The 576716-nt window shown below is 42.0% G+C and overlaps 3 protein-coding genes and 1 long non-coding RNA gene across 8 annotated transcripts; 2 read left to right on the top strand and 2 right to left on the bottom strand.

The window, feature by feature from the left end:
- Positions 1-144263: 144263 nt before the first annotated feature.
- On the bottom strand, positions 144264-480186 carry ARHGAP6 (Rho GTPase activating protein 6). Of its 4 annotated transcripts, XM_075176323.1 has the most exons (14): positions 271320-271599; positions 267461-267566; positions 209817-209976; positions 188009-188080; positions 178133-178389; positions 173037-173232; positions 169795-169850; positions 165929-166079; positions 164629-164777; positions 161156-161335; positions 156014-156111; positions 149696-149958; positions 148070-148150; positions 144264-147335 (listed from the first exon to the last, which is right to left on the bottom strand). In XM_075176323.1, exons 2-14 carry the CDS (start codon positions 267536-267538, stop codon positions 146629-146631), a joined length of 2448 nt encoding a protein of 815 aa, XP_075032424.1. In that variant the 5' UTR covers positions 267539-267566; positions 271320-271599; the 3' UTR covers positions 144264-146628. The 4 variants fall into 4 exon arrangements, with proteins under 4 accessions (XP_075032424.1, XP_075032415.1, XP_075032432.1 ...); XM_075176314.1 differs by lacking the exons at positions 267461-267566; positions 271320-271599 and adding an exon at positions 479190-480186; XM_075176331.1 differs by lacking the exons at positions 267461-267566; positions 271320-271599 and adding an exon at positions 313343-313505.
- Positions 480187-487356: 7170 nt separating this feature from the next.
- On the top strand, positions 487357-492241 carry LOC142077674 (uncharacterized). Its single transcript, XM_075139662.1, has 4 exons — positions 487357-487830; positions 487921-488451; positions 491045-491092; positions 491179-492241. Exons 1-3 carry the CDS (start codon positions 487357-487359, stop codon positions 491051-491053), a joined length of 1014 nt encoding a protein of 337 aa, XP_074995763.1. The 3' UTR covers positions 491054-491092; positions 491179-492241.
- Positions 492242-502203: 9962 nt separating this feature from the next.
- On the bottom strand, positions 502204-527019 carry LOC142094301 (uncharacterized). The gene is made up of 3 exons (XR_012677639.1): positions 525558-527019; positions 523950-524030; positions 502204-502469 (listed from the first exon to the last, which is right to left on the bottom strand). It is a non-coding gene; the product is annotated as an uncharacterized LOC142094301 (long non-coding RNA).
- A 1974-nt stretch (positions 527020-528993) lies between these two features.
- Positions 528994-551861, top strand: MSL3 (MSL complex subunit 3). Of its 2 annotated transcripts, XM_075176286.1 has the most exons (13): positions 528994-529243; positions 531306-531388; positions 531975-532070; positions 532642-532742; positions 533709-533800; positions 534612-534734; positions 535210-535370; positions 537314-537472; positions 537934-538196; positions 538581-538690; positions 538881-538980; positions 539441-539525; positions 550936-551861. In XM_075176286.1, the coding sequence occupies exons 1-13, from the start codon at positions 529145-529147 to the stop codon at positions 551033-551035; spliced, it is 1572 nt and encodes a 523-aa protein (XP_075032387.1). In that variant the 5' UTR covers positions 528994-529144; the 3' UTR covers positions 551036-551861. The 2 variants fall into 2 exon arrangements, with proteins under 2 accessions (XP_075032387.1, XP_075032395.1); XM_075176294.1 differs by lacking the exon at positions 528994-529243 and having other exon boundaries at positions 531975-532127.
- Positions 551862-576716: the final 24855 nt, after the last annotated feature.

Below are 576716 nucleotides of genomic sequence, written 5' to 3'. Positions count from 1 at the left end.
GGTATAATTACTGTGATCAAGCCCATGTTATATCCAGAAGGAAAGGAACAAAGAAGAATGTCCTAAGGCATAACAAATGCTGGCAGGTGGCTGGGCTGTTGTGTTTCTTAGTTTTTTGGGGGTGGACTGTAGCTTTCTCTATGAATTCAGAGGGGCCAAAGCACCTAACCACCTCTGCAACAGTTCAGCTTGGCCACACCATTCCCCCAAGGTTTTAAAGGCAACCTGACCTCACGTATCACATATGCCTGCACATCTGGGATGTAATTTTGTGACTTTAACTGCCACAGCCCATTCACAGCACTAGTAGACAGCGCACTTGTAGCACTAACAGTACCAAAGACTCCAACCTTTTCCCTACCAACCTCAGGACAAAAATCTGCATGTATTCACGCAATTCACTTGTGAGGCAAGTTTGGAATTAAAGATTGTCTTGAGTTTAAATGGGACAGACTTTCTAGCCATAGTTACTCATATTGAACATCGCTGACACATAGAGGACATTCACTCAGTCTCCACTCGCATCTCTAGGATTGCTGCCTAGCAAGGAGGATTAAGGACACTAAGACAAACTGCTACTTCATGAAGAAGCAGCTATATTTGTAGAACTCCTGCCAAATTTCCCATCTAAAGTCTAAAAAGACATGTTAATAGGAGATAATCTAGAGCCACGTTTCCTTGCTAACCGGTCAGGGGAAAAGTGGTCGTCACTCATCATTCTCTTCTCCTGTAGAAGATCCTTCCCTATTAACCTTACCCCTTCTCACTGATACCTAAGGGAGACCTGCCCATTTATCTTGGGGAAAAAAATGAACACATTCAGCCCTCTTTTGCTCATCCTACCACCAGGACTGACACTTTTCGCCTTTGATGAATTATCTCCCAGCTGAATCCAACAGTGGAGATAGGTAAAACAATTCATCTGCTAACACCACAGCGATGGTGAGGAACAGATACTTAATAGAAGAAGTTAGAGGTGATCCCGTCAGGTAAAAAGGACAGAGAATAATGAAGATCCAGAAGTTCTGCGCTTAAGAACACAGGGCAGAAATGTGAAGGAGCAGGGAAATAATGCAACTAATAAATCCTTGCAAGGAGATGGAGGAGAGTTTCCCCCAGATGGGCTCACAGAAGTTGCTACCTGCAGCAGAACGTTGCTGGGGGAGGCTTGAATTGAAGTACTTCGCAGCATATCAAGGAACAAACTTCTGCTGGGAATGACATCATAGATTTGGGAAGTTAGTATATCGCTAAAGAGGAAAAAACACTCTTGTGACACATTTGTCTTTTATAAATCATAAAATATTTATTCCCCGAGATTACAGATACGTTGATCCAGAAGTGTTAAATGCCCTTACCCATCTTGCTTAGATGGCTAATAAATCACAAAGATATTTTCAGAGTGCCAGAGGAAAGAAAGGTTACCTTTAAATTTGTAACTTTGTTGGCACTCACAATTCCTGTTTCCACAAATATATTCCTAGGCAGCAGTGGGGCAGTCTTAACAGACTCCTAGAAGAGGCAGCAAGCCAACTTGTAGTTATTTTAAAGAATGCATCAGTTGTCTAAAATTTTGCACCCTCGTACAGATCCTGTTTGTCTGAAAAGGATCCAGGCTGTGTAAAAACGGTCTGCTGGACAGAGTCCAGAGTTTTACAGACTAAAAGCATATAACTTTACAACATTCCACTTCAAATCTTGCATGAAACTGCTGGTTAGCAAACTGTGATAGGTAAAGGGAGGGGAACAGCTTTTAACACTGTGAAAACATTTTGGGGCCAATCTCAGAACGGTGGGAAGAGCAAAAGGAAAAGGTAGCATCTGCAAAATATTTCATACCCCACTCTTTCTGCAACCTTGCAGTGAGACTTCAATCACTGCTACACTTACAGGGAGGTATTACTGATATTTTCAGTTTACAAGGTATAGGTTCCTCGGCATCTGTTCAAAATTCAGATAAAAAAAATCATCTAGCTACCAGTATGGTCTGTTGAGCCATTCTACAAAACTCTTCACTGGTTTACTAATGTATTGATAATCAAATATGAGGCTTCAGTCCTAAGAATACCTTCTTACATGTTTAGTTTTATTGCCATGAGCAGACCTACTAACTTACATGGGACTACACTATGTAGTAAAGTTAAGCAAGTGTGTAAGTGTTTGCAGGTTCAGGGCCTTAGATCCCTGTTCTGGTCCACATGACCTAACATAGCAAGTAATATCTACAATAAATTCGATTCCTTCTACTTCCATTTCCCTCGTTTCCCATGGGAATGATGCTTCAGTGCTTTTTCAAACTATATGCAAATCTGCTATGCTTTCATTAACCCTTTTTAATTGTTTAAACACTGAAACTTGGTGTGTAAGGTGTGTAATTTCTTTGCACCACTTAATTAATTCTGAGATAGAGCAAGTCCTTTAATCTTGTAGAACTGGCCATTAAGATGAATTCACCACAGGCAGCTTACGTTGCTGGTACAGGCACGCTTACTGTAGGCTACAGCACTCCATTCCAGTGGGAGTGACATACTAGTTTTCTCAGGGTGACCATACATGCACACAGTTGAAAAACAACAGGTAAAGCTGTCAGATTCAAGGATCCTTGTTTCTAACAGGCTGCAAGCCTTGCTTAGCCAGAGCTCAAGTTTACCAAACGAGTGGGCTTTCAGCAAAGACTGATTGTGTTTCTGGGAGAGAGGGATCAAAAAGCCTGAACAAGAAGCACATCTGCAAGAGTGGGGACAAATGTTCAGGGCCCTGGACAAGAAGACAGGCTGATGAAGCTGCGGATGAATCAAGATAGCCATCCTCTTCGAAAGAGAGGCCTCACGAGAAGCACTGGTGCCTCGTTATTAACCCAGTCGCATTTGAATGATACATCGTGAGAGTGAAGCTGGTAGCTCACATGGTTAAGTGCCCCCACACTAAAACCCATTTGAACTTGTTCCAGGAACAGACAGCGCTGTATAAGAAGCTGCCAGCTCCACCGGTCTGACATAAAACAAGGTCCCTTCAACTTCCCTTATAGAGTAGTCATTGCAGAAACAGAACCATTTTCCTTATACGACCATACTTGCCTGCTTCGTCATGCAGTAATTCCAACAGACTGGGGTTTTTAAAAGTTACTGCAAAGAAAGGAGGCACAGAAAGAAATACTATGGAGGCAAACTACTTTAGATTCGCAACGTGAGAACTAGGCAAAAAACAGTTTTACTTTCAAAAGTGCCTCATTCTATACCTAAGTAAATTTACGGTGGTCTGAAGCAGAAAAGATGACAGAAAGGAAGCCTCACTCGTTTAAGACTCTCATAAAATGGTTAAGACACTCACCTGAGGTGTGTGCTCTGAACCCTTTGAAAAAAAGAAATAAAATTGTTATTATACAAAATGGAACATTAGGAGCTATTGGGAGCAGCCCAAAGTAGCCAGGATCTGGGTCACCCATCCAAGGCACAACAGATTCAGGGTTAAGATCCCATTCTGTCCACAACTTGACATGACTCTCAGAGCCTGTATCAGAGAACTGAAAAAACAAACCCATCTGCACTAGATGCAGCTAGCTTCTACATTTCTCCTCCACATTCCCCATTTTATTGGCTACTCTTAAGAATGAAGAGCCTTTTTATAATGAAAGTGTAGTCAAAATTAACCAGTCCTGCAAGAAAAAGTGTGTTTTGACCAACTGATGTTTTCTGTCAAAAACAATTAATGAAGAAATTAATAAATAAAACAACATGAACCAGAAATACCTTATTTTCCTTTGATACTTAAGTAGAATAAAGCTACTCAGAATACAACATTGAGTGTCACGCTCACAGGTATCAGCCAAGATTTGTCTGTACCACCTGCAGAGCTAGGCTACACATCTTACAGCAGCTTCAGCTAATGTGAAATGTGGCTATTTGCATTTCTGAGTAAGCTGCTGAGATGTTGTTGTGTAAGCTGCAAAGCCCACAGTGGCTTCTAATGCCATTCCGTGAAATCGAGAAAAAAGGTGATAGACATGGGTCTCTTTCTCATAACCCAGACTGGTGATCTAACTGGTGGGACATCTGCTATTTCAGAGTTCGTTACTTCTTGTGCTTTGTACAGAGGCTCCATCCTTATTTAAACTGGCACACACATCCCTTAAATCTCCAACGCATACGTATTTCCAAATAAAGAACTGCTCAGTCAAGAAAATTCTCCAATACAGGGACAGAGGAAGGAGTTCTTATGCTCTGAACGCTTTAGATTTGGCACATCCTGATGCTTCCGAGACAGCACTTTCTGGCTTGCACAACTGTCAAAATGCAAGTCAGGACTGAGACATGGGAACTCCACAATGTCATCACGTCCACACCACCGCTTTTCTCAGATCTGCTTTCTGAAGAGCCTTCAAACACTTTGTACAGTTCATTTGCCAATGGTTTAGTACACAGTGCTTCACCACTTCCCTTGGAAGACTATTCCACATAAATGTTACTCATAAACCAGAGAGGAATTTGTAATTGGATACAGATCTCTTCCAAAAATTGTCACACACCATATATTAATTTCTGTATGTTGATCAGTGCAGTTCGAGTGCTTCTGTAATACTCATTCAACATCCTTTTTTATACATGCTGGGATGAAACACTGTAAACAATTCCTCTTCTTCGTGCCTTTGAAAACTTTTCAGACAGTTGTATTCTTTATAACCACCATTTTGAATATGAAGCAGATAAACGCTGCACTGGAAAAGCTACACCATACTGAAAAAGGAAGTCTATAACATGCTTGATCCTATTGTTTCAGTTTAATAGCTTGCAACTCAAGTTTAGAGCAACATATATGGTGAAGATATCTCTTGAAGCAGAAAGAGATGTCGTTTGTGGAAAGGCAGAAGAATGAATGATCTTACATTCTGCAAGATGCATAGATAGTGGGGTTCGGCACAGCAGTATTTGTCACACCCAAAAAGTCACAAGGAAAGTGTATTTACGATTGCAATTGTTTGTTAGATTGGAATTATACCTGTCTTATGTTAGGGGAAAAAAGAAAACATGATTTAAAAAAAAAAAATTACAGTCTTAACATTAAATCCCCTGTTATTTAAGTCTCCTGCACCTGGGATCTCTCCCTTTAAGAGTAAAGCCATGAGTCACTTTGAAGAGAGGGCAGCTGTCTGGAATCCTTTGTCCAAATCCAAGTGTGGGCTTCTAACAAGGCGTGACATAAAAAGTCAAGACCCTTTCTCTTTTTACAGTATCTTAAAAGCCCCTTTCTCCCTACAGTTTCACAGAACCTTAAAAGACAAACTAAGTCAGTGCAACTGAGAACAGAGAAGTCATGCTTTGGGCATAAACACTCAACACAGCCTACAGTGGAAACAGTACATGAGCAAGAAACTTCTGCCCATCTGAGAGCAAGAGTATTAAACAGTGAACATAGGAAACAATAGAAAAACTGCCCTCAGCTCTTAAATGTATTTGTTACTCTTGATGAGTTTTGATAAGACATAGAGACATTTCATTATGCACTGCACCTTTTAAAAATGAGGACAATTTCACTTTCCATGGACTAACCTATTAATTCCTGTGTTCAGAGCCTTGAAATCTTGCGGACACAGGGCTCCGCTCCCAACAGTTCATAAATTATCCATTTCTTCCATAGGGACTGCAGGTAGACTAATATTACTACTTTGAAAATGCTGATACTTCAGAGAAAGGAAGCCATAGCTGTGCCTGATGTATCACCAGAAGGAATCCTCCAAGTGAATTAGACCATATGTTTTTCACGGGCACGGAAGAAAAAGCTTTGGGAACAGCCTCTCCTGGGTGGGAAAGCGTAACATTGTCACCTTCCCGCATTCAACAGATATGACCCAGTTCACCCTATACTAAAAAACAGACAGTGGCTTAAACACAAGACCTAGGAATCAGCTGTAAATGATAAAACTGACTTCTTCAGAGTCTGGCCATATCAAACAATTACGGTAAAAGATTGTGATTAATTTGGACGAACTTTGTTTTTTAAAAATCCAAGGCAAACGTAAATCTGTTTCAGTGCTTGTACAACCATCTCAGTAGCTAGCTGCTGTCTCCACCTATTCGTGATTCAGCCCAAATTAATGCAAGTGCCAGAAGCCTATGGAGGTGCCTTACTTCACATGGAGCTTTTAAGGCTATCGAAAGCCTATTTTGATTTAGTCCTAGTTTTCCCTCTGTCTCATCTCCCAACTGTTTACAACCTCCATGTGGGAGGCAAAAGTCCTTGATTCAGTGCTTTAGGATTTTTTTTGGTCAACATCTGCATAATATAAAATATATGAAGAATTATGTTAGTAAGGCCCTCAAGCCAGGGTATCTTCTTCCTTTGGTGACAGATCTCACCAGAAGACCACAAAGGCCGGATTCTTTCTCCCAGTGGCATAGGTGCTACAGGAGGGAATAAGAATTTTATGTCCACATAGGTTTGCCACCTCGTGGCCATAGCACTACCTTTCTGGGAGGTATTGAACACAGACTAGCACCTCCTTCGCTAGGGAAAGGTCTCCAGCACACATCTTGCATATCCTGCGCAAGCTAGTCATATAAAAGATAGACCAAACCAAAAGCATCTCTAGTTGTGCTTAAAAAACAACAAGCTCTGCTCAGCTCTTGGGAGAGTAATTATTAGCGACTACCCTTGGAAGAAAGTCCCAAGCAGATGAAACTATCCACTAGCATTAAAGAAAGTGTCCCCTGAACTCCAGAGGAGGGCAGCCCTTCATCCCCTGTATTGTAGGTCTTGTTCTGAGGTACTGATTATGAAAGGCACAGCAGTCAAAGCATAACATCATACTTCACACACCTAGAAGTTGAGCAAAACCTAATTCATAACACAGGTATCTTTCTCAATCTAGCGTTTAATGACCTCAGTGGAGAAAAATACTGAGCCCCAGCTCTTTAGAAAGTACAGGTTGCTTTTTGTTGAATATTGGTACCATATTTGCACATTACTGGATGAGATATTTTTGTCACATGTTTCATGAGTATAAAACGTCTATCTTCAGAGTATAAAACCATGAAAAACCACTGACACAGTCCTTATCTAGGAAAATTATTGAACCTTGCTCAGAAGAATGTCATATTTCAAATAAGTTTTAGTTTTAGATTTAGCTGGTCCAAACATTTTAAAGAGTATTTTCCTCTAGGCAAAATGTTAAAAGCTGTTTTTGAATAGACATATGGCTATACAGTTGCCTATAGTTACTGAATATTTTAGTAGCCTGGTTTAATTTAATTTTTGCAAAATATTTTTAAATGCAGAACTTCTAAACCTCAGAAATGAGAGTCAGATAGTGATCTTGCCTATGAATATAAAATGTAATACGCTTCTGTCCCAAAAGACAGTAATTGAAAGTCATAGTAATGATTGCAATCACAACACAAGTGATTACACGCTTGTTACAACTTGTTACACATTGGTTGCCTGAGACAACGTTCCCTTCCTGTGTGCTCAGAATAAGCGTTGGATTAAGTCGGAGACCACTGTGGAAGAGAGTAAGTTTCCACCAGGAATGAGCAGAATGTGTTACGGGATCCCTCTTCCAAGATGGAGTCCCCAGTCATCAACCACACGGTCTTACCCAGAAAGCTGTGAAATGCACAGTGGCCGTCTCACCACTTAGGCGAAATACTGGTCTGAAAAACAGTCCTGAAAAACAGCCCTCTGACTGCAGTAAGGAAGAGGGGAGCATATTCAGCCTCCGCTGTCGAGAGATGACTTTGAACAGTGTGGTAGAAAGCAGTCTGTTCTGCTAACAAATACCCCTGCTGCAACTCCCTTGCACTCTCCCCATGAGAGCAAAATACTCTATTCACAGACAAGCGAATAGGCGAACTAGTTCAAGTGGATGCTTGTGATAATAAGAAAAGGTTTTCTGCTAATAAAAATATTCACTCATCTTTTAAATTTGATAATATGAGCTATTTTTCCAACTTTAGGAAGGTCAGCAATTCAGTGTTTGCCATTTTATGACCCAGACACTAACAATTAAGTCAACCATCATTTAGGAATTCAGTTTACCCAATCTCACGAAACAACTGACCTCAGAAATGCTGAGTCATGAGAATGAGGTTATCGGAAGTACAGGAAGAAATTAATCTCACTTCCATTTTCCTGTTGTTCTTTTTCTGTTTTTACATTCTCCTTCTCTTGGATGATTGACTTTAATTTGGGACCTAACTGATCGAATGCTATGTGTTGTATTCTCATAATGAGTTTAATGGATATAGCACTATGATGTACAGCATCGATCAACAGTAATCAATGACTCAGTACTGCTACATAACCATGGGAGATGTACTAATTTGTTGCCCGTAGCACATCAAAAACACATTTTACACAACAAACCAAACACTACACTTTGCTTTCCAAGGAGAGCTTTGTCATGCAACTCTCCAGTCTACCTTCTACTTAGATACAGCGCTTGGGAGAACAATCTCCTCTCCTGCACTAACACAAGGGGGTTTTAACTTCCCCACATTTATTTGCAGTAGTTACACTCTGGCTTGCTTTACATTTGCAGAGATGATGTTGTTCTGTTTTTTATTACTACATCACAGTCTATACAGTAAGAGTAAATGGCAATGGTTTCATACGTGTAACTATTCCCACTTACTTTTGTCATGATTTTATTAGGTTTTGCATTCATTCATGTCAAATCTGTATTTGTTGTTACCAAATGCCAATGTTAAAATGGGAGTCTTGGCTTAACTCTTAAGACTGTTAACCGGGTAGAAGCTAGAAATTACAAGTAAAGTAGCCAAAGTTCCCAAATTCCAAAGCAATGAGTCTATAGTATTAGAATGAGTGAAAAGGGCAGCAGTACACTCCACTGTCTTGTACGCTGTAGACATAATACCAGTCTGAGGCCGAGCCTGCTCTTCTCTACAGATAAGGGCCACCTGCGAAGCACCAGGGAGTCTCACTCTGCTGATCTACTAGCACCTAATATGGGAACTGGGGGCATACGGTGGAGTTAAAGGGCAGGTGCAGGCCCAGCTTGGGCACTGCTACGGTGTTGGGACATGGCCATGAAATATGCTGGAGACTAAAATCAGGAAACGTTTCCAGATTCCATGCTAGGGACACAGCCAAAGTCTTAGGAAGCAATCACAGAAGTGTAGGTCTGAGAGGGTCTATGTGGGGTCATTTCCCTGCTCCCAGGCAGGATTAACTATACCTAGATCATCCACAACAGGTATTTGCTCAGCCTGTGAAAAACCTCCAAAGACAGATCTGACAGCTTCTTCGGGTAACCCATTCCAGTGCCTAAACACTATTGTAGTTGTAGAGCTCTTCCTAAAATCTAACGAAAACCGTCATTGCTACAAATTGCCTTTTGTTCCATCCTCAGCAGAGATGAAGAACAATTAATTGCTCTCATATTTATAAGCACGTCTGTGTATTACAGCACAGTTTGTTCTCGTTTCTAGACAGTAATTCACCAAGCTGTGTTTGCGCAAGTAGCACTTTGATAGTAAAACCAATGAGCTGCCCAGTTGTAGCAGCCCTCCCCAGCTGCGGCTGGTTCCCAGGCACGCGCTTCCAGCTTCACCTTCTGCTCTCATATGAAGGCAGCAGTGGGCAGCAGGGAGAGCTCAGCTCCTCCTTGGTCCTCTGGGCGAAGAAGGCAGCTGGACAGAATATTAGTTCATAAAAGTCCTTGTACAGGACACTCTGGGAATCCAGGATTTCAATAAAACATACTCAGTTCCTGCAATCTATTTCATGTTTTCTTGTTACAATTTTTTGTTTGCTTTCCATTAGTCTTTCTCCAGTTTGTTTGTGTATTTCTTAAAGTATCACTTATAAAACTGAATGAAGAATTCAGGCTGGGAGCTTATCACAGTGGAACAGGGCAAAATAATTACCTCTCATCCTCTTGTATACAATACCTTCAGTAATGAGTCCCAGAATGCCTTTCACATTTCAACATTTTGTCACATCGGTGACTCGCGTTCATTTTCTAACTTGCAGTAGCCCAGAGATTCTCCTGCTGACTGAATTATTCCCCATTTTCTATAGATAAAATATTTTTTTTTCCCCTGACTGTAGGGACTTGTGTTTCTTTTTGGTTCACTTACATCTTCCTGATTTCAGACCAGCTTGCCAGCTAGTCAAACTACTTTCAAATTTCGTTCTAGCTCCCTCAGCCTGGGTGATGTACTGGAAACTTGGCAGATGATACTGACTCTATCACTTACACTTCAGTTTTGTAAGTCCTTTCTAGAGAGAGGTTTTTATTTTAATTTTTGGTTATATTACAGCAATTCTGCATACCCCAAAACTTGGAAGTGTGGGCGAGTAAAGGCCTGTTCAGTTGATGGTTCTGCTCAACCGTAATCTTCCATTTTCTCCTCATGTTTTGTTTCTTTAGTTCTCATGTGACATAGACAAAAAACGCTCAAATGGAACTCTTCGTGGAACAGAAACATAAGAACTAAAACCTTCGAGGCACGTTAGGTTAACCTCCAAAATTAAACTAATTTTGTAACTTGTAACTAAGCGAACAACTGTAAGTCATTCCACTGAGTTCATTTTCATTAATCTAAACCAAAACAATCCTGTTGTGCATTCCAGCAATGTGAAACGGTACACATTAGAACCAAGATGTTAGGTCTTCGAAACATCAATGTACCTACAGGGTATTGCTGAAAAGTTGCTCAACAGATCAACAGCTAAACTTATGCCAAAATCCAGGCAATTTTTCCATTCAAGAGAGCACTGTAGACTATATACAGTGATATCAAAATGTATCTGTTTTTTCTTATAAGTGTTTGTTCTGTTTCATGCCATGAATATGGTGACATCCTAGAACGAAGGATATAGAGATTTCATCATTTTGTTTTTTAACATCAAGTGCATTTCTCTGTTCCCCTCATCGTTGTCCAATATATGGATGCATGCCAGTTTCACAGAAATCTTTTCTTCTGAAGGGAGTCATGTAAATGTCCGTACAAACAGTTTAAAAAACCCACTAAAATATGAAATATTGGTGACTCCAGACACAAATTTGTCAGTTTTCTCTTCTGTGTATGTCATGCATGTCATCCCATAGGACATACATTTTACTGACACAATTTAAGGTTTATTTGTTAAAACGAATCATACATGCCGGTTGAGTCCAGTGATTTACATCATGTAAAAGCAGAACATCTTAAGCAACACATGTGCAATAAAAGCAAACAGATGTTTGCAGTCTAAGCACTGCGCTAATGGTGGTGGTATGGCAATGTATCAAAGGCAAAAGGCAACGTAGCCAGAATTGCCCACTGGAGTGTTAAGCCCAGCTGCATAACTTTGAACCCACAACCAATAGGATATCCCAAACCACCCTAGGGTACGTTGCCATACTTAAGGTAAGAATTCATAATTAACTGCTAATGCCTAAACTCCTCAGCTAAAATGGGGTGGAATTTCTTGTGAAGGAGACAACAAAGATACGAAAGGTGTAGTAAAACAACTGCTCATTTTACAGAATTAACATAGCAGGAACACTACCGTTGTTTCATACGTAGTGAAATTAAACGTGCCCCAAAAAATCCACCTCAGGAGGCCTGATCGGAGGTTTTAGATGGAATTTTCCAGACTAGGCAGCTACAAAACAGAAGTGTCAGAAACTCAGCACATGCATCCCTGGAGGAGCACTGTGGACAAGTCATGACGCTTCCAAGCTGATACCCTGAGCGCTCTGTAACCCAGTGCATTACCAACACGAGTGCTCTCAGCCTGCTGGAATGACTGGAACTACGCACAAGGTGTCAAAAATGGCATTTCGTTCATACCACTGAATGTGAACGTCACCAAATCCTAAATGAAGCTGAACTTACTATAATGATATCTAACAAAAGCAACTGCTTTTTTTTTTTTAATGCCATCTCCCTAAATCTGACATCCAGAGGACCGATATCAAAACCACCATTGAGTGAAACTACCAAAGAAAATAAGAAAGTGCAATTTAACATCCACCCCTCAAAGGAGTTTTACAAAAACCTGTGAAAGGAAGATGTCAATTTTTTTCAAGAAAAATCCTGTGAATTTAACTGATTTACCTAAAAGCAAATACCAGTTGTTCCAGCCTCTGTGCACACAATCACATGAGAATAGTAACTTTTTACTAAAAAAATTCAGCAGAGAATTGAGGCGCATATGAAATGGAACATGTGTTACAATCCCAGATATAGATATGTTGGGAAACATGCATCTGCTTATGTACAGACTTTCGGCCTCAAGTATGTTCTTAAATATCTTGCTGAACATATAATACGTTTAACATGAAAAAAATTAAAATATGGAACCACACAAAATTTGCCAAGAAGTGTTTATGCATTCCCTTAATTACTTGCCACACCATCAAAACCCTAGATTTAATATTAATATTTTCAATGAAAGAAAAAACCCACCAAAACAGCAGGGAAATATATTCTAAGCAGCTGGTAAACTCAGATCCTAACACATGTTGCATATTTTCAATACCTTCCTGTATGAGTCTCAAAGTAGTGTGCATTCCAAAACTCTAACTCTGATAAATAGTTTTGAAATATAACTTGGAATTAACATAGAAACAAGTAAATTCAAAGGATAAGCGTTCATAAATAAGACTACTTGTGAGATAACACAGGACTAGAGAATTTCGGGGGCTTAATTTTCAGCCCAGTAATTTTCTGAACTTTTCAGACTGAATAAACATAGAAGGCGGCATGATAAAACTGCAGTTTCACATCTTCATCGCAGGCTTTTCATGTTTTGTTTCTCAACCCGTTTTAATTAAAATACTTGCATTTTTCCTGTCCTAAACAATTGCATTACACGTTAGTGAATAAATATACAGATGTCACAGACTTCTTTTCCTAGTCCACAGCACAGTTTAATGTCCTCTCATCTGAGAAAGTGCCTTCTTAAGCCATTCCTCAACTTTACACTGTCCAGCTTTTTGCCTCCTTCATTTGCATGACTCTTAAGCACATACGCTCACAGGAGCTGTAATGCAATGCTAGGCTAGAGGCTTCTAGCAGGGAACACAATGTCTCGTTTTTAGGTTGTGGTGGCAGACTGCGATCATCATAACTATATCCTCAAAGCCAGTGGCGCAGCAGAGCCAAGCGAGGCACTGTGGTATGAGGACAGCAGCTGGACTAGAAAGCACAGCTCAGATTTGGAATGATATTTTTAACTTTAAACTCCAGATACATTCACCTAGGGGGGGAACAAGAGGGACACCAGTTGTTAAAAAAAAAAAATTAAAAAAAAAAAAAATCAAGCAACACACACTTTTTGTGGATCGCATGATCTCTGGATAGCAGCATCAGGCAGATGAACTGGACAGACAGATTAAGGTGCCCTTCCTATAATTCCTTACCATTCATCTTCAAAGCAAAGATTTAACCTCAAGCAATTCTTCTGAATGCTACAGAAGAAGTGCTCTTGCCCCACTCTCTGGACACCCATCTTCCTCTTGCGTTATTCTTAGAGTTCTTTCTTAGAGCTCTGCAACTGCAGATGGCAATTTTCAATTAGGCATGTGCTTCAGGGGAAATAAGGAATTTACCAAGGTCACTTAAGGGCAATGAAATCACACATGCCATATAAAATGCTTACACTACAAAATGATAGCATAATGGAATGGTAAAGTCTTTAACAAAACCCTAAAGAGAGCATGCAACTAGTACAGCATGTTCTTTTATTATTTCAAGCTCTCCAGTTACACCTTTTGAAAGCCTAGTCTTTTTTTTTTAATTGAATAAGTGAAAAGAGAGCAGAAAAAAACATGATGTGCCCAACTGTCTCTTGCCAATGTGTAAGAGCACTCAGCTTCAAATTATATGCAAATTAGAAAATGAAAGTAAGTATGAGGTGATGGTTGTAAGTCAAGCAAACATACAAGAAAACCCTTTTGTTTGTAGGATGAGCAGGTTACTAAACGTGAAAAACACTGAAGACATTTAGGATCTTCTTTCATTTCTAAACAAAAATTTTATGATACTATATGCTAAATACATCAAGCACTCTCTGATTTAAAAGTGACAAATGAGCAATAGTTCTCATGAATTAACCCATCAGTAATACAATAGGGAGGCAAAAGATAATTTTGGTTCAAATAATCAAGGCTTTTGTCATACCTATAAATACTTTGGTGCTTCTCATCTCTGGCATACAAACAAAAATTCCAATTCAATCATGCATTAAACTTCAGACTGTCAAATTCAAGTATTTCTGTTTCACTTCAGTCTTGTCTCAGTTACACAACCAAGCTGGTACCAGAGGTGTATGCGCAGACTTGCTGCCCTCAGTGCCTTTGCCTGGGTTCAGCACATTCATTTCCAAAATATACAATCCAACACAATACCATTACTGCACCCTGAACACAGCTCTTCCATTAAAACTGATATAAAAGAATCCTTGAATGAATGAAAAATTAATCTTTAAACAGGGTCAGAATAAATGTTAGCTCTTTATTCTTTAATCAGTGAATGAAACACGTCACCTATTAACACGGATTGGAGACCAGTGCCTAGGGTAGGAGGCTGGTTCGCAGGGGCTCAAGCAGGAGAAAGGTCATTGTATAACCCAGCCATAGCTACTGGATTTTCTTGTGATTTGAGATAATACACAAGGTCTACTTTACATTGCTTTGTCTACTTTGCAATTCTTTTCTCACTGTAAACGAGGATAAGATTTCCCTGGTATAGATCTTCCAGCCATATATCCTGGACTGAAAAGGATTTGCTTTTGGTGCATCCAGGCCAATGGAAACTCATGCAACACCACAGACGCAGCACCAAGCAGAGGTAAAAAAACCCAGGGCAGACACTGGTTTTGGGCAGGTCCCACTGCGATGCTGCAAGCTCTGCAGCCACACCATTACACATGCTGTGGGTGGCAGAGGAGGGCGCAAGGCACATACTGTGGCTGGAAGGGATGAGACCCCACACCACCCCTTGTCTCCCTGGAAGAGTCACAGCCACAAAGCTCGCCTAGGGGCAGGCTGCAGCCAGGACCAGCCCTGCACTAGCACGGCCACACAGATGGCTGCTCAGATCCTGGGGCAGAGTAAGCGCGTGTCAACCCAGAATATACTGTGCAGGCTTTGAACCAGGTTTCTACTTCACTTTGCACTGGGAAATCAAAAGACCATTAACGATTGCAGCATAGCTAGACAATAAACTGGTGGGGGCAATGCAATTTACTGGACAGACTCGAGAAAAGGTGATTTAAAAGCATGTTTCCCTGGAGTCTTCTCCTGCCCTTTAAATTCACACTTTGATTACTAACACCCCTGCTAAAAGTCTTTCCTCTGTGCTCCCACTCAACTCACAATAATAAAGGTTACCCCCAAACCCACAGGATGAGACGCGAGACAAGTGAAATTTACAGTTCTGGACCACCAGCCCTACTTTCTTTGCTGTGGTGACTTCCACCAAGACCAAAGATGTTTCATGACAATGAACCCGTTAGCTTCAGCACTGAAGCAGTGTTGAGGAACTTGCTATCTACCTTCTTTGCAATGTTGATGCTCCTATAAAATTTTCTATTTAAACTACTACAGCTATTCTGTGTCATTCCCATTAATACCTCTCTAAACATTCGAAGTTAGGAGTTTAGAAGTGTCTTGTATATAAATGAATGAGAATCTGTATCAATACAAGTGAATTTTAATTCTGACAATTCCTCATTCTGAATGAATTTTAACCAGGTAATACCTTACTAATTTCAAGTAGACATTCATTCATAAAAATTATAAATATTTAGAAGGAAGAGGGTTTGTAAAGAATAATCGTCTTCATTGCAATCTTCTAAACACTTAGGCATAGAAATGTATTTTACTTTCCCGCTTTGACTCCTAGTAAGGATGTAGCTACAGCTCCCATAACTAGTGCATTCACATAATAAATATGATTAACCATGAAAATTAGTGAAAAGCAATCATATGTCTAAGATCAGAAAAGCAAAATCATTCTGAAAATGAACTCCACCTGTTTCTAACTAGTTCTCTGCACTTCATTTTTTTCTTAGAAGGTACTCAAGGAAATCAACTGAAAGTGTTTTTCCATTCCTATCTTTTACACCATAACTACATAAAACTTGAATGAACTCCCACAATTAACATGCTGACACTTAACAGTAACTGTCCTGAAGGTCTGCACGGCAGTATTCCTCTAACTAGAAAGCTGCTTGAAATAAGTTTTCAACTTTATTTTTCATTATGTCCTGACCAAAACCTTCAAGGAACAGTATCTCTCTCTGTGAGGATTTTACCTGGAGCTTGTTATAAATGTTATCAGAATATGCAAATACTTCCTAAGAAACACATATCCTTGTTTTGAACTGGGGCAATCCCTATTGTAGAAGAACAAGTTTTGCCTCCACTTCCTAGAACAGTACCTGCAGCTTATTTTTTAACTCCCTGAAAAATCTTTATTACTGCAGGAACTCCCTGTATTCCAGCAAACACATTCCAGCTATGCTGACTGAGCTGCATTCATACACATCAAAATAAAGTACACCCAAACCCTGGGAATGCTAAAGGAGTGCACCTTTTACAAAATGTACGTTTTAAGGTAAAAAAAAAAAAAAAAATCAAGGACTTCTTTTCCCAGACACGACAGGATCATAACATTGTGCATTTGCAGAGCTTCAGCCAGCTAACCAAAGCATCTCAGCCCTATTTCCAGCCTCAGCCCACATATGTGTTCCATCAGAGATAAGAAAGTTTGAGAATCTCTCCAGTAAAAAGAAGGTGCATCCGAATTCGAAGCACATGGAATGTCAGGTACGTTAAAGTAATTGCTGACACCGATGCTGCTGTACACAAGAAGCACGCTTTTGCTTTGCAACCCTTATAAAACACGCAAGCCATTTTAGGAGGGAACCACAGTTTTAAGAACAAGTCCGATTCCGAGTCCCTCCGCACTCTAACACCGCCACCCTCCAGCTGCGAGGATCCGCCTGACATACCTGCTTCTCCATTTTTCCCCCTGGCAGTTTTTCTTCTTGAAGTTGAAGAAGACGACGGGGGGACGCGGTCCTCCCCGGGCGGGCGCTGCTCTGCGCGGCGCTGCGCGACGCGGCCGGTGCCGGGGGGCTGCGCTCCGTCCAGCCCCCGCCCGCCGGGGTGTGGGCTCGCTCCTCGCCCCTCTCGCAGGCAGCCCGCCCGCAGCCCCGCCGAGCTGGGTTAAGTCTAACAGGTTTCCTTATATAGGTAAACACAAATTGCATTCCTGGTGAAAGAGGCTAACCGGCAGTAAGCTTAACTTGGTTAACTCCACAGATACCAAACGAGTCCGAGCGCCTGAAGTTCGCGAGCACCGCACTGCGAGGTGTCTTCAGAGGGGACAACCCGTGCCTTACAGCAGTTTAGCACCCATGAAACTATTCCATTACTTAAAGCTGTAGCAATACTGAGTACTATGTTAGCATTACATTAAATGCTTGACATTTTTACAGGACACACTCCTTAGCCTAGTTTTACCCTAAGAAAAGGACACAAGATGACAAAGGTATGTGCACGCACATTCTGATAGCGTTAAAATAATTCCAACCTTATCAGAGTTTTCATGTAAAGACTACCATATATCAAATGTTATGTGAAAATGTTAGGAAACGAGGATTGCAATACTGGTATCAACAGAAAGAAGCAGTATAAGAAAAGCTTGTTTTACTCTTTTCCAGTTCCTTTTCTATACAATGTAATAGTTAAGCTTCTGGTGATAGATCTGCCTTTGTCAGAGAGGTGTGATTGCAATATATTAACAGACACGCCCCTATCTAAACAGAGAAATACAGAGGTAGAGGGAGTACCTAGAACAAGCATATACTGTACTCTGCAGAGCAGTGACACATGTATTTCACATATTTTTTAATCCTCTTGCCTGCTCACAACTCACTAACCCCCTTCTGCAAACACAACTCACATGTCTTAGAGAACTTAGCAGGCAATTAATTAATTACAGGGCAAATCATGTAATATGTTTCCCTTTATTCTAATCAGACAAGATTCACCTGTTAATTATGGCCCTTCTACAAGCTAAAACGCTGTCAATATGCAGGGAGGACTAGACAGCAAAAAGCATGAGAAAAGGAAAAAAAGAAGGAATAAAACAAATGATGGAGGAAACCAAAATAAAAAATGAGTGAAAATGAGAAAAGTTAAAAGATTTGATCTAATGACGATCTAAAAAAAAAAAAAAGTACACTGAACTCTAAAACATATAATTTTTTTCATTCTTTCCCCCAGATTGCCTGTAACTTAAAACAGACAAGAGACACAAATTTGGCTTCCTGGTTACCTATGGAGAGTTAGAAACAACAGAGTGCCACCCAAAAGCTGGGAATTATCATTATCCGGTGGACTACAGCTTTTCTCCTCCCCATGTAATATATGACTTAAAGATCATCAAATAATATACTCTGCAGAAAAGCTATTCCTAATGACCATTCCTAATGGTTTCAATACTTCTTTAGTTATAATTTTCCTCCTCCCCTGAGGCATAAACATTCAACCTCATGATACTGCAGGAGCTTGGCTTAGAAGTTGAGAAAAATGAAAAATAACACCAATAAAAGTTGTAAGACACTCAATAAATATATCTCAAATAGTCTCTCTGTACAATATATAGGGAATCAGGAATATGTGGCCAGGGGCTTGGTGTAATGGTCTTCATGGGACTCTTTCAGGACACATAACTCACTTGTGGCTTCACTGCATAAGAAGAGTATGTTGGCCTTGCCAAGTTCATGCTCCTGTGAGAAAGCATTTGCACCGGACTACACAGCCGTGTATTCCCTTACCACCAGTGAGCTTGTGACCAGTTCCTGAAGAAGTATCAGTTTGTTCACATGAATCAAGCCAATTAAAATCCATCAGATTCCCAAAACTGCAACAACAGAAGTATTTTAAAAGGGCTATTACGCTAAAATAGATGTTACTTCAAGTATGGCTAACTTTCTGTCCTTAGGCTAGCACGTTTTCTGTTAGCCAACTGAGAGCCCACAACAGACATCACGTTAATTTATCCAAAACCACTCCCTCAATTAAGGATTTTCTTACCACTTCTTCAATGCCTGTACGTGTGCTTTATTTCCCCTAGTTTCAAGCCAAAAACTCAACTAGCTGTCATATTCTATACCTGACATACCCCCTTTACCTCCATCCCTTGGCCCAAACATCATATTGTGAATCAGTCATGGGATTTAGGGTCGTATAGTCAGGCATGAAATCTCATGCTTTAGTTGCTGACTCCCAAACTGTGATTTCATTAGATTGCTGGCACAAGCCTGAACAGTTTCCCCAAGTCCTGCATACACCACCTATGTAAAAGAGAATCGCTTTACTTAAAAAACACTTGCAGTAAAATAATCATTTTTCCCTCAAACATAAATCAGAATGAAATTTATCTATACTTTCACTGCATGCCTCTGCAAAAGTGTTAACAACACTTAATACTTAATTATTGTAATAGACATCAGTCAAATCTTTTTTATTTCTGTGTTCTTTATTTTTAAAAAATAACCTATATAATCCTGAAGTAATCCCGTTAATTCTTGAAGCCAAGAGTAACCTAGACTTATAACTTCCATTTACTTTGCTGTCACACATGCATTATCTGCAAATAATGCCAAGATAACATTAATTACCCTGTAACCATTCTCTCCTGTTCTCCAGGAAGAGATCTACTAGGTTTGAGTCCGCATTCAGAGTTGGAGCGTATAGGAAAAGCTCTGAGCACACCTCTAAAATGTTATTTTTAATGTTAGGAATTAAAAGATTCATTAGAAGTGAATGCAAATTATGACTGTGTTATTTTCTTTGTTACAGTGCTCCAAGTTGTTTCCAGCAAAAACTCAGCATTAAATAGACACTTTCATTCAGTGTGTCATTAGCTTGTTTCCTGTGCACAATTCATACAAACGGTTTATGGAGATTAGTTTAGTTCCTGCCATTTAGATAGTAACTATTTGTAAGTCCAATGACCTTTGTCCAGCAGAGCCAAGAACCACAGTCCCAGGCAGAACCTCGGTGATTGATCAGCGTACTACTGTGTTTCTCTTTACTTCCAGCTGCATGCCTTACTAGCCATATTTTCTTCATCTCAAAAGACGGTTTATAAGAACTATTTTCTCTTATTAAAAGATTGATGGATTTTCCTTCTCCCATTTCTGCCCATTTTTTAAATGCACAGTCCTGCCACTGTTTACATTGCTGTACCAGAAATGGAAACCTCGTGTAAATTTCCATAGTGAATTTTGATTGAATGGAATAGATAAGAGCAGTACACCAAGAAATATATTTCCTATACACACACTTCCATAATATGTATTTATTAAAAAAATAACGCTAGTCCCTAATCCTGCCACGAGTGTCTAAATATCTGCCTTGAAATTTTTTTCCCTATTAAAAGCACAGCAGATTCAGTCTCCTTTTACTGAATTCTTACTCAACAACAAGGTTTGCTTCTGAAGTTCTTTGTAGGCTGAAATTGTCCACACTTGAGCAACTCAATAAACTGGCTAAATTTAGCCAGGTAAGTTTAAAGCAACAGAGATCTCTCAAGTTTCGTTGCACAGAACTGTTGCCCCACAGTTTCCAGGATTAAGCTATTAATGCATTCTCGAAGTTCTAATTCCTTCCATGCAATGGTAACACTTCCTTTCACTTTGATATGGTCAAGATTTCATACCTCATCTTGGTATCTGCATCTTCACATCTTTAGTTTCCCTCAGAGATGTGCACCACCGAGCATGCCACAATGCATGCTCTGTTCTTGCAGGGTGCCACAAGATCTTTCATTCAATAGTTCGTTGTCTGTTCCCAGCTACATTACCCATTCCTCAAATCAAGTTAACGTGCTCGGCTAGAATGGCAGCAGCGAGTACCTTACAAATAAGGTAGATACAGTTCTAACAGCCTTTGTTTAACATACAAGTCTCCCGAAAGATGTGCAATGGCACATTGCATCTCTCTTTCCATGTCAAAAGATCTGTTAGCTTAAAAACCTAAAACCCTGAAAATATTACTATTTCCAAGTCCACAAGTGTTATTTCTGCACTGCCATTGAAATAATTTATACCCACAGAGTGCTAACTTTGCATTGTAAGATATTGTTGCAGTCTGCACAGACACGCATTAATGCTCCGACTTTTGGTTTAACACCCGAAAAAGCTAATAACAAAATGCCCTGGTGTAGAGTACAGCTTTCTCTGAGCAAGCTGACTGCTGGAGAAACCCAGCTGACTGGGTCTGGCTGGGATGGAGTTAACTTTCTTCATAGCAGCCAGTACGGTGCTGTGTTTTGGCTTTGTGGCTAAAACTGTGTTGATAACATACTGTTTGGCTATTACTGAACAGTGCTTGCACCACCCCAGTGTGCAAGGTTGCCTTTTTTTCCTACTCCGCCCCACACCAGTGAGGAGGCTGGGAGTGGGCAAGAAACTGGGAGGGGACACTGCCAGGACAGCTGTCCCAAATTGGCCAAAGGGCTATTCCATACCACATAACATCATGCTCTGCAATAAAAACCAAGCTGGCTGGGGTCAACCCACCACAAGAAAATACAGCAGGTCTGAAATGCTAGGAGTAATCCTGTCATTCCTGACATACAGGCACGTGCTGAGCAACTTAACTGTCCAGTCCAGAGACTCACAGCAGAGAAGTAGTTTTGGAAATGGCTCTTTACTACGCGTCAGTTATCACCTTTTGCCTTCCAGAAGATTCTCAGAGTGGCCTGTGTAAATGCTTCCATCTCATTTCATGGAAAAGTGAAAAACTGTCATGCTAAATTACTTCTGCAGTGGCCCACTGAAGTCATTTGACTTCACCTTGAAATGCACTAGAAGTACCTAAACGGCAATTACACATCTGAGAAGCAGCCGCAGTTGTTGTCTCTCAGCCACCAGTTCCCTGACTATAACTGTATATACACAGGCACGTCAGGCAAACCCACAAGATTTCCATGTTAGCGGGTATACTAGCAACTAACTTGGGACCAAGAGCTACGTAGCGTGTAGTTTATATGCTCAGCTAAAAGAAGGCACAGGGTTTTGATATGCTATTCTTCTCTTCCAACAAATGCAAAGTAAAATTAATGTAAGAATCTACATTCATTCAGGCTGTAAATGAAAATATTCAAGAAGGAAGAAACTAAAAGCTTAAGGTATTCAGAAGCAGTAACTCAAAATTGCACATACTGTAGGCAGTTGAGCATGTACCTTATCTGGGGAACACTAGCTGTACGGATCAGTTAACTTTATGATACAACCTTTACTTTTTATTGTTTCCTGATCTGGTGTTCAATTTTACAACCTTAATGCAAGTTACTTTGTTAATAAAGCATTAGTTATAAAATTTGACCATATTACTTAACCTTTACACAGGAACAAAGATGTCAAAACAAGTTAAAGGCTAATGTCTAAGGGTATTATTTTTACCCTTGGGAAATGAATTGAGCTTTCTTCCTCGTCAGTGTTTCAAAATGCACCATGAAAAGCTATGTAATACAACAAGTTACTATCTTTACCCTTGCACCACGTGCTCTTCAGATTTCAGTAACGTGCTTACACTAAACAAGAGCTTTATGTTTTCATTAAATACATTTAAAACTCAAGGTTGTGGTATTAGATGAAGCAATTAGTACAAGATCCAGCAAAAAGCTATTTGCTCCTGAAGAGTTTAAATGCTTTATCTGGAAAAGTTAATGAAGTAATTATAATGTTGTTATTAATGAAGATTAGAGATTGATTAAAATGGCATTTGGAAAACAAACCAGACAATTAAATAGAACTGTGGAAACTCCTTAGGGTCCAGGGGGAAAACATTCAGAATCCCTATACTAAGAAGGACATTTGGAAAACACTTAGTTCTTAATGCTATAGGACTCCAGACAGCAGAAATTGTCTTCATGTCAACATCAACATTGGGGATTGTAAGCACTGTGATGCTTAATGCTGACCAGCTGTGCCTGAAGCTTTGTTTTGAAGTCCTTTCAAGATATCTTTAACTGCAGCACCTTCCATATTAAGCATATTATGCTAATGATGGGGCTATTAGAAATGTTCATTAGTATTTGAACTGACACAACTATCAGATTAGTTAAATTGGTAACATGATCTTGAGCCACACGGAGGAGAAGGATGATGCTGTAAATGAAACAGCTATTGTTAGCTGAATTTTTATATTGCATCCCATGTAATACTGCAAAAGATGGAAGAAACTTTGACCTGGAAAATCCTAAACGAGTCCAGAGGGGTGGTCCAGAGCAGGTGTGGGTAAGAAAGGCAGTGCAGGACTGCATGTTCCTTTGATTGTTGTGAGGGCAGCACAAAACTCATGGCTTGTTGACACACTTTCCCTAGCACTGCTGGAGGACGCACAGCTTGGCAACTGCATTTCTTCCCAATGAATTCACTTTACCTGACTATAAAGGCGGTGAAGTACTGAAAATTGGAGCCCAGTCACAGCTCTTCTGCACTTTCTTGGAGAGAAACACTACAGTTTCTCAGACTCTAGATAGGTGGATCACCTGAGAGAGGTGCACCTCTCTTAACTGATCATAGAGGGGTGACTACACACCTGGCTTAGACACTTTAGTTTGGTTCCTTAAACTAGGAGATATCACTGCTGGCCAAAGAGCATGTGAAAATAAGTTACATGACTAAGAAAATATTGATTAAAATGGATAGTAAGCAGATTATTTTAACTGAAACAATATTATTTGTTGGTAGAACATATGGACTAGTTTGAGCCTTAGTTTTACATAGTCCATATTCAGGCAGAAAGACTCTTTGAGCCTAACTGTGTGCATGAAGACAATAGAACTTAGGGAAAGGCAGGAAAGGCCAGGCAAAATTTTACATTCTGGGAGTTCTGAGTATTTAAAGGAAAATGTGGGACTTTGTCTTTACAGGTCCTTGTTATGTAGAAAAGCTGAAGGACAGGTCAACAGCAACTTTTGTCACAGGGTTCCCAGATCAGGGAGGGGAAGGAAATCATTCTACAGCATATAAGGAGGAATGTGTATATATTGCAAAACCAAATGTTTTTAATAAAAAGCAATCTGTCCCAGTCACTACTTACAGTACACAGTGAATTATTTTTGTTCCAAAACTTATGGAAAACAACTAGTTATAAGGCATTTTTAGACTTTGTGTCTATACAAATGAAAATCAGAAATACTACTGGTATATAAAGAATACATATTCAAAGAACTGTACTTGAGAGTAGGGCGGTAATAATCACGTATTCACATGACAGCTGAGGCCTCACTTAGAATATCCTTTGACCTTCACACTGTGAAGATGAGAAAGCAGCAAAGATGAAGAACATCAAGAAAGCTGCAAGATACAAGGAACAAGATGGAAAGGATATCTAGTTTAAACAAAATATGGAACTTTTAAAGAGTTTTTGAGAGAAACAAGATGAAAGAGAGAGACTTGATCATGGCTGACCATGGAGAATGTTCACCTAAAACATAACAAATTTAGATTAGATGTGAGGACAAACCTCCAAATAAGAGTTATTCATCAATGGAGCAGTCGCCAAGAGAAACCCCTGAGATATCAGAAGAGGAAATACTTAAAGGGAGATTAGATAATATACTCAAAATAGTGCAGCAGATAAACCTCTAAAATATGTAAGAGGCTGGAGTGGATAACTTCTTTCAGCCTATACTTCTGAGTCTTTGTTTAAGACTTTACGTATAAAAATCCCTTTACAGTATTTGGCTTGCAATAGTAGGAAGGATCCAGTTCTGCAAAGTCTTAGTCATTTTAAGATTCCCTAACTATGCAAATAGCCTCGCTGAATTCAGTTTATTTTAACTTACTCAGTTTATTTTAACATATCATACAGAGTGACCAGAAATATTCAAATGGTTCCCCTCCCTAAAATTATTTTAACAGTATCTGAAGGATTCTAGCTTAAGACCAGCAGACGGGAGATAACACAGGCAAATTTTCATCTACTCTAAAGGAAATATGTCCTCTCCCATTCTTCCATTGTCCCCAGTCAGCCAAGGCTGGCTGCTGAGTGGTATGTGAACCTCCTGAAACTGGAGCCTTCCTCCCAAGGATTTTGTTACATTTACCCATAAACACTCTTCTGGTTAAATGGCAGCTTCAGGAGATCCACAGGAAAGAAAGGGGGAAGACTTTACCACGCCAGGCCACTCCACCATTATTCTGCTCTCCCTTGCTCCAGCTGCTGCTCTTCTGTTCCTTCCACACGGGATCTGCACAGGCAGTCACAAACCCAAGGCAAAGAAGAACCATTGCCCTGCCAAGCTCCTTGCTCTCTCAAGCAGCATTTAACACCTGGTATAATGTGCTGGAGTGGGGAGGAATTAAGCTTAAACTCACTTGGCAAGTCAGTTCTCAGATACTTGTGTTGCTCTGTATACATGGAGGACACCCATAGCAGCGTCTTCTGTAAATCAGACATCTGAGATATAGGAAACATCTCAGCAGATTCTAGACATCCAAGACACAGCTGCCTCCACTTCTGAGCTAAGCACTGTAGGCTGCTGCTGTATTCGATGGAGAGAAATCGGCACTTTCAGGGCTCAGTTCAGCTGAGCTATTTTAGGCATCTGCTTTAGGAATTATGCCCTGTAAGTGCCTATTTTTCTCCAGGGACTGTAAAGTGAAAATTGATCGCTGGCTCAGACATATTACCAGCTGATTCCCACCTTCAGATATTTATTTTTCTGTAGAATTGGGCATCATCTTAGGAACTACTGCAAGAAATTAATTTGTTTTAATCATTAAGATACGCTGATGTCATTCAGCAGAGAAAAAACTCCTCCATACCCTTGGCTGGATCATGAATTAAGAGTGAAGTGGTCAGACAGTAAGAAAGTAGCACATCTGCCACTGGAGAAATAGAACCAAATCATCAAATAATCTGTGTTCTGTAAGCAGTAATCACTGATCTCCACCATCAGGATCCCTGGAGCCAGCAGGAGATGCCATTATGGCAATGAAGAAAGTTTGGCTGTTCGGTTATTTTGGCTAAGTATATTCATATTTGTAAATATTTGGTGGAGAGAGGCTGGCTGGTTATCTTACTTTTTAGCTTTTTTCTATTTCTTTTTAAATTTTACAGCAGTGCTATGACCGTTCTAACTCATTTGAGCAGAGAAAAGCAGAAAGCTAGAAAATTTCTCTTTTTCTTTCTCTTTCTCTTTCTCTTTCTCTTTCTCTTTCTCTTTCTCTTTCTCTTTCTCTTTCTCTTTCTCTTTCTCTTTCTCTTTCTCTTTCTCTGATAAGTCCCTTGTGAACCACACTGCACTCTTCTCTAAGAAGTAGAAAACCATCAGGTCTGTGATTGTAATTCAGCTCCACACTTCGATTAATTCTAAAAGGAATTAGAACTGCTCAAATGATAAAAAAAGTTCTCAGGTAAAAAGTCTACAGAATATTACACAAACACGTTGACATAATCCATGTTAATCACGGAGGCAGAAATAAACGCTCAATTAATGGCAAATACAGAAAAAGAAATTTAATTAAATCTAACCATTAAGAAAACTCTTATGCCTGTAAGCTGATCTATAGGTAGGAAAATGTAGTCACTGTCCTTGGGGTTCCATTATTCTGGTAACAACATCTACTTTTATTTCTTCCCTTTTCTGCTATTGCTTAAACACCTCTACTCTCTCTCCCAGCAATATTGAGGGTAATTGAAGGAAGTAGTGGACAAATTTTTTCAACCCCTCATGAAAAATGCTGCGGCACATATTTTCATGAATTTGGAAATACTACCAGCTGTATCTGAAAACTGAAGGTAGTTCCATTTTCTTTTCAATGAGGGAGTTTTGAGTTTAAAACAGTGTTAGAATTACAGCATTTACAGAAGAAAAAAACAATTTTATTTACTTTGGGAGCTCATAGGTTGGGGAAAATGGGAGAGTTTTAAAGGGATGTGTGTATTTTATAGCCTGAAGGTGCCAGAATAACTTAAAATGCCTAGAAATCTGTGTAAGCAAGGCCAAGAAGTGAAGGGAACTTTCATTCCCTGAAAAAAGCCCTATTTCTTTCAGTTTTCTGTGGCAGAATATAAGCTTTCTGCATGCTTTGGCACCAAAATTGATTAAAAAAACCTAACAGGAAATTTTATTACTCCACAATGAAGCATCAGAATTTACATAAAAACTTTAAATACTGATTTAATTTTGCATAAAATAATTACTTCTGCTGTTGAAGTAGTTAAATGTACTTCAGTTAACACACCACAAAATGAAAAAGAGTAAAACTTGCCCTTCTTTAATGCTAAGAGATATACAAATAAAAGAAGCCATATTTCAAAGGCCTGTCTCCTCCCATTCGGAAGGCAGGTGCTTGAAGGTGACTTGCACTTTAAAAAAGGGAAAAAAAGATGCCTTCATTCTTCATTTACACTCTGCTGAAAGCCTGAAATAGGAAGGGTCTAATAGAGGATGCTATGACCTCATCATCTGTCGCAGGCTAAGCAAAAGCACGCTAGATCAGTACCTATAATGTAGATTTATATACGAAACACTACCATTTGAGGTCAGTCAATAATGAAGAAATGATGTGCATTCCTAGTGAATCAACAGCCCAAATGCAATGTCTCATGATACTGAGATATTGGAAACACGGTATTTTAGAGCAGACAGGGAGGCAAAGCTTTCGTTGTTTACGTTTATTGAGGGCTACTGCTTATAATTATTTCATAAGGTTTGCAATATTAACAGTTATCTCAAGTGAAGTTCCAGTTCAGATAAATCGACTCTGTACATGACATTTCCCTTAAACCTTCAATCACACCAACCACCTTCCACTTCTTTACTTGAGCAACTGTATGTAATGGCTATGTCCAACAAAATTCACAGCAGATTTCTCAGCAGTAAAAATCAGCTGGAGAGTCACTCAGCAACATTTGAAAGTGTGACCTTGTATCAGGATTATTCAAAAAATGATGCTTCGGTCTGCATCCAGACCACAAGAAAATTTTGCACCGCCCCTCACTGTGCTCCCAGGCCTGTAACATCTCCCACATTTCTAAGAAGGAATTCCCAATATCCTTCTTCTCTTCAAGTCTTTTCCCAGTATATCCCCCAGTTAGCAGCTCTGAAAGAGATGTGCAGTATCTAGCTGACCCAACGCACTGCTTTCTCCTGAGCAACCTCAGTACAATAACCTAAATGGTTTCAGTAATTTAACAACAGATGATAATGCTGCTGGGAAGTAACATGAGGCCACCTCCTAGGAACCGATCCCTTCAAAATGTTTGTCCCTATAGAAGGAAGGGTAAGCGTAGGTGGGCGGGCATATGTGTATAGGCTCAAGCTGCTTATTGATACAAGACCGAAGCACAGCTCCTTACCCTTATCTTTTCAGATATCTGCAACATATTTCTGTTTTGCCAGCAACAGGAACAATTAATCACCCATTAACTCCAGGCTGGAGTGCTGGTAGCTGGGGTCACCCCAGCTGTTTGTTTGTTGACAGGTTTCTGAACTGTTTGGAGAAGAGGTGATACTGGTGACATTCGCGTCACCTCCGCGGGGTTCAGGTGGCACATATACCATACATTATGGCTTCCTGTACAGCCTGAAAAAAACACCTCTGTGAATGAAAAAATTGGGGGGAGCACTTTTTTTGCAGTCTACAGCATACGAATAACAGCAGCAATGGGGAAAGTCTCCACTAGAGCAACAGACTGTACGATGGCTTCTTTTCAAAGTTATTTAGAGTACCCTGAAAACTCTTTCCAATATTCATCTTATTTACAGAGGGTTATGTACATATTAAATGGCTGCTTGACTCAACCTGTCTTGTCGTATTTGCTCCCAAAGTATGGAAGTAACAGACTGTGAGGCTCAAGGACTGTTTAGACTCAAGGTTTATCCCTGGGCAATGCCTTCAGGAAGGCTGGGAGAAGGCAGAACTTCCTCTGCTTTCAGAGAATGGTGGTGCAGGAAAGAGAAGAGTGTTATATACTGTTCTGTAGTTACTCATGTAATGATGACAGCTAGTGAGATATACTTCCCCTGTTAAAACCCGGAGACTGTTCAGGTGGTAAACTGTGACCTCTCTATAATGATCCATAGTGCACAATTCCCTGAAGTCCATGTGTTCCTGCAGTAGGTTGTACATATATTTACAAACTCTGTTTCTGATTTTTTTCCTTCTCAGGCCCCTGAAGATATGACAGGCCAGCTCATTAGCATGACAGTAAGGTGCCCCAGCATGTACGATACTAAGTTTTAAGACGTGGGTGACAGTAAGACACTAGTAAATAGATAACAAAGCTACTCATGTTCTGTTTCCCTTTGGTTTGGCCAGTGAAGGCTTTGGAGCTAGTTAGGAATTCTTCTTTTTTTTTTTCTTTTTTTTTTCCCCCTTCTTTCTGGTTTCTGTGGTATGAAGTATGTATCCCTTGGGATTCTTCTTCAGAAACATGTCAGCTTGAGGTTTCTTTTTATTTCCAGCAAACAAGAAGATAATTGAAACCCTTCCTGAGTTACAGCTATGTTTCCTGCTGGAGACACTGACAGATCCAGCAAAGCACAGAGGACACTGAAAATGCGAAAGAGCATTTTGCTGAGTTTGCCGTGTTATTCCCTTCATACTTTTAAAATATAATGCAGTTACCTGGACCAGCCTACAGGTCCTAAAAGGCAAATAGCAAGAGATACTTGAAAAACAGCCAGGAGCAGAAACTTTTTTGTTTTTCCGTAGTCAGTGAAAGTGCCAAACCCATCGGTGTACAGCACAGCACGCCAGCCCGGCTGCTGAGGGGCGAGGCAGGGTGCAGACCCCATGGCCATTCACCACCTGGTTTCTGTGCCGAGAGTCATTCCAGCCGCCCGCCAGTTGTAGCAGCAGGTTTGTTTGTGCCAGGAACACCTGCCCAGGATGAGCCGTGCGGATATCCCCACTGTGGGGATTGACTGGCTTTCCAGCTGCTTCTCTGAGAAAATGGGGTCTTCTCTGCTTAGTCCTTTTATGGTGGGACATTCATTTCCTAGCGTATCTGCAATAAGCCTTACCCCATGGACCAGGTGGACATAATGTAAAGCCCATCTGTGAGACATGGCAACTACAGAAATCTGATCTGGTTGTAGGGTATAATGGATTTTTGTCTGACATGATGGGATTGTAAGGGACGCTCAGGTTCGGTGCTGGTAGCAATAGAGCTAGCTGGGGAATTTTTTTTTTCCTTCATTGGAAATGGAAACGTATATATTTCTCAGAAACAAAAAAATTACACTGAAATAAAAATTTTATTGGAAAGTTTACCAGACTCCAGACAGACTCTTCTATCAAATGAAAAAGCCAGCCGCTGGGTAGGGAATACAGACCTGTCAAGTCTGTATCCATGTTATGCCCATCTCACACTCCTCTGAAGAGGAATCTGTTGGCAAGCAGCAGCACAAATTTGCTGCCCCTCAGGGTGTCCAGCACAGAGCAGGGCAGCCGGAGCAGCAGCGCTGTGCTGGATGGGGCATGGGACTCTGTGGGAGCTGGCATTATATGGCTAAGCTCAGCGAGGAGCTTCCACAGCATGGCCTTGCATGTGAGCATGCATCTCTTACATGATCGGACACCTACATTTCTCTGAGGGTTTGATGTGGGAACCTCAGACCCAGTCTTGGGTTTTGTCAGATTTGAGAAGCCTACAGAATAACTGGGACTGTGCTGGATAAGATGTAAACTATGGAAATTCTAGATTTGAGTTCTCTACCAAATTCATAACCAGGCTGTCCTAACTACTTCCCAAAGATTACAACAGACAAAATACCATTCACTGTATTTTTACATGATGGTAAAAGTGCACTGAAGTGCTGTTTCCATTTTAATATTGAAAAGGAAAGGTCATCTGAGCATCAGATTATTTCTGTCTTACACTGGAGTGTATATATTCAAATATGCATGCACAAATAAAGCATCATTACTCAATTCTTTAAGCTGCATTGAGTTCTTTGCAAAAAGACTCAAGATTTTGTAATGCCTCTTTTAAGTTTATCATACAGAAATTTGCATAAAAGAAAAGCAAGGAAAAAGAATATTGTGACATTTCTTGGAATTTTTTTACAATAATAAAGATTGCACTCTACTGTGAACTAGGAAGAGAAGAGATGTAGCTTTCACAGTCTCAGACTAAACACTGGGTCCATGTGTGTCTTTTTGGCTTCTGTTTAAAAATGCTAATTGATTGGAAAAGAAAGATGGAAAGAAAAGATTTCATCATTTAACAACCTCAGACCAGTGAAAAAACAGCTACTGCCTTACAAATATAGGACTAGCATTTCCTAAAAGTATGTTCTTTTTAGCATAAATTGTGCTATTAAATGCACAACCTAATGTGTAAGGATGTGAGTGGATAACACACTAAGAGCAAAATTGAAAACATAACATAAAAAGCAAAAGAAGGAGACAGGCCTGCATGCAATTTGTATCCTTGAAAATCTATTCCAAAATCTTTTTTGCATAAAATAGACGGGGCAAGAGAGGGCCAAATTTTCTTTACATTTTCTTCCAAAAATAAGAAAATAGTTGGAGCAGTTATGTGACAGTAATGAAGCAACTTATCAAGTAGTGGAAGAAGAGAAGGGAAGCATCAGCTGTTTCTAACAAACCTTTTGCTCTCCGAAAGTGTGTGAACACTTATGAAGCCATTTCCTGACAGGACACATTCAGCTAGGAAAAAACCTGTAGGAATCACTCAGTGACTACAATGCAAGTGAAACCTGTCCACAGCAGAAACAAGACAGTGTTTTGACTGACATGCAAGTGCAGAAGCATAATTTCTGTATTTTAGAATTACAGACCAATAGTCACAGATCTCATTAGAGCTGGACTAGTCCTTGGCACCAGCTACTGCAATCTCAGGACTTGGATTTCATTCTCACGGTTGGTGTTTGAGGTAGTCCAGTTTTAGTCCTGTGGGATCACACATTAGGTACACATGAATCAGATGTGCTCTCTTGGGGATGTCTACCTTTAACCAAGCCAACTCGGGTGTGCGAGGTGTGCAGCAAGCAAGAGCAAGCTCAGCTGCCCAGTTATCAGGCTTTTTGGCGGGTTTTGCAATCCATGTTGAGCTTGATAATATCATAACGCACTCGTATCTGCACCCAGGCTAGCTTGTTATTCTTGCTGAGACAGCTCAAAGTGATGAGCTGTCATCATTTTGACTTCAATACATACTGTTGCCAGCTTATCCTTTGAAATATCACCTTTTTTATTGCCCTGGTACTTCATAGGTCAAGCTTCAAACATACATCAGGTACATAATGCATCATCCTACATGTCCCTCCAAAAGGCAGCAGCGTTCCTATACAGTGCAACTGCAGAATCCTGGTCTCCCACCAGTACAATAGCCTGGGACACAATATTAGAGCGTAATTTGTTTTACATATGGAAGACTTTATAGAGTTTAAAATGTACTACACATATCTCCGTGCTGTGGTTGGATTTTATGGCAAGACTGCAGGGCTAGATGATAAAAAATATAATGCAATTCCTGAGCGGTTCACTATAGACTAAATGTTGGAAAAATCTCTTTGCCCAAACAAGAGCACCAATAAGGCTTGTAGAGTGACAAGAGGGGTGTGGAAGTCATATATGAGCAATGGAAAAAGCTACCTACCTCAAGACACAGGAGGAGAAACACTGCCTTTTATCATGAAATACAAGAGTCATTTCAGCACGCTGTGCATTAGGCAGCACAGTAATAGACTACTATCATTTAGATGCCACTGAAAGAATTTGTTCCTTCATCAGAGTGCTGGTCCACCTTCACTGCAGCTCCTTGCCCACTGCCCTGCCACCTTCAAGTCCAGTAATGAAATCTCATAAAATAGAGCCGTTTCAGACCACAGCGCATAAAACAGTCTCACGCTACCGGTGAACAGAGTCACTGGCATCTACGGGATACATGTGCAGAAGCAGTTAGGTCACTGTAGAAATAAAGAGCGACTTGGTCAAAGCCACTGAAGCACTAACAAGCTAGCTGAGACAACCCGTGTCACCAGCTAAGTGCCAGCCATCGCCAGCTCCCTTCTGCCAGTGCCTGGCACTCGCGGGGCAGACGAGCAGCTCCTGCAGTGGGAGCCGTGGGTGTGAAAGCTCCTGCAGTGGGAGCCGTGGGTGTGAAAGCTCCCCAGTGTGCCGAGATGCTGCCACCGGCTCAGCCAGTGCCCCAGCCCGCTCCCCCGGTTGCCCGTCAGGTAGAGCTAGTTAGAGGTCTTTAAACCTGTTAATAGTAGTACTTCCTAACTGTCCAGTTGTGAGTACTTTAATTTCTCCCCAAAATTACTTCACAGACTGCTCAGCTGTTATTGTAATTTACACCTTGGTGGAAAGCACGCCTGGGAAGGCCAGGAGAAATCACATATTTATGCTTGCTTTCCACTGCAATCAACCTGTTCTTTTCTCATTTTTTCTCAGCCTTCTCCTCTTTTCCTAGCTTCATTTTCTGCTTAACTCACCTACTTACACCAGGAGGGAGAAAGGCCACAACCAGATGATTAGATTTAAATTTGCTCCGCCCCATTCAATGTTGCAAGTGGCTGAAGAAAAGACCTTTCTCTGGGGCTCAGCTGTGTTTATTTTCCACCGCCTGTGGCAGCAGTAATAATGTCCCTCGGATCTGTTTATTTTCCACCCCCCTGGTTGCCCTGGAAAGCTGTATCCCTGTCAGTCACGGCCAGCAGGATGCTTGGCTTCTTCGGGAGGATGTCAGCGTGGTTACAGGTGGTGGGGCAGCAGAAGACAACCGAGCCTCCAAAGGCCGCGGGTGAGGCCCAGGTAGCAGCTCGGGAGGGACTGTACGATATGAGATCCTGCTCCCCTTCCACAGCTACTGCTCTCCCCCTTGCCGGTTCTCACAGCGGGGGGAGCCGGGTCCTCCACGCTGCCCCCACGCATTAGAAACGAGCTCTGCGTCTGACATTCGCTTCCCTCATGTCTCCGGGGAGCAATTATTCAAGGTTTCCTGCAGTGTTTCAGGTGGATCAATATTGTATTCCAGAAAGGAAAAGGGAATGTGCAATGCAACAGTTTGGCAAGCAAAACGACTATATTGCTGTTAAATGTTTTGTTTCGTTTTCCAGGACAACTCAGTCTCCTTACGTACTTGAATGAATCTTAGAGATGCTAACAGGAATGTCCCTGGCCTTGCAACAACATCTATCTCCCAGCAGACCAGGTGCCCCTTTTCACTTGGAGTGTATGGTTCTCCCTGGCATTTTCAGAGCCTCATTGCTGCCAGCTTTTGGGCTTATAAACATCACTCTGGTTTTGCCTGTCTCGGTATTTTCTTCATTACTTGTTCAGGGCATTATTACACGTTGTTACATTAGACAGCCCTCTGATACACAGCACCACGAATGGGTGTTAGTAATGCTGGATTACATCTTTCAGCAAATGTGAATTTCACACCTTCCTGTACATAAGGAGAGGTCAGCTGTAGTGCTAGCCAGGCTTTCCTCATGACCATCTCTTAAAATGTACATTTAAAGTAAGTTGGTATTTGTTTCACATGTTTTGGGGAGTTTTTATCTGATGCCTTCATGCTGTGTACCACTGTGTACCATACAGTAATTCACTTGGACTACATTTGCTTTGGGGAGTCAAGCCATCCATTTTTCACTCTTGTGCTTTTGACCGAGTGATTTGCCAGATGTGACAAGGAGAACCCAAAAGTGTATGACTAGCCTGAAAGAAAAACAGATGATCCATTTCTGGTTTAATCTCTCTTTGTATTATGCTGGAGTATTTCAACCATGGCATAAAACAGATGAAGAAACCACTCCATTTTTATCCACGAAGCTTTTATGCCATCCTTAACAACCTCTGGGACAGCTTTGGTCCCTTGGAAGCCACTGTCCACTGCGGGAATAAAACTATCAACCTCAAGAGGAACAGGTGTGCAAAAAGGATCGCATGAGTAAGTACCCCACAGGTTGGGAAATCCCACATGTAAGGAAGGAGAGCAGCAGTGAGTCTGGACAATGACAAGGAAAATTGCAAAACCGAATTTGAGTATCTCAGGAGGTTATTCAAGGCCCCAATCCAACGCAAGTCTGCAGCGCTGCCGCGAAGAGGCAGTGCCTCCCTTGTGCTTACCTGGCACAGGTAAGAACTAGAGCCCAAATGGCCTCGCAACGAGACAAGTCAGGGAAGCGACCGAGCTGAAAGATACCTCTTCTGGTTGGATTTGCTTTAGAAAAAAACGTTCTTTGCCCTGCCCTCACCATGAAGCAGTATGTACGGTGGTGCCAACACCGTACAGATGTAGTGGGAACAAGACCTGCGGCCCCTCCTTCCAGTGGCTGTGTGGCTTTACCCTGATGTAAATGACTGCGCAAGCCAGTAATTGGCCTGAAGTCCCTGAAATTCCTTCTGTTCTTTGTAAAATTTGATACCAGTTGTGTGACAGAGAGAGAACAGGCAGATAGACATACACGTATAATTGTGTATATACACATACAAAATTATGTTAAGGCTGTTATAGACCCCGACAATCCCAAATATTTTAATTTTATAATACTACATCCTTAGCTCATACTGCTCCTGGAAAATAGAGTATCAACCTTCAGCTCAAAGTTCCTTTTTCTCCCGCTCAGTTTGTGCAACTACTGTAACCTCTGTGGACTTAGCTTCCCATAATGAATTCTACGTGATATGAACCCTTGTGTTCTCTTGATTTTCTTGAGGGTTAGTGTTGGTAAAAAAAATGACAACTAACAGTGAAGACTTAAGACCTCAAAATACAAATTTCATGCTCTGCTAATAGAAATGGTTCTGAAACAAACAGCTAACCTTCACCTTGTTCGAGACACCCACTTCTACTCTTTGTAACCACACTCATAGGAGAACTGTGTAACTAGAGAGACCCGACACAATATGTAGCACCAGCCAGGGAGGGATACTGACTCAGGTCCCAGAAGCGGTGTCACCGTGTCATTCTGCTCGGACAAACGGGCATGCCAAGGAGGAGGACTGTGTGGCACAGGAGCAGCACTGCATCCCTAGCCTATGCAGCTTCTCATGTTAGACTCGCTAGCCTGACATCTAAAGTCAGCTTTTGCTTGTATCTTACCAGTTTAAGAAATCCAGATTGCTTAGCTTGGCTGCTCTATTCTCAATATTTTGACACACTTTATATCATCCATAAATTTTATTTGCACTGCTTTTATATTTATTTTTCCAGTAATTTATAAAACAGTATTTAATAGCGCTGACCTGTAACTGATCTCTGCAAAATCCCATTTGAAATACTTCTATTCAATGATAAATCTTCCATGACACCACTTTGATATATACCAGCTACCAAGTGCCTAAATCCATTTAATTTGCACTTAATCAATATCAGATAGTGTTGACTTCTAATCACAATAACATGCAGTTCATTGCTTTAAGAAAGGCAGTTTCTGTGGTATGTAAACAATTGCTTTAATCACCCAAACTTATCTCATCAGAGGAATGAAACCAGACCCACATGCCATAAAAGCTGGTTGACTCATATTCCCGTCTTTTAAATTTTAAATAATTAATTCCCATATCAGCGTTCTGATTTTCATCCTTTGCACTAGGACTGATGTCAGCCTGGTTGGTCTAATAGTTTCAGTCATTCCACCTGCCGTTTCCAGCCACTCGTATGGTCTTAGCACGCACCCTCCTGCCTGGAGCCTCATTGCTGTCAGATAAATAACTCAGGTTTTCTGCCTGAATCATATGATATTAATAGATTCATCCAGTTATACTAAAAGGTACAGGCTTTTCCAAATTCTTCACAACATCCTTTCCTGAATATTTATAGCTGTGTCATTAATTCAAGTAGCATCATGGAAGGCAGAAAATGCTATAACTTTAGCACATGCAGAGATCCCAGTGTAGCATGACTATTCAAAATCCTAGACACAGAAAGCTTTTATTGAAGATCCAGAAGAGTCCAGTATTGGCAGTTTTATAAGGCATCATGCTTGGATAATTCTCCTTCTACAACATCAGCACTGACATGGGAGACTTCTGATTTTGTAGACCTGCAAGCTCTTGTTTGAATGTTCTTCAGGTTTCTTACCCAAAAACTGTCTTGTTGCTTTCGTATTATAATCTCTGTCTCTCCCTTTTAAAACATTGGCTAGCTAGTACGAATGCACTGCTTAAAAGTTCTGCTACCGGACTGATGCTTGGATAGACAACGGAACTGTTATGAGGAAATAGAATGAAACATAAATAGAGAAAACATCCCTACTACCTGGTTCCTTACAACAGACCACAAAGCCAGTACTGCCATCCCATCAAATCTCATTCAGGAGAGGAAAGAAACAGTGCAGGCAGGTCCCAAAGAGATGGGCATAGGAAAAGATCCATAATTAATACCCAGCTGCAGAAAAAGATCAATTTCCATAGCAAACATGTTATGTTTCCTGGTATTTTAGGGGGGGGGGGATAATGCCATTTCTGAATTACACAGTTGCTGCATCCAGCAGCTGTAGCTCGAGATGAATGGGAAATTCTTTTTTTGCTCTTTAGTGCTGATCTGAAGTTTTCTCTCTTTTTATAAGCAGTTGTTCTGACAGCAACAACCCTGAGTAATGGGGTTACTCCAGGGACTAGGACACCTGGGAGAATGTGTAACAAGTATTCATACGTGGTTTTCACAAACAGCCCCACTCAACTTCAAAATGGATAGAATAGAAATACTGCAAAGTATATGACATACAAGCAATGACAACAAAACTAAATCTTTTTTCTAAGTTGTTTTTGTCATAACCACAAAAGTTCTGTTGAGCAAAAAGTCTAAATTCCAGCTTAACATGCTGGAGGGCACAAGCAAAAGAAAAGAAGCTCTTATAGCGACAGACAGAAAATTAATTCCTCCCATCTGTAGGTATGCGGCTCCACAGCAGTGACAGAAAACAATTCAGGATGTTAGCACCTCATTTTCAGTTGTCATTTAAAAACAACTAGTCCATTTACTCTACCTGACCTCCAGTTATGTCAGATGCATTCAGCTTGCTTTGGAAAGATCCACTGAATATTTTAATTTAAGGGCACTGGAAGCCTGAGAAGAAAAAGTTCAAAACATCTGAGAAACATTTCTGTCATTTGATTTTCACAGAAGAGGGATGCAATGGTTAAAATTGAGCAACATAATGTTTAGCCACATATACAATCTGGCCATAGCATTTTGAATTAACTGCAACCTATTCAAAATCTGGTATTTTCAATTAACTGGAGCTTATTCACATCTGGCAAACTAGCAAACAGAGCGGGAGAGTGTTACAGCAGCTTAGCGGAAGCCTGCCATGAATACACATTTGGACAGCCTGGGAGAGCATCAGTGTCACTCTGGGAATGTTCCTGGCATGGTAAAAGAAAAACATCAAAGACATTACTGATTTAAAACTGCCTCCAAGAGTGCAATCTGTAGTGACAGGAAATGGAAAAATTATCCTCAAAGGGACTGCGAAGAAAGAGCTAGTCCAGCATGATAGTGGGTTCCACGCATACAGCTTATGTTTTGTCAAAAAACTCACTAAAGCAAAATATTGTGCAGGTTTTGGCCCAAATTCAGAAACGAGTCTTCAGGGTGGCTCAGAAACTGCAGGAACCAAATCAAGTTTGGAAGGGACAGCTCAGAAAGGAAGTCTTGTCATCTGCATGGTACATCTAATATTTTAAAAGGCTACTGTAACCTAGATACCAGCATTTAAAAAACAACAAAAGACTAATAAGGTCTGAAGATGGAACCCTGAAGAGCTACGAGAAGAAAAAAAGATTGACCAGAATAACTCTCAGAGAGCTCTGTCTGAGACTACTCCAAACATGCCAAAATAATACTCATGGTAACCTAGCAGTGCCTCTTCAAAGTTGACATTGCCTCAGTGTGATTGATGGAATCAAAAGCTGCCAATAAACACAGGGGAAGAAAAAGGACACAACTTTGATCCCAAGGTAGGCTGAGGACTATTAAAGTCCATGAAACGACTATGCGTAATTCCCATGCATAATGCACAAATGCAAATTCTCATAGAATATATGTTATTGAGGCTTAATTGGAAGAATTAATGGATATAGGCTTTTGCAGCAGGAAAATCTTTTTATAGGATATGTTTTTGTAAACTGTGGAAACAGGCCCTTAAACTCCTTTACCAGTTTCTAAGCTGAACAACCTAGCTGTAAAATGTATTTTAAGGAAACTGTTTAAGTATTCAGGGACAATACACAGAGTAAATTTCTTGTTGCAGTCTGAATCCTATTGCTACACAGGGCCCTGTAAGAGCACTTCAGCACAATACTGATTACTCTTTAGCAGTTGAATATTGCTCCACGAAAATGAATTTCATATAGAGAGGGTAAGACATTGGTTACACGCCATCTTAACTTGGCTTTACGCTTTTGGGGCATTCCCCTTTGCCCTAGGCCAACCAGAGATTAAGTAAGTCCTTGACAAAGTTGGAGGAGACCCACTACACTAAATTACATTTGCTTCAATGAGCTCTTCCAACCTCTGGCGATCATGAGTGTGGCACAAAAGAGCTATGGCAAGGCTGAATTCTTTATCTACTGCTCTTTGCTGAGTCACACGATCTAGTCCTATAGAAACTAAGTAATATTTATACACAATCAATTCCTGTAGTCCTGTTATGGTTTGGAGGAATCAAAATGGACAGCATCAACCAAGAGTCTAGGGAAGAAAACTGATTTTCATGTATATTTCCTGGTGACTCAGGTACTTATTTTTATAGCTCATGGGACGAAGTGCAGGTCTGGGACATTTGCGGATACGCCTTTGATTTGTTTGCCAAATTTAAAACCAGTCCTTAACACTCTTGGGTTTCCCATGTGTCCAAAAGATCATTCCAAAAAGAGGGCCCTCATGGGGGTTACCACATCAAGAAACACTGAGGAAGAAAAAGAGCATATGCTACAAGATGGTGGTGGTGGAGGAGGAAGTGTGCATTTGGGATACAGACAGCCTGGAAAAGCCGAGGGGATCATTCTTACTTCCTGCTGATAGTCAGTCTGTGCCAATGACCGGGGCAAGTGGGGTCGCAGTCTGAGTGGCAGAAGGAAGGAGATGGAGGCTGCACCGCTGTGTCAAGGGACGTAGGAGCCTGGAGCACATCTTGCATGTATTTCCCTCTGGAAAATGCCAGGCAGCCGAGCAGGGTACATGAATTAGAAAAACGACAGGCATGGGTGACTACTGAATGGCAGAGGTAGCCAGCTCGCATGTTTAACAGAATAAGTCTGGACAAAGCTGATTCTTTGCACATGTGCTGAGCAGCCAATATGCAAATTTCTGCATTACTTAGATCTCTTGAACAAATGGTCAAATTCCTCTTGGGTACCTAACAATGTCTCCAGTCATAAAAGAGGCAGAGGACACAACAGGAAATACTAAAAGAAAGACAAAAGCCCTCGGTTCCCACCAGTAAATCTGCATCCATGATCACAACATCTTTTCTTGATATCCTGAAGCAAAAGAAGGAAACCAGAAGCTACTGAGAGCAAATGGTACAACAGATATGCTTTTCAACAGCACTGCTCTTGCAGTTTCCAGGGGGTATATGTTGTACTTTGGGTTAAAAAAACCCTTTTCTCACAGTACAAATAATACAGAACTCTGGACCGCTGTGCAAAGAAAGCCAAGTATATTCTGCCCTGACTCACATTAAGTCAGGTTTTTTTAGTCAAACTGATTGGCAGCAAAGTCCTAGTTTACTCATTTGTTCAGGTGGTCTTTTCAAGTATCATCAGCTGCTCTGTTTTACCTGGTATCCACCTAAACCAAATGTAGATCTGAACTCCCTGACCTTTTCAAGGAAGTTTGTATATGAATCTAATTTTCTTATACAATGCCATTCTTTCCTCCCCAATGGGGAGTTTTGGAGATTTTTTTTTTTAGTATTTGGGCATTTTAACATGGAATTACATAGAAAGTATTGCCTGAACATGGTATTGTACTAGATCTTCAGACAATGAAAACCTTATGAAAACTTTATAGGCATCATTCCCACCAGAAAATATTTTCCATAGTAAATGTTGCTGTTTTCCTACTCCAAAGTCAAACCACTATTTTTTAACAAAAAACCAAATATAAATGCCTTTCCCAAACAGGTGGTGAAAAAGAATGAAGTACAGCTGTGTTACACATGTAAGACTCCAAAGTAAAAAGCTACCAAAACCTTTAAATTTTTCTTAGTGTTCCCAACACTGTACTTAGAAAAATATTCCACCACCACAAAATTCAGAGAAAATCAATTCAGCTGGGGAGAACTTTCGAGATACAAGGGTCAGAGATACTACAACAAGTAGAGATACAGAAACTGGTATAAAGAGTACATAAATATTAGGGTATTACCGATTTCATACCAGCATAATCAATTTAAGAGAATCTTAATCAGTGTAACCGAAGTAAGTGTCGATAAGGCGCAACAAAATATAAACCGAACTACTGCCCAGTCTATCCGACCACATCTCCTCTGTCTCATCCCTCCCATACCCTGAACTCACGTTCCTGCATGCATGAGCAGACGGGATGTAGGATTAAGAGATTCAAACCGAATTGAAACACGGCGGGTCCTTTGACTTTAGGTTACGCCCTGACATGTATCTTCATACTGGCAGAACTGCATTTCAAGAGTATGTGTACTCATTCGCCTTTAAGCCTTTAAGCCTGCCTTCAGCCATACCAGTTGAGTACAGCCCTTTTGGCCCCTTCATAGGTAAGCTCCACAGATAGAGCCAAGAAACCTACTGAGCTCTAGTTTAGCACATTGTTTCAGTTGCTGACTCCGAAGTAAGCATTTGAAGAGAATCGAAATAAGCAGGTGTTAAAAAGCACAAACGGTGGTAACAGCAGGACCTCTTCTAAAACACTTCTGCTTCTACATTTACCGGGGACCCTCAGTTCCTGGTGATTGCTGCTGTTCCTCAGAACACGCCAAGGTGGATGTAGGATTTACATTGTTAATAGAAGTCACTGATGTCTTTGGTAGACATTCGAGGCAAGATATTGTTTTCTTTAGTTGACGTGCTTTTTCCCCCCGTTAATTTAACATGAGAACTGTGCCTTTCATGAAAACATAACTTTAAAGATTTTCAGCAGCTTTTGAAATCGGCCTGTTTGGGGTAGTGTACGTATATTTGACATAACTCATTACTCCGTGCTTTTAAGCAGACTGTATAGCTATACTCTTTGCCAAGTAAGTAAATCTGAAATACCTGTAGTATGAGACAGCAATACCAGTAATATATTATTTTGAGAGAAATATGGAAGCACATCTTTCCCAAATAATGCTAGCAAACTTCATTCACTCAGAAAAAAAGCCCTTCTAATATTATAGTGCTTTTCTACTGTTACACAAACTTGAGGAAAAAGGGAAACCACATTAGGCATTTTAAAATAATACAAAGGAATGACTCCCTTCAGTTATCTGAAAAGGGTTACAGCACTCCATCTTCCCTACTGAATTCAATTTTGACACAAATGTTATCAAACCTCCATGTTTTAGTACAGTGAAGTTAGTTGTCTCTGTACTTTCTGTCCATGTCACAAGAGCTCCCAAATAGGAAAATGACTGTCAGCAATCTAAAGTATGATGTAACATACTAAAAAAGTTACGAAGACTGAACTTTACTTTCAGACACAGTATTGATTCTTTCAGGAAGGAGATTAATTAAATTGGCTTATCGAAAGGAATGTCATCATAACATTCCCTATGTTGTGCCTACTAGGCATGAGATAGACAAGTTTACTGTGCCATTTATGCACTAATATATGTTGCTTTTTTTTTTTTTGAAGGATAAATATATATAGATAGATAGGTTGTACCCATGGTTTCATAATATTTTCCCTTCTTTATCCACATATGGAAGAGAAACCATGAGACAAAACTTACTAAACACAGCAGGGAATCTGATTCAGACATGGGACATAAAAGAAAAGTTGCCAACAGCTACCAATGTTCGAGCTTTTTAGCCTATTTCCACCAAAGGGAATGCAGCAGAAGATGAGGATAAAGTGGCTGAATTCATTTGCTTAATGTCAGCAGACATACTGACTCCAAGCTGAGGGAGGCTGAGCGACAGACATCGCATGTCAGGAAGATAGCGATTTTCTCATATGTCTCAAGCACACAGACAAACTGCAGATTGGCAAGAACTTGAGGATATTTGTACTGCTTTGAAAATGAAGAATATAAAAGGAGTAACCATGGCCGGTGTTGTTAACTAGAGGTACCAGGAGATACGGGCAAAAAATAATTAACTCCTTTCCCACCCCCACCATTTTATACTGGATTTCTTCAAGCCTTTCTCTGCCACAGTTCATGAAGATGAAGGCAGACAACATGGAACCAGACAAAACCTCTGGTTACATCCCTGGTGGCTGCAGAATGGTAGAGGTGTGCACATTTACAAAGTTGGAAGAAAGATACTGACACCGTTACCATCACCTGGACGCCAACATTGCCAACAATGTATAGCTGGATTGCAGCACCTCCCATAACACCTGCATGCTAAAAGTGAGCAATTTTATAAAGAGTAGAGCTTGCACAGACAATGATCTATTAGTCATATTATAAAAATTTTAAGTGCCCTCCTAAGCAGTTAGAGACAGAAGTCACAAATAAATAAACATATGAGAATTTGATGAGTAATCAAGTGCTAATATAGAAGGGCTTTCCCCCAGCCCCAAACTGTTAAATACTGTGGATCATGTTATGTACCATAGTACAGAGTTTTAGAATAATGCTTTTTAAATTATTATTTCTATGATGAGGGGACTGCTAATTCCTGTCGGCCATATTGGGCCTTATTGCTTTTGTAGAATGAATTAGGTAAAAGTTTACTTAACAAATTAATATTTAATTTTAACTCTCTTTTCTTGCTAGTTTGGGGTTCGCAAACAGGTGTCATTTTATTGGCTTCCACAGGTTGCTTTTGGTTTTGTTATGATTCAATAAAATGTCTAGGTACAGCTCTGCGTGTTCGCTCAGTTGTAATGAATCAAGTGATTAAACACAGAATTTTAGTAAACCTACAAAGGGAACAGCAGAAAACTTCATGGGGGTGCAGACTCCCTGACTGGTAATAAAAACCTTTAACAATTTTTTGTTCAAGTTGATACTCTGGAAAATCAGAGTGCAAACTACAATGCAACTTTAAAGAACTAAAAACCAACCCCCAAACCAAGCCTTCAAACAGGCTACCTCAACAACAATAGCATTTGCCACCTGGGATTCCCCTCATTTTTTCCCTTTTTTTCTATTTCTTCTTGTGCATGTGACAAGCCAAACCAAGAGGACGACCTCCCTGACTGACATGGTTCCCTGCGCCGCCCTAACAAATCCATGACCTGACTGGTCAGCAAGTTTCGGTAACAGAATGGAGAAATGGTATGGTAGGATTCATCATGACACGTTTGGGAAGGGACCTCTGTTGCAAAAGGCAATGAAAGTGTGCCTGAAACTTCCCAAAGCTCTACTTCATCCCGCACAAGCTAACATCCTCATTGCCTGATCCTGCACACAACACTGGCAAGTTAAAAGTCAGATCAGAGCAGTGAGTTGGCACCGACAACTCATCAATGCTGCAACCCGTTAACACCGTCCTTGAAAGGCAGCAGTTCTCAGACTGCTTCTTTTCCAAAAATTTCCAGAGGTTTTAATGTCCACAAGTTCTGTGTGTCGTGGTATTTCCATGCTTGCAGCAGTTCCTCGATCTCAGAGTTTCCCTGCAGCACTGCTGCTGTGCCTCTGTTCTTCCATTCTGCTTCTGCTGGAGATTTTGTTCTTGTGTTCCTGCTGCGCGCAGTAGCTATATCCTCAGGCTCCTCTGTTGACAACCAATGGGAAGCTCAGTACTTTTTTTTTTTTTTTTGTGCAAGAAATTGAATCCTCTCTACCCGTTTTCCTCATGACAAGGCCACAGTTTGTAACCTTCATCATTTTGGTATGCCAGCCTTTCATATGTAACCATAACTGCCCAGTCCAACTCTGCATCAAAAATGAGTAGGAACCTTAATCACATGATAAAGAGATGTCATCATCCCCATATCTCTCACTTTTTTTTCAAAGCACAAGCCTTTTTTATGTGGCTAATTCAAAACGCATATCAGACCCTCTTTTGCCAGCTGATGTTCCGTAGTACCTGTCAAGCTGGATAACCCATCAATGAAACAGCTTTTGAAGGTCCCAGAGTGGAAAAGAGAGGTGGCGGTCACCATTATTGATGTGACTGGAGGACTATAAGAGCTTGTCAACCATGACATGTCTGTGAATGGAAGGATCAGCACGGAGATTAGCAAAAACGTAGGTGGACCAGCAAAGTTTTCTCTATCAACTAACATGACAGATTCAACAGTAAGAAGGATTTCTCCAAAGGAGCCAGACAACCACTGATAAGCTGCAAAAGTATGTGTCAGTTGACTAACCAACAGGCAGTCCCTTCTCTCCTGCCTCTTTCCTCCCTCCATGACAGCAGTGATAGGAAAGAAAGGACCAAACCAAAACAGTTTCATTTTTTCCATTAGGAGATTCTCTGCAAAAAGCATTTGAAAGGGTCTCTGTGAAGAGAACCCAAACAGAAGACAAAATGAAACTAAAAAGCAAACAAGCAAGAGACTTCCCTTTATTAATAGTCCTTTCCATGCCCAAAGTCATACAATTAGCGTTCCTAAAAAGAGCGTGGACTTTGATTTTAATGCTGGCAGGTGTTGGTCTATTCATGATGGCCATGTAGTTCACAGGCAGACAAAGTCACTGTTCTATTTCTATAGGTATGTTCTCAAATTATAACTCACAGAATTGATGTTTCAGCAGTTTTTATGCAGTAGGCATAAATGTCACCACCTCAGTTGCCCCTTTGGACTCATTTGAGGCCTTCCTCTCCTTCAGTTCTGGGAAAGAAGAGTTACTCATAGCAGTACATTTCTCTAGGGCGGAAGGTTCAGTCGTTGGAGTAACCGCAATAAATTCATCAAAACATGCATGTTAGGCTATGGAGTGGGGCTGTTTCTACATGCCTGTTTTGTGTGCCTTGTTTTCCTACATAATTGCTTGGGGTGCTTGGTTGTATTTCAAGCCCATGAGCAGTCAGATAATTTGGTTGGAAATTGTGTTGTGGAAGTGAACAATCCTTCTGCTCCCGCCCCCACTCACTCTGCTTGCAATGTTTCTTCCAGATATTCACCCCAACCCTTCACTCTTGCCTACCTGTATACCAGGAGTTGAAAACTGCCTTGTTAGAAGAGGAGGCAATGGTTGGGCAGCCACAGCAGGATCCACCAGTAGCCTATGGTTCAACACAGGGTTAAACAGCCTGTCACTGTTCTCACCAGCGGTGAGAGAAAGTATGGAAAAGGAGCAGAAAAGACAAAACCAGGAATTTACAGGTTGGGCCATTGGAAGACGACTACAAATGACTACATTTCAGCTGCTAATTCCCATGCGGTGTTAGCATACAGTGAACTGACTAGCGAATGAGTAGCTGAAATAGGTACATTTGCTAAGGCAGAGAGGGTTTATTTGCATCAAGCTACAGCCACCACCCTGTGGAAGCGAATCTGGAGAAGCACAGTGTGAATGCTAGGGTGGTACAGGCAAGAATGCAAGCTCATGTATATCTTCCAGAGTATCTCCTAAAGATAAATACCAGCAGTGAATTTATACTGTATATAGGCTTTAAGTTTTGAAAAGTGATTTAGAAATTAGCAGATGACTTGACCTGTGCCACTCATTCCTCATATGCCTTTGGTAAATTTAATTGCTGAAATCACTTCACCCAGCAGAAAAGTTCCCAGCAGCTCCAGTGAAATTAGGACTTTATTGTAGATATGCTACTGTCATTTGTCTCCAATACAGCTGAGCACCACTTTTTGAGAGTGCCAAAGTGCCTGTAAGCCACGTATATGAATTGAAAATGCTATCCTTTATTCTCTCGGTGCTTCAGTTGTCCAAACTTAAAATGGAGGTGGGATTTAAGCCTTACATGGTTTGCAAATGTCCTTAGTTACCTGACCGTCATTTTAGTCACAAAAAGAAAAAGGTATTTTGTGGCTGGAGCAGATCTTCAATTCAGTCTGAGTCTTGCTCAGTGCTCCAACAGCTGTACCAGAGCAGTGGAGGTAGGAAGAAGGACCTAGAGCTACTGGGCAAATTAAATCATAAATGATAATTGCAGGAACCAAAGTGTGTAAGCACAGTTCCAATGCCTGTCACCATCATGGTCTGGCTCAGCCCAAGCCCTTTATTATCTGTTGAGGTCTATTGTACTTGCATCTGCAGTGTCAATGGAGGCTTGTTGAAGTCTTACTATTTTCCATAGCAAGTATCGAACCTATTTGAAAATACATGTCACAACTAACAATACATATTTTAGAGTGCTAGTTTAAGTAACTATAATGCATGCAGGAAATTGTGCACCTACAATGACTTCAAGATACACAGTCATTATAAGGACTACATTTTTTGCCTTACACTTTTCAGTTTATGCAATACATCACATTGCCTTCAAAATTTGTTGAGCTGCAAACAAATCCGCTTGCTGGGAAATGATATAAAAGATGATCCATAGCAGGAATATTAGAACTTGGGAGTTATAATACTGCACTGAGTATTTCTAAATCCCCAATAACTGCAGATTTCCTATAATTTATATAACATATTGTCCTGGTTTCATCTGGGATAAAGTTAATTTTCTTCCTAGTAGCTGTTATAGTGCTGTGTTTTGGATTTAGGATGAGAATAATGTTGATAACATGTTTTAATTGTTGCTGAGCAGTGCTTACACTAAGTTAAGGACTTTTCAGCTTCTCATACTGCCCTGCCAGTGTGGAGGCTGGAGGTGCACAAGAAGCTGGGAGGGGACACAGCCAGGACAGCTGACCCGAACTGGCCAAAGGGATATTCCATACCATATGATGTCATGCTGAACAAAAAACTGGGGAGGCTGCCTAGGGGAGCGGGGCTGCTGCTCAGGAACTGGCTGGGCATCGATCAGCAGGTGGTAAGCAATTGCATCGTGCATCACATGTCTTGTATATTCTTTTATCATTATTATTATTATTTTCCCTTGCTTTTCTGTCCTATTAAACTGTCTTTATCTCAACCCACGGGTTTTACCTCTTCCAATTGTCTCCCCCATTCCACCGGGGGCAGGGGGGGTGGTGGAGTGAGCGAGCAGCTGTGTGGTGCTTAGTTGCCGGCTGGGGTTAAACCACGACACATATTCAGTATATTTTTTTATAAATCCTCTTGAACTTAATTGTAGTTTTAGGACTGCAAAATATAATTTCCAAATATTCAATATAAACTATCCAGTATAGTTAGATCAAAATTTCTCTGCATGTTGAAAGTCCAGCAGAGTGGCTGTGCGTGCAGTTACTCCAGCTGTGTGACTGCTTAGTTCATGGCCGTTCCAAGGTGCAGGGTGTGGTTCATCTCAGAAGTCAGAAGGAAAGTAGGCACCACAAAATGGGAAGATTCAGTCATACTCTGCAGAAGCTCCATCCAATCAATCTTGTCTCAACTTTAGGAATGCCACTTCTTGAGCTCAGTAAACCAACGGTTTGAAAGTAGGCTTTCATATCTTAGAGTTATAAAGCATAACACTCAGACATGTACCTCATCAATAACATGAAACTGCCAAATGCTAAAAGCACTTAGCTGAAATTAATGGAAAAAAGTCAATTAAAGGACTACATACCTGTTAAGAGCTCATATTTGACCTGTTTCTAGATCTCCTCACAGGTGTCAATAAACCAAAGCTTGGTTACACTACATTTCTTTCCAGATGCCAGCTGACATTAATGAGAATCTGAAAAAAGATTATAAAGGATTGAACTGACCAAGCAAACTCACTCAACTTCTCCATGCTTGTGATAATTATACAAAAGTAGGTCACAATATCACTACCGGTGAGAAGAAGAAATGCTCTGAATGAATGAGACCTGTAGGGAAAATGGAAATTTGGAGAAACCAAGTGGAAATAACTAGAAATAACTAGCTATACGCCTTCTTATAGAAGTCTTACTAGATATAAATCTATTAAATTACTTCTGTGGCTTTTTTACCATGAATACTTTGATATTGTTATCATACTTTGATCATTGTTATCATATCATATTGTTATCAATACTTTGATAATGTTATCATAGGATACCAATCTCTAAATTAAATGTATGCTGAGGACTCCACTGTTGACATTCTCAGTAGTGCCACACTGTTATTAGCAATTGCTTTAAACACATTGCAAAAGTGCAGTAGAAATCAAGCCTTACTAAGACAGAAAAGTAAGATATGTCCTTGAACATGTCAACAGTAATTATTCCAAGCTTCTGCAAATTTTGTGGAGTAAGTACTCCTTTAACTGTTTTGGTGGAGAGTGCATTTGCTCGGTACTCAAGTTCAGCAGGAGAGCAGAGTAGGATTCCTAAATCAGTTATTTTCTTTCTTAAAAAAGAGAGCATCTAGATAGAATATTTGACCACATTGTTTGGCAATCTAAATGACACAAGATTTCTGAAGTGATAAATCTATAACTTTTTACTCACACACGTACTTTGCTTTTTAACACATTCAAAAGATTTATTTTTTTAACACTTTATGCAGTTATAAGTACTCTTCATCTTAATGTATTTTTAAAAACCTACTATTTATTGCACAGGCTCTACCCAGGTAACTCTTCTGTCTCACCTTTTACAATTACGGTACCAAAGCTACACTATTTCCCTATGTCAGCCACAGAATGATACAAAACAACTGAAGTGCTGCAAACATCCCTTTGCAAACAGCTTGACAACTCTATACACTGGTTGAAAGTTACTAGAGCACAGTTTATTTTTAGGACAGCTTCAGTCTTCCTTATTGGAATTCCATTTATTACAGTCAAAAGAATACAATTCTGATCGCTGCAACTAATTAGCAGCTTAAAGTAAACAGAAAAAGAAAGGCTGAAAGACAGCACTTATTAACTTTATTTGCATGACTAGGGGAGGAAAGAATTATCTAATGCTTCATCCATTTTTCCATTAAGGCCTAATTTAAGACATTGACTCATGAATACATTTTAGGAGAACAATTTACAAGTAGAAATATGTCTTCAAGTGATTCGAAAATAAGTCAGTTGCAACAACAAATGACTAACTACCCAAAGGATGTGTAATTCCCTTGTTTGTCACCACCTACCATCACAATTCACACACTTGCAGGGAGATGATAGATACATTATGATAGTGTATATATGATTAGTTTTTTCTTTGTTTACAAAGTTATTTTCCTTCATATAAGAATAACAGAAACAAAAGACAACCTTGCAGATGGATGAAGGAGACAAGAGGGGAATTTCAGCAGAATACAGACACTATATTCACGTAAATGAAACCGCCAAACCCCAGCCCTAATTCTGGAGGTGTATTGAGGACAGCTCTCACCCACTCAGTGTCCGTCGATGCCTCAGCTTTTCTCATTTAACGTATTAAAGGGTGCCCAAAACATTGTGCTGTGTTGTTTGTTTTTAAGCTTTAACAGAAATAGGAAAAAAATGCAAAGACGTTTTGCACACTGAAATATCTTGAAGATGCTCCTTTGTACAATCCGCCAGAACACACAAATGCAGGCAAATTGTGGATTAAAGACTCTCACCTCAGTTTAACCCCTGGCTTGAGTATCCAATCAGAACCCAGCAGGCATCTGAATAAGCATACCCAGGAAAATTAACTTCTAATTTTCTATAGGGGGCCAAGCATGAGTACAAACTGTTTAAGTGTTTGCCAAGCAGAAGTGTCCACTTTCCTTGTTTCACTTGGAAAAAAAAAAGATCCTTAAGCTGGCATACACCCAGATACTTGGCAACTTGAAATTAGGATAGGTGATTCTGACTCTAGAGAAGTCTGAATTTATTGTGCTACCACTTTACATGAGGAGAATAACAAAATATCATCTCCAGGCCAGATGGCAGGACAATAATCTTCAATCAGAAGACAAAACATGACATGTCAAATTCTGAAATGTTAATATCTAAACAATCTTGCACATTGATTTTTGCAGCTACAAGGAAAACTGTGTATCTTCCGTAAGTCAACCAGCAAAATTTTAACCCTTGCTCAGGCATCTGTAATTGTTTGTTAGATAGTAGATGGGTTAAGCAACTTCTGCTCATAGTTTCCCAATAAACATCAGCTAATTAAAACATCTTAATTTGAACAAAGTTTATGATCCTTAGCCTCCTTCTTAGGTTATGAGATCAAAAAGAAGCGTGTAGAAAACTGATAAATAATCAGGGACTTACCCCTACCTCTCTTAAGTTAAGTCATAACTTTAAACTACTTAAATTTAAAACTTCATAGATAAGTTATTTTAAATGCCTGAAAAGTTAGAAAGTACGTACACCTTCTACCTACCTAGCCAAAAGGAATGATGTTAATAATCTTATATTTAATGTTGCACCTCTTTACTGGAACACTTCCATCATACTTTACAAACTATATTGAAAATGTATCAAGTAACACTCCAGAGACTCAGCAAAAATGGCTCGCATAATGGAGGTTGCTTTCTCATAAAGCTGGAGAGGACCTGAACTCTGCCGTTCACCCGGGGAGACTTCAAAATATTCACCCTAACGCAGGAGGAAGTCTAATAAGGCTGGGTATATTTCAATTATAGGTGGATACACACACATCCATATCTCTATCTATAGTTATGTCTACATATAGATATACACATTCAGTCTGCATATGTAGCACAATATAGATTAATATACATACACCTCATGGATTTGTATACATATCACACACATTCTCACAAACACTTGGCGTCTTAATACCATCCCTCATGCCTCAGCATGGTGCACAGGCTTTCTTAAGCAATTGATTTGTTCTTTTTAAGAACGTGAAAAAAGCATGAAGTATCTTAACATCAAAATGATCTGGTGGAAAAGTAATCTTCTACTTGAAAATAAAAAGTGTAGAAGATAGTCCTTTCTTTGTATTCTTCCCTCTCCAAAGGACTGATAATACCACAGCTGCGCAGCTCCTCTTTGCCTCAAGTTTCTTCCTAATTTTGCTGAGGGTCTCAAAAGTAGGTATCTGTTTCAAAGTGAGATTATGCTACAAGCAGTATTTTCACTGCTCAGCAAGTACTACTAACCAGCCTACTTACCAAACTTCCTTGCTCCAGTTTTACCCCCTTTTACCAGCTTCATTCGGTGTGATCAATACAATTAGTACTACCTTGCTTCATCACTACTGCCACTCTCACCTCACAAGTTTGGGTTTTTTTTTTTATTTTCCCCTCTGCCAGCACCTCTTGCCTCCCCATCTCCAGCTACAGCTACTCTTACCTTAGCTTAAAATTTGTGGCCCACAAAGCACGCATACAGCTTTCAAAGCCACTTCCCTTTCCCTGGCATTCCCTCTCAGATCTACCTCAGTGAGCTGAGCTCCTCAGTGACCAGCCCTCACCCTTCCTTTATGCCACTTCAAGCCACTCCATCCACCAGCACCCCTGTTCTGCCACCCCTGTCCCACGAGGCGATGCAGCATGGCGTGCCACTATGATTGCAACTTCGGTGCCTGGTTCCCCAGCGTTTAATAGATAGACTGAGCTAGACATCTGTCATGTAGGTACTTAACTCTGAGCTCTTTCCACCCAGAACCCATGGCCCTGAATCCTGAAGTCTGTAACTACAAGTACGCTTCACTTCTCCCTTAACAATTAAGGAGACCACATTGCTAATGTATGTGGAAAAGTGCTGCCTCTCCAATGATGGAACTGAACAGGGACAAAAAACATATGTAATCTCCAGACACGAGAAACAATGGACTTGCCTTTGTCCTCCCTGTATACCACCTTAAGGTCTTACTGCTTTCCACTAAAACTGTCAGGTTCGCCTTTTCACTGAAGTGCTATTCTTACTCCTTGGTAACTAATTAAAATGGTTTTATGAAATATTTCTGGCAAATACACCCACGTCTCCCATGATACCACTGCACGCCCAAGCTGGCAAAGCATAGGAGTGTAAGGGGAGAGGCAGGAGGGAGGCAGGTCTGATGCAAAATCCATTGATGGCTACTCTCATTTGTTCTAATGGACTTATGTTCAAGATTATTTGGCTCATTAGAACAAGTGAGAAGCTGCCACAGTATCCCTAATCTTTGTTAGCAGATGTCTGCCTTTGGACCATATGTTGGGTATAATCACTTTCAGTTGCCATTTCTACTGCATGGTGAGCAATTTGGCAACTACCTCCTCTCGTCTGAGAGGCATCTGGCACAGACAAAAGCAAGCCCTGTGAATTTTTCTAGCAAAGCGAAAGATACTGAAAACAAATTATGAATATCAAAGACTGTATCTGTAATATGCTGATAGTGCTCCCACAGCTATTTGCATATTTGTCTTCAATTATTTAGTTTCCTGTATGCACAATTATTATAGGAAGTTCATAATATACAGAAACATTGAGATATGTGACTGCACAGAAAGTGAACAACAATTTCATCATATCATGATTTTCATCAAAGCAATGGCACCTGTGTTGTTCTGGGGTTCAAGACTCCCCCCACCTGTCGCACTGTAGTCACATACTTCATGCCACAAATTTGCACTTCACTATCACCAGAATTTGTTGGTCTTTCTATATCTTTTGGTCATAAGCACAAAAGAAGTAACAGAAAAAGCACCAAGGAAAGTTTAGTGGAAAATTAGTAATTAACCTTATGCCATTTTTAAGTCAACTCTGTGAAGTGTTAAATGTTTGTGATGAAATACATCAGGACTGTGAAGCTGCTCACGAATATTCTTCACAGTCTCTGCCACTTTTCAATAATTCTCAGAATTTAGAGTTAAATTTCTTTCAGTTTTGACTAAGTCTTTTGATAGATGAACATAAACCAAAACCAGTGTTATTCACACTGTTTCCTTCTACCTGGTCCTCATGTTCCGTGTCAGGTGTTATCATTGCTATCACACTATAAAAGCCCTGGTATGCCATCCATTTCATCCGGCAATGATTAGTAGTAATGTGTTCTTTAAGGCTTCTTTTTGTTTCAAAGTGCTTTATGGCTACAGGACTATTCCTTTCAGACACAATATACAACTGCATTTTGACACGTTATAAGGCAAAGCTCCAATTTGTAGCAATATAAATAAATCTTCCCCTTCTTTCACACAATAAAAAACTACTGTGTTGCTGGCATCGCTGTGAGTACATTAGCGACTTCTGCCAACCCAGCTATGCCAGCGACACAACTTACTTCTGCACATCTTTGACCAATATGATTATTATTCTGAAAGAACTGTGGTCTGTGGGAACAACTTCTGGTTAAGAGTTTCATTTCCTGACTGAGGCTCAAATTCTGATTTCCGAGCACAGTGATACAAATCCAGGATAATATCAAACACCAGGATGATTCCAAATCCCATGTCTATAGAGGAAAGTCGCTCGGTAGATTGCACACAAACAAAAATGAGAGCAGAATCTGAACTGCTGATGAGAGAACACCACAAAGATTCACTTGTTCGAAAACTCACAAATTGCAGGCAGACTTTACTCAGCATGCGTAAAGGTGGCAGGCATACGACAACGTTTAAAACAAACACAATCACAGATGTTTTAATCAAATGGTGGTTCAAATTTAATTGAAATAAGCTTAAGAATTCTCAACGTCATTAATTGTTCAGTTCTGTATGTACAGCATGGATGGGAGGAAAGAGACACAGGCTGACGAGGGGCATATTAGAGAAGGCGTCCCAGGAGCTTGTTTCCTTAGCAATTTACAAAGCAAATGAAGGTAATCTGAAACTTCAAATCTTACAATATCTGCTTTATTAGACTTTAGTTTCTTGTTACTCTTTTCTCATTAGAAAACTCCTTTAAACACTAAAACCTCTATATAGCTCCTTTACCTCTTTCAAATCCCTTTCTCTATAGGCATATATTAGACTTTAAATTTGGTACATGAATTAGTTCCTTGTGATACTGTCCCACAGCGGGTATTTTACTGATCTAATAAAACCACAATGAAATTACTGTACACAACTTAATATCGAAGCCCAATTATTGATTTTTAGGGCTTTATTTCCAACCCAAAAGTGGCAGCGTGTTTGAAATCCATGCAACTAGATCCGTCTTTGGCAAAGAACCAGCCAGCCATAGCGACATACTGTTCGAACATTACATTTTCCTCCGCTGCTCCAAGAGCCAGGAAATGATGTGTGCGTGTGGGTACATGTAGTATAGATGTCACTCAATCATCCTCCACCTCTCTAATTATTTTTATTGAACCATTGCTTTTCGAACACAGAGATGCCAGGACTGTAAGAAGGATGATGGCATCTCAGCGGGGACGTGACGATAAAGTAATTTAGTACTATAATTTGATGTCTGTACTAAAGTGTCATTTCTCCAGACTGAAGGGCTTGGGAGGAAGCTTAGGTATCTGATATAACTAATAACACAACCCAAGTGGCCTTGGCTGTACTACAGTATTAATTTCTACATTAGCCTTGCTTCAGTATAAGGAAAAGTTTGAGAGTTAGCCTGTGAATATTTGTTCATGAGGGAGTTCACACTGCAGTCACTGCATCCAGGACTGGTCCAAAATAATTCCCTTAATTTCAATAAACTTGGAATGAAAGTGCAATAGTTCATTCATACAACTAATTGGTGGAAAATTTCATAATATACTATTAGAGGAAGATTTCAGTGCTCACATAAAATGTAAAGCATGGAGAAAACACAAAGCACTACAGTAAAAACAATGCATAGGAAAAAAAAAATCCAAGAACTCAGATCCCATCCTGAAATGTGTTCTCAAAGGAATAGCTTAAATGCTATATGAAACTGAAGTACTTATTTCCCTTTTCTTTTAACCTTCTGAAAACAACGGAATACGAGAAGAGAAAGAACAGCAAAGCATGTAGTAGGAAATTAAATAGAAGGAAGAAAGTGAAGTTCAAAAAATGGACAACTGTTGAACTGAGTTTGTGGAACTCGGAGCTCTAACTTAATTTTCTTAATTTAGTTTTCTTCTTCACTTAAATCCTCCTATTTCCAGGAAACCTTCGGAAATGATTTGACACTTTTCCAACCAGTCTTTTACTCATTACAACATATTAATGTTTCTGAAGAGGCTTAGTTTTTATGTGAAAACAATTTTTGAACATGGATGGATTAGCAGAGAACTTTTCAATTCATACAACAATTACATGCATGTATCAAACAATGTCTGTACCACTTGCTACCTAGGAACAGAATATTCACCATTATTTGTCAGCCTCATGAAACAAGCAGCTGACCTACCTGTGCAGTACTCAAGATACTGAAAAATAAAGTATATAAAATTAGTATATAAAAACAGTGTTTCACAGATACTCATGGGAGTAGAAACAAAAAACTAGCAGAAGAGGACATTTTGCAAAAGCCTTTAGAAGCCATTAGCAAAACAAACTGTCCTGTAATTAGGGTGTGCAGCCTAAAAGACATACATTCAGGATATTCATCTAATTATTATGGTGGTTCAGACCAGATATGAAGCTGGGAATGTCACATTTTCTAGAAGAACTTACCCCCCCAAAAAAAGTTAAAACACAAGAATACATTTTGTACAGAAAGATGGGAGCTGTAATGACTCACCATGGGACGAAGTAAGTAGTAAGCAGTGAGGTATGCTAACTATTGTCTTTTATCAAATGACTCTCAATGTATGTTCAGTGCATCCGTTTGATCTTAAGGCACTGCTTTTTCGTCTTCTAAATACAAGAGCTGTCTGCAAACCTTTGAAAACAATTTCCATAATGGACCCATCACACTATGTTTTATGATCTTAAAATTTTCCCCTCCTACCATTCTAGAGTCTGTGCTGCTATTTTAGTCAGATGATTACATTTCCATACGTGAGGAAAAGATTAAAGAAAACTGAAGTTCTCTCGCTCTCATTCATAATTCTATGTACAAATCATAGCAAAGTGGGTTCTGGGTCTGGAAACTCCCATATATAATTCTTTGATTAAAACTGGGAGTCAGACGTTCTGAAATTGTCTCCAGTTCAAAGCTCCCTTTATTTTATAATGCTTACAACATTTTTTCATTACTTATAAGGACATCATCTGAAGAACAGATATCTAAAATTGGAAACGGTAATCTGCTTTTGATGGAAAAGCAGAGACCAGTAGGCTATCTTCCATATGCAACAGTAATCCCAGTCCATCCATTCTGAAGATTTACAACAGCAAGAGTGAATTAACAGTATTCTAACTGTAGAAATTGCCTCTCAAGTTCACGTAATCAGAGTCTGAATTCAATATACAGTTCCGTGTTGAGTAAGCAAAAATAAGCTAACAAATATGCAGCCTGTCAGTTCCAATGAACTCAGACTGCACAGAGTTGACAGCATATAGTCTCTCATACAGCTAAGAAAATTACAGATTGTAGCATGAAAGATTACACATTGTTAAGCAGTGTCAAACCACATTGGCAGTTTTCACATGTCAAATGTGTAATTACATAAGGATTATTGCTAGAAAAGCACAAGATCTGGGTGATGTGAGCTGAGTGCCAACTCAGCCATTCATCTGAAAACATTTAGTGTATGTATGCACTTTGGATTAAAAAGAAACCGTGTTTCAGTTAATTTGATTTTCCTTTTGCTGGGTTTTTTTTGGCGATTGTGGCTCTGGTGCTATCACTGATGCTATATTGCAGTCTCTAAAGGGTACTCTTCCAACCTGAAAGCATCACCTTCACATAGAAGCTGTTTCTGGCATGCCACACCAGCACCTGTACACTAGCAAGGAACAAGATAGCCCCTGCTTCAAATTTCCTTGCCCTTGTCAGTATAAGGCAGAGCTGCAATTCGATTTTAAATAGGATGCTTACTTTTTTTCTTTCCAGTGGTGCTATGAAAGAAATCTATCTGCACTCAGCTACCACAGGGTGGAGAAATGGCGAAGAAGATTGTAGAAAGGTGCAAATGGACCACTTGGGGATCAAGAAGAGAAATGAAGCCTGTCATAAGGCTAAATTTCATAAAGGTCACTGAGCTGGCTGACAGACCTCACCACCATCTGCACAGCTTTGAAAAAACAGGCATGTTTCTAGTGCTGTGACTAGCTGTGACTTTATAGGGACCTGTGAACTAATAGCTCACCTCAGGCTGAATTTTAATAGTCACCTGCTATAAGCAGTTGCTGTTAACTTTGTATTCAATTTTAAAAATTGGGAAAATTAGCCCAAACAATTTGTTGTAAGTACATAAATTATAGATGTTGCTTTTAGGGCAAATAGGTGGTTATTTCTTCACAGAAAGAACAACGTTACATCAATCAGAAGTTAACACAAACCAAGCAGAACCCAAATCTTCACAGGTGTTATCAAAAGAGAAAAATTGCAGACTCAGAGTCTAAACAATGGCTAGAAACCCTTTTATGAGCAGAAAGAAAAAGATTGGGTCTAGAAACCTCTAATTTCAAAATTAAGAACATCGGGCAGAATTTTTGGTTTTGATGAAGGAAGGAAATCTACACTTCTGCAAAATATTTCTAGCCATTTTTCTGCTAGTCTAGTGTTAGCTTTTGTTAATCCTAACGCAGATCTGGCCAACAAAACAATAAACACTCCTGTGCATTCCAGCATGAAGCAAAGCAGAGACTATGCCAGGTGGAAGCTACAAAGAGAGACAGGAAAAATAACAAAAAATTAAAGCCATGCCGTTGACTTTGTCCCAACGCTTCAAGTTAAATAGTGCAGGCAGGATTTTTTTCTCCTGTTCATTCAGTAGCTGACCTACCTGACAGCAGCTGCATACACTGGAAATACTGGGATATTTCAAACAGCATTTGCCAGCTAACTCAAAACGAGAACAGAGAGATGGAATTGCTCCATGATTGTTTTGAAAAAGAAGCACTCCTATTGCTTTAACATACTTTTAACTTGCTTCAGCTTATACAGCAGGAAACCCTTTTACAGCTTGTTGCCTTCAGTAGAGAGTCCAAGACCAACAGCTTCTTTAAGAGTAATGCTCCTCTAAGAGGTCACTTCAGTAACGCCCTCCGTTTCATGTGGTTCCTGTGCCTCTGGACCATCATGGGCTATATTACCAAAACAAATAGTGTAAAACTCATTGAAGATGGAAAAAAGCAGTTATATATTCTTAAACATAAATTCAGTTTTGCATTGCTCAGTAGAATTCAGCTTCTGGAGCTGCGTGTTAGGATGTAAGAGGCAGCAATTCTGCAACAGCAGAGAATCCCACATGTAGCTCAAATTTCGAGCATCTTCAGAAAACATATGCTTAATAGATAATGGTCATGCTTCACACACAGAGAGACAATGCTGCTAATTAGTTCACTTTCACTTTTACTAAGTTTCACTTACTTCACTTTTATATGAGAACGGTCATTCACACTTAGTCTAGATAGCATCTGAATGATAGGCTGACATTCAGTAAATTCTTCCTTAAGAAGTGAAATGCAGTTTTAAATCAGAGAGAGCAGTTAGACTAGATGTTAAGGCTTTGGCTGATAATCTGTTGTGGCTTGCCAATAGCTCTTATTAGAAGAAATTAAATAGTCTGATGGAGTGAAATAAGAAGAAAAAACACTGACAATGAAGAGTAAAGTGTCTACAGTTTACCTGAATACCAGGAAAAGGTTAAACTGGCTGTGAAGTTGGGATCTCCTGCTATAAGTAAGGCTCTCAGAAAGACTCTACTTCCAGCCTGTAAGACTTTCCTTCACGGAGGCTTCCTGGAGGGTAAAATACTCAGGCTGTTCAACTGTGAATTGCAGAAACAATGTTTAAAAACATGTAATTATTATATGGAGTCATATAGGCAGTGCTGCTCTTTCAGGACAAGTCTTTTTCCCTGATCCAAAGTGCCTACACACCTTCACAGCACACACAGCATGGCCATGAGGCTGGGAATCAGGCATGGAGAGCAGGCCTTAAACAATATAAAAACATGCACTCAATGGACATGAACTCCATCGTTCCTTACTATTTTTAAATTAATATTTGGCTTAGCTCTCAATTAGTTTCATTTACTCTTCAGCATCCTCAAACTGTTTCAAAGAGTAGCCATCAGTCTGCTGCTTTTCCAAAGCTTATCATCCTTCCCACAGCCTTCCACCTTCTCTCGTTACCTCTTTTGAGTATTATTTGGTGCTACGCCCAAATGTTGGCGCTTTTCTAACATCTAGGTGCTTCTAAAATTATGTGGCATATATCTTCTGTACTAGGCCAGGGACTGACGAAAACTTGACTTACCTAGCCAAAGTCATGCTTAGTGACAAGGATTTGTTTCCATTCCCTGCTGAGAGGGGAGACAAGAAACCAGATCCGTTTACCGAACCTCTGAAGAGTCTGAGCTGAGCACAACAGTCAGAACTAGATGGTTTGATATTTGAAGAAAGCACTCATTTAGTAAAACGGGAACAAAACCCCAAAGGCAATTTAGGACAGTGATTCTTCCAAAAGGAGAGACTTTAGAAGACTTAAGCAATTTGTTACACTTCCTTCAGACAGACACTTTTAGTCTTTTCTTTTTCCTCCAGAGTAAATTAGATCGTTGTAGTCTGGTAAAGTAATTTGTGTGTCTCAGGACTAGCCCAAAGGAACTGGGACAGAGCATGATTTTAGAAAATTCAATTGAAGATTACCTAGAGGCAGAGCTGATCAGAAAACATTTTCCTTCTTGAAAATAATATTAATAATAATGTTGTTTCCATCTGAATCAACCCCAAAAGAAAACAAAACAACAAAAAAAAATCAGGTTTCTTGTGAGTCACAGTTTTATACAAATTTTCACATCAGGAACAGTGAAACATGACATTTCAGAAGCAATCTAGACTTTAATATTCTGCACAGCTGCTCTGTGAAACTGGCTTTCTTGTTAAATCTGAAAATGCCTAAATTGTCTAGCTTCCCACAGCAGCCTCTGAAGATGCCAGAATTTGCAGCTTCCTGGCAGTAAGACAGCACCAATGGGACTATTCCAGCTTCCCAAAATCAATTTCAGCATGCCCACGATCCCAGTCTCAAGTCTATAATGGGGGGGGGGGGGGGGGGGAGAGGCGCTCAAAAACTCTAATCTGTCTCCAGCCAGGATTTTCAAGGCCTTTAGGCAGGCTGGAAGCTGGATCCAAGTTAACAACAGGATTTTCAGGCTTCTCCCTTGGAGACTTGGTATCTTGGAAGCACTGGTCAGGGACCTGCCACTGTCTGCCTTCTTTAGCCACTGGCTTCACACCAGGATGTCTCACCAAGAACAGTGACCAGGTGCCACACAAGCCAGAGGGATTGGTCTACATCTCCAAGACAGGCCCACTGTGTGGCCATGCCAAGGCTGGTCACATCTTTTTCTCTTTTTTTTTGGAGATCTATCTGGCAACAATTCTCACTGCCAGGTGATGCGAAAGCAGCGATTCTCCAAAGCCAGTTTGCTGGGAAGGCAGGTTACAACTGCCTCTGAAATCCTGTGATGTTTTCAATTCATTATTTTGCATTGTATTAGTGAGCCACTTCCAACAAAGCACGCTTTCTGACCAGCACTGCCTGGCAATGGTCTGAATTATGGGCTGAATTAAGACTGCCAAGAGCTTGACTCGGTTACTCTCGAAGTGTCGAGTGCCATCTGTGATGGGGAAATACACTAGGGTATCCCAGCTTTCAACTGCTATCCCAAAGCGCAAGGATGTCCCATACTCCCATATAACCTGTATAATATTTGTCAACTGCACAGGGATGTGTATACATTAGGGTGCCCCACAGGATACTCTAATGTGTAGGAAAATCAATTATGCCCAAGTTGATCACTTGTATCCAGCACTGTCATGCTATCTCAGCAAATCACCTTGTTTTCCAAAAATCGTGGAAACAGATTTATCCCTTTAATGATTTGTCTTCATTAGGAAAGCTGATGTAGCGATAAATATAACTCATCTTCTTAGTTGAATTTTGTTATCATTAACAAGGTCTTACGGTATTGACAGGGCAGCCATGAGCAGCCTTTTCTCGGACAGTTTGTCTTACAATGAGTATTTCCTAGCATCATTTGCGGGTTTCAGTCCCATATGTTCAGACAGAGTTTGAACACCCCTGCACAAAGCAGGTCCAACCTGACCAGCTTGCTCAAGGCTTTGTTCAGTCAACGAATACCCCCAAGAATGGAGTTTTCACAGACTCCCTGGGCAGCCTGTTCAAGTGTCTAACCACTTGCAGGATAAAAATTGTATCGTCATAATCAGGATTTCCCATGTTCCAGCTTGTGTCGGCTGCCTCTCCTATCACTGAAACCACTGGCAGAAATTCTGTCATGTAACAGTAAAATTAAATTATTATCCCAAAGCAAGCAACATTTAGATGTCAACGCTCTTAGGAAAGCAGTAATTTTAGCAATGTTGTTAACTAATGTGCAAAATATAACAAGTACCACTACATTCCTATTTTGCCATATTATTGATAAGAGTTCTGCAAATGTTTGGTATTTCACTCAGTCACTTCAATGAAACTCACTTTTAGGTATGTGCTAGAGATGCATAGAAGTCTACATATAGGAGATTTTTATGCTTATATGGTTATTTGACAATACGAAGTACATTTTTTTCCATATGTCACATAAAAGCTTCTTTGTGGTAAAAAAAAACCCTTTTCAACATTTCAGGTTTGGTTTGAATTCCCAGTAGGATAGCATGAGATGTTTCAGAGATAATTTAGCCGTAAACAACTAATAGGGAACCAAACAATAAGAATTGTCAGAAATGATCTAGTATTCCACATCTTTTCTTCCAAGAAAGTTATGTTTAAATCAGCTGAGACAGAATGGCAACACTCCCAGGAAGAGGTACTTCTGTTTCCTTTTTCTTATATTTAAACCTTTCTTTATCTAATAATATTTCCTATGATACTATGCAGTAGTTCAGTAAGGAGCTATACAAAAAAAAAGAATGAAATATTTCACACTAAGGCTTCTTTCAAATTCACGTACCATATAACACTGCTCTTTAACTAAAAGTGGCAATCAATATGAAGCAAAGTGTTAATTTATGTTTGGTTCTTTTCAGATACCAATAGCTACATCCTACTCCAACAGAAAGGGCGCTGGTTGGTAACACTGTCAGCGAAGCAGAAACAAGAGACTACGCTCTTTCAGCACATTCTACAAAGAAGTTCTGGTAAAGGCATCTTTACCAGATTTTTTGGTGTCGATTTTTTGTAACTGCTTTTTTTGTGTAGTTTTGTGTAGTTTTATGTTCCTGGAGAAGACGCAACCAGCGTGCCCGGCTGCTGTGCAAAAGCCGAGGGAGGAAGCACCAGCGTCCCAATGGAGCAGAAGTGCAACGCCTACGGCCAGTGCTGCGTATTCTCCTCTCGTGCTGCTCCTTTTCCCACCTGCACCCTCCTGCCTTTCTCTCCAGCTAATCCCCTGCCAGGGCACACCAAACCACAGCGACCACGTGGAGCTGGCACGCTACGGCAGTGCTACCATCGCACAGGGCAAGGGACGCACGAAGGAGAGCACAGCAGTCCTACTGCCAGTCAGGAATATCTCTTCTAACACATCCTCAAATTTGTAAATCATCAACCTAAAAAATTTCTGACAGATTACCTGGCACTTTTACGCCCTTGATTAGAAACTATAAAGATGCCATAAATGTCAATATTTGATATGATTCTGTGGGGGCCATTTCCAACAGCCTTGCAAATGGTGAATGGGATCATAGTTTTGGGATCGCTACCTGAATATTAAAATCCTTAGGTGAACGCAACTAATAAAACAAACAACATGGTCAAGTTTCCATGATGTTTGTCAAACTACCGTTCTGTTCAGTCTGCTCGTGAGCCACATTCCTCTCTTTTTCTCCACTGCTCTGAGTATGAGCCACTTTTAGCAGAGGTTTCCTTACTCGGTGTTTATAGCCCATATAAAAGCACTGTTGTTCCTTTACACATGATAAAAATATGTTAAGATTGGCAATTACAAGCAATTTAATGGGTATCCTCAACAGTCATTGTGATTTGATAGAGAAAATAATTGTCCCGTACTCTAGCCCAAGCTTGTCTGACTTTTGCAAAGATCAGCTCTCATTACTTCATGATTCCACAAGCTTCTATAAGACCTTGATGAGACTTTTTTTAATAAAGACCCTTTCCAAACTCAACACTTATTTTAAAAGCTTTAGAGTTGACTGACTTCAAGAAGTCAAGAACGAATATAACAAACATAGCAAAATGCCAGCCGCAGGCTGTAATAAAGAATTATGGAATTACAACAACTACTGACTCCCATAAGATTATTTCAAGTCTTCACATATTCACATATTCTTCACATATTTTCAATTTTGCTATAAACACAAAGACCAGTTAATAGTTTCTACATCTCTATTTGTTTTCCAAATTTTAAGCATAGAGTTCTGCCAACAAGCTGAATTAACAGTTAAATAAAAAAAAACCAACCCTGAATCATTTAAAAATTAACTGCTTACTTTGTTGTTTCCAGATTTGCCATAGTATCTGGGGATAAATTTCAGCCTGACCTTCCCAGTTTATAAGCTCAGAAATTTCGTGAGTGTCCAGATGTCTCAGAGCATCACATTTATAAGACCTTAAAGGGAAACAATATTCATATAGAGCTGCTTTGTTCTGTTGGAAAAATAAAAAAGCCTCTAATGATGTCTTATGTGCAACAACCAACACCACTTAATATTTGCAAACTCGGACTGTTGAAAGGTCATTTAATATGAATTTCATTTTGATATCTGCTTATTAATTTAGTCATCACTTTCACATTCTTTGTTACTTGTCTTTTGTGTGCTTTGTACAGTAGCACAGTAAGTTACTTAGTGATAATGAACAACAAACATATGTGTGTGCTGCAGGGACATGGGACCCTCATGGAAGCAACTCTCCTGTCCACAGACAGACAGGAAAATTTGCAGACAATAATTCATATCACTTACATTAAACATCTATGTTCAAGATAGGATGTATAGCCCTTTGGATTTTCCCGACTACCTACAGAGGGTACTTAAATGAGTAGTTCAGACTATTTTTATTGACCAAAAGTGTAAATGATAGGGTTTTCCAGATAATCAGTGTTCCTGCCCTTTTTTTCCCCTGAATATTTATTGGTTTTTTCCACAAACCCTCCACAAACAATATGCTTCTCAGCTAAAGACTTTTCCAGTCTCATTAGAGTGCAGACTTCTTCACTTTTTTTCCTAAATCTGTTCAAGTATACTAATACCAATTAATTCATTCTTTCCTTCCTTTGGTATTCCCTTACAACACAAGAAACTTGGAATTACGTCTCTATGAAACCAACATTACTTTGATAAACGAAGCATTTTCTTATTAGCAAAAAGTACTCATGCATATGATAAAATCTCCAACAGGGTTAGCAGCTGCTTATTAATGGCTGTTTGCTTGTTGATAGAGTCATTTATGTTTAAACATGAGCCAATACATTACTGCAATGGGTATATCTGCTCCTGTGTTTTCCATTTCGTCCATGCATATCAGATCATATTCCTGTTTCTTTTACCATTTGCACCATTGCAAACTGGGAGTTACTCCTATTAAACTCAAGCAACCACACCAGCATAATACTAGATAAAAATGAAAAAAGAGACAAAGTCCGTATTTTTCATGCACATACATTTGCAATACATTATGGGTGCTTTATGCTTTTCCTGTTCATTTTCTAGGTATATTTTCTGAGATCTGATATACTAAAGTGTTCAAAATTATATTGATGAATTATTCAACAACTCTCTTAACTGTGATTTATCCAAAAGCAGAAAGAATTCATCACCAGCAGAGCTAAAATAAACACGCTTTTATGACTTTAAGATTAAATTACTGACATAAACAAAATCTGAAATTCCTTCGTATGGTGCCCTACATGAATATCAGCAGAGAAAGAAGTGGAATATTTTCTTGTAGGGGCTGTAAGAGTGCTGAGAGAGTTTCTCAGCTAAGATCATACCTGTTCTTCTTTCACAAGCATAGTAGAAGAATTATGTATTAAAAATTTTACTCCAGTTGTATTTCTGACAATAAATGGTGAAATAAATTGGAATTTACAGGTATTGCTAAATGTGTCATATAAAGCAGGTAATAAAAAGGGCAGTTTACCGAGGTTCTCTTGATGCCAGTTTCCAGCAATGAGTAAAATCTGCAGCATATAGGAGTTATATATTTTTTTATTTAACTTTACCTGGTGTGCTTTTAATTGGCCTCTGAGGAACAAGTTACCAAGCAGCGAATCCAATCATCCCCTGAGTCCTGTAACCAGGGGTACACAGTTCGGCTTTAGTTCTATGCTTCATAATTAAGCATCCATGATGAATACACACACAAGATTGAAACACAGGATCCCATTGTGCTTTCACTTATTTGCAAACATGAAAAGTTTATTTTTAAGCTCAGCATTGTATAGAGGGTCTTTTCTTTCCCTCCTGTCACATGAAATACCAGAGAGGGATGGTTATTCTGGAAGGCCTTTTTTGTTACATGTGGACAGCATGGAAATTAAGTCCCAGACCAAACATTTTAGGATTTGCAACAGGAAAAATGATAAAACCAAAAACCAGACAAAGTTCTTCTACTGCAGTAGGAGTCTCTAATAAATTAATTTAATTCTATTGGCTTTCTTCATACTTATGATAGCATAAGGAAGTGTAGGACTAGTGGATTTATTATGCACTTCTAACCCAGTGCACTTCTGTACATACTTTTATACATTTTCAAGGAAAAAATTCTCACAGTTACACCTAGATCTGTCAGATCTAGATCCAGCTTTCAGGCATTTGAGCTGTTTAGATCCAAAGCCTGAACTAAGTCAAACATGCAGTGACTAATGAAAAGTTATTATCATGAACTACAAAGTTGTTTTCTTTTTTCAAAAAAGATTTTTCTTTATCAGTTATCTCTCCAAAGTTTTCATAATATTTGTCAAAGCTTGATTTATCAAAACACAGCTACTGGTGGAAAAAACAAATATATATTCTTAACATAATTATTTGAAAATATTAGAACTTTTAAAGCAACTCTCTAAGACATCATTTTTGGTTACAAGTGCACATTCTCACAAAATAACTTTTAAAGTACATTTCTAGTTTAAAAAGTTTATATGTGAACTACTTCTTCTCTGCTATATTCCTCAGCTGCTTGCCAGAATAACCTTATCCACATGACTTCACTTCTGTTTTCATCTTGTCTCAACTCTTCTCAGACTCCCTCACCCTATAAATTTGAATGGCTTCTAACAATGGTACTTTGATCTGGGATATTATTTTAGATACAACTGAAATAGTCATCATAATAGCAGTAAGTACTGTAAGCCTTTTAAGATCTTGTGCAAAATCCTGCTCTTTCAGTTTCAAAGGCATCAAGATATTACTCCATTGCTTCTTTCATAACCTTCATCGCTAGTGCTTAGCCTTGGGACACATAAGAAACACCTAGTCACCTGAAGTGTTAGATTGGCACGTATCCTAGAACAGAAAATAAGCTACTTCAATTTCTGAAAAAAGAAAAAAAGAGCAAGCAACCTACGCATTTTAGACATTGCAAAATGTGGAATTTTATGTGATCTTTCTCCTCTCCTGGAGTGCATAGTGGTGCACACATTCTCCTTCCTGCCAAAGCACAGATTATTATACAACAGAGGGCTTCAGAAGCAATGAAAAACGATTTCTTATGATATTAGCTGCTACAATAGGATGCCTTCCATGCAAATATTTTCCTTTAAAGTTATTACTGCAAAACATTAAATGCACGTTTAAATTTATATCCATCAGTAGTCCCATTCTCTTCATGCACACAGTCTTTGTAGGATTACAGCCTACATCTCTTTTCTAGGGTTTTCATAGCCAGAAGCTTCTCCTTAGTAATATACCTGTATAAAGAGACATCAGGAAAAAAAAGAAGGAAATTTCTTTCTAAATGGATATGTTAAAATGTAATGCCTGAATTGACAGAACCTTCTGTGCTTTAGAATAAAAAAAAAAGAAATGGAAAGGCATGGAGAAAGTATACTTAGAAGAAGATAATTTCAGTAAAATATGTCTCCAAGCTTGCATACTTGGTGAGTATAAATCTGTGGCAAAATTTTTTTCTAGAAAGTTGAGAGACTATTTCTGGTTTAAATTTTTTTTTCATTAAAATTATTTTCATTAAATTATTTTTCATTGGCTCTCAAATGCCTGATTATGTTGAATAATATTCCACCCTTCAAAAAATTTCATGTGGTATCAGCAGAACAAAACATGGGAGAAAGCATACTTCTCAATATGCAAGTAAATGTAACAAAATGAGACCTTTATTATGTACATTAGTATTTTCAAGTACTTCTTTATATATACATATATAATTTTAATCCTTACAATCTATCAGAAAAAATCATTTCAAAGGAGGCAAAGGAAACCTTCTGACAATGAACGGAAGACATGTTTTCTAAATGTTTTGCTGACTTTCAAAGTTTAGCATTTTCCAAAAAAATAATAAGACTGAATCCAAATTGGGCTTTTCCATTTTTACAAGACCGTAATAAGAAAGAGACAAAATAAAACCAACAATAAGCATAAAAACACTAACCTGACCAGAAAGCATTTTTGCCTTGCCTAATTAAAATTTCTGAAAGCCGTAGAAGTCTTAACCGTGCCATTCTTAAACTTTTGATTTGGATCTATTCCAGAGCTTTACTAAAGGAGTTTATTGTTCTTCTAATTAAAATATTAAAATGAAACAAGAAGTAAGGAAAGGGAACAAAGAATTTAAATCAAGAGTTTTCCAGAGAGACCTCTAAGGACATTTTTTAATTTATTACCCTGTGGCAACAAAAAAAAATTTGAGAGTGAGGACAACAAACCAGTATCTCTAATAGAGAGAGACTATGCAATACAAGTTAAACATAAGACTTTTTGTCATCCTCATTTTCTTGAAACAAATTTATGTCACCTTTTCCTAAGTTCATTGGGTTTATTTATTTTAGAGTAAATTAGCAAGCCTTGCAGTTTGCACTTTATTTTTCTCTCTTAAACAGCAGTAACACACAGTAACATCATTTTAAGGCATCCTCTTCCCAAAGCCCATTTGGGTTGACATTTATCACTTGTAGATATAACCAGAATTTAGAACACCGAAGTGTTGGTGTTCTGTATTTCATGATGAAAAACTGGAAAGTCTTTATTTTAGAAGCCTCTGAACAAGAATTCAATTTGAATTTGAAACTGTTATGGATTTTATATTGTCTTTGCTGAAATTATCTGCTCTGGAGTCACTATAGAGCAGCTGTGATAAGGATTCACAGTGGCAAAACTGTTATTTAAGGGAAATGTAAACCTCACTGTATGTCATACATTAGAATGGAAAGCATGAAACATCCGTTTATAAAAAGCTGTTTTTACTGTAACAGAAGTAAATTGAAACGCAAGAGTATATACAACAGCTGTGATGCATTTAATGCACTATTCTATCTTGTTTAAACTTGTTTTGAAATCATGTGCAAGAGTAGGTTATTAGTGTTACAGGTTATTTGCCTTAAAATAGTATAAAAGTGGTTTTGACTGAAAAATATTTCCTTTACAGAATGATATCAAGCAAAATACTAGAACTACCATCTTCCTGTGTTAAACAAAGTAAACCATGCCACTCTGAAGGCTTAATTTTATTTGTTTCTTATTCCTGGAGGTTATTCCTAATAATACTTAGTGAAAGAGAACTACATTTTCAACATGAGTACGCTTTCAGAAGTTTGATGGTCTTAATTAACAAGAGCTAAATGAAAGCACTTCACAGAAGAATGTAGCAGAATGGTATTTTTTGCTCCATTCAGTTCAAGTCACTGCTGATTTAGAAAAGAGCTTGCTTTCTTTCTTGCATTCTTTAGCTAGGATTTGTGAAAGCAAATATGAGTAACAGAGGAACGCCATTACTGCAGGTTTGGAAGAGAGCTGAAAGAAGCCAAAAGCAGTACAAAAGGAAGCAATGCAGATCAGATTTCTGGAAGAATTATTTTTCTAACCACAGCTGAAGAGTTAACATTGAAAGCAAATGTTAAAAGCTTTGAACAGTTGTGTATCTTTACCTGGATTAGATTATACCATTGTAACAGGAAAATTAGTTAAACAAATTAATCCTGTGTACCTAACCATCACTTAAAACAGAAATAAAAGGAACCAAGATGCACTTATTTTTTAAATGAAATATTTACATTTAAGATATTGTCAGCAGTATTTTTAAGGTAGTTCTGCTGGAACTTTGTTAAGACTGGTTTGAAGGCATGATATTTGCCCACTCTGTTGCACACTTCCATCACTGAAAAATATAGTATTAGTTTACTTGGTCCTGCTCTTATACCCTCAGCTGCTGGAAATAGAGTTCCAAATGGAGTGAGCCCAAATAGGCTGGCTCAGCCGTGACCAGGATCGATGAGGATGCTACAGAGTGGCTTCAAGAGAGAACATAACCCGGTAAACTGCCTTTCACACCTACCAGTTAGGTGCTGCGGACTCCTAACCTTTCAGGGACTTCATCTCCAGTGATGAACTGAAAGGCCAAAGTTAGCACCTAGGCTGCCCCTGGCTTTAAAGGCTCCCTGGCATGCAAGGATAGTGGGTGCCTCAGAGGCTGAGTCAACAAGGAGCCATTTTGAGTAAGGAGCCACCCATACGTAACCAAGCAAAAGTGATGACAATAAGAGTATTTCTGTAGTACCAGTCTTAGCCAGGCCCCAAAGTTTATCCTTACAGCACAGTGGCCAACACCTTTTTGAATAATGGAGGCCAGATATCAAAGGCGGGAGAGCTGCACAATTACTCTGTCATGACAGCCTCTCCTCCCTCTTCTGCCCCCAAGGGAATAGTCCTAAGCAAGGACTGACTGTCCTACTCCCCAGAAAGTCACCCTGGCCATTCAGCTGCAGAGGCAGTGCTGGCTTTCCCTGCCTGCCCGCATGACTTTCCGTGTAGTCCCACCGCCAGGTTATCCCAGAGAGAGGAACTATAGATGGTTCTGGCAAAGGACTCCGGAGCACAGGTCCCTCATTTCCCAGGTGTCTAGTCTAGTCACCACCTGAAACAGGCATTCCCCACCCTGCCAGCCAAATGTTCAAAAGATGGCTACAACTGCATTTTTTTGTGCGGTGCTCCACCCACATGGCAGTAGTGAGAGATTCTTCCAAAACACCTGCGGGCTCTCAGATGCCACACAGCTTAGTTTCTGTATTTTAAGCAGGATTAGGTATGAAAGACTTAATTGAGTTGCTCAGGGGGAGATAGCACAAGAAAAGGCACATCATGTTTGGGTATAAGCTAGGTTAGGCAGATACTGGATGAGGATTCTTCGCAGAATATCAGTTTCCATTGTCCACCAAGACCCAGCTCAAGCTCTGCTTGTCAAGTGAGAACAAGAGGCACCTGAATTATTGGTTTAATTGAAGCACTTGAACTGCTTTGCTAAGGTAATCCATTAGGAGCAGGGACTTGCCATGCAGATCAGGGTATGTTGGCTGACAGATACCTAGTAAGGAGCAAGAAAAGTAGGGGTCTCAAGTATTATATCCAGATCATAGTGATATTGTAAGACGAAGACTTCAGAGCATAAATTTATAGCTGTAAATTAGTCATCACAATTTTTTAATAAAATGACCAACATTTTAAAAGAAAGCGTGCATGTGTTAGACACTCCGCATGATTTAGCAGCTAGGAAAGCAGCTTTAATTTAATTTCAGGTAAGTAACTTGGTATCTCAAAAGCTATAATAACCTATCTTAGTTGCTTAAATATGAAAAACATTAGAGAATTTTGGGTAATTTAAAGGAATCACTATCTCAGGATTTCTAACAATGCAAAAACAAATGGAAATGTCAGACAGTATAATCCACTGCTGCTCATTAATGACCTCACGTCAGAGATGTATATATATACATGGGATAAATACTTGCTCTCATAGGTGAGGTCTCAGGCTATATCTGGTCCGGGAACTTGAGAACGTTTCTGTGCTTTGCATGTGGCTCCATGCCCCAGCCAATTCCCTATCAGGACAAAGCCTGAACACACAACATGATTCCTCACTTTCCACAGAAAGGAAACTCAAATACACAGGTCAGGCAAGATCCGTAGTGATGCATGGACCAGAACCCCAGGGCATGCACAGTATGCCCCAGCAGAAAAGTCTAGACGCAGCTTTGAAAGATTAGTAGAAGACTGATTGAAGAAAACTTGTTCGGTTTGTAATGTCTGAAGTGCCTGTCAAAAGTGAGTTTTCCCAATATCAGCTTGTCACAAAAATCAGCCTCTAAGAATGGGGCGCCACAGCAAGAAGTCTCACACAAGCAAAGATTTGGCCATCAACTGAAAAATTCTTCAATATCAACTTTACAGTCAATGAAAAAGCAAGCTAGAAAACCTGGAGCACTGGCATCATGATAGGTACATCCCTAAATTCAGTGAGTTAAGCTAATTTAATTTTACCTCTGGTTTAATGTATCAAGTGAAGGAATCTCTTAATCAGTGAAATATAATATTAAAGAAAAATAGAAGCTCTCATAATAACCCAGTATAGCATATAAGGCAACTTAAAAAACCACAATTCTGAGTCCCCAGGATTTCCGAATTCAAAACCACATGAGTTTCAACTTTCAAATCATAATATTATTTCATTATGCTGAAATATTTAGGATGTTGCTACACTTCTTTTTCAGTCTCAGAAACAGCACAGAAGAAAAAAGAGAAACTACCAAAGAGTCATGAGCAGAAAGTATTATAGCTCTGCACAACAAATATTAACATCACCGTTTAAAAATGGCTACTTTGTGTGCATGTCAAATGAGACCATGTCTGCAAATTCAGAAATTAGACCTTCTGTTGGCAGTTTTGTTTCATTTTTATTCCTTGTTTCTAGTTATGTCCTGTGTCATTGTAACCCTATTACATCTCAAGTTACAGGGTTACTATCAACTTCACTCCAACATATTACGGAGAAAGAGGCTCTTTTCTTTCTGACAGGCCTCTGAAAGAGTTTTTAATTCCTTCCTTATCTATATGCATTTTTAAATATATAATATATATTTAATAAATATAGAATCATAGAATCATAGAATCATTAAGGTTGGGAAAGACCTCTAAGATCATCGAGTCCAACCGTCAACCCAACACCTCCATGCCCAGTAAGCAATCTCCCTAAGCGCCACATCTACACATCTTTTAAATACTTCCAGGGATGGTGACTCAACCACTTCCCTGGGCAGCCTGGTCCAGTGCTTGACCACTCTTTCAGTAAAGAATTTTTTCCTAATGTTCAGTCTAAACCTCCCTTGGCGCAACTTGAGGCCATCCCTCTCGTCCTATCGCTAGTTACTTGGGAGAAGAGACCAACACCCACCTCGCTACAACCTCCTTTCAGGTAGTTGTAGAGCGCGATGAGATCTCCCCTCAGCCTCCTCTCCTCCAGGCTAAACAAACCCAGTTCCCTCAGCTGCTCCTCATAAGACTTGTGCTCCAGGCCCTTCACCAGCTTCGTTGCCCTTCTCTGGACACGCTCCAGCACCTCCATGTCCTTCTTGTGGTGAGGGGCCCAAAACTGAACACAGGATTCGAGGTGCGGCCTCACCAGTGCCGAGTACAGGGGCACGATCACTTCCCTACTCCTGCTGGCCACACTATTTCTGATACAGGCCAGGATGCTATTGGCCTTCTTGGCCACCTGGGCACACTGCCGGCTCATGTTCAGCCGGCTGTCAACCAGCACCCCCAGGTCCTTTTCCTCTGGGCAGCCTTCCAACCACCTTTCCCCAAGCCTGTAGCGTTGCATGGGGTTGTTGTGACCCAAGTGCAGGACCCAGCACTTGGCCTTGTTGAACCTCATACAGTTGACCTCTGCCCATTGATCCAGCCTGTCCAGGTCCCTCTGCAGAGCCTTCCTACCCTCCAGCAGATCAACACTCCCGCCCAACTTGGTGTCGTCTGCAAACTTACTAAGGGAGCACTCGATCCCCTCATCCAGATCATTGATAAAGATATTGAACAGGACCAGCCGCAAAACTGAGCCCTGGGGAACACTGCTCGTGACCGGCTGCCAACTGGATTTAACTCCATTCACCACAACTCTCTGGGCTCGGCCGTCCAGCCAGTTTTTTACCCAGCGAAGAGTGCACCTGTCTAAGTTGTGAGCCACCAGCTTCTCTAGGAGAATGCTGTGGGAGACAGTGTCAAAGGCTTTAGTGAAGTCCAGGTAGACCACATCCACAGCCTTTCCCTCATCCACTAGGCAGGTCACCTGGTCATAGAAGGAGATCAGGTTGGTCAAGCAGGACCTGCCTTTCATGAACCTGTGCTGGCTGGGCCTGATCCCCTGGTTGTCCTGCACATGCTTTGTGAGCACTCTCAGGATGAACTGAATACTGAATATGCATTATTCAGCACCTAATTCGGAAGAATTTTCATGGATCACATTTGTAGCTGCTCAGAGAAAATGACTTTGTCAGAGGCACCACTAACAACATCACTGAAAAAATTATTTTTGTTGAGCAAGTAGTCAAAAACCTCAAAGATATCTGCTCAAAATACCGATGTGTATATTCCCTGAATCAGAATAAAACTAACAGAAATCTAGGAATAGTTTCCTTAGAAATCTAAGGCAGATTTACTGAGCTTTAGTCAAATCAATATTATTGCCAGAACAAATATTCTGGGTACATTGGTTTAGCAATTTGTTTCACTGCAAAGTTCTGTTGAAAGATTTCTAGCTACGGGCTACCCTACTAATTTGCAGGAATAAATGCAGGAATATCAGTTTTTCCCCTGCTAAATTAAAACAGGGGAGAAGTAGGGCCTTTCCATTCAGAATAATATTCAGCATATGCTACTGAAAGATGGCTCCCTTTGAAATTTTATTTCCTTTTTGCTTAATTTGGTACGGCTGGTATGAAATGTGAATAAAGCCACGAAAGGCTTCCAGGAAAATCTGTAATGCTTCATCAGGTGACACTTTCAAGTCTGTAAGCAACAGTTTTAAACCCCTTACTTCTCTTTTTTTCCTTTTGTTAGCATACTGTCGTCAAAAACACAGGGGAATGTATCCGTCTCCTAAAACCCCTAAGGAATCCTAGCTATTTGCTGAGCACACACAGCGGTACACTGTTAGCATTTGTCTTGTGTTGTGCATGGTTACCTCCCTTCACTTACAAACACAGCAATATACTTTAGGTCTACATACATCTACACGCCACTATAGAGGTCTTTGATAACATCAACAAAGTGCACAAGACGTGAAGAGACAGATACCCAATACACCATATAACTCAGTGACCCTTTGTAACTGGCACACATGGCCTTACGCTCTTTTTTCCATTAAGCAGCTCTCCTATAGAAGTCTGCCAGAGCATCAGCTAATCAGTTCAATCCTGATGCTTTAGTTCATTTCCGACCTGGGACTTTCAGTGAATTTTAGCTTGGACCCATACAGCTCTGCCTTTAACCTTAGCTCTGCTATTTCAGTCCAAGTGCAGGTTCAGCGGAGTGACTAAGCACGGTGTTTCGGTAGTTACCCTGAAAGGGCCAGTACCTAAAGGATGTGTCCACACAGTCCAATGGGTTATGGTGCATGATCCCCTGCTCCAGCACCAGTCGAGCTCCTTCCAAAATTGGAAATGGTATACTCAGTTCACCATAGTGAATTCGGCCGCTTTGCTCCTGGAACAGAGGCTGGCCTCTTTCCGTGGCATCCTACAGTCCTGAGGAGACCTGCTACTCTGCTGTGAGTTGTGGGCCTCGTGGGTTTCCCTATAGACACTGGAACTGTAAGAGCCCATTACTTCTCATACACGACGTGCTCTGGCTCTGTGAAACCACTTTGATGGAGCAGTTTTCTCTCTCAGACCTTGCTAGGCAGAACAGCTAAAGTGTTGTCCCTAGCACCATAATCTGGGCTCAACACCACCACCTCTTTCAGCACCCCTGCTTTTTGCACTATTTTCTATCAAGCATAGGTATCTACAACATTTTCACACAGGAGCAGCAGCTTGGAGGACACCACATCATATGAAGCTCTAGGCATACCTAGTCTGTGTGTGTGTATGGGCATGGGGCAATGTCAATAGTTCTCTGCTTCTATCACCAGTTTTTAGGCAGTGCAGCTATTCCTGATTTTGGCTTTTTGTTTAAAAAAGAAAAGTTAGCCAACAACAGCCCATGGTTGCCAGGTACCATTTGGAGGTGTCACTATGCAATTTCAGAGTAGTTTCCATAAGTACTTAATTAATTTCTACTTTACTTTCTGCCAACTTGTTAGATAGGGCTACAGGAAAACTTGCACATTACCATCTTTTCCTGTAATAATAAGAAAGAATAGCCATTGTCTTTAGCCTTTTTTTGAGGATTGGGAGAAATTTGATTTTTAAAAGTGGCCCAATTATGTAGTACCTGGCCTTTTTCACTATTTATTGCACAGTAAAGAAAGAGTTCATCTTTCCACAACAATATTCCTCAAATACTTCCCTCAGAGTTTTGGCACTCCATGCTACCAAAACATGTCTTCCTTAGTTTCTCTTTTCTTTGTGAAAAGGTGAAAGCCCTTGATTTTATACACTTACTCTTTTCTGTGTTCGTTTCAGGTGGGGACAGGAGAGAGAAGCGAGATAGACTGGACTGGAGCTGTTTAGTGTTAATATCACTGTTTCTGCCTTAGTGTTGGCTTCTGCACTTGAACTGGAAGTGTCTAGCATCTTGCGCAATGCTCTCCAGAGCTCAGATTACTAATAGGCAGATAATATTGCCTTCCAAGAGAAGGCTCTTTGCCTGCCACCTTGCAAAACAATCAAATTTGTTGGAGTCTTAGCTTCTTTTCCCAAAAGCTGGGCATCGTCTTGGGTTGCGTTGTCTCAGCGCACGCAGCTACCTGCGCTGTTTTTGTGTGGAGCCTGGGACTAGCACCCCACGTGCCTTGCCTCCTTCACCCCACCGAGATGCTCCATGGACCCAACTCACAGTCCTGCCCATAAACTGTATACAGGGACTTATTTTGCTTGACAGGTACTACTCTTTACCTCTCACTACGGTCCAGCATGCTTTCTGCTCTGAATCAACACCCTAACACAGTGCATTTCTGCAGCGAGTCCCCCAGTGTCTCCACTTCCCGCGTTTTGTTTGGGTGATGGAAGCATAGATGCTGAACTCCTTGCAGTGCCTCCAATGTGCTAATGAACGTTCAGTCCAAAGGCCCAGACCAGAGCCAGATCAAAGCAAAACCTCCAAATGGTGTGCAGTGCAGGCATCACACGGCAGCATCAACGGCTGAGCTCCTGTTACACCACCTTACATCCTGTAACCCAGATACAGCCTTCTGCTACTAATCCTGATTCCGGCCCCACTTGGTTTCTTACCCAGGATTCAATTTAGCTCTTGCAGATGCAATAGCCTGGCTCTTATTTTTAAATAATTTACAAACTGTTCTCAGGGTCTTTGATCTTTATTTAAAAGCATATCACTTGTGCTTAATTTTTTGTGCCATTCCATGTTTCATGAGATTGTTTCCTTTGCCTGAAATGTCGAAAGATCACTATATGTCAAGTACTTCACCAGTAATTTAAAAAATAAAGAAGTTCCCTTCTCCTGGTTTCCCTTCTTGGTTTAAGCAGTGTTTGTGCCTGGTCAGGTATCAGCAGCCTCCAGTTTCCCTCCAAGTTTCAGCGGGGCCACACTCAGAAATGTCCCCATTTGCACAGTTCACACTAGATGACACTCAGCAGTTACTTAAGAGGCCACAAGACAGACACCCTCCGCCTTCCCAGGGTGCTGGAAGGGAGCGGGTTGGTTTGCTCCAGGGACTCTACGCAATCCAGCATCCTTTTTTCATAGATGGCCTGTTGTGGCAGTGAACCAGCGGTAACGGGTTTGAGTGAGTGGTGAAAAGGGAACCACTGCTGCCTTCCAGGTAAGATTTCTCTCTTGGATGATAAGGCATCAAAGTAGGCTTGAGTCTCTACAGTGTAATGCAGGAAACAAACCAAACAAAGATACCAGATCTTGGGAGTGGTGGAAGGTGTTTACAACCATCGCTCACCCCAGATAAAGGATCTGAGCCTTAAACTTTACCAAACTGGAGTGAGATGTTGACAATGCCTCAGTTGAGAGGGTGCGAATGCCCATCATGGGAGCCACAGGACACCACACCTCGCACTGGACAATGCTGGAGGTGACAGCGCTGGCAGCCACGCTGCCACGCTGACAACGCACCGAAAGAAATGGGTCTCTGGAAAAGGCTGATGACGAGCACTGATGATGATGATAAAGCCACAAACTATGGATGGATCATCTGCGCTCACATCAGGCAAAATACTGATTAGCAGCTTCAGCTTTTTCAGTCTGGATCTCAATTGGGCTAGTGTTCAAAGGCAGAAATATGACAACCTAAAAATAGCTGTCAAAAGCACAAGCTGGAAACCAGCATAGTGTCTGGGGTTATTCAGACTTGTGAATGTGGTGTGAGAGTCCAGGGAATTATAGAGCTAACTCTCTTAAGGCATTCCTCTTAAGGCAAAACAGTAAAACTCCTGAGATAGGAAATTAAAACATCAAATTGGAACATAATCACTTGAGCAGTTTGAGGAAAGAGCTTAATACCTTGACTTTCATTTTATAATTTGCACTTGATGATTAAAAGGAAGATGAATTACACATCCGTGTGACAAGAATTGATTCAGACAGCATAGGGAAGGAAGAAAAAGTCCGTTTTGTGGGATTTTTTAATCTAAATTTTTTCTTTCCTTATTTATAGTGACATACTGATTACAATAGAAAAGCAAGAGCTTTAGATTTAATAGCACAATGACAAAGTTTCCTCAGTTCACGTATCAACTCTTCTACAGCAATGTGCTTTATAGAAGAGACTGCAGCACCTCAGTTAATATGGTTGGCTGAAATGCACCTCCCTAACAACCACCTACACTAGAAGAATTAAGAAATGAAATCCTCCTATTAGTGAGGATGTCCAAAGTAAACCATAGGTTGCCAGCAGCTCTCCTTTTAGAGTCTTACCCAGCCTCATCCAAAGTCCCCAACTTTTGCCTTCCTTTAGCTTTATTAACCCAACAAAGTTCATATAACGCTTCCATTCACAAGCTTGAACTAGCTAGTGATGCACTGACAACTCATCATGGGGCCATATGCAGCATTACCTCTTCTTTATTCTGCAGCCATGGCTCGCCAACGAGGCTCACCCCGCGGTCCCCTCCAGGAGCGCAAGCCCCGGCTCCCACTGCAGTCCTTCCCGTGCCATCCCCTCCGGGCACCATTCGAGAAGAGACTGGGTGTAACTCCATCTTGTCCATTGTCCTAAAGGAGTCTCTGTGTTCAGGCTTTCCTAATTCAACAAGCATCAGCAAACGTTGCGGTGAAACGCCAGGATGATATTGCTGTTTCTGTTCCACTTCAGAGAATTTTAGGAGCAACTGCTGAAGCTGTGGAAACAAACAAGGACCTTTTTAAAAGACTTGAAAGACTCTGACTTATCATATTGCTATTAAATGCAGACTGACACCCATTAATCCGCAGAAAATTGGTACAAATCTCTTGCAATAAGAAAATAGCTATAGAGGAAATAGCAGCTTTGCAAAAATTGAGACCTGTGTTTAATTTTCTAACAGGGAGAGTTTATGAACCTGATTCCTATAATTAATGCCTACACATACAGTTCCCTGTTCTGAGTCCCATCCAATACAAACATTGGTTTTCCAGTGAGGGAGAAGCCTGCGTTATCTCCCACAGCAAGAAGGCCAAGCACAGAGGAAGAGTGCATGCTACTCAGACGGTACAGAGTGTACAAGACAAACTTGCTTTCTCTCCCATAAGAAATGTAGATACTTTTAGTAGGCAGGTTTTAATCTAGGTCAAGAATGAGGAAACAATGGTATATTGGCCAGATATGGTCATTTCATACAGCCTACGACATATTTCTTTCCTGACTTATATATTGTGCCTATGAAAAGACTATACAGCTCTCAGCTAAATAAATAAATAAATAGATAGCTAAGTAAGTTTGGCCCGTTAATTTAGGTTTGTCCCTTTCTGCCCAACAGGGTGTCTCTCGTTCTGTCTTGGGTTGCTGCTGTCATTCCTTCGTCTTCCTCCTGTCCACTCATTACTCCTTTCCATGACATTTTTCCTCTCCGTATTTTCATTCTAAGCAAACCCCAAAACATTTATTCTCAATTTATCATTCCCACATTAAAAATGTTTATGCAAAGTAAGTTCTCCCCATACGAAATCAACTTGCTATTTATAACATGAAACACCAAGTATAACAGTCTATCTTAAAAAAGTTCTAAAAACAGTGGGGTTTTCTTACGACATCCATTTGTCATTGACATTATCCCCTTTACAAAAAGCAAAGTAACTATAAATAAACTAGTCAATATCTTAAAAGGGAATGCTATTAGAGCTAGCTATGGAGTGCTTGGTTTCTCACTCCTGAGGCTATACAGCAGCAAGCCCCTTATTAAAGTTGTGTCTTCTGATATTTAAGTGAACTACATGAAGCTCCAAAGAGCTATGCCATGGCTTGCATTTTTAATACTTTATGCACTTGTTTGCATGTAACTAAAAAAAGCCCCTTTCAGCTATTGTAGTCTGACTATCAGAGAGGAAGTTCATCAAATACTCTCCTACAGAGACGTATATTTATAACACCAGTCAATCAGCAACTGGTTCTAGGTGCAAGGGCACCTAGATAATAAATCTAAATGTCTGAGTTCTGCCAACCCTTTGTTACTTTATGGCTTTGGGCAAATTATTTCACTGTTCTTTATGTATCTATGTACAGTCATCTGTGACTGCCTGCTACCAGAATTTAACTAATACCATACTAAATATTTAAATAATGTTTAGTATAACAAAGTTCATTCTAGTGGGAGGTTCCAGCCAGAGATTTAAAATGCTACTGTAATGCAAACACCCCATGACTTCGCATGTTAAAAGACTGGCTCTTTAACACTGTGATTTATTTAGAAAGGAAGCAAATGTTCTGGATAAGCAACCCACTCTTCATGAATATTAACAGCATTAACTATCAGGCAAGATAAATCCACAGTGCTGTAAGTGAACCTTACTTTAAGGTCAAAGCCACCCCTCTGGCTATTGCTTGCAAAATGTACAAGACAGAGGAGCTGTACACATTTATTTTTTCTACCCTATTTCTCTCTCTGTCTTTTTAAATGATTTAACTACCCTAGGCTCAAAACATGCACTTGTAGATGAGTTTACTTTCCAGGTGGCTTCTCCCAGCCTTTCTAATAGGAGGAATTCTCTCTTTGAAGCATACATAACCCATCATTTAAGTCTAAAGGAAAACATTGGCTAAGCGATGTCAGTTTTATGATGCTGTTTATTACTGGCTATATTATCACAGTTTGAGGCAAGGACTACTTACAGGTAATCCACTCAGATCACTGCTATGCCAAATGAGGACAGCACAAGGCTGTACTAATTTAACCATTTTAGTTCCAATATGCATTCCACGGAAGAAAACTACAGAGTGAGACTAACATATGACTTTAAAAAACAAATAGGTTTCTTTTAGCTTTTACCTTGAGAGCCATGAGGGAACCTAAATTACCAAGCTCATTCAGAAGTACATGGCAATTGGGAGCACCAAGCATTCTCCAAACTCTGCAGAATCAGGGTCACCTCACACATCAGCCCTCGGCAACTCAGTTCAGTGAGATTAAAACCAAGTATTAATGAAAACACAAAAATAATGTCACACATTGAGATCTTCCCAGCCACGTCAAGCACATTTCTAGAAGCCTCTTCCTAAACGTGATAGAAATAGTAACTTCATTTTTTCAACATTGCTAAACTTACAATCTGAGTTGTCACATAACTTAGGAAGTAATGGACCCAACATGTTAGGACACAAATATCCTGAGCACCTTCTGCTAGTTTCCAGAGACATATTTTTCTAAACAGGTCACACACAGGCCCTGTGGCTCCCTGGGTAGTGTCACTGAGCACATCATGGGACGTGTGTCCTGAACATCTGCCTAGTTCATGCCTTCAATCACAGAAAAGAGCTAAAACCCAAGCGAACTAGTTTTACAAACATTCCCGCAAGAGCTCCAATACACAAATCACCAGAAGATTGAACTTTACCTGTAAGTGACAAAGAAACAGTGATTTGGCACGTGCAGAATACAACATGCTGACAAAAATAAAGAGCAACCTCCAAGTGGGAGTCGGGAGACAGACATGAACCGCTAATTAAATGTCTCCCCTACCCATCCTCATGGAAGAAATGCAACACTTAGCAAGTTATCCCTATCTCTACAATATTTCTTTCCCAAAAAGTCTATTTTCTTTAATAACTGGGATGAATTCATTCCCACGGAGTAACTGGCGTGCTCTCCTAGCACTAGCTCCACTGTGCAAGCAGACATCTTGCACTGAATAGTTTAGGGGGGCTTATTTGGGGGGCGGGGCAGGGCGGGATAAAGAAAACTAATAACTCCAGCAGTCCCCTTCAATCATCTCCTAAAAAGGGTCAAAGTGCAACTGCCCTGAAAAATCCAGGCCTGGTCTAGCCTGAATTCCTCAAATTTGCAGAATTCCAGACGCAATTAGGAGACCAGTATTGACAGGGCAAAGCACTGTGCAATACAAACAGCAATTATCAAAACCATTGCCAAGTTTACATCTCATGGATGCACGCTTTCTTAAGTGAAACGGTACCGATAAGTGAAGCCATGCCAGCTAAGGAAAGCAAGGCAAGGCAAAGGAGTTCTTTGGTAAGGAGCATTATCTCCTTTCGGCTGGCAAGAGGTGCAGGAGATTCCACAAGGCTGAAGTCATCTGAGCTAAGAGAAGGTCGTCAGCATGGGAATGACACCTTTATTATCACCAGTTTCCAGCCAGAGAAGAAAAAACCATACCAGTTAAGGAGTTATCTGTTCCTTCTTTTAGGCTTTTCTACTCTTCTCTCACACCTTCCCTAAAGCACGTTATCAAAGAAAATACAAATAAAAACCAATTTAGACTAGAAGAATCTTCTTTTTTCCAAAAAAAGAACCAGCAGAATTTCAAACACCTTATAACTGCTGATGAGAACATGAAGAGAACATTTCACAGTATGTGGTGAACAGAAATTTTTAATTTAAAGCATGTAGCTATTTCATGAAAAAAATATTTCTGGCATAGGCTAAAATGGTTACAGAATCCTGCAAAACCAGTACCAGCCATATACGTACTGATGTGACAGGAGGCAAGCTGTCACCAGCTGGAAGTTTTACTTGAAACTGACTGTATTCATGCTCTTAAATTAATATATATGGAGATTATTCATTGAATGCATTCAACTTTTATATGTTGTGCCAAAGAACTTTTCTTAACTGACACAACTACCAGGAGATACACAGTAATACGTTAAGATGCTGGCTAGAATCCACATTTTGCATCTCTAAAAGGCTATTGAAAGAATTGTGAAAGACACAAAAGAAAGGTTTGAGGTATAGAAAATATCTCCAAGAGGCAGACGTAATGACTGAGCTTACCAAGGAGAAGACTGACAGGTGACACGGCTGTAGCATGGATACGTCATGGGGAAAAACGGCAGGCTCATTAATCGAAGAGCACAATCCTCAGTGGTCAGAAGCTGATGCCAGATAAAGTTAAATGAAAAGTAACCGTTTGTTTGGACTTTGTCAATCATCGAAAAAAAGCTATCAAAGCAAACCTTCCTTAGTTTCAGATCAAAACCGGATGCCTTTTTGGAAGGCATGTTTAACTTAAACAGGAAGCACTGAGTTCAACATGGATAACGGGATGAAGCGTAGCAGCTTGTGAAATACAGAAAGCAGACCACATTATCGCCTTCCAGCTTTAGACTTTACAAAACCCACTGTTTTTTGCTGGACTTCAGTCATACGCTGCCATTAGCAGTTCTTACGCATTCCACAAGGCTGGACCTCCACTTACATGCTGCGCTGCAGTATACATTCTTTGCATGAACCTTTCCTCAGCCCGTGTCAGAGGCAACTTGTTCGTTCACTAAAAATCCATTTGAACAACTTTAGCAAAAAATAAAGACAAATAAATCAGCTGTGAACCCTGTGGCTCAGAACCTAATTTTCAAAATATGCATAAGTTGGTGACATGAAAATCAATTTCCTCTGGAATGTGCTTCTCCTCAGCAAGGGCTATTTCAATGCCAGTGTGCTCTCTCACATCATTGGGTTTGGCTGTGATACTATTCAATGGAAGTGGCAAGATTTTGTTTTCCTCCCACAATGGATAAAAACCTTCATTTCTGAAGTAGGGTTTAAGGTCTGGAGGGTTTTAATAGCATTAATATGTGTATTTTGGAAGAAACAAGGCCTGAAATTTTCAATGTAAAAGTCAGGGAATATTAGATTACAGTGATTGAGAAAAGCAGTTGGGAGAAGATTCAGTCAGAGACTTGAAAACTCAACTGCACGAAAGCTAAAGCTGTAAGTGCAATCCTGAGCAGCAATGAACCAACCAAACAAAATAACTAAAACAACCAACCATCAGTGGAGTTGCAAGGAATGGGGCGGAGGGAAAGAAAGCCTCATCCCTGCCGTGGGCTCCCTGCCCCCTGAGGAAGGGGGCAACACAATGCAAAATACCCCCTCCCCCTGGGGCAGGCAGAGGGGGCAGAGGGGGAACAGCAGCAGCTGAGTCCCCCGGCAAGGCTGTGAGCCCCCGGGGAGCCGCCGCCGGCTGCCCCCACACACCAGCCCAAAACAGTTTGTGCCGACAGCGCGTTTTCTGATGGGGCTGAGGGCTGCGCATGGTGCCTCTTTCGGATACAGGACATATTCTTATATTCTTAACCAAATGTTTGAGATGCCACTCGTCAGACCTGGTCACAATAGGAGAGAGTGGAAAAATGCAAAAAAAAAAAAAAAAAGAAAAAGAAAAAGAAAAAGAAAAGAAACAAAGAAAGAAGAGGGAAATGGGAGGGAAAGGAATATTTGATGAGAAATCTTTCCTGTTCTTCTTGAGCCCACAAATCCTCAGGACCACCCTGGATATAAGTGAAAACATGCCAAAAAGAAAAGAGGAAATGCTTTTCACAGAGCGGTTACATTTCACCTCCCAGCTTTAGAAATGCCAGGCTGCCATTTTCAGAACTTATATAAGAACATAGCTTTTTACCCTCAATTTCCATTAGTTACAAACCATTTTCTATTAACAATCCATTTTAAAAAACTGTGACAAGTATCAGCTCTCGGAAAACAGCATCAGTCATATCCATTCCCAGAGGCAAACTTGTTTCATCCCATTCTAAATCCTGGTTAGTAAACAAATCCATAAATTCATTTTGACAATGTCATCAGATTAAGCACTGGCTTTTTGCGGGGGTGGGGGGTGGTGGTGGACAGGGCAAGAAACAACTTTAAAGGAATGACAGAAGCTTAAATTTAAAAAAAAATCTTAAGTGAGAGAAAACATGAACTATTTTTCAGAGAAAATAATTATAAGAACCCTACACCAACCTCACTTCTCTATAGCCAGCAGCATTTGAAATGGGTCTGTTTCCACCAGGAGTGAAGATTCCTCCATATTCCATATGGGGAAAAAAAAATCCCTTCCCAATTACACAGCTTTGACGGATTTTTTTTTTTGTGCCAAATCCAATACAGAAAATCAATCATCTTTCTTCAAGCATCTGAGGGGAAAAATCCTAAGCATAGTAGTTTCCTTTGGTTGAGGGCAAGGAGGGAGCCTGGGCTACACAGCAGTAGGATCACACCACCTGCGATCTGAGTACATATGTTTCGTGAGGCACTCATATGGGATTAAAACACACGCACGTCCTACATCTTTTTATATCGCAAGGGGATACATGACATTTTCCATTCTAAAAGATTTGTGGAAGTTTTTATAAAAGACAGCTTCCTGTTTAAAAAAAAAAAAAAATAGAAGTATTACAAAAAAAAAAGCCCTGGGCTGGAGAAATCACCTTTTTTATGCCATGAAGTTTAGGTAAACTAGAAATTTTCACAAGTTTGTATTTGTCCTTATATGCTTTTTTAGGGAAACTCCAAGTCAAGAACAATAAATGAAACAGGAACATTTGGATTATGCCTCTACCAGTAAATGACACAAGGGGATGCTCCCAGGCACTATAATTTGGCTGTGTGTATCATTCACTTCTGGTATGGATTTGACCTAGGCTATGGAGAACACTCTCAAACTATTTCCAGGCACAATTTGGAAGTTAACTTGGGTCCATTGCTAATAGGTGGTCTGCGTGGCTGTTTTGGAGGGTAAGAGTTTAATAGCGTAGCTATGAGCTGCTCCACATATATTGCCCTCAGGGCCAGGTAATGGTCTGGCCCTGTTGAGTTTACTAGTCTAGACTAAGTGCCAGACCAATGCTATTGCTAAAGCAAAGCACGCTCTGCGGGCAACACTGCTAGAGCTGCTCTTTCTTTAATCAGAAGATGACAGTCTCCATGCTAAGTTATGTTAAGCTCTTCCCCCAGTCTCTCTCATGCAGTCCCAGTGGCTCCCACATCTCCTAGGAAGAGGAAGGAGGCGAAAGCTTGGTTCTCTGGTCCCCACGCCCATGGACCCCACATGTAACCCAAACCACCCCTTGGCCAGCAGTTGGCCAACTTCACTGTTCCCCTTACTCTAAGCAGCAGAAAACACAACAGGAGTAACTCACTCACAGCTTAAATAAAAACAGTTACGTATGCTAGGGGGGTGATTATAGTTTGACAACATACCTTTCACTTTACTTTTTATACTAGTGTTCGAAATTATGCACCAACCCTCTTTATTAAATTTATGATATTTTGGTTGACGAAGCAAATGCCTGTGAAAGTTATGACATGCCACATTGAGATTTCTGTGCAAACATTATATGTCTACCTCTCTGATGTAAGTTTCCTCCTAACCCAGTTTTTCTTTCCCTTGCAATTCCTCACTGCCAAATAAATGTATTTCCAGCTGTATCTGTGGGAAACAAATAGTGTCATGCAATGACCAGCTAGGAAATGCACACCTGTCATAAACTAAAGAGCATCTCATGGGATATATTGTATTCCATTCCCAACTTACCAAGAAAGGATACAATGGAAAAAATGGATTGGTGTCAACTACCAGATGTTTTCAAGGCTCTCTAATTAGGTAAAAATTAAACAACTGCTATGTTCTATATTATAGATATTTTGCAGATGTGTAATTCACATAAACATAGAGAGTCTGATTTTCATTTATATTGAGGCCTCTTTACACTGCTTTGGCATCACAACATCACTTAATATTGGCGTAAGTTATTTACATTTGCATTTTAAGTTCCTCTTATACTACAAGAGTATAATAATCGATTACACATAAGCATATCAGGATCAGGCCCATAGTATGTTGGGGAAGACTTTAGCAAGGAGTCTTGAGGGACACCAGAAGGAAAAAGAAGTCTTATTCTCTTTTAGTATTTACATTTCATGAAGCACAAGTCTGCTGAGAATGAGTTAGGTTCAATTCATCTGTGCATCTGTACGGTGCATCTTTGCAAATGTCATTGCATATTTAATTGTAACTGTGATTAATTTGCTCATGAGGAACACAAAATGTTGAGCTATGTTTTCCTTACCCACTCAGCCCTTTTCCTCAGGCTCTGCACAAACCCCCAAGCTGCAAAAAATTCAGGAAAAAAATAATCAAGTAAATCCTGCTTGTACCAAAACAACAGCAGTTTCTCATCTTCCAGATTAAAATAAGAGGAAAATTATCATTAGGCAAGGTAAAAGGGTAAAACTTTAGTAAAAAATCTAAGACTGAACTAAGTGAACTACTTCATTCTGCTCCTAACAACGATGAGGGGAAAAAAAAGTTCCTGTGTTCTGTCCTAATAAGAAGGGTGGTTTAGCTAGCCCTTCACAGATATCCTTAACTCATAGACGAAGAGCCATAAGATGAAGGATACTTTGGAAGGTACATATAATTCTGCTTACAGAAACTGAATACACCTTATTTGTACCTTCACCCCAAGTAATAATTACCAGAACTCTCTACTAATACACGTTCCTAACCCAAATAATTAAGTATTTTTTAAAAGAAAGAATATCCATTATACAAAGAACTAAAAACAGGAACATGATTGACAGTGCTCATCAAGCTTTTCTCATATTCCTCTTCTTGGATGTCTGTATTAGTACTGTCACAGCAACGCAGTCTCTCCACTAGGGACTCTGCTGTTGGGAAGAAAAGCCTGATAGACCATACGCTTAGAAGAAAGAATGCCTGGACTGAAAATTATTATTACTACAGAAGATTAGACAAACATACATTCACAGTGTATCATTTTGCACTTGGAGAAGACTGAAGCATGGTTATTAATGTATTCAATTTCTTTCTCAGCATTCCTGAATCATTATTTATCTTTTAGCCATCTGGTCTAATTGTTAATTCTTCTTAGAGATGGCTAGGCATACTGTGTGCTTACGGTAACCATCACTTTCAGTAAAGATTTTTTATTAGTATAGGCAGTATCTGTCTAAATGATATTGCACTAGTTGAAAGCATTTGTCCAAAAAAGTAACACGAGAGCACACAATACTCCTGATTAAAATGTTGCTTTTTTTTGCTATGTTAAAAATTGCTCTGGAAAAAAGTAATAGGAAAGTGAGTGTTAGACTAAACTGACTGTTCAATTATATTTGGAAGGGAGTTTCATGAGATGAAGAGAAGTCTGGTCTGGATTTCTTGTTTCATTTCATGTTCATTTTGTGAATAAATTCAAAATTACAAGGAGGGAATAGCTTTTACCCCACTTCGGTCTGCGTGGAGCATGAAGCTGAAGGCTGCCACCTGTTCATGGACAGCATATGCAGAAGTAACCGCAAATATGGGCTGACAGTCCAAAGACACCCCAGGAGACATCAACAGTTGGGCTACAAACACCATTCCAGTAATACAGGATACTGCATAATGTGCATGCTACCCTAGAAATCACTTACATGTCCTATTCTGCTTCAAGTAGTCTAAAGGACGCCTCTGCCCTCCTTTTCTGCATTTCAGTCTCCATGTCAATCTGTGTTCTCAACACTTTATTTTCATAACTTTTTTGTATCTTTTCTCTTCTTTGCCTACCAATTATCTTTCCATTTCTCTATTCTCATCCAAAATTTTCCTTAAGATTTTCCTTATTAACCCTCTTCTTTCTTCAAATTACCTTTCTTCCTTGCAGAAGAACAAGGATACTTTCATGGCATGATGCAGTGTGATCCAGACGCTCTTGAGCAGGCTCTGGACCTGACAGCTTGTGTCTGGATGCATTAGCATGCACTACCAGACTTGGTTGTATTTGCTAGCTACACCCCAGAGAACTGTTAGTGTAGCTCTGCTGCTTGTAGTGCCCAAGCCATGATGTTTCATGCTAGTGCAAACATTGCGGCACCTCATTGCATTAGCACATGCTGAACACACATGCCTCAAGCGCTCAGCCCAAGAATCACCCATGCATTTTCTTGAAATAATAAACCCTCCCAATTCACTCAGGCATGAAAAAAGCTGCAAGAGTATAACGCAGGTTGAGATACAGGCCACAGGATCAAAACAAAATACAGAGGTATCTTTCCCTCTAGATCCTTCCCTCTACAACACCAGCACCGAACAATTCAATACTGATAACAAATGGGCTGCATTCATCACAGCAACTTGATACTCAGTGGAGGCATTGAAGGGGGCGCAAGACTGACAGCTGCATGTTTCCTCACCTTTCAGCAGAGCTTGGCAGTTAGCTAGGATGTTTTAGTGAGATCTTGCCCTAGGAGATGTGGTCAAGGGGATCACAGGGAAGGTGGGAAGGGGCTGCTGCACCCCTATCCGCAGTAGGGAACAGGCTGAGCACCCCCACCTCCCAGGCTCCCGAAGGATGCTTCCAGCCTGGCCCCACTCCTGCCCAGCTGCACCTCCTAAGGCTTGTATGAAGACAGCAAGTTCCTGCAAGAGGAGTCCCACAGTATGGGGACCAAGCCAAAATACACAGCTCCTTCACATGGAGCAGGAGCATTTTCCTTCATTTTCCACTTGTCCAGCAAAGCTATATGTGTGTGAAGCTGGCAGACAGAGGAACAACTGGTCTGGAGCTGCTGGAAGCTCCTCACAAGCATCTGCACCACTGAATGGCTTTGGGAAATATCAGTAGGGCTGTATGGGACGGGAGCCAGGGTAATCTCAGTGGGTATTTAGGAAGGGAAAAGTTTACCAGCAGTGGTGAATAGTGGGGATAGAGACCTCCATCTCTCCCTCCTGTCTGCCCGCCCAACCATCCAATGAAATATTCCTCTTTACTACAGCACAGGGACAGCCCTCACCTCCCCCTATGGCCAGAAAGACCTTTGTGCAGTAATTAGACTGTCCTTACCCTCCCACACACATTAGACATCCTGATTCCCTCCCTCTCTTCCTCCTCACCATTCTGCCCATCCTCACCAAAGAAAAGACTTCCTTCCTCCAGTAACAGCCCCCTTCCTTCCCTTGTCACCCCTCACGCCACCCCTTCCTACACTCCTGCATTTCCAGCGTCACTGGCACAACTGGGGAAGAGGCTGGATGAAAAGTCCTCCTTGTACCATGGGGAGAAGGGAGCCAGAGCCAGGAGGGTCCCATAGGTTGGACCTGCAGATCCTGCTGCCCTACCAAAGACGAGCACCAGTGACCACCCCTCCAGCAGTGCCCCATCCCCTTGGGTCTTCCCTCTGCAGCAGCACCAGCATCACCAGGCATTCAGTGAGCAGATACTCTGCCAATAGCCGTTCTTCAGCAAGAACACCACAGGCGGTCAGCAGCCACCATTTTCTCATTCACCTTCGTCTCTGTAACCCACTGCCTTAGGCAATCACATCATTTAGGGAGCTTTACGGTTTCACTTCCACCTACTCCTTTTCTCAGCAGCTTGCCGAGCCCCCGACCACCCAGCCACCTCTCCCCTGAGCCTCCCCAGCTGGGCCAAACTGCTGTTGGGGGCCCCAGAACGGTCCCAGCTTTTAAGACGCAGCAGCAACAACAACAACAACAACAAAACCATTTGCAAAAAGGTTTAAGTACATCTGGTCCTTTAATGAGTTCGTAGCACGGCCCCACCAACACGACTGAGGGGATAGAAGCGAGCAGGAATCAAAGGATCCCTTTGTCCCATACGAGCACCAAATACAATATATCACCAAACCTCAGCTGTCTTACTAGCTTCCCTTCCCAAACACTCCCTGGGCCTTGTAAAACAAAAAGAGTCATCTGACCGTGGGCCTCACCTTAAGGAAGTTTACTGTTGATCTGTAATCTCCTGGGTTTTATCTCTGAGGAAAAAGCGGTGGCACCTCTGGAGGAACCTCTGTCTAAGTCAATCCCTACAGCCCTGTTTGCTTTCCCCCGCCGTGTGCCTCCTCAGGAGTTAAGCTGTAAACAAGACAGCTCCCACTTTCTGTAAAACTCAAAGAAAGTCTTTGTCGAGCTGCACTGGGAATCTAAAGAGTCAGAGCAAAAACCACAGGCTCCAGTCCTTAGAATGGGGAATTAAATGGGGTGTCTTTTTCTTGATTTTTTTTCTTTTTTTTAAAAAGAGCAGTCCGGTTCTGACTACAGCAATATTTTTATTCTGAATATTATCATTCCTACCACAAAGGAGGAACAGATGGAATTTCTGTTCGTGATTTTAAAGCAATTCAACACACTCATATTGACTGGGTCAATATTGAATTCCTGAGCCTGAATGCTATCAGTGAGTTAGGCCCTCTCAGAAATCCTCTCCTCAAAACAACGGTATTTCACAATGTGTGTAACGCTGAATGTCTGAAATGAAGCATTCAAGTGCAAAGAAGAGAGGGATTTTGGAATTTGGTCCGTGATTATGAACACCTTTCTACTGGATTGGTCAATTATCACACATCACCTCCTAAGCAAAATAGATCACTAATCTTTTTGCATAAACATTTATCTTCATTCTAGCAATACTAAGGTTAATAAGAAAAAAAAAATTCTGCAGCCTATATTGCTAAATCATACAGAGGAAACAAAATACAAAGATTTAACAAAGATTGTTTTACCTAAGCTTGTTCAAATTGACAAAACAGGTGGATGTGTGAGAGCTGTAATTAATATATGCAACGTTTGAAGTTTCTAATCAATCTACAAAATAGAAGTATCTTCTTTGTAAAAGGCTGTTGAAATCTTAAAAAAAAAATCTGTTTAGCAAGTTCATCTTGCACTGAATCAGAACTAAAGGGTTTTAAATTGAAGCAAATGAGGTTCAGGTTAGATAGTAGGTACTGTGAAGCACTTGTAAAAGATTGCCTAAGGAAGCTCAGAGATCTCTATCACCGTAACTCTTGAGAACAGATTAGATAAATTTGGCAAGACTTATATAATATATTCATCCAGCTTCCTTGGCTCAGGAAGGAACAAATATTTTGTTCAGTGCAGATCACTGTTCTGTGTTATCACAGCTGTGGTATTAATTTTTAATCATACAGTATTTACTATCTAGCACTTAAGAAACACATATTGTCTGCTTGCATTTTGCCGCTTCCTTTCCTCATTTGACAGATAAGAAAACAACAGAAAAATTGTCTCGTTATAGCCTTTAACAAATCTATAGCAAAGTCAAAGATTCAGGAGTTTCATCTCCCACTGTCATATTCACTAATGGGATGTAATAGTTCTTCATAATGGGCTAAGCAGAACTAGCTGGGTTCTAGAGGTATTAACTCAGAATTTACTTGCTATGGTTGGTTTGTTTCAAATAAAATATTATTTAAAGCAAGCTTTATTTGTTTTACCTATAGCAGCTGAACTTGCATAGACATTCCCTCTGCCATCATCTTGACATCATTCTACTGACAGCTTCACGAGCTGACTGTGATGATGCTACATGTTGCATGCAATGGAATAGGGAAATGAAGAATTCAGCTTTTACAGGAAAACTTTAGAGGCAAAAAAAAATTTTAAAAGGTCTTTTAGGGACTTGTGCAACTTTTGCACCTTAACTGATTCACTTTTCAGATTTTATCAAAGGCACTCATAAAACTGCCTAACACCAAGTCATTAAGAAGAAAAATATTTGCCTTTTTTTGATCCTATGCTTCCACTTATTTTTTCTTAAAAAAACAACACAGGTAATATGTAGAAGGCTTTGATTTTCACGCAAAATTGTATTAGAGGTCAACTCAACTGCATTTGTGTTTTAGAAAACAGAAACAAAAGACCCACTTTCAATACATGAAGTTCTTCTTAGGAATGGTTTAGTATTTCAAGCATCATATTTGATAGATGAATTGCGATAAAGTGTACTAGAAACAAAACACAGGAAGCTAATGATGAATGATGCACAGGTAATGAACTTGCAGACAAAAAGCTTTGAAAGCAAAAACTAAAATAGTGAGAATTAAAGAGCTATAAACAGGACACACGGAAAGTTCTGAGGTAAGATAAAATAAACCTGAAATACTTTGAAGTGTGCATTAAAGGCACGGAAACAACCTTCGCTCTTCTTCACCACCAACATCAGGTTAGAGTCCTTCCTGGCTATGTACACCCTAGGAGTATTTTCCTGAAAAGTAGTTTGCTGAATTGAATGCTGGGAGGATGGAAAAACTCAACATTTATTATATTATTAGAAACCTGAACTTCTTGGATCTGTCTCTTTGGCTATGTTTGCCAAGAAGTATAAAGCACTGGAAAAATAATTTGAAAATTAAGGAACATTTAACCGACAATGACATCGTTTTCCATTTTGGTTACAAATGTTTTAAGGTATTTCTAGGTTTGTTATTAGAGGCTTTTTATTTTAGTACCATCATCATATCTATTACATAATATATATTAGCATGCACAATATATTTGTTTGCATAAACTGTAGTACATATTTCAACACTTTTACCTTCAGCAGTTTTCTCCAGGTAACAAGTTAATCATTACTGTACCCAAGCTTGCACATTTGAGCTTTTAAAAAAAAAAAATTGCCTCTGCTTTAAGTTGTACTTAATCTAACTGCTTCATAAGACACCCGTCATTAAGAGTGACAGTAAATGATGTCCCTAGGAGTACAAGAAAGGTCTGTATGGAAGCTGAGGTCCATACCTGTAGAAGGGCCACCTCAGGTCATACCATATCTGTATCTGTAGTTTCGGTTCCTGGGCTACACCTGACAAAGCTGAGTTAGATACTTAAGGGCCTTAAGGAAGGAGGAAAATATTGATGCTCAGAAGCAATATTACACAGTCAACATGCTATGGATGTTGAACTTTCAGAAGTCCCACGCATATATGGGACCACAGCTTGAAACTCCAGCAGGGACTGAGCTCCCCCAGAACATGCTTGTGGGCATGGAAGCATTGACTTACCCCTTAAAAATACTTTCATTTTTGTAATAAAGTCAGCAGTAGTGGTGTCTCTTTGCAAGACATAGTTAGAACATTTCTCCATTTGAGCTTTTTTAAGCCACACCTCATATTTTGCCAGAGACAGTCATAACCAGACATTCCTTGGTTGGGGAGAGAGACAGACAGACCAACCACTTTCCATCCCTCACATGGACCAGGATAAAAGGCATGTATCAGGTAAGGGGAGACCCAACAAAAGAGCCCACCATGATTCTGCAGCCCAGCAGCAGGGGGACTGACCTTTGATGGGGAGGAGTTTTGGATCCCAATTCCACAAGATGTTTACAAATTTTAATCTAGTAATTTATTAATTCAAAACATACAAACAGTCCCAAAATACAGAGAAAGCCAATTAAATGAGATGAATAGCAGGCATCAGAGATCATGAACTACAGTACTCGCCTTTAATTGTTCCTTTTGACAGTTTATTCTGGAGTGTTTGCATATACAGATTAGCTGACAATGTATAGGTGTCAGCTTGAATAAAGAGGAGTGAGATGATCAGTAAGGCTTAACATATCATAAATATGTGGGGACACTTTTTAGGAAATGATCCTGAAAAGGAGTCTTACTATGAGTCACCGAGACAGTAAGCTAGGAATAGCACACACATAAAAAAAAAAAACCACTGAAAACAAAACGAGAACAGACAATAACAGAACAGTAACATTAGTGCAAGACACTTCCTCTTCACTTTTTTTTCCCTTCTTTCCAGTGCTATCACTAACACAGGAACACATAAGGTGCTCAGTTATCATCGATTTCAGTACAGGTTGTGTATTTTATCAAAAAGCTAATAGCAACAAAAACGTGTAATTAAATAAAATTCAGGCCTTCCAACCAATGAAGAAAAGACAGAAAGATTTTTTTTTTTATAGTATACCTTCAACAGATCCTGGTAACAAAAATCTACATTATAGTTCGTGCTAGTTTAGTCATAAGACTATGACAAAAAATGGATATAGGTGAGTATGAGAAAATAAACTGATTGTTAGGCAGACAGGTGGAAGAAGAAAGAGCAATAAAGTATATTTCTCCTCACTTTGTACTCTTATGAACCAACATCTGTGATAGTCTCCTCTAGTGGTTTACCACCAGTGGCAGTCAAAGTGGTACATCACAGCAAAGTAACCTGGAGAACTGTACTCCAGCCACGGGAGCAGCAGCTGAGCAACCAGCTGAGGGACAGAATGAAGGACGTGATCATTCTGAAACCCACCAAAATGAAAATACACCAGTCTGTAACATAAAGCATTTCCTTAGGCTCTGCTGGGAAAGGGAGGGCAAGAAACTAGCATATCAATTTGTCAGCACAAGCCTCTAATAAGGTTTACCGCAACTGATCTATAGCAGTATTTTGACCTAGCACTGTACTTTCTATGAGAAAGTCTCAATGGAGCATGGAAGAAACACCAAATTCAAGTATGGAAACAGGAAGTCCAAGTCGAAACAAGACGAGCCCATGACAACCAGCAGAACACATTGTATGTACTATTTTGAGTTAGTACACTGAAGGGATTAAGCCAGGTGTTCTCCTCTGGTTTAGCTGTTGCAAGGGCAGAAAGAGAGAGGATTTATCACTGTCTAGTCTTGAGCCAGTCTAACCTGTCATGCAGTAAAGGATTATTTCAGTAGCTGGATTCATCCCTTGCTTTCTGCCCTTCCCTTCTTATCTATCAAGTTCCAGAGACGCCCTCTTTCATAAACAACGGTGGAAGGGCCTACCAGGAAAGACACCCAAGCAGCAGAGGAGAGCAGAGTTCCAGCAGCAGCAACAGGAGACGGGCACTGATTTGCTATATTTAAGAAAGGAAAACAGAATTAAGACAAAGACCTGCTACCACACATCCAGTGAAATACCTGTTGATGACCATGGTCAAACATCGAAGTGTAAGACATGGAGTCTGGTGTCACAGGCTCCAGGCCTAATTCTGCTACAGAACATGATGGGTGATTTGGTAACTGTAGCTGTGTCAACACCTCAGTTTTCCAATCTGTAGAACTGAGATAGTTAGATCAAGCTAATCTGCACAGGGTTTTGAGATCTAGGGGAGCGTATGCTATGGAGAAGCTCATATTATCTTGCACTAACTTTGAAGGGCAGCTGGATCTAGTTCATGTTGCGATTCATTTTGGTTGGTTGGTTTGGAGGTGCCCAGTACCAGAGGAAACCGTAGATCTGGGCTGTTTGGGACCCGACCTGGTAGGAAGCAACCTCATGCCCTAAGGAGAGATTTTACGTGATGCATGCAACGAAACCAGGCAGTGCCTGTGCGTGTCAGGTTGCCCTACCCCGGCATGAAAAGCAGGCTACATCAGACTTTCTGAGCGCGTAGGAATTACCCGCACAGAAGGTATCTCACTCAGCACACCACAGAGGTGCAAGCCGGGGTCGATTGTGGCTTCACAACTCTTAAGACCAGGACTGCTAAGTTTTGTTTCCCACAAATGTCCCAGCAGCCGCGCTTCACCATTTCCGTTCAGGCTGTCCCTGACTGCGGTCCAACATCGGCAAGGGAAGGGATAATAAGGAAACTTCCACGGAGGGAACATATGTTGTTACATAAATGCTTCCATAGGCCTGACTACTGTTTCCTGAGAAAGGAAACTCCATTCATCAAGTCTGTAATAAACTGACATCTCATCAGCAGGGGAAACAAGAGGAAGGCACTTGTGAAGGGAGAAATCTGTCCCTCTACATACACGAACTGTTTTCCTTTGCATGCCTAATCTGTGAGGTGACTAAAGTTTTACCCACTAGTGCTATAATACTCACATGGGAAACATTAAGTTAAATATTACAAAATTAAAGTGTAAGAGTTATTGGAAACTAGAGCCGAGCAAAATATTAGAATTTTCATCCTGGGGGAAATTCTAATATTTCAACATTTGTTTTCTTCCAAAATTAGGATGGAAATGTTGAAATACCTCTTTTTTCATAGAATGAACATGTTCTCAGCCACTTTGACATTAAACTGAATTTGACAAAGGTGTTACAACATCTCCTGGGAATTGTTGTTAAGGTACCTTGTACTTAGAATCGTGTTAACAAGGGATATTTTAGTTGGGTTATTGAACCAAAGCCGTAAAAAAATGCTTAGGGTCAGGCAGAACATTCATTTCATCCTTTTATTCTTTCAGGTTATTTAACCCTTGTATTCCCTTTAGCAAAAAAGGGAAAAAAAAAACAAAGAAAAAAAGAAAAAAAAAATTGTTCTACTCTGGAAGGGAAACAAGTTTTGCAATAGAGAAGTCACACTGTTCCATTTTTAAGATATTCAACAGTGTTCTGGATTTTGTGTCTGTTCCTCAAAAATGGTTCTTTTTGTGGTTAAACTTCAAAATGATAAAACTAATTTTGGTTCTCATGTTGTTGCCAAAACTAATTATTAATATGGATTAATTCAGTAAGTGGTTTCAGCTGATCCACAAGTTAATTTATCAAGCAAAAAAAAAAAATTACTGAAAAGTTCCATCTCTTCTGTTATCTTCGTTCTTCATAGGCTTCCTGGTTTGATCGCGTGCCTCCATAGTTGATCTTCAGTCTAGGAAGTTGAAATGCTCTCCTGGCATATTTCAACACTCTGACACCCTAGCAAGTAGCATCCTGGGAACTTACTATTTTTGTCTTTTCAAGAGGAATATTTATTTTGTCCTGATATTGTGTTGCTGGGCGCCGCTTGCTGGGTAGACCACTTTTGTTCTGAGTATTGCTCATATGTTGGCTAAAGTATGTTGACTTACTGAGTGCAGGAGGTAAGAGTAGAATGGAAGAATCTCAGAAAAATGCCCTTACGGAGGTGAAAAGGTATCTTGCTGCAATTAAACGCACACTAAGGCACTTGAGAAACAAAAAGAAGGGATCCCACTGTTCAGATTCTTTTTGCAGATTTAATCAGACTAGAAGTTTCCCACTTACTCACAGATTATTCATTGATCTTCTGATGTTAGTTTAGTTGGCTGGTATTTTCTAGACATCTGAGGTCTCAGGCCCTATTTTTCTATTAAATAATGTCTAATAATAAATGTCTATATACACACACACTTTTTTAAAATCCCTGTTCATATTTTTTTGCTGTTCTCATACAAAGGCTAAAAGTTACGGTTTTAGTTTAAACATAATATTTTCATGGTTCATAAGAAAATCTGTATTAGTTTACATTTTTGGCAACTTTCATTATACCCTAGTGATTCCTAAAGTCCTTGTACTTTCCTGCTGGTGAGAGATACTTTCCATAAAATAACACAGTATAAAAATAGTAATTATTAACTCACTGTGATGTATTTTGTTAAGGTGCAGAGAGCATATTCAAAGGACTAAATTTATTCAGTGTCCAGTTTTGTGGCCATTATTTTCCAATTTAAAATTATTAAGTTGCAAAATGTACTTTTTAACTAGTATTAGAAGTTCAACTAATGAGAAAGACAGGAGCTAATCCTAGTTAGTCGTAACAGCACCATATCCCTCATGTCTGACAGAAAACTACAGTTCAGCTGACTGAGGATTTTAAAGGGTCTGTGCACTGCAGAAGGGTTATACTTTGAAAACAACTCTAAAAATCAGTTCAGAAACTCCAACTCTTTGCTCTGACATGTTATCGAGGTTGATACCTGCATAAAGTATTTTTGAAGGCTACTGAAATTGTGTATTCAGTATACTGACGCAAAAGAACTTTTTGTATCTTTTTTTCCAAAGGGTGCCCGATTTGTCACAAATGTGTAGATTCAGCAAATTCTAAATAACGCACGTAGGAGGCCAGGCTGATACGCCACACACATGCATAGTGCTGCTCAACTGAGTACCTTTCTGAGAGGGGTGGGGGTATGATCTAGAAGATACCTTACATATATATAAAAGACTCAGCAGTTGGAAAAGGTTAGCCACTGATATGGTGAAGTTAAACTGGTCATTCTTCACCCAGACTGCCTGAGTTTAAGACTCCAGCATTGTGGATGAAGGGCAATCCAGCCCAAGTTACGGAAATTATTCCTCAAAGCGAACTTTAGGTCCTGCATCCCTTCACTGACTATAGGTGCAGATACAGAAGAGTGGCACTTGTTCACAACAGGTGCTTAACTTTATGTCGCTGAATCATACTGTTCAGGAGCTGCTGCCACAAGTCTTCCTGGAGTAAGGAAGCCTAACCTATTGACTAGGCTAAGGAAGGCTTGTGTCTTTGCAAAAGATCCCTATGTCTTGCTGCATTTAAGATGGTATTTGTGCAGGACCATACGTGCCCAGGTTGTGTGTGAATCTGTGGGAAGAGTATATGCATAGTAGTGTTGCAGGTGGGTTTGCAGTGGCTATTTAAGATTGATAAATGTACTTTTGTCTTTTTATAGAATTCACATCAAGAAAGAAATGGAATTTCATTTCTTTAATGCTTTTAGAATCTCTCAGGAATTATTTTCTCCACCGAGTCCCTTTTGAATGTCCATATCAAATTTATGTATTCTAAGGTTGGAATATATTAATATTTTTTCAGTATATATTTTTAAAAAACTGAGAATGTTTACAATTTGATATGCCTGTCTTTACAAAACCCTTATTGACTAGCAGAAGCCCATAGACACAGAACAAAAAGACATAACAGGCATAGATAGTTCTAATAGTATGAGATGTGCATTTCACAGAACTATACCTTATAATATATTTTATATTTCACCTAAAAAAAAGATGAATGTTGATCAATTTTCTGTACATATTTAGCTCAGACAACTTTCTAACTGTTTTTTAAATTGTTTGAAAAGATATCTACCAAAAATTATGTCCAGAGGCATCTCATGTAACTTGTTACTTTGAAGTAGAAAGCAGAGCCACAAGCAAGAATACAGAGCAAAAGACAATACTGGTGATCTTGCACATAAAAATTTCACTCAGAGATCCAGAGCAAGTAGTAGTATATCCATTTCACAGATGGAGAAATGCATAAGCAGGAAGAAGGTACGTCAGCCCAAATTCTAGCTTTTTATTTCCTTTCCCCTGGCTTTCAGCTTGGATGTGTACTTCAATTTGTAGTTGTAGGGTCTACAGAACAGCGCACGGTAAAGTCTAATATTAAAACATATTAAACACGGCAAAACAGTGAAGATTATGAATGGAAGCTCTACATTAAACTGTGCAAGATAACACTGCAGGAGACAAGCTTTAAAGGAAGTTTTGATTATTAGCAGGACAACATTATGAGAAACAAAGGCAAATGCTGTGAATTAATGCAGTGCATTTAACTAGAGCTCTGAAAGGCTGTACCTATCTTAGTGTTTTGACCAGTAATTGAAACGACAAAATCAAAATCCATGTTTAGCAGAAAATCATCTGCTACCTTCCTATCAGCAGAACTTTACATGCTTCCCTAGTAATAGTAATGGCACATTGTCATCATAGACTGTGCAGTTCTCACAAGTAAAAGCCCAAAGTCAATAGCTTCATCAAACTGAAAAAGAAGAAATAACTATTGACAGGTTGGACATATATACTAGAAATTGTACGCTCATAGCCTACTAATGAAAACAGAGACCTTGCCACAGATTTTGAGAGAAGCAGAAGCAGACCTGAACTGTTTTAACTGGAACAATAAAAAGAACAAATACCGAACTATCACTTATATTCATATATTGTATTTCACTTCTCGTATTCCAGGTTCCTGGCCATTTACTTAAAATATTTCCACTGCTCTAATTTTTCTTCCCCTTCTTTCTTTTATAACTACTTTGTTTGGACATGCTGAATAAGTTATTCTTATCTATTGACTTCAGTCTATTAGGCAAATTCTGAACATGCCAAAACGACTCATACAGATTGAGTTAGATAATGCGTCTGGTATCATATTTTGCAGAACACTTAGATTACACATGTAATCACACACATACTGTGATTTAATTTTTGAAATATATTCACTTTAATATGGTTTCCAAATTCAAATGTTTTCCCCCCAAAAGCATATGCCGTTTAATCTACTGATCTTTATGTCAAGCAACTTCGAGTACAAAATGAGTATTGTATATATTTTATATCATATCAGAACCAACTGGCTTGAAAATTTCTCCAGGGAGAAATGAGGAAAAAAAATCACTTGAAATAAAATAATTCTATGAATCTTGTATGATTCTTAATGAAGAATCTTTCATAATGATCTCATAACCTAGGTCGTGTTATTTCTGAAATGATAAGCCTATACACTCAACTTTGCAAGCAGTAAAAATCTAAGCCAAAGGTAGTAAATCGTCAGTTCCAAAAGCTGAATTCCTGAATGAGCCATTACAATAAAACTACACTTGCAGGAATGAGGGAAGAATATAGGATGTGTTTCATCTTTTAATACCTAGTGTTGAAAGAAGAATTGCTCTTTTCATACCACAACTTGTATTTCAGAAGTTAAAATACTCCAAGGGCATGAGGTCAAAAGTCCCAACAGGTAGTTATAGCTATGCACTTAACACACCAGCTCAGATAGTAGAGTATTCTATATTTTGGGGAAGAAGAAAAAAAGGCCAATCTACGCTTCTTTTTACATGTTGAATTTCCATGTAATTAAGCAGGAAAGATTTTTTTTTCAATTTTTCTTCTTTTATCCCTTTATTTCTGTAAAATGCATTACCTTTCCATCTTACAACGTTTCAAAGAACAAAACCATCAATATCATGCGTTGCCTGAACAATTCAGTGCAACTACTCCTTTCTGTTCCAGCCAAGGCAAAGCAACCTTGGGAAGCAAAAGCAGCTTTGGTAGCACCCAAATAAACTATATCCAGAGACAGAGAAAGCAACTGTGGTTCCCCAAACACAAATTCAGCTTGGAAAAGGCAGTAATCCAAAGCATCAATGAAAAGGAGGTAAATACCTTGCCTCTGCAACCCAGTTCGCAATTTCTAGATCTTCTAAGTATTGCGAGAGAAGATCCTGTCTAATCCCTAAACTGCCAATTCTTCCTCATTACTGAACAGGAAAGTATTTCAGCCACCCCCAAAATCCAATTCCTCTACTTTTCACTACAAATACATCTTCCATTTTGAAATTCAAATTCTTCCTACTATTTGCATTCTTTTGGAGTTCTTTGTGGGTATTGCTTAGACTTAGCTTCCTCTTATTCTTAACATTTCTCCCATCCTCCCTCCTGTTATTTTTTATATGCCTACAGGCAAGACTGGAAAGGCACTGTACTGCTGAGATTTTCAGTTTGAAATACTTCTGCAAGGCTACACCTTCTAGCAAGGCATTCAGGCAGCTTGATAGCATGCCCTTAACAATAGCAGTTATTAGGAGCTACATTGCAAGTGCTCATTTTCAGTTAACAGTCTGTCTAAGCTCCTGTAAAACTGTTAAGTTATAAATCACTTCACTCTGTTGTTATAAAAAAGTGGTAGCGCACAATTAGCAATATAATTATAGAATTATTGCGCTCCACAAATTATACAGCCAGGCCCCCAACACACATAGCTGCAGGGCCCCAGTGCAGCCAGGAGATTTTTTTCTTCTAAAGCAACAGATGTGTCAAGATGTATTAGAAAGCTTTTTCTATATGCATGATCTTGGGGCTTTTCTCCTTTTTTTTTTTCTTTTGCTGCCAAATCTGTTTTATCTTCTGAAATGTCTTCTCTAAGAAAACATACAAATCAATATATGATTAAGAGGTAGCTAAAGGCAGTGAAGTTTAGGTTAGGACTCAAAAATTCAGCAAGCCTAGCTTGCATCTTGAAGTGAAGATGCTTGTGTGGTACTCAGCTAAGGGCCAAGATGCGAGCACATGCTGGAAAACAGCTCTTCATTACAGAGGGAAGCCAAAGGCCAGCTTACTTCTTTTCTCAGAAGAAATCCCTCCAAACAGAGAACATGTACAACTTGCTCTGAAGAAGAATGGAGTGACTTGCTGACACCAGTGCTGCAGCTAAGGACACCCTTTTCTCCAGAGCAGAGCCCACCAAGCCTGCCTGCCACACACTGGCTGCCATAAGACAATAAAATACGGCACTTTTCCCAAAAGTTTAGTTAAGCCTTGTTAACTGAAAAGGGTCTTGAGACAAAACTGTTGGCTCTTTTATATACGTACATAGTTAAAATGTGCAGCAGCACCTGACTTCTATTTGCAGGAACATGAACGCAGGTAGGCAGACAAAATTAACGAACAGACCTGCAAGAAAAGTCAGAAATTGGTTACCTTTCACAAAACCTGACATTTCCAGGAAGGTATCAGGATCACCTGAGTTATCTGTTCACCTAAAATGGTTTAACACACAACCATGGCCCTAATCACAATTTTAACATAGCAGCAAATATTCTAAAACATGATCCAGTCTTTCCCTTTATAATAGGGCATGAGGGAAAAAAAAGTAATCCTTTCTTTTTTTGCCCTGACATGGTCAGGCAGCTGCTGAAATCTATGCTCTAATAATTAAAGAGTGGGAGTCGCCAGGATGGGTTTGCGTTCTCCAAGAGCAAAAAACAAAAGCAGCAGCTGCCGCATCTGAAGCACTTTTGGTAACTCCCCGTTTGAGACATGATGATATTTTTGGGGAACTTGAGGCAGGGGAGAGAGAGCAAAAGGAAGCTGTACAAAATAAACAGCACTGCAAATGTGCCTAGGGAGACAACAGGTTAAAATGCAGAAGGATTTCCAGGCTGCAGTGGATCTACTTCGGTCAGAAGGCATCCTGTCTCACTGTGTGGGTTCAGTTTTCGACATAGCTGCATGCTATAATTAGTCTGATAGCTGTGCACTTATTTTAATGAGTAGCAAAGCAACTGCTGGAGTTGCCTATAGCTGGACTGGTGTGTCAGCCTATAAATTACAGTTCTATTGCCTACACTTTGGAGTTATAAGTCCTAAAGACCTTTCTCTGCAATTTTCTAATTATTGCAATTTTGATAATTTTATATGACCACCTTTTTACCAAACAAAAAATATATTGAAGAGTTTTACTAGTTTAAACTGGCTCAGCAGTTAAAAAGAAAAGCATTTAGCACTTCCACCATGCTTTTCAGCACGTGAGTGCTGAGTGAACAAGCGGGTATCCAACTGTTCATTTAGCGGACTGCTCTGCAGAGGAAGGGCAGTCTCACAGAAATGCGTACACAGATGATGAAGACATAATTTTATTAAAAGGATGCGAATTCTCAGATTACTCCTCTTCCAGACGTTTGCTATTTTTTTCTCATCATTTTTGGCAACGTTTGAAGAAAAGTGGCTTCTTCGAGTGGCTCTCCCTGGCAGTCCCTGCAGTACGGTGGCACAGCCCTGCTCCTGCAGCGAGCCCCTGAACAAGGAGCTCAGGAATCTGCTCTTCTCCATCAAACCCTTGATGACCTTCACCTGCCCTCGCTTTCTGCAGTTCAAGCTCTCATCACTCTGGCACCCCCCGTATATATTTGGTCCCTGACTGAACGAAGAATACACGTCATGGGTATGACTGGGCCCCAAAGAGAGATTTGAGAGAGGTTAGCACTCTGTTTCAGCTGTGGACATCTATTTGAAAAAGCCAACCCTAATGTGCCCCAGACACTTGTATTGTGACTTCCTATTTAAACCTTATCAGCTTTACCAGGATCCAAAATAGAAGACACCAGCCTTACTAACACGGGTGCCTTAGCACTCCACGGTGTTGAGCTGTGACTCCATCACTGCCGAGGGGTCAGGCAGCAAGACCGAGTTTTCCAGTGAGCAAATCTAGACAGACTGCCTGCACCACTACCACGGATACCCTGGCACCTGCTTTCCTCCTCTGGCTTTCTGGTTCTCAAATATTCATCAAATTAAAGGTCAGTAGTACAATGCTCTGTGTCTAGAACAAAGAAAGAAAAGCACATCATTGAACATGTATATCCAGAGCTAACGAGAGCTAATTCCCTCTTAATTAACACCTCACCACTCTCTCCCCTCATCAAAAAACCATCAAGGAACTGACGTCCTGCTCTTGCCAATTCTTATTAAATTATCTGGAAGCTCATACCAAATTATCACAGTGGCTCCATCTGGTCATATAAACCGCTCTCTCCGAGTCCTTGCCCTCTGGATAACTCGTTCCTACTGTGAGAAGAGAGGCAGCCCATCTGACACGGCCGTGGTAGGGTGCCTAGTCGAATAGTTTCCAGCGTCAGTGTACCCTAACAAACACCCACAGTCCCAACTCCCTGGCACTGGGTACCAGGGTGAGCTGTTAAACCCTGCCCAGCACCGCAAAATGCAAGCAGAGTCATGTGTGACTCACAGTTCTTCAAGTCCTTTTCAGCGCATATCTAAGCATCGGGGAGTCTCTTTGAGGAAACAGCTATTCATAATTGTTATTACTTTCCTCTTACAAAATTCCAGTATAGAACTATGGATGCACAGAAAGTTATAAAGGCAAAAAAACCCATGGGTGGATACTCCATATCCAGCAGGAGGAATACTACTTCTGCGCTTAGGCAAGAAGACTGCCCCCAAGATCACGGGAGAAAAGACAGGATCGGGATCATCTAAACCCAGGTATGGGTTGGAGCTTGGATTGCAGTATGTGAGCCATGATCTCATCCAACTGGGAGGGAGTGACAGTGGCAGAAGGAAGGGCAGAAGGGAAGGTTTGCTCTACACCTTTCTAGCTCCCACTAGTCTAGGTTTTCTAGTCTTTCCTTGTAGAGCAGAGATTAAAAGATGTATCCCAAATCATGTAATAGTTATATGAAGAAATCCCAACAGTTCCTGGTGCGCTGTGTAAGCGCTTTAACTCTTTTAGCAATAACAGTAAAAAAACCCTTAGAATTGCAGAGTGTTGTTTGCTTTTCACACTGCACTTCAGTAAAGATTATTCATTGTCAAGATTAATACTAACCAAACCAGACTATTTAGTTGTAAATCAGAAAAAAATGGTCATTATCTGCAAAAGGCTTTGTAACTTCTTCCTACGTGTCCTTTCTCACACACAATTTGAGCTGTTACATGCCTGTCTCTGTGAGCCGGGGGATAGCCAGCAAAATCCCCACAGCTGGCTGCTGCGCAGGCATGGGAATGCAGGAGAACTCTGTACCTCCTGATGAGTTAGTTAAAAAAATAAACCTAGGTGAACTGTGATTTCAGTTTTTGCCATGCATTATATTACTCCTGGCTAAAAACTTTTTTTTTTCCCCACTAATTACCCCAAAACGTGTTACTTTTAGATTTTATTTCAAAATAGTGAAGCTGAGAAACGCTTTACTATTAGTCTTTCTAATTAATTAAACGTGGTAGAAATCCTACTTCTATTGGAAAATTTGGCCAATAAATTAAATAGAAGAAGTTGCCAAAACTATATTTACCTTTAAAAATAATGAATCAGTCATACACACTGCAAAAAATGCTGGGAGCTTAAATCCTCTTTTCATAGCTTGTATCTTCAGTCTGCAACATCAGGTATGAAGAAAAACCTAAGCCAACTCCTCTGCCCTCTGTCCCCTCCCAGCTTTCATCGTTATTTATTAAAAAAGCGTATAAGCAAAACCACACTGAATACTCTTGCACTTAGATTTTACTGAAAGGATCTGGAAGATAAAACTGATTCAAAACATGAGAGACAAATCTACACAGAAATCTGTTAGAATCTCTCCAGCCCAAACCCAGAAACACACATGAATTAATTTTTTTCGTAAGTTTTTGAAGAACTGGATTAAAGTTACATTTCATGGTCTCTCATTCCCATCTTTGCTGGATATGGGCCCAAGTCAAGACTGTAGGTCCAGTAAGCCCTCACCTGTAGTGAGAGCAAGTCCAAATTCCCACACTGGGCCAGTGTGAGAACTGCTCAATTGCACTTGCTCTTAGCTCCTTAGAAAACCTCAGTGACCTAACTTTTGGAAATTATCAATTTACATCTAAACCTGCACTTTGAACTCCCATTTTGCATCAGTAATCTCTCAGATTAGCACCAGACCGTGCAAGAGGATAGTTTGAATGTGTTTTTCAGCCAAGCTGGGTAGCTTTCGCAATTGGACATAAATGCCTATGAAACTGGGATTAACAAATGCTGCTGATGATGGTTAACATCAAATCATTGGCCATTTTGCCTCATTAAATCTCTTCTCTCCAAACCCAGATAGGAAACACAGTCAAGGAGGACTCGAAAGCATAAATATAAGCTAATTTTGAGTAAGAGGAAAAAAAAAACATATGAAAACGCATAATTATATGAAGGAAATTAGTTTTTAAATTGTCGGTGATTTCTAAAGAGGTTAACAATTCCTTTTCAGATTTTTCACCCTCTTTCTCTCCTATTTTAAGAGTAATCTAAAAATCTCAGAAAGAAATTTTAGAAATTTGTAGAAAGCTCACTTTTCAACTCAAGTCTAAAGGGAGATGGGTTTTCATTTAATGTTTTTGTGACTTCTTTCTTTCTACGAAAAAGTGCCAAATATTCGCTTCACGTATTAGTTACCAGCGTTTGAAGTCCATCTGTAAGTTGGTGTCTAGCAATGTATGAAGGGAGAAATTCGCCCTGAAAAAGTTCAACTGAAGCATACAAAAATAGAGGTCAAATTAAAGCTCTGAGATGAGTACTCCGGAAGCTCTATGTTTTGATATGAAAGTGAGACTTAAATGCCACAAAATATGATAAATTTATTTGTTTGCTCTGTCACGGCCTTGCCAATTTTTCAAAGCTAATTTGTAAAACCATTTTGTTTGTGGCCAAATGAATTTATTCCAATTACATTAGAAGAGCACAAGAGCGAGAGCTGAGCTGACATAATACATTCCTTTAAAATGACAAATAAAACTGCCTGACTGAAATTCACAACTCTCAGGGAAAAAAAAGGAAGTTGTAAGGAGGGAATGATATCTGCATCAGTGCTTAACAAGGATGAACGAGCTCCAGTGGGAAAATAAAGGAACGCTTCCTTTTCCAAAGAGAAACTAAATCAGAGTAATTTGCTTTGATGTTGATGGGAAATTACTGTATGCTTTTAAAAAAATGGGACCTAATAGACTGCTATTCGACTGGAATCGCAATGGTCTGAATGAGAGGAGAGAGGTGTATGTGAGAAGAGGGGATGGGCAGAAGAGGTCATACACGTCAAAGCACAGACAGGGTTGCCCCCAGTGATGTAAAAAGGAAATGGACAGCTGAGGTTCAAACCAGTTACCCACTGGATTTCATGGCTATTGTTTTTAACACTTTGTAAAGATTATTTATTTAGTGTTAATTAAAAAATTCAGCTCTAAGGGGAAAAAAAAGCAGAGTAAAATTAATGTCTCTATAGAGATTGAAGTGGCCCATTTGGAATTTCAAAGGCAGGAAATTCATGAAAACTATCGTACAGTGGAACTGTCAAGCATTCATTAGTATCAGCTACTTAAGGAAAATGTTCAGTATTTCAGAGGCAGAGTCTGCCACCGACTGCTACTCACATTTAATGGTTAACTTACTCAACAATTCATGTCCATGCACTCAACTGGACTACCTAGTATGTGAGGTGCTATTATTGAAAATCTTCCCTTTATTACCACAATATATTACTAAGTGCTATAACTAAGTACACACTGTAGTATGGACTGTAGGCTACAGACTCAAAAGACAAAACTGTTGCCAAGCTTAATATCTATGTGGGGTTTTTTAATTTAGAAAAGAACAGCAAACAAGCAATAATGAATGGGATTATAACACCAAATTGTTGTTATTTTTATTAATAAACTATCAATTTGATCCATTCTGACAACCATGAATTACTGCTGGTTGATCAGTGTGGCCTACAGCTCCTCAGATGACAGAAGTGAAGCTGGACTGAATTCTGCCTCAGCCAAAGAGCAGGATGAAACCTTACGTTAGTTTTGCTTTTTCCTCTATAATTAACTAAAATAATTCTATTGCTGTTGTTGCCATTCTTCTTTGACCAGCTCCCCTTATTTTAGTATATTTCTCTTTCTAGCTTGCCTTTGGTTAAGGATATCATTCTGACCCCTACTACACATAAGGATGGGCCAAAAAAAAAGTTATTTGGCCCATATTTGCTACTTGTGCTGTATCTCAAGGCATGGCATGATCCAGAACACATAAGAAGTGCTGTCAGATGCAAGATGCTAACGGCACCTCTTCTCCTTGGTGAATGAGGATGGTCTTGGAGTCCCCCCACTACTTCCCTTCTTGAAGGAGGGAGGAGCATCTGTCAGAACTGAGCCCGTATTTTGCTGATTTAGTGGAAGCAGACTATGATCCCTGAATTCCTTTCGCAAACCCTTTATATTACATTACCTGTACACTTCTTTGATCTACCACCTCCACGGGAACAGAGTACCCTCAGCTTACCAGCATCGCCTTCCCTCGCTTCAACCCAGGTTTAATGACAAATGCATAGGCATTTTTAGAAGGACTGTCTACTTTGCAAGATTTAAAGAAGGGTTTTAGATACCAGCACAGAAACAAAAGATAAAACAGTAAATCATAACTCAAAGAAAATCCTCAGCCATACTTAAGGAAGCTCCTGCCTGGTTCTTTCAGCTCCACTCTGCAAGAACTCCTATCTTGCCTCTCCTTGCTGTAGGTCCTGGGACCTTGAATTCAGAGAGACATTCCTATCTCCCCAGCTGCCTCCTATAATCTGGAGTCAGATTTTCCTACTGATTCAAGTGCCCCTTGGCAATCCATCTAGCTCAGTTTTTCTGACTATTCAGCAGGATTTCTCCAGCCCCAGTTTGCACATAGCCATCCAGGAACACATGATCTAAACATGAACACTGATGGGACTGGTCAACTTATGTGTTTGAAGTCTCTCTCCTACTCTCCTTATTCAGCCCTGCTGGCTGACTGCCTCCACCCAGTCCGGATTACTCTCTAGTCCACTAGAGATTACTAAAACACTCATATTAAATGTCATACAATGCATACATTTTGTCAAGCTTGTGATCTGGGTCCCTTGCCAACTTTCTGCGGAGACCACACAATGCTTTCAAATATATGGGAAACACTCTAAGAAGTTAAGAAGAGAAGTCCAGCTCTAAAGGACCACACCGAAGATCCATTTAATTCAGAAGCTGATTTCAAAGTAGTGAATATTTTGGAACAGCGTAAGAGAGAAGGGCAAGCAGACAGAGATATTTCCCTTGCATATTCTACCAGTTCCTGGCACTGCACAATCTAGGACTTCCTGAGCCAACGGTTGCATCAGCATCTTAATGTTTAATAGGCCTGGGTGGAGTTTTCTTCCATGAACTTGTCTCATTGCTGTGCCTGGAAATGCTAGAAAGGCAAGCTCTCCCCTAGTCATTTGCTTTTACTGGGGTTCCCATGACACAGAAGGCAGTGAAACCCATAAGATGTTTCAGCACTTCAGAAGATAAGTACCTGGAAGACAGACAGCTGGCTCAGCTTCAGTCTGGATGAGAGCTCAGTAGTGCTGCTAGATAGAAGAAAGCCTTTCAAGAGTAAGCCACAAGCCTGGAATTAGATTTTAACTGAATCCATCTGCCAGCCTGTGTTTACAAACCACTGCACATTCGAGGCAGCTTTCTCACCTGCCAGACACCCAAGCGATGGCACCCAAAAACTCTACCTAATAAGCAGATGCATAATTTCAGAACATGAACAGGAGTAGCCAACCTCATCCACCTTCATCACACCAGAGCTGAGCTCAGCAGAGAGACCAGTCATTGGTTTCAGACAGCCTACCATGTAAGGTTAAGGGTGTTGGGTTAAACAGTCTAATGATAATGGAGGTATAATCTACAGGATTAACTACCAATTGCAGAATTGTTTCAAGAAGTGGGCAGCATGAGCTTGTAGTTAAAGATCCAGCTGATCCAGCTACTGAAGACAGTGCTGACTGACCCAAACCTGGCACTCTGCAGACCCCAAGGCAGAATATGCTGGCTGTGGTTTCCTCCATCCATAAGAAGAGTCAGAGTCTCTGCACCTATACAGCAAGATTCAGATTTGCAAACAAACACACAGCACAGACAATAAATGAGACAGTCCTGAAGGGAAGGGAGCATACAAATGCTCCTGAAGAAATGAAGTCTATGTGGGACCCCATTCCAGGAAGGAGGATGCATCTTTCCCTCTGTGTAGCTGCAAAAACATTTGTGGCCATACAATAAGCCTGTAAATTGACTTAGCAGGTCATGCAAAAGCACTAAAAATATATCCTCACATTTCTGATGAAAACTTTTCTCCTAAGGCATACACCTTTTGGGAACCATGGTGGCACCTAGACACTCACAGACAGATTTCTCAAGTCACCGTGTGGGCACAAAGCCACAAAGCCTTAAGAGCTCGCTCTCAGATTCTGACAAAAATGCAGGAGGAGTCAAAGCCCCTGAAGGACTTGCCTGGAGTCAGAAAGGCTCAAAATCATAGGGAAGAAAAGCAACCCAGCTCCTCCTGAATTCCAGGCTAGTTCCCAATGTATGCAGTCCCAGGCTCTGCACAAAATTCAAGCCATATGAAGGACAAAGAATTACAAAACGTGAGACTAATGAAGATAAACCATGGACAACACTGGAAAGAGGACAGTAAAGTGGATGTACACAGCATAAACTCAACAGGGCCAAGAAAATCACAGAGAATTATTTCTATTAGCACAAATAGATTAAATTGATGTATATTTGCACAACTCTTCAAGAAAAATTGCTTGAGCACATGCTGTAATGCAAACCAAATGCAAAGGGAAATTAATTGTCAGACAAAAGCCTGTAGAAAAAAAATATAAATAAACATACATATATATACATATATATATTTTTAAAGGAATATTCTAGAGGTATCTCCTGGAAATCACATTTGAACTCTTCTTTCCAGACCAAGCTTCTTTGTGCTGAAGTCAAGACTTTAAAAAAGTTATGCTGTGAAAAGCAAACAAAGAACTCACCCGTAATATTTGATTTCATGGGTAGTTTTAATTTTATTTTCAGTCCTTTCACACTCCTGCTAGATGGGTGCATTGTCCTCCTAGCATTTATTCAACATCAAAATAAAATATCGTTTAGCTGCATACCAGAAATTGGGTGGAGTGCTCACCACATCTTTCAGCTTAGCTTTCAAATATTTGCAGAAGGAACCACTTGCTTGTATATATGGAAACTAAAATCCTAACATGTAGTAGGAGACTGTACAATACGCTCAGCCATAGAGAAGCAGTCCAAGCATGATCCAAGCAATTGCAGGAGCCAGCTCGCTTTTCAGAGCACCAAGAGAGAGCGGTTATAAACAGTGTGGATTGCTGCTGTTTACACCTGAGTCTCCTAAGACCACCATTCTTTGCAAGGTTTGCTATCGGTACTGCTGGAGGAAGGAGGAGCACCAAGGGACCAGATTAACTCTTCATTCTGGTGTTTTATCATCAAGGTAATGACATTGGCTTCCCCAGTATGCACCATTATGAAATATCGCAGACCTAAAATAAATCCGTTTAGGATTATATTGGGAACACCAAATCTCCATACTAAAGAATAAAATTACTGATGAAGATGGTCACAAAAGGGCTGACCCTGCATTCCCCCAAGCTCTCCTTCATATCAAAGGCCTTTGGAGGGTGGCAATGCAAGAATGGATCCCAAGTGTAACCGATTATTTTCCAGTAATGGAAACTTTAAGCCTAATCCTAAAAAAGCACAGAGAGAGAGACACTGGTTTGGAACAAATTCCTGTACTGCATCACCCCCCTACATATGAATTATTGCAGTGCCCTCATGGATATTTTTAATTCTCTTGTTATATAAAAACATATACATGCAGGAAAAATGGGAGGAAGATCCTCATTTTAGAGAAAGCATGCTGATTCCCAAAAGACTGGAAATGCACTTCAAGAGTAATTTGTCTTAATGCAAATCTAAGCCATGGCTATTTTTGATGCAGTGACTGAACTCATAACTTGTAGAATGAAACAGAAACATTTGTCAAGAGCTGCAAACCAATTGTTGAAAGGCGTGCATTTGTCATGGGATGTTAAATATAAATTTACACAAGTGCAGAAGGTTTTGCTGTGATGAGCCCTTTACAGAAATAGTTAATTAATGTTCAATTTAAGCTTCATTCATGGCAATTAGCAAAGCCCATCTTAGTAAAGTGTCTTTAGCAGCCAATATTTGTCATCTGGAGAATGGAACAGATCACATAAAACCAGTTATGAATATGGGAATGATTTAGAGTTTATTAATAATACAAAGAACAAACCTGTTTTCTGTCTCTTCAAGGAATCATTGTAATTTGCAGATTGCAATGCAAAATGAGATGGAGCACAATGATTAATCTGTGAGCTACAGAATAACTACTATACATATAACAGATGTCTGCTGTGACAAGGGGCACATTACCTCCGTGTTTATATTAAGAAAGAAGAGGGATTCAACTGTTTTATATGGGAGAGTTGTGGGAAAGATCTCAGAAAGCCCCCTATGAGAAGGTGGGGAATTATAAATATTTGCAAGTGTTTATTCAGGTGCCAAGCACAGTACACTGGTGAAACATGGCCTGAATGCAAAGGGGAGTGAGGGGGAAAACATCTGATCTAAATGTTACTGGATTCATTTCACTGGTACGGATATTGACTCAGTTCATCTTACTTGGCCGACACCAGCCCTGAGCCAAAACTTGCATGTTCATTAATATCAGCTGTACAGAGGACAGGATTTTTCAAGATAAAATCTTGCTGGAGAAAGAATACTATTAAAGGCAGTTACTTCTGAATAATTAGAAACACAGGAAGCAGCTTACTTCATAAAGGTGGGTGGATGTCAGGCTCTTTGGAGAGATGGCATCAGCTACCCTTCTGCTTTCCTTGTGCTAAGCTTTGGCTTTGGCAGCAGCTGATGCCTTTGCTCTTCTCCCACCACCACCACCACCAGTTTGCACCACTAGCCCACGTTCTTCGAGGAACATGAGAAGTCCATCTGCCTTTGCCAGGATGGCAAAAGGAAGGTGGGTAGTACCACTGCCTTTGAACGAGCTGCTGCAAGGATTTGGTGCCAGCCCCTGTTGCATTTTTGGGGTCCTCTTAGACTTCTGATGGGAGAATGTAAGTATTGCTGCCCTAAACGAAAAAAAAACAGCGAAGCAGACAATAGACATAAAGCGTAGGATTCAGCTAAAGTCACCTACATATGACTATGTCCCCATGTCAGTTAGGTGCTTCAGGTACCACCATGCTCAAATCACCTCATCTAAAAGTGTGGAGCTGTAACTGATCTGAACAGCTCTCTAATCTCTATTGAGCACACTTTGCCCACAGACATCTATATGTAGGTGTCCTTATTTACAAACTGAATATACCTATATTTTGTCTTTATGAAGGAGAGACTATGAAAACTAAGACATAGTGCTGCCGTTCGTTGAGATGGGCCCTCCCTTCTCACCTGTACCTCTGACCATCCAGAGACTGAAGTTCTGGGGGTCCTGCCAGTGCTTATATCCAGTGATTACAGCACAGGGCACTCACATCCGTTCTCCTCTCTGATCCCATGCTATAAAAATGGGGGAGTCACAACTGGCTGTTTCTCTCCCGTTTAACAACTTTCAGCAGTCCGAATAACACACACTTCATTCCAAAATCTTGCTGTTTAAGTTTGCCCCCTAAAGGGAAACAGCTCCAGTGCCCATCAAATCAGCTCCCTTTCTTCCCAACCATTGCCTGCGAGGAGGGGAGCTGGGAAGGGAATGATTCCAGAGCGCACCCAGCTCCATTTGCCCCCAGGGACACTGCCAGGAAACAATCTCAATTAATTCGGCCTTAGGAACGCTGTCATCTGTACCGACACAGGAAAATCATGGGACCATGGTCAGCTGACGATTCCTTTGCCCACTGCTCTAGGTGGCTGGTAAGAATTATTTTGCTAAATGATGATAAACGGGAGAAGGGAGGGAAGAAGTTCAACTCCAATCTGATACACCCTGAGGCTTCCCAAAGCCTGGCAAGGAAGCAGGATAGCAGCTGAGTAGCTGGGTATGCACAGTGTTGATTAGCTCTGCTTTTCTTACCATCGATGGCGTCAACTTCCAATTTCATTTTGAACCACTTCCAGAAGAACTCAGAAGAAAAAAAATCAATTTACGTTACAGTGTCAGAGAAAACTGAAATAGATCACGTCCAACTGGGGAAAAAAAATTAATCAAATCTGCACCTTAGTTGAACAGAGAGTAACTCACTGACTGACTAGCTAAGCATGCTGTATATTTGGGCACAAAAGATGTGTTTGTGAAATCCCAACTGACTTCAAAAGTAACAAAATCAGGTCTTTCAGAAAACAACCTATCAAATATACAGTCACTAAATTCTACAGGCATAAGCGTAACTGTATTTATTTCACAGTGGTTATTGGTATAAAACTGCAGTATCACCAGGCAGCAAAGCAATATTTGGCTCACTCTCCATTGAAGAAAACTGAGAAATGCTGTACATGTAAGATTTGTAGTATCTGATGCCTGCCAGTTCTCTCCATGCTTCTAAAATATCATTTTCAACTGAGACCTGGCAATCTTATGTATATCTAAACAGTCCCAAACTATATGCTGTACAAAATGTGCCAGGATCACAAAACAAAGTATTACTGAGAATGGCTTTTTCCTACAGAATAGAAGTTATTTCCTCTTAAACAGAAACTGGAAGTGCGACTATAAACTCTGAATCCAATTTCATCTCTAATAAGAAGCCATTGGTCCTGCACTGTCACTAGTAGCACCAATTAAAATTCTCTTTATTAGAAATTATCATCCCAGGAGGCAGGAAAAGGGACACATGACACTCTTTTGTTTGACCTCTGGACATCCCACATGCATCAGAAGTCAGACTACGAAGCAAAGTGAGAAAATAAAATCTCATATAGGGAATGCAAAGCAATATAAAGTGGATCCCTTTGGAGAGGAAACAAGCACCTCAAGCCAACTGATTTGAGCAGGCAGCCGAAGGGAAAGCGAGCCACAGTGCTGCAGAACATGCAGGAGCCCCGACAGACGAGCTGAGTGCCTGGGAATGTATAGGATTTCAGGACTGCCTAGGTTTGTCTTCTACACTGAATTTCATATGATATGATTAACAGAATGACTTGCAGCAAAAACAAGACAGTATTTGCTAAGAAACCACTCAGCATAGGTAAAATAACAGACTAGTCAGAGGAACGCAACAATCCCACTTTTTCCCTGATTCATCTGCTCTGCCTGAGAGTGTGGAGAGGTGAGAGGAAGGAGAGCAAGACTTCCAGTTTGCAAAGCAGGATATAAGCAAGGGATGGAGTACTGTGGTCTGCTACCGTAGTACTCTAGTGGTCTACTATAACCTTTACCTAGACTGCGGACACAAAGGTCTACACTTACCTTCCAAAATCCAAAACAAACAAAACAGATAAACCCGAGGAAAAGCAAAATGAAAAAGAAACTTAAGATAGTAAGAAACATCAAGGAAGAAACCCAAACTCTTCTACAGGAACAGCTTCCTGGCATACTTTAGCCCTAAATCCTTTTATTTTTTATAGGAAGAATATAGAAAGCAGCAGGCTGAAAAATGGTGAAAGAAGGAAGCAAATCCAGATGCCATTTTGCAGCTGCACTTGTCTGGAGCAGGCATTTATACTGAAGCTAAAGGGTATATAGAGCTTTCAGATCAGAAGCATCGCCTCTTCTGCACAGGTGTAAGAAGCTACAGACGCTGCAAACCAACTGCAAGGCAATTCTGACTGAGAATGTTCACATGTAATGGGAGAAAGGCCTCTAATAATCTACAAAGCAAAAAGCAAAGCTATGGAGCAGCCTTTCAGAAAGAGCAGGGGGACTAGAACTCAAGTCTCATAAAGACAAATTTCTCATGTAGATGATATGGCTGTCTAGGCTAGCAGTAGACTGACTAGGTGATTCAGGAGGTCTTTTCCAATCCATATCTGCATGTCTCCACATAATGAACACAATGAAAGATGACGACTGTGACGCAAAGGCCACACATCACCACCTCCCAAATATTTCTGCTGAGGTGACCTGCTCACTTGCATGTAAGTAAATAAAGTAGATCCAGAAGGAAGTAAGGTAAGGTAATTCCTGCAAACTAGCAGCAAAAGGTTGGTAGGGAGCTGAAACATCAAAATTTTGACCAAAAATAGTTATATGGTTAGCAAAGTTTAATTTTCATCCACGATCCTAGTTTTCCAGAACACCAAAGTTCATTAAGTCCCAAAGTCGAAATTTGTCATCAAAAGTGCTTACCAAGCCACAAATACAGTCCCATTAGCAGCAGGTTCTGGGTACCCAGCGCTGTAACATTGAGGCAGAAGCCCGAGTCTGAATTTTCGTGTTCAGCTTGGTCCTTCAAGTCTTGGCACTGTGTGAGAAAGGCACTCCAACTCTAATGCTTGTACCAGCCCAACCATCTCTATGTCATTCCCACAGGCACATTCCTCCCTCCGACAAATTGGGGGTGGTGGTGGTAATATTTGGATTAAACTGATCCACCTGGAAGTGATCCAGTTCTAATCAACACTACTAAAAGAAAACCCCACTTTCCCCTCCATTGCCAAAAGTAAGCCTTAGTTTCCCAGATCATCCAGCACTAATGAACTCAGATCCATTTTATGTAGCTATTCACGTATGGTCAGACAAAATGGAAAAAACAACTGCTGTCTTCCAACATATTAAAAAGATTCAAAACAGTTCAATCCCAATCATCACATTGGAAAATACGTTCACCACACTTGCAAAAATTTAGGACCACCTTTTATTTAATTATTTCCAGGAAATAATGGAAGATTTCTATTAAAAGTTAAATCCCAGGACCACTGTTAGCAGAATGCACAATGTATGAGATCCTGGTTTAATACAGCTTTCAGGAGTTAGATTTTCACCATGCTTCAAGATGTAGTTTGAAACAAATGTCTGGCTATTAGTTGAACCCATTACTATAAAAGTGAGCGATACTGTAGCGACAGAACATGTGAACAGCTGAAAGAAATACAGAATCATGAATTCTAAGCAAATAAAAACCTTTCATAAAGGAAACATTCCAAAATATATTTCCAAACAATGGTTGACTGCAACCAAGTAATTCACACCCCGTTGTGAAACAAACATTAATAATTTCTAGCAGACACTAGGGCTCAGAAGCAAACAATGATCCCCCCCTCCTTTCCCCCTTCTCTTCCAGGCTGGTTTACCAAAAATGTGTGATTAAAAGTAGGATATATTAAGTCAAAGAACTGAACTCACTTGCAGCTCTAAAGGGAGAGTAGCTTAGTAAAGGTATTTTTTCCTCAAGTGCTATTTCTAGCAGAACGCTTTTAAAAAAAAAATCCACAGGCTTCAAAGCCAGCTTAACACTTCAAAAAAATGCTTTCTATCAAAAGTATTTTTGGCATGAGCTTTGGCTATTGTTTTCAGCACTCCTTCTTCCAAAGGCTGGTATGCTGTAACAGAGCAGCTACAAGCGCAGACCTCACATAGGTGACCGTGGCTGTACACACTGATTTTGCAGTTACTTGAACTTGCAAGGAGCTCAAGGAGCTGAGTGGGGACAATGTTCACATATGCTATGTGTTAAAATAGCCATCACTTTTGCTTAAAATGACTTTGCACTTCAATGCAATTAATATTTTCCTATCGAAACTATAGAGCAAATTTTATCCTTAGTCAATGAATGCTTTAAGTTGTTTAAGGTACACCAATAATACTAATAAAACTCGGAATGTTAAAAGTCAAGGGTTTTTGCTAAAACTGGTGAGTGACAATTTCCGGTACTTTCTTAGACAGGTAGGTATGAGGAACAGCAATTAAATGTAAAGCTCCTGAGGGCACAGGTCCGCAGAGGCCCCGCAGGCTTCTTTCTGGCTCTTCTGGTTTGCGCAGCTGGGTCATCCTTTTCCCCAGGACCTCTCCATCATTAGATGACTAACCACGTGTCTGTTTTCTCTCTGGCATTATGCCCAGCCAATGTCAAAGGGAGGGAATTCGCTCATGAGTGAACCTCAAGCAGGTCAGAAGTTTTTTAGATCTAGTTAATCCCTGAAAAGTTTGGTCAATTTGGGAAAGCTGTATCCCCATCTGGAATAAAGACCCGTCCGCTCATGGGGCCTAAAACCTCAAAAAAGCAGACTCTCCGGAGTTTTTTAGCATTCTTAATATCAGAGAAGAATTAAAGTGCAAATGCTTTTTTCATTTTTAATCATTAACATTTTCTGGTTGATGTTTTACCTTGTTATAAACCCTGAGGCCGTTTTCATTTTACCTAACCCACTCACCTGTGGCTGAGGTAGGAACTTGGGCATTTCAGAGGTTTGATTGCCATGCAAAGATTGTGTGTCTTTTTGATACCATTTGCACTACCATTATCAGTGTGCACATCCTACTGGAATGTTCTGAAGAGTTTAGCTAATGCTGAATTTCTCTGTTCAAAGAACAAGTTTGTTGAGGCCTGATGAGACTGACCCAATTTTACAGAAATCTCAAGAATCTGTTACTGCCCAGTAACAAAAGCACAACAGAAATCCAGTAATAAAAGCACTTTAGCAACAAAGTTACATGTAAATGATTTTGTATTACGAGCCGTTTTAAAATGCCATTCTAAAGCTTCTCCTTCTAAAACTTTCTGTGAAAGTTTTTGCCCAAATTAAACCTTAAAGATACCAGAGTTTTTAAAGGTAGAAATTCGAACATTTTTACTGTTGCAAATGGATTGTAGCATGCCATGTTTCAGCTGGATTATTCAAGGTTTCTGGATGACATGTTTGCTGTCTTCTTTCCTCCCTCTTGCATTCTATAAATAAAAATAATTCAGTTTTAATGCAGCCCATCCTTTGATATAATCTGTATGGAGCAGAGACTTTTCTATCTATCTATCTATGTATTTCCATGATACTTAGAACAGCAAAGACTCAGTTGGACTCTGTAGTACAAGTATACACAGCAAGGATGCTACAGAAAGCAAGAGATGACCAATGTGTTGCTTCTGTTGCACCACTCTAAGCATTACTTAAATTCTGAGGTTGAGGTTGTTGTAGAAAATCGGTGATTCTCTGAAAGAATTGGTCCCAGGAGTTTATTTTGGTTTCACTTAGGAAGCTGGCAATACAACTGCCAGGATGCTAAAAAAGATGTCTCTTGCTTTTTTGTCTTGCTTGGAGAAAGGAAATGCTTGCCTCTTAGTGGTTCTGATTAGCATAACATGGCTCCTCTGCTGTGAGCGGCAATAATGCCCCTCAAGACAGAGGGAACAGTCAGTCAAAGCCTGCGTTAATATTTTCCCTGTAGATTTTTAGGATTTGTAACATTAGGGCATCACATCTCTGGCTCTTATACAAGTCCCCCGAAAGTCACTACCACAGGCTCTCTTCACCACTTTGAGCAGGTAAACTAGAAACAATAAAAAGATTTTAGAGAAAAGCCATTCTGTCTCCTACCTCTCTGCATAATTCCCAGATATTTCAGTGCAAGTTCAGCTTCCCTGCAGGAAAGAAGAAGCAACAGCTTTTGTCTGTGAAGACTCCAAAGTAGACCTTGTCCTCCACGCTCAGAGTCCCCATGACTTCTCCCTGGCTGGATAACTGAATGAACCCCAAAGACAATCTTATTAAGAAAATTATTATGGAAGCCTGAACCAAAACTGCAAACAGGACTCTGTGTGTCTTAGGCAATACACAAGTGTTTGGATGAACCCAAAACTTCATTTTCTGCTTTTGTCGCTGAACACACCTAACCATGTCAAGACCTGGCCCACTGTTCAGGTGTGCCAGAACAACCACACAGACAGCTACACTCTGCTTGGACCCTACTTGAGGAAGTAGAAATAAAAGCTTTAGAAACTCCAACACATCACAAGGGACAAATGGCATTACATACAAATGCATTACATAGAAAATTTGCACCCCATAGGGAAAAAAATAAAGGAAAAAAATGTTTAATTACAAACACTCTTTAAGCCTCATTTGGGTCTTTTTCCTACCACTTCTCTCCTCCTAAACCCTCGGCATGGAAATTAGGCTCACACAGACCACTTACATCCCCATTTCACACCGTCCAAAAGTTCAGCTGGATTGAGTGTTCAAGAATATATTTCTGGGGGGAAGGAGTTAGCACAATCACCACTTGCAAATGCTTGATGGAAAAAAGAGAGAGAAATTAAATGGATCTCAGGCCCACACTTAGTGAATAAAATACTGAAATTCCCTCACATATGGATGCCAAAGGTAAGTTTGGCTTCTTCAGCTCTATGTGTGTATCTAGAAATATAAAACTACCCAGGGTTACAAAGCAGAAGCCATGCCATGTTTGCTTAACAAATGAAATATAGATACTTAAATTAAAATTAAACAGTCAACTCTTTGTTATTGTAGTAGAGCCAAACCAGTGTAAAAATCCATAGAATAAATAATCTATATAATCCTCCGGATAAAGTAATTCAACAGAATAACTTATATCAACTCCAAGAATTTGCTTATGCCTGTCTGCATGACTAGGTCTCCATCTGTAATTTAAACTGCAAATAGAATATGCAGTTATCTTCTGTAGGGCTTTGCAATTGCGTTTCTCTAAATTGGCTGTAGGATTCAGCTAGTCCTTCATCTGGATGGGACGAGATATGTCATACAGAGAGCCCTGTTTGCTATTTCGGTTCAGGTTTTAATAATCAATTTCTTAATAGGATTATGTTCAGGGTTCATTCAATTATCTCACCACAGAGCCTGAAGTTTTCCTTAGCACTATGCTTTACAGCAACACTCCTATTCTTGCTGTCACATAGAAGAATGTCATTTACTCCCTATTTATTTGTTGTTATTGGCACACAGCCCAAATGACATAATGCTGAGCGTGTCCTTAGAAAATAGACGGAAGAAAAAGGTAGAAATCTTTTCCAAGCCAAGTGAACACCATGAAGGAGAGCTACTCTGACTGCTTAGAAAATATTTAATTGAAAACCCTCAGAAGCATGAAGCGTTAGCAGTCAAAGAAGGGAGAAAAGCAGGAATAAGTAGGATCACACTTCTCTGAAATCTGGAATGTCGCTGCTGATTTCCAGAAGAACCAGAGGCATCTCTTTGAACATCCTGATGGACACAGATTGTCACTGCTCCCTCAGCCTGCAACAAGCTCCTGAGGGCAGCGATAGAAAGTCCTCAGGCAAAAACCAAGCCAAGTTTCTTTTTGTTTTGTTTTTTACAGGTCCTGTCCAAGTATTTTGACACCAAAATTGTTTAGAAAACAACAGTAGTGTGGGTCAGACTCTTCAGAAGTTACACCAAGTGCAAGGATATTAACTTCAAAGGCTGTGCACACCGTGTAAGACAGCACAGGGCTTTCTCCTATTCCCTCATCTTGATAAAAAGAACCACAAGGTTTGTAGGGAGAGGGATTGTTTGTCTGTTTATTAGGTACACAGATATACCTGACGGCGGCAGAGCGCCTTCTCAAGGGAGACTTCACCGCTTTGCCTGTGGCGCAGCATGGCGGTGCACTCACCCCTGCGCGGATGGATACCGGGGAGGGACAGAGGCACGGGGCTACTGCCTCGGAGAGCGGGCTGCGCACCCGCAGCGATTTGTACGGAAACCTGCACACAAGTGCCGGTCCGTCCCGCCCCACCGGCAGCCAGATCCTCTCTGCCACCTCGGCTCAAGCCACCCCCTTTGCAGCTCGGCCCGGTTCGTCGCTCCGCACCCCCGCCCAACGCTCCAGCGCGGCCCCGCCGCGCCCCGAGCCCTTCCGCCGCGCCGCTCCGCCCCCCCTTCCCGCCTTGCGGCGCGGAGCCGCAGGGCCCCCAGGCCAGAGCCAGGCTTACAGCGGGTAAAGGAAGGGGCGGTTGTCGGGGGGAAAAAAAGACCAAAGGAAGGCCTAACCAAAGCCAAAAAAGCATCTGGAAAATTCCCCTACCACTGAGTAGTCCAGCAGTGAGATGGCACATGAAAAGTCTGGGGGCGCGAACTCAAAATTTTTTGTTAGAGCCATAACAAACAGGGACTTGCAGCAGTGTTCCCACTGCTTGGTCTGATTTTATTTTTTTTTTCCTTAAAATTCATTCTTGGAGCAAAGATTTCTCCATAGGAAAAAAATGATGACAGAGCTTCTCAAAAAGTTTGTTTCAACTAATCGTTATTATTAATATTATTACACAAAACAACATAACACCTTTTTTTCTTGTTGTTAACTTTAAAACCCAAACTTAATGTGATTTTTGTCAGTTTAAAAGCCAGCGTACACCTGATCTTGCGTAAGGGGAGAAACCAGACTACTTCATGAAATCGATTCAGAGGTGTATAACGGCGTTTGTCTTCCATTGCAGACACCATCCACTTCAGCAAAGCACACGGGTGGGTGGCCCTTGCTTTTTTCTTTTTTTCCTTTCTTTCCCCTACCCTGCTAACCACCCATAGCATCAGTCCTCAGAGAAGGAAGCTTTACGTGGGGGTCAGGCACACCTCGGGGCACACAGCTTTTCTCACTGGCAGATGAGCTCAGCTGTGTCCGGGGACTTAATGTTTCTTATAAGAGTGTGAAAACCCTCAGATAAGGGGAGTAAGACAAGAGGGTGGCAAGGCAGCGTTACTGAAGAGCAGTCGGGGTCCCAGCCCCGCAGCGCTGAGCAGCACGTGGGAATAGCTCTGCACTTCCCTGCATCATCCCCGGGCCTCAGCCCTCCTCCACACCCTCTTCGGACAAAACCCACCGCCTCCTAATAGGCTAAAGCAAGCACTGCACGTATTTCCTTTAAATGAGGGGCTCACCAACCGGCGTGCCAGTCCCACAGGGTGACAGACCAGCTGCCAACAGCTGTGGGGTGCAGCAGTGGGGAGCTCTGCTCCGCTTCCCGAGGAGACAGCCAGCCCTGGGGCAGAGAGCAGCGAGCGGCCTGGGGCTGCAGGGAGGGACCTCCGGGGCTCAGGCTGGAGAGGGGGCATGCGGCAGAAGGATGGGGGGAGAGGAGAAGTCATGTTTTGTGCACATGCAGGAGAGGTAGTAGTAACCTAGCCCGCAGTTATTGTGGGTATCGGAGAGGTTAACTCTGGGGAACTGTGCTAAGCAGTTTCCGTGCAAAATTCTACCCGTTCTGCCAGAACACTGATGACGGAAGAGAATTAGGGTAAATGAATAGATCCTTCACTGAATGTATGTATTCCTGAAGTTCAAAGTGTTTTCCTAGTTCACTGAACAAATCCTCATTTGCTAGGATATTTCCAGTCACTTAAGTTTAGAAATCCAGTCAATTATGAAAGAGAAGGAAATTGGATTATTCCTGTATTTATCTTCTAGTAAAGCAAACTCTTGCAGACTATACTTAGTGACCTAAGAGGGGAAAAAACGTGGAACTTTAGAAGGATTTTAAGTCCTTGTGGGAGAAAGGACCTAATCCTGACTGCGACAGTATTCTGACAGTTATAAGAAAAAAATAATGCATCTCTTTAAATTCATTTTATATATTTCGTATTGTACCTATATATTCACTGGAGAGCATAACTGAATCATAAAACAAGATATATTATGAGAAATGCAGTGTAAAATATACATTAGCTGGTTAAGGCTCACGTGTCTCATCAGCCAAAGCCAAAGAGTGTTCAGTCTAACTAGCCATACCATCAGCACGAGCTGAGGAAAAAGGGGAAGAAAGGCTTTCCCAAGCCAGAAACCCATAGTGGAAGGTGCTCAGAGGAGGAGGATTAAGCCTGCTGGCTGACAGATGCTGTTCTCCACTACCCTGAGCAGACACGAGGTCCCTGGGCGGGCAGGGCAATGGGCTCTGGAGCAGTCTCCACTCCTTTCACTTAGCTAAATTGCTGAAACTGATTATTCCAGGTGCAAAGCAGCAGGTTTTTTCCGGTGGGTGAGAGTGTGTGCATGTGTGCAGACAGGTTTCACACAAGCACACTTGAAGCTTTGCTCTTCTGGCGAGAAGAGGGTTGAACAGTGCATGCACTACGCTACATGGAGGTAGGGAAAGAGCAGATGCTCTTGGCTAGCTACCAAGGCAAAACTCCCAATCTGAAAATATATTATTTTGAGATGTTTAACATCCAGTTGGTGCAGATAGGGACTGAGGGTGGTCATTTAAACTGAACTTTCGTCCTTGACATCACAGAGGATGTTTAGTAGGGCTTCCAGAAATGCACACACACCTGTCTCCAAGGGCTTTAAAGTTGGGACGGTAATATTTAAATCAGCTGAAACAGCTACAGAATAAGATAAAATCTCCTCAGGTTAAAGAACTGACACTTTGGCGATTCTCTCCCTCCTACCTCAGTCTTTACCCACCCCCAAGCACATATACTTTAGGGTACGATTGCATTAATCACATTTGGAAACCTTTCTTTTGCGAATGCCAGTTGTTTCCCCTTCTTGATGGACCAGATATTTTTCTGCTAATGTTATATTATATAAAGCATCTATTTTTCAAGTACCGCTAACAATTTTAATATGACTTCCCTGCACACGCAGGTGCCCTTAACTGCATTCACAATAGTGCTCCCAGAGCATGCTGTATCTAAAAGTAGACAAGTTCACTGCAAGGACCGAACATATTCAGTGTCTTGCATGTTTTCAGTGAGTATAAATTTCTTACCGCTTGCTCTGCTGCTATGCTGGAAGAAGCTTGTGAGGGCCAGATTTTAATGTTACAGTAGAAAGACAGGTTAAAGACACACCCAGAAGAAAGTCTCAGTTTTCAGCACAAATTTACACGGCCAACTTTGCAAATAAAAGCCTACTGTTTCACGTGGCCTTGATTCAAAATCCTAGAGGGAGTTCAGTTGTTTCCACTCCAAAGAAGCAAAATATTTCATTGTCCTCTGAGATTTCTTACATATTATGTATAAACCTTCAGACATCAAAATGAATGCAATAAGCCAAGCATACAAAGTAAATGATGTATTTTTTGAATTGTTGTCTGCAGCAAGTGACCATGAGAACGAGCAAGAGGAATATAAGCTCTTCCTTCGTCTATAGTCATGCTTTTCTACTTTCTTGAATTCTTTCAGATTATTATTAAGGATCCAATTCAAAATTTGTTGGAATAGATGGCTATGCCTGTAGGAACAAGCCCTACTTCAGCATGGTCCAAAACCTCTGAGATGAGGAAAAGAAAGAGAGAAGATACTTTTTCTTTATTTGCAAGGACTGATTTCTCATGCAAGGAATAAAGAGCATCTCTGTCCTCCTGAAGATACTTGGGAAACCCTGGCAGGGCAACCTGAAGACCTGCTTTGTTGCTTTTGTCCGTGTTGCATCTGAATGAGCACTTTGCTCTTATGCAGCTTCGTGTGCCCTGGAATGGATATTTTTGGTTCAAGAGCTGGCCTAAATAAATAAAGAGCAGATCACTGAAAATTTTGGTTTTGTTTTCTTGGAAATGATCCCACGTTTCATTCCAAATCAAGCAAACACTTGGCAGGACCTAAATCAAACATTTCAGTCAGAACTGGTGCTCCCCCAAACACACCCTCGTTCAGCCGAATGGTGAGGAACCCGAGGCATGCAAAATTTAGGTTCAATCCCATTCTCTAGGTAAGGTTATTTAATTTTTATGATCTGCCTTCTACATGCCTTGCTCTTCAAGTGATAAGGGTCAGCCGGGCACAGTTCCCTCACTCCCTTGTTCACACCACAGAGCTTTGTTGGAAACACTGGGCTGTTGCCTTCAGGAGGAATTGGATTGCATCTCCCACTCCCAGCATGTCTCACCTCTCAGTGCCTGTCCTGTCGCATAGTTTTTTCCAATGAGTATCTGCATGTTAATAATGGATGGCATAGCACTACTAAGTCACCCCGAGGAAGATCTGTCTCCAAATACCCTTCAGCCTTGCAGTTCATACCCTGTCCTTAGGGGAGCTGGGGGGGCGAGGGGTGGGGGTGGGGGAAGGAGGTGAAAACCCTGCTTAGGAAGAGAAAGTTTTCAGAACTGGGTCTTCCACATTCCTGCTGGACTGGCTATTGGGTAAGGTGCAGAGATGCCTGACTCCCTTCTATTCATCTAGCATAAAACAACAGAATGCATGCTACCCAGCAAGTTCAGACAAATAGCTTTAGGATGCCAAATCTGCAGTTTTCCTTGAAGAAAATAATCCCTCTCCCCAACCCCGCTTCCAAAGGGATTAAAAAGAATCTGCCAGCCCATCCCTCCAGGCTTGCCTATACAAAAGCAGAACTCCGTAAGAGCATTTATCTCTTGAGTCAGAATAGTTTTCCATTTAGTAAATAAAATTTCTTGGTCCTAATAAAGAACAACAATTCATAGTTAATATCTTTAACAAGAACTTTTGATACAGTTCCAGAAAATAAACCTGCAACTAATATCCTGGGACTTGATCTTGCCAAGTCAATGTAGTGCATGGCTTTGGAGAGTAAGGAAGATAATATAGACCCTCTGGGTAGGATTTCTTAAAATGGGCTCAGGGAGGAGCAGTTCTAGAGGCAGAAGGATGCAGGGGGGGAACTACTCCTTCTCTCTGGCACAGCAGTCCCTGCCTGGTCCCTGAGCAGAAGAGGCATTCATATTCCATTCCTGTCCCTCATAGCAGTGACACGTGCATGCACTGTAGCTCCTGTCTCAGATAAAACCTTTACCTTCCATCTCACCATCCTTATTTCACTCCACTGAGCACAGGATGGCTCTGAAGGACAACTCCACTCTGAGCAGTGTGAGAGCTTGTGGGGAGTTCATGGCCAAGAAATGTAGAGGTGTGGAAAGCATGAAGTATACAACAGGACAGAACAGGAAAACAAAGATGTACAGAACATAGAGAACAGAGAAAAGAAGAAATTACTCAGAAACAGTTTTGTGAGAAGAACAGATGGATGGAAACGCTAGACAAAGGCTGCAGTAACTGTCCTTGGTACAATGTGATGGTGTTGGAGGGAGGGGGGCAATTGCCTATCACTCCAGTCCCAGGAGGAGGTGTTTCATACAAAAATAGTTTGGGGGCACAATAGGATGAGAGCAAAGGACTTAAGCCCTTGCCCAGCAGCTTCCTGTGCAACTCAGTACTTAAATGAGTGGTCTTCTGGAGGGACTGGACTTCAGCAGCAAAGCGTTTGGATGCCATTCCTACGTCTGGCTACATCAGTGAGGGGTGCTGGTGAGGGCACATGTCATTGACACATGTGCCACCGTCAGTCAGGGCAGCAAGAGGTCACTGGATTATCCTTTAGCCGTGCCAGATGAAGCCAGAAAACACCATACAGAAGACCTTCAGTTGCTGCATGATGTTAAGCACTGATACCCAGTTTCTGGGTGGGGGTCCCAGAGACTTCATGGGGAGAAGAAGTTCACAGGATGGAAGAGGGCAAGCAAGGATTCCTTTGATAGGGGTGGGCTCTGAAAGAAAATAAAATGGTAGTTTGTCCAGGTAGGTTAAGCGTAGGTATGCCCATGGCACAACAGGGGATTCAGTGCAAAAATCTCCAAACTACTGTAGTTGGCTGTTGAACTAGAAGCAGTATAGCTACCCCATCACAGTACTGTATGAGCACAGTAGATTTTAATCAACTGATTAAAAAGGCAAAGCTTCTTACATTGTGCCTGACAGTATGCCAGAATTGTTACCAGCTGGACCTGATCTAGTATTTCCACAGAGAGCTGTGCTCTGTCTTGTAGATCTATAAGGTAAACCATTTAGCTTGTGAGTCTTTTCCCAATTCTCCATTTCATAATCTGGATACACCCTAAGTATCCCTAATGATGTCTCCTGGAAGCATCTCCTCCTTTATGAGCCCTAGAAATCCATCATTAAAAAAATAGCTTCTTAGGGAGAACTACTGGTAAAGTGCTATGTTGAAAAAGTCTGGGTAAAAGAAGACCTGAAGAAAGATGAGCAACAGCCGACCAAGGAAGTTTCCTTTGTGTTCCCAGTGTCCCATGATCACAGTTTGTGGTGGTCACCACAGACAGTGCTTGGAGTGCTAGAGGGTCACAAGACAGAGGCAACTATTGGAGAAAAAAAAAAATATATATATACAGTCAGTGCAGTATGAGTATTGGTATTGAGCATCTACAAGCAGAAGGAAGAGTGGTCATTTTTGCTCACACAGTTACAGAGACCTGAACAAGCAGTGACAGCTTATGACATAGAATTTCTGGGACTTGCACCTACCTTCATTTTTGCAGCGGTTCTTCTATGCAGTAGCAAGACCCCTTCAGGAGGTGGCACTTCCCCAGACCCAACACAGTGCTGCCAGGGGACGACTGCTCAGCTGGGATTCCCTTATATTCTCTGGCACTGCAGGGGTACAGATGCTCCCACAGAGCCGGATTCTTCTCATAGATGCACAGCAACAGGATGAGAATGGTCACAAGCTGCAGCAAGGGAAATCCCAACAAGATATAAGGAAAAAACTTTTCTATCATGACAGTGGTCAAGCTCTGGAACAGGTTGCCCTGAGAAGTTTCGAAATCCCTGTCTCAAAACTTGATGGGACACAGCCCTGAGCAAGTTGCTCTAACTGTGAAGCTGGCCCTGCTTTGAGCAGGGTCTTGGGCCAGATGAACTCTGGTGGTCCCATGCCACTGAACTGTGCTGTGAGAGTGCTCTCTGCTCTCCCCTCTGTCCTCACCAAGCGCAGCTGATCCTGCGTGGAACAGGACAGTGCATTGCTCGCCCAGTTACACACTGGCGTCTCATACAGCTTGTAATATTTTAGGACTTAACTCCCAGTCAGCCTGTGAGAGATGAAGCTTAGTTTGCCGAATCTCAAGCACCATCCATGAATGACCAAGGCCCCACTCCCCCTTCACAGGTCTGCACAAACTGAGGGACCTGAAGCTATGACTTGTGCTTCAGGCACCACGCTTTGTAAACCCCGGCACTCGAGGTAACTCTCTAGCCTCATTTCTTCCCAGCAGTCCCGCAAGGTCACTGATTCTCCCTTTTCGATTCTCCCTTTTCATCCCAGCAAAACCAGCAAGGTCTGACTGCATCTGTCATGTAACCATCACAGCCCCCCAGCAGTTGTGTGTGGACAGATTGCAACCACTCTGGGTGGGGACTTCCACATGCGCATGGCAACTAATGACTTGCAAGTGCAAGTCCTGAAACTCCTGCTTGCACAACTGCTTGCATCCAAGGGGCAGCTGAAGCAGCAGAGGCAGTGCCTTGCCTAGCCAGGTGTTACTGAAGAACTGTTTAGATCTGTTCATCCCTCCTTTTGCTCAGAAGACTTAACATTGCCTAGGAGCTCCTCTTGAAAATGCCAGGATTTGAGCCGCTTATTGGCAATCTCTTTTCCTTCCTTTATCCCTGCGGAAACCTAGCTGTGATTGATATTCACATGTTCTGCTGGATTCTCTCTAAGCAGTACTAACAGACCGCTTGAAAGCCTTCAAGGCTTCGTTCCTTTTGATGTGGTTTTCCTGGCCGATACAAAACCTGAATGAAATTACAGCCTGACTGAAAGCCATAGCACATCATCCTCTTTAAAATCCTAGAGCTTCCTGACATAGTAATGGCCTGCTTTGGAATGTTCATCTTTTAATGTTTTACATTGCAAAACAGACAGGGCAACATCCTACTTGGGTAAGACAGAAGGTAGTGGGATCACTTGTGCAAGGCTCAGCTGAACCTTCTGCTCTACCACATGTGCCCCTATACGTACTCTTGTCTCCCGTGATAGTGGAGGTCTCAGGAACCACTAATGTAGAATAGCAACCAAGTCTGCCTTTCCAGCAGAGCCTTTCCAAAGGAGAGATCTGGGGAACTGCATGGATGTTTCCCTCATCCCAGTGCTCTGGATACGGCGGCCTCCCCAGACCATGAGAGAACAAGTTGCCAGTGTACGACTGAGCTACCCCAGGTGATGCCCAAGACATCATGGTGCACTTACTTAGGGATAGCAGCAGAACTGGGGTGCTACCAAAGCTGGGGATTTTGCTTATAAAAAGGTTTGTCTTGCGAGAAAAATAAGGTAAAACCCAAGCATTTTGGGTAGCTAGTGCAGTGATGTCGGTTAATAGTAATTCTGAAAGGGGATTTTGTGAGTTTTTGTTTCATGCTGCCTGAAACTCCACGGTATAAGAAGTCCTTTCTAAACTACTTCATCACACCACAGGGGCTTCATCTGAGCCCACCTCATTCATTCCGTTGATCATCTATCATTCAATACTAAGGTAAATACTGAGAAACGTTTTAGGATTGCCCCTGCCTCTGAGAACAGGCATTAGGAGGGGACCCACCTTGTGCTTGGGATGAAAGAAGGGGTGAAGGGAGGGCTCCAGTGCTGCTTTTCCCCAGCTGCTCTCCCACAGCACAGGGAAAGCATCCCAGCCACACCTGGGGCTGTGCATGGCTTTGCCTTGAAATAATACATGCGATATCCTTACATGCCCCCTGTAATCTCCAGGCACTGATGCTTAAAATAAAGAAAAGTCATTCTAATGGACACAGGTTACCTTAGATGTGAGCAATGAGGGCACTTCTTGGGACATTGTACTTATAAAGCCATCAAGTGCTTCAGATACTGCCTGAAGAGCACACAGAGGTCTTGGTACTGTTTCTCTCACAGCACACGCACTTGCTTTAGGTACGTTTTTCCGACAGCTGCAATCTCAGTTCTCCAAATGACAGTTTCTTGCATGTAGTCAAATGAAATGGTCAATATTACGAGTCTGATCCAGCTTGCAATGCCATTCTGTTAACATGAATCTTTAACCAAACTGACTTTCTTTGGCAGCCTGATCATTCAGTGTTCTCTTCAGAGTGGCCCTGGTGTTAAATGTCTGACAACAACAAGGAGAAAAACTGAAGCAGAGCTTAACGTCCTTAGAAAAGGTCCCACAAACAAAGCTAATTTTATGTCTCTCCTGCGGTATGTACAAGAGTATAATGTTCAGAAAACGTGAAAGGCAGCTTAGCACCCAGACTTGCAGAGAGAGCTGGGCAATGAGACTCTTTCTCTGGTTAATCCCTTTGTGGGAACGTGGCCCAAAACTCTTATACTTTAAAGAAAAGGTCCACAAGCTCCGACATGCAACAGATACTTGAGTTTTCAACTGGCCTAGCTACGTGACTTGTGTCTTAGTTTACTGAACAGAAAGATACGCACCTAGACCAAAAAGCTGAAAGGCAAGACCCATATGGATATATTTAAGAAAAGCCTTTTTTCCCTGTCTCCCCCCTCATTGAACATCTATTTCACATGGGACAAGGTTGGCAGGGTTTGGGCTCCGGCCATGAGGAATTCAGCCCAGCAGCCTGTTTGCTGGGTGGAAGAATCGCAGCATTCAGCACGGCTCTTGTTGATCCAATTATAATGGATTTACATTAACGCAGTTGTGCAGTGAGCAGAAACTTTCTAAGTGGAAAGGTCTGCTTCAGCTGCCCTGCTAGCGTGTTTGCATATGCCTGCCAAATAAACAACATCTCCTGCTGGGTGATTGGAAACAAGTGTAAGAAGTTCTGGGTATACGATGGCTAATCTTTACAGTATAATCTCATCTCTGCTCTACAAAGACTTCTCCGATCACCGGGTCTGACATGGTTACACAGCAAAGCCCGTGGGTTGGCAGTGAGAGCTGGGTGCGCGGCTGCCCCGAGATCCCACCTGGAGCTGGGTTGAGGGTGGGAAAACTCCTGGGGCTCGTACCCTGCCCACCCACCTCCTCGTACAGAGTCTTGTCCTGAGCAAAACTTGCAGGCAGTGAGGGATGTGCTCTAGAGGGGTATCGGAGCCGTGGAGAGATGGAGACCCAGGGTGTGGAGGTAGCGTGGAGCCCCAGGGCCCTGCGGGAGGGTCAGCATCGCTCCTGCTGCAGCCACAGATGGCTGTGCCCGGCCGACATTGACAGCTGCCATCAGGGTGAAAGTTAGGTGTGCTCCGCACGGTAGCGGGTACGGTTGAGAGGTGCTGCCAGGGAGGGCTGTCTCTGCGGCTGTTGAGGAGACTGTAGCAAATCCACCAAGCGGTCTACAAAGATGTGAAGTGGACATACGCCAGGCAGCAAAAGCATCATGATTGTGGTTCACTTTTTTTTTCTCTCTCTCCCTCCCGCCAAAGAAGCCTCTTAAGATTTGTTCAGAGGCAAAAGTAAACCTGAGGGTCAGCACGAGTCAGCTTTTGGCTTTGAACACCGAGTCCCAGCTTAGCCCTACACTGGACTCTACTACACAAAGTAGACTCTGCTACCCTTTTCTAATATGCAGCATTGCAGAGAAATGCCCTCCTTGCTGTGCCTAGACAGGTTTACAGTAACACTAGGTTATTTAAAAAAAAAAAAAAAAGAAAAAAATTAAGAGGGGGGCTGGAACCCATTATTAAGCTGTAAATACAAATCATGTCCTGAAAACTCTGATCTTATCTAGCTCCTATTAGCTTTGAGAGGTTCACAGTGGTTTATGTTGTATGTTGTGACATACCTCCGAAACCAGGGAGAAGTTCTCTGCATTTTACAATTATGAAATGAGCTCCGGTACAGCAGAGCATGGCAAACAAACCTCTGACTGCAAAGCTGCGCGAAATTAATAACATGACTTTATTGTCTTTGGTGCCCAAATTTCTTCCTTGCCTTATACTGCACTCGGTTCTGTCCCAGTACACTGGGTAGGGACTGATCAGACTTGACACTGGGTATCGCTCACTTGTTTGAAGGAAGAATGGTCATAGAAGATTTTTTTTTTTAGTCTTTTGTATGAAAAGGGATAGAGGGGCTTCCTCTCTTCCCAGTCTCTTCTGGTTACTTTTGTTCTTCATTACCATCTGCATTCCCGATGTTCCTTATCTGTGTGCTTAAGCTAATCCCTTGTTATCAGAGGAAAGGACAACTACATGTTCTCCCTGCGCACTCCCTAAAACACCCAGTAGAAAATTGCCCGAGGCTAGTATGAATATTAAACCAAAAAGCTTCTGAACAGCTCTCCTCACAGGGATGTACAGACTTCTGCTCCCTTTTTCGTGCGCAAGGCAGATCCAATGGTCCATGTGCATATGAAGATCAGTGGGACCGAGGGGCAGAGCAGGGGACGACTAAATAAAACCAAGACCCCCACAACAACCACAAATAGGACACCTCCGGCAGAGCCCAGGTGACAGGGAGCTGAACGCTGCCGTGCCCCATCCCAGCGTGACGTGGGAGTAACTCCATGGCTCAGGGCTTACCTGCAGTGACCATCGGATGTCTCCTCGTGGGCAGCGGCAGGAGCGAGGAATTTCCCTTACAAACACAGGTGTTTTTCTGGAATCCTTCTTTTCTTTTCAGCCCCTTCCCTTTGTCTTCATGGCACTTTCCCATTATTCCTGCAATAGGAGTGAAACAGAAACAACTTCTACCAGCTAGCAAGGGCTCATTTTCCAGGAGTGACGCTGCTGCCTTCCCAAGGCTCCCGACTCACCTTGTCTGGCTCTCAGGGGAGACCCTTGTTTGGTGTCTGAAGGTGAGTCTGAGGCTTCCTATTTACTCACGGCACAAAATGTGCTGTTGGCACAGTGCACCTCAAGCTTTCCTAAGCTCCATGTGCCTTAAACCACCGTGGGCCATACCCACCCACCCTAACCCTTGGGGCTTTGGTGTTTCAGTGCAACAGCTCAGGCAACCTAATGTCCAGCACTGACCAACTGTCCAAGGGTCCCAGGGCACGGAGGCTTCAGTGTAGATGCTGAGTACTGGGCAGCACCACCTTCAGGTGTGCTTCCTTGTCCTTGGGGAAAGGCACCAGCTTCTCAGCTAACCTGAGCTGTCCAGGCCTGCGGGAGAGACATGCACACACCACCTACCCCCCCTGCAGAAATCAGTCCAGCAGCCAGGCTCCAGGTAGTACAGGACTTCTGCTGCCCTGACCTCCAAGCCCCACGCAGGTGCAAACGCCGACCCGGACAGGTTTAGCCCTAGACCAGCCACTGCAGCTGGAGCAAAACTGTTACCAACAGCACAGCCTGCAGCCCCAGAGACACCCTTGCTCCATAACTCCCTGGGCAGATACAGTCTGCCAGCGCAGGCCTCCCCCACTGCACGATCCAGCCGGAGCATCCCCTTCCCAGGTGGATGGATAAAAGAAAATGGGAAAGGGCTGAGGAAGGCAGGACCTGAAAGCTGCGTGTGGTCCGTTGACGAGTGATGTGCTGCTGCTGTACCGCCCTTGGTCCCCTTCACTGAGCAGGGGGACGGGAGAACTAGATGATAGACACTCTGAGCCTAAGTATGCCTGGTATATCCCAGGAGTATTGTTCAAATCACCAGATGACAGGAGACTACTGTGGAGGAGAGACATACTGAAGGTCACTTCTTCAGTCTTGGCTAGTGCACAAGGAAGAATGCAGGAGCCATAAGGCCAGAAGAAAAGCAGAACAGAAGGCAGTATGACTCTGTCCCAGCACTTGTGTAGCAATGCCATTGCAGCAAAGCCCAAAGCTCACACACGTTCTCATACCCATCTTCTTACCAGCACCAGGGTTCAGGCAAAATTACTTGCAGTGGCACAGAGGACAAGACACACCAGCTATCAGGGCCTCACCACACCTCCTGGGTTCCCTCTGGTGCTCCCGCCCCCAGACCCCCCTCTGCTCCACCACACCGATCCTGGATGTTTCTAGCTGCAAATCTTGACTCTTCAAGGATGGGAAAGTCTGAAGTTTCAGAAACTGGTCTGTCAGTGGCAGTCATGGGAAAAAAAGCAAAGCACTCATTCTCCATTGCAAACTTTCTCTCTCCCTTTTCCTTTATCTATTTTTTTGTTAGAGGGGTTGTTCCTTTTACAAGGGAGTCTTCCAGCTCCTCAGGTCCTAGCACTCATTTACCACTGTCAGCTCACAGAATCAGCAGCAATAGGTTCTTCTAAAATAATGTTCACCCACTGACAGCCCCAGTGGGACGAGGCTGCTACTCCAAAGCTTTCCCTTTTTTTTTTCTCCCCAACCTCACAGCTTTTTTCACAGACTGCAAAGTGGTTGATAACACTGGAGCCAGGGCCTTTTTGTTTTTTTAGGAAGATTTCAGAAGAGCCTCCTTGCAGCTCTGAGCTGGTAACCTTTAACTGGCTATTAGGAGCTACAGAAATAGCCTGTGGGTGTAAGGAAGAGTTTGTTCAGTATCTCACCCTTTTAAACCTTTTTTTAGGAGAAAAGCCAGATGCTGCTTCCATATTCAACACTCAGTCTCCCCAAAGTGATCATATGATTCTTGTCCTCGAGTGAACGGTGTGTTTTTACTTCACTAATGCTGCTTGGCAGGCTACCGTGTGCATTTGTTATTTTCTGCATGAGAAAGTGCTTTTCAGTCCAAACTTTTTTCTTTCCTTCTTTCTTTATTTCTTTGTTTGTTTATTTATTTATTTTTGGATGGACACTTGTCTACTCACCTCGGTGAGGTTGAAAATAGTAACCAGGGGTCAGGTGATCTTTCCTCTTCATGACTGAAGAGTTTTTAAACTTTAAAGGAAGCTTTGATTTTTCGGTAGCCCTTTTTCAAAGCAGACCAAATTTTGAATTTTATTAAGACGATGCAGTAAGAAATCTTCCTTCCTGACCAGAGAGGCAAAGCGCCTGGGCAGAGAGCGGTGATTACCGGCTGGGAGTTGTGGTTTCTGTGTCTATAAGCTGCCTGATCTGGGCAGAGGTGGTTCAGCTTCGCAGGGTCCCACCTGGCTGGAGCAGCGGGGGTGTCCCCGTGCCCCGACTGCAAGGAGGGCTTCACCTGCCAGGCGGAGGGTGCTGGGGCTGGTCTCGGCGCCTTGCCCAGTGCCTGCGTGGCCGTAGGCACATCCACGCTCACCCTCCTCTCCTCCTGGTGCCCGAGCTGAAGCCCCACGGCTGAACACCTGGCTGCCGGCCGGACTCCCTCCCTCTTGGCGAGCAGCGTTCAGCCCCCCAGCACACGCGGGGAAGGGGGAGAGGAAGGGGCTGCTCGTTGTTTGGTAGGACGGGGCCAGATATTTTCCAATCTTTTTCTGACTTTTTTTTCCACCCCAGATTTTGAAGCACATGCTTTTGTTTTCCAGGCCCTTCTAAAATTCTTTATTAAAGCTCATAGCTATGCTTGGAAGGGGACATAGGGAAATGGAAAAGAAAGAGCCCCAGCAAAAGGAAATGGTGATCTGAGGCATCCCCTTACGTCCCTTTTGTTTAACAAAGACATTGTTAAAGAATTGTTCTGACTGGTAGGAGGATCGGGAGCACAGGTAGTTTTTTCCTCGATCCCTTTAGTGGCAGGGCAGAACACCGAAAGGAACAGGAAAACTCATCGGATCAACACGTGGCTCAGGGGCTGGTGCCATCGACAGAATTTTGGCTTCTTTGACCACGGGGAGGTTTACACGGCACCGGGCCTGCTGGCGACGGACGGAGTTCAGCTGTCTCGCAGGGGGAAAAGGATTCTCGCGTGTGAGTTGGCCGGGCTCATCGAGAGGGCTTTAAACTAGATTCGAAGGGGGACGGGGATAAAACCAGGCTCTCTAGAGAAGAGCCTAGGGACCGCACGCCATTGTCGGGGGAGAAATCGGCAGCCCAGCTGAAGTGCATCTATACCAATGCACGCAGCATGGGCGGCAAACAGGAGGAGCTGGAAGCCATTGTGCAGCGGGGTAGCTATGACTTAGTCGCCATCACGGAAACATGGTGGGATGAGTCGCACGATTGGAGTGCTGCAATGGACGGCTATAAGCTTTTCAGAAGGAACAGGCGAGGAAGGAGAGGCGGTGGAGTAGCCCTGTATGTTAGGGAATGCTTCGACTGTCTAGAGCTCGATGGTAGTGATGACGAGGTCGAGTGCTTGTGGGTAAGGATGAGGGGGAAGGCCAACAAGGCAGATATCCTGCTGGGGGTCTGTTATAGACCACCTAGCCAGGAAGAGGAGGCAGACGAAATATTCTACCAGAGGCTGGCAGAAGTCTCCCAGTCGCTAGCCCTTGTTCTCGTGGGGGACTTCAACTTTCCGGATGTCTGCTGGAAATACCACACGGCAGAGAGGAAACAGTCGAGGAGGTTCCTGGAGTGTGTGGAGGATAACTTCCTGACGCAGCTGGTAAGCGAGCCCACCAGGGGAGATGCCTCGCTTGACCTGCTGTTCACGAACAGAGAAGGGCTGGTGGGAGATGTGGTGGTCGGAGGCCAGCTTGGGCTTAGCGACCATGAAATGGTAGAATTTTCGATACTTGGTGAAGTAAAGAGGGGGGCCAGCAAAACCGCTACCATGGACTTCAGGTGGGCGGACTTTGGCCTGCTCAGGACACTGGTCGAGAGGGTCCCTTGGGAGACAGTCCTGAAGGGCAAAGGGGTCCAGGAAGGCTGGACCTTCAAGTTCTTCAAGAAGGAAGTCTTAAAGGCGCAGGAGCGGGCTGTCCCCATGTGCCGCAAGAAGAACGGGCGGGGAAGGCGACCGGCCTGGCTGAACGGGGAGCTCTGGCTGGGACTCAGGGAAAAAAGGAGAGTTTATCACTTGTGGAGGAAGGGTCAGGCAACTCAGGAAGAGTACAGGGATCGCGTTAGGTCGTGCAGAGAGGAAATTAGAAAGGCAAAAGCCCAGCTAGAACTCAACCTGGCCACTGTCGTGAGAGACAACAAAAAATGCTTTTATAAGTATGTTAATGACAAAAGGAGAGCCAAGGAGAATCTCCATCCTCTATTGGATGCGGGGCGGAACGTTGCCACCAAGGACGAGGAAAAGGCTGAGGTACTCAACGCCTACTTTGCCTCAGTCTTTAGTAGTCAGAATGGTTATCCTCAGGGTACTCAGCCCCCTGAGCTGGAAGACAGGGACGACGAGCAGGATAAACCCCCCATAATTCAAGAGGATGAAGTTCATGACCTGCTATGCCACCTGGACGTTCACAAGTCTATGGGGCCGGATGGGATCCACCCGAGGGTTCTGAGGGAGCTGGCGGAGGAGCTTGCCGAGCCGCTCTCCATCATTTACCAGCAGTCCTGGTTAACTGGGGAGGTCCCGGATGACTGGAGGCTCGCCAATGTGACTCCCATCTACAAGAAGGGCCGGAAGGAGGATCCGGGGAACTACAGGCCGGTCAGCCTGACCTCGGTGCCGGGGAAGATCATGGAGCGGTTGGTTTTGAGGGCGCTCACGAGCCATGTCCGGGACAACCAGGGGATCAGGCCCAGCCAGCACGGGTTCATGGAAGGCAGGTCCTGCTTGACCAACCTGATCTCCTTCTATGACCAGGTGACCCGCCTAGTGGATGAGGGAAAGGCAGTGGATGTGGTCTACTTGGACTTCAGTAAGGCCTTTGACACTGTCTCCCACAGCATTCTCCTAGAGAAGCTGGCGGCTCACGGCCTAGACAGGTGCACTCTTCGCTGGGTAAAAAACTGGCTGGACGGCCGAGCCCAGAGAGTTGTGGTGAACGGAGTTAAATCCAGTTGGCGGCCGGTCACGAGCGGTGTTCCCCAGGGCTCAGTACTGGGGCCGGTCCTGTTCAATATCTTCATCAATGATCTGGACGAAGGGATCGAGTGCTCTCTCAGTTAATTTGCAGACGACACCAAGTTGGGCGGGAGTGTTGATCTGCTGGAGGGTAGGAAGGCTCTGCAGAGGGACCTGGACAGGCTGGATCGATGGGCTGAGGCCAACTGTATGAGGTTCAACAAGGCCAAGTGCCGGGTCCTGCACTTCGGCCACAACAACCCCAGGCAACGCTACAGGCTTGGGGAAGAGTGGCTGGAAAGCTGCCCAGAGGAAAAGGACCTGGGGGTGCTGACTGACAGCCGGCTGAACATGAGCCGGCAGTGTGCTCAGGTGGCCAAGAAGGCCAACGGCATCCTGGCCTGTATCAGAAATAGTGTGGCCAGCAGGAGCAGGGAGGTGATCGTGCCCCTGTACTCGGCACTGGTGAGGCCGCACCTCGAATACTGTGTTCAGTTTTGGGCCCCTCACTACAAGAAGGACATGGAGGTGCTGGAGCGTGTCCAGAGGAGGGCAACGAAGCTGGTGAAGGGCCTGGAGCACAAGTCTGATGAGGAGCGGCTGAGGGAACTGGGGTTGTTTAGCCTGGAGAAGAGGAGGCTGAGGGGAGACCTCATCGCGCTCTACAACTACCTGAAAGGAGGTTGTAGCGAGGTGGGTGTTGGTCTCTTCTCCCAAGTAACTAGCGATAGGACAAGAGGAAATGGCCTCAAGTTGCGCCAAGGGAGGTTTAGATTGAACATGAGGAAAAATTTCTTTACTGAAAGAGTGGTCAGGCCTTGGAACAGGCTGCCCAGGGAAGTGGTGGAGTCACCATCCCTGGAGGTATTTAAAAGACGTGTAGATGAGGCCCTTAGGGACATGGTGTAGTGGGCATGGTGGTGTTGGGTTGACGGTTGGACACGATGATCTTAGAGGTCTTTTCCAACCTGTATGATTCTATGATTCTATGATTCTATGATTTAAAAGTTTAAATAATTATTAGAAGAGGGTCCAGAGTCTGGGGCTCAAGTCCTCACCCAGAGAGTGCGGCAACCACCCCCCTGGAGATACTGCTCTCGCCTGCTCTAACATGCTCCTTCACCCCCTCCCAAATGCAATTCTGGGTAGAAGTGGATAAAGACAGCTCTTCCCTCCCTCCCTCTGCGACCTTAAAACTCCAGTGGCAAAGGCATTTTCTTACTCAGCAGCAGAGGAAGGACGATTAACCCCCATCTTTCTCAAGGAAGAATTTATCTGCCTGTCTCCATTTGCCAGCACCTCTTGGGATTCAGCACAAACCCCTTTCCCCCTGTATTTCTAAAATGCCCAAATCTAAAATTTCATAAATACAATATTCATTTTTTAATTGGCTGAACAAATTAATTAAATCCTGGATCTGTTCATGAACACTTTCAGATCAGCCAGAAACAGAGTTTTCAGTGAATAAATAAATCCCATTGAAATAAACAAAAATTAACAAAAAAAAGGTGCAATTCCAGACCAGGCAGTGTCTCTCTCTCACTTTCCAAAAAGCCTGGATTTCTTACAGCGCCCGGCAGAGCTGAGCGTGCCGTCTCCTTGTGCCGGCCGCCTTCCCAGGCCCCCAGGAGCAGCACTGTCTCTGCCAGCCCCACCAGCCCCAGGTTCGCCCGGGAGCCCAGGGAAAGGCACAACAACGCCAAGGCCTCTGGATAAGTTTCACTTTTCCCAGGAGCTGAAAGGTGTGCTGAACATCTTGCTTTCCTTTCCCCAGGCTGTGGTAATTTGTTGGCATTAGACAATGGCGTTACTAAATGCTCCTTCTCACTGTTGCCGGGATCACCATCCATTTTCTATTTTACCGGAGCCTTAGGGTGGGATTCATTCAGCCAGACTCGGAGGGCTACCGTAGAGAAGTCTCTATTTGGGCAACTTATTTAGGCTTCCTTTATATAGGCAGTGGAAAGAAACGGGCTCTTCTCGTGACCAGCCCTTCAAAGGGGACCATCCTTCAAAGAAAGACTCAAGTAGGCTGTATAGATGGTGGCACAGAAATACCTGTCTCTCTCCGCTGAATAAAAAGGGAGGTTGTGAGTGACTTCTCCAGATGTAGATACCACCTTTGGAGATGCTTTCAACTTCAGAAAAATTAGATGAATGCTATTCTCAGAGACGGTGCATTTTATGACCCAGCACTCTGGGTGCCTACATGCCTTGAATAGCTCTGCGGTCTCTGCAGCGCTGTCTGGACCCCGAGATGCCTTCCCCTAAAGCGACTGTAGCACAGCAGTAGTTCGCTATTCTCAGTCATGTTGTAAAAGGGCTTACTGATGTCAAGATACTCTTTAATGCGACTGAGAACCATTTCCACTGCTTTGCAGTTCTGTGAGGTTACGGCATCACACAGTGAAGCTACTCTTTTCTTTTTTTTGGAAATGAATGCAAAGAGAAGGGAAAGAGAGAGGAAGGTGAGGTTCAGACATCATGTGTGTTTCCTGGAGGAGAAGGAAGTCCCTGGCCCCCTGCCAGACCAGCGCCACAGAACAAGATAGTGCTCCAGAAAGGCTGGAATTAAGGTTTTTGACCTCGACCAATGCCTGTGAAACAACAAAACCAGTAACAAAACCAGAAGAACACCCCCCCCAGACCATACAACCACAAATTCCAGCCCACTGAACCATGTCATTTCAACAGCAGAGACATTCTGAGTGGCATTAAGCTGTGCCATTAGCAGCCTAGGCTCCTGATGCGGACAGCGGAGCACTTGAGAGATTTCAAGCACCCAAGCCGGCAGCTGGGTTGGCTTAGGTTTGTAACACAGAGCCACTCTCGAGTGCTTGGCCAGGCTCTTGCCCACACGTTGAAGCAGCAAGCCCTGCACTTGCATGAGTAGCTTTGAGAGGGCTAACTGGAGGCTGCTGCCAGAAGGGGTGGCCAGTCCCACCCTCCTCCTCTCCCCCATCTCTGACCATGTCCCCTCTATTCAAACACCTGAATTTTATGTGTTCCTTGTACAGGGAAAGTTCCAGTCAGAGCAACAAGCCCAGGATTCCTCCCACCGCTCCAAGAGCTGGTGTAAGGGACGGGATAGGAGGCTGGGGAAGAGGGAGAAGGTGCAACTTACCCCGTAGCAGTAGAGCATAGTCTTGGAATGGGCAAGTCAACAGCATAACCACATCTTAGAATCATAGAATCATAGAATCATACAGGTTGGAAAAGACCTCTAAGATCATCGTGTCCAACCGTCAACCCAACACCACCATGCCCACTACACCATGTCCCTAAGGGCCTCATCTACACGTCTTTTAAATACCTCCAGGGATGGTGACTCCACCACTTCCCTGGGCAGCCTGTTCCAAGGCCTGACCACTCTTTCAGTAAAGAAATTTTTCCTCATGTTCAATCTAAACCTCCCTTGGCGCAACTTGAGGCCATTTCCTCTTGTCCTATCGCTAGTTACTTGGGAGAAGAGACCAACACCCACCTCGCTACAACCTCCTTTCAGGTAGTTGTAGAGCGCGATGAGGTCTCTCCTCAGCCTCCTCTTCTCCAGGCTAAACAACCCCAGTTCCCTCAGCCGCTCCTCATCAGACTTGTGCTCCAGGCCCTTCACCAGATTCATTGCCCTCCTCTGGACACGCTCCAGCACCTCCATGTCCTTCTTGTAGTGAGGGGCCCAAAACTGAACACAGTATTCGAGGTGCGGCCTCACCAGTGCCGAGTACAGGGGCACGATCACCTCCCTGCTCCTGCTGGCCACACTATTTCTGATACAGGCCAGGATGCCGTTGGCCTTCTTGGCCACCTGGGCACACTGCCGGCTCATGTTCAGCCGGCTGTCAACCAGCACCCCCAGGTCCTTTTCCTCTGGGCAGCCTTCCAACCACCTTTCCCCAAGCCTGTAGCGTTGCATGGGGTTGTTGTGGCCCAAGTGCAGGACCCGGCACTTGGCCTTGTTGAACCTCATACAGTTGGCCTCAGCCCATCGATCCAGCCTGTCCAGGTCCCTCTGCAGAGCCTTCCTACCCTCCAGCAGATCAACACTCCCGCCCAACTTGGTGTCGTCTGCAAACTTACTGAGGGAGCACTCGATCCCCTCGTCCAGATCATTGATGAAGATATTGAACAGGACCGGCCCCAGTACTGAGCCCTGGGGTTAATTGACTTATTTTTATCAAATTAAAAAAGTGAATTTAAATAAAATATGGGTTTTACTAAGGCTAGATCTATTGTAAACAGTTCATTGCAACCTATTTTGTCTTCAGGATGTTGGCATGTGTTTACACGTCACGGCAGCCTCTTGACAGAAGCTAGTGAGGTCTTCCCCAGTCCCCCTTTCCTACACTGCGGCTCGGCTATAAAAATCCTATTTCAGCCTTGAACACTCCACCAGCCTCTGGACCTGCTCAGGGAAAGAGGGCCTTACACACCACCCCTACCGCGTAAACTCCAAGCTTTGCTCTGTACCGAGGACTGCTATTTCGCACGTCTGTCTGTTCCTCCTACGTTACAGGAGGAGGAATAATCTTACAGCGTAATCAGAACAATTTTACAGAAACAACCTCACTGTGAGAACAGGGAAGTGTTGGATCTTCGATACGTATGCAAGAGGTACAACTAAAAATTACTAGATCCTTAACCTGCTCGTGACGATTTTGCTCTGTCCTGTTCAAATGAAAATAAGAGACAGAAATAATGTCATCTTGGCAAATTTTATTTTTAATTCATCGGAATTTATTCTATATCTGTTTTCTTCCAAGCAATTGTATATTGAAATGTGTGCAGACGAGGTTGTCCTCCAGCAGTGGTCTCGTTTTTTGTTCTCCGTTTTCGCATAAACTCCATATAGATGGTAATAGACACATACATACACGTATATACAGAGAGAGGTACTGGCAGAAAGCAAGCTCTTTATGAGGCTGAGTAAACATTAGCCATCTTTCACTAAAAATGTTAACAATGTGCAGGTGCTTCTATATTTAGACAGGGATTTAAAATGAAGAGATGGACATCTAGTGAAGAGAGTATCTTCTGCAGCAGGATTTACACTCTGCCTGGTTTTGAGGACTATTAGGGAGATTTAATTCCCTGTAGCAAATCTGCATCAAGGCTGGGATAATACTGAGACAGGATCAAATAGTGAAGATTGCTTCTGAGAGCCCTTTTTCGTCCTTGCGTGTATTCCGCTATCTTTTTAATTCGGGGTGGGGTTTTTTTGGTAATAAATTGACACAGAGCTGCTGCAACAAGCTACATGTAAGAATCTTTTTCCAATCAAGTGTGGTATCAAGATTTGTATTTGGAAAATCCTTACAACCACCAGAACAGAGCTGAGATTTATTCTGAACACAGTATTCATAAAAAGAGCTGGCTGGCCTGACAGTCAAAGGCCAAATCCTGCCCGTCTACTGGGTTGGTGCTTTTATCTTATAACTCCACTTAGGAAGATGGAGATATGATGGGCAGGCTCTTTATGTGATGGATTTTAAGCCTAAAACTCAAGTGAAACCTTGGATCTTGTATATTTAAGTCATATGTGAAAGTGGCCATAAGCTCCTAAGCCTTTTAGATGTTTTTGACAGAGATACTCAAGAATGTAACAAAAACACATCAATTTTTACATAAACCTTGCTTCAAAAAAAGGAGCAAAAATATGCTCATTATTTTGCTTAGCTTTTTATTCCATCATTATGGCACAAGATAGAACTTAAAGACAACATCACTGAGAAAGTCTTCAACTTCATTAAAATTAAGACTAATATGTTTTATAAAATTCTTTTGATATGATACACTTTCCCTTATCAAGTGAGAAAAAGAATTTTCTGTAGAATACTGAAGTACATTGCCACCTGCTGGCCATAAACAATTTTGCAATTTAAAAACACCAGAACGTGTATAAAACAGCAACATTTAACAATGCGACGCACAGTTATTGAAGAAGTACTATTGACCCAGACTTTGGCACAGTACGTGTAGAAATGCAGCTGTGAACTTCTCCCAAGGTCGTGTTCATTTCTGAAACTCTGTGTGACTCCCTTTCGTATGTCTGTCTGTCTGCATTTTTCTTTCTGCTTCATTTTTCTTTTTGCTTTGTCTACCTTTCTTAATGCTGAAGCTTTGTTATTTCAAAGGAAAAGCCATATTCTTTCTCAGCTGTTACACACCTCAATTTATTGGGTTTGGTTTTCTAAAATTTGGATTCCAGTTTATTGTTTTAGAACAATACGTAAAATCATACATTTATAAATACATATATTATATCCTGTATACAAACACTGGTTTTCCTCTAGAATGGGAGGGCAGGCCTTTGCACTACATCCTGGCTTGGTTTAGGCATGGCCTTGCTCTTAGTTGATTCTCTGAGCTGCTTCCTAATAGAATCTAAAAAAATATTTTTACAATCTTGTATCAAATTTTAGTTTTGTTTGCAAATATATTTCTAAGAAAAAAATATTTGGTTTTTCCCCTCTAAGCTCACTACTACCCTTATAAAATATATGGCTTTTCATGTTCCACTCTAGTGTTTTTCAATAGGCAGTGAAAAGAAGGACAACTTCCCCCTTTAACAGTTTTTTTTAATATAAGCACAGAAACCAGCTTGTGCACTTTCTATAGAATTCCAATGCATATCACGGTAATGTAAGTGCAGTGATTTTAAAAAAAGCAGTCATGACTGATTGACATCTGTATATGAAAACATAATATATGATTATCATACAATACCCATTACAGAATATACAATCATCAAAACTGCAGATATATAAATACATTTTTAGCAACATCAAAGCAACAGTTTTATCTCATACACAGCGTATGCATACAGAGTTATTAGACTAAAATTTTCATCTTGTTTTTTCCTCAAAAGCTTGCTGAAAAACAGGAACATACTGTATTTGTAAATGGACTGCTTGACAGTGCTGTTAAGAAATTAAAGTGAACAAAGTTTAAAAAAAGTATATGCAATTCAGTTGGTATAAAACAAACAAGCCCTCCCCATTTTCCAATGTCACAGTTGTTTTCCTATGAGAGGGAGGCATAGGCATGAGTGGCAGTTCTGCAGAGTCCGATCATACAAGGGTTTCCGGGAGGGCATCGGGATTATCGGCTGATAAAAGCTCCCAAATTTGCCACCTCTCCCTTTGCCAATCATGCCAGTCCGCCTCTGAAACATTTTTACTGTTCTGACTGTGAGGTGCTGTGGAATAGATGTGACCCGCTGGGGTGTGCGGGGCCGGCCGCTCCTGCCTGGAGGAGGCCTGGTCAGGGGCTTTGGCTGGCGGTCCTCCAGCTGCTCTGGTCCCTGAACTTTTTTCTTGGCGTTGAAGTCTCCACAGAGAGTGCAACGTTGAAGAAACGCTCGATCGCTGTGACAACGCAGAGCTTGTTTTTGCTGGGCCTGGGTAGGGGGGCGGTGGCCTCTCTTTTCTGTAGGAGGGCTTGGCTGTGCTTTGTGAACAACCTGCGTTCGAGTCATGCTCACTGAGGTCCTCCATACTGCTTAAAGTCAAGTGCCGCTCCGACTTTGAGTGTGACAGGTCTGAACTCCTACTGCCGACTTCGATTTGTGGGTTACTGCACACCCGGGACACCGCGGGATGGAGCTGACACTCAGGAATGGCAGCAGTCGTCTGGCTCCTTCGCATGACCTGCCTGCCATTGTCCAATTCGGACGAGCTGCCCTGCCACCGAGGAGAATACATGGCGAGGTTCCCCTGGGAAAGAGAGCACTGTCCGGGTCGCAGCAAGCTGCTTTCGTAAATGTTCCCGTAAGAACCTGGGGGCCAGAGTCAGAAAGACAACATCAGTCTGCGTAATCCTTTACGTGGCATTTAATAAGTTACTGCTTTTCCCCCGCATCACTCTGTAGAAGAGGGATGGGGACTTTTATCATCAGGCTACGCGACTGAAGGTGCAACAGCCTCACCCCCGGCTGAACCTGGGGGCACAGAGCAGCAGCCCTACGTCTGTCTGAACCACGTCCAATATATTACCCCGTGACTCTAATACTTTGCTCCGACATAAAGCCTTGCAGCACTTAACATCCTTCACATGCTTGAAAAGCAGGGGGGTGTTCTAGTCTCGCAGTTCCTCTGTGAGGTGGGTGCAGATGGGAGAAAAACAAAGGCAGGACGGGTCAGGGACTTGCCGGGACCACGCCGGCCAGCGGCAGGGTCAGCACCCAGGGTTGCCAACCTGTAACTGGTGCCACCGCAGCAGCCGCGCTCAAATCCCCACCGGGTGTCCACCTTCCAATGACTTTTAGAAGAATATAAAACTATTTTTTGAAGTAATCTTGAAACGACTTTTTAAATTATCTTGTGATGGTTTGAAATGTCGCTGCATTTGTATAACCCCTGCGCTTCTCCGTATTTTATTAAAGAGTCACCTTTTAAAAGTCCAACTCTGGACAATGTGAATTCTCCTACTGGTTTCACTGGGATTTCTCAAAACCAAGAAATTGTTTATGTCTTTGCTAGGTTCGGGCTTAAAACTTGAGAAATAACTGACCTGTCATTGCTGGATCTTTGCAGCCACTTTTCAGCGTTGAATGCCAGGTGCCCCAGATATCAAAATGATCTTCGGAAACATCTAAATAGCAGTAAGAGCAGGAAGAAGATGACGAATCGATCCTCTTAAAGCCATTACTTAGAAACATACAAACAGAATGGTAAAACCTTACCTAAGGTATCAGATTTGTTAACAAACACGAGCAACTGACTTACCGTGCACCTAACACAAACAGCTCAAATGTATCTGTTCGTAGTTACTTGCTGTTTCAGGCCAGATGCTGTAACGGATTCAGTACGCTCTGCACGGGCAGGACGCCTGAGTTTGCTGAGAGAGCGGAATTTCCCTTAAGTCCTCTGCCTTACTGAAGTCAGTCGGAGAATTTGCACAAGAACAGGAGGATTCGGACAACAGAAGGTAGTTCATGTGCTTTTTACAGAAAGAATGGCAAAGCTCCCTCAGGCAGCCCCAGCCCCAGGGGTCACTGTAGGGCATGCTCTATCAACCTGCAGCATCGCTTGGGTCTTACATGGAAATGCTGTCACAGAATAGAGATTTAATGAAAGGCATTGTGCTGGATTATAACTGTTTCATGCCGCCTTCTGATTCCATCTGGCAGTAAAGGAATTTCCTAATTTGTCATGGTCCAGTATTGTTGTGATGCATATTAAAGTCCAAAAGATGGCTAATATGATAAAACTTAATGTAATTTCCTGTTCGTAACTTACTAGAAATCTGACCAAATTTTGAAACCTATTCAGAGATTTAGATGCTGAATACAGAAGATAAATGCATTTATAAAGCATATAATTGAGATAATAGTCTAAGTCCCATTAATTCCAAAGGGAATTAAGTGCCTAACCACCATTTCAGTACCTCTGAAATGAAATGGTTTTAAGAATACCACCAAACAGTTATTTGCATCCCTAAGCATTGAAAGTTCTTAAAGTGTGGCTCACTAAATATGCATTTCATGAATGTAAATTTTTTTTTTTTATATTTTTAAATGAAAAGCATCTTGAAGTGCTGGTGAGCTATCAGTTTAAACCATAGTTCTTTACAGAAGAAATCATTCAGGTGTGCACTCCGTAGATAGCTATGGAAATTATGGATCCCTGCACTAGTATTGCTAGGTGTGTAATTGGTAGCGGATGTACAGCTGTGCAGCTCAGCTGTGTTCTCCAGTGAGAGGGTGTTGAGGTCATTCTTTTCAATGGGAGAAAATTTGTAGCTTGACGTCTTAAAGTCTCAGGTTTTTCCAAAGTCCAGACCATAACCTTACAGTCCTACAGAGCAGGACTAGAAATCAGTCTTTGCCGTGCTGTCGCACACAGGCTGAAAAGGAGGACATACATAGTTCTATTTTGCTAAATAATAGCTCCAAGTTTTGAGAAATGCCATACAAGAGCATCCCCGACAGCTGGCTGAGCTAACGAGGAGGACTGAGCACAGACCCTTCGGGCTCAACACAAAAAAAGGATGTTAGTCAGTCATTTCTTGTAAGGTTATTTACACTATTGCTCCTCAAATCCTGGTAGCTGATAATACGAAAATGAGACCTTTCAATTACTTCAGAAACCCCCATCCGTCACTGAGGAGGAGGAACACAAGCAGGATGTACTCTACCTTGTCCAGCCTGTGATGCAGAAGAATTCTCCTTTGTCTTAGGCTGCAAATGTCCAACCAGCGTGTACTGTTCAGGTACCTTGTACAGCTTATCTGGGCTGCAGGCAACTTCTTCTTGCATTGCCATCAGCGAGCGCTCAGATAGTACCGGGGAGTTGTTGTCGTAAGGGGAGACATCTCCGCTTGAAGCTTTGTTGGAGTCTGTGGAAGAATGTCTTCCTCCTGCGGAGTAGGAACCTTCTGACCGCAGCATCTCGGGGCTCCTGAGAAATTTTGATAAACAATCTACTGTTACTGAAAAATGCTTTATGTTCACAGCTACGGGTGCAGTTTGACATCATACAAATAAAATCATACAGAGTATGATCACAGCTGCTGAAATGAAAACACTTCAGAAGCAGTTCAGAGGTGAATTTTCCATGAGTAAAACTTTTGCCATGAAGTGGCCAGCAGAGGCCACTAAAAATCAAAAGATGTTGCCGTCAAGAAAGAAAACAACAAAAACCAGACAACTGTACAGTTCACCACAGGAAATTAAACAGTGAATCAATTCTTTATGTTACCTTGACAATTTAGCTTGTTGCAACAGTATATGGGCATGACAGGGAAGATTAGTTCGATGCTAAGCAGTGTGCTAAAATCACTTCTTCCATTCTGAAGTACTACACAGTCAGAGAAATCAAAACCTTAGCTCGCCTCTTACACTGTGAGAAGGATCCTCTTCTAGAGACATCAGAAGGTAAATATCCTACAGAGGACAAGCAGATGTATCTACTGTACTTCTCATGGGGGCAGCAAACAACTGGCTCTGCTGATAACTTCTACAACTTCTTTTACCCTTTGACCTTTACATCACCAACAGCATGGCCTGCATTTAATTTTGACAAAAAAAGGCAAACAAAACTCCCACCAAGTACAGCCAAGGCTCAGAGAGAAAACTCTCATTTTTGAAATGTTGGGAACGTTGAGGGAGATTTCTTGAACTGTCACAGTTTACTACGCAGACAGAAGGCAGTCTGTGAGTCACTGAACCTCCCAAAGAATGTGTAGAAATACTCTGTAAACAAACATAACTTTTTTCCTATCGGTCCTCCCTAATTTGTATTTCTATTACTCATTTTTCATTTCTCTGCACCTTGATCATTGTTTCTTAGATGCTTGTCTTTTGCTTCTCTTGAGTCAAACACTTCTCTTAGTGACCTCATGTTAATATCTGCTCTAATTGAATGGGATACACAGAGGCTTATTATTGTAAATGTGTATTGAAAATGGTCAGCCCTTCTCAGCGTCAAATCCAAAAAGAGCTTGAACTGAGTGAGCAGCCAAAGCACGTTACTTGTTATGGAACAATAACCCTCTTCCCAGACAAACGAAATAAAACTGAAGAAAAAAAATAAAGAAAACACACAGTGGTAAGACAGGCTAGCCACAGCACGCTAAATATTAATACAGAAATAATGACAAAACTGAACACCACTTTCAAGCTGCTGGTTTTTTTCCTGGCCGATTTACATATTGCGTGTCCCAAAACAAAATATATACATTTGACATCATGATTATTATGTTACTCAATATTCCATTTTTTTTTCCAGTATAAAAGCAACCATAAAGTATTGGGAATCAATTAACTAAGTTTACTCCGTAGTAACTCCCAGCAAGAAATCCATCACTGAACTGATCCTGAACCTTAACTGGGGCCAACGCAAAAAACCAGAACTGCCATTTGGCAAAGTAGCACTGTCTCAGGCTTCCCAGTGTGGTGGGTATGGTAATGTTGGAGAGTCATTAAAAAAAAAAAAAGGTAAATCATGCCTCAATTCCCATCTCAACTTCTCATCTGAAGATCAGTCCAACGTAAATTAATCTATAAACAGCCACACGCTGAAGAATTGCTGTCTTTTAACTATGCACAATTCTATCTCAAATCTTTTTTCTCTTTTTTTTGTCTCTTACTCCCTTCTTTCTGCCCTCCTAAGTTCTAAAAAAGCTTGTTCAGAGAGTGTGAGTTAAGACAAGATTTAAGCAATGTCTTGGGAATTTTAGAAGAACCAGAAAGACCTGAGAGAAAAGGGGAGAAATGTTGGTATCTGCAGGTTTCCTACGACCAAATGTCTTTCTCTTCAGCTTTCTAGACTGAACGTCATCTAAACCTCACCCTGCTAGCATACAGACATACTTAGCACTAACGGTGACACCAATAAGGCTTATCGCATGTAAACCTTTGCAGGATCAAAACCTAACTATATTGCACAGGGCAAAGAGAGAGGTATACCACCACTTAGCCATGGCAAGGTAACACAAGGAATAGGGGAAAGGGAAATGGAAATGAAAGAATGTGGGAACATAAACTTGAGCTTTGTGAAACACTGATTTCATGTCTTACCTTGAATGATCTGTTATAGTCTATATCTTCTCAAGACACAGCTCCTGATAAAAATTTACTTGAATGGAAACTGTCAAGTCTTTGGAAAGATCCAGATGTTCAAGTTTCTAAACTCATTTACAGTTTCTACTAGTAAACCCATGCAATATACATATATAATATCACTCTCAAATTTGTTTAGAAAAAAGTTTTAAAAATCAAAGAAAATGCCTGTGGACTCTGCCAATCTTACTACAAGAAACCATCAATGTGGATTGAATACTTCAAAGTTGGAAATCGATCTCATACTTTTGCAGCTTTACCATGCTCTTCACGAACAAAATAAAACACAAATTGCAAAAAACTTTGGCTCGCATCTTTCTAAATAAAGAATGAATTGTCACATATTCCTTAAAACAAAACATTTGCATCTGTTTGCTTTATGGTTTGAGTTCAGTAGCAAACGGATATTTACTAAAATTCAAAATTCATCTTCCCCTGGATAGCTGTGTGATTCTCTACCCACACACTGGGGAAAAACTCAATTGGGAGGCAAATGTAAATACTGCGCAAGATGCCCACTCGCCTATATGCAGTCTATGAATAAGGGCAGATTATGGTCTCCACAAAGAATAATAGAAGATTATGTACTATCAAATGTGAGAAATGGGAAGGCAAGTAAAGTATTTTCTAGTGGTTATGAACTATGTTAAGGAAAAGATTTTAAAAGTGGTTTCGTATAAACTGAAAGATTTGAAAGCTGCAGAAGGAACCTATGCCCCGTGTGTTCAAAAATACTATTTCAGATTCCACAACAAAGATCAGCTATGCTATGAAGGAGTCTTGGGCTTTCCTTTTTAACTGGCATCCTTCTGAATTGATGTTATCCACCAAAGTCTACTTGCATGGGTGAACTGGAAAAATGTTAATACTTCTACTGGGGATATTCCTACTTCTCTACTGCCATCAAGGTCATCAAAACAGGAAATCCCTTTCTGTTTTTGGCAGAAATCCTTTTCTGTTATACCTTAAAGCTTCTGAGTAAGAAAACACTCAGGTACATCATACGGAGTGTGATGGCTTGGCAGCATGCAGTAGTAATTTCCCCGCATATTTGAGCAACACAGGTCCACCAACAAAACAGATTATTACGGGATTATGATGTGGTTGCTACTGTAACAAGATAGAGGACTCAGGGAGTCTCTGCAGCTTTGAAAACTGCATTTATGCACACCATATGGCCTATTGTATGGCTTCATCTTTGTGCCACAGGTTAGGATGGATTAAAACCCATCATCACCATCCAAAAACATTCTGTAACTTTGAAACTCATTTACTCCAACAGGACTACTAGCCATGATAAGCAATAAATAATCATAAGAAACAGATTTTATTTTTTGTGTTAGTTTAAAGATGCTTCATCTTACAGCTGGAAACCCCAAATTCCATTGTCATCAAGCCAACATACAAAAAAGTTGGGAAGTGATCCACAAAAGCACACTTCATAATTGCTGCCAATGGTAATTAGTGCTTTACCATGAACGACTTCCATAAACTCCCTGAAACACCATTCACAATGCTCAGCTCTTAAGAGAACTGAAAGATGAGGATGATTTGTCCTCCTCTGGAGAGGAAAAGAGATTGTGTTTTCGCTGTTAGATCAGAGCCAAGAAAGTATTTGTAATGACATCAAAAGCAGAGATGTGAGGGCAATTGCAGAAGCAGGACCATCAGAGCACTTAATATGACATTAAAGTCTTGAAGTTGATTCCATACTCTACGCTATGCAGCCAACTAGCTTTTCTGATGAAGATTGTCTCAAGAATAGGTAAAGTTTTCTGTTCCACGGACCCAAATTTGGATCTTGAGTATTTGACTAGGCAATTTCCAAGAGTAGTAAGGATGTATTTTGGAGGCTCATTTTTATCAAGTCAAGACAAACATCTCCTTGTTGTCTGCTGCCTCACATTTCTTACAGGAAAAATAACCAACAAATATGTAGCCTCAAAATTGAGATTATGTTCTGAAATAGATTAATCTCTTAAGAGCATCACACTCCTAGCAATAACACTAAGCAACATTCCCTCTAATTGCCTGGAATATCTTAACCAAGAAGTTGCAATCACAGTGAAAACATATCTCATTAACATTAAGAATAAATCACTTACATGATAGCAGAGAAGAAGAAAAATGACAGATAGTAAGTTTTTCCTATCTCAGTGATTACTTCATCCGCCCATTACTGAAAATACAATAAACTGGTACTAGTGTAGCTGTATGTTCCTATTTGGTTTCATAACCTTTTCTTATAAAACCCCTTGTCAGTTGTGACCAGCTTTGCACAAAAGACCCATCTTCTCCTGTAGGTGTGCACGCTGGCTGAAAAGTAAGGCAGCTCAAGGAAAGGTCAATTAACTTAAAGGAAACAGGATCTAACAATAATCTGTTACATCCACAATGATTTGCGACAAATTTATGCTAAATTGATATGTGTAGCCACATCTGAGATACAATTTTATGTCTTTATATTATATAGACGGTGAAATCCAGGTTTTTAAGCTTGAGTTAGAAATAATATGATCACCCCAAACTGAGGGCTTAAAGAAAGAAGTCTCTGCAGACTTTACCATATGTCATGTGATTTGCAGCGTCTCTCCTAATTGTGGTCTTGGCTCCTGGCAAGTGTGAAACAAGTGTAAAAGACAGCTAACGTACCTCTAATTATCCTGCATTTATTGTGATCTAAATATACACATGGTTACTTGTCAGTCAGACATAAACTAACTGAAATTATTTCACGTCTGTGGTACACTAAGAAAACACACAGAGACAATTACCACAAATCAGATGATCTGTGATAATTTGCTACTGCGTGTTATGTGTTCATGTGGTTAAGTCAACAAACTAATAAAATCCTTTACAACACATGATATATTCTTCACGTATTTTTGTTTTTAATTTTTATAATTAAAGAAAGCTTTTTCCTCCATGTGTTAATTATACTCTTTTATACCTCCTCCTTTAAAGCCAGGCACACTATTACATTACCTCTAAATATACAATGTTCAGAGGGAGAGAAAAAAAATCATAGCTAACTGACTGTACAAATTCAACTTTAATTATATTCTGAATGCACTAGGCACTTTCAACACACATAGGAAGACAAAGTCCAATCTGTCCCAGAGAGTTTAGAGTCTAGGAAACCTCTTAAAAATTACTTAAAGCAAGCTTGTCAAATTTTGTGATTTTTGGGTCTGACATACTGGGATTCACTAGAATAAAGGCAATGTGTCCCATGAGAAAGCCAGGAATCCGAATGTACAAACTCATAGCGTTAAGGCACACAGGTGTAGGCATATATACACCATACACAAAGTTGGAATATGTTATGTATTGTAACTGCAATAGTGACCGGTGTGATTTTTTTCTCTTCAGATCTTTCACAAAGCATACAATTAAATAATATCCAAAGAGTCTCCATAAACCTGCTGTTGCGGCAGTTGACTTGTTTACAATGTCCTATGTGTATACAATAGGAAAAAAACAACAAACTGGTCAAACGGCTAGCTGTGATTGTGGTAAGGCACTCTAGGGTGTGTTTCAAGGATAGTGTAATACACGCCTCCTATTACTGAAGACTACAACAAACCCAAGACATGAACCAGCAGACCACTAGAATACATCCTGTCAGATAATAGTGCACTGAATATTTTTATGTACATGTCATTCTGTTCTCTGCAGCAGAACGCAATCTTTCCTCTGAATCGATTTGTCTTTAGAAAACACTGTACAAGAGTCACAATTTCTTTGGCAGAGTCTGTGTAACGGGGAGGATACTTCTACTCCACTGTGGACAGTGCAGAAGAGCTGTGGAAAACTAGAACCTTTTGAACACTTCCAGTGGGAGATAGAAATTCCCAGCAGAAACAGGGATGATGAAAAGCCAGATTACTCACGATGACTGGGAAGCTTTCCTCCTCAACAAATAGTCCACAACATCTGGGTCGGTCTCTAATAGGCTAATAAGCACTTCATTCTGTAGGTCAGGGGAAACCTGAAGACAACAAAAAAACACTTAGTTAGAGATTAATATCCTTTCACATACATTAATTTTGGTACTATGCTTAATTTAAAAGACCAAGTACAAATAGATTTACAGAGAGTACGTAAAATAAAGATTCAGAAGCTTCCACTTAAAAGAGAAATTTCATGTAACAACAGGTGAAGCAGGACTAAAGATCACTTTGTACAATGTCAAATGCTGATTACTGTTGAATAACCCATTGGTATCCAGTTGGGTATTACGTCTGATAACAACAGTGGGATTACTCATCTATCGCAATCTCAAAAGCTCCAGTTTAAGGTCCTCACGTTACACCCCCATTCAAAGATTTGGGGACATTTACAATTTCCATTCCAAGCGACTGTACTTCTCTCCTTTTAGAAACAATGTGAAATGTAATTACATAGGAAGGAGAATGTTTCTTCATATATTCTGTAGCATTTGGACATTATTTATGTCCTTCTCATGGAAATTTCGTGGTAACTGTTCTATCTATGATGTTCTTCAATTGCTTCATTTCAGTGAGAGCTGCCATTCATTTTTCTAAATGAAGCCTTATAAACATTTAATGCTCAGGTATCCATATGGCCAAATCCTGGGATCTAGAAGCATTTAAATTCCTGCTTATGCTCAATCAGAACTTGACTAATTAGAGTTCATCTGTCCATAACTCAGGTTTACAAGTGGGTCCCGTTGGATCTCCAGCCACTCTGGACTTCGGGTAGTAGCAACAGGCTCAGCCAGAATTTGTGTCATCTTCTTTGGAGTTTGGCCTTCTGATTTGCTAACTCTCTCTAGTGCACTTTATATGGAGAGGAACGTTCAAAACACTTGATAGATTCATATAGCAACACCTCCTGGGCACTCCAAAACCTGCCCAAGTAAACTTTGTGCTTCCAGCTGCATTTTACATGAGTCTTATCAATCCTTAAGTGAGTTTGTCTACATCACAGTGGAACATTCAACTCAACCTTCAAAGCACTGAAACAGATGAAACCATCTGAGAAACTTAACTAACAGCCCAGGTTCACTCATGACGGATGGAGCTGGAGGCAAGACAATCTCAGCAAGGGGTCATCAAGTGTGCAATATGCTTCTGGATGCAATTTGTCAGAGCCTGAATCTCTTGACCTTCAGGTCACACTGCATGGGCCATTTGTTCTCCCTGACATTTCCTGGGAAATAGGAATAGAATTACTAATAGATTCCTCAGGGGAATACCTCAGTTTGGGAGGTATTTAGGGAGTCAAGTTACAGAAAAGGCATATTTCTTTAAAAAAGGAAATAATTTGAAAATAAATGAAGATACGCATCATTGAATTCAAATTGGTCCAAAACTCCTATGAAAAACTTGTGTGACCACATATTCCTTTTCTAAAAATTGTATTTAGCCTCTAAGCTGGAAAAATATCTTACTGATGGTCATTGATATACCAGTCTTTAAATAAATTATCTTCTCTTTATAGGAATACATTTTTGGAAACCTGGTGTGCTGTAACTTCTCTGTTTATAGACAGCCTGTCTATACAGTAGAATAAACTCCAAATAAAGTTTGAGGGTAAAGCAAAATCCACATCTTTCTGTATGTAACGTACTATTCAGCTTTATATCAAGTTGATAAACTTGTAAGAATCTACTGAGAGGACTTCATCAGAAAAATAAAAATGTATTTTCCATTATTAAAGAAAAAAAATGAATCAATCTTTCATTTCATAAAAATGAATCTGAAAAAGTTCCAACAGGAAGTTCAGTTCCAACTGAAAGCATCTGCGAAACCCAAACTTAACAGTTCTATTGAGTTATAGGACTTTTATCTGAGTGAATGAGGGCATATTAATCTATAATCCTTCAACTGGATTTGTACTGATGGTCTCCTTGTTAGCTATCTACTGGGTTTTGGATTTCCTCCTGTGCAGCAATTTACTTCAGTTTAGTTAACTAACTTGCAAGTGTAGAAATCATATGCATGTAATTATAAACTTACACTTATAGAGAACTACTATATTGGTATTTCAGGAAGATGTTACAAAGCTGCAATAACTATTATTGAATTAATTGTTTAACTGGTAGTTGTGGCTGAATAGATGGATGAGAATTTGAAATTCAGGGACAGAAGGGAAGCCAAGGCACTGCTGAAATAACAGCTGTTGCAGCTGTTGAGCACATACTGGGATGCATCAGTGGGCTCTGGGGTTGTCAGGACTCCAGCAGAGTAAGACATATTCTGAGATTTTGGGGCTGGGTGCTACGTAAGAGTCACAGCTGTTGAGACACAGAAGGGTAGAAGGACCGCTGAAGTGTCTCCTTTGTGCTGTCCCTTACTACTGATATGTTGTCCCTCTCCGCATTCAGCTGCTGGGCATAGTCCAGGGAGTGGCAAAGAACAGTCCTGTAAAATATTTTAATGCATCTCGAAAACTCACTGAAATGGATAAGAATTGGATATGAAGGGCCTTAACATCAGTGAAGCAAGGTCAGAATCCATCTTCTATACGAAATCCACATGTTTGCATGTTACTGAAGTCGATAATAATTGCTTAATAAAAACAGTCCCCAGTATCCTGGGTTGTTCTGACAAACAGAACCTTTCTGACCACCAATACGTCAGAATCATTCTGATATTGTGGTCTGGGTGCCACAACACATCCTGGTTTCCTAGGTTTTATTTCACAAATGTTGTTCCAGTTTCAATGCTGAAGCCAATCAGAGTTTTATAAACTCCCCATACACAGTAACAGAAAAAAAAAAACCCAAACACAAAAACACCTTAGCAGCAATATGCTGTATGTTATAGTTGTAGCTGAATGCTCGAGTCCAGATGTTTTTCTTTTTGTAAGTAGCATAAATGTCAAGTATAAACAGCAGTTCTGGTTTGGCCCCAGTCCTATGGGTTTGGAAAATGAATTGCTGCTGCCTGATTTCAAATGATCAGAGTTTATTACAATTACATGTACAAGTCTTTTCCTTTCAATGCATCTATTATAAAATGATGCACTGGGCTAATTATCTGCAGAATACAGTGTCTCTCCATGCTGCCGATGAAAACATGAAAAAGATGAAAGTAAACCCTGGCAGAAGCTTTATAAAACACTAACTGATCAATCTGACACAATCCTACAGATCAAGTATCATGTGTGAGTCTACACATTACTCCAGAAAGCAGGCAGAACTTGCCATGTTGTTTGTTAAACTATGGCAATGGGAAGAGTGAAAGCACCCAGAGATGCTCAGCTGTTAGACATTTCCATAAATTTCACATCAGTGTATTTCAGCTTTCAGGAGAGCATCTGAGATAGGTTTGTCTTTCTCTCACAGGCAGCTAGCCTCTCATTTTGAAATCTGATTCTAATCTTCCTCCACAATCTGAAAAGCTACTCTGGAAAACAAAAGAAAACTTTTTTTCCCCCACACTTCGTTTAGCCTTCAAATGAAAATGCAAGCACTGAAGAGATTAAAGGAATAAATCCATCACAATTAAAAGAGACCATATGTAGGTTAGTCTAACCCTAAGCCTCACCCTTTCCACACTGAAAGTCGGAATGTGTGCCTAATGTACTGAGAGGTGGCTGTGCTGTAAAATGTTCTTAAAGAGAAACAACAGTAAGAAAACTTCAAGTATTGCAAGTATTCTTATTCAAGTATTATTTTAAACTTGCTACTGCCATCCACAATTAGGGCCGGCAGACCTTCACACAAGAGTGCAGTTCTGTCACTTTCTTTTCCTGCTGTGGAAGGAAAAATAGCACCTAAAGTTTCCCTGAACTGTGAAAAGCATTAAAAAAAAAAAAACAAGAAAAGATTGCTGAGTGTCTCACTGGAACAAGAATAAAAATAAAGCAAAGGATGTAATGAAAGGCAATACAGTGTGAGGGAAAAGACGAGAAAACCACAAAGAAGTTCATCTGAGGCTGACTGATAGGCAGGGCTCATGACTGCTTTGTCATGTTCTTCTCCCTGTTGAAATCTGGTAGACACCTTCCTCTTACAGTACTATGTGGCCATCAGTCCCACATGCCCACAGTCCAGGCTTGTCCATCTTCTCCCATCAAGGTATCCAGCACTCAGCCTTGCTGGAGCACTAAAGGAGGTTTCCAGAGTGTTCTTCCTCTTGCTTTGGGAACCGATCTCCTCATCAGTGTAACATACAGTGCTGCTTAGTTTTAAGACACAACCGCCAAAGCTATTTTCACCTTTTCAAGACTACTGGTTTTGTTACGACATGTATGCCTACTAAAATGAAGACAGAATAGTGCCCACCACTAGGTCTGACTGGCCTCTGCTATCCCAGAGCAGGGCTCTCTAAGGCACAAGTCATACTGAGCTGACCTTCAATTGTGCAGACAAAAAGAGGAAAAGGTAAAGCCACAGAATAACTGTCCAGGTAACTGCTAGGCACGAGGAATGTGATTTAACTAAGCTGCATCTTAAGTGACAACATGTCCAAGTCCAAGGTCATCAACTCTTTTATGAAGAACTTCCTTGATTCAGCAAGAGAACAGAAAGGAACTCAGGAACTACACAGATTTATGCTTTACTCCTCTTACCCAATTGACAAATGAGAAAGATTTGTCCTTCCTCCCCATCTAACCAACAAGAAAGTCTTTGGTAGGGGAGGCTGTTCCTTAAATTAACTAAGGATCTCTTTACTCCCTGAAGAAAAATTGGCTCCCTGACTTCCAAAACTGAGAGGTGAAAGGTCATTTTCAGTCTTGTCTTCAAAACTAATGAGCAATGCTGGTGCAATGTTTAGTATACAACTGGATAGCCAACTCCATCATTTCCACAGACAGAAGGAAGATACTCTTATCTACATAGAAACCATTCCAGACAAGATATAAGTACACATTTTTAATGCTATTGCTTACAGCAAAGCATTCTCCTTGATAGAAGACTAGTTTTTCTACCAATAATAATTGACCCTAATTTAATGCAGTTTCCAGAGTTCACTTCACCCTAGCCTACTTTAATACCCACCAGGTATTTCCTCATTTAACTTAAAAATGCATAGAGGTAATGTGAAGAAACATCCACCTACCATGAAAAGGGCTTCATAGTTTTCAATCATCTTTTGTACGACAGCTATGATAGCAGTACTCTCTTCAGCTCGAGCTGAGCTCTGAACTGAGAATTCTTTGTCTGTAGATTTCTGCTTGTGCAACAAGTTAGGGCCAAAGATGGTAGCCAGGTTAAGTGATGTCATTTTGTTCCCAGTAATCTAGAAGACAGAATATAGATGAGGTGGGGTCTCCCAGAATCTAATGTACACAGATATGTATATACACACTCCTACACATACACCCCTACACACACACACACTCTCTCTCTCTCTCCCCCCCCTGCCCCCACCCCTGATTTGGCAGATGGTTCATTCAAAACCAAAACCGAGTGCTAGTCAAATAAAAAATGAACAACTTTTAGAAATGTTGAAACACCTTGTTGGACATCTCTGCAACAAGTGGATTTTCTGGATATATTTTCAAATAGATTGGAGGAGTGGAAGGTGGAAGTGCTGCCTGCCCTTAGTTCCCTGGAAGCTCAGCAGTGGCATACTTCTTCGGAGCTCAGGGAAACCTCCCTCCTACTTCACCACCTCAGCGTATCAGTGTCTCTTTGGACCAAATACTGAAAACTGTTAGCTTTCTCAAGTAGCACTCATGATTTGAAACAGATACAGTGAGGAAAAACACACTTTTCCATGTTTAAACAGTTTAGATAATTAAGGAGCACGCTCATTATTTTTATTAGTATTTTCCTGTCTTTTTGCTTGTTTCCTAGAATATGCCAAATGTTTACTTGTTGGGTGGATTGTTTTGTTTTGTTGTTCTTTTACTTTTTTCCTACTTCTCTAACTGTGCTCAGAAAAGCAATAGTAACCTGATTTTGGAGGAAGTAGAAGGCTAGGAATACATACTAGACTAGACAGAAATTATCTGAAAAATATGTCATATAGGTTATTAAATAAAAATTTTCATTGTCGTATTTGTGATTACACTACTTTTTTCCCTTTCTGTTCTTTCAACAGAGCAAAAAGCAGGGGTCATGTGCTTCCTCTCTGTGTCTCCACTTGGTTGCTATTCTGAGAATGCAGAAGAAGATGCCAGCAGTCTGACTATATAAGACTGTAAGTAAAATTCAGCTGTTGACCCAGCATTTCTTGCAGGCTTTTTTTGAAGAACAAAAAAATATCATGAGAGTTATTTTTCATCTGTTTCAGTTACATTTGTACTAATTAATTTTAAAAAACGACAGGAAGAGGCACCAAAAGGAGGCAGTAAAAATAGCATTTCAAGAAATTAGTGGTACAAAATGAATCTTTTCGAAGTAGTATTTTAATTTTTTGTAGCTGGTCATTTACTGGATACTCCAACTTACAACTGTGCACCAACTGCACCTGGTTTATTTTTTACAGAGCTCAATTAGAAAGCATAGACATGATGGTAAAGAGAGCTTTTCCTTTTACCGGTGGGACCACTGTGTAATCTTGGAAAGACATCTGCACTAAGTAGGGGCATGGGCAGTCATAACAAACATGTTGGCTCTTTGTTTAGAGACTCATCCCAGCATGCCTGTGAGTACAGTACACTCCCTTATTTGCACACCACCATGCACCCGGCTGTTTTTCGGGTGATCTGCGTTTTAAACACTGTCAGAGTACTGAGCCACCAAGGATGTACAGGCACGTGGTGCCTCGAGTGTGCCAGGGGCAGCCTCTGGCTGTGCCTCGACCTGCATGTGCAGGTTGTTCGTACAAACAGTGAGTCTCTTCTTCAGCGTAGCCTCGAGCATCGCTTAAAAATGTTGTAAATATATCCACTGAAATTAACTGAATGAGTAATTTTAATAAAGTTAGTCATCCATCTTCATCTTCATAAGAGAAGGGCCTGTGTGCCAAAGCTTGGCTGTTTTCCTTCCAGTGATAGCACACATTCTGATAAAAAACTTTCTCTTGCCCTGTATGCCTTTATTCACTTTATTATTCATGAATAGCTTAAATAATTGTGAGCAGAATACTGTATTATCTATAAAAGGTACCCAATTGCACATAATATTTCTGATGATTACAATACTCCCAAGATAGCTTACATAAATTTGCCCTGCCAAAGTACCTGTAGCAGAGCTGAGGTACTATTAAGGGGAATGAAAATGCCTTTAATACAACTGTTGGGCCACACCAACTCTCTTAAGCAGCATCCTCTAGCGCTGCAATAAGATCCTCTTGGGTACATTCCTGAACCAACAGAGAACTCTTTGCAGGACCTGGGGGACCATGACCTTAGCTGGCTTATACATGTTTTTAAGCACAGTAAAATTGTTACAAGCTGCTCTTTTAAAATATTTTCCATCATAGTGGTGTAGTTTTTTATCAACTCCTTGCTGAGGACAAAATTAATAGCATTTAAAGTAGATTTAAAAGTGAAATAGGCCTCGAAGTCACTAACAGCATACTGTTAGGAAGTTAGGACTTGAGGCAGAAATTCAGCAAAACTCAGAATCAAAGTGCCAATTGTTAAAACCAGTCAACTGTAAAAGGTGTCCAAATTTGACAGAAGTCAGCAGGGTTTTCCATCTGGAAGACAAAATTCTCTAGGAGTTTCAGAAGAGTCTCAGAAGTAGTCTCTGCTGCACGTCAGAAGACAGAGAAGTCTTTCCCACAGATAAACTGGTACAATTTTGTCAAGCAGTGAGAGACTGTATCCATCTCATTCAAAGTTAAGAGTTGCCACCTTTTGCAGAGCAGCCCACTAGTTCAAGCATTGTCCTGGTAGAAAATGGGAAGCCCGGATTTTCAGATCTTCTCCAGCGTGAACGGCACAGATGCACACATGTGAATGCTCAGAAGCACAGCTCAGCCACACGGCTACGGGTGTTCTTGTCTATGTGGGGTGGACGCACTCCAATCTCTCCACTGAATTTGGTCCAGAATGCAACAGTAAGGAGGCCAGAAGGAAAACAGGCAAAGATGGACCCTGACTCCAACTAGTGATTAGGTCTGTCAGTTAAAAGGACATAGCTGGAGTTCCTGTCCTTTATTTTTTATTCTTCACTACCCAGTGCACACAAGGAAGCTAAGGGAACCAAGAAGTGAACTGCTATGTCCAAAGGTCATATAAGAAAGCAACAACAGAGAATGAAAAAAGAATGAAAAAGCATACTCTTGAATGTCTGACACTTTTCTGTGTGAGTACTTTTTCCATAGAATATAATAGGATAAAACTGGGGGGGGGGAAAGGATGGATAACATTAGACATTCTTAACAACAAGGTCGATTACACTGTGAATCTCCCAAAGGAAGTGGTAGATGCTTTACTGATTAAGTCATATAAAAATTAAACTTTCACAGCCCTAAGAACATAGTAAACAACTAAATGGCAAACGTGCAGGCAAGAATATGAAATCTCTCCTGTCTTTCAAGGGTATGCCACCATCGTGTTTGTTTCACAGCTTTAAAGATCTCTTTTCAGATCATGAATTAAGCGAAGTCAAAGGTCACAAGTGACCTGGACTTACCTCTTGGCCATCTTTGTCTGTGGTGTCTTCTGCGTGGCCAGCCACTGTGGAGAGGAACTGCAGCAGCCGGTGTAGGGTATCGCAGTTACAGGGAGGTAGAAGATAAATGAGAAGCTGTAAGGTGCTTAGCTGTTCATCTGGCTCTAATACTAAGAGGGGAAAAAATACATTCTAAGAAAATCACTCCAACTAACCTAAAAACAGAACAAACATACTGTTCCCAGCCCAAAGGAAGGCATAAGAATAGCTTTGTTTAAGGATCATTTTCCTTATAATGTCAGAAGAAAAGGAGAAAACTCTAAGGAAATATCAAAAGTGTAACAAATACTGTTATGGGATTTTTGCCTTGGTTGGTCAACGTTTTGTTCACAGGTTCATAGGATCTTTTCTCAGTTTATAAGAGAGCAAAATCGATGTTGCACACTCCATCACTGTCACTGGGCACAAAAATTCTGCTTAATTTTCTACTTACTCCATTCACTTAGGTATAGCTACTGGTATATACAACAGGGCACCGTTGGGAAGCATTCCAGTCAGATTTATGGTTTAGGCATTTTAAATGGGTTTTCTTACAATTTCACATCTTGCAGAGGTACTGGGAGACTGGAAAAGCAACTAGAGATATAAAGGACGTTCTGCAACCATCATCGCTTTAACCGTCTAAAATGCAATGGTAGCCAGTGACAAAGGTGGGCCAGAGGCAGGATCTCAGACACGCGGGCTGGAAAGAATCTGAAGAACACATGCCAGGCAGCAGCATAAGCTTGAAGGGTCCAACTTTACTTTTGCCCAAATCTATGAGAGTCTGCACTCGGGTCTTAGGCAACATGTTTGGGAGTACTTAATACGATGGCTTTGAGAACCATTAACTATGATGAAACTTGAACTTTTGAAGCTAGGTTTTTGAAGCTAAACTGGAATTTTGGTCAGTGAATAGCTCTAAAAATTAAAAGCGTTAATGGTGCTGAGATACCAGGATTCAAATGGGAGTCTGTCATCTGCTACTGCTGAACCAATGACAGGATCAGGATTTAATAGATAACATGAATCACATCCTATATACAAATGCAAAAATAGATATAATAAGTGAAATCTTCGTTGTTCCTAGTTTTCTGGGCTATACTTACACAATACGAAAACCAAGGAAAGACCTCAGCAAATTTGTACTATACAAATATTTGGAGCAAATCATGGCTAGAGTATTAAATGCACAGAAAAAAAGAATATGGTTAGTAGACATCAAAGAATTCAAACAGGTAAGCTTTTGAAAATCAGTAAATCAAGATGCTATAGAGCTCACAGAGAGTGTTGATGAAAGGTGTATAAAGTTCTCTGGTAAGAAGCGGGTCAGGCATGTCACGCAGAAATTCCTTTAACAAAGCAGCAACATCATGAATGCTGTGCTCTTCGTCTAATACAACATCTATGCCCCGGTCAAACTCTTCACGTAACTGAAAAAGATCATGACAAAACCACAGTCACTTATTGTCCCAATTAGTACATCCCAACACAGAAAATCTTTTAAGACGTAGATTTACTAATTTTCACTTTCCAGATTGGACATAACTAGTTTTTGGTAAGGTCAAAGATATAATTCATGTCTAATTGCTGCTTATTCCATAATACATAACTTAAGGTTTGTACCCGACTGTAATAAAATACAATTCTTTCCGGCTAATATATAGTACTCTTTTATGAAAAAATGTGCCCAAGTAAATATAATTTTTGCAGAAATGTAAGATTAATATCAAAGGCAGAAACCAAGAAAGGCTTTCTTATATCACATTACTGCATCCCTAGATTTTAGAACCAGAAAGACCAAAATTGCATTTCATAACATTTATGTTTTTGTACAAAAACATTAACAATAAGACAATGTTAATATCCACCAAACTCACATTTCTCTTGTGAGTTAAGACTGTATTTAAGCATAAGCAGTAAGCAGCCAGGTTCACTAAGACTCCATGGCATTTGTCCACACACATCTTGTTCTGCCTTCCTAATTTAGTTATATTCACTAAGTGATCATCATGAGGGAGTTAACAAACAGCAAGCTAATACCATTACAAGGTATCACTTTTTTTTTCCAGCTACAGTCCTCAGACAAATTCTGTATAATTCAAAGGCATCACACTTCCCAAAGGCAGAAGAAATCCCTCTCCCACATCCAATATGCCTTATGAAAAGATAAAAGCCTGCCTTTCTGGAGAGATTTCCCAGCACCAAGAGCAGAATTCTTTCTTCAGGCTGACAGCTCCACCTTTTACTCTCTTTTAATTTTGAAAATAGTCAAGATGTTTTAAAACTATTTCCTAGGAAAATTTCATATCTTTGCTAATATTATGAGGTATCATGATCTCACACATATCTTCTCAGAGAGTAATTATATCTAAATCTTACTAAACAAGAGGAAATTTGAGGTTATCAGCTTCCTTTACCAGGATTCTTACAGACGTATCAAAAAGAAGAAAAAAGGTAAGTCACAAGCAAACTCTGTGTCCATGATAATCTGTGGCAAATCTTGATCACAGGCAAATCCATCTTGAGTGTGCATAGTGTGGAGGAATGTAGAAAATCCCGTATTTTCAGCTGAAATTGTGTTTTCGTAACGGGTGTGAAAGGTATTCTATAAAAACTACAGCCTCCTTTCTAATTCATTAAGACTACTTTTAACATTATTAATATCAGTAATTACTAATAACGAACAATTATGCTATGAAGACCAGAATTTGTTCTTTATCTAGTATTATGCTTCCCCCTGCTGATTTGTGGTCAAAGATTTTCCAGTGCCAACTTGGGGATTTTATTCCCAGCTCAATTCTACTCTTCAGGCTGGTGGCAAATGCGGAACATCCCTGTGGAGCACCATAAATTACCTCTATCCAGAAGATTGCTTCTGCACTTACTGCCCAAAAGCAGCTGAGGAAACAGATTAGCACTGCATCAGGAATTCGGACTTCCCAAATAGCTGTCTAAATCATAAATTGCTGTTACAGTCTTGAATATTACACTTCTGATCTGATATCCTGTGAGGCCTACAGAGATGTCCTAATTAGCAAAACATCAGATAATCATTGGTGAAACATGGCCACATTTCAGGCCCCGGTATCACAGCTGTTAAAAACTGTATATTTCTAAGTTTAAACTTTAGGTCTCTCAGACTTCATTCACAGGGAATACTTTCAGACTTTTGGAAAATACACTGGTGAACTACAGCATCCACCAGAGCTTAGGACGTGAGAGTTGAGGACATCCATGCTGGGAGAGGGGATGGGAGAGCAGAGCTCAGCCATGTCGTTCTTCAACCTCGGGCTCTGGCGGTTGCTTCACCTGCCGAGCTGCCACCAAGTCACCAGGCCTAGCACAGAGGGCTGCCCACCCTAAGCGCGGCGACAATGCTCCGCTCAAGCATCTGTATAGGTTCTGGGCACAAGCTGGTACCTGGCATCCCGATGTACCAGACCTACCACCTTGAGCCAACACTTGCTCAGGAATCTTTGTCCTACACCTCACTGAATGTGAAGGAGGCAGTTTGTAATAGATGCACTTGTTCTAGATTTTCTCTTCCTGCTCACCAGCCCAAAGACCCTGCTGGCACATGCATTTACTTACTTATGTACTTACTGCAACAAACTACAGTTGAAATAGGACATTTTCTAACTGGGAGAGGAAGGGAAACAAAACTATGTCTACTTTCTACACACGAAAAACTAATGAACAGCTGCAAAAGCACACCAAAATCTGAGTACTGGGTTTGGCTTTCCATGGTTCAGAAAATGAGTGGAATTTTAATTGAATCCAGACTTTCCCATGTGTTCATGTTGACAGCATTTATTATTGTAACTGCAAGGGCCAAGCTGATGCTTCCATGTTGTTTAATGAAATATATTAGTTCACCTAATTCAATAAATTAGTCCATGTAACAGAATACGTAAATACCCAAACCTCTTGATTTCCTTCGCTTTTGAAAACACAGTAAAAGAAAAACTGGTGAAAGTCATTCATGTTTGAAGTAAGGCTTAGTTTACAAGAAAATGATACAAGCCCTCTGCTTCTTCCCCAGAGGTGTGATGCAATTGTACTCACCCCTGAATGATAATATATGTTTTGACATTGAAGCCTGTAATGCAAATGACAGGCAACTTACTTTTCAATACTTTATCTAGTTCAGGGTTGATCTAACAACTGCCTCTGCAGACCGTGAATGTTTTTAGCTTTGTGTTTCACCAGCCACTCAGCAATACAAACTGCGATAGAATAAACTACAAATCAGTAGGCTATACTGTCCTACCAGCCAGAATCAAGTCAGTTTAGCTACTCAAGGTAACTTTCCAGAGCGCCAAACATTATACTGTGTAGTTTTTGTAACAAAGAACTATTATTTCTGGGACCAGATGCAGTCAAGCTTTCTTTTGCTTTTTTCTATTTGATCTTTTTGGTCTTGTACCTCCTGGCAGGGGGCTTTTCCTGTAACTTTTCATCCTCTCCCTAAGCATCATGCAACCATTAAGCACTATTCTCTACTGCTCTAATTCAACGTGTATTCCCAACTTCTGGGAATAACAATGCAACATCTAGGGCCGAGGAAACACCCACTTCTGACTTTATCTTTGGAACCTAACTGTACACTATCTTTGCTTTTTCAACATTTGGCTGAGACTATGACTTGGATGGGTCTGCTCTGACCTTCAAGTTTAACAGGGGTAAAACAAAGGTGATGTTTAGGAGCAGTGATTTAAGGGTCAAAGAGATTGTTCTGTACTTGCATATTTTCTCATACTGTGAGTTTTCCAAAAAAGATTTACAGTTTGGGTTTACTTTGGGAGCTTCAGCTGTTTCTGAGATGAAACTAGGAGCCAAGATTTTTTTTTCCCTACAGTGTAACCTTTGGAAAATTTCATCACTGTAGTCTATTTGGATCTCCAATCCTGTGCTACTTCTGCAGAGCAAAACATAGAGAGACTGTTAACCTGCTGAGAACCTGACAAGGATTTCACCAGATGTAAAAGATGACTGGAAATGGCCATCAAAAAACCAGTAAAGTCACTGACCCAGAAAGCTGGAATTTCACCAGGTGACGGATGGGGAGGAAATCACTTAAGAGAAAGGAAGCAGGTTTGTTTGTATCATAGCTGATGAGGGAAAAGTGTATCCATATCCACTCACCTGTCTTACTCTCTTTTTTGAGCTTCCAACTCTGAATATTCCTACTGTCTGGAGACCTGCAAGTGTAGCACATCAGACAACTGTTTTATTGTTTAATTTTCTGCTGAAAATTGCATTGAACCAAAACAATCTGGGCTATGTGGGTACTTAAAAGAATTAAAAAACCACAATGTATTTCTCTGCAAACTTGTACTTACCACGCTGAGACAGAACTCAGTTGTCTTGGATTAAGGGGTTGTTTTTAAGGACCTCACATCACCTAATCTGCAAAACGGTATCTCTGTGACATTTCTTGTGATGCCATTTTGGTAGTGCCACTGCTACTCTGTGAGGGACAGAGGTATGCGGAGTGAGGCACTGCTCAGTGTTTGGAGGTGGCACTTCCAGGACTGACATCAAAGGAAACAGGCAATAAAATAACTAAATACTTGGGCACTGAACTGTGTCTTTGGATACAGGAAGCAAGTGGTGTTCGGGGTTACCTGCTGGCTCTATAGTGCCTGTCAAGACAAAGCTGAGAGCTTCCTTCAAAGGGACAGAATTAGGGCACTCAGGCAGATTATGAGAGGGAAGAACTCCACCTGGGAGTTGTGTGCAGTTTATAGGGTAGGAACAGCTATTATATAGAGGGAAAGCTATAAAGAAATACTGTTGTACTTCAGGCAAAGTGCAGAAGGTGTGCCTCTTGTGTCATTTAGACTTAAAGTGATTTGGAAATGGGTATTGCCTGCTATTCTATAAGAAATCAGTTCAAACCTTCTTCTAGCCCTGTAGATACTACCAGAATATCAAACAAACAATAATGTAGTTGTTGAATGGACATACTTTGCCGAGTAACAGAAACTGAAAAATTTCAGAGTAAATGTTACCTTAGAGGTGACATGGTCTTTAGCAATGAGAATGTGAGTGGAAATCTTAAAGACTTAAGCAGCTGTGTACATAATATCATTTTACACAGTTAGACGTTTTTTGCAAAAGGGATGAAATTCTCTATAAGCTTTGAAAAGTTTACGGTCTAACAAAGGCTAGTCTGCAACATTCATTTTCTCTACTGACATACAGGAGATGTAAAATAACCTTGCAAAACAAACGCCTTTTGACAGCCATGAGGCTACACTTGCTTGCTAGAGACGTGTAGCTTCGCAGTGGTGTTTGGAGTTGCAGATTTTCATCAGAGAAATTCAGATAGGATTCTGCCTTTTAGTTTTTAGTCTCAACATGACACCTCTTCAAATATTCTTCTATCTTTGGTTAACAGAAAATTACATTGATGGAATAGCAATTAGTAAACCCAGGAACTTTGGCAGGGAATCATCTGAGATGGAGATACTCATATTGGGCAAAAACTGGAGGCTGGTTACCAGTTCCTGCACAAACATACAGTTTGTTTTACACTGCAGATCTGCAGGAAGTCAAGCCTTTACAACTCTGGGACATGATCCCAGGGAAAACAGGGAAGGTGATCAAGGCCAGGGGCTTTTATGGCTAAAAACATAACCATTTTTGTCATATAATGTTCAAAATGATAACTTAAAGCATTCGTGAGAAACCCGTAGGTGATTTGCTGCTGAAAAATTGGCCTGAAGGACTTATGCATACAGGCAAGTATTTTCAGAATCAGAAACTTGGTCCATCATATAGCCTGGAATGATGTTGCTACAGGATTGTTGCTAGAACAGAAAGTCCTCTGTTATCCCTAAAACCAACGAGCAAACAGTAGTGTCCATCTTCTGCAATCTTTAAATTTCTCAAAGTCAACCAATCCTGATGACTGTTTTGTGGACGGCAGATTAAACTGAAAATTGAAGAACATCAATATTTGCCCCACATTATCTCAGATTATTGTGTCGTGGGGTACTATAGTGCACTCTTAGAAAATGCACAGAAAACCATCATAAACTTTCTTTAAAAGGAAACTTTAATGTAAAGCAAATATTTTAGTAAAGAATGTTGTATAGAAAAGAATCTGTTATGACAGTGGGTTAAATGGATTACAAAAGTTTATCACAAGATGTTCAAGTGACATAAAATCACAGTATCCAAAGGATACTCAGCTGGATGGCTTTTTCGGCTGACTCAGACACTTTTATGTTCTCCAAACTCTGCTACCCTTGTGTAAAGGGACGGAAGTCATTAATCTCAAACTTAATCATCCCCACACTTATTTGTCAGCCATGGTATCTAACCTCTGTAGAAGGCTAACAGTGACTCTTTTTCGCAGTTTTCCTTTATATATTTGTAAGCAACATGGTTTTCAGTTATGTATTATAAAAGCTTAGCACTGTTGTTTAAATTGCAGTCTCTCATCTGCAAAAGCCTTTCATTCAGAGTCAGTAAATGATTTCTTTCTAGTCAAATTAGGCATCAAATGCATCATTTGGTGTTGCAGTCACCATTACTTAATGGTTTGTTTACTATCTGGCCGTGTGGTAACTCCGTCTTGCTGTGGCCAAGTTATTTCAATTCTCATTAAAAATCTTTACAAGACTAAGATACACTGGGAGAGATGTTGAACAGATACCTTGATTAACTATTGTTTCTGCATTATATAAAGCTGGTGGGAGGTTTGTGTCTGGACGATCATGAAGTCATGAGAAGGATATTGGCAGGAGTTTATAATTCCCTTCGGAGAGAGCAGGCCTGAGCCTGAGGCTGGTCAGGAGGACTGAAGCCAGGGACAAACTGAATAGCCAGCCTGCAAGCCCTGTAGTGAACAGGAGAAAGCTTCTTGGAGCTTAATATAATTTAGCATGGGATTTTTTTGTTTCTCTGAGCCTCTATCTTCAAATGCTGTTTCTTGTTAAGTCTTGCACTGTATTATAAACAGTTAATTTAGCTCTTACACCTTAAGATCCACTGGTTGTGAAGAATGACTCCAGGCTGACTGGCACATTTCAGACTTTCATTCTCAAGGTATGGGTAAACCCCTGGGGTGTGAAGAGCCGTTCCTGCAGAGCTGAGCACTCCAGTACAAGACGAATGACCTTCAGGAAATATCTCCTCCCCTGTGCTGTATGGGCCAGTTTGCAAGCTCATAGCATAGATCCTTAGTTTGGAATATATCATCTAAGTAATTATTTGTGAGACAGTATCTTTAGGAAGAGGCAAAATAGGAAGGAAAGTGTCTGACTTTCAAAGATGTCCTTGCAATTGGAAGTGTAGGCTTGCTTCTCAAAATACGCATTTATTTATATTATAGTAAAAATATATCTGCCACTCCTGGGAAAATGAAATATTCTTACCATGCTTTTCCAAGTGCTGGCAGCAACTATCTACAAGCCGGGGAACCTGCCTGTAAATAGGGTTCAGGCTTAGTTTTTTATCTCTTGCCTTTTCCTTCTTGTTCTGGGCTTCTGCTGGCAAAGAGAGCTGGAGAGCCTCTAACAATCGTGATTGATTGTCATCAAGATCTGTAATAGAGTCCACAGACATCGCGCCCTGTAAAATATACACACATGAACAATCAGTACGGCTGGAGAAATCTAAATGCCACAGGATCTTATCTAACAAAGATTTTTGCCTACCTGCATTTTAAAAAAACTAATATAAAAATACAATTTGCTACACGGTTTTTGTAAATTAATGAAGTTATAATACCAGTGTAATGGATGAGGAAAATCACAATGATGCCAATACTATTATTACCATACTACAAGGAATACAAATTAGGTATTGAAAAAACTAAATGCTTTCCACTCACTCGGCACACTTTTTTATTGTTTTAAGTCTGCACATACTGCAGGACAAGGATGAATCATTGTCTGTGTGTGCACCTCAGCAGTACAATATTTATGTGCATGAAGATATATACATATTTTTAAACCTGATTCCCTACTTCTCCTGCAGCTTGGGCCATTGTATCAGTGAAAATGATGCAAATAGGTTTACAACCATACACCACATACAGTTAACTAATTACAAATACACACAACTGCAGAGATTGAAATAATCCCATGTTATCACAGAACAAAGACACACCAGAGAAGTAGAGGGGTAATATTTTTTAGATAATTCTACTTCATGCATCTTAATATTTTAAAATCATTAAAGTTCCAATGAAAGCTTTGAAAACTATGTTTTGATTACAGCAAGGCACAGAAGTTCAAACAGTCTGCAAAAGATAAAGCAGAACAAGCAGCAGGAGGTTTATGGCATGTTTCAATGTTCACACGTGAAAAATAAGATTTTTTTTTTCAAACACAAGATCACTGTCACTTCAAAATGATCATTTCCCTCAATTGTTATTAAACTTACCAGGCAAAAACATTTTAGGGGATATCTAGGCTTATAAATAATAATAAAACAAAAAGAAAAATTTCGGGTTTAATTCTCATTATAAGTATCTGTTGTAAATTATTTTCTCGCTTTCTGAAACGAAGGATACATTTTACCATAATACAAAATGTACTGTACAGGGATCCAGCATGTCATCCTAAGAAATAATGAAGAAAATGTAAATTCCGAATCAAAACTTTGCTGACAACTCTAATTTCTTAAAAGCACACTGTTCTGCTGACAGATATTTCATAGACTGCTGGTGAGATCTCTATGTCTATTAAATGAGACCTGTACAACTGATAGGGAATTTCAAGCTCTAGAAGTATGTTCTTCCATCAGCCTAGACAACTGAACTTTACAAAGATTTCCGATTCCTAGACGACAACTCATACAAAGTCCACAGAGATTTCAAATGAATTTTAAAATTTTTAGTTCATAATATCTTTAAAAAAAAAGCATCTAACTTATCAGGTATAGTTCTGTTTCTTATAACTCATGGAAGACTTATAAATAAAACACAGTGAAGTTTTTAGATTTGTTTGGACCCACATCTCTAAACAATTACTAGACCCCTTAGAATGCAACTTTGACCCTGATTTCTGATGTCTCAGAAATACATTTGCTTGATTCCCTTTACCATTTCCCGCCAAAAGTAAACAAAAAAAAAAAGCCCAAACCCAAACAAGAAACTCTGGCTATGATCCGTGTGTGTAAAATTCCAACTGAACAATCTTTCTATTTTGTTTTTAAGAGTCTGGGCTTTCAGACACCAAAATTAGTCGACTGACACTGAAAATCCTCACACCATCCTCACCGCTGCAGCTCCCAGGCAGTTCCTGTACGACAGATGCCCTCTTTTACTGGTCCTTCCCTGTCTGCAAAGCATCCTCACCTCATGAATCATTATTATCACAGAGTCACTTAAGTCGGATTCAGGTCCCTAAAATAGATGTAAATACAGTCAGTTCGCCATTATCCTTGGGCACTTTATCAAAGTTGTGGATTAACTGGGGCACTGAGCTGGCTTTAGGAAGAGTGACCTTGAGTTCAGTGGCTGAAATAGAGCACTGCTTGGCAATACCAAGTCCAGGCCAGCTCTGATTTTAAATTTCGACGTGCACAGGAAAACAATACCAACATACTCCACGGATCCAGCTCAAACTCAGCCAGACCTATTAGTTTGGGCTCAGCCAGACCTATATGACTGCTGAGGAACGATGCAGGAGATCATGCACATTGCTGCCCATACTCCAGGACTATTAAGACAGACACAGCGCTACTAGGACTGCAATGCCCAGCAACCAAAGAAAAATCAAGGTCCATCTACTAGTCACTACCTTTGCACATAATGGATACCAGTTCCTGCTCCACCATGACAAGCTCAAAATCTAAGTAAACTGGGCAAGTCTTAAGCTAAGCACACAGAAGCATGAAGGAACGTGGAGATTAAAAAGGTGATGGAAAGAACAAAAGAAAATGAAAGCCAGAGGGACAGGTGTGGAATGAAGGTCAGATGAAGCCTTTCTTTACTTTTTAAGGGTTATAGAAGGCTTTTCTCTTTTGAAAAGATGAGCAATATTACAGAGTATGCATGGGATCAAGTACTATCCATGTCAGATCCATTTTTATTCCATATATTATGCTATTTGAGTAGTAAAGCAGTATGACTGAGCTCCTGATACTTGAATAAATTTTGGCTGTATAATATATATAAAAATAATATATTAACAGAGAGTCAGAATATTCTCTATAATAAGCACACAGAAGGTGCCTTGCTGGATGACCAGGGTCTCAACTTCTAACTGCTGGGCAAAAATCCTACACAGAAAATGCAGCAACAGTGATCTCTGTCTAGCTCTTGGGGGAGGGATAACCACAGCACTCGTAACATGAGCTCTGCAGCCAGCATTACCTTATATCCCTTACTGAAAGCCTCAGCTGAGTGTTTGAAGACTCACTGGAATACACAAAAGTGAATGACACAGTTGCAAAGAAGTGAATGGTACAGTGATAAATAATCCTTCCAACTTAAATTTAAGAGGACTGCACTCCAGGTGCCTGTGCAGCATTTGTATGAGAAACTGATTGCATCAGTTGACCTACAGATGAATCATTTTAAAAAAAAATTTTTTTTAAGCATTTGCTTTGATACAGTTGAAAATAAACAGTGCAACACTGTTCAAGAGATAAAAGGCAAGTGCAGGCTTCCTTACCATCCCCTAAAAAACCTCAGAGGAGTAAGTACACTGATAAGCAGAAGTATAAAGGCCAAAGACAGACAAGATATGGGACATGACTTGATATTAATGTTAAATAACTGACAATTCATGAAGTACATTACTGAATAACTGAGGTTATTCCCGAGAGAAAATGCCAGCTACCTCCACGTCACACCGCCCACCTTAGTCTACTCTTACTTCTCTGTAGGTGAACCATGTGCTACTGCATCCTCATGACTATGGAATACAGGCTCAAATTCAACACCCTGAAAGCTGCAATGCTGGTATTAACAAAAAACCAAACCGAACAAGCAAAATCCCCACAGGTTTCTAAGAACTTGGTCCCGATGGAGCTCTATCCTTCGGATGTAACAAAGGATCCAGGTTCCTTCTGCTTGCTGGCTGGTCAAATATATGTCTGAGATCTTACCACACTTTGTGAAAAGAACAGCAGATGACCCATATCTGGACACGTGAATTATCTTTCCCTCTTATGAAAACAGGTTCTGAAGCCAATGGGTGTATATGATGAATTTCTATTTTTTGTCACCGCCTATGCCAAATTCTGAAGGAAGTTGGTGGCTTTGCCTTCACACTTATATTCAAGTGTACTTTGCACTTTTGTGTGAACACAACTGCCTGTTCGTATGGTCTGGACAGGCCAATAGATGCGCATTATGCGTATGTAAGAATGCAACATCTTCAAGTATCATCCCCTCAGCTATTTGCAGACAGAATGTAGACACTTCAAGTATAAACTTCAGCTGACAGCTAGAGGGAAAGAAGGCAGGTCATGGGACTCTTCAGTTTTCTCTTAATTTGCAATTTACGCCAGTTCTACCCCTCTTAACACCGTGGCTTGAAGAGTCCTACATAGCATTTCCCTAAAAGCAGGTTTCATCCTAGGGATAAAAAGGTGAGGATCCTAAGAAAATATTTTATTTTCCACAGTCTGTTCTTGTACCTCAAATTCCTTCTCAGATTACTTAACAGGGGTTTTTATTGAAAGTATTTTATTATGCATTTTTTCTCCCTCCATTGCAAATGAAATTAAAAAGCAGTAATTTTAGAACCTCTATCCCATGGTAACAAAAAAAAGTTCTAATACTGTTACTAGCTGCAATACTGGAAAACTGGAAAGCTTAGAGCATAAAATTTACTTACAAGGAACAGAACCCTGCAAATAAGTGGTCTACGAGGTACCTATCTTACATGAAGGATCAACATTCAACCCAAACCACTGCATTGTGTTCTGCTCCCAAAGGCATTTTCATAACCTGTATGCAGAAATTTCCTTTGAAGAGCCTGGTACAAATTTACTTTGACAACTTCTTTCTTACCACTGAGGACATGATCAGAATTAGGCCACAGGGATTTTTATTAATATTGGGAAAGGGATTAATAGTTAGATTTACTTCCAAGTTTGTGGAGTTAAATTAACATAAGCATACATATATACCAATCACAGATGTTTAGTCTTCCCCAGCTGAAAAAATTAGGTTGAAGACGGATGGAATTTGTTAAATCTAAGACCTAAACAGAAGGATATAGATAAAGGAAGTGAACAGGAAGACTTCTAAATAATCTCTCTCTCACTTTGGGATCTGTAAGACTTACATAGTCCATATGACCTTTTCCCACCAGCACCAAAGAAAGAAGATTTCCGCTACACTTAGAATTTTCTGGTATTGACCAAGCCAACTTCCACCTTAAAAAAAAATCACTGTTCGAACAGGACAGAAGAAAAGTTCCACAATCCACAGACACAACAGTTTTCTTTCTACTCCGGCTAGACCCTCTGGAGCTACTGGCATGCACCACGTTGTCATGGGTCTACTTACACGCCTCCTTGCTCGTGGCGCTGGCTCGGGTGTGTTAGGAGAAGTGGATTCGTTCGGTGTTTCTGAGGTTGAGCTAAGAGATGAGTTACTGCTTGAAAGTTCTTTGTTCTGCCTTTTAGTTCCAAACGGCAAGAGGAAGGCCACAAAATCTGAAACATCTTTTTGCTCTTCTTTCTGAGAGTCTTGCTTGAGCTTGTAGGCCCGGTCATTAGCAATCACTTGGGACAAGGGCATTCCAAAAGCCTGGGGAATAAATTCTGCAACAACAACAAAAAAATTAGTATTTACTGAACATCTGATATTTATTTAGTACAAAAAGAATTAAGTATTAAGCTGTTAAAAAGAAAAACAATCTGAAGTCCCTTTAAATACATAATAATTCCAATGAGGTACTGGACTGCATAATAATAATAATAAACAATTGAAACAATAAAATAATAGTGGAGACATGCCAGGCAATTGTAGCTCATGCTATCTGAATCCTGTTTCCAGTTGGATCGTGCAAGATATACCACACGGAATCTTGGAAAATCAACTGGGAACAGATCTAATTAAGATCTTAACTTCCACTGAAGTGGAAGTGGCTACATCTGGATGGTGCAGAGGGCCATCAGAGGCTCCAGTAACCTAATCCTGAGACTGGGGAGCCTAGCTGGACCGTGCCACAGCTCTCTCATGTTTCAGACCCCTTCACCGGGTTTCTTTCTCACAAATGCTACAGGGCACCAGAGTCAAGGGGTACAGGCACAGGCATGGGTCTCATTACAGGTCAGGAGGGTAGCACCTACCTGTAGGAGTGTGTAAGTGCATCCACTATTCAGACTAAGCCTTCAAGGATATGGTTTTAATTATATACAAGAACTATACCGCTTTAACATACTGGTAAGATTTAACCAGTTTAAGAGTGGTATATCAGTATAAAGGTCCTTTGCAACAGTACAAAAATATATATGGACATATAGAAATACAGGAGAATACAGGTTTCTCTCAATTAACAAAAAGAACATAATCCCATCCCACATCAGTATAACTGTAATGTACAAAACCAGCATATACTTCAGGTCTCAAAGTAAAATAGAATCATAGAATAGTTTGGATTGGAAGGTGCCTTTAAAGGTCATCTAGTCCAACCCCCTTGCTGTGGGGGGCAATGCTCAAATGCTTCACAAAACAGAAAAATGCTCTACAGTGATTCAGCCAACAACAACAAACATTGACATTCTCGTCATTAAGTTTCAAATCTACACCTATCTGAGATTAGTAGAACCAAAACCATTGGGCCAGACTGCCAGCCAGAACTGTTTTATGCTCAAATGGAATGAAAAAATAGCTATTGACTCTGTTCATCCTGGTGAAAATGTGTGCAACTTCCACTAGGTTCCAGCTTCAGACCTGCCTGTATCAGGAATAAATAAAGCACCAGAGATTAAAAGCAACCTTTTTTTTTAAGTATGAAAAAAGGAACAACAACAACAAAAAAGCAAACAAAAAAATCCTTATATACTCTTCCTCTCTTTTGCCACAATCGTCTAAATGATTGAAGGCCAAAGTTTCTCCTGGGACTTAAAGTCAGACTATATCTTTGATGACACTTTAAAATTTTATCTAGGCTTGCATTATCATTAAGATTAAAGTAAGGCATTGAAAAGAAGAGTGTATTTTATGAATCTTGAATGAGGACACTATTAGCCTATCATACTGAAGAGACAAGGGCCTGTTGTTCTGATATGGTGAGAAACATTACTGCTCTTTAGAAGTATGAAATGTTAAGACATGAACTAATTTTGGTGTCCAGACGAAACTAAATCAGGAAGCAGAGCCTCACATATCAAGCAAGTCTGGAGGTGACCTGTGAGTAGAATGACATCTAAAACCATCTGCATTTAATTTAGAACAAGAAAGAACATCACATGAGTATCAAGCAATGCGGGGATTGCCAGTTCCAGGAGTCCAGAGTTAGACCCGATCCTCCTGTACCCAGCAGAGTGTGCCTATAAAATGATGAGAGTATTAGTATTAAAGACTTTTACTGTTCTGAATTACCTTCCTAATGAACATTTAAGTCCACAAACTTGAAACACACATATGCAACATGTCTCCCCTTCTGGCTGTCTAACCAAGTACTTTGTTATACCTCCATCATCCCTATTTATCTGCCCTTCTACAACACTTCCTGAGAAAAGCCCCTGAGCCAAATTAAATCCTGAGCATGAAATATTTCTCTGGTTTTGGCTTACAGACACTCGTGCTTCAAATTGGGATGGGACAGCAGTATGTAGCCCAGTGATGCCCAACAGCATGCTGATGCCGTTGATCCTACAGCACTAGGATCAACTGGGACAAGATCAGCAGGAGATGAGATCTCAGCACTGCTTCATTAAAGCAATTTCATTAAAATGACCCTCTCCCTGACTTTGTTATGTAAAGGCTGGTATTTTGAGGTAGGTGTTGCTCCTCCTTGAAAACCCTCAGGTGTGGGACGCTAGGTTTTTAATTGCTTTTGCTCAACGTGCCTGTGTAGCAGTGAAAGGACACTGAACCTCTGCTGCTTTGCTGTAGGCCTCCTTCTCAGAGGACATGAACCACTTGCCCGATTTCTCAATGTCTGGCAGAGATGGGGAACTGGATGAAAACCAACTGGCTGATTTTCAGACTAAATACAGATGGAAGTGATGCTGGCTGGCAGTAGTAATTACGTTAAAGAATTGGCAAAAAACAGTAACTTTTTGCTCGTTTGTTGAAATTAAGAGAATTGCTTGCACCCTCTGCAGATTAGCTACAGCCTGAAGTTCCCACCAAAACTAGTGTGTGTGTGTGTGCCGTTGGGGTCGATGGGGGGGAGCATGTTTTGCCCACTACTCTTCAGAAGTATTCAATCCCAACAATTTTGTTGTTGGACAGGTAATGTCATGTCCATTACAGTGAATGCTAGCCCTTCTGACATTTCAGATTCATTAAAAAAATAAGAGTTGTAGTCATGCAAAGTTTTAGCAATCAATTGATGGGGGAGAAAGGGCACTGACTCAGATGTAAGATGTGTAGGTTTGAGGCTCTGGTCTCACAATCAAGCTAAAAGCTCCAACTGCCTCTTTCCTGATGTAGGATGGGGATCCCTACTGTTGGAGATGTTTCATTTGTATGAAGAAATGCTCCTTAGAGCACAGGCTCAAAACTTTGCTCTGTTGTACATATACTGAGTTCCAGAGCTACTAAGTTAGTTACTCTCTGTAAAACCAACAAAAATTTGACCACTTATTCACTCATCAGAGTGGGCAGCTTAAAAAGAAATTTTGCAGAAAGCACCGTATAAAAATGTGAAACAACCTGGCAGACTGGGCAATCAGCGTGGAAACACAGACTCATATCCTTAGACCAAACAGCAGCGTACAAGGACTTGACTTTTGATCCATCCTGTTCTTTAGTGTTTACTGGCACAGGAGACAATTTGCTATTTTGGAGAAGTGCACGATTTCTTTTACCAGAAAGTCCATCTTGCAGCTGAGGAAAGTTTCTTACTGATATGTTCCTAAGAAATCTTTCTGTGATGGCAAAATCAGCATTTTCTAATAAAAAGCAGCATGGCACAGAAAAACTCCCAGACAGATCAAATAAGAGCTTCAGTGACCAGAAATCCTCCTCTTTGCTAATCAAATGGTGATATCCAGGATGTTGACACATACGGTTAGCTTACTTGGCCTCATGCCACCCCATCCAAGTATAGTTTCGAAGACTTCTCTGAAGTTTCAGCTGGTGAAAATTGTGGTTTGCATCCCACAAACCATAGCAGTCTATTAAGAACCAGTGAGGTCTATACTCTAGACCCTAATGAAGCTTTCAATGTCAATAAAGTGAACAGCATACAATACAGCAACTTTGGATAGTCTCCTTAGCACTTTGGGGTTTTTTTCTTAAGTATAGCTTAAGTGCTGGTTTTGAGCTGCTAAAACCTTGTGACCAAGATCTAATAAGGTGCTTGTACTACCTCTATTTAAATGATAGGAACAGAGTGGGAGACAGCTCAGAGAACAATACGCTTTAAAAGGGATATTTAAATGAACTTAAAGGGGTCTTTAAGTCAACCTCCCCAGCTAGCCAGACTGGGTAACTCCGTTTTGCTAACTGAAATGAATTACTTTGGATCCATAGAGGGAGTGATGGAACGAAGAAAATAAGGAAAATTGAAACCTCAATCCATAAGGGGAACGGCAATCCTCCATCTGAAGGTTCGTCAAAACCCTGCACTGACTCCAGAAGACTCGAGATAAGACAAATGTTCTCGCAGCATCAGCTCTGTGGCTGAAACTCCCCTCTCCAGCTAGTCAGAGCTCACTGACCTTCAAGGAGTGATATAAAGCCTCTGCAATTACTTAGGCTTTTTCTGTGGGTAGAACCCTGTGAGAGGTTCTTCAGTCCTTTAGTTGACTTTAGCACAAAATATGACAGAGTGTTGCTTAAAAAAACCTTTCATATGCCTAGAGCGCATGAGAAACTTTTCTGAAGTTTTTAAAAAAGCACAGTGGGGTGCTGGAAAGGCTTGAGAAAAACGCATTTCTGATAAACTATAATAAAAAAGAAACTTCATCTATTCAGCTCTCTCCTTAGGCTGTGCCAAGGCATTCTAACATCATGATAGGTTGAATTACTGAAGAACAAATGCAAACATTTAAGAAATACCTCTAAATTTTCTAAGCATGGCTGGGAAGTGAAATGGAAGAGTTTTCAAGAATTTTGAACTAAAGAAAAATCAAACATCTACTGCTGGATCTGCATATGCCACAGAGTTACCAGGAAGGCCTTTTCTCAGAAATTCCAGCACATACAGCAGCTCTGCTAAGGCCCCACGGATGAACCTGTCAGGTATTTAGATTCCACACAGAAACACTAGCAAAAGGGATGATTCTCCATTGCTCAACAAATCACGTAACAAGTGATTATTATTTCTGAGCAGATCTCTCAGTTCACCTGTAGGGTTTACTGGAACCAAGGCAAAATGGAGCTGGTTTACTGATCAAATCTTCTAGGAGAAATCCTTTCTGGGAGGCATCTCTCTCAGGAATGCCTGTGTGTACTTTCGAAGTAGGCATGCTTACGCTGACCCCCGTGTCGCTGGCAGGAGACAGACGAAAGGCTCCAATTCTGCTGCTGTCAAAATTAGCAGTGAATTTGTAAGGGAACAGTACCCGGCCGCCAGCATGCAGAGCATCCTGAGAATTTCTTATTCCAAGCAGCACTGACATTTTACTGCTCCTCCAGCCTGAGTACTGTTTGTTAGCAGCTAAAACAAATGTTTGGCGACATATGTAAACAGTATGATTGAGAGTCATAATGGCCATTAATAACAAGGAGGCTGGGTAGAGAAAAGCAAAGACACTGAATGATGGAAGCTGAAAATATTGCTTAAATATCTGGGTGGAGTGTTGGTCTCCTGTTTCGTCTGTTTACAACCAGCAAGTTTTGCTATATCCTGCTCTGGTGAGTCACTCGGAGATGTAAAAAGAACTGAAAAAACACTTGTTTTAGAATTTTTCCCCTTTTAATGAGATGACAACATATGTACCTGTCAAAAAGGACAAAATAAAGATATGAATCTCATTTAAAGTGCATTCAATTCTAGTTTAATGTCTTTGTTGGCCTTGAGATGTGTAACAGTTTGCCGAAACTCTCACTTAACAGATAGACAGGTTGATCAACTGATCCATCTAAATAAAATGTGATGTTAGGAGAATAAGAACTCCACAGATTGGACCGAGTTCTAAAGTAGGAGTGATTAAATCTCCAAACAGTCCTAGAAGAAATGAGGAACCAAATCCTTTTGGTTATGCTTTTTAAGCACAGACACCTGGTGGGGTGGGGTGAGGGAGAACAGTCTTGGGCACAAATCGGAGAGAGGTGGTATCTCTCCAGAGAGAACAACCCCGGAAGTCTAGGGCGGTTCAGTGCACGTCAGTGCCAAAGGAGAGGGTTTGTCAGGGAAGACCAAGGACACAAGTCCTCCCTGCTCTTTCTCAGGAACAGCCCACACACAAAGACACAACGCTGACCGCACGCACTACAAGCTGTGCAAGGCTCACGCCTCGTGTGCCCTGCAGCAGGGTCTCCACCGTGCATCCCTGGTGATCAGCACGGTGACCTTTTTTTCCACCTCTGTGGCTTCCTGTGCCAGGCGCATCTCAGTGATCTTTGGCTGCAACCCACACACAGGATCACACGGTGCTGTGTGATCGTCAGGATTAACCGCCAGGAGCCTACCTATCCAAAAAAAGACTTTTCAGGTGACACGCACTCCAGGCACGACCTAACAACATGGCCCCCTCGGCTGTTACTTGTCCTGGTATGTGGAGTCTCCCAGGCTGGGATATAGGAAACTCAAAATGTTTGGAATTAATTATATACTCTTCAAACTGCAACTGTGCTTACAAAAGTGATGCTGAAGGGATGGAAATGCTGTTTGCATTAAGGCAGGTGCAACTTGTCTGCATAAAGTGTTCTGGAAATCGGCTTCCCTGCTTCCCCCCTGACGTCCTGTGGCCTGGTCTCGCCGTTTCCTTCTCACAATGGTGCAGCTGGACTAGTTACCAAAAAAAAAATCCCACAAAAAAAAAAACAAAAAAAGAAACAGAAGGAAGGCATTCCTTTCCGGCATGAGGACTAGGGACCTGCCCAGGTGGATAAGTAAGCGCTCCCGGCCTTTTCTGTGAGCCCACCCATGTCCACAGTGTGGAGTGTTTGTTTTGGACCGGTTGCCCAGTAATGGAAGATATACTCTTTATAAAATAAATGGTAGAAATGCTTGTTAAAAAAACACCACAGAATGGATCAGAATGATGCTTCCAGCTCACTGTGACACACACGCCGAGGGAGGTTAACTCTGACTTTGGTGACATGGAGACCACTGTCCCGTGGGGCTCAGCTGCGATGTAGCACGGCGGTCTCATCCTTATGGAGACCGGCAGCACGAGGCCTTACATTTTTCCTTCCAGAGCCAGCTCGTCACCTGAAAGTTGGGCGACGCTGTCCCTCCTAACTCCTGAGGCTGGGGGAGATGCTGGTGCTGCTGCTTCCCACAGGAAAACAGCCGCCTTTCGCCAACTGTGCCAGGCTGACGGCCTGCATGGCACAACCCGGCACCTTCCTGGCTGCTCATCCCCTCCGCCGTCATGGATTAAGAGTCTGCTCAGCGAGCATCTGTGGGGCAGATGATCTTTAATAACTCAGTAGGGCAGAGAAGAGTACACCAGAAACAACCATGGACAGAAACCCGGAGAAGTAGGACGCCACATGCTGCTACCTGGGCTATTTTTGCCCAACGTTTGCCGTTGGCAACAAGTAAGAGCCAACATGGCTTTCTTTTCACTCTGCTGACACAACCTGGTTGGGAATCTGACTCCTTCCAATTTCCTGGCCCTCTGTACCCTTACCGACCAACCCGACACCCCTGTCAATACAGACATCCTGACGGAAGGAAAGAAATATAGATTCTGCTGTTTGAGTAGTGCTGGGGATTTTCACCTCGGAGGGTGCTCCTATAATATTTTATACATGGAGAGAGCACGTAAGACATCTCTATAAGTGAGAATAAGGCAGTGGAAGATGGGAGAAAGAGGATAAAAGCAGAGGGGTACATGTTTGAAAAGCCTGAAGTTAAAAGAACGGGGGAAAAAAAAAAGGAATTAGAATTAAGAGAATCAGCATAGTGATTTTTAAAAATGCTTGGGTACAGTTAACCAGAAGATGAAAACCAGTGCTGAAAAACAGGAAGTAGATAAATATATACAAGGATGAATAAGTACAAAGTGCTGACCTTTGCTGTGGGCAACTACTGAGCCTAAATGGCAAAGTGCACTCAGAAAACCCATCTGAATGAAAACAGAAAGTATATCCCAAAAGTTACTAACAGAATGGAGTATCATTACTAACAGAATGCTATCATGCAAGGTAGAAGCACACACAAAAAAAATCCCCGAACAGAAATGTAATAGCAGAAAATAATATTATCTGTAAGTGCTCAACTAGTATGGTTGTGTAATTATCAGAAACAGAGGTCAGCTGAAATAAAACAAGGATGTAAGGAAATCACAGAAGAGTACAAAGCAATGTAAGAAAAAATATTGTTTGAAAGATCTTTGGCAACAGAGAATTTAGAGGAATAAAGAACAACTCTGGGATAAGCATTTGTATGCATCACCAAAGGAAGCTATCACATCTCAAGGCACAGCACCAAAGAGGCATTGGAGGAGTTGTGGAAGTGCAATTGCAAAGGTTTGGGTGACACAACAAAATTAGGTCTTTGGTGAATTATCAAATCAATTTATTATTGCTAAAATCTGCTACTGCAATGAAAAATGTGAGAATAAAAAGATAAAATGTATTTAAACTTTCAAAACAGCTTCTAAATAGAAACTTTCAAAGGAGACTACTGAAGTCATGCTACCCATATAGGGGGAAAGATAAAAGCTCTCAGTGGTTCAAAAATTCATGAAAGACGGAACATTTAAAAAAAAAAAAAGCAGTAAGTGGTTAGCCATTTCTCTGGCAAATGCACTGAAAAGTGAAGAAGGTTTTGCACAGAACTATGTTACTTTGCACTTTTAACTGCATGGAGAACTATGGGGAAAAAATCAAGGAAACTAAGCAACATAACGACGGATTAATTACACTGCAGCCAAATGTAATGCATTGACAGGAACAGTACAAGATAGATTTTTCCCCAAAGGTAGCTATAAAATCATTAAACCTCTTCCTCAAAGACTCATTCTGCATGTGGACTCAAGTCCTACATCAAGTGATTCTCATAACAAATGAAAGATTTGTTACTCACAACCCGACATGGGAGGCAACTGGATTTATCCAAACAAATGTGTCAGTGGACTTGCAGTTTTAGAAGGATTAATGCAAATATTTTTCATAGCCATGTTTAAATCAAGAAAACAATAATCACATAGATGAAGTCACCAAACAAACAAAAATTAAAAGGCAAGCATTTTCTTCCTGACAAATAAAGTAACTTTGAAGTGGGAATGTTCATTTTTTCAATGGAATTTCAAAGTTCCATCCTTTTACCAAACTAGATTACAAGCAATAACATCAGAGTAACCAAATCACTTCTCTTGTTATAAATTTCTGTGTTTGTGTGTGTGTTTTTGAAACTGGGGTGTCAATACTGAGTTTTACTGCCACTTTTCCAGAACTTCTTTTCCAGGAGAGCACACAAGATTAGATGCACAATTACCTACATGCAGAAAACTGCAATTTCAGAGACATTTTTCAGATCTCAATGTCTAGACTTAGCTCAAATGGCTGCAAATTACAGGTCAAGTCCAGTGGATTAGGACCCGGCCCATAAAGCTGATTAATGTCCAAACAAAAGAGTCCAACCATGTAAATGTAAGAGTAAATCCATGTCAGTGGAGTCTATTAAAACCCAACTGATCAGTAGCACTGAAGCATTTATATATTTTAAACAACGGCTATTTTCCTAGGGCTAAAAAAAGAAAAGCAAATCAACTGACTTGCTTGGGCAGGGCTGGGTTCACATGCTTTGCAAATTGAAAGAGGAGAGTGCAAATGCAGGTAAACAACTGGATCATGTTATCCGGACTGGATGGTGAAAACAGGGAGAAAGAACAAGGAAGAAAAGATGCGGTCCTTTAACTCCTCCTTTTCTACCAGGAAATAAACTTTCAGTTGAAGAGATCTGGGTTATACTAATGACAAATAGGAAAGATAAGACATATTTTTCAACTTGGAAATAAATACCTAGGCAGTACATCAGCTCAGTAACATTCTCCCAGTCCAGAAAGTATATATTTAAGGCTAAAGAAAGCTGATATGCAAAACTAAGACCCGATCAGTAAATATCTACTTATTTTATTTTACCTTTGTCTCTGTTCTTCTCCTTTCCTAATGAGTCCAGTTTCTTTCTTAATGATTTCTTCCTCTTTTGTCCATCTGTAAGAGGAAAAAAGAAAAAAAAAGGAAGTGAAGTGAAAGAATGCTGAACAAACTGCTGCACAAGCTGTAGGAACATGGAGTGAGATGGCCACGGCTCTTGGAGTCAGGAAGGGCGTGGGGTACATTTCACAAAGGCTAGGGACTGTCACAGTCCTTCAGCCCTAAGGAATGCTGCTTTGTTCACCCAAACGCCTAGGTTGTGGCAAAATGTATCCCACTGCATGCTGCTGGGCACATCTACACATGCATGGTCATGCAGTCCACGTGGCAGAATAGAAAGCTAATTTTGAACACTTAACAATGGAGATTTGTTGCTGGATGCTTTTGATAGCAAGGTACCATAAACCTAAAGGTACTGGTTAGCCCTCATCCATGGTCACAAGATTGTGATTCAGGTGTAGAGCTGAAGGTAATATCTGGAGAGGGAGGATGACTAACCTCCAGGATAAATTCTGCATACCAGTCATACCAGTTGGGTGATAGCTGACCACCTTCACGTCACCCATCTGATCTGAACTCGCACTGAGAGCCTGCAGTTTGGTACAGCATGTCCAGATTGGTTCAGGTGGATTAGAGTCTCAGAGAAATTATTGTTCTGACACCCTATATATCAATCCAAGTTTTCACTAAGGTATTAAGGACCAAAGATTTTAAGCAACAGTGTGGGCAGGTTCATTCTTGAAACAATTATGCCAAAAGGTTGGCTATCATAATTTCCTTCGGCAGCATCTTTTATAATGAAAAGTCAACAGAAATGCATTTTATTTATTAGGTCTCAATAAATACCAGGGATTAAGACATGGGCCTGCTTTAACTTGTACCTTTTGAATTGTTTCAGTTCCAAAGCAATATAAAGGGTCTAACATAGGGATTAATACTAACGCTAATATAGGCACCACTCTAGCTAAAGGTCAATGAACGTACCTTTGCCTTACTGGTTTTGTAATGTGGCAAAAACTCAAAAATGAACACACCTCATCTGTGTTTCACTTTTATGGTAAGAAGGTCACAATTTGCCTCAACACGTTCTTCTAGTTATGTAAGCCAGTGTCTTAAGTGGTCTTTTACAGCAAGGAACATACCACAGAGGAGTGCAGCGGATGAACTTTCATCTTTGCAATCAGGGGCCACAAGAGTACACAAGCTGTTTCCCCATAGTTTTCCCTCAACTCCTTTTGCAAGCCATACCCAGAACATTACTTATCAGACAGCTGGATAAATTCTGACTTTTTTCATAGCCAGTTAATAGCCTTTTACTTTAAAATTAACATTTCTTTTTACCTTATGTAACTGTGGTTTGATCAACTCTATTTGCACTCGGCATTTATTTAGAGCATATTTGCTCCCAGCACTCACTTAACTACAGAAAGGCAGTTCCTGCCTCTTCAGGTAGGTTGTCATTTGCTGGTTATGTTAATTCCCCTTTTTCCACACCTGCGCCGGTGAGAATTCATCTCTCTGAAATAAGGCTGGCTAGAATGGATAAGGTATTCCAGACAAGAGTTCAGCAGTATAATGGTGGTAATTCATTGCCTGATACGGTCTAAGATTAGATTTTCTTTTTTCGTAGCCACATGACAAGTTCATAACTCAAATTCATACTTTGACTGATTAATATGCCCAGTCTTTTCACAGCTTCTGACGTTTCCAGTTGATAAGACCAAGTTTATTGCAAAAATTCTTCTTTCACTTCTTGGCAATATGAATAGTCGGTAGTCTACTTACATACACCTGACAGTCCTGCTTGTTTTTATAGGGTTCCCTACTACCATTGTGTTCTGATTTTATATATACGTAAAATTATTTTCAAAGTATTTTTCATGTTATAAATTCTGCTACTGCTTCACAGTAGCCTTTTGATAAATTACTTACATTTCTTTGGAGTCTGAGAGCCTCTATTCTCCAAAGACCCATTTATTGATATTCTGACATTCCACTGAAGTCTACTGAGACGTAAAAATGAGAACAAAAGTCGAAACTGGATGTAAAATATAGTGTTTTGCTATTATAACTACACAACGGCAACTTCTGGAGTGTTTCAGTGCTGCATAGTCAAATATAACAGAAATACAGGAAAAAGGAATGCTATTCAACATTGAACACAGGAACAAATGGCACTCATATCCCACATGGAAAACAGGCTAACGACTTCTAGGGCCAAACTATCAATGCTTTCTCACGAACCTTGTTCTTAATGGGTGATTCTTTCAACTCCAACAGTGAAGTAGTTCCTCAGTAAATGACAGGCTGAGACAACATTTGTGCATTTGTCTCTGCAAACCTTGAACTTTGGATACAAGTGATGCTCAGACCCATAAGAATGTAAGAAGCAGGAAGCAGTTCTGGAGATGGATGAACCAGAAAATACAGAAGAGAGCCTACTCTGTGCACTCCTGAGCAAAGAAAGAGATTGCAGAGCAATAGAGGAGAGACACTTACCTTGGACAAATGGGTGCAGCTCCACTGAAGGCAGTGGAGCTACATCCATTTACGTTTAGAGTTTACCCCACTGAAGGAGAAAAAGAGTTGCATATGAAAATAATAGAGAGGAATCCCGGTGAAAAGCTAAAGCTTAGGAGATCTGCCAGGAGGTCAGTTCCAGTTCTCCTCCCCCAGAAAAAGACGTGATTAATTACAATCTATATTCTATAAAAATAAATACGTTTTGAAATGATTGTTGGTTTAGGTTACATCAGGCATAAGCACTGCTAAAATATTCATAACGTGCTTAAGGACTTGTGCAATTCTAGCAGTTTTATATCTTAAATGAACCCAATTCATAATATGTACTTATTATCTGCAGCATGTTTTGAGAATTCAAAGCATTCTTGGGAAACAGGCAAAGCATTATTACCCGTACATAATACCCACTGTACATTTTAAAATTAATCAGCAAATATTTATGCAAAATAGTATTGTATCAGCCCAAAGTGCTATTAAATATGGCCTGCTATTCTCATTTGTGCTTTGGAAATGTTTATCACAAAGTGATAAATGCTGTTAGACTTTTATCCAGCCTTTTGTGTATACAATTATCACCTAATGTCTTCTTTCTATAGATCAACAATGTACTGCTCCTCCAACAGATTCCACTCAAGAATATTAGCAAGACAAGAGAAGTACTCAAAAGACAACTGTCACAGTGAAGGAAGCTGCATTTTTTTTCCTTATTAACCCATTGTGTTTCTTCTGAAGAACATCTGCCTAGGCAGCTGTGCCGATCAGTTGTTTCAGAAATGAACTCAGTTTGTTCAATGCTTACTAATTTATACGTTCGCTGCATTTTTCACTGTAATGCATACATCACTCTCTGGGCATCTATATATTAAGACTAGCATGATGAATATTTAAAAGACCAAGAGTCTAGAATCAAACTCCTGAGTGCATATTAAATTGTTCCGTGACCTGTTTTTCCAAAGTGGTAAGCACTTCCAGGTTCAGTTAATGCCAAAAAGACTTTTCTATTTGAAAAATTAGGTCATTTTTTTAGGACTCTGTCAGTGAATGAAGCCTGCAGAATACAAGAGTATTTGCACTGATACACCAACTTTGGACAAGAATTGAGGAGTTTGACTTCTGAGATTATTACTTTTGAAATTTTGGTTTAACATTGAAATTCATCTACACTGTCATCACTAACACCATTTAACTAGCAGTTACACTCTCAAATCCCAGATTTTGTACAGCCCATTTCAGGACCTAAGCTTCACTGAGACCAGGATTCTACAAACCAGGTAATAAGAAGCCATTTTCCTGCTGAGGATATATAAATTTCAGCTCTAAAAGTTGAAAAAAAGGAAAGAAAGACAACTTTGTATTTTTTTACATGACAGATTGCTCTGTTGCTTTGCACAAGATCACCTGCCAACACTACATATGATTCAAAGAGAGAGAGTGCAGGCTGAAATCCTGTTACTATTATTTACTTCCAGTACTGCTTTACTCATTTTAAAGTTATGGAAATCAACGTGTCTATTTGGTAGGTATAGGTGTTGCTCAGCATAAGCAAAAGCATCACAAATGAGCTACAGGGAATTTGTTCAAGATGATAAAGTTAGTGGCACACCTGGAGTTAACATTCAGGAACTCTTGGCCACCAGTTTCATATTATATCACTTAATAGCCACTATACTGTGAAGTCCTAATCCAATTTTTTTTCATAATTAATATATATATCAAAAAGTACAACAGCACCTGAGCTTTCTAAGACATTTTTATGACACTGACTATTATAGTATTAGATTTCAGATGATGGAAAGTACCCTGGCAATAAGCTTAAAGTGAACCTGTAACAAAAATACAATTCTTCAGCACCTTCTTCCCACATGGGCTTGTGGATTATCTATACGAATGAATGTTCCTTTTATGTTACTTACATGCAAGGACACTCATTTTTGTTAATCAAAAACATTATTTATAAATTCATACAGAGACTTTAAAGTAATTTAACTCAGTGGGGTTTTGACAAAAGAGACCTTCTGTGGCTTACGGGGTTACTGAATAACGAGAACTCCCCTCCCCATCTATTAGCAACTTCCTTTGCTTGTGAGAATTGTGTTTCTTGTGGGAAGAAAATTTGTCGTGTTCTACAATTAAGGGTTATTTTCACACAGTATAAAGAGAGGAGTTATGTTATGAATATCATACCCATAGCTCATTTATCAAAACAGAAATGGGTGAAAAAGTTGGTATTGTGAGATTTCTAAAATACTTCTTCATAGTAGTTATATTCATGGCCATCTTCCCTTTATAGGCATTAGTAATTGGATCTAATTACATTTAAATAAAAAAAAATAAAATAGAATATATTTTCTAACAGTGTAATCCATTCCATCTTGAAAATTACTACCAACGGCACCACAAAGCACCGAGTTTGACCTCTCTTGAGGACTTCTCAGTTCACTTCACTCATCGAGAGCGACTCATTTCCCGAGTGCCAGCCTCCCACACTCGGCCTGTGAGCGGAACGTCAAGCTACAGTCTCTCTTGCCTGTGCGTACTGCAGTAGAGACTCTGCAATCAGAAAAACTTGCTAAATTCTGTTGACAGAGCACAATAAAGATGAGACTGCACTTCATTCACTGACAGTTGCACTGTGTTTGTGGTTGCAGTCGCTTCTTCGGGTCACTATACAAAGCAAATTTGCTTCTGAACGCACACTTAGAGCTGCTCTTCTGAAGAAGAGGGTGCTGGTTTTACTTAGCTATTTCCTTGACTATAAATGTCCATCTTGAAATATTTATTTAGATTAACTTGTTGTTGAAATGCCCCGTCCCCATGCAGTAACTTCCAAAGCACTGCCAGCTGCAGCACAGATGGAAGGCAAACAGTTTCAATAGGAGAACCAGGAGCTACAGATTTGGGCACATAAGGCGATATGAAAAGGGAAGGGCTGAGCCCACAAGTATTTCCCGTTGCTTTCGTTCTCCCTTTAACCTGTCCTTGGCAGTACACACACATGGAGATCTCCCTCAGAGATGCATATTATACTGCTTCAGAAGCCTTGGACTATCTCCGTTTCTCACACTGCTTCTCCTTATGGCGTACGTTGCTCTCTTTATTTCACTTTGACTTAAATCGGCACTCCTTTGTGCTTGTCAGCCTGCAGCTGACGGGAGAAAAGCTATATTTGTTCAAGCGCATCCCACAGCTGCAGCCATGACCTTCCCAGTGGCAGCCGGCTCACACGTGCTCACCTCAGTCCACGGGGCTGGGTTCAAGCTGCCCGCCACAGGCACTACAAACACGCCCGGAGGCAGCTTCCCTCTTACGTGCTGCTTTCTCTGATGCAGCAAACAAGCTTCGGCATTTCCCTCTCTGGGAAGTTCCCGCTGAATGCGTTAATGGCAGAAGAAACAGTGTGAAAAGGGCAGAGCTGAAGTCAAAGCCCGTTCTTCAGCAGAGGGGCTGCAGCTGCCCCCGGGCTGCACACAGGCGGGACCAGAGCCGGAGCGCAGCAGCCCTCTGTGCGGGAGCGCTGCCTTAACCCAAACCCTTCCCAGGGCAACGGTGAGAAACTGGGTGAGGCGTGGGGAAAGCCGACTGCGCGAGAAGCGATGTTCTCGGCACTACGCAGTGCATACAATACCACCACTTGAGAAAACCCACAAACATCAGACAAAAGCGTGCTTTTTATTCTGCTCCTCATCCCGTCAGACTCTTTGGTAACCTGCGGTTTGTGCATCTTCTTCGGATATAGGCTTCAATCCCTTTGGGCTAAGGCATTACTGATAGTTAAAATGAAACACGGAAGAATTACAAAGTCCAAATGTGCAGGTTTAAGTGATGCAGCTGCTGGAAGTTTAAATCCTGCATTATACACAATCTCTTTACTGGGGAACAGTAAGAATTCAGTCATACTGAATATATGAATTAAATTATTTATCTAGGAAGTATTCCTAAGTTGCTGTGGAACCTGCCTAGAAGGCAAAACTGCTGGAAACCTCTCCTGCTTCAAAAGAAAGCTGCATCCCTAGAGGGACCTGAGTTTTATTAATCAAATAACACTTTACAATAACCTTTTGTGATTCTGATACAAATTTAAAAAAAAAAACCATCAACCCTCCATAATTTGCTTGCCAGGTATTAATAGATTTTTGATGCTGCAACATCTATTCTGAAGGCAAAGGTGATATACCAATTTACACCAACTGAGCATACTGTCAGTAGACTGTCCTGTCTTTTAGGAAAACACATCTCAAAAGTGTAGTTCCAAACTGGAATCAAACCTGTTAGAGTGAAAAAGGCACCATTTCTATTGAATCCTATTCTCAAGGTCTACTTCTATCAGAAAGAGTCATGTCCCAACTTGCTGAACAAAAAACGTTACGTGTTGGAAAACAGCAGGATACAGATATAGATTATAACTGTAACGAGATAGGTACGAACCCTCTTCACAAAAAAAAGCTTACTTTGGGCAATGCTCTAATTCAAATAGCAAATACTACTCAATTCCTGTGCATAGAGTAATCATAAGAAAACACGACATTTCAGCTCCACCTTCCCTAGTGTACATAAGGTTTTAAATAGTCTCCAAGTATATATGTTGGAAGAAAATAACTACTTTGGTATTTTCAAATATGTTCTTCCATGATTCTCTATCATGAGGGACTTGGGTTAACTGGTGGGCAAATGCAGGTGCAACGTACTCTAAGGGTGAGAGCCAAACCTCAGTACATAGGGTATATGGGATTTGGGCTCTGGAGCGAGGTCAGGGCAGAAGCCACAACCGGAGGGAGGGGGCTGTCAGCACAGCCCACCCCTGCGAGGAGAAGAGCCGGGAAGGAGCTGCTTTCCAGCCCTGCCCCCGGCCACCGCACTCCCGCTGTGCAGGAAGCTGCAGGTCTAACAGATGAGCACGAGCGGAGCTGCACCAAAAGCAACCCTTAAGAGAATACAAAAAGGATGCCTGCCTTCAGTTTGCACATGCCATGTATAAATATCCTTAAAAGATCAGAATTTTTAATTATTTCATAATTTTTCAAACCACCACATCAAAACCAAGAATAAAGGTCCCTATCTTCCCTTTTCATTTGATTTTTTTTTCAATTCTTTAATCTTTTCGCATTTGGGCTCTTGAGATAATTGTGTTTGAAAAGTTGAAAAAAAAAACTTTTCAGCTATTTTGGCATTACTGGAGGGAAAAAATATATAGTTTTACATCATTTAAATACTTTTTTATTTACCAATACATTTACAATGGCTGTATTACACGAACTCTGAGGAACAAGATATCCAGTGAGTTCTACAGAGGAAATGAAAAATCACAACACTAAACTATAATTGTTTTGGAGCTTATTGGTATTTGCTAAACCTTTAGCTGGACCTAAGGAAATCAACTCATTTTGACATGAAAATAAACAGCTGCTCAAACCTTCTTCTATGCTAGGATGAGGGAAATTGCTGCTGCTGCCATATAGAGAAGAGACGATGGAAATAACTTAAACAAGCGTGCAAAGCTACCTGGCAGCCTTTAAAGGATTACAGGGAAAGGCTAAATGCCCTTGTATGCCCTTCTATGGCTGTCACTGCAGAGTAGCAAAAAGCAGGTGCATCCCTGGAAAGGGAGAACAGATAAAGATGCAGGATGCCAGGTCTGACTTCCCTGAGCACAGACAATTAGATTCTCAACTAATACAAAGCTCTGCTTGCTTCAGTGCCTACATTAGCTCAGGATTTGCTGTGTCATGAGAAGTCCCAAATCATAGTACTCTAATAAAATAAAATTAATTTAAAAAAAAAAACAACAACAACAAAAAAAACCAAACCAAAACAAAACAAAATAACCCCGGAGAGAGTGGGCCAAAGGGTAACTTCCTACACATTTTTCTCCAGGAAGGTCTTTTGATGGCACTCATGCCTTATGTCAATATTAGAAGTAGAAAATGTCTCCAGGTATACTGAAATGAGAGGGAACCGCTCCTTCTGTACTTCAGGGCAATATTTGCTACACTGAGACTGATGACAGGATTCACAAAACAGTAATGTGAAGTGACAAAATATAGACACTGTATTTTTTCACATATCTGTAGCAATATCTGTAGTGTGGCAGGAGTTTCCCTAAACTCAAAAGGTAGGTAAGTTCCTAACTTAAACAGATTGTGGTACATCAGGGACTTTCCTGCTGCCCTTCTCTCTACATGGAAGGCACTCAGAAACCATGATAATGGGCAGAGGTTTAAAAGCTTTGAGAAAGACTGAACATCCCCTCTTGGAGTGCTTTCATAACTGACAGTAAAATACGTCAAAAACTGTCTACGCTACTACATCAAAACAACTACAGTAAAAGAAAATATTTTAGTTGTACTGAAAAAAAAAATCAAAACACCAAACCCCAAACAAACAACAAACAGGAGCCGTGATGGTGTAGTTTGAGATAGGAAAAATACGAATAACAGCTCTAAAACTGCCTTCAGTCCACTGGGGGCAGGGAAAAATTGACTATCTCCTGGCAGCAGTTACCTAAATAAAAAGTCATTTTATAATATGGAGGGGGGAGAATAGTTTGATGCCATCCTAGTCAAAGTGACTCTTGATTTGATAGGGAGAATTACCGTTAATCCCCACAGTACAGGGTGGGCTAGGGGCAGACATTAAATTGCCGGCATTTAGCTGGCATTGAACTTTTTGTGTATTGATAAGCTGGCTTGCACGCCTGTACTGGTAAGTGAAGCAGCAACCAAGTTTCTTTACTTCTCCCTTAGAGCTCTCCTTCAGGTTGCTCTTGGCGTGAGAACGGGTTGAGCTCTTCAAAAGAAGAGGAAATTCCCCCAACTCACTGGAATTCAGGGGACACACCGGTGGTCACAGAGGTGGTTCAGGGCATCCAGGTCCCCACTGTCTTCTGACCATTGCTTTGTTGCTATGATCCCTTCATACAAGTCTTTCCTCGGACTCTCACCTTAAAGAAGGAGCTGTGCAAGAAAATAAAACAGCCTTCACAACTTACTCTCTTGGACTAATTAAACTAGTCCACAATATTCCTGCTCAGAGCCTTGATGACGAAATGAAATGAGAGGAGCCTTTAGCGCAAGGAAGTGAAACCACAGTGCAGAAGGTCTCCCACTGGACAGGTTGGTGGCCCCAATAACTGAGATGCTATCCCTTTGAAAAATGACCAACGGATCTTCTTTCTAATAATATTTCATTTAATAATTACCTGTCCTCTGCATCATCAATCATCCAGCTTACATACTTTTTTATTAATAAACAGGAACAGGTGTTGAAAATGTAAACCACATAGATAAAAGGCATGATGAGCTCTGCAGAGAACACTTGGGTCGACTTCCTGCACATAAATAGAGTCACATAGACATTTGTCTAATCTATTCTTAAAAACCTTCAGCAGGAGATTAGGTCTCCATTAAATCTGAGGTAGCCTTTTCAGTGTAAAAGCCCAATACAAAGATATATATAGTACCGCAGCTCTGATAAAATAAATCTGTCTGTAGTCACCTTATCTTTCCTAATCAGTATTTAGAGGCATTCTTACACTTCTGGCACCAACCACAACTTCTCCACTGAAACCATGCCTTTGAAGAAACTTTAGAAACTAACTCTTCTACCTAAGGCAAGAAGAAATCCACATCAGAAATACTTCTCTAATGCACTTTTGAAAGCAGCAATACACATAAGATAATAGAAATAAATCTGATTTTCAACTGAAATTTTAAAAGATGTGTACCAGAAGAATACACGTTAAACCAAAGCTCTGCCAAAGGCAAGTAGAACACGGAAATTAGTAGGCTGCAATGTCAGTATTCCAAACAAAGGTTCAAAAGCTTCTCACATGGGATATATTTATTGGTATTTATTCTTTGGCTTTGAATTGTAATAAAAATCTTAAGTCACTATAGAATCACCACATACTTATGTGGATTATTTGCAAAGCACAGGACAGCCTAGCTGAGTTTTCGAAAACAAAGGGCTGGTACTACATCAAGTACTAAAGACAGATTTGGCAGAACACAATCAAGAATACCTCTGTTACACTAGTGTTCTCACAAAGACTTAGAAAACAAACAAAAAGAATCAAATACACCTAATTTTGCAAAACACAGTGTTTTAGAGCCTCTGCATGTGCATTTTGGTTCCTAACACTGGTTCGCTCAGGCTGTGTGTCTGAACTTTTCAGTACGGCCAATGGTCATGAGTAACATGTTAAAATGTAAGCTGAGATTTCCATGTGGCGCACTAATACAGACAAAGTACTGAATGTATTTATATGTACTTATAGTCAGTAGCTATTTCAAGTGTACTATTAAGGATATTACATTAGATAGGAATTTTTTATGTTTCAGAAGTAATTTCTAAGATCAGTGGGACTTCACATCAAATGTATGCATGCAGCAGTCTCTGGATCTGGATTTATAAGAGCAGTACCCTAAACCCACAACAGTCAGCATCTAAATAAGCAGCTGCCCTAATAATGAAGACCTCTGGTCACAGTTCCATCTCCAGTAACTACGTCTCATGACATTTGTATATGGAAATGTGGATCGTAATATTTCCCTATTTATCTTCGGAGTTTCAGCACGATCTCTTCCCTTCATCGTGATACCCGCTGAAAGACTCCTGCCTTTCAGCACTCCTGCCCAATGAGCTCCGCAGCAAAGCGTTCCTTCAACGTCCATCCCCGTCCTCATTCCCTTCTTCCACCTTCACAAAACACACCTACACAACAGGTAGATTCTCAGAAGTTAGACAAATCTTTCTTTTAAAGCTGTTGCGTTATACAGTAATTCTTCCATGTTCACATTAACAGTGCCATTGATTTCACGAAGAAGCCTAGCATTTTCTACTTCTGTTCTGTATTCACATAGCACTGAAGAAAACGCATGCTACTTCTCAATCAAAGCTCCTAGCTATTTACCATATTACAAAGTAATTATTAAAGGGCCAAACTTTTTTTGTTTGTAGTGAGTTTTGTAGTGAATAAAAACATTTGCTTTTAAAACTATTAGCTTGTCTCTAACTGACGGAATAGATATGCTGAATAAAGCTTTCCTGATGTAAACAGACATGTAAAACCTGCTATGTGATACAAGAAAACCTTGGAAATCAATTTGCTGAGCATTACATAGAGTCTTTTATAAAAAAACTGCCTCATAGCAAAATTTAAAAAAGGAACAGATCACTAAAAACTTTCTTAAGTTTTGAAGATAATAAATTATTTCCCCTGTTCTACCATTAGAAAAATCACATTCTTGCAAGCCTCATGTATTTCCATTTTGTTCTTGTCTCAAGGGTGGCAAAAAGTCAAATATGAAAAACAAAATTAATAAAAAGAAATTTCTGCAAATTTCCTTATTTGGAGGGAAAAAATTTTTTTTTGGCTTGCTTATCTCCCTCCCTGGAAAAGCTCCTGTCACCTTCACTTTGACAAACTCCTGTGAAGCAGAGTGCAAGGCCGCGTGCTCTTACAACCTCTACCCTGCAGCAGCTGGGACTTCTCCTCGCTTAAAACATTAAGTCAATTTTATTTTCTTTTTTCCAGACTGAGAGATATTGGTTTTATTTTCCCAGGAGGAAAAAAAATCCTCAGAAAAATCCATGTTTCCATGGAAAATCTGAATTTGGGGGGGGGAAGCTTCCATCTGAAAATCAGCAAGATACACAGTTTTCATCTCTGACCAAGTCTGATACTGCAAATCTGATACAGTGTATCTAAGATTTCCTAATGTAGCATAAAGGAGCATTATTTAGCTCACAGTCTTGCTTGTCTTTAATATAATCTTCATGAACACTGCTATATTGAAAGAAAATCCATGGACTCGCAGGACCACGTCCAAGGCAGTATTTATATGAGAAGAATTGGCAGAGGTTGGCATTAAGAGGGGTGGTAATAAGCCTCTTCACTTAAAAGATATACTGATACCAACTCAAAAGCATCCAGTCTGTAATCCCATAGCTCCACAAAGCATAGGCTACAGTTTACTTAGATGCTTTCCACTGTTACAACAGCCTGTAAAGAATATAACATGGTCAGTGATTAAAAACAATGAGCAGTTTGGAGCCCTCACAAAAATGTAAGTCCAGATAAAAATCATAGTCACTCTCAGTGTTAAGGAAAATGGATAATGAAATACAATGACAAGTAATGTAAGCAAAAAACAGACCCAAAAAACGACTCCCTGCCAAAATAAACAAGAAGCGGAGAACGCGTAACTTTGAATTCCCGTTTTTATTCAGAGCTTAACTGGAACATATTGGGGGCAAAGTGCACCAATGAACAATAAAAATGCAGAAAGCCCAACTACGTATGTTTTCTTCCATTTCAGAGGAGGGGTTGTCTCAGCGCTCAGTCTGTAATCACACACTTAGCCAGCCCTGCTCCTTCAAATTCGCCTTACTAAAGCACGTCGTACCGGAGACTAATGCTCACTTCACGCGAGCAGATGCACAGTGTCACAAACCTGGTGGAACTGGCTGCAAAACTTGCATGCAAAAACGTACAACAGCACATGTTCAAGCAGCATAAGCAGTATCTTCCCTTGAAGGACTGGGACTGCATTTAGGTTTCTAAACCCAACCTTAGATCATATTCATTACAACTAATGGAATGAACTGAGAACTAGATTTGGCAGTAAAATTAAGGATTATCTTCTTTCTCCCCAAATGTCCCAGTAAGTCTAAAAAAAATCAATTCCCTCAGAAAGTGGAACACTTGCTGTAATTACTGAAACTACTGTGTATGACCTAGTTGCTGTTAACAATAAGAAACTGTGTGAATATACATTCTTGTCACAGATGGCATCAACACAGTAAACAGTCATCTTAGTAAAGGCAGTTAATCTCTTTTATTACATTTGGTACACTTGCTAAAATAGCTGGGTAACATGTTTATTGTCAGTTCTGGAAAGTGAAGACAAATTCTGTGGCTCGCCTTTGGATTTTCACTCCAAAATATTTGAGAAATATTAAAATAAACTCAAAGGTACAAAGTAAATGTATGCAATGGTTGTACCAAAGCATAAATATACTTTGGTATGTAGTGCATGTTAAAACCAAAACACTACATCACCATAACATTAAGGTTGTGACCCAAGCCAACAAAAGCAAGATAATTCATCAGAGACGGACGCTCTGGCCTTAGCCCAACCTACTGCATGTAGTGCAATCTGTTGCATCTGATCTGTTAACAGTCCTGGGCCAACACATATTCAATCTCAAGATACATCAATCTCGTATTTTGAAGATGAGATTGGAACAAAGGTATTTCACCACGTCAATTTGAAGATACAGGAGTGAACTCCTGTGCTAATAGTCTTCCTACAAAAAAATGAAGTTTGATAGCATCCCTGTAATACTCTACTGAAACATGGGTTAATACTGGGGATCATTATTATTAATTATAAGAGAAGAATGACATATGAAAAATGAAAAGATACTTCTAGGGTTCTTGCCTAGTAGAACTTCCAAACTGAGTGAGCCCAGGCCTCTGAAATCTGACCTAGTGCACACACACAAAAAGCTCCCGTGTCAACTTTCTCACAAGTCTGAAACACTGGCCTGAAATAATTTAGCAGGTTAGAACCAAAAATGTTTAATAAGGAAAACAATGAGATTCTGTGAAGGCCTGTGCAAAACCTAGATAATATATTCCCCTTGCTGACTCAAATTCTACTCCATCCACATTAAATTAATATGTCCAAATTTTAACAGGAGAATTCAGCATAAATTTTCATTTCTTTCCCCTTTTTTCGAGAATAAAAGAGAACACCTTTTTCTATCTACCTCAATGTCTCAAAATTGACTGGTCCTACAACCTTCTTCATCACAAGAACCCTTTCTGAATCCTGGTCCTTCTGAGTCCTTTCAGTATCTTCACCTTCCCCATCTTCAAGAGCCACTTTGAATGTGTCATCCACTTAAGGATGAACATTAGAATATCAAGAGGCCTCATCAATTCTGCAAGCTTAAGCTGATAGATCTGCTAAACTAAGATTAAACACAGGTATAAAATGATCCACTCTTTGAGCCCATATTCTTATTATGGGATTCAGGGGACACTTCAATCCACAAATCAGTGGGGCAGGGGGCAGCTCTCTCCTAAAAGAAGAAGATCTTTTGATGTGTTGAACCCTTCTGGAACTGAGGGGCAATGATCGTATCAGCCAGGCCTCATCCTGCTGGTCACCACTTCCTCCGTATTGAAAAGCCCCTCAGTGGTTAACCCACCCACACGTCCTGGGTCTCGCTCACTGTTCCCTTGCCCCCGACATGTGCCGAGACTAATTTCTGGTGGCCAAAACCACCGCACAGTTGTCTACATCAAAACAAGAGTCTTGATTCATAGCTGGAGCTAGAATGTATGAGTGCAATAAAAACACAGGTCCTAGTTGTAACTACTGCAATGACCTCCTTTCAGCAGAAAAATAAACTTGCCTCTCTATTTTTCATTATCAGCCCATGAAAAGTACTTCTTTCCAGCAGGTAATTTCAAACATGCAGCTGCAGTATTCAGCTGCAGTTATGAAACAGTAGTCTCCAGGCTGATATATATGAAAAAGCTTCACAACTTTTGTTTGATGTCCTAATGAATAATCACAGGCTGCCCCAAGCTTGTCAAAACAAGTCAAAACAAAGCTAACACACAAGCAGATATGCCTCTTCTCTTTCTTTGGTGTCTGAAGTCAGTTTTGAGTTCGAGTTGTATCGTGTGGGCAATGGCAATGCACATGCCTTTACAACATTTTGCTAATTTAGCCTGGTAACTCTCAGAAGCACCATTGTCATCTGACAATTAACAAGGTGGGGAGGCAAAAAGGGAGCAGTTTGGTTTGTGTGCTCTCAGTTGCTATGCTTGAACGACCGCACAATCACTGCGTGAGAAAAACTGGTACCTACTGGTATGATTACCTGCCTACTGCTTTCTTCTTCCCACAGGAGCTGAGACTGGGAGGCAGGCAGCCTGTGCTCCCAAAGTGGGAGGCAGCATATGAATCAATAACAAATGATCATCTACCCACGAAGAGCAAAATAAATAATCACAACTGGCAACATGTAGCATGCTTTTATAATACAAATATAAAGCCTCTGAATAGGTTACAGCAATTTTGTGTAAAAGAAGAAAATCTTCTTATCTACTTCTTCCCCATCATCTATCAAGATCCCTTTCTTCCCCACTGGACCAATATCTTCACCCCCTCTTCCCAAGAGGTTCCTACCGAAGCCCTGTCCGAGTCCCAGCAGCCAGTGTTGGGCAAGAATAAGTGGAATGTTTTCTTCTAAAGGCAATCTTGGGCAGTGCTGTGGTAGCAAGCACTATTGGTGACACCTCTGCTTTATAAAAGTAAAAGCAGTATTAAACAGACATGAGTAGCGCTACAGCTGTTTTCTGGTGCTTGTCCATAAATCACCCCAGGTTCATCTATAACTTTGCAAAGAAATTCAATAGAAGAATACCATATACACTTTTGAGTAGTCAACAGCACTTACTAAATTGTTTTCCCAGACCCAACTTCAGGCATCAGTTCTTCTCCTTTATTAAGAAGCCCATCTGTATTTGGCTATGGAAGAGGCAAGAGGAAGGAGGATGGAAACTCCCCAGGGGAAATTCCTAGCCCACAAGACTTCTACGTGCTCATAACTCTTTAAGTCCTCTGCTAGCCACAACCCTTCCCCGGAGTTTTGGAGATTACACTTGGTGTGATAGCAGCACATGAGTTTTCTATTTTGCTGCACAGGCACATACATGACATGCTTCTTTTGCATCTCAGGACAATGCAGGCAGCCGGATTGTTATTGCAGTAATAATGCAATTTACCTAATTATACCAAGATGCTTACTGTGCAGCAACGTTGCTTGTGTGGCTACAGCATCGGACAGTATCACCAGTGAGAAATATAATCGAGCTACTCTAAGAGATTTATTCATGTGAAAACATAAACCGTTTTCCATTATTCTTTGTTGACACTATGAAGAAAACACTTGTGCTGTCACAAGGGACAAAGCGACAACAAATAAGAAAATCCATAAAACACAAAATATCGTTGATATATGGGGATTTGAATGTGGCCATTTCTACACAGACGTAGATCAGAAGTCAAAAACTTGCTGTCAAGAAGATCAGAAGCAAAGATGCCATTTCTCCCTGAGTTACTAGAGATATTGTCCAAATTCCTGCTTGTCATTGTTCAGGTAAACAAATGCATGAGAAAACATATACTGCTCCTATGCTTCTGCACTACTGAGGATCAACAAAAGTTCCTAGTAGCTATCATGAACATCAACACCAGGAGAGGTCAAAACTCAGACGAAAAGTCAGTGCTTCATCCAACCTACAGGAATAGCAAAGACAGCTGGACTCAGCAGACAGTGGTTATCACATGATTTTAATGACAGCAGAGAGGCCTCTTTCACAGAGGAGAGGAGGGGCTGGCTCTGTGGCACATGGCAGCCCCAGGGCACACAGCATTCTAGGGAGCTGGGCCTAAAAGATGCACAGATCCTAACTATTCTTCCTGCATCCACATCCCTGCATTGTCCTTCCCTTCCAACACGTGAGTTTTCAAAGAAGAAATGAGAAATTAGTATATGAGAAATCCAGGCCCAATAGTTCAATCTATACAATTTGCTAGCTCAAAGAAAAAAGAAGCAAACAGACAGAATTACAAACTTCTAAAATATCTGCCAAATATCCAGTTTGGCCCTTATTTTCACTGAGATGCACCGCCGTTTAGCATGAGACACTGTTTACAAGTCTTTTGTCAGCTTACAGTCTGATGAGCTTAATCACGTGCTAAATCACCTCTAAGCCAATTTCAAATAATACTTTTGAGGACTTTTCTAGTGATGCTCTCATCTTCTCTTTTCCTTTTTCTGCACTCGTATTTATACAAGCTTCATTACTTCCTAATTATCCAGGTATCTCCCCCCTTAGTTATCTTCTCAATGAGCAACCACAAAAAGCAGCTCAGCCATTTATGTTTGCATGCCCTACTGATAAATGCACACCTATCTAAGCAATACTCAGAACAAGCATTGAGCATTTCTTTTTTTCCTCATTTATCCTTTCCCTCCACAACTCCTCCAGCCCCGTTCCAAAGCTGGGAAGACAGCAGTGCATCCTGTTGGGGGCTGGTGAGAACATGAGCAGCCACAGTCTCCTCTTGAATAAAGAGAGGTGAAAAGTGCAACTGTGACCCCCGACTCCCAAATTCTATTCAAGTCCCTACTGAATCAAACCTTAAAACCCAGCCAGGTGCTTGAGGAGTTGAATTAGGGCTGGAGCCCTAATTCCTCGTTTGCTCTAACTGACAAAGCCCTGCAGTGCCTACCAGTGCTCCCAAACACAGGCTCAGTGAAGTGGGACAGGACTGTGAAAGAAAGGAGAGTTATAACCATGAGGTGTTTAGGAAACTGCTCCAAACAAGCCTCATTCAATACCTCTTCTGCTCAAGAGCTACCTGGAGCCTTTGAACAGAGGCGAAGAAAACGAGCTCCTCTCCTGCTTTGATCCTGGTTTTACTTTGAAAAACCTACCTGACTTGAGTTACCAATTTTTTTTGTGAAGACATGGTGTAAAAGGTTCATTTTTTCTCACTACTTGCATACAAAGACATACACAATTGAAAGTCACCAAGATGTATGCACATCTAAAGTGAATTTCATCACAGTTTTTTTTTTCTCCCATTATAAAAAAAAGATTGACTTCCTTGAAATTGAGAAAAACACAGTATGTTCTAAACAGCGGCTGTAAAGAAGTTTCACCAGAATCGGACTGTTGTGCCATTCAGAACATCAGGCAACAAATAAAAAATCTTTCACAAAGCAATTGCGTTGCTAGAGAAACTGTGTAATGCTTTGCTCGGAAATGATAGCCTCTTGCAACTTAACACGTTAACCTAGAGACAGTATAAACAATTCCTGCTATAGTTACTGGTGGCAGATGAGGGAGTGACATGGGAGCTGAGAAAGATGTTGATTACAGAATCTGAAAGACAGATATCAGGCAGAAAAACAAGAGAACAAGAAAGAAACCTGAAGCATCTCTGTCATACATATAAAAATAATAACTCTCGATGAATTTGAATTCATTTAATTGCCTGCTGCAGTGCAATTGTAGCGTATTTTAAATGATGTGCTGGTTACATAAATTCCTGTGGGAGGTGGTCCCCCCTCTGTGACCACATGATATTTAACTAAGAGATGTCAGCAATGCGCTTCATTAATGGTAATGGCTGCAGTACAGCGGAGGAGAGGGATTACTTATGAGGTATTACATTCTATGCGTTCCTCTACAAGCATGGGGATAGCCAGATGTGCCCTAAAAGTGCTAACTAACTGCACCTGCTGTGACAAAGGGGGCTTCTGAGCATGGGAGGACAGAAACATTGTGAAGAAGCAACCGACAGTGACATGACTGTGATCGTAAAGATACGGCAGATGCTTTTGCACTCTGACTTAACTTCCAGGCAAGCACGTTTGGCACAAACACTTGTTAGCCAAGAACAATGAATTTTTACTCTCCACAATACCTGTGCCAGTAAATGTAATTACTCAAATGTCTGCAGGAGGCAAATGCCCAGCAGGCACAAGCATGTTCTAAGGTCAGTCATTCGCAAGTTTTGAAGAACACTCAAAGAACCACAAAGAATCCCAACTTTTAAAACTGCTTTCTGTATTTTCTAATACATAGATTATCCCACTACCTCTGCTCCTGAGTATTTTCATGCAGCATTCTCTGAAGTAGAAGCTGTAGAGCACATCTTTCTGTGCCTCGATCTCTCCAGATCTAGAGAGCTCCCCCAGCTCTACACATCACTTTTTTTTTTTTAAAAAAAAAAAAAAGAGAAAAAGTTTAACAGCCTTCAGTGTGTTTTCAACTTGAGGCACAAATGGTTGTGATGGAGTTTTCTGTTATTTGTATTGCTGCATGCCTAGAGTGCCCGAGCCCGTTTCACACTGCTATTCACACTGCTAAAACTTGAAATCCTCCATTACACAGTCCTGTGATATTAGCAAATCAACTGGATGGCTACATCTTACCCTCTTACCCTCTTACCATACGTTTTCATTCCACGCCATTCAAGAGTGATGGGAACATGAGGTGGACTTCAGAAGAGTCTCTGCAAAGGACCTGAACTGTAGTAATTTAAGAATATAGTAGATTCTTATTCTCCTACCAAAGTGCCGGCATAGAAAGTAGCATGATGGAGTGACAGAATGATTATTATTTACATATATTGCGGTATGCCAAAATTGGTGCCATATTTAGAAAGAGGAAGGACAGTTAAATACTAGATGCATCTTAATTCCAGCTACTACCTTCACTTCCTTCAACAGATGGTACTACAACATTTTAAAACTCAATTGCACCAGCTATTCATTCACCCTGCATACCTTAGAACACAGAAAAATTCATGAGCTAGTAATTCACAGCAAGTATGCAGATGTGAAATAATATGTCTCTTATCAATAATCTCACTGGTAAATCTAACCTGAATAGCAGAACTGAATAGCTAATTTATTTCTCATCTAAACTGAAGCAGAAGATACATGAAATGATGGAGTCAGCCATAGAGATGAAACTGGAACCCAGGTTCCTGAGTTTGTGAAGTGACATTTATTTTAAGATGCTTCACCAAAGTTTGTATTATTCTTATTTAGTTTTTATGCATGAAATTATACTTTTCAGACTCAATATGTCTAAAATTAATTATGCATTATATATTTAGCCACGTATATATATGCTGTGAAAATAAAAACTGTTCTTGTGTGTGATCTGAACCTGAAAGATTCAACAGTTCCTAGTCTGCAAGCCCTGGCAGCACTGTGCCAAGTTGCCTGTGACTCCAAAGCACCTTGCAGAGGAAGGGTGGGTTGACGGGGAAGAGACCCTGGCTTTCCCAGATAGCTGACCTTTCACGGCAGTCCCAGCAGGAAACAGCAAGGAGAACACAAAAATAGTATTCACTCTCCGAAGCTCAAAGTTTCTGAATATGAATATGTATACTTTATTGTGTTGGATGGTATTACCTCCATATAAGTATATTCATCTCCCACTGGAACTGCCAGTGGCAGTTCAGACTGCCAGAAAATATTGCAGTGCCTTTAGTGATTCAGTTCCTCATATGAATGTCCTGTGAAATTGTTTTCATATTGATGGAGCATTTTTTGAGGGACCAGGGGAGCTGTGACGAGGCTTGAAATTGTTGACTGTATCCATCTCACTACAAACGGATGCCCTGATGTAATTGGTAAGTTGGACTTTGTTGGTTTTGGTAGGAGTTTTCTACAGATCCTAAAAAGTTGATGAATACCCAGGCTGATATATTTCACATTTGTTCTTCTCCACACCATTATTTTCGTTGACTAGACAACTTTTTTCTTCTTAACTTTGATTCATTCAAAAACCGGTCCTGTGGCATCACTGTGTATGTGCTGCCACACAGTACCTCTGCCCATAGCCAAAGGTGAGAATTCAGCGGGTCCCTTGTTATTCCTTAAATAAGTATACAACAACTGGACAGAAACAACAGGAAAGCCAGATTTGCAGATAATTGTATCATAGGACAGTAGCTGTCTTTGCTAAGCTTGATCTCCAGCCTACAGGAAACAATGGAAACTTTCACATTAGTTTTAGTGAGGTTTAGATCTCTTCTGCAGTAACCTAAGTACAGGTCTACTACATGCGCATATCCTGCATCAGGATTCTGATAGCTGAGCTTCTCCTTTTCAATTAATCTCCTGTTCCCTAGGAGTTCAATGTTTTACACTGAAAATTAACTTGTTTTCTAGGAAATAATCACCACTGTCTTTAGAAAAACTTGAGTAGGATTCATCTTATTTGAAGCAGATGTCTTCACTGTCTGCTGACTAGAGATGCTTGGCTTCCTCCAGAGCCAATACAATACAGAGTGAAAAAGCTACTTCTATGGTATGATCTATTTGACCTACATAGATGTATACTTTTGGATGTCAGGAAGTGTAAGAAAAGGCTTTTTCTCTCAACTGAGTATCAAGAGATCCTAGCATGAATAGGTCTGATTTAGATTATCTACCCTGTTGACAGCTGTCCTTGATCAGATGATGCCACCCCAGGTGGCCTGCGTTGGACATAGTAGACAAACGTTACCAGTCGTTTTTACGTAGTTACTATGTTTAAGCAAAAATGAAATAGAAGACAATGTCTGTGGAATAAACAACCTAGTGTTTTCTCCCTTTTATTGCTGTGATACGAAGTCAGTGGCTTAGCAATCTAAACACAGACGGTTTATCAAGCCCTTACCTTTGGGGATAGTAATCTGACAGCCCAGGTCACAGTCCTGCTGCAACTGATAAAAAGCCACTTCCTGCAGCCGAGCACGCTCCAGCTCCGAGAGGCTTTGAACGGGAACTGACTTCAGCCGAACACTGCGCCCTGACATGCTGTTCCAAGTGAAATCACCCTGCAGGAAATCAAATGGAAAAATATGAAGCATCATATGGTATGCACAGTTTAATAAACAGAACCATTTCTTTTACTGCTAGGAAAAACAACACAGGTCCCCTTTTCTAAAAGGCCATTTTCTTGGACATCTCTAGCCTTTCAAATATCTTTGTTTTCCTCAGAGCAGCATTCCTTAAAAGGAGTACAGACATGCAAAACAAAAAGTCAATTCTGTCTGAAACCATTTAACCAAGTATTGTTGCAAAAACATTAGGATTCCAGTAACCAAAAGCACAAAGCAGGAAAAAAAGGCCCTTGTCTGCTTTTCCCGGTTTGCTTTCTTTGTACAGTACTCGGTCGTCACTTCATTCCTTTCCCCGCGCAGTCAGTCAGACGTGCAGACCTCCACGGGTCCGTGGACGACATGCATCTTATCTCCCTCAACTTGCTAATCCCACTCCACCAGACTGTTCAGAGAGTACACAGGCAGAGCCTCTTTTCTGACACATCCCATCCCCTCCTTATGACGATGTTGTGTTTAGACCAAGATTGACTAAAGGACAAGCTGTTTCATGTTTTTGAAAAGCCATAATAACAACGTATGTGTTAGAATTTATACAGGAAAACAACATGAGATATGCTACATCTCTGTAAGGTACCAATTATGCTTGGAAAGCAAATCAAAAGCTTTAGCTGTTCTATCTCCCACCTGTGATAACACATACAAAAAGCTATTCTCTTAGCTGGTATTTAGCTTGGGCAAGAGAAGTAATCAACAGTCAAAGAGAAGTGCAAGCACATAGACAAGCTTAAAAGCTGACAATTAACTTCAAGCAAGAATTTCAGAATTCATCAAAGCATCATCAAAGAGCGCATTTTACAGGGAAAGAAAGAAGAATTTGTTTTTCATTCTAACCACGTTAAAAAATAAACATCAAATTTGTCAGTAGGTATAACCTGATGCAGCTGATAATGGAAATACTCTGACGTACATCAGCTGAGCTGTAAAGACAAATCCACGAACCTGCTCTTCATCACAACATGGCAGACTTACAATTAACGAACTTCACTCTCATTTTAAGTTATCACTTTCAGTTTAAATTTCAACATCTGTACCTTCACTGCATGCTCATTTTTTCACCGCTCACTTATAATTCATCTGTTCTGCACACACATCTGCAGTCAAAGGATGCCCATCGACTTTTTAAAAGACACTGGCTGAAGCTCCTTATCATGACAATCAGTAAAATTTGACTTTACTTACCAGCTATGCATCCTGTCGTATGTAAACATCTTTGTGCACGTTTCCATATATTTTGCCTATATATGTGTATGTGTATATATATGCGCACACATACAAACTGTATATACAAACACATACACGTTTCTATATATGCATACCTATGACTGCATGTGTGTATTCACATACACGTATGAGACAAAAACCATTCACAAATATGCAGCACCATCTAGCAATATAGATCAAAGGAATTACACATTAAATACCGTTTCTTATGATGCATGAAGTATGTTTGAGTTCATCACGGAAGCTTTTTTTCATATTATTTTTTGTAAGTCATTAGGCAACCATAATAGCTGTTACCTCAATGTGAACTACTGCACATCTGTACACTCAATGCATGTACTATGCTGAATATCTTTATGATATTTATATATACATGGGCCACATATGCAAACTTCTGCGCTAGCCCAGTATTTGACTATTGGAATTTGTTCCTTCATTTTTTGCCTCTTCCTCTCTTCTTGCTCTTCTAGTGCCTTACTGTTGATTAGTTAGAATTAATAATCTCAAACTAAAGCTTTGCACGGTGACACACGATTAGCTTAACTCAACCAAAACCAAAGCAGCAAGAGTCACATAAACCTGATTTGCAAAACTGCAAGTAAACATTTACATTTTTGAAAAAGCTGTTGTCATTTATATATAAAAGTGATCGAGAACAGAATCCACAACCAGACAATGTATACTAAGAAAGTAATTCCTTTCCAACCCTGATAATGCCTCAACCCCTCATGAACATATTATGTACAGTCAAAATGTCACAGAGAGAGAAACATAGGTCTTTATGGTAGAGTTTGGGGGTATTCTCTCTTAACTATTTCTCTGAGATGAGCATTTTCATAAACAAAAATATCACTGATATGTCTACCATAAAAAATTTCAAACTGAAATATTCAATTTTGAAGCAGGAATGGGAAGCAAAAAGGATACCCATTAGAAAATGTTGAGGTAATAGAATATTTATACTGTTTTATGTCCTGTTTCCCGTAAAGCACAAAACCCAAGGGGTGCGTGGGGCTTTTACGAATTACCACAAATGAAATAAATATTCCTTAACTGAATTTTGCATGGACATATGAATTGTTGCTCTTTTTCGGATAAAAATTACCAAGGGGAAAACTAACTCTGGAGGTAACTCCACATCCTTTGCGTTACCTCTGAGTTAGCTCTGTAACTGCAAGCAGTGAGCTATACCACTGCAATGCCCAGCTCAAACATTAGCCCTGCCAAACCAGTTGAACCCGGAGTGACAGGGCTTGCTAGCTCTGGTACAGCCCGGCACTAATGTTCTGCTTTGGGGACCCCAGTGAGCCTCTTTGCACAGAACTGTGCTGCTTTATGTGAGCAGAGCAGCCAACTCAGCACTGGCTCAGGAATCCTACCCAGGATAATTTCACCTTAATATGGGAGCACCCCACCTCATTTTTTTATAGTAGGTCAAGGGTTTAAAACCAAGGGAAAAAAGAAAGCACTCAGCAAGATTATGAGGGCTGTTCCTTCCAACCAGGTTTTTTATTCTGGCAGTCTGCAAGCTCCCAGTATGTCCCTGGCACTCACTGGGTTGGCCCTGTCTGGCTAAAAAAACGGTGGGATGCAAGCTCTGCACTGTCCAACGCCACACCAGGTCACTGAGCGGCGATAAAGAATGTGGAATCACTCTGTCCAGTTGCTGCACACTAAAGAAGACATTCTTCTTTTACACTCGATGGGTTTGATAAAAATCTCTGCTAGGTCACATTAACATAGGTTTTTACTATGCTAATGGAACACATGACTAATTAACTAAAATATTTTTGGAAAATCATGTGTTAGGGCCCGTGGAATCTCCTAATCTACTAAAGAAGTGAGAGGCTCAAGAAATGTTTCCTTGCAAAAGTCTGTTTTATTTGGCAAATAAATATCACTGTCTTCTATGAGCCAAAACACAGTATTTGATAATTTAATCTATTCAAAGACTCCTATGCTTTGCATGAAACAAGGTAAATTAAAAGCCTCATCTTCCTTCTAAAGCACTGTACAATTTTACATACAGTCTGTAAATTACTGCAAAATCAACCAGGCTTGGGAGAGGTCCAGAAAAGTCAAGCTCCCTTGGAGAATGGGTGCTGGTGCAATTACATCAGTCACATCTGCCTAAAGCTATTCTCCACTCTATGGGAGGGAAAGGAGGGAAGGAGGGAAAGGGCAGAACAGACACAGAGAATATTTTCTGTTTTTCTCTCCATACGAGGAGGAACATTTCATCAGCCTACTTCAACTTCAACATCAGCCTGTCACAGCTCCTTGCAGAAGCTTAAGAGGAACAGAAGTCAGAGTGCCTTAGTTTTTGAAGTTCATGCACTGGATATGTGTTCAGACATACACACACAGCTTCTTCTCTATTGTTTAGATTGTCGGACTGTAGGTCAGAATATGATCTGCAAATGGCTCCTTCATCACCAAGAAGGAAAAAAAAAAGAAAAACCAACACAAAAACAAACAGAGAAGAGTGCAAACAGAAATATTGCTCCCGGATAAAGTGATCAGCCTGATAGGGCACAAACTGCTAACTGCAAGGGTGCTTTCATAACTGACTTTTACAAAACCTTAAACCAAACTAAGAGCCTTCTCTGGTTTCTTCTACCAACCAGTCACTACTTTTCCCTCGCAAGTCTCCAGCTTCAGCTGCCTTTTCTCTCTGGCCCTCCCACTAACATCTAACATCTTTCCTCCACTCAACCAAGCAGTTCACTTATCGGGTAAGTAACTAAAATACCAGAGCAGATGACTCAGCAAAGGAGATGACTGATTAACTGCGTCTTGTGCCTTTGAAGAATCTGTCCACTTTTCCCACATTTCTTGTCCGCAGTGATAAGCACATTTTTAATAAGATGCAGACTGCAGTTTTACTAACATTCTTTCAAGCATGTTTTTAATGGGTTGGATGTTCAGTGGCTTCAAAATAAACATTAAGTGGTACATCCTGACTTAAGTAACACTATGCGCTTAAATTACTCTTAAGTATGTGTTGGCTATTCTTGTGTACCTGACCTCTTTCTCCTGAGCCTCCAACACACAGTCTTTGAGATGTCTTTTAGTGAAGTCTCGTTCTCCTTTGTACAATACAGAAACGGGTTGACAACTACTGCAAGAAATCCTGAACCTAGATGCAAATCTACGGGCGATGATCGACCTCTGTTGATCTCTGCAGAGTTTTAAGCCTTAGTGAGTAATGTGGATCGTGCACAGGGTGGGAAATAAGAACCCCCACACATGGCAATTTTAGATAACACAAATTTTAATGCAAGATGGAGAAAGCAATTTTTATCTTACTGCATTATTGTTATTGTTAATTAATTAGTCTGTACTCATTTAGGTAAATCCCATTATCAGATTAGCTGTCTACTTTTCATTAGTCTTTTGCTTAAATCCATTTGAAACCACTAAGATCAAAACCAATTATGTCTACTTGTTTTTCTCCTACCCTAGCAACACTTAGCTATGTGCCTGTATTTCGAGGGGTCTCCACTGTAAAAGAATTCAGTATTTTTGCACACCAAAAGATTATATTGCAAATAACATGGCAAATATAGCATTACAGCGTCTTAATTCTGTTTGCTTAATTACTTCTTTAAGCCTCATGAAACCGCCTATCATGGCCACTTTATAAACTTTTCACTTACCTTGATGATTTATTTAAACTCTCTCTAAAATTATTTCTAGGCTCCTCAGGCATAAACTCTCACAATTTGATTGTTGGTACAGGTAATCCCTCTCTTCCTCACTTCCCTGGTATTGCTGCTAGTATGAACCAAAACCAGTTCTGAAGTGAAAGCCAGCCACTCCGGTACAGCTATGTACTCTATCATACGAAATCAATGCACAGAATACTATTCCTGGACAGGATGAGAATTAAGGAGAAGGGGGAAATGAACTATGTTAAATATCCATTTTAGCATTACATGCAGTCAAGGACCGCGTGGCCAGTCCTTTACTAATGCCATCCTAGATAACCACCTGCCAATTAATGAAGAGTTAGGAAACAACTGGACGGTGTGAGTGTGCTACGGCCTGACTCTCTCTGCCACCCTATTTCCAGATGCTCCTCCATAGCCAGCGCAGCTCAGGACAGGCAGCGCACTGGTCTCCAGCTGGCATTACAAACTACTGCAACCTCGGATGCTCTGGCATCTCCAAACACAGCAGGCGTCACACAGCTGCTCCCACGGGACTGCTAGCATCACAAAAGAAGACAAGTCTTTCAGATTAATGAAATGGCATCTAAATACTAAATACACAAGACTTGCTGCGTGACATCGAAGCATTCAGAGGAAGATATCTGAACATGGATGCACAAAGTATGGGGCCCCAACAATTAATCTTCATTAAGAAAGACTGACTCCATTAAGGCCATTATCCAGGGCAACAGCCTGTTCCCCTTGACATCAGTGGCAAAATTATTCATATAATGTCTCCACTAGGAAGAGAGTAAGTCCAGTCCAGATGATCCTGTGTTACAGTTCGGAGCCTTGCACTAAAGTTGCCTTATCTCATGCTATATTGTAGTTACATGTATTAAATAATGTATGTACAGAAAAAGCTATTAGTTTTGTCCAAAAGATCACACTTTACAAAACAGTGCGGTTTAGATATCAAAACTATTTCATGGCAATTAATATAGCCATGGCGTTGCCAAAGACAGACACTTCCTCACTCCTAGCTAACATCCTGCCTCATTCCCAAGGCTGGAAATCCACGTACTCAGGATCGGTATTGCAAGGCAACCCCTGTGGGACACTGGAAAGCTGGGATTCCCCACAGGGGAGGCAGAATTCACACCCACAGCAGAAATACTTCATCTAGCAAGACGGCATGAACCCGTGCCCATACACATTTCGGAATATTACAATGGTGATTTCCATTTATCGTGGAGGAAAAAAAGAAAAAAAGCCCTTCTAACTTTAGTCTAAGGGTAAACAGGGAGCGGAAGAATGAGCATGCTTTCACAGAAGTATTAAGATTGCTAAAATAAAGGGAAAAATATTTCCTGTTCTTCTACGATCAACCTCTCCAAGTTTTCCAAATGCCTCAGCATATTATTTCATGTTTAGAATATTTAAAAAGCATTCTCTTAAAAAAAATTGATGTGTAGTGGAGATGTATTTCATTCTTTTTCTGACATTCATGAACGTGAATGATGTACAAAGGTATTGCCTAGCAAAATACTCATCTTTAACATACCTACTCTGTACTAAACTTTTTTATATATCCAGAAAACCACTCTCCAGAAGTTAGAAAGCTCCATCAAAATACACGTTCAGATTTTTTGAATTTCTTACTTCAGCAGATATCAATATTTTTGGAGGAATTTATCCAGAAGCACCATACTTAGAGCCAGAAGGGGCCAAGTACTTTTTTGGATGTGCCAAAATGGAGATAGAATACCTTAAAAAGCCTAGTTGCAACTGTAAAATTACAGCTGAAATTTTGTCAGTCTTCACGTAAACAGATTTTTGTGTATTTTTGTTAGTAAAGGAGAATTAAGACGTATTACAATACTCTCAATTTTGCTGCAGGTTGAGAGTACATGCACAGCTTCACAATCACGACTGCATGCAGTAACAAGCTGAACTGCAATAATTAAACCATCTGAGGTCACAATAATGGGCTACACTCCAAAAGCCAGAGGTTTCACCAATCTCAACACAAGAGATCTGGGATAGGCTGGGTTGATTAAGAGAATTCTTATCCCTTTTACCGGTTCACATACTGCATATTTTGAGGGGTTGGTGCTACGTTTTTCTCAAGTGTTAAAACAGTTTCCTGCTTCAGCAGGAATAACGTGAACTCTGCAAGCTAATGGCAACTGACACAAAGTCAAATACAAAAGCTGCACAAGTATTATTTTTAGTGGCAAAGCTGCCTTAAATAGACCCCGCTCCAGCTTCTGTGACCAACACAAACGTGCTTCCAACAGCCCTCAGTGTCCAGCTGCTCGTGAAGCTGAACAAGGAACCGCAGCCCATGATGCACCAAAGAATGGCATGTCCTCTCTGAGATTTCCTGTGCCCCAAGTCATGGAAAACATGGGCTCCATCCCGAGGAAAACCTCTGCTCGATACTGCAGGTTGCAGTATCCATTCATGCCATGAATGCCATCCATTCATGTTGTGCTCTTACTAAATGCAAAGATTTCCAATGAGATTTCGAATATGAAATAGTGCTCTTTCTCCTAAGCCTAATGAGATTAATATTAAGCATATGAAAAAAGAAGGCCGAAACCCTATGTGAAATGCATTTAAACAATTTGGATTAAACAAATATAATCATATGTCCTATTTGTAGCTTTACTGGTCCTGAAGTAGTACATAATGCCCCAGTGAAACAATAAGGATTTCTGTTAGCACAGCACAGAAGTTAACCATTTCTGCATGCAATAATAAGTATTAATGTGACTGCAGCCAATGCTTTGAACAGTTAGGAGTGGCATCTATTTTTATTATGTGCAGTATAAAAGAAAAAAATGCAACATTTTAGAAAGAAGTAAATTATCTACTATTTGAAAGAGAATGCACATGAGAGAGCACGCTGTCATTTCCAAGCATGCAAAAATCGTATCAGCCCGCGTCTTGTATACAAGGCTAAAAATATCTATTTGAGTACTTTAATTTACCTCCTGGATTTTGAGCTTTTAAGATACACGTAGATTACATTATCTGACTTCAGCATACCGTCAGAATCTCATAATGAAGTAAAATAAAATAATTAATTCCATGACTTCAAGAACTGGGATTTGACTAATAGTAAAGCCTTTAATTCAATACAAACCCCTATTCTTATTGTTTCAAGCAGTTCAAACCAGTATCTTCTATAAACTGGTATTACTTACAGAAAGGGTTTTGGGTCTAAGAAAAATGAGATCGGTATGCGCATGTGCAAAACAGTCGTTCTGACTGCCCACATACCAGGTCTGGTTGGAAAACAATTTTAGGGTTTTTTTTTCTTCTTTTGGAGGGGAAGTGGGGGTGGGTGTGATTTAGTTGATAGGAACAAAATGCAAGACATCTCCAAATATTTACATTTGGAAGCAGAGTGAGAGCTCTCAGTTACTCAGCTAAGACACAGAGGTCTCAGGAAGAGGTCTGTACTACCTGGCTTAGAGCAAGAGCTTGAACCAGGCTTTACCCCATCCCAGGCAAATGCCTCCATCAGGAGGCTGCTGACTACTCTAACACCTACCCTCACTACTGTATTGAACCTTGGTAGAGATTGTCAGCCCCCTCCAGAACGACCTGCAAACTCATTATGTGAATGCTACTCTCAGAGCTGACTTGGACACCTCCCACAGTGACTACCCACTCACTCCGCACTGCGACAGTGTGTGCTCCCTCATGCACATTCTCTCTTTCACAACCTCGGCTGAAATAAAGGCGTTGTAGGAGCCGTGTTCTTATTTAAGGAAGTTTTCTTTGAGTCATGAGTTTGTAATCGCCAGCCAGCAGTGTTGCAGGTGTTAACGACACAGAGGAAGCATGCCTCGAGGAAGCACATTTCAAACATGCAGAAAGTAAGCAATTAGCTTTTAGGGATTAGGAGTTTTCACTTCATTTGATACATAATCACTCTACACTTCCATTTTGGTTTTATCACTCTCACACTACGTTCACGTGTGCAGACACTACCCTGTCCTACCCACTGATGTCCGGCAGCCTGGGAGAAGTCTGTACCACTGAGTTGCAGTGCTCTGCCAATCTACTCCAGTTTATTGGGACCATGTTTCTTGGTTTGTTTTGATTTTTTTTTAAGATCTGGGATATCAAATTCGACCCACATCGGCAGCGGTTTTGATGACTCTGTCGCTCTCCTGAAGACCCTGAAAAGACAATTCTCTATGGAAAAGTTCAGAAAATACAGAAAGTCTAATAATTAGGGGAAATATTGTGAGTATAAAGAGGTGGCTTTGCACTCACTAGCATTATTACTTTTCATCTATGTAATTACTTTTCCTCTGTTTTCTATGTGTTGAACCAGTACGCTCTCTTCTTGCAATGCATAGCAAAGGACAATGAGAAGCACTACCTCCGCATTTCTTATAGAAAATGTCCTGTTTGCACACATGAATCCGCTGATTTGCCATTAAGTTAAATACCAAACAAGAGTTTAAATATTTTTTAAGAAACCACCTCAGTTACACTGGAACTATAAAACTCCTCTGAATGGATAAATAGCTATAGGTCAGATTGATGGATCGGTGTACACAGCTGAAAAGACCACTAAAGAGCACCTTGATGCTCATCATTGCCTATTAACGTGGGGGCTCGTTAAAAATGTGGCATTCCAAAGCAAGAAATGTAAAATGGATCCACACAAATAAAACCACTGTGCTGCAACATCAATTTTCAGGAGAAAGGTACATTTTGTAAACTGCCCCTCCAACCTGAGGCTCCCCAAGTTCAAACTGTGCGCCTGCCAGACAGTCTGAGACTTCTTTCTTTGTTTTTAAGCAGCACATTTACTTTGGACAGAGAAAGGGAAAAATAGCCCATAAAGTTCCCACTGTTATGAAAAACAGAAACAATTGCTAGAGTTACAAGCTCCTCACGGACCGAGCCAGAGGATGAACAGTTTTTGGTCTCTACTTTCTTCTACACAGCTAACCCGAATTTAAAAATACAACAATAACACAGTCATGGCCATAAACACTGACGCTTACAGAAACTTTTATTTGCCAAACTGAACCTATGCAGCTGCAGCTGTCATGCCATCAGCTTTCGAAAACCCTTTACCCTCAGCATATTTTGCTCACAACTGCCTGGGATTATACGCCCTTCATGCACAGAGCATACAGAAAAGGATACACGTGTCACCACAGACTTTAAAGCAAACCACCTGACGGAGCTACTCAAATACAAATCAGCCTAATTATGCAGTTTGGTTTCAAAATGTTAATGCCACTTCTCATTCCATAGTTTCATTCCTCTCAGTCCAACTGTGAAAACAGGCAAGGTCATGAAACTGGTCTGAAAATAAACAGTATTTAAGGGCTCTTAGTTTGTTGATGGATCTCCAGAGCCTGGTAAGTGGTCGGTAGCGCCAGCTTTTTCCCTCACTGAATCAAAGATGTTCTCTTTTCTTCAAACTTAGCTAAAGCAGAAAAAAATTAAACCCAATGTCACTGTGAGTACCACATATAGCACGTCCTCCATCATGCTTATCTCTACCCCACTACGTGCAAGATTATTCGGTTTCCTTACCCATTAACTAAGTTCTCTTGCGTCTTCAGTGTCCTTTAGTATTTGATCAAACCAGACTTGAATTAAGGACCTGGATCCAACTATGTCGTTTCGTAAAATAAGAATAAGGTAAGAATAACTTCGTTGACCTGAAGCTGTGTACCGAGCATCTGAGAGCGAGCCCAGCTGGAGCAGCTGTGACTCCCAGGACACCTTTTGCTGCCAGACGTCATGAATCTTAGGGGGGAAAAAATGATCTTTTCATTTCTCCGCTTCGAAGCAAGCCAAGAGCCCAGCCCAGGAGAAAGCCCAGTCACACGGACAAGTCGTGACCGGGTTCCCTACTTCTTACTCTAGAGGAGGTGTTCTGAGACAGTGCAAGGGGTGGTAATGAAGGGGCAGGTCTCCCCTCAAAAATCTTCCTCCCCTGCAGCTGTGCAAGCTCAAAACCAACTGTAACTGCCCAAACTCTCCCTATCAGTAGCAGCCGAAAGAGTGCTGGATACAGCTGCCATGGCTCCTTGGAGCACAGCGAGGAGCACTCGGCAGTTTCTGCCTGACCTTCTCATGCAGTTAGTTTGGAGCTTTTTAAAACACATTTGAAAACTTTCTAGTCAAGCAGGCAGGCCAGCTATATTTATAACATAGTTTTGACAACAGCAACACAGAGACCGAGCATTTTACACAGTTTGCTAGGGAAAAAAAATCCTTGATAAAGGCTCTGCTTCATAAATAATGTCTGTCATGTTCACAGTCCCCATACACAATGCTGTCATCTATAGTGCGTGGGCAAGGAGCGTAGGAAATTTGTGCAAAACAAACAGTGAATCACCAATGATTTTGATGGCAGCTCTGCCCTACGTGGCATCTCACCAAGTCATCATTCAGAGCGACAACTTTGTTTCTCGGCTGGCACGACTTAGCGCTTCATCAGATTGCTCACAGAACAGGAGAAATCACGGGCTAGAGTTCATGGCAACGGCAAGGGAGAGTATGCAAATAATTTTTTTTTTTTTTTCGTATATCCACCCAGATGCTTCGTGCACCTCTAAATCGAGGCAGGCTGAACAGCCTCCCACCTGCCGGCGTACGAGAGCCTGCGCCCACAGCTCAGAAATGCACGCAGCCCGTCCGGGCTCGACGTCTTGGCCACCAGTGCCTGCCTAGTAGTGGCAAACACAGACATCGGATGTCTCTGATTTTGGAGCCTTATCCAAAGCCCAGGGAAATCAATGCACAAGCCTCAGCATTTTCAGTGCCTCTTAGATCAGACATCAAATCCTCAAATCATGCAGCTCCTCACCTCCATTTCCAGTGTCTTTCCACACCACTAACCAGGGCTGAGCGGTGCTAAGGACGGCCAGCGTGTTGCACACTGAGCATCATACCATACAAGATTTCCAAGGAAAACAAACTGCCTTAGCTGCATAGAGAGCTGAATAACCTTCTCAGAAAAGTACTGTCACTGATTGTGCTTACATCCCAACACAAACCCAGGGCACTGAAGTTAGATTTATCTCTCCCCGTCAAAATGCTGCAGCCAGAGATCAGTGTCCTGCTAGTCATCTCGTAATTATGCTGTACGTTTGTAGTTCTTGCAATCTTTCTTCAAAAATAAGCTTCTTCAGCCCATATATCCCTTGTGCCATTATTCTTTGAGTTTCCTCTAATGAGCAAAACTGCTATTTATATAACTGGAAATAGGGACGTGCTCCTTCATGAACCCACTCACTCGAACCATGCGATGAAGGAACTGCCATTTCCAAGCTCTGCACAGCAGCCGCCCTGCAAGCAAGAATCTAAAAATCACCAACCTTTTTTGGTGGCCTGCAGAAAGACAAAATAAGAGTGGCTGTGCAGAATCCAACTAGCCTGTCCCCCTTGTATTTATGAGCTCCAGACAAGGTTATCTTCCTCTACCTTAGATAAAAAATGTGGAACTATATTGGAACTATCGGTTCCGATTCCTATTTATTGGAACTATAGGTTGACAGCCAGGGTTTTCTTCTCAGAAACTGAGGAGTCCAGCAATACTTCCTGAGTTCTGCTTTGAACCAGGATTCTTCAGGTTCTTCAGTAGCTAAGAGTGTTCTTTGCAAAAAAATCAGGGTCCTTTGGCGTACACTGTCTACAGCTAGATGATCTTACGTTTATATCATTTCTATTAGCTCCCAGTACATCTGGGGAATTATTTTTCCCCATTTTAAACTATTTTTTTCAGTAATGCACAGCTTTATATTTGAAAATATGCTATTCAGTATGGAATGTTATAATACAAAATGTTCACAGTTTATGGAGAGGTTATATAAAATACACCCTATCAGCAACAAAATGGAAGAAAATGAACTACTACTATTGTCTACTTTGGAGTAATTTCTTCCCAGAGCACTCAAAAATATTAATCTTAAAACTTTAAACTAAGCTTGGCCTAAACTCTCATTGAGAAACTGGTTAAGTCATGCTGATATTGTAACTTGGTCATTCACAGATAAGCAGTAAGGGACTTCTAATTTGTTTCTTCATTATGCAAAATTCCAAGGACCTGACTCTCACTCCGGAGGGGTGCAGGATTAGGAGAACCGAATTAGGAGGCAGCTGAGAATTCCTCTGGCTGATCTCTTGTTACACCAATGACCAATGCTGGCCACAAAAGCCTCACGGGACTGTCAAAAATAGCTTCAGAAACAGAATTGACCTAAAATCTCTTTTTTTTCCAGTGGAAAAAATCAGGGTTTTATCTTAAAAAACGCTCACGAAAGATATGTTTTCTGTGGAAAAAAATGATGGCTCGGTCCAAACATTCAAAAAAATTTGCAGCTAAGAAATATGTTTTCAGTCCAAAACGCTCTGGTGTGCCTCATGGGAGCTGCGATTCAAGCGCCTTGCGTGCTTGGCTACCTTTCCCCTCGTGAGCAGGGGTTGCTGTGACAGACTCCTTCCTTCACCTCCAGGGATGGCACTGCACCATGGAAGTCCCTTACGGCTCATTAAAAAAAACCTGGGGTATAAAAAACCCCTGCAGAATAGCTTCCAGGAGACAAGGCAGAGCTCTTTTGAATAAAAACACATTCCATTTTTGTATTTTCACGAAAAATAATTGAAAAATGCTGACTACTTTAGCCTTTCCTGGATTCCTTTTGAACTATACTGGGGAGCCCCAGAGGCAGACTGGGCATCCAGAGTCATGGAAGCGGGGTTGGACTAGCTGACCTTTAAAGGTCCCTTGCAATCCAAACTAGTCTATGATTCTATACGTGTTAAGCTTGGGTGATACAGTTCACTCAAAAATAAAAATAAATAAGAGATGTACAACAACCTCTATTAAATTTACGCTTGATGTGATCCTAAGCCGTGTGAAAATACAGAAGTGGTAGCAATTTGCATATGCAAAAAAGGCACTTTAATTACATCTGAGACATCTGGTCCAGTAACCACAAAACACCCCGTCTGCTCCAGAGACTGTCTGCCTGTGCCTCACAAACTCTAAAAAGCAGAAAGCAAATAAAAATCCAATTAAATATATTTAACTTGGGTTTTTTATTTCATGATTTTCAGTGTTATCTATCAGCAGAAACTGATGACTCCTAAAGAGATGACATAAGTACTCTGACAAGCTATATTAGGCTCTAGTAAAAGCCCATACAGTGAGATAGATAAGAGAGAACGTGCAGCATCATCCCTGTTTCCAGAAAAGGAAAACCTCGGAAGGAGTTGCAGAGACTTTGGTAAGCTGATGGAGAGTTGAAAGGCAATCCTGGAGGAACCAAAGCTGGTTTGCTCAGACATGCTGGTGCTGCTGCTGTAACCTCTGAATAGTGGGAGAAGAGTATGTTCTATTTTTTTCTCGAAGACTTTCGAAAGCAGTCAAACATACTCTGAGTCACTGCAATATCCTGAAAACCCCACTTTACACCTTTGCTTTTATAAAAGGCGTACAGCGGATTTTCCCTTTACTGAAGTTCTAAAATCCACGTGCGACGAGCAGCATTAGGTACAGCCCACACCTCACCAGTCATTGAATCACAAGGGCAAACTCCCATCTTTGGGCACGTTTAGATTTCTCGCCATCAGAAAGCAGAGCATACACAGAACTACGGATTCAAATGCTGTTTTGGAAAATGATGCACTAGATTTTAAAAGAGTATTTGGTGAGAAGAGGGTGCAGCAAGGACCTCGTGCAGCTCTCGGAGGGAGCAGCATGGCCAGGGAGAAGCTCGCAGCAGCCCCCCACACGTGCAACCAATGCTCCAAGTCCTGTTTCTGAAACTTAAAGCTTAAAGAGCGCAGGCCCTGCTCCCAAAGCATTTGAAAAGACACGTCTCCCTCCACAGTCTCCAAACAAAAGACATAAACATAAACAAACTCAGAGGCAGACTCAAAACCTATTTTTAGATGAATGAACAGCATGAAAGCTTTCCAATGTCCTCTTCTTACCCCCCTCTTCTATTTCTTCTCTTCCTCTCCCTTCTCCCCCACATGCTTTTGTTGGTGACTGCCAAATGCTCTCTGCTCCTATTTAAAATTTTTAATGGCAATCTAGCAGACGTCCCTGATCCAATTATTTTAATCTGTGTTAAGTGGCCACAGTAGCTGTTCACCTCCTCTTATCGACATTATTAATACTGTAATTAAAATATACATTAGTCAGCTGAAAGAGCCACATAAACCTCTTTGAATTTTACTTTTCATTATCGATTGAGGAAAGTACTTAGCGAAAAAAGAAAGAACCAAGAGTGTGGGTTTTAAGAGCCGGTATGAAGCTCTTGCTAAAAAAAGGCATGCAGACACAGGAAGTTAAAGAGCTTTTACTGCAATATCCTTGTAAAATCAACAATTGCTTGCCAGGTTAGGTTTGCTGCTGGGTCTCACACTATTGCCGTACGAAGAGCTCCCCATCCCACAGACACGCAGCAGCACAGCATATTGCTTTTGAACTTTTATCAGACTCTACTAACATCGAAGTATCACAGCATTTCAGCTTACTGTCAAAGTTCTCTGGTAACGTAGAGGTCTAGAGAGCAAATTCATTTTGAGGTTTACGGGATCTAAAGAGTTCTTATCTGCATTATGCCCTCTAATGACCTAAAGGAGATTATTTGATACAGCTCGTTAATAATCACAAAGTTTATTCAAGGGAAACTCAAGCCATAAGCCTGTATTTTGAAATAAGAGGGATTATACACTTAAGTATCATTGCAATGTGCTTCTAAGGGGCTGCGGATGAATTTTAGTTGATCGCCTTAAACGTACTCCTCGTTCTCCAAATCCCCAGGGATCTCCTACGGGAGCTGCTGCACTGCGGGGGCCTACCATGTGCCAACCTCCTTCGGAAGTTACACTCACACGCTTTAATATAATTACACATACGTTCTCACGTAAGGGTCCAGCTCTTCAGAAAAGTCACCCCAGCAAAGCAGCAGGACTTTATAAGCTTAGCTGCAGTACAACAATTTCCATTAGCTGAAGTTGTGGCTATTTGTTCAGAACCAGAGGAGGACGGAAAAAAACTTGATATAAATAAAGCTCTTTAAGAACCTTTACTCAGGTCTGAAGAATTCAACAGCTGCATCCCATTCAAAAAATGAAACAGAATAAATATCCTCAGCTAGAAGAACAACTTTCCAGGGACTCTGTTGAAAACCGGGTATGTTTCTAAAAGATGATACTCATTTTAAAGGCACTTGTAACACTCCCACATTTCACAGTATTTTTACAAGTTAACTTTGTGATATTTGGTATTTGCTTTAAAGCTTTATCTCCAGGAGGTATGTGAAAGTATAGGGAGATCTCAGTGTATGTATTTACCTAAGGAATACGTAAGGAATACGTAAAGCTCCAGCCACTGCAGAGAGAAGCCTGCAGGTGTGCTCTCTGAGCTTTTGGAAAGTGAAAACCTGAGAAAAGGAACTCAAACGCGCTTTTTAATTCTATCTGATAATTTTAAAGCCATTTTCACCACTCTGCTTTTCTCAGGACCCGAATGGTTCTTCCTTTAAAGCATGCAGCTAGAATTCCTGGCATTAGGAAAACCGTGGGCAGCTCCCCAAGCTGCTCCTTCCCCAGGGGTGACTGGGTTGCAGCAGGACGGAGCCGGCACGTTTCTGCTGGTGGCAGGTACCTCGGGTAACACCACCCTGACTGCTCTCACCCCTGTCTGAACTTTGGTGCTTGAGTCGCCAGTTATCCATGCAATGCAAATGGAAATTTGCCTTAGTAGTACTTTCTCCTAGTACAGCTCTGGGTCATATAGAAGCATTCAGTATCTTACAGGACTGACACAATTGATGAAATACATGACCCTGGCTGAATAAATTATATACATTGTACATAAGAGATGTTTTGGTAAAGATGGATACAAATACCCAATAATGCCTGCAGACGGAAACTGAGGGAATAATAAAGAATGAAGCATCTGTTAAATGTATAACTTTGTTTATTATTCCATAGAAGGCTACTTCCCTTAAACTTCTCAGTTCAAACCTTCCACTGAATAAACATTAAACATGCTTTTCCTCTATGACTTCTCACACAGTACAGGATTAATGAAAGAATATGTTACTGCTGTTATTACTTTTGTTATTATTACCCATACGTCATTCACTACAGAATGAATTAGCTTATCCTTGAGGAATCCCTTAGACTTTGAGAAGTTTTACCCTTTCCATTTGACAGAGTAATTAAAGCCAATAATGGCAAAAATGCCGAGTAATTACGGATGTTTCAAATGCTGACAGATGAGCTATGGGGTAGACCAGACCTACAGTGGGATTGCTTTCAAAATACAGGCATCTCTATCTAACTAGACACGCTAAGTACCACTTCCAACCAGTGGTGAGAAACAGGAACTTTCGGGGAAGCAATTCATTTCATTTGGGTTACAGAGATAAGAATAAAACTCCAGAAATGCCTTTTTCCCCACTTCCTCCCATCCAGGGAGGGAGTGTACGGTGGCCAGCTCAGAGGTGTATGTCTACACTGTGGCTAAATTGCAGATGTATATGAGATGAGATTAATTCCACCCTAAAATACCATTTTCCCTGGCTGCTGAGCACCCATAGTTTCCTCTGAGCTCTGACCTTTGCCAGCAAGGCAGCAGGAGCCTGATGAGCACACTGATCAGCAGCCATCTCCACAGTTGCTTGATAAAACATGGGGGTTTGTGGCAAATTTGCCAACAAATTTCCCAAGGCCGAGCGTTCGTTCAGCTGTAGCTTCCCGTGGTCCCCTGAAACAAGTGGCTCTGACCAAGCTCAGTTGGACCACCACCACCATCACTGCGCCAACCCATCCTTACAGAATCCAGACCGTGCCCCAGATGAAGCCGCAGCCCTTGCCATGTTCAGAAAATAGCTGAAGGTCATTCTTCATTTTATTAATTTCATGCCCAGCAGTGAAAATGTCAGCTGCAGAGGAACCTGCCTTTGCTTAGTTCATTGCCTGCTGTAATTCCCTGAAGACCAATTGCCATTTATAGCGATGGGGCTGGGTGGAGCATCCCTGGGAAGAAGGAGATCACAGGCTGCATTCTTCAGCTGCTGCAAGAGTCTTTTCCCCTAGGAACTGGGCACATGCTGTGCTATTACGAAACAAACAACAGTCGGTCGCAATTTTTAATTATACTACTACTGGTTTTCAACTAACTTGGTGCCAACCTCTGCAAGGGCAGTTTCCAGCACTACAAAAATTTATCCTGAAAATCGTTCCAATGAGTTCTGTTACTAAGGACGTGAACTCCCACAAAAATGAATGGCAGATTTGCAGTAACTTTACTGAAAGTAGGATCATGCTTTCCACCCCCCCCCCCCAGTACAGAGCATAAAAAGTCAGATGAAGCAATAATATACTCATCATAAACACTGATGTGTTGAACTTAGAGTTGCAATGCATCGTGGTATTATGTAACTAACAATGAGTATTAGAAACCAATATAAATTAATAGTAGCTTAAACTTCCCTGCCTTTTACTATCTTCTCTCAAAAAACTATCTGTAACCCAAAACAGTAAAAGAGCCCGAGCTCTTTCAAGTCCATTAGGGACTTGGTTATTGCCAGTCTGTCCTATACAGAAGGCATTCAGGCTACAGCGGACTACATAGAGAAGCATGCAATAGAGAAATGCAAAGAGCATCCATAGATTGCAATGATATAGTTAACGCTGTCCTCCCACATCTTTTCCAAAATGTTAAAACTGCCTTCTATCTGAAAGCAAACCAGAAGACAATAGTGCAAATACCGTCCACAGTTCACACTTCCAAGAGTACTCTGCTGAAAAGCAAATAAACTCCTAAGTTGCTCTTCCCAAAACAAGCTCATTTTTTTCTACTAGTTAATAATTACAGAAGTATTTTCTCAAGTTTATTGATGGTGGGAAAGAGAAGTACGGTTAGAGCATTATTTTCTTGTAGAGAACTGAAATAACACTTTTTCCAGATTTCCACAGAGATGTTTAGTGGAAAAATGCCCAGTATCCTGAAACACTTCTCTCTGGAAATTAATTTCACTCTTTCTTTCCCATATAGTCTTTTATGGATGTGCAGAAAAGCACACAATAAAACAATATGCAGTCTTTAAAAGTACGTCGAAACATTCATTTCTGACATCTGAAATGTCTATCTGTGAGGAGAAAGTTTATTATACTGTATTCCAAGCCAATAAAGATTTTCTATCAACCTAGAAAGTCTTCAGAGTTTTTTTGATATTGTTTCCTAGCACTGCTCCCGATGAGAATCAACAAATTCTACTTGGATTAGTTCTTTTATTCAAATAGTTGTATAACTAAGAGAGGAGTAAACTCCCGTACCCAAGCCTTAAGCTCTAAAGTAAAAGACTAAGATGCCAACTATTAGAGCGTGACCGCATCTCTCAGGTTCTCATTTATTTTCAATTCTTCTGGTAGTTACACAAGTAATTCTAAGAGCTATCCATTGTGTCTCCTGTTAAAGATGTCTTTACAAAATGTGCCTACTTGTTTTTTCACTGTACCATGGGTGAGAGGATAAGAAGCACTTCAGACTGTGCAAGATAAACAGCCTTTAAAACTTTAGATTACCCAAATAAAAACTTTCTCAGAAACCTAGGACAGAGAGAGGGCAGGAAGGAGCAGAATGGAAGGGAAAGGAGAGGGAAGAGGCACTGACCCAGCTCATTTATCTCACTGGAGAAGAGAGCCGGGATATGTTCCAGACTAGCTACTCATTTCAACCGTACCACCTCACACAACCGATTTAATGCCTTGTGTTTTGCAATAGGAACTAATATGTGATAAATGTTACTGAACTTAGCAATGAGCTAACCATCCACCCCACCACATCGTCACTGTCCCTTTAGAAGGCTGTCCCTGCAAGAGACAAACAGGTCCTCTCCAGAGGGAGAGCTGACAGACGGTGGGTCTGCAGCCACAGCCTGCCGCTCGACCCAGTGTCCTCCCCCTTAAAGATGCTCGTCTCCACCCCTGGGACTCAGGAGTGAGCCGAGAGGAAAGCCGTGAAGGCACACAGTCAACCTCAGTTGTCACCAGTTTTAGGTTTCTAACTGTGTTTTACCTATTCTTCTTCAATGTTTTTCTCTACTCCTACTGCTTTATGGTCACTACTCCCCCTTCTGCCCTTCAGCCCTGAAGGACATGCACAAAAGGAAAACCACTGCTGTACAAAGGCGAATGAGAAACTAAACACCTATTAACACCACAAAAGAATACAACAATAAATCAGAGGGATGAGGAAGGAAAAGGACTGTCATTTATCTTCTGCTTAATGCCTCTTCTGTATTACAGCACATACGGTATTTCAAATGCAGTATGATTTTAAAGATGATCCCCCCTCGTAAACTGCGTGTTCCCTTTTAACCCATGAGTCATCTAAGCTGTGGTGAATTACTTGAGGCTATTCTAGAAAATGGCTGTCCAAGCTGTATGCCACGGCCCAGGCTGCGCCCCGAGGGATGACTCTGTCCAGCTCCCAAACACTTCTGTCATCAAATAGCACAGCCTCTCAGCATTTTGCTGTATAAGGTAGCCCTGGCCTGGCCATACAGACCTGTTTTAGACAACACCATGGATTGCCTTTGCAACCCCCAAACTTAAAAAAAAAAAAATTTTTTTCTTTGCCCTTACTAACACAAGATGCACAAAAAGATTTCGATAGTCTACTGATCTGTGTACCTACAGCTGCTTAGGTTTACATTATGCTGGCATAAAATCAGCACAATCATGCTTGAAATAAAGACAGGAAAATTTTTTATAACAAAATGCTTGAAAGGTCAGCTTGTAGAGTACGCTGCTGTTGAAGAAAACACATTATTAATCAGGATGTTACCACATGTTTTTATTTGAGTATCTTGTTTCATAATTTAGGACCCAAATTTTGAATGTAAAAAATTACACTGAGTGTTTGTTTCCCACTGACCTTACCACCAGATTTGCTCATTCCAGTTTGAATTAATAAGACTATTAAATCACTTAGCGTTTGTCCTCATGTAAACACAGTCAGAATCTGCTCCTTTGCTCTCAGTGACACTACACACCTTCTCACAGACTTTTCTTTGTATAGAAGGTACCTTCTATAAAGACATATCTTCTGCATAGAAGATAAACTCCAGAGAGCAGACATTTACCTGGCCAATAGCATTGTGTTACTGCCTAAAGCCAAAGATGGAGAATTTATTGGCTCTGCTGACAGCCACCATAGATTTTCAAACCCACAAGCCAAGAAACATTCATCTAAGCCATCTTGTGGGTTTTGTGCTGTGTTGGATCTAGACCTGTTTTCTAAATCTTGGACTCTGCCTCCCCAGTAAAACAACCCAGGGGAAACCAGTGCAGCACACAGATACAGCTGGGGCCCTGCAGAAGCTCTAAGGATATCAACATAAAATTTGGAAGCAGATGTGTGTGTGCGCGTGCATATTCATATCTGTAATGCAACGGCAGTTTAAGAGAAAACTATCCTACATTTAGAACAGTTCATTATCCAAATAGCATTAACAGAATGAGAATGCTCAGCTGTTACACGTTGAGAAGCAGGAAAAAAGGCTATTACAAGGATGAAGACCTTTAACTTTCTCCTGTGCCCCCCACTTCCCACCCAGGCTGAGTTACTCCATGCCCCTAGGTGCAGCCTGCAAAATTCCCACTGTGCCCTGCTAAAGCTTTACCAAACAAAACTGAAACAAAACAAAAAAAAGATTGAAACTTGTAACACATTGTAAGAAGTTATTAACTTGTTTTAATTTGCTACATATTTAACAAGTTTCCATACAAAGGTACCAACCGGACCTGCGCATAAAGAGAGCCATGTAGGACACAGCTACATGGCCTTTTACAAGGTGGAGCCTCTTCCCGTGGGGTCAGAGCAAACCTCACCTTGCTCGTACTACTGTGATCCTGAATGTTCCCGACTGTTCTCGTTTGTACGGCACTGCGCTCTGAAGACTTTAGGAAGGTTTCTAAGTGCTGGGGACAGACCCCACTGTCCCCAAAGGAGGTGCCAATCCTGACTGAAGAGCAAGCACAGCTTCATGTACATCAATGACAGATGTCTATATTTTACATTTATCGGGAAGTGTGTGACCCTCAGGGCTGTCCCTACGCTCAACGAGACACACCACGGCACCCACCCTGCTCAGACAGTGCTGATGGGGAAGCTGCAGGGTCTTGCCAAGGCTTCCATCTGATCAACCCGCCTGCGTTTCTTTGCAGGGGGGGGTCCAGGACCTTGGTGAAGGGGCCTTGGTCTGGTGGTACAACTCCAGTCTCCAGCAGCTCCACACACCAAGGGAGCAGACATACGTCTCCAGAGTCAAGAAGCATGTATGTGATCAAGCTTATGCAGCTGAACAAATGACGGTGCATCAAAAGCAGTGCAATTACTATCTGTGTTAGCACTATTAACTTGCAGCTAACAGAAGACACCATGTGCTAACTTATGAACGTGGTGAAAGTTTAAATTAATGTATTTACAAAGCATTTTGCCAGTCGAAGAGCACGTGTATGGTTAGCCACTTTAGCTCAGCCGTCAGCTAAGCTTCAGCAGCCCTGTGATGTTCCCGATATCGTGGCTGGTAAGGACAGTTGACCAAAAGGTTCTCTCACTCGGGGCTCAGGCTGAGAGCTGAGGAGTCCTGCGATTTCAGTTCAGGATGGAGAAAACCACAAGCCCATATAATCAGAGGCTGAAATTTATATTCGCGAAATACACGTGCCTGGGCTCATGCCCTGGCAGCAACCCAGCTGGCAGGGAACAGCCTTAATCCACACCATTAAACTGCCTCCCTCTGCAGAGTGGCCACGTCCAAATGGTCTGTCACGAATAATCCCTGGCCTGAGTTAACTCTATACTCAGGAAGTGTTTCGGGGAGTTGGCCTGGACGTAAGCTACATCAGAGACGTTGGTGATAACCCAACAGCGCAGATGATCGAGTCCCAGCACCGGAGGATGCTCTCAGACATGGTTCAATCTCTCTGTGTAACGTGGCCAAAGACAGCAGAGCAGGAGGCAGAAAGGCAGATACACCTGCAGTTGTGGCATTTATGTATCTCTAAGGAAGTTACTCACACTCTGCAATATGCCCTAAATGAGAGAAGACACGAAGCTGTATTGTCAAGAGTAAAGCAAGGGGAGAGAGAGAAAAGCATCTCCTTGGTTTTCCTTCTGCTTCCATGGTTGTGCTAGACCTCTGCTGCCTACTGCCTGACCTTGGGAATACAAATGAAAAAGAGAAAGAGATTCTTGCCTGTGACTGATCAGATCAATTCTTCAAACTCGTACAAAAAAGGTAATATTACATTTTGTGTTTTATTTTTCCTGCCCAAGCTATATGAAATATTTCTGTAAGAGTGAACTTGTGTGTATACCATGTAGTAGCAAAGTTTTAACTAATGACAAAAAATAACTAACATTTATCATTAATATCAGTGCTATACCATTAATTAACATTTACCTATGCTAGGCAAGTCTTTCCAAGGTACTGTCAGTCCTACTGACAGGGTCACACTACTCTTAAAACTGGCATTGAGCTTCACCTGAGCTTATCTAGATTAAGGTCAAATGACAGAAGACTCAACGTACCCCAAGTCAGGCAAGTCTATTTCTACAAAGCTGATTTATACATCTGTTATCATTCGATGCTGTTTTCTTATAAAGCAGACAGTGGGGTTGCCTCTCTAAAATTACCTAGGAAGTTGTACGCTCCGGTTAACAAAGACAGATGAAGCTACTGTATTATTTACAGACAGTGGTAAGTACTTCTTTCACCTACTCGCCAACCCACACCGCAGTCAGTGGGACTTTATGTCCAAGCAGTTACGCACAAGATGACGCATGCTGTTCGATGACAGCCAAATAGTAAATCTCTCGAAATACGAAGGGTATCTTTCCTTTGGCCACCCTGTTGTATTCAACTTGCAACAAATTTGGCTGTTGGCAGTCCTTAGCTCTGCAAGAGCACGGTAGCAGTGCTCTCCTCATTGCACATTTTAAACCAGATTTTTCAGCTCAGTATATTCTTTTACTTTTTTCTGTTTTCATGCCTGCACAATTCTTCTGATACCAGAACAAAAAACCCCATGAAGGACTTGTTCTGACACGGCGGAGTCCCTGATGGCTACAGTTTCCCAGTTCCTAAGAGGAGATCCCACTGTCTCTGCGTCCCTCTCTCCTGTTCTCCTGGGACAAGAGAACAGTTTGACATTTTCCTCAACTTCCGAAAGGCAAATGAAATAAGCAGGCCTACGATCTACCAGATTTATTTTCCTACTTTGAGAAGCATAAGAAGGAGCCGTTGCTGCCTATTTAATCTTTTTCCTTTCGTTCGGAGAAAATGATCTTTCTAAAGGAAAAGAGCTATTCCCCCCACTCTTTGGCAGGATAGAAGGTGATCCCATTACTCCTTGACAAGCAGTAGCAGAAGGGATATTCTCACTTACATCCACAAGGAAGAAAAAGGGGATCAACAGTATTTAAAACACTAACAGGCTCTGTGTAAGTGGAGCAGAGTGGGAAGTTTAGGCTGCATAAGGATTTTCTTTAGAGTTTAGTTGTGCCAGCAAAAAAGGTACTTGTGATTTCCCTGTGAGTTAATGCAGATGAGCATTTTTCACTCCGTGATTTTACCTCAGCTAACACTATCCAACCAAACTACTGTTCATCCCTTTTTTCTCCTACTTAATGCAGAACATTAACATCAACTTCTAATTAAAGAATGCTCACAGAATATGGAAATTATAAGCCATAGAAAACATTTGGGTTGATTTACACTACTATTAGCATTTTATTTTTCATGGTATGAAAAAACAATTGTAACCTACTACGCCTTACTCAGCATTTCTGCAATGTTCTTCCTTACTGAGACTTTAATAAGTTTAATGGTAATAAAATTGAAAACATGACTTAAAAATTACTGCATTAGCCTAACTTCTATCACCATGAAAACCTTGGATTCTTTTGTCCTGAAACTTCACCCCAGGACAGCAGAAACACCATGTCTGGCTGGCAAAATACATACCTAAATACTTCAGAAGCCACGAGCTTTATACAGCAAAATTGAAATTTTAGTCATACAATTCTGTTTTCTGAAATTATTTCCAAATATTATCAAACCACACAGTTAAGTTAAGCTTGTTTTCATGACCTGACATAGTACAACTAGCACAGGACATGACCTAAATTGGCTTATTGTAAGAAAAGCAAAATACCTTACTTTTCTTCAACTCCCAGCTGTGATGATACAAATGATGGAAGACCTCAGGGCCTTATTTTTAAAGGCATGAAGTCATTAAGTGCTGGGAAACGAAAAGCCTTTCAGAATGTGATCCAAAAGCAGGAATTCACCCGTCCACTCTGCTCCTCCTCTTCACTGGGGCGAGCGAGGATGTTCCCTGTATGGAGATCTGGGTGCTGACTCTCTGGGTAAGGCACAGGTGACAGTTCTGTGATTGCTTAAAACTGTGGGCAAATAGACACCAATCCTCCTCCTCCTCCAATACTGACTTTTGAATCTGAGAAATCTTTTCACTGAAAACCTATTATTTCTTAATGCAATGAGAACCGGACAGGTTCCTGCAGTGGAAATATCAACTCCTCCCAGCTTCTTAGCTCTGCTCATGGCAGCACTTTGAAAGCGTGACCTCCTTAACTTTGATGCACACTTTTGCAGAGAGGTCACTTCAGATAATACTTTTAGCAAGACAAACGCACCACACCGTTATAATAATAAATGATATGTGAATTATAAATTTGGCACAAAATTCTATACTCTGTGAACAAAATTACATTAAGATAGATAAAACAGACAGGAAAAGCAGAAAAGAAAACTATAACTCTAGCGAGGGAGTGGTCTTCAAGGCAGCTCTTAAGTAAATATTTTTATCAATTTTTTTCTTGAAACTCTCCTGTGAGGTTTCTCCAAAAAAAAACCCAGCCCCCAAAAAAACACGAGAGCAAAAACTCAACAGAGCAAGAAGGGATCATGCACAGCCCTCAAATATTTTTGCAGATTCTCCAGTTGCTAAAACCTATTGTTGTTTTTTTAAGGCTATGACTGCTCCCACATTCCTCTCTCAGAATCTACTAAAGCTGTGCTGTTGGCAAGTATTGCTACATTACTTTTAAATGACATTTAGTCCTTTAGCTCTTGGTACTCATGAACTGGGCTTCAAAATTAAAGGGAACTGCCCTCAGAGATTGCAGAAACAATGGAGACCAAAACCAAAAAAAGTTCAAACATTTGCATTTTGTCTCAAGATAAATTCCAAAATCCAAAGGAATTTTATCACCAATTTGCTGTTCCCACCAAATACTTAATAATGAATGATCCAACTCTCCAAACAGACTGCAGAAGATTTGTTCTGGATATCTACAGGTTGTTTATTTTAATTCAGATTTAGATCCTAATATATGAGCATTGTTTTTTCCTGATATAATGATAGCCAAAGCAGTGTTTTTCTCCTCTTGTTACAGATAGTAAAAATTAGAGAAAGACAGAGGGCTGGATCTTGACCACTTGCCTCCGAGGTGCAACGTTTGCTACACCAGTGAGTATTACAGTCACGTTGTGACTACAACAGCAATTCAGTCCTCACTTTTGTTAAGCTTGACAGCAAATACTCTTCTTTCTTTGCGATGCAACATCATCCATACATACACAGAACGATAAAGTGAAAATTCCAAAGGAGAGAATGAAGATTTAGCTGGTCTGTACGCTAAACGCTCTGACCGGGGTTAATTTTAGCAGACCCCTTGGGAATGCCTTGTCTGATCCGTGAGACAGTGCCACCGGCTGGGGAAGGAGCCTTGGCATCAAGAGCTGACCTCCAGAAGGGAGGGGCCCCTTCAGAGCAAGGGCCCACCTAAACCCCACACGGTTCACCGCGGCATCGAGCGCACGTGGCTGGCCGAGCTGGCGCAGCGCCGCGCAGACACGTCCCGCGCGCACAGAGGAGCCTTAGCAAAGAGTCGCACAGAGGAGCGTTAGCAAAGAGTCGGTCTCAGAGTTAACACAAGGCACTTGACAGCTCTGTGCCGTTACTGCTTTCTGAAGATTATCCTGCTTTCATGAATAGCAAAGGAAAAAGATTAGTACTGTAGATGAAAACTCGCCCTTCTGAGACCTGGATACTCTTTGGTGTGCCACTGCGTGATGTGCCGGATTTGGCAGCCACTCCGGGCCAAAGGGCTGGATTTCTTTTCCAAACTCCTCCAATCTCATTAATCTTTCCATAGGAATGAAGCACAGATAGCAACACTGTTTTCACTGCTAATGCTTCATGTAAAAATAAGCTCCTAATGACTTCAGGCAGAAGGCAAATCTGCCAGTCAGCAAAATGTTTAAGTACATGCTTAGTTTAAGAAGTTTTGCTATCTATTGTGTGCAACTATTCTCTTGAATCACAGATGTAGGCTGGGTTTTGTATGGACGAACTTGAGCTATTTAGCAACTTATCCCACCCATCCCGGCATCCTAGAAGGGAATGCTTTGACCTAAAGAGGTGCTCGCTCTTCCTATCGACTACAGTGAGGTACGAGACGATTGCCTTATATGTTTAACTGGTAGATGAGAAAGCTCATGCTTGAAAAATCCTATCCATAATGGCTTACCAGTAACTCAGCGAAACAAATCTGTCACCGCTATATTCGTTACATGAACTCAAAGATTGCCAGCGAGACCCAGGCCAAGCGCTATGTTACTTCAGAGTAATTTTACTTCACAACACCAAGGTAAACAAAATACACCTTACAGTTCCCTTTTCTAGCTACCCCTCACCCTGGTAAAATCCTTGTTTTGTCCACTTCAGCTAGGAGGTAAAACATTCTCATCTTTTTGACATACTCATTCACTTCAACATACCTGGTAGCAGGAGGAAAGTGATTCATTACTGAGTTACATCAGTGTCAACCAGCTCCCAGTGATGTCCAACCAGAGCACTGCAAAGTGAACCTGACCCACGGGATCTTCAGACAGAGAAGATTAATTTCAAAGAAAGTTCAGAAGATGAAACCACAACAACTATAAGGAATACCTTCAAGTGCCAGTCCTGGTTTATCAGTCCAGAAAGTTGTTTTGAACACGGAAGTTCATGCAGTAAATTAAATTCTGGTTTTATTATATTGTACAACAAAGGAATTTGCCTAAAAATGGGAGATGTTCATGCATTTGTATATATTCAGGCAACTCCACAGTCATAAAAGCCCCCGATATCCTTTAAATGAAGGGGAAAAAAACAGAAAACAAAAAAAATCTTGTCCAGTTTTAGGGAGTGTTTTTTGCCTGCACCTAATCAGAAAGTTCAGAAGTGTTGAATATTTGGAAAAGGTTATCTACGTAAGAGAAAACTTGACCATTACGTTAGGAAAAGAGGATCACAAATTTTGGAAACTATGATATCTGCATTTTTCCTGCTTTAGTGTTTTAGCTAGTACAAAAATATTTCCCATTCCTCTAAGACCAGATGGCTTTAAGTTTTAACCTTCTGGAACGCAACAGCAAAGTGGGAACAGAACTGGAAACACAGAGGTTTTTATTCTCATGAAATGATAACTGTTTTAAAATTTAGTTTCAGCTCACATCAGGTCCACAGCAAAACTTTCAACATGTGTTACAGCAGGAGGTTCTGGGCTGGGAAAAAAGACGGAAAAAAACGTTTACCAGAATGTCTCCATCTTCCTTAGTTTCACTTAGCAAATTCAGGACTTCTCAAAATTTATGACTTTGGGCCAGTGTCTCCATGTAGGCAACTCTAGACCAGGAACTTCAGGGCTTCCATACTCTTGGCTCACCTGAAAGACATCCTAGTAGACCCTGTGGTTTTAAGATCCACATCTTTGACTTGCCATAAATTAATCAAACTTTGTATGTCTTGGCACACAAAGTTTGAGCATTTTTTTCATGGAATGATTTTACCCGAATTGTTCTGTCTTGTACTGCTGCATGCTGTTCCACACGCAAAGGATACGGAAAACCTTCCCTAGAAAATGATGCCATCATAGGTATTACAACTGACTCAGAGTGTAACGGCACGATCAACGCAATGCTTGGCTTTGCCAGCTGTTCTTAGGCAAGGAAATATGCTAAGCTGACATACCTATGGATTATCGTTGTCTCATTTTCTTCCTTGGAGTAAGGAATACCTTCTTTGGAAGGTATTAACACCTTTGAAATGGTACCAGAGCCTGATGAGACCCCAGGTATCACATTTCAATTTTCTTCTGCTTTTCTCTGCATCTCAAAATCTCCATCACTGAAAGACTGGCACAGATATTGACTGCCTACGAATATGTATATAGAGGCATATTACTCCTGCACTAGTGCTTACATTTATTACAAGAATACTCAAATGCTAAACATTTAAAAGTGCTGTGTCAAGGCATCTGGAAAACGAAACACCCAAGTACCCTCATGGGGACATAAGTTAGGAGGAAGCAATAGAAACTCTTCCTTGCATGCTCCATAGCTGGAATTCAAACACAAGGGAAGACAATGTATGAGGCAATACTCTGCATGGACAGATATGGCTGTACTGTGGTGTACAGATACTTTTCGCTTAAACATTGCACTTGAGTAAGTGTTTTGCACATTTCTTCCGTTATGCTTCTATTATATTATCCTCCCACTTGGGGAAGGGGGTATATAATAAAATAATATACTCCCTATTTTGGAGAATGTAATAGTGTTCTTTTGTGGTTTGAAAAGGTGCAGACCATCAAATCACAGGAAAGACAAACTTTGGTCCAAGAGCTTTTATTATATGGTCTGGATAGCATAACAGGAGCCATTCTATGTGCCACCACAGTATACATGTTAAATAACAGCGAAAAGACAATAAAGCGGGTGTCTTTCTCCATCTGTGCTATGGCTATGATTCAATGGGAGCTGGCTACATCATCAACCAACATTACCAGTTGCAGCCCAGCAACATCCACGAGCGCAGAGCCTACCACCTCTCCAGCACACACTTTATGGCACTCCAGCACCAGTTGATGCAAATCCCCAGGCTGTGTCCAGTTCCACCAGCAGCACAGCACCAACCAAGCCTTCCAATGCCAGCTCAAACAGCACAACTGCAGGCGGGTGAACAACCAAACCTGCCCAGGCAGCCTCAGCATCCTGTAAATCCCAGCAACCGATGCAGCCCCAAGCATCTGGGGAATCCCCACCTGCCCACATACCCCATGAACCCACTGCCCCGTCTGCTCCCGGACATGCCTCTGGAGCCATGGCAGTCCACCAACAACAGAAAGCAAGAGGAAATAATAAGAAAGCTTCTTCCGCCCCCGCCCCCAGCCGGTACGGCCAGAAAGTGTGTTAGTCAAATCAATATATCTCTCTGTGCAGTCACGCTCTTGTCAGGTTGGAATTGGTTTATATCTGTTTAGTTTCTGTCAGATTGGAGCAAAAGATCAAATTTTAAACAAATTTGTGACAGGTAGATGACTGTCAGATCAGATCTCTTACTGCAGATCTATCATATCAATACAGCCTCGAGTCTGCCGTGTCAAAGCTTCACGAAATGGAATTTCAGAGGAAGAAATATGCGTTAACAAACTGTGCAATGCTGTACAAAGGGAAGACTACGCTTTGCAGGACCTTGCATCCTATAGGAAAATATAAACGTACTAACATCACGGCCTTTGCAACAGATAGAGTTAATAACATGCCCTTTTATGTTTAAAAGAAACCAAGCATGCAGTATCGTACGTGCTCACTATGTGATTCAGAAGGTAGGAAGATTATAACAGCTTCTTCTAACAACAAGCTTCCACAATTTTTAGCTCACTGCTTTTCTCCTCATTTTATACTTAAAGCTCATTAATGCTTTCACTTGGGGAAAAGCTGCAAATCTCATTCTTTCTGTATCTTAGAACTCATTTCTTATCATCACTGGCAAAGAGACAAAACACAAACCCCACCACCACTGCACGAGAGCTCTTTGTAAGGCTGGTTTTAATTTCATTCTTTTCCTTCTCTTTCAGGACTAAAGAGACCAGGAAATCGGAAAAAAAGCTGAAGTATTTTAGGCATTTTCACTTGCTTTCAAAAATCAATCCACCTCTTGTAGCCAGCGGTGCTTGCCTCCATTAACCCTCCTTCTCAGTGAGCACTCTAACTGGAAAAACAAAGGTGTGTAACTAGCAGAGAATAAAAAGATTTAAAAAAACAAAGCAAAACAATGTTTTTTGTTGAGCTTGGAATTTAAAAGATGAGCTTGAGGTCTTACAGTTTGTACCGAAAATATCGCAGTGATTGAGCAGAATAAACATGCTATCCCAAAAAATTGTCACACTGTGGTTTGAAAAGTTATGATGTATCAAATTATAAAGACTATCTTATAACTTTAATCTGCAAAAAAGTACTTAAAATAGAGACATACCTAATACACACCATGAACTTGTACTGTGACTGAATTTGACTTTAGACAGTGAGAACATGACATTGTCACAAAGTACCCTGTGCTTCTAGTAAAAACACAGAGAATTAAATCTCCACAGACTGTTTCTAGTTTTGTTTTTACAAACGATCTGAGAACACAAGGCCATATCTTACTTCTTCCCTTACTAATGAGAGAAGAAAGAATACAGGTTTTTTTCTGCGAGAACTGAGAACTTAATTAAAATATTTTATTAAAATCACTGGCTTCACTCACTCCGTGTCACAAAAGAGTCTAAACCATTTATATTCCTGTAAAAAGGCACACTCGCACAGGGAGTTATTAGCTGTAATATCCTTAAATTAAATTTGACAGGCTTATACCATAAAAGTTACCTCTATTAAAGGCACAGTGCCAGATCACAAGCTGTACCAGCATCCTCAACAGACATACCTAGGGGAAAGGTAGGAGAAAGGTATTTGCTATCCATGCAGCGAGGGCTGTCACTGATCTGGCATGCTGGGGGAGGTTTTACGCCAGACTTGTCAGAATTCACTTTCCCAAAGAGTCAGGAAAACGAAGAAAGAGGCTTCAATTCTTTCAGTAAAAAAAAATCTCCTCCCCGGACTGACTCTGGGAAGCCAGCACCACGCCGCCTGTCAGCCCGGAGCTCTCCCAGACAAAGGCAGCAGAGCTGGTGACAGCAAAGCCGTGATTCAGCTACCACCAGTGAGCACTGGCCGCTAAGAAATCCCCGAAACGGGTCCCAGCAGCGAGCGCAGGCTGAGCGCAGGCTCGGTACGCCCCGGGCGCAGGGCTCCCGGCTCCGCCGCCGGCCGGGGTTGTGCTCACCGGGTACCCGCGCCTCCGCCGCGCTACGCAGACGTCCCCCGAGATCAAGACTTGCAGGGACTGTACTTTGAGTCCCTTAAAGATCTCTACACTTTTGTTTTGCTTCATTCAACAGGAACAAAACCACCGAGAAGTGAGGAGGGTTCACCTGAACTCACTGTCTCCGTGACAAACTTGCTACAGAGGCGTTGCTGTCAGCAGCGACAACATGAGCCGCTTATACCGCCTGGCCTTAGGTCTTGGCTTTAGGTCTAGGCATCAGGCTCTGGCCCTCTTCTCTTCAGCATCACTGACAAAACCCCTCTCCAAGGCATAATTTTTTCTGTTCTCATCTCCTTTATGCATGATGCTAGACCTACTAAAGATTAGCTCTTATTAGCTTAACTGTCAAGGCAGCACCTCCTGAAGCCAACAGAAAGTCAGAATTCTACTACCAAACCCACTTATCTTTTCATGCAAAATATTCTATATTTTTAGAATGCATGGCCAAAAAAAAAATCATATTACCCTTTTTTCAGTTTTAAAAACCAAAGAAATTTAAGAATAACAATAACCACCTAGAAAGAGAAGGAAAAAAAAAGTCTTAGTTGACTCCAAACCAACCAGTCGTTTGCTTTTCTAATCAAAGCAAAACCCAGCCTTTACATTATGCTGCCCATACACTAAGATTTTTCTTCTGCACATTGACAGTGTCCTTCTGCATGGATGCTTGCACTAGAAAAGAATAAATGGTATTGAACATTTCAAAATAATTGTATGGCAAGTGTTGTTATTCAAAAAGAAAGGATTTTACCCACTACACCAGATGTTTTGCAGGGCCCCATTATTAGGTAACTCCTTAGTGTCCTCTCCAGCCCGAGGAAGCTACACACAGCTTGTCTCAAAGTCCCACAGAGAAGAAATGCGGAGAACTGGGAAGGAGCTATGGCAGCACCGGGGATCATGCAGCTCAATTCATCTGTAACTCCACCATGCGGGATTGCCCCACCACGTAACGTGGCACAAACAGAAGAGTTTAAACCTCTACTCGCCTCCCTTGAATTGGTCCTGATCTGCCCCTGGATCTTGTAGAACAGCTTACGGCAATGAATGTCTATACGCAAAACACAGGAGACACAGTTCACACGAGGAAAAATGCAGCAGCGATGGGGGAAGCAAAATCTCCTTTCCACGAGAGATTACAAGGCTTCCTCTGCGCATTGCCCAAAGCCATTGGGAGCTTGCCAAGCTACCTCAAATTGACTTCATCCGCCTACGTGGGCTGGCACAATGCTCTGCTGAGTTGCCAGCTCAAGTCCTGCCCAAGCAGCAGCGCTGCCAGCACGACGCTTGGTCTCTCGTGGAGCAGAGCAGCCCCGGAGCAGCCCTGGCTGCAGCCTTCCCTCTGCCGGGATGGAGCACGCGGGGCTGCCGCACGGAGCAGCGACTGGGGAAAGCTGACTTCATGGAGATTGAGTTCAGTTCCATGAAGTGCAGGAAATTGAGCAAAGCAGTGAAAAATAAAAGAAGGCAAATTAAAAAAGGAAGGGAGAAGTATGGCGGGGGCGGGGGAAGAGTGGGACCAATAAGCTGTATTGGGCAGACGAAACTTTTAATGCTGATTAAAAAGTTACTAACCTTTAAGCACAAGTAGAAGCAAGAACACTGAATTCAAGTGGAAAACGTTCAGCTTAATTTGTTCTTAAAGGTAATTTGCAAATTAAGATCAGACTAATTGCCCTCATTTGCTTCTGAGAACCAAAGTGAGACTTTTAGAGAAATGAGAATCAGGAACTGGCACCAGAAAAAGGAAGATATAAAACTAGTTCATCTGAATGAGACTAGGAAAAAGACTGAGGCAACAGCGCTCTGCATGTAGGCCAGTGGGCCTGAAGGGCAACAATCTTGCCTATTAACATTTTGAGGGACCTCTCTATCTTCGTACCTGTTGGCTCACTAGGATAAGATTTCCAAGGCCACAAGTGACAACTCAGCCACAGCCAACTGAAGGATGTTGGTGCGTTAACCATTTGCAAACACAAGAAATGCGTTATCTCTGAAATCACGCTTCTGAAAACCTGTCCCCTAAGACAGATATTTTGTAAGAGCAAATCAGCTATCAGTTAGATGCCCATATGTTACCACCTTGCCACGATTTATAGCTGTCATTTAAGATCTCAGAAAGGTCCATTTTTATGATTACTCTGACAAAAGACATGAAGTGACAACTTAAGAGAATGATAAGAGCAAACAACTTTTTCCTTCACATATAGTCCAGTTCTATAGAAATGCAGCCCACTATTCTAATGCCACTTTTTCCAGGAGTCCTCCCCCATGTATTTACCATTTTTACATTTTGAAAGCAGTATTTCCCAGTTTGCTAGCTCCTGCCTGACAGAAAATTATTCCTTTGCTTCCTAACATATAACTAAGGAAAAAAACAAAAGATGAGCTCAACTTGCCATCAAGCAACATACCCGCTAGTTCGCATTTCTTCCTCAGATAGAAAATTACATACCTGGATTTAAGGCCTTTTCTCTCACCTCTACCTTTGCTATACAGCCTTTCATAGAGGAAGAGAGCACACAGGCATAACATATTTGCATGGAGCAGACAACTTGAGGAAGTTAAGAAAAATCACTTGCATCTTGCTGACCTCCTTCTTCCTACAGCTACCGACTTACTGCTGAAGAAAAAGGTAACCTCTATAAATACACAACGTATTTGGCATGGGGCACTGCTGGAAATCGAGGCAGAGATAAGCAATGCCTGAAAAGACCTTATTTTCTTTAGCCACAGCCAATTGGCTTTTGCAGGAGACGGTTAACTGGCAAAAAGTCCTGTAAGAGACTGAAAAGGAAGACTGGGGAAGAAAACACAGAAGGGAGAGAATGACAAGAAAAGAATCAGGGGAAGCCTCCAGCAGATTGCAGGGCGGATCACACTAGCAACCTGCAACCTGAGAGAAGATGGAGGAGCTTCCTAAGATACAGAATCAAGGCAGGCTGAGATAACGAGAAGTACTGAATATCCCACTAGAGACAAGAGAAAAAGGTAGATGAAACTTTGGGGAAAGCAAAGGGACACTGGTGTAAAGCAAAGAATAAAACAGAGAAGGAGAGCTTACAAAAAGAAGATGAAAATCAATGTGAGACCATATGAAATTAATTGAAATTCATCTAGAAAGCAAAACAGTTATGACTTCCCCTAAGGGATTAATATCTGTTTCTCTTGATACAAGTTCACATGCAAAGACTATTTATTATTGTTGCCTAAAAATTCCAGCAAAGTAAAGTACAAGTATTCTCAAGTCTAAAGCATCCATGGGAAATTTCTCTTCCTGAGAGCTAAAATCAACCAAAATGGTACGTTTCAAATATCACAACATGACAAAAACGAACAGCATGAAGTGGCTCAGGTATTTTTTTTCCATCACTTTTATTCTACCATCAAAGGCATGTAAAATGATTGAAAAACATTCTCTGAAAAACAACCGAGTTAAGAATTTTTTTGGGCCCCACAGGGATTCCCAGCAACTCAGAGCTGTTTGTGGAATGCAGCCGCCCTGGGAGGCTTCATCTCTTCGCCGAGCAGGAGCGAAGGGATCTCATCAGATACTAGTTGTCCATAGATAATGTTACCTGCAATAAGATCAATCAGAAAATGATGTCCCAAGAGAAGTACTGTACCATGGAACTTAAAAACTTAGGGCTTAAAGTCCACTTAGATCCCTGTAAACTGATTAAGTCCTTGATTAATGAAGAGAGAGGGACGATTTTGAAGGCCTCTAAGGTACGAATCACTCCCCTACAGCTGAGAAAGAGAGCAGCCCGGAGTTACAGCAAACACTAAGAGCCCAACTGGAACATACTGCTTTGAAAGAGGCAATTAATAGACCTCGACTGCAAGGTCAGCCACCCTCCTGGTTCCTCCAGTCGTATAGGCTCCCCACCCAAACCTTCCCCCACGAGGTGGGCAGCCCAGAAGTCAGCGATGGTCCACGTAAGTGCAACACCTCTATGAAGAGAACCATTGGCAAGGTCAGAGCCGTGGAGATTTCTAGACACAGGCTCTTATTTCACATGACTTAGTCTTTTAATTTTATATCTGTGCAATGAGTTTATTTTTGGCCCATGCGAGCTTCTCCTTAAGTTAATGGATATGCACATACCATGATCAAAAAGCATGCCTGCTATTATTATCAGATCACATTTTCTGTTACATCTAGTTATGCAAAGCACGAACTCAGACCAAGCTAACCATGGCATCAGGGAAAAACAATTTTAATGGTAAAGACTAAATGGAGTGGGCAGAAGAAATCAGAAACATGAAGAGCAAGGATGAGGAAGGAACAGGAAACTCACACCTCTGGGTGGAATTCCCCCAGCCCTGGTGAATGCCGAGGGGTGCAGATCAAGGTCCCTTGGTCATGTTTTGCAGAGACAGGTAAGGTACTTGCTCTTTTCCTGAGCAGCCCAGGACGAAGCCAGCTACTTAAAGGGTGCCTTCCTTTATCCTCTTCCACTTGGGCAAGATAAAACTGATGGCACTCAGGCACTCACAAAATAAAACGAGAGAGGAGTCTTGCAGAGAAGAAATGGGGAAGGGGGAAAAGTTAGTTGACATTACAACCCACAAACAGAGGAAGACAGGTAAATTAAGATCTTCATTCCTCTTCAGCACAGGGCAAGATGTGCCTAATAAGACTCCCACGTGGTTATCAAATTTTTCCTCTTCTGAACTGTAACAGACGCGTTCTGTGCCTCACTGAGCTCTCCTAATAAACACACACCTCTCTCACCAGAATATGGATAAACTATCTCAGTAATGTTTCTGGCTTGCTGTAATATGCTAATCTATACTGATTACAGAAATGTACACATCACTGTCATCTTCAAAGCACTGCGCAAACACTAATTAATTGATCAATGAACACTGCACCGGGGAGTGCTAACGTGGAATTAATATGTTCATAGGTACGTAGGCGGCTAATGTTTATGGTCAGCATTTAATTTCTGTGCCCGATTTCGCCTTCCAAGAAAGGTTGCTCCCTTAAGGCAGGTCATCCGTCTGCCTGCGAGGGAAGGGTGAGAACCAGGAAGCAACGGCTGACTCGGCGCCAGACCCCGCCTGACAGTGGAAAAAGCCGCTTCAGAAAAGCCTGGAATGGTCCCAAAACCTCCCCGCCTCCCCAGCCAAGCAAAGAGAGAGAGAGAAAACTTTACAACTTAGGCGGGATAACACCGGAGGTGGCTGACATTTCAAGGAACAGCATGCTAAATTGGAAAAGTAAACCTTGGGACGCAAAGCAGGTCTGAGGCAACTCTGTGATGGTGGTGCTTAAAATGTATTTTGCACTAGAGTATCCTGCAAGCGCCCAGAGGAAAAGTGGAGACCGGCAAGAGTGCACCCAAGCGTTCCCCTCCCAAGCCACCCACCATCCTGTGTGTTCAGGCTGTCAGAGCCAAGGAAATCCATTACTCATGCCACCACCTCAGCCAACGTGCCAGATTTGTTATCATTTTGCAAACCTGATAATCTGACTGATAAATAATGAAAGATAACAGATGCAGGCATGGCAGTACGGTATCTTTATGGGTAAACAGTTCCCGTTATTACATCCCTGTGAGCACATCTACAGCCTGAGGTGGATGATCCACAAGTGACCAAAGTCTTAAACCATGATGAGACCACGTTAATAAGCCTCTAGATTGACAACATGCATAACAAATCAAGATTTTCTTCGTAATCCCATTAACTGACAGCTTTTCAGGTTAGCTTTCTTCCAACCTGCCACAGCCATCTTCTATTTCCAACCACAACTTGCCTATCCATTTCTGAGGTCCAGTCTGAACAGGCCACTCCACTGCCAAGCAGCTGTTTTGTAACGGCAAGGTAACAGCATGGGATTATTTTCTAGTGAGTAAAAGCTCTTGCAGACTTAACTACCAGAAAAAAACTCCAGCTTCTGTTCTAAACTGATCTCCTATATAACATACCCATTAGCAGAGTTTAACCATCAACAAATGCTACAGTTTAATTCCGTCTAAAGGTAAGCTAAAGAAGTTAGGCGAGATGGCCATCACCATGAAGGATATGCTGTTACTCTTTGGAAAAAAACAATGACAACTACACAGACCCAGGCATCTTGGTACAACAGTGTCCCCCAAATTGCTTTCATTTCCAGGCGGAGGTGTTCTGTGTGGTACATGCTGGGAAGAGAGGGCAAGTCTTTGATCACTGTATCTCCCAGCTTTCCTTCCTCCAGCCCAGGAGGACAACTGCTTGCTAAGGAAACCTACGCTCTCAACAACGCAATTTTCCTGCTCCAGAAAGGGGACAGCCTTGAATTAGCTTTGACCCACACCTCTGAGAAGAGGAATCTCATTGCAAGTAGCAAAGGCTTTTCCTTGGCCTCCCTTGCTTCTGCAGAAAAAGCAACACCCTGGCAGTACAGAAGCCCTCAAAAGCTGAGAGTCGCTACACTCTGCTACAGCCCGGCTTGATTTTCACCTCTGAAGAAGTTACCACCCAAATCAATCACGTGAGTTCACAACAGTATGATAAAGTAACAATAATTATTTTTGAAAAAATTCATATTTTGACAATGGGTCAGAATTTGACTTTGCTAATGCAGATACTCCATGGCAAACACATCTAGGAATGGGTGAAAAAATGGCTGCTATTTTTTCCGTAACTTGTGTTAGGAGATTTGCACTTTCAAATTTAGGTGGCAGAAGCTGGGATTGTTCATCAGTGAGCTTTAAAAGTACAGTTGTTGATGCTCCTCTCTTATTTTGCTCTATCTGGTTTTGCTAATAGCATTCCCAGCGAGTGAGTGTAAACACCAGCGTCTGCTAAGAGATGTTATATATTCGTAAATAGATGGATAGATATGTAACCGCCTAGGCAGCACACACAGCAGTGAGAGCTATGGAAATTCCTCCACTCTGAGCCTTCACATGCGCACAGTCCAGACATCTCACCGCCGCAGCACAGGCAAGGTGGCAGCGAGGAACCCGCCGCTTAGCCGCGATGCCTGGGAAGCGGCAGAAAGGCAAAGCAGGATGAAAGACTTGTCAGACCCGTGAATGTAAATAAGCACTGCTGTAAAGAAGTAACAGCCCCTACACAAGTGCTGTTGCTACATTAAATGCTAAATACACCTCCTTGTAAAACCACATGTAACTATCAATATTCCTGGCAATGCAGATCATATAAATGCTTAGTAACAAAGGCCAGGCCTCACTGAAAACTCTCCAAATGTCTTTGGGTTAAGAAATATTGCAGTCCTTTGTGCTGCAAGGTTGGACTCGCATTTAACACTCAGGGATATCATATATCAAAGAGAGCTTCTTCCTTTAAAGAGCTAAGTGCCTTTCTTAGAAAGCTACCAGAACTTTTTTCCGTCTTTTTTTGGCAGTCTCACATCACCAAAAGTTATCATATGCAGACATTAGGCAACAGAGATAACACTCCATAACTCTGCATATACTGGACCAGGTCCTGGATAACAAGACCTACTGCAACTGGTCCAAACAGGGCTGGAGCTGTCAAAAGTTTCACTCGCGGGCTATGACCGCAGCTGATTCAACAAATTCAAAACCAACTCCTTCTAGCAGAGCATCAATTATTTGATAACAAAAGTCAACATATCTCAGTCACCCCTTATCTGCAGCTAACTCTTTAACTACACTCTTACGTACGGCTACAGCTTACTCATCCACTCGCCAGGTTTCACACGCCACGTAAGAGCTTCCTCCAGAGGCTCCGGCGATACAGCGCCGTGCTCCAGCATCCCACGCTGCATTCCCACATACCAGGCACCCCCCAGGCGTCTCTGCCAGGAGCCCCCACGCAGGAGGGTGGCCACGGCGCGACCTCGACGCTGTCAAGGGGGTGTTTCTTCACGGGATGTGATCAAGGGACGCGCAAGGGAGTCCCTGGGGAAGGCACATCCTCCTTGCCGCAGCCTCACGGTGCGACCTCTCCTCTAGCCACGAGATAAGGAGCCCATTGCACGAAGCCTCACTCCTTAGGTAAGGGAGCCGGCTAGGAAGGGGTCGTACTCACCAGCGTCCGCCCAGTGTGCAAAGCACTCCCTCCGCGTCTCTCTGAGCCTTCCCAGCTTGTCAGCGTTTGCACTGACACCTGGAGCGTCGCCTCCCTGACCGCTCGCTCAGCTCCCTCCCTCTCCTGCCTGCTCAGGGTTTAGCAGCTCCCTTTGATGTCGGGCTCAGCCTTGGACAGGGTAGCCTGCCTGGAGCCAGCCAGGAGACGTCTCTCCCAGTTGATGCTGTTACGTTCACTGCTATGGAGCTGGGTCCTACAGCTTGCGCATACTCTCACTGCTTTTGCTTTTTTTGGTTGTTTGTTTTGTTTTGTTTTAAATATAACAACCTTTTTACACTTCAATTTAAATCTGTACATTTAGGGATGCATTAATGCTAAACTACAGCACGGAGACCCAGTCATGCCTACAGTTTTATACATCTCTCCAGAGGAATCACATGAGCTTGTTAACTGAGTAAAATCAGTACAAACTAAATTGGATTTTCCTTCTACTTTATAAAATGCAGTGGTGCCCCAGGTGACCTCGTGCACCTACCTTACAGAAAGACAAGTGCTAACACACACTTCAAAACATTGGAGAAAAAAAGCTATCCTATCATAATTATGAGCTGAGTCCCAGTCAGGCCAGCTTCCCTTTCAAAGCCAATATTTTGCCCACTAAATTTAATGTTTATGGACAGTTCTGCACATGGAGTCTCCTATCATTACAACTGAGCACCTGCTTTCTTTGAAGAACCACAGAGAACCATTTGCTGGAAAACAAGGACCATAATCTATTCTGTTCAATTTACCAAATGACAGTTTTCTGCCTTCAATAATGTTGAAGATTTTTGACGATAAAATATTGTCATCAATTGCATAAACCGAGCTTCAGTTCAACTCCTTTGGTCTGTAATTCCATCAGTACGAAGGCCAAAAAATCTTTGGTTTAGTGCTAGTTTGAAAATACTTCATAGTAGTACTTCATTGTCTGATGGGGGGGGGGGGGGGGGGGAGAAAGAAAGAAAGAAAAAAAAAGAAAGGAAAACAAAGAGAGGGAGACAGAACAGTGCTTTTCCTTCATGTTTCCTAAGACAAAACACATGTGCAATATCCATGCCCAAAAGGTTTTAAACTAGCACTAGCTTAGGTCACTAAATGAACCTGGATAAGACATATCTGAATATCCTCGTGTAATTTTGTCTCAACCTTCCATTTTTACTGATGACCGATTAGTCTGACAAAATGCAAGTTTTGCTTTCAAACTATATCTTTAGGTGAGAAACTTCAGTTTATCTACAGAAAAGTCTGAAGCAGTTGGTTAAACAAGACACTGTAATACTCCAATCACTCAGTAAATCTCCAAGTTTAGTTGTTCAGACCATGTACAAATGTGTGCTGCATGCCTACACCTGCCATCAGCATTAGCATGCTCCAGCTGAGTGCCCAAGAATCAGAAGCCCAAGAATTGTATCAAAAAGCAACAGCATATTCAGTTTCAGAAAAAAAAAAAAATCAAATAAATACCTGCATACTCTCCCATGTCAGAGCATAATCCACAGTATTAAGTGGGAAGCTTATCTGAAACAGTTAAATACAGCTGAAGAGAGATACCATACCTTCAAAGGTATGGGAGGTTTGCATACTGTATATGTAATCACTTGCTTACCATCACATTATATCAAGACATTTTTCCATATTTCAAAACAATATAAGCATAAAATGTTGGTATTTTTTGTTATGGATAGTTCTTCATGTCACAGGTACCCTTATCTGCTCCCTAGGAAATCAAGTATCTTCCTTTCAGCCACACACTAACAATTCAGTGAAAGATTTCCACTTTGCATGACTTAAAGAGCAGAAGCAATGCACACTGATCAAGTACAAGAAGTTCTGCTGGTGTCCCTCTACTAACGCAGTGCTAGTTGGCAGTCGTGGGATGCTGGTTGAGGGCAGTCAGATGCAGTGGAAGAAATGGGAGCCAGCCTGGAAGAAGTCCAGACAGAACCGAAGAAAAATAACTCTGGGTAGCTGAATCTATAAATTTGACATGAAAACAAGAAAGGAGATGGGCAGGAGTTGGAATAGCACAGAGAATCAAGACTGTAACACGCTTCTTAAGATGAGAGAGATGAAAGCGGGTTTGTATCACTAAGGGAAAGATGATGAGATGTAAAGGAGAATATTGCAGCAGGGTGACCCTGAGGGAGCCTGAAGGAGTGAACGTAAATGAGATTTGGAGACAGGGTTGTGTCACTGGGGCAAGTGAATGAGTTACAGAAAGAAAAACTAAGAGCTGTCTCAACATCTAGGGAAGGATGCAAGAGGAGAGGGTTGTGGGAGGAAGAGAAGACTGGGCAGGATGCTATGGGGAGGAAGACGTTCATGTCACACATTTCAAACGTTGTGAATTTCTCTTGGGGTAAAAAATGGTCACTAGCACACAAATATCTGAAGAGAGCGCTTTCTGCCAGTCTTCCCTTTACTTCAAATATTTTCGTTATCTCTCTCATCTCACATAAATCCATAAAATGGCTTACTGAATGGCAAGGAAGTAGTAACTAGTCCTCTACTGAGTTTAAAAATGCATAAAATTGGTAGCAAATGTTTCTTACTTTCTCATCCGTGCAAAAAAATGTGCATGCTTCATGCACTGCTTCTCAGCAACTCAAGAGCAGTGAACTTATTCCAGTTAAATACCTCAGTGTCATTCACTTGAAAACCTGCTCTCAGCTCAGTCATAATTTTTAGTAAGTGCACAGTATAAAATTGTCATTAATTGTATCGAAGGTAACTTCTTTTTTTTTTAAACTGCAAAATGAAACACAGGATTCAAACCTACAAACCTGGGAGCTCTGGTTATGAATTGTTAATGCTCAAAATATTAGCAAGGACATCTGTAACATAAATCTTACTTCTAAAGAGCTAGGTAAACACATTTGGTTCATGAAAACAAGGCTTTAACACTGGTGTAAAAATTGGGTGACCTTGTATTTAAGATTCCATAATTGTTCATATTTATGTTTCATTTTATAAAGAAGCTTAATGGTTTAATACTTCGTCTTTAATTCAAATCAGTAACCTTAACTCTACCTTTAATTAATTAATTCTGATCTTACATAGAGAACCCAAGGGGGAGGCAAAGTGCTATATAAGTGACTCTGCAGCCTAAGACTTCCAGCAAGATTTCAAAAAATACCACATATTAGCCAAACAGTCTTCGCCTGAAATTCAGCTGTAAAATGCCCCCAAATTTCACTAGTAAAACTGAAACCATCGTTAAATTTAAATATGTAACCTTAAATTGGTGAATGAAAGCTCAGGTTAAGATACCTTTCTGTATCTTAAAGTGAGTGTCTGTATACTCTGGGACATGATGTGTGGTTTCTGCTATGGTATCATTCCTCCCAGATGTTAGCAGCCAGCTGGGTCCTAAGAAAATTACGAGGGTTAAATTCTCTCCCTAGACAGTAGTTACTGGAGCACGTCTACGCCAGGGCTGGTTCTGCAACACTGCTGCACGGAGGACCAGCAGAATTTTCCTCCTGCCACGAGTTTTCATCATCTTTCATTTGTTCTATAACACATCATCTTTCCTACATTAAAAAATAATTCCACGGTAACCAAAGGGAGTTCAAAAAACTTTGCAAAAAAGGGGGGAAGGGAGAGGATGAGAAGAAAGGAAGTTATAAGATAAAGAAGGCTTAAGCCAGTAACATCCACATCTAATTTCTTCAGGCAGAACAAGAAATGCATTTTTCCCTTGCAAAGTATACTTTTCAGAGATGCTTGAATCCTTGCTTTCCACTGTGTAAATACTTTCTTCTCTACTGTCTCCATAAATATCACACAGTCTTGCAAATGCGGCTGAGCTGGGCAAACGAACAGCCGTTTCTCAGCTGAACTCATAAATTACTTATTGTTTTAATATACTGGAAAATTGGCAGGAAGCAGGGGAAGGTACGTCAGTTACACAAGACTTTATACCATCACTTATCCTTGCCTTCCATTAAAAAAACGTTAGTTGCTGTAGCAACTGTCAAACCACACTCCAGTTCCTCTTCCTCCAAGATACAGAACTTCTCCAAAACACTCACATACAACACAGTCCTCCCCCAGCTGAAGGACACAGTTTCTGGCACTTTCGCGTTGTTTAAAAAGAAAGAGGCTCTCCAAGGAGCTCCAAGTCTTAACAGGGCTTTTGCTCCAAGGGACACTTCCGTAGAGACAACTACCTGAAATCCTTAAAATTCTTATTTTTTTCCCCTGTCTCTAGCTCTTCTTTTTTTTTTTCCCCTCTTCCTTTTTTCTCTTCTTTCTCTGTGTTATAGGGAACGCTACTCCATGCAGCTTATTTCATCACTACGTCTTCCAGCATTAAGCAAAATGCCTACGCATCTGTCAGATGTCACTCCCCCTCTCATTCCTTCCCTCACGGGAAAGGCACATGCAATGGGGACATCATCTCATAACACACATGTTGCAACATCTCTAGGTCAGGAAAGACAAAGTCAAAGACACAACTCCTGCGCAGCACCTAAAGAGACAACCCCTCTTCACAACCACCGCTTCTCATTCATTCCTAGGGGATCCCTGCTCCGTCACCACGGAGAACAAGCCTTCTCTCAACTGGCTGAAATTCTCCTCCAGTGGACACATCTGAATAGGTTACAAACCAAAAAAAAAGAGACACGAAACCACTAGCATAAAGAGAGCCCTTGAGAAAGCTCTGTCAGAAGCAGGACAAATCACACACTACTGAAGAAAATCTCATGAGAAAGTGAAAACATATTCCTCCCCTTTGTGCAGCATGCCAATATTAATGATAAGCAAAGATCCCTGGGAAGCTCTTACATGTTCAAGGACACTACCTAGAGCAGAATGTTTGTTCAGTAGAAGAGAGGTCCTTCCCACCTTCTTACCTCCCTCAATCCCCAGCAGCTCCATTCTATTTCCAACCAGAATCTGATGCTTAAAATATTTTTGTGCCTAAATGTTTTTGGTTTTAGAAACTATTAACACAAACAAATCTGTTCTCATACCTAATGGGATGATTATTTTTAATTGCTGTCTAGAAAAGTGAGCATTGTGGTATTGCACAGACTGCATTCAGGAATATATAAAAATTCTACTCTTCCAAAGCAATTTCAGACTTGGATATACTTATGTTTTCCTATTATAGTAGTTTTATCATAATTTTCCTGTGAAGTGTCTTGTAAACTGGGGGATCAATGGTTCCACATAAAATTATTTTCGGTTCTTCTAGAAGGGTCCGAGCTACCTGGCCACTTCACCTTGCAGTTCGTTTCTTCAGTGCCGTAAGTATCACTTTTGTTCCTTTCTACCAACCCACTTGTTTCTCTGACAGGGCTAAAATGAACCAAAAATGTACAACGTACTCGTTCTGCCTACACCAGCAGAAAGCACTTAGGCAACTATGGGAGGAGGAGTTAGCATGTGTGTCAATACAAAATTAACTGCAAAGTAATACGCACAAGTATACCCTGAAACTGGCCTTCTATGAGTGTTTACAGTGAAAACACCTGCATTCTGGCCCAGCTACATAGCATAAACAAGGTCACTTGACTTCTGGGAGCAGTGACACACAACCACCAGTTTGAACTGCAAGCGTTGAACTGATCTGTTCCCCAAGTTAACAGCAATCACTACCTGCCATTAGGTGAGGACCGCTGAGGGATGTCCTCAGTCGGTCCCAGCTCTGCCCACCAAGAGCGATAGCTGTAAGTAGGCATTGGTGGCTGATCCTCCTATCAGGAATCCCAAACCAGCTGACATTTTTCTTCTGCACTTAAGACACTGTTGGACTGTTCCCATGCCCTAGTTCTTCTTCTGGTCTCTCTCTTTTGCATCTTGTGTTGAGCAGACACTCTAAGCAGCTTTGTTTTCCTGTGCCCAGTTTTCCTTTCACACTTCTACTGATACTGCCTCTCTTTTACCACATCCCTTATTTCTATGGTATCCCATAATTTATCCAGACTCATGCACTTGCATGACAAGGACTCAGGCTGTTACGCTAATGAATGCTCCTGAATGAAGTGCAAGATACCATTTGCTTTTTACTACCACTTAGCATCTGTAGATCTTCTGCACAGAATGAAGAAACACACGGCAGCCAGCAGCTCAAGGCCACCTTGTGACATTTTGAATGTCAGACTTAGGGCTGGAACAAAGAACTCCAGAGCTATAAACAAGGGCTGCTGTAATTTGCACCAAGGTTCCCAAAGCAGAACTGTGAGATTTATGTCCAAAAAAGGTGTGACAGAGTAGGGCCTTATTAACTACAGTCTGCTTAACTACAGTAAGCAAAGCAAGCAATTTCATCCCATCAATTCACCAGCTAAGATCAGTCAGGAATCTCGCCAGGGATCTTCATCCTAAATATGAAAAATATCCGTGCTGTTACAAAGCCATGCGCAGGCATGCTTTCACAGATGTGGGCAGACTGGATTGAGAAGTTACTGACCCTAGAAATTCATTACCACTTTACAGCTGGCAAATCATAGTTGAGCTAGCTGTTATTTAACATCTATGCCTCGTTCTTCAGTTGATTCAAGCCACCTCATTGATCTACATTAAAAGAGAAACGGAAGCATTCACACTACACATTATGGTGTGTTGCCTATGAGAGCCATAAAGCATAGGTCATACAGCTGTAGGCAGATACCAAACTGCTCCAGCAGAATGTGCAAACATGCACCTTCTGTGCTAGAATGATACATGGGCTGGCATCAGCTGGATCCCTTCTGCCTTTGTGTTCACCTTCCATCTTCATTTGTCTGTGACTCATCTTGCATGTGTTCGGGAGAAATGATTTTCAGAGTGCTGCTTACTGACTACTTGCACATATATTCAAGTTTCAGCTCTGGGAGAAGCTTACGTGCGCTGTACGCTCACAAGAGGCATAACCACAAATTGCAAATTATGCATGCTACATAGATAGAGGCAGTTCATCATAATTTGCCTAAAACCAAGGATTACAGGAAGATGCGTTCTCCTTGCCACAGCCGTACAAAATGGGAAAGGTCTTTGCTCATCAGTGTTCAGCACCTTCTGCTGATTATTAAGGCTCCACCTCAAGAGTGGGATATTGTATACAATGTGAGCATTTGAGTGTTGCTTAAGCTGCCCTGAGTGACAATTCTTGCGGTGGTTTATATCTCTAGCTCATGCCTAGACAGCAATGAATGCATCTGGGACTCTAGCACATTCAAAAAAAAAACAAGAAAGAAAAAAGTGACACATAGCTAGTATTACAGCCATTTCAACTTTTTTTTATCATCCCTATACAAAAATGTCCAGAATATACAAACCTCTTCAAATATAGCATTTTAAATATGATAGCCAGCTGACAGGACCAGCCATCGAGCAAGAGGCTTCTTAATATTCCCTTAAATACTTCCTCTTTTATCTACAGCTTTATGTTTCATGTTACACTATGGGTTTTATCACCCTTTTTTCCTGCTCCAATAGTATTTTCTGTTGCAAGCTTATCTCACTTCCAGTACCACACCTATTTAATCTGAATTCTTTTGTTTTAGAATAATGATAATGTACAAGTAGCTCTGCTACATCAAATATCACAGTATTTTACTAAAAGTTATTGTAAAGGGACACATGCTGAAGCCAAGTTTTATCCACATATAAACAAGGTGACACTTTAAAAACAGAAATTATAAAATGTGGAAGAGGAACTATCTAACTTGGCTACAGAGATAGATTTTAAAATACTTCTCTTTAATGTTTTTATAACTTCAGATTTTTAATTTGCGAGACATTATCTCAGTCTGCCTGTAAACAACAAAGTGAACCTGTTCTTTAGAACAAGCAAATATTTGATAGCATATTCTTCTGAGTTCTGCTTTAGCTACAAACCAAAAAGGACCTCCTATCCCACATATCCCACTCCTGGAGCTGATCACCAGAAACTCAGCTCCCTTCGGATGAAAAAACCAGGGACTAAGGGAGAGAGAAAGAAGTTCATACCCATTTCCTGAGACAGGAAGCTTGAGTGCGTATGGCCTGATAGAAGGAGGGGAAAAAAAACCCTCAAATGTCTGAGCCTAGTAGCTTGGCTACTTCTGAATACGCACCAGGATACAGCAAGTTCCTCCTCCCCAAAAAAGCATGATGAGTCACACACTATAGCACAAGCCCTTAGGTTATTTTTTTCTTTTTTTTTAAAGTGTCTAAATAAAAAGTTTTACAGCATTAAACAGCTTCAGGGTAAGGCAAGGAAATGTAAGAAAGCTTAAACTAGGAGGGGTTTTCCCATATGACCACCTGTGGTGGTACTGAAAAAGCAAAGAAAGTCAATTTCTTGAGAAAGAAGGATTTTTTTTCTCTCATTCTTTGGATTTTCATTCTCTCCATTTGTATGAGGAGCTGCTGCTCCTTAAAGGTGATGCACTGCAATTGCACAAATAGCTTCTACTCCATCTCCTTCAGAGGCAGTTTATAAAAAAAGAAAAAAACCCAAACAACAACAAAAAAAACCCCACCCCTTACCAGCTTAAAGGTTTTTATAGTAAAGAATATAATTTTGAATGCTTTTCAGAAAGCATTTTTGTAGTTGGAAGCAGAGTAGCATGCATAAGAAGTCTGACAGACATCCTCTTGCAGATATCAGCTACCATTAGAATACAGAAGCGTTTATCAGGAATTTCCAGAATTTAAAAAAAAATGAAATAAAAACCTCTATTTCAGCAAAGTGTAGTATAATCACATTTTAATAATAAAGTCAGCATTATGATGGAGGAAACCACTATGAGACTGTAAGATCTTGAATATTTATTGAAGAACTAAAGAACAGTAATGGTGAAATAAGTAAATTATTTCTCTTTAGAGGAAGGAATATAGCTCCGAGCTATGGTTAGGATGTAAATATAATATCAGCTCCCAAAATATCAGTCTTAACTAACAGAGAATTTCCCCAGTCAAATTTAATTTGGTACTGTGAGAAGACAGAAGGCTGACTATAGCTTCCATTATACCATGACATCTATGTATGGATCTGTCCATGTTTGTAACACTGCACGTAAGAGCAGGGAAGCTCCGGCTACAACAGCTCAGACCTGGCCTGCCCAAACATTTGCCTGGATTACTTGCCCTTTTTTCCTTCTGCCGCTCTGCCTTGTGGAGGCTTCACAGTCCCTTCCCAGCCACACGGTTGGAAGGACACCTCTGACACGACAAAGTGCCAGCTCCCTCCCCATCGAGAACGTAGTGCACATCTGCTCAGGTAAGTGCACGGGAACGCCTGTGACCACTGGGTCACGAAGGGCTGCCTCAGCATCCATCCCATCCTACAGCTGGGCATGTTCCTGTCCCATGACCAAGATGTTGGTGTCCCCCATCGAATCACTAGGTATTTACCCAAGGAGAAATGCCTACACTTTGTTACCGTGATGGAAACACTGCTGGTCACGCAACGGAAAACTCCATAACAAGCCTTGGAAAAGACAAAAGATCAGGCACAGCTGAGTTACAAAGCCTGAATCTGGTGGCAAATAGCTTGACAGTTAGGAGGAGAAAGGGCAGGGAGGACAGTAGGCTTGGCAGAGAAGGAGGAGGAACGGTCTTAGAGACATTTCTGAACTAGGATTGACTCACAATGCATTTCACTAAAAGGAAAATACAGCTTAAAAAAAGGGGAAAATCCCTCACTATCTTTTACAGAACTTAGCTATCAGAATGTTACTCGGTAATTAATACTGTTACCTGGTTATCTGAATGCAGAATTTGACCAATGCAGAAAATATCCAGGTAAGCAAGGTGGGCAATTAGGAATGAATGACTGACAAGCAATCTTGAGATGTTCAAGTATGATTAGCATTTCAGTTTCTTGTCTGTAATCAAGGCACCCCGAACTGACATTGGATTAACTCACAGTTAACATGATCTTTACAAAAATTAGGTTGTGTTAATCTATGTCTGCATACATACACACATACATACCTTATATGTAGATACAGCATGCTATACAAAATACATCTGCAAATGTTTAAAAGAGTGATATTTTTTCCAGCCATTCCCTGTTCCCCTTTGGACTCTTAGCTGCTGTTGGCATCTACAGCTCTTTCATGTTTCAATTGCTACTAAAGTTATAGCTACCATTTGAATTACTGTCATGGATCAGGTCACTACAAGTGGGTTGTCCAAACGCTTAACAATAATAGTAGTAGTAATAATAATAACAACAGTCTCTGCTGCAAGGAATAAAATTTTAGAGCATTTTTCACATCTGGATGGAGACACGTCGTGAGTTTCTATGTGCAACACATTAATCTCGGAAGCCATGAAGCAGGCGGGTTCAGAGTCACGCTAGCCTAGCATTATACTTGAGCTAAATTTCCTGTCTAAACATGACCCATTCTGTCAGACAGAGATATCAGCAGGGACAGCGGAGCAGAGTCTGGTCTGTCCGTAAACACCCCACCAGAGTGGGAACAAGAAGAGCAGCTGCAGCTGGGCACAGCTGAGCAGATGGGAGAGCAGAGGAAAAGAGCGAGGCTGTACCGGCCAGCGGGACAGGCAAAGCTTATGGGGAAAAGAAAGACAGCGTTTTACTTATCATGTCCCCAGCCAACACCATCTACCATCGCTTCCCTGTTCTGTTCAGAACTGGATGATTACTGTCATTTTAGTTATATTTTCCATGCTAGCACAAAATCAACTCCAAAAGGTTTCTGAGTACCCAGAAAGCAGCAATCCACAGCAACTTCCAACCCCAGTTAGCTTTGATGAAGCAACCCCATTTAATGAAAAGCTATGATGGTCTCAGATTACAACAGGGTGACATTTGTGAGAAGGGTTCTCTCTTTTACTGTATCAGATTGTCTGAAAAGCCATTTCATAACCAACCTTTCACTGAAGGTATAAACATATATATACTCACACATAACAAAAATAGAACGCTCCTAAATTATTCTCTGGGAAGAGAAGAGAAGGAAAAAAAAAAAAAAAAAAGAGGAAAAGTCAACAGTACGGAGAAGCATCTTCAGAAGAAAGAGAAGCAGTAGCAAGATTTTCAGTGGCAACAGGAAAGAGCAGCCAAGAGGCAAACGGTGAGAAGTGCAGCAGCATCCTTCCAGCCACATTTCAGAGCCAGCAGGCCGATACACTGATGCCTGCTGAGTTGTCGACCTGTCCCACCATCTGTCTCTAACATGTCATCTCTAATGGTCTCACCTAAAGGGTCAGGTGAGACCCACAGCAAGCAAGCTGTGCCCATAGGAGAAATAACCAATCATCGGAATAATCAATAATAATAATTCCGATAATCAATTATGGGAAATGTGAACTTTAAATGACTCTGCTGTACATTCACATTTTATCTTTGTGTCCATGTATAAACTTTTTAAAGCTAAATTGGGGGGTGGAATTTTACCTTAATACAAAATGTCATGTAAAAATTTACTTTGGTAGTCGGCCTGCTAGACTGATTAAACTACATGCAAGTCAGTTTTATAAATGCATAGCTCTTGAAGAGATGTGCTCGTACAACAGTTCTATAAACATGCTTTGTAAAACATTTATATGGGCTCAGCATGTGGGCAAATTCACAAATAGATTTGCTAAATCCCTTCTTCTTGATGACCAATAAGCAGAAGAGGAAAAAGAAGAGATTCTTTTTAGAAGAATAGTCTAGACAGTTCAAAAATAGCCTCTGTGCCCTTGCCAGGTGCAAGGGAAACTGGAAAAGTAGGAACCGTGATGCTTATTAAAACCAGGGTGGTGTTTTGACTGTATTTTTCACCCACCCTCAACCTTCTGGATTTCAGCAAGGAGGTTCATTCCCATGCAGCTCCCAAAGAAGGCCACTCATCCCAAGGCTTAACTGAGAAGTACCACTGACAGGTTTCCAGGTGGCCTTCATACAGTGCAAAATCCTGAACATCAGGAGTATCTGTGATGCAAAGTGGCAAGAGGTTTCAGAAGGTGAGATGCCTTCAGGGCTTTAGCTCATGCTTCCCCCCGTTTGTTCCAGTAAAAAATTCTTTTTGTTTGTTTGTTTATGACACACACTCAACCTGTGGAAGGAGCTAAAGGTAGCAAGGGAAATCACATTCCCTCTTCCCTGCCTTCACTTTTCACAGAAAATGGCAAAGAAGAGTTGTTTATTCATTCAAGTCGACGTGCATGTTCTGTGAACTCAGAATGACATTCCCTCAGTAGAGACATGTGGAGTTAGATAACATCAATTTATGTTAAAAAATCTTAAAATAGAAACACATACAGTGCTGTTTTTAGACATACTAGATAATGCTTTCATACAGTCTGGTTTTGCATTTTTGGTTTTTTTTTCAGTGCGTGGGAGATATATTATCTCACGTTTTAATGGTTGTGGTCATTTTCCCTCTGTAGCCAAGTTTACAGATTCTTGCAGGTTCTGCTCCCACATTTGGGGACTCTACATTTCCCTCAAGATCTTGGGGCAGCAGGAATCTGTAAAACTCCACTCAGCCAGTGAGCCTTCACAACCTGAAGTGACTGAAACTAGAGAGAGCACAGGGACAGCAAGGACCGTGGCAGGAAGATTTACCATGCAATGATCTGGGATGTTAAAGACACAGTAGTTTTCTAAGCAGAGTGCTAATGCTGTGTACACACACTGTATCATATTATAAAGTAAGGCTGTAGCCATCAGATCATATCATAGCCAGACCCACTTTGAATTCATAATATTGAATTATAACTTACTATATGCTCAACACCACCAAACTTCAAGTCTGTAAACACTAACTCCACTCTGCTCTTACTGGCAGCTATAAGTACGCCATTAGACAGTTATTACTGTGGAAAGACAAAAGATTAATTGCTTTTTATCTTCTCTTCCCACAGTTTTAAGTTATACGGTAGAGATGAAGACAGATCTGCAAGTCAAAATTGCTGAGCAGTTATCAAGCGGCTAAAGTCTGAACTGCCGTCACCCGAATCTACTTGATGCTTCTCCTGTCGTAGCCAGCATGCTGTTTATCTGCTCCTCTCCCAGTCTTCCAGCATTTTGTAAATATAGCAAGCAGCTAAATAATGAATAAAAGACACTATAGAGAAGGCCGAAACAGATTATGCTTGAAAACACCAGTGTAACTAGATACAGAGAACGTTTAACAGGGCAGGTTTTTGGTTTGCTCTGTGACTTTTTTTTTTAAAAAAAAAAAAAAAGTTGATTGTGTAAATAAGCTCTAAATTATTCCCCAAGGCACACCACCACAGCCACTGTCAATATCTGGCCTTAATTTCCAATACCACATATGCAAGTCTGTAAACTGAAAAGCATTACAAGTCGGAAATACCAATGCTGAATGGAGTCCAGATCTGATGATACAAACTACAATTAAATGCTCGGCAATTTAACAATGACAGTAACTACCTAAACATATTAAGAAATACATTATAATGCACATGCATTGAGGGACATTTTCTGAACCTTTATAAATAGCCAGTTTCTTGTAATATTTACACTCTCCAAAGAGCCTCTCTTAATGGTTCCTATAAAGCACTGCATATACAAAACACATGAATTAAATGCCATGGCCAACAATGAATTTTCTTTTGTCCACTCAGAAGCACCCATGCATACACTGCTAAATTGTTGATACATTTTGCAATGCTCCTTAGAAGGAAAGAAGAACAGTACACTCAGCGAATCTTCCTCTTTTTACTACACCCACTTTAGAGAGTAAGGAAAGAGAGTGCCTATAGATATAAATATATTTGCTTAATTCAAAGAAACTAGTGTTTTTCTCTGTGAGATGAAATTCAAGCAAGAAGCAAAAGGAAAACAATAGAAAATTAATGAACTGGAAAAAGTGTTCTTGTTCCTCAGAAGAATATCTCTCTTTACTTTAAAATTATAGCTGTCTGAGTTTCACTCTAACAAGCACAAAAAGTTATCTTAATGCAAGATTTATACTTTAAAAAAATAAGCAAATGTGGCTTATTGACCTAATACCTCTACCTTCTTGGTCTAGCAAGTGAAAATAACTTTATTATTTTCTAAACTGACAACAAACTACACATGGAACTTGGTTTTTAAATTGCAAATCCTCTCAAGTATAGACTGAATCCTAACTTTGATCTAAGGTATCACACTACTGTATTTAAATTGTTATGTCACATAAAGAAACTCAATGCAACAGAATTTTCACAAAGTAGGCTTATAGAAATAACCTGAGGTAATAAAGCAGGGTAATGCTGAAGGGACTAAAGAAAATCCTTCCAAGTCAATAAAATCTTACACCAGACTTGCAACCTATCCCACAAGCACCAGACTTCCTTGAAAAGCTGGTATTCTGCAACCAAATCTTAGGCTGCAGAGAAACGTTGTGTTAAACGTTCTGGTATCATACTGACAAAGAAAACAGAAAAGAGAAAAAGATGTTTTGACCCAGCAGTCTTCCCCATGATCCTAACCAGTTACTTTTTCAGCCAAGCATCTAATCTAAGCATCCCCAATACTACTGCTGCACTTTTGTTGCTAATTACCAGAGAAATTGGATTTGGGGACCTAGTACATCGGTGCATAAAAGATGATCTTTTCTGTTTCGGAGAGCAAAATTCCGCACTGAGTATTACTGCTTAAAGATAAGAAATTATGATTTGCAATCACGTTCAACTCAATCATCTTCCCACCGCGTGCTAGACTGCAGCAAGTCAGCCCTGATGATGTCTTGCAGACAGACCTGAGGTTTGCAGCAAGGCAAAGAAGCCCTCTCCCACAATACAGTGATCAGAATGGCACTTCAAAGCCTAAGAGGAGCTTCTGATAATTTGGAGTTTACACTCAGAACCAGATGTTTCTGGCAATTCAGCATCAAAACCAAAAAGCAGATAAGGTATGGAAGTACTTCTGTTCCTTTAACAGGAATACTGGGAAAGAAGATGACTACTGATCATATGCATGGTTCCTTGCATTTCTAGGTCTTCATGTCAGTACTTCACTTAAGGGTTGTATTTTTTCAGTCAGATCTGGCAGTTCCCGAAGCACTGCTCACTTCTAAAACGCATGAATTGGCTTCCCTGGAAATAGCACTCAGCTAGAAAAGAACAAGAGTCATAAAAGTAGAAACTGCACCAGAGAATAAGAGAAAGAAATCCTTTGCGTTTACACTTTGAATTTATGAAGCATTTTGTTATTGCCAAGATTAGCGTAGCATAAGAAAATCTTGGTGGGAAGACTGAAAAGAAGCCATTTTTGACAGCCTGGTTTTCCTTTTATTTTTTTCATTCTACCATCTTCCCTACCTCTTGGTCATTCCTTCCCATCGTCCATACCTTTAATCCATACTCCACTTTCCACATCACCTCACAGAATCATGAGCACTCTGGCCACCCTGGCACTGCATTATCCTGTAGATACGAAGCAGTTCAGTTTTACATACAACCAGCCTAGAGTGGTGGAAGACGTGTTATCCAAAAGCCTAGACATTTGCAGAAAAATTTGCTAACAGCCAATCATCATTCCCTGAGAAGGATGTGCTAATTAGAACATGAGTACATTTTTGCAACTTCTTTAAAACATCGTCTCAAGAGCTCCTTGAGTTGTCATGACAAGTAAAATCTCCTCCTGCTTTTTCCAGTAAAAGCTTTAAATCTACTGTTGCCTTCAGGTAAGGTTTTCTATAGCCAAGAGCATAACATTTCCTCACATTGTTATTGATGCTCTAATTATGAGTGTAGCATTTGCCCTGGAAATACAATAGGAACTCACAGATTGTATTATCCAAATTAGGTCCTTTCCCTCTCCTCCCCCCGCCCCACTTGTTTGGAGACTATCCCAACTAAGGCTTAACACATAGTTTACAGTTCATGCCCACTTTGGGCTACATTAACAACAGCAGATTTGCATGTAAGTAAATGCATCACAATACTATACTGTTACAGCTTTTGGTTGATGGACACTTTGCCGTTTTGCAGTGAACTCGGTGAACTGCAGTGAAGCTTCTGTGTTTTTAAGCCCAACCCATGATTATATGGAAATCTCAATTTCACATTTTATTTTGCCTCTTAAAGTAGGAGTTCCCTCAGAGTTCTGCAGAGATGTTTGGAAATATGTGAATGTTTAGAAAACAAAGTCAAAAGAACCAACAAGTACATATTTTTTAAACCTGTCTCCATATTTTTCAGTCCATCTCATGATTTCTGGATGCTCCAGATTGGACAGTCTTGCAGAAGAAGGAATTTTACAGAAATTTAAAACAAAGAGGTATGGCAAGCTATGAGAAGGATGTAAATACATGCATAGCTTCCTCTCTGTCAAAGCATGGACTGGGCCACACTCATTTGCAGACCTTTTGATTTAAAAAGCAGCTGGAAAGTAAGACTTTTCAAGGGATCGTTAGCTGTGGAATTAATTCGCTGTTGGTTTGGTCATTTGTGAATCTCGTAGATATGCTCCCAAGTACTGAGGGAGGAAGCAACTGAAGGACGTCTGTTATTTATAGTGTTTGAATGGGAGAGTTCTAGTGTACCACATCTGAAAATGGGTATTTACATATTGGATGAGTTTTGCCATGAAAATTATACTACGCAAAAGCGTCACAAAGCGCAGATTGTGTATCTTTTAACATACAAGCAGAAATACACATCACTGCAGTATTGATACTTGGAAAAAAAAAACCAACCACCACAAGAAATCACACATTTCATTATCAGCCTGTGGTACTACATACATTTATGTGCAAACATATCTTATTCACACCACACTAAACAAGGCATATCCATTCAGGAAAAGAAGTTACAAGTCGCTGCAATACTGGAATCTATAGCCTACATCACAGGGTTCACTAAGATGAAAATAAAGTACAGGAAGCCAAGATTATCTCAGTGCTTTACAGACCATTACAAAAAGAAACGAAGAACAAAGGGAGAAAGAGCTAAATGCTAAGTATAAATCCTGCCTCTCTGGTTCCACAGCCATTTATACCTGCTAAGCTCTGCTGACTGCAGGACCTTCAGATCAGTCTATGATGTTTCACTGTTTCTTAAGTGGCAACCTGTGAACTACAATCTGGCATAGCTGCATTTGAAGAAAATACATCCTTGACTTTTGCTGTCGAAACCCCAACCAACCTAACAATACATATACATACATGAAATAAATAAACATTTGATATCCTCTGAATGAGCTACCGTTTCAAGGCTGAGAATTGTGGTCCATAGTCAACTTAATTTCAAATTTAGTTTAATGTATACATTCAACTGTTAAATGCTATTATCTGTTCTACCTTTTTGAGATGATGGGTGAATTCTCTTTGAATAATACGTCTTACACAAATGTGGTTCTCAACTTCTTTGAAGTCCATGGTCAGGTTAACTCTTTCCACAAAGCACCTAAAAGTAAAGCCACTGTGGGTAACAACTAAATACAGATGTAACGTCAAGAATGTCACGACATAACAAAAAAGTTTTAATAAACATACACTTTAAAGGGATGGTGTGCCATGTTCTTCCAACCTACCCTCTCTTCTACAGGATTCTACATCCTCCTCTCAGAAATATCAAAACCAAAGCAGCCTGAAAAAAATCTCTAGTTATTTGCAAAGCAGATTCACTGAGGAGTTATTTTGGATTGACACTAGCATCACATTTCCTTCTGTCATTCTATAGTCTACTGTATTTAATCACAATCAGTATTTATATTGCATAACTTCATACAGACCAGATAGCACGTCACAGCTCTGACATTATACTCAGTGTAGGCTGTTTCAATTTCTTCTCAGGATTACAATTCAGTCATCAAATGTAATATTAAATAAGATTTTAAGACAGTAGATGGCATCACTTCGTTATTTTTAACTGACTGACCATTTACTATGTAGCATAATCCATTTTTGAAGATTAGTAAACGGAGTTCTATGGACAGCATAGAAAAGTGACATTTCAAAAAAAAAAAAAAAGATATTACCATTTTACCTGTCTGGTTGCCTTGATCTGTATTGAGTTTCATATAGGCATCTTAAAAGAGCCCACTGTTTGCCACAGCTGTGGCTGCCCTTCTTTGATTCACCAGATACTGCTGAGCCCCCAAGGGAGCCTCCTACAAGCCGTCAGCTGAAGGCATTCGTATCTTCACTAGATCAGCAAGAGTAATGGCTGGCTTTCAGAAATCGGCAGATGTGACTACAGCTTAGTGGTAATTTATACTCTTTTCCCCTTTTGTTCCCACTGGGATCACTATTAGAGCTACATCACACCATCAGGCACAAATTCACAAAATATTTTGAACCACTATTAAAGGAGCTGCCCGTTCAACAATCAGAGCTAAAAAAAATGGTGAATGCTAGAAAAGCTCTTCAGGCCCGTTCAGCATCGTGTGGCAAATAACAGCCAGGATAAAAACAGACCTAGTTCTAAGCTTTGCGAGTGGCTGCAAAACAAGATCTGCTATTCAACCTTCTTTTTGTAATTTCTTTCTCCTTATATAACGCATATGGTGATGTGAAAAAAAGGCAGAAAGAGACATTTTCTTTGCATATTCGATGATACAAAAATTTGAAAAGGTAAACTATAAAAACAAAGGCATCTGTGCAGAGGCTCAAACTGCTGTACAGAAAATGGGAATTCAGAGAAGGCAACGTACCAAGTCATTTTTCTGATCCTTTTTCAGAAGAATAACAAAAACATTATGTTATACTCAGGGTATCTAGAAAGTGGTTGTCACAGTAGTTTGCAGGTGTTACAGTAAGAGTTTGTGATCAAAAAGGGTTTATTTTTCCAGGTGCTATTTGGTTAGAACAGATGCAAGAATGCAACGTGGGCATCTTGAGCTTAAGATGCCATCAGGGAGCAGCCGGCTGGACGTCCTTTAGCAGGCTGCGTGGCAAGGTTTGTAAATTCAAAGATGGTATGGTAGCCCATGGTGGAAACCTAGCCCAGAGGTGGCCCTGTGCTGGTTGGTCCCTGGTAGTGCCATTGCTAACTGACCCCTCCTGATCCACATACTATTCCACAGAGTGCAACGGAGAGCAACAGGAGAGTCACTTAAAACCTTGCGTGACAGAAATGCATGGGAAATGGGGAAAAGGCCATACAGAGAAGGGAATAAACCTGAGTACAGAAGAAACACTCTCCTCCTCGCCCACACACACAGCTCTGCTTTTCTTTACCCACTCTTAACTTTTTCTCTGGTCTTGCCTTTTTAAAAACTATTCAAAGAGCCATGTTGTATGTACCGTATGAACTCAGAGATGGCAGCCTTACAGGGTATTTAGCAACTCTTTGCAGGGTTGCTAACAGTTTATCCTTGCTTGACGGGTAAATGCAAATACCCACCAGCATGCATGCTTAGTATTTAGTGTGCATTTAATAGCAGCCAGGAGCCTGATCTGAACATCTTCTCTGTCTATATTATGAGATTTTCAATGAAAAATGAATTATGAAAACCAACAGGGCAAAGCAATTTGTGAAGAAGCTATAGATGTCTTCAGAAAAGAAAAAAATGACTACAGAGAATACTGAAAACAAACATTAGAACTAATGAAGAGGTTATAAAATCTTTTCATTTTACACCTTTGTAAAGACCTGTTTTCTCCCCCGATGTTCAGATCAGCACATTAGCAGCGCACTACCAAAGCATTCATCCTCCGTCTGCTCTCAGCCTAGGGAGGAAATAAGCTTTCTCAGCCACTCAGAGCATGTCGTTATACTTCTGAAAAGCAAACAGAGCTCGAAGAGCTGTGAGGATCAGAGGAGGGAAGAAGGGAAGGAGTCAATCTCTGACACAATGTATTACAGAACCATTCTCAAATGTTTTTTCTTTTTATGGAAGTCACCTTCTAAAGTGTTGGTTCTGTGTGCTTTAGACAATACCTTTTCCTTCCCCCAAGGGTTAATTTTTTTTCCAGCCTGCTAGTAATACAAATTGAATGTCATTCTTTTCTCCATAATAGAATGAATTGCACATACAAATCTAAGTAATACAAATTGAATGTCATCTTTTTCTCCATAATAGAATGAATTGCACATACAAATCTAACAACAATGTGAACCCAAACCAGGAGCACCATTACTAATGTAATGATAATTGGCATTTATCTCATTATAGCCATATGCTTTCTGCCGAGTCAGTTTTGAAATACATGCTAGTCTAAAAGGTATTAGACAGAAGATACAAGACTAAATTTCTAGAGGTCACTGAATAGACAGTAATGTTATCTGTAGTAAACATCACTACCATAATGAAAAGAATTATATGATACAGTTGCCTACAGTAGCACAGGTAAGCCTCAAGTGATCTTGCCCTGTCCTCTCTAACAGCTGCAGCTTAACAAGACAGACGATACGGACATAGAAACTACAAACCACAAAGCACTAACACGGGAGTTCTGTACTCAGTGTCACAAGTGATGTGGGGTAGACTTTAAATTTTAGGTGAAGCATACACATTTAAATATCAGACAATATTTTAACATTACTTAGAAGTCTAATATCACACACAGAGGTCTAGCAGGGCTTTCTAGAACAGAAGCAAGTCAGCTGCCCAAGCCCTATTGCGATCAGTAGTTATTAACTCAGCAGTCTGTTTAAACACTGTAAAATGCCACTGAGGACTTCTCATACATTTATGTGCCTAGGCATTTCCAAGGCCTCTAGATACACATGAACTGGAGCCCTTTAAATTTCCTCAATACTGAAGCCATTCTGCCCCACTGAATGAATTTTGTGGAAACTGAATCTCATAATCAAATAACTGAGTCTCATATAATGTAATATATATTATATTCTTTATGCAGAGACACACATACATAAACAGAGAAAAAACATTTTCTAAAATCATAGGGAAAGACATGCCTACATTATTTCACATTCAGCTACAGCAAGCTTTTGAGCTAACCTATGTACATAAAGCATTATATTCTCCCCAGCTTACTTCTGGCAGGGATAAACAGGTCTCCAGAGCTCCACTAGTTCCTACGACGAACCCCTACAGGATTCACTTCATGATTTGCCTTCCTAAACCTTCAAAATTATTTCCTTCCCAAATCCTCCTTCCCCCTTCTTCTGTACCATTCCTCCCAGCTAAATTCTGAATTTAAATAAACACTGAGAAGGGATGGTTTCTCAAGCGAGTAACAACCTACTTACACTTTTATCCCAATCTCAGCTGTCCTAGTTGGTTTGCAGACACCTGTGCAGCAATTGCCAACACACTGGCTATCTCCTCGCTTCCTTTAATAGGGTGCAACTCTGAAAACCTGAAAAATTGCCTCCTCCTTTCCGCCTTTTGCAGTGCTTTTAAACTGGTCGTGGGAGGAGCAGAAAGTCTCCCTATCTCCTCGTGTGAGAAAAAGCTAAAATTCCCATCAGAAGTGACTCACCGACATTAATCATATATACACCAGATTGAAAGGCACTCAGAACATGAAGACTGAATCCCTTCCTCAGTTAAGCAAATGAGAAGCAAATTGCTCAGCACTATCATATTATTTTAACTGCCAGATCGGTACAATTTTGCACAATAGAGCTGATGAATATAAATTTATTGTTTCTAGCACTGAACTCTTACAGAGAAGTGCTGCTGAATCTTTGGGAAGAAGAAACAGCTGAGTAACATGCAACTTCCTTTATTCTGAAATGAATAAGTATCAATGTAAAGATTTTTGTATATAAGACATTCGCTTCACTTGCCACCTGGTTCATGCATTAGAATAAATATCCTTATTGCTTAACCAAGCAGATACACATCAGAATCTTCAGTAACCAAATTACACTGCAGCTTGAAATACTGCAGCTTCTCTTTCCTTCTCACTGCGAATATTGTGAGTTTTTATTCAATAATACTAAATGCAAGTACAAAAACCCAAAGGGTACTGTTTAGATTCAAGACTACAGCTAAATATTGGGGGCGAGGGGGGTTGAAGAAAAAGAGAAAAATAGTAATATGAAAAAATCCTACCATCTCTGAATTGTGGCTTGAGAATGAGAGGATTTCTTTTCTTATTTAAAAAAAGACAACAAAGTCACATTTGGAAATATATACATCTGCAAAGCAGGGAATTTTCCCATTCATACTACATACGCAATACTGCTCTATGTTCTTCATAAAGTGGACTCAGGCTTTTTGCCTTTCTGATGTTTTTAGCTTTGCCTAATATTAACTATCCAGCTCCCACAGGACTATACACAGAATTACATATGAAGAATATTCTATTAGCCATAAAAACAACAGTATAATTATAAAAAGTGAACTACACTCCTCCTGTTTTTCAGGGAAGTATTCTAATGCCCAGGAACTAGATTATGATCTGTCACGGTCCTGTAAATTCAGGATAAATCAAGTGTTGCTCTAGCATTACCTCGGCATAAAAGAAATCAAGGCCTCGTTGCAATAAAGCGCTTGAGCTATTGCCAAGTTAACAATTTCTATTGGCATTTAATTATAGTCTGTTTCCTGAAGCTAAGGCACAGCTTTAGCATGAGCAGGGCTACTCTGAGCAAGAGACTTGTTCTGTTCAAATCAACACTCGTCTGACAAATAGTTTTAGTATGTAGCAATAGCAATGTGTGACACAGAAAACTGGACAAGGATGTAAATTTAGCTCCTCACTGCATGTTAAAGAACACCCAACCCAGAAATTATAACTACCACTATTAATAATAAAAATAGTTAAGTACACCCTACTTATGTTTTGCAAACGTAAGAGCAAACCAGTCAAATTTCCTTCCAGGTACATTTATAAATATGAGAGTCCGGGTCAAAAACTGGGATCTGCTATACTTTACACATTTCTACATCTCTAGAGGAAATGCTTGCATGACTTCAAAGCTTCAGTCTGTTCTAGTTCCTCAAGAGCTTGCTGCTTTGGATAGACTGCATGTGTTGCTTCTGGTGTTCCCCCTCCCAAATCTTAATAGTGAGTAAGCCTCCAGGAATGAGCCAAGTGATAATCTCGCTCTCTATGACATGGAGTATGGCTTTTTGTATAAATGTGCTGCCTCAGAATCAGGTTACAGAGATTCACTTTGTGAAGTTCTTTGAGGCGGATTGCTGATGAGCCCCCATCCTTTGAAAAAAATCCGTGGCTTGAATTGGTCATCCAAAAATTGAGGTACCCCAAACCACTATTCACTTCTGAGACACTTGGGTCTGCCTGTACCATCATTCAAGAAAACAAAAATCCAGAAAGTAGAATCTCAAACTGACCATGATGCCACATTTAAAGGGTCAGTAAATGTCAGTAAATTAAATTAAGTTAGCTAGTAAGAAAAGAGTTAAGTGGGAGCTACCCAGCAGGGTGGAGCGGCTACAGCATCCCGGTATAAACCCGATACCTTCTCTCCCTGTTGTATATGCACAGGAAGACAACCTTGCCCTAAAGGATGCTCACATCAACCTTTCAGCAAATATTAGCAGGAGCAGGGCCACACCCATTTGTTCTGCTTTCACACCTTGTTTATCAAAGTTTTTCTACTAATGTCTTAACTGGCAAAAAGGCTTGACAGAAGGAAAGCCTTTCCACGAGGGCTAAACAGAGCCCGACTCAGGTTCACAACTTTTCTCATGCAGTTCCTGAGGTATTTATTTTGCAGAGTCAGTCAGTACTTAGTAAAGCAAGAAAGACAGAAACGTTCTGATTTTTGGTGACTAGGCTTTTTCATATTATTTTTAACAGTCTTTTGACATGTTCGAAAAGAAGCACTCCACAGAAAGGGTTAGAGACACTGTAAGTTACAATTGTTCCTGAAGAATAAGTCCACGTCCTCTGGGTAAAGATTTTACGTAGTAAATAACAAGGAAGACTGGCGATAAAGTGGTCCCAATTGCTATTGATGGTCCCAATGCCACGTTATTATAGTGTAGTGTATAAAAGAGTGCAAGACCTCAAAAAGTCATATTAAAAATGTAGAAAAGTTCAGTCTAAGGAATATCAGTCTGGTTGTTAAAGAAGAGCCTATAAAGAGAAAATCGGAAGGTAAACCTTTGCTTCTTATTAGATTCTGAGAGCATAAAGAATGAATATGCTTGATTTTATTTTAAAAATCAACATCTATATCTCTTCTGTGCCGAGTATTAGAAATCAAGTGGGAATAATACCTCACATCATTTTGAGACTTGTGACAATTAAAAACAAATCAACTATGGTTAGTTTGTAAGCTAAGTTTGTAGCAACATATACAGCATATTGAATCCACAGAGCAGAGAGGGGACCAATCCACATTCGTGTGAAGTATCTAGCTCTCAATATTTGCTCCAATTTACACATGGGAAGACCAAGAGAAAAGATTTGTGTTAGATGCTTAACAGGGACTGTACATAGGTGTTTAAATTTAGGCCAGGAAAACTGCCCAGGCATCCGCAGCCCTTCTGGCATGATCAATGAAACCTCAGGCTAGTCAATCCTCCATAGCTCAGCCCTGTCACACCACCCTAAGGTCCACACAGCAGTGATTCAAAAGGGGGAAAGTTCAGAAGGTGGTCTCCCAGAGGTACATGTAAAAGCTTACAGGACAGAGGGATGACCATGGCTTTCATTCAAAAACACGGGAACAGGCTTTCTTTTATAGAAGAGCCTCATGGCCAGAACATTAAGCAGATGAAGGAGTACATTTCTGGAAAAAAAATAAAACAAAGAGAAAAAAAAATACAAAACCCAAACCAAACCCAAAAAACAACCACCACCACCAAAAAAACCCATTACCAACCAGTGCAGGTATAAGACAAATGAGGAGATCCCTGATTTTAGGCTATTCTCTAACCTAGTGGCTTGTAGCTTTTCCAAGAAACTGGAGTTTGAACCTCCTGTCAGGCCATGCTGGAGAACAGTGAACCTGAGTTTTCTGGGTCTTGCGCAGCCCTGTTGGGCACGCTGGCAGGTCTGTGTTCAGAAGAAGCACCTGCTTCTTCCTTTCCACTGCACAGTGAACTTAGGCACACACTCAAGGCTATAGTTTCCCCTCCAGAAAAAGCCAAGTGTACCAAAAGCCTGTTTCGACTTTGCAGCTTGACGCTTCCCTCCCTGTTTTAATTTAGCCACAAGGAAATGGTTTAAGGTCAGAAAGGAGCCATTTGTAGAGGCAGGAATAGAAGTCCACCACCGCGCTCAGATGCGGACCGCACCCTGCTACGCATTGTGCGAGTGTGAGTGCATCGTTAAGGCCTGGGGCTTAATCCTCTCTCTTCTCCAGATGCTCTACAGCAACTGTTGTGAGACAGGCTGGAAAGCTGTACGAAGCTTTTCATGCTAAATTTCAAGTACGTTTCTGTACTCTTATGACTAATTCCTCTTTCTTGTCTGTTTAGAAACATACTGAGGTAACATACGCTATAAATAAAACTAATGTCTTTGAAGAAGGCCTCAGATGCCCAGGAAGTCCTTTGCAGTTTGTGGTTCAGCCTGTTTCCTCTCGAGTTTAATCTGACACATTGGCTTGTAAGATCTGTGTGGTGCTTCAGATCTTTTCAATTAATCTTACTAAGACCAATTTCCCTCCCATTTAGACTAAATGGGAGTTTTCATCCATGCTATCTGGACCTTTTCATTGATCAGAGAACAAGTCCTAAACTGACAACGTATTACTATGGGGAAAATAGAAAGGGGATGATCTGAATATGGATAACCAGAAATAACAAGGTTATCTAAATAGAGAACTCAAATGAAATCTGGGTCTCTTGGAGTCAAAAGGAAGATTTTGTCTTTCACACTTATTATTCATTTCTAGCCTCGTTACGCACACCGAAATACATGCTTGCCTTTGTTTCTACTTAACAGTACAAGGGTCTCAGAAAATTACGTTGGCAAATAGGAATAACGACCAGTCTTGACTCTAGCATAACATGAAAGAAACAAAAGAAGGATCATGAAGAATTGTAGAAGCAAGTGTTGAATGCCTGAAGGGAACAATTCACAGGAAGTTAATGAGTACCCAGTATGAGATTGAGTAGGAAAGCAACAGAGTCAGAGACCTATGGAGGAAAAGCAGAAAATGTAAACAAGGAGACCAAAAAATGAAATAGGGTGTCAACAAAGAGAAAGAAATATTGAAGGCATTAGAAAATGAGGAGAATTGAAATGAGCAATCAGATGCAGGAATGCAGAAAAGAAAAAAAAAAGGCCAAAAAGAGTAATGAATAATTTAAAACAAAAAAAAGTACTATTGAAAAAGAATGACAACGTGCTATACAAAACTTAGCAGCCTGTCACATTTTAATTATCTTTTCAACTACTAACTAGGCCTTCTCATTGATTCAATGAAATGACAAACTTTCAAGAGTTTTAATGTTACTTTCCCCCTGCCATCATGATCTGCTCATCACAGCAGAGAACCAGAATCCCATCAAAGAGCAGAATGGGACATTTGCTGCAAGATAATCTCTGCCCCTAATACTACAGGAACCCTCAGTAAACGTCTATCCTAAATGAAGAACATGGCAGAAATTTCAATTACATCAGTGGAGTAGGATTTTGCATGTGTTCATGACAAATAAGCTCTGAGAAAGCAACCTATCTAAAACGGAAATGATCTTTAATTTTTTTTTTTGTAGTGTTGATCAGAATAATTACTTCTCCAACCATATGAGCATCAAAGAGAACACAAGCGGCAGGCATTAGCAGGCACACAGCCACATGATGCACAGCAGTGGTACCTGCGCGTGACCATACCAAATTACACACATACTCATTTGACACATCTCCATTTCTTCCTCCCAGCTCTCCGGACTGATTTCCTTTTAATCAAATAAGAGACAGAAAGACGCTGGTTGGCCCAGAGCCAGCGTTATCACCTCTGCGCCACCTTCTCCCCCTCCTCTCTGAGGAGCAGCATTGGGACACAGGCAGAGTAAGAGGAAAGCCAGGCATTTTCCCCACAGCCTCAAAAGCAGCAGCAGTGGTTAGAGCAGGACAAAGCTGTTCCAGTTAGTGCTGGAAACTAATGCCTATACCAAACTGCAAAGGAAGATACCTGGAGCTTTGCCTCTGCTCCTTTAGGGACAGTACACGGAGCATGTTGTTATTTACAACCTACAGAGAAAAGCTATTTGCACTCCTTTCACTTACGATGGCTTTCAACTACGTGTGTTAAATCTTAAAAAGATATAAATGAAGGTGCACTGGTCATGGGAACGTTAACTCATTTTTGTATTACTGCTTTTGCTAAAATTACTTCAACAGGTACTTTATTCATTTCAGACAGAGCCTTAAGTCTTTTTGCTCAAACTCAGTGGGAACATTTGTGCAATACACGCCACAGTGAAATCATGTGCATTAAAAATTGGCCCGCTGTCAGCCATGAGCCTTTGATGAGATTCAATATATAGACAGTAGTGCTTACTCTGGAGCAACCTGGGAAGGCATCCTTTATCTCTTATTTTAATTTTAGTGCTTAAGACTAATTCTTTCAATAATTCTTAATGCTTAATTAAGAAAGACGACAGTGGGCATAATCTCTTTTAGAGAATCCAGTACTAAATATAAATGCCATTTCAGAACAGGTGTTGTTACAGATTAGGTATAATTAATACTATATTGAAAATGGACAAAATTAAATTAAATTGATATTGTATATCTAGGGAACTCTGATAAAGTAAAAACTCTTGTTCACAGCTCTGTGAGAATAGAAGGTTTTCGGTACATTGCAGCAGCGCACAAAATGCACTAGAGCAAACAGAAAGATTAATTGCTGTACTCTAAAAAAGCTAAGTCTGAAAGAGACATGCATCGACTTCTGTGCTCACGGTCACTAAAAGGCAAGGACAGACTTTACAGAGCAAAATTGGGTTTGAATCTGTAGTAAAAATGCTCAGAGTACCTGACGTTTTGCTGGAAACGAGAGAAAAGTTCAAAGGCAAGCAAACTTCCATTTTTGCAATGGAGAAGGCGGCAGTGAGAAAATTAATCTTGTGCATTAATCTTAGCATTCCTCACAAGTGACTCAGGCCTGCAGAAGAAAACATTCCCACTATCTGGTTAGAAAACATCACGTTTCCCACATGGAAGGGAGGAGAGGAGCCCGAGCAGTGCTGGTTTTATTACTTTCACCCTGATGAATCTGTTTGCAGACCCTTCAGCTGTTCAGAGTCCCAAACTGCTAAGGAAAATGGTTTCCATTTACCAACAAAAATTAAACTAGCCCTCACATGTATAATAAGCTTGAGTCAGAGCATTCCTAAACAATTATTTAACGATTTATAATTTATTATAATAGTCCTTGGTAAAAGCATTTTAGAACCACAAGCAGCAGCAAAGTAGATGAGATGCTAGTAACTCCATAGCAATACGCATTTACACACTTAAGAGCTATAAAAATATACTTTACGTGGTGACAAGCGTAAAAAAAGTCCATCCAGCAATGAAGAGCAGGAAATACCCTTGGTGAGCTGGAGGAGTGAGAGAGCTCAGAAAGCCACTTGCAGCACCTGAAACCCCGCTGTTTCTTGTGCCCGAGCCAAAGGGCTCCTTTTTTCAGGGAACGCCCGGTGCTGTCGGAAGCGCTGACCGCACGCAGTTCTCATTCACCTCGGTAAAAGCCATTGTAGTTACCAACTGGGAAAAAATATATTTCAAGGCTCAGGTTTGCAAAAGGGACAGTCAGTCCTGATGCTTCACTCTTAAGCCCTCAATGCTTGCAACAGAAGGAAGAGCGTCCCGCTGGGAAGCACAAGAAGTAAGGGGAGTTACAACCGACCTCTTTCACAACCGCCGGCGTGCTGAGTAAGCAGCTGCTCCAGCCAGCCCCTAAGAAGCAGCAGATGTGGGTGTCCCAACTTACATTACTTCAGAGCGCTGAATGACTACACCCGTCATCCAGGAGAGGCTTGTATCACGCCAGCTCTCAACCCGCTCACCCTCCTCGGGATACGAGTGCCAACATGGAAATTGCAACACGTCGGAGAGCGAGCAGGAGGCCGGTTATGCCAGAGGCGGGTGCCCAGGGTGCCTGCCCCGGGGGGCGAGGTGTTCCTCAGCATCACCACCTCGCACCCGCATCCCCCGAGTCTCACAGGAGACTCCAGGTGGATCTGAAGATAGGATCAGCAGGACAAGCAACTGAGCACTGAAAGCTAATTTACCATCTTCATAAAACACATATGGGACAGCAAGGCAGAAGACTCAAAAATGCCTCCTGTAGAAGCAGGTAAAAAACCCCACAGCTTAACCACTCGCAAAACAAGAAGGAGTCGATATGAAACAATTAAACTATACAGAACACTTATGGTAAGCAACAGATTGCAATTTATTCACCTTAAAAGTATTTCCCAATACAGTTATTCAGCTGAGCTGCTGTTTTATTAATGTGACATGAAAGTTGAATTCAGAATTATTTTTCTCTATTTTTATTTATACACGTGGTATTACCATTTACAATTCAAATATGATTTTTTTACTGTGCCCCTGAATGAAAATTACCAGTTCGGTCTGAATAGTTTTTCTGTACCGGCTCAGGTCTTTCAGTAATTGCTTTTTCACAACATGATGTATTGAGAAAGGACTGAGATTATTGAAAATAATTGTACTGGCAACCAAGGAAGGGAAATTATAAAGAGCAAATATTTAAAACCAAGTCCTCCTATTATGAATTGTATTTCCAACTTTCTTCCACTTTCCTTTATTAAATATTATATGATATTCTACTGGAACAGAAGGATATAAAATATTCTTTAAATGTTTTCCCTCTCTCTCCATATCTTGCACATTAGGTCAGTTGCCCCACTTTACAGCTCAGCTTAAAAGTTGTAACAAAAAAGTGGAGGCAAAATAAGTTTGAAGAATGCCACCATAAAACATGCAATTCTTTGCTGTTTCGAAGAAATTCAAGTTTTTCCACTTCTCACACTATGGTAAGTGATACAAGACAAAAGGATGGAATTTAAGTTATTAACAGATTTTTCCCATCTATTTCCAGTATCTCACTGTGGTTTACAAAATCCTTAATCATGTTTGGATTTTTTGTTGCTTGGGGTTTTTTTTGGTTGCTGTTGAGTTTGGCACAGACGAGGACAAAGTGTCTCCAAGCCACGACCTATTAGAAGCTTTTATTTGAAAAAATAAAATAACGGCTTGTTACTAGCTTTTACTTTACTAGTGTTTACTTTAACCTGTGAACAGGTTACAGAGACAACAAGATGAAAGTGAGATAGCGTGAAGAAATCAACTATAGTAATTAGACTGATGAGCTTCCAAGGCGATTGTAAAAATTCATTCTTTCCAAAAATGTGTATATTACAGACTTTAAATTATATACGTGTAAATGAAAGACTGTAACAGTTATTTCAAGAGAAAATACAACACAGGAAGGTTTCCACCAAAAAGGAGGGCCAAGTAAGCATCCACAGACATTAATTTGCCATTCATTTTTTTCTTTCATCCATAGACCACTAATTATCCTAATCTGCATAGATGCTAACATGCATATTTACTAACTTTTCATAAGCACCTTTCATAAACATACAGCACATTGATGTGAACTTGGGGAAGGATTATAGAAAACTTTATAAAGAAATGTACTCATTTCCTCAATGTGTCTGACAGTTTTATTAAAAGATTTCTCTGGAAAGATAATAACCAGCAAGAGGAATCTTAAACGTGGTTAACCTTAACCCAGCAGGGCAGAAATGGCAGATCTTTGTTTTGTTTGGAGTGACTGCTGTTCAAATGCTTTAGAGCATCTCAACTGTATTAGAAAAGCATCTCTCAAAGTCACTCGCATGCATTGTTTAGAAAAACAGTAATAAAGCAAGCTGTTGATTTTTAATAATTGAAATAAATAAGGATAATGCCAGACATTCTCTGACTCAACAGAAAAATAGGGAAACTGAAACCACTGAGAAGTGAAGTAACATGCCACAAAAAGTCAGTAAAAGAGGAGGAATACCACCCCATTCTCCTGACACGTTACATTGGCCCCGGGATGGGAGATTCCACCTCAGCTTGGAGAAGTCCAACAGACTACGTTAGGACAGCTGTAAGTTAAGATTTGTCATAATGCCATTATTCTTTATAGAAAATTAAAATCTGGGGTTTCTTTGATCCCTACTTTAAACAATGAATTGGAATGCTTAGAATTGTAAATGCTAAAGAAGCAATCCTTATATAACTCTAGATCTTAAAATGCAAACTTCTTAAAAAGAGCTCTTCAGGTATATTTAATGCTGTCAGTTTGGTTATTAAGATACTGAAAACTTAAGAGTAGAAATATTCTATGGAATTCAGTGGGTCTACACACACTGAGTTCAGTCACACAGGATTTTATCTTAATCTTTAACACTGATACTCCGGAACTGCCCATGTAACTACTTTCACGGTAGATAAAGATGAACAATATAACTCCCATCCTTTATCACCATAGTTAACCATTACACACTTCTTCCATTCAATAAAGATTGACTTATTGATCTACAAAATCTTCTGGTCACCTACCAAAACATGACCCACTTGCTCCGCTGCTTATTCAGGGATCTCTTTCTCAGGTCATTTGACCTGCTCCTCATTGATGTTGTCCCTTTCCCTAAAATACTTTTCTTCTAATCCATCTAATCTGCCTGGATGGGCTCTACATTCTCCTTTCCCCACTTCCTCCTCTTAGACTTCTTAACTCTCTTCAACGTGTCTTCTTCCTCACTTCCTTTATGCCCATACTAGATCCTAGCAATGTATTAACAAAAAAGGACAGTTACTTTGACAACACAAGCACTAACCTCTCAACTAATCCCACTATTACAGTGCTTCCCCTGCTTCTACTCTTCTTACTCAAATAGCACTCATTAGTAGTTGCCCGACTTCTTCTTAGCTTGAAACACAGGCAGACCAGGCAGCTGCCGCAGCATTGCCACTGGGTAAAGTCTGTGGTGAGAGTACAGCCAAGAAGCCTATGCTCACGCTGCAACCCCGTAATGAATATGAAATAGGTCACTCTTTAGTGACAAAGAACAAGCCACTTTTCATGTATCATAGAGTAAGAGCATTTGTAATAGACAGTAACTACTTAATAGCTGATATGCAGCAAACTAACATTGGAGTTTATTTTGTTGTAACTTGCTTACATTTCAAAAATGCAAACTCTTCAGGAAAGCTGTTTTAGGTCTCCCTGTCACTTCCATCTTCATAGTATACATTTTCTACCACTATTAGCCACTTTACATAGTCAGAGAAATGTAAAGGAATGTTATTGCAAGTGACAGCCAAACCTTTTACATTATATGTAATGGAACATGCAGCAGAATATATGCATATGATAAAATAATCTTCCATCTGAGACAGAGTCCATGAACCCTTTCAAAAAGCCTTGGTTTTGTTATTTTTTTTAACCTTGCACAATCTTTCTTATCTGATAGTATTGGTTTTTTTATGAAGGAGACTAAAAAGTAAATATTTTTATCTCATGCAACAGAACTGCATTGTAGGTACTTCAGAGCAACTAAGGATGTTTAATCACTTTTCTCCTAGGATTCTCCCTTAATTTGATGTTTCAAAAGTTATACACAGCGTGTCAGCAAAAATAATGCTATGATGGGAGTATTCTGACAGAAGCACAGAAATCTGCTGCTGCCACGTTCTCAGTCTGTCTCTCTTGGTTTTTTTTTGGTTGTGGTTTTGTTTGTTTGTTTGTTTTTTAAGGAAAAGCTACGAGACCTAAAAGAACGTTTAATAGCAAAACTATCATTTATTTTAGAATACATCTTTCCATACATGCTAACTAGCTCCTTCTCTCTCTGTCGAGGAGCTAATAGACTACTTGGCAACTAGATGTAAATGAAACAAAATAAAAAGAGGTCTCCAAATGTTCATGTACCTGAAAGGCGAGAGGTCCCTGGATGCTTAATGTTTAACAAGAACTTTCCATCTCTCTCCAGACCAAAGCAAAAGAGCTTTTTATTTCTTGGTGCCAACCCATTTAATGTAATCCTATCTCCTTGTTTATGTGTATTCTGGGAAATGAGAGCAGTGTCCTGTCTTTGAATAAATCTCTACCTTTTCAATCCACACAGTTCTTGGTATCTTTTCAGCCATACACACCTACAGCTCACTTCGTGTGAATTAATGTGACTTTCCCGTAAAAGCTTCATAAATAATTGGCAAGCGTTAAATAAACTCCTTGGAAAGCAAAGCTCAGGATGAGCCACCCCACCTGGCAGCAAGAAGGCAGAGGCCACCGCAGCCGCTAGTCCCCACCGCCCCAAGGATAAGTGAGACATTCCAATGTAAATATTTTGAGTGTCACATTCACGAGGAATCTAACTGGGCAGTTGGGCACACCACCGTTGTGGAAGTTACTCTGAGAAGATGCAGGGTTTATTGAGCCAATGCTTTCTGCTTCCCTGCTTGTGAAAACTCCATGTAGTCAAATTTTTACAGTTTTTCTCTCATTTTTCAACTTGCAGAGCAACACGTGTGTAGAACGTCCTAAAAATCAGCTGGAAGACAAACAATTTACAAGCACTTCTGACAGCACTGGCCTAAATAAGCTTGTGGTCACCCCTCAGCTTTCCTCAAATTGTACCAAAGGAGGTTGCCTGTGTTTCTCTGGAGCAAGAGGAGCAGCTTCAGACAGACCGCATCCTTCTGCTCCTTCTCTCTCTTCTCAGGTCTTGCTTCACATCTCCCCTTACATACCACAGTCTGCCATTTTCTCAGCCTGCTAGCTCTCCTTTTCCCTTTAAATCCCACAGACCAGTACATCAGCTCTTTCACCTCCTGCCTGTGCGTGGTGCCATCTTGTTGTACCTATTCGGAAACCTGCACGTCTCTCCCCTCATCTCTCGCCAACCGCAACGCCCTCCACGCGTCCAGGCTCCCTAAACCCTTGCACCTATGCAAACCCAGCTAGGACGGGAGGAGATCAGGGGTCTGAAGGGAACCAGGTCATCGAGAACTGCTTTAATAGACGATTAAGCAACGCGCATTTTCAGCATAGCTTCCCTGTGCGTGCATTCACCAGGTCCAGGGAGATAATACAGCTGAGAGAGACAGCTATTCTGGCTGGGGAGGCCGTCTGGAGGAGGAATGACAGAGCGAGGACAGGACTCACCCTCGGCCTCAGGCCTCTGCCAAGACAAGGCAGCGGGATGAAAGGACCTGACCTCTGAAACTTGCCTGAGGATTAAATGAGCTTCTTCACATTGTGTACGAATGTAACTGTTTTGATTGTGGTTTGCCATCCTACTAGACTGTAATAAAAGTTTTTCTCTCAGCGTAAACCAATTACATCAACAGCCCAACGTGTGGTGGGACTGCGTGCACACTTCCTCCATGAGCGTCTCCCCCGCGTGACACACAGCTGTCACCCCGGCCCCTCTTCTTACCAAGGAGGAACAGCCCTCCCGGCCCACAGGCAGGTCAGGCACGGGCAGACCCCACGGGCAGATTCTTGCTGGACACCATAATATAAAGAAAGACATTCTTATTACACGTAAAAATTTCGTATGACAAGGATCCTTCAGATAATTTTTTTTTAAATGATCAAAATACCCTCATTTTCTTCCCTAGCATGACTGTCTTTAGCGATGTCTTCTCAAAGTTAAGCGTGAAGAGGACAAAGGGCTGGGCTCCAACAGCATCGCCAAAGAAAATACGGGTGTGTGAGGAGAGGAGAGTTGTTTTGTCGCTTCTATGAATATTTTAAGTAATGGAGAGTCAAAAGCAGATATGATAATACCACCTGACAGAAAACACCAGGCTGCCTGAAGAACAAATAGTGAGCATCTTAACTGACAACAGACGGGGCCAATCCCCTTACCCAAGGTGACAAGCAGAAAGCACTCGGTCTTTTCAACATCCCCCCTCAAACCCTCCCGATAGTTACACTAACAAAAGTTTATATTGCCATAGTACTTGTACTCTCACAAGGGTGTCCTATTGTGCTAGGTTCCCACCTCAAAAATCTCTCATCAAGAAGTTACCCCTCCCACTCCTAGTGAGGCAGGTAACTCGCAAGTACAGCGGCACGCACGTGGCCATTTACTACACATAAAGCACATGCCGACTGCTACCCCCCCAAAACGGCCCCATGGCTGTCTTCTCAGTATTACCAGTGAAGAAGCAATTCCTAAAGCAGAATCTAAAAAAAAAAAACAAACCCCAAAACAAAACCAAAAGCAGTAGCTTCTACCATCTGGATGATTTAACTGATGTACGCCAGAATAGCCTTTCTTTCATGTAATGATACATTGAGCCTGGTCCTGTTAGTTATAAATACATCCAACGTCAGAATAATCACATACACTGCCAGAGTAAAGAGGATTTTGTGTACATGGCAATCAGCCTTGGTCACCTTGACTAAGACACTGAGGGAACAGCTGGGGAAAAAAAGGAGAGGTACAAAGTCTTTTGTAAAAATATAGTGGTAGAGTTAGTAGGGAATGTTTAATATTAATTTCATTCGACTGATGAAGAGATTCTCTGATAGACTCTGTAACACAGCCACAGACTGCAGGAAGCAGTCCCACAAGGGACAGACCAGGGAGCCTTCTCATTTTAAATTCCAAGAGGAAAGTGGTACTGCAACAAATCAGCCTCTGTGAGCTTCCAAATATTCAGTGGGGTATGTGTGTTTGGCAATATAACAAAACACTAATGCCCCCCAAACATTAACAATGTGACATTGCTAGCTACTGATAGCCAAACAGAAACTCCCTCTTTCCCAGCTGGAAAGAGTATCAGTATGTCCTACCTCCTAAGAATTGAAGGTTCAGGTTAATGTGTAGAGAGGACCATACGTGCAGAGTTCTCCATCTCATCAGCAGAAGACAACTTCCTGAAAGATTTTCTGCAGATTCAGTGAACACTAAGCAGCAGAGGTGAGCTTAAATGAATACTTAAGCTACTGAGGCTACTGCATCAGTTATGAAGAATATCTCTGCACTCTACCAAGGGGTCTTGCATGCAGCCAGAGTTGGCAAGAGCTGTAATGAGCTCCAGTGGAGCTACGGTGCCAGAGAACTGTAAAAGAGAAATGGAGAGTGAGGTATCCATGGCTGTAATATTTTCAGAGTACAAAGAAATTTGAAGCCTGCTTATCAGAAGCAACTGTCCTTCACACATGGAACAGCAATGGGAAAAACCTTTCAATGGGAGCAGGAACCTTCAAAGGGAACAGGAATGAAACTCTTATGCTCCAACATATCTTTTATCTCATTTCATAAATCTATGTATTTATGATAAGGCTTCACACACAGGTACTGAGCTCGGTCCAGTTCTTGTAGGTTCCTCTGTGGAGTACAGACAAGTACTAGCAGTTCAGTCCAACAACTTTGTGAACATCGCATAGGATAAATACTGTTCAGCCTAAGTAGAAACAGCCATTGTTAGAAAAAGAGTCCCCTAAATCATTAACCGTCAGCATATATAGCCTGGCACATTCCTTGTTACCTCCAAGAGAGTACATTCACAGCCCAGAACAGGGCTATGAAGAAATGACAAAGCACCTCAGCCTATAAAACAGAAATACTTGGCTAAGTGACTGGTCCTAAGGAGCATCCAAGACAAGAGAAAAGGCGCTCTCCCCTTTCTGCTAAAGAGCTCAGCACTCTGCTTCTTCCTCCCCCTTTCCTTTCACTCAGTGGAGATGGTTGCTCCAACCAGTTTTATCTCAGCTACTTCTGGACTTCAGAACTGGTTCGTTCTCTTGCAACAGCTGTGCTCCTCACTACAGGTACACATGGCTCATCACAACAGTCTGTGTTTAGAAGACTACCAGTCTTCCATGGAATCTTACTACCAATTAAGTACTTTTTAACTCTCATTTCAAAGTCCATCTGCTTTTTGGATGGAACTGTTATTTTCCAGAAGTTTTAGATATTTATAATTGTTAATGTACAGTCTCCGGAATTTCTCTTTACTATTCCTTATCTAGTTGCTACCATGTAAGACTGCCTGTTGATGAACAGCTAAAGGCAAGTTTAATTCTTCATTATTCTGGCGAACATTTGGAGCAAACCAAGTAACTACTTTGGAATTTTCATCAACCTAACACACGGCAAAATGCATTCTTCAGGACTACAACACCACTATGAGCCTAAAAATGACTAAACCTTTTAAATGCTGTACATCTGAGATAAATATATCTGCTGGTAGCATATCAGTGGAAGAAGAAAGTTTTACATAGGATTTTCGTATTCATTTAATTACTTTGTCTCCAAATACAGTGGCAATACTAGCTGTTTTCATCACTGATACAAGGTTATACAATTAAAAAAAAAAAAGAGAAAAAGAATTGAATTGTTCTTTTGACATCTTACTTTCACTTCAAGGCTGGTTTTCAGTACTTTTGAGTATTCGTCTGTTAAAGCGATTCTTTCATGTATTGGCATTATATGGATAATAAGTTTTCCTTACTTAGAGGAAGAAAGGTGTTGACTGGAAAACCAGGCTTATCATTTTGACAGTCTTCTGCATTTAGAAAGGTAGAAATGCATCTTTGCATCTGACAGAAAGCAATATTTAATGCCTTTTTAAAAGCATTGTGGTGTAAAGTTGCAAAGCAAATGTTAGAAAGCATCTTTGATTACCTTGCTTTTGTTTCAGAACATTATTCCCATTTGATAAAGATTTCACACAATGTCTTTTATGTCCGCATGCAGGATTTCTTGGCCCTGAAAGATGCATAAAGCTTTCCAGCTTCCTTTATTTCATAAACATGAAAACACAAAGCGTGTTGAGCTGCAGTCCAGCACAACTTAAATAGGAATCTAAGAGTAGTTACAGGTACTACATCTGGTCCTGAATCTTAGTAATTTTTCTTGGTTTACAAGCAAGTTTGTGCTTTCGGTTTTTTTACTTAATATGAGTGAAAGATCCACACTTAAAAGAGAGAACACTTGCATCTATAAACACTCGGGGAAAGTGGTTACGTAACAGCAACAGATCTACACCAGATTTTGAGAACAAGAGCAATTCTTCTTGTGTCAAAACCTTTCGGATACTAGCTCACCTTTTGGTGTAAGGTAAGACACTAAGGTACCCAGGATAGAGAAAGCTTAGTGCAGAACCAAGCTTGCGTATTCTTACCTACACTGTGTGCACAAACTGAGCACACAGTATTGATTTCAACCCTGGGACTATGCTTCCTAGCAGATCACTGCAGTTATGTCAAGTAGCCATCGTGAGGCCCACAAGCCAGCTACAGATGCCAAATGCTGCACGAGTTAATGGGTACGCAGATTGCCTGTGCTGCACCAAGGCACACAAACTTAATGACAAGGTTCACGGCAGACCCACTAGACCTCTAGGGACACTTGGGCATAACGCAAGAACCGTCCAGCATACAAGTCAAATATAGCAGGGCCGCCAGGCTGGAAAACAACTTTGTAGAAAAGGTCCCGGTTCTGGTGGACAACAAGCTGAACGTGAGCCAGCAACGCGCCCTCACAGCAAAGGCGGCCAACAGCTTCCTAAGCTGCATAAGCTGCATTAGGCAAAGCGTCACCAGCAGGTCAAGGGAGAGCATCCTTCCCCTCTACTCAGCCTGGGTGAGACATACCTGCAATTTGGGGTCCAGTTGTGGGCTCCCCAGTACAAGAGAGACAGGGACTTACTGGAGCAAGTCCTCCAGCAAAGGGCCACAAAGATGATTAAGGGACCGAAGCATCGCTCATACAAGGGGAGGCTGAGAGAGCTGGAGATGAGAAGCCTTAGGGGGGGTCTTATGGACATGTAGAAATACCTGATGGGGGGAAGAAGTACAGACTCTTCTCTGTGGTGCCCAGTGACAGGACAAGAGACAATGGGCACAGACTGAAATCCTACTTAAACATACGAACAAACTTTTTACCGTGAGGGTGGTCAAACACTGGAACAGGTTGCCCAGACAGGTTGTGTAGTCTCCATCTCTGGAGATGCCCAATACACGATTGGACACAGCCCTGAGCAACCTGCTGTAGCTGATCCTGCTCTGAGCAGGGGGTTGGACTAGGTGATCTCCAGAGCTCCCCTCCCGATCTTAACTATCCTCTAATTCTGTAAAAAAATAAAGAGAAAGAAAAAAAAAAAGATAACTTCTAATCTTCCCCTTGTACAAGTCATATTAGACTGTACTTGTGAAACTGGCAGGAATGCATACAGAGAAATATGGTTTTTAAGCTGACAGTGCCATTCATTGAAGTTTATCAGTAGACTCGAGCGAGTTATTACTTTCATTCTCCACCCTTCCTAGAGGAAGGAAAAACTATTTTAAACCCATAAAACTTCTTCTGTCAGATAAACAGAAACTTTTATCTACAGTAGTTTACTGACCAGCTGAGAAAATAAGTGGCAAAATATCATTTAGAAAAACAAACAAGTACATCGTGCTATTTTCCCCAAACCTTCGCTGTCAGTCTTGGATCTTTAAAGAGTATTGACATGCTAATTAGTACATTGTTGAAATAAAAAGTACCTATTGTGATAAATAAGTACACGCCACAGAATATTCAAAGTTATCATGAAAACAAATTTCTTCGTAATTCAGAATTATAGCACACACTTTTTCATTATGCAGCATAAGAAAGTGTGCTGGCTGCACGCTTATACTCCATCTAAATGTGGCCAATAAAAATCACTGCCAAAAGCAAGAGCTCTCCTTTAGGGGACAAACAAAAAATGAAATAAGAAAGAATAATAAAAACATTTGCCTGAGTGCTCATTACCAAACTACCCAAGAAATTAATAAGCTAATAAACCTTTCCATTTAAAAGAAATCCATCACACTTAGATTTTATTTTACTATTTCATGCCAATGATGAGGCTGACTCAAAGAATTTAGATTCAAATCTGAATGTGAAGTTGCCCAAAACTGTGTGGCTAGGGAAGAAATCCAAGGAAACAGTCTGGTCTTTTACGGCAATTCAAAGAAAGCAATTCTCAAAATAAAACCTGACATTTTTTAAAGTAACAAAACAGTAAAGATAAGCCATTTCTTTCTTTGAGGAGCTTTCGTTCATCTCGCTGCCTTGAAACTCCTCCAGAGCAGAGTGGTATCTTCCCTTTGGACTCAAGGTTATTGATGGGCAGCTCCGTTCAAAACCCAGAAATATTGGCATCTATCTAATCCCGAGACTCAACCGGGAACAGCGCTGCCCTTAACAAGTCTCTTGCCTTGCCCTCTTGCCAGGGTGCTTTTCTACAAAAGCTCTGTCCCAACTCAGCATCTCCTGACTACATTTTCCCACAGAGAGGGACTCAAATGTGCAGAACTAGTTAACTATGTCCTCCATGACAAATATGACACATGACTTTCACTGATGTCAATAGCATCATCTATTGAAGTTTACTCGATGTTAAAGAGAGGACAACATGAAAAGATGGCATGAGTCTTTATGCCTTCAACCAGGCTAGTGTCCCTTACTAACAGAGGTAAAGAGGATGAACTCGTCACGGTTGGCAAGCATTTATCCACAACTGGATTTAGCTGCACCCTGTACTGTCTGTACAGTGCTGTAGCATGTTAATAATGATTAGTAATAAAATACTGAGGAGTCCTATAAAGTAGCAAAGGTTGTTCTGCCCTTCATGTTATGATTACAAATGAAGTCAATGCACAGTTAAAGAGCCACTATTCGAAGTCTGGTAATAAAGCCATTTCCAGGGGTAAAATGAGACAGATACCTGAGAACGCTTAAGCAGTGCTGGAGCATCTGACATACCAGCAATATTTGGGGGGGGGGGAGAGGTGGGGGAGATACTGCGGACTTTTTCAACTGACTCCAGTGAGAGAAGAAACAACTCCCATTCACATTAAAGGGATTAGGGTCAGAGTCCTGCAGACAGAGGTACGCTACAAGCCACACAGAAATCAAATATGTTTTAGAAATTCCACATACAATAGGAGTACTGCCAAAAATTTTATCAGGATAGACTTTACTGCATTACATTTATTCATAGCCAGATCACAGCTCACAGCCTGTTACCAATGCTAGAGAGTAGTCTTGGCTAAGCCAAGGCCATTCCACAGGAGTTTCACAGATGAGAAGATGCATTAAGGGATTTGACTTACAGGAATGATTTTAACGTTTTGCTAATCTAAGTGATACTACATTAAACCCATACTAATGCCTAAATTAATAAAGTTTAGAATAGGAAAAAGAAAACAAGATTGCTGTATCAGCTTGCAAAGCCAAGCACCTCATGCCCATTAACCCAACATACATTTCATAATAAAGCACACATTGAAGAGGAACGGTGTTAAATCCAGTAATGGCTGGTAAAGCACAGTGCCTGGTGGGAGGAAAGTTAGGTGTAGTGTGCAACCTAATCACAAGAGTTCGAAATGGGAAAAGCCAGACCTATAATGCACACAGGAAAGAATGAAGCTGTCCTAAAGCAGCAATCACATTTTTCACTTTGTTCAAAGGCTCATAGGATTTGCCTGCTGTAAAATAACCGTAAGCTAAGGAAGCACTCAAAAAAATGACAGGCAAATGAACACTGTACCACTCAGTTCCCCATTAGCAAACCATATAAACTGAAATCCAAATAGCCTCCATCACTGCATTCTTTAGCAATTCATGGAAGCCAATTACTGAGTGGTTGTAAAACACCCTTCAGATCCTTCTGTGAGACCCTAGCTCAGCTATGCTTATACAATAGGAATACACCATACACTCTCCAACCAGCTGAATTAATTTTAAGGTAAAGAAGCCATGAAATGCACCAAACCTCCAGCTAATTTCTATGGAGCTTTGCATTTCTACTGCCATTTCTGGTTTCCATTTCACTCCAGTCCTTCTCATATTATTTAACTCACTTATTTAATGATTTATATAGCACCTATATCCTTAGCTATCAACCATCCTTCTCATATAGCCTTAAAAGGACTTGTTTAGGTTTGCAGGGTGAGGGGGAGGAGAGGGGGTTCCTTCCGAGTGCACTATGTCAAGGTTGTTAGAAGCTAGCAGATCCAGGCCTCCCAACCCTTTTTTAAATGGCAAATTATGAAAACAGTCCACACGCTGTTTCTCAATAAATTCAGTTTTATGATGCTACCCGTAGCAAGAGATAGAATCTGCATTTTGGTGAGAAACAGTATGTGAAGTATTCTATAATTTTCACTTTAAAAGGATGCAAGAATCGCTGGCTCCTTACAAACTTGACATATTCAGCACACACACACACAAATTTAAACAAGTCCTTTTAAGGCTGCATAGCTTCTGTCTTTAAAAAAAAAAAAAAAACAAAACAAACCCTCACATATTTGCTGGACTGGGTTGCTAGTGCTTCCCAGGGCTCTTCTCTATCCCTCTACAAGAATCAAACCATGCTCTGTTCCCATACACATGGGGACAAAAACGCCATCTCACTCCTCACCAGAGGGGAATGGATGGCCAAGTGACATTTCTTCCACTCGGCAGAAACATTAAAACAAATAAATTAAAAAAATAATACAAAACTACCCTATAAATGGTAAAAAAAGGAAAGCGGGAAAAATGGAATTGGATTAAATCATTGCACTAAAGCTACAAGCTATTTTTCTGCCCCAGTGACACTAAAGCTCAATCTTCATTTTCCTAATGCACTTGACTACCAATCTTTGTTTGCTTAAGTTCCGCATTTTCTGCCTTCATGATATTAATGTACTTCAAAGCCCAGAAGACTAATTGGTACATAGGATTTTATGTCTTATGAAGTGATCTGCCTCCATCATAAATACATTCCATTCAATAAAAAAGTCTAGAGATGAAAATATCTTATAACTTTTTCAGTTTTTATGTCCTCCAGCACATTTTGTCTCCATGGATACTCAAGGCTCTATTTTTCATTTATTCAGAGTGGAATATGAGCCTTTGAACAGATATACACAACGCTAATAGTCCTTCCACACAGAAACCACCACAAATTCCTCAATGCAAATCTTTTTGATCTAAAGTGGTTCTTCTGTGAAAAGCAATACTTATTGTGGACCCTACAAGTCCCGGTCAGAACAGGATTTCCTACTCCAGACGACACTTTTGATGAGAGAACACGAGAAAAGAAAGGTGAACATCATCTGAGTGAGAGGTTGTTTGAGAAACACCCTGCTTCCATAGCAAAAGCCTCCTAATTGCTAACCTGAGTTTATTTATGCCTGGTGTATGATTCATTTGTTGTCATCACTGTGCTTTAACAGAGAGAATTCTCTTTCTTTTCTGTTTATTCCCTTAATATAGTCATGGAGAAAAATCACACCCTTCTCATCTTCCCTTTCGCTAGGCTAAGCAAAATTATTCTCCTCCAGTCCTCAAGATGATAGTACTTCTACTTCCTTAAATGTTTTCTTACAATTCCTCCAGACATTAATTTATCTTTCTTGAACATGAGGCACTGGAAATGTACTTGGATTCCCAGTGAAACTATACCAGTGCTCTTTGCAATAGTATAAACACTTCCCTTTCTCTACCAAAAATCTAACATCTGATATATTCTACAAGGCCTGTGTTCAGAAAAGAAAAAAACACACACCCCCACTTCTCAGAAATGCAACATCTATCAAGGAGAACCATCAAATTATTCTGGCACAATTTGGCTATGGTAAAATTATACTTCATTTTTCTCTCATCTTCCATTCACCATTATTCCTTGTCTTTAATAATGACTTTCTTGTTCTAAAGCCTTTCACACAGCTGATGTCAGAATAATCAATCTATAGGTGCCCGAGTCACATTTTTGCTTCTTCTCAACAGCAGGGAATGTATTTGTTATTCTCCAGTCATATGTGAGCAGCTCTGAAATGACTGCTCTATCAAAAATGTTTGAGATCTGATTTTAAATTTTATGTGTCAGTCCCCTATGATATTTTGAGATGTCTAATGAAACAGTGAACGCAAAACTTGCAGAGAGAAGTAATATATTTTACAAGAACAATCAATAATAGTTAGGAGGAAGAAAACATACACATGACTTTTGACCTTGTGGCATTCTTATGGTCATTTAGGGATGGCTATCATACAGTTCTCAGGACCCAGGAAGATCGGACATTTAGGTTTTATTCCTAAATCAGAGAGTCTCTTTTTCAGGCCCTCACACAAATTATCTTGGTTTTAATACAGTACCTCCAAGGTAATCATTGTTATTGAGAGTGGAGGTAGAAAATATATCTAGTTTTGAGATCATATTTAGATTATTTTAAAGGTATACTACACTTCCAATGCATTGCGGCTTCGTTTCAATCCTCGTTCTTATGTCTGAAGAACCTCTTTTATTTGCATCAATTGCCCCTGTAAAGAGCTCAGTTTGACTTTTGACAGTTTTCACAGAAGCCTTTAACCTCCAAGCCACAGCATGTGTTGCAGGATCTCTGCTCATCCTTCATTCTGAAGCAGTTAATCCATTTGCATCTCCAATAAAACAGTTTGGGGACTTTGTTTTAAAAAAAATAAAATGTCGTCTCCCTCAATCTCTTTAGTTTAGTTAATTTAATTAATTATTTCCCCTTGATTTCTGATTGTATTTTGTTCACCTTTCTATTTGAAATTAATTAAATGGTAAGCATTTGATCGAGGACTGTTTTGTTAGTCAGCTCTTCCACAAGGTCATTCCTACATGCCAACGCTAATCCTGAAACACAGTGATCGTGATCTTTTCATTCAATAACTATTAGGAGAAGAAATATGTTGACTACTACATCCAGAAATATCCTTCCTATCATTATTAATAGTATCTTCTCTAAGAAATAAAAGTTTCCCACAGACGTGTATCTCCCAGTAGTATTTCTTTCTCTAGTAACATTAAGGACTTCTAGAGCAAAGCCGAACTTGGCATCTACAGCAGACTCCTAATACCATCCCTGCACCTCGCACCTTAAACTTGCCCAGGAAACCTAAAGCAGGACAAGGGGGAGCGCATGGGGTCTTTGCTCCACCCCATCAACCAGGAGGCCTTCCGGGCCACCAATAACTGGAATAACCTTCTCACCACCCCCACGCCATTCTGGCACTGTGTGAATAGGTTGGGAAGGACAACTAACATAATTTTTTATTTCATACAGAACAGAACCCATTTTTGAAGTACTCCTAGTGACAGAAAAATTGAAAACTTCATAAACTTCGCCAAGCTTTTTGAAACTTCTTAAGTTTGTGGACCCCCTCGCTCAAAAAAATGTAAGAGAATTAGAATTAGCCAATCTGACCTAACAGAAGATTATCTACATTAGACAGATGTTTACAGACGGACAAGTTTGAAGACAATTTAATCTTGATTTGGCATTTCAGAAGCATCTCTCACCTTTGTAGTGTAACAAAGGCAGCTTTAAGCAATTTGAGTGCAGTTGTATTATTAACACTCTGCATGAGTCACTACTTCAAAATGCCTTATGCTGTCCTTAAAATCATATTGGCATGTATTTCCTTTGAACATTTTGCTAAGTGCTACTAAAACTTTACAGCCCTGAGGAAAAAGATGTAGGAGAGAGCTGGCACACTTACACTTTAAACAATGAGGCATATATAGATCTGTTCCTCTTCTTCCCCATTCAGATTCATGACATGCAAAAAAACTCCTTTACTTAATGTAATGTCATCCTTAAAATTTTACAAGTATAAATTACATTTCCCCCAGAAAATGCAACATATCCCTGGTGAGCATGCACAGCACAAAGGGCCACTGCTTAGCACAAAGATAATGATTTTACATCTTAAGTGTAGCCATGCAACAGAGGAATAAAGCCAGTATGAATGGAAAATGTATGTAATTTTTAAATTAACTCCGTTTGCAACAGATTTTCTTTAAACAGTATGTACTGTTCTGTGTCTTTTTAATCTTGTATTTTCTATTTTCTCAAGTTTGGCAAAACAGAATGAATAGCACCGGTGAAGCGAATGAATTAGGGAGAGGAAGGGGACTGAAGAAGTTCACATTTAAGTTGTAGTCATCTTTGTCAAATATGTGTATTACATTCCAGGCAGAAGTGTGATTTTCCCAATGACAATGTAACCACAACTATTGCTAAGTAAATGTAAAAGTTGAAGGCTTCCTCCATACAAAAATTAGTTACTGTCACGGTAGTAGTGGTGCAAATAAAAGAAATCTGTTCATATGAGCAAAAGGTTTCCCCACAGTAATGAACATCTGCTTCGCTTATTATGGTTTAATGTGGTAGGGAGGCATCTAGGAGCTTCTTCCACAGTTGCTACTCCAAGCGCCGGGAGTTTTTATACCCCCTGGGCTGTGCCAGGGGCACTGGTGCAAGGGCGGGGGGCTGCAGGGGCTGCGAGGGATCAGTGCGCGGGCTGCCGGCTGGCTTCCAAACACAACGGCAGTGGGGTCTCCTCAGCTATACCCTTCCATCTCTCTCTCCCATCAATACTTTGCCCTTTTCCTTCCTTTTTCATCCCCCACAGCTACAGTTTGCTACCTCCCAACTCCACCTCTCCCTCTTCTGTCCCTGAAACCAGGAGCCACGCAAAACACACTTCGAGAGAAGCTCCAGCGGAGTGAGAAAGATTAGTGCTCGGCTTCCCCCTCCTCTGCCTGCAGAGGCAGCAGATCCCAGTCTCTGAGGGGATGCTGCTTCCGAGGAACTGCAGAATAAAGCGATTAGGGCATCTATTTAAAAGATGGGAAATTAAAAAAAAAAAAAAAAACATGAGTTGAAAAGGTCGCCAAGGTCAGCATTCATCTAAATGAAGAATGCTGCAATGTTGATGTCAACTGCAAAGCTCGGGCTCCATTTATAGTGGGGGTGGGGGAGGGATCTGCACAGAGGACATTTTCTCTTTGACTTCAGACCACAATACGAGCTCCCGTCCCTCTGCTCTCCCAGGCAGCCATTTGTTTCCACTGTGCATGAAGTCCACACCTGAAGAAAGCAACAAGCGCAAAGGACAGTTTCTAGGTACAGGCACAGAATAAAGATGTCCACCACAGCAAAGAGCCAGCTCCCCTTCCTCAGACAAAACAAAATGAAGGGGGAAAAACCTGGATAAATACCAGGGCAGCAAAAGCGCTATTTAAGCTAAAAGCTCATATTGCCCCAAGCATAAATTTAGGCCAATATGAAAAGATGACTATCATCGCAGAGCTCTGGAAGAGCCCTTCAGCTGAAGGATTGAACTGAAGAAAAACTACTTCTGAGACCCAGAGCCTGCTGTGTTTATGTAAGGGATTACACGTAGCTGCGTGCAACAGAAAGGGGCAGGGATCCACGGCCCAGGAGGTCCCCCGTGTCTTACATTCCTAGATACTGGCCAAGTGGAATTTTGCTGAACTTTCCAAATATTTTCCTTCCAAAGAAATCACTTTCAAGCTTCAAGCAAGTATGAAGAATTACAGGCTCAAAGACTGATTTTCTTATAAAAAGTTACATCAAAACAGAACGAATATGCTGCTTTGAAACCTTCAGGAAAAGGATCAGTCCCCTAATTTGCCAAACACGTGAGTAATAATTGCACTAACTGGTTTCCAGAGTGCTTTTTCTGTTTGCTATTGCCATTCTTTCTGAAGAAGAAATTGATTCTCGGGGGAACAATAATTAATAGACTCAGTCAAGAGATCATTTCCTCTGGTCCCTCTGCGGTGCTAAATCGCATCAGTCTCCAGGAAATAGAGTAAAGTGCGAGTGCTAAAAACAATCTAAGCCTACTACAAATGGGAGGAAGATGTGTACTGAAGCAATGGGGGGCATGCGGATGTTTAAAGGAGCTCAAGAAAGGCTATTCTTTTTTTTTTTTCTTTTTTCTTTTTTTTTTTCCTTTTTTTTTTTTTTCCATTGTACAATTTTCCTTGGTGCTCAAGTTACACCTACATAGATTTACTAAGACTAGAAGTACATGTTTCAGAGGTCATTTAGTAAGTAATTTAAATACATTTAAGAGGATATAAACCTATGTGAAGTGTAAGCGAGCCAAAAAACTACCAAACACTTCTGACACAAATATAAAAACCTGGAACTAAGAAGTGGCCTGTAGGATCATTGCAGACTCTCCCCCAGCACAAGGTCAAATGGCAGACACAGTTTTGATCCCGAAGTAGGGAAGAGGTACACAGGCATCAAAAGAAGGCAACAGGAAGCAGGCTGGCAAGACTATTATACGACCTGAAAAATTTCTGGATAAGTTGGTTTTATGCATCAGATCCAGCCTATGTGTTGTAGAAGAGGCACCCTTATGCAAACACAGCTGTCAGTAAAAGTCAACTGCATCAATGTTATGACTGTAAGTTCACCTGTGCTTTACCTATACATACATCTTGGCCCTTACATTTTTCTCCAGGTTGGTACACTTTTCATTGCCAGAACTAATGCAACTACTTCTGCTGCTGTCAAAACTCAACTTGCCCTTTTTTTCTTCCTTCTTTTTAATTAAAATTATTTCTGTTGAAAGATAAAAGCTACCACTGAAAAGAAAGGGGTTTTAAGGAAAAGTATTTCAGAGAAATAATTGTCCAAAACTCACAGGTGAGGTCTCAGTAACACCAACACTGAAAATACCACAACAGTCCGTAGTCACAATTAGGTATTACACCAGAAAATCTAGCCTTGCATCAGAACATGGGATGCTGCTCCCTTTTTTACAGGATACAAGAAATGCCCGTACTCAAAAAGAAAACATTTCAAAATGGATAACTGAACTTGGTTCAGCAAGGTAACTTAAGCATCTTCTAGCAAGAGAGAGAGAGTTTTCTGTCACACCCTCACGAGGCCAGCCAGCAAGCCTTGCTCGCTCTCTCGTGTGGTGGCAATGCCAATGACATTTGTTAGGGACCAATCATAATGTGGTGACTGGGTAATCTTGTGGATAACCTCAAGTGAAATACTCCTAGCAGAAAAGAAATAAAAGAACAGTATATACAAACATAGCATTAAAATGCACACAAATACATAACTAAGACATTGTAATACATATATACACAACAGAAAGATACAAACCAGACATGCTTGCGATTACAAGGGTTTCTTTTCCTAAAGAAACATCTTTTGAGCATTGCTCCTCACTAACATGGTGGGAAGGTAGGTCTGTGTCCTGGCGTGGCCTTCACTTATATGGGTGTGTCAGCAGGGTTTTTATAAGCCAGAAAGATTACACAAATGTATAACTTAGTCTCCAAGTGTTGCTCTTCAGTGATGCTGAGCAAACAAAGCTGCAGCTGAAGTCTTTGGGAGCTAACAACCTCCTGAACTAATGAAACCCAAACCATTGGTAATTAGTTGAAAAAACTCAGGATTCACCTAACACAAGAGGATAGGGCGTTTTTCAGCCCTTTTTTGAGCGTCAGCACAATTTCTATCCAAGGAACTTTTAAAGTGTTACACTCTCTCAAACAGAGCACACGTCAAACCCTGGTGCGCGCTGGCCAAAGAGGCGGTGGTCTTGCAGCGACCGGCTGCTACAGGCAGGACGGAGCTCAGGAAGACACCCAGCTAAACCATCAGTAAGGTGCAGCTGCAGTGCCCACCCAGACACCGTGTTACTTTCCTCGTCTGAAACAAATGAGAACGCCCCTGTAGCTTGTGGTTGCTCAAAGCAGGTCAATGCAGCAGGGCAAGAACAGTCCTGACCTTCAGCCTTCACTAGATTTTCTTATTTATAACCATCATTGAGGCTGAGAGCACCACACAGGGCTGGGACCATCTGAACTGTGTGCAGCACGACATGGACGAAAAGGACAATCCCAAATGCAAAGCAAACTCATCATAAGATATAACTACAATGGGTGACAGGAATACACAGCCATTTGTTTTCCCACGTCTGCTTCAAGCAGAGAAGCCCTTAGGAGATTCAAAGAAAGCTCATGTAAAAGCAACCTCGTTCGCCTGACCAATGCGATCAAAAAGGCCTGTTTCTTTATCTGCTTACTTGGAGCCAGATTGAGAAACTGCACTTAGAGTTAAATATTTGTCTAAATACCTAAATATGCACTGTGATGAGTCAGAGTATTTATTGTTGCCTTGCTCCAAGCTTGCTTTCAAAAGGATCCACAAAGATAGCCAGAGGCCAGTTCAAGTGGAATTAAATAATATGAATAGCAAGACATATTAATTCCTCATGGTAACTCCATTAACTGCAGATACTTATCCCAGAATAAATGTGACCTCCTATTTTCTCCCTTGCTTTTGCATCCTTAATAGATAAATATGAATTCTACTGAGTTAACAGAAAACTGAATAGTATTACCATTAATTGGAAAAAAAAAATTTATGCCAGAAAACAGCAAGATGAATCACCAAGAACCTAACAAGGTTATCTGCGAAAACCAAGGACATATGTACACACTCCCAACACTATTACCTCTGAATGCACCAAAATGCATTGAACACGTTACAGAACAAGCTACATACAAGCTCTGCTCCTATCAGTTTATAAATGTGATTTCATTAAAAACTATGGAACTGATATGCTCAAAAAAGAAAAGAGGCAACATAAAGGTTACCCTAAGGATCTGGCATGGTTGCTTAAACGGATACACTCTTGTTTCTGATTTGTGGTTAACTAAAATAGCTCTAAGATGACAAGATACGTTTCAGATCAAGTTTGCTTTCAAATGTTCAACTCCACCTGTGTGCTGATTGCCAGAGAGAAAAGAAATGTTTGTAATTTGCCTTTTAAAGCAAGAAACACATATTTTTAATGCTAGTCTCTCTAGCACTGAATACACCAATGTATCAGTTCATACAGAAAGAACTCCAAAGTTTTGCAGTACACATTGTCAATGATTTTAAAGGAAATTTATAGGACATCCTGTTTTAATGAAACCAAGAACAGAAACAGGATTCAAATTTCTTCTGATCACAGGAGAATTACTGAATTCCTGAGAACTAAAAATACTGATAAAAGGTGTTTGACAAAATCCCATGTTTCCAACTGTTATAATCATATAGGACATAACAACAGTATACAAAGCATTCCAGGGAAGGAAAAAGATCAATTATTCCACAATTTGAGTTTTCATTATAAGATACAAGTTTCTGGCTGGACTACTTGCAAAAAAAATTACAAAAACCAAACAGATTCAAAAATCCCCTGAGCTTCCACAGAATCTAAAACAAACCTCAGAGGTACAAGTTAACCCAATAATTTCTAACAGTTGATTCAGATGCCTGCTTGGAAGAAAGGTACCACGTAAGATTTTTTTGTGCTGGGGAGCAGAGGGGGCTGCATGAGGCTACACACATAGAACAATGCAGCAGAAGAGAGGCCATGTATAAATGGAAAGAGGAAACGGATAAAAACTTACTTTAAACAAAGACCACGTAAGTAATTCTGAGAACACTGAAACCATCCTCACCCTTGTCAAGCAGCCATGCGAATGCTGGGATTTTCAGAAGCCATGACTGAAATCTACTTTCAGTGAAGATGAAGTTTGTTTTACTCCAGACCTCAGTGTGAGTAAAGTTGCAGCATTTCAGAAAACTTCAGATAGAGCGTTTGTAATATATACTGTAAACAACACATTCATCCCTGTAAAATGAAACCTTGACTTAGCCTGGCCTAGCACCCTTAAGAGAGGAACAGTGTTAGATAGATCAAGTTAGAGATCAAGTTAGTTAGAGATCAAACATACAAGTGTCCCAAACACAAGACTAACACACACAATGCGATGACAATCCATACGAGACAAGGGGAAAAACAAAGAGGGCATCATTTTAACGTCTGTCTTCCACACCTTTGCAGCTGAAGCCCTCCAGCACAAGTGAATCTGAAGGGTTCAAACCAGAGCCTCGTGTTGCAAAATGACACCAGGAAAATTAAAGGAAATATAATTAACAAAGGAGAACAGCATGAAGATCTCAGTTCTAACAAACCTACCTTGGAGAATGTGTGTTAGCAAATTAAATATGAAAACACACACACACACAACTTGGGAGAAGTAGAAAACCCTGCTATTTCCTGTGACTTTTAGTGAAAGGGATGTTCTAATTTGCAAAACCTCACACATTAAAGTAAATAATTATCAATAGTCAATTGCATTATATTTATTTTAACACTAAAGATATACTGAAGACTAGAAAACTGATTAAAAAGTGTAAATATTCCACCAGAAACGCTACAAGACCAGTTGGGCTGATAACGTGCTCTGCACAGAGTTTTTATGAAATTGTTGTGGATGACCTACAGAGTATCTGTATTTCACAATGGGTCATTTTCTCATTTTCTTGCAAGAGACAGAATTTAAGAGAACTTAAAAAAAAAAAAGCAATAAACAAAAAAAAAACATCCTCAGGAACATGTTACTAAAGGAAAGGAATTCAATGTTTCTTCTTCAGTTGGAATTCCTTTTTCAGACATGAATTCTACATAAAGGGCAAGTGATTTAAACAACTGGTACAAAATAAGCCAAAAGAAAGATATAAGTCAACTCTGCTTAATGTTACATGCAAGTTAAGGTAACAGGTACCGTATTTATAGTCATAGATAATAACTGTAAGGGCTTCCTGGCAGTAATATTTCTTGCCAAACAGTTTGGGGTTATGCTCAGAGACAGAAAAAAGAAAAAACAGCAGCTTGCTACTCATCAGATGTGCTCTGTGTGCATTTCAATTACCCTCTATTTACTCTAGGGACAGAAATACTGCCCTTAATCTTTTTCAGCCCTGCAGAGAGAAAAGGAGTTGCAACAGCATTAAAAGAGTTTTGCTGCACAGTAACAATTACTGGGTATTTTGTATTAGCAACACCACATGAGAAAGAAAAAAAACCACAGCCCGAGGCTTCAGCTGGCTAAACGTACAGGACTGGCTCCTAGCAAAGGTATCTTTTCAAATTCAGCTGTGCAGACCTAAAAGTCACTTAAAGACAATAAAGCTGAGAATCCAAAGCGTCATTTTTTCCCATCACTTCACAGAAGATGTCTGAATGCTACTATGACATATTTAAAGGCACAAAAATAGGTCTTGCTTACCTGGGTTTGAGAAAGCCTGCACCAACACAAATACAGAATTAGGTGACTTTAAATGGATGATGGAAATGCATAAATGAAAAGTGATATAAAATGGTGTGACACACAGTATGGGAAAACCCAAATTCATCCCACTGCAGGAAGGGTCACAGTCTTGACCCCAGTTCAGTCTAATTTACAGTCTAGTAGGCATACTATGACAACTTTAATTTATAGCCAGAAATGCTGTTCTAGCACTGAAGGATTTAAATAGTCTCCAGCCATTATGTGCCCTCTCCAGAAGTAAAAATACATAGTCTGTTCAGCACCACTGACAACAAACAAATTCTCCAAATTCATGAAAAAAAGACTCAATAAACAGACTCCCAAATTTCTCACATCAAGGAATGCTTTCAAAGACTACAGCGCTATCAGATAATTAAAGAATTGCAAGGGCCACTTCTGATGCCATGAATCACCTGTACTGGGACAACTATTCTCCATTAGAGAACTCACAGCAGGGAGAATTACCCCTCCCCCTCCCCTCCCCCCCAAAAAAATTAGCCAGAAGGTAAATCATCAACTGATCAGCAATCAGAAAGGACAACAGCATCTTTTCTGTAAATAAATGTAAGCAACTCACACTCTCCCTGTAAAATTTAGTAACAAAAACATTTGACAGAGTAATTATGGAGAAGGACTGCATAGTTTGCTCTTTTTTACCCTTCTTCTCCTCTGTGATTCTGATAGAGATTAACTCTGCCCTGTTGCAACATTTTTATCATCTTAAATTTCCATAAATACAGAATTTGACATTGCTTCACATGGGCTGTGCAGTCGTGCATGGAAAATCCTGACTAAAATGCAGATGCATTCAAGAAGAACATAGGTAAGAGGGCAATAAATTTCTCAACTTTGCATGTAATTAGTCTGTTTTCCTGTGGCCTTAGACTGAATTTCAGATTTATGTCAAGCTAAATCAGACCTCTTGAATACATTTCAGGACAAGGACATGCAAAAAAAAAAAAATTCCATAAATATTTATAGAGGAATTCATACTGATGCTCCTTATTAACTCCGAAAACAAAGCTCATCACTAGCAACTTCATTTCTCGCAGCCAGAACATCCAACTGTGGGCTCACCCAGCCACATGAAAACAAAGCAGCCCAGAACCAGCCGCCTGCCAGAATGATGCACCAGCAAAGTCTTTGCCTGAAAGAAAAAACTGTGTGTCCTGAAGCTCAACAAACTGAGCAGTTCACTTTCTCCTGAAGAAGAGGGACTACGAACCTTCTCTGGAAGCCCCAGTGGCTTTAAATCCAAAAATGCCAGGACATGCTAAGAACAGGATTGACTCGCGGCCTCACGTGACATCGCATGGAAGTAGGCGAAATCTTTTGCCATTTGCTCCTGGATGGTTTAGGCTTTTTATACATCACACGAAACTGGAAGCGAGGGATGCAGTGCTCAGCTGTTACATGGTACTACACCTCCGCTAGCAGCAGTCTCCGGCGTTCCTCCAACAGTCGCCCCAGGCGTGCAGCACCACGGCAATTCAACTCTGAGGTTACAAGGACACAGGTCAGCAGCTCCCTACTAGGAAGGGTCATCTCCAATTCCTGAGCTGAACAGAAGTGTTAAGATGCACTGCCTGTCACCCAAATAATGCTGAGAGCTATGCAGGTGTATGTCAGACATATCTCCAGTGAAAACAGGTCACTGAGATAAATACATCTTCTCAAGACCTGAACATCTCGCACCCCTCACTAGAAGGATAGCCCCTGAGGTTCACGCTTACTTCTCATACAGGTTGAAACAAAACCCCTCTTTGCAAGACACTGCAGACAGCACAAGAAGTATGAGATTCAGCAGCTGCAACTCTGAAAGACCTCCACCCTCCGGTAAAAAGCCAAGTCATGCTCTTTCTCTCCTACCACCTGTTTCTACCATTTGTCCAGATGTGCTCAGGTGCTGGAACAGGCTCTGAACCCGAGTACGAAAGCACTCACAGGGAAAGACCACAGAAACAGGCATCTGGGAGAGGAAGCAACCAGCTAATCAGGGGTTTCCCCAACTACTCATAGAGATCTCTGCTTGCAAACCCACAAAATCTCCGATGTTCTGCCACAAGTTCCTCGGTACCATACTCCACACTAAAACAAATTACTCACTTGCTTTTATTTAAGGTAACTGAAATGGAAATGGGGAATATTTCCAACACTCAATATGTGCAACTGCTTTTTAGGGGTACATAATCACAGTATGCAAATACTAATGACAGCCTGCAATGATATAGGGCATGAACAATTTACCACAGAGGAAAAAAGGAAACATTTAAGGCCACAGTACCAATTAAAGGATGTTTTGCCCAGAGGGTCGCTGGAATGTGAGACAATTTGCCAAGAGAAACAGAGGGTGTGGCCTCTGCACAAAGCTGGACTCAACATCTGTTTCAAGAGCCGGGACATATTTCAGCAAGAACAGAACCAGGCTGCAAGTACCTATGGTTTTCTTTCTACACAATTTGTTTAGGGGTTTGGTTTTTGTTTTGGTTTAGTTTTCATACAGATAGCACTACTATGCTCATTCAAGACCCCACCTGGAAAGTATAACTGTATTTCCAAGTTTTTAAGCAAGCTTAATAGCCATCTATCAAACGATGATCTTCAGATTTTTTTCCACCGCTTGTGTTTAAACAACAAAGTGCTTTGCAAGCCTCAGGATATTTATTAATAGGACCAGACTGGAAAAAAGACAATAATCTACTCAAATGAGAATTTCAGCCTGCAGGGATACTGAATCCATAAGCCAAGTCACGTATAGATGAGCATAACAAGGACCTTTTACAAACACACGAGCAAAAGGAGAAAATAATCAACATTAAACACCACCTAATTTAGGTCTCTCAGTCAACTCTGACACCCCAGACAATGCAACCAACCTTCTAAATATGTAAACCTTTGCAAATATTATACCCTTATCAACACCAGAAGAAAGTAACTGCAAGTTTCAGGAGATACAGACACTCAGGCCAAAGTTTGGGTGCTACACACCAGGTACCTATAGACATACTTAGCCATTTAAGATGCTTGATTTCAAAAAATTTGATCATCTACAGAAAACAAGAACAGTGAAGACTGGCTATAATCTAGTGGAATTACACAGCACGGTAGCAGTCATAAAATTATAGGATCATCTACCTTCATGGCAGCATAGCAAAGGTGATTGATAATGCACAAAAAAAATATGTAAGATGTTATTTAAAAGTAAACAATTCAATTGTATGATGAAATACCAAACAGCCTTCAGTATCATTTCCAAAGATTCATTCACCTGCTTCAAAAATGTAAAGCATCCAAGTATGAAATAACAGCAAACTATCTTACAGGTAGTTATGATCAGAACTTACTCTTCCTGCATACCTGAGGGCACCGTAGCCTGAAAAAACCCAAACTTTACTTACGTTGCCTTTAGCAACTGAACACTACTGCCAAATATTTAAGTACTGTTGTAATAGTCAATTCCCCATTAGCAATTCCTAACAGTTTTTGATTTAGTAGAGGATATATTCAGGAAATCCTTTTAACTGCGCACTGTTGATAACGCTTAGATAGTAATCATTAGAAAGAAAAAACATTACTTATTTTTCTTTTTGAGTCAGCCATGCCTGATAAGACCCAGGCATCTCTCAAGGGAGCATTAAATTTTGACACCCCTTTAGAGAAACTGAATGTGAACCACATGGATTCGTCAGCCAAGGCTCGCTACAGAAAGGTTGTCAGATTCTTTTTGTAAGCCATACAATGCATGCACACCCCCTTTATTCCCTAGACAAGAAAAAGCCATTTCACTGCACAAAGTGAAATGGCTTTCTATATTCTCAAATATAGAAAGGCAGGAATAGCGTGAAATTTGAACTCTGAATACATCTTTTCCAAGCCACCGAGAGTTAAGCTGTTTTTTTGCTGCAGGTACAGGTATTTCATTAGAACAAGAGCAGCGAACAGCCCTTGCACAGGTATACTACTCAGTGGACAACAGAGGTACTTCAACAAATTAAAGAAGTTCAAAAATGTTCAAAAGACCCTGTAAGCATGTAATGTAAAAGAGACTGTTTCTTAGGTTTTGTTTCAAACTTAAATTCTAAATAAATTAAGTTTTGAAGAGCTGTGGCCAGCAAAAATACTATTTTTATGTCAAGAGAAACAAGTATCACAAGCAGTGTGATACTTGCTTCACACTATCGTGCACAGACGCTCAGGTATAAAAGATAACTGATTAGCAACTGAAGATAAATAAAAGTAGAACCAACTACCTAAATATATCTGTGACCTCAATCATCTTCCATTTACATGGCTTCACTCTTCAGGCTGAAAGAAATGTAAAAATCCGCCTGCAAATTTCAAAAAGGTTCTGGGAAACAGAACTGAAATGCAAACCATCAGCCTGCAAGGGGAGTATCAACCACATGGAGTCCAACATTTTTACTTAAGGGTAGTTCTGTATCACATCACTTTCACATCTGAACATCTCCTAAAGGTTAGCATGCATTTCCACATGCCAGTTCTCTTAGGAAGAGAAGTATTTCTGTAGGAAAATAAATAATAAGAAAAGGACCGGACAAACGCCCTGCTCAAAAAACACCAAGAAAGGACACGACAGAGACCGAAATCCTCAGTTCTCATTTTGCACTTCATCTGCATGGCTAACCTTACTTCCAGGCACAAGTTGCTGATTTTGGCCATGCATGACCTTGCTGCTCAGGCAGACTTCCTCAGTACCGTGAGCACAAAACCTCATCCACCCAGCAGCTTTACGAAGGACTATCGCTGGTTGATTAAATCCCCTCTTGGAGAAGCACAATCAGCATAAATCGTACCTGGGAAGTATACCGCCGTATCAGAGCCAAATGATTGTGTGCCTCTCTGAATAAAAAACCTGAAGCTCCACTCACATGGAGTTTTATTAAACAGCACAAGAACTGTAATTGCATTGCAATGATATACTATGTAAAGACAGGCAGAGAAATCGAATGAAAGGGAAGCTTTACCTCCTGCTGTCTATACATGGGGTGGCCACTTTCTCCATCTTTAGGCCACCTCTATTCCTGACCAATATCTGGGGGCAGACTAATACAACCACATCAGCGTGGCTTTGCACCTGACCTAGCAAGCCTTGCCAAACTCAACTTGCATCTGCCCCCATCTTTTCTCCTGCACATGAGAGACAGGACGTGTGTGTGTGGAGAGCCCCAGGAATACATTAAGAGTTCAAGCGCTGCAAAAAATATGACCTAATCTGAATGGAAATCTACTTCCTGCAACTTTTTAAAAGCCCGTGACACACACAAGAGCTCTTTGCTTCCTCTCTTCCCCCCATCCTGGCTCTTCGGTGTTAACTCACAGCCGCTTTGCACAGCAGATAAAAGCTGGCTGGACTCACTTCAGATTCCATCAATCCCAATCAAAGCTTGGCCTTGGTGTTCACTATTGAGCAACAAATAGTGCTTGTTTCCTATATTTATATATGCTCTTTAGAGATTAGCAATAAAAGCACTTTCAAATGTTGCAAACGTGTAAGCCAACACTGGGAATTTCACTCAAATGAAGAACGAAGGATTGGGCTCAACAGCAATCGGAAATCGTATTCCTTCAGCAAAACGTCCAACGTGCATGAGGTCAACGTAAGTCTCCAATGAATAAAATCCAAGAGTCGGATGCCAGAAATGTGACGTTTAACCACGCCTCTACTGCTAACTGCCTCTTCTGTAACTTGCTTATCTGATCAAGTTGGAAGTACTCTTCACAATTTCCTAATTAGAAAACAACACCTACAGAGTGATTTAATTTTTTTTAACTAGTTAACTCTCCCTTTGAGTACTTGGAATATGAGAAAATACGCAGCTGTCTCCCATGGAGCAGAGATGTTTAAATTACAGAGCCTGGTGGGCAAGAACTTATTCTCATGTCAAGCACTGCCTGAATCCCACAGCCTGTCTTCCACCTCACCAAACCTGACTGCAAACGTACGTTACAGCTGATATGGATATGCTCCGGTCTGGTCTGCTCCTGCGCTGCTTCTTGCTGGAGAGCCCATTGGGAAGAGAGAGAAATCAGACAAATGGTCTAGGTGAAGGCAGCACACTTATTAGTCCTGTAAGATAAATTACTTGTAGGATTTACTACAATCACTATAATAAATGCAGTCTGCTTGCGGCACGTAATTTTGTTGTTAAAAATCTGCGAAGGCCACTCAAGCAACGTGTCTTGAAATCAGAAAGGCGAGCAACTCTCTTTAAAAGTGGATTCTTCCAAAACGCGAGCAAGCCCACAGGAGGATGTCAGTGCTCGGGTCCTCCTCACGAAGAGATTTTTACAGTCCGAGCTTACAGTTTTACAGTGTCACCACCAATCTCGCTATTCCACTTTGAATTACTCCGTAATCGCATTTTGTTACGAGTAACAATTAGCATTACTACTAGAAACTAGAATACTGGAGGAAAATGTCTATTATCCTCTTTTTAGTTCCCTCTGTGCTCCAAAAGGCATTCTGCAGTTCACCAGTGTCCTAGTTTCCCTCGCAAACTGTTTCATTTGTTTCCTCCATCCTTCCACGCAGACTGACGGATTTAAGACGGTAAGAGCAAGCAGCAAGTCTGCCCACCGCACCAGCAAAGGGTCAGCTGGGCGCAGGCTGAGCCAACACACAAGACAAGACTATGCCCCAAATACTGCTGGAGGCAGGGAAAAACCCTTCTTTTCCCAAAATACCCTCTGACATCTGAATTGGAGGTGGACTCATCATCAGCGATAGATTCAGAGGCTTAAACCAACTCATAGTTGTGTCCTCCGGGGACCCACACATCCCCTCCACTCCGGCTGCCAGAACTCCCAGTCTTTGGCCCCAAAGAGTCTCGCATCTTCTCTTCAGACGAATCCCCCACAGTACCCCACAGGTCATGGCAGCCACTCCCAAATCCCAGCACCTCCCCATTTCCTCATATTCCCTGGTTAAAGACAGCCAGAGTTTCCTCATCAGGGCAAACGTCCTTTCCCTTCAGGGAAATCCCTTCTGGTAAATGTTTCAAGGCAGAACAAGATTAAAGATGCTACACCAAGATTAAAATGGCTATATCCAAACCAGATCATACTTCAAGCTTCCTGCTTTGGACCACTGAGGGGCCAGTTGGTTGGGCAACACCCGAGGCTATTTTGAGTCTTTTCTTCACATATGTAAAAAACTGTATTTCAAGTTACCAATGGATCTCTTAAAATAAAGTAAGTACAATATTGCTTTCTGGTGTTTTAGCCAAAATATGTGAAGCAGCTTTTAATTCCCCCTGTAACTGATGCTAAGATGAAAAAAAAAAAAACATATGAATTTAGGAATCAACAGGAAGAAATCCGAAGTCAGGAAGGCGACCATCCCTCTTAATGAAATAATTTGAAAAATGTTCCTGGAACATTTGGAGATCTTAGTATCAGTTATAACCACCACAATACCAAGAATAGCTTGTAAATCAGAGTGAATTCAGCTGGATGATTAGTGAGCAGGTAAAACTTACCTAGGTCTAAAAATTAAAGGGTACAGCTTGGCCATACAACATACAGCAAGGATGAGAAACTATTTAACTTTCTACAAGTTTTCATAAAAATACTATATAGATATAACTATCAGAAAGGGAGAAGAGGTCTCTGGGCTGGTGAAAAGATATTAGGAGGGAAAAAAAAATCATTTCTGTGACTCAATGCAAGTGTAACCCTCTTTTTTTTCTTACCTTTTTTTTTTTTAACCTACTCTCCTTCAGTAAGATATTTTTATTCATTATTAGCTGGCTGATTTCTTTTAACTTACTTTTCACTGAAAAAATTGTTTCAGCTGGTTAAAATTACCTCTTTGCCTACTGGAGCTTTTTGGTGAGTCAACACCAATGCTGAGTTCAAAGGGTAACTGTGACATAATTATCAGTCATCCCACTCACATTTAATGTACGCTGGATCAAATGCGCTATAGGTTATGTGATCATCCCCACAGATGTTACAGGCTTAAATTATTAAGTCTTTGTTTGTATAAGCTATCCTTGCAAATACACTATGGATTGTGGATTCGGAATCATAATGGCATCAAATGTTGATTTATGGCTACATTATCATGTTGCACTGGCAGTAGCACGCTGCGGAGCTAAGGAGCTGGTATAGAGGACCCAATGTCCAAACCACACGAGTTTTAGAAGTTTACACTCAGGCTGACTCTAGCTCGGTCCTGAGGCTCGAATACCCTCCAGGCACTGGGCAGCACCAGGAGCACATCCTCCAGTTCAGCATCACCTGGACAAATGCTGTTTCCCACGCTCCAGGACTGCCCCGAGACATGATCCAAGGCACACGAGTGGGGAAGACTGTGAGATTCCCATCAAAAGCACACTGCTTATCTGAACCAATAAGCTAATGCAGATGTTTCCTTATGCACTTTTATGAAAATCATGAAACTTTAATTATCAGTCCTGAAAAGCAGAAGAAAAGCCCACCACAGAAATCATTATTTCTTTTGCCAATAAATTAATTGCTATTAAATACTATAACACTGTATAATTTTTATTTCACAGTTATCAAAACAATCCAAGACCTTGATTTGTATTTACACCACACAATTATTCAAAGTTAACGAGAACGGTACTAAGTTACATTTAAGCAGTAATTACTAAGGCCTCAATCCAACAAAGCTCTAAAGTCTTGGCTTATCTTCAGGTCAACAAGCATTTGTTTTCAATTAGGCTATTCATAGACTTCACATTAAGCGTATGCAGGGATAATGCACAGCATCCAGGTCCATATTCTCCAAACAAACCATTAACATCACCTGCAAAAATCACTTACCTCCTAGATGTATCTACACGTTGTTACTTTATTATTGAAATATATCTTAAAATAGTAAAAAATATTTTATTTTAAAGTATTATTCTTAGGTGCACAATTTCCCCTTTGCTGCAATATACAGCAATCAAGGAGCAGTAGTTTTGCTACAGTGGTAATGGTCATCTGAGATGACTGGCCATCCTGCTTTTTCCTTTGCATGCCTGCTGACCTGAACTTAATCCACTATCTGCTGCTGGCTGCGGGCAAGAAAATGGACTGATACCCAACTGACAGAAACAATAATGTGTTTGTAACTAGTAGTTAATGGTAGACTGACAAGCACAATCACAGGAAGTAATAAAAGTTTCATGGAGCTGGCATGTGATGTGACTGTCACTGGTCTCCTATGCCTCTAAATGAACGGGGAGATTACCCTATTAAAAGAAGAGGTTCCCATTCATTTGATGCATAACAACTAGTTTCCCAGCGAAATCACTATCGCTACGTGACAGAAAACGTATTTGCTTCTATGTAACTATTTTAGCCAACATGCCATTACCTCTAAAAGCTGTAGTGTTACTACAGTAGCTGAATGCACTAATACCTAAAGTTAAGTGGGTATAACACTATTCACAAAGACAGACCTTACTCCTCCCCCCCAAAAAAAAAAAACCAAACAACCTCTTCTACTCTAAACTGTTCACATAAGATTTAAAAATAGGCATAAAAAGAAACTTAATTTAGTGGCCAGTACTGAAGGAATCAAAGTGAACCAAGTGAGAAAAGCACTCGGCAGCAGCCCATCCTGGCAGTGCTAGCAGCCGAATCAGGACCAGAAAAGCAAGCCTGCTCTGACTGACAGTTCCCACCTAACTTCATCAACAGCAGTAAAATTCTTCATTATTTACATGAGTGTAAGCGAGAGCGGCATCAGAGCTCGCATGCTATTACTCGTGCTAGCATTTATTTATGACTTCAGGAGAGGAGACAGCTCGTTGTTTTTATGCGGCTTTTTTTTTTCCTGCCCGAGCAACCGAGAAAATGCTCCTAATAAGGCTGGCAGAAAGGAAGTGGCTTCTCAACAGCACAACCTCTTGTGAAGGAAATAATAAAATATGGTGTTATTATCTCAAACGCAGCGGGAGCGGTGCCGGAACCAGTTACCGAGAGCGCTTCTGGAGCCGGGGCTTCACCCCGCCAGCCCGCTCGCGAGCCAAGGGACACACGCGCGGCGTGGGGCGAGGCTCTCGGGACTCCTCCGAGGCGCCGCCCCACGCCGGAGCGGCCCCGCTCCCCCGGCTGCCTCCCGGAGAGGCGCCGCACCGCCACAGTCCGTGCGGGCTGCAGCCCGGCTTCCCCGCGCCCGGCTCCCCCCGCGGCCTCCCCGCCGGGGCAGGGCTGCCACCAGCCTCCCCCACTCCCGCTGCTCACCCCCGGCGGCGCCGCGGAGCGGCTTCCGCGCCCACGCGGACGGACGGACGGGCGCACCCACCCGCCGGCACACGTGGGCGCACCGGCCTCCGAGCCCCCGTCCCACGCAGCCCCTCCGCGGCCACTCACCGCGTAGCGCAGCGCCGGCTTCTCGCCGAACACCGAGTCCCCCATGGGCGCGGGCGGAGGGGCCGCTCCCTCCACACGGCGCGGCGGCGGCTGCGGCGGCGCGGGGCGCTGCTCTGCCCTCAGACGGCGGCGGCGGCAGCGCGGGGCTCCCGCCCGGCAGCCTCCGGCCGCGTCCCCCCGGCGCCCCTCCTCGCAACTTCTGCCCGCACCCCGCCCCTGGCTGTCCCCACCCCGCCGCGGGAGCCGGCAGCCCCTCGGCGGAGCCGGGCGGCCGCGGGAGCAGCAGGAGGAGGCGGAGGAGGCGGAGGCGCCGCCGCTCCCCCGCGCCGCTGGAGGGGCGGCGGTTTCAGTCCTCCCGCCCAGCGCCGGTGACTCCCCCGCGGCGGGGCCGGTCTCCCGCCCGCTCGCCCGCCTCCCCCCGCGGCGCTCAGCCCGGCCGCACCTGCGGGCCGGGGCGGACCCGCGGTGCGGGGAGGGGCGGCGGAAGGAGCCGTGCTGCGGGGGGCGGCCGCGGGACCGGGCTCCCGGAGCGCTGAGGGGAGGAGAGGGCGGCGCCGGGGCGGGGGGCTCTCTGCCCGGCTCGGCCCGTCCCGGGCGTTCCCCAGCCCCTGCTGAGGGCCCGCCGGGCGAGCAGAGGCGCTGACCCAAGCCCCCCACCGCCCGGGAGCGGCGGCTGCAGCGGTCCCGTCCCTCACCCCCCCGGGCAAAGCATCGGGCCGAGCCGCCTCGGCGCGGCATTAACGCGCCCCTCGCGGCACCTGGAGCGCGGCGGGGCGGCCCCGGCCCTGCAAGGGACGACCTAAAGACGAAGGAGAGAGGAACAAATAAAACTAACTTTCTAATATGTATTTTTAGACTGAGTGATTCGGGAGGACTGCCTCGTGATTCTTGAACACGTAGGCTTTGAGAAATGAAACGCTATTTCACGGCCTATTCGTTAATTTATGAATGTGTATTTGCACGAACGGTAAAAGACAAAACAAATTCTGAAGGAAAATCGCATTCTGCTGTGTTATAATTAGTAGGGATTTCTGTGTGACTTGCCTAGGGAGACTGTGGCATCTCCATCAATGGAAGTGTTTAAAAATACACAAACCTCCCTCAGTTTGGCATGACCTCAGCAGAGTGAGGCTAGGGACAGGCTAGATGATTTCCTGAGCCCTCTTCCATCTTTTTAATCATTTTTCAATGCTTTGCACAAATCTTAGCACAGTAACTCCCCCAGTTACTCTCGGTTGTTCTCTGAGGAAGTGGCCTTATTCTAGTGCTGCATGACCTATATGAAATTAATGAGTTTTACTGTTTCCGACCTACAATCTAGGCAAACCCATTACCAGCACATTGCATTATCTATAAACAAAGGTAACATGCTTCTTTTGGGGAAAAAGAAAAGGTATTTTGGGAAAAAATTTGTAAAATAACTCAAAATACATGCTGGAAAGATACATCGGTTGAGCCAAAGTTTCCATGTCTTCTGATGATGATGTACTGTACCCAACGAGCTTCCCGTTATAGATCTTCCATGGATCTTAATTCCTGTTGCAGAGGAAATCATCTTTAAGAGTTCCCATGGACAGGGAGGTCATTTTCAGTTAACATGGCATGAACAAAGAATACAGTATCTGCATTTACCCATAAAGTACATTTTTGTCTCTCGGGTGAACAATCTATGCTACTCCTCTTCCTGGAAAATGAGACAGGGTAGATACTTGAGCACTTGGAGAGCATGTATTGGAAAGCGGCACCCAACAGAAAGAAACCTGACATATCAAACATTTCAAATCGTCAGGATCTCCAAGCAGGCAGGGGAAAAAAAAAGTTTTAAAAAAAACCGATCTGAGTGCCTTATTTTCCCTTCTGAAGTTCTGCTTTTTATTTATTTTAAGGAGATAGTTTCAAGCCGAGAACTCTACCTGTATCATATGCTCTGATTCCAGACATTTTTTCCTCTGCTCTGCAGGTATGGCATTTGACCTCAGAAAGCGATAGAAAGCAGACGAAGACGACTGGGGAGAGGCATACAGGATTTCTACCCTCGAGCTCTACAGCATCACCACCTTCTTTTTAGCCCTATTTTCTGACAACGGTCAGTGCAAAAGGAAATACTAAACATCAGAAAAGGATTAAAACATGGGGGGGCATGTTTCAATAAACACCCCAAAGTGAAAAGAATAGTATGGAGGTGACCAGAAACCCCCAACTGGAAGGTAGAGAAGAAAAAGACTAGCAAAGGGATAGAACCGAAACTTTAAGGAAACAGAGTAGTTTAGGAAAAGGGAGAAAATCATAAAGTGAGGAAGGTGAAGAATGCCCCAGAGGGAGAAGCCAGAGAGGGGAAGGACTAACGGTGAAGTTTTGCAGGTTGAACTCGTCTAGCAATTCATTGCCACCGTAAAGGAGAGTCCGGCTGCCGTAACCCTCTTCGTCCCCCACTCCCAGGCGCACGCTGCCACCGCCTGCCTTCCCTCTGCCTCGGTGCTTGTTGCAAACCAATACAACAAATGGAGCGTGCAGATTTCTTCCCATTTAGCAGGCTGAATCAGCTCTCCGAGGGAGGAGATGAGTGCCAGAGCTGGCACAAAGGAACGCGGGAGGTTGTCTAGTTGGGAGCAGGATACCAGGGGCAGAAGAGGAGCGTGTATGCAAGTACCTTTGCAATAGTGACAGGTTCTTACATTGGTGCAGCTAAGATTAAAAATAAAGAATATGCAAGCAGGAAAATGTAGTAGAACTTTTTACGATGACAAGGAAAGAGTTATGGGCAAAAAATTACTGTTTGGGGGGGGGTCAGCCCAGAAAAATGCAGGTTTACTAGATGCGGGTTTTTTCTGTCCGCACAATATGAAAAATAGGGAGAAAAGATTTTTAAAATATTTTCATTTATAAAATCTTAAAGGATTTGGTAAGTTGCAGCTATCAGAAATTTCATAGTACAGTTCAAGATTTTTGTGTACCTACTAACAAAATTTAAAACTAACTGCTAATTACAGAAGGTAATTAGCCTTTTTATTTTAAGGCCAGACCTTAAAATAAAAGCTTTCTGGATTTTGAAAGCAAGTTATTGTGACTAGAAGACTTGCTTATACTGTATTTACAGTGGCCAAGGACTCTATCTGGCTCCAAATTACACAGGATTTGGAGCACACTGCTAGTCTGCAATGAGCAGTAACCTACTGAGCTGTACTACTCAGTTCCTTGCAATCATCCATCCCTCTTTTAAGCCACTTAGCAACTAGGATTAACGTACGGATCTTTCACAGCGGTTCTGACTACCTTTTCGCCTTTCTCATTCCTTCCTTATTCACATTCATTTATGATTCCTCCCTAGTGTTCCTTCCAAATTTCCTTCCTCCTTTATTTACCTAATAATGGGTACCCAAGGAATGCATGCAGCTTTGGGAAGTGTAAACCTTCCAGGTCAGCTTCTCTTAACAGATGATACAAAGCATAACAGTTAATTTCCTCCATATTCACTCCAAGGCTACTCAATCAAGAAGAAACAATATAAACCGGAAAATTTTCAGTAACTCATTTTAAATCATTTCTATTGTATGAGGTACTACCTTTTTTTTTAATGCTTTCCATGATTCCCATTGTAGTTGTTCCTTACAGCTTTAAGAGGCTGTAATGTGTACTTTACACCCGCAAAAGTAGATTACAGTAAAACCTTTACTCCTTCTCTCCTATTTATCATTTGTTGTTGACAACAGCAGAGAAGAATGAACAACGTTTCAGCTCAAATTTAGTTGCTTCCAACACAGCAGCTGGGAAATGAGCAGGTAATTGAATTTTACTGTGCTGATCATTAATGAAGCCAGGTTTTGTTTTTCCAATATTACTCTATGAACCAACTGCTTTCTCAACACTAATTGCTATTACACAAAGGAAAACTAGCTGTACAGTTGCAGACAGCACACAATTATGAAACTGGAGAGAAGTGACTTCTCTAATTCTCTGCCACGACTCCTGGAACTAGTGACTCAAACTGTCTGATGTCACATCAGATGAGGTAGGAAAAAGTTTCCAAATCCACCCTGTAACGGGAGGGAAGCCAGCTTGGTCCTTACGGCAGTAATGGATTTGTCTCACCTAAAGGTAAACATCTACAATCTCCATCTCGGCTTATCACCCACGGCTCCCCTAGTCCACAGGAAGAAACCGACACATCTGGTGGACAATTTATGTCACTCCAAGTAGACATCTAAAATAGGTCACATAAATTGAAGTGCCTACTTCACTCCAGTGGGAGTCCATGACAACTAGTTCAGATGTCTGCCCTTCAGGCATCTGCAGTTAAGTGAGGAGAAGCCCACCTGGGAGCCGAGCTATGAGATCAGCCTTTAAACCTCACTTTGACTTTCCGGAAAGTCCTTAATAGTCTCAGTGTCTTGATTCTTTTCATTCTGGAAAGCAGGGGCTACCGTACTTATCGGGTGAAAAAACAGTCGACATCTTCAGGTGAAAAAGCTTCAAGCAAGCATGAAGGTCTTGTTTTGTTTGACCTTTCTAATAGCACATGAATGCAGCTTCCACACAGAGCTAACTCCAAATCTGGAAAAGACTTGCCTCTGTGGCTGCTGAACCAGGGCCAAGAGTGATACTGGCAGCACACTTCTTCCTCGGGGAATTAGCACTTTTCTTATTCTGGCCAAATGTTCATTCGGTCATTACAAGTTACAGTTTAAGTCTATTTCCCAAAAAGAAGAGAGAGAAAAGATGACAGACAAGTAAATCAAATGCATAAAGCTCTATAAACAAAAACTAGAAACTAAGGAATCAGAATTTAGGGATAATACACTGCAAAAGTCCTTTGTTCAGAACGAACTTCTTTTTTGTTTAAAAAGTATTTATTTGCTACCTATCAAAATATGTTGATAGTTTCTCACCAGTTTGTAACAGAACTAAGGGAAATAGTACTTAATGCCCATGAAGAACGAAGTGCCACCTCACTCGTGGAGGTGCTTTTTCACAACAGTGACATAAAGCTTCTTAGACAAAAGAAATCCTATTTAGAAAGAACTCGATCGCTGTAATTTCCTAGATGTCTGAAACCCTTTTATACGAGATCTAATGCACTAGAAGAGCATGACACTTACAGCTCACAAGGAGCACAGTTGCCCGAGTGTTGCTCGTACTGGCGGAGAGGCAGTTACCGCTTTATTCCTCAGGAGCAGCTACAAAGCACCCCGTGATCCCCAGACACAAACACCCATCTTGTGCTTGCACCAGGTGGTGCAAGCTGAGAGGAACTGCACCCCGTGTGCACCCACGCAACGCTCCCACACCGTCCAACTCTGAAGCCCAAGAGGGCAAACCAGACTCCAGATTCCCAACTCAAACCTGTAAACTGCGCTGTGCGGAGGGGTAGGAGGAGCAGTTTTTCTTAGGCATCAGTAAGCATCTAGAGGATGCTCCCCTCCATTCCTCCCCATGCTCTCTGCCCGTGGTCTGCTGGAGCTGCTGCTGCCTGATGGGGCTCCACCTGGGAAGGAGCACCAGCAATGCAAAAGCAGCCCCAGGGGAAGGTGAGACTCAAGACAACGTGCCCCTGGGGCCAAAACCAGCTCTTCTGGTAAGCACTCGGTATAAGAAACGGACAACTCATGGAGCAATCACAAGGGAAACCTTCTCCCTAATGAAAGTGTGTTAGCAAGCATCCAGGAATGTGTTAGCGCTGGTGCGTCACCAGAATTTCACTCAGGTATTTAATTCTAGTTACCACATTCATGATTTTTTCATCCAATAAATCACTACACTGTTTAATTTATAGGCCACTGTATATATACTGTATAATTTATAGGCCAGTGATGTTCTGTATGTGATTGTGCACACTACTGCACTACCAGTTAATCAGCAGCTTGGCAACGAAATTTAATCGAAAAGATTTGTGTTTTAGAAGAAGGTTATATTACTTCGTATCCCTTATGTTTGCACGTTGGTCTCTATCTATCTCCAGCATCAGTGAAAATTCACTAGAATATTTTTAAATTAAAACTCCAAACTACTAACTTGCAAATCAAAAATATGACCCTATCACATAGCATAAAATAGTTTTTCAGCAAAAATTAGCGTTTACCCTGTGGGTCACTTGAATTCTTGGGGTTTTAAAGATTCAGAAGAAACTACCAGTTATCCTGCCATCTTTTTCTCTCTTCAAAGGCTGCAATTTAAATAAATGGGACCACTCAGTGCTTCGTGTGAAGGTAAATGACAGAGTTTCAGGCCTTTTTTTTTTTTTAATGTTTGGTTTTCCTTGCTGACAGAACAAGCTAAAAAGGCAGACAGGAATAAGGGGAAAAAAATGAAGGGGGGAAAAAAGAAGGAAAAAAAATGGAAGCAAACATAACTTCCAGGTTTAGAGTTTCAAAACAGCTTAAGGGGCTTAAGCATACAAGCCAAAAATCTCAGTGAAGTCTCATCTCTGTAAATGAGATGCATCTGGGAAAACAACAATTCACTGGAAGATTTTTCTAGTTCCTGAAAGTGGGTAGATCTCCACGTATTTCCTTCCTTGTTTACCTCCTTGCAACTCACGTTCACCGTAACCTGCATTACGGGGCTGAGCTCTCACTAGCAATTATCCTTCTCCCTAAAATGTCTTCTGAGAACTGGAGAGGGAGAAAAGCACAATTTTCTTTCATTACATATGACTTTTACAGAAATTGCAGCTATATAAAAAAATTTTAAAAAACACTAACTTGAAACAAATCGGCTACAGATACATGATTTGCTTGCTCTGACTAGAAAGAGGAATGCTTACCAACAACGGATAGAAGCATGGGCTTCGATCTCCATTTACCATCTGGGTATTTGACAAGAATTGAGGAGGAGGAAGGGCTCTTTCACAAACCTAAAGTTTATTCAAAATTGTTTTGTGGATAGTATAGGATTGTTAAAATCCATTTAGTGTGCAGAGTAATAACTACACAATAAAACCTCCCAAGAAGTAATGTGACTACTGTACATTTTGATTTAATGTTGTAATTCATAAAGCAGTTTTGCAGTGTAAAAGTAATTATTTCAAGACTGGAACAAGACCAAGCCTCTTGTGACCAACAATAATAATATTCATAATGTTAACAAACCTCTTCAAATGAAGTCATTGTTTAATACGTTTCAGACTATATATGAAGTGGTTACAAACGTCATATTTTTGTAGTTGTCAATAATTTGGGGATCGTGTAAGCAGACGGACCTTGTGTTCTTCTGTTCTGGATTTCAACTGTCAATTAAGAGTCAGGGCATTATTATTCATAGTATTCACTGGAGCCGGTTGAAAAGCTAATGTTCCAGTTCAGAAGGAACTTTGCTTTTCAAAATTTGACCTTCATGCGACTGAGTCTAAAGCCAACATTTTAAAACTTCTTGTGAACTCTAAATTCTTATACTTTTTTGGAGCCAGAAAAAGACAAATCACAAAGTAGCCTGCTTGGTTAGCAATGAGCCTGGCAAAAATTCCCCTTTTCCCTGAGCCCTGGGGGAGCGCTCATGCAAGCTGCCCTCGGGGCGACAGTCCCCGGGAGGCATCCCAGTACATCTCAGCTCCAGGGGCAGGGAGCCTGGGAAGCCAGAAAGCCAGCCTGGGAATTACTATGGAATTAGGATTTGCCACAGTCCTGTGACACCCTGAGGTCTTGGCACTGGCAAGCTGCAGGCCCGTGCCATCTCCGGCGGTGCCAAGCCCTGGCAGGCAGCCTGCCCGACAGCCGAGGAGCCCGCTGCGGAGCGGTTATGCCAGGCAGCCCGCATTAGAAATGGGCACCCAGAATTTTCAGGATCACTGGGTCTTGGTTTGGATCGCTGGATGGACTTAACCAAAGATACACACTCTGAGTCAGTCCCGGGCCTGGGGCTGTGGGACAGCCCAGGATTTTCTCACAGTCTCCGTGCAGCCTGCTCGTGACCCAGGGATAGTTTTCCTGGATTGATTAGAAGTGGATTCAAGGAGTTGCAAATGAAATATTCGAAGGCCAGCAAATTGGCTTTTTCCACTGCAGCAAATTTCTACTCATTACTGTGATTAATGGCTTTTGAAACGTTTCTTCTTTTGTATTTATAAAATGGAATCACATGCAATAACCTCCCACACTGAGTTCCTTATGAGGTATTTTAAACTTGTATATATGGCTGTCCACCGAGTTAACAATGAGTATTTTTACAGTGTGCTTTAGCAATTTACATTCACGGTCTGGTTTTGCTCTGAAGAACAGGTATGGTTACAATTTCAGTGTATGGTTACAATTTCACTGTATGGACTTCTGAGAGCTTCGAGCAGTAATGAGCTTTATTCGAGCATCATTTTCCCTGGCTATAAGTCCATCGTTGTTTTCACCTTGAGGCTGCAGAAGCATCAAAGCATATTTGTTTTCTCGTAAGAAACTTCAATCGCCTAATGATTGAGGCATAAAAGTTCCCCTGACCTGTCATGACAAGTGAGAGAGAATATGAGGGAACTGACTTCAGCACTCAAAGGAGAGACGGGGAAGTGCAGAATCTTAAACGCTCTGGATGACTCTTACTCTAAGCCTGAAAACATTGTTAAGTAGGCAGGGAAAAAAAACCCAACAGCAACCATGTCCAAGTGTTCCAGGTGGGATTAATCTTCAGATTCAGATACCTGTCAGTGTCTATGCATGAGTTAGGTGTCTTGGTCCCCATTACACTCACTGAAGACCTACTCTATACAGACAACAGAGTCGAAAGAGTTTGGAACATGTCAGTCTAAAGCAGAAACCACGTTTGATCTGCTGAATACATTTCCAGACCCAGCTGAGTACGCTGACTATGTGTGCCCACCTGCAGAAGCTCCCATTACAGAGCCCTACGACAAGCTGTGCTACCCAAAGGAAAGAAGGACTATGTTAAACACCTTTCGTCCAGCTGGCTGGATAGCCTGTTTCAATGGTCACGTGTTCCCAAAATATAAACCAAAATGCACGCAGGTTGGAGCTTGCAGAAGGGATTTGCAAGAAGGCCTGTCTTATATGTCCAGGCAAAATGGATCACTACCTTATCCAAGAGGATTCACGGACTGACTTGGTACTGAGCAGTGCACATTGCTGAAAACACAGCCCAGTAAACATACAGCAAAAGGTGTGTTTATTGCACTTTTGCTCTCCCCTGCAGCAGTTGTGACGACAGTTGCACCAGACGTGACTGCTGTGCCATAAAGATGGCATCTCACTCTCGCAAATTAGTCCCCACGCCAAAAGACCTGCATTTAACTGAAGAGCTATAATATGTTAGTGCTCACAACTGCTTCCCAGTTGCATTCAGTGAAAGACTAAATCACCCAGCGCTTGGGCATCTGGTGCTCCCGGTTACCTGGAAACTGGAGCCCTGAGTGCAAGCACTGTTGAGAAAGTGATTTTAAAAAAGCAACAGGAACATGAAAGCACGATTCATGTAAGGCATGCACCATCGTCCAAGCAGTTTCTCTGCTTGCAGAGCTGTGTTGTTTTAAGCTGCAGGATCCTTTACTGATGTAAGTACGCTGAATCCCTCGTAGCTTGGGTGCACTTATTCCAGTATATCTCAAACTGGGGCTATTCCCTTTGCAGGCGTGGGAGGAAGGTGAAAGCAGGGCACAGCCCATAGCCTCCCGGATCCAGGGATCCAGAGGTGGTATAGCCGCAGCGCTGAGCAATGACACTTAGGCTAATCCGGGAGGGGAAGATCCCCCTGGGCAAAATAGCTTGGGAAAGGCTGGGTTGTATAAAAATGCTGGCTATTCTCGGGCAATTGTTTTGGAAAAAGGTAAGCTATGAATTGAAAGCACTACAGCTATTCCTGAAGAATCCCCCATGAGCCTGCTCTCCTCCTGCAGTAAGGACGCCCAGTTCCTTTGTAGTTAAATTCTTCTCAAGTGACTTGTATTGCTTTAACTGTCCTGGTAAGACTCACAAAAATGTACGTACAGAAAAGGCCTTGGAAAGATTCACCGCAGTTTTACTCTAGCTTGACAATACTGGTGATTTCAATGAAGCCGGCATAGGGGAAAGCGGGAATAATGCAGCAGTGAAGCAGAGCTGTGCTCTTTTTTCCCCCTTTTTGTCCTTCTCGCTTGATTGAAAAGTTGAGGGGAAAGCTTGGAAGTGGTCCTGTACGCGATTTGTGCTCCTAAGCAGAGCCAGAATGCTGCGAGCCAAGCGCCGGGCTGAATCTCCAAACTTTTACTGTTATATTGAAGCTTATATTCACTGGCTGCAGGAGTTTGAGCCCACTTCTCCCCACACAACAGCTGGGAGGTATCAAAGCCCTTGCGAGCTATCCACCCGTTCACCTCCAATTAGACCAAGTGTCCACAAGATGCTGGGAACACCAGAGTGTGTTAAGGAAAAGGAATTCATCTGCACGGGACAAAGAATTTAAGCTGTTTACAACTTTCCGCTCTCTCATGTTTATTACTCCCCCCCCTATAAAATCTGCCTCCATCTGCAGTACCTTGTAGCGACAGAGTTAATGAAAACCCAAGCCGCATTCCAAGGATGGCAATACAGAATGAGAGCGACCTCAGCATTGTTTTGTTAAGATCTCAAATTGCCAATACGGCAAAATGAAGTAATGCGCTCTGTCAACATGTAGTATGCTCTATAAATGGGATCGCCTGTTCATCTGTTAGTAAAACATGCAGAAAAGCACTATTTGATCGGCCTTAGAGCAGCTGACTGCTTGCTTCAACTTCTTCCTTGAGATTTATTTGAAGCATGAAACTGCTGAAAGTCTCCAGTGAGTAAAAAAGACAAAAAGATATAAAAAAAATAATTAAGCATATTTACAAATAGCCCTCACTTTACGTGTCTGGTCTTGAGTTAGCATTTCTTTACCAGTAGAATTAAAACAAAAGTTAGCTAAAGCACTGAATGCTGAAAATTGATTTCCATGGACTTCAGTATTAATGTATAAAACTGTTGTATCTTTTTACAAACAAAAGATGACTTTAGTAGTTAACTTAGAAACCTCAGACAGGTTTCATAAATTTATAGACAGCTTCCAGATTGAATTTTGCTGATCCAGGCTTCTTAGGCGGAGTTTATGGAGCCAGACTTGTCATACGAGCTATTTCTATAAGCCTCAGGTAAATATACACAGGGTTCGTGTTGTTAGAGAAAGTGTTTTTTTCCTCTTCTAAAAAATTTAAGTTAATCTTAAGCAAAAACAAAAGTTCATTCAGTACATTTTGTATTTGTTATTTTTGATCCGTTTTGGGAAGCATTTTCCTTCCACAGATCTACACTGCCCCTGCTTCTCTCAAACTCACTTTAACTCTTTCATTTCTTTTACCACTCTGCTTCACAGTCTGCTGCTCTGGTCTCTGAGCTAGAAACAGCTAGATGGCACAGCTGGGGAAAAGGGAACAGGGGTTCCAGGTATTTTCTTCTCCTTCTTCCCAACCAGCAGTGCTTACGCCTTCCTTTCCTACATGTCTACTTTAACTCAAGTCAGAGTTAAAGGGATTGCAAAATCAGTTCAGAAGTGTAAGTTTTTACTCATGTCGCTGAAGTCCTGATGTGGATGCAATCACACGGATCAAATGGATATGTTTTATCTCGTTTTCCATTCATAATTGCTATGGCCATCTGTAACAGCTTTATAAGAATATCACTCTTGTCTGTAATTAACAGGGTTCCCCAATTTTCAGTGTACATAAAGCTGTAATTTGTAAACTCAATAGTCCAAGCAATAGCTCTTATTTAAGATCTCAGTTTAGTGATGATCTTTCAATGAAATGTCACGTAAAAGTTTACCCATAAAACTCAGATTGAAGTACTCAAAGACAGGTATCAAAGTCAGGAATCAAAGGACCTGTAGCTTCCCCTTTAGGAATACTTGCGCCTGGCAGTGAGATGGGAAAATGTCCGTCCCCCTGGTTTCATCTATAACATCTCTCCATCCACCATTGGTATTAAGCTGAAATTTGCAAAGCAGTTCAGGTTTTTTCCACTAAATTATGGTATAGCATACTCACTATAGGTAAAGGTTTGTTACTAAATTTGCTAAATCTTTCTATGACAGAGAACGTGACAAAAGATAGCGTTAACAAATAAAGAATGAAGAAACGGATATGGCAATACAACAGGCATGACCAAAGTTCTTGATCGTTACCTGGGAATGGACACCTTCATGTGACCAATGCCCCCAACTCGAGGGCCTTTTGGAGCCGGCTCCAATGCCTGTTGGAGCAGCTCTCAGAGATGAAGACACAAAGGCCAGGAGCTCCCACTGCTCCTCTCTGGGCCAGCACTGAATTGCACAGACAGCTGGGGACCCAGTCGACCCAGCAGTGTTGCCTGAGCAATCCCTGTTGGCTTAGCTCTGCTCACAGCCAAGGATGCAGATCAGTCCCTGTGCCAGCACAGCTTCGCTTACGATTTCATCGTAAGGCACTTGAACTGGCACTTGAACTGTGCCACGAGGATTGGAGAGACTGGCTACAAGCCCACAAGAGACTCCAAAGAAAAGAAGAGCAATGTTCACATGAGGAGAGACCCAGGCAGGTTGTCTGAGATGGAAAAGATAGGTTTTCACCTTTTGTTGGTACTTGTGAGAAGGCAGGCAGCAGTATTTTGCTGCTGATGGTGCCCAGGCCCAGTGTTGTTCTACAGATGAACACTCCAACAACAGACACGAAACAACAAAGTCATGGCTGAACCCCCCCCCGTGACAGACTCTTCTGCTCCCTCAGGCTCCCAGCTGTACCAGCACAAGAAGTTCTCTTGTGATCCCGGATGAATCATCACTGTGCTAACAGAAATTACTGATCCCATGGGTCCACAGAGAGAAGACTTTTTATGCTGCTCTTTATTTCATTTAAGCAAAAGCATCTTGGCTTGCCTGAATGGTTTACACCGATAGTCGGAGAAGATTTGACTGATTTCTCGCTTGACCCATAAGCAGCGAGCTTTCACACACGCTGGTCCATCGGTAGATCTGAGACCTACCAGCACAGTACAGTGATGAACAGATGGGTGTGGTGACCTGTTCCATCAGCCTGGAGGGATCCAGAAGACGATGCCTGTATATGTCTGTCTACCATCTGGATTATTCCGATAAATGGGATGATTTTTAGACTGCTGTAGTTACCCTACTGAATTGTGAATTAATGCTTTCGGTATTGTGTTACTTTAATTCAAAACCATTATGAAACATCCAAAGTGCAATACAAATCTCCCTCCTACTCTTTATTTAATCACAGGCTGCTGACAATGGCTGTGATTCAAGGTAGCAGCCAACTACTTGCATAGCTTTGACTACGTTTGTAGTCCAAAGACTATTCGTACTTTTAAAGCTCTGTACATGCTTAAATGTTTGTCTAAACCTAAGTCTAACTTGATTTTTTCCCTGTGATTCTTTACAAAGCCTTAGGGCAGTGTGCTGAATCCCACAGTGACCCCTGGAAACGATAACTATGGGATTCTTCCTGCTCGTTTGAGGAAAACTGCTCCTGAACCAAAGGCAGAGAAAGCTACGCACCTCTGGCTGCTATATCTGCTATATCAAAGCCGTATCTGCTACCTCCAGGACGACCTCAGGTCCAGCTAAGGGTCTCAAAGGGAGAAGCCATCTCTCAGGCATATTATTTCAACTGGACAGAAAGCCGTGGCAGAACTTCACACAGGAAAACCTGCCGTATTGCCCCCTCTGTTCCTCTGTTGTGACCTTTTATCAGTTCCTCCGGATTCACCTCCGAAACACCATCCAACGAGCAGAGTGAAGTGTGCAATCCCCCCACAGGTGCAGCACACCAAATGCTGCAGGAGGTACCAGAGCACGAACCGTGGTGCCCACTTGATGGAGGCTAAGAAGAACGTTGGCAGTTCTGCTGCTCGAGGGCTGTCATGACACACAGACCTACACTCTACCATTTTCGGTGGGAATCCAACCAAAACAAATGTGGGAGGACTCTCAGCAGAAGGGAGGAGAGCGCTCTGTGTCTGCAGCAAACAAACAACTGGAGCCACCGATGTCCCTCAGCCCCGGCTGCAGCTGGACCATAGAATTCCTCCGGAGCTCATGCGTTACTCAGAGCCTTTTCTATTTTCTTAAAGCTTTGTGGACTTTTTAAGTGGGGCAAGGGAGACTCGGATGTTCCGCTCCCTCAGTTTTAAAAAATCAGACTACATTTTGTAAATAGATTTAAGAAATAAATCTCAATTAGAACCTGCCAATCCTTTAACGTCTGAGCTGCGTGGCTTTTTTAGCTGACTCAGGATCTTTTCATGTTTTAACTGTCACATTTATTTCCAGTTGAATATTATTAAATAAGCAATACCATTATGGCAAAATTGATACTATTGTAATTAACTAACATGAGATATATATAAAGGAAAAGAAATTAAGTGAATCAATGTTCTTTTGGTTTAAATTCAGAAGTTAAACCCAAATACCTAAATGAACTTGACAGTGCCTGTCGCTTTGTCTGCAAGTAAATTCTTACTTCTTCCCTACAGCACTGGAACATAAAAGCGCTGCCAATATGCGGATAAGCACTGTGCATTATACAAAACAGCAGTACATTAATGCCTCGTGTTGTAATGGAAAATCTTGATTTAAAATCTGAAGAGCAATAATAGAGAGGAGGAAAACTTGTAGCATAGTTGGTGGGATTTTTTTTCCAAGTGAGGTCAGGGAAACAGATTGGAAAACTACATTTATGAGGCTCCTCCTACTCAAGCACAATAGGAACAAGCCCATCGTTCTCCTTGCAGTTAATAAACTATGTTCTGTTCAAACTTAGGTGGCTCTTGTGCCCATGTCACCGAGGGTGGAATTTGTCTTAATGGACTCCAAAAAACCAAGTAAGTTTCTCGCTTAATGAGAAAGCCCTGAAAACCTATGGTATCTATATGCTCAGTTAGACAAACCGTATATACTGCTCTACACTTCCCAAACAGTCCTGCCACTGAGACCCTGTGCAGGCAGACTCACGATGGGCTTAACCCGTCCGGCGGTGGGCTGCCACCAGAGGAGTGGTCCTGCATCCCTCTGCTTCCCTCACGGCCATCCCCATGCTCCCGGTTTAGTGGCTGTGTGGTAAGGCTGCTACTCTGAAGGAAAACTAATAGTCTTCTGGTGGATTAATCTTCTGTCAGATCAACTCCCCCTGAGGTCGCTCAACTGCTATGCCTGGTGCAGGGGAAGCGGGAGGAACGGATGATTACGGACTGCCTTTCAAAAGTGGCCTGCAATTAAACTGGAGTAATTAAACATTTTGTGCAACTGTACATTCACTCTCCTAAAACCCTGCATGTTCAGGGCTTATTACTCCTAGAAGAGGTTACATTACCTGTTGTTTTCCCCTTCTACAAAAGGACCGGCCCTATCAGTGTTAGGAGCATTTTTCCATGCCGTACATAACTCCATTGTGGAATTCACTGTCACGACTGTGAGAGCCAGGAGTGAAAATGGGTTCGAAAACCAAATAGCCAAGTTCCCAGCCATCAGTGGCTACGGAACAAAACCACTCAGATTACTGTCTAGTTCAAGAAGACCCTAAATCAATAACTATCAGGAATGGAAAAACGTACCTTATATCTTATACTTACTTCTTCATTTTTCTACTGTCTTCTACACTTTCTTTAATCATCAGTCCTGCCTACCATAGAAAACAGCATTATGGTGCTAGGGATCCTCTTCATCTCAGCCAGTTCTTACACTGATGTACCTCCATCTCACAGGAGTTTGGCACCTCATCTGTAATCAATGAGTGCCTTAGAGGAAAACGCAGTGCGATCACTAGCATTCTCACCATGCCACTAGCGTAGGTGTACAAGTGCTGAACTCCTCTATAAAGAGTTGCTCGCAAAATAAAGCCTGAAAAGGGGAGGAAAAGAGAGATCCGTGAAGCTGAATGTCTTCAAAAAGAAATATAGAGCAGGAAAAATACAATGGCTGCAAAGACAGTTGCTTTTGGGCCAAAGAGAAAAAACGAAATCACTGAAGATGACATTTTTTACTCAAACAATAAATAATAAATAGGAATAAATCTTAAAAAGAAATATTAATTTTTAAATGAATGCATTTTAGATTTCAGATTTGATTTAAACTTCACCTCATCTATTAGCTTAAGCTTTTGCATGAAGATTCAGGTTTAGATGGATCAAGTTTCTCTGCAGAAAAGGCCGGTAGGTCTCACTAAGCTGGAAGGGATGTAGTCACAGGTTTCAGTACTGCTGTCCACCCGAGCCCCCATTCCACGGGACATTAACCTGCCTTTCATTCTAGAAACCAGGATGTCATAAAAACAGATCTGCAAATGAAAGCAGGTGCTCAAGAGTCCTCTGGAAGAAGGATGCTTTCCTGAACTTGGGGCCAGAGGATTGGTGTGGACTCGGCTCAGAAATACCCACGCTAATGCATGAACATGAAACATGGTCCTTTGATGTACAGACTCCCGCTAAGAGAACAAGACCTTCTGCAGGATGGCTCTTCTGACTTTCATTTGAATTTATCGCTGATGGGGAGAAGTAAAGCCGGGCGGAGCATTATTTGACAGACACTCCCACCCGTCAGAAACAACACCCGCTGCCTGCGAATCCCACCTGAGCCCCGGCTCCCACCTGAGCCCCGTGCGCAGCCGGGCACCCTCCCGCCTCCCCGAGACACGGCCGCAGGGCAGGCGGCCCCGCGCCTTCCCAGGAGCAAGCTCCGCGCCAGGGAGCGACAGCAGGCAAATTAGGAGCGGCAAAGCTTTTACAAGCGCGTTACAGAGCTGGTCACAGAAGAGACGAGGGGGGCAGGAGTCTGCAGACAGCTTTGGCACCCACAGCCCACGGAGCACACTTACCGACTGGGAAGGAGAAAGGCAGTCCTATATTTAGCAAAAAAGGCAGATAGGCTCTCTTGAGAAATGCTCACTGCTTTGAAAGGTTAACACAAAGCTACAGCCTCATCTGTGCCCTTCTGCAGAGGCCACTGGCGGTCCCCGCATTCCCCCGCTGTCACCACCCTCTCCGCTCCCTCGCCTGCCAAGTGCCCGGGCTTGTCGCAGAAGCCTCCGCTCGCTCTCCCGGAGAGCCCCGCTCATTTACTGCTGCTCTGACATGCAACACCCGTGCATGTCTTGGCCGCTGCCATTTATGAGCACGGACTAGGAAGGAAACCTAATTGTTTGGTAATTTAATAATTGACCACTAAATTAAGATTATTCATTCTCCAGAAGCAAAAGGGCATTTCTTTAACCCATCACACTGCAGAGTTTGCAAGCCAGATAATTGTGCAGCCTGCTGAAGATAGGGACCTAAACTCAAGCCTGCCTGTTTCTCTTTAAAGCTATTTTTGCTCCGCCTAAACGCTAAGGACTCAGAAAAGCTGTACAACGCGCACCGCAGTTTTACTCCTTGTTTTCCACTGACACATTTTCCTCCACCCTTCCCAGGAGCCCCCGGCAGTGAGGTGAAGGGAAAGCAGAAAACTGCAGAAGTTTCCTTTTTCTGCAGGGAAAACCGTTTCGAAGAGCCGTAGGGCATGGAGACTGCTCTCCCTCCACGCATTTCAGGGCTGCAAGGAAGCAAGGCGCTTTCCGGAGGAGAACAGAGCCACCCCGCAGGGACAAGGGCTCCTGGTGCTTCTCTCCCCTCTTGCTGCCACGGCTGGGGAGGCTTTAACATCGCTGTTCGGCCCAGGGCGTCCCCGCAGCGGGGGACGATTGCAGCTCCGAGGGTGAGGTGTTCTGCCCTCCTGGCTGCCTGATTTCTTGACAGACCTGGACGGCTGCGACCTCCACCTCACCAAGGCTTAGCCTTGTGGTTACACAGCCACATCTTGCTCACCCAAGCAAAGCAAGACAGGGAGCTGGTTGGAAAGACCTTTACCTTCACACAAAATTTTGCTTCTTCTGTTCCTGCCCCTGATGTAAATTATCAGTGGAAAATCTCAAAATTTAGTAATTTGTTTTTAATTTAAGGGAATGGCCTGACAAAAAGTTATTTTTTTAGAATGGCAAGCACTTTTTGAGATCATACTGTGTTTTAATGAGGCCCAGTTTTTCCACAGAAAATAAAATTTTCTTAGACCCATTCTAAGAACCAAGCTCGTTTTGAGCACACCAAACTCCACGGGTGATGCAAAACCTTCCTTTTTTCTGACCCGTCTTACATATTTTCCCTAATACATAGTTTGAGTCACCCTTTTTCTGTTGGCTGCTTTCTTTGGTCACCTGCAGTAATTCTTTTCTTTCCATTACTACTTTTAAAAATACCAACATAATGTTTAAAAATCATTTTAAGCTATTCCTGGCCCTCCTCTTACACTGTGTATTTCCAACTCTACCTGCCTTCTCGTGAAAGCTGGCCTTAAGCCTAAAGTCATTTTTTCATTTTTCCTAACTTTTTGGGCTATCTCTGTCCTTTGTTTACTGAAGAGGCTTTTTATTTGTTCTCTGTTCTTCCATAGAGTGTTGCCCATGTTGTTCAGAGAGAAATGATCACTCTGAGGACTTAAAAGGAAGACAAAGGATAAATATAACTCAGAACCATTACTGTGACCTGTAATAATCCAAATACACGTCCAGGGCACACACACGCGCGCACACACACAGAAACCCCCACTGCATGCAACTTGAAACTAAAACATGCAATTACTTTAACACACATTATCTGTAAACTGTGCTTCATGATTCTGCAAGCTTTATGTAAAAGTTTGAGGAGAATATACAACTAAGCCCCTATAGGAAAGAACTGGAGGTAATCCTGGATCAGACGTAGCAGAAACATTAGGAACCTTGCCCAGAACAAGGCAAGTCTTTGCCTTTTTGCAAATTACACTGTGGTGTGTTTAATTTATCATCTATTAATGCCCGGATGCTCTTCTCCACTGTTACTACATAACCTTTTTTCTCTGGGCTTTGATTGATAAAAATTTGGCTTGGGATTTTTTTCCTCTCATTGACCTAACTTTATGATGTTGAATTTCCTCTTGGAAGTCGCAGGTTTTGCTAGAACTCTCCACGGCCTTTGGCAGTTTCAGTGCTCCAAAACTGAAACCTTCACAAATTGCAATAACCATCTAGTTTAAAATTCCAGATCATTCATGAAAGCAAAGTACGAACAAAATTAAATACAGATTTACCCTTGACACAAAGGTATTTGCATAAACGTCTTCATTAATTCCTAAACTCAGTTTCAATTTGATGATATCAGCCCTGAATTCCACATCAGCTACCTTACTAAAAAGCTTATGATTGCTTCAAAAATATACAAGCTTTGCAAAGTTTGCTCTGTTTTCTAAAAATCCATGTTCCCCACAGTATATCAACCTGTTACCATCTGACCGTTTACAGAATAATCTCTTTATTTGCTTTTCGCTATGCTAGGTATTGAAGTGAGACAAACTGGCCAGCAGCTCCCTGGGTTTTTTACTTAATCATTTACAAAGAGGAGATCTCAGAAGAAATACATGCCGGTATTGCCCCTTACCATATCATCTGAATGGCTCTGCTTCTCCCTTCAGGACGCTCCAGTCCAAATCTCCAGGTCTAGCTTATTCTGAAGTGTTTTGCTTACCTGGAGACTCAGGAGTTTGTTATTATGAGTAATGAAGAATACACTGCTTTTCCTCATTAGAGCCCTGTGCAAACGTTGGCTTGGTGTGAGCTCGGGGGCCGGGAGCAGGGAATGGTTCCAGCTGGGTGTCTCTCAGCACCAGCGCTGGTTTCCTGCTTGTCCCACCCAGCCCCAGCTCATTCTCCGGGGAGCGTGGACCAGTGCCCCGGCCCCACTAGCCTTTTCTGGGTGACTGTGCAACAGGAGGAGGATTCTTCGCTGAATAAAAAGCTGTTTTCAAGTCACGTTTGGCCACTTAGTAATTATTCTGCTATGCATATTGCATTGTAAAATGCGTTCAGCAATTCATAAGCCTAGTGGGCTAGTGGCAATACCAGGGTTAAGGATTTCTTGACACCCAAGGACTGGCTCCTGGCTGTGTCAAAGGCAAACCCCACTTCTCCACCAGTTTATACCACCCCAAGCGCAGTGCCAGGGGCGGGAACTCGTTCATCCAGCGCTGCTGCCAAACCACTCGCGCTGTGGAACCGCAGTCCAAAACATACAACGTTTAATCACAAAACTTGCTTAGGCAGCTGCTGAAAAGGAGAGACAAGTTGCTTACACACGCATAGTCCTGAATGACCTATCTTATGCGGACTTCAAGATGCTTCACAAATATCATCTAAACCCAAATATTTAAATCATCTAAAAAGAAACCACATCTCTGAGGGTCAGAGCTCCAGTTCACATGCACGAAGGCGATGAAGCGGGTACTGACATCCACCATCCATTTGCTGCTCAGACGCAGGGTGCAGCACCCGCAGCAAGGAAAGCTGAACATCTGAAGCAACTTCTGCACCCCCCCCATACTTCAAAGTAAATTGAAATTGCACCACCATACGCTCTCAGGCAGGGCATTGTAGTAACTCACTCCTGTTTCAGTTCACCAAATCCCAGTAAAAACATGACTACGTTGTTCCGAACGCGCATTCATTTTAGGACAGCAGTGTTGCAGTTTCTAGAGGGAGCACGGTTTTGAAGCTGAGAGCACAAGACATCGCTTCTGGTCGCCTGGAAGCCCCTACCCTGAATCAGAATCACAGTTCTCCTGCGGACGACGCAGTGCTGCCAACAGCTCGCTCCCCTGCTTGCGCACGTTTCTTTTTCTGTGCTTGCCACTGTGCTATTCCTGCTTTTCCCTCATGTTTTAACAAAAATCATAACCTTATTTAGCATTTTTCTACTGTATTCTTCTAGTTACTATGATGTTTTTCAAGTTTCATTTGACTCTTTTTTTCTTCCCCAAAATATTGTTATAGCCTGGAGAAAGAGTCTGATGTCAAGATGGGCCTAGCTTTGAACCCAGGGTGGAGAAACTTTTGATACGCTTCCAGACCATTTAATTCTCTAGTCAGGTCTCTCAAGTAGCCGAAAAAAACAACTTTCCCAGGCCCCGCACGCCTGTGAGATGTAGGAGAGTAAAGCATCCAGCCTTTCCGAGAGGTAAGGTGCTGATTACACAACTTTCAGCACATCCTGAAAGCTGATTCCAAAAACTAATATTGCTTTTGGCGTCACGCAGAGTTCTTCACTTAGCCTTTTGAGGAGAAAGCAAGCACAGGAAAGTGAGGGGTTTTAATATAACTTGCAAAGAAGAGAAGTATGGAGTTGAGAAATGAGACCAAACAACCCAAGATCCAGCTCAGATTTGGTCGAACCTCGGCCACATCACTCACAACATTTTGTTTCTGTCCTCTCCATTCAATGTGGTCACGCATCAAAGGTTGCGCCGCAAAACAGTATTAAACTGAAATTTTTACACCCTCTCCTCTAGCTAGTACCCGTGGAGAAGGATGGATGTGCTGCAGAACTGCAGTATTAACTGCTGTACTTGGAGACAAAAAATTACTCAGATGCAAAAAGCTCAGAGGTGTCAAATCTGCTCCTCAGACAAAACTTCTTGCCAAACTGATGCCATGAATGGGTCTAGGCACATACAAGAGGTAGGAAGACAGCCTGTCTTTATGCAGTGTGAATAACTGAGACTGTAATTTGTACAGCTGATCAAAAATGACCAAAACTTCAGTGCACATCTTAGAACGGTTCTGTTGTTAAAATAAAAGTTGTTGGTTAGACCAACAAACCAAAGCATGCTGAACAAACAAAACCTTTTTATTACAAAAGCAAATAATTTCTCTCTCTCTCCATATACATATATATATGGAAAAGGAGACAGGGCAATGCAAATTTCCCCTCGAGGCTGGAAGCAAAATTTTCTTTATTGGCAATTCTTTCTCTGCCAGACTACTTTTGGAAATCACTCTGGCTTTCTTTAAAATATAATATACTAAAAGGACTTTTCTCTTCACACTTTTCATATTCAAGCTATCCCAAAACAATTTACCAAGGAGGCCAACACAGCAGCGGCCATATACCAAGACAGTGCCTCCTGAACGCTGATTTTGTTTAACGTAAGAGGGACCTCGAGCCCAGACCAGGTGGGAGATGTCTGTGTGGCTGCTCGTCCCCCCAAAGCCAGCGCCCATGCATGGTGCTTCCCTGCAGCCCGCTCCCCGCTTTCCCCAGTCCTCATAGGGGAGCTCACCCCTCTCTCCTCCCCTCTTGCAATGGAGAACGACTGTAAATCGGGATCACTTCACCAAGGCTGCCTGGAAGCCAGAGAGACCTGAAAACGCATGGAGCCACCGGCCTTCCCGAACTCCTTGCACCGGGGATATTCCCAGAGCAGCGCAATTCCCTTTAGCATTGCTGTGATACCAGAGAGTCCTAGGCGTGAGCGGAGACCTCCCTCTGCCAGGTAAAAAACAAAGAGCATAAATTCATAGTTTACTGAAAAAGCAACCAGAACCTGAAATGGACACTCCCTTCCTCCAGAGCAAAGAAAGGGAAAATAAATAAGTGAGATGATAGATAAATAGAAGTCAGCAGAGGTTTAGCCTAGAAAGTATTTCAGAAAAAGGGTGAGCTTCTAAAAATGATAGCTTGAGAGAGAAGCACCGTTGCCAGGAATCAGAGACTGTATTGCCATCAGGTTTAAAATGTGTTACCAAAATGCAATTCATTTCTTCTGTCCTGAAAGAACATTCAAGCATTGTTTTAAACAGTGAAAATGTTTCTCAACCTTCAATTCGTGCCTGTTTTCACCTTGGCTTTGGAGAAACAGGCTCTACCCTTGGAGGAAAAAAAAGAAACAGGCTCAAAAAAAAAAAAATGCCACCAGTTTCATGTCCAAGATGAAAGAGGATTTGTGACTGCAAGCAGGTCCTCTGGTTCAGCACTAAGCCTTTGCAGCTAGAGACTACACAGTATTTTCCCCGATGGAGTATCTGGTGGAATACAGAGGTGGACATCATCGAAGGCAGCCCATTGGCAACTCACTACTGGGAAGATTTATTCACCTGCTCTTTTCCCGCATGTTCATCTCTATCAAGTATTTAAGCTAATATGGAGAGAACAAAGACCATATTCTTATGCTAAGCCTGTGAGGAGGACAGTAACCACAGGTGAGGCCAGACAGAAGTCTGGCTCTTGCCCAGGAAGGTTCACCAGATGGCTTCTCAAGTCTGCATTTCTTCAACAACTGGACACCCAGGAAAGTAAGGAACACCACAGACTTCTCTTTTGATGCCTGTTACTTTTCAGATGAAGAAAGATGATGTTGAAAAATGGGTTTTCAAAAATGGAACAGAGTAAATCCAAGAAGGACAAAATCGTGATACCTAGTGAGCAGCTATCAATCAGCCGTAGAAACAGATTACAAAGTTTATTTAACTTGGTTTTGCTGCATACTTTGGCATCTAAGCCATATATTGGCTGGGATAGTTTTTTCCCAGGCCTTTTTCTGAGCGTGTTGCTCCCAAGATGGTGTTCCTTAACAACCCAAGCTACTCATCCGGAGGCCTTTTCCAGCAGCAATGCCTTCAGAAGCGTACAAGTCTGGAAAGCAAATTTGCAGTGTGCTTGTCTGGGATGTCAAGGAGCTGGGGAACTCCTGTGCCTTTGATGTCCACAACACATGGTCAAATGGAATGGATCTGCTCTAGAAGTACCGTCCCAAAGCCAGTGCAGGTGGGAGAAGCGTATGCCTCATAGGCAGCACAAGCACTGCTGACTTCCGATGCTTCTCTCGCTTAGATTTTTCCAGAAATCTCTCCCAAAACAAACCCTTTTCTTTCTTTGTGTAAGATGGGGCTTGGCGCTAACAAATCCAAATCCAATAAAGAGTTTGAGTAGTTTGATGTCTTCTTGTTGCCAAAGCAATATCAGACAGAAACTACCTGGTTTTTTCCTGAAGGAAAGCAAGTTCCAGAAAAGTTATACAGCACGAACTTAAGAAAAACATTACATTATCATGCAACTGATCGCAGTTTCTTATCACATTAGGTATTCAAGCTGTTCCAAACTGACTCTCACAGTAACACTTGTAAACCGTATTAATCATCATTTTAGAATACGTTTATCTATGGATGGCAACCAATTGATTACTCAAGAGTTCAGTAAGCTTAAAAAAATAACTTTTTTCCCCAAGACATAAATACCTGGTGTCCAAAATATGTCATTAAAATACACATCCAAGCATTAAAAAATACATTTAATAAAAAGTACTTTCCCAAGCCAGTAACTCTTAGGACCTAAAGCACGTATTTTTGTAAGGATGGATTTGCTAATACAAGCATTTTTATTGTGGATGTGTTTTTATTTTTATTCACTGGTGCCATAGTTTGCACAAGAATCCATAAATCTTGCATGCTGTGTTTCTTATATCCCAAAAATTCAGTATTGTACTCTTGAGGCTCAACATGGTAAATGCATCAGTGATACACTCAGCAGCACAGAGCACGCTTTTGAATCCGCTGCCTATTTGTGGATGCCTTTTTGCACCTGCGACCACAAGGCAGTGCCACTGAAAGCCTTACACCAGCACAATTAGATGGGTATCTAGATCGCATCAAAATAGCGGTCAAAAAGAGGTTCGCAGGGATGCAAACTAACTTCTCATTTGCCTCACGTGCACGGACTGTGTTTATGTATCGGCCTGTCAGCAGCGTTTAGGTGACCTTCAGCATCAACTGGACACCACCTGATGAGGTGGTGCTTGTGAGATCCAATTAATTCTGCCCTGTATTTTGAACCTCTTCTTGTTTATGTGTCGGTATCAGCAAGAGAAGGAATAATGAGGGTGGAGAGAAGAGGGCTCTGCAGTGCTGTCTAAGATTTGGGGCATCTCCCAGCACTTAAGGAGTGTCCCTAGCTGAGATTTCCAGAGGGATGTCAGTCTGAAGCAAATAGGTGGTTGCTATGAGCGTTAGCACTGCTACCAGCCTGTGCTTGTTTTCCTCACTGCCACAGCCTGAGAAGAACAAGGTAAATCACTCAGCTCTCTCCACACGTGTATAACGGCATTTCCACCGTCCCTGCAAGATCGCAGCTTTGTGACATGCGACCCTTCAGATCACTGCACAGGGAATCTCTGCCATCATGAAATCAGGCTTCTTCGCGAAGACTTTCAACTCCCGGGACATTTCTACAATGAATATAATTAGCCCCATTTTAAAGATGGCAGCTGAAGCAGGGAACAACTTGCAAAAGATCACACACATGGGTCGGTCAGCTGTGGCAGATCCACTCAATGCCAAGCAAGTACTTAAAGCACAAGACTCTCATGAATTTAAAACTGAATTTCCACCATCTCCTGTATTGGAAGCTGTGCTAAAGAGTACTATTAAAATTAAATTCAGCCCAAAGTCTTATGGTTAAAATAAATTTTAAACGGATCTTTTAAAAAAATACATGAGCAAATAACAAGATCTGCAATAACGCAAGAAAATTAATTACCTAGGCAGACTCCTTTTCAAGTTCATGACTCATACCAGCATATAAATGTCTGTGTGAAGCCAGCTCATAATGCTAATTTTGTTGCTGTAAGAAAATTGTAACCTTCTCTGTAAAAAAAAGAGTGCATACCTTGCTATTGATTTTTCAAGAGTCTGACTGGCAGAATGCTGTACTATAACTGCAGATTTCTGCTAACGCTCTACAATGTTTTGCTAAATTTTGTTCTTTCACCGCAGATATAAGAGACTCCTGGCCATGCCACAGTCAGACTCAGCTGCACAGAAGTTGCGGTCACATCCACTTAAAATTTAAAAATTCCTTTTTACTGAATATAGACACGGCAAGTGTATCACTTAATAGGTCAAAAATCCCATTCCATATAATGGCAATACCACGGTACAGAGTACAAAGAGTAGGAGTAAGAAAAAAAAGTGCATTTTTGTTAAAACTAGTCCATGGTTCAACCCATTCCTCCGCTTTCGCTCCCCTGCCAGAAGCTGATGTGTTTATCAGCCGGTGCTGGCACCGGGTCGCAGCGCTGCGGCGCTGACGGGGGTTTCTAAAGGAGCCGGCCCTATCTGCCTCCCCGAGACCCCTTCTCGGAACAATTGCCTCTTACCACAGAGTTAATTTAGACTCATGAGCTACCAACTGTAGGTATCTGCTTTTTATGTAAGAATTACCAAAGTGCTCCTTGGGGGTTTTTTATCCTAATGGGGCACAGCAGAAGAAAGCAAATGTGTCTGATACTCCATATGCACAGCTGTACTTGCCCATGCGGTGCCAAAAGCTACACGTGCCACCGCAGAAAGTACCCGTTACAACGGCAGCATCTCCTTCAGGCGTCACGAGCTCATTGAACTGGGGAAAAAGAATCACGGGTGCACCGACACGGGCGTTTCTCTCCGCCGGAGGCAGGCAGAGCCCAGCCAACGTGGGGAGGAGGGAACTGCCACGGTGGGTGCAGCAGCACCGCCGGGCTGCACCACCCCAAAAGCTGTCGCTCCTCTTTGTACCCCTTTGTAAATCCCTGGCATCGGGTGGGATGTCGGCATCACGCTTACACCAGAAGTGTAATCAAGATGAGGACCTTGTTGTGGCGGGCCCTCTCCAAACACGTAGCCGCACGACATCCCTGCTGCAAGGGGCCTGAAGCACCACGTCTGACAAGGCACTGAGCATAGCAGGGGTTTTCGGCCAGCGTGCTGAGAGCTGGTCCAGTCTCCTGGCAGCCCCTGGCATGCCACAAGCTGCCTTCCCAGTACACAAAGCACAAACAGTGCAAGAGAAAGGACAGGATAGGGAAAAACACCTCCTCCCCACCGATGCTTTCCCCTCCCTCGCCAGCCCCGTGCTCTATGGCAGCGTGCACGGGGAGCGAGGCTCAGCACGGTGAAAGCTGAGGGCAGGGGGAAAACGCATCCTGTCACCTGCTGCACCCAGCCTCACCCAGACACCGGGCACCCAGCGGACCAGGTCCGCTGGTACAACGGGTCCAACATTCACGGGGGCCCGTGGAGCAGGGAAGGGGTAGGAGGTGGAGGCAACTGGGAGTGCCAAAGTAATGGTGTGGTTTTAAAACTAAGCACTGCCACCTGCCCCTACCCCAGTCTGCAGGGTGGCCAGGCTGGCCCCAGGCATGGCCCCAGGGGAAGGAGAGATGAATGGAGAGTAAGATGGAGAGCATGCGTGCTTCATTGTGTACCACACAAAGCCGCGCAACGCAGCGTTCGCATCCAAACCAGCGCAGATCTAAGCAGGTACATTTATATGCTGCGCTGGCTGATGGTGTGGAAGTCCTAGCTTGCACCTCCAAAGCAGCCCTGTCTTATCCCAACATGCCAAGCCCAAGCAGCATCTGGAGGCAACATGGGCAGCAGCATCTCTGCATCCTATTTCCTAGACAATGTGGACACAGCACTTACCTCCTTATTTAGATGGCTGTGATGTAAAGAGGAGAAAGGGAGAATTCAGAGGAGTTAAAGGGAAAGATAATTAGAGCATGTATTCACTTTTTCAGTAAAAATGATATATTTGGCTTTTTTTTTAAAGCTAATTTTAAAGGTGAAATGTTTGGTCAGTAAACTCACGAATTCCTTATATATATTCTCAGAAAGTGAAACAGAGCATGGCCAGTGTTGCCCTAGATTGATTTTATGACTTTGTTATTATTTTTTATTCATATCACTGGCTTAGATTTATGCACATGTGGAACAATCAGTCAACTGGGCAAATATCAGCATTTCCAGCTAAAGTGGAATAAAACCATTTGCTGGATGTTCCAATGTTTCTGCAGCAAATCAATAATAGATATTTAAATTGTTATTTAGACTTCAAAACTAAGATGAATGAGGACATTCTCATTTCTTCCCTGCTGTTATGCTTTCAGGCTGTGCCTTTTAAATAAGACCTGGCATGTGCATTTCACATTGCACAGAATAATTTATACTTACAAGTTACAGATCTTATTTTCAGAGCAACATGCCAGCCATCTCCATATGTCCTGGATTTGGCTGGGATAGAGTTAATTTTCTTCCTAGCAGCTGGCATAGTGCTGTGTTTTGGATTTAGGATGAGAAGAAAGTTGATAACACACTGATGTTTTAGTTGTTGCTAAGTAGTGCTTAGCTTTTTTTACCCTAGGCAAGGACTTTTCGGCTTCCCATGCTCTGCCAGGTGCACAAGAAACTGGGAGGGAGCACAGCCGGGACAGCTGACCCAAACTGGCCAGAGGGATATTCCATACCATATGACGTCATGCTCAGTATATAAGCTGGGGGGAGCTGGCTGGGGGGCAGCGATCACTGCTCCGGGACTGGCTGGGCATCCGTCAGCGGGTGGTGACTGGTTGCATCACTTGTTTTTCCTGGATTTTGTTCCTCTCTCTCTCTCTCTTGTTGTTTTCCTTTTCATTACTATTATTATTATTATTATTATTATTATTATTACATTTTATTTCAAGTATTAAACTGTTCTTATCTCAACCCATGAGTTTTCTTACTTTTGCTCTTCAGATTCTCTCCCCCATCCCATCGCGGGGAGAGGGTGAGTGAGCGGCTGTGTGATGCTTGGTTGCTGACTGGCGTTAAACCTCAACAATATGTTACATTGGTTGGCCTTCATCTTAATTGCAGCAATTGAAAAGCATCCGCGGCAGTCTGTTATGTGGCTTGAATACCTTCTTCATCATTGCATCCAGACAACACGGCACTTGTTTGCACTAACCACTCAGGATGCCAGGGAAGATCTATGGTACCGCAGGCTCCTGCTCAGGAACCTGTCCCATGCTAGACACCTTCCAGAAACCAGGAAAATTCTAGTTTGCGATCAAACTTGCATACACTCACAGTCATTTTCATCATGTCCATTAATTTTTTCAGTGTCATTTCCCAAATACAAAAATTTTCATCTTCAGCTTAAGTCTATTGACATCTTATTAAATTTTGTGAGAAGCTGGAGAGAGCAGAGGCAGAGTACAAGTGAGGCGTTTGATGTGGCACTGTTCTATAAAAATGTTATGGACGTATTTATTCAACTAATAGGCTCTTTGCTGGATATATTACTGGATATTTGATTTATTTATTGTTTGCTGCTCTGTTCAAGCTGGAATTTCTGAAAGCATTTATTCTGTATAATTAGAAGGGTGAGGGATGGATATTTTTTACTTAAAACAGGGATGTGGCTTTTTAAATACCTGAGAAAATATTTGCATTTGTAAAACACGACAAACATGAGAGCATAAATCAACAACAGCACTGCGAGTACATTGTCAAGGACATAGATCTTAAGAAGGCCATTTAGCTTGTATAACTTAGGCCACACTTGGGAGATTTACAATTGCAGAGAAAGGTTATATCATTTCCCTCTTAAGCAATGCATAAAAATAACGTACTAATTTGTGTTTCTGAAATGTGTAATGAAAACAAGACACCTGCAATTCCCAGATGCATTCTATAATGACCCCTCTTTGCTGTTTTCCCCACGCTGACTCCAAGAGTATACCAACACCTCCTCTCCTCTGGGCCCACCTGCAATAAAGCACTGGGATCCTCTCTTTGATAGTGAACAGGACCGTGCTTCTCTACTGCCAAGAGATTAATAGCTCCACTGAAGCAGAAGTGGATCCTTTGGAGGGACCTGCGGCTCTGGCATGCTGCTCAAGCCTTCGCCCTACAGGTATTATCCAACAGAGAGATGCACAGCTCAGCTGACATCTGCAAATTTATTTTAAATGTAAGCACCGAGCAGGCCTATTATGAAGAGAACGAGGAATTAGTTGTGCCCAAACGTTGCTTCCAGATCTCTGTCGTGAGGTGACTTACCCTGGCTGAAATGGGGAAACAAACTAGGGAGCTAGAGAGATGAGTGGGACAAAATCCCTTGCCATAATTGATGGCTGTTTTTGCCTGATCTTCATGTGATGAAACTGAGCTTGTGACTCATTACATTAAATTACATTTCCAAACTGCCCCAGTAGAATAGAGAAGAGCAAAAATATAACTCAGAAACTAAAAGCTCTGGTTTTCAGCAGCAGGTGGCTGCTGTAAGGGACCAGGAGAGGAAACAACAGCCATGGAGGTATCTTAACTTCAGCCAACCCTACGCTTTATTTAGCTAACAGTATATCCCTTACCAAAGGCTTTGAATTTCTGACTTTTAAATAAAAAGATTGGCAAAAAAAATTCAGAACTGTAGAGGCAACAGATTCTTAAATAAAGATTCTTCAGCTCTTCACTTCTATTAGGTATCCATCCATATATACTCAGCTGGATTCTGTCATAGGTACTAAGAGCATATCCCAAAAAATCAGGACAGAAATAGCAACACTCTTATAATGTCAGGCAATAACAAAAGAGGGAATTTAAAAAGCATATCTAGACAATAAATATATATTCGTATTTTTCAGCTGATTAGTGAATTTGTAGGTTTGTTGTGCTTTCTTGTGAGACAGAATAAGTGTAAATCAATACTCAGCTTTCAAACAAGTGAAGTCAGTGGGCATCCTAAATTCTGCTCAAAAACTCTATCTGTCTGGCCTCTGTGACAACAGTTTTACTGTCATGACCTATTACTGAAACACGGGGTTACTTTTTATGTCAATGCAGTGGCAAAAATGGAGTTTGCTTCCACATTTTCTGTGGGACAGACATTTTTAATTCTTTTTTGTAGTGTCTTCCAAAACTCAATGGAAAATCTACAGCTTAAATCTTTCATTTCTGGACTGGTTAAGCAATTTTTAGTATCTTAAGCAATCTTTAGTATCTTTTTTTGTTCTTTCTTAAATTACACAGTTATAACGGGACAAACTTTGAATGAGAAGACAGAAATGATGAATCCTCTGTTCCCAGCTGCTTCATGCATAGAAAGAAAACCCAGATACCCACCTACAGAAGGTCCAGACATGACTTCCTTCCCCTCACTGTGTTTTTTTCACAGCTAGCTGCAAAAACAAGGAGCTTTTAAACCCAAGTTTACTTACAACCATGTCAGCCTGTCCCAGTCACTCCATTTACGATCACGCTAATACTATGCCCTTTCACTAAATGCCTCCCTTGTCACTTTTAAAAATTTCCTTCAAATGTGAAGTCTTCTTTTTTATTACATCTGTGTATTCAAATTACTTTGTTTTCTTAACTGCTCTCCACAAATGCCTTTTTTTTTTTTGCTATAGTATAAAGGAAACTAATGCATATCAGTCTATTGCAGTTAAAACTGCAGTTACAGTCACTTTTTTGTTCTTGCTAGAAGCACTATCAGTCAACTTGCTTACATATAGCCCGCGATTTATCTGTAAAAATAGCCCCAAGAATTTAGCAGTAATGCAGGCTATATATACATGTGTGAATAGATATGACATCAACCTTCAAATCCCTCTCTTCCTGTAATCCCTTTGTTTTGATCCTCCATGTGGTTACTATACTAAAGCAACACATGAAGAGCTCAAGAAGGATATTTGGTGTGCACACAGTCAGGGATATTCCCTGTTGCAAAAATGTCCAAGTGAATGACATAGACTGAAGCTATCAGACATGTTTTCTGCCAGATCCTCATTTTACTATGAGGTCGGTGGAATAGAATAAATATAATTTAAGACACTAATTCATAAATATCCATTTCATAACAGCACTCTTTTGGTAAGCAAAAATCTTTGTGAATGAAAGAAGGGCAACATATTAACAAAATAAAGCACTGCTTCATTCAGGAAAAAGGGTCAACCTCGTGTAAGCTTTTTGCTTATGGGGATGTTTGTGGCTAAGATATATGATAAGCCTTGCGCATCTTCAGTATCTTACATTGTAATATCCCAAAGCCTTTCACTATCAAAGATTTGACACACATTGAAGGTAGGCAAACATGCATACTTTCATTATAGACTCGTGCAGTTAAATGGGGTTCTTGGCCACAAAGCTATTTATGGCATAGTTGGAAAGAAAACCCCCAGTAATATTTGGTTTACCACTCTATCCAGTCACCAGTCCACATGTTCCCCTGAGGCCATTACATTTCAGTCCTTAAATTATTATTTCTCACTCTGTGTTCCTGATATTATCTTGATGTTCTTGGCATATGTTAATAACCCCCACGGGGCAGATAACCTGTTCTGATTGTCTCAAACTAATAAAAGAAAGGTTCTTACCAGGCATAGAGGAGATTCCTCAGAAACCCATTAAGAGTTACAGTAATTCACTCAGTTTTCCATGGATTTGTATTTGCTACGACATCAGCCTTGCTCATTGCATATTTACAAATGTCACATCTGTTTAATCCCCAGTAAATGGTAATTTTCCCTCGATTACTGTCCAGTTTGACATGCATTACTTCAAAGATACGTATTGTGGAATGCAGAGCAGTGATTATTTGTTGGGTTCAGGGGATGTGTCCAGCTCTGGGGCAACCTCCACCCTCCCTATTTTTATCACAGAGGCAAAATACTGACCTAAACATGTCCTTGTATTTCAGGTACCACTGTTCCCCTTACCAACCCAATCCTTCTTAGTATAGTCTCTTCTCCTCGCATCATAGACCTTGTCTAGTCCCAGAGAAAGCCACCAAGGTCCTCAGCTGTTCTTTCTCACTCCTTGCTCCCACATCTGCCACAGAGGCAGTAGAAACAGAAAACCTCCCCAACCTGGACTGCTCTGCTGCTGACAGCAGTGATTCATCCACGACTTCTCAGCAACCACGAGTTAACGGCATTTCTGAGATGCAATCTGAATTCACAATTACGAAAGAGTTGAATGCTACGGCTTATGTAGTTTTTAAACCTGCGTAGCTGTTGTCATCTCAAAGTACACTCCAAGTCAAAAGGCTGGGTTTATACATGCAAATGTGTTCATACGCAAATGTCAGTTTTTATATGTTTACAGGGCTTTCTCACAGTGTAATTCTTACCACCTCGCCACGTCATATCAGTGACTTTCCACAGTATCAACAGTCTTGAGGACGCTGGGAAAGCAGAAATTATTATTAAAGTATAACAAGATTGTGCTGGATAAACATGCGTGGATTTATTTTACCAATGCGGACATAAACCAAACACGTAGGTTTTAGGGCAGTTCAGAACGTAGCAAATGAGCAGAGAAGCCTCTGAGCTGTCAGGGTGTCTTTGGACAAAGACATGACAAAACAGATGTTGTTTAAGTTTAGCCTTCTTACTAGCACTGATGCTTCAAAGCTGGAGGCTCCTGAGTCAGGGGCCCCTGGAAAGGAGAAACAAAACAACCTCAGCAACTAGTCAGCCAGCGAAGGCTCATAAAGCCACAGCCTTGGTGACTGACAGCAAAAATGAAGAAAAAGTCCAGAGGAGTAGACAAGGGGGCGCTTGGAATCACAAACAACAAAGATAAATATTTTCTTTCATACACTTGCCAATTTTTGATGAAACAAATGAAAGAGAATCTGCCCTAGGATCTTGGTTCTGGATGCCAATATTTTCCACATTTTAGCACTTTTTGCTCTGACTTAATGTACAATATTGCAATTTGCGGAAACGGATTTAGCAGTGTTTGAGAATAAAAGGAATGCAATTTTTTTTGTTATTTAAAAAAGTTGATTTTGAAGGCAGCAGCCCCAACTCCAACATGAGTTAATGAGAGTTTAAGTAGAAGTATATTTTTTAATTGACTCAAACTATAATTAGGCAATTATAAGCAATCAAGTGAGGGCTGTTTAAAAGCTATTGGCCACAGCTGTTAGCTACCTCACCTCAGTTGGAAATCAGCACTGCCTCAGCTGGGGGATTTAAGCAAACTCATTTTATCACAACGAAATGTAAGTGCTCACGTCTTCAATTACTCAGCTGAGAAATCAGTAACTTCTGGGAGCAGGGCAGTAACTTCGTTACAGCTCCACATGGATCTGGAAAGGGCATATCTGACTGTGCCCAGCAGTTTGAGCCATTCTTTCTCCAAAGGTGACTGTCAAAGTTTCTAGTTCATATTGCTACTAATATTCCTCTCAGGGCTGCCAAGAAAGCATGCGTTTAAAATGCTGTTCTTCTCTGAAAAATGATTTTAATTAAAATGGTATTCAGGGGTCCCATATTCTTTGTTTCTCACTAATTATGATAATACATTTCCAAGCTAATGGGTGCTTTTGCTAACTGCCAGTTCCCAAATTAAACACGGGATCTGAAACGCTGGGCCTTTTTCTTCTCAAGTCATATTTCACTGCCACTCCATCTTCGGGGATTGCATAGTCTCTGCGAGGAGAGCATCCTCCAAGGTCTCTTTACATAAAACTCAGAGACGAACCCTGACGAGCGTGTCTGACAGAGCGCAGTACACGTCCCGGTTGCTGCGCTAGGTCTGTGGATGCAACAGCAGCAAGAACATACTTTAAAGCTTAAAGCAGGCAAGAAGTAATCACTAAGAAATCATCACCAGTGAGCACAAAACACAGAAAGCAGAGCTGTTAAGTGTAATTTGGACACAGCCACCTTCCCAAAGCAAGCAGTGCTTGAAGATGCAGTGAAAACCCGCTTCCAGAGCAGCAGTTTTTGTACAGCAGTTCATCAGGTGGCTTTCTTGTTCCATCAACTCTTCTGCAAGGGTTTCCAAATTCACACTAATTACACAAACATGTTAACCTAACAAAAGCGGGATTTCTAACATGGCGCAGTCTTGGAATTCTGAATACATACTGGGTCTTTCATATAAAGTTTTTGCTCAATACACTTGCTTCTTCAGGAGGAGATTTGTATTAGTTACTTCAACATATACATACCATATTTGTTTGCTTCAGAAATGCAAGCTAACATGCTGAAGTTATAGCAGCCAAGTCTATCAGCCAAATCATAGTGAACTTTCCATGGAAACTCTTATTCAGAAGTTGAGAAGATTTAACTTAGCCCACTAGAACCGTCAGTGGGCACACAGATTTTTCCAGTCTTTCCAAAAGGCTACCTTGATGTATACTTAGCCAACAACCAACACAGAGAATAAAACACTTCAGACCTTGCAAATAATGCCGCTGTTCTCCCTGCTCAGAGACTATGAACTAGAGGAGCAGGTGCAGAGGTGCACAGAGCATAAGCTGGGGACGGACTGGGTCCCAATGACATCCATGTACAGTGCTGCCATGCATAGAAATGAAAGACACTGCACAAAGCGAAAGGATGTACAGTAGATTTCTCAAAAGATCTGAGTGTAACCATGGTTGTAAAAGATATTGTGCAAGTTTAAAGTTGACCATTTTGTTGCTGTGTATTGCTCTTCCAAAAAAAAAAAGGTATACACTAATAAACAGAGCAGCCTCAGCAACTTGTTCCCCCATGGGAAGTCCAAATAAGGTTCCTGCCATTCCCTCTGCGGGTTCGCAGAGGGAGCTGGCCCCCAAAGGAAAGCTGCTACTCATAGGATCCGATGGATGGAGTGATCGGAGGGTGCAGGGACAGGGGACATGTAGGCAGGAGAGGACAAAGTAAGAATGCTGAGGAGAAGGGGGTCACAGGAATCAACACTTGCACGTGCTGCATTCTCTTCAAGAAAAGTGACGGCTTTATCACTAGCAAATTAAAATAGTTCTTTGCTTTCTAAGTGTTTCAGTTAATGTATCAGTCTGACATTTCCATAGCGATAACACAGTCATAATTGCCTCAAAAACACTGTGCATTCAATCCTTAGAAAAAAACTTACTGAAGACACTGATATGGAGTACAGACACACAAGTGCTTCAAATTATAATTGGAAAGATACTGCCTGAGGCCTGACCTGTGCACCCAGTTTCTGGACAGATGTGACTATTTCTAGAAGCTAGAGGTTAACGCATTCACACCAGGTGTTGTCAAAACACCCTTTCCAAATTGGTATAGTCCAGTAAGAACAGATCAAGTGGGGACCAGGCATAAGGCAGTGTGTGGATTTCAGGAGGACTCTGTGGCTTGGGCTGCTCTGGAGGAAGAGGTCACCCCTCCCAAGTGGTCCTTCACAGCCCCTCTTCAGGAGGTGGCCGCCCCTTCAGGCCTGCGGGCTCACTTGCTCAGCCAAGGACTTCCCAACTCATGCCCGAATGATTCAAGCTAACTTAATCCCTGGCTTTTGGCTAACCTGGCTCTACAAGCAAATCTGAGGAAACACAAGGGCAGGTGGATGCATATAAAGGAATTTTTTTTTTTTTTAAATTAAGAGTATCTCTCTGTGCCACCAGGAAAACTTCTTGGGCTAATCCAGATGATTTTTAATAGAAGTGGGCTAGGAAATAATTACAAAGACCGCTCTCCCAGCAGAGCTGGTGGGGGGATGGGTGTAGTAACATCTTGTGGGTAGTAACATCTTCAGCCATCCAACTTCATAGTGCTTAGTTTTAAAACCACACCATTACTTTGGCCTAGATTTTTTCAGTGCAATTCTATGTTGCACCATAAAATGTATTTTTTTTGTTTGCAGTGTTGTGACAGAACCCCAGATAAGTATATAAAAAGCTATAAGACCAATCTTCTTCCCTACATAAGTCTGAGAAATTATTTTGCTGCCTGGAAATACAGATAATTATGAAGTAACTTTCAGGACCTCTCCCCTGAAGCTGTCTTTGAGGTTCACCTGATCAGGCCACAAGAGTAGAACAACCCCTTTGTAATAGCTTTCAGACTTCTAATATTTTCTCAAAACAAACAAAGGTACACATTCTACTATAAAATAACGTGCAGCTTTACAATCGCATTTGGCTGTCTGCACCAGCATGGCAAGAGGATTGTGCTGTCCTACCTCAGTCTTAAGGCACCTTGACTATATCACTGCTTTGCAATAACACAACTGCACAGAGTGACAGCATCCCTCAATGCTGGACACCTTACTGCAGACAGGCTGGTATTTTGAGGCACACAGAACTGTACTTAATAGGTAAGTTAAGACCTGTACAGATGGGGAATGGAAGGGAATGTCTGGTGCAGAAGCAGCAGAGGAAGGGCTGTGAGAATGGCAGGTAATGGTGGCATCTTGGCTAGCCCATCACCAAGGTCCCTGTACATCTTCAGGACACTTCTCAGGCAGGACTCCCAGATGAGGAGACAAAGGCCAGTGAGTAGATCCTGGCAGCTCAAGAGAGAAGGAGGAGAACAGAGAGTAATCCCTCTCAGAAACCAGCACATGGTCACCAAGCTATGAAGAATCCAGGAGATGATCTATCTGTCATGGCAAGGAAACCTGACCAGGCCACCTGGATACACAGGTCTTCATGTCTGAACACTAGACAGACTACTGGGACACATGCACATTGGTGCTCATGAGTATGAGAGGGAGAATAAGTGAAATTTTAAAATAAACGAGATCCCTAAGGCATTGCATTGAGCTTTGCTACACTGTTGGTACAATGCTGCAAAACTATTTCCTACAGAGTTGCTTTAAGGTAAAGGACTATATAGCATCCTGGGGTCTGTTATTGTTAGACTAGCAATAGCTGTATATGCATGCACTTCCTTTGGGTTTTTTTTTTTTGGGGGGGGGGTAAGGGGAAAGGGGGCAGGGAGATTGGCCAATTCACAAATATGTGAATTGGGAAGGAAAACACGGTGCCTCATTACCTAGACTCTATAGCCCACTTCCACACTAAGTTGTTGAGGCAAACAACAAAGTAAGAAAAAGGACTGGACGTGCAACACGCATGTCCAGCATTAACATAAAGAATAGTTACAGAATTGGAAGCCATACTGAAACAGCACAAATCATTAACCCACACCTGCCTGCTAAGGTGACTTCACACCACCACGGGGGGCTCGCGGCACTGGTTGGTATCTAAAGTGCCTTGAATACTGGATAGAATAGACCTGATGTATGATCTAATCCTTTGTTTCTCCTCACAGTAAACCAACTACAGATCCCCAAACCCTTTATCATCCTTCTTTAAGTCTCCTTCCCCTTCAAGCAGAACCTTTGTATTTATCTTGAACTTACAGCTGTCAGAGCAGGAATGAAGAGTGACAGCTGCAATGACATTTCAGGCACCTATCTGTACGCAGAATAAACTTCACACTTTTTGTTGCTTTGTAAAACTGTTACAACAACTTCAGGGCTGTTTCTTATCATGCATGGTCTTTGCTAGTTTCTTATTAAGCATTACTTAATCACTCATATACCAGCAGCACTGAGCGCTGCTGAGCAGGACCCAGGTCATGATGTACTGGGTCCTACCAGTTCTGTTGCAACAGAATGTCTCTGCCTCTCCCACAGCAAATAAGTATACAGCCAAATCACGCCCGTTATTCCAAGAGAGCCATCACCAGCTTTCCGTTATCTGAAGGGCTTAAAAGCTACAGAGAAAAATCAGAGAAATTCAGAGCAACTTAATAAAGCTGCTATCTAAAAGAGTTGTTAAGGTTGCACAGCAAAGCTCAGTCTGCTTCATCAGATCCTTTCCTTCTTTGCTTAGAACAGAGATGCATTTACGACAACGCTCAAAGGAGCATTTGGAGCAAAATCCTTCTTTGCTAATAGCCCACTGATCACTAGGATTGCTACATCATATGTGCACATGCATAAAAAAAACCCATAGCAGCGGTGATGTCAGTGATGACTTCTAAAATGCTGAAGCTAAAGTCTTCTAAGCTATGGTATCCCTGCTGTGTACGCTTTGCTGCTGTTTCATTTACTTAACATGTCAGAGCGGGTGATGAGTAAGAACACCATTCCTTCACAGCCCAGAGGAAGAGGCAATAGTAAAGGTGATAATGCAGTTGGAAGCGCATGTGAAGCCTGACTGATGACCACTTTTGTAACAGACCGGATCCATCATTTGGTTTTACCTTGATAATGTAACTTGTCCGGTAACTACCAGGTGGTGAAGTGTCCCAGGAAGTTTAATAATTTCCAAGAACATTCCATTGCAAACCAGGGTCTTACCCAAAATGAGTCCACTTGTACCAAGAAACAACTGTGAAGAATGTTATTGCACAAGCTAGGACTTTCTGGGTATACATGAATACCCCCTGCTTAGAGCAAATGCAATAAATCTGGCATTTCCTGAAAGCATCAGACCCACTGGGTCTATGTGGGCCTGCCCAGCAAGTTTTGGAGTGGTAAATTAAAAAATGAGTAAAGTCAAAGTATATGAAGTCGTCGGTAAAACAGAGAAGCAGGTATGTGCAGTTTATCTGTATTTACCCACAGAAAACACTGGGTTTAACTGAATCTCGTGCTACAGAATTACGTGGCAGTTCAGTTCAGGCTGTGAGACACTTGAAAGAGTTGTAGAAAAATCCACAACAGTTACCCTGACAAAATTCCAGTCAGGAAGCAGTACACATCTAGAGAAACCCAGAAGTAGAATGATCTTGAGCATAAGTAGCGAAGTCAGAGTTGGGCCTTGCCCAGGACTGCAGGTAACCAGAAATACATGCAAAACCAAACTATCACAGTGATCAGTCAGTTGGCTTGAACAGAAAATGATTGCTTTTTTTAAACACCACTCTCCTCTGAAATAATCCTAAATACAGGTTTTAAACAAAAATTACAAATTTCTCAATGTGCTCATCGTTTCATTAAATGCACAATTTTAATTTGAAAACATATAATTTCCAGATGGTTCATTAATTTAGAATCCCAGATCAATTATAAAAGAGAAAAACAACTTTCCATTTACTTAAACCACTTGAAAGGTATTTAATTTCATTTATGGTTGCTTAAGGTGCATTACAGTATACAGTTTCAACAGCATCATTCAGGTGAATATAGATACGGAGTTGCATAGGTAGTAGGTAACAGAGCTCATTAAGTGTTGAGAATGTTTCATTTTCTTCAGTCAACAAACTCTTTTCTAAAACAATACTTTAATTTTCATGTTATAGTTCTTAGAAAAATCTCAAGAATTAGAGGTGTGCATGAGTTATAAGCATCCATCTTACGAAAAAATCTGTATTACTGTCTTTTTTCCGTTTTAAAATGGAGTGAAAGGCTGGAAATGTGACATATTCCACTGAATAGACATTTCTGAGAAATAACAGGCTGTCATGCCACCTCCCTGGATAGCTGTCACTCAGCATATCAAGCAGCCTGCCTTGTTCATAACCTACCTACTGCACTGGATGGGTAGGAGGAAAAAGCAATCTTCACCTCCATCAAGAATTGCAGCACAATGGTATACATCTCCAGGGATATTTTGATTCCAACATACAAGATTTCTCTGACCGAAAGCTCTCTTAAACATTGTGTTCAGCACATATGCACACATGTGCACGCAGGGATACTGTTTGGTACAGGCAAGAGTGCACAGTTGCCGGACCAAGCAAAAACCTTTTGAAATTATCTGTGTGAGGTGTGGGGAAATGATGATAAAAATGGAAAGCCAAGGGGATCATCTTTAGGATGACAACACTATCAGAGCACATCTTCTACTCAAAAGACTGGAAAAACCTTGGAAAAAACCACAGACCACCCTTGTGGACTTTTTTTTCATATACAACAAGAGGCCGATAGATACAGAAGGGAGGCCAGGTAAGGACTGCATAGGAAACAGTGGCTCACCGGAGCTCCCAGAGATACGGTTCCAGCTACAGCTAAAGGGCTCAGATTATTATGTCAGTAAATTACAAAAATCAATTCAGAAACAAACCTAAGACTAATAGAATTTGCTCCCAAATAAGCAAAGCTCTTTTATCCCCTCTTAGAGCCATTGCGCTCACAGGTAGACATAGGAACTTGCAACTTCTCTGGTAAGCAGCCCTGGAAATCACACAGAACAAACATGCTGTTTGCCTGATCTAAATACTGTCCGACCTAATCCACGTGTTATTTTAACTGGCTGTTCTCTACTGTCATGGCAATTGGCAGTACCTTGCTACATCCAAGGCCTCTGCTTGAAGTTCATAAGTCTTTGGTGTTCCACCTACAGGAAGAGGGGTCAGCACATCTCGAGTGGGACGGTGCCAGACAGCCTCCTGCTGAGCCCAGGTGGCCACGCGGGCTTAGTTCGCAATACTCAGACATCTGGCACATTTTCTTGCCATGGGAATCTTTTATCTCGTAAGTACGAGATTATTGATAGAAACTTGGGTAAATCCCTAGCCCTTTGAGCTGCAAAGAGCACTTGCAAAGCTCTGACTCACCGCATACCGGTGGCACGGTGTTTGAACTAGCTCTGCTGACAACCTGCAACCACAGCTGAGAGAGGTGTGACCTTTCTCAGTTCAGACCAACAGGCTGTGAATTTTGAAAGCCAGCGATAAATGAACGTCAGCTTTGTTAGCAACCTAATGAAATTACCAGAAGTAAGAGGGAAGATCATGCCCTGAAGTAAGCAGCCTGAGCAGCTTATGAACAGAACGTACAACAACGTCAATGGGTTTTTTCCCAGATATTCCCAGCCAGGAAAAAGAATATTGAATTCTGCCAGTCTCGTACTGTCACAAACATCCACATGACACAAAACCTTCTGTAAATTACCCAAGCGGACAGGCAGAACGAGGTAAGCATCTCCACTTCTCTCGTTGGGAAGCTGTTGCAGAATTTTCTCCTCTGATGGTTAGAAATTTTTTCTAATTTCTAGTCTAAATGTCTCCTCCTTCAGATCATCTGTTTATACACTAAGACATCTCTTTAACTGAAACAGTCCTAAGCATTCCCTGATTTTTATCCTCCAGACAGGTAGTAATCAAATCCTCTCAGGCTTTGTTTTTCTAAACCAAACAGCCACACTCTTAATCTCACCTCCTTAGGCACTCTGTTCCTCATATCACACCACTTCCATTTGCCTGATTCACAAGATAATCCAGCTCCTTCCTTCCCTTTAAGAAAGGGATATCTTAATCCTCCTTTCTGTTGATTACAACTCCAAGTTTTGAGTCATCAGCATATTTCATTAGTACAGTTCTTCTTTTATTCCAAAGGTCTATTATACTAAATTGGTCCCAAGACCAACAGGAATTTCTCTAGTAACTTCCCTCCAGCCAACATTTCCGCTTTCAGCACTAATTGTTGTCATATCCCCATTAGCCAATTCCTTACTCAGATTTTTTTCCTACTAATCTGACTCATTGTATATAACAATTCCCCATGTAATAAAAACATTAAGGTCAATTAAAGAACTATACATGAAAAAGTATCTTATTAAAGGAAAAGCTCAGGCAAATACTTCATTAAGTCATCTTCCAGAACAACCAGAGCCATAACAAAGTGAAAGCATCTACTAAGCAGCCTGTCCTCCAATGGGGACTACTCGGTCCCCTTTTCCCTTTCCCTCTGTCTTCTCCTCCTCCCAGTTTGAGCACAGAAAGTGAGTATGAGCACGGCTTTAACCTCAGCTGTGGTTATTTCCATTGCAGGAGCACTTGTGCCAAAGCTGATTTGGAAGGATGTTGGCTGCTCAGCTAAAACTGCTGATGAAGGTAGTTTTATGCCAACATCTGACAGTTTCCACTCAACTGACAGACCTTTTCTTCGGCTCCTGCTGCTTTGAGGGCAGTTGTCTCCAGTTAGCAGATGGAGTGGGGAGGGAAGGACCAGTAACTTCTCAGACTGCGGGAGCAGAGTTTGCCAAAGCATCTTCTACAGCACGCTAGAGACGGTATTTTAAACCAATCTACGTAAGTCAGAAGATGCAGTGAATTAAAGCCAGTCAGGGGTAGAGTTCCTTGTGACAGGTGATGATGAACTGCCACCAAGAGCTGCAGTGCGCCCCTGTTCAGCCCACCACTGCTAGCACCAGCTCCTGCCTGCGCTTACAGTGAGATGATATTAGGAATTCACACAGAAGAAAAACTATAAGTTCATTTTTTTTCAAAAGTCATGCCAGCAAAATGCAGCAGGGATGTCTACTGGAGGATCTGGGTTGGGATGATTGGAGATGTAGCTACCATTTCCTCAGGAGAATGACTGGAAAGCTGTCCTGGCCCTACGTTAATCATATGTCCATTTAACTCTTGCACCCGCTTCTAAAGAACCTACGTTAAAAGCTAATTTTCTTTTTTTCAAAGAAATGTATTTTATATATGTAGCAATAAAGAAAACATGAGTGCTTGTTGAGACCAGTTTCAGGTAAGTATCCTTAGGTACTTGCATATATCTTGAAAAACTGCGTGGCAAATCCTGGGGAATAAGCTTGCTGCAAAGATAACATGTTCTTTATTATCGTCTTTTTGGTACTGATGCTTCTCAATGCCTCACAGAACTGAAAAAAAAAACCCAGCTGTAGAGGTTGAAATAATAGTTAATAACAAATTATGTACTTAAGAAGAAAATTCCTGAATTCTTTGGATTTATTCTTATTGAACCTGAATCAACTCACCCAGATACATGTTGGTTTCCTGACAGTTCAGAGATAATATCAGCAGTAATTTATTACCTGTAAGAAAGAGCCTCAGTACAGTGACAGTACTTTTACAGCATGTGGCCTTGTGTTGCATCAGAAATACTAAAATGGTCTGGGAGACTGAAACCGTTGAACACTCAGAATTAAAAAAAAATCTACACTAGGAATGAAAATATTTCCTGTTTCCTAGCAGAACTTTAAAAGCACGTAGATACTCTAGGCAGTCACTTTGCAGCTGAAAATAAGTTTTTCTCACACAATATGTAATTTCAAATGAGATATGCTAACATTTTTAATTCATGTGCTTCCTTCTAAAAGTTTCTGGTGACAAAACTATGAATGTTGTTAGCAACATTAGGAAGTCTTGCCATATCACTTATTCTATATGTCTGAGTGAAAGACTTGAGCCACCCAAGAAGTGCAATGATCTCCCAGTACACATTGTTTGAAGGGCTGTATTGTTTTCATGTAAAAGGGTGAAAGTGGAGAAGGTCATGTTTATGTACTTAGTGTACACTCTTGACACACAATCAGGAAACTCCTCTTGAAGTATTTCTAAACCATCTCCAAATAATATTCAATACTGTAAATCCCACTCACATGTAATCCTGCTTATCATCTGAGATGAATCACACTCCTCTAAAATAAGAGAAAGTCACCTGGACTGTCTTGCTGAGCAGCTATAAAACACTGTGAATTCAGGCTAGAACTGTGTATGAAAATGGAAATTAGAAACCCTTAATGACATCAAACTTTTATATGAATATAAACAGCTAGAGCCAATTGCCACATTTGACACATGTAGCACATGGTGGACCCGGCAGAGTCCTCCAGCAGTATACCTCCACAAGCTTTGCACTCTCAGGGGCCCCTATATGCCCTCATGCCACACGTGTTCTTGGTTTTATGCTATAAAAACATACTCTGGATGGCTGTGACATAGCGACCTCTTTTTTTCATACATTTTGTTATTATTTTTCTTTGTGTTTTTTTCTTAAGTTCAATGTCAAAAGGCAAGAGGAGATGCAGGGTCAAGTGCTATGTGGTGTGGTGAATCCAGCCAGTATGTGCCAGTTAGCCTCAGGGCACATCTTGGTTTATTTCACCTTTATTTCACCTTTGAGCTAAATACAGATGTAGGCTTGGTGGCATATATACTGCAAAGCTAACAACACACAAACAGCGTGATCCCCGTGCAGCTTAGGAACGTCAGTCTCACGATGTCATTCAGAGGATTGGACCATGGCACCTTCCACTTCACATATCCTGTACTTGGCCAAATAAGAGGTAGGGCCCTCTTTCTATGGGCTAAATCTATACCCAAAGCCTTGAGTTAAAGCAACATGGAAGGGTATCAAAAGAAGACTTCCTCCCAGGGCCAAATGGACTGACCCTGCAGACCTGTGCAGCCACATCTCTACAAAACAAATCCTTTGGCAGCAACACTGGCATAAGGAATTTTGGTCCCCAGCTCCCTGCTGCCTCATTCCCTCCTCTGCTGAAGGCCGAGCACCATCACCCCCATGGTGGTGATGCATCTGCTTGCAGGATTGCACTGTGAAACAGGTCGTTCTGCAGCCCTGCCTAGTGCCCGCTGAGGCCGTGGGCAGTTTGTGGGCATAGCAGAGAGGGTGGCAGCTTGGAGCACAGGGGTAGGGAAGCGGAGGCCAGTGCTGGAGGACAGCCTGAGTTTGGATACTTAATCAGAAAGCTCTGTATCAGCACAGTTTGCAGGGCTGATCTGTTCTCAGATCTCTCTGGTTAGAAAGTGTAGAAACTTGGAGGGAAAAATCCAACGTAAAAAGTGAAGATTCTGTTTCCCTCTCCCACATTCAGAAACTCTCAGAAATACCACCTTTATTTTGCTTTCCACTAACTCCATCCCAGAATACAAAACCTAGAAATATCTCCCGAGAAGCTGAGCTGCTGATCCCTGAATTTTTCTCATTTATCTATCATTATTTTTCCCTATTTGTTAATTTTAGCTATCATTTCATTGGCTTAACTTATGTACAAATATTATAAACACTGAACTTGTGTAAATATTTGTGATATAAATATTATAATTTACCATGGTAAATGATTTCTATGTAAAAGCTGATCTCAATCAAGTTTCTCACATCAGTGCTGGAGACAACTAAAAAAGAAGATGCTGCTGTATAGGATCTGGTTTTGTTTTATACAACATACCATCTTTTCTGTTCTGGACTATCCAGCCTCGCCAAGAGTGACTTCAGCTGGAAAATATCCTGGTAGGGAGACGTACTTGTAACTTTAGATACCATGAAGCACAAGTCTGAAACTTCAAATTTCAGCACTCTGTCCATAACAGTAAGGGGCATAAGAACTCCACTTCAGCTGAAAGATAAACTTAAATAAAGCTAAATAAAAATATTATTGCATAGTAGTCCAGCTAACAAGCAGTAACAGAGAAACCAAGGAAGCGAAATTAAAGCAAGCTTAACTCATTTACAAAATGTAAAGAGAACTCAAGATTGATGAGAGGGCCAAATAAATGTAATGAACTTCCCATTTTGTGTAAGGTTTGCTTCTCTGGTTCTACATGCCTCAGCACTGATTGGGTTTAATGAAATACCACAAGAAAGACTGGTTTTCTGACAGCTAACTTTCGAAGAGTGAAATCCTGCACAATGGCATAGATTTTCATTCCAGGTTTTTCATTAAAAAAAAACCAGCAACAACAAAAAAAAAGAATAAGCATTTCAACTTCTGGATATGTCTCAATTTTCAGACCTTCAAAGCTTGGGAACTGCCAGCCTAAACCTCTATATGTGTTTGTTTCCAAATGTCCAAAAGATTGCAAAAGACTAAACCCACCTGCAGATCAGAAGAAGGAAGGGACTGACATGTACACAGCGAGTAACGCTTACTGCTTACTAGCACAGTACCTCGACACCTGAAGAGACATTAAAGCACCACCACATAAAACTACTAAGAGACTGCGCCGTCATTCCTGGATCACACATTCTTTGTTATGCAGCTCTACTTCTTTAACGCAATTTCTCCATCTTAGCAAGTTTATCAAAAATCCTTTTGTTTAATTAAATCATGATGCTTTGAAATTTAATTCCATGAGTTACCATGCAATTGGGCTTCCTGACACTGAATAAAAAATATTACCTCTTTGACAACAGAAGTCATACGACAAGATTCCCAGTTATACAATTTCTATTCAACTAATGGCTAAATGCTCTTATCCAAGAGCTCAGTGGCAATTAAGACTGATGTTCCCTATGCTAAATGCGCTCCTGGAAAGTCCTCTCTTTAAGGGTAAGCAAGTAATTTTTTTTTTTCTTAAAAAACACAGTGGTGGTCAGAACGTGAGGTTTGGAAAATAGACCAGAAGTTATGACAGTGAGTCAGCATCACGGTCAACTAGTCCATCAAATAAGCACATTTTTTGTGGAGAAGGGCAGGAGCAGTGGAAAGAGCCCTTACATGACTGGAGGGACCACACAGCTGCCATGTATGAGAAAACTCCATGGCAGGCAATACTCAGAGGCAAGGGGGCTCACATCATCTTCTTCTTCTTCATAGTGAATCCTCAGCTGGCAGGTATCTGAGCTCCTGTCATTGTTGCCAAGACTGCTGACAGCTTTAGCATTGAGAAATCATTGACAGGACACAGGAACAAACCTGGCACTAGAAATCAGGTTTCTCCTCCCAAGTGAGCGCTTGCTGCTCTGTCAAGGGGAGCCTTACCCTGCTTTTTCCCCTACTCTTGAATATTAACACTCAGCGACAGCTGTTCACTTGAGCGAGTGTTGTCCTCAAAAGTGAGCCTCAACCTCCTGACTACAGAGACACGTCAGCTTGAAACTATCTGGCTAAGAGGAGATGAACCAACCAAACTCCTGATTTAGTTTAGCAATGAAAAGTTAAGCACTTGATAGTACAATTGCATTTGTACCACAGTCCATTTGCAACAACAATGTTACAAAAAACTGAAATATAGAAATTTGGAATGAGATGTTTCCTGAAAAGAAGCACAGTCCAGGACAGACAAATATCATATCCTGAGGAAGTAACATATCGCAGTATCAGAGAGAAGAAGTTTAAAAGCTGATGATTCAAGGGGGAAACAAAAATGGTTTTGGTAGACATGACAAAATTAATAACTGATATAAAATTAAATATATAAAATTATGAGGAATGTACAAGACCAATAATTGTTCTACAGCAGCAAGGGCAAGCAGACAGACCTCTGTTTACTTTTGTCCATTGTTTTACAAAGCTTAAACAGGGTTGATGCCCCAGAATACAAATAACTATATTGCATCCATTCCCCCAAAAGCACACCACACCACCTCCTGGTAACAAAATGGGAGCTACATTCTACTTCTGCTTTAGGGCTGGCTCCTAAACACATTCAAATAATCAGAAATTTCTCCACTACTGTCAGCAGGCTTTGAAACCCTGCCACTGGTCAATGCTGGCACATAATGATGGATATGGACTGTTGAGCATGATATTCGTGTTTAACTTTCATCTCTTACTTTCTCACTGCTGTGACAACATCTCACAGATAAGCAATATAGTGCAGTGCTGCTTGTGGGACACGTCACCTGCTCAGCCTGGTGCATCATGGTTGAAGGTGACTAACTTTGCTTCATTAGGCAACTCCTCCCAGTGCAGAGGCCATGCTGCTCCGCTGCAACAGGGATGCCTTTGCTAGCAAGCCCTGTGAGAAATCCTCTCCAGAATATGGCTGTGCATCCCCTGCCCTCCTCTGCCATGTGATCTCCAACACCATTACTTGACCCTTGTCACCTTGCAGGTGTGCTCCTGCCTGATTGCCAGCACCCAGGAATGCCTCCCATCCCACATGCCAAAATATGAATCTGAAATAGAGATCACAGAAAACTCAGACATCTGCAGAAGGGGAAACAGAACTAGCAACGGCCACGGGGCTCAGTCATTCTTCTACAAGAGATGATGCTCATGATAATCATGCTCTTTGCAGCACTGTGATTTACTCCAACTTAGACATCTCACAGTTCTTTCTCTGTTGCTAAAAATGCTCGTAAGTTCCCTTGCCAACACTGGTGCTCAGAGGTAGAGTGGTAACAGGGAGGGCATAAGGGACACACCAGAGAAAGGCTCCTCTGTTGACTGCCTAAAACATAGGTCTTGATGCTTCATTAACCCTTTGCATAATTGTCCTGCCAACTGAAATGCTGCTGGCAGTCCTTTGGCAGGTCACGCAATGGAAATTACATACCAGGCATGCACTGCTAGAAAAGCAGTCACCAGAAACATATCACTGAGTGCTCTTACCACTCCGTTCCTCCACCTCTCCAGCTGCATACTTGGAGGCAGTAATTCCCAATTATCTTCCCTTCCCAGAGCAGTATGAGATCAGTGTACAAAATGCAATCTCTTCCCAAGAGGTTGCTTACACAGGCATGTCTGCTTGGCTATGGGAAAGAATACCTCTGTGCAGAGGTTTGCCTATTTCCCACTGAGAGCCACATCTATGCCAGCTACAAATGAAGACATTTTCCTGATTTGTTTAAGCCAATTTTAGCGTAACTGCTTCCTAAAGTGATGGTCACACCTTCCCATCACTTCTATATTCATGTTCCCACTCTCCTCCTCATCGCAATGCTAAAAATTGTGTGACTGTGTGATAAAGGAAATGACTCACAGAAAATTCACGCAGCAGCAAAAAAGGAGCAAAAGATGAGTTTTCAGCTGGATCAGTTTTCTGATCTAAAAACTCACTGCGCAGCTGTGTCTTTACTGGGCGCTGACACAGAGGAAGCAGAAGGAGCCCCAACTGCCTTAAAGAAATAATGAAATTGCAACCTAACCAGACCTAATTTTGAACTACCGTAACAGCGGCTGAAAGTTTTATTGTAGGTGGGTCCCCAGAGCTCAGCGTATCGGCCCAGTTAAGGGAGTGGTGCCACACCATAACCTTCACCTGCAGGACCGCAGGGACACTACAGCAGTCTGATGAGTGCAGTGCAAACTGGGCCCCCGGGCTCCCTTCAGAATTAAGTTAAGGGTGTCTTTGTCATGTTACATTAATAGAGTTGTACAAAGGAAGAGCACAAAAAAACAGTTATTATTATCTGAGAGTCATGATACAAACACCCCTCTGAAAACAGCAAGGTTGATGGTCTGTGAGAAGCAAGGAAACCGGACCTTTTTGCAGATGTTTTGCATTTGTGCAGCATTAATTACTCAGATATCATCATACTTTAATTTCAGGGAATGGTTGGCTCTGACATTTTTGCAACTTTTTTTTGTGTTTTCATTATTTGTACATTCAGAAATGGTTTTCTGTGAGGTTCGTCATTGCCTTATTAAATGCCTAATCCTGTAGGGCACGGCAGACACAATTATTAACATTAAATTTCTGGCATTAAATCTAGCCACACAACTCTACCTGATGTTAAATTTTGCATTTCTCTAATTTAGCCCAGATTGAATGACACAACAACAGCAGTAAAATTACAAACATCTTAAAACTAAGCACGTATCAAAAGGTACAAAACCTACAAGTAAAACAATTTGCAGAAGCATTCAGTTAAGAGACATACTTGTGCCAAAGACAAGGAGATGCTGCCTCCACAAGAAGTCAAATGTGACGTGTTTCTTTTCTCAGCAGGAAGACTGTATCCCATGGGGGGGACACCATCCAGCACCTGGGGCTCCCCTCACCCTGCCCAGGGCCTAGGACCCCATGTCAGCCCCCTGGGGCTCCCGCCACCCTGCCCAGGGCCCAGGACCCCATGTCAGCCCCCTGGGGCTCCCGCCACCCTGCCCAGGGCCCAGGACCCCATGTCAGCCCCCTGGGGCTCCCCCCACCCTGCCCAGGGCCCAGGACCCCATGTCAGCCCCCTGGGGCTCCCCCCACCCTGCCCAGGGCCCCACATCAGCCCTGGGGGGCCGCCAGCCCCTGCCCCAGCAATGCTGCAGCAGGGCCGGTCTCCAGCTCCCCACAGCCCTGCCCTGCCCGGCCATGGGCCCTGCCGAGCCGGGCCCACCTGCAGGCCCACATCCCGGCCCAGCCTCAGCCTGCCTCATCCCCAGGAAGGTGCCCAATGCCCGGGGCTGCCCCGGTGCCCCCTGGCTGCCCTGTGCCTGGCTGCCAGGCCCTGCCCTGAGCCTCTGGCCTTGGGGAGCCCCAGGCCCCCCCCAGCATTTAGGGTTAAGAACTAGGGCAGGAGTACAAGCCTGCCAGCAGCAGGCCTGGTTTAAGCCTCCCTTGCTCCTGGGTGCTCGTTGCTGTGTGCCTGCTTGGAGGTTTGCAGGTGATGCCATTTGCGAACACAGATCTGCCCAGCAGCCTCTACAGCGAGAGGAAATGGAAGCAAGAGCGTGGGTTAAAAACCATTAGCTCCCCATCCCAGAAATGTCTTCTCGCAAGCCAGTTTACCCTCCCCGAAGATCCTGTGGTAAAATGAAAACAGCACCAAGCACCAACATGGCATAACACTGGGGTGCTTACACACTGATCGCCTGCACCAGTGGACCACTGAGTTAATGTCAGTTCTCCAGTTCCCTGAACACTAACTTTGGTACCCAAAATGTGACCCCAATAATTAGGGTTACAACAGCTCAAGTTAGAACTCCGGTGAGTTCACATTTAGAAAATTAGATTGTAACAAAGACCTATTAAAAAGGTGCGAATGCAGCTCCTCACTGATTTTAATTATAACAATCCCCACAGATGTGTCCTCCTGTTTTTCCCAGCCTCCTTTTAATGCGCTGCAGTCACAAGGGTGATGTTCACCGCGCTGGAGGGCGGGTGGCTGATGGTAGTGTTATCTTTAGGCTGGCCTCTGGATAACCTGGTGAGACCAAACTGGCAGGTCTGCCTGGGACTGGGACCAATCTCTCTCCCTCCACCCTTATCAGACCATAAAACTGGAGCATACGGCTTCTTTGCCCTTGCTGTTGTCTCGTACCTTCGCGCTGAAATGGAATGTCAAAAGCAAATGGCGTTACGTTAGCAAGCGGGGGTTCGTCAGCCGAGACACGTGCCACAGAAACCGAAGGCCCCCGGCACGAGGAGCTGACTCCTTCCAGCCAGAGGGGTTCGCCAGGAGCCGGAGGGGGGTCCTGAGCACACCCACGCAAGCCTCCCAGCCCCCTCTACATGCATCCTGCTGCACCCTCTGGCGTCCCACCTACCGGAACTGAGGCATTGCTTGCTGGGCTGGTAGTCGACTAATACACTGCTCCCTAATCTACTCTATGCTGAAACACCCTCTCCTCTCTGGTGACTCTGCCTTTCTGCTGCTTGGGCATTTTTAAGGCCCAAAAGGCTGTTGTTACTGTGGCTGGCTATAACATCGGTCATATTATTCCCCCGGACACCATCACGTGCACCTTGTTTCTGTGCTCTCACCTGCTGTTTTATGACTGGTGTCCAACACTGGAAAGTACTTGCTAAGGGGCTGCTGAGCCAACCTGAAGGCTTGCTGCCGGAAAGCAAGGGGCTTCTTTCCTCCCTCCCCAGGACCAGGCAGTGCTGTGCCTGCACTCCTCTCCGCTTTTCCTGCACCGGTGCCGGTGCTCGTCGGGCTCTTCAGTGAGCCATAACTCATTAGGACAGCAGAAAGCTATCCTGCTTTTTCGATGGATCCATTACATTTCTAAAAATGCAGGAAGAGTCTCGTGATAAGTCATGGAGGGATTTCTGTCCCCAGCCCTGATGCTGATCGTGATTTCTGGTTGCACAGACCACGACAAGCCACCCCGGAGGGCAGGCCAGCTCCTTTCTGTATCCGTGAACCACTGATCGTCTGAACCACTCCACCGCTGCACTGATGCCAGGGAAGCAGCAAATACGTCCTGCAGAGGGGAAAGCCCCACAAAAGCCTTTCCTAGGCAGCCCCAGGTCAGCTAGTGAAGCAGACCAACGCACTGACCTAGATATAAAATGTTAGCCTGGGTTTGCACTGGCTCTGTTTTAACCAGAAAGGCAGCTCAGGGGGAGCCAGCTCATCGCGTGGCCTCCTGATGTGGCACAGGGACGATCTGTCAACCCGCTGGTGGAGGAAAAGCAGGGACATGGAGTCAGAGCCACTGCAGCGCACAGCGGTCCCTCCTACATGGCGGACCTGTCCTCCTGGACACTTGTCACGAAACTCTCGTGGTTCATAAGCCTATGGTTAGCCAAATACAGTGTGCTCCTTTGCCACAAGGAGAAAAAGATGAGTCATCCACAAATTCCACTGGGAAAGAGGCAGTTTAGCTCTTTGCTTTCCCCATGGGCTTAGCCTTGATGACTAATACGATAATCCCAGACTCTCAACAAAACAAAGTTTGTATGTGACTGGTGCACATCAGGGCCTCAAGGGCACATCAAGGCTGAACTTCCTACTTCTCTGTGATAATTAGGTTGGGTTGTAGTAATTTAGATTCTCGAAGGGGTTCCCGTCCCTTATACTGAAACTGTTCAGCACTGAAAGTTTTCAGGCTCTGAAAGTGCAGTGAGAAGTCATAGTTTTTGAAACACCCAAGGGGTAGCTTGGTGCTTCCCATACCACTCTGAGTGAAAAGTGACTAAAAATGGTTCCTCGAGGTTCAGTAGCAGTTAATAACCTGATACTCAAATTAAGTCTTGTTCACTTTGGGTTAAATAGCTGTTTGTCCTAGCCTTGCAAAGCCTGCCTGAAATCAGCAATGTGAGTTGGTTTCTTTTATTCTAATGAATTATCAGTGGCACAGACTAGTCTATATGGGGCATTATTCTGTAATAATTATACATAAGCTAACTCAAACACTCCAGCAGAAAACTACCCAGGGACAGATACTTCTTAATTCACTCCACCTTGTCTGGTAGAACAAGCTTGAATGCTGCGATTTTGTGATGAGGCCCGAGACAACTTAACTTCCTCACTGGCAAAATGAGGACTTTCCAGCCCACTCTATTTCTGCCACCTTCTTCTCTCTAAAATGCTAGACGAACAACCTGGGTTAAAAAAAAAAAAGTGTAGGGTTTTTTCTTTTTCTTGGCTAGGTTTGAGAGCTGAACTGGTTCACCATAAAGAAATGCCAAGACCTGAGGGGAGGGGGAAGACAATGCAATTGGGTCAGGGAAGGAGGATCAAGTGAGGAAGGAGTGAGCCTGTCCCTTCTGGCAGAGGTGAGCTCTCAGTCTGACCCACTCATAAGGTGACTTAGGAGCACTGTAAGCCAAGATCGGTCCATAGTTAAGGATTTTTGCAGTCCCACGCATGCTCACATTTAAGATGCTGCTTTTCCTGAGCCTTAGTTTTATTCACTTGGGCCAAGCTTAAAAGGTGATTCACTGTTGCATCATGGCAAGTGCATTTCTGTGCAAATTTGACAAGCAGAGTAATAACTCTCCTTTCCCCATATGATCCTATCTCTGGCAAGAAACTAGAAAAAAACTATTTCCAGAAAATGACTATGATAAGTGCAAATAATTCAGTGCCATTTTCATAGCAATGTGCTTTCAGCTATCATTAAGTCTGTGTGAGAAAAACAACCACAAAGCTACTGGAGCACACTGAACCCCAATTGGAGGTTTTACTGTATCTGTCATTTTCCATTGTACATTTAAAAAAAACACCAAACTTTTTGGTATGCAGAACTGTTGTATTCATAAAAGTTAGCCAACATAATTCTTCAAGAAGTGTACATGTACATAAGCTGATTTCTACATACTGAACTAGTTTAATTGGTCTCACTGCAATTATTCATGTGCATTAAATTTAGGGGTATGTAAACATTTGAAAGACTGGGACCTAAACTAGCATGATGCAGCTCGTTTGGAAGGAGGGACTAAGGAGAAAGAGGAGGAACAAGTGGATAAAGAAAATATTGCAAACTCCTAATTTCCACACAAACCCTTAAGGAGAAAGAGAGTAGTGAAAACAGAAACTATGTTATGCAGTCTTTGGACAGTGGTGTGTGTTCAATTTAAAATGGGAGACACCCTCAATTTTAAAGGCCTCCTTCCCGGTAATATACATGTTCATCTTCTTGAGTATCTAAGAGAAATCAGTTTAGGCTTTTTAGTCCTGCAGAGAAGATTGCTATTCTAAACAGCGTGTCCTTCACAGCTCGCTACTGGACTTGTTCCCCTAGGAAAGATCACATCGGTGCCAATTTCTTCAGTTCTACGCTTTTTTATTGAACTCCACTAGGAACCTTTGAACGCCACTCTTCCACACAAGAAGGTTATGGAACAATGAAACATGAAAGAAGATCCAGCACTTGGGCAGTGAGAGATAATGACATCAGGCTGGCCTGCCACCCAATGAGAAACTAATTTCTTTCCAAAAAGGTAAAACTGCCCACATTAACTCACTACTGCCCCTCTCTCATACCTCTTACTGTTTAAGGAGATATAACTATGACCTTAGAAGATGGTTCTCCTTCTCCAAAAAAGCAGTACCTATGATACAAGGTACTGATAATAGAAGATGCAAAAGAAGTATGGGACTCCCACTGATTTTGAAAGAACACGGATGCTTACTGAGTGAATTAAAAATCAGATTGCCACATACTTTGATTTTCTCATTCAAAATCTTTTCTACTGGAATGTAAAGGATATTATTGTTTATTCGGCATCCTGGTGTTTATCAGCCACTGCTATTTTGCTCTTATGGTATTATTCACTGTATTTATATAAGGCCTATTATTTTATGCATAGCTGTAAACCTCATGAGAAAATTGTGACTACGCATGATTTCAGCTTAGTCAGAATTCCCCCTGGCAACCTACTGGGAATCAGTGCAGCTGGAACTGGACTGATTTCCACCTGTACCTTTATCTTCTGTGAGGTCTCTGCTTCCGCAGCTGAAGGAAGCAAAATACATCAGGCTTCTCATCCCAGACCTAGAGGAGATGATGAGCGATATCTTGAGCTAAGCTGGAGAGAGCTCTCAGAAGGAAGACTTACCTTTCATCTCACACTTCCACTGAATGGGGAGCTGTGCAGAGGCAGTGACAACTGGGCAACGTGCGATGGGAGACAAAGGACCCGGGGACGGGAACTCAAAGACTACCTGCTACTGTGGGAAGACAGTAACAGGAGATGAAACAGAAGCCATGTGAGCAAAGAGATGCAATGGGTAAGGAACTGAGGATGAGGGCTGTAGACAGCCATTTTGAGACTGTTGGGTGTATCCAATGCATTTCAGGAGGCATTTCCTTAAGTGCATGAGCAGACAAATGAAATATTCTTCTTCCAGGAGGAATTAGAAAACAACTTGAAATTAGACAAAATACCCTAGTTATGTAAAGCTAATATTATTCTAGTCATTATTTTAAACCCATGTGTTTATATTTTGGTTTGTCTCATACCTTTCCAATTCACAGGCAAAATATTTATTTTTCAGTACATGATTAATACATGGTATTTCTCTGCCATGTGTTTGACTTTAGTACTACACATAATTTCTGAATTTAAAATTTGGTTTCCAAAGTTCCTTTGGTTTTGAACTTGCAATGGCCTCTGCCATCATCCTTTACCTCACAAAAGTATTTTGAAGATGTGTTCCCCAAACACTAAACCTACAGCACTTTAACCAGTATTCAGCAAGAAACTATTCTGTGGCTTAAGTTTTCAATCCAATTCTCTTTCAAGCAGTGTGAAAAAGCATTCATAGCATTTTTAGTATTCCCTGCCCTCACAGCCCACGCTTTACAGTATTTTTGTTGGAGGCAAGAAGAAGGAAACATACAGAATAACCACATTGAAGAGAGCCATGGTTTAACACTATAAAATGCTAATTCTGCTTCATCTGCGGCAGCATATAAACCCTACTGTATCCAGTCCAGTGGCAGACAACATTAAAGGTGTTGGCATTTTTATAGTGCTTTCTATTGTAAGATTGCTGGCCTAAATTAGACACCAAAAATTGCTAGTCCCTTTAGAAAAACTGGAAGGATTTTAAACGAGGTGGTTTGTTGCAGACCACCTTTTCTGGAAAGCATGCAGTAATCCATGCCTTTTTAAAGGTGCTTCAAGCTGGGCAAACATTCTTTAATGCCTCCGGGTGCTTGAAAACAAATGCACTTTTTCATTGACAAGTTGAGTTCTTGAAGGCTGCAGCCCTACCGTGCAGCAGTGGAATATCAAGGGGGACAGGGGTGTATAAGGTTAGGTTGATGGGAAAGCTATTACACACTCCCAAGTGCCCTGTTACAACTTACTTGTGAATATACGGCGAATCTGCCAAGTCCGATTTCTAGACTTCCCTACCCTGAGGTTCCCAAGCGTTCTACTCACATGGGAAGGCTGATCTGTTAAACCTGCCTCTGGCTGGGACACCCTCATTCCAGCAGCACCATTTTTGCTGCATAGGAAACCTCCAGCTCACGAAAGAAACAACTCGTGGGTTGCATGCAGCTTTGCCAGAGGGACTACCTGCACACGAGGTGTTCCTGCCGGGAAAAAGCCACGGGTGTCGAGCTTCACATCCCAGCTGTGACCCAGCTGCCTTGGCAGAGGTCTGGAGCACAGAGCTGGCCTCAGCCTTGGTTTGTAACCACAGAGCTAGCCTCTCCGTCAACAGGATGAGTCAACTCATTTAATTCCTCTTGATAGATGGACTTTCATGCAATTTCACCTGGTTTTCTTTCACCCAGAAAGAAAATTGTAAATATTTAGGCTTTTAAAAAATAAAGAGGGCGAACTTCCTGAATGTGATCCATGTGCAGCTCTTTTACTGCTACAAGGAAATGGAGAGCAAAGCTATTTAAGTGCCATCTGGACAAACAACTTCCATCTACATAAACATGTCTCAGCGAGTGCAAGTCCCATGGGCAGGATATTTGCCACCAACCTTCAGATTCACACGACCCTTCTCACAAACACTTCAGGGCCTTCAGATTAGGCATCTCTTTGTTCCTGGCACAGCCTCTTGGTGCATATTCCCTCATGGCTGTAGAAGAAGGGGCTTATCTACACATCTGACTTTGGTCCTACCAGCTCCATGAGACCCCAGTTACAGAACTGCTGCCGAGTACACGTGACACGCTGTTGATTTGTATGTTTGACAGCCCTTAACACACCCCTCCCCTTTCCCAAAGAGTAATGTATTTTAAAAGCTGTATTCAAGTTTGGTTTTAACTAGTGCATGCTGCTTCTTGCTGGGTCGGGACGTGACAGGGCATGAAGGAACGGGGCACCCCAGACCTGCTGGAAAGACCTGGCAAGGTCACAGGTTCTCAAGCTGACCCTTGGCTACAGGTCGTGAAACATGATGTGCCAGTCACTGCTCTGGTCTGTCACAGCTGTTCCCCTAAAACAGGCAGTAATACCATGAGGCCGTGCAGAAGGGGGATAGCTAAGTCCAGCTGCACCACTTGCCTCCTCTGTCCACCCTGGCATCGCTGATGTCCATACTGGAAAGCATGATCAAGAGGAGTCAGTGGGAGTGAGGCTGAGGAGGCCTTTCCATTCCCACTGCTCCCCTGGGATCACCTTCCTCTCTCCTAATCCCTCTCCCACCCAGTGTCTTCTGCAAGATCATAGCTTTCCTGCAGTCTTCTCATTCTCCAGCTCCCCTTCCTGCCCTTAGAGCAGCTCCTCTCCCTCAAAATGGAGTCAGCCTTATTCTTGCTGCGAGGAGCAGGAAGGAGGGGAAATGTCTGAACGGCGGTCCCTCTTCTTCTCCAGCATCACTCTGCTGTATGCCTCCTGTGTTAGGGAAGAGGTGGGGGAATTCAAGGTAAACTGTAGGTGTGCTGAACAGCTACAATGGTAATTGCATTATTAAAATACTCAAATGTAAGACTGCCTAGAGAGAGGAAGAAGAACAGCTAACCTGCCTACTCAATACTTCTTTGTATAAACAAGGCCATGGAAATGTACGCAGTGTACCATGGAGACTGGCTTACGAGAGCCTCCTTACAATCTCTGACGCTCTCTAGGGCTACATTTGCTCCGTTGTTCACTTGCCTCTTTTGTTTCTTTGTTCAGTTTAGCTACTCATCCAAAAACAGTAGTTCACACTGAGTCACAATAATGCACTCCCTTTCTACCAAAACCACTGATTTCCTACATCAGTATTTTTCAAGAACCAAGTCAAGAATCAAGAAGAGGAAGCTGTAAGAAAAAAAACTTTAAGCACATCTAAAGGAACATTTTATTGGTGCTTAAATGAAAAAAAAAAAATTGGAAGAGAAAACCCAACAGAAGAATTATCATGTGTTGATTTTGTACCATTTTTACCAGTGCCAGGTAGCCACACACACCTTTTTTCTCCTAGCTGATGGCAGCCAGACTCAACGTCTTCCTTAGGTAAGGCCTTCCTTCTGTAGGCCTCTCAAAGCATGCTGACCACGCAATCATTTTGAAAGAGCACTTATTCTAAAATCGAGTTCAGAGCTTCAGTACCCACCCACCTGGGGACTCCCAACCTCTGTCCCTAACTCCACCACACACTCAACTGCCCTTGCTCCCTGTACAGTTGCCATTCATGGTCAAGACAGTCAGATGCAGGGTCTTGCACCTGGAGGTGCTGCTACAGAGCATCCCATGATGATGCTTCAGCCTTTGAAGTCAAAGCCACAGATCATGAAATCCTTTCAGCCTGCTTAAAGAGTGCATGCTGTTTGTGGCTGGTGGCTTTTCTGGATATCTGTTCATGCTGTTGTGTGGAAATGGAAAAACAGAAGGTATGCCTGGAAGTAAAACAGGCTTGGACTATAGCTGCAAAAGCTGTGGTACAGGGACTGGAAAGCACCTCTGAGCCGAGAGTCCCGGGTATTGGCAACTACTGCAGTAATTGGTCAGGCCACAGTCACAAGCTTTCTGAGCAGACAAGTTTCTTCATAAACCTGTTGCCTTTACTGCCATTACTTTCATTCTGAAGAGTTTCAGAGCCTCACTGTTTTGATGGCTGGAAACGATCTTCTAATTTCTGTCCTAAGGTTATTCAGAGCCACATTACAGCCCTTTAAATCTTCAGCTTAAATAGCTGTGCTCTCCCATTTCATCCCTAGTATTTGGTCCCTACTAAGAAAGGATAATCCTACCGCCTTCTCAATGTCCTTCTTTTGTGAGGCTAAGCAATCTAAAATCTTTTGATCTTCCTCTTCCCTGATTTTAGCAGCACTTATTTGGATCTACTCCAGCCCTAGGTCATTGTACTTAAATATGGATGACCAAAATTGTACATGAAGTCTTAGTCATGCTTTGTACAATGGAGTAACTCTTTTTCAAATAAAACTACATATACACATGCAAATTAATAGTTTTCCAAAGATGATAAGGTATTTCCAAAATTAAGTCTCATCATAATGCTACAACGTAGATGTTTTTTATGAGCAAAGGCACGCTAGCCCTAGCAAGTCTGTTGCAAGTCACTGACGGAACTGGGTCTTATTCTTTCATTTATCAAAGTCCCTTCCTCTCTTTAAGTCAATGCTGGGGTAAAAAATTCCATTAATCAAACTCGGGTATTGTAGTAAATGCATCTGATGCTGCACTATACAAGTATTGGATTTCTAGGTGAAGACCCTCCGAGTAAATCAAATTCAAACTACAGCTATTATTGGTCATTACTGTATGAGAATCAATTTTTTGGTCAACTTTTTTCTCCAAAAATTTCACAGTTATTGTTCACTCCATAAAAAAGAAATAATCTTCCCTGTGCCGTTCTGTTATGCTCCTGTTCCATCATTTTAAGTTTCCTTCTGAGAAGCCATAACTCTTTCATGAGAAAAACAAAGGTCACAATTACCTACATAAACAATTATTTCCCATTCTTTGTGCACTTTCCTGAAAAGGAAAATGTTGATTTCATAATACTTTATGCCCAACCATCTAGAAGAAAGTATGACCAGGTAAATTATACCTCATTAAAAGAAACAGCGTAATGACATTTGGATGGGTCTTAGCTCACATTCCCTAAAATCCAAAGAGTAAAGATGAGCGTGGTAATGCTTTTTTGTAGAATAATTTTCCTTTTGCTTCTAATGCATGAGACCAACATGCATATCTCCAGGTGTTTCCAAGATATTGATGTCATATTGATGCCTAACCTGCTTGTAAGGATGGAGATACGAAACAACAGTACTGATAAGACTCAAATATGCTGAGAAGGGAAATACTGTGGGCAAGTATTTGTGCACCTACTGTGAACTTTAAAAGTAGTTTCCATTTTTAACCCATTTTCCAGTTTTTCAAATTCCCCTACAGTAAAGCAACTCATCCTCCAATGCGTCCCTCAGAAATCTTTACAATTCTTTCTGTGCTGAAACTGTTTTGGAGCAGCTGTGGCATTAAGAAGGCTACACAAATGCACCAATACCTGAAAGTCTAAAGATACCTTTAGAACGACCACAGCATTAAAAATAACTTTGCTATCCTATGAATAGGCCTCCCTGAGGCCTGGTGTGTCAGAGCAAAGGTTGGCTCGACTTCAGCCAGTTCCCCTCTCACAGTACTACATGTTTAAAAAGACCATAAAAGCAGTGGGCAAGTATGAAGTTATCCTTACACCGGCTTTCTCCCTCAGTTCCAGCAATGCAAAGTTTAAGGACTGCCACAAGCTATATTCAAAGCATTTTGGTTTTTATCTAATCCATTTTTTAACTCATTTACACTCTTGCCCCTCCTAATATCCTGAAGGAATTGAATCATGTACTCTTAAAAAAAGTCTTTCTTTCATTCATGATAAAATCTGCTGCCCAATATTCCTGCACACCCAACCCAGCATCAGACCAGTAACTTTTACGCAACATCTCCAATATAAGAAAAAGACATTCCCACAGAAATGGCAGAAATACACAGAAATTACTGTGAACCAATAGGTGTGATTACAAGACTCCCTCAAAAATTTCCACAAATACATACATGTACATATAGCATTTCTTGGGGATGTTGCTTCTGCTGTGATATGGTTTGTGATAACCGAATGGAGGTACCAAGCCAGGACTTTGGCAGAACATGTCCCACATGGCCCTTAACTCAGCAGAGTGACCAGCAGGACTACACAATGATAGAGAGCTGTGAAGACCAGCAGTGACAGCAGCAAGCACTGGAGGATGAAAAAGACAATATTCCTACAAGTCGCTCTGGGGCTCACGCCAACACTCTGTTGTTGAAATCTAACTTGGGAGCACCCCTCAGAGAAGTATGTGTGAGCCCCAGCTGGAAGGGATCTAGCCCTGCAGCCAGCAGCTATCCAGGTGGTGTTGATAAATTCATTATCACAGCTGATGTCAGGTACACTTGACTGGCTGCAAGGCAGTAACTGCTGCATCTTGCTAAGAAGCTGGGCAGAAGGTTAAAATCCCTCTCGTAGCCAGAGGCCTAACTTACACTCGGCTTTCCTGGTTTATGGAGCCTCCTGCTGAAAGCTTGGCCAACAGAAAGAAGAGATGTGACTGAGTGCTGAGAATTTGTACAACTGTGTGTTTCTGGAAGATCATCAGTCAGATGGCATAGCCATGCTTCCTACCTTTCTGCTTCTTAGAGGGGAACTGCCTGCAGCAGTTTGCCCAACATCTAATGAGCAAAATGCTGGATAACATGCAAGCAGGAGCTGAAGAGACTTTTGGAAATTTTGAGCAGTTGTAGAGGCTTGCTCTAGGAGAAAAAGTACAATTTGTCAAGGAAATAGGTCGTAGATACATTGGTGTTGCCAGTTCAATGGCAAGGGCAGTTGTGGCTAGGAAACGCTTTCCTAGACAGGAAATACACTTTTGCATGGCAAAGAGAGGAGAACAATGGAAAAGGAGAAGTTAGGTATAAAGAATGGAGAAAGCTGGCATAGTCATTTGCAGATTGACCAGAACTATATAAAGTTTTTTGGACATATAGTTAAAAATGCACTTGTTGGTTTCAGAAAACACAAGCATTTGTTCCACAAAAACTGGAAATTTTTAAGCTTAGGATGAAGAAAAGCAAGTCATGGCAAGGAAGACTTTATCTCCTGCGGGACTGAGTATGGTGGAAACAATCTGCAAGTTGGCTGATTGAAATGGATATTCCAGTGTGGAGTGCTTACTTAGTTTTGCAGGGCACTGGAGTGTAGTGCTTGATCTTATAATAAGAGGTGCAGCCCAGCAGCTGTGTTGCTCTGTAGGTTTTAATCCTATCGCTATATAAAGCCACATCGTTTGCTCCACTGAGACTGCTCCAAGAAGATAATTCGCCACAAGTCTGATTTCACATCTCTCGGTTGGGATGAACCAAATGTTTCCTGGAACTATTTGTAGCTATTTAGGGAGTGCTGAGAGAGTTACTTGATCATCTACTACTTTTGTCAAACAGAATACTTTCTTTGCCTTAACTCCCACAGACCAAACTAAAGTGTATTGCCAAACTGACAGATTTCTGATCACCACACATGACAGTACCTTAAGTACATAAGGATTTTGAACTCCTTGCAGCCTCGCTTGAAGCCTTTGAATCACAACCTCTGAAGTTTTGTGAAAGAGGAATGCAGGGACAAGACACCGTAAGAAATAAAAGACAAAATGTTTCCATCTCTGGCATAGAGGCCACTTGGGAAAAGCTGGCAGTAGGGAGCTAAAAGCCACGCATGACTAGAGAAGTACTTTCCTCTACCCAGCAAAGTGCTAGGCCATCTGTAGCTAGGAAAAGTAGCTGAAATACACCTGTTGAATTACACTGCAGGGAGAGATCACACTACTGGAGACCCTCACAAAATAGTGCGTTCAATAGGACTGTCCACTCAGGGGTCTCCTGTAATATCACTCACGGATAATGTTCCTCTCTGGGTTGACTGGCAAGTGACTGCCATGCTCTCCGCAGGGCTCTTCACATTTCTCTTTCAACATGTGGTAGCATTTCCTCCAAAAAATAGGTTCCAGTTCTTCAAGGGAAAAGGAGATATTGGATGAATTGCCTGAAGTCTCGCTCTGGGTGCATCTACCCCAGAGACTTCATTTTAACACTTGAACAGTTAGGAGCCCTGGCAGTGTCCAGCAGCCACCTGTCCTATGTGACATGTGAACAGGGCCATCAGCTCCAGCCCTGACTTCATGTTGCAGGGCTCGAGACCGCACCTCTTGCTACTGCAGGGGGAAGGGCCATACTGGCTGCCTCACGCACTAGAAAAGGGTCATCCAGCTCATGGGCATGCAGCTACCAAGCACCCAGATTGAGTTCATGTAAGATGCCCGTTTGAGGGCTGCCAACAAAGCAGCTCCAAAGAATTTGTCTATGCAAGCTTTAAAGCAAACCACCCCTCCATAAAGCAGAAAGGATGATGCTCTGAGAAGATTACTTCCTGAAATCTGAAGTGCAAAATAAATGGTGTTTGACAAACACTTCTAACATAGCAGACGCTGTAATGTGAACTAGAGGCAATGCGATAGAAGGACTCTTTGCAGGTAAGGTCTAACTGAACTTGTGCTTCTACAGGCTGGAAAAGAGGGAAGCAGAAAGTACATAAACCAACCCTGCCCGCTTTCCCCCGACTCACCCTCCCACAAAGCACAGACTCCGAGCACGGCTGGTGCACAGGGTGGAAAGCCAGTGTGTCAGCTGCAGAGCCAGCACTCAGGATCTGCCATTATTAAGCAATAAATTCCGAATACTATCCACTGAAAAAAAGTTTTGAGTTATTGAGAAACCACTTCAGCCTGGAAAAAGTTGAGAACTGCTGAAAAAAAAGTTTTCCTTTAACAGGGTAAAACCAAGAAGCTGAAGCGCTCCATGCTAGCAAGAGAGCTGCTAGCAGCCAGACTCGCAGAACAACACTCCCTCCTGTGGTCTGTGAAATACAGTTCTTCCTTCCCGAAAAGCTGAATCGGAATCGCCACCAAATAGCAAGCTAAACAAAACTCAATCATTTTTAGCCACATGAATACATCAAATGAGGGGCATGGGAAAATAATGACAGAAAAATCTAAACACTTGTAGAGGGACTAGCAGAACTTTCTTCATATTATCTTTTTTTCCCAAAAACTAGCAATCTTTGCTGTAGCTGGGTATCAGAAATTGACACTGCTGCAAGCTTAAATCAAGTGTTTTGTCTAGTTAATTTTTCTTTATCTAAGGAAATAAGGGAATCTTATTCCCCTTAAGGGAATCTTAAGGGAAACTTAATTTACAATCAAATACCTCTCACTCTAAATTATTAGAGCCTGTATGAATCTTTCCTTAAATTCTGGTAAAAGTTGTTAAGCTTTGCTTCAGATTAATGGGAAAAGAAAGCGGGAGGGAAAAAGTGAGTCATCACATGCGTCCTCATGTTATGTATCAGTGAATCACTGAACACTCATTGCATCACAGATGTCCCGTACAGCACCCACAGTAACTACTATAGTTAAAGACGCATAAACTCGTGTACGCTTGTACAAAAACAAACAAGAATGACGTTGCCTTTTATTTTACATAGCTGCATGCACACATTCCTCTAATCTGGGTCCAGTAAGGTTAACAGCCATATCATCAGCCTTCTTGAAAACCCCAGCTTCAATACTGATGAAACAAAACATTTTCAAATAGATGATCCCTACATTAGCAGCAAACATGCTGTAAAAGACACACCTCCTGACACACAGACTTCAGCTTTTTGGTCAGTTGACATTGATACATCTCCATCGGTACATGCTCTAACATGTCTCGCTGTTCCATTCAGAGTGTGCTGGTTTTAGGTGGAGTAGAGTTAATTCTCCTCATAGTAGCTAGTATGGGGCTGTGTTTTGGATTTGTGCTGGAAACAGTGCTGATAACACAGGGATGTTTTCGTTACTGCTGAGCAGGGCTTACACAGAGTCAAGGCCTTTGCTGCTCCTCACCCCACCCCACCAGCGAGGAGGCTGGGGGTGCACAAGAAGCTGGGAGGGGACACAGCTGGGACAGCTGACCCCAACTGACCAAAGGGATATCCCATACCATATGACGTCATGCTCAGCACATAAAGCTGGGGGAAGAAGAAGGAAGGGGGGGACATCTGGAGTGATGGCGTTTGTCTTCCCAAGTAACCATGACGCGTGATGGAGCCCTGCTTCCCTGGAGATGGCTGAACACCTGCCTGCCGATGGGAAGTAGTGATTGAATTCCTTGTTTTGCTTTGCTTGCGTGCGCGGCCTTTGCTTTACCTATTAAACTGTCTTTATCTCAACCCACGAGTTTTCTCACTTTTACCCTTCCGATTCTCACCCCCATCGCACACGGGGGGCGAGTGAGCGAGCAGCTGCATAGGGCTTAGTTGCCGGCTGGGGTTAAACTACGACACAGAGTCACAGCAAAATGCCTTGTACAAGCCCGCAGGAAATAAGGAAAATCACCCAGCAGAGTTCTTTTTAATGAATCCTTTTTGAAAAATTAGTCATTATTCTACCACAAAGAACAGTCAGCGACAATCTTCAGAGGAAAGCAGTATATTTTTCTAACTCCCAATCATCACTTCTCATATGTATCCCTATTCCCATATGTAAAAAGAAAATCATATAGCAAATTGTAGCTTTCTTCTTTGAAGAAACCTCACGTACGCCTGCTAACTTCAGGGAAGCAGCTTTAAAAGCAAAGCTGCTGGCTATAGCATGATTCTGAGGCCACAGGCAATATGAAAAAATAAGCAACAGAACCAAAGGAGCTCAAAAAAAAAATCTGAAAAACTTTTTGAGGAGAGGACCCAAAAAAATCATCAGGCCTAGGGTTTGGTCAGGAACTGGTTTGCTAGCTGAAACAGCCGCAATAAGGCAGGAGATGTCCCACTGAAGACCATGCCTGCTTTCTTCTGGCCATGCCCAAGCCTGGCTCCCAGCGACAGGGCAGCCTCTCACTATCCCAGCCCTGAGCTCCCCCATCGCCCACGCCAGGAGGGAGCACAGACTTGCAATGGGGCTGAAGACATCAAAGCCGGGACATAGGAAAACAGTGATGGAAAAATCCAAACACCGGCAGAGGGACCAGCAAAACACTCATGCGCTATGGGGTGGTATTTCATGAGCCTGCAGCTACAGCTCCAAACCAGCCCAGTATACACAGCCATCGAGTCGAGTGGCCCCTCAGCATCAGCTGGCTGGGTTGGCGAAGGCTACAGATCCCTGGGAGGATTCAGTTTTCCAAAATCTGGGCAGCGCTGATCCAGGCCAGCATATGACTAACAGTGCGGCTGTGAGCCATGATGGATGCTGTCTCCCTCGCAACACAACAGAAACAGTAAGATTGCCAAGAAACATTAAGTGAAAGTAATTTGATCTCTTTTCACCTGCCAAGCAATCAATTACTTGAAAAATTAACTTGTTTCGCAGCAGCTCATGAGCAGATCCGAACGAACTCTCACCGTGAGACCTGACAGTGGACACAGGCAGCACTTTGGGATGGGGCAGTAACGATGGGACAATAACAATGTCAGCGTCAGCTGACTCTACTTGGGTTCAACCAGGGCTCACAGCCTGAGCGACTTCAGTAGCAAACCAGACAGGCACTGTTAAACTACAATCCCACCCTTCCAGATGAAGGCAACAGAGAAGGATGAACCAAAGTTATTGAACCTAACTGCTACCTTCAACACGCGCGTGCTCCTTCTCTGGTGCCTTCATTGCCTTCAGCAACCAGCGTGCAGCAAAGCCCCTGCCTCGGCAGCCTTCGTAATACCGAGTAATACCAAGTACTGCTTGGTAACAGTTAGTAAGCTGGCAGGCAACATGCAGAGTGCTTTACACCTCTGTGAGCTGCAACTTGCCAAACTTCTTCCTTTGTGAATGTTGTTAACCCCGGGTTTCCCAAAAATTTCAGGATTGACGGCATATTATGTGACTACGCCTAAAGAAACATACCTGACTGCAAGTTCCCAATTACATTGTATCAGTCATTTTAGAACAAATTCACTCCTGATAAGATCTCAAGATCTCAAAAACCAGTATTTTTGAATCACAAGGAAAAAAATTCTCACATATTTTTCTAGTTTTCTACCAGAAAACATTTTCTTGAGTTTAAGTATGTAGGAATTGAGCTTTTTATCCTGGGAAAAATATATAATTAACAGTAAAATTGAATTAAAACTTTTCAACATGTTTCATTTTCTCTTTCGTATATAAGAAATCATGAAGTATATAAAAAACCATTTCAACGTAAGACAAAACATTTTGATTGCTCTTAATATTTTTTCAACAAATTTCTTTATAAAAGATTGAAATATCTTAATTGTTATTCTAATTCAAAGGAAAAGCAAAGTTTTGAAATAATGGAATCTCATACATTATATGAACTCTATTTTCAGCACAATTTTTGCGTCATTTTAAAATACAGATATTAGTTTAATACTAAGAAAACAAAATGACTAGCGAAAAAACAGATTAAAATTTCAGATATCTTTGTAAAAAGTTAGAAATAAGAAAATAGCAAGACAATTACTGAATATGGAAAAGGGACAAAAAAAATCTTAATTTCTTCTCAAAACAAGTGTTTTTACATCTTTACTAGTAAGAAATTCTTATTTGCATTTTTTGGGTCTCTGTCGGGAGCTGACCATATTCCTCTTTTCCACTGGGTGGCGTTACCACCTAGACCTGCAGTACTTGCATGAAGTTGTTACAATGAAGTAAACGTCTCGCATACCTTACTGATCTGAAACTATAGAATTAAACCAGTTTCCTGAGACAGCCATCTAAACTAGTCTGCTGATGTGCAAAACTGCCCCTTAGTCTTGTCTGGTAGTTTCAGAATGAAGATCGCTGTAAAATAACTGGATCTTTCAGGTCGATTTAACTCCTACTATTGGGTTTGGCACATACATCTCTCACAAAGAAGAAATTCAAAGGGAAGGATTGATATAGTAAAAAAACATGGTCACTATCTGTGAAACAGAAAGAAATACAGAACAAAATTAGATATAAAATAACTCTCAGCTTCAAAGAGCGTTTGAGCTCTAGGAAAAACCGGGGTGTTCAAGCACCCAAGCAGTCCCAGTGAAGAGAGGCACGTACCTACTACCTCGATGAAGTGTGCTGGAGGTGTCAGGAGAAAAGCAAGAGAGTGGGTGTTGTCTGCTGCACATGAACGAGACACCTGGGCTCTGCCAAGCACCCCACAGATCCCACCACCAAATTGCCCCTTCTTTCCCCATCCATGTAGCATGCCCATTCTGCCCCTTTCCTTCCAGTAAAACCAAAGTGCAGGGAGTAAGGAAAGAAGCTACAAACCCAAGTTACATCTCAACTGGCAGGAGGGACGTCAGGGGTACGCACACACGGACGCTGGGTTGGGAAATAGTTTGGGTCACGGTTTAGACAGCAACTCAGCACTACTAGGAAATGCATGGGGAGAAGGAATAACTCTCGGGAAGCTCTCTTTTTTCCCTTTTTACAAAGTTAAAAAGTAGGAGGTCAGAAATTAAAAGATGAATCCAGTCGTTATGCGAGAATCCATATATACCTAACAGGTAGAGAGTTAGATTACAGGATAAAAAACTAACAAGATTTTCTGATGTTGTTGAGTTGCATTTTAATCTGGTTTGACCGTAAGTCTTAGACCATGATCCCCGAGTTCTGTTTGTTTGGTTATCCCGTCCTTCTCAACCCACTTTCTCCACTCCTTTCAGCGAGAAATGCTGTTGTTAATCTCTTAAATAGACTGTCCTAATGTGCACATATCAGACCTAACGCACATCAGGCTTTCATCCTTGAAGGACTCGCACGTACTTACGATAGGACAGGGAGCCTTGCACTTTTGGCATACCACAACTATTTTATTGCAAAGTTCTGTTCTCGTGTTACTCTTACTTTTTGTCCCAGGTCTTCTCTAGGCTCGAGCATCTTCACGGCTGGGAGTATAGCAAAGAGGAACCTGCCTTAACTGAACCTTCTAGGTTCAGTTCTGCCTTAACTGAACCCAAAACTTCCTGTTTCTACCCCCACTCTCCCAAAGAAAAAATCCATGCGGTAGACACTGTCTCATGTCTTCAGTAGTGCCCTCTTCAGGTAATGAGAATAAAACCTCCACCCTTCCTTCCTAAAGCTAGGGCCTCTTACGTTGCACAGCACCTTGCTTCTTGTGCTTTTATTCCAGCAAAATCCATTTGAACAGGTTTACAGTCCAGACTGAGAGGCCTGAGTGTGCCCAAGCTGGCTCCCACACAACGATGGGCAGCCACACATTCCTGTCCAGCCCCGCCTTGCATGCACGACATGCAGGGCTGCCCACGCTCACCCCCATGCATGCGCAAAGGGAAGCTCAAGACACAATGCACAGTGGGTTTCTACATCACTGAATTAATGTAAACATTTAGAAAAAGAAAATCCTTTCTGCAGAATGAGTTCGTGGTACAAAGCCATCAACCCACTACTTCCTTTGCTCTGACATTCTATGAGCACGTACATTTCGGGCAAGAACTTGATTCAAGAGCCAGATTTGTCTTTCCCTGACAGATTTGTATTTAAAATCTCTCCACAGAAACAAGGGTGGAATCATTCCTTCTCCTTTTGTTTCCTTTTAGCAGCCATACTTAACCTTTTTTTGTCGCTTCCACAGACTTCAGAATTTTTATTTCTATTCATCTGTGGACTAGCTTCTATGAATTGTGGTTTTTGACCTCTAAAAGGAGGCTGAAATAGGAGGAATGAAGTTTTTTCAATAATGATTGTTCCTTTCAATAACAGCAAGTTAGAGATTTTCTTTACGTCACCAGGGGCAAAGTTATTTTCATAATGTGACTAATGGTTATTCAGAAATGACCATAATACAAGAATTACTCTATTGTTGCCAAATCCAGTTTATCCACTTACTATTTCCAATAGTTCAGACACCCTCTCCCACCTAAATTTACTATCTTCTCAGTTCTACTAATTTAACTGTTCATCCAGTTCTATCCTAACCCAGCTTTGTCAAGTGATCCAAATTACGAAAAAAAAGGGGAGAGGAGGGGAGAAAAAAAAGAAAAAAATCTAATACAAACTGTTCTCCACACATACATTTTTTGCAGTCCATTCAAAAAAATGCTTATTTCACAGATTTGGAAGAAAAGAACAAGTGAGAAAGTGAAAATGGCAGCCACATAAGCCAAATCTGTCACCAACAGAAGAACTTCTTTTACTCAAATGGGTTTTGGATCAGGCCTTATGAAGGTACTTGCTGAAGTTCATCTCCATTCATGTATTTAGGCATTGGTTTGGCCAACATACATGTCTTCCTGCTTCTTACCCTATCAACCACACCGAAGAAGCAATGTCAACTACAGAACTTGTCTGTACGTGCACAGTAAATGCAGAGAAGGTTTCTCCTCCTCGTTTCTCACTCCCAACAGCATGGGTGAGAGCCCTGCTGCGGGGCTGCGCTGCCGGGAGCCGGAGCCGGTCCTGTCTGGCACATACCACGGGTGCCACAACTGCATTTCTGGTCACACTGATGCAAGCGATGCTACCCACCATGCTTGCAAAGATGTTGCTCATTATTTTAATGAGTATACAGAACGAGAAATTTTCAGCTCCATGTGCCACATCATGTACGAGTTAAGCAGAAAAAATGTCTTGCTGCAACAGCTAGACTGACTAATTCATGCGCAGTTGCAGCTGCGCTGCTTTGTCCAAGAAACATACTTCTTGTCATCTCTGAGAAAGGCTGGGTTTAAGATGCACTCAGGCCAGTAGTTCTCAGTTGCCTTTTTCATCGCATGAGGGATTTGCAAATAATCCTACAGATCTCTAAGGTCTCTGGATACACGGACTATGTACACACCAGAGAATTTGCACTGCTATTAATCACTGTATTTTCTATGTAGTGTAGACTGGCAACAGAGGACTTCATACAGTCTTTGATTCTTTCTCTTGCCAGTTTATGGCAAATTCCATCATGCATTTAAAAAGTACAGGAGACATATCCCACTTGACAGTAGAATTCATCACCAACAAACTCTCTAGCCATTGTCTATCTACATGCTCTTCCTCTTTCTAGAACAATACCTTGTCACCTTCTCTGCTTGTTTCTTATCAATGTATAAACCCTTGTGCTCAGCTGTAGACAAACTCAAGAGTCACTGAAGACATAGCTGGAAAATCCTGACAGCCAGGATCAGCTACAGCTGAGCTATTCCAGGACACAGCTACCTAGAAAAGCTGTGAAATCGCTCTCCCTGGAATGTAAGTACAGGTTAGGCAATCTATTTCAGTGCTTCACTATCCTTATCATCAGAGAAATACTGATGTTTACATGTCTCCACTCTATTTTTGGGGGTCTTATTTGCTGTGGACACAGAGAATTATATTGCCTCTTTGCCTGTGGTTACATTTAAAAAATTTGGAGTGTCTCCCCCACGTCTTCTTTTCTGTAAATTAAACAATCCCAGTTTTTTCAGACTTTTTTATATATAGCAGTCTGTAAACTTTTGGTAGATCAGAATTACCTCAAGATGGCCCACATCGTTCTTGATGAGGGATGCCTAAAAATGGACACGGTACTTGTTTGCTGAAGCCTCAGCAGGGCTAAGTAGAGTAGGCAGATTACTTTGCAAGTCTTGTATGCAGCAGTCCTGTTTATACATGCTGGTATGGTGTTTGCTTCCCTTACAACACATGCCACTCTGAACTGCAGATTAAATGCAAGGCAACAATAATCACTGCATCTTCCTTTGCAGACCTGTTGCCTAACAAACAATTCATCCCCTATCGTGGGGATGTGCCCTTGATTGCTGCTAAGTAAATACAGTATTTTGCACTTGACTTCTATCTTATTTCAGACCTAGCTCACCAAAACAAATTAATTTTAATCTTGTCATTCAATGTTTGCAGAGCAACTCTTCTCTCAATTTGGCATTGGCTGCACAGTGAATAAACTTAGACTCTACTCCACTTTCCAAGTCATTAATAAAAAATGTTAATTCATTTTGGACCATGACAGATGTCTGGCTCAGTATATAGGATTGACCTTTTGCTCAGTATATAACTCCCATTAATGCCTGCACAGACAGAGAGGCAGTTTATTGTGGTTATGGAGATACAGCACACCAATCTCCCACACTTCCTAGGATTTTCAAGGCAATATTGAAATAAAGATCAGATCTACTACATTTCCCTTTCTTGAAAATGAGCTCTTTTCAAAGAAAAGCGTTAGGTTATTTTCCATTCCCTTCCATGTTTTTAATTAGTCTTTCCTTCAATACATGTTCAAAGCCCTCAGGTCATACAGAAACTCAGTTAATGAATCCATATTGCCTAGACCACATTTTTCTACCTGTTCTCAAATTTAAGTACTACATTTCCTGCCCTGTGTTCCTTTAGGGACAGTCACCAACTTGCCTGACTTGATATTCATTAAAAAATCCTTTTTGCCAGACCTACAGTTGCATTTACTTTAAGAACCTGGCAATAATCAGAGAAACACCCTCTAAATCACTCAGTTGAGTTGCTCTCTTCTTGGTTGTGCTATTTTCCACTTCCAAGCCTCATTTCCATTAGTCCTCTTTTCTTCAGTGGACATCACTGAAAGCTGAAGCACATTTTTCATTTGATCATTTTGGTTCTCTGCTCTGTCATCCCCGCAGAGCAAATGCAATCCCTTATTTTATAAATAGCTACAGAACTTTTACTATTGGCACATTTCTTTTGGTAACTAAGCAGGACTCATGGTTTTTTACTATGGGTCTGTGTTTCTGGCTTTTAAACATTTCTTTATTGATGCTTCTGTTCTGTTTTTCTGTTCTTTGTGGGAAAACTCACTGCTTGCTTCTGAATACCTCAAAAAGTTCTTTGTTTGACTGGACTGAGTAGGCTGCTCTGCAATCATTTCTCCCAGTTTGAAATACCACTTCCAGTTCCTCTGTAATGTTACCACTATTCACCAAACCACACATAAAACAGTATTAACAGGTTCATCGGTTATTTAGTGAGAGTCTTTTACATCTAGGAATATCTAAACGTCACTGTTAAATGTGTCTAAACATCACCTGTTCCTACCCCATATCTGCTGTGATGACAAGTGCCAGCAGTCTGGTAATGCCGACTGAGCAGCACCAGCCAGAGGGGCTTTCCCCTTTCTTTCTCAGGGATTGAGGGAGTGAAGTCTCCCTGGGCTCATCTCCATGAAGCTGTGCAAGCCCAAGTGTCCTTTCTGCTATGCCACTTACTGGCTTTTCTGTCCTACCTTTCAGACAATACACTGACATTTTTCCTTCGAGGTCCACGCAAACAGCTTTCTGCCTCCTGCCCCGCTCAATCGCAGTCCAGAAAATGAGGCAGTGCCCCACCACCAAAATGCCAAAAGCAAAGGAGAAATTAGTATTAGTATCAGTTCTTTTACCCTTCTGAATATCTCTGTAAGAAAGTACAAAGCAGAAATATTTATTTCAGGATGACAGCTGACTGCTGTCACCTTTCTGGTCCTCATTTTCTAAGTGAGAAAAACTCACACAAAGAAGCAGAATCCTGAGCAAAGGCATAAGCAGCGTTTCTGTGGCGTTTTCCAGCCAGCAGGAAAAGCTCCCTGCGTCGCCTGCACCCGGCACCCATGCCAGCCCACAGTCAGGACACCACAGGGAACGGCAACGTGAGTCAGTCCACAAATTCACTGAGTGGGGCTGGAGAGATGCTCGGTGACAACGGTCACATCAGCCTGCTCTTCTGGGCTGCTCAGAGAGTGGTCTCTCCACAATGTGTGTTCTACTAGATACACACCAGGTTCGGTGCCCTACCCAAAGGAATCCCAGCAAGAGCAAAACTTTCAAAGACAGCTCTCTTAAAAGCAAATCACAGCAAACACGCTCTGAAGGACTTCCCCCCAACAGCTGCCATAGGAACCAAGTGTTTGGGGGACAGAAAACAAACATAAAGTCATATTAAACACTCAGAAAATTTACATTAAAAATATCAGAGGCTGGGGATTCTGGATTTACAAAGCACTGACACAGAGGATGATGACAGTAAGAGCACTTACTGTCTGCCCCTCAGCAGCAGGATCCTTTGTCAATAATACACATTTTAGGATATTCTTATTTAAAAGTGAAATACATTTTTCAAGGATTCAAGCACTATAAGGAATGAGTTTGCAACTGATTTTTTTAAGAATCATCTTTCTTTTCTCAGGCTTTTTTATTGAACTGATGTAGCATTTCAGTAGCTTGTAACACTATTTTTAGAAATGATCCACCAGTGATGGTTTTCAAGGAATAAAGGACTCTATACATACAAAGTCTTGCCTTTATATCAACCTCTTTATCTTGTCATTTCGTGAAACAGATATCAAAACACAGAAAAACACCCCAGGGATCTGTGACTCTTCAGTATGAAATGATCCTTTTCTGAAGCTTTTATCTTACAAAGTATCTCTGTTTCAAGAAACTGTTCATTTCCTACTCAGAGGCCAGTTCATGTCATCATTTTATAAAAACAGATTTTGCAGCTCTTTTCAAAGCAAGATTTTCCTCTTTGCACTTTTCTAAATTAAGCTAGCGCTACTAGATGTTATCTGCAGGATATATACAGTACACTCCCTTATCACGCCTTTTGACCTACATCATTGAAAGTTTTCTTCTTAGATGCCTAATATTTAGTATCTGTATTCTATACAGCACAAATTCACGTTTTACTACATTCCTGTTTTACTACATAGTTGCCCTTAGAAGTTGTGAATAACCAGAAAGACTTCTAGGCGTTTCAGACAGAACAAGTAAAATGTTTCATGGATCAGCACCAGAAACTGAAATCTGAAAAAATACAGGCTTGTGGATTACAGGTATTTTATGTTCCCACCTGCCTCCACGGAGTAGTGGATACGGTGCTACACCATGTTCTCAGGACAGTAAGTCTCCTACAGCTACCTCTGCCCACAGGTGAAATCACTTCCAAAGTCCTTTATTGATCTGAGAGGAAAGGGCAGTCCCCCATCTAGCAAAAGCCATCCGGCCTCTTCAGCGTGTGAAACAAGATCTCAAGGTTTCATGCTACGTTGCAGATACAAGATGCCATCCACCAAACATGACTGGCCATTGTGGCTACCTCCTCCCTGAGTAGGTGGAAGGAATGCAGTAAATGCCAACAATGCTGTTTTACCCAGGAGTTACCTTGTCCAAAGAGCTTGCTGAAGAGTGCACTCCTTTCAACACTTCCTATTCAGGTGCAAACTCCATAGGCACTCTGAAAATAATACAAAGAAGCCAGCTTGTCGTGAGGCTAAAGGGAAGATGAGATGCCTGAAGATGCACCATGTTCCCTCAAAGCACAGCGTTTGATTCTTGGAAGAACGGGGTAAGAGCTGTCACGTCAGCTACCTGAAGAGGGGTTCTTCCCGATGCAAGCCGAGCAGGTACAGGTACGGTCAATCCCCAAAGTAAAACACCGGGACCCTCACACCAGGGAGAAACTAGTATCACCACAACAGCTAAAGGTGCTTTGGTACACATCTCATATTCAAAAATGATTTATTGGGGCAATAAACTCTTAAGCAATTTATCCTTTGATGTTTGGCTCACAATTCCCACTGAAATCGTACTATGGAAACTATGATAGATAATCTGTTAAAAAAGTGCATCTGTTTCTTACGCAATGTTTCCAGCATGGAACCAAGCTTGAACTTAACAGATGGGTCCTTCTAGTATGGGATCATTTTGTGGATAATTCTTCTCCCAAATGACCTCAAATGCTTTTATATTTTCCATGAGCAAATCAGTGTTTACATTCAAGCTTCCTCTCTCTCTTCTTGGTGGCAGCTCATTTTGTAGAAAGCTGCAACATTTTAAAATGTGATAAATACTGTATGAGAAAATGTTTTCATTGGATTCAGAAACTCAGGGACTCTTACGATAGCTCACCTGCAAACATGAGGGATATCCAGAAAGCTATTACAAAGAGTACAGTTTTAGCACAACTTGTTTGTCACCAGAACTCAAAGTTAAAATTAGTATCAGAATTTCTTCAGAGTAAGTTCTGGAAGATAACATGGTAAAGAAAAGAGGTGATAGCAAGAGGTCTTGAATTATTTTCCACTGTGATTATACAGTAAATGTGTGCTTTCAAGTTTCCAAGCCTGGAAAATTTCCAAGTGTGTCCCTCCTGTATCCTTTCAGTGTCTCAATTTAACAAAAACACCCACACATACACACAAAAGATCTAATTCCATACTAATGAGTAAAAGTACTTACCAGCAATCTGAACCAGACTTCCTCAATGGATCAAGGAGATTTAATCACATTTAGCCCATGAATTTAACATTTGGTAATTTTCTTGCCAGCATCCTGCCATCATTAACATCAATATCTGTTTAATGACACACAAGTTCTTCTCATAACTGACTGAACTAAAATATACCATGATGAAAGAGCTGCTCTTAAGCCAGGCAACTTTTTGCTTCCTAAAAACGCAAGGACAGGATGTGATCTCCCTTTTTCTGTTGTTTGTTAAGAAAATTCGGAGCAGAGAAAACTCCCCAGAGAGTCCCCAAAGGTACGGGTGCTATCTCAGCGTTCACGCTTCCCTGTCATTCTGTGCTTGTTTAACGTTGTTTCTAGTGGAGCTGAAACACCACTGCCAAGCACCAAGATTGACTCTTCCTCTTGAAGAGGGCAAAAGATGTTGTTGCCTTGCCTCAGCACCAGCTTCCTACGGGGCCTAGCCTGGAAGAATGGCCCTCAGACTGGGACCCCTAAAAACCCACAAAAGCAAGGTTTGTAATACAACAGTCATCTGAGGAAAGACCAGCGTCTCTCTGGAGCGGCATGGAGAAGATTCAAAGCACCAGGCTGAAATCCAAGGGCCAGAGCACAACCTGACCCTGCCAGAGGTGAAATGGATTATTAGTATTAATCCTGGCCAGACTGTGGACCGGCTTTGTTGATGCTTTCTTGAAGAAAAGTGACTGTTCTGTACATTTTCCAAAAGCAAGGGACACACTTTATTTATTTTTGCCGCTCTCCAGGAAGAGTTTGTTTTATTATCCCAAAGCCAGGGGACTAGCTTAAAGTTTCTAAATCAAGGAGGGAGGTTTATGCAATACCAAAGATTAAAGCGGGGAAAAACCAAACCCACCCAGTCTGCAGTGATCCTTTCCCAGTGCATTAACTCCTTTCCTGCCAGGTGTCCTGAAGCTTCCTGGGACATAGCTCCAGAGAAAACCAGAAGATATGGGATAGCACCATCTCTCATTTCCCTTTATAAAAAGCTGGGACTACAGAATAAATTCCTTCATGGGAAAAAATGCACTGGCAGCACAACCCATGCTGTGGCCAGAAACGCAGACACCGCGGCAGGTGACAATGGGATGTTGAGCAAGTGACAGCCAAAACAAATAAGACCTCACAGATCTCTAATTAGCTCTTTAATATTCAAGCAAATGTCACAGCTAGTGTCTATGCAGATCTTCTCATTTAATAAGAAGTGCACGCTCCATTATGAAAACAGAAAGGCACAAAGGATTTCTGAATTAAAGAATAAAAAAGAGCCATAATACTTGCTTGAAGGGAAAGCATGATCGTTTCCTAGACTATAAGGCATCTAAAGACAGTCCTGAACTGGAAATGTTTTCTTAGACCAGTTCACAGGTCAACCAGAAGCCCTTCCCAAGGGATGACAAAAAGCATGGGGTCTTCCCAGCAGATATCATGCATTGGGCCTTCTTCACTTCCATCCACTTCCAAAACTCTAGTACTGGGAACAGCCAAATGTGAAATAGGTGTTACTTACATAAAGTATTACTGGAATATGCATCCAGATGAAAAAGCCAAAACCAAACCATTCATTTGGATTAAATGCCATTTTTAAGAAGTCCTGGCCAGGAGACTGGCACGGGTAGGATTCAACCTAGCAAATCTGAGCTGGTCATCTAGATGCTTTCCACAGGCAAAGGCGGCATTTCCAGGGTACTACTCATCTCATCCTTTAACAGGCATATAAATTCCTGCTTCTCTCCACTGGACTGACTGCAAAGAGACTTCGGGGTGGATAACTCTCATGTAGACATCTATGAGAGTCTCCATGTCAAGCATCTAGAGTTAGACTAGATGTATCTCTACTCGCCTGTGACAAGGAATAGGGAAAAAAGAAGGGCTTGGGACGAGAAGGGTAGCGACAGATCATGTTGCAAAGTGAGCCCTGGGGATGAGCTGGTTTTGGAGGGAGAGATTTGTATGGCTGTTCCCACAATGAAGCCAATACATCCTGCTGGGACCAGACCAGCAGACACACCACCGTGGTGGCTGCCTCCAGCCCGTGACATTAGGGCAGTACCGGTTTGGCTGGACAGTGCTAAAATTAGCACTTTATTCCTACCAAGAGCCCACGTACCGGCTGTCCTCTCCCATGTGGCAGAACACTTTGCCCTCTTCCATGGAAACAAAAGTGAGCGGTCTCCCCACAGCCTTATCTTAAAGACACAGGCCTTCAGTGAGGAGAAAAGGTTCAGCAAGGGACACCACCAAAAGCTTTGATTTTTAATGATTAAGGGATTCAGGCATGACATTTCCTACTCCCAGTTCCATTCCGTCCATTTCAAATTAAGTACTGGATTCAATCACTGGCTTATTTTTACAGGCACTTAATCATAACGAAAAGTAAACAAAAAAAACCTGGCGATGAGACAAGCTCTGCATCCTGCCTTCTTCCTTTCGCTGCTACAACTCATTACAAGGCAGTTCAGTTCAGCTGTGAGAATGCCAGCACCTCTCCTGACACAATGCAGAAAACCACGATGCATCACCAGCTCTCTGGACAGCAGCGACAACTATTCAAAATTTAAGACAGGCACAAGACACGATTGTCCTTACAATTACAAGTAGCTACAGGAAAATATTAGCAGACGCCATTTAAAAAAAAGCTCTTATCGCCCTCATCCTACCAAAGGTCTTAGAATTACCCTGTTACCCAATTCTGAATACGCAGTGTTTTAAAAACACAGCATTACTGCTTATCTGTTGCCTGAGTCCAAATATTTTGTTTTCCTAAAAAGGGCCGGAGGAGCCAAACAAACCAACATCTTTAAGTTTCTGTTGGACGCTGGAAAGGATTTGAAGTTCAGGACAAACACGGTTCGTCACATGACAGGAAAAACAAGGAAGTAGAAAAATAAAATGTAACATCAGCATCTCCCTGGCAGGATCAGCGTTTTTGCATCGTGTTCTTGCTAGGTCCTAATTTCAAGCTGTGGATTTTACATAACAAATTTAGCATAGTCATTCTTATTAACTTAGGCTGGGAATGATGAATTCAATTCAATCAAATGACTACTTACTATTGTCATTGAACAAAACGCCGATGACATAAAAGAACCTAAAAATAATACTTTGATGATATTTTAGGAATTTCTAACACGAAATGTTTGAAAAGGGAGAGGACCAGAGACAGGGTACATGATTTAAGAGCATGTCATCTAATGAAATTAAAATTAAGGAGTATCTGTGAAATGGAGTTGAACCCCAAAATATAAAATGCAAGAGAAAAAATAAATATTTTACTCCTCTGATGTTGAATTTTGGAAGGCAGATAAACTTTTCCCCATTCTCTCCCCTTAAGCTGTCCTTGGGGAAGCACTTGAAGCCATCGCACGAGGAGTCCTCCCTGCTGAGACCGGCGAAGGAAATAGTACATTAATAAATACTGACCCAAATCAGCTCCGTCATCTGTGCCACACGCCTGGGCAGACCCTTCCGGCAGGCCACTGCTAGAGAAATCATAAGCACATTACACACTTTGAGCCCTTCCAAGCAACCCTCTCTCTGCTGCTCTTCTTTTCACCTTCCTTATGGCAGCACAGGCAAGAGTAAGGAGAGGCTGCATCTAGCATCGATATGCACGTCACTTCTGACGTAGGCATGCAGCGTCGCCTTCGCCTCTGCCCTGCTTCGGCAGTACAATCAAACACCAGATATTGGTACCTTTTTTACTGGTGAGGTAGCTTTACAGTCATATATAAGATTAACCAGCTCTTAAAAAAAAATCACCATTCACTTCTGGAGACAGAGCGATATTAAACTCCACTGGGAACAAAAAATGAGGCTGTTATTGGGAAGAGAGCTGCGCACAGCTGCTGGGTGAAATCCTGAGGATGCAAGGCATAAAACCAGGTTGTTGGTGACAGCAGTTGTCAGCGTATCCTCTGAGGAATTGGTTAAAAATGTTCAAATCACAGAGTTAATTCAGCTTCAGAATGGGACATATTTTTTTCTGCAAACATTTCCATGAAATACTGTCCTGTTCTCCATCCAGTTCTCCATCTGCATGGCAAAAGGGATGGCTGTGAATATCATTGAGCAGTTGTAACTAACCTTCGCTTTCTAGCTCCCCTCTTCTCAAAATTTCTCCTATCAAGTAAGTGATTATTTGGCTTCAAGCTGATTGAAAAAGCCTGTACTTAAATATTCAGGACGCCTAAAAGAGCCTAAGAATTAAGGAAGGAACTAGCGTCAGCCTGTCCTCAGTGGAAAGTGACCTCTGCAGGATGGCAGCACCAAAGGGTAAAAGCTCTGATGTCAAAGACAACAAATCTCTTCCGCCCCCAATAACTTAATAAAATAAATAAAATAAAACCATATTAAACAAATATCAAGTGAAAAGACAGTCCCCAGTCTGTAAGGCACACATCAGTGTACTATTTGCATTATGAACCCTCTAATGAAAAAGCACACTTCTCATATTGCAGATCCTAAATATCTATCACTTCCAAGCAAGCCTTCTTGACTTCAGTCGCTTTTAGAGGACCAGAAACGGCTATTATTGGTGTACTACACTCCCATTACCAAGAATGAACGTCCTCTGGTCCATTCTGTAGAAGTGAGAACGTCTATCTTTTTATGCACTTCTTTAGCCAGGAAAGCTTATCTGCTCCGTTTTTTTCCTCTCGCCCTTCACTGATTTCTGCTGCTATCTTCCTACAAATTAAGGAAGATTAGAAACCTTTTAACTGTACTGGAAAATTTCCATTGTTTTTCTTTAATACAAAGGAGTCATTAAAAGAGATAATTGCAATCTGCAAGAAAGATGTAAATCTAGGACTGTTCAGCATCCTAATGAAAACGGAATCCCAGAGGTGTATGTTACGTGCTTCTAAAACAGGCTACCTCTGTTTTAGGGGGAAAAAAAAAACCAAAACCATATCAATCACAGCATTTTACAGTTGCTATAGAATTAAACAAAAGGGCCATCGCAGTTGCAAGCAGCTGAAACAAAGCATTCAGCAATACAAGACAGCTAAACTCAAGCTCATCCTTCTTTCTTCCTGTTATTAAAATGCAATGCACATGAGAAATATTTTATTGCCTGCTTCAGAAAGTTGGTAATAGTCAATTTAAAATTTATAAGCACTAATTAGGTAACACATCCAGTTTATCCTCCTGTTCACCATTAGTGTTGATGAGATCCGCAAATGGGAGATAAGAAAAAAACCACAGATGTAATAAAGTAAAAACCAGTGACTCACCTTGGGTACCAAGAGCTTGTGGGGAGGAAAAAGGACGAAGCTTAATGCCATTGCTAGGCAAGTTCTGAGCCTTCTCAGTAAGTTCTGCTATTTAATGTATGAGACATTGCAAAGCAAGATTATTTTTTATTTTCCTACATAGGAGATACTGCTGTATCCACGAATGAAGGAAAGTGCATAGGGCACAAAACGGTGGGGTACAATTTTAGTAAGAATTGGTGCAGGAATGTGACACGATACATGAACAAGCCATCTAACCTTTTTGTAATAAATTGTAACAAACTGTTATAGCTAGCCTGCATTTACAACAGTGCCAGCAACAGCATATTTTGCCACTCTTAATGAGCATTATTATAGCACACGTTTATACAAGGTGGATTCAGACCCTTTTCTTAATGCATTCAATATTTGGCAAGTGTATTATTTAATAGCTCTCTAACAGTATAATACGCATTAGATAGATATATCTCACAATATACAGAAATACTTCAGATATTGATGAAGGTGAGATAACCTCCCTAAAATCCGCTATGCTGCTGCTGGACAACATTTCCTCATTATTTCACTGCAGCAAGTTCTGAAAGCCTACCGGAGTGGCCACCTCCTGACACAGCGTCCCCGTGGGTTTATTGCAGAGAGGTCAGGCTGCACGTTGGAGGTCTGCCCGAAGCATCTCATCCCTGCCTCTACAGGAGACTTGGGCTTTTTGCTCAAGACAAAATTCACCCACATTCATGGACTAGAACTTCCATGGACTTTCCTTGGCCTCCAGTTTCCATGGACTACATTTCAACTTTTAGCAATCTGTGCAGCGCTGTGAAGTACCCTGCAGCACTCTCCAGACAACCTACCCAGGCTTTTTTTCTGCCAGCTACAGAATAAGGTAACTCTTCTGAATGCAAGAGGAAAGATCAAAACTCCAGCAAAATATGAAGAAGGGAGCTGCTAAGTCTAGAGAGGCCCTTCAGGTGCAAATCTAAGACTTGGAAGGATTAGTTTTAGTGAGGACTGCAGTATGTATATGCCACTGTACTGCACTAAAATCTTAAATACTATCATCTGCAAGACTGATACTGACAGCCCACTAACAACGTGGCTGCCTGAGGTCTCCAGGCCTTTTGACTTCTGCTCCACTCTGTGGAGCACCCGACGGTCTGAGGTGCTGGCGGCCCCACTCCTGCCGACTGCAACAACCCAGGCAGCTGCTCCCCATGAGCTCGCACCTCTACCCTCTTCGACGGATGGAAAGCTGCTCCTGGAAGATCCCTTTTAAATAGACAACCAGCTCTGGGGAGTGCAAAGGACAATGGGGATGGAATTAAAAAGGAGTTGTAGAGCAGTTAAGAATCAAGTTTTCTTAGGAGGACAGATTTTGCTGCTTGACACCCATTTGCGTTTACGCCCAGCTACACCAGTATCTCTGCTTCCTTGGGTAGCAACACGTACTGCTCTGAGCGGCGAATCTGAAGAGATGCACCCCATCATACTGACCTTCCTGAACGGCTCTGCTGATTAAAAGCTTCAAGTGAGAAGCCTTGTATAATTTTAGCTTTTAATTCTCAGGATGAAAATGAGATTTTAAGCAGTAAGAAGTCTCAGAAAATCCTCAGTAAAGGGTTTAGCCGTCATTTACCTTTAGTGTACCAGGTGCTTCACAGCTCTGATCCTACAAACAGGTAGGCAAGCGTTCATTTGTGATCCTGATTTTCCCTTCAAAAGTAATGGGACTGCTTTCATGCACACACGTCTGTCTGAAGTTCATGGTATATATGCTCCAAGGGTGAGACAGCTGGTTTCATTCCAGCAAGGATTTCAATAATTAAATTAGAATCAGCAAACTTGTATAATGCCCAGTTTAAAACAGTGATGTTTGGTACCATATTTCTAAGAGCACAAATACACCACGAAGTTAAGTATTTTAAGACTTGACAAAATATAATACCTAGCTTAAATACTCATGCACATGCATCACACACACACACAGAGCAAAATACGAAAGTCTTAAGTTTAACAGATGTAGCATAAGCAGCACAACCTAAGTATACCACTGAAGGCAATAGCAAGCTGAAGGATGGGTGCTGGTGCAATTGGCTGCCGGACGGGTGTGACTGGGGAGAGGGTGGCTCTGCGTGCCCATGGGGGGACGTGCTGCCGGCAGCCTGGCTCCAGCCCCCATGCACAGAGGCATCAGGAGACCCAGGTGAGCAAGTCACAGTCATGATGTGCAGAGGCAGAGGTAGTAGCTACGCCTGCTATGGTATGCCAGGGATTTTGCTCTCAAACCAAAATCCCAACAAACACCCAGAGCATCACCAAGTCTGACGGCAAAGGAAGGACAGACGGCTGCGGGAATCGGAACCACTTGTAAACTCATCTCACTGCACACACGAGAGCCACCGCCGCCCACCACAACACCGCTGAATGCCACACTGCCAAACGCCACGGCGGCGGCGGCGGCTAACGAGAGCATCTTTACGTAAGCCTCAGCCATGTGGATGCAGCATTGGGCCAAAAAAAAGAACCCAAACCAAAACACACATTGCCCCCCTGCCAATCCCAGCTTTCTACTCTCCCCAACAACATTAGCAACTGAATCTTTCCCACTCAACCTTTTAGTTGTCTGCCAAGAAGACAGGGAGACCAAATGGCATCCACTATTCATCCTGATTATGCCGAAGAGGCTCAGCAACCCACCGGACTAACTGGAGGCAGCTTTTTCTTTGCAGCAGAAGTAGTATGAGGTTTAAAAGAAGTGACATATATCTCAATATTTTTCACCAGAATTTGGGGGAGAATGGGAACAAAATAAAGCAACACTGAAATAAAGGCAAAACCATGCATGAGGCCAGTAAGAAACTCCTTTCTAAAAACTACAGGGGAAAAAAAAAGCTTCAACCCTGCAGCCATTTTACAAAAGCAGAAACACTTCTGATGAAAAATGTATTGCAAGTAATTTGCCTTGCTCTGCTCCACTCTAACAAAACATAGTTCTTGTTGACAACACCTTTTTTTCACAGGCCTGGTGTTTTTCTGTGAGGAAAGACAACGTAAGAAGAAGATGGTCTGAGAAGCTTAGATTTCTTCTAAGTCCTGAACTCGGGAGTAATTCGCTTTGTTCACTCCTCACCCTTGCTCCTCTTCTTCCACCCCCTCCCCCCAAACAGATAACCCATCCGTACTTAAACAGGAAAGCAAGGAGGACTGGGAATGTCTTTGTAATTGTGGTCTTTTCTAAGTGTATTTATTTTTTTCCCAGCGTGTTTATTTTTAACTGCTTTAAACACTCAGCAAAATCATTTAATTGCTCCCAGCCCCGGCCTCGCGGCGGAGGCACCTCGCAGGGCGGCGAGGCCGGGCTGGCAGCGTGCGCAGCCGCAGCAGGGCTGAGCGTTCACGGGGCTCACTCGGCGCAGGACGGCGTCTCCCGCACCCCTGGCTGCCGGCAGCGAGAGCTGCATCCACATCTGGGACGGCGGCAGATGCTTCTGCACAGAAATGCCTGGAGAGGGAAGCCCTAGGTTCGCCTCCATGTTTGCTCGAAGAGAGAAGTCCTGCATTCGCCGCGCTGACAGGCATTTCGTGGTCGGTATCTTTACCAGCTGGAGAGTCGGCGTTGAGGGCAGAAGGACACCATAGCTGCAGTGGCTTCTGTCAGAGGTGTCACCTGTGCTTTTTTCCTTCGGGTCCCAGTATACACTGGGAGATTTCCTACCCTCACCACGGTCCCCTTCTCTGTCACACAAGGTTTTTGCCATCTCAAAGGCTGGTACCTCTTTAACAACACGTGAGCTCTTAGCGTTGGGCTTTCACAGTGGTATTTACAGTGGTATTTACAGGAGTCAAAACACAAAATATGCAAGTTAGAAACAGAAACAAAAAAAAGGAGAGAGACATTCCTCAAGAGCAAACTGCGTGCCAGCCCACTGACGTCGTCTCCGCCGGTTAAAGCCGAGCTGCACCTCTGTTTTTCATCCCACTTAAACCCATCACTGCCTTGCCTTCTAGCCTTCTAGGATCGCACTGGATATGTTAACTGATGCGCTCTAAGGGATTTTTTTGTGGGCATCCTACTATTAAGGGAGCAATTTGCTTCCCCTGCAGAATGTATCTACTTGAAAGCCCCTCTCCAGGGAGGCACCTCAGGACGGAGCATACAGCATCTCGGCGCCCTGCAGCCTTCCCCTGACTCTGCAACCCCGCCAAAATTACCCTCCCCAAAATGACCAGGCCAGAGCTCTTCCCTGCCATCTTTGCTACACCCATCTGCAGAGAGAGAGATGAAAAAAACCCATGAACTCTTGCAGCTGGGATTGCTGGAAAGCTAGAAACTGGCATCTCTACTGAACTGAGTGGCAGTCTCCAGAACAGGAGTAGTTACATTCAAACCACATGGAAAAAAGAAAATCCAAAATAAAATCTCCAAAAGACGAATTGCATTAGTCCAAAAGCATAGGTTTTGTAAATAGCAAAGCTCAGAAAAATCTCATTTTTCTTGAAAATGCCTCCATTTTCTCAGGAACTTTTCCCAATGCCCTGCAGCATTTGGCAGAAGGTTCTCGGTAACAGCGAGGGTCCCTGACACCACGCTCCCCTCCAAGGGAGCACCTCAGAGCATGAGGATGGCTGGAGGTGGTGACCTTCTCCCTCCCACCACGCAGAACACCCTTCTAGATCTATGACACGTGGTAAGAGGCAGCGTCACTTTTTTCTCCAGCAAAAGACAAAACTAAAGACAGTTCAGATACCACGTAGGCCAGGAAAAAGGTGACGCTTCTAAACCTAACGAGACTTTAAAAGAGGTACTCCAATTTTTTTCCAAAACGTTTTAGTTTTGACAGACATTTAAAGATTTCTCTTTTGCTTCCCAGGTTGCGACCACCCCCGACTGAACTGTGCGAGGCTTCCCCTTCCCCAAAGGATGGGGAACCAAAAAAAAAGCAGGAGGCTGGCTTTCTCCAAGAGCTCTTTCCAAAGTCCTCCCTGCTATTCAGAAAGCCATGCTTCACGTTGATGCCAGGCATGGGTACGGGTTACTACAGGTTGCCTTATGCGACAAATATCCTCTGATTTTAGTGGGATATTCTTTTTAAAAAAACAATTATTTTCTACAGTGGCTTGTAATCTCAGAGTCTACAAAATTTAAGATACAACCAGTATCTCTTCACAGCCCATTCTGTGTTTATGAGGAAGGAGGATAAAATATACACCCTATAAATTCAAGTCAGCATTAGTATGCGCTTTGCTACTGTTCTCGTGATCTTTCGCTGGACAGTGTTATTCCTGAATTAAATACTGTTTTTAAAAGGAACCTGTTGTTCTCTTTAAAATGTCATGCATTCTTTTAATGCCATATACCAACACTGAACAATGAAAACCATTTTATCCTTCTGGAACTCATACTTTGAAAATTTAGTTCTACAAAAATAAAGTATTTGAAAAAAATTGTTTCATCAGAGGTTTTGAATTCTAACAGGTTCACAGTGTTCACCTACCCTCTTTGTGGGCTATAGGTACTACAGGAACATGTTCCTATGAACAGATAACATATTTCCACTGGAAAGCTTGTCCATTACAAAGAGATTATCTGACAAATAAAAATGTTCCACAATTATACAGTAGTTAAGTAAAAACTTAAAAATTATTATGACTTGCCTGTATCAATATGGTTTAATTTTATCAGAATAAAACACAGTTAAAAACATCTTTTCTCTTGAAATTTTGGGGTTTTAACTTTTAACTTTGGATTTTTAACTTTTCATACCAGTTAAAGGAAAAGAAGTGCTACAGAAAGCACATTTCAGATTTCTGACAGCTAGAAAGGCAACCCTGCTTTAAAGTCAAGTTACAGGCATCCACCGTATCCTTTCATCGGACATTAAAACGTGTACATCCTCGCTGAAAATTTGGTCCCTGCCTCTAAGTATAAAGTTTTCCAGCTTCTAGTAAATTAATTCATTACGCTTTTTTTCAGACAAGTTAAAAGTCAAGGTCTATCAGAGATCTTTTCTCCAACAACATGCAAAGATGTGCTCACGGCAGTGGGTTCAGTCTCTTGCTAGCCAGACTAACCATGCAAACAAGGAGATGCCGTGGAGCAGAGGTGTTAAATGGACACAGAGTAGAGCGTCCATATTGCCATCAGCATTTCTGCTCTATTCCTCTAACTCTCTAGAATTTACTTTCATAGTTAAGTTTCAAAAGCCTATCACAATACCGGATTTGCTACACAGGGTACCCATGCCGCTGTGCAGCTTAAGTAGTCTACCCGTCCAGAGCGAGCAGCAAGCGGTGTCATACAAGAATGGCAAGATCGCCATACAGTTCCGATGGAAGAGATGACCTCACCTGGGTCAAAGCTACAGAGAACTGGACCCATCTGGGGATACCTGCTCTGGTGGCATAATGGATCTGAACGGCGACCCTGCAACTGCTTGCTTGTTTTTTATTTTAGCAATTCAACAGAAGGAAAATAAAATGTAGCTGCTGGTTTTTTTTTTTTAAATACTTCAAACTTTTCTCATTGAAGTTAAAATGAAAAGCAGTCCATAGTTTTTCTGCAAGTCAAAGAAAATATTTGAATTTGCACTGAAATGGTTATTCGCTGGACGTGTTTTCCAACAGCACAGGAAAGGGAGGGCAGCAGCTGTGGTGGTGGCAAGGTGCTAAGCTGTTATAAGCTGTTATAAGTACGTTAATAACCATCTGGGCCACGTCTGTATCCAGGGCAAGTGCCCTAACCACCAGCACGTTGGCACTCTCACCCTTTATTCCTCGGGCTCAACAGAGATGTAAGTCTTTTATTTTGTTGTTTTAAAGGAACAAGATCAAAAGGAGAGATAAGGAGTAATATACCCCAAAATATCCTTTATTTTGCAGATCACATTACTCACTTAAGAGATGATTGATGTGGCTTCAAGTCCTCTTGGCCTTGAACCCATTCTTCATTATCATCTGTGAGCATCCTCACCACAGAGTAATTAGTAAAAGCAGAACAATTACCACATTGAAAAAAATTGAAACCCTTTTCCATCCAAACCTATTCATCCAATCATCCCAAATTTCCAAATAGTTTCAGGACTACAGAAACCTTTTTCTTTTGGCAAACTGTTTAAAAAAAGAAAATGTTCAGCTCTGTTCCCAATGAAAAGTTGGAATGGCTGGCTTCAATACCCTCTATAAACTGAAAAGTACATTTTTGATGGTTTACGCGGATCCACAAAGAATGTTAAAGTCCATAAAACCCACTTTCAGGTTAAATGTAAGGTATTCTGCTCCTTGCTAAGACGAAACAAAATGACCAAGGAATGTAACGCATTTAAAGTTTTTGAATTTTTTTTAGGGATTCCCTTCCTAGGCAGAATTAAGGGCTCGAGCACATGGTTCATTGCAAGAGTTAAGAAGTTACTGTATGTCAGCTGATCTGCGTAACTTCTTCATACATATGTTTAGACCTAGATAAATGCAAAGTAATATGACTTAAATTATCGTACTTTCACTGCAATCTAAATGAAATTGAATTACTTTCTGTTTGCCATAGGCAAGGAACATGTGCACGGACTTACAAACAGCTTCTTTACTAAAATACAGTAAACTACTAAGCAGTAGTAATAAGATTATGCAACTGACACCCAATCTATCCATTGCAACACTCCCCAAATCATCGCTTCATTAAGTTTTAATTGCTTTTCTGGATTGTAAATGCAATATTTAAAAGCTATAATGCTCATCATTTATTTCTCTTCCCTCACCACATTACTGATATATACTACAAAATTTCACTGGAGTTTGACAAAATTTGTCCTTTGCTATTAAGGAAGAACGTTTAATGTTACAAAGCATACAATTACAAAGTCCCCAGGAAAATTTTCAGTTAGCGAGATGGCTATAAATACCTAAATCTCATTACGAAGAGCTGTTTGAAACTTACACCAACCAGAAAATAACAAAAAGAGCTAAATGCTGATTTGATTCATACCCTAGTTTAGGGAGAATGCTAGTCTTGCAAAAGATACCAGTTACTCTAACTACTTTAGTCTTGCAAACGCCTCTATGTGGAAAAAAACACTAAGGAGGGTTTAAATTTTGCTTCTAAGCAGGTAACAATATAGGAAAAGATGGAAGGAAAAAGAAAAGGGAACATGTTGAAATTATTAAAGCAAAATGGTCATAGGGAATTGCCAGAAAAACAAACAGTATAAATTGAAAGATGGTTTTTAAAGACTGGATTCTCTATCCCATTACAAAATTGAGTGTTTTCTGATGGATAAGGAACATTATAGGAAACAGCCCTCCCATACACTGCAGCATGGCAGCCAAAAGCAGAACAGGTCCTGAGGAGCAGAGGAAGCCTTCTCCTCTGAAGGATCTCAAAGACGACTGGATAAAGCACATGTTACTTTGTTTGTTCATCTATGAATATTCATACACAAACATAAATACTTTGCAAAGTTTGCCAGTTCTAACGACTCCTTCAGCTTCCCGAGAGTCCAAACTGTACAGCAAAGTCGTCCTCTCTGGTAGGCGTTTCAGATTTCTTATGTCACGTTCTACATGAAACATTATCAGCAGAGTTACCGCTCACAGGAAATCTTTCTGCAAGGCAATTATCTTGCCAACACTCATAATTTTATCACTATTCAGGTAATAGTTGGTGTTCTAGTCTTAATTGATTGTAGTCTTAATATCGGGAGTAATTTGAATATTCCATTATGGAAGAAGTTCTATGTCAGCTACTTCAGAGAAAATATGAAAAAAAAAAAGCTATTGGTTCCATATCGAAAGTAAAATAAGTGCTTTCCTTCCTTGCTTTTAGATTTCACTTTTAAAAGTCTAATGTACAACTATAAAGTACACAAGGCTGCTAAAAATGAAGCCCAAGCACTTACACACTCGGAGCCGGGAGCTTATTATTGTATACAGAGGCTACCTGTGTAAGAGACGTACCTTTTGCTCCACCGGAGGAAAATGTTCATGTTCAGAAGGGTCAGAAGGGTCTGAATATGCTTCCTTCCCCTAAAGCCCTACGTGCCGACGGGGCTGTGCATGGATGGGTCCACAGAGGGGATCACCTGGCAGGAAGCAGCCCCTCACGCACGGCCTGATTCAGGATGCATTAATGCTCCTTAGAGTTAAATCTCGGCGCTTGAGGCCACAAAATAAACTTAAATGCAAGATGTTAACAAAAAGTTAGATTTTTAAATTAAGAGAATCCACATAATGCATTTGCTATGAAAATAAGTCTCTTCAAGTGAACCAAAAAATGCCCTTATTTCTAATAATAGGAGAGAAAATTACAGTTGGCAAACTCGAGAGACAATTAAGCCAGTGTTTCAGAGAACTCCAGATCACTGCCAAAACAAATATTCAGATAAAAGAACAGAGCTTCCACTCCCTGCTTCCTTATTAATTGTGTTTTCTTCTCTGGCCGTTACAAATAGGTTTGTAAAATAAACTTCAAAAATATATGGGTCTCTGTTTTTTGATTTGCACTTGATTGTTGTTTCTGAGGATGCTACGCACTGCTGAAGAAGAAAGGATTACCCTAATATTCACCCTATAAATAATGTAGCAAAAAATAAAACCCACTGCACAGCAAGGTTAAATGAGGACAACGTGGGAAATTCACAGTATAAGGGACTGCGAGGCCTCTCACTTGGCTTTCCAAGCGCAGGATATTCATTGCATTTTATTAGCTGATTAACGAGGTGTGTGGCAATTCATCTGGAGCTACTAAGGTCCTTTGATCCGCCCTTCTTGCAAGCATTCCTACAGACAAAAAAAGTTCTTTGAGGCTAAAATCTACCACCCCCCGCCCCGTGTCCAGCAGGAGGATGCTGCTGGGGGCCGGGCTGGAGACACCACTCGCGCTCCCGGGACAACCCGAGGGGCCGTCCCCCACCCGCCGGTCCGGATTCAGGGCACACCGCTCCTGCCAAAGCACACGTAGGCTGGCAGTGTGCTTTCTGCTGTCAACCCATGCTTCTGTGAGGCTCTGAGGAGCCTCATCGCTCCGTGTCTTGATGGGACAGGCAGCTGTTGCACGGGTATTCCTGAACATATATGCTCGCTTTGGAGAAGCCCCCAACCTGCAAAAGCCCTCTTTACCCTTGCACGCACAGGTATTGATAACATCAATATAAGAAATTCCAAGCTTTTTTTTTTCCAGAGAAAGCATGGCCTCAGACCTACATATGATTTCTACTGTTCAAGCCTAAAGAGCTCAAATACTAGAACTCTTCAGTTCTCAGCACTCTTGGGTGCTGAGAAAAACTCTCCACCCTGTGCCATAAGGCAGACGTGCAGAGCCCATTGCACCAATGATTGCCAGCAGAGATGGGAAGCTGGACCCGATGACCGCCTAATCTATAGGTTACAACGGCCAAGGTTAAGCTTCCTATGGTAGGGTAGGGTACGCCATCCTGTCTGTGTGCAGCTGAGTGTGGGTATCTTGGTGTTTAGTTTGCAGCTTTGGAATGATACTAAATAGTACAATCTAAAGCAGACACTCTGGGAAGCAGGGAATGTCACAAAAGAGGCAATTTTTCATAAGTGTTCTCTCTTCCATCTTCACTTCAGACTGAAACTCTAGAACTGTCCTTATCTTGTGGCTTTGGAAGCCAGCTCCAAGCAACAGGGAACAGACGATGATGTGAATCTGGAGGGAGCAGGACAGGAAAGAGGCAGGAAAAGCAGCGTGATAAGAAGTAGGAAAGAGGAGCATTCATCTCGATCAAGAGGAGAGTACAGTGTCTCTGGAGAGCAGCTGGGATCTCCATCTGTACCAAAAGAACGGAGACACGATAGTTTCACAATGGTCTCTGAGACGGGGTGAGGCAGTCCTCTACGCCAGCTGACATCAGAGCAACTGCTGATGAGCTTTACAGTCAAATATCATCCAGAACTGCATTCTGTCTTCTTGTGCAGTGAGCGTCCTTCTGCTTTTGTAATCAAGAACCTACAATTTCTAGAATAATCCTATCTTACTTCGTCCTCCCCTTCTCAGAGGAATCAGAGGCACTGAAACACTCAGCTCATCGGGGAGTGTGCGTTCATTTTGGGAGGGACCCAGCGCCCTAAGCATAACCATTTAGTGCCACTTCAAATGCACTTCGGGATATCTGAGGCTTCCCGGGCAGCTAGCAGAGTGACACGGGCCCTATGCTGGACTGCCAACAGGTGGGACAGCCAAGGTCACCTCAACCGGCACCAAACACCTGTGCACCCCAACTGTCCCTCTCAGTGCCAGGGTCACCCAAGAAATGGTTTGAATTCCCAGAAGATTAATATGCATTTTTCTCTACCAAACTGGAAAGAGCATTTTAAGAACAAAAATCTACCTACGGCAGGTCTAAACCTGCGCCCTTTTGCCAAACAGCAGCTGGTGGGGAAAAAAAACCTTATGAGTTGAAGTTTACCTATAAGCATCATTATGAAGCTGTTCAGTAAGATGGAGGCAAAAAAAGGGAACTCCAGTGGCATCCTGAAGGACAGGGCTCTTCTGAGGAGCAAGGACTGCTGCTGCTCCTGGCTCGTCTGGAAGGCGATGCTCACCGCAGCTTGCTCTGCCGGTGAGCTTTTGAGCCTATGAACTGGAAGCTGATGCTGCTGTCAACGATTAAACTCAAGGCTAAGGTTTATGGATACCTAGGTTTAGACGTCACCGTGCACGGTGCTGACCGGCCTGTCACAGTTACTACATGAATCATTTAAGTACGAGCTGTGCACAGGTGTCAAAATGGTAACTTTCTGTTAAGAAATCAAACAGAGAGAGTAGAACAATAAAGGGACCGCAGTCTTAAAGATTTACATAAAATACGGAATAAAAAGCAAATGCATTAGTTGCATTTTCTAAGAAGTGCATCTTATGCTGTGTTTTCTATTAGTAAGTAATAGGGGATAAAATGAAGCCGACAGGAAACAGCGCTAACAGCTATTTTCAAACAGAAATTTCATTTACTCAGTCCTGGCCTGTGTCAGATTAAATTCTTTTCTTAAATAAGGTTCAAAATTACCTTTCCCAAAGCGATTAAGACAGCAAAGGAAGCAATCTGAGGAACAGGAAAAAAATATCAAATAAGTGAAGAGGGCAGATGTAGCTGAAACGAAGCAGTTCCTCCGCGCCGACGTTTCCAGACTGCAGCAGCGATGGGCCAGGCTGGCGTTGGCTTTCTCTCATTTTGTGTCCTCCCGGGGTGGTGAAGGGCGGGGAGAGGGGCAGGCTACGCTGCGCCTCCGGGGAGAGGCTAATGCTGCTCTCTTTTTCAACTTGTAGAGTATTTCCCGCAATTCCCACCATCATTTCCTTGAGGCACAATGTAACATTTTCCTTAGGAAATCACCTCTGCATCAAACAGGTGCATCTCCTGCTGAAGTCAGTTAACTCGTATTCCCTTGGCGATGTACAGAGCAGCACGAGGCAACACCTATTAATCTGTTCTCCAGAAGGCAAAAACTGTCTCTAATTCTGGTCTGGATTTATTTGGTAAGACCCCTGACACTTGTCAAAGTCACGTGGAGCAGAAGCCTCGCTCTCCATGGAATGGCATCCTTGCGGGAGGCTTGAAGCAGCTCTGTCCTACCACGAGCGCTCAACCCTCCATTTTTTGCCAAGGTCTCTGCACCACAAGCACTGGGCGCGTCTTCAGAAGAGAGTTAACGCTTGACCACCTTGTTCTTCAGTTGCTGATGTGGGACTCATGACCTCTTTTGGTTCAGGCTACCTACCTACCCCTGCCACCCTGGGGCTTCCCCCACAATCAACACCCCCTAAGGCAGCAGCGGCTCAGCTGGGGGGCTGCAAGGCTGGACTTCCAAACCGGTGGGGCCAGGCTTGGGTACAAGGTAAAGCTGCTCCCTCGAGACTTTGCAGTTCATGTCATGCATGCACAAATGTAGCTGCAGCATCAAAATGTTTTGCCGCTCCATTTTGTGCCGCTGAAATGCTTGTGTCAATGCACAAGCAGTTCCAAAACAGCTGATGTGCTCCAAAATTTTCAAAATGAAACAGTGTGCTTCCTCAACTCAGTGCTTTAGTTTCAAAATGTTCTTTGCATAAAGTGAAAAAATACTTGAAAGGGAAAAAAAACCCCATAAACCCCCTTGAAATTAATCTTCTCTTTCAGCCTGAAATAAATGTATTTGTTAATTATCATCCAGGATTCCCTGAAACAATTTTGTGGACTTGACTCCAAAGGAATTTTTAATGAGTTTCTGGACATGCCGACAAAGCCGTAACATCCCAGGCTCATGTTCAACACTATCAATTTCCACTGCTGCCGGCGTGAGCTAGAGATGCTAAAATGTTATTTAAAAATCAGTGCAGCTACACTTACAAGCATTCCCAACGGTACTTACAAAAAAGCACTACCAGAAACAATTGGAGTTACTAAATATATTCAGTAAAACTCGCAAAGCATGCGAAAGCCAGCCTCGCTATGGCAAACGCCTGCTTAGTAACTGGATCCACTCTGAGATTGTCCTGGATGTCACTTGGTTTAACAGGAAAGTGACATCCCTTAATGAGGACCATCAGTGGAAGGGGCAGATGGGGAAGTGTTTTTTTATTTTATAATTATAATTTAATTTTGAGATTACACTGATCGTTTAATGACTCTTCCCAGTTTGAAAACAGGATCCAGGAAGAGATGTGGCCACGCCGGCAACTGTCGCATCCCGTCCCTGATAAGCTCCCAGCTGCTAAAAGCAGCGCCCGCCTGGTGGGAACCCCCTGTGCACCCCCGGACGGGCTGAGCCCCCTCGCCTCCCTCACGCCTCGCGCTGCCGGCCGGGACACCAGGCCTGGGGACGCTTCCAGCCAGGGTGTGCTCGGGCTGTCCCTCTCGGTAGGTGCAATGCTGCCGAACCGAAGTACTCCAAAACGCGGCTTAGGACCTCAAAACCTTGACGTGAGGAATGGCAGGGCCGCCAGCAGCTGCCTGCTGAGGTGCAGCGGGAGCGGGGGGGGGACCTGCCCGCCCGCGTGGCCGCGCTCATCCGCGCCTCTCTTCTTCCCAGAGGCCGATTTCTACAAAACCGGTGGGAACCTCTCCCTCTCTGCCAAGTCTGCAGGATTAGCACAAAATCAGAAGTTGTTCACAGGGGACAGCGTAATTGAGACTCACTCACACAGCAAAACAACCTAAAAATAAATATCTCCGGGTAGTTTCTATTCGTCCTTAGCTTTCCAGATATTTTCTGCAAGCTCCAACAGGCTATTTTTTCATTTTAGATGAGAGCTGCAATCCTCACATCCATACGTGCCCCAGTGAGCGTAAGCTTAAGACAAGCAAGAAACAGGGCAAGAGTCCCCGTAGCTTTACAACAGGTAGCAACGGGGGTAGATGAGAGGGGACAGTGCCGCACCGTGGAAAGGCCTTTTCCAGCAGCAGAGGTCCCGTGGGGAGCGAACGTGTAGGCAAGGCCCCGGGAGCAGCGGAGGAAGCTCCACCAGCACCGCCGACACAAGGCTGACGCGGCCAGCCTACGTGACACCTGCACTGCGAAGCTTCAGATCTGAATGTATAGGAATGGCTGGGGTATACGAACCTCTTCACCTGAAAAAAAACTCAGAGAAGCACCTACGAGGAATTTAAGAAGCATCAGCCCCCAAAAAGGGGAAAAAACTAAATGAAGAAATAGTTGAAAAGGCAAGGGAAAAAAAACCTGAAGCTGAAGCCAACATATTGCAAGATGAATGCATTTGCAGCCAAAGCCAGACTCTCCTCTCCTCAGCGAAAATCAGGAGAGTTTATAATACTTTCAGGAGAATCGGTCCACCAGCCTGTGGTAAAGGCATCCAGCCCGAAGTTTTGCAATTCTTTATCTGCTCTTCGTAAATGACTTGTGATTTATTTCTCCAGCGAGGAGAAGACAGGCCAATCTAAAAATAAGTTTTGTGAACAAAACCACAGAATTACATTCAGATCTTCGGCACTTGACAATTTTTAGGCTGCGGTTCCAAACCATCTTCTTCCTTCAGCACAAAGAAGCAGCACAATATTTTGCTGAAGCGAGGTCACGTAATACATATGTTTGATAGATGTACATAAATACATCCATTTGTCCTTACCACTGGGTATGTTTAAAACACTATGTTTAGAATAACATCGGGATGCCTCATTTTCAAGTGAGAAAATCCTAACTGATTATCGTGGCGAAACATACTACTCGCGACCCAAGCTTTCTCTTCCACCTCTGCCCCCTACCTTAATCAAGCAAATAATGTTACTTTTAGTTTCCTTCAGAGGTTGTGCCAAGAATTGAAAAGTAATAGGAAAAGAAGTCTTTCTCTGTAGATTTTCATCAAAACAGTGTATTTTCAAGCACAATGGTGTGCCATTATTTTTAAAGATTTCAAAAAAGAAAGCATCAGGGTTATTCTATAATAAAACTTCCCACGAAACCTGGGTCTTTGTGCAGCAGTGGCATGGACTGTGTTAGTCAGTGTGTGCTGCTAGGTCTTTCCTCCTAAAGAAACTCTATTTATCTTGCTGGAATGGCTATTTTAAATCTTTTAATCGGACAAAATCACAAAAATTTCTAAACTCCCACACCTCTAATTATAGGTTTGCCTTTAAAATCACCATACAGAAAGCCAACCTTGCCTGCTGTTCATGCACCCCCCGTCATCATTGCTAGCACCGTCGACGTGACAAGAAGCCTCACACGTGCAGAGCTTTCAGCCCTGAAGCATTTACAGCTTTAACGGAGACAGGCTCCACACAAAAGACTGGAAAAAGGGGGCTCGATACAGCTTTTTCCATTTTCAGGCCGATTTTCTAAGTGAACGAGCCAAATGTCCTTTTTCCTGTGGACTCACCGGCCAGCATCAGCCACATCCCACAGAAGCAGCGAGGTCTGACAGAGGAGGCGTTGGGTTCCCACAGGCTCTGTAACATCCCTGGGGGGCGAGCAGAAGCCCAAAGGGAAGTGTCAGAGAGGGAAAAACCACAAAGCGAGTGCAGCACGAGTCCGTGCCTCCCGCTGGGCTGCCCGTCAGCGTACGCCTGCCAGCCAGGCGATCAAACGGGGACCTGCGGGGTACACTGCCTGTTCGCCCCCGGCCGAGGACGATGCTGGCAGTACGGTACCCGCACAGGGGAGGAGGGGAGGAGCGCTACCAGAAACATCGGGGGACCGAGTGAAGCAGCTGAGGAGGAGGAGGGCGAGACTTAGGAAGTAACAGATTTCATTAGTTCTTTTCCTCACGGGACAGCTTGTTATGTTATTATTTATAAATAATATATATAAAATATATATATATAACCGAGCAAAGCCCTGCTCTTTTAGTCTTGACCCCCACAGCTCTGCACACTGTGAACAGTCAGCCAGCTAAGAAAGAAAATCAAAGCTATTAAAAGCACGTGGGTGTGGGTATATGTATGCACCCCCAAGGAGCACGGTGCTGGCACCAGTGATGTCCAGTCTCACCAGACGTGTGGTGGTAAAAGAGTGTGGCTGTGTGTGCGTGTGAGCCAGAGAGACAGACGGACGCCCAGGGGCGGTGGGCTGGATGCGCTCATTAAAGCGAAGCATTTGCTGACTCCTCCACACTCGCAGTGCCACAAGCTCCCCACCCAAGCTGCCAAACCTCGTCTCCTATCGGCAGACACTGTCCCTCTACTATTTCAGTTTATAAAGCACCAATCTAGAAAGTGTTATTTTTCCTACGAAGCAAAACCCTCCTGGGTACCTGCTTCGCAGGACAGCACTCGCTCAGCGACAGTATTCCTCTGTCACGTGTGGTCAAGAAAACTATCTGACACCCCAGCCCCCCCCTCCCTCTTCACTGTGTCCCTTCACCACATTTCAGGAGTTTCAATTGCAGCTGCACCCCAGACCAAAGAGGCACCCCACGGCAGGGACAGCTGGCAGGATCCCCCAGCGTATTTCCACATCGATGGGAAGTCAGTCTCTCTCCGGAGGGTTTACAAATGAGCCCTATTCTCACAGAAGCCAAATGTTTCATTTTAGGCATTTTATCTATGTAAACCAAACAGATAACAAGGAGAGCAAAGATCTTTGAAATATTTATGAATAAATTAACGTCCTAAAGCTTTCTACTGCACAGCGATAAGGAGCAAATTCTCACATAAGACGCCAAGGCATGCAGAGCAACTGATTTTATCCGAGTTCAAAAAGAGTAGGTTTGCATACAGAGAAAGAAAGTAAGCAAAACTGAGCTATATACAAATTTAAAGGTAGCTACTGTATCCCATGAAAGCAACATCCAATAAATTAATGTGACAGAGCATAAAGACTAAAACAGTATGAAAGCTTTATCAGCCAAACCTAGAAACTATAAATATAGACTGATGTACTGACTGAATACTTTCTGAGGGAGGTACTATTATGTCAACCATTTATGTCAGTAGTCAAAAGTTGTATATAAATACAAAATAGCACGTTCTTGTTCAATGTGGATGAAAATTATACTCGTTTTTTCTGAGTTGCAAAGGTGCTTATTTTTCTCATAAACAGCACGTTTGGGTAAACCGGAATGTGAAAATAAATGGCTTCATTTTGTTGCTTTGGTGTACTTAGTTTAACGAAAATGAAGCATGACTTAGTGTGAAGGTCACTGTTCAGTGTGCACAATGGCAGAAAAATGAACAGACTGCTGGGACACACTACAGAAACGGGGACTTGAAATAAATAGGTTTGAAAAATAACCCAGTGCAGTAGGATCACAGCAACACCAACATACCATGGAGGTCTGGACGGTGTCGTCTCTCCAAATTTGTCACTATCTGAAGACAAGAAAGGAGGAAGGGGCAGACAGAGGCAATGCCACGGTTCAGTAACGTCAATCACCTGTTCAATATCTCTTCCCTGAATCAAGCCATTTTTTCCTAACTTGCCTCCTTCACAGTGGTTTTTAAAACTTGAAAGCTGAAATTAAAGCAACCTCAGATATTGAAAAAGCAACTGAATTAATGCAACAGAAAATAAACTGCCCATCTCCATACACCGTAGCTGCAGGGGCAGATGCTGCTTGGACACACGTACGTCTCCCCCTTATTCTGGTGCATCAGTCACTGTGGTATGCAGGCAACATTAAGTCTGTCAGCCAAATTCACAAGGGCATTGCAGGCACTTTGCACAGTCCACAGACATAACCTAGCCCTAAACGTAAGTCTTTCACTTAGTAGGGAAGAAACTAAAATATTGTATCCCTTACGTGTTAGTCTTTGAACGCTGTCAGAGCAACAGGGGAAAAAGAGGAATAGCACAATAAAGCAATGGTACCTTCTATTCTTCGCTATCTTTTCACCTACATTTTGCTAACCCAGATGTAGGAACAAAAAAAAAACAAACTCAAAAACCCCACCACCACCCTTGCTAACAACTGTTTGAGCAAAATGTTTTCCTCTTGGAACATGACAGTTCTTTGAGCAGGAAACATTTCACCAGAAATTGTCAAGCCCATTTCCTTTCCGAAGAAATCAGCCTGTTTTCCCAAGCCCCTCTTACCTCCTTGACAGCTCCTAGGCTGGCGGGCCAGCTGTGCACATGGGAGACCAAAAACCAGGCTCCCAGATCTCATGACAGCCTAAGAAGCCCCACTGATTTCTATTTAAAACTTGATATGTGCCACTGCTGTAATTATTTAAAATTCATCCTGTGGGAGCACTGCCTCCAAAATTTGAAACGCCCTTTAGAAAATACTTTTCTGCATCCTTCTTCCAGTGTAAATTATTGCCATTTAGAGTGTCATTACAACACAGCACATCTGGAGACTGAGCATCACAAAGTGAGGGCGTCTGTGCTCAACTACAGTCCCTAATTTCAAGGCAGTCAGTTCTTACAGAAGAACAATACTAATCTGGGCTGGTAATACTACATCACTTTTCATCACATGGGACTGCCTAGCAAACCACGAGGACATGTGCAGTGCATGTGTGTCTGGGCGAGAAAGCAGCAGCCCAGAGGAGCCCTAAATCCTGCAAAGATTTAGCAGAGAAGCACCAGGTTTTTGACTTGCCACTGGCTTCAGTGAAGCTACTCGGTTCAAGCTACCAGTCAGCGTGCAAGACCAGTCATGCACACTTTTCTACCTGGGAAGCTGGGCAAATTTTGGAAGCCTACGATATGCGTTGCTGCCCTGATGATCACAGATACTGGCCCTGCCTGTGCTGGCTCTTCTTTGGAAGCCAAACTGAGAAAAGCTCATCTCCTCTAATGGCGATTTATAAACCATCGCGGCTTGTAGGACCAGCTTGCACTGCCTCTAACCGAATGATTTACAATTTATGTGAACAACAGCTTCAGAGGTTTAAATATTTTACTGCAAAAGGTGTGAGTCAAGATATTTTCAATATTTTCCTCTAAAGTAGGTCACAAATGTCCCACGGGGAGGGGAAGCCCTTGGACGATGGCAAAGGACCTGCTGGTGCTAACCGTGGGCTGGAGAGACCTGCGGGTCATGTTTTACGTTCGGACGGGGAGCCTGCCACCCGCATTAACATCTCCCGGTCACGGCGCCCGTGCCTGTACCCATACATTAACTCCTGTTACAGCCCCATAAATGGCACAGTGAGAAACGAACCCATGTGCCATTAGCGGCTGAACTGGGCGCCTGCGGAGGCAGAAAGGGCTGCTCCACTGGCCAGAGTAACTCCACGGGGCAGCGGTACCACGCGGTGACGCTTCTGCTGTCACCCTCTCCCCAGCTCCTTCTCCTCCACCACCCGACCCCGCCGGGGAAGAAGAAAGAGGCTGCTTGGCACTCTTCTCCATATTTTCTCTCTGGGTGGTTTACTTACTCATCTCCTTATTATTCACAGTCTCGCTGAAATTCGTTTCCATCCCAGAGACAGTGACGGTGGAAACAGATGAGACAGAAAGGAAGTTGCTTTTGCACAGAGAAGGAAAGACAACAGTGTCTGTAAATAGAGCATGATATTAACAGCCTGATGTCTGACACTAAGCAAAAACAGCACCATCTCCAAGAAGCACTTAATTTGCTGTAAAGATCGCCAGATATGTGAGGATCTTTGATCTTCACAATTATTCACCCATGAAGCCTCCTGAATTACATGACCAACACATTTCCTTGTGGGACGGTGATGGAACTTCTCTTTGAAAAGGGATAATCATGCGTCAAACATGTTTAAGGGCAAGAACTGACATTAAAAAGAGAAGTAGGAACCAAAAACAGAGCATAATCAGCAGCAAAGTAAAAAATTAACATGTAAATTAATAAAAGCAGGAGTTTAGGAATATGGAAGTAATGAATGCCAAGCAGACTATGAAATGCTCCTTTTCTGTCAGCTTGCCAGCTCCTCAAGAGAAACACAACTGGTGTTCTTGTTTCTTAACTAGCTTCCCTTGTATGTACAGAAGAAGCGATCTCACCCACTTTATACCATCCTAGCGATAGTAAACCGAATGCAACAAAGATGAGCATCGTCAAAATACTTAGGTAACCGATTTTAGAAAATCTTGCTTCACACTCCATAAAGCTCAGAGTCGAAATGCAGCTGCAAGCAGCCTACGATACAGACTCCCCCGGATCTGCACCTTGGCCAGCAGGGAGGGGAGCCAGAGGGGCTTGAAGCCCCTTCGTACACTCCTAAACGCCCTCCGCCCACTGCCAGCATTGCCGGGGGGGGGAAATCACTTCAGCTCTGGCTTGCCCAAAGCACCGCAGAGGGCGTCACAGAAGGGCATTAGCTCCACCAAAAGAGACAAACAAGTGTAACTGGCAGCATGTACTGGTTCCTAGGAAATACAAAACAAAAGAACCAGAAAAGGCACTGGAGTGAAGATTCACCTTTAAACACATCTGGAAGACACACACCCACCTCAGAACTGGAGTGGGACAAACCAGATCAGTTCGTGGGAGCTCAGTATAACGATGCACAGAGATAATCGACCAACCGAGCATCATAAATCTTTGCTTCTTCCAACCAAAAGCACGCTGCCCCGGGGCGCGGGCGGGCGTGAGGCACAGAGCGCAGAGGCAGGCGGCCCTGGGGCTGGGATGGAAACGGCACTGGCCCCATCACTCGGACGCGAGCCTTTGCGAGCAAAAAGTAAACCTCCGGTTGAGAAGCAGCTGCGTCACCTTGCCCCAAGGTTTTTCTTGTGAACTTCTTGTTTCAGAGAGCAGCACGGCTTCTGACGTACGGTTCAGTCCCCCTCTCTGCAGGGCTGCCGCTGGATTTTTAGAGGGGGAACAATTAGTCATGCTTCAAAAGTGGCTGACCCCAAGACAAATTTTCCCTCTCGCAAATTGATTTTGGCTGCTGTATCTCTGAAAAGCCCTAGCAAGTACAAGAAAAGGATAAAGGTGAAAAATCTGGCTTTTTGTACTGCATATGATTGGTTTTTAAAATACTAACCGAATAGCTTTTAATAATAACCTGTAACCTACAAAGGTTCATTTCTTCAGAGCTTGTCAGAAATGCTGAAGCATTAAAATGAATACAGTACAGAGGCTCTGAATTTTATCATTTGGATTTAACTTAATTCTTACCATATGGATTAAAGATTTTGTTTTAAAACTTGCTTTTATTTCTCTTTTAAAAACCCTAAGAAGGGAAACTTAAGGTTGCAAAGTAAAGCATTCAACGATATGGAAATAGTAAAGTGAGAACGAATTGTTTACACACTCCTAACTGCATTCCCTTTCTCATGTGCAGCAGGAGTCTGCAGATGGGTTTTGAATGATCCCATATCGTTCCTTTAATAACAAAATATCAGAATAATACTGTTTCTAGGCTAGCTCAGTAGTCAGAAGCATTAACTTCAATAGGATTTCCAATATTTTATAAGGTTGAGTATGTGTATATATATGTATTTATATATTGGGGGGGGGTATGTATATACAGTGTGATGATTTGCTATGGTAAGATTAGGGCCACGTTTTCTCATCCTTAAAAAAAAAATCATACTCACACTACATGTTAAAGTTAAGAGAAAATTAACCTGGGTGCGTTTTGAGAGCAGTGAGATTTAAAACAGAAATTACTGTTTGTTATCTGACTTTTTCCCCTCCAAAATGTGAATCATATGATCTAGTCCTTTTACCAGTACACAAACGGTTTGTTTTCTTTCTCCAGCAGAAGCTATGAATACACTCCTTTTCTATTTCTGTTCTGTGTAAACACATTTTTCCCAGCACTTCCATATTTCAGTACGTGGAGGGTATCCTGCAAATAGCACATCCATGAAGCCGTACTGATTGCATTTATATGCAGATCACTGAAGTCTGAAACCATCCGCTTTTCATTTTACCTGTACAGTAAAACTACTACACCCTGACTAGATTCAAACAGGACCTCAAACCCCAGAACATTCACAGCTGACTTACGTATTTGTGCTACAATTCACAACTAAAATGAGACAATTAGAAGCCATAATAATAAAATACTACTAACCTACAAAATACTGTTGAATTGAAATATCTTTTAACATAGATGTATTTATCCAATTTTAAGCACACTTGTTTTCATAATTATCTCAATATCTGCTGTAACATTGTATTTAAACTTTCAACAGTGTTTATGAAATCAGAACGATCTCACAAGACCCTTCAGTCCTCAGAAATCACAGGCAGAAACAGCAACGTCATTATCCAGAATGCCTAGTGGAGGTATAAAAAAATTGCATATTCCATTACTCTCGTGCATCGCAGGTGTGCCCGCAAGATGTAAATGTGTCTGCATGTAAAAGCAAGCAAGCCTCTGAGGGGCTGTGTCCTGTGTCCTAGCTTACAGAAGAAACAGACACTGTCTTACACTGAACAATAAAAAGGCATAAGTATTCAGCACATTAAACAGTTTCTGTTTACATATATATTATTTATAAATACATATATACTTAAAGTGATAAGAGCGATATGATTCTGATACCCTATGGCATTGAGAAGCACAGTATATTGTTATATCATGCCATAAACTGATTTTTCTGAATCAATGTGAAAACTGAAAAATTGCAGAAAATACAATTTTCTTGTACAGAAACTGTTTCAGTTTTCTTCCTGACACGATAAATTAAAACAAACAGTTCATCAACTTAAACTTCCCCATTCCTTCATGTAGGAGATTAGGGGCCACTTTTCACTCTTGTTAAAATGAAAGCATATTTATATTCAGTGTCAAGTGGTTTTTGTGTTGTGAAATGAATAAGGAAACATTTAATTTCTAAGGTGACTTTTCAATAATGTGTCTCCTTGTTTTTCCAGCTGGAATTATTCACTGAAGGTGTACCTCATTTTTATTTCATGTTCAACCAAATTCTCTAATACAAATGAACTACTTCTTAGTGAACTGCTTATTTTATTGAATATGATGAATCATGCAAAAATACTCAGTGTGGGTTCATAGGAGAATGAGAAAAGGGAAACAAGCGTTCAGATCTCTTCCATGGCCTATATCTAGAATTATTAGCTCACATGTGGGTCTCATCTGCTTCAAGCTGAGTTTAGGAAGAGTGTAAATAAATTAACATCATCTTTGAAAGCTAAGGGGGAGCAATAATAAAACATGAAATACTGGAAAAGAGCAACATCCAACTAGAAACTCTAAAGATATGGAAAGAATTGTGTGGTAATTTGTATATTAATTCTAAGATACGGGACTGCTCTAGAAACTCTTTCAGGAATGGCATGGAGTCGCCTTGACAGGGAGTCCTGAGATTTTTAGAATGCCTGATGAAACACGATTCGCCTCCCTAGTACGTTTCTCCAGTGACAGTGACATTCTTCAGAGGAAAAAATATTGCTCCCCTTGAAAAAAAAAAAGCTACGTATACAGGAATAAGATCTACCAGCTTTTCATGCCAAATATAATCATACTTACCATACCGATCTATTTAGAAAATATAATATTGCTAAACCAGTTGTTATGGTTGATTAATCCAAGCCCTTCTTGTTAAAAACAGATGGCACACGCAAGAATAACCAAACACATTCTGGAGGGTATCTGATGAGAAACTCCATTATATTTCACTAGTTTCTTATTTATACAGAGCAATAACAGCTGGACCACAAATAATTAGAAAATATAAACAAAAATGGAAGGCTGAAAGCAGAGACCAGTTCATTACGTGTATGGACAAGTATTTTTATGGGGTTTGTGCAGATTTCAGCTCAGGATCCTCCTGGTCCTCACACCATAAGAAATCTTAAGGAAAAAAAACCTCTTTGTGAAACATCATCTGGAAATATATCTATGAAGAGAGGTAGCATTTTCCTGAGTTCTTGTAGCGTTCCTGTTTGATTGTACTGGGCTACTGCCCATTTACCAAGTCTTTTGTGATGGCCTGATTGATTCATTCCATACCCTTTATTTGTCTAATTTTGAAGGTCTGTTAAATGAGAGCTTGGAAAATGTTCTAATAATAGTAACGCTAACCTCCATGTCCTATAAGATAAAATGCCTGAAATGAAAGAGAAGCCACAGGAAAAGGGAAATGACAAACTCTGCTGCCTGGCCTGAAACCCACACCTTCTGCGAGGGTGAAGAGAGCAGCTGGGCTGCACAAGAGAGGAAACAGCAAAACATGCCGCCACCATTTGAAAAACATAATTACGCATCTGAAAGGCAGAAAGTCAGACATCAAGGCTATCAGGGCACCGTTCAGCAGCGTGGCCGATTTTCACATGCAAGGGACGGGAAGGAGGAAGCACCAGAGACAGGCAGCAGAGACCATAGGTCAATAGCTCCATGATACTCACCATGACCGTGCAGCCTGCCCCTCTGGGAGCTGCCACGGTGCTGACTGGGTCCAGCCCCACTGGGACGCACCGACAGCATCACATACATCCCGGCACCACATACATCCTAGCAGCATGGGGCATTCGTTTCCCCAGGGTGCCCAGGCACCGCGCTCCAGCGCAGCAACCTGGCACCAGCGCAACATCCCTCATCCAGACATCTGCTGGTGCGAATCCCGTTGCTCCTCACATTCCCAATACAAAACCACACCAGCATGGTACAACTATAGGTGCTCTGCCAATATTTCCATCTGCACCATTAGCGCCCAGGGAATATGCCCCCACTACCCAGGCAGGGACTGCTGCTGGAAGGACAGGCAGAAACCATGGTGTCCACCACGTAGGCAGACAAGGCTTGCTGTCCTGAGCAAAATCAGGGTACTGCTCCAAGCCCCCTTCTCACTCAGGAAGCGGACACTGGAAATAATTGCTAAACTTCATCCCATTCAGTCTGGAACAACACGTACAGGCTTTCAGCAGCTATGAGAGCTCTTACACCTTCTGCACAGCACGTCCAACACTTCCAACTAGGGTCCAGTAAAATAACTAGAACAACTTCTCCGGAAGCCCCAGAATCACCATGTGATTTCTTAGTGAAGAAATCTACATTTCCTCTTCATAATAAGCATTCAAGACCTCACAAGGAGGAAAAAACAACATCTTGAGTTGAGTTCTCTCTGGGATCATGTATCAGGTCACAACCTCAATATCCTTCGATTTCAGAAAGGGAAGAGTTTACAGTCTAGCCCTTTTCCTATAAACTCCTTTTAGCTTCCTTCCTATTACCCTTCTCTCTGAGATGATACATATTTTAAAAAATTGAACTGCCTGGGTTTCCTGGCCTTACCTGAGGCAGGCATCTCCCTCTGCCTCCATCCTGCTCCCAATTTGGCCAGCTCCCAGGAACGCCAGGGGACAATCCCACTGCTTTCCTTCTCAGAAGGAAAGGAAACTTCATGTGAAATAGGATGCTGGGCCCAAAACAGATGTTCCCAATACACTACTACAATATTCGGATGGATAAAACACTTCGCTTTCCCTGTATCCTGCAGGGAGTCAAGAGCTCTCCAGGTTCCCAGAAATATTTCTCCGTAGCAAACACTACCGCAACAGGACTTGGGCTATAAGGAGTCAGCCTGAGACAGCCTTCGGTCAGAAACAAAGCCTGATGTGAAAAGAGCCAAAAGGCATTTTTTGGGAAATAAACACTGTAGAAAAAAACGAAACAAGTGTGTGCAAGACTTATGCAAGAAACTGCAACGATGGGAGCCACACGCAAAGGCTACAGAAAGTATGCAATCGGTTTCTCTCAGTTAGAAGTCTGCTTTAAATCCTTTTTACCAGGAACTGTGGCTTTGTCTTGATTTTCTGTGATCACACAGCATTAATATGAAAACTAACAAATTTGCATTTACAAGACGTCTGGAAGCATTATCTTCTCCAGTTGGCCTTGATGGGAAATTCAGGCATGGAATATTTTCATACTCTTACTACCACGAAGACCAAATCTGTGAACTTCATAGTCATCCGGCTCAGCATTAATGCACTATACCAAGACACAGCTGTAATTCCCCCCTTCACAACAGCCTCTAATTTCCAGTGTACCCCGTCCCATGTAAGCTCAACAATAGTTTAATAACAACTATCAGCTGTTGCTGACCAAATCCTCCTTCATCCCTCTCCAAAAGCAGGATAGGCTATTAGGACAGGAACATGGCGCACAAATAAAAGCTCTGGAGCAAAACACATGAAGGAAAAAATCACTGCATGTGCACATTTGGACACAAACTCACTTTCTCCCCATTGGGCTTCTGCATTGCCTCACAGAACTCCAATGACCTTTTTATTTTTTAAAGCTCTCTTTTTCTGTTCTCTTCTGTTTTGTGGTTATCCCAAGGAGCTCTGGAACACCTAATTTCCTACCTGTTTTGCCTGCCTGCGCTATCTCAGATTTCTTTTTACAGATTAACTCCAGTCATTGTCTGATGTGTTACGGCTTCTCCCTAGGGATGCTGCTGGGGTACGGGCTTCAGAAACACTGCACCCCCTGCCACCGAGCAGTTGAATATTATACAAGCACAGTGTTCCTTCACGTCGTCTCTGCAAAGAATTAAAGAAATACCGAACTATTACAACACAGGCTAATATACCCTAAAGTCAGATTTGGGATGCAAGAAACTAGCCGGGCTGTGTAGCAGGAGCCCCGTTTGCTGGGGTACTTCCAGTACCCCAGTATTTAAACGTATTTATATCTGGATTAAACCCCACTCGCTGCACTTTTCTGCCTGACATGGTGTCTCAGTTGCACATCTGAAGCAGATAAAAGCCTGCCCTATTCCCACTACTACAAACTTCAGATATTTTCTTCCCAGCACTTTGCCATGGGAAAAAGAAAATCAGCTACTTGCTTCCTTGCTCCGCTATGATGTCAAAACAACTTACCAAAATCCACCCCATCAGCTGTGTGTTGTAAAAAGGAGAACTTAAAAGCTCTGCCTCCCTAAGCGTTAACGTTGCCTGCAAAGTACTCTCCTTGAGGTAACGGTGCACTTCAGGCTGCCCAGGGGAGAGCCAGGGGAGCATCCGCACCTCCCCGAGAGCAGCCAACGCCTCAGCCTCCGTCAGGAGCTGCGAAGGGAACAGGGCAATGTTCCTAATTAGGTTTGGGGCTAAAGCAGCTGATCTCAAACAAGTAATGACAGTGTCCCGGGAAGGGTCTCCAGGGACGCAGGGAACGACAGCAGTACCTTCTCCTATTTCCTGAAGTACACGCACGAAGGAAATTCAGATGGGAAACGAATGGATGAGTTCTTCTCAAAGGGAGGACCTGCGTTATTTATGGGTTCAGCCGGTACGCTACTCTGGCTCTCGCTGTTTAAGCAGCGATTACTGGATACGGGGGAGCCAAACAACCTGGAAGCGCCGACAGGAGCTACGCCAACCTGTTTGGCTTCCCCAGCTCTTACTCACATTTGTAAGCCAGCGGCCCTGCTTGCTCACAGACTTCTCACCAAGCTGTAGTGCCCATCCAGCTCTCTTTAGCCAGCAGCACAGTATGACTCTCGCCAGATCCACCTTCCCTTACGCCAGGTCTGGCCACCAGCTAGTGCAGAGGCCAGCCCAGCCCGCCTGGAAGCCAGGGCTGAGCGGCTGGCTGGCACGGCCCCTCGGGCAGCCCCGGCGGTCAGGGGTCATTGCCAAAGCCAAGCCGCTGAACAAAGCTCCGCCGCTGGGAGGGTTTCTTTTAAAAACAAACATAAAATGTAACATTTCGGAATAAAACCTTTTTACATTTACAGAATTCCATTAGACTCGTTGGCAGACCTCCCACCGCTTGCAGCAGGGTGCCAGGATTTTACCCTTGGTATTTTAAGCAAAACCCCAAATAATCCACATAAATAAAATGAAAAAAGAAAAACCATGCAACAATCTAACAACAAAATAAGGAGCCCCTTGGGGATCTTCACGTAGGGGCTATCAGATGCCCACGTACCATTGCAACGTCTTCATTAGGACCAAGTGCTGTCTCTCGCTTTTCTTCTTCAGCCATATAAACGCTGTAGGGACATCTCCAGAGATAGGAAACCATCCCTTTTCCCCAGGGATCCTGTGGACATTTGGTTTAAAACGGTGGTGTTTTCCTGGGAGTCTTCACGTGGAGGCAGGAGATGCTGCTGAACGGACTGAGCGGAGCCGCGTATCGCCCAGCCCGAATGAGCGGGCTCCGGCGCTAGAGACAGCGACGGGTGAGCTGGTTCCTGGAGATTTTTTCTGACTACAAGTCTAGACAGGAAGCTTGAAAGAAAAAGAGTTGCTTCATAGGGGTTGGGGATTTATTTTTTCCTTTTCAATTAAAAGGATATGCCTTTTATATGATATCATATATTCTATATATGATAGAAAAGACAGTCGGAGTGACTCAGGCACATTAATATTTGTTGCTTTCTTTTTCTTTTCCCATGACACAATAACAGCTATTAATATTTTTGAATTGCCTAAGTCTGAACTATTCCTGAAACATAACACAGTAAATTTTCTAGCTAAATGCTGTGTTAAACTAGAATTAAGATTATGGTAAGATAATTTACATATTATCAGTAAGTTACGAATAGAAATGTAAGGGGCACATTTTAATTTCCTCTGAAACAAGTATTATTGCCCATAAAAAAAATCAAACTCAAGCGTAAACTGGAAAGAAAAATGTCAAACATTGCTACAGAAATGTATAGGAAAGACAGCAAATGAGTAACTATGCACTTAGACCTCCTCAGGTTATAAACGGTTCATATGGCCCCAGACAGCCCTAGAACAGATGTTCAAAGTCATTGGATATGGTTTTGGCTGTTTATTCCCCCCATTCATGGACAAAAAGTATATTTTAAATCAAGCTAGCTTCACGGCCTTCGATTACTATGGTGAGACACCCACTACCTCCAGACTATCACCTGTAGCTCATCTGGAGCGAAGACTGCCGGGGTGGGGGGCTGTCTGGGCCCCCACAGCACGTACCAGCTCAGAGATGAGAGTTATGTTGATGGCAAAGGCAAAAACACACAGCACATGATTGGCAGTAGGAACCTCTGTGCCCACGAGCTGGCGTTTACACGGGGATCTGAGTCCCTGACCTCCTTACAGCGTGATCATCTTTCTTTCCCCTTAGCTAAGAGATCTCTGGGAACGTTTCCAGGTCTGATAAAACGTTACTCCTTAAAAAAAAAAAAAAAAAGGCAGTATCAAGAGAAAGAAAAATTAGAAACGAGAGAAATGGTGGTTATAAAAAGTGTATCGCAGCTTCCACTGCTACTTACCATGGTGCTGGAACTGTCATTTTCTCAGACAACCTCCACCTTTTTTTTTAACAAAAAGGCAATTTTTCAATACTAAACTGTTAAGGGAGATCAGTGACAACAATTGCCGTTTCCGCTATTTCAGTCATTAATAAGCAGGAAAGAAGCTAAAAATGACATTTGGAAAAAAACACTTCATATACCAGTGTTTTGGGAAGTCGGGGGAGTTGCTAGATCACAGTTTGAGGAACAGAAGCAATAGACAATATTCAATCCGTGGGATTCTCCAGCTGCAACCGAAGTGCAGGCTGCAAAGCTGCAACTGGGGAACGAGAACCAAGTATCAGAAACCAAAGGGTGAAAGGACAACATCACAGCAACACTACCAGGGCCTTCAAAGGCCTCCACAGGTCTGGCTGACGTAAAAATTTACCACCTTATTTATGCACTTAAGCAGGTTAGCGGTGTAGTCCCACACATTGGATTCAACCTTGACTAGCATCTTTGGCAGCGCATCCTTGAAGTCCCGCCCATGTGTGCTGGTTTTGGCTGGGATGGAGTTAATTTTCTTCATAATAGCTAGTATGGGGCTATGTTTTGGATTTGTGCTGGAAACAGTGCTGATAACACAGGGATGTTTTCATTACTGCTGAGCAGTGCTTACACAGAGTCAAGGCCTTTGCTGCTTCTCACCCCACCCCACCAGCGAGGAGGCTGGGGGTGCACAAGAAGCTGGGAGGGGACACAGCCGGGACAGCTGACCCCAACTGACCAAAGGGATATTCCATACCATACGATGTCACGCTCAGCATATAAAGCTGGGGGAAGAAGAAGGAAGGGGGGAATGTTTGGAGTGATGGCATTGTCTTCCCAAGTAACGGTTACGCGTGATGGAGCCCTGCTTCCCTGGAGATGGCTGAACACCTGCCTGCCGATGGGAAGTGGTGAATGAATTCCTTGTTTTGCTTTGCTTGCGTGCGCGGCTATTGCTTTACCCGTTAAACTGTCTTTATCTCAACCCACGAGTTTTTCTCACGTTTACCCTTCCGATTCTCTCCCCCACCCCACCAGGGGCGAGTGAGCGAGCGGCTGGGTGGGGCTCAGCTGCTGGCTGGGGTTAAACCACGACACCACGGCAGGGGGGTTGGTCCCTTCCAACCCAAACCATTCCATGATTTTATGATCCTACGATGCTCTCCTGACCAGCTGAATTGCTTGCCTTATAAAAAATACCACTGCAGTTAGCATGCGTACCAGTAACCTGTGAGGCCAGCCCAACAAGCTGGCCAACAAGCTCTCAACAAGCTCTCCTAAGTGGAGAGCAAGGGTAGCTCTCTGCTGGGCACAGGTGGATGAGAAGGCTTTACCACAGCAGTAGCCCACAAAGAGCGTGCTGCTGACCCTATTTTATAACCCACTTTAGTTCTACTTGCAAAATATATGAAAGCTGAAGTGCTGCAACAACCCTAGAAAGTACTGGTGTTTTTTCGAGGCACTGTTATTATGTAGATAAGAAATGGAAAAATACGTTGTTTACTGTAAGTTCTACTTCAAGGACACTTTTTTTAGTCATGTCTTACTATCTAATTAATAATCACATTGAAGTTGCTGTGCTGAATCAAGGGCAAGTTACAAGGCAAGCAGCTATAACACACATTAGTGAAACTGGAAGCCAAGGAATTTTTTTTTCATATCTCAGAAGCAATGCAATGATTTTTTATCAAGATTGGCAGAAAAAGTTTGTATTTCTTATTCAGTAGTACTAGAAGATGCAAGATCAACACTGGAATAACCAGATGAAGAAAAAAAAAATCTGACAGTAGAAAATCTGGTTCACTATTTGTTTGGGATATTTTAAAACAGCCAGTAAAAATGGCTTCTATGACTTTAAATACATTTTCAGCATTAGCACACACAGATATAAAGCCTCAAGAATCAGTGTTCATCGCTGTGGGGCAAGAAAAATACTACTGAAAACTGGCTGTTTAGAAAAGTTTCAATAGTAAAATATTTCCCCATTGTAAATTTTCTTCAGTTAATACGTCATTTATAGGAATACTGTAATAAGTTTTACACCATTTGACTTACATGCAGGTGGAAGTTTCATAAAGGAGCATTACTAAAAGCTATGTGAAAAACAATTCCATTAGACGAATTCATCTGAACGTAACAAAAGGAATGTTCCTGGAAGAAAGTCATTACAGTGCAGACGACCCACCTGCTCGTAAAATGTATGATGAGGTAAGGCAAAATTCAGAATAACATCGCTTGCTTCCTTCCTTTAAAAAAAAAGTATGGACTTTCAAGGACTTCACTAAAAGAGGATGAAGCAGATCAATACTACTCTGGTAAAAGGAATTCTTTAACAAGCTTATGATGCAGGAACTCTCTGTCCAAGGAAAAGGGTCGTTTTTAGGATGGACATAATCGATGGAGGCTAATTTAGAATCAGATGACAAGGCAGGCTATCAGGCATCCCAGACGGCATTTCAAGCCAAAACAAAGAGTGTCAATTATCACACAGGTCTCAATGGCACCCGGTGAAAGTCATGCCAGCATCTTTACTGATATGCCACCTCCCATGTACTAGAGCCAACCGTGCACCTCGCAGCCTGGCCCAGGGCAAAGGGCTCCCTCACGCTCCAGCACTGCACAAGCTTTATTCAGAAAAGTATTTTGTGCATGGGATGATGACATCAATCACAAGCACCCTGTCCTACAGAGTCTGCAAGCATAGTTAAGACCACTTGCTGACGGAGGTGTGGGTTTTGCTCCATGAGGGTGCCTGTGCTTCCTGCTAGCCAAGACAAGCACTGGTGCTCCATGTGGAAAGCGGGCAAGGACGGAGCAGGTACTGTGACTCTGTTGGTGGAGAGATTCTCCTCTCTGATGTTCGTCGTTCTCCTTATCTGTTTTTATCTTCTTGTTGCTACTGCTGCTTACAATACGTACAATTTCCTTATCGAATATTTTGCCATGTGGTTTAGTCGAAATAGATACAATCAGCAAGTTACTCAGTTTAGCTTGACATAAATGTTTAAGGAGGTTCACTGCTGGGCCACATATATGTTGCAATATATGTATTTTATAATATACATCCAGCTAAGTGGGAGAAAGAGTAAAAAGACAAGAAAATGAATAAGAAAAGCTGATCTAAAGAGACAGGTAAGTTGGTTCACTTTGATCTCATTGTTTCTGCTACTCTGAAGGTTTTTTTGGTCTTTCTGGCTGTTCCATCTACCAACTGGGCGTGCAGTGTGAGTGAGCCACTCAGCACTTCTCCCTCTGGAGAAGTCTGAGCAAGGCTTTGCTGTGGGTGCAGTCCTCCTGTTCCCCATTCCCATCTCTGCAGCCCAAGAGCTTCCACCACAGCAGGTGGCTCATGCTATGCAAGCTTACGCAAGGATCGAGGGTTTGAAGAATTGAGAGTCTCCTGAGTCATTCCAGATTTGCTGGGGTAACTCCAGCTACATTGAGAGATGAGAATTTGATCCTCTGTCCTTAAAGAGATTAGTTTTACAAAGCAGTTATGCAATTCAGAAAAATGAAAGCTATGGACTCACATTCTTCTTCTCCTGTTTTACTGTATTTAGCCAGCCTGTCATAATGCCGTTGTAGGTGATAAACAACTGAAATGTTCTAGTCCACCAAGGGCATTTTGCAGGGGGTGTGCATGGGCAATTGCTACTTCCATATATGACGCCGTGTTTTCAAACACTGTGACACCAGTGCAAAAGGTCAACTTGCAGACAGAATTTAAATGAAGTAATTAAAATGTTCTGTATTGCAAAAATTCCATCAATCTCAAAATTTAAGGCCGCCTTCACAGCTGTTTGTGCTTGATGAATTCCCACAATCTCTTGAATAGGCTTTTTACACATATCTTTGCATGATAGAGTCAGGGCATTAAGTTTCTATCATTCCAATAATACCGAGATTTTTCTTCAATCTTTTCAACAGTGGATGATATATGTGTGCTGCATATCACTACCGTCTTCCTGAGCTTTATAGAAGCACACTACAAAATCCTAGAGTTATCTTCTTACAAATGTATTGTTGTTTCACTAATCTCTGCTAAAAAAATGAAAAGCAAGAAGCTCACCTCTGACTTCCTTTCCCCTCAGGGAGGATTTTCCCCCTTTGCTTACAAGAGGTGACGCTCCCTCCACCTGCAAATGATACGGGGTTCTTGGTGAATCCCACTGTCATCACAGGAGGGCAAAACAGAGCCACAACACGTCCCTTCCTGCAACCTAATGCCTTCATGCCAAATTTCACCACCCAGGAGGCTTCAGTACTTAAGAAGGTGTCCACAGAGGAGACCCAGAGGCGCCATGGAGACGGGACAGTGCTGAAAACAGGTAGCTGGCAGGTACCGCCAGGTATCAGGGACATGGCAGCAGAGCGGGACAGGGGATCAGCGTCTCCCTCCTCCCTTCTTCACAGCCCTCCTGCTCCCCATCAGGGCCCTGACCTCCCTGCTGGCATCCATGAGGACTCCTCTGCAGAAAGAGCAGGCTGTCCCTCTCCATAATCCAGCACACAAAACCCACGGACACACACAGTCCCGGCTCCTTCTTGAAGTTCTGCCACAAGTGACCTGATCGTGATGAAGCAAGGACTTGAAACAAAATGGAAATGGAAACAATGAAGTTTTATGCCCTGGAACAAGTTATTAATTGTAGTCAACTGATGTTGTAAGCATAATAACTGGAGACAAGATAGACATTATTACTAACCATCTGATCCAACGCCATGCCCTGAATCTGAGGCTAATCATGAAAATATTTCTCTCACACCCACTCACTACAACAACAAATGCAGCCAAGTGTAATAAATTTTCTTTTTTTTTGTTGATCTGCCTATGTCCAGAGTTTGCTGCCTTTCAGTTAAGATCATTCCAACAAGAACAGCGTAAATCCTTCTCTAGCTGCCACATTATCAGTAATTACACGGCTTGAGAGTCATGTTGCCTGGTTTACCACCCAGGAAGCTATTATTAGATAAATAGAAACAGTGGAAAGAAGAAAAAAAGATCAATGCATTAAAGATTGAGCACAGCCAGGTCTTTTAAATAAACATATGTACTTCAGCCTCCCACTGGCAATACACAATTTCTGGAAAGGTTACACGCTTCACTTGAAAGTCTTAAAGCCTTAATGGAGGTGCCAGCATGGCTCCTCTGCTCCGCTGTTCTTCTGGGCCCCGGCTAGCTCACCAAGCTAACAATGTAGTTGTGTCTGATCTTCTGCCTCTGCCTCCTCACCTGGCCTGTTCTGACCATAGCGTACTTCATCCACGGTCATCAACACATGCTTAGGCCCAAGGCAATGCTGTCAATTAGCATCGCAAAGCTTACGTCCGCCGAACTTGCCATGCTTTATTTACCAGTGCCCTCAAGTCCTTCTCCATAATGGTCCAACCACTAATAGCCTTCTCCTCTCAAAACCAGTCCTCAGCTATTTTCATGGCCACCTCTCCTCTTGAGAAGATCGGTTTGTGGCTGTAACAATTCAATAATCTCACCAAAGGCCTCCAAAACCATTTGGCAGAGCTTCCCACAGCCTGGACAAACGTTCTTTGACCATTCCCCTTTCTAGAGCTTTTCCCCATGAATTTAATGCTTAAAGCAATCTTCTATCCACCCATTTTGGACGATACAGGTGTTCAAGTAACAAAAAAGGGGTTAGTGTGGCAATATACTACAGTGAGAAACTCTTGGGGGTATGAAATGCATTATGAAGGTTAATCATCTACCAGCTAGCAAAAGAAAATCTTTTATGGCATTAAACTGCCTTTACTAACATAAAATGCAGTGCTGGAATGTAGCAAATGCACCAAAGCACCGCAAAAGAACAATTTCATATCCATAAATACATATTTTCCATCCCAAATGAAACTATTCCTTCCCTCAAAGAAACAGATGTTATGGCAAAGCTGTCTCCTCTTTTAGGACTGATTCTTTTTGTCAATTTAAACCTTTTTAGCTGGTATACAATAACGTGATTTTGATCGGTCACTGCTTTACCGTGGAAGTGGAAACAGAAGGAAAAATGAAATCTTCATGAGATGATGAATCTTAATCATGGCAGGGAAAAGGCGTATTTTGTGCTACTTCTGTAGAAGCAGTGACAAAAGTATGAAGGAAATAAAATGAGGTAGACTGGCAGCTCAATTACGCAGCACCACTGAAAGCAAAAATGTTATGGTTTAAAATATAACATTGCTCAGTAGTCTACTTTGGGCTAAAGTGATACAGCAAGACAAATATTTTTAAAACTCTTAGTGTTCTCATTTTATTGTATTTTCCCTTTGAAATTCCTAAACAACACCATTCACGATTAAGTAGTAACACAGTGGTCAGGAAGTATGCCTGAATTATTATGAAAACGATATTACTTTTCCATTTCTCACTTGCAGTAAAGCGAGACGATACACTAAGATCATCAGTATTTTCTCCTAAATTCTGTTTGTGGTAGCTGAAAATATCTGTCAAACACAGAAGTGCAGCACACAGTCAGCTCACATGGCATGAAATGTCAACTCTTTCTAGGCCAAGCAGATGCAAAGACAGAGGGATTTGCCATTGAAGTCTCGGAGATGCAGTGTTGCCTGCCTGAGCCTGCACACTAAGTACTCAGAGCAGTGCGAACGCCATAGATTTTAACAGATCTACTCTGACATTTGCTAGTGATGATCTACATTTCAGTATGGACCCTTTCAGTCCTAATCCAATCATGAAAAAAACTCTCAAAATGCACACAGGAAGAGCCTTTGGCCACGGTTCCATGCTCCGTGATACCCATCCTGCACGCTGCTGGATAAGCCAGCAATAGAAATTTGATCCAGACCAGGAACAGACACACAATCACATTTTCGTTAAATAAGCCAAATCATTATGCTTTTATGTGGGCTGCAGAAGGCCAGAACAATACCTGACTCACAAAAATCTTGTTGGCACAAGGTTAACCTCCAAATTTTGGAAGAGCAGAAGTCAACATTGGATGAGTCTTTGCTCCACGTGGCCACAGCATTTCTGATCTGATAACCAGGACCAAGAAGTTAGATGGCTTTGTGATGGACCTTGCATTTAGTACAAGGAAAACAAATCGTGCAACAGCAACTCATTTAGAAAGAGAAAAACTTGTTAACCAAGGAGTGGTCTTGGTCTTGCCTTCAGAAAAGTTACTAAGGTGTTCAATACACTGTCTGTGTTTCCCATAACTAATCCAGGCTGTACTTGATAAATACCTTATGAGATTAGGACTGCTCAGTCAGAAAACAAACGGAAATTCAAATTCCAGAAATACTCAGAATTAAGGAAACAAAGATTTAACCAACAAGTGGGAGGAATGGGGAGGACCTGCCATAGCCATTCGCCCGCCTTGTGTGCTCATTCGGGTCTGTGGAAGGCAAAACAGTTTCCTCCGCTTTTGCTATGAAGCAAATTGTTCCAGTCTGATCTCTCTCTTCAACAAAAGTCAGAGTGGGGCATAATGCTTTTTAACACACCACTATTAACGTGTTACTAAGTCCCCAAATGGCACGTTTTTAAGGATGTTTCAGGTAGAAATTACCATTCACTGCAGCAGTCTAAGATCATTGCAAATGTTCAGTTCTCGTTAGTCATCCTCCTTACACTAATACTAACAGAGCTAAAAATAGCAACATGATTTTGGAGAAGGATATTCTCCAATGCAAACAGTTTATAAATTAAGGGGTTTTTTACATTGGCTACGTATCTTCAGCACAGCCAGTTAAGTATGGCAAAAGGAAATTGTCCATGAAAATAAAGGAGAACCTTCCATATTTTCTCAGCCTGCTAGAAAGAGAGAAAAAAGACTGAAATTGTTCCATTTCCTGCTTGTGTTTAAAGTGTCATTGGACTGAACTCTGGATAACATCCAGGAATCTAAAGTCCCCTCTTTGACTAAATGTATATTTTCTAGGATGGAGCTGGAATTAGACCACAGCTACATGTTTCAGATACCTTGCCTTTAAGTTACGAGCAATGTATTACAAATCACTCAAAAATTACTCCTCCTCTGCTAAAAAAAAAAAAAAGCATAGAACAGATCTGTAGCTTTTATTTGTGGTATGATCAGTCCAAACTACAAATCCAAAGACTGTCTTCTAGTAAACACCCTACCTTGCCATAACTTCACTAGGGGCATATGCGTATTACTTTTAAGATGCAGTCAGAACGGCATGTGGTGAAACAGAAGAAACATATGGTTTGTGGTTCTTGCCTATGCTCTATTTGACAGTTGTGGATTTAATAAAAGCTAGTTGGCTTAGGTTGAATTACTGGTGCAAAACCAATCAGACATATTTGGGCATGTGCACATGCCGCATGGGCAGGGATCCCGATGCACGTGTGTGTGTGTAGGAGATGTCTGCGCGTGGCACGTGTGCACGCTCTCTTCTCTCGCTGATGCTAAGGGAAAGATCCAAGGCAAAAGATGGCAGTCACTGAACCATAGGGAGAAATAAGGCTGGGCAAAGGCAAAGATAATGAAGAAAAAAGAAGGGAAATTTGAATACAGAATAGAAGGAGGAAATGAAAAACTGACAGTACACATAGCAGAAGGATGAATCTGTGGCTAACGTACAGGACAAAGAGTCCTTGCCAAGCACCATGTGTAACCGCAGTCACATCTTCCCTTATTATTTCAGTTAACATATCTGCCAGCGAGGGAAATACTGAGCTAGCGCAGGTAGGAAAGATCACATGAAGTTCTGGGAGTAACGCTGCTGACTTGCTGTTAGCACTAAATAAACGAATGGTGTCCCAACCTTTTTGGTTCAAAAGCCAAATAAAGCCTGTTATTTTGAAGAGGTCAGACCTGTAATGAACACCTGCCAACAGACTTCTGCCCTATTTCACTCTGCACCCCAAAATCACCTGGGAGGGTCCAGCTCTCCCCTACTTCTTCCTCCCAGCCCCCACGGGCACAGCCATGGGGAGACACAGGGATCGCTGCTGCTTGGGATGAATCTTGGGTGACAGGGGCCAGTGGGGACAAGTGAAAGCAGTGAAAGTGAAAGCAGTCCCTGGCCCATCCATCCTCAGTGGGAGGCAGGACCAGCAGCTCCTTTCCTTCTCCTGCCACGAACGACTCAGGGTGGCGAGGACACAAAGCCATCACCTTCAAAAGGCTTTCCTGGGCAAGAATAGCTCCACTCAACTCTTTTGGCCACTTCCATAAAGAAGCAAGAGTTTGAGGAGGCCAAAACCCCTTCTCCCTCCCTTCCACCTGGTGCAGCAGAGGAGCAGCCGAGCCCAGCAGGGGTAGGGGCTGCCGGGCCCCTGGCTCACACTGCAGCCGGGGCTGCAAGCCCAGCAGCCGCCACAGTGCAAGTGGCAACACACTGCTTCCTGCTCCCCCATAAAGGACTCTCCTGATGCAGTTCGAGGACCACATTTTCAGAGACAATGAAATGCAGTTTTTCCTCCTAAAGAAAGTTGTCCCAAGGGGCCAAAAGTGACAACCACCCAGCCCTAAGTAAAGGAAGCCCCAGCCAACCTAAAAACCTTTGCTCGCTTTCACTGCATCCCCGAAAATATCTGTTGCTCCAGAACTACTTCAGGCTTCTTCAGAGCAGCTGGCGGATCTGAAAGCTGTCTTTTACATTTCCACAGTATCTCTGCTGACCTAGTCAGCAAACCTGTCTCCTAATTTGGTAGCAATCCTCTGGCTGCTTCTGCTGTGGGGTGCGTGTTTGCTCGCAGCCTGAGGAAACTGCTGTCAGGCAAGGATCTGCCTCGGCACAGCAAGGGGCAGCGGAGGAGTAGTTCTAGGACGATGAAACCTGCACCCCAGATGTCTCGGACCCCCACACGTAAAAGCGTAAGCACGCATGAAAAGAGAATGAGCAGTTAGGTACGGCCCAGACCACAGATAAGACCCTTTAAAAGAAAATGCAGCAGTGATACCTAGTTTTGCTCCACAGTGTGACAAAATGCAGTTCTTTCGAAAATTTTGGGGACAGGAACCTGCTCCTTCGTCTCCCAAATCCACCCCTTGGTTCAGGGAAGCCCTGGATTCAGCTGTAGCTCCTTGTCTTTCAGGCACATGTGCTAGCCAGTGGGCTATGGGGTGAACATCTCAGCTGGCCTAGTAAAAGGCTGTAATGGGAAGCACCCCAAATTTGCAGCCAGGTTGTTGCAGCACTAAATCTGGTAGAGCAGGAACCTGAACCTAACAACTCCCTCATCCCAGGTGAAGGGGAGGGAGAGGTTCGTTACTAGTAATTCATGGTTTGTTTTTTTTTTTTCATATCCATATTTGCTAGCAGGAATCCTACCTTAGACCCAAGAAAGATCCTTGCTGAATCTTCATTTTAAAAAATACACATTGCAAAAAGTTTCTGCGTAGATAAATTAGAATTTTCTGATACAAAATATATTTTAAAAAATTTGCAACCACCTCTACAAAAGCTTCTCCTTTTGTATTCATAGTCCCAGCATATGCTCTGCAAGTGTGCAACAGGTTCAGGGTGAGAGTAAGTTTTAGTATGCTTCTCCTACAAGAAGCGCATCCAAACGCAAAGGCAGAAGGGAATTCTCGCTATATTTCAGCTGCAAGGATCCTCTACACAAGTACTGAGAAGTAACTGCAAAGAGTCCTGGTTCCCCCATGGGATGGAAACATATAAATTCCAAATAATTCAAGGTGAGCCAAAGAGAAAAGGCATCCAGGCAGGATAAAAAATTCCAGCTGCATGCTGACCACAATAGAAATCAAGACAACTGTTCAAAGAGCTGTGCCAGGCATCCAGATGCTGCTGCTGGCATCAGAAGAAGATCTTCCACAGTCTGATAGCAGCTGGTTCCAGGGACTGCAGCCAAAGCCTGAACATAAAGGAGAGAAGTGAAGAGAGCGAAGAAGAGAGAGAGAGAGAAGTGACAGCTCACCACCCAGCCAGCATCTTTCCTTCTGCACAGGCATATGCATGCCAGTTACTAATCATTGATGTTCATCTGGAAATTGAACACTTTTACATAGAAAACACAAGTTTGACATACTGGTGTACCAGGGCCTATGACCCTGAGACATACTGGTGTACCAGGGCCTATGTACCAGCACCTGCAAAAACCTCGCTGCCCATGTAGGCAGGGCCACTGCAGGCAATTCATTAGCACACCTGGATGAGAAAGAAAGACTGTCTGAGTAAGAAGCATGGAGCCTAAGTCCTCTCTCAAGTCTTTCTTTATTTCTGCATAGTGTCCTGGGTTAAAACGTGCACTTCTTCTTTGATTACTGGAGCAATCAGGGCTACCCAAATGTTCTGTGTGTCTGTACCTATCCCCTCTCACTTCAAACTGCTGCCCACCTGCTGCTGCTGACACCCTCCTTCAGCCTCATGGCACGTGGTTTGGGCACTGCACCAAAAAGGTGCCTTGAACTAAGAATGGCTGTTACGCATCAAGAAATATAAATGCTCCCATTATTAACTGTCCCCAAAGATTGTTCTCCAGGCATTTCAGATGAGTTTGTGGTCCAGAAAATGTAAGGTGTATATGCTCCCTCCGCTCCAGGCTAGTTGAGACCGATATAAACAGGCCACCAAAAGGTAAGTGCCTAAGTTTCCCCCTTGACTCCGCTCTTCCCCCTCTCCTCCGCTCTGGTGAGACCCCACCTGGAGTACTGCATCCAGCTCTGGGGTCCCCAGCACAAAAAAGACATGGACCCATTGAAGCGGGTCCAGAGGAGGGCCATAAAAATGATCAGGGGGATGGAACGCCTCTCCTGTGAAGAAAGGCTGAGAGAGTTGGGGTTGTTCAGCCTGGAGAAGACAAGGCTGTGGGGAAACCTTATTGCAGCATGCCAGTACTTAAAGGGGCTTATAAGAAAGATCGAGAGAGACTTTTTACCAGTGACAAAAGTGGGGTGATAGTTTCAAACTGAAAGAAGGTAGATTTAGGCTGGATATAAGGAATAAATTTTTTTACGATGAGGGTGGTGAAACACTGGAACAGGCTGCCCAGAGAAGTTGTGGATGCTCCATCATTGGAAGTGTCCAAGGTCAGGCTGGATGGGGCTCTGACCAACCTGATCTAGTGATGTCCCTGCCCACAGCAGGGGGGTTGGACTAAACGATCTTTGAAGGTCCCTTCCAACCCAAACCATTCTGTGATTCTAAGTAATACCTGGAGCTGGCAGAGAGAGGTAGGGACTGCCAGAGAGTAACTTGGAGGATCTGAGTTAGGTGTCTGCTCTTGGACAGATTTCAAGTAGCCAGAGTTCAGTTGCTGATGTGACGTGTGGTAGAAAAAACTGTTGTGGTTTATGAGCAGATGGTGGCAATTAGCTATGACATTATATTAAAGTTATGCTGTATAGAATGAATTAAGATGGAGCATCACCAGGAGGCAGAAAACACCCTCTGAGACGAAAAGGTTACGGAGGGAAAATTTCAAGGACGGATAGCGTTGGAGCACAGCTTGGCTGGGGATCCCATTCCCAGGCCTTCGCTAACAGCATCAGTAAAGCCAGTTCTTGTGACAGAGGTAAGCTTGTCCTTAGTATGGGATGTGGACTGTACTAGCAACAGGATGGATGTTCCTCCTTCCTACATTCAGAAAGGGATGCAACAAATACAGTGTTCCTGGTAAGGTCCTTAGTGCTCAAATGACCAAAAAAGAAAAAGAATACGGCCATTGTTATTTTTCAGTAACTCTATTTCAATAGTATCTCTATTGATGTCTCCATTAAAATTAAGATCCTGATATCCTTCACACAGCCATAACAGACCAAAGGTCTAGCCTGGCCCAGTATCAGGTCCCCAGTACCTGGAGACACCTGGAGAGGAGCACAAGCACATAGCAAGCACAGCTCTGTGGCACGCTCCTCTGCACCACCGGCCCACAGCAGGAGCTTCTCCGGCTACCTCCACATCAGCAAGTACTGCAACACCAGTGGGGCAGGTTTGCAGAGAAGACTCTATATACCTATTTTGGGGGCAGGTGTTTTGGAACAGATCAGACCAAATGGCCATTTGCACACTAAGCACATTAGGTGTGTTTCTGAACGCATCTTTTGGGTGAGTTTCACCTAAAACGAATCTTGCTTGTGGGCCCTGAGGCAAACCAAAGTAGAGGAAGCAAGGATGGATCAAGTAACTGGCTCAAAAGCTCTGTTTCTGTTTTGTTCTTTATTTCTTCTCTATAATTCCTAAAGATCTATTTGCATTTTTGACAGCTACTGAACTGTTTTTTTAGAAAATTATCTGCTATAAACCCAAGATCTTATTCCTAAGGTGCAACCTAAACCTACTATCAGCAGTGAAAAAGTAGACATTAGAAATCAGAACCGTGCCCAGCTTTTTCTTTTTTCTTTTAAGGATCAGGTCACTATTACGGTCAAATATATCCCATCCCCAAAACCACAATTAATCCCTCCATCAGATTTTCTCTCAAGGTTCCAGATCATCAGTGAGCTTCAAATGAGCTGCTTACTTTAAGTAAGTGTCTCAGAGGAAGATGTTATTTTCCTCCACAGAATAAAAATTTTATGGTTGGAGGCGTTGGCCAAACCAGACTCAGGGTGGTGAAAAGCGAGAAGAGTAACTGCTCTCCTACTAACAAGTTCATCACCAAATTAAATCTGACTGCTGGCATCTCTGCAGGATTGAAAGGTGGTTCTTTACGCCACCAGAGAAGTTTTCCAAGCTCAAACTGCATCAAGCTAAATAATCTAGTCTCAGAAACAGTGGGCCTTCGAGGCAGAGGCAACATGTATGGTTGTTCAGAGCTCCCAGGGGACCCTGGAGCAAAGGGACAAGGTACGCCAGTGATCCAGGCTGAACAATACATAAGAGGCCCCGTTAGAGCTGACAAAAATCATGTGTGCTGGCTCACCAGCCCTTTGTGGGTCTTGCTTGCGTGCTTCAAGTGCGTTTCTTTTCTTTCTTGACCAAATTGGACCCTTATAAAAGATGTTATAAATCAACCCCGACCTAGATGTGTTGTTCTGCCAAAGATACATAAGCTCTTTGATTCCTCTTATGCCTGCTCAGCAAAATAAACACTGCCGCTATAGATGCAATGACAGTATGCCTAATCAGGTTGCAGTAAGGGTGCTAGGACGAAGGTGGGGAATAAGAAGACAGGTGAGAAAGGGGCCAGAAACCCTTGACTTCGGGGTAGTCCTAGTTAAAGCACCTCCCGCCTCAGGCCCCCCTCAGACTTGAGTTCATGGCTTCACAACAGACAAACTGTACTGGAAATGGAGATGTGGTTCTCAAAAGAGTCGGCCAGCAATCCCATCTAGTCAAGCATCTCCCAGAGCCTGTCTTGCTTTGGTAGGAGTTCATCACACTGAACTGCTCTAAAAAACTCCAATTTGTCCAATCAATTTGATTGTTCTAATAAACTAACATTTATATTTTAAATCATTCTAGTCACAACAAGAATTTAAAATTCTTGAAAGTATTCCTCTGCCCATATACAGTGATTTATGTGGGTTATGCATGATAGAGAAGTTTCTTACAATAGTGTCCCCTTCATTTATCATGTCTTGAATAACTCATTTGTGGCCTTTGCCCAGGAATAACAGAGCTATCCCCATGCTAATGCTGATAAAGCTTTTCTTTATATCATCCTGGATTTTCTTCTCTATTTGACATTATATACACAGGAAAGAAACGTTGACAGATACATTAAAATGTACTAAATTAAGGAATTACACGGAAACAGGAAATAGGTTTTCTGCAACTTTAAATAATGGAAACAAAATGTGGCTACATGAAAGCAAAGCCCAGAGCAGGAAGACAGTCAATTCGGCATGAAATGAAACAAATATGCAAGGAATGAGGTCCAGATTTCAACCAAGGATTCAAGTTCAAAGGGGAGGCAAGGTGACAGGCCAGGGCCCGCAAACCTTCTCGCACCCATGGAGGGTAGGAACTGGTTGTAAACAGAGGGAATAAAAAGCATCTAGCAATATCCTACAGAACAAATTGACTATTGGTAGCAGCTTGCTGAAGCAGGGCAAAAGCGTTTAGAGACTGCGACAGCTATTAATATAATATCTCTACCTCTGATCTGCAGGCCGCAGTATTTCCTGAGGACCATGTTTATCACAAGCTGATGTGTGTTTTGCTCTCTCACTTTCGAGTTGGGATCCAAAAGGACGTAAAGACTAAAAATGGGAAAACATCAATCTGCTCAACTTCCCTTTTCAGTAAGTCCACCCTGGAAAACTAACTGCAGCCCAGTTTCAATATAGATATCAAAGGATTGTCCAGAAAGGACTGGGGGGAATAACTGAGAAAGAACTAATCCAGTAATTGGATTCGAACACTGGACCTAGCTCACAGACCTGATGCCCAACACACACACAAAAAAGGAACAAACAAGGGCAATAAGGAAAGCCAATGTCATATATCCCTTGAATATTGCAGGCACAGGCCTAGTTATTTGTGAGCATACATTGTTTTGACTAGATGCCCAACTACCATGTAAAAATGATGGTGATAACTTTAATGAGAACTTAGTGCACTGTACCATAAATGCCAAACAAAGGTACAATATTCTACATATATTTTTCTATTATTTTGTTAGGAATATTTATTTTAAAATTGAATCAGCCAAAACAAACAGCTGCCCTGAATCTCTTCCAGTACATGAGCAATCGTCTTCTAATATTTACCAGATTGTGGGTTTGCCTTTAGAGAAAAGGAAGAAAAAAAAAAAAAAAGTCCTATGTTCCAATACAAGAAGTCACACACAAAATGCTAAGTGTCACCTCTTGCTGCATCATCCCCTATCCTATATAGGTAAATTCCTCTCCCATTGGAAACATCTGCATCCCATTCAGAGGCCGAGAGACCAGCCTGATGTTTCCGTCAGACAGCGATGGCACTCATCCCAGGACAAGCAGGTGATTTTTTTCAGTCTGCAGCACTTCATGATGGCACTGTTCCCTACCAGCGTATATTTGCCAGCTGCAAGCGACAGCATTTCAAAGTTTGAACAAAAGAAATCAGAATTAAGATATTACCTGATCCTGTATATTTTTAGAACTAGGTCAATAGTTATTTTATTTTAGGAGCCAAGGAAGTTTGAGCAAGATGAACTTGGCCAATCAGTACAAAATGTATTCATTATTTTTTCACGTCTGTTGGCTTAGATGCCTCGCCCTGCTTTACCATTTTAGTACTGAAATGAAATACATCATGCTGAAGCAGAGAACTTATTAGATTTTGACCTTCACTACTAACTCCATCTAGTTAATTTGCTGTATCAGAAATGTAAATTACACACGTGCTCACAGGTGTGCATATCGTACATATAAGTGTTTATGCATTTCTGACACATAGAGTCAAAATTCTGCTTCTGCGGGTTACTTGTGTCAGAAAAAGAAACCACAATAGAGTCAAGCATTTGTCTGATAAAGCCCAAATCTCTCTTACAAAGAGCATGCAAAGTCCTTTTCCCTTCTACACAATACAATCAAAGACAAGACAGTTTCTTTGGTAACAGTTCCCAGCCCTATCCTGACAACACTTAGCCTGAACAACCCTCAGCCGCAATTTTTTCTCCACCGATCTTGTTCCTAGTACTTGTTCTGATTTTGTGCTCGGTTTCCCTTGACCACTCATGTTTTCAACATACTGTCTTCCCATCCCAGGATAACTTCCCATCCCCCATGACAGGGGAGACCTCTTCTGCCTCAAAGTTAAACCTCTATGGCAACCAAAGGACAGGATTTTGGAGAGCAGAGGCTCTCAGACTTTCAGCTGTTTTTGTAACGCCCTTCTTACTTTTACTATGAATATAAGTCGTCAAACATTTAGTAAGGTTTCATCCAGGTCCACAATAACACGTTTTCTATTCAGTACGAAAAATAGGAAGCTAAGGGAAAAAAAGGAATCCAATTTTCAAACAGGTTATGTATCTGACATCTGGAGCCAACGTATCTAACAAAAATTAGTGTAAGTGTTCATTTGCTTTTAATGCATTTAATTTTTTACTTTAAAAAAAAAAAACACAAGCTGTTTTATTTCAACGAGAAGATGCTGGGGTAGATACAGGAACAGTTGGCCTCACCAGAGGTCAGCTTGGATCATCATGTTCTGTTCTTGCCTTAAGGTCTAATACATTATTCTGGAATAGAGCAGAAATGAATCTGAAGAACATGCAGAGAAAGTTTCTTTCTGTATCTGCATTTGAAAAAAAGAAAAAAGCTAAAGCAGAAATATATACTCTTGACTATTGCCTGTCTGTTGCGAAACACACATTTTAATCTTCAAGTCTCACTGCAGAAAGGTCCCAGATAGGATGGGAATTGGCGTAAGTCTTCTAATTTGTAAAGCAGATTATTTAACATTTAAGGATTTGATGTCTCCTCTGTGATTTTTCTATGTTATGTTCACACGCGTTATTGCCCTTTTTAAAAATAACTTTATTTATTTTTAAAATATAAACTCTGTATGATGAACAAAAATAACAGTGCCTCAGCTGGATTTCCTGCCATCCCAATTCCAATGCTGAAAGATGTGGAGGAGCAAAACCTTAACAATTGGATATGTGCTCAGATTTAGCAAACACGGTGAGAGAAGGGTGGCAATGGAGATTGCATTTCATCAAATGAACTGCTCTCATCTAACATAAATATAAAAAATTTTCCCTGGCATCCATCATGCAATAATCACTACAGGTTTGCTCCATCATGCATTCAATTAACCAAAGAAATATCAAGTTCAGTTAAATCCACCCTGAATTTTAGAAAATCAAAAGCGCTTTCTAGGTGATGCCGTTACGGAGTCTGTAGTCCAGTGACAACATCTCTGGCACTTGGATAGCCCTTCATATGCAACCTTCCTCTTCATGATTTGCAAACGATACCCTGGGAGGCAGTGGAGTAGGAAAATGGATCTCTTCTGCCTCATTTTATGTACCATGAAATGGCAGTAAAGAATAGCTATTCAAGAGTTTTTAGAAAAAGAGACTGAACACTGAAAATTAAGGCAAACTACAACAACTTCAGTTCACCATTGTGTTAGCCATAAAATAAATTAAACTCTCTGTTTTGTATCAGCTGATTCTGCAATGCTGGCACAAAAAAAAACAAGGGCAGCACAAACCTCCTTTGATAGCAAAGGTCAGCAGATACTACTGGGAACAGATGCACCAGGAATAAGGTAAGGAGATGCTACGGTCATTTTTGGAACTACTTTATACAAATCCACCATCACAAGCATGTAAGAAGCACAGTTAAGAAGGAAAATTAACCTGCAAGCATCACATTTCTAGATTTTTTTATTCAACTATTTACTACGAACTGCTGAAACTTGGACTACACGATTATTTGCCTGAAGCACTACGAAGGAGCCTTAGGCATCTTCTACTCCAAATGAAGCTACTGCACCTCAGGAAAAAAAAAGCAGCCTTGTCAGACTGCAGTGAGCATTCTGTAACAACTCGGCGTATTTGGGGCTCCTTTAGAAGACTGCTTAAGAAGTTAAGGCAGTGAATTTCACGAAATGCCTTCTGCAGACATTCAACCTAATTGATTTTCACAATTATTTTAGACTAAGCATGTGTCGGTAACAGACACAAAGCTGCTTCCAACTATTACAAAGAGCAATGCAATGAAACAGAAAATCAGCAGAGATCCAGGAACCACCTTCCCGATTCCCTTATTGGCTATTTGGTAGGAGAGCCACAGAACAAAATTACTGCTTGGTCGTAAGAAAAATGGTTTCTTACCATCAACTGTAAATGTCTGGGTTTATTTAATACTCAAAAATGTGATGAAACCCCAGCAGGTAAATTAATAACTGCAGGAAGTTAGATGAACTACTGCACGAGTGTCCTTCAACACTGTCACTTTCTGTCCTTTCTTTGCTGCCTGTTGAGGTTACAAGCACTTGGGGCAGGCAGAGCAAAATAAATCCCGATGCCTTCTGATCTGGAAGGATGTGAAGCAGAGCACTGAACAGACTCAGATAGCTGCCAGCTCCTCTGTCTCACACTTACAAAGTCTCAGGAAACATTAGCTTATAGCACCTGAAAGCACATTCAAAAATCCATATATATATATGTATGTATGTATGTATGTATTTGTGAATTAATAGGATTATAAAAGATAGCAGGAGCAACACGCTTTTGAGATTGAAAATATTTACATTACAGTTTTTATCTTTCATTTCCTCTCCTGAAGTATCTATATTATTTAGAAATCAATACCATTTGCACACAAAAAAACCCAGCTGTTGTATTTGGAAAGCCATCTCTAAAATACCATAATGTTAGTGTGAGCACAATTCTACACAGAACATTTTTCACCTCTCCTAGTGTTTAGCTTTAAAAGTTTTCATAGGAACAGTTTGTGTTTTTTTTTTTTAAAGTAACAACTAGTATACTCTTTAAAACTGCTTATTTAGTTACAAGACATATTTGTGTACATGAAGTGGTGACATTTGTTAGCTGTCTTGGTGCTGCTTTGTTTTGATCCTATTTCTTGTAACACTATGAGGTGCTTACCGTCCAGGCTAGAGCTACTGATGCTCAGAGGTGGAGTAGGGCTTCATGTGCAGTTACTTTCTGCAGAGCCCTGAAAACTGGACATTTTAATATTAAATTAGATTTCACAGAAAGAGTTAACCAAGTGCTTCTCTCCAAGTGCAAAAAAGTAGGAAGTATAGCAAGAGAGACAGGTCACACAAGGACTATTTGCCAGGCTAAGCTGAATATTCGAGGTAGTACTTTTACAGGCACTCAGGAGATGAACATTTGCTTCACTTCCACTATTTATGGCACACTACAATACAGTAATGATTTCTAAAAAAGGGGGGGAAATGCTCTGGAAGTGTTACTGCCTTTAAAACACCTGTTAGAGTTTTGACAAACTCATACAAAACAACATTACTTACACAACACACACACTGCCATTATGGTCTAAAGCAGAATAGTCCAACATTGTATCATTACTCATGAGTTGTAAAACCACAAAGGAATGATGTTGTTTATCTACGTGACTGTCAATAAAGCATTGCACAAAACTAGGCTGTCAAGCATTTTCTGTAAGTCATACTGTTCAGGGAAGGTTTGTATTAATCTTTGTAGTCAGATCTCCAGCGAGAATATCCAACCTGCAGTGGGCACCAGGAAGACGAAGGTCCACACATAACCTCTACAGCCCCAAGGGTTGGTCCAAGTTCTTGGCAAGGTGCTCCTTCGACTAGGAATGCTGCAAAGCATGCGTGAGGGATAGCTGGGTTGGTCTTGCAGGAGCCATCTCAGGTTGAGACACAACAGCATCAGCCATATCGTCTACGTATTGACAATATCCTGGCCCCTCATTGCTGTAATGAAGGTAAGGGGACAATTCATTGGGCTGCCTTTTCTGTCCATTCGCCAATAAAGCTATGCTTCTTCATTCAGGAAATCTAGCTTTAATGTAGAGAGTAGACGGTTGTAAATATAAATTACACCTCTGTAATTTTTACCCTTCTATTTACCTCTTCAGTATCTACTTCTTTAATATTTCTTCTGCTGTGCATAATATAATAATGGTGTGAAATGCCTTCTCACAGGATACATCAGGTCTATAAACAAGTTGTACAATTCCTTCGGGAATGGGGGAGTGCTTGTTTTCTAGTATTATGAGGCTTTCTTTTATAGTCCTATTAATTCACAAGTTACCAGGCTTTAAATCTGCCATTATTCCAATACTGTATATTGGCGGTTCTGCCCGCAAGCTACTGCATCCTTTTCAACCCTGTAAGAGAATAAAACTCTTGGAAGAAGAAAACATTTCTATGGACAAAGGGTAAGGAGGATGTTTCAGCCAGCAAACAGAACATTAAAAAAAAAAAAAGTCCTCTGACAAAGATGTATTTTACCTTTAACTGCAAACACTACAGTATTCTTGCTAAATATTTCTGCGTGCTTGGCCAAAGAACTCAGAAACAAGGAAAATAATAATTTAAAAATATTTGTAAGATTGTCTTCCTGAACTGACGATGCCTCTGGTTTGAAAGGATGCTTTTTTTAAGTGTATGAAGAGTAATATTCCCCTCCCCTTATACTTGACTTTCCAATGAATAGAATTTGTTCATATCTGATTGTAGCAAAAGTAAATTAAATTTAACTAGACACATACTGGAGGCTTTCACACTTTTGATAGATTCAAAACTTTATTCGAATAAATATTCAGGAAAACTTCAAATTACTGAAAAGAGACTTATTAAAGATCAAATTATTCCTCCACAATTATAGTGACTTTTACTTAACATTGTTACTCCAAAGTTCAGCAGCTCCTGTCCTCGTGTGAAAAGCCAAGACTGGAGAAGACGTTACAAAAAGGCAGTTAACATACTGCAATTTAACGAAACTTGGAAGAACATTGTTTCCTGCGATGCTTTATGGTTCCAAGCATATGTTTTTGTTGTGATATTATGCTTCCTCAAGCCTTTAACCCTAAATTACTACAGTTATTTAGCAGTATAAATAGAAGGATGGGAAAAAATATCAAAAAATGCAGAAGGAAGTTCTGTGCGCCTCTCCCACGATGCCCGGGGCCATCTAGCTGGAATGGCCTGAGAGGACTTCATGCCAGCATAAAAAGTTAAAGCTGTTTAATCCCGTTTTATGTAAGGATAAGGTGGCTGGAAATCCTGTAGTCGTGACCAGCTCCAAGCCAAGCCTCCTGTCCCTCTTCCCATGAGGGTGATAACACTGAATCAGCCCCTAAAAAGCTGGTATCACACGAACCATTCCTCTTTAGGAGAGAGAGGCGGCCTCAAGAGCAGACACCGAAGACACCGAGTTGAGAAAGAACGGATCTGAGCCATAAGCTGGGAGTTTTTCTGTAGCACTATGCCAAATATGACATCATGCTTGAACTACAAACAAAAGCTAATAATAGTTTCTGATCTTAATTTACAAAACAGAGTTTTTACACATTTTTGGAGTCTTACCAGATTTGAAAGATCCGTAGAGCATAATCATTGCCCAGGAGAACACTCATACTCCTCTTTAGCCGCCATCAGAACCGATTAAGCAAGTACCACTGCTAGAAACAATTAATTGCTCTGCATCTGGTGAAGCATTCCACAAACATTCAAAAGGTCATAACTATTGATTACCAACTGCCCAAGCCCATTTATCAATAGGAAAAAAAAAAATCATTATTTGGCCTTTAAAAAGGCTGCGTTCCTCCCTCTTCATTTCAATCCATTTTTTTCTACAGTAAAAAATAAATAAATCCTTACAGGGTTTTCCAAAAATGCTACCAACACAGAACTCACTGGGAAACGTCCTTGCATTTTAAAGGAAAAACGGAACAGGCCTGACAGTCCCACTAAAGACATCAGACCTTTCGGCTCAATCTCAGTTCCCATTCATATAAGATGATCTCAAAGATAAAGAAATTGTTGAAAAAAAGTCAACCAAGCAAGCACTGAAGCCGTGAGACCAATTCTCCTTTCTCTAACAGCGATTCTTTTGGCGTTGATACGTTGCTTCCAGTTAACACCTACAGCAAGAGCCAGCAGGTGGAACAAACTACCTGAATTATTTTACTCCGTGGAGCAAGACCATGCACATCGGCAGCTATCACAACTCAACCAACCTTCAGTATCTATAATCACTGGCTCACGCATTTCAGCTGCAGAAAGTATTTCGGTAGGTCGAATCGGAGGACTGCAGCTGGTGTCAGTGCAGCAGATGGTTGGCGTTTCAAATACCTGCAAGCGCTCCCATCGTTATGTAATGAAAACTCTCCTAATTTCAAGACTGGCTCACCGTCTCAGGCTAAATGTTGATATTTGAAATACAAACAGTTTAATGGCTCGCAACTCAGGACAATCTTACTAAGCATGAACCAATACACCCTTCTGGTGATGTTATCCCCACGATTCTGGCCCAGAGCTGTTTCGCCCTACAGGATAACCAACCAGTGCAATGAACTGAAAAGGTCACCTTGGATCAACTAATTTCATTCCATTTTAGGCAGAAGGCCTTTGTAATTTCCCCCTAAATGCAAAAAGAATCATGATTTTTAATATCTGAAGGTCAGTCTACCTTTCATCCTTCAGTTTTAGGCACAGATTCAGCCTAAGGGCTTATGCTTTAATTTGAACCAAGTGTTGAATACTTCAAGTTCTAAAAACAGATCCTAAACTCAGAATTTCTAATAAGCTTACTTCCTTTTCTTTGAGCTTTCCCTCGTCAATATTTTCATTCCATAAGAGACCATTTCCAGCGCAGCAACAGGAAACAAACTCAGTAAGAAGCCAGACTCTGTCAGGGTCCTAGGAGCTGTTACCCTTAGTCTGTTAGATAGTAAAAGATCACAGTGCCTAGGCGCTCTGTTCCTCTTTCCTTGTGTTTATAGATCTGGGGTAGCTTCTCCGGAAAGTATATAGCAAGTACAATCAATGTGGGGGAAGAAAAGTCTATTATTCTTACTTCTCATGAAATAAAACTTTTAAGTCACTGTTAAGAGTACCAAAACCTGATGGGAGCAGCTTAATGCCTACTGAACACACTGGTATGTAGAAATGCTCATCAAGCCATGGTGGTGTGAGTGACTTTGGCCCAGCACCACCACGTGCTGTCCCATGGCCCACCACGGGGAACAGGGCCAGGGACACAGGAGGAGAGAGGCAGGAGCTCGTCCCTCCCTGAGCCAACGACAGAGGGGATTACCCAAAGCAGCTCTCTCCGGGAACCACCCAGAAGTCAGACCCCTATAATTCATCACTTAATTCTAACAACTTTGCAGAGCAGGCTGCAAAAGATCTAATTAGCCTCACAAGCTACCTAAAATGCTGAAGCAGGAAAGAAGAATTTGCTTTAAGTGTACCTTAGTAATATGTTTTTGTGATTTTAGCTTTTTTAGTGACTTCATTCCATTCCTGTAAATCTGTGTTTTGAGTAAACATGCTTTTATCATTAAATCTTCTCTGTGATAAAGCTGACTCAGAGTAATATGACACACACCAAGACCTCCTTCTTTCCAGGGTACCGAGTCATCTTTCCAGGGCGAACCCGTCGCTCTCTTTGTTTCCCACTGAATAGCTCAAAGCCTTCACGAAAGCCTCCCAGCAATCTGCCACAGGGGCAGAAGGTTTTGGCTATCGCTTTTCAAAAGCTATCTGCCTTTGCAGCCCAGCCTCTCTGAGCAGCGCAAAGACAGTGGGAGAAAATCCCGGAACTTGAGCATCAAAAGAAATCGTACTAACACTCCGCTTTCCAGGAAAAAAGATAAACAATGTCATAACAAATATTCAGCAGGGTCCTTATGGAAACAAGTATGCTCTAGACCTAAACTCCAGACACCACCTCACCCACGTACAAGTGGTTTGGTGCCTGTCCCGCCAGTTTGGAGAGAAATAGGAGGGGAACATCTCCGACGAGACATGCGGCCTGAGCACAGAGCCTCCTCATTAGGGTGGCTGATTAAGGGCTGATTACCACAGGCGCAAGGACCCACCCAGGACCAGACGAACAAGCACCTGGTAACATTGCTGGTGCCAAGGGAGCCCCATTCACTGCTCCCTAGGCCACCACAGGAGGGGGATCAGCCCTCCCCGGGGAGGCCCTGGAGCCCCCCTCAGCTGGGGGTACGGCCTACAGGGCACGGGGAAAAGCACCTCGGGACCGTGCAAGACTCACCAGGGGATGTTTTCAAGGGGATTGTGAGAATGTCTGAGACTTATTATGGGGTGGTTTGGGGCAGGGGGTGGAAGGTGGGGAAAGAGAGGGGTCAGGGTGGACTGGGCAAGAACAAGCCTGGGGAAATAGAGGGGAAAGGGGATAACAGGGGCCAGTCGCACATAAATACATTTCTGATCAGTGTCTTGCCGTGCCCTGCACCTGACCAGCACAATGCCTTCTTCTTAAGCTCTATTTCCAGCTATTTTCCTGGGTGGGGAGCAGCCTCTTCTGCCTGCAGGTGTGTGTACAGGGCTCTGAGTGCAGCCACTGGCACCAGACCGTGGGCAGAGGGGCCCGAGGGGCCTGCGCGCCCAAGTGGGGAGACTCCCGGGATCCTGGGGCAGCTACAGACTAGACTGAGTATATATATGTGCATACGTATGCTCTCTCTATATATATGTCTATATAGATGTCTGTAGTTGACTTTCATCTTAAACAGCAGGAGAGGAGAAACAGGATCAGGCCATCCATGCCACTCATGTTTGTGTGACTGCTGTGTGTCCTCTGTCTGTGTTGATCCGTGTATATATAACCATGTATATACATACACACACCCCCCTATATATAGTGCGCATGTGTGCCTATCAGGAATAGATGCTGGACATGGCAACACGGAGCCGCAGGGGCCTCACCTCTGTTTGGCTGTTAGATTCTGCACCCCCTCGCCCTGTGCACTCTCTTGAAATGCTACCAGACCTTCAGAATGTATTTTAAAAATCATTTGTATAGCTTAAAATGTAAAGTGTCATTGGAAAGCATCAAACAGTTCTTCTGAAGACTGCATCACCAGATAGCGGTCTTAATCATAAAATGCTTTTTGCAGCTCTGCGTGATACCGCCAGATCCAGTTGACAAATCCTAATGACTACAGGAGGCTTTAAATGTCTTTACACAGCAATTTGCAACATGAAAAGGCACTGGCTTACTTTATACCACTAAAACGCTTACAGTCCCCTCTTTTAGCATCTCAGAAAGTGATCAAAGAATCACCATTCTTCCAGTGCTGGATTCTCGTAAAAAACAGTTTCACCACCCTGATCGTGTATATCTGAATGTTGTTGAAGAGTAACGTAGATAAAACAAGGAACTGGACTAATTCCAGTTTTTAAAAAAATCTGTATATAGGTAACCAGGAAAAGTTCAGGAGACCATCCTTATCAAGAAAATACTACAAATACACATTTGGGAAAACTGTTTCCGGCTCTCTGAGAAACCATTTCAGCTGTGGAGCACACTGAGGACATATTATAGGCAAGAAAACACAGGGACAATTTATTCACTGGCTCAAAGGGATTGGAAAAGTCTAGGAAAAAATCAAAATGAGGAACCAGTCTCCAGTCCCTTGATCCTGAGAGTGAACTGCATTTAGAAATCAGAGGTTCACTGCTAAGTACTAGGTACTGTTTTCATTGCAGTAAAAAAATAGAAAGCCTCAAAATAGAAAAAAGAACAAATTCTTCTCTGTTAGGTTCAGCTTGAAAAAGTAGTAAGCTTTGGTTCTCAGTGTTTACTGAGATAAGCTATACCACAGGAGCTGGAGTCAGCTGTGAAGACGGAGAGTTTTGAGATCGTGCTAATTTCTTGTGGGATGGGGGTTCTACGGTGTAGGTCCCCTCCTGAGAAAGGGTTTGACACAAAGTTCACTGAAGTCTTTCTCTGACTACAGATGGCTTTACGTCAGGTCCAGAGGACCATGCAACGTAACTTTCACCTATACAGCAGGAACTCCAGGACCTGATGGGATACAGCTGATGAGAGCAGTCTCCGTCACAAGCAAGATCCTGAACGTAGCAAAGGATATTCTGCTACTGGCGGAAAGGCCAGAGTGCATGGAAATGCAAAGAAGAGACACCAGACCAGTGTTTTCACATTCCTGCTGCTGATTTCTGCACTGGTCGTTGTATTCAACACCAGCCACAAGTTTCTTCAGGGTCAGTGAATTACAACTCTTAGGTGAGAGATACAGACTGAATCGGGACATCAAAAATATCACGGATTACTAGAGGTAGCCCTTTTACTAATGCACAGCATAATATGAAATGAAGTCTAAGCCATACCTTAAAACCGTGTTAAGGAAACAGAGTCACCAAAAGAACTGAGATTACCAGAGTTCACATGACCTTACAACCTGCCATCTCGTTGTATCTGTGGTTGCTGCTTAATATTCAAGAAACATAAGCGGCAACAAGACCTCCTATTCTTCCTAAGGTCCTCCTTAGCAAAGGGATGGTCTCAGATGGCCACAAGTCTCCCTTGGGGAGGTGGAACGGTGCTTCCCGGAGGATGAATGAGCAAGGAAGAGATAAATATTGAGGTTAGTTTAGTTTGCACCCTATTTTTTATCTCTGTCCATTTGAATATAAACAGATTCTTATTTTAAACGGATTTTTATTTTACTTCAGTTTAAGTCAAGGAACAAATTAATTTGTGCTAAGAAACACATACTTAGCATACAGCGGTTACACCGGGTTTTAACAATACCTCCACTACAGAGGATAAAAAAAACGTGTGTTTCCTACGAAAATAATGGTGTGCATTCATGCTAAGGTTGGTTCCCAGTATGAATTTTCAGTAGTCTATCTCAGGAGGTTAAAATTCAAAAGTGAGCTTTTCACCATTTATGGTTTGTGTTTTCTTGTTTACATTGCACTCTGCCTTCAGAGAGGCACGGCCAGTCAAGTAGAGTTTCAGTCCTTCAACATTAGAGCTATGTTACTGTGCACGGGTTTCCAACACTAACAAAATTACTTGTATCCAAAATAAAACTGTTAAATGAAATTAGGAAAAATAGTTCATGTTCATAGCAGCAACGCAGCTATTCACAGCAGCTTAAACGCTCTGTTACACATTTTGAAAAATGAATTTGGAAGCCAAGCTGCACAATCCTGTGTCTTTAAGAAAATTCGGATTTGCCGTAATAAATGGCACAAATAAGCATTAAATATAAATCACATCTGTTGCACTTATCTGGTTATTTTTAATCCTAAAAATGCAAATTTAAATTGTTTGAAGGCAAAGTCACGTTGCTGACTGTTGAAAGAACAGCTGTGTATGGGGTTTTATTGGGCTGTATAAGCAGTGGCACAGGATGGGGGCACACTGGGGACACGCATGTGCATGCAGGTCACTCCACAGGATGCTCTCATGTGCCCCGTCATAGCAAAACGTTGAGCACTACTGTTTTAGACTGTTCTGGATACATTCATTAATGTTAATCAGAAACTCAACAACGAGGGATAAAAAAACGCATCTGTTTCCTAAAAAAGTTCTCCCCATGGAAGAGGAGGGGTAAGTTCATGACAAGTCCCCAAACGTGCCTCATGTCTTTATATGACAGGAAATCTAGTTAGATACAAATGCTGACACTCGTGTGCTCTATCCAAGATGTCTCAGGTCATGAAACAGACATCTCTCAGCTAAATACTACACTCATTTTCACAGGACAAACCGCAGCAATACTTTCAAACCACAGCTAATCCCATCCAAATGGGAATGTAATCTGTTTGAATAAATAAGAAGTAAAAGGAAGAGCGAAGCCAAAGAATAATGAGCGTTTCTCAGGGCTGTGTGTCACGGCTAGCTGAGTATCCGAAATTGGGGTTGCATCATTTATACTGTATACTCTGAAAAAGACAAACTGTGCCCTGTAAGGCAACACAGACAAATGTCTTGGGACAAAAGATGACATGGGCTAAACTGTGATTTTCTGCTTGCTGGAGAGTGCTCTTTGAAGTATTAATTCCTCCTGTAATTGTATTCACACAGGCGCACACACTTGCATTATGAATTTTTCATCTTCTTCTACAGCACTGAGCATTAGCCACAGCCAGAGCCAGAATGACGGACTCCACGGTACTCGGTCTGACTAGTGCAGAGCTTCTTGAGCAGCATGCGCTAATTTCTAGTGATGTCCAAATACTGCATTTCTTAATACTTTTTGCCATAACCATTCAAAATGTTTCAAATGGCTGTCGTGGAGCCTACAATTATATTGCAACTATTCCTACTGCAGAGCGATTTTATATCCCGTGCGGAATTTATGGATATTGCAAAACTGAACTGCAATAGTATGAGTTTCATCTCTAGCACAAAAACTTCTCACCGCATAACTTAAGGATAACATATTTGGTACATATAATGAGAAATAAAAGCACAGTGGGTATTAAATGCCTTCCTGACACTGAGGTATTTGGCTGCGTGTCGCTCTGCAATGCCAGCTGTGCTGACTGCAAAGGTTATGGTCCATGGCCTGCCCCGGCTCCCTGTCATCTCCCCGTCACTGGAGATTAACGCCTGCCCTGGACTGCTGGCTTGGCTCCTCCCAGGAGTATTCCGGCACCTTTCGGGTAGAAATAGCCGCGTTAAGAGAGCACGGTACTGGAAGCTAACCTGGCCAACTGAGACTTAATAAAACACGGGTCCCATAAGCGGCTCTGCCGGCCGCCTGGAGCAGTGCCGCGCCAGTGGGAGCAGCCCATGAGCAGCTGGGACGGGGACTTCTCCATCCCAGCAAGCTGGAGAGACAACATGATCACAAGTGAGACACTAAACCCTATTTCTTTGTCTGACATCCCAAAGCATCCCGGGTTTACACCCAAAGACCCTGCACCCCACAGACCTACAGAGATGGACCAAGCCTCCTCTGAGCACCTACCTCTCGAAAGCCCCTGAGAGACTGCAGTGCCGAACACTGCAGATCTGGCAGATTTCTTCCATTTATGTATAGTTTTTAAAGAAACAACCTTTTAATATGTATGAAAGGTAGAATGACCATTCCCAATACGTCCTACAATAGATCACCCTGGAGACATCCAAAATCCACCTCCCTACCTCCTGCTAGATGGCCCCACCTTCCAGAGGTTGGGTTTAGGATGAAGCTATCCTAACCCTGTGCCTCCAGTCCTCAACTCCAGTTTTTTATTGTTTCTATTTCTCCTTCCCCGTGAATATTCGTGAACTAGCTTTTATAACTTATGTCATCCCAGAAGAAATTTAAGTGGAAACACATGTGATTTTTACCATTTTCCTTTCTGTCACAGGATCGAAATAGCCACAGGGAAACTGCCCGTGGTGTTATCAGAATCACTTGTCTGCAGTTTGGCAAAGTTCATGCGCTGGCAAGTCCTGGAGTCGTCTAACGGCAGAATCTGGAAAACAGTTTTTAGCCTGGCACATCTGGGAGAGAGCTCCTGAAATCAAAAGAACTACAGAGGTTGTTATCTAAACTTAAATTCTACCAGAACTGGCAATGCATGCGTCTTACTCCCTCAGCTATAAAATGTAGTCTCACTTTTTTCTGAAATGTTGACCTTGTGTAACTTCTCAAAATCTCCCCAAATAATAGGATCTAAAAGCCATTAGAATAACTCATTAATTATATAACTATGTGAAAAGAATAGAGCCTCCCTTTTTGCTCAGCAGCAATAAAGATATGCAGAGATACTATAAGGACGTCAGTGCCGCTGTGATCTATACAGGATTCCAAATATGCCTGTAACCAAAACCTCTTTAAAGTACAGCCTGGGTTAAATAAACAAAGACTGATCACGACTGCTGCAAGCAGCAGTGCTCAGCTGAGTTCAGTCGCTGCATATCCAAAGGTCTTGCTGGATGAATATTCAAACAATGCATTCAAACTCACGACCTTGGACTCTGCTAGAGAAAATTCCAGGAGACCTCCGAGGTCTGATCCTCCACAACCTCCCTGGGAAGGGAATGTAGAGATTAATGACCTGAAAACGCAACAATCTGGAAGAAAATATAAACCATACTGAACAAGAGTTTTGAAAAAGGTAAATAACTGCAAACAGCCATAGAGCAACTTTGACAGATATCAAACCCACAGTGGGGGCAGGGGAGGAGGGGAAGGGAAGAATATAAAATTGTAGTATCGAATGACAGCACATAATACGCCAAAGAAAAACTTTGTCAAAAATGGATATAAAACTCCGTGCACATACTGTGAAATTGTGCTGCTGTAGCCAAACTGGGGACCAAACTAAATGAGAAAATAAGCCAAGAGTTGACACTACTCCCTACTCAGAAGGGCTGTGCTGCTGAACACATTGGTCAAATACACTCATTATTTAGAAGAATGAAATATTAAAAGGAGTACTCTTTCCTTAGTAGCCAAAAGCACAGATTGTGCAAAGATCTCACTTAAAACAAAGAAAAGCCTTCTTTTATTTTTCAGTATCAATGCTCGCCTTGGTCCAAAAGCAACAAGGGAAATTTTTCCTTCATTTTCAGTTGTTGCATATACAGACAACTCCAACCTCTTGCTAGGTGAGCACAAGAACGACGAATTCATTGGCTTGCATCCTCCTGAGCACATAGGCTGTGGTCTCACGGGATATCTAGACAAAAGTTGTATCTATACTGCCTGCTTGGCCAGCTCCAGCCTGGGGCTCACCCTCTGCTACGTACAGCACTAAGTCAGGAACCCAAAACAGAGCCCCCCACTTCTCCCTGCAGTCCCCGCTAGCCTGCAGGGCCAGTTTCAGAAATGCACTAAGGGCAGACCGGTGAGCCATAGTCACAGAAACAATGCTTGAGGGGGTGGCTAAGGCTTTCCAAGCTCCTTCTTCCCAGCACCCACATGCGCTGTTCCTTCACTTTATTTTTGGGACACAGAAAGGAGCAATGCCCTGCCCAGCCCAATGCCAGCTGTCTCAGAAGGATTTGGGGGACATAGGCAACTCTGAGCATACAGGACACCCACACTCACACAGCTGATCCCTGGGAGGCAGCACAGCGTGATTTTTCATCCCACCCATCCCTGCCACTTTCTTGCTTACTTCACGGCTGACTCAGGTACAAGCACAGAAGTGGTTCACTTGCTGAAAGATCTTAAGCCTAGGGTGCTCCTAGCCATGTGCTGGAAGACCAGCCATGTGCTGGTCATGACATTGTGGAGTAAAAGCAAAACAGACAGAAGAAGGGAGGGCATAAGGATGAGAAAAATACACAAAAGCTGCATGAGTTCTCTGCATCTTTTGCATTCCATTTTTATAGTGGAAGGCCATTAGCAAAATAACACCCATACTTACTCCTTCCCGAAATATACTGTTGATAGCTGAAGATGAGAAAGAGCAGAAATAACGAGGGCCAGCTATGGTCTGCATCCAAGGGTTCTGAACAATAGAGGTAAAAGTGACTGACAAGATGGATAACTATGGCTTTTACTTATTTTATTTCTAAACAGACAAGCAGACAAGTGGTTATAACCCAGCTACAGACACTGTATGACATCCTTAGCACCCAGAAAATTTCCCCAAAAGAATAAACAACAAACTTTTAGAATGCGAAAATCTTATTTACTATAATCTTATGGTTTTGTATTGTATTAAAAGAATTTATATTAAATTCAAACAATACACATCTGCTGATGAAGTTTACAAGGAAGTTAAACCACTGAACTGGAGAACAAACTGCTTAAGGACCTGTAGGATGCATCAAAGTGATAAACCAGCAAAGCAGTTTGCTCAATCACAAACTATTTTGCTGATAATAAAGAGCATTTTCTTCAGTTCAGCCCAGTTCAAGAACTAGTTCATTTAAAGGCTGAGGAACTGACTGGAAGAAAGGATTTTTTTCCCCCTCCAAATCTATAAAAACTTGGCAGAACAGGCTGATATAGCTCTAAAATCTGAAAGAAATGGAAACCAAGAACAGTCCATTCAGACACCTACATAGTCCTACCTACAGATACTGTCCAGGATTTCTAACAAGTTAATAATTCCCTTAGTTGTAGATGCAAAGCATGGCTTGCTTTTTCAAATGTCCAGCGTACCTGCTGTAGGCTGAACACGCACTAGTGCATTTTGCAGCCTAATTTCATGTAAAAGCAATTCCATTCACATGCTCCAAGGCTGCTCCAGGATCTGAACCCAAGCTCAGAAGGTGCAGGTGATGAACAGAGTTGTTCCAACACACACTCCTGATCCAAATTAAAATGATAATTTTAATGCATACATAGCGTTTTTTAACTGATTGTCTGATAATTCCCTTCGTTTCAACAGCAAAACATGGTTTTAGACACTTTTCAGTGCTTCTCGTATATGTAACTCAGTATTATTTAAACGATTTCATAACACTGATTTTCTGCCTCATGAACTGAATTCCAAGAAGACATCACCACAAGTAAAATATGACCACATGCTGCATACATCATTCACCATTTATAACAAGAGTATGTACGCAGTTTGTTAGCCTCAATAGCAAAAGAAGTACCAAATTAAGGAAAAGATTATATTGCCATTGACACTCAACACATGAAACAGCTATCAATCAATATAAATCAATCTTGCAAGAAAAATAACTATGAAATACAATCCAAAAAGTTTTATATCAAATCCCTCACTTACTAATTAAGGACACATTTAAAATCAGCGATTAAAATCACTTCAGCTAACCAGCCTAGACTGCAAACCCAAACATGATTTAAAGGACTAATTGAAGACCCAGACAAGAAGCAGACCCGGAGGTATAGCTGAGCTATAGAGAGCATATGACATCCTTAGCACCTGGAAAATTTCCCCAAAAGGTTAAATAACAAACTTTGAGAATGCCAAAAGCATCTGAGGACAAAACACAACTGAATATATTAGTTCCTTCTAGTTTACTGTAATTTACTCTCAATGAAATTACGGGTGCTATTCACACCTTTGTCTGTATTTTCCAGATAAATTTCACAGGTTTGGTGACATTGGTGACATTCTTCTCTCTGCCTTGGTTAAAGGGAATTTCCTTGCCTGAATACCCACAGCACATGTCTGCAGATACATTTATTTTAGCAATGTGATGAGGCAAAGTTTGGATGTCTACCTACCCATGATGGACAAGAAAGCTTTGCGAAAGCTTCTTGCTGAGAGCCGCCAGATAACTTCAAATTAGCTGCATCTTCTCTGGGAGTCTGTTCCTTTCTCCTGAAGGCTGTTTGCAACCCAGAGTTATATTACCCTAAAGAAATGAAACCCATTTTGAAGACTCATGGGCGAATGCATTTTCACGAAGAAAGCAAGCCCCAATTCAGCTGAGCTCTGAAAGCCAACCGGGGACCTTAGGGAAACGTGAGGATGGGGAATAGGAGAGGACACTTCACCTACCACTATCATTAGCCAGGGAAGCATGAAGCATTTTGAATCATCTTAATAGAGCAGACCCCAATAATCCGAAGCAGAGTGGAAACAAAATACAGAAGACATTGAACAGAGACTGAAAATTTTTCAGATTAAAACTAAAAGAGCCCTGGCCTTCTGAAGGCCCATGTTTATACAGATTGTGCTGAAGTGCGTGGAATTTTAATCATTTCATTTGCAGCTCACCATTAACAAAGCCAAACAAAACAACAAAAAAAAGCAACTGCAACAACTCCACATTTCCACACACGTATAGAAATGGAACAAAGTAACTGTTATTTTTTGAGCGTTCCCAGAATTCTGACCTGGATGGACTGGCTTAAAAAAAAAAGCATCCTTCTCTTTCAGCCTTAGCATTTTGGCAGTTGACAAGTGCAATCCCGTATGAGAGGCCACCTAACAAGAACACAAAACTTGCAAATGTAAGCATTCAAAACTGGAAACTTCTGATGATAAAGTTGCTTGTATAACTTTGTCTCTAAACTAAAGTGGGAAGTAGTCATTAATTACACAGTCACACAGAATTTCTCTAGCATGATGCTCTACACATTTTTTTCTATAACTCTAAATATAAATCCAGTTGTTGCTGGAACCAGCAGTGGATCCACAATCACATGCAAAAATGAAAAGCACCTGTGAAAGTCACATAATAAAACCAGTTAGATGGTGCTTTCTTCTTAATAAACAGAAAAGCCCTAAGGATTTAAGAGACAGCCAATCTAAATCTTCAGTTAAATCAGCCCCGTGGAGTACTTCTTCAGCGACAGATTCAGGAGCTCCTCTGCGCCCTTGGGTCCAGCTGGTTCTTGACCCTACCCAGGGGCAGGACCTGGGTTTGCACCAGACCTGTTTCTCCCACTCCCTTGCCTCTTCGCTTCTACATGAGGGGAAAAGAGTTACGCACAAGGGAAGCAAGATTCAACCTGTTCACGTGGCTTCTTTATCTTAGTAGATGGGGATCGGCTCCCTAGCACATCCCTGTCCCAAAGTGTCACTTACGTCAAGATGCACCATGTGCAAGTCTCAGCTGGCTGGTCAGTACTTGGCAAGCCAAAGCTCCTCTTCCTATGCGACAATGGCACTGGATAGGAAGATCTGAAGCTAATTTACTAAACGCAAGCTTAAAGAGGACTTTGGAGGAAAATATTATGCTCTAGAGCTTCCTCAGATCTGAGGCCAATAATGAATCTTTATTTTTGTCCAGTTTTCACACACACCATTTGGCCTGCCAAAGCCAAATGTGGGAAACATTTTGTCCTGTATTTTGAACGTACACAAATTATTCATGCACGAAAATATATAGAAACATACGCATGTGCAAGAAATATACTTGCAATGTTACATGGGGGTAGTTCTTTTAAACCTTATCTTTTCAGTTGCATTTTTGTTTCTGATAGCAGCATATACCAATGAAATTACATTTATACGGAAATATCAAAATCAGTGATGTTCTTCAATTCAAGGGACGCTTAAAAACATACATCCAAATAAATCAGATTATATAGCATCAATATAAATGCCCAGCACTTAGAGATAAAATCTTCTCATCAATTTGTGTTGCCTTACAGATCCTCAGTTCACTGATTCATTTGGATATGCATAAAATACACACTTTTTATATCAATTTTACCTGTGTTTTATCCTTCTGCCAGTGGCAGAGGAGGACAGAATATAATATTGCTTGTATATATAAAGACAAAATAATTCATATCCTGTTGAATGCTACTTCTAGCATGAATGACATGTCAAGTGTCTGCTTCCAAGGTGTGGTAAGGCATCTAAGCAAAGAAATGCCATACACCATACAAAAACGACTAAAAATATTTTGTCACGAATACTGTCTTATAAATGTATTCATGTGTTAATTCACCAGTTGCAAAGAGCATAACAGATGTGTCAATAATCATACACATTCGGCATTTCTTTCCCATTCAGTATACTGGATTAAGTCATAGGAGCAACACACTTTCTAAATGAATGTTGCTTTCTCCTCTCACAATATGAACAAGTTTCTCTATGAAGATCTGTCTAAGCCACAAATACTAAGTCATCTAAAGAGCAAAGAAGAACAGTGAAGTGAAAGAGTCTCGAAATTAAGTAAGCCTGTGGATGTAGGAAGTCTGGAAGGAGGCAGATCGCGTCTTACACAAAAGATTATCAAGAGACCCGTGCAGGGACATACTGGAGTCAGACATGGCATTGCCTATGGAAGTAAAACATAGCAGTGATTGATGGGACAGCTTAAACAAATATTCACACCAAACCAAAATTTCCAAAATGTTTTTTAAAGAAATATGGTAAATATGAAACAGTGTCAAGTGAAAACAAATCTGGTCCTTATCTCACCGGCACAGTTGACATTGTATTACAGCTTCCCAGCAGGTGTTCATGTTAGATTAGGCATGGTAAGATCTAATAAATACAGTCCTCCCTACTACGGGAAGGCAAATTAACTGAAAAAACAAACCGCAATCACAGACAGAAATAAATACCGTCAAGCAGAGACCGCAACAGAGTCCTGACTGACAGCATCGCACTATAAGCTTTTTTGATTGAATATTAGTTTTCATTTTATTAAAATAAATACATGTATTAAAAATGGACCATGTGTTGTGATCCCCGACAAAAAATTATATTGCTTCAGTCCCAAAATAGGCACCAGGATACCCTCTTTTATTTCAGTATAAAAGACCATATTTCCTTCATGAGCATTACATGACCAACCCTAATTTTAAAGCTGACTTATTTGTGACCTTTTGCTGTTAAGGAAGAGCATGGTGTTTACACATCTGTTGAAACACCATACCGTTTGCAAAGTAATACTTAATTGATTCCATAAGATGTTAAGATGTGTTTTAAGTAAGACCACCACTGATAAAGAAAAACCATGCCAATTAAAATCAGCATGCTGCTTGATAAAGCTTCATGTTTGCTGGCCATACAAATCTCTCTAGTTTTTAAAAAAAAAATAAATAGCAGAACTGGTTACACAAGTCTCTGATTTTCTGGCTAGAAATATTTCTCTTACAGACTAGTGCCTTGCATTTTTGCAAAACAATCAAAGCACAGCACTGTGAAGTCTAGCACATTCCAGCAAGATAAAGGCACCATAAATATTAATTAATTCTGTGTGTGAGCGGTTCTCTCCGGCTATGTCTATGAGCAGACTTGGAGCCCAGGATCAGAAATCAACCGAAAGCTGATATACCTGCCTTTAAGGAAAGCTGACTGTATTCCTTTAAAATTGAAAATCTTGTTTTTTCAAGTAATTTAAAGAGATTCATCAGTAAAGATGAAATACATGTCTTAGTTAATTCTAAGATTCACCTTGATAAATGCCATTTAAGACGAGGGAAAGATTTAAAATCTTACATGTTAAATATTGACTGAAGAGTATAATTTTTCTTGTCCTATTTATGAGATTGCATGTATTTAAGAGAAGGAGAGTAAGAAGTGCTTTTACATGTCTTAACCCTTAGAGCATATTCCCGTTTCCCTAATTTCAAACCTACCATTTTTCTGGATGTCCAGAACTCCATCACTTCTAGTCTTTTGGTGAAACAAGCTATTTTAGAAGCACAGCTCAGCCACCTCCTCCCAGGTGGTGATTTTAACACCACGCAAAGCTGGGCTGAGGAAAAAGGTGGAGGAGCAGCCTACTGGGTACCTTAACTCACACCTGCCTCTGATGAAGGGACTTTCAAGCCAGCCTTGAACAGGTCCCGCAGGTGAGAGAGCAGACGCGGTGCATGCGGGCACTTCGGAGAGCCCACGGGTCACAGGGCATCCCGCAGGGCAGGGGGGCACGTACCCTAGGACAGCCAGGCACGTTCAGCTGTCTCGCCAGTGCCACCAATACTGCAGAGCAACCCTGTGGTGGCTAAGCCTGGGCCTGCAGAACTGCCCCATGAGCTGCAGCTGCTGCACAGGGAAGATTTCCGTGTATTTACCTCCAACACAACAAATTCAGAGCTGTCAGGGCAGGCTTCACTGCATCTGCCGCTTGGTCCTTTGTGCTGTCCTTTTATGAGATGTTTGTTCAGGTAAAGGTAAATCATTAGATCCCTCTTGGTAATGGCTAACTACCAGGGCAAGGACTTCTGTGAAAGCCACCTGTGCCCTAACACGGCTAAAATATTAAGCCCTGGCTTAGAAGTTGCCTGTCCACGCTCAACTTCTCATACAAAGATCTAATCAAGACACAGAAATATCCATCTTCCAGGGCAAAAGATAGAAATTAATTCATCTTCTCAAGTGACAAGGTCACCAATAATTAAAGTCATATTCCTGAACTTGCATTTCCAAGTAAGATATGTGGCCTCTTAAATGGAGAATGGGTCTGCAGCTTCTGGAGGGTTTGTTGCGCTTTTTTCTGTTTTTTTTTCTCAGTACTAAAAAGTGGCCGCTGCAAAACCGATTTTTACTCAAGTAAGTTTGGCTTCTTGTCAAAGCAAGTTCTCACAGTAGTAGTTCCTGGTTTGGGGAGTTCTGGAAAGCACCAGGATCAGGACCAGGAACCGTACCATGCAACCTTGTCTATAATATCCAGAAACTTCCTTGTGAGAGGCTCTTAACCACTATACAAGGTGGAAGCTTGACAGTCTGTCTCCAAAAAGGTATTGAACGGAGAACATGAAGACACCCATCCAAATGAAAGATAGTGTCATCCTTGAGGGTGCATCTCTCCTCGTCAGGGGGCTGAGGTGCTGAAGAAGACAAAAGCTGCGCCCTGGTCTGTGCCCCACAGGCTGCTGTGGTCCAGTGCTGGGTATGGGCAGGAACAGGGCTCCAGGCAGTGAAGCACCTCCAGAGTACTGCGTTGAAGGTTGAAGGTTGGTTTGCTCTTCCCAGAGAGAAATAATAAAGAAGGTGTTTAGAGAAGAGGCTTACAATTACTGCTGCTGACAGAGTAACAGTTCAGAAGTAGTTAACTGGTCATAACAAACAGGCAAGAAACTCAGATGTGCACGGTTAGCAACGCTGGAGGAGGCTCAGCACAACTGTTATGTATAAACAACCGGCAGCCACTTTCTCCTACCTCATCTGCACCTTTATTAAAGCACCGGCTTGAAAACTCAGTGTATTCAGATAGTATTACAGAGCTAAGTTTCAAGGCAAACATATGTAAACACCTGTTAGGTAAGTGTTAATAATTCACAGCAAGATGCCAGCTTTCCATTAAGACATTTAATGTGCAAAGAAAACATTGCAAAAGGTCCTTGGAATAAATTAAATAACTTTCAAACAAAAGGAATTACTTAGCCTACCAGTATTGTTCATCAAAACCTTCTTTTTGCTGCTTTTTTTTTAAAAAAAAAGGTGTTTCTGCCTAGAGTTTAAATTTGTGTACTTAAAACCCTGCACATAACCTCCTCCCTTTCTGACGGTGATGCCCCTGCCTCTGCCAGCTGAAAGGGCAGCATCCCCCTCTTGTCCATCCACCAGGATTCAGTAACCCGCCGCAGGGGGTGGTACCGTCACAGCTACCACGGCTGTCCGGTAACTGGTTCATAAGGTGCACCGTCCCCACGTGCTCAGCAGACCGACGGAGTAACAGCAACACTGCTCACGGGGATCAAGAAAGAAGATGGTAAGACACCTCCTGGGAAGGGGAGTAACACTGCCCCAGGCAAGGGCTGTCAGAGAGCCAGCCAGGCTCTGGTTGGGACAGGAGACAAGTGGGGTGGTGAGGTATCACTACAGGGGCAGTAGCTGAACTTGGTTTTATGCTTCATGTCTGGGTAATCTCACTCGTAAAGGGTGTCACACTCCTTTCACAGTACAAGCATTATCCAATACTCCAGTAAGGTTTCGCATGTGCTAATGAAACAAACTTAGATACTGTAGAGATAAAAGTAGACTGATACTTAAATTCATTTACTTTTCATTTATTATTACTACAGTTTCCCAGTTCCCGGCACCCTCTCCTCAAGAGATTATTAGGTTTTATTAGGTTTCTTAGCTTAGTCACTGCAGGACTTTGGGACTCGAGCAGACCCCGTGCAGCAGCCCTGCACCACGTCAGCTTCCCAGCTTAGACCAGAGATCTTTACACCATGCTCCACTGTGCATCTAGACATACTTTCCAGGCCATGGGGAAAAACTGCTGCCGGCGGAAAGGGAGGCAGGAAGACAACAAAGGTCAGTATATGCAGTATTCCTCCTATCACCCATCTCCAACCAGGAGCTAAAAGAAGTTATATTTACACACAAATTGTCAATACACAGCCTTTTCAATACAAAACCCATCTAGAAATCCTATGCAGACTTCTATCTTCTCAATGGCTGTGGCATTCTCTTTCCTCGCCTTTCCAACGCAATACTGTTCTACTTATATTCATCCAGAATGCTCTGCAAAGACTATTTGGCTTTGATGATGTCACCTTTTTCTATATAGCCTTCCACTGCATCTCAGCCTGTTATTACATCAAGCGTTAAACATATCCCCTCCTAACTAGACCCATCCTCTCCATCATCCTCAGCTACTGCCTACATTCATTCCACCATGTCAGGTCTCTGTCACCCAGTTTTGTGCACTGAGAACTCCACTCCTTCTTCCCTCATTCTTGAAGAAATTAACCCTAAATATCTAACCTATTATTCCCATGGCATAAGACTCTCTAAAACTTAGCAAGGGCAAAACATTTGTTTGCTGCGGCCACTAAATATCACAAAACAGTCTCTGTACAATTCCTGGTGCAACTGTGTCAGCCATCCCAGTCCTTCCTCCCCAAATCTTTCCCGCCCTCCCCAGCAGGGCTTCTCAGTCTCTCTGCTTGCAAAGGCTGTGTCGCTCTGTCTGAGTTAGATCCTACAGCTTTCCTGCAAATGCTTTGGTCCTATTTTAATTAAAGGGGCCAGTCACCCTCTAGCGCAGCAATATGGTTATTAAATGCCTTTATCTCAACGAAAGGAGTCTATTTCAAAAAACTGTAAGGAAGCCAGAAATAAATAATTCACTGCAGGAATCTCATTCTTTTCAACTGTAATTCAAGTGACATCTTAAGCCTGCTATCTTCAGTTCCAAAAAAGGTATATGGCTGAATCTCACGTTGAACGCTAAGTCCAAGTAGCTGGACTTGGTCCAGAAGAAGGGTCTCCATGAGCTCAAAGCACTTAGGAAAGATTTCCTGCCACCTGAGACCATAAGAGACTGTGTAGCCACCACAACTGTAGTATGAACTACACAGCTGTCTCTATTTCCAGGGTGCAACAGCTCTTCAACCTGCCAAGCAATGAGTGCCCACTCTGTTCCCTACACCAGTCATACGGATTCAGAAGACACATTGTAAAAGTTGGTGTTTGTGGAGCACGAGCAATATGGATCATGCAGTATCAGCCCCTTTATCTCCACCCATTCCTCCCGCAGTGGCACCTCGCTGGCTCTGCTGGGGCTGCAGCCTTCAGCAGCCTTGGGGATACAGGAAGGATTTCCTCCATAGAAAGCAAGACAATATCCAGCTCCTAGCCAGTTTGTCAGAGAGATTCCCAAACAACCAAACCCTCAAACCCAGTATCTAAACATCAGGGAGCTTTGTTTTCAAAAGACTCCCAGAGAGGAAGCTCTGTTTGAAAAATACAGCTCTGCAGCATAGCTCCCCGAGCATCCCCTCCAAGCCAGCTATCACAGGGACAGAAGGAGTTGCCAAACAGCAGATCTTCTCTTTTTAATTCTGGCACTTAAGCCAGATCCTGCACTCTACGGCAATCACAATTTCCATTTACCATCAGAGCGTATAAACTGGATGCTACTGGATTAAAGAAATAAAGTGCATACATTTGGAATTTAATAAAGCACTGATACAGCCTCAAGACATGTTTCTACAAAACAAGCAGATACGCTGTCACAAGCTGAAAATAACAAATGATAGTAGAAAGCAAATATAACATACCAAGTTGTACTAAAACACACAGTAATCACCATAAAGCATAAAACAAAACATGAACAATATTTACAGAGACAACTTGAAAGTGCTACTTAAATGAGAAACAGCTCAAGAAGACATATGGACAAGACATAAGACCCCTTTCCTGCTAAAAAATGGTATTCAGTTGTGTGGAAGACCTCATCATTACAGACAACTTCCTCTGGGAAGGAAGAAGAAAGGAAGGAGATTCTAATTACTATAACAAAAAGTAAGGATATAAAAGATCTAGAATAAGATTTCAAAAACTATCTAAACGATGCAGGACTCGAGGCTCATCTTCAAAAGTGAGTCAGGGGCCTCAGAAAATCTCATCGCTAGAGAGGATGGTGAGAACTATTCAGGGAGTGTAACGCACCACGGCAGCCGGTAAGGACCACACACCGCTGGTCCAACACCGACCTTTCATCTTACCAAACCACGCCAGAGGTGGGAGCTTCTCTGAGGGCCAGGCAGCGTGGCGAGCACAGTCCGAAGCGCGGAGCAGCCGCAGGACGGCACCGCGGGTGCAGCGCTCCCGGGAAGAAACCAGGACGTGACACCGCGAGTGAGACGGGGCAGGGACGCACAAGCAGGAGTCAAAGCTCTCCTCTTCCCAGCGGTGGTGGCACTTCAGCGGCAACCCTGTTTTACTTCGCTACTCATTTCTTACGCTGTTCCGGTCTTCTCCTCTTCCTTATCTCCTTTTATTCGAACTATGCAGCTGTAATCCACAATCACCTTTCTCCTCTTTTTACTTTCTTGTCCGTTCAAGGAAAAAAGTACGTATCGAAACTGCAAAAGGTTATGACCCCAAGCCATCAAGGCTTGATTTTACTGTGGCCAAGGTCCTTCTGGCAGCCCAATTTCACACTCGATGCTGGAGGCCGCACCTGCTTGACAAAACCTCTGCCAGCTAAATGCAGATTTGTCAAAATCATTTCTCAAGAGCAAGGAGGAAAGACACAGGAGATCAGATGTTGACCAACATACTCCAGAAGTTCAAAAAAGCCCACCACTGCATTGTAAACAGCAGCAAATTATGCCCTGTGCTCCTTTTAAATAGCATTTAGTTCAGCAAGCCAATTTGGTACCAGCTTTTTCCGGGCCGTGTGGCCCCATCTGCCTATTCCAGTTTAATTTAGCTTTGACTGATCCCAGTTACATAACTCTACCCTTAAGCTCATAAGTTGTAAGGTCAATATCAGGTTAAACTGTTGCTGTCTAAGACAATATAGGCAAAGCCTGAACTGTCCTATTGCCACACCTATTTTTCTGTGTATCTGATGCAATTCCCAGCTCAAAGCTTGGCAGGAGATTTCCTTTCCTTCTCACACACCTCTTCAATTTTTTTTCCTCCTTCTTCCGTTTCTCTCCCAGATTATTTTTACTTTTATCATACACTCAGGGAGATGACAAAAATGAAAGTGACAAAAGCTAAATTGTCAGGAATGCTTCTGTACCATCATTTTACTACAGGCATTTAATTGAAGTGTTTTAGGCAGCACATCATATGGCCTGTCATGAGCACACTGAACCACCATGAAATGGGGGAGGAAAAGATAACGGTGTTTTGCCAAATGTTCAATATTTTTAAACCTACAGTGAAATAGCCCACAAAAACAGAGAAAGCTCAACTTCAGAGCAGGTCTGTCCCGGTAGCATGTTGTCTTGAAGGTAGATACCTTATAAGCCCCAGGCTCCCTAATGCTGGAATATGCAGGCAGGCTTGGTTAAACGCGCCGGCAGGCAACCTACCTGGCAAGTAGTTACTGAAACTTCCCTGCCAGTCAAGATCATGCCAAATCCCTGCTGAATTTCTGCTAGAGCACTGTCAAACTGTCTTTGCAGAACACTTGCATTTGAGAAGGGTTTGGTTGGGGCTTTTTGAAATTTTACTGACATCTTTAAAAAAACCACTCTGGCTTGCTTTGCATTTGTGAGATGCCAGCAGCGTAGCTGCAGCGTAACGGTAGGGTATGCCTCACAGAGTATTAGCGCAGCACCAACTTTGGAGAATGATGCAATGAAAGGAATCTTCTTGTAAGCCTGCTTCAAATGTTGACACTGGAGAGCATCATACTTTCTGTAGTAACCCATCAACTTCTGTTCGGTTGAAGGTATGTTGTAGCACAAGGGAAGACAGCAGAGTTTTCATTCTACCGTGGAAAGAAATGATACTCAGAGTTACAGAATCACAGAAAAAATTAGGTCAGAAGGGACCGCTGGAGGTCATCTGGTCCAATCCCCTGTTCAAAGCAGGGCCAGCTTCAAAGTTCAATCAGGTTCCTCGGGGCCTTGTCCTGTCAAGGGTTGGAAATTTCCACGGACAGAGATTCCAGCGCATCTCTGCAACCCATTTCAATACTTAACCACTCCTGTTGTGGGTTTTTTCCTTAGATCTAGTCAAAATTCCTCTTGCTGCAACTTGTGACTGTCATTGTGCAACTCTGAGAACACCCAGCTCCGTCTTCTCCTTAGCCCCCAACTAGGTAGTAAAAGTGTAATTACATCCCCTCTTATTCTTCTCCAGGCTGAAACAACTCTCAGCCTTTCCTTGTGCATTAAGCCCTCTCATCCCCTAACTGCCTTGATGGCCCTCCACTCCGCTTGCTCCGGTATGCCAGCATCTCCCTTGCAGAAGATGTGGACTCACAAGGGCCACGTCACTTCCCTTGGCCTGCCAGTTACCTTTTTGCTCATACAACACAGTGTGCAGGCATCTTGTTCTGCACGTTACGTACCTTCCACCACTCACTAACTTACCTAACTAGTTTTCCTCTGATGCATGTGAGATGGTGTAATTTAGCCGCATTTGGGCTAAAAAAAAAAAGGCGGGAAGCTCTGTTACATAGTTCAAGAAAGAAAAGTATGTTCATCTGTTACCTTTGCTCTGCCTCTGTTGAGGAGAGGTTTATGAAATAGAAAGGTCTTTATCTGAGCCGTGACGGAGTGTGGAAATGGTATTTGCTCAGACCTCAAGCAGAGGAAAAGGGACAAGAAGCATTTTGGACAGTGTACCAGAGATTTTTCAAATATGCAAATGTACCAGTATAAATCTTACTAATTATTCCAGTAAAAAGTTACTTTAAAACCTTCCACACAGGTTGACTGCTAATTACATCACATGCTTTAAGTGAATACAGAATTAAGGCACATTATCCCTGAAAAAACCTAAAACTTCTAATTGTGTTTATCTAAGTAATTTCGCCTCCTAATTCTCCCAGCTGGCTATGGTTTGGTACCTGCCCTCCAGCACAGTCCATTTTGTATATAGTTTGCGAATACGCTGTGCCCTTCTAAAGACGTATGAGACGTGTCCCCATGGCGTGCTGCTACAAGAGCTGTCACTAGATGCAGAGACACGAACACATGCTTGAGAAACAGTAGTGAAGCAACAAGCAAAAGGCACACCATATTTTGTCAGCAGGAATGTTATGAAATAGCCACAAGAAAACTCAGCCATACTGTTCTAATTTAGGATAGAGTAGATAGGGTCTTATTTTGGAGCATGAAAATGTAATCTATCCCAGTCTCTCTTTCCCCACCACCCCTTTCAAGTAACAGCCTGCCCTGTCATCCACATTAAATTAACAGCTAAACATAGTTGACTTCCAACTAGGATGTTACAAGGATTTAGCCTTCCTAGATACACATACACTTACAAAAGAAACAGCCGTAATGAGATTGAGATCAAAATATTGCCCAGAATCCTTTTAAAATCGAGGGCAAGGGAAAGAGAAGAGGGATTTCTTTATGATTGAAGAAGGATAAATATGATACGTACGATCAAAACAACAAAATTTGAGAAGTTATAGCAGATGTGTTCATCCGCGTTCTTTAGCTTCAAATTCTCCCATTGCACGTAAGTGTCAGCTTGTCCCAAGAGCTTGACGGCACTGTATAAAGAAACAATTGCGTATCTTCTAAAAAGAGAAGATGGTGAGATCTCTTGGTCAGTTTGCCCAAAGACTCTATTGTGCCTAAACTCTTATGGGAATACAATGCAGAAAGGTTTATTCAATAAATTAAAAGAAATACCTCCTACGGGAAGCAAAAGACATAACAGAATGAAAAACATTTCCTGTAGGAGGAATATTTTTAGACTTTTAGAGAGAGAGGCAAATGAAAACTGAACAGAGCACTGCCAACTGGTTTCTCACCACATTACTCTCAGTAGGGTGCAACTCAACTGAAATTACCCTTTAGAGAAAAAAGAAAAAGACTGTGCTCAAAAACTATCTTGCCGTATTACAACAGTGGCAGAAATCAAAGGGATAAAGAAAATAAAACCTGAAAATAGCAATGGAAAAATTGTATTAGTCTTCCTCTTACAAAATCAGTTATAGATGTTCAGTGGAGGTAGAGTCTCATCACTGAAAATCAACTCCAGGAAGCCAGTTGCTTTGGAGAAGCATAACTCCGAGGCAGTGCAAAAGTAGTCTTAATCACACTATAAAAAAATGAATATTTCATTTGTTAACAAAGTCTGTATCATAGTCTGTACTTTGCTGAAACCCATTCTGTCCATTTAGGAGACAAACCATTTATGAGAAAAAAGGAATCATTAACATTTGACTTGGCCAATCCAAATAATAGGCTACAGCTACAGTAAAGCAGCTTTTTTTTAGTATGAACTTCAGGTGATGAAAGCAAGAAAAAGATGCATTATCTTCCTTTTTAATGTTTGGTATGGAGGACAACTGGAAATGGATAAAAGACAAGCCCAACCTGAAAAGGCCCGAGTGCATGGAAGAGGAACACATAAATGAACAGGGGAGAAGGGAGAAAAACAAGATCTACCCAAAAGTCCCAGCAGGTTCTCAGCAGCCACAGGAGAAGTTTCTGCATGGGACTGAGTGCTCATGTGCATCCTCACTAAGCGCAATGCTCAAAAATCTCTTTTCGACCTCATGCTGTCAAAGAGTCCTCATGGAGAAATACCATAAATCAGAAGGTCTTTGCTTTGAGAGGATACAGAAGAGAGCAAGTACGAAGATCCAGAAAAGACAGTTCTGGTTTCACAACTTGAGAGGCTGATGCAAACTGTTCTCAGAGCCAGGATTGTGAGGATGGTGACCTAGGGATAAGAGCTTTAGGGTAGGAAACTGGTGTTTGTATTTACAGGCGAGAGACACAGTACCTAACCTACTTAGCTCCAAAAACACGAACATGTGGTACCCAACATCTGGTTCCAGTATGACAATGTGGTGAGCGTCAAGCACTGGAAGCTCATCAAATCCTTCAAAAACACTCTTAGCTTTCCCAGGGATTTAATAACTCCTTGCTGACAACCGGAGTGGAACAGATGTGTAACTTGAAATAGCCAGTCTGTACATATCTAGGAAAAGCTGAAACTCAACCAGAAAGCCTGCACATACATTTCCATTGTATGTATTATTGCTACAGGATAAGAATAGATAAAAAATAATAGAAATTGTTTTGAACAAACACAGCTTAAAAATCTGCACAAAACAATAGATACAAAAGTTTTAAAGAGAGGTGACGTAAGTAAAATTCCTAGGACCGAATCATAACTAAAGGCTTTGCTTCCTACCTGATACTACGTTTTGACTAGTAGTATTCTCCCGCCAAAAGTAAAGCACACACTTCAGTACTGTGTCAGATTGAAGTCTGAGAGCTCAATACCTTGCAAAATTGGATGATGAGTCGCAATGTCGAATTCCAAGGAAGTCTGAATCTTGCCCTTACCTCCTTATTGCCCCCCTTCCAGTTTCCGTAAGCTGAATGGAATATTTGGCCTCTTCTCCCACCTGGTCCAGACACCCGGTTCAGTTAAAAACCGGTGTAACCTAGGGTGTACAAAAGCTGTGTTTTAAAACATCAGCTTACTTCCAGTGACCCTTACGTTCTCAAATACTATGCCACATAGCCAGAAAATGAAATATGAGCAGCATTATATCATGTTTAATGAGACTAAGATAGTATTGTCGTTATAACCTTAATTTTCATTACCTTTTTATGTTAAGATTTCAAGTCTGCAACTCTGACACTGGTACGATCTAGCTACTACTATACCAGCATGAGCGTTCAGCCCTACTTGCTCAGAACTCCCTGCTGGTTTCCATTATGATATTTACATCTGGAAGGAAAAAAAGAAAAAGAAAAAGTGCTTAATACCTATATGCTTATACAGCCACAACACCACAGAAGAGTGAAGAGAGACTCCTGAAAAGTTCTCCACCTGCAAACTGTCACAGCCGCAGTTCTTGTCATACAAGAGAGTCTGCAAAGCTAAATGGGCCGCAACTCCAACATGAAGTCAAGACAGCAGTCTGGGTTGATATTTTAGAGGCTGCTCAAAATTACTTTTCAGTCTCACTTCTATTATTTTCACAAGTTCCTTTCCCATTATTTAAGCAATGCACACTCGGGGAGAATTCTGTCTGTCCTAGCTGTCAACTCCCATATTTTCACCAAATGTCTTCAGACGTAATTTAGTTGGGAATGGGAAGAGTGCATTTGCCAAATTCAGAAATATTGAATATATTTAGTTACTTTTAATGGCATTCCTCTTCATACGAGACCCACAACATTTCTGCCCACCAAATTTTGCAATTACAGAACTCTTACAGCATTGAATGGGATGGACTTAGGCTGAAACTAATCTGTGTGTCTAGTGTTTTAGGGTATCTTATGGAAGAAAATAAAGCAGAACAGTTCAGCGGTAAATATCAGCACACAAAGTTTTTTACTTTAAAAAACAAAAACCTTCCAAAATACAGTTCTCCTACATCTCATTAAAAAGTTCCCGTCAAAGGGAAAACTGCAAGTTAGCAATTCTGGGGATGGGGGAGTGTCCAGTTTTTTAAATGTTTGGAGGAAGACCAAAAAAACAAGGTGACAAAAAGCCATTTAAACATGCTAGACTCCCATTTTGCTTCCTGGAGAGTTACTCAGGGCTCTGCACGGGAATACGTTCAAACCTGTCTTCCATCCACACAGAAAAATGTCTGTATCAAGGTGCTTAAGGATAAGTATAACAGTGAGCTCACATCTAACTTCAGCTACAGGAGTATCACTCTCCACAGATCATTATGGCAAAAAGATCAGCTAGTGCTGATGGCAATTTAATACATTCCCTGTGACTCCTTCCCAAAGGCGGACCAATCTTCCATCTGATGGGGAAACAATTCTAGAGCATCTCATCATAACAAGCCACACAATAAACACAGGCAGAAGCAATGAAGTCAAAAACACGAGGCCAAGAGCTCCGTGAAGATAAAGCCTGTAAGACTGTGGCAACTGGAGAGCAATAAATATGACATTGTCACAAGAGACTAAATGTTGAGGATGTATTCCATTAAAATATTTGCATGTATAGTGTTAAATTAGTTTATTGGGGAGTACTGACTTTTAGACGATGTGAACTATTGCAGCCTTCAATGGTAGAGCCTTCCAACTGCAGCAGCCTTGTTCTTACACCTCAAAAGCTTCAGCTTAACACCCGGTTTGACAAACGTGCTGCCACATCAACACCACTTCAAGTGCAATGCCTAGTGAAAACTGGGGAAAGGGTGTCTTCACTTAAGTATCTCATCCTAGATCTTTTGAAAGTGATGCAGTATATATACTTCTATTTCACGTTTTCTTCATGTGTCCTAATGAATAGGAGAAAACTGCCTTCTTTCTCTCTTTTCTGTAGGTAACCTACAGAAGGTTTCTGTAGGTAATCTACAGACGAATTTCAGAATATGCATCAATCATTGTTCACGAGTTGACTAGAGGAAGGAAAAATAAGAAAAGCTCTCCCTCCTCTAAATTTATAATGAATAGGTTCTGCTCCTGCAAACTTGATTATGTGATCAGTCCTTTCTCTCTCCAAAACAACTTGTCCCACTAACCTCAAAGAAAAATATTCATTTGAAGCACCCAAAGATATATATCCATATGGGAATGTGACCTCTTGGTTTGCCCAATTTTTAAGAATTTTGCTTTACCCTTTATCTCTGAAAGTATTTTTGATGTATGTCCTTCCATCAGCATAGTTTTCAAGCAAGCACTGGCTGTAAAAAAGCAGAAAGAAGTAAGCTAGCCACTCACAGCAACTTGGAAAAATGGGGTTAAAATTTGCAAAAAACAGTGATGCTCAGGGGGAAACTTTGGCAAGCAAGGAGATACGGAAAGAGGGAATCTGAGACCGCCTTCCCAATCGATTTAAACTCTTAAAGTAACAAGCAAGTGAATTTACAGAAGCTGACCTCCCAAGGCAACTATTAGCTGAAACTGGTGTTGTGAGCATTCGCTACTTCCGACAGCCGTGCCCTAAATTATCACTCCATATGACTCAAACAAAAATTTTAAAATAATTTAGCTAAACTAATGTTGTTCTGCTATTGCAGATGAGCATCTCCAACATCCCTGCAGCTAACCACAGCTTGGCCGGCCGGCAGCTCAGGACACACTGGGACGACTCCTGGCTTCTCCCCCAAAACCTGGTGAGGAACCAGGGTGACCTTCCCTCTCGCACCGTGGGAAACCCCTCACCCCATTGTGCTTAACAGAAAGCCTCCCTGGGCGAGTAGGAAGGTCGATCGCAGGCTGCGCGAGGAGGAGGAAGAAGTGAGGAAGGGCTGAGCCAACTACCCGCAGCAACCTCAAGACCCTGAGGAGCAAGTTGCAAACTCACGATGGTGCCTCCTTGCTTCCCGGCGGCCAGGCACGCAAGCAGGAAGGCTGAGATGTTATGCTACCTTACTTTAAAAAAAGCTCTCCCCAAAAAGAGCATATTAGCTGGTGATGTTAAAGTTTCCTTAGGCAGTAACACACAGAGTATGATAGCAAAATAATCAGGCCATATAAGTTTAAGTGTGTAGATTTGGTTTATCATAACAAAGAGATTACTCAGATACATTCACATGATTTGCCATATTTGTTATACACATGCTGTGGTTTTCCATTGCCATCTTTAGGACAGAAAAATAAGCAGAAGAATTAACACAACTTGAGACTTCACACAGATCTATTAATTTTGAGCTATTTTGGACTTTCCAGCTGGCAAACGTATTCCAGTCAGTCACGGTAAGCATCCTTAACTTGTACAGGACTACTCACGTACTTAAGCATAAACGTTGGCAGAATCAAGGCATTAATGTATCTCTACATATTTTTACCACCTTTTTCCATGATATTTCGTTTACTTAGAGAGTCACTCGACCTTATGAAACACTTAATGAAAGCATAATAGTCATAACAGACTTAATTTTGTAAGTGAAAGTGAATTGTCTTTAATGAAAATGGCTTTAATGGACAGCTGAGATCTGACGGGAATTGAGGATGAATGCTTTTTTTCCCTTGTTAAAAATCCCCCTCAGATTTGCCCCGCTGAAACCACTGGAAATGTTGTCACTGATTTCCACAGATCCAGGAACAGGTTTTTTATTTAGGCAGCTTATACATGAGCAGATAATAGAAAGGGGAAAGAACGCTTGTCAGCGAAGTAAAGCTCTACTAAAAATAATCTTTACAATTGTAAAATATTCTTGTGAATAAAATTACATGTCAATGAAGAAGAGCGAGATCACCCGGGAGTAAGAGGCACCTCTGTCACATGATGCTTCACATCCAAATATCTGGATCCAAGAATATAGGCCTAACACCTTTCTCTGCGTAAAGCCTTTAGGTGTGACCTGCTGCTCAAACTGGAAATCCCCCGTGCACTCTGGCATTCCATTAAACATTATTTATGAATGGCTGCGTGAACTGAGCAGCAACCTTTCCATCCCTAGGCCAGTAGGCAGGGTTGTGGTAGAAAATGCTGAAGTCAAAGAACTACAATAAAAAAAAAAGGTAAAACAAACAATCCGTCCTTCTCCTGGCCTCATATCAAAGCTATTACGGACGTTTTGGCCTCATATACAGAAATGGCAGCTCGGCTGGTAAGGGAGGGCTGGGTGCAGGCTTTAAGATGTGAACGGAGCCGGGCCAGGTGCTCCTACCCCCGCAGCCCTGAAGCCCCCGGCTGCCCGAGGGCGGGATTCGCACACCCGCCCGAGCTGCAAACCGCGTCACCTTCACCACAGCCCTCCAGACGCCACCCCACCGCACAGATCCAGCCTGGGGCAGGTGAAGGAGGTCCTGCTCAGAGGTTATTATTTTGGGAGGTTCTGAAGAGAAAATCTCCATTGTGTTTTTACTTCTCTTTACCGCTTTAGAGATTAGGTAGGGGGGGAGAAAATAATTCCCATCGATATCTCGTAAAATATTATTTTTAGTGCATAACCCTGTTGCTTGCACAGTGGCTTTAGAGAAATTTCCCAAAAAGTGGGAATTATACTGAAGATGTTGGAATGAAGGTAAAGAAAACAGGTTTTGTAATTAATATCTCTTTTATTCCCCATGGGAATTTTTAAATACTCAGACCAAAACCTTCCATGCTCATTTTTGGCTTGCAGTCATCTATTCAGTTGTCTTTTACAGCTGAGTAAAATCATTGTCATGATGTACTTCATTTTTCAAGTTGGAAAAAACTGAATGACAGATTTCCTATTGAGAATACAATAATTTCGATAATGGGATCTTTTAAAGTTACAGTATTATAAATAGTTATTTCCTTTTCACCCAGTAAAATGTGTTTTTTTCACCTCCTCAAGCACACTTGCTTTGCCACAGCTAGGACGAAGCCCCAGAGACAGAGCATCCTTCACTTCCTAAAAACTGAACAAGTCTTTTCCCATAAAGACTAAATAGGAAGCAAGCCACTAAATCCTTTATGAACAATGCTGTTTTATCATAAAACCAAACTGAAGAAACATGAGGATGCATGCCTGCAAAAAGAGGGGGAATATGATCAAAATTATATAGGTGCAGTTTCATTTAAAATATAGATTAAAACCATTTATACATGTCATTGCTGATAGTTATAACTAAGATAATATTTGTATAACGCCTTGCAAATAGAAACTCTGAAACCAGCAGGTATCGGGCTGTATGTCAACCGAGGTACAATGCCACAAATTCACAGTGACGATGTTGACCCGCTGCGGCAGCCCGCCTGTCAGGTGCAGCACAGCCTGCTCCTACATCGCAGCCCCGCCACCGTGACTGCTGGGACGATGACTGCCATGACACTTGTGCCCAACTGAAGACTCCTGGAGAGGGGTGGCTCGGCCACCCTGCCCAGCCCGGACACGGGGACGACCCGGCACAGAGACGCGAATACTCGCTCGTCCTGACAGCACTGGGCTCAGACATTCCCAAAATCGTTCTCTTACAGCCGAATCGGATGTTGGGGTTTTTTTTCTGACGCAAAGGTGATTTTTTTTTTTTTAAACTACACTTACACATATGTACCAGTTACTCTAAAAATCAGGCCTCACCAACAGAAAATATGCCTCCGAAACACAAGACCGCACTTTGTTAGTGTAAACACCCATTTCTTGAATGTATAAAAGACACTTACCCAGGTTCAAATGCCAAGTAAACAACAATTTGTCAGAGAACAGCACTGTAACATCACACGAAACTGCACTGAATCAAATTTAACGTTAAATTACATCACAATTTAACTTAATCATGTTATTAGTAATATAACCCCTCCCCTCCAAAAAAAAAGGTTTGACTCTTTAAAAATGCTAGATACACACCGAAGTAGGAAAAATAATTGTACCTTTGAACAGTCTGAAGGTGTGCTGTGCTACGTGGTTTGACAACATACAGACCTGCAAAAAATGCCAGGGACACTAACCCTTACGTGCCCCAAGCGTCCAACACCTTCGTGTGGATTCAGTGAAAACAGGGAGACGCGCTTACGTTTGCAGATCAGAGACCACATTCTGAGTCTTGGACTCAGTCAGGAAACTGCACAGGAAATCTTATGTATCTTATATTTCTTGATGTTCCTTATCAAATCGTAGTGGATAAGCAGCCAACTTACCCTTAATTAGTGGAGCATCTAAAGGTCATTACCCACTGTCTCACTGGAAGTTTTTTGCCACCAACATTGCAACTCCCACAAAGTTCTTTGGATAATGAATCTTTAACTATCTTAAAATTCAAGCATCAAGATGAAACATTGCTGAGAGTAACTTCTGATCACAAGACTTAATAATAACCCATTTTCGAAAAACTGCTAAAAATCTTCGCTGCCTCTTCCAACATGAGCCAGGACCATGCCTGAAGTCACCATCCAGGTGCTGACGCTCCATCCCAACTGGCAGATGATGACAGCTTCTACACCCCAAGCTAGCAGGAGGACACGGGGGGGCTCATTTGGGATGAGAGGCAGCCCTTGCCCTTAAAAACTACTTTTGGTAATCTTGTGCCGTGATGGTGCCTAGTTTGGCTTTGGATCCCAGGTCGCTCTGTAAGGTAATGATTTTTCAAGGACTTCTGCATTCCCCTGAGACAACGGGGCTGTTTTGTTGGTAGATCTAATTAGTACTGGCTATTTATAATAAGTACATCTGAAATGGAAATGGCAATAAAATGAAAAGGCTGCCTTCTGACCCCAACCCAAAAGCTCCAGCAGACACTACTAAACAGTTAAGCGGGAAACCTAAACACCACAAACAGGACGGAGAATTTCTTCAAGCAAAAAATTTCTTCTTCTCCCGCTCCAAAGGGCTGTGCATAACCAACTTGCTGAGCAATCGCTAGCAAGAAACAATGCCACATTCTTTGCATACAGTCGTCCAGATGGTATGATATCTGCAGCCCAACATCGATGACATCCAAGTTCAACGAATAAATATTTGCATTGCAAAGTTGGATTTGTCTTGGAATACGATCGCTCCTCATGTGGTTTTGACACATGTGCGTTGTCAAATAAATCTCAGATCACTGGGTGTGCACATTGAAAATAATTTGTCTATCTTGTTAGAAGCCATTGCATACTTCGGTTTACGAGGTGTGAAACTGGGAGGGGAAGGTTTTACATGCCCGGGACAACTATATACGGAGCCCGTCGAGGGAACATCAAACGCCGCCGTCCGTCCCGCCAACGCCGCGGATCCCCGCGCCCGGCGCTAACACCCCCGCCCGTTTCCCGCGGCGGCCTCGACGGCACGGCAGCCACGGCCTGGGGCCGTGGCCGGCCCTCCCGCGGACACGCGCGGGGCCGCGCCGCGCACTCACTGCCGAGGGGGGGCGCAGGCGGCGCCCCGGCGGGGCCGCCCCGTCCCGGGGACCAGCAGCTGCGGGGCTCCGCGGGGCCGGCCCGCCGGGGCGCGCTGGGCGGCGGCGGCGCACGGCGGGGGCGAGGGCGGCGCGGCGGGTGCCCGTCCCTGGGGGGCGGGCGGGCTTACCTCGGATTTCCACACGACGTAGGCGGCGGGGCGAGGCCCGGGCGGCGAGGGCTGCCCCTTCCTCTGCTGCAGCCAGCGCCGGGGCGAGGAGAAGATGCTGTTGGCGGGACCGGCGGGGCCGCTCAGCGCCGAGGCCGAGGGGGTGCGCGCCAGGAAGGGCAGCTCCCAGCCGGGGCTCCGCTTCCCGCGGGGGCTCTCCTCGTCGAAGAGGGCGCTCCCCGGCGGGGACCGCTCCAGCGGGGTGCTGGGGGTGGAGAAGGAGGCGCCGGGGGGCGGCAGGGCGCCCCGAGGACCGCGGCGCTCCCCCGGGGGGCTGCCGGCGGCCCGCGCCCGCGGCGCCCGGCCCGCGCCCTCGCCGTCCTCCCGGCCGCCGCCAATGATGGCGGGGTCGAGGCTGCGCGTCTGGCGGAGCCTCCGCTTGGAGAGGCTCTTGGCGGCGGCGGGGGCGGCGGCGGCCGGGGAGGAGCAGGAGAAGACGCTGCTCAGCAGGCTCTGCGCCGACATCGCGGCGGGCCGCCACCCCGGGCACGGCGGGGGTGGCCGGGGGTCCTGGGCTCTCGCCGCCTCTGCCTCCGGCCCCCGCCGCGGCGGCGCGGAGCGGCGCGGCTCCCGGGGCGCCCCCCGCGCCCGGGCTCAGCCCCCGGCGGCGCGGCCCGACGGCGGCACCGGGGGGCTCATGGCGGCGTCCGGCGCTGGGGCTGCTCCGGGGCTGCCGCCGCTGCCGCGGTCACTTTGCTGGGAGGGAGAGGCAGGGAAAGGGAAAAAAAAAAAAAAGTTACGAGAGAAAAGGGGAGGGAAGGAGGCAGCAGCGGAGCTTTTATCTCGGCTCGCCGCAGCCTGCCAGAGTCACTCCCCCCTCGGCCGCGATGCGCACGGGAGCCGCTCGCCGCACCCCCATCCCGTCGGGTCCCCGGCTGGCAGGGCCCGCCTGCCTCCCCCCGAGCGGGGAGAGCCGGTCCCGGTGTCGCCCGCAGCCGAGCGCCGCCGCGGGGAGCCCACGTCGGGGGCGCGGCGGCCGGCAGCCCCGCCGGGCTGCGCGGACAGCGGGGCCGCGGCTCTGGGCGCTGCCCCGGGCGGCCCCGACGGGGCGCTGCGGCCGCGCTGGCACCGTGCGGTTGCGTTTTGGGGAGGACTCGAGCAGCGAGGGACAGTTATTTTTCGGAGAGATCGTTCCGGAGGCGCAGCCGGGGAAAGCCCCGGCCTGACCCTGCCGAGTCCAGCGCCGCGTCGCCCGCCCGCCGGCGTCCGCGTGTGAGCGCTGGGCCGCTGCGGGTGGGACCCCCGTATCCTGCCCGGGCGTGTCGGGGAGAGCTGGTGCCTTCAGGGAAGACTTACAGCAGTAGGCAGGGTGCTCGCAGTGTACAGCACACCTCTGTAGGGCTGCCTGTAGGGCTTCAGCAGATCTCCACCAGCAATGATGTTCTTGGCCTGAGTCTCTCTTTCCATCCTGTGCCAGTTTGAGAAGATGGTCTTACATATTTAACCACAACAACCACCTACTTTGAGGGCACACTCTGCTGCTTCTGTCTGACAGTGTGTGCAGAACAACCCCACACAGAGGCATGTGGACGTGAGTCCCACAGGCAGCATGGGTCACCCAGGACCTGTAACTGTTCTGCTGGGTACCTCATGGCAGCAGAGAAAAGAAATGGGATCAAAGAGGCTAAGCCTCCTCGGGACAAATAACTAAACTTGCTTGATCCTCTGTACAGACTTTCTCTGCTCTCTCTCCAAGAATAGGCAAGGAAACCTTTATCAGGAGAAAGGAACAAACTTGGGAAAGCCAAAACCATAAAGAAACGCAGGAACAGAACGCAAGCAGAGGAAGAATACCACAGGGAGGCTGGCAGCCAGCCAGGCAGCTCCTTCCCCACCTGGAGAGGAGGAAACAGTCCCTCAGCTGCAGGATCCGACTCCTGCCCCCCTCTCCCAGCTGGGAACACGGAGTCCTCCCCTCACCAGAAGCAGTTCAACCGTGATGCTTGTCAGGTTCTTTCAGGAGGCCCCGTACCATCATTTACTTAGTGTTTCAACTTTATTAAGCTGCAGCTAACCATTAGCTTCATGGGAGAGTTCAGATCTGTCGCTCTGTTAGTGAGGAATACAGCCATTACATTTTTCGAGATGAAAAGCAAAACGCATAAACGCAATTCCTGTTTTGCTTCCAGACCTATACTTTTATTTATGGAGGGAGTGGAAGACACCTAAGGACAGACTAGCTAAGATCTCCAGTGCAAGTCTTGAATCTCCCCTTCTCAGGTGAAATCATCATTACACTACTGATTCTCCGGGGCCTAAGCATCCTTCTTTTGACCTGAGAAACCACCAGCTCCACAATCTCCCCAAAAGTATCGCAGACAACTCTTAAAATTCCTTAGAAAAAGACTGGCTATTTTGGAAAAAAGCGCTCAAGCACAACACAAGGGTTATTTTCTCTTCATGCTGCATTTTGTCCTCAAACGCTAGTGCAGGGGTGCGTTGTGCTCCCAGGCATCCTGGAGCCCGTGCAGGTAAGTGCTCTGTGGCAGCATTTTCTAGTTTCATCAATAGAGGGAGTAGACAGTTCTTTCCTTTGTGACATTATTTAAGGCTTATAGAGAGAAACAGCATACTAGCCCATCCACTTTCAAAGGGAGGTGTTCTGGTTTTATGTAATGTTTCCAAATGGGATTTTTTTCTCCACTTTTTTTGTCTGAAAAGGAGCTTTTCCCCCTTATTTTAATAAACTGTTCTATTGCCTAATTCCAAAGCCTGCTAGTTCCTCCACAGCAAAGGTTGCAGCTGTTTCTGTTTAAACCTTCATTTTGCCTCCTCATTAATGCCTTCAATAAGGTCTCATGCTTGAGACTAAAAAGAAGGTCTGAAGCATAAAACAATGATCCGAGTTTGTTTCTGTAGTTCTGTGCCCATGCTGGCAATTTGGTTGAGAGAGACACATCTGCAATACAGCTATACAGATGTGTGGCTCCAAGTATTCACTTTTTTTGTCCTCTACAAACGTATCATGGGAACATAAAGGGACAAGACATGAGGAAAAAGGCAGAGGGGGAAATTCAGACCTGGAACAAGTTCATCACACAAGGAGCAGAGAGGACAATCATGCCTGCCTCCAAAATCCACAGGGAACAGTTCCTGCCATTCTCAGTAAGGTGCGTTGCCCACTTTGATGCTCTTGGGCACAGCCAGCTGCCAGTGGGCAAACCTCCAAGTGCAGGCTCGGGTCCTTACACACTGCACACACAACGTGTGAAAGGAGACAGAAGCGATCAGGTAAGTGCAGTGTTAGGAGCATAGGTCAGCTTACGAGTAACTACTCTAAATGAAGTGGGAGCAAAGCATTCTTGTTTCCGCCTACTTCAGCCCAGGTATTATTATTGCCCAGCTAGTTTTCTCCATGAGACCCCTCATGAAAAATTGGAGTATAGTTTTCATGAGACAGAGACCTGGAGAATCACAGCTGCAATTCAGTGAGTAAATACAGCATATGTATAGAGATGCTTTGTGTAGACAACTTCACTACCTGTCTTAGCTGCTGTCTGTATCTTTTGGGGGCAACAGCAATATAAGCACTTACTGATTACTTTTTAAGTTGCTGTTTATTATCACTATGAACTGCATTATTGTGAGACCTGGCAGCACCAGCCATGCAGCTAGGCTCCGGGGCTCTGGTGGGCACTGTACAAGCACAGAACAAAAAGTCAGTCCTAGTCCCTTAGCGGTAACCTCCAGCCACAAGATACCAGCTGTGCAGCCATATATGCAGAAGAATAGTGAGACAATACTAGTTGATCCAATATTGGTCATCAGCCCTTCTCTTCCGAAGCAAAGCTGTTTGTGTAACTGCTGCCGGTAAGGTTGCAGTAGCAGCCAAGGAATTGGGCAGTCCTCCCTGGAGCTGGGGGTACCAATATAGACAGTGGATATGCTGGCTTCTGGAGCCAGAAGGGCTTTCCTAGCAGTTTGCATGGTCATATGTTCTTACAGTGAAAGCTTAAACCCAGTGAGGATATTTAGTCTTTGTTCTGTCTGACTGCCCGTCACCACCTTATGTAGCAGTCAGCTGACTTACTGCAACGTGAAAGATCCCTCCTCAACTTTTCAAGTCTGAAATATCTGAAAGTGGGCAAGAGTGATACGGATCTATAATGCGATAAGAATTCAAAAATATTTTGAGGGATGAGTGTATTTGACAATTATGACTTCCCAGTCACCAGTTTTATTCTGAAATATCTTCAGTCTTAGCACACAGAGCAGGAATATAGCAGCATTCCCTGGGCATACAGGCATGGTGCTTGGGAAGCCAAAGCTCAGCTGTTGGTGAAACGGCAAAGGATGTCAAGGGCAACAAGAGCAGCTTCTACCACCACAGTAGCGGTGAAAGAATAAACAAGGAAGATGTGGGATCTCTGCTGAAAGCAGCAGGTGACTTAGTGACTTAGTGACAACAGACACAGACAAGGCTGAGGGTATAGAGCACAAGTCTTATGAGGAGCAGCTGAGGGAACTGGGACTGTTTAGTCTCGAGAAGAGGAAGCTCAGCGGAGACCTCATCGCTCTCTACAACTACCTGAAACGAGGTTGAAGTGAGGTGGGTGTTGGTCTCTTCTCCCAAGTAACAAGGGATGGGATGAGAGGAAACGGCCTCCAGTTGCGCCAGGGGAGGTTTAGATTGGACATTAGGAAAAATTTCGTCACCACAAGGGTTGACAGACACTAGAACAGGCTGCCCAGGGAAGTGGTTGAGTCACCATCCCTGGGGATAGTTAAAAGGCATGTAGATGTGGCACTTAGGGACATGGTTTAGTGATGCTGTTGGCAGTGTTAGGTTTATGGTTGGACTCGAAGATCTTAAAGGTCTTTTCCAATCTAAATGATTCTGTGATTCTACTTAATGCCTTCTTTGCCTTGATCTTCACCAACAAAGTCTCCCAGCACTTTGTGCCTCAAGGAGAAAAGAATCTGTCAATAGTGGAAAAGGACCAAGTCAGGGATCTTTTCTTGAGGAGTCCCAGCCCATGCAAGTGTGGGGAACCAGCTGCAATGCCCCTGAGGGTGCTCAGACAGCTGGCTGATGTCACTGTAAGGCCACTTTTTATGTTTGAAAGGTCATGGAGATTTGGAGAGGTACCTAATGGCTGAAAAAGGCTAAATGTTGCACCTCTCTTCAAAAAGAGCATGAAAAATCCAAGGAGCTACAGGCTGGTGAGCTTCACTTTGGGAAAATCACAAAAGCAAGTTCTTTTGGGAACCATTTCTGGGCATATAGTGGAGAAGAAGGTGACTGAAAAGACCCAGTCACCAACCTGATCACCTGCCTTGATCCATGGATGATGGGAGAGCAGTGGCTAGGAGGCTTTTGGCATGGTCTCCCACAGCTTCCTTGTTGAGACAATTAGATGAGAGAAAAACTGATTGGATCATAGTGATTAATGGTTCATACTCTACCTGGAAGCTGGTTACAAGTGAAGTTCTTCAGAAGTCTATCTTGAGACCTGTCCTCTTTAATATCCATATCAATAGCCTGGAGGAGGATACAGAGTGCACTCTCATCCAGTTCGTGGACAACATCAAATTAAGGTGTACAGTCAACACGCTCCAGGGCGGGGCTGCCATTCGGAGGGGCCTAGGTAGGCCAGATGGGTGGGAAAACAGGGATCTTATGAAAGTCAGCGAGCATAAATGCACTTGGTGTGGACTAACTCTCTGCATTTCTACGGGCCAGGCACTGACAGGCTGGGGAGCAGCTCTGGTGGGAAGGACCCCGGGTGGCCTGGTAGCCAATAGGCCAAACATGAGCCAGCAGGGAGCCCTGGCAGGGATGAAGGCTAGCAGCATCCTGGGCTGCATCAACAGAAGTGTAGTCAGTAGACCAAGGGAAGTGATTATTGCCTTTTACACAGCATTCAACAGACCTCATCTGGAACACTGTGTCTAGTTTGGGTGCCCCCAATTGAGGAGGACCTTGATAAACTTCAGCAAGTCCGTCCCTTGGAGGGCCACCAAGACAGTTGGGAGCTGGAACATTTGCCCTATGAGGAGATGCCAGGAAAGCTGGAGTTGTTCAGCCCGGGGAAGGGAAACCTAATAGCAGCCTTCCAGTACCTGCCAGTGGTTATCAAGACAGTGGAGCCAGGCTCTGTACTGAAGTGCAGAGTGAGTGGATGACAGACAGTGGTCATAAACTGAAACAGGATTGCACCTAAGGAAAAAAAAATCACGGAGGATTATTAAGCACTGGAACAGGTTGTGGAATCTCCATCGTTGGTGGTTTTCAAGACCTGACTGGACAATGTACTGAGCAACCTTGTCTTAGTTTAGTTTTTACCCTGCTTTGAGCAGGAGGTTGGACTAGAGACCTCTCGAGGTTCCCTCCAACTTGAATGCCTCTGTGGTTCTAACCAAATATGAATTTTGGATTAAAGTCAAGAAAACCTTAACCTTCAGAAAATTTTCAGGGATTTTGTAAAAAGCGTATCACCTGACTTACTAGCAAGCCTGCTGCATGGGAAAGTTTTAGAGAAGTTATGGTGTTATTGTTCTTTTAACAATCTCTGGTGTTATTAATGCCCCATTTATCTGGAATTATAAGGAGATACTGGACAGAATTTAAAATAAAAATATTTAAAAGCTCATCACAGTTGTACCCATTTTGGTAGCATTTTTTAAAAAAATAGTTGTTTATCAAAATATGAGTGTATTCATCTCAAGAATTAAGCAATGTCTACTTGGTTCAGACTTCTGAACAAATCCCTGAAAATAAGCGTGAATTAGAAAATAGGAGCATTTTGCTATTCTTATTATTTCTTTAGAATTTATTAAGCATAAAAAAGAGCGAAACCACTCCTTTACCATACTTTTTTCTTACAGAAGAATTCTTAACTTTGTAATTCCTGGGATTTGATTTTTTGGACAAAAAGACTTATATCTAAATTTAGCTCTTCCAGTTTTTCTGTGAAGATGGAAGAGCTGTTACGTTTTTATAGAACTTGTGTCTCTATTACAGTGGAAGTGATCTGTAGGCATTTCAGCACAACGTTCACAGCTGCTTCTGCAGAGGAGAAAGTGCTCCAGAAGCGTTCGTGGAAGCAGCTGGGGAGTGGGTGCCTAATTTAAGTCCAGACGGGGACCCAGCACCCAGCTTTGGCTCCTGTGGTGTTTGACCTTCACCTAGGCGGTGACCGAGTACTGCGATGGCCTGGTCCTGTTTCTAGAAGAGGCCACCGTGTGTTTTGGCTGTGACCTTGGTCAGATGTGTACGGCTGTGCCATGCTAACGCAGAAAGTGTTTTGACGTGACTGGGAAGGAAATTGCCCGTAGGGCTGCGTCTCCTGTAGAGTCCTCACGTTCCCCTGTTTCTTACCTGGCACGGGACTCTGCAGGTCAGTTGCTGAGACACCCGGAGGTGTCTTGGCAAGTGTTTGCCCAGATTGGCTACTCAGTGCTTAGCTAGGACAGCTGAATCTGGGTGATAGCACCCTTAAAAAAAAAAAGCCATTTTCTATAAAAAGATGCTCATTTATGCTGAAAGGGAAAAGTGATGGAATGTCATTACTCCTCCAAAAGTTTGCTGCACTGAAGCAATAATAATGACATGAGTGACTGCTACTGTATACCTACTATACGGCAGTGTATATCTATATAGTTGTATATATAGTGTATGTATATATATACTACATAGTATATATATAACTATATATATACTTTTATATATATAGTGTATATGTATAGTGTGTATATATAGTATGTATATAGAGAGACACTATATAGTTAAACTTTTTTTTTTTTAGGTATAGAGATACAACCTATATATGTTATATGCTCCAAGCCCAGCGTTTAAGTTGCCAAACAGTACACACCTATGCGACACCCTGGGACCGCTTAACTCTCCCGCTCACCGCCGGCCGCCGCCGAGATGCGCACGCCCGGCACGCCGGGGCGCAGCAGCAGGCTCTCACCCACCCCGGCTCACGCCACTCGGGGCTGAGCCTTGCCGGGCCGGGGCCGGGGCCGGGGCCGGGGCCGGGGCCGGGGTCGGGCGGGGGTCGCCGAGCCGCGGGGGGCGGGGAGGCAGGCCCCGCCCCGCCCCGCCAGGCCCCGCCCCGGCACCGCCCCGCCGGGCCGTAGCCCCCGCCCCCCGCCGCGCGCCCTGCCCGCAGCCGCCGCGCCGATGCCACGTGGGAGGCGGCGGAGCCGCCGTCGGCGCCGGGCCGGAACCGCGGCCCCCCTGACGCTGGGGACGGCCCTCGCCGGGCGCCGGGAGGAGGGGAGGTCGCGGAGCCCCCGGGACCGCGCCGGGATCGCCGAGACCCGATGGGTGCTCGGCGCGGTGGCGCCCGGCTCGCGGCTCGGCCTCCCGGGCCTAGAGGCGCTGGCGGCGGCGGCCGGGCCTAGGGGCGGCTCCCCGCCCTGGGCGGCGCCCTCGCTGCTCCAGGTGCCGGCGGCGGCCCAGCCGGCCCCGCGGCGGGAGGGCAGCGACCTGCCCGCCGGCGCGCCGGCCGCTCTGGCCGTGCTGCGCCTCCAGCCCGGCGCCGAGGGCTCGGGGCGGGCGGCGGCGGCGGGGGCCGCGCCGCGCCTGCGGACCGTCTACGTGAACCCGCGCTGGCTGGAGCGGCAGGCCGCGCTGGGGGCGGCGGCGGCGGCGGCCAGCCCCTGCGCCGAGGCGGCGGCGGCGGCGGCGGCGAGCGGCGCGGCCGGGGGTCCGGCGGCGGCGGCGGCCGCGGCGGCGGGGCAGGGCGAGGCGGCGGCGGCTTCGGCGGCGGAGGCGGCGGCCACCCCCTACGTGGGGCTGCGGCGGCCGCTGGGCTACCAGCTGGCCAAGGCCACCAAGGAGCGGATCTGGCGGGGGGAGTTCATTGACCTCTTTTCCTTGCTCCACACAGAGCTGGCCCCCGAGCACGGCCCGCGCCCGGGGGACACGCTGGACCAGTGGGTCTCGGCCTTCCTGGTGTACGCCAGCGTGCTGTGCGAGAAGCACCCGGCGCGCTGCGGAGCCATGTTCAAGTACCTGGACACCATCCGCAAGCTGCACGCCACCTACGGGGGCACCTCGTGGATGAACTACGATGAGGACTTTCGGCGGCGGGCGGCCAAAGACCCCACCCTGCCCTGGGGCGACGTCGACCTCGACCTCTGGATGAAGTGGATGGCACCCCTCAAGTCGCTCATCAGCAGGCAGCCGCGTGCTGAGGGCGAGACGCAGGCCTCGCCAGCCCCGCCGCCGCCGCCACCGTCCCAGAGCCCCAAGCAGGAGGAGAAAAGCCAGGTGTGACGGGCCGGCGGCCACGGCGGCGCGTTTCCCCGCTCCCCTGGCTGGGCACGGTGTCCCCTCGGAGGGGAAGAGGAGAAGAGGGCGGTTGGGGTGCCCTCAAATTGACCAGCAGCTCCCGCGTCACGGCGCTGACCCTTCGCTCATGCTAACTGTAGGGCCACGGCGTCAGTTGGCGAGGCACGGCGCCGTACCTGCCGGGGCCACACGGCTGTCCGGCTGGCCACCATGGGAGGTGTGGGCATTGCTGGAGAAAAAAGCACGCTCTCAGCAAATAATTGTTTGTAGTGTTTATTGCTCTGGCCACCAGTAGTTAGGAACCCCAGTAATTCCCTTCCCTGGTATATAATTGCATTTTCCTGAAGACTTCAGGAAGGTGTGGTTTTTTTCCTGAGTTGTCTTTAAAGAATTAACTTTCTCAGCCATACAGATGCGCGTATGTACAGACAAAGAGTACAGACTCTACAGTTACTATGGGAGCATGTGGTAGTTGCAGGCTCTGTGGGAGGCCAGAAGAATTATGTGAATAAAGATAAACTTCACTATGAATGGCCACAGCTTGCAAATTCACTGTGATTTGGAGATCTAACCTGGTTTGGGACTCAGTAGCTTTAATCCACAAGTTCTGGCCTGTTTTGTGGGAAAAGATGGTGGGTGTGTTTAGGGGAAGTAGGGAAGATTTTGTGTACGTTAAGGTTTTGCTTTCAGTATAGGCATCGCGTGTCACTGAATTGGTGTAACCTCTGATGTATGCGGGCGGATCTACCCTCTCGGCTGCCTGAGCTGTGACAGCGAGCTCCGCTGGTACAAAGGGCTGCCTGCCTGTGTTAGGGGTTGTGCTGCTTCTCTTGTACTGGTGGCTGTAGTCTCTCAAATCCCCAGCACAGAAAATGCTGACCACTAATGTTGATTTTCATGCCAGCTGAATGATGGTAGGGAGATTCTCTTATATTGGCTGTATTTTTTTCTAAGCAATTTTTTTAGGACCGTAGGAAGAACCTTTGTGTTCCTGAAGGGTTGTTGCTAGCTCATCAGATGCTCTGCTGCCCCGGGATTGTCAGCGCAGAGAAGTGGCTGCGTTGTTGGACTCTGTTAGCCTAATCTGGAAAGGGAGGGCCCTTTTTCAGGGCATCTGCGGCAAATGTTTGGTGTGTCACACCAAGTCCTGACTTGGGTACCTGTCAAAAGTGACTTCTCTGGGCTGACGTGCAATAAAGAAAGGGCGCAAACACCACGCAGCGGATAGTGTAACAGGTCCCAGTGCAGGCCTTGTGGCCTTGGCGCCTCCTGTGGTTGATGCTCTAGATTTATGCAGCTTGTTCTGATACCTCTGTTTAGATTTCTCCGTTCTCAAGAACAACAGCTCAATTCTTGTTTTGCCGTGGATCTTATGTGAGCACCAGACAGGCAGTAGCTCATAGCTTTCATCTCATCCGAGACTGGATCTTCAGCTTGTCGTGTTAACCAGATTTGTAACTTCTTCCACAGTAGCCGGCCTGTCAGTGCAAAGCTTTGCACTGTTGTCTGCTGAGGCACCAGAGGTCTCGATCCCCTTTGGTTTCGTGGAAATTTTCCAGTTAATTTTAGCAGTGACATTGATTTTTTTTTTTATTTTTCCCCCCCTCATATGTGGAAGAAGCAACCAGAAATGGTGTAAAGAAAAATTAAACATGTTTATTTTAACTAAATAGTTCATGAAATACCGAAAGTTTAATGTTTCTAAAAACAGTAGTGCTTTAGCAGCACAATGAAAAGCAAAAGTAAAAGTTGTGCAATTGTTCAATGTGGGTTCAACCGCCTTTCTATTATTAGAGCAGTTTTTAATTGGTAGCACATAGTCTCTTGTAACTGTTTAAAAGAGGACAAAAGTCCTGAATTGAAATAATGGTTTGAGCAGCTGTTAAATGTAGATGAGGCCTAGGATGAAGCATGAGTTTGTCATTGGCAAGGCAGCAACAAGGAAATGTTGCACTCTTGGAGGTGACCTCTGGGTTTCCCCCGCACCTCCCCAGCTCCTTGCAAGCTCTAATTGTGTTGTGTAAAACTACTTCAGAGAAATAAGATGTGACTTCACATTTGGGCAAAAGAATCAGAGAATTAAAATGGGAGAGAATAACCTTTTATGGGCTTACGGCTGTGGCCAGAACCTAACCTTTTCCACATTCATGCTGTCAAGAGGAAGAGGAGGTGTTTTACAAAGACCTTTTCTTCCAGATTGTTTGTTTGAACTGATTTTGTTTTCATAATTTCAAGGGATAGCATTAGGCAGCCTGACTGGATTTCATTTCCCCTTTCAGTCAAACGCTCCTTAAATTTCAGCTTGATGCAGTGCCTGTTATCTCTGGTTCTGCAGTTCCACAGCAGGTTAACCAGTAAAAACAAAGTCAAGGAAAACAAAGTGTCGTGTTTGAAGCTAGCTGTCCTTTCTAAGGCACCGATGAAGAGCTGTGCTTTACACAGAAAGAACAAAGTGAGAAACCCTAGTTTTAGTCTGAGTGTGATAATTGGCGCATATGTAGGATAGCTGAGATTGATTTCTGCACATTTATGTTTGCATTAACTTCAGACAATTCTCAATTTTTTTTTCCAGACTCCGTGAAAACAGAAGGCCAGTTGAGATGGCAGTCAGACTAAGTGGGTGAGTTTATATATAAAACTGACTAACTTTGGATTTTAAATATTTGCAGATTTGTTAAATACAGAATTTCTTATTGGTGCCAACAGCCTGACTCCGTTGGTGTTTAAGTGGAGCTCTGGTATTCTAGTGCATTCTTTTACCTCTGCTTCTGTTGCGTTGCAAGCTGTGCTAGAGAAGACGTAGGAAATTCATTTTACCCAATCAGCAATTGTAACAATGGACTACAAACCTGCAGAGCAAGCCAGTTTGCTGGAAAACAGGAATTCCTGCAGCGCAGCACTTGTCACAGACTATCCAAAGAGGGCAAAGATTCAGGAAGGTGAATAAATTGAACATTGGTTGAATGAGGTCAGGAACAGTCTCCCGGAGGAGAACCCTGCCCTAAAATACTACTTTGAAAGTATAAGCCAATTTAATGCGCAGATTAACCCTTCTCATTTGAGCAAACTTGTGTGCAATCCTGGATCTTTGCAGATCACAACCGGACACTTCAAAAGCCTATGTACTATATTTGTTTTAAAAAAAATAAATCATCACTTGTCTTGTTACAGCTGTTACTTTTACCATTTCATTGAGAATATCTGCAACATAAATGTATACTTGACTTGAAACAGTATCATACACTTGGTATAATAACTCAGGTTGTCAACAGAATTATTCTGTGAGGCTCAATATCGCCTCTCCATTCTTCTCTGAAAAATGCATTAACCATTGCTGTCATTGCCAGAAATCAGTTACAGCCCAATTGTGCATTACAAAATTCTTGATCAAATATAATAATTGACCTAAATGATTATTCTGGTTTTATCCTCATAGAATACTTAAGATCCTGAGCATCAGACTAGACCTTTGTAGTCTGGTGTTCATGAAAATCATATTCACTGGTTCACGGTTTAATCATTCTACATCTCAGTATTTTGTTCTCTTTTCCTTTTCCCTTGCATACTAGGGACTATGATCAAGGTAATACTATGATCCAGTAACGCGCATGATGGTAAGGGAATGCCTTTAGTTGTTTCAGGAAAAAGCTGCCATTTTCTGCTCTCCTTTACCTTTCTTGATAGTTTCAATAATATGCATAACATGAAGTGTTTGTAAATTGATATTAAACTGTTTGTGACTTCACCTAAATAAATTTTTATATATAAATCCTGTTCTTAATCTTAGCCTTTTTTTTCCTCCCTTGTTCTTAGATTGCCACTTTCCCTTTTGTAATCACTTTTTTCCACCACCTGACCTTTTATAAAATTTCTGTTTTTCAGTTATGAAAGCACAACTGAGTCTTAACTATTGACAGAAAACAAACCGGCCTTTGAAATTTGCTTTCAATATTTTGCATAAAGGCTTGATAATGTTGTAACTGTAGTTGTCGTAGCATATTCATCTTTGGCAGTTGTTGAGACAACAATATGTATAGGGACTTGATCTGTCTGGAAATGAAGTAGCCGCTGTACTGAAATACCAGTATGTTAATGGCCTCCAAACTGGGTCTCTGATCCAGTGAATGCTGAGATACCTGCATTCAACACAGCAAGAATATAGAGCACTTTTACAGGTGGAATTACAAGTTACAAAAATACTTTTCATTTTTGAGAAGGGGCTTAAGCTCAATAATCAGGTCACTCGTGCCATTTTTCCATTGTCCTGTTTTCTTAAGTAATCAGAACTCGGTTACTCACTGGTGCCTGCTGCGTCTCTTCACCATCGTTGCTACACATGAACCACTGCAGGCATCTCCTCCTGAGGAAGCGCTGCAATAGTGGCAGGATTTGGGGGGAGGTGTGGGAAGGAGGGGATGTGGAGCAAGGAAGGATGAGTAGATGTTGGTCTCCTCAGTCCCACTGATGAGTTGCACAAGTGCGGGTCTTAACCTACTGACTCAGAGCAGCAAAGCAGCAACAGTTTTGTTTTTCTTGTCCGTTTGTTTTTCTTGTCCTCTTTGGGAGCAGCATACCCAGCTGGAGTCTGAAACACTTCCTAGTGTTCTTTGCCGAGTCCTTCTGCCAAGAATTTGTTGGGTTTGTTTGTTACTCTCTCCAGTTTTCATACAGTCTGGTGCCCTTCCTGGCACTTTGTCACCTCCCAATTTCCTGGTTGCTACTGGTGTTGGGTTGGACCACCCTGTCTTCTGTGTCTGCTGTAGACAATTGCCAGGGTTCTGCCTTGCTCTCCAGTGTCAGTGGCTGCTTTAAAATTGCTGCCTGCTTTCATAAAGAAACTTGCCTTTCGAATTATTAGCAGTGGTGTTTTAAGAAATGTGGGACTTACCGCCACCACCCTTTCCCCCCCACCACCCCACCCCCCCCCCTCAGTTCTTCATAAACTGGGCCTTCATCACTGTCTTTGAGCCACCCAGTAATTTCACTGTGGTACTTGTGCACCCTTGCTTTGGGGTGTATTGTTGCACGTCTGCTTTCCCCCCCATTGCTGTGCTGTAAGCTGCTGCATGAAATTTCCTTGTCCATTAGTTTCTCATTAAAAGTGTTTTTCTTCAAACTCCAACAGTTAATTACTGCGTGGGTTTGCGTATGTCATTGACACCGGGTGAATCTTACCTTTACAGCTCCTGATGCTGTCTTGTCCTTGAGTCAGTGTGCTGGCTGTGTTGAAAGGGTGGTGCAGAATTGCATATCCTCTGTTCATCTCTGACTTACGAGTAGATTTCTTTCGGTGATTATAAGCTAAACTTGCTGTCATTTACATCGCATGGCAGGCAGCATGGAGATGCTGAAGATGCCTGCTGTCTGAAGGCAGACATTGAGGATAACCTGTTAATTAAGTGATGCATGAAGATAGAGCACGCGGTCGGTGAAAGGCTTAGCGTGGAAATGAACCATTTCCATGACTCTGTTATTCGTTCAGTAACTGTGATCTGCAGCGGAAATCAGTGATACGTAGGAATTTTTTTTTTTAATACTATTTCTGTAAGTCCTATTACTTAGCATGGGGGGATGTCCTCTCTTCAGTGCTGCTGCAATTTCTTACGCATCCTCAAAAACTCTTGAGCGTTTGTACAAAGTTGCAGCAAAGCTTTTCACCAAGACTGATGGAATTGCCAGTTGGGAAACGTGTGGGAATTGATTTGTTTGGGAGGTCCGGCATCTTATGAAAAAAATAGTTTTCTGTCAGTGGACTAGAATTAAGTAGCACATACTTTTGGGGGGTAATTTCAGACAAGTTTATTGTTAGTGATTTCTAGCAAGACAGGACTTTTTTTCACAGATGTGCTTTTTCACGTGCTGGATTGATATGCATTGTTATTACAAAGAGCAAATGAAAACCAGTGCAATGTGACTCTTAACAGCACAAAACATGTTGCAACTTGGAAAGGGATGAAGCTAAATTACATATGTCTTTAAGCAAGCTGACACGGCTTGGGAGTTTAGAGTTGACCTTCAGCAAAGGTAGGGTCAAATAAATGGGATTTCCAGCTTCTACCTGTGTGCAGCAGTTAGGTTTGAGATATCTGGAACATATGAAAAATGAGACATGTTACTACTCTTCTGGCCTTACTAGGATAATGATGTGTCTTTAAAGGTTAGATGACAGCAGACCATTTTGCATGTGGGGTAGCCTGTCGCATCTGCAGTTGAGCAATGTTATTACTTCTGAGCTCTGATGAGATCCTGTCAGTTATTCAACGTGACTTCCAATTTAAGCTTAAACCGTTGCTTTCCCGTGTTCCCTTTTCTCCCATCATCTCACTAACTATTGTTTTCTTCTTTATAAAATCTGGTGAACACAGCAAGCACGTCCTGAGGGCCAGCCATGGGACCAGGCAGTGTCTGACCGGACTGTGAGCATGTATGGAGCCTTTCATCCCCATGTAGGTAGTTCTGCCAAGTTGGTATGGTCTAGCATGAAGAAATTTGGTATGTGTCTAAGCGTGGCTGGATGGAGTGCCCGCGGGAGACTCCCTGGCTGCCTGCAAGGCTCGTGTGTTTTTGAGAAGCCGGTGGCATTGGCAACAGGTCTTTCTGTCCACTCCCGAGGTAAAATCAAAACCAAAAGCCTGGAGACTCTTGTAACCATTGAGGGGAGGGATGTGAGTCAGTGCTGACCGCCTAGATGTTTGTGGAAATGTTGCCTAGTGAAGTTATCAAACTTTGGTTTAGGTCATATGCTTAACAGGGACTGCAACAATTGATAATATCTATGGGAGTGCTTTTGGCAGTTCTTTCTACGAAGAGATTATGTCCCTGAAAACTTGGCTAGAGAAATTATAAAGCTAGATCTTACTTTTCCCCTCTTGTTTTGGCACTCATGTTCGACTTTTACCCTGTCATGAAGTTCAGTGTGCATTAGTCTAGCCCAATACAGCACATAAATTTTTATCCATATAATCTTCTGGGTCCAGCACTCTTTTTTTTTTTTTTTTAATTTGCTTGTTTGTTTTTTTTTTTTCCCCCTGGGAATTCTTGTCAAAACCAGTTGGCATCTTTGCAGTTTGGCAGTTTACTGGGCAATCGGCTAAATGGCAGCTGAGATTTAACAAGCAGGAACATGTTTACAATATCTTACATATTTGTAAAAGTGAAATATTTCAAGAAGTACTCTTACCTTTTTTGGTGGTTGTTGCTCTTTCTTTACTTTAAAGAACATTTTCTTCTTCCCAGTGTCTTAGTGCAGTGTTGCTCTGTTAGTATTTCCAGGGCAGCAGGGGAATGTTTACATCCAAACAAAATCTGTTTTCTTTGAGTTTTTTAATTGCAAACATTTGTGTCCATAAAATCCTTTCCACAAAACTCAGTCACTGTTTAGCTTAATTTTTTTTGTTCTGTGCAAAGTCTAAAACTCAGATCACATTCAGTTTTCAGTTTTTTTATTTTCTGAACCATGTAATATGAGCATTGTATCTGCACCTACATCAGTGGGTGTAGAAAATCATAGAATCATAGGATCATTTAGGTTGGAAAAGACCCTTAAGATCATCACTTCCAACCGTTAATCTAGCACTGCCAAGTCCACCACTAAACATGTCCCTAAGCGCCACAGGGTCTTTTAAATACCTCCAGGGATGGGGACTCAACCACTTCGCTGGGCAGCCTGTTCCAATGCTTGACAACCCTTTCGGTGAAGAAATTTTTCCTAATGTCCAATCTAAACCTCCCTTGGCGCAACTTGAGGCTATTTCCTCTCGTCCTATCGCTTATTACTTGGCAGAAGAGACCAACACCCACCTCGCTACAACCTCCTCTCAGGTAGCTGTAGAGCGCGATGAGGTCTCCCTTCAGCCTCCTCTTCTCCAAACCAAACAGTCCCAGTTCCCTCAGCCGCTCCTCATAAGACTTGTGCTCCAGACCCTTCACCAGCTTCGTTGCCCTCCTCTGGACACGCTGCAGCACCTCAATGCCCTTCTTGTAGTGAGGGGCCCAAAACTGAACACAGTATTCGAGGTGCGGCCTCACCAGTGCTGAGTAGAGAGGCACGATCTCCTCCCTGCTCCTGCTGGCCACACTACTTCTGATACAGGCCAGGATGCCCTTGGCCGCCTTGGCCACCTGGGCACACTGCTTGGCTCATGTTCAGCCAGCTGTCGGCCAACACCCCCAGGTCCTTTTCCTCTGGGCAGCTTTCCAGCCACTCTTCCCCAAGCCTGTAGCGTTGCCTGGGGTTGTTGTGGCCGAAGTGCAGGACCCGGCACTTGGCCTTGTTGAACCTCATACAGTTGGCCTCGGCCCATGGATCCAGCCTGTCCAGGTCCCTCTGCAGAGCCTTCCTACCCTCCAGCAGATCAATGCTCCTGCCCAACTTGGTGTCATCTGCAAACTTACTGAACGTGCGCTTGATCCCCTCATCCAGATCATTGATAAAGATATTGAACGGAACTGGACCCAGTACTGAGCTCTGGGGAACACCGCTCGTGACCGGCCGCCGACTGGATTTAACTCTGACCACAAATCTCCGGGCCTGGCCATCCAGCCAGTTTTTTACCCAGCGAAGAGTACACCCATCCAAGCCATGAGCAGCCAGTTTCTCCAGGAGAATGCTGTGGGAAACAGTGTCAAAGGCTTTACTAAGGTCTAGGTAGACCACATCCACAGCCTTTCCCTCATCCACTAAGTGGGTCACCTTGTCACAGAAGGAGATCAGGTTGGTCAAGCAGGACCTGCCTTCCATGAACCCGTGCTGGCTGGCCCTGATCACCTGGTTGTCCTGTACGTGCCATGTGATGGCTCTCAGGATGATCTGCTCCGTAACCTTCCACAGCACCGAGGTCAGACTGACAGGCCTGTAGTTCCCCGGATCGTCCTTTCCTTCTTGTAGATGGGTGTCACCTTTGCTAACCTCCAGTCAACCGGGACCTCCCCGGTTAGCCAGGACTGCTGATAAATGATGGAAAGTGGTTTGGTGAGCACTTCCGCCAGCTCCCTCGGTACCTGTTGTGGTTTAACCCATCAGGCAGCCAAACACCACACAGCCGCTCGCTCACTCCGCCCGAGCCCCAGTGGGATGGGGGAGAGAATCGGGAAAAAAAGTAAAATTTGTGGATTGAGATAAAGACAGTTTAATAGAACAGAAAAGGAAGGGAAAATAATAATAATAATGGTAGAATATACAAAATGAGTGATGGACGATGCAATTGCTCACCACCTGCTGACCGATGCCCAGTCCATACCCAAGCAGTGATCACCCCTCCCCCACCAACCCCCAGTTTATGTACTTTATATACTGTGCATGACGTCATATGTTATGGAATACCCCTTTGGCCAGTTTGGGTCAGCTGTCCTGGCTGTGCTCCCTCCCAGCTTCTTGTGCACCTGGCAGAGCATGGGAAGCTGAAAAGTCCCTGACTATGTAAACACTACTTAGCAACAACTAAAACATCAGTGTGTTATCAACATTATTCTCATACTAAATCCAAAACACAGCACTATGCCAGCTGCTAGAAAGAAAATTAACTCTATCCCAGCCGAAACCAGGACAGTACTTTTGGGTGGATCCCATCCGGCCCCACAGACCTGTGTGTGTCTAAGTGGTGTAGCAGGTCGTTAACCATTTCCACTTGGATTATGGCGGCTTCATTCTGCTCCCCGACCCTGTCTTCCGGCTCAGGGGGCTGGGTACCCCGAGAACAACTGGTCTTACTATTAAAGACTGAGGCAAAGAAGGCATTAAGTACCTCAGCCTTTTCCTCAGCCTTTGTCACTGTGTTTCCCCCCACATCCAATAAAGGATGGAGATTCTCCTTAGCCCGCCTTCTGTTGCTAACGTATTTATAGAAACTTTTTAGTGTCTTTTATGGCAGTAGCCGGATTAAGTTCTAGTTGGGCTTTGGCTCTTCTAATTTTTTCCCTGCATAGCCTCACGACATCTTTTTAGTCCTCCTGAGTTGCCTGCCCCTTCTTCCAAAGGTCATAAACTCTCCTTTTTTTCCTGAGTCCCAGCCAAAGCTCTCTGTTCAGCCAGGCTGGTCGTCTTCCCCGTCGGCTCATCTTTTGGCACATGGGGACGGCTGCTCCTGTGCCTTTAAGGTTTCCTTCTTGAAGAATGTCCAGCCTTCCTGGGCTCCTTTGCCCTTCAGGACTGCCTCCCAAGGGACTCTGTCAACCAGGCTCCTAAACAGGCCAAAGTCTGCCCTCCGGAAGTCTAAGGCAGCAGTTCTGCTGACCCCCCTCCTTACTCCTCCAAAAATCAAAACCTCTTATCATTTCATGATCGCTATGCCCAAGATGGCCTCCAACCATCACATCACCCGCAAGTCCTTCTCTGTTCACAACCAACAAGTCCAGCAGGGTGCCTTCCCTAGTTGGCTCACCCACCAGCTGTGTCAGGAAGCTATCCTCCACAGACTCCACGAACCTCCTGGACTGTTTCCGCTGCACTGTATTTCCAGCAGACATCTGGTAAGTTGAAATCCCCCACTAGAACAAGGGCTAGCGATTGTGAGACTTCTCCCAGCTGCTTGTAGAATATTTCATCTGCCTCTTCATCCTGGTTGGGTGGTCTATAACAGACGCCCACCATGATAGCTTCCTTGTTGGCCTTTCCCTTGATTCTTACCCATAAACACTCAACCCTATCATCACCATCATTAAGCTCTAGACAAGCAAAACACTTCCTAACACATAGGGCTACCCCATAACCTCTCCTTCCTTGCCTATCCCTTCTGAAGAGTTTATAGCCATCCATTGCAGCACTCCAGTTGTACGAGTCATCCCACCGTGTTTCCGTGATGGTGACTATATCATAGTTTTCCTGCTACACAATGGCGTCCAGCTCCTCCTGTTTGTTGCCCGTGCTGAGTGCATTGGTGTAGATGCACTTCAGCTGGGCTATTGATCCCACCACCTTTTCTTGGGAAGAAGCCCTAATTCCTATGTGACCGTTCTCAGGCACTTCTGTGGTTTCTAAGACGTCAATAACCCTTGTGTCTTTGCTGCCACATGGATCTCCATCCCCTACCTCCACTGAGACGGCAGACCGAAGGACCTTGCTAGCACACCATCCCTCAAACATTGGCATGCCGCCCCCAGGCTTATCTCTAGCGAGTCTGGTTTTATCCTTTTCCCCCTTCAAAACTAGTTTAAAGCTCTTTCAATGAGCCCTGCTAACTCCTGTGCAAAGATCCTTTTCCCCTTTGAGACAGGTGTACCCCGTCTGCCACTTGCCACTTAAAATGGGAGTCCTAATGAACTTGAAGTCAGGAATGGCTGTTTAAAAACAGAAATATGGCTTACACTGGCTTCAGTTATTATAAGCGCCATCTGCATTGCTGATATTCAAAGTGTCCATAAATGCCCTATATTATCCCAAAATATGAGGTTACATGAAGTTATGAGGCTATATATGATGTCTCAGCCTGTGACTGCGTACGGCTTGTTCTGCAGAGGCAGTCGTAGGCAGTTAAAGGGCTCGTTGTGCTGGTGTTGATGGGGCTGCTTAGTTGATAAGCTGCAAGACAATGTGGTGGCAGAGGACCTGGGCTGTGTGTTCCCCTATAGATGTCCCTGGCATAAACAGAGACAAGACAGCTCCTTGAAATGCATAACACAGGTCAAGAGTTCATACCTCCCCTGCCTAAACTTTCCACCCTCCTCCTGGGCATTCTGGCCTTTATCTTCCACCATACCTCCCTCATCTCCTCTGGGTTTTTTTCACTCCGTAACAGTCAAATGTTATTCATGCTGGTGTTTGGAAGGAAGAAATACCAGCAGTACATGCAGATGGTTCCCTACCGTATGCACGTCTCCCATGGATGATCCATGCAATACTAAGCGAAAACATTTTTTCCCCCTTAAAGCTGGGGAATGAAGTTTATACAAGTACTTAACAGAGGTGCTGGAATTAAAAATGTTAGCAACCCTGGATTCTTGAAAATAAAATAAAAATCAGTTCGAGGTGGGGAAATCTCTGAGGGTGTCTTTGCTCAGGGTATGCAGGTGTCTATCTTGCTACACTTGATGTTACTGTGCAGCTAATGAGGCACTTGAAGCAAGAGGCTTCTCAAAGTGCAGTGGGTTAGGAGGAGAAGCATTTCATTTTCCTTCTTTCCATGTCATTTTCCTTGTCCTTTCTCCCTCACCAACAGTCTCCCAAGCCAGATATGTGACTTTGTTACTGTCGTGGTTTAACCTGGCAGGCAGTCAAACCCCATGCAGCCGCTCACTCACTCCCTGCCCCCACAGTGGGATGAAGAGAGAATTGGAAGGGTAAGAATGGAAAAAAACTCGTGGGTTGAGATAAAGACAGTTTAATAGAACAGAAAAGGAAGGGAAAATAATAATAATATTAATATTAATAATAATAATAACAACAACAACAATAACAATAACAATAATAATAATAATAGAATATACAAAATGAGTGATGCACAATGCAATTGCTCACCACCCGCGCTAGCTGATAACCAAGTAGCGATTGCTACTTCCTGGACACGCCTACCATTCATATCCTAAGCATGACATCACATGGTATAGAATACCCCGTTGGCCAGCTGGGCCAGCTGTCCCAGCTATGCTCCCTCCCAGCCTCTTGTGCACTTGGCAGAGCGTGGGAGCTGAATGTCCTTGACCAGCAGGGTACTTAGCAACAACTGAAAACGTCCGTGTGTTATCAACATTCTTCTCATACTAAATCCCAAACACAGCACAGGAAGAAATTTAACTTTATCCCAGCTGAAACCCGGACAGTTACCAAGTACTGGTGGATAATGGGAAATCTCACTGGCATTGCATTGGATTGTTGGAAGAAATGACTGTTTACATCTGCAAGAACATGGAGGTTTTCCAGAAGCAGCACAATAAATTTGGTGGTATTGAAGGGCAAAAAAAGTGACTTCAGGGGACGCAATCTTTCCTTTGCTTTGCCATTTAGGAAAAGGAGATTCAGCTACACAGCTTGATGTGGTATCGCCTAGTGGAAAAGCAATGGGTAGGGTATCTCCACCAGGTTTGGTACAAGAAAGTGAATGGGCCTGTTGTTACTGCTACCGGTGCTTTGTAGGCCACTATATGAGCAGAAAAATGAGCTCTGGCCAGCAGATGATGCTGGCCAGGCTGCTGGTGATGCTGACCCACCAAGCATGAGAGCACTTCACAGAACTGGTTATGGAGCTGTGCAGCTCAAGGAGGGAGCTTAAGAGATCACTGTCCTTCTTGTGCCTTAGTACGCTTTAAAAAAAAAAAAAGACAGACACATAAAGTACTTTCATTGTATAACTGGAATGTGCAACATATAATAACAACACATCAGCTACAGTTGCAAATGCTTTTTGAGCGGAGAGTGGGTGGTATCCGGTATGCACCATTTCCTAAAACATGCATTTTACATTTTAAACATTTTGATTGCACGCAAATGAAAAGGAATAAAATTTAATCTTTCAATACAAATAAGGTAGAGAACAATACAATTTACCAGTGTGTTAAGATTACTTAAAACATTTTGTGGCTTTGTTAGCAAGCATTTAAGAACATTGGGGTTTTTTTTTGTCAGTGCTCAAAACAGTGAAACCACAAACTTTTAGCATGTTACAACACTGTTGAGATCAGCACAAGTTGCTTGTGGCCCTGTACTGCGCAGAGGTGTAAGTAATCTTGGTTGTTCCCCATCAGAAGGGAAACGAATGGATAAGCATATCCTTTACCTGCCTCTTGTATGAAGAAGCTGTTAATATGGAGTTCTTTCAAAAGTGGAGAAGCTGAGAACAAGACCTTGGGTCACTTGGTTCCCCGCTGGTTCACAACAACTGAACTGCTGGGCTCCGAGATATGTGGTACCTTTTTGCTTCTCTTCATCTCTCTAGCCCACAGCCTCAGAATGAGCCATTTCTGCAGTGCACGGAAATGAAGAAACTCTTCTTTTTTGTGTTTTTCTGGTGTTACTGCAGCTTCAGTCTTGGCACCTTGTTCTGTGAAGCTTCTGCGAGAGGGAATCGCTGGAACCAAGAAACAGGTGAGGAGGGCTGGTAGAGATGTTTCCTCATGAGTGTAAGAAAAGTGCAATGAATGCTGCTAAGCTTTCCTAAGTCTGGGAAATGTTGGTTATAGCTTGGTTCGTATCTCACAGTGGTGGAGGACCAGAAAAGGTAAGCCTGCTTATTGCTATAGCTTGTGTTGCCTAGCAGTGTATGACAGCAGGCCCTGTGTATCATCGCAGAGCGGCATGGGCATGGGATGGTTTGGCTGTGGTAGGAGGAGAAAATTATTTGAAAAAACATGTCCCGGTGAGATGGCTGACTCTGTGCCATAACCTGGCAAGCCAAAAGAGAGTAAAATATATTTTACCTCTCTTTCAAAATGCAGAAGTGACTTTCTTGAGATGGGGATGTTGCCTTGAGCACGCGTGCCTGTTTGATGTGATGAATGTTTTAAAAATAGTGTTGCAAAAGCTGGGCCTGGTCAAGCAACAACCTGAAAGCTTTGAAATGTTAGCTCTAGATAGCTTTGTCTGTTAGTTTGCTCTGCTCAAAACTACTGGCAATTAAATTAACTTCTGTATTGCTGTTTTAATGCCTGTGAAGTTCCACCATAGGTTTCCAGTGGTGTTACTGATTAATTACTTTGTGACTAACAAGCAAAGGACCTATTCTTCTGATTTGATTTCCCCGCACCCCCGCCTGTGGGAGGAATGCCATTGTGAAAAGAAGAGCAATTTCAGGCATCATGGTGGAGGCTGGAGTTTTTTAGGAAACTGTAGAGCGTGCCATTTACCTGATCCTCCCCTCTCTGTTGCTGCACCCTTGGAAAATAGGCAGGACCAGAGTCAAAAAGCCAGCAGGTGGGCCAGTGAAGAAGAGGGACCCCTTTGAGATGGCTAAGGATGGGAGAGTTGTCTTAATATTTAGTTAATGACCTTCATCTGTGACACCCATTTTAAGGATTTGGGGAAAACACACCCGCGTACACACCACGTGCTAGTAGCTACACAGGATTCCAGAAAAGGGATGAAGTTTCGGGCTGGCTATAGATTCCCTGCTTTTCCTCCTTGCCTTTCTGCCGTGGAGGCTTTGGCAGGAGGAAAATGTCAGGCCACCAGCCCTGTTCCTTGTCACGCTTGGGCTGGGAGTGCAAAAGTGGTGCTGGAACAGTTGTTAGTGCTACTGGGAGAGAGGTGGGGTGAGCTGTGGCTGAGGGCTGGTGGGAACGATACAGAAAATTAAGTGGTGCAGTGCTGGGGCTGCACCACGATTACCTGAGGTCATCTTGCTCTGGGAGCTGATGGCAGAAGCAGGAATTTAGTTGATGTTTAGAAAAGCTGAGTTTTACAAATTTGTGTGTAAGCATTGGAAATTGTGACTACAGAGCTATGGGAGGCCGGAGAAAACACGGTCAACAGTAAACTATGGGGAATGCTCTTTGCTTGGAAGCCTTTTTCAAGCAGTAAGGAAATAGCAAAATCTGTCAGATTTTGCTGTATGTCATGCTGAAGACAGTCAATTCTGAGAGACGGGTCAGAAATGATAAAGATGCATTGTACGGGTCAAATTGTTGAGTGTGGCATATGAGTATTTCCTCACTGTGATATTTCGTATTGTGGTTTCCACTCCAGTCTTTGTCCTGGAATTACCTTTTTTTTGTTTTTTTTTGAATAGGAGTTCCCAGGGGGCAGGCAGTGGCAATGCCCTGCGTAGAAACTGTTTGGAGCCCTCCAAGATATACTCATGGTTTATCTTCTGTGAGTGCTACTTTGCTTTTATATATGCTGGATTTTACCTACTGTTGTTCTGTGTAGTCCAGTGCTTTGCCAGGGCCCTCTTCAATTTCTCTGCATTTCCTTTAAAGATGGACTATCCAGCCTGCATAATTTTAAAATACCCTAGCATTCCTTCTAATTTCCTCTGGATGCAGGTGCTTTCAACATCTCTAAACACCTCTGCTAGGTAGTGGGTAAGAGAAGCTCAACTTCTGTGTCCTCGAGTTTAGTTTGTTCCTGTCGGGTCTCCTGTCCTGAGACACCGTGCTGTTCTTTACAGTACAAGCTTCTACTTCTCGTGTTTCTAAAACAAAGCTTAGCCATCTGACCTTAGATTCAGCATTATGCCAAAAAAAATTCTCTAAACCTATTTTGTTTATGTGAAACAGCTCCTACTGCAACTACATAAAAATTATTCCCATTTTTCTCAACAGATGGGCCCCTTATGTTCAGCATCACACCTGTGTACACTTATTTATTACTACATTTATTTATAAAAGTATTTCCAATTGAGTCTTTTGATTGTTGAAGATGTTATTTTAACAAGTTGTAGCGTCAGAAAAGTTGGTTGGTTTTTTTTCCCCAGAAAACAGCAATTTCTATAAAACAGAAAAGGTACTGAAAACCCATCTCAATTATTTTAAGATATTTTTGTTCCTTTTTACTCCGTGAAAGGAAAATGGATTAATCTAGGAGTTTGCACAGAAATTTCTTTCTCTTTACTGCAAATCCTTGGAAGTACATTATAATTGTCTTGCAGTGCAACTTGTTAATGCGTAAAGGTGTGTGTGCTAACGAAAAAAAATGAGTCTTGGCTTTTACATTAAGGGAGATGGCCTACAATAAAAGTGGAATTTTTCAAAGCATTATTAAATCAGAAAATTTAAATCATTTCCCATTTTTTTTACTTAGAGGATAACCAAATTGATGTGAACCAATTTCTGAGACTATATTTGTAGCACTATCTTTAGTTTCTATTTTGGTGGTCAGGCTTAGAGCCAGACTTTTTTTGTTAACTTGGAGTTTTTCTGGCACAATGTAAAAATGGCTCTGTTTTATTATTCCTAATGTTTTGCAAAATCTCCCTTCAGAGAAGACTTTTCTAAATGAACCAATGCCTGTGCAGTTATTTTCTATTTCTTACAAAACCACAGCTGAAAGGAGCAATTAAAAAGCTTGACTGCCGCTTTAAACTTGGAATTTAATCTGTATTTAACAGGAAGAAGCTCTCGTTTCAAGACTGTTTGCAGCCATTTCCCCTGTCAATGTTAATTGTATTTTTGGGTGTGTGCGGACTGTGGGATCTAGCGCTTAAGGATTTAGAAATGATGGGCTCTCACACAAGTGATTCCAGATGGTGGGATTTTTCCTTCGGACATTGTCCTGGCTCTTCCCAAGACCTAACTTGCACCAACCATCCCACGATTGCAAGACGCTGCCTCTCGAGAGGTATTTGGTGTAGTTAGGCTGTATTGTGCCTCTGTAACGCTGCGCCGAATTTCTCTCATCCAGGCTTTTAAGCAGAATAATAGTAAGCCTTCCCCATACCGATACAAAAAGAAACACCTGAAAAATCCCCGGAGCTGCAGACAAGAAGCCAAGGAGAGAAAGCTGAACCCACGGCACGTGCCCGACTATGGCACTGGCATGGCAGACTCCCTGCAGCTTCACTGCCACGGCGGGGGAAGGGAGATGCGCGGTGCAGAGGCAGCTCAGCTGATCCTGGCGTTAGGTACCGCAGGGCTGTGGCAGCATCCCGGTGACGTAGGTCTGGCGAGTCCAGGTCCCTACACGGAGCTAAACTGCTCACTATAAACAGTGCCTCCAGCGAGACCGAAACACGAAGGAGGTGAACTGCTGCTCATCTGTCACTTTCGGAGGAGGCAGACGTCCACCTCTGTAGTGTGAGCTACAGAGCCAGGACTTTACTCACAAAGCATCTAAGCATACGAGAGCATTGGATTCAAGTCACACCAGTCCAGTTGCCACACCATTGCCACACCAGTGGCAATGATGAGACCTGCACGTAATGCTGTCAGCTGCTGTACAGGAGGCCAAAGTATTTTGCCTGGATACCTTTATTCCTCTTCCCCCAAAACATAAAGCCAACTTTATATAAATGCATAAAAACCACATTTGTAAATATAAAGCTAATTTCATTTTCAAGTCTTAAATGAATGTCAATGGTCTAAGCATAAATTAATGAATAAATGGCCGCATGTGTCTGTTTTATTCAAAGCCACATTTGCAATTCAGAAATGTCTCCTGGAGCCGTCAGACTTTTCCAGCTCTCAAGCAGAGAGGGAATCTTTTGTCGAGAAGTCGGCTGCCTCGGGTGCCACACTACTAGTAGCTGTGGATGCGCTGCATCCACTAACTGCAGCAGCAGCCCCTGTCTGAAATTCAGGGAAGGCAGCTGCTACCTCACCAGTGCACCACAGAGCTTGTCACATAAATTCAAGGCACCTCTTGTCGGGCCAACCTAGGTAAGTGGAGTGAGGACAGAAGACCGGATCACAAACAGTTGGTAAGACACAGTGTCTTTTGATTGCTCTCTTGGTGCACACCATTCTTGTATCCCGGGAAAATTTCCCACTATCAGAAAAATATTTGTCATGTTTTAAAACAGGATGCATCTTCACATGCACAGGATGGGTATCCACTAAGCTTCAATATAAACTTTACTTTCCTGGGCAATAAAAGTTCTCACTATGCTCCGAGGCACTGACAATCTTTTCATTTATTGCTTTTAGGTCTCCCAGCAGACTACAGAGCAAATAACAAGCGAGTACTTTGATTTTTACCAGCTTTTAGTAGATGGTATGTTTTCATTACACAGAAATTATTACACAGATTGTCCTTCTGGCTGGAGAAACGAGTTCTAACACATTGCAGAGTTTTAAGGGGGAGAATTCGTTCTGAGGACAAGCATGTGTCCTGGGAAAAAGACAGGAAGAGATAAACAAAGTAAATAAACTTTTGGAAGAGAAATGGTAAGTTAGTAGCTGCCCAAAGTGGAAAGTAGGATTTAAGTGTATTTCTTCTCATGCATGTGCGGTAGTTTGATATCTTAAATCAAGAGAAAGAGCACAGAGAGTCCATCATTTTTTCCATTAACTGCCTGCGTGCTCACATCCAGCTAACGTTTGCGTTTTCAGTGTAAACAGAAAAACTGTAATGAGTCCTGGCCAACCAATGGACAATATGTTGAAATGGTTAATTTGATATATTGTTATTTTGATGTCGATTCTAATCTTTTTTCTTCCCATTACATTTAGATACTCATTTTGCTTTCAAGTTGAAAACTTACAAATGTGGACACTCTGCTGTTTAATTTTAACCATATACACCCATCCTGCAGCTCACCAATAACTGATAAGTCCAAGCATAACGTCATAAAAACTAGGCTGAGGAGTCCTGAGTTAGAGCATCCTCCTTTGCATTGTTCACAGGTCAGCTGAGGATTTCACCGGTGCGGGAGGATGTATGGCTAACGTGAGTCAGCAAAGCTGGCCCTACACGGAGCTCGCCTGGCCTCCTGCCAGCCCCAGAGACGTGTCTGCTGAAAGCAGGAGGTCACAGCACCGCTGAAATATGCCTGTTGTTGGCATAAGGGTCCCTACTGCAAAGCAGCATAATTCAGAGCAGTCCTCAGGATCAGCTTGGCAGCAGCCCACGGGTAAGGAGCTGCTTTGTCATTCTCTTTGGGATGTGCTGAACGAACCCTTAGCCGAGCAATGCAAACAAGGCACATTTCCAAGTCGTGTCAGTGAGTTACGGTGCAGCGCTGGAAATGTGGCGCCGGTCAGCAGCTCTGTGCGGGCTGCTACTCTGCCCTGTGCAAAGAGATGCGTTTCGGCGTGCCCTGGGGAGGGGTGAAGTACCTGCAACCTCTCTGCCTGAGCGTCAGGCTGATTTTTCAGCTCCTTAAACAAACCAAAAGATTAAAAGAAAAAGCACTCGCAGTCTGTTTGAGCTGACTTTCTGTTCTTCTGAAAAAAATACTTTTTTTTTTCAGATTAACCAAAACATTTTTAGAGAAAGTTGGAGGTGGTTACTAAACCTAGCGCTATTTCTTACTGATAAGGAAGAGACATCATTTGAGAAGGCACCTTTCAAGGACACCATTTGCTCCTTGTCAATACAGGCCTACAATGCAGGATTATTTATTAAATCTGAAGTATGCCTCTTCTAAAGTTTCTTCTGAGCTTTCTATTCTTTACACATAGTCCCTACGCTGTTTGTTTCTTTCCTCCCCTGTTGTTTATCCTTGCTTTAATTTCTAAAAATTCTTTTTACTGTAAGTCAGATTAAAAACACCCCTGTGAGCCTTTTTCCCCTTGCCTGATGGCTGGGGCCTTCACCGTGCACCCAGTTTCCTACGACTGTCTCCTCATGTGGTATGCCAGAGCCTCTCTACGCCCCGTCTCCCTACAGCAGCATCCTCCCCTCTCTCCCTTCGCCCGAGGCTCTGCCTGTCCTCCCACCTGCTCTTTCCTCACCACCTGTGAGTGCCATGAATGTGCCTCTCGTTCTCAGCTGGTCCTCACGCTCGCCCCCACTGCGGTCCCTCCCCAGGTCCCCATCCCCTGCTCCAGAGCCCCTCTCCAAACTTGGCCCTCAAACTAGGAGACTTTTTCCCGCTTCTGCTGCTGTTTTGTTTTCCTTCTCACATGCTGACGCTCCTAACTCAGCAGCTTGGGACCTGGTTAAAAACAGGGTGTTGTTTTTGCAATAAACAAATAAATTGACCTTTAAGGCACTCCATGGCTCTAACCAGCAAAGAAAAGGTGGAAATACTCTTGGCCTCATAGAAATCTCAAAGGTAAGGCGATACACCGTGGGAGTAAGTAGGACAGATGAAGCAAATGATACTCAATTTTGCAGCCAATTTTTTTGTTCCTCGGTACTGCCATCATTCAATAATCGCCTTTTTCAGTGTGTCCCATATGCCTGTAATACTACCTAAACTGGCTTAATTTTTCCCCTTCCCCTTTCCAGCCCTCAGGTCTCTGGCTCCCTGGCCCCTGTGCTCAAGAAATGAAATTAGAAACTCTCTTTCGAACCCATTGCTTTTGCTCAATCGTTATAACTTCTGTTAGGCAAGCTGTAATTCCCCTTCTCCCGAGAGCAGGCCTTTTTGTTTCACATGCCTGAAAGTCAATTAGCTGCGGGCTCTCTCCCCAAAAGAAATGTGCTGTGTTGCTGTTGCTCTCAAGCCTGCTTCCAAACACTACCGGTCCCCGCAAAAATGCATGTTCAGCGTGCACAGTGTAATAAAACCACTGCCTAAGACTGGCTTGAGCAAACGCTGAGCTGCAAGTAGTTCTGTGCTGTTGTAGCACAGCCTGTGCAGAGAGAAAAAAATATCTTCGAGTTAACCTGACTGATATAACTAGTCCTCCTGTCATCATAGAGCGATGATAGTTCCTGCTTAGTTGCCACTGTATGCTCTAGCACGTAGAATTCCCAGCATGTACTGTGGCCTCATTACAGGAGCAGATACAGGACGGAAAAAAACCCAACCAAAACAACTCATCCCCTCTGCAGTCTCACTTACTGATGCGGAGCACTGGGGCTGCATCGAGTCCCAGAGAAGCCGAGACTGCTGAACCCGTATGAAATGCCACAGACAGCTGCTGACTGGTTTTTACGACATCATTAACTATTCCCGCAGCAACCTACAGCCTTTTTTTGTGACTTCAGCATGCCTCATGCTGGGAGTCTGTAGCCAGAAGCACGTGTGCAAGCAGGTGAATGATTATCCGGAAAGATGAGGTAATGCGGTTTCACCTGTGATGTGAAACCTCCTGCCTCCATGACCGTCTTGATAAGGCCGGACCCACTCGGCCTGGCAGGTGCACACCTTTGGAAAGACAAGGTAGAGAAACATATCTCAGGAATCAAACTACAGGTCTGACAAGGTCTGAGACACAGCTTTGTGAGCAGCTTTTATGTTTTTCCTTCAGTCACAAGCCTTATCATGGGTATGACTTTGGGAACGGGATCGTTGTCAAGAGAATTAGGAGTGCATTCAGATTTGCTACCAGGAAAAAGAAACCAGCCGCAGACTGTGCTAACAGAGCACTGTCATTAAGCCAGGCGAAAACTGAAACCAGATCGAAACACTCCCATATTTTGAAGCCTTTGAAATCCCAAACTACATCTAATTTTTGTAGCTTAAGCAGATACCACTGTTAGATGCCTTAGCTATCTGTCTTAGGCTGAGGTCATCTTCAACCTGGGGGCTGATCTCATGACAGGTATCACATCACACATTCCTTCCCTGTTCTCCCCAGGGCTAATAATACGTGAACAAACCAATAACTACACTGAAGATTTCTTTCAAAAAAATACCATGGATACATCAGTTTAAAAATTAGTTAAGATCTGGCGCTGTTAAATATAAAATGCTTTTTCTTAAAAGCTAATGTACTGCTCCTTATTTGTGGGAAAGTCACTTTTACAACATTTTACTGAATGAGATTGAGTCAAAGCCGTTCTCCTAAGAAATGAAGCACTCTTTTAAAACCAATTAAGTTACCCAGTCTGTATCAACCTGGGGGGGAGCAAAGCAAATGAGAGACTGACTTGATCCAAAGACCCCTGACTTCAGAGGGAGTTCTGCTGTTTTTTAGATTAGGTTCTCCTGTAAAAAGTGACATAAGTCACGGTAATGGACAGAGAAGCTGTGCTATTGAATCACCTGGCAGCACAAATTTGATGATATCAGATGTGAACACCTCTGCAGTATGCTGAATCAGAGTGCAAAATATGTTACGTATGTCGGTTTTATGCCAGCTGCAGGAGGACAAACAATAACAGCCAAAATAAGGTGTTATAATACTTTACATAATACCTTACATATACCTTATATAATAACAATTCAGACAGACTATGCAAGTCTCTAGGACAAGACATACCGCCTACCTACAGTTTTTGAACCAGTATGAACCAGCAGAGTGAGTTTGTCCAGCACTTTGCAATCCCTGCCTGTTAGATACGGTACGAGACACCCTAAATCATCTTGTCAAACCACAGCCTAAGCACCTAATAAAACAAGCTATTTCATACAAAGTGTCAATCTCACAAGCACACTCATGCAGCTGAAGTCTCCTCTGAAAACACACGCGTGATCAGGAGAACGCCTTGTGTGCTCAGAATTAAGTAATTAGCTGAGAACTTGCCCAAAAGGGGCATTAATCCATTATTTCCACATTTCAGTTTGGTCATAAACCTGGCAATGTTTAGCTAATACCCCAGAAATCATTCCAGGCTGGAAGGATATCTTTCTACCTTCAGCTGGAAATATTAAACAAGATGAAGTTTTCTGCATGGTGGGATCCAAACACTGGTGCTATAACATGTTTGCGCAATTGTCCTAGTTTCAGCTGGGATGGAGTTGATTTTCTTCCTATTAACTGGTATAGTGCTGTGTTTTGGATGTAGAATGAGAATAGTGTTGATAACACACCGATGTTTTAGTTGTTGCTAAGTAATGTTTACACTAGTCAAGGACTTTTCATCTTCCTGTGCCCTGCCAGGTGTGCGGGGGGCTGGTAGGGAGCGTGGCCGGGACAGCTGGCCCAGCTGGTCAATGGGCTATTCCATACCATATAATGTCATGCCAGCATATAAGGCTGGGTGAAGATGAAGGAGGGGGGGAACGTTCGGAGTGATGGCGTTTGTCTTCCCAAGTCACCGTTACGCGTGATGGAGCCCTGCTTTCCTGGAGATGGCTGAACACCTGCCTGCCGATGGGAAGTAGGGAATGAATTCCTCGTTTTACTTTGCTTGTATGTGTGGCTTTTGCTTTCCCTATGAAACTGTTTTTATCTCAACCCATGAGTTTTCTCACTTTTACCCTTCTGATTCTCTCCCCCATCCCACCGGGGGGGAGGGGGGGGTGTGAGCGAGCAGCTGCGCGGTGCTCAGTGGCCGGCTGGGGTTAAACCACGACAGCAATCTCTGCAGCAGGGTTTCTCAAGAGGTTCATCTACCAAGAGGTCCAGAGGTTCTCAGCAGTACCAGAGGTGCACCTGAAAATATGAAAAGGGCACATCCTAGAAGAGTGTTTTCCTGTCGTTAAAATATGAAGCGCTGTTCATTCCCTTACTTGGCTCTTTAATAGAAGAAGCCAAGTATCAGGAAGAATGTTTACATATGCCTCCACAAAAATCAAGGATGCCTTTGCAAATCATTTGCACGAGAAATAGTCTATTTGAAAAATGCTGTCCTATTTATAATATCATCTGTGAAGAGAATCAGAGTTCCTGGGAATGTTATTGCATGCTTAAATGACACCTGATGCAACACAGAACTGTGTTGGGCTGAGGCTGAATATTTTGGAAACTATATTTTTGGCTGTATTGAGCCCTGTTAATTAAGAAGGCTAATCAGTGTGTTACAGAAAGTTTTATTATCTTCGCAAACTCATTTGAGATCACTACAAAAGGAAATATATGGCAGTGATTTAACCATAGCAAGTCTCACAAAAATTCAGATATTTAAATTTGTTTAAACAGAAAAGGCATCCTGAGGAAGAGAGGAGATTCATTTTCATAATAGGGTGGAAAAGGTAATAATTTGTCTCCAAAGAGGCTGTACGCTGTTGGCAGTAAATATTTAACAAATAAAACGTAAGCTGGTAATCAGTTTAGTGCTGTGCCTTCACCCTGAAATCGTCTGTATGAACCCAATTTAGGGCAGAACATCATTTAACTCATGGCACCCGAGCTATGGCAAGGCAATGCCAAGCTTGAATGAGGACAGAGCATGTTCACACATGTTACTACATCCATGCTAACAGTACACAGAACCTTCCTGTAATAAGGAAGACTAACGGCTGTACAAGAAAAAAAACAGCGCTGCAGAGAAGTCCAGGAAAAGCTGCAGTTATCCATCAGGTCCTGTTTGCCTGCACGAGGAGGGGGCTCGGCAGTGGCCTCTTGCCGGGAAGGCCGGGTAGAGCCGCGGTGCCCACAGTCAGCCACAGCATCCCCAGCAGGCTGCAGAGACCAAAGTGCCTTCAGCTTGCCTGTTAGGAGATGAATGGGCTTCAGCACCTCTCTGGAAATAAACTGTAACAAAGAATAGCCTCTTTTAAATTGTAAATAGGCTGTATATTCTTTTTTTCCTCGCCCACACTTAGATTTCACTTCAATGTATCGTTAAGATGTGGGAGACGACCATAAAACAATCAGATAAAGCATTTTCCTTACCTTGGACTGTGTTTAGCATTGGAATGACACGTTATGTTACTGTGGAATAAGGACTGCATTTGTTTATTCACTGAAATATAGTCAGAGTCTAACAGTACTTGTGCTTATTTCTCAGCTTTTAAATAACCATGTCTTTTCCCATCTGTTAGTTTTTCTGGAATTTGATCAGTAAAATGTCTTTCAGTCTTCATTTTTAAGTTCATGCTCTATATATAGACCACATGCTTCTTATATATTATGCTCTGTCTATATGATGCTCTATGGGTATAAGTCAGTTTTCTTGTATCTCCTTTTCAAAAGGTACTTTAAAAAATTCTCAGGAACTTTTTTCCTTCCTTGGTATTCTCATGTATGTACAAGATGTAAATCTACGCCACTTTCAGTAGCCAAGGCTATTCTGCTTAACAGCTTAGTATACATGATCCCAAGAAGTTTGGACATTGCATGAGTAGTCTGATATAAACAATTGCCTTCCATAAATAAATTAAGTAGAAATATAAAAACAACAATGTCATGTAAAGTGATTTAGTTTAGACAGGAATCTAAGTGCAAAATGTCATCCTTTGGATGCCAAATACTGTATTAATATGGGATGGGAACGAGCCGCTTACTCCAACTAGCATCTCTATAATCCCAACATCCTGTCTTTCCAAAGTCAGTACTGGAAAGAGCAACCTTCCTACTGTTGGAAATGATCCACTTCATAGATTATTCAGCCTTTCTCAGCTCTCCTCCTATGTTACTCACAATCTGAGAAGACCCCAAGACTCGTCTCAGTCCCCACTGCCCACCAAGGAGATTCCCCCCAACGCTAACCCTTTTGGATTTGCAGGTTTTGTCACAAACTCCCAAGGCAGCCCTTGTTTGATGCTGATGAAGGAGAATCCTGCAGCCCCCTCGGGGCCCCTGGGCACTGAGATGCTGGGCATTGCAAGAGCAGACCTGGACCAGGGGGTTAGGACCTCTACTCCTCTGAGGACTTCAAGGCCTCTGGTTTGCCAGCCACCTTTAGTCATTCTTAACTGACACATGCAAGGAAAATAAGCATAACACATCTTATACACTTGATATTTGGCTGCAAGATGTCTCCTCTATTCCTTTTTTCTAGCAGGCTGTCAAGAAGATCATCAACAAAGAAGATTTTCATGTTTTCCCCAGACTTGGTCCCACTGTTTTTGACAAGTTTCATCCTGGCCTTGGGCTCCCCAAAGCGGCTACTGACTGTATACTGACTGTATTCCTCCTTTCCCCCCTTAATTAGTAAGGCATCTATTAAATGAAGAGGTAAACTCCTTGTGATTGACTTAATTAGGACATTAACTTGTCCTTTAATTCCCAGTGACTTCTTTTACTCTAACCAGTGAAGCTGCATCTTACTCAAGCCCAGGGGAATCCAGACCAATATGTCCTGACACTGTTCAAGCACAGGGTATCCACTAGTACCTGAACCTATGGACAGGAGAAAGCAACCTATACAGGGCCATCAGAGATATCATGGGATACCTTGAATACCTTCAGTTCGGTTTTACAACCCCTAGTACACCATGTATAGATCAAAGAAGGACTGATAAGTACTTGCCAGAGAGAACAAATGGGCCCTTCCTATTTTCACTTTACCACAGAAAATTGTTTTTGGAATAAGAAATTAAGAAAACAAAAGCAGACGCAGCTACCTAGCCAATAAAAAACCAGTGGTTATATCTGTGTCTGCATTTGCTTTCTTAAAATTGCTGCCATGTGAGGTGTGCGATAAATCGTTGAGGGTGCCAGGACACAGCCGGCACAATGGGGCAGGTGAGGGAGGTGCAGATTTGCATGCCCATGCCTGGACTACACAGAATTGTGAGGGACTGAATCCCACAGGCAGGCTGAGCACAAGATGTAGCAGGCAACACTAAACTTCCTCATGGCAAAGCACACAAGATCTAGCACAAAAACCTACCACCATCACCACCAAAAAAAACAAAACAAAAAAACCCAGAAAAAAACCCCAAGCAGACAAAATGAGCAAAAGACCTGTCAAGCTGTCTTCTGTGCCTGTTAGCATGGCTGTTTGTTCTGACCTCTGGGCTTCTTGAGATGCCTGTGACTGAAAGCAGCAGAATACCAAGAGCCTTCCACATCACTGTGACTGTCCTGTCCGCTGCAATCTGGGCATCATCCTCATTTCTGTTCTCCTGCCCTGAAAACAAACGAGAGCCCCAGAGACCCTTGAGAAACTGGAGAGTATTCAGGGATGATGTTCACCTCTTGACTTTGGATGTGATAAAGAAGGCACCTTCAGTGTTGTCACACTGGTGGTCCCATGGCTTCCATTATTTTCCTTAGCTTTTCTTTAGGCCTGCCTCAAACACTGGGTCCCTTTATTCCTACAGCAGCCAGAGTGATGCATTTTCAGACATGCATGCCGGGTGGTATGGCTGCTCATGGCCCCTTTCATGGATGCTTCTGCCTAGAATCCGTGATGGTCCAATGCCTCTGCCCAAGCTGAAGTGGATCAAGCCAAGGGAACACGATTGCAGCCCACACAGCCTCCATCACAGCTGGCTCGGGCTTGTTGGGTGCTCTGCTCCCATGCGGCATGAGTGATTTGGGCTGTAGCTGGAGTTGAGGTGGCTTGGCAAGAGGCACAGGGAGGGAAAGAGGCCCAGGCCCACCTTGGCCCAGGTGAGGAAAGTCTCACAAAGGACTGACAAAGATGTGCCAGGCCCAAAATGCTGGATGAAAGTTACATCTTCCAAAATTTTGGCTCTTTTTTACCCAGAAGAATCACTGTGTTAGCAATGTGCTGACATTTCCAGGCCACCCTTTGGTACCCGCAAATCAAACTGCTCATCTTCTGAGGCATTGCTTTCAGCTCACCACTTGCTTCCTTTCTCCCTCTGACCTGACACATCACCTTGGCTTCCTGCACCTCTGTCGCTGAGGTCCTAGACCCACTTTAGCTAAATACACCAGCAGCACTGTTGCAGGGACGCGCAGGCTGCTCTTTCATTTGGATGCTGTCAATTACTTACATAGTTTGGCAAAAATTAACCTGGTAATAATCCACGTGATTTTTCCCAATGGAAAAAGTTTTATCACTTTGCAGTTGGGCCTTTTTACAACTTTTGCTATAATCTAATGGAGTAGAAAGAGAAGCTGCAATTAACCACATTGGCCTCTGAGGAGGTGCCACAGCTGTTTCATAGTTATCCAATATCCTCTCTCAAAACCATGCCTATTCATAGATAACGTTGGTTGGATCGGAGCTATTGTCACTGACTAAAAGATGTTTCTGCCCTGACTACACTGTGCAGGAGGTGGCCGGTGACCTGCCGCAGACACTAGCCCCAGCTTCCTGGAGGATTCGCGCTGCACAGTAGAAGATGCCACTGGAACTGGCTGTTTGCCGGTCAGAAGGGCATTCCCTTGGGGCTGGTGTGAAGAGCTCTGTGCTCAGGGCTTATGGAAAAGAACCAATGGAAAAGATCTTGCTTTTGCTAGTGATGAATTAAGCATTTCATTGTTACCATCCATCGGTTAGTAGGCAGTCATTTTTTGAGTACTTTTACTGTATCTTATCAGCTCACTTATTCTTCAAACAGATGATGGCAAACTATTTTGCTGAGTTGGGCATTTAGGTATCTGCACCATTTTGAAGTCAAATGCAAAACCCATGCCTACAGGTAAAAACATGATTTAAAGAGCTGCTGCCTCGAAACTTCATGGGTCTGATTTAATGTCAGTTTATACTGGCCCATTCACTTGCCTGCAAGTACAAGGAGCTCTAGATCAATACAAGTTTAGTGAGTGTAGCTCACTTCTCTCTCTCTCAATCTAATCATTATTAAAAAGACAGGTAATAACAATAGGCTTTACAGGAAAACCATTCAGTGCTTTCTCTTTCTCGTTATTAGGCAAAAATCCATTTTTCCCGTCTGTATTCTGTCCTGTAGCCAAGTTTTTTATTCTTTCCCATGGTTCAAGGACGATCCCCTGCTGCTTGTAGTCCAACTGGTTCATTAAATGGGCCCATATCAAAGTGTTCCTGTAAATCTAGACTAACCAGGGCATATGCATTTCCCGTTTTCCAGCTTGTCCCTAAATTTCTCCAAATTATGCACAGAGATATAATGACAAGAAGGACAGCTAAGAAGCTTCCTTTTTCTAAAAGATTAATTTGTCTTAACCTTAAAGATTTAGGCACAGTTTAAACCAGACACTGAAGTAGGTACTAATATTTCAGCATGTGTTAATACTCTTTGCTGAATAGGAACTGGGTTTAGCTTGTGCTTAATTTCCAGCAAAACAGGGAATTTCAAACATGGGCTAATTATGTGTTTTGCTGAATTTTCAGCCTCCAGCAAAACAACCAAAGAACATAGGCGAGCCCACCATCTGAGCAGCTTTCCCACTTTCTCTTTTCAGGCTGCGTTATCTCTGTTTAGTTGCATTTGCAAATGGTAAAATAAACAAATTGCATTGTGCATTCTTTAGTTGAACTGTTCTTCTCTGGGAAAGGCTGGTTAGTCCAGAGCACGCTGACTAATACCAGAAGGCAGAAAGACAAGAAAGAACAAAGATGCATTCACTTAGCACAAAATAAATATGTTGAGAAAGGAATTACTCAAGGCTTGAAAGAATATGAAAATACATTTTTAATTCTCTATGTACCAGTGATAGCAACCTGAGTAATAAAAAAGAGGAAGTAATTGCTTTAATTTAGCATAAACAATCCCCAGAATTTTACTAATAAAACATAGTGGGAACATTTATGTTATTAGATTTTTAATAATAAAGCTTATATCTAAAACTGAACAAAAGAAAAGAAAGCCAAAAAATCCCATTAACTGGGAAAATAATTTTAGTTGTACTGAAATTAATTTAAATATTAGGTTATTAGATGAGTTTGATTAGGGGAAAAAAATTACAGAACTATCAGAGGAAGAGAGTTGTTACTCCCAGTTCATTGAAGAGAGCTCACTTAAAGTGGGGTAGACCAGGGCTATGGTAGTTTCTCTACCTTAGACATCTGAATCCACCTCTCCCTCTATCTGAGGAACTGCTGTGGTCACCAGCTGCTAGACTAGGCTAGAATGACAGTTTTTCCTCTTGACACTTTTCATTCTCTGTGAATAATTAAACATTGACTGGAGCAGGGGTAGATCCAGGTCCTACCTCCTGGGGCAAGGACCCAGCCACCAGCCTGCACAGTCATTCCTCATCACTTAGTCTTTTTTTCACAGTAGTATTTATACACAGTGAAACAATATTAAGAGAAGCCTGAAGGAAGCTCATTGTGGACTACTTTGGGAATTGAACTTTGGGTGGTATTCTAAGAAATGGGAGAAAGTCTCTGGCAATGAGGGAGTGGGGAAAACAAAAGCTTTATTTTTCCACTCCCATTTTCAGACTGGTTTGTGTAGCCTTCCTTATAACTTAATTAGGACGGACTGAGTGGGCAGAAGGGATGGGGAACATGTGCACTATATTTCTGAATTGGTTTCCAAGTAGCTCAGAGCCTGGAAGCAAAGGAAGGACGAGGAGGGTGGGGTTTCACACCGCAAAGGCATAATTCACAGAGATTGATTTGACTCCACAAATTCTTTCCCACACTATCTGCTGCTCACCACTCTTCGTCCTCGACTCATAAGCTCACCTCTGACCTCTACCTCATGCCAGATATCCTTCATTTTATAATCGCAGCCAGGGCTATTGTCTGTCCACAATAATTTGTCTCAACTTGGGAAGAGAGGAAGAAAATGTGGGAAGACACATACTGCTCCCAGAACTCCATCCCTTCCTACACTTATTTTTCCAAAAGCCATTAGTGAGATCCTCACTCTGAGGATAGCAAAGGCCATTCATGGTTATTTCCCATGAAGCCAGGACCGCCACTCCAAACTAATGGACTCCTTTGCAAATACATGTCATGCGAGGAACAGCGTGGAGGGCTTCACTGTTTCAGAGAGAATTTTCTTTCTGAGCATTCAGAAAAATGACATTCTGTTCCAAAGTAACTACATGCCAAGTTTCAAGCTAAAGTTATTTTGGGGGTTATCCAAGCAAGCAAGAAAAGAAAATACACATCCCCAAACTGTTTTAACTACAGAAATTTATGTTCAGGGTCTAAATAACTCTGGAGATGCCTAATAGACTTTTGTGAATGATAAAAAAAGTCACTTAAAAGCATATGGGTCAAATAAAGCATGAAAAATGTCAAACTACTGGACAAATTACAAACACGTGAAAGGGTGAATTTAAAACTTTAAAATCAACCTTACCTCCACCATTATTTCTTTAATGAAAAGAATAAAAGTAGATTAAGTTAAGAAACAATTTCCTCAATATGGAATTTGCCATGTCAGCTCATTCATAAATAATTCAGAAGTACTCTTGTCATGTCAGATGAAAAACTGTCAAGAATGCTTCATGGAAATGCCTTCATTATAGCAGGCACTGTTATTTGTGTCTTCCAAAGGTTACCTTGGTAACTTTTTTACATTGATGTTCCACAAGTTGCATAGTCCAGATCCTGTTGTACTAGAGACAGCTAAACCTTTCAGGAATGCTAAATCATATTTCAACGACACTCTGTGCCTTGACTTCAGAAACTTTGCTTTGTCTGACTCGTTCAATGTACAGGTGCAGAAGCAAAGGGAGGAACAGAACATGTTGACTTGAGTAACCTTACAGAATAAAAGACCATATTGTATCTTTTTATCTGAGGTATTTATTTTTTAAAGTCTCTCCCCTTCTTTACACTTTGGAATAAGATGACCATGAGAAACAGAGCTTAGCAAAAGAACGGGCATACGAAAAGAAAGACTTTACTGTATCAGCGTATCAACTGAATGTATGCAGTACGTTTGGCAACATGAGGACATGCCTCTCTTTGCAAAAGGTAATTTCATAGTTCAAGAGGAGAAGGTGCAATTCACTCACCTGTACTTCACATCAACTTTTCTGACCCTTTGAACAAGTGCACAGGGCCAGATTTTTGTATCATTTACTTTAATGAATTGCCAATTTATACTCTTACAGCTACATGAGGAAAAATCTTGACCCTGTGCATGTGCTCACCCTTCCCTTTCTGAGTCGTGCAAAAACCCCTACATCCAAAGAACATTAATGGGAACATTGCACTCCAACGAGGTGGGTGGGAGGTGTGGGGAGCTGAAGGCTACAAGGGGAGACCAGAAGCTGTGGCATGGACAGGGTGGAAGTTGCTTACATGGAATTTCTTTTGCTGGGAGTCTTTCCTGAGCATTCCAGAAAGCCTCAGGGAGATGCTCTCAAGCTTCTTATTTGGAAAGCTGAATGGGAACAAAAAAGAGGCTCAGGTGAAAATGCAGATGCAAATTTTGTCACTGATTTTCCGTGCCAGGGAGAGATATCAACCCATTTCTTTATAAAACAAAATGCCACTTCATCTCTCCCCACCTCACAAACATGGGACATGGGTGGGAAAAAGACCTGAGGAAAAGCAAATGGTTGTGGGAGACAAAAAATGATACAACGAAAGAGGGAAAGGAGACAAAAATGTTAAAACAGGAAATGGGGGGTGGAGAAGAGCAGAATTGCCGGGATTACAGAGCTCATATTAAAGAGGAAAACAAGAGCCATGTGTGCATCCTGAGATCCCCTCCAAAAGTCAAGGATTTCACCTCAGTCTCTGCAGCTGCCTGAACTCGAGGACTTTTCTGCACACCACATCAAGGGACTGCCTCCCTGCAAGCACCAGTACCCAGGGAGTGGCTTTACCAAGAAGAAGAAACCAAAAAACCACCCTTCTGTGCTGTGGGCGCTGCAGAATGGAAAAGGCTGACTTCTAAGGCAGTGCTCCTCGTACCCTGGGCAACCCGCTCCAACAGCCAGGGGGATGCACGCTGGAGCGCAGCCCAGCCATGCTCCATGTCCAGCAAATGGCTGCTTCTGCCTTCAGTTTGGGAGCATGGGGTGCCTTCTGCTCTGTCTGGCACAGGCTGCTTCTGCTTACCCACAAAATGCTCATCCACCTAGCAGTGATGGGAGTTGTTCCCTTCCCACTCAAATTGCACATGCCTTCTAACACCCTGCCTTGCTCAGCACTTCTCTGGACACCAAGGCAGCCATAGGATTTGTATTTTCTTTTTTCTTTCCAAGCTCCTGACTTCGGGGCAGCAGCTTACTGCGTTATTTATGGTGCCGCAGTGCGAAGGCCAGGAATAAGGGAGGTTTGCATTCCAAGAGAGTCATTTTTTTCCCAAGAAAAGTATGCACAATCCTAATGCCCAGAAAGAGTGCCTTTTATACCACAGACAATTCATTTCCACGGTATGTGGTATGTATAAATACCTTATTTCTACTTCTTCCCCTGTAATAGAAATGAAAAATGATGACTGATCCCTGCAAGAAAACTGCAAAGTTTTGTATATTTTCCTTATATTTATCCTATATGGATGGGGTTGAGCATTTGTAAAGCCTCAATGAACACCCATTGAATTACTTGTGATTATGAATATATCATCCTTTTTTTTTTCCAAATACTTCTACAGCTTTACTGACCCCACTCCACTACCGTGATCAAGCTTCTCTCAAAGTGTGCGCAGAGCCTCCTAAGAGTCTCGGGCCACCGAAGGGCAAATCTGAAAATAAAACTGCAAATACAGCTGAAGGCCCAAGGATTGTACAGCCTGCTGCCTGGATGCCTGCAGGCTTCATGCCTTGATGCCAGCAGTGTTTCACACTCCATGATTGCTGCATGGTCCATTTAAACCAGAAGGGTGTGAAAGTTTTAGCTTTAGTTCCCTGTTGCCTTGCAGTATTCTTAGCATTTTACAAGACAGAAACCAAGGCAAAAACATTGAAGTCAAATGTAATTGGGATGTCCACCTGCAGTTATTTAAGTCTTTTTTTTTTTTAAGAATATTTGTTACTATACGTTGTTTGTATTTCAGCCCAAGTCTCCGCTCAATTTTGCTACAGCTATAAGGTCTCAACCCATCTTCAGATCAGCCTCCTTGCTGCGCACACAGCTGTGCCAAGACAGCTGACGGTGGTGGGGAAGAAAACAGCCAGCGGCAGAAACTTCTTAAGCTGCTTTAGGGAACCCTGGCCTGAGACCTAAAATTAAAGACATCTCTGCTGATCACGTGCAGTATAATGGGTTTTGCCAAAGGACTCTAAAGCTATATCTACAGCCCAAGAAAAAAGTGGGCCTGGAAATGAGCTTAAGCACTGGGCTGCTAATTGCCCGTTATGTTTAACTGCAAGCATGTGTCCTGGAAAAGGTTTGGCTCGTGTCAACCAGCGCTGTCCGACAGTGTCCAGATCAGGAGATGGTGCATGTGCAGCCCACTCCAGCGGGCAGCATGCACCAGGCAAATGCCACATCAGCTTCCCTCCTTCACCCTTCCCATGCCCAGCATCATCTTTTTTCACCACCCTCAGACTCTCCAGGGTACGGAGTACATGTTCTCAGCTTCATACTATGAAAACATCACTCTGATAAGCTTTTTTTTTTCAGGAAAAGAAACAGCCAACAAAAAAAGCACAAACATACTAATGGTTGTGTCTTAGGTCCACGGAAGGGAAACGATTGCTTTGCAAAGTGGATGTGGCCAGGTCTTGGCACCTGGCCAGAGAGCAGTCCTTCACTTGTTTCAGTTGGTATTATAAACATAGCCCAATGGCAAGAATCTGCTTTTACCTTCACCGCGATGGCAGAAGGCACACTTGTGACACTAAGGCTACCATTCTGCTGAAATCCTTGAGGGCCTCAGAACCAACAAAGATTTCTTTTTTCCCCTTGTGCAGAACAAATGTTAGTTTTGTCCCTAGAAGCAACAATTGCTTTGCTGAGACTTCTCAGTTTCAAACAGATACCCAAACAAGAACATCAGGAGGAATGTCCTTCATTAGTAACAATAATCTCCTCATCTGTAGCATATAGAAGCAAAGCCCTTTTTTATCCCAGAGATGTCTGTAGCTTTACAGTAAATTAGGTTTTGGTTTGTTTTTTTTTTCTTTGCTTTTATTTTTAAGATCTCACAATTTAATTATGTTGAAGCAGGAAGTATGCTTCATTTAAGTGATGTCAGGATTTCTCTCTCGAGCTGTTTCATGGAATAATCCTTACTTCTTTTTCTCTGTTTAGGCTGAAGGTTTATGAAGCCAATGTAAACAGCAGAAATGAGTGTAAACACCCGGGATTAACTTTAGGAGGTTTGAAAGCAACAGGGTTTGCCTTAATAAAATGAAGCAAATAGTTTAGTATTTCTATATATCTCTATACATAATTTAAAGATACTGGAGAAGTGTGTTCCCCTGATTAAACATTTACCATTTGACCTTTTTGAGGATTACCTCAAAGAATCAAGGATAGCATTATGTTGCTGTTCAAGCTAATTTGTATTAACTTCAGGGAGAGGACAACTGGGCCATTACTTCATTAAATGTGCAGACACACATCGGAATTGTATTATCTGCATTGCAATCCAGCAAGATTGTTATGCAGTAAAATATTCTCAAAGGGTTACCGTCTATTTCTTGTGAGCTGTGCTTTGATTCTAACTGCCTCCTCCGCTCACTGTAGATGTCCTCTGCTTCCTCTGAGTGTCCTGTAATATTAAAGGGAAAATTTCCATGATGCTAATACTAGAACTACTGGTTATAATTACTTGTGAAAAATGAGTGGGCAAAAAGGAAGAATGTCACTCTGCCAAAACTAATGTACTCTCTTCCCCTGATAAACTCCAAAACAAATAATTTTGTTTTCTAACAAACAAAACATACAAGAGAACCTGTGCAGGTGATGACTGTTTAGGAAGAAAGTTACACAATCTTAAGGGATTCCAATCTGGGCAATGTGATGAGAGCCTCACGAAGCCAAAATACCCTCAGAATGCTTAAAAATTTCTGCTTGCAATTTCCAGCCTGAAAAATGAAGGAGGAATTTTAAAGACAGACTCATTACAGGGATAAAAAAATTTGATTGGTTAAGTGTAATTGAAGTTTCACCAGCATTTATAGGAAGCATACTAACACTGTGGATGCTGGAGTTCATACAAACACCACTTGCCTCTACTGCCCTCAACTGCTGTGTCTTCCCGTCCAATGTCTGTGGGCTAAGTACTGGACCGGTTAAGATAACCCAGGTAACTACATACCTGCCATCCTAACAGCAGTCCCAGGCAAAATAATGAAAATCAGGGAAGATTCAAACAGTAACAACTAACACAGCTATGCATATTACATCTTGTCAGACTAACTGGGTATGTCTTTAGGATATTACAAGTTCAACAATTACAAATATCCATGTATAACAGACTTCTGCTAAATGCCTTGCCTCTTTTTGACCCAAGCAGTTAGCCAGTATTTAGGATAATGCGGTTTGTTCGCTTTAGGAGATGTTATTGATTGAACTGGTCTTTCTTGGAAGCAAAGCTGTTTATTTATTAAACACAAAATCTCAAACACAGTGTAAGATTGCAACTTTGATCACTGCTTTAGGCATCCTTTCAGCTGGGACTTTGTTGGAAAGCAACACTCTAGACTTCTTTTTTTGAAATGTAATCATATTCATAGGGCTCACTCATGTCTTATGTAGTATTCTTTTCTCCAGACAAAAAGAAAACATTGATGAAATAGGTAGTGAACCCCTTAGCCAACATGTCTTGCAAATACGTGTATTTTGGTTGGTGACCTGCTAGTGTTTGAGAAGCACCTTTATCGTTTCTTAGAGATTCTACATTCTATGGTTTAATGTGACTTAGACCAACCTATAATTACTACCTAATTTACTATTAACTATAAGCAATGTGTGCGTCTGTCTCCCTACCACTGCTTCTGGAAATTCACTTTTGCAATTTGTGCTCTGGATGTACAAGACCTTCACTACATCCTTAATAGTCAGCTTGAACAGCAGTACCTTGGAAACTCTTTAGTGGAAACCTGAACAAACTTGATTGTTTTCATCTTTTATTACCGACTGTGTGGTTTTCACACCACAAATGTATCTACGTACTCATGACATATTCTAAGGTGCTGTCACTTTTTTTTGCCAGCAGGTGCGGAAAACAAGGAGTTACCGGTGTAAGTAGATGCCTGGTAACAGCAGACACGGGGGTAGAATTAAGGTTACAGACACTGTGGCAGGGAAAGCTCTGCACAGAGCAGTTTGTAGGCAGGCACTGGCCCCTTTGCCTAGCAGCAACCCGAAGGATGACAGGTAACTTCCCAAACCCACACCGCAGCTCACGCCGGCCGCTGCTGCCCCACGACGCCGGCGAGGGCCCACAACCCGCCGGGCAGCGCGGCGGCCTGCCCAGAGCCCCGGCTTGCCGCCGCCTCTTCACACGGGCCCGGGCACCGCCTGCTGCCGCGGGCACTCCTCTTCCCCGGCCAGCCTAAGACTCGGTCTTCCCCAAACCGCTGCGCAGAAAGGGACGAGGCAGGACACCGCCCCGAATACTTCTCTTTGCCAGAACCTGCCGTCTCTTCCCCGCGGGGCGAGGGAGCGACCCCGGCCCGAGCGGCCCCGCGGCTCCCCACCGCCGGACTACAGCTCCCAGCATGCCTTGCGGGCCCGCGGGGGCCGCCTCCATCCTGTGCGGTGGAGGCGCGGGGGACGCCCGCTCCTTTTCCCTTCAACAAACGCCGGGTGTTGCGTTGTTTAAATAAAAACTGCGTGACCGCGGGGCTCTCTGCAATGTATTTTTTGAGCCTGCAGTAAGGCAGGCAGTTGAAACACTTCCTCGAGAAACTCTTAGCCCTCATGATCCGGTGGAGTGCTCTTTGGCAGGGGCTGCTTGACAGCAGGCAGGGGTCTCCTCTCCCGGGCCGCTCTGTCTCCCTGAGGGTCTCCTCTCCAGGGCCGCTCCCTCTCCCAGCGGAGCTGTAAAACCGCTTTTCTTTCCTGGAAGCAATGCCGTGTTCTGGGAATCTCTTCAAAATATGCGGCGGGTCAGCTCATCCCCTGGCTCAGCGATGTTGAACAAGCCCTGCTCTACTGGACGCTCCCAGCCCTCACTACTCTCCCCGTTCCTCGGCATTTGGGACGTTGAACCCAAAGACGCTGCGCCTGACAGAGCCCTGCTGCCTTTGATTTCTTTTTGTAACAGACTTGCCGGATACAAACGAGGACCTATATTTCAAGCTTTGCTAAATCTGCTCTCTGTTTATGTGCTATACATGGCAGGTACAACTCATGACAGGCGTTGTGCAGGCAGTATGTACATGCATGCGCACAAACACCATTTTCCAAGTGGCCATTGCTCTTTTTGGTTTTGCACAGCCATTTGGTAGTCCTCATTGTGGAGAACTCAGTACCTTTGAAAAATTGATGTTCTGCATTTAATCTCCTGGTAGACCTAGGCATTGCCTGGGTAGCACTATCAGAGGGCCAGTTTTTCATAAACATGCCTGCCTTTCTGCTCTCGGGGCTCCCTCTGGGTGGATCTTAGTTAAGCACAGCCCACGTCCAGGTTTTTAAAAACCCTGCGAGAGCAGGACCCTTGGTGGCAGATCTGGCAGGGGCAGGGATCTGCTGGCAAGGACCATCTACAGCAAGGTGGCTCAGGGAGATAAGGGCAGATGCACATGTGCACGTATCCGAGTGTGGGAGCAGGGAGGGGGAGACAGGGCAATAACCGGATCTCAAATGCTGTGGCAGAGACCTGTATATATGTATTAGGAAACCTAAGTGAGAAGAAATTTGAGTCACAAGGCTTGAGGAGTACCTTGCGTGGGAGCCATGAAAGTGGTCTGGGGTGAACTAGGAGAGGCTGAGACAAGACAAACGAGAAGCAGAGACTGCGAGTGGAGACCAGTGGGGAGGAAGGGAAAGGGGAAATCAAGGAGACACCTTGGAAATACATGAGGTGGTTTGTGCAGAAATAGTGGGAGGCTCCTCTTGTGTGAGTACTCTTAACACCAGGTTGAAGGCAGGGACAGAAGCAAAAGTTTGCTGTTCTCCTTCTCCTGCTTTTTTTTTCCCCCCATTTTTTAAAGCATGGTAATCCCTTGGAAGTAGCTTTATTCTGCAAGTGTCCAGCACCACTTCCCTTTTCTTTAAAAAAAGGGAACTTCAGTAACACTTTCTGTAATTAACATTGCATCCATACATTTTTGGAGCCTGTTTCTTAACCTAAGCAGCAGTGAGCTCTGAACAATTTCAGGGACACTTCCTTTATTTTCTCACACTCTTTCTCTTCTATCAAGTGGCTTCTCTCATGCCACCCTGTCTTAGCAGCAAGTTTGCAGGTTTTTCCCACCACCCCCACTATAAAAAATAGGTAAGTTTTGAATCAAAAGAAATTGAGTACTCAGTCCATCCTATCCCAGGGAGCAGTCATCCTCTCAGAATCTTGTTTTCTGGGCATTTGCTATCACCTTTTCCCTTCAGGCACCTTCTGGTAATACACTAGCAGCCCCCTGTTCTTTCCCATGGCATTCCTGCCAGTTTCCAGCTTTGCTATCAATCAGCCTCAGGGACTGGAAGACAGGAGGCTTTAAACTTCTCTTCCCATTAGCACTGGTCTAGTGTATGCTCAGTTGCACAGTTGCCTTCCTCTGTTTAGAGTCATCCACCTCCTGAACAGCTTTTACAGAAAAGCAACTTCAGAAATGCTAAATAATCACAAATTAACCGGTCTTTCTACAAGGCTGGCTAAGCACAGGCCTCCTGGCTCTATCACGGTCTCGTGTAAATCAGAAATGCATCAAACATGCAATGGCCTGAGGGAGCATCTAAAAACATCGTGTGGGAAATTGCAGTATTCTCCTGACTGAACCCCAGTCCCTTCCAAGCATCAGTTCAGCGTAAAGTACATGGGCAAGAAAAATGTGAATTGATTTTGATTACTTCCACTATTTGAGACTCGAAGAATTTGAAATTGAACATTGGAAAGATAAATCAAACTCTAGGTAATTGAATTTCTAGTCCAATACCCTATTTATTTCTAGTTTATTTTCTTGCAGAAAGGCTGAAAGAACAATAGAGAGGAAAACAAACCTTGAGCGAGGTTACAATGTGGAAATAGCCATCTTGGGAGTACAGGGCAGTTCTTTGTGTAGCAGAGAACACAAGAAACAGGGTAACGAATGGGAACTGTGTGGTGATGTTTAGGGGAAGCAGTAAGGGACAGAAGGGCAGCGGTCGTTCTTGGGGTGCACTTAAGCTCTCCAGCACACCGCTCCGCAGGCGGGCACACCCAGCGCACGCCCATGCTCACGGGCCGGTGGGGTACCGCCAGCACGGGCAGCAAAGCCGGGTGACTTGCCCTCGCCTCACCCAGCCCAGGCACCCCTAGCCCAGAGCAGGCGACCGCCCTCCCGCCCGGAGGGACGCGTTCCCTCGCCACCGCCCCTCCCGCAGCCGGTTCCCAGGCACCCCTAGCCCAGAGCAGGCGACCGACCGCCCGCCCGCCCGGAGGGACGCGTCCCCTCGCCATCGCCCCTCCCGCAGCCGGTTCCCAGGCACCCATGCCACGCACCCCGCGTGACCGGCGGCGGGGCGGGCACAGGAGGGCAGCCCGGGTCCGCAACGGCCGCGGCCGGCCGCCGCTCACCCGCGGAAGGCAGGGGAAGCCGGGCGCGGCGTCCCAACTCCCTCCCTCCTGCCCGCCCGCCTCCGCCCGAGGAGCCGGGGGCCGCGAGGGGCGGGGCGGGGCCGGCCGCGGCACCTCCCCCGCGGAGGGGGCGGGGCTCCTCTCCTTTGCGCCATGATGAACAAATGACCTCGCGGGGAATGAAATTTAAGTTCCACCGGGGGGAGAGAGTTCTCTGCTTCGAGCCCGACCCCACCAAGGCCAAAGTGCTCTATGATGCCAAGGTGACCCGCCGCGCGTGACCCTGCCCGCCGCCCCCCACCCCCTTCCCCCACCTCGTCCCGCCGCGGGGCAGCGGCCAGGCGCGGCGGGCAGGAGGGAGGGCGGGGGGGCGGGGCCGGCGGGGAGCCCGGCCCGCCGCCGTTGCGGCCGTTAACGCTCCCCGTTGGGCGTTGCGCGCGCCCCCGGTCGCTCCCCTTCCGGCCGCGCGCGCGCGCGGGCGGGAGGTGGCTCTGCTAGGAGCACTTGTTGCGGCCACGGACGCTGGCCCGGGGAGGGGGGAGCAGGCGAAGAGGCCGCGGGGCGAGGGCCGCCTGCCGTCACCGGGCTGGGAGACAAAGCGAGGCGGTGCCCATCCCCGGCGGGCCTCTCCTCCCCCCGTCCTTGTGCTGCCGTCATCGCCCCCCGGGCGTCTGATCCCGGCCCCCCCGGCGGGGCTGGGCTCCCTTCCCCCGCACACCCACCGGGGGCTGAGGGGAGCCCGGGGCTGGGGGGTGCGTGTAGCAGCTCTGTACGAGCCTCTGGGCCTTCACCCCCGCGGGGCGGAGGCGTCCCGCTGCCTGGGTGATAAAGAGGCGATGGAGCCCGGGCCGTGGGGGCCTTGCTCTCGCGTCAGGTAGAGAGCGGAGCCGCCGAGGGGCTCTGGAAGTGTCGGACTCGGTTCCCGCCTTCCGTTCTCGGCTGAACACCTGCAAAGTAATTCTGAAATCTTATTTTCATCCCTGCACTTTCGTAGCGTAGCTCGATTTATTCCCCCTCCCTGCTCTCCTACCCTTGCTGCCTTCCCTTCTGCTATTCCGAAGGGTTTAAATGGTACCGATGGTACAGGAGAGCATACAGAAATATGATAGCAAGCAGTGAGTGGTGGACTGTAAGTGTTGCAATAAAAGGTGACTGACTCACTTGGGCCTGGCCTTAAGAGTAGTGACGGTAATTGTAGAGCTTTATGTAAATATTGTTTTGGGTATCAGTGGGACAGGAAATAATTTTTCAGTCATAAGTCATCTGTACCTAACTTGCAAACAGGGTTCTGTTTTTTTTGTTTTGTTTTGTCACAGAGAGGGGTGAAAAGGGAGGTATTGCAACTGGATTCCTGACCAAATTCATACTTTTTGCTGCAAGTTTGCTAGTTGTGTAGATCAGTGCTTTTCAAACATCTTTGATCAGGAACCTTCCTGTAATATTTTGGGCTGCTCTTTTGTTTGTACATGTATTCCTATGTTCTGACCACTCCAAAAGCTTTAATTGCCAGCCCTAGAGGTAACCTGAGTGCAGAAAATAATGGTGCCTTTTCTTCTTTACTTTCAGTTACCCCAAACTGTCCTTGACTGCATCAATAGTTCTTAAATTCTGGACTCCCAAGTTAAAACATTGCTGTAGCCTAACTACTGGGTTCATCTGGAGATACACGGTCTATCAAGAGCCGTTCAAGTGCAGGCAGAATGATTACTTCATCAGGAATCCATCAGGACTTATTACTAGTCCTGATGCTCTTCTTAATGATCCACCTGAAATGTCTTTTGAGGTGCAGGCCCTTTCAGACTGGCCCATTTTACATGTGTGAAAGAGAGGAAGAAAACAAAGGCTCAGAAATTTACAAAGCCTTTTAATGTTAATCTGGCTAAGATTCAGTGTTGTTCAAGAGAGCAGCGTTTCTGAGGTTTATATATATGTAGAACTCTGTTGCCTCCTGCTTTGAGGGCATGAAGAGGCAGCACACGGGAGAAAATGTTAGCAGCTCATATGTATATCTGCATATCTGTATTGTGATACTGCATTGTTTTGCATCTCCCTTTGTCTGTCTTGAAAACATGGGACACTTGAGGACAGGACAAAGATGGTTAGCAGTCCCCAACTTTAAAAGTGTTCAACAAAAAAGCTACTTTTTCTGACCATTTAGTAGAATCCATATCTTCTGCTCATATCAATATTCACTGGCAAAATTATAGGTATATGTCATTTTGTAAATAATATTTCTTCTTCTTCTTTGCGCATGAATTTCCTAAATACTGGAAAGCTCGCTTTCTCTCAAACTTTTTAATACATGCTATTCAATGTTTGTTTCAGATTGTTGATATTGTTGTCGGAAAAGATGAGAAAGGCAGAAAGGTTCCAGAATATCTGATCCATTTTAACGGTTGGAACAGAAGGTAAGAACCTGTATGCACGGTTTCAGTTCTTCCATTTCTTCTATTTTATTCTGCAAAGAAAAGCATTGCACAGAATATCAAAGGTCTTTGATGTTTGCATGAATATTTTTGGTTTTGTGAATGCCTTTAATATACTTGCTTATGTTGACACATTGGTCTGTAGCCATAAATTTCAGAGGATCAGTTTGATAGCCATGAGTTTAAACTTTATGCGGTATCTGTCTTTGGCATATACTTGTGGCTCCTAGGTTTTGTTAATAAAAGGAGTTTATACTTTGTTAAATCTAGACCTGGATTGTTTGGTTATCAAGGCCAGTACATGAGTGCAGTCTCTCACTTTGATCTATAGCATGTGTCAATGCTACAAACAGTATTGCATGTTAAGTCACGGTTTGAGAGATTTTTAGATAGCAACGCGAGAGTTGAAGCCATGTGAATATAAAAGGATGCAAACCTTGTAATACAGATGTTACTTCTGAATGACAGTAAAAAAGTGCTTTTTAGATTTGATGTACATTAATTCAGTAGTAATCATGAGTGGCATATATTCATAGCCGTTAACAATTTTCTTTTGACCTATCCTCAGCTGGGATAGATGGGCAGCTGAAGATCATGTTCTTCGTGATACAGACGAAAACCGCAGATTACAGCGTAAATTGGCACGGAAGGCTGTGGCTCGCATGTAAGAAATCCTTTTGGTCTCAAAATGAATGAGAGATTGATTTTCAGATTCAAACAGGTACATCCCTGTGCCTACAAGTGAGCTTGGCCTCTAAGCTCATGCTATAGATGGTAGATATGTACTCAGTACAATCAGTGCATTCTAGAGAGCTACTCTTCTCATACTAAGGTAGATACCTACATATTGTTATTAAACAACACTCTAAATGACCAACACTTAATAACTATATTATTATTAACTATTGCTGCGAAATGCCTGTCAATTGGATCTACATCTTCCCAAAGAAATGTACTTGAAAAATAACTTAGGAAAACCTGAAGTATTTTTCAGCCAAAGGCAATAATCTAATATTGGTTGGCCATGGCTTGAGGATCTGCTTGAGAACACGAATATGAGGTAATGTACGGACATTAAGATATCCACTCTCAAATAAGCATTGTCCAAATTATTTCAACGTTAATTAATGAAAATAACTCAAACATACATTTTCTGTGCATTCGCATGTAATGTAATTAGCTAGGATAAACAAATAATATTAGCCAAATTCAGTGAACCATTTTATGTTCTGTAGGAGAAGAAAGGGAAGAAAGAAGAGACGTTGCAGGTTGCCTGGTGTTGATTCGGTATTAAAAAGCCTTCCTGCTGAAGAAAATGATGAGAGTAGCGAAAACTGTGAGCTTGTTTTCATTCTTTGATAACTGGCATGATGCCTTTAACTTTTTGAGCGAGGGGTACAGTGCACAGTGCATGCTGTAACTTGCTATTAGGATGACACGAGAGTATCACAGTCCTATTGGAAATATACGGAGGCGGTCATATGAGGAGTGAGCACTATGTTTCATGCTAAGCGTCTATTAAGTTAAGATACCTCCTTTCTTCTTGTGTTCCGGAGGCTTTTCGTTGCGTCACTTCTACTCAACTACTCTAATCAGTGATTTCAGAGCTTAATGCTGCTTTGTTTAGTGTGGTATTACTAGGTGCAAGAAGCCCTCAGTTTTCTTTGTTTGGTGTTAGGAGACAAGACACTTTCCCTGCTAAATGTGTTTCTACATATTTTAGGGGACAATAAGATTTTCTTTTTCCCCAGTCTACCTGGCACAAAGGTCTGTTTCTTGTCAGCTGACTGGCTGATTTCACTCTCAAGCCAGCTCTTTCATTTCATAGCATTTTTCTGTGTAGCTTGAAAACCAACAGGAACGCTGGCTGGCACTTAACTGATGTTCTGGCAACTGTCGCTGCACAGATCCAGACCTTCTGATTGAATGATTAATACATTAATCCACTGTTCAGAACTAAAGTCCAATAAAAATTGAAAAGATCTGAGAGTGTTCAGAAATGCAGGAAGCTTTTTAAAGTGAGTGTTTTTCAATTAGAGAGGATGCAAGAATACTTCCTGTAAATTTCTTGTCTTATATATTTAAGAAGTTTATAGTGTGCTGTAGATAATAGTTGTGTGTTTAATTAAATTAGAATTATTCATCCTCATTAAACATAACAAGCTAGTTGTGGGTTTTTTTGGTGTTTTTTTTGTTTTGGTTTTTTTTGTTCTTTTTTTTTTCATTGGGGCCTGAAATTGTTTGGTCTTAACCTCTGCAATGTAATAATGTGAGATAAATATGTGAAATCTTTTTTACACAGCTATAAGTAGTTCTTCTTCTGATGACAGTGATGAAGGAACAGATGAAGAAATAAAAAGTGAAGAAAGTGACATAGAAGAGAGGACAGAAATGGTATATTCATGAGCTCCTTAACTTAATAGAATTTAAACATCTGTATCTGAAACGGGAAAAATTCAAGTAGATGAAGTATAGGCCACAGCTGGTTATTTAGCTGGAATTAAAAGCATAATTTTCTTACTCCTGGTGCTTACTGTGATTGAGTTTTGGAAAATTATAGAAGGTGTCATATTCTTGTAGAATTTTTTGATATTAATCTAAAAATACACATTTGTTTATTTTCCTCTCTTTCTACACATGTGGAGAAAACATAGCAAACTAGATTATCCAGATTTGTGGATGCAGTAAACTTTTACTAGTCTATGCAGGTTGGACAAATCCTAATAGCAGCAGGATCTTTTCGGTTTTTGTATTTTACTGTGAAATGGGCATGTCAACTGTGTTCTTAAATTAAAATGGAGAAGACTGACTTCATGAAAAAAAATTTATTTTCTCTACATTATCAAAAAGAAAGTACAGCATAAACAGTTGTTCTGAAGGTCTGTGGAATCTAACTACTACAGTGTGGGTGATCTGAAGCAGCAAAACCTAACAAATTTCTGTTCGTTCTTTTGCGTTAAATACTTAAGCGAATGCTAAATTAAAAAAAAAATTTAAAAAATGAATTCGCAGATGGCTTCAAAGCAGTATTGTTAAATTGCTTACAGTAAGGCTACTATCCACTTAAGTATTTGCTATACTTTATATATTTTATTTTTGCATGACAAAACTTGATTGTTATATTGTATCCTGACTACTGAAGTTCTTTTTCACTAATATTCATAAGCACAACCAATATATTGTTTCTTGCATTGGTCTGTTGTAGAAAGAAGAACAAGACACTCACACAAAAAGGGACATGGAAGAAAGAGCAATAAGCATAGAAATTCCTGAAGTCTTGAAAAAGAAGCTTGAGGAAGACTGTTACTATATTAATAGAAGAAAACGGGTATGAAATAAAAGCTATGAAATGAATGTGCACGGAGGCGTGGGGAGGGCATCAAAAGTAGTTCTTGCATATAACAACTCCTGTTTTTTTGAACTATATTGCAAAGGTGTACTTAGACAGTATAAGGAAGAATAAAAAGAGTGTAGGGAGCAGACTTCTCTATAGCTAAAACAGTGAGTTGTCATTATATTTAAGAATGTAACGTTTCAGTACCCAATTGTGTTTTAGAGTGCAGATTGTTTTTTTTAAAGCTGGAAATGTGGTAAGCTTGTTAACCTGACCATATTTTTGTTTCTCCAGATGTTTATAAAGGGTTGATCAAAAATGCAGTTTCAGGGTTCAAATTAATCACTCCTGAAATAAATTCATATAATAGAGACTTATTAAACTAAGCAGTACATTACAAGCTCCCGTTTTAGCTTTCTGTACTTACTAATTGTTTTTGTAAGACATTAATTTGTTGTTTCTTTTTCAGCTAGTGAAGCTTCCTTGTCAGACAAATATAATAACCATCCTGGAGTCATATGTGAAACATTTTGCTATTAATGCTGCTTTTTCAGCCAATGAAAGATCTCGGCACCATCAGATGACTCCACATGCTAATATGAATCTTCATTATGTGCCACCAGAGAAGAAGTAAGTAATCTTTAGTCCAGCACTATTGTCACAAGAAGAATGATCTTGCATTCCATGTTCTGTTTCAAGGCTATTCACTTCTGTGAGTTTATACTGTGATGTATGTCTATGTATGGGACTTAAAATATTTGATAGATACCTATACTACAGTAACACTGGCAATTTGCTTATCAGTGAGAGAGTCTCTATAATCTGAAAAGTAATTATGCGAAAGCATCAATATCCCCTTTTATCCTGTTAAGTTCTTGTGAATATTGTTACCCGTTTTGGAAGAATGTGTTGCTATTGTCTATGTGAAGAATTTTTTGAGCACTGAGAGAGAACCTGATATGAGAATTCCCTGCTTAAATAAAACTGAAAAGGTTCAAATAATAAATTTTTTATCCTTTATAAGCAAACGCTTAAAGAGAACTTCAAGTGCAGGTGATTTTTTTTATTTTTTAATTGACATATCATCTTAAATCCTAGAGTCAACATGTAGGGAAACAATGTATGTAGTAACACCAATCCTGTTTATTAAAATTGATTGTGTCTTAGTTGCTGTTTTCTCAGCTGAGCTGTATATTCTTCTACCATGCTACAAATGCAGTGTGTTAACCGTATGTGTTTGCAGTGTGGGGGTTTTTTTTGTTGTTGTTTTTTGGTTTTTTGTTTGTTTGTTTTTTCTCTTATGTTAAAGATTCTCAATATTAGATGAAACTACTTCTTCATCTAAGTCTACACTGGGGTGAAATCTTATATTTTATCAAAGAGAAATGTTGACTTTTGTTACCACATTCTATTTCAGTGGTGCATAATTATACTATTCCTTGCAATATTTTGGTCTTTGTGAGTGTCTTGGTTTATATTGATGTCATTCATTATTTGACAGATTAATGATACTTTCCTTCTTTGTAATATAACTCCCAAACAAGAAGTTAGATGAGGCATCAGAAATATGAACAGAGGGTTGTATGCACATTGTGATTTTTAAAGGTGTATGTTTAAATGACTTCCTCACTAAAGAGGGTGCTTTAATAAGGAAAATGTGTATAATTTCAGTGATCCATTAAGTAGGAGAGATTCAGTTGACAACTTTATTGTATTGCCCTTACTGCTCTAAAACAGAAGGTAATTAACCTTGGATGTGATAGAATTTCTGCCCATGATGGTCCCCTGACCCAATTTATATATAGTGTTTTTTTAAAAAAAAAAAAGGCAGTAGTTTTAGCAGGTGGTATGGAATGGTGTAATACAAGGTATGGAATTTCTAATGTGGGTCATTGTGGCAGAATCAAATCACTGTTACCATACACATATATGCACGTGAGACATGAATACCTTCGTAGAGGTGAGAGTGTTGGAGGTGGGCTGGACTTTTGGTTCTGCTTGTAACAGCACATCTACTCACCACCTGGCACTCACCCCAGTCTTTTACACAAGCCCAAAACTGAAATTCCTAGTAGCCTCTAAGTGCTTTGGTTACCAGGAGCCGGCCATTGGAAACTGATCTCCAATGCAAGTGTATCTGTTTTTGTTGGTTCACTGGATATCTGTATATGCCTTTTAGACAGAGGTTCAATCTATTGAGTACTTACTTTTTCTGGCAGGTGCCTCTTTTTTGAGCCTAGTAAACTTGGAAAAACAAAATAACGCTTACATGAAAAACGAACTATTTACTGTAAAGTAGATTTTATTAATCCAGTAAATAGTAATACAACAGAAAAATTGTATGATTTTGTTTGACCTTATTAAGCAGACTTTTAAAATTTGTATTTGTCTGAAGTTACCAACAGCAATCACTGTCTCTTTAAGTATGCTTTTAATCAATCATCATTACTTAGTGATGAAGTCAGCATATTGTAGTTAAGGTGTTAATGGTCTGTATTAAAAGGGAATTCCCTACAACTGCACTGAAAAACTTTGACTTGCAACTTTGAAATTAATGATCTTTTTTTTTCTAGTGTTGAGCTATGTAAAGAGATGGTAGATGGGCTGAGAATAACCTTTGACTTCACACTTCCATTAATTTTGCTCTATCCTTACGAACAAGCTCAATTTAAGAAGGTGACTTCATCAAAATTCTTTCTTCCCATCAAAGAAAACTCAACAAATACTAACAGGTAGGTTGGGTATATGGAGTCTAATACTGCTTATCTCCTGAGGAAAATGCAATAGAATGTGGTTACATGTTCAGAATAGGATGATTTCTCACAGACTTTGACTTAAAAATTGTCTTGATAAAATGTTGAACTTTTCTGTGAATTGCTTGCCTGAATTCAGGTTCTGAATTTCTATCTGGTTGACTTCCAAAGGGGCTTGTACTGACTGGTGTAGAGTTACGCTGCAACTGTGTGGCAAAAAAAAATTTACATTGAAATGTAAATCTATGCTCATTAACTCTTAAATTTGAGAAGAAATATACTTCCGGAAAATAGTGTTTAAAAGAAGGCTTCATCACTTTGATAGTTATTGGGAGGAGGCTGTCTAATCTGAATAAGTATTTAACAAGATCTGTGAAACTAGAAGAATCTTTTGGGGGAAGAGCCCTGATCACTTCTGTAGAGCTGCCTTTATTTCCTAGAAATCAGGAGGAGCTTTCCCCAAGTCCTCCTCTGTTGAATCCGCCAACGCCTCAGTCAACTGACAGCCAGCCTACAACAGGGGAGCCAGCCACACCAAAAAGACGAAAAGCTGAACCTGAAATTCTGCAGTCACTGAGACGTTCTACACGTCATAGTTCTAACTGTGACAGGTTATCGGAAAGCAGTGCTTCGCCGCAACCTAAACGACGGCATCTTGAGACCCCAGCTTCTATGCCAAAGCTCTTCTTGCACCTGGAAAAAAGTAGGTTTTGCTCTTTAAATTGTTGCTCTAAACAAGATTTTAAAGTCCTGTTCTTTTTTAATGCCGTGTGGACTGTGAACTGAATGATTGAAGTGCAAATTCGTTACTTTTTGTATCAATTATTTATCTCTGAGACCTTATACCAAAGGGAGAAATACAAAGCAATATTCTCAGTACTTTGGTACTGTATTTCTCAACAGAATTCAAGGAGCTGCTTTTCTGTGAGCCTACTTTAGGATAGCATTTATTGAATTCCAGTGTTTAAGACTCTCTAAACATTTTAGCAGCAGACCTGAGTTATGTTTAATGGCTTGTAGTTCCATAAAACAGATAATAAAATTTATTTCTGATTTGTTTTGTTTTGTTTTTCCTTCTCTTTTGAAGAAACCCCTGTCCATAGTGGATCATCTTCACCTATAACTTTGACTCCTAGCAAAGAGGGGAGTGCGGTTTTTACTGGCTTTGAAGGTAGAAGAAACAATGAATTGAATGAGGTAACAGATTTTTATGTTACTGTCCTAGATTCAGTGATTAAAGGTTTTGTGGGCCTCAGAGTAGGTCTATGTAAGAAAAGGTTTTGTTTGTATTACTTATTTAATCTTTAATTTTGAAGTTCTCTACAGACTAAATTATTTATGGTGCTATAAAGATTTCATAACCAACATTTTCATGTTTTATGTTTAGGTTTTGTCCTGGAAATTGATGCCAGAGAATTATCCACCAAGTGATCAACCACCACCTCCCTCATATATCTATGGATCTCAACATTTGCTACGGATGTTTGGTAAACTGATGCAAAACTCTGTGCTCAATCAAAATCGCTTTATTTGTTTTCTTTTTCCTCTTCTTTTTTTTTCTCCCAGTGACCGTATCTATGTGATTTTCTGTTTGCTTTATCACATTTAGTTTTATTCTTGGAGAAATGTACATTTTAATCTGTTTAAAAGTCTTAGGCTGTTCATAAATTTGGTTATCTTTTACTGGTTCTATAAGCCTTCATTTAACAAAAGCAAACAAGCATTACTTCCAATACACTATCAAACATCATCAAACCAAGCAGCATTCACTTTCTCAGTATGTTTCTTTTTAGTAAGGCTTTGAAAGATCACTGAGTAACTTGCAAAGAAAAGTGGAGGCTGCAGGGAGAAGAAATTTTTATATTCTTCTTTTCTGTATAGTAGATAAAAGTAATTAGAAGTTGCTTTTACAAGAACAGGTGTAAACATTATTTCTCTTATTTACAGTAAAGCTACCAGAAATACTGGGGAAGATGTGCTTTCCTGACAAAAACCTAAAGGCCTTAGTAAAACACTTCGAAATGTTTCTGAGGTAATGTGACACGATGTACCATAGCAGTGTTTCCATCGTTACGTAGATCTAAGTGTCCTGGAATGACAAAGGGGTTTTAAAATAAGATGTTAATTTTCTATAACTACAAGTGTGATAAAATTAATATAAGATATTAATAATAACAATTTGAATAAAGATTAATACAAGATTTTTGATTCTGTAATTCAAATTGAAGGGAACCTGAACTCCCTACTTAAAGTTTTGATAAACACAGAGAACTGAAGTATAAAAGTTTGTTTGCTAGTATGTATAGAATGACAAGTCTGATTTGGTTAAGAAGCATGTTTTATGAAGAAATACAAACTCTGCATTGTTATTTTTGAGAGCATGATCTGAGAGTTTTGATGTTGCATTAGTATTAGTAGGGGGAGAAACTTATGCTTTAGAACACATTTTTAATTATGGTAGTTTTTTTAAAGGAAAGTCTGTTCTAACTGAGCTTTAAACAGAAAGGTTTCACTGCGATGCAGTGGCTTGTAGGGATACCCAAGCCGTTTTTGACCACAGTAGCTCCATGGCTGGAGTCAGTATGGTCATACCTGCACCATGATCAGCTTTGTTTGTCAGGTACTCTAGTTAATATCTCTGCATGACATTGTAGCAGTAGTTAGATATCTAGTGTGGCACTATATTGTGTAGCATCAGTACAGTGGAAAATAAATCTGGCAAGGAAAACTTACAGGAGAAGGTGTTGTAAATGGTAAACATCTGGAACAAGTGTGGAACTTCTAACTGTTTTGGTCAAAGACTCTTAAGGAGCCACATACTGAAAAGTAACATAATGTGGCACTGGCATATCGAAAGTCCTGTTAGATATCAGGGAGGTGAAAGCTTTAAAATGCTTTTACTTTTAATTGTTTATTGAAAATAAAAGATGTCTCAAATGTCAAAGTTTCTACAATACAAAATTTTTCTCCTGAAGCATTTAATTTTTACTGATTCCTTTTTACATCTTTATTTAGAATCATAGAATCATTAAGGTTGGAAAAGACCTCTAAGATCATCGAGTCCAACTGTCAACCCAACACTACCATGCCCACTAAACCATGTCCCTAAGCGCCACATCTACACGTCTTTTAAATACTTCCAGGGATGGTGACTCAACCACTTCCCTGGGCAGCCTGTTCCAATGCTTGACAACCCTTTCGGTGAAGAAATTTTTCCTAATGTCCAATCTAAACCTCCCTTGGCGCAACTTGAGGCCATTTCCTCTCATCCTATTGCTAGTTACTTGGCAGAAGAGACCAACACCCACCTCGCTACAACCTCCTTTCAGGTAGCTGTAGAGCGCGATGAGGTCTCCCCTCAGCCTCCTTTTCTCCAGGCTAAACAACCTCAGTTCCCTCAGCCGCTCCTCATAAGACTTGTGCTCCAGGCCCTTCACCAGCTTCGTTGCCCTTCTCTGGACACGCTCCAGCACCTCCATGTCCTTCTTGTGGTGAGGGGCCCAAAACTGAACACAGTATTCGAGGTGCGGCCTCACCAGTGCTGAGTAGAGAGGCACGATCTCCTCCCTGCTCCTGCTGGCCACACTACTTCTGATACAGGCCAGGATGCCATTGGCCACCTGGGCACACTGCCAGCTCATGTTCAGCTGGCTGTCAACCGGCTGTCAACCTCCAGGTCCTTTTCCTCCGGGCAGCTTTCCAGCCACTCTTCCCCAAGCCTGTAGCGTTGCCTGGGGTTGTTGTGGCCGAAGTGCAGGACCCGGCACTTGGCCTTGTTGAACCTCATACATTTGGCCTCGGCCCATCGATCCAGCCTGTCCAGGTCCCTCTGCAGAGCCTTCCTGCCCTCGAGCAGATCAACACTCCCGCCCAGCTTGGTGTCGTCTGCAAACTTACTGAGGGAGCACTCGATCCCCTCATCCAGATTGTTGATAAAGATATTGAACAGGACCGGCCCCAGTACTGAGCGCTGGGGAACACCGCTCGTGACCGGCTGCCAACTGGATTTAACTCCATTCACCACAACTCTCTGGGCTCGGCCGTTCAGCCAGTTTTTTACCCAGCGAAGAGTGCACCTGTCTAAGTTGTGAGCCGCCAGCTTCTCTAGGAGAATGCTGTGGGAGCCAGTGTCAAAGGCCTTACTGAAGTCCAGGTTTAGGAAGGATCCCCCCGCGATCCTGTGCTCTGGAGCCCTTCGCCTCGGTGGCTTTTTTTGTCAGATCCTTGTTAGTATTCAGAATATGTTTACGTTAGGCAGGACAACATTAGTGCTTATTGTTGGAAACCTGTTTTTGCTTGGAGTGGGTATTATTTAGGGTGCTTAACTCACTGTGGATCAAATCATTTTTTATTAGACCTCTGCCTGTTCAGATTCTTATGTGTTGGTCAGAGCAGGTCTCTACTCTTTAGCATCTTAAACACAGTTTCTTCATACCCATTCTGTGGATGAGCTGTGGTGGAGTGGAATAGAGGGTAGGAGAAAACATGTCCCCCACCCCCCATGCAAGTAGGGAGGTGATTAAACTGAAAGTTCTAGCGGTAATATCAATATGTGTTTTATTTTTTCCATCTGATGGTCTTGTTGAAATGTGTAGTCATCTATCAATAGAAAAAAAAAAAGTCAGAAGATGTTTCCACATCAGCATTTTTAAGTCAGATAGAACTGTGCTTTTGAAGCAAATCGCTCGGTAGTTCCCGCTTACTATGCTTTGTGTTGTGTTGCAGAATGCTCTGAGTACACAAGCTGGATTCCTTTTGGAAAACGCTTAACCAGAAGTGTGCTCCAGTATTAGGGGGCATTCAGTCCTCAAGACCAGACTACAACTAAACGAAAATGAGTCCCCCAAGGCAAGCATAGTGTGGATATCTCATATCTAGTACCACAAAATATTCAAGGGCTGTGTGTTTTTTCAAGTACTTTCTACGCCAGTGTCATGTATGTTTTGCTGATGCTGTTCTCAAGGTTTCTTTTCTATGCTGAAATAATGGTTTCTATGGCTTTGTCAGAACTGGTCAAATTGAAAAAGCTTCCAAGTTACAGTTACTGCTGTAGGGAACCATTCTATTTTAGGTAGCTTTGTCATAAATATTCTTCTTAGACTAGTTTCCTTACTGGATATGCTACTGTGTATTCAAATAGGTAACATAGAAACCAATGCAATTTTTTTTTTCCATCCCCAACAGGTATTCATGGGGCTTTAGGACATCTTTCATTTGGATATTTCTTCCTGTGTCCCATATGTCATTGAAAGTGGTCAAACACTTACATTTTCTAGAAACTTGCTCAAACTTGATTTTTATCACAGAAATACTTCTCCATTATCTGTTTTTCATCACAAGAGAAAACTTGAGGCTGAGGTGACATCTTGTACTAGTTTTTCTTCAATTTTCACATTCTTTTTTTTCCTTTTTGGGAATGAAAGGATTAATGGATGTTTATTTAAAAATATTTTCTATCAGTTCTGTTCTGGCTTACCTTTTGAAAGGTAAAAACTGTCCTACATAGTCTGTATGCATTAAATGATAGCAGCCAGTTTATGTAAGACTGCCTGATTTTTTTTTTTAGTGAATTGTTCTTGAGTGACAAGCTGAAGTGCTCTCCCTTTCTTTATTTTTCTAATAGCAGACAAGGGATTGAAGCTGTCTGTTCACATTAATAAAACTGTTTCTAAATCTTCTTTGAAATCTAGGTAGAGTAGTCCAAACATAAGTAGTTTATGTATTTTTTAAATAAAACTTCTATGTGTTACACAACTGATTTAGTTCTGGCATAGATACTGATTTAATTTTGAATTATGATTTTATGGCTAAAATTTACAGTTTCATTTAACATTTGTACTATTAATCTCATGTGGGCTGAGAAACTGAGACTTATTTAATATAACACTTTGTCTGGAAGCTTGTTTTATTGAGTTTACTCAGTACTTGATAGATGCATTAAATTCACTTTGAGACGCTACATGGGTAATATTTTCCAGTCATGCCCTCAGATTGCTGCTAGACAAGATTGATCTCAGTTTCCCAGACAACATATATTTTTAAGGGATGTATGAAATATATCTTTTTGAGTTTCATATGAAGTAGTTTCTACAAGTATGCATAATGAAAATTTCTTCATGGAGAACATGAAAGTTGATTTCTCAATTACAGAATTTGCAGAAGTAAAGAAAGTTAGTTTCTCAAATTAAGTACAAAACTCAGTCTTCACTTCAAATTATTTAGGTCTGAAATAATTCATACTTGCAGAAGAATACTTGCAGAAGACTAACAGTCTGAAATGGACTTTAGTGACAAACTCGCAAGCTGGTTTCACTGAATTTCACTTTGAGTTTGAGTTTAGTCTTCAGGAGCAAGCGGTGGAAGCTAACACAGTAGCTGGTGCCTATAAACTGGTAATCTTACTAGCAAAGGACCCTTGATTAAATCTTCCTGCCTGTTAATAGTTTTTGAGATAGAGTAAGTATTGTCTTTTAACCAATCCCATTATTTCAGCCGTATTTTTAATAAAATGCTGTATGTGCTGTATTATATGACTTCTCTGTGAGGTGTGTAGCATGCCTCCAGATGCTGCTTAAGTGATGACAAATGATAGTTAAGATGGTGCCAGTTTTTGTTTCGCGGTTTCCATTGATTTGAACACAGCCTTGACTTGTAAAACTGTTTTGGGATCAGAGAGGTCACTTCTGAGGACTGTTGACCAATAGGGGATTCTTAAAAATTAGAAGAATAGAACATGTCTGTTTTTAGAATAGCAAGACCCATCTTCACTGGGGTAATTTCAGTCAATGTTGTTTGCATTTTAGGAAAAAAAGCAAAACAAAACGGTACAGCACTTCAGAAAGCCATAGGTATTTTGACTTTCATGAAATTCAGAAGAATGAGTAAGTGATGAAATATTTCTAAAATAATGCTTCTAAAAATTCTAATACACTTTTCCAGATGAGGCCAATATGTAGTAGTTCAGATCATGGAAAACTACATTCTTAATGGTCAAAGACTTTGGTTTTGTTAAAAACCCACTGATATTTCAAACTCAGTATATCCTGTAAGTTGTCTCTTTCATTTTAGATCTCATTTTTTTCCTGATGTTTTACAACCTGCTTGTATCTATAGTGCCACTCTGCTCCATGGGTAGAAAAGTATTTTAATACTGTTGAGCTCATTTTATGAGAAGGAAGCCAAATCAGGATGTGACCAAATTAGAGGGCTGTGACAATAAAACGTGTATATAGAAAGATGACAAATTGTTTGAAGTAACCTTAAGAAATAGATCTCTGGTTTTGATAGCACAACATTTTTTGAGTGTAGTAATTGTACTATATATAATTGCAGTGATGAATTATGACCACTAGTCTGTGCTAATGTGCAATTAATGAGAGGTTATTAGTGGCTTTCTGAGAATGAAAAAATGAAGCACTGCACATGGTGAATGGAATAGAAAACATCTTTATTTAGGTGAAGTTGTGATGGAGTTCCTGCTCATTGTGACTTAATAAAGTTGCAAGATGGCAACTGATGAAAAACCACTTTTTGAAAGATCACAAAGAATGCAATTCTGCTACTGTTTCTTATATCGATTAGGGCCTTTCTATTTGCCTCTCAATTTTGGGATTAACTGGTTGCTTGACAAAAAGTACCTGTGCAGCGTAGCAATTATGACATACTAGAAAACTTTGTGGAATTGGAACCTAAATGTGAGAAAATCAAGGTTCTGAGTGTAAATGGACAGGTGTGGATTTAGAGGCACAAACAGGTAAAGGAACTTATTTTTTTGAAAGTTTTGGAACACTTTGAAATGAAGGAATTCTGCCTGCACAGTGAATGTATATGCCTTATTTTAGGGCGTTACTACCATTGTATTTGGGCTTCGCTGTATTCATTGAGTGCGTAGAAAAGTAACTGCCATTTTGGGTCCTTTCAAACTTTTGGCACCTTTATGTTGAATGCTTCTTAGTCAGTGAGTACCTGGTATTGTACAGGTTCTTATTTTCAGTAGGCTTTTGTTGTCTGGTTGGTCTGCAGAATCTGCTTGTGTGTGCTTATTGTTCTTGACTAAGGTTTGATTGCTTTGCCAAAAATACTTCCTGAAACTGCACTGTGTGGATTGCTTGTCTTCCTTCTGCTTACCAAATCATCAGGTGTCTGGGTATTTGAATGAGCATATTCCTAATTATAATAGCAGAGGTTTGGATCATGCATCTAAAGTGGGAGGTTGCCCAAAATATTTTAAGTGTGTTATGGTCGCTTTTAGAAGGCAGCTCTAGGAATTGATTCTGGGATCTGTGCTGGCCTTGCCAAAAGTGGGTCTTTATCCTCAAGACCAACCAAGGACTCCTGTATTGAGCTTTTGTAGGACTGTTTTCCCGAAAGGTCTACTAGAAGTTACCACTTTTAATTTTCACTCACTCAGCTTGATTACCAGAAATGTTATGTTGGCAGCTTGGCATCTTCTCTGCACTTGCCCTTTAAAGGCCAAGGAAGATGATCTCTGTTTCTGTGTGTGGATGAGTGACAAGAGTCCAGTCAATAAAATGTCTGTCTGTTCCTTTGGTATGGTTCTTGAGACACTGGATATCAGAATAAACATCTGAAACTTTTCACTTCACTTGTTCTATTGACTACGTTGGGATTATGATGAACTTTGTGTTGGTGAGCTTTTGCCCTGAACAGCCTTCCAGATGGAGACATGCCTATCAATTGGAAGGGGGTGGGGGGCAGGTGGTGACATGCGTTTTTGGGTGAAGTTAAGCCTTTTAGCTTTCAAATACTGCATTTGAGTAGTAGTCTCAGAGAGGAGACAGCTTCTTAATCTGCAAATGACGTTTCTTTTGATGAGGTGACTCATAGAACTAGGACCTCTCTAAGGTCGTGCTCTTTAAGCAAATTCCTTTAGATGGTTGCCTTTCAAACAGCATCTAGCCCTGGCCACTGATCTCATCAAAGCATCTGCTTACATTCCAGAACTCTGTAGCGAAAGTGTGTAAGATGTCACCTTCCTAGAAACTTTTCCTTCTAACTCTGTTTTCTTATATCTTTATGGCTGAGGTTGTCCTTTCTTCATAGTTTTCACACTTTTCAGGCTGTCCCTGAGTTTATTCATGTGATAGTAACTGATATTTAAAGAACATTTTTCTTCATGCAGAGACTGTTGAGGTAATAGGTTGTGTTGACGCTGCCAAGACAAGGACGTTTTCCCTACCAGATGATGCTTTTAAAGCTCATATTAATTCAGTGACTCTGAGAAATGTTCCTGACATATGTATGTCAAGTGGCCTTTTAATGTGGGTAACGATAGTTCTGTGCCTCTTTTTGGTAGATCTGCCTGTGTAACTCTCAGCCAGATGGTAGTATATTTGTGAGGCTATTGCTTGGAGTCACCTGAGCTAAGCTTGCTTACAGACTGCCACACTTGAAGGTCAGAACATAGGAATTCTTCAAGCTAGGTTGCCCACGTGTCTCTTTCCCTTGTCTCCATCTCCTCTAGTCCTTTCTGAAGTGTTGCTTTTCTAGGAACCAGTGGTAGAGAGGGAAATAGCTGCATTGTGCCATGTTACCTCTAGGTTCTGAGCATGAGTGTAAAGCATAAGTATTCTTTTTGTGGATGTTCATGATGAGATCATGATGCACATGTTTGTGTGGACTGTGCATCTCAAAACTCGGTTACTCCTAAGCAGTTTCACTGTATAGGTATACGCATATGAACTTTGTAAAAAGTATAAAAATGAACAAGGCAATAATGCAACAGGTGACTGAATTTATCAGATTTGTAAGTTAAAAGTAATGAAACAATTTCTGAATAGCTAAGTAGCAATGTGCTTTCTGATCTATAGCTGAACATTGGCTCTGCTTGCTAAGTACAGCTCCTTCTGTTTTTAAATCTTGGCTCATGACTTGCAGGTGCCAGTGTGATTGATCTTTGTGCTATTTCAGCTTTTCCAAGAACAAAGCATTAGTGAAGTATCCAGTAGCTAAGAGTCTTATGAGACTCCTAGTATTTCTGTGTCAGCTTTCTGCACTGCGATGTAGTTTGAATAGAAAGCAGAAGCGCCACTGCTCTTTGTATATACAAGGGATTGGGACATAAGTTGACCTTGTGTTCTTTTGCCTGTTTCCTCTCGCTTCTCTGGAGAAAGTAATTTGTATTTGCTAGCTCTGGGGTATTTTGCTTTTCACAACTGTTACATTAAGAACAGAGAGATGTACGTTTGACTGCATGCATTCTGCGTGCTTTTTTGGTGGTGGGTTTTTTTTTTGAGTTGTAGCTGTGCCACAAGCATCTCAGCTAAAATTTCTCATCTTTACCAGCTGTCACTTTAGCTTGCACCAAACTGGCATTTATGACTGATGTTCTTAAGGAAAAGTCAGGAGATTTGTAAGAGAAGATGAACCTGTTTCCCATTACTTGCCCTTAAAACTCTTGGAACTATCAGCTACACAATGTCCTCTGAAGGTTCCTTTGTTTTATTGATGTTCTTTTAAAACATACTCCCTCGTATGATCTAGCACTTGGTACTGTGTTTTACGGAATGTTATCCAATTACACTAAGAATTTGATTGGCCCCTGTAGTTTATCTCTTGAAGTTATTAATATGTGTTAATGAAGAATTATTAATTAAATTCCATTTGTGGCTCATCTTAATCTTGTGCAATAAAAGTTAGACTCAAGTCTGTTAAGTTTTAGGACTTACCACACTCACTTCATACCAACCCCACATATCCCAGAAAGTGATTTGTAGCTAACTACAGTCAGAGGTTGTAGCAATTGATGACTCAGGTATTTTATTAACTTCTAAATTGCTATAATTTCAGTACTCTTCTGTAGTGGTTTTCCTAGAGTAAGGGGGGTGTGTGTGTAGTGCAAATGAATGATGTGTTTCAGTGGAGATTAGGAGGATCTGATGGTGTGAATTGTTTTTGTGTTTCTTTGGACTATTTTCTACGGGGTATCTCCATCTCATGAAAAAAAGCATTTTATAAAGAATAAGAGCAATTTATGGCCTGGTAAGCCTAGAACAGTAGGTGGTGAATGGTTTTAATGACAAAGGGCTAGTAAATCACTAACTAGTGTGGTTCAAACTGTGCGTTAATCAAATATTGGTGGTTTTAGTCTAGATTTTGTCCTATTTTTTTAGTTCAAGAAGAGAATAAAACTGTTTTTTTCTGGTTCATTCTTTTGCCAAAGTTTAACTCATTTGGATTCACTGCTTAATAGTTCATTGCATTGATTGTGACTGTCTTTTGTTCTTTCAGGGAAAAATATTTCATATTTCACTGCTGTTTTTATTTCCTTTATTTAAATACCTTTATTTCTGTGAATAGGAAATTGGTATAATGCAACTGTAACATGCTGTAATACTAAAATCAATTTTTTTGATTTAGCAAAATAGTTTTCATATAAGTTTTTTTAAAATTATTTGTCAACCTTAATTATGTAATCCTTTTTGCTTTGTGCTATTTAATAAAATTGGAAGCTGCTGTTGGACCCAATGAGAAGCTAGCACAGTATGAATACTTACAAGTAAAAAGTATGCTGAAGTATTTAATGCACTAAAGACTGCGTGAGTGAAGACTGTGTGGGACTTTAAATTTACTTAGCTCCTATTATTGTGATAGTTTATGTGGTGTCAGTCTGTGGCAGAGCCAGTTGGATCCTTGCTTTAAATACAAGAGAGATCTTTCTCCCCTTTGGCAGTACCTGCACAGCTGAATATTGCCAGAAATTATGTGCTTGATTAGACACTGTTACGGGTCATGTAACGGAGCCTTTTCTGCTCAATTCCTTAGGTAACATTTAGAAACAAAAACAAGCTGCCGTTTGATCTTCGGAAAGTGTATTGGTTGTCCAGCCAGTTCACTTGCATGTCTTAAATCTGAAACATTTTATATCAGAAATGATCCTAGGTCCCTCTATCTGTTAATTACGGAATTCCTATGAAATAAGCAAGTACGGAGGAAGTTGACAAAGTGCCTTCTAAATAAATGGTGACACAATGAAGGATTGATTTCTTCTAAAAAAGCGTGTATTTCTCACTGCTTTTCCTAGAATTAGTAGGATGTAACTAGTTATTCCTCCAGTTTAGCGCTTGTTTCAAGTACAAGGATTGTGTGTGTGTGAAAAATCAACCTTTTTTCATTTATCTGCATTTTTGTGCGGTAACCTTTCTGTATGAGTTCTCAGCAATTAATATATTCCTGATTCCTTATATAGAGAATCTTGTCAGGTTTTCATGTTTTGGCTTTCTTAAGATCAAAGGACATGCCCAGTTCAGGCAGTGTAGCTGTGAGTGAGGTTGGAGAAACACTATGGTTTTAACTGCATTCACGTGTCCATTTTTTTTTCTTAATTTGGACTCTCTATGTCCAGAGTGTTGGTTATGCAAAACTGATACTTTCAGCTTCCAATAGTGAAATCATCTCCCTAGCCAGTGGTTCTTGAGAGAAACCAGGTTCTGCAAATGACATTGTTTCCTGTTGTTTCTGTTGCTTCCTACTCTAACTCAAACAGAAAACCTGTAGCTAACATTTTGCCATGTTTATTGATGCTGATCTTTAATATCCAGGTATTTTTGAAGGTCTGTGTTTTTTTCTGAAGTACAGCTTGTTCGTGTACTTCAGATTTTAAGAACTGTTTTGCCCTTTTGCCCCCATTTGTATACCCGCTATCTTTGTATACAAAAGAAAGAGCAGAGAGCTTATAGTCATTTTAGCTGTTTGTCACTGGTGTTAGTAGCAGCACTGTTTATTTTCATTTTCAGTCCTAAACCAAAGAAAGAGTTATATGTTAGCAGAGCAGGAAGACATGAGAAAATATTGGGTGCCTGGCTGTTTGAATAATATTTGAAGACCAGCTTGCAGAAATACGAAATTAGGGAACTGGATTTGCGAAGGATGCGCATTTGTCTTTGAGAGCCATATTTAAATCAACTACTCATGAGGGGTGGAGACCCTAAATGCACAGGCACATGAAAGAAGAAATCACAGCTTTACTTACTTTAAAAGATACAGTTTGACTTAAGAGTTTCTGGCCATTTGTATAAGACACTGACATAGTGATAACTGAAAATCCTGGTTTTGACATAAATGAAAATAGTATGCTGAGCAGGTGACTGACAGAAGTTGCAGAAAGATTTCTTCACTTTTTTTTTTCCTTCTGTGATAGTTCTTTGCATTCTTTTCTGAGTATAGCTTCAACTTTTTCTTTTTTAATTGAGCTTGAGCAAATTTTTTTAATGTTATTTGGATTTGAGAATGGTAGGGAAAGGCTGTTTCTCACTATGTAAAACTTGTAAAAATAGGGCAAGCCTTTTGTATGCCAAATTTCAAAGTGTAATAATTCTTCATTCCCAGGCTGTGGTTTTGCTGAGCTTAAAAATTAATTTGAAAATAGCTTTTCTCTTAAATGTTTCATGTTCTGTCCTTTTTTTGGTGTGCTTTCTTCTCAGGTTTTTAGCAGAATACCATGATGATTTCTTCCCAGAATCTGCTTATGTAGCTGCATGTGAAGCCTACTACAGTACTAAAAATCCTCGGGCAATCTACTGAAGCTATTAATAAAGATTAAATCCTACTATACATAGCCCATGACAATGCTATTTTGCCACGTGACTACAAGATGAAGATGAAAAAGGAATTAAAACAACTTCTGGAGTTGAAGAAGTAGGGAAATATCTTCTGTGATGGTTGGATTACTTAGGAATGGAGAACTTCTTTTCAGAGATGTGTATAGACTGCATTGTGAGTTGCTTAGAGGATTGAATATAACTCTGACTCCAGATGAATGAACAAGCCTTGTTCTGACTTCTAATGCATAGGACTGCATAGGACTATTAAAGAGGAAAGGAGGCAAAAGCAGATGCATTAGCAACAGGACATTTCCATGAAGATAGGTCATCATGCTGTGTTTCATTTTAGCTCAACTTCTCCAGCCTGAGAAATAAGACTTGACTACACAGTTACATGAAGAGAATGCATAACTGGTATCTTACGGATTTTTTCCTCAGAAATTGCACTTCATTTTGTGGAACTATCATGATAGAAAAGATTGCTTAACGTAAGGTGTTTTTGCTGTTTGGCTAGTGTGACATCTGCCTCAAGAATGACTTTGTTGCTTGAATGAAAGATGTGTTTCTTACTTTGCATTTTGCAAAGGTGTATATAGCTCTTTTCATGGTAAGGCTGCCAGAGTTCCAAGGAGAGCATACATTGCCAGTGATTCAGCATTTACCTGGCAAAAAATAATTTCCAGAACCATTATGAAAGAACAGATTTTCTACAAGTAAGCGAGGAAGTCAAGAAAGTGATGGCAGTTTAACTGGAAAACACTTCTTTTCTTAATAAAGTTCACAGTGGCTGCTGTGTAAATGTGTGATTTTGACTGTCTAAAACGTCTTGTTTGCGCTTGATTAGTATTTTTGAGATTGCTAAGTGCATATAATGAGAGGTGGGAGCATTGACAACATAGGGAGCAAAGCCCTTTCTGTATCATTGAGTTTTCTTCTACAGACTTGAAGGATGTCTCTTTAGGCAGTTTTAAACACCTTAGCTCTGGAAATAGGAATTAAGTGAGAACTGAGTTCCTAGAAATCTGACAACACATTCAGTAGAAATGAATTGAGATACAATTCTTGTCTTGATTGTCATCAAAAGCTCGTCCATGACTTAGAACTCTGGCCTTCAGAATCCTCTGCTTTGTCAAGGCAGACGCGGATTTTAAAATTACTGGGAGAAAATAGGACTCAAAGCTCATAGACTACTGCATTAATGACTCTGTAATCCTTCCTAGTTCAGAAGACTTCCATTAGAACATTTACCTGTAATGCAAAACTCAACACATTCCTCCCAGATTTGCAGAAACTAGTGGTTAGGAGAAATCATCTTTCAAATGTAAACGGCAAGCTTAGTCTAAGAGGCCAAAGGAAATCTGAAATCTACCATTGACATTAATTGTCACTCACTTTTTCAGAGTGTACTGGTGTGTTAAAGCTTTTGAACTGAAAAGATAAGGATTACCTTGGTTTTAGCAATTTAGGTGCTGCTCCTCAGAAAAACTTCTGTAAAGAGTCTGTTAAACTTAATGGTTGTTAAATGAATGTTTGGCATGGATGCATGCAGATTTGGTGATCGTTATTTCTAAAGATTACCATTTAGTAGTAGTACTATTTTTTAATGCATTTCTGTTGTACCAAAAAAACATATGTAAGCTTTAGTCTTTCTCAAATTACAGAAGTTTGGAATCTTTAGCAGAATCCAAGTACCTCAAAATCCACTTTGCAAACATGTTTCATTCTAGGCTTAGACTCTGTTTTTCTAAAAAGACAATTCAATAAAATACTAACGACTATCTAACAAGAGATTAATCTTGGAATACTGGCTGAAACTCCATCCTTAATCCTTTCTATTGCAGGAATGTTAGAGTGTGTATAATAGGGCAAATCTGTTTTTGTTCCACTGTTGGTACCTGTGAGTATAAGGCAAGTTATGAAGAGAGTTTAAACCTTATTGTGTGACTGTGTTTAAGCTGTTAAAATGACAATTTCTGCATGCAGGGGTTATTAATAGTGTCGGTATTGCCTTGTCAATGATTCTCAAAAGACTGGGGGGGGGGGGGGGCGGCGAAGATTCTGAAGGTCCAGTTAGTGTAGTCTTTATGTGAACAAAATTTTTCGTAAAATTCTCTTGAAACTGCTATTGGATATAACATTACAAACTATCTTGCTCTCATAACAACCAAAGAACTTTTCTCAAAAGTAGCACCCTTTTGCGCTTCTTGACACTTTTAATTGACATGACTTCCCCGGACACTATCTCTTTGAATTTAAGAAGTTTAGGTTTGTATATTCAAGTACAGTAACGTGGATCTTTGACATCCCCCATCCCTACTGTCGCTCTTCTTTTACTGCTTTCCTATTTTTATACCTGTTTTGTTTTTTTGTTTGGTTGTTTTTTTTTTTAAGCTGAACCAGTGCAAGAGACTTGCAAAAACTTGAACCAGATTGCGTAAGAGGGTTACTAGTCTTAAAATATATAGAGACTTACCAGTGTGACCCTCAAAATCCACTTTGAATGGAATATTCAAGGGCTCATGTGGCTAGGGGAAACTTAATAGTATAGTTATACTGCTGGTGTGAATCTGTAACTCTTTGAATGTCCTTGACTGATTAGATTTTTGATGGGATTCATATCCATCTGAACTGATGAAAGAGGTTTCTGTACTTAGCTGTTTGTCATTCGTTGGTTGCTGTTTGTAGAGCTACTCATATCAATGTTTTCTAACCTGATTCAGTCAAAATGGCTTAGGTTAGCTTGAAGAAATGTGAAAAACTGACTGAAGCAGGCTAGGGAGCGTTCACATGAGCAAGTCTGCCAGCAGACTTCAGAGGCAGTCTCCTGCAGAGGAGGAGCTGAGCTGAGAAAGCAGGTTAATGGGCAGTAATAGTTTACACTGGCATAGCTGTTGGCATGACTCACATGTGCTCTGGTTCCAAATGAAGGGTTTTTTGTTTGTGTATTTAAGGAAATGATACCAGTGTAATTATAATGTATACTTAAACTGGTAAATCTCATCGCTGAAGGCAAGTTCTTGCACTTGCCTTCAAGAGTAGGCCACTCCAACATGAGGTGTGGTGTAGGGTTTTGAATATGGCCGTTCTTGGGAGAAGGCAGAGGAGAGCAATCGCAGCCCAGGACTAGAAGCAGGTAACGTAGCTGATACTGCGCGTGAAGTGTGCTGCCGTGGAAGCGCCCGAGATGCTCAGGCTGCACAAATACTGCTGATTCCTTTACCTGCTCTGACCTTGTCAGCGGGAAGGTACCTGAGTAACTTGACACTGTGCCACAGAAGTATGAAACTGACTGTATGTAAAATGCTTTACTTAAGATTGTAAAGATCTTAAGATTGTAAAAGAAGGATATATTAGCAGAATATAAGTTCAATATTCTTCAGTTTTACTCCTAATTTTAGGCTTTACTTTGTACCTATCATGCTTCAAAAAAAATCATACTGTTATTTCATACGCACTATCTAGAGTTGCTGCATTGCCTTTCATTTTGCTACTGTGTTGCTATGTTTTTCAAGCTCCTGTTTCAAAGCTCAGGCTTTCATGTAGCGTCCTCTTCCATTGAGATGACCGAGGCAGATGTGACCAAGTCCTAATTTAAAGTTTGTTCCATGTCCCGTTCTGAAAGCAAGCTTATGCAGATGCTAGGGTTTCCCTTGGCATTTGTTGTGGGCTAACAGCGTGTGTGTGGTCAGGCATTACGTCGGAAATGTTTAGCGGGAACTTGCCAAACAGTAGTGCGGGATGAGCTTGCTCTGGGTTATGCTGAGAGGAATGTCTGCAGTCAAAGAAGAAATAACAAGCTGATTGGAAATAAAAAGCTGTTACTGCTTTTCATGTTTGCATCATAAAGAGTGTTACCAAGACATTTGGGAAATACACTGGGGAAGTTGTTATTGTAGTTAAAATATATATGTATATATTAAATCCTTCATTTCTTGAAAATTATACATTTTCCTCTCTGGAGTCTTAAGTGTGTCTCCCAGAAGTATCTATACTGGGATGGAAATAAGCTTTACAGGACAGGGGGAAGGAAGCAACATGTATTATCCTTCCCTGAGTCTCAAGTCAAGCCTTTATTGTGCTAGTTAGCTGTACAAAAGCACAAAGCTGACAGCTCTTGGACAGACAGGCACATCTTAACTTCTCGCCTGGTGCACGTTTGATCGCTTTTAACTTCTTGACCTATTAACAGAGCTGGAAAGCCAGTTTGCACTTTAGAGTGCACAAACTTACTCTCTAAATTCAAGGAGAAAATGCCAAATAGCTGCAATGCAAGCGTACTTAGGCCAAATGCATAAAGAAATAGATTTTTGTCCTGTGTACTGTAGAATCTCCTTTGTGATACGAGGTGATTGCGTTTAATTGCATTAACAAGTCAAGTTACATATTTATTTTTCTATGTAAATACATCTCAGTGTAATGAGGTTCCCTGGAACAACAGTTCTAGATAGTATGTTACTTTTGTAATGTATTTGACCATAATCAGTGCAACCTTGATGTGTTTACATAGTCAGTTTTTTCACCTGCTTATGAAACAATGAATTTGGAGGGATTTTCAGCTTTTTGTGTAGTTGCATCATTTTTCTGTGTGAAATTAGTGAATATAGGTACTATACTTCTACAGTCAGAGGTACAAATGCAGTGTTTCTGCCTCAATTTTTGGTGGTTTTTACTTCAACACCACCACACACACCCCCACACACCCCCCAACTCCCAAAACAAAGTTTGGAATGTATATTGCCTTGGGAAAATGCTATCAGCAATGACTGAGTGGCAGATGTAGATGCTTACTAAGATCTAACTCCATGCATCCTCCCTATTGCATGCATTATGTATTTTCCCCTTCCAATTCATATAACAGATGACATTTTTGTATTAAGGCTAAGGATTACAGCAAGCTGAATAAAATCAGTGAAGTATAAACACGTGCTCAAAAATGAAAAGGAAAAATCTGTCTAAAAAAAGGGGGGGGGGGGCGGGGGGGCAAAAAAAGTGTGTGTTGTTCCTCCTGTATGTTAGTTGGGAGTGGTTGCTCACATCATGTGAAGTGGATAACATCATCATAAAGAGAATGAACAAACCTGTGAGATGCAAATTGATAAATCCCGGCACTAATACAGACCTTTAAAAGTGTCTGCTAAGGAATGGAGTAATTTCTCTGCTGTTTTGTTGCTAGAAATGGCAGAAGGTTTTGATGGAGAATGACTTTTTCTCTTACCAATACAAGATATTGGATGTGCTTCTGGGGAAAGCAACTCAGGTATTAAAGCATTGAATCACACAATATGTTCATGGGGATATTTCAGTCCAATGCCAGAAAACAACGTGTGTTTACATAGTGAGAAATGTAGAGATAAATGTGCTTAGTTCCTGGCAAAATGAACAGAAGACGGTTCCATCACAGCAGTAGTGTACTGGTTGTGCCTCTAATATCTGTGAATGTTGAGTAGATGTTCAATGTATTAAACTTTTTCTAGTCTTTAATTATAAGCTATTAATAATTACCAATCTAATAATTAAGTTATTAATCTTTAAAGTCCTTGAAACAAAGATATCTCCCAAGTACTTTCTTACTTTACTCTCTTTCTTCTTTCCTTGCTTAAATTTTTCTAGTAGTCTAGAAAATTACAAAAACATGCTTAGAGATTCGTGGAGAGGAGGAGAATGGTTCTGACTCAGACTAAGCAAGTTGCACATGGTTTCCTTAAATGTTTAGATGTTTCTGATTCATTTTGAGGTATTAATCATCAAATACGTGTTAAATATAATTAGGATTTTATTTGTAGGCTGAAAAGTAAAGCCAAAATGAAAGTGTCAGGTGAACTGAACAGTGCGAATATCTAGTCAAGTTATCGGATAATTTAAATATGCCTGAAATTAGTTCTACTGTATGTATTTCTGTTTTCTGTTTTAAATGTGGTGCTCTGATTTGTCTTGGTTACTTGATGCCAAGTATTGTACATGAGGGCCTTTCTCTAAAGTGTAAAATTGATTAAATGTCAACGTGAGTAATCAAAACATCAAATTTTGCCATCAATTTTAATTTAAACATATGAAATGCTACCATCCCATGTTATAAGCAAAGAGACTTACGCCCTTCTTTTTGCAGAAGCTTCTTAGAAATAGAGTATATGACAAATCTGCTGCCACATGGCTGACCTGGCAAAGGCGTCAGTCTCAGCGGAATGATGGAGGTAACCTGCAGCTCTTCGCCAAGTGCCTTCGGCCTGCGCAGAAGGTGCTCGTGGTGTTCCACTGGTGGGCTGGGGGCATCGGTAAGCATGCTGTGAGAGACTCCTCAGGGGGAATAAACCTTCACAAGTTGCCTCTTACACCTGTATTTTAATGACAGCAGTACAGCGAATGCTTCCATAGTTGATATTTAGTAAGAGTTTTCATGGCTTTACAACCTTCTGTTTTGTAGGCTGCTGAGTTAAGAACTCTAAAGTAGTTCTGTTTAGGTTTCACATGCCTGACTGAGTAGGAGGTAGATTTTACTAACTGTTTTTAATCAGATTAAAGAGGAATTTATTTTCTGTTGCTGTAAGTGACTACTGCAGTGAGATAACTTCTTTGGCATCAGAGATTTGTCCATTTTTTAAAAAAGAATCTATTAGAAACAGTATGAGTAGTAACTAATTGGACATTTCGTAAAGATTTTGCTTACTGGCAGATGGATGATATGACACATGTAATGTATATGCAGTATTGCCAACTGCAGGCATTAGAAATCATGAGTCAGACCCTTAAAAGTCTTGAGAGTGATTAAGCAAATGTGAAGATTAACTCCTGTTCTTTGGGCCCCTAGGGTAACATGAGTCAAGCTTACGACAAGGCTTGCTCGAGACTTTAGAAAGGAAAACTGAGCTTTTTGGCTAATTACATCTCTTTTAGAGTTGGAGCTTTATAAAAAAAAAAGCACAAAACCTTGCAAGACTGGCAGTAAAATGATGATTTGGCAATGCTTTAATAGAGCAGGATGCCATTAATCTGAAAATAATCAGAGGCTGAATTTATTTGTGAACATCTGTGTGAACATAACAGAAGCCTCGGATAGCAAGGTTTTCCGGGTAGGGCGGTTATATCTGCTAATCTACAAAACAGTCTGCCTTTGCCAAAGGCATAAATCTAAATTTCTAGATCCAATTTTTTTTACTTGTTTGGAATGACTATTAATAAAGCGAGAGAGATAAATTGTTTACCATAGTAACAGGATTACCTTGTGCATGATGAAGTTGATGAAATCATGCATCGGAAGAAAACAGGAAGCAAGATGAGAACTCCACTGTTTCTACACTGTATGTGCAAGACTAATACGTTATGTTGTTAGACCCACTTGTTGAATTATTTGTCTCTCTCTGGTAGCGACGAGAGAGACAAGTTGTCACTGCTGCCTTAGGCCCACCTCTGTCAAAGACAGTAGGTGTCTAAAGAAAAATCTAAACTGAGGTCAGATCTGTGTAAGCCAAAGGGAGCAATCCACAAACCCTCTTTCCAAATCTAGTATGGCAATCTGTATGGCTGTAGTTGCCTAAGTTTTTCCAGTGAAGTTATTTAAATATTAAAAATCTGAACTGAGCTTTTAGCACCCGTGCCAGGTTTGCAAGGCCATTTGGGATGTACAGATTGAGCATCAATCTTTGCACTTGCATGTGCTGGAGGATGCACGCGTCTCGCCAATGGCAGTGCAACCCACGCTACAGCAAGGGTAGCAACTGTAACAAAAGCTGGGAGGAGGAGCAGACTGGAAATGCGATGGCAAGTCCCTTTGATACACTACTTTAAATTATAGAATCATTAAGGTTGGAAAAGACCTTTAAGATCATCGAGTCCAACCAATGCAACACCACCATGCCCATTAAACCATGTCCCTAAGCGCAACATCTACACGTCTTTTAAATACTTGCTGATGGTGACTCAACCACTTCCCTGGGCAGCCTGTTCCAACGCTTGACTAAATGTTCATTAGGAAGTGGGAGATCTGGATTTGATAACTACTCAACCTGAGAGGTTTTGCCGTGCACTCTACAGACCTTGCTGTATGAGGCCACCTTCTACCTTTGCTCGTAACACTGTCTCACTGTGTAGAAAGGGCAGCGACAGCCACAGACCTGGAAGGAAGAATTTTCTTCCTCCTTGAGCTGGAGAGTCATGTGTCCACTTGCTTCTTCTGAATTCCCCATACAGTTCTTGGATTCCTTTTTTGCATGCCTTGCAGCTTCAACAAGAGAGGACAGCCTTGCTACCAGCCTGCTTGGAGATACTGAAGTAATTTATCTGAGGAATACCTGGCCCAGGTTGTGAGCTTTCTGAGTGGATCAAAGTCCTACTACTGGTTTCTTCTGGTGAAGAACAAAAAAAACCTGCAAAGCTTGTTCTTTCTATTGCCGCTCAAGCAGGTAGTGTAGGATTCAGCCCAGCAAACGTAGAGGATGGCAACTGAGAGATCCCCATCTGAACTTCCTCTATAGTCCTTGGACAGAAGAAATACTTCCAGGGTGTGGCTGATCTTGCCCTGAAGTGGGTGTATAACATAGGCTATTGAGCTGCAACAATGCCATTCCTGCTTAGAGAGAGAACCTAGAGTCAAGAGCTCAACACAGATGCATGCGCATGCATTTAGGTGAGATGATCCCTCCCTGTACTATCTGCATAAATTCAAACTGATTTGGGGCATTCTAGAGCTTTTACTTAGTGGTTTTGCTCTTCTTTATTTAGGGGATTTTTGAAAATATAAATCACTCTCACTCCCAGCCCAGCAGAGGTTAGCTGTTATTCTACCTAGTTATTATTGCAAGAGCGTTCATAAACCTGTGACGCAAGAGGAAAGAGAGAAGCTTGGAAAAAAAATAAATGCACAGAACACGTGAAAAGTGACTGCTAACTGTGGAGGGAGAGAGCTGGCAAATAACTGGTTAATGCGTACACAATGTGCAGTTGAAAGCAGGCAAACAAAAAGCACGGAGTAGGTAGGATCAACACTATGGTTTTGCCTGCCTCTCCTGCAGCATTTAGACCGTGGTTGCTGGTGTCATGCTGGCAAGTGCAGCCAGTCAGCGAAACCTGTGCTTTCTCAGATCCTGGAGCAGAGATCCGATCCAGTACGCCCTACAGCAGTTCTCGCTAAAGCACCAAGAAAGCTAAAGCTGCTTAGGGAGAAATAAACACCAGCTCAAGCATCCTTCTCGTAGGACTGCGTTCTTCTCCGGTGCCGTACCAATCACAATTTTTAAATGCATCAATCGCTGCTTTTCTGTTTCGTGATGCAAAAGCAGTAGAGGATACAACCTGGATTTGGTTTTGCCACTCCTCTCACCTAGCCTATTGCATCAGTGAGAAAGCAGCCATGCTTTTTACTGTGTGGGTTGAAGTCACGTATGGGGATTTAAGTAGTCAATGACACCTTGGGGTTGGGTAGCAGCACACAGACGGCCTGGCTGTGAGGCTGCCCGTGCCCATCTCTACCTGGCTCAGAGGGAAATGCCTACGGGGTGGTGGCTAGCGGGGGTGACTTATTGTGAGGCCGTGTTTGGATTGGGGAGAATAGCTGGTGTATGAGGTGGGAGTGCGGTCCATACGGTGCTATGAAAGGGTTTGAGGACAGCTGAGCTGTGGGCCGCCATGTGGGTTTAAGAGGCTGGATGCAGCACAGGGGTTTGTGTGGCTTTGCCTAGAATTAGCAGTAGGTTAGTTTTCAGGCCACGGGTGAAGCTCTGGTGAAGATGGCTGCAGGGCATCAAGAAAGGAGCTATTTCTGAATATACATTTTTCTAAATATTTTATTTCTGTCCTTAAGTTTGAGGCCACACATTCTAGTCTGTTTGACACTACTTTTGTCATTTGCATGGACATTTAGGCTGGGAAACATAACACTGCATTTTGAAGCAGGGTTTAGATTTTTTCTGTAATGCTCTTTCCGCTCCCCACCTAAACAATGCTGAAGCCATTTTAGCCTATAGCTATGTTTAAAAAAAAAACCAGCCAAACCAACCAACCAAACAAACATGATGATGCAGTGACACTTATATTTGAGATCAGATGAAGCTATAGAGTGTCTGGAGTGAACTTAGCTGCTGATGTGCTCAGTTACTCTTCCAAATAGACTTGTTGAGTAGTCATCAGAGCTAACAAATCTCAAAACCCCAATTCTGTTTCCTTAAGTCCGTCCGGGACACGTGCGTACTGGGAGTAGATGAAAGGAAATGCCAAGAAATGGGGCTTCCTGCACGGTACGAGGGCGTGCAGGATACTCCTGCTCAGGAGTAGAGCACTCAATGAGTGAGTGCCCTGGGAGAAGTGCTGAGGGTGGTATTTGCAGGGGTGACGATGGGAGTGGGTTATGGAGCGGAGAGCACCCAGAAATGCTGAGGAACTGCTCAGAAAGATGGTAAGCAAGTGGGTTTTTTGGACATGTAATACATGCTTTCTAAACTGGGATGGGTGTAGGCTTCTCTGTCACTATCGATGAAATGAGGAAAAATCCATAAGGACAAGAAGTTCATTTTCTGGGATAGTACAGGTGCAATTAGATTAATATTCAGAAGAAGAATGTAGTCCCCCACCTGGGATTTAGATTCTGGAGTAGAGGATAAAAACTGAATCACCATATGCTGCTCAATCTCTGTGTGTAATTTGGTAGTTGTTTCTCTAAATAATTAATTAGATAATGCTCCCTGTCAAGTAATCAGTGTGGGGTTCACTCAAGGAGAACTAACGTGAGGTTCATCAAACCACAGAGGATTTTATTAGGAAAACCATGATTAAAGATTCAAACTCTAAATGAGGACTTCTTAATTATCCTATCCAAGTGCAGAGGGAAAAATATTTAGTGTATGGAAAGATTACAGAAGACTCCTGCAGACACCTCCCTTTTCCTTGATTTAATCTCAGAGCAAAACAGGAAGAAAATTCACATCTTCCTCTTAGAAAAACGAATTTGACAAGTCTTGTGGAGCTATGAGTGGCAGACATGAAAGCATAAGAGGCAAATCAGTCAAAATATTGTTAAAAAACTTTTCTCTCCCCTAGTTTGACAACACCATTTCCTTGAATGCAGGGTTATGTTAGGTATTTTTCCAGTCATCTTGTAACATTTATTGTGCTTTAGCTGAAATGTGCTAGAGGAAAGTGAAGTCAGCACCTTTGCCTCTGATAAATAACTCGAAAATTGTAAGTACAGCTGCCTGTAAGGACAGGGAGATGGGCATACTGTCCAGCCCTGAATGCTGGGCTTAGCAGTGGTCATCGGCTAGTTGGAGTGGAGCAATTTCTGTACTGTCATCTCGTGGTGACACTGGACAAGGCATAAGATGATACGAACAGCAAGGAAGGGTCCGGTTGATGTGGGTATCAAGCATTTTCTATGCTCTCTGCTTCATGGTGGAAACTGTGCTATTTTGAGAGAGTGTTAAGCTAGAGGAGAAAGACGTATGTGACCAGCATTAGACTTCTTTATGTGGTATTTAATTAATTAATTCTTAATGTTTGGCTGGAATATATTTTTTCCTAGAATAACAAGAAGTTACCCCTCACTTTTGAACATTTACATCAACAAAGCATTTATAAGGAAACATATAAATATTGAGCTATTTCTCTTTCCGTGTTACCTGGGAGAAGAAGAAGAGAGAAGGAATAGGAATTTTGGGTCCTGCTCTGATAGTAAAAATCCGTATCTTCAAATATGCAAGAGGAAGCAACTGTCATTATAGTGAGTTAAAAGTAAAATTTTGTTATGCTGTGGACAAGTCCTATATAACCCAACTTCCATACAGTATATATAGAAGTATGCTATGTATAGAAGTGTACAGTGTGTATGCTGCCTTTACAGTACAGTAAGTACGAAAGTAATTGTTGTGTAAGCAGTCATATATGAGTATAACCAGATATGCTGCAAGGCCACATGGGTTGAAGAGAAGCCCAACAAACTTGGTTCCTTTCTTTGATTCATTTGTAGTTTCAATAGATAAAGGAGAAAACTTTCTGCAAAAATTGGAGGCATTCCACAAAGAGAATGCAATTTAAACCATTTCTTTAAGAAAACACAGGGATAATTGCAGTTTTAATACAAAACTGGTGAAACAATCAGAAACCAAAACAATTATGAGTGGTAAAATAGCAAAGTGGAGCTCACTGGGGATTAGTGTTGAGCCTGATACTCACTTCTCTCTAAATGACCTAAAATAATAACAGAAGAAAACTTACACGTCAATCAAATTCACAGATGGTATCAAGAGGCTGCAAGGAAAGCGGAGACAGCAGATAAACTGCCAAATAAACTAGAAAGTTTAGAGAAAAAAGGAGCATTCAAGGACAGGATGCGACTTTGATACATGTAAGGTTCTTTTGTGGATTAAGAGAAGGCTAAAAATGCAAATGTGTTTGCAGAAGCCCATTGACATTGATTTCATCAGGAGACACGGACAATCTTACATAACCGTGCCTCACATCGTGTCACTGGGGGCAAATAGTTTAAATTGTTTTTTAACAGCAGTCTTTGGTCTCGTGCGCTCCATGCCTGTGGGAGGGCATCCGTAACCATTTTGTTTCACCGCAGAGAGGCTTCAGGATTTTGTTTTCAATCTGTTGGAAAGAAAGCAAAACTTTTTAAATTTGTTGTTCCCAGTTCTGTCAGTGCCGAGTTTTAAAAGAATGAAGTTTGGCTGGCGTTTTGTTTTGCCAGTGGCTTTAGTAAAAGCTTTGACAAAATCATTGCGCCTGTGAAACCTGTTGACTTTGCATCCGTCAATGATGTGGCGGATTGCTACATGGCTAAATGTATCTCTATCCACCTGTGTATGTTGTTTGCTTCCACATCTACAACATAACCTCCTTGTTCTGATTTGGCACACCTACGGCAGGTTGGAAAAGCTGTTGTATTTAGCAGAGGGCTACAAAGCTGTATGAGTTTGTTATCCTTGGGTAAAGGACAAGAAAATAATCCTCTGCCAGATGAGCAGGTAGCCGAGAAATAGATGGCCAAACCGAGTTCTGGCTAATGAAGGGCATCATTGCCTGAAGAAGGGGACCAGTACTTATAACAGGAAAAAGTTTTTTTTTTTACAAGAAGCCTTTCTTTTGATTGTCAGAGAAAGACAGACATAACTCGGCTGCAGGGACAGAAGAGATGAGGCTTCAGCAAAACCCTGGAGTCTCTGCAGACACTGAACAAATCCAAAAAAGTGGTGGAAACACTGAGGCAGAGATTCAGATGTTATTTTTTTTATTTGCTTTTCTATAAATCTTTGTTTCCTGCGCTGACTGAATAATGTGTTTTTTTTTTTTTTAGACATCTTGGCAGTTTTATGTGCTTCTATTTTCACATATCCCTCAAAAATTAAACAATAAACCAATGTATCTGCAAAGGCAGATGCGTGTATCAGAAACTTGGAAAATACTTTGGTGGGAATATAGAAGAAAGAAGGCTGCAAAATGAAGCTGCTCATGGCCTGAAATTGTTGTCATGCTACCAAGACTTCACCTGGTAAGGGTGTGCCAAGATAATGTTTAAGGCTATGGGCAGTCCCTATAACTGCTATATGAAGTCGGGCAGTTAATTAGGAAGGGCTTGTTTTTGTTGGAACTGACAAATAGTCAAAGCAATGTTGTTGCAAGAATGAATTTGTCTTTGCATATAAATCACCGTTATCTGCAGGGCAGTGGGGGCAGCTGGTGGAGGGAAAGGCAAGTCTGGTGGCTCAGTGTGGAGGGCCTCTGGTTCAAGTCTGCCATTCCTGTCATTTTCATTATTGGCCTAAATTGATAAAGGATTGAGGTCCCCTAAATGGGAATAAGTAATTTAGCGTCTTAAACCCCAAATTTTGATCCTTACTCCCCACTCCCTAAGCTAATTCTTTAGATACACATATTTTTGTACTTATATTCACTGAGTATATATAATATTTTGTTTCTGTGCACACTTCCAAACTGTGCACACTTCCAAATGTTGGAGCAGCAGTTAGAAACCACACTCTACACTTCTCTCTAGTCCACTGAATCTTTAATTACTTTTTGCCCAGGAATACGACTGCAACAGGAGGGGAGAGGAACATCCTGACCGTAAAAGCTGTGGCAGTGTGGTTGGGATAGCGAGTGAGGTCTGTACAAAATAATTTGATTAAAATGGAAGCCTCCTGCTTGCCTGTCACACAGGTAACAACTTTTCTCTGTGTTACACAGGGCCCAGTACAATGTACAGCTGCAGTGCAGGAGAGGACTCCAGGCTACAAATCCCAACCCGATGCTAATTGTAGAATCACTTAGGTTGGAAAAGACCTTTAAGATCATTGAGTCCTACCGTTAACCTAGCACTGCCAAGTCCACCACTAAATCATGTCCCTAAGCACCACGCCTAAAGGTCTTTTAAATACCTCCAGGGATGGGGACTCAACCACTTCCCTGGGCAGCCTGGTCCAATGCTTGACAACCCTTTTGCTGAAGAAATTTTTCCTAACACCCAATCTAAACCTCCCCTGGAGCAACTTGAGGCTAACGTTATAACTGTGACTCGGGCAGGTGCGGTCCCGCGAGTGGCGGTCTGTCAGGCGGGTGCCTCTGCGTGGCATCCCCTGGCGAGCCCTGGTGCCTCCCCGCTCCTGGCTCTGCCTGTGGCACGCTCGGTCTCCTGGTGCCAGGGCTCTGGCAGTGCCTCGCCATCCGGCGGAGGTGGCACTCGGCAGCCAGGCTCCGAGAAGGCAGATGCTGCAATGCTCGCTGCTGCAAAACCTGAATCCCTTAACACATCTCACCCTTGGGTCTCTGACTTACAGCGCAGATAATGGTGTAGAAGGGATGTTAAAAATCAGCAAGTTACTCAAGTAACAGAAGGGAGGTGACAATAACAGACCTCTCTACAGTGACGTTTTCTCTTTCTTGTTCTCTTCATAGCAACGGGACATCTGTAGGGTGGGATGGAAAGTTCCCCCATTCCAGACATGCCACCTTTTCCAGCGCAAATACTTCTTTTTTCCTTCTCAAAACCCCTGGCTTGATCCATGTCTCCTGGGTGCTGTGTGGACTGTGCCACATTGCATGTGGGACGCACACCCATGCTCGCCCCCCTCCCGATGGCGGGGACGGAGCGTAGGCTGCAGAAGAGCCGCAGAGGAGTGGGGCTGGTAGGATGGATGTGGCCTGATAAACCTTCTCATCAGCCAGCACCCTGCATTTTTGAGGCAGAGGTTATGAATGTCGACCTTTGGTATGTTTTCTGAAAATGACTGCTGTAAGACTGTAAGTTAAGCGCAGTGTTTTAGCAGGTCGTAAACATAGACTTTGTGTATGTACTCAGTGCGGCTTGCTTCTGCATAGCACGAGTTGCTGCACAATGAACCTTATTTCTGCAAACCTCTCATAAACGTTTTGTTGTACATTTTGAAATGTACTTGATTCTATAATAACTATAATTTTATAACTTAGTTCTATAATATGTTATAGAAGGAGTTTGACCATTGGCTAGCTGTAGGCAGTACAGTTTTTCAGTATAATGGCTGATCTGTTGTTGAAATTATAGTTTCATCTCTAGTGATAAAGGACCCCTGGATCTGTCAGCCTGAATGATTTCACATGCTTTTTGGGTGTACAGCTGTTAATAGACTTCAAAATCACTGGTTTGATAAAATGACTCAAGGAAGATCTCTTTATTGCAGCTTTGTTTTTCATATTTTGTTCTTCTCTGGCGATTGTAGCAAGTCTGTCTGCTTTAAATTTAATTAAAGCATCTTAACTTGGCAGGGCAACATAATTTCATAACATATAGGAGTTTTCCAATATGAAAAAAATTAATTCAAATGCTTACTGTGAAAAAAATCTTATTTATTTCAAATGAAATGACAGGCTTTTCTCATATATTTAACCGAAGTTTTAAATCACTGACATAAGGGTTAACTGTATTGCATAATTAAGCAAACCCTAGAAGGTTCCAATTATTTTACTGCAACTTGAAATGTATTTCATGCTTTCTAAAATGTTTTCTCAATGTATTGGCTGCTGCTTATAAAATAGCAGTTGGCGATAGTGAGCAGGGAACCCACAGTAAATCTGAGTTAATCTGTATTCTTCAGAGATGTACGGCTTTGTTTTTAAATGATGCATTCATGCCAACACTATCATCTTACCCTAACTACTGGATCGTGTCGTTATAGGGCTTTCTGGTTTTTATGAAGTCACTGCCTTTCAGTCTAAGTGCATCACTATTTTAATTGATCTCAGTATAAAAGCTGTCTATGTTTTTAGAGATACGACCGTAAGCACCCTGACATAGAAACATATGCTCCTCGTTTCAGAAAAATTATCTCCTTTTCTGAGTATCTTGCCAGAACCTCTTGCAAAATGTGTAGAGTTATCAGAATGGAAACATTAATAGTTTGCAGGAGAAAATGTAAGATGAGAATGTGGTCTGTCCTCCTTCAGCTTCATTGTTGAGTTCCAGCAGCATGAAGGCTTTACAGCATACTTTTAGCTTTTCTCTTTGGGATTAAGCGCGATCCCAGATGTCCTGTCAAAATAGCTAGATGGTGATAATTATCATGCTTGTTAATTATCACCATTTTCTGCTCCATAAATTATTGGTCTTCCACTTTCTCTTGTTAAGCCTCATTCACGGAAGCACAACCTACCATTTCTTACCTCATGCCTGCTGAGAACTAAGAGCAAGCGTGGAGTCAGGTGGGCTGAGGAATGGTAATTCATCCCACTGCAGAAACGCCATCAAACGGTGATGGCTTTGCCCTTTCTATGGGTGATGGTTGGGACTGAGAAAAAATTTTCAAAAATTTCATGCTGTCTCAGTGTCTGAAATCTCAGGTTCACAAAAGCATTTCTCTTCAGTCTAGAAATTTCAGACAATCTCTCTGTTTTATCTGCTAGACGATCTCCAGCCCTACTGAAACATCCTGAGCTACAGTAGTGTGATATTTCTGGTTCCGGACTCTAAAAACGAGGTCTCCAAGAAGTATCAGATAAGTGAAAGAGAAGTAATTTTACCTTTGGAAATGAAAAGGTATTGTTACTGAGCTCAAGCCGTTTCAAGCTTTGTTTTCAATATCAAGTGCTATATTTGGGGCTTATAATGCTTGCTCAGTATCACAAATATATTGAGTAACTCAGCTGAGTGAGGTAGAGCTATCTAGAATGCCACCATAGAAATGTTCCTAAAATAATGATATAAATAAAATTTTGTGTGCTCTTTTTTTTTTGTGTTTGTTTGGTTGGTTGTTTTGATGTAAGACAAGTTCAAAGACTGCAAAGGATAAGTGGTCCAACTTTGTCAGTAATTTAAATGTGGCAGGAATCTGTGTGGCAGGAGTCTGTGCTTCCTTCAACGACGCTCCAGCTGGGACTCTGCAGTCACATGCAAATATCATAAATATTGCCTTATTAGAGTGAGTTACAAAAGACTGGCCAGAAGAACCAGCAGACTGGCACTGGCGGGCTTGACCTTTAAATGTTTGCTTTTTGAAATACTGCTGAATGTAGAGGAGCATCAGAAAGGGTCATCATTGCTGAAGTAACAACTTTCAATTAATTTTTTATTCCAAAGAATGCTGTGGGAAAAATTTTGCCGTAATGGCAATTAGAGAGTTCTACTTTCCAATAACAATAAATGCAGAACAAAAAGATAAACTCAGAAAGTCATACTTGAAAGTGCTTTATCAGCACAAGATATTCAAGGCAAGAAAAATTGATTTGAAAAATGGGAATTGATTGGCCTGTTCAGTGAAAAGTCTCAGAACAAATGAAAGCTACCACTTGGAGAGAAAGAGAGCGCAGCTATTCAATGCCCACTTTGCCCTTTCTTTAAGTAGGGTTTGGGAGTGCCCTTCCTCCCACTGCAAAAGTGCTCAGTACTACACGCATTTGGTTTTTTCGTAAGGTGCTGTGGAGAGATTCCTGAGCAATACTCCCCTCTTGAGATCTCTGGGCTTACACATTTGCATGCCTGGAATATTGTCTTGGCATCCTCGCCTTTATGCAAAGTGCAATGAAGCACTGGCCAAGTTTAACTAAGCTGCAAGAAAGACAGTTTTATTTGTAAGTGAAATTAAGTTAATGTATGCACTCTGACATGTCTCAAGGCAAGTGAAGCTCTTTGTTTTAGACATATTTACATAACTTCCTATGCCTTTTGCATCATCTTGTCATTCCGTCTTATATTTCTACATTTCCTGGTCCTCAGAGAACACACAACTGGAAAATAAAAGCTAAAAAGCTACTTCACCATTAAATTAAGCTACTACTTCTGATTTTTAAGGGAAGAGGGTGGATTTTTTGGTTTTGCTTTGTAGTCTCTGCTTGATTCTTTCCCACATTTCCAGAGTCCATGCTCTACAATTAAATTCTTAACTAACAAAGAAATTAAGGGTTTATTTTGGTGGGATTCTGGATTTACTGGGGGAAGGGGGGGTTATGACTTAGAGAGATTCATAAAAATTCTCTGTCTGTTTTCATTCTAATTAAAAATTCAAAACAACAAAACAAAACAAAACCCCACCAAAAAACCAACCAACCCCAAAACCCCAAATAACAAAACAACAAAAACCAAACCCATTTGATTTCAGCCAGCCCGCGGTTGGCATGCATGTTCTCTCCCACTTTTCCATTGTGGCAGTGCAGCTCCAGTGGTCTAAGGCACCCTGGTCACGGGTGTTCTTACAGCTGGATCACCAGCACAGGCTCGAATTGAAGTTGGACAACGCAGCAGTGGGGAGAAAACCAAACTTTTGGCAATATGAATCCTCCAGCAGTTGCCACTGTCAGTGGAGCTTGTGAAAGTGATAATGTAAAAGTAGAAAATTTCCAGCCAATTCTTAATAGTGGCAGTTGTAGAATCTTAGTTTTGCCTTTGGATCTTGGGAGGAGATGAGGAAACTGAACCTTACGCTACCGAAATACAGCAGGGCTGGAAGAGAGGCGCGATTCTCCAAGCACCTACGGGAAAGCAAAAAAAAAATCAGCAAATACAAGCTCATTTCTGGAGGACAGGCAGGTTATGCTGTTTACAGTGACTGGCTTCCCTGAGCAGGAACAATGGAAAATGGCTCATTAATTACAGCTGGAAATACTAAATGTGAAAAGCTGCCAGCAGAGTCAGCTCTTAGGCTTGTGACAATGATCATTTTACAACTCGCGTCATGTCGGTCTCCCAGCAGATTCCCTCCTACTCACAGAATAAGTGAATGGGTGACTCCTTACAGTTGCCAAGTAGTTTTGGGCACAGGGTTGTTTACCAAAACCATGTTTGGTTTCCATATTCCTGAATCTAGTTTTAGCTTGCCTGCCTGGTATCAGAACTGTGAGATGATTGACCCCCATGTTCCCGCTCCTTGTTTGCGCTCGATAATGATACAGACTCAACCCTGGGCCTCAAGCAGGTTGACATTACAGTTTCTATCATCTATCAAAAAATAAGTACCACCTTTACGAGTATTACATGAGCAGACTGAGGGCACAAGAGGTTTGAGAAGGTAAGGAAGTTCCCACAAACACTGACAATGTTCCCACCACTCTTACTGTGGGCAGGGACCTGTTAGAGTGGGACAGAACCCAACCCTCTTCACGAGGAAGGTGGGCAAGTGACAGGTGTACTCATTGCAATGAGAGGATAAGGCAAACTCCAAACCACTGAAGACCAAGTGGAAACATATGCTGTGACTGGGAAGCCGTTGAATATTTAGGACCAGAAAAGAGCAGTACAGGAAAAAATGAATGATGTTTCATCTAGTAGAAATAAATAATTGCATGAATAAAAGACAAATCTTTTATTCCAGCCTTTACAGGTTGTCAATAATAACGTATTCTCTCATTTTTATTGCTATTATTTAATAACTCTTAATTTCTAGAAACAATAAAAGTGTCTCTCATGTTTTGATTTTAATGGAAAACAGGAAAATGGCTCTTCATGGTGTAAAATATTTTGCTTTAGGATATGAGAATTTTTTTTCCTAATTAATTTACAAAATTTTCAAAAGCAACAAGAGATTCTTCATGCTTTTGTTTGAGAGTATCTAAATGAGAGACCTGAACTGCCCCATTTGTCAGAAAGGCTGAATACCTTTTTTATGAACATCAGTCCTGTGTAAAGGATATCAGCATGGACATCTGAAAATAGAGATTCTTAAAATCACAACTTGCCTTCCATAATATCACTCCACACTTCTGCAGGAACTCTGGAACCATCCTCAAAAAAGTAGAGGAATTAAGCTGCTTACATAAGTGTAGCTGCAGATGATAGCCGTTGTTCCTTCCTTGGCTGCATTTTGTTATTTTGACCTTCTTTAGTTAAAAATATAAAATGTGAGTTGGTTTGACACTATAATACATTGCTACAGTAGCTCCATCATAGCAGGGTTGAGACCTGCAAAGTGAGCAGAAGTGTAAAGCTTCAATTTAGACAAATGACGTACTTACGTGCAACAGTGCCTACAACAATAATGTTATCTGAGAACGATAGCTAACACTTATGGTACAATTTTTATGAAATATATGAATCATCTGTCTTTTGGGGAACCCGTTGTAACTTCCTTCTCCTGATTCTGTTAATATAGCGATTTAATTTCTGTTTCTCACTCATCCTCTGGAGAGAAAAATAGTAGCAAACACCAGCGTTTAATAATCACAGCCTTCAGAAGGCAATATATGCGCTTGAAAAGCATACAAATAGACTGGGAGCGTGCAGAGTTATGGAGGAAAGAACAGCGTGTTCCTCAAAATTTGCAAGCACCCGTTTGGAGGGATGCTGCGGAGCAGAACTGCCGCGGAGGTTGGCACCTTGCGGTGACTTGATCCGTGTGCCAAGGCTTACCGTGGATTATTCTGGACCAATGGCTTTCCCAGCAGTAGATGCTATTGAGATTAGTCACACAGCTTTCATGCTCCATCCTTCGGAAAGATCCTTGGAACGTATTCTGGCTATCAGGGGAGACAAATTTTTGGATGTGATGCTTGCCTGGTGTATAGCAATCTGGGCAGAATGGATACCTTTGGATTGCTACAGTTCATCTAGCAATTGATTTTATCTGGAGACAGGATTAGGGCTGCCAAGACAGTTTCTTGGCCCAGCTACCATTTACACTGTGAGTTCTCCCTGGAAAACCATGCAGGCATATCTGGGGATGTCTTCAGTCAGTGCAGGGTGCCACGTGGGTTGACTATATTGTTTGATCAGGTTTTGTGTGTGTGTGTGTTTCTTTTGTTTATGCCTGCAAATAGACCATATGGTCACTTCCAGATTAAAAACCTTATTGAAAAACTATGAGTACTTGTTTCCCAGGAACACTGGAAAAACGGTGAATAACCCCTGTTACATTTTCTTTTTCAGAAGGATATTTTCTAATGCTTTGTCCAGATTGAACAAGGCAAACTTACCAATTCTTTTAATTTCCTGTTTCCCGTGCACTGAGGTAATGGTTAGCAAAGTAGAACAAGAGTTGGCATAATCCAGGAATGCTTGGCATTACAACATCACAACAGGGTTGAAATCTCAGCAGTCTTTTCCCTTAAGAAAAAAAGCATAAATTTAAAATCAAATGAAGCATACTGGAACAAAAAGTAAGTGTGGGCAGAAAAGAATTGATAGCGCTTACTGCGGTGTAACATTTTCTGGACTGAACTGATTCAGATTTCAGAAAATTCTGAATGTAATTTGGGCATTTATGTTGTGAACTGCAAAGCCTGTGGAGTCTGCGGTCCTCCTGTTGTCCCAGTGGTCTGTGAACTGGGGACTCACCGGAGGTCTGGATTAGCCTGGCTGCACGTGGAAAACATCCTCTCACGTATAAATCCCATTTCACTTTTCTCACACCTCATTCTCCCCTAAAACCCATTGCCTATTTAAGAAGCATAATAACAAGAACTGCAAGTAAGCCCGTGTTTCGTGCTGTTTCATTTTTGATGTACAAAAAAGACAGGGGTGACTAAAAGGTTAGTGATTAAAGTCTCAGGTTGAATGTAACTGGGTTTCTCTGATCTCTGGTTGGACTAATCAGAGAAAGTACAGTTCCTTTTTGTTTAGCACCTTTTGTTGCATGACTTCAGTGATATTCTCAAAGCATGCATTTGAGAGAGTCTTTGCCATGTCACTGCTTCTTTAGAGCAGATTTCATTTCACTTTGGCGAGGAGATTCAGTGTGCCTAACATCGGTGCTCAAATCCCTCATGCTGTCAAGAGTGAAAAATAATCCCTTCCCTATGCTTTCTGCCACATACACAGATGTACAAACACATCCTGGGGCAAAATCCTGAGCACGCTGAAATCCAGCAGGGCCATTAAGGTGGGGATGGAATAGCATATATATATATGTATGTAGTATGCATCTCCAATATGAGGTGCAGGCTTTACTGTAAGAAGAAAGAAGAGAGACAAAGCAGAAATACAGCTGGTAGTTTGATGTTTATACTGATGAACGAAGAATAGCATTAACTAGCTATTGCTAAAGTTGTTAGGGGGAGTGTTCTGCTTATCATTTCAATTTATTTCTTGATTTCATCAAACTGATTTTTGGTTAATTTTCTCATAAATAACACCTCTTTTTTTTATATGTTCAAAGCTTCCAAGTGAGGCAAGATTCATTAAAGATGTCCAAGGATGTTGATCGTCACACTGGTCAGGGTTTGAGATAGATAGGTAGGTGCATTAACCCTAAAGCTGGGTGTTGTTCCAACCATTAATCCATGGCAGAAGGTGATACTTAACCAATTATTATGTCTTCAAAATGCAGTATATGCACACAATGAATCTGCACTGTTTTTGGTTGGGATAGAGTTAATTTTCTTCATACTAACTTGTACGGTGCTACGATTTGGATTTGTGCTGGAAACAGTGCTGATAACACAGGGATGTTTTCGTTACTGCTGAGCAGCGCTTACACAGAGTCAAGGCCTTTGCTGCTCCTCACCCCACCCCACCAGCGAGGAGGCTGGGGGTGCACAAGGAGTTGGGAGGGGACACAGCCGGGACAGCTGACCCCAACTGACCAAAGGAATATCCCATACCATATGACGTCGTGCTCAGCATACAAAGCTGGGGGAAGAAGAGGGAAGGGGGGGATGTTTGGAGTGATGGTGTTTTGTCTTCCCAAGAAACGGTTACGCGTGATGGAGCCCTGCTTCCCTGGAGATGGCTGAACACCTGCCTGCCGATGGGAAGTAGTGGATGAATTCCTTGTTTTGCTTTGCTTGTGTGTGTGGCCTTTGCTTTACCTATTAAACTGTCTTTACCTCAATCCGTGAGTTTTTGCACAGTTACCCTTCCGTTCTCCTCCCCATCACTGAGGGGAGTCAGTGAGTGCCTGTGTGGGGCTGAGCTGCCAGCTGGGGTTAAACCACGACAGAATCAATTTCACACACTTTCTACAACAGTAGGTGACATGATTAGCTCAAGGTTGCAAAATGAGTTGTGATGGGTGCTGCTGTCTGTTCGGATCTCAACTATTTAATCTATTGAGCTATCACAGGCAAGATTTTTGACCCGAATGGTTGGCAGAACTGTGTTAGTACGAAGATGACAGAAAACGACATGGCCAACTTAAAGGAAACATCAGAGTCCATCAGCTGAATCATTTCACAAAGAAAAACTGGTTGCCTAACTCCTGCCAGCTACTTACTAAAAATAAAGCATTCAACGTTGTTTATTAAAACGCAATCACGAAATATTGCCTTCTCTTCTATGCCTCCACACTAATAAGCAAGATATTTAGCAAATCAACTGCTTCCAACAAACAAGAGCCAGCTAATGAATATGAAACTCCTTTTGCAGCACTATAAAAGATTATCCAAAACTGCAAATGCATCTAGAGAACAATAGAACATAGCTGTTTCTACTAGCATTTCATTTGCACACATGCAGTTGGCAATTATTTAGAAATTGTTGACATTTCAGAAATCTATTTGTAGTATGGCATACTGAATATTGTAAGTTTTTTAAAAAGTGTGTGACATAATTTGCAGTGTGTTTTAGGGAGGAATTAATTCTTCATAGCAAAGTTAACGCCTTCTTCAGAAATGTCTTGGTAGACCAAGAGTACAAAGAAAACTGTGAAACAAGCATAAGGAGACTGCGAGACCACCACAGTGGTGACATCTGGTCTAGATTTCCATTTGCTCTCTTTTATCATGTAAGCTTTCAAATCTAAGGGCCATCTTTATGATTTTCCTTTTTTGCAGTACCTAGCAAAAGCAGGTTCTTTTCCAGAACCACCTACTCAGAGTACAGCCCAGAGAACAAGCAAAAGGAAGGGGTGCTCCTGGCTCCGTATTTCATGTATCCACCCTAGAGCTGCTGTTCCTGACGGCTTTGCTCTAGGGTCAAACCTCAGACATCTCATCTGCTTCTGTGGGTCATAATGCTGGGTGCTTTTGAAGGATACTGGTAATCAAGCTGGAACTGGATACCTTCATCCAGCCAAGACAGTGTCAAGAAGCAAGAAGGTCTACCTATTTGCTCTACCTGGGAGAAGATGTGGTTAGGAGACAGGTATGCCATCTGACTGGTTAAAAATAAAATAAAATGTTGCTTTCAGATGTGGATCGTATGCACAGTTAGGCACTAACTTCAGCACAGTCACAGACACATGTGACACAGGGTCAGATGGTAGGCACATGCTCAGCAGTATCACATACTCCAGATCAAATCTGCCACCTAAGATATCAATAAGGTTGCAGTAAAGCCACCCACTAGCCTGTAGTGGGGTCAGATAAGCTCAAGGATGAGCACCGTGTGGCAGGAAGCAATGTACAGCTGTAAGACCCATGGGCTTTCACAGAGTGGGATGTGGATGGCAGCTCCCCATCAATCTTACCAAGCAACCCGCTGCAGGAAAGGGCAAAATCCTTACAGAGGGACCTTCTGACTGACCAGGTTTCACCCACATGATATTGCTGCAAGGGCTGTTACACATATGGCAGAGGACTCAGGCAAAGGGTTTCCTACAAACATCGAGCAGGAGGCTGCTTGGGCCAGCATCACAGGTCATGCAGGAGCAAGCTTTCTCTGACCAAGCCCCAGGGTTTCCCAGGAGCTCCCGTCTAACTTGCAATTGAATTGGATGAATACAGAAAGAGTTGAGGCTTCAGCATCAACTTCAGTTTGTACCTGAAGGATTGTAAAGCTTTTATATATGTAATATAAATGAAAATTCAAGAAAAGATCTACAGGTGTCAACCTCTTCTTTGTCTTCCTCCATAGACATTCTTTGAGTTAATTCATTCAGAGTGAATAGAAGCTGCCTTCACCATGCTACTGTTGTGCAAATGTATCTGTCTGCTCTTGGCATAGTTGCTTCTGTCTCAGCTAAAATTCTAGTTTTTTTTCCCTTAATATCACACTGTGGATGTCCACCCTTCAGCTAAAGTTACTGTGGGTGGCATCATCATCATCATCATCATCATCATCATCATCATCATCATCATCATCATCATCATCATTATTATTATTATTATTCCTTTCTCTTTTATTACTTTTTATGGGCAGTGGCTCTATACAATGGCTGCATCTGAGCTAGTCACTCTGGGCTCCATTTGCAGTGCTTGGAGATGAAGAGTGGAGATGAAGAGGTATGTTAAAGTGTGATTTGTCTTCACCATGAAATGGTGAGTCAGCTGAATGGATCAGATGTAGGGAGTCTTGGGAAACCAACTCAGATACGCAAATTTACACTGTAAAATCTGAAGTT

The sequence above is a fragment of the Calonectris borealis genome, chromosome 1, assembly GCF_964195595.1.
Source record: "Calonectris borealis chromosome 1, bCalBor7.hap1.2, whole genome shotgun sequence".
Classification (NCBI taxonomy): domain Eukaryota; kingdom Metazoa; phylum Chordata; class Aves; order Procellariiformes; family Procellariidae; genus Calonectris; species Calonectris borealis.
The sequence above is the reverse complement of the archived record's forward strand: the minus strand, read 5'-3'. Positions and strand labels throughout refer to the sequence as shown.

Excerpts from the sequence above, each read along its gene's own strand:
- LOC142077674 (XM_075139662.1), top strand. The coding sequence starts at position 487,357 with ATGCCACGTGGGAGGCGGCGGAGCCGCCGTCGGCGCCGGGCCGGAACC. Across the intron at positions 487,831-487,920 it reads TGGGGGCGGCGGCGGCGGCG|GGCGAGGCGGCGGCGGCTTC; the intron begins GCCAGCCCCTGC and ends GCGGCGGGGCAG.
- ARHGAP6 (XM_075176314.1), bottom strand. The coding sequence starts at position 479,693 with ATGTCGGCGCAGAGCCTGCTGAGCAGCGTCTTCTCCTGCTCCTCCCCG. Across the intron at positions 164,778-165,928 it reads ACCTTTCATCAACACTCTCT|TATTAGAGCCAGATGAACAG; the intron begins GTGAGCTCTATA and ends TTCCCCTCTTAG. Across the intron at positions 156,112-161,155 it reads ACTATGAAGCCCTTTTCATG|GTTTCCCCTGACCTACAGAA; the intron begins GTAGGTGGATGT and ends TGTTGTCTTCAG.
- MSL3 (XM_075176286.1), top strand. The coding sequence starts at position 529,145 with ATGACCTCGCGGGGAATGAAATTTAAGTTCCACCGGGGGGAGAGAGTT. Across the intron at positions 529,244-531,305 it reads AAGTGCTCTATGATGCCAAG|ATTGTTGATATTGTTGTCGG; the intron begins GTGACCCGCCGC and ends TGTTTGTTTCAG. Across the intron at positions 531,389-531,974 it reads TTTAACGGTTGGAACAGAAG|CTGGGATAGATGGGCAGCTG; the intron begins GTAAGAACCTGT and ends ACCTATCCTCAG.